At 43.6% G+C, this 494,924-nt stretch overlaps 5 protein-coding genes and 1 long non-coding RNA gene across 22 annotated transcripts; 3 read left to right on the top strand and 3 right to left on the bottom strand.

The window, feature by feature from the left end:
- Window positions 1-24,408: 24,408 nt before the first annotated feature.
- On the top strand, window positions 24,409-38,545 carry CFAP36 (cilia and flagella associated protein 36). 2 transcript variants are annotated; one of them, XM_065682484.1, is made up of 11 exons: window positions 24,409-24,599; window positions 28,966-29,030; window positions 29,472-29,573; window positions 30,439-30,553; window positions 31,509-31,596; window positions 32,468-32,519; window positions 34,663-34,789; window positions 35,639-35,808; window positions 36,223-36,378; window positions 37,420-37,554; window positions 38,291-38,545. In XM_065682484.1, exons 1-10 carry the CDS (start codon window positions 24,482-24,484, stop codon window positions 37,504-37,506), a joined length of 1,080 nt encoding a protein of 359 aa, XP_065538556.1. In that variant the 5' UTR covers window positions 24,409-24,481; the 3' UTR covers window positions 37,507-37,554; window positions 38,291-38,545. The 2 variants fall into 2 exon arrangements, with proteins under 2 accessions (XP_065538556.1, XP_065538555.1); XM_065682483.1 differs by having other exon boundaries at window positions 37,420-38,545.
- A 925-nt stretch (window positions 38,546-39,470) lies between these two features.
- On the bottom strand, window positions 39,471-64,832 carry PPP4R3B (protein phosphatase 4 regulatory subunit 3B). Of its 3 annotated transcripts, none has more exons than XM_065682481.1 (16): window positions 64,425-64,832; window positions 63,354-63,409; window positions 56,759-56,857; window positions 54,814-55,434; window positions 51,398-51,475; window positions 50,480-50,596; window positions 49,402-49,518; window positions 48,948-49,079; window positions 47,940-48,042; window positions 46,863-46,904; window positions 46,046-46,204; window positions 45,206-45,375; window positions 43,691-43,830; window positions 43,079-43,242; window positions 42,421-42,623; window positions 39,471-41,175 (listed from the first exon to the last, which is right to left on the bottom strand). In XM_065682481.1, the coding sequence occupies exons 1-16, from the start codon at window positions 64,564-64,566 to the stop codon at window positions 41,080-41,082; spliced, it is 2,439 nt and encodes an 812-aa protein (XP_065538553.1). In that variant the 5' UTR covers window positions 64,567-64,832; the 3' UTR covers window positions 39,471-41,079. The 3 variants fall into 3 exon arrangements, with proteins under 3 accessions (XP_065538553.1, XP_065538552.1, XP_065538554.1); XM_065682480.1 differs by having other exon boundaries at window positions 43,079-43,263; window positions 64,425-64,831; XM_065682482.1 differs by having other exon boundaries at window positions 43,079-43,263; window positions 64,444-64,831.
- A 3,575-nt stretch (window positions 64,833-68,407) lies between these two features.
- Window positions 68,408-88,050, bottom strand: PNPT1 (polyribonucleotide nucleotidyltransferase 1). Its single transcript, XM_065682479.1, has 29 exons — window positions 87,908-88,050; window positions 86,884-86,944; window positions 86,505-86,579; window positions 85,645-85,750; window positions 84,674-84,723; window positions 84,122-84,185; window positions 83,987-84,034; window positions 83,171-83,284; window positions 82,730-82,916; window positions 82,178-82,229; window positions 81,549-81,606; window positions 81,299-81,395; window positions 81,100-81,202; window positions 80,185-80,255; window positions 78,726-78,762; window positions 77,897-77,963; window positions 77,713-77,802; window positions 76,813-76,866; window positions 76,025-76,131; window positions 75,307-75,378; window positions 75,149-75,212; window positions 73,652-73,735; window positions 73,104-73,187; window positions 72,176-72,282; window positions 72,038-72,093; window positions 71,448-71,526; window positions 70,980-71,027; window positions 70,471-70,629; window positions 68,408-69,405 (listed from the first exon to the last, which is right to left on the bottom strand). Exons 1-28 carry the CDS (start codon window positions 88,048-88,050, stop codon window positions 70,474-70,476), a joined length of 2,334 nt encoding a protein of 777 aa, XP_065538551.1. The 3' UTR covers window positions 68,408-69,405; window positions 70,471-70,473.
- A 145-nt stretch (window positions 88,051-88,195) lies between these two features.
- Window positions 88,196-359,303, top strand: CCDC85A (coiled-coil domain containing 85A). 13 transcript variants are annotated; one of them, XM_065682464.1, is made up of 13 exons: window positions 88,196-88,264; window positions 90,747-90,831; window positions 92,491-92,574; window positions 149,657-149,726; window positions 159,431-159,476; window positions 173,496-173,606; window positions 205,634-205,720; window positions 221,147-221,276; window positions 263,123-263,283; window positions 274,276-275,191; window positions 336,789-336,865; window positions 347,922-348,041; window positions 355,362-357,397. In XM_065682464.1, the coding sequence occupies exons 9-13, from the start codon at window positions 263,230-263,232 to the stop codon at window positions 355,449-355,451; spliced, it is 1,257 nt and encodes a 418-aa protein (XP_065538536.1). In that variant the 5' UTR covers window positions 88,196-88,264; window positions 90,747-90,831; window positions 92,491-92,574; window positions 149,657-149,726; window positions 159,431-159,476; window positions 173,496-173,606; window positions 205,634-205,720; window positions 221,147-221,276; window positions 263,123-263,229; the 3' UTR covers window positions 355,452-357,397. The 13 variants fall into 13 exon arrangements, with proteins under 13 accessions (XP_065538536.1, XP_065538537.1, XP_065538538.1 ...); XM_065682465.1 differs by lacking the exon at window positions 92,491-92,574; XM_065682466.1 differs by lacking the exon at window positions 205,634-205,720.
- Window positions 109,822-161,637, bottom strand: EFEMP1 (EGF containing fibulin extracellular matrix protein 1). Of its 2 annotated transcripts, none has more exons than XM_065682476.1 (11): window positions 161,494-161,637; window positions 161,110-161,198; window positions 158,151-158,199; window positions 157,712-157,972; window positions 123,622-123,744; window positions 119,589-119,708; window positions 117,130-117,249; window positions 115,588-115,707; window positions 113,952-114,075; window positions 113,638-113,833; window positions 109,822-111,052 (listed from the first exon to the last, which is right to left on the bottom strand). In XM_065682476.1, exons 2-11 carry the CDS (start codon window positions 161,188-161,190, stop codon window positions 110,894-110,896), a joined length of 1,353 nt encoding a protein of 450 aa, XP_065538548.1. In that variant the 5' UTR covers window positions 161,191-161,198; window positions 161,494-161,637; the 3' UTR covers window positions 109,822-110,893. The 2 variants fall into 2 exon arrangements, with proteins under 2 accessions (XP_065538548.1, XP_065538549.1); XM_065682477.1 differs by lacking the exon at window positions 161,494-161,637 and adding an exon at window positions 161,280-161,466.
- An 89,513-nt stretch (window positions 359,304-448,816) lies between the features above and the next one.
- LOC136015874 (uncharacterized) lies at window positions 448,817-454,995 on the top strand. The gene is made up of 3 exons (XR_010613386.1): window positions 448,817-448,897; window positions 450,979-451,139; window positions 452,063-454,995. It is a non-coding gene; the product is annotated as an uncharacterized LOC136015874 (long non-coding RNA).
- The last annotated feature ends 39,929 nt before the right edge of the window (window positions 454,996-494,924 follow it).

Below are 494,924 nucleotides of genomic sequence, written 5' to 3'. Positions count from 1 at the left end.
TGTATATTAGATAAATACTGCATATCTTTATGAAATACATTGTGTGCTGGTTTATCTCAGATGATTGGCAGTTCCTCATTCAAATTGGAGATCAGTACAAGAGATTTCAGAAAAGGTATCCAGAAACAGTCATGAGTTTTATTTTTGGTTTTGATTTGGTTGTTTGGTTTCGAGTTTGGGTTTTTTTTAGACTAAGAGACCTTGACACCTGTGAAGAAGCTTTATGGTTTCTGTAGCTCATACTTGTCAAACTGAGTGTAAGAATACTTCCCTCATTTTCAGGTACATGCAGACATCAGAATGAGTTGCTGAAAAGGAAGTCATTTGCAATGTAGTAATAGTTAGAAGAAATTGGACAATGTAGAGATGGTTCAGTTGCCTTTAGTGGTCATCATGTAGGCACGAGCAGGATACCTATACAGACTAGGGACATTGTTGGCAGCAGCCTTGACCAGTTGTGGGTCTCCTGGGCCAGCTCACTCATGCTCAGCAGAAGAGCAATGCAAACTATAACATGCAGCCAGCTAAGAGATATGAGAAGACTTGCTATAAGACAGGAAGCTCCCTACCTCTGATTGCTGAGCCTTAGACATCCCTTGAAGTAAATTAAAAGGTAGAAAAGTTTGTCTTTGGGTTGTTTTTCTGATCCCAAACTGAATGTGGAAGGCTTCCATTTTTAGCATAGCTGATGGGAGTCTTCTGGAGTACTGATCCAGTTAAAACTTAAACATCCCAACTCTACTCCCAAGTGGCAGAGCAACACCACTATAACCTGTAGATTGTGATAGATTTGGCTCCATTGCTTTAGCACTTTTACCTGGAAAGACTCTTAAAAGCAAGTTTGATGCTGCCCTTACAGATGGTAAATTCAGGCACTTTGTTACTACAGTTCAGTCCCTGCTGAGGAAGTTGGCTCCTTGAGTGAACTGACCCAGAACTAGAGAAGGCTGACAGCAGGTGCTTGTGTCTCAGAGTGTGAGCTGACTGAAATCCTCCTCCCTCCACTCCTTCACCCCTGGGGTGGAGCATCTGGGTTTAGTTTTAATAGTTTTAACCATTCTAGGAACAGGTATTTGGGAATATTTTGGAACTAAAACATTATTCTATTTAAAATTTGGAAAAAATGTACAAAGAACGGTCTTGTTCTTTCACATCTCCACTCTCTAGAATGGATTATTTAATGCAGTCAATATTTAATACAGTGTGTGGCCTACTACTGCTGAAAGAACAGATTCAGACATTAACCTTGTTATTTGAAGTGTAGTGTTTGTTCTTCTACAGATAAAGCATCCCCATCTCATTTCTGTAGCATCCCCTTTGGTACCACAAAGACTGTACACAGAAGACACTGAAAACATAATCTGTTCCTAGACTCCAGATCTGCAAATTACAGAATTACTTTATGGTCTCACTTTAACTTGTTTTCCTCATAGCATAATTTCCTGTGCCTCTCGTTGCAAACTAGATTGAATGATTAGGACACAAAATGATGCCTTAAGTCTGCAGACAGCAGAAAAGCCCAATTGTGTACAGCCACATTCACCTCATCAGAGTTTGTCGAAGGATTTCTGGTCAGCCCTGCCCACACTGAGCAAAGGGAGGGGACTGTTCTGGGAGAAGAGTGTAAACAATCTACCCAGTGTGCATCTGATGCAAAAGACGGTGGTTTTCTCTTCCTCTCCTACATATGAAAGGAAGGAGGTGGCAGAGAGAAAGCTCTTGCTGCTGGTTTTGCCTGTGGATCCACAGTGCTGGGTTGCTGGGCCTGTGTCTGATGAAGCTTCAGAAGAGCAAACAGGAACCAAGTGGGAATGCTTGGGATCCACAGCAGCATTCTGAAAGTTCAGTCAAAATCAGAGTTCTGCTGGCTCAACAGGCAGTGGCTAGTGAAAACTGCAAGCTAACAACAAGGAATTGTCCTTGTCTTATGCTTGCTCCAGGAGAAACCTGTTTCTCCATCAAATCAGAAATAGATATAAAACAAAGAGTAAGGGCACTAAGAGGTTGTCTTTTAAGAATGGCCAGGAATTTCCAAAAGTCCCACAAGTACAGTAGACTAAAAGTTACTTCTTGTCCCACAGGAGTGGAAATATGGGGAAATCCCTCCATGGCATGAATAACAAGGAAATTCCACCAAAATTCATGAAGATTTCTTCCCCGCTACTGCGTCTGCTCTGATGTGACCAAAATTCCCCGTCAGCTTTTAAGGGAACTTTCTGAGCCAGAACTGTAAGTAACCTCAGAGTGTTTTGAGTGAAAAATGAAGGAAAAAACAGGGCTTGGGAAAAGTCGTTGTTTTCCATTTGAGGAGTTTTATAGATCCCAAACATTTTAAAGTTATGTCAAATTATACCAATTAGCAAGAAATAAGTATAGAGATAGCAGACAAGGAGCATCCTGTGCTGGGATCTGTAACCCAGAACAGTTCTCTGCATCATCATCAATGCAAATGCATCAGAATTTCCTGTCAGGCAGAATGTTAGTTGCACAAACAGGTATTTACCATTTCCAGCCATGCCTAGCTAGCATACACAGATCAATCTGATTCCTTTTTAGCCATGTGGATACTGGATTTTCAACTGAATTATGATTAAAAGTATGATCTAGCACATTGACACAAACCCAGGGGTGGCTTCCAGTAATGATTTGTTGCTGAAATAAACAGTGACTTGATTATAATAAGTTCAAACTTGAAGTAATTAACTAAGTTTTTTGAGTACACTGCATCTTAAGAGAAAGCAATGCAGTGTATTGAGGGGGTAGAACTGTAACAGTAGGGCCACATCCTAACTTCTGCTGTATCACTGAATTTCACATATTCCAAGTCTTAATTTACTTGAAGAACTACTTGTATACTTAAACTGTGAAACATTTGGTGAGAGTATTATATTTAATACTGCTATTCATCTGAAGAGGGGGGTGTTCGCAGCTTTTGGTTCCTTTTCAATCAGTTGGACTGGCAGAATGTTACTGTGGCAAGTTACAGTAACATTCTGCAAGTCAGCTGATGTGATCAAAAATAAACAACAAGTATTTATCTTCAGTTTTAAATTTAATAGCCAATCCTAAGTCTTTCCATAGGCTTCGACTGCTAAGAGAATGTCAGATAAACACTGCTTTACAAAAGCCCTCTTCGTATTACAAACCAGATCTTCTTCCTGCTGCCTTGGTTTAGCCAGTAAAACGTTTATCTGTGTTTGACTTCCATCTGCAAACTACAAAACTGTCTAATAATAATAATGTTGCCTCCCTTTGTTATTTGCCGCATATGAAGAAAATATTGGGGTTTTCTTAAAAGCAAGTGTGAAGCATTACAGCAAGACAGTTACCCAGGACAATAGCTTTAGTACTAACTCCTCTTGTGGCCAGTGGAGTGCGACTGAGCAGAAGCTCTTGCTGACATGCCTTCTGTCAAACAAGTTCCTGCCAGTGCAAGTAGTGTTCCTTATGAACTGGGTCAAAAAGATGAATTACAGGGCACTCTATGCATTTCCTCTAACAAGGAGCAATGTGCAGCCCAGTGTGCTAATTGTTAGCTATTACAGCTAGCTGTGTATATGCAGATCAGCAGCTAGAAAAGCAAGGCTCTTTAATTGCGTCAACAGCACTGTGCCATCTTGGATCCCTACCATACAGAAAGGGTGAGCTGATTTTCTTCTCTAGCATTTTCCTTTAGTATAGGGCACTCTCAGCATTCAGCTGAACAAAACAGAAGAGGTTTTGTATTCCCTGTGAAAGACTTTCTTACCTCTTCAAGCTCCAGTTGCCTCAGTTTCATTTTATAATGACATTCAGTTTGCTTTGCTTCACGCAGCACCACGTTACTGGTAATTGCCTCCCTATCCTTTGCCACAGCCTCTTACTGGTGCCTCCCTACTTTCATCCACGTTTTTGCAGTCTTAATGTCACTTGACCCCAGTAGCTTGGGCAATGCTGGCATGAAACCCATATTTATCAGCTCAGCAGAGGTTATTAGCTTCCATTTCACAGAGCCCTGCACCACCTTTGATGTTAGCATGTCTCATTAGAGAGGCATTCCTCACCAGCTGGAGATGGTGTTTAGGATCTTCCCAGGGTCAATAAATAATAAACTGGATGGAATACATTTCTGTGTTTGAGATTTCAGTTTGTGTACATGGACCTAGTTATGTCCACAAGAAGAATGAAAAATATACAGCACTAAGAATATAACTGTAGTAGAATAAATTTTGGTCATATCTGTTATTCTGAGCTCCCTCCCTCAGGATTATCTATTCATTTTCATGTCCAATTTTACCCCTGGTTATTTGTCAAATTATTTACGTCTGAAAACAGCTTTTCTCTCTATGAAATACCAGTGAAACAATTAAAAGCTTTTAAGCTATCCCTGTTTTGCCTTTGGGGAAATCCTTTGACAAGCTTGTACAGCAAGAAAACACAGATGATTGATGTAGAATGATGTAGAAGCTTCTTCTACACCATTACATTAAAAAAATGATATTAAAATATTTGAACTAATTAATAGAAAAAATAAAGGTCACAAAAATAACTAAAGATGGATTAAAAATGTTAATGACACCTACTAAATAGGATTCCTGATTAAGCTTCTTGCAAGTGTGGATCATAAGCTACCTACAACTGGGAGCAGCCTCTTCATTCACACCTCTTTCAGAAGCCACTGCTAAGACCCCTTTGTTTGCATTATGTCCAGATGGTTCAATTCACTGTAATACCAGTTTAATTGTGAACTCAATTTAATTGGAGATGAACATAAAATTGGAATTCTTACCTATTTCTGTTTATCTTTGGAAAATATGCCAGAAAGGTTTTGTCCTTATTTTGGCTGGGATCGAGTTAATTTTCTTCCTAGTGGTTGGCACAGGCTGCGGTTTGGATTTAGGATGAGAATAATGTTGATAACACTGGTGTTTTAGCTGTTCCTGAGCAGTGCTTACTCTGAGTCAAGGACTTTTCAGCTTCTTACCCCAGCCCACCAGCGAGGAAGCTGGGGAGCATGAGAGGGGACACAGCCAGGACAGCTGACCCCAACTGACCCAAGGGATATTCCAGACCATATGGTGTCATTCTCAGGATATAAACTGGGGGGAAAGCTGCCCTGAGGCTACTGTTTAGGAGCAGGCTGGGCACTGGTCAGCAAGTAGTGAACAACTGCACTGTACATCCCTTGTTTTGCAAATGCTTTTATCATGATTAATATTTTCTCTTCCTTTTCTATCCTATTAAACAGTCTGTATATCAACCCACAAATTTTACCTTTTTTGCCCCAGTTCTGTTCCCAGTCTCACCAGGGAAAAGTGAACGAGCAGCTGCATGATGTTGAGCTGCCTGCCAGGTTAAACCACAACAGTCCATTTTGGCACTCAACATGGGGCACAAAGGGTTGAGATAACAACAGATCCAACTAGAACATGTTAAAACAAATTTGTTACAAGCATTCATTATATTAGTTTAGTAGTCACTGTTAATAGTTTAATTTTAATTATCACATTAAGTTTAACAGCTGATTTATTTGTTCTCAGAGTAATGCTTGTTCTCAGAATTACATTAACACTTTACTTGCTGTATATGTTCCTTGTTGTGCTGTTCATCACCTCTGGGCCTAGATTAAGGTTATCATGTTGATATCCTGTGTAACACTAGTTTATGGTACAATAAAATTACTGGTCATGAGGCTAATCTAGTATTTGTACTCTCATTCCCATCATCTCTGTACTTTGGGAACCATCTCTTGGAAATTCCTACTAAGAAGGAGAAGGAAGAAGTGAATAGGGCACAATGCTAGAAGCAGGGCCACCACAAGAAGAGCAGGAAGAGGCAGCACTCAAACAAGATGGTAACCACCTGATCCCTATCCCTGAGAGAGTTGCAAGATATGCTAAAAGATTTTGGCTATAGTCTAGGCAAGCAAATTGTCATCTGGCTGCTCCAGTGCTGGGATAATTAGGCCAGGTAGCCTGGAATTAGAGGATAGGGAAGCCAAGCAGCTGGAATCCCTTTGGAGGGGGCATTGACAAAGTGATTGGAAAAGGGGCCAAGCGCTCAGCCTCTGGAAGCAACTCTTGTTGAGCACAAAGGTGTCCCTTCAAGGAAGATGTTACATGTCACCCAGGCAAGCGAACAACCATGGAGAGAGATATTCAGTACCTGAGGGAGTTAGCTGTACTGGAGGTGATTTATGATGAGCTAGCAATGAGCTGTTATCCAAAGATCCAGATGAAGTCCAGTGCACACAACCCACGTGGCAGAAGACTTAATGGAACACACCATTGTGTGCCAACTCATTGGCAGTAATGGTGTGGAAAGATGGAGAGGGATGAACAGTGGATGAACTGGCTGGCCGACTCTCGCGATGTGAAAGAAGTCTCTTCCTCTCCACAGGCCTGAGTCTTGGCTGTGGAGATGCTCCAGGAGTTCTAACAAAGAGGATATGCCCTACTCCCACTTGGACAACCAGTATCTCAGTTATCGCTCTGCTCAGGAGAGGATATAGTGGGTACACACCACAGGCCACCCTGTGTTTTACCTGCGTGACCACTGAGAGCACATGAGGAAGTGGGATGAAAAAGTCTACCTCCACCCTAGAGGCATGGTACATGAGTTGCAAGGAAAAGCAATCAAGAAGAGGGTACTTCCAGGAAAACTGTTGCTCCAGTTTCCAGTGGGCAGTTTCCCAGTGAGAGTAAAAGCTCGTCTTACTTCCATAAAGGCACCTCAAAATTCAGAGCAGGTTTTTTGAACACTAGGGCTGTTTTCAGTAGCACACAATTACCAGAAGATGTTCATATCATCTTCACTCTACTAAATCTACTGAATGAGTTAATGGTGCATAGTAACACCCAGATTTTCTGTAGTCTATTAGGTGTAATCTTCCGAATGAACTCCAAGGTTCCTTCTATACATACAATCCCTTTGTGATAGCTACCATTATACTGAGTAGAAAAATAAGTAGAAGCAGTTTAAATAATAACCACTATCACACGTTAAATTTGAACTCCTTGGCTATTTGCCTTTCTCTTGTCTTCTGATATTTTACCATGGCATTTCGTACCCAAATCTACCCCATTTTTTAAATTTGTAAATACAAATACTTGAATAAGTATTTTTCTATGACAGCTAATATTATTTACCTTAATAACCTGGGTAAGATTAGAATTCCAGTTTTTGTATATATAGGTCTTGATTCCAGCTTGATAATTCTTGTGTGGGTCAGAAAGGGTTTATTTTTGCTTAAGATTTTTACTTTACAATATTAGTAACAGATCAAAAAATGTAGCAAATTTTAACCGTAAGTAAGAGAACATTGTAGCCCTTTTCACAGGGGTTTTCAGAAAATGCTATACCAAAATAACAAATGGTTCAAAATTCATTCCTTATTATCCCTTTCTGCTATAATGACCTATAGGTCTGATGATAGAACTCCACCTTAACAGTCTACCTTAAAAAGATGAGATTATTCAGTTTGTATGTCTGTAAAAGGAAAACACCTTAACAAAGAATGGTTTGTTGCTGACCTGCAGCTGGTTGCTGCATTTCATCTGAAAGCCTATTTAAGTCCTTAATGGTAACATTTATTCCCTCACCCTCAGAGGAGGATTTTATGAACAAAATTAATTAACAAATGAGGATAGCCAATTTGGTGCTATAGATTAGGCTGACAGTCACCCAAAAGGGGTGTTGGCACTAATAATAATGATTATCTCTAAATATCAAGAGGTCGTCTGACTGATGAGCTCTCTGCTGGAGCTGAAGCTTTCGTCCCAGGGTGGTGCATTTGGAGCAGAGCAGAGCAGGTAGTAGCTGGCAGAGAAGCAGAAGCTGCTGCAGAGGGTGTGGATGCTAATAGTGGAAATAGCCTACAAGTAACCTCCAATCCAAATGATCAGCATGTGAACCCTTGATACTCCAACCAATTCATCCATAGTTCCATTATAAAGATGGACATGCCTCCAGCTTGCAAGGCTGTTATTTAATGTTTTAGAGCTGATCCTTCTACACTGAATAGAGATACACTTGCAAATAATTCTGATTGGTTTGGCTCCATAACTGTTACACTCTGAGCTCAGCTCTTTTGCTCTGTCGAGCTCTTTCTTTTACTGCTTCTGTGTTGTCTTGATGCAGTTAAGTGGAAGCATGTAACAGTGAAGTATTAAAAGCACTGTAGTTTCCTTTAGCAACAGGGCCTGTGTTTAAGAAATTAGTGAGGCATTTAGGAACTGCTAATCCTCCTTGTGAAGAATACAAGGCTTGTTTCTTCGAAGGAATTTCTCACTCAAGGGCCCAAGACATAGTTCAGTTTTACCTACTAAATGCTTTTGCAGCAAGCCAACAGTAAGAAAGTAAAAAAAAGGGGTTGAATGTCATTTTCTTTCCTTATTGCCAATTTTTCTTGGGTTGTTTTGTGATGGCATTGTTAGGATAGATAGTACCATAACATCATATTTATGTGTCTGCTCTTTGAAGAGCTAATAATTATCCCAGGGCTTGACAACAAAGAGCAATCTGACTGTTTCAGAGGTCATAAAAGAAGCTGAATAGCATCCAGATTTAGATATAAAATGCAGTTAAATTATCATGGCTTTGGGAAACAGACACCTGGTAGGAAGCTTCCTCTAAATTGCTAGATACATTCTTCCTATAATTATTACATTTTCCACTATGAGTCCGCACAATCTATGTTTCCTAGTCTGTAACAGCAGGAAATCCCATAATATCACATATAGTGACAGTTGATTCTCCTCCTGTTCTTACACCCAAAAACTTCTAGCTGCAGAAGGAATAAAAACAGTGAAAGAGGCAAGTCAAGTAAATATCACATTTCTAAATAATTAACCTTCATTTCTAGTATGATCCTCTTTTAAGTAAAAGTAAAAACTCTGGCTGTCGACGTTATATAACTAAATTTACTTTATACCAGAATTATAGGAACAAAGATCCTTTACCTTATGTAAAACTTATTTAATATTTTCTTATTTTATCTTAGCTTATTTTAACTGACTTGAAAGTCATTCTAGGAGCTCCTTAAGCTTTTTTGCCACTGTACAAAGGAAAATAAAGATGAAACTGCACCTACTCTATACTGTGCTTAAACCAAGAGTGCCCCCTTGAGAGTTTTTTTATATATGCATAGGAGTAGGTGGCTAGTGGATGACCAAGTACAAGGTTAACTAAGCATAGTACTTTTACATACAAATAAGGCCCAGAAATCTGCGCACACTTAAGGTATTTCTACAAGGCTACTGTGGATGTAAACAAGCCTTGTTGCTTCCAAGCCTCTCTGTAATGTTGACTCTACCTAAAATTGTATAACTACATATAGGACAGATTCTGCAGTTTCGTATTGAGGATGATACTTGTAGGACCACTGAAGTAGACAAAGTTCTCAGGCCTTCTGCTTCACCTACTAATGCTGATGAGGCACTGGCTGGACTCTGGATACATCTGTCTGCAGAGCTCAAGTGTAACTGTGGCTCCAAGTTCTGTCCAAACTGGAAAGCAATAAACCAGTTCAAATAGTAGGAGCATAGCTATAGCAACTCTGGATTCACCTCTGCATGTTCACTAGGAGCCCCCAGCAGGTTTGCACAGCCTCTGCTATTACAGCTTAGTATCTAGAAGTATCTCAGCAGATTTATTTAAACATTACTCAGCACATCTACACAAGCTGTTATCACATTGCCAAATAATTATGTATAGATACCATTAGAGGAATACAGGAAACAATCATGGAGAACAATGATTTCCCAAACACACACACTTTAAGCACTTACCATGCTATGAAATATATAGAAAAAATATTCTGCTGATCTTGAACATTTAAGAGCTGCTGCTGTTACAGGGTGTGCCTGCATATGGGAACAGAACAAATTAATTGCACTGAGCAACGAAATGATCTTCATCCACAAGACGCAAATCTCAGTTTGCAGCAACTGGCAAGAAACTACACATACGCTTCTGTTAGAAAGCAGTTATTTGATGGTGTAGTAAGTTGGTGCTAACATTCGTATCAATTCCTCAGAGCTATACATTAGTTTGCAGTCATCCATGTGCTTTAACACAACTGGCCTTCTCACGAAGCCACACAGTTTGTCTATGTGACATGGTTTAGTGGTGGCCTTGACAGTCCTGGGGTAAGGGTTGGACTTGATACTCATAAAGGTCTTTTCCAGCCTAGTTGATTCTATGATCTTGTGTCGTGATTAGAGCTCCACCATCTCTTGTATTTACAAGACTCACATTAGATTTAAAGAGTCTTATGCAAGAGATGAGCTGAGCCCTGAGGAAGAAGCAACATGCTGAAGTAGACCCTGATAACAAATCTCTCAGCCCTGTTATCTGCCTGCTATCAGTTCTTATGCACACCCAAAGATCCAGCCCTGCAGTTGGTTGTTGGCATTTATCTTGTGACTCATGCCATTGGCATTACACTGCATGATACAGACCCAAAGTAGACCTTAAAAAAAATTGTATCAGATACTAGCATATTGGGTAAATGTGAGTTTTTCCTCCCCTAATCAAGCACACAAGAGTGGTGACTACAAAGGATTCTCTTTAGAATAATCAGTCTTGCTCTGTGTATCTCAAATCATCAAGTCAACCAAAACATCATTCAGCCTGTCACAAACTATCACCTTATCATTTTGAGCTACCTGTTCCAACTTCTTGGTGTCAAACCCACTCACTGATGTATTTAGTGGTGAATGCACTGAGGGCCTGGCACAAAAGCCATCACTACAGTCTTCAGGATTAAATAGTACCTTTTGTTCAATGACTTACTCAGCTGCCATCCCATCTTTTCATGTTGGTTCAGCTTCAGTTTGTCATTCTGGAAGTACTTCTCTTTCCTATCCATTCCCCCCTCTGGCATCCTGGATTTACAGATGAAAATTCTACCACAGAAAGTGTTAGAAGGAGCTAAACATGAGTCAGTCTATCATATTATAGACCAATGATTCTGTGATTCTGTGAATGTACAGCACAGAACACCACATGAGGCCTTTTGGAGGCATTTTCCGAGTAAAAAGTATTGCATTTCATCTGTACAAACCTTTCAAGACATATTTTTCTCATATAAAATTATTCTGGCACAAAAATGAATACAAACAGCAAGGAGCCAATAATATTAATATCAAACATACTAAATTCTATTTATTTCACTGAAAACCATGTGTATTTCTGCAGGGAATGTAAAATTGAATTTAAGTCCAGGAAGTGCTCTATTATTGCTCTGGCAGTACAGTGCAGAGCTGCTTTGTTGTTTGCTCTAAAATAGTAAGCTAAGCCTATCCATCCAAGTAAAGTGTCAGGAAGGAGTCTTCTGATCTGTAGCACCAAAACATGTTTTGCTGGTCTCTTGTCAGCTTTCCCAAACAAGCACTTATTCTACTTTATCACACTGAACACATTATCAGTATTAAAACTCCCAGCAGAGTCTCAAATACAATTTCTAACCTCCCCCTCCAACCCTTGTCCTCCCTCCAATTCTCATCATGGCCTAAAGTCCTGCCAGGATTTCTGCAAGAGTGCAAAAGCATGGATTAACTTCACCCCATGAGCCCCAGAGCCCACTTGCTTGCCAGCCCACTGTGGTAATATGTGAAACAGCAGAACACCAGAAAACCTTGCAGAGAGCTGGCTACTACAGCCAAGTCTGGCAAACATCTCAAGAACTGATACTGAGCTCGGAGGAGCCTTGGGTGTGGTGGAATCCCAGTGCTGGAAACTAAGAAAACATCATAAATGTGCCCCCAGCCCCCAAACAAAACAAAAACCTCAACCCCAAAGCAGTAACCGCCCCCCCCCCCCCCCCCGCCCAACCAAAACCAGTAACAAAAGGAATTCTGAGCCTGGTTTACAAGGTCCTGAAAGCCTCCTCATACTGGGAATAGCAGTTTATCTGAGAACATCCTATCAGCCTTTCTGACTTCAGGCTATTGGAAACAAAAGCTAGTCCCCGACCTCAGATCCCTTCACCTGAAAAGCAAAGTGTTTTTCAGTCTTCTACCCCACCCCCCCACCCCCCCCAAGGCAGAACTAGGACTGGAAAGAAAAGCACCAAGAACTTTACACCTTCTGTCTTCCATTGTTAACACTAACTCGAAATCACTCATTTCTGTTCATTTCCTGTCTTCTTTCCTACAAAATCCAAATAACCTGCTTGTTCACACCTTTGTAAAGAGTGTTTGGAAGTTTTATACACTTGCTATACCTAGGAAGTTTGATAAAGTTAAAAAAGCATGCGTAAAACAGACAGTGGCTAAAGTTAAATCCTAGGTAATGACAGCATAGCTCCCAGCTTTGAGTTCTACTGTGAGGAAATCCATGATAGTCACAAAATAACCCACAAAATTACACATAGTGTCACTTGATAATCAACGTTCTATTAAAAAAAAAAAAAGAAAAAGTTGGAAACTATGCTGTTTTTAAATCATAACATTAAAGCACAAGAAAAAATCCCATATCCTGAATGCACAGTCCACAAATTTAAACTACTTAATAAATAACTCATGGTGCTTCCATAAAAATCAACTATGAAAAGTTACACGAAGCTTAATGAAAACCATGCATGCACTGGAATTCTACACTCAGCCTGTCCTCCAAGGAGGAGCACAAGCAGCCCTGCTTAGGCTACTATCAGTCTGTTATAAAGTTGTGTAAGACTCCTTTCTTCATGTCCCAACCCTGCTTTATTGTGCCTTCCTGTTGTCACACGTACTGGTATGGTAGTTTCACTGAGATATTGAGGGAAATAGCGTTCAGCAGCTCCCAGCCCTTTGCAACACCACAGTCTCTTATCTCTCTCTGTTCCAAATGGGGCCTCTGCTATAAATCCCATTAAGAGCACCTTAGAGCCCTGTAAAAGCCTTATTGACCAGTGCCCATCAAACCTGCAAGCTTCTGGGAGGCCAACTGCAACAGTGATGAGAGCCAATGTGTTGGTGTGATGAGTTTCATAGAATCATAGAGTAGTTAGGGTTGGAAAGGACCCTAAGATCATCCAGTTCCAACCCCCCTGCCAGGGACAGGGACATCTCACACTAAACCATCCCACCCAGGGCTTTATCCAACCTGGCCTTGAACACTGCCAGGGATGGAGCATTCACAACCTCCCTGGGAGTTTGTAATTTATGAGTTTTGCTTAGATCTCCAGAAGTCATCCTGACATTATTGTGTCACCCTGAACATGTGGCTTAATCTCAACAGTGAGCAGTCACAGCATTAACATGGAATCTCTTCCACACCTGGAAGACAGATAGGACACATTGGTGAATGGGATAAAGTTATGCTCCCCAGCGTATGTCATTGCTAATCTAATCTGCATAATTCCTCCAATATCTGACTTGCTGCAAGTTCTGTACATCTGAAAGCTATCAAACAGGACAGACTATGCTCTATACAAAACAATTCCATCTGTATCTCCACTGAAGTATTTCTTTCTTGTATATCCAATTGATTTTTGTGAAGTGTAAAGCTCAGTTTCTGTGAAGCACTCTGATGCATTGTCCTTTTTGTTTTTCCTGCCTTTTATAATCAACAATGCAATGCAATTAGCCAAAGTTCTTGGGGGCAACTGAAACATGTGGATAATAAAAATCAGAAATACAAACTCTTAGGTCCTTCCAAAGAGCCCCCGGAACCAGCACTTTTGTCTGTACAGTACTAAATGCCTCCTTGGAAGCCAAACCCTGTGGTAAGACTGACTTAAACCAAACTCATGTCCCTAACTGTTGCCTCTAAGACTCTTCCTTGCACTATGTGGAGTATGAAACTCCAAGGCTGGAGTTTCAGCCTCTCTTCAGATCTCTTCTAGTTTCACTTTCCATATACCTCTAGGTTACACTTCAGTAATCCCAATATTAAAGTCTTTTTTAAGGAAAGTTCTAAAAAGGAATTAAAATGCATACTTCCTAGAGTGTTAACAACTGAAGAGAAAATGAAACTAGCTGGTGTGTAATAGAAGTCTTTTTGCTTAGCTTCCATGCCACTTGGCTGAAGATGTCAAGAGAAGACTTGTATAGAAAGTTTCACAACCTCAGAACCACACGAGATATTTCCCCAGAATCCACACACAACTACTGAGGCTACAATTTAATTAACTATTATTATCATCAAGGACTTGTGGCAGTCACATTCCCTGAACTTCTCCTACTCTTACTTTCAATAAGTGTCCTAGCATCTGGCAATTTATTCCTGTGTTCTTTTAGATTAGAAAATGGGACAGAGTGAAAGTTCATTCAACTTAAATCAATTTATCTGCTTTTAATGCAATTAGGAGCATAAGTTTCCTAGTTAGGCAAAAATTAAAACCAGAGTCATGCTTCAGTCAATTTTAAAGGAGTTCAAATATTACTGTGCTGTCAGTAAGGTTCAGTGCAGACTATGACCAAAGCTAAGACTGTATTAGTTACTAATTTAGTCCAATAAAGTAAAATCAGGAGACAGTGCTAAGAATATCATGTATTGCAGTTTTAGCTAAAGGTCATTTTAGGCTGGTCCCCCTGAACCAGCTCACACATGGTTCAAAGCTGGCCCAAGAACCAGCCATTGTTTTGAAACTCTTTAGGAAGTGATGAGTATTTGGCAGAGTAAACCAAATTAACATGCACTTGGTGGAGATTCACTTCAAAACTACAATCTTGCTCCAAGCCTAAATACTCGGGCAGAATAGGCTGGGTAAGAGACATCTTCATACGCATCACACAAAACTGACATTCAAATAAACCTATACAGAAGTGTGCATTTTGCCCATCTGAGGAAAAAATAGCATTTGCACTACCTAAAGAATTCCAGCAGTCTGTCACTGAGCTTGGAGCCTCTATGACATACTCACTTCCTGCTCTAAACTGCTTTGAGTAGCAGAACAGCAATGAACAGCTCTCTTCATGAAAAGCATGAACAACGGCTATTTTCAACACTGAAGCCTGAAACCCCTTGTAGAGTATATTTAGCTTGCAAGTGTAAAGCCATTCTGAACATTCCATAAGGAATAATGCTGTGTTTGTGAGATGCCATATTTGTGAAAGGCTTTCACGATGCCAGTGAGCAGAGGTTGCAGTAGACTTGCTTAGATTTTGGATGCATCTAAAATAAAAGAACAGAGAGCAGCAGAAATAGGGCTACTCTAGAGGAGTGACAGGCCATAACCATACAAGGGGGGACACAGACCTTACCAACCAGGGTACAGTTCTGCATTAGCCAAGCAAACCAAATCTAGTGATAGTAAAGGATATCAACACCCAAAAAACAAACCTCAGACAATTGAGGAGATTGAGCAAAACCAAAAAGAACCTCAGGAATAGCAAAAGACTGAACTGAACACAAACTTACCTCCAGCAGAACTTAGATAGTAGAGCCAGTCCTGAGCAAGCTCAAATGGGGCTCCCAGGCCAATGGCTGGAGGGGTGGAGGGACAGGTTGGGGGGCCAGGTGAGGCTGGAAAGGGTGATTAACATGCACCCAGACCCCTGGCAATAGGGACAAGTCAGCTGAAATCAATTTTATCTACTGACAAATATAACTAGAAGTTGCTTGATAACTTCTAATTCCAAAATTTGAATGTCTGACACATGCTTCTGTGATGCTGGGTAAATTAAAGTTATTAACACATCCTGAGAAAGTAATACCTCTGGAGCATCTTTTTGTTAACATAATACTGCATTAGTCAAATGAAGTTGGTTTCTGACTTCAAACAAAAAATTTAGACTGAAAAATATGTTAAAGTATGTTTTAGGATGGTATCTTCATGCTACTTCAGTTAGGATTCTATATACTATATATACTTCCTATATATACTATATATAAACTAGATGGTTCACTAATGTCAAAATTAATCAGAATTTGGCAAAGTAAATTTCCAAGTTACACTGAACTATCACTCTGTGCTACATGGAAACACCTTTGATCTATGTGCTGACCTTCAGATAAGATTTCTGCCCCAAACTGAATCAAACAGCCAGCTTTGGTGGAGAAATTATGCTGTGAATAAATCTTGTCAAGAAAACATACAATTGCTGTTCAAACTGAGGTTTTTTATTTTAATTTTTATTAAAACAAGCATTATATTATTATTTGAATTCCCTGGGACAGTATCATCCTGTTGCCACTAGATTCAGGATGGACCTGTGATTTTCCAGGGCCTGAATTCCCAGAGGCAGCAACTCTTTCTGTCTTTCTTCTGCCATTCTCTGACAGCTTCTTCTATGGCAAGGAAAAACAGATTCTTTGTCTCAGTTAAATTCTTGCTAAAGGAAACAGCACTTTGTGGGAACAAAAATCCTATTTTAACCTTTACATGTGTTTAAAATATCACAGTTAGTGTATTTGTGCTCAGGATTTGTGTTCAAAAGGAAAATGGCAGCATTCAGAGCCATCTTCAGAGTCTTTCACTGTAACCCACTTCACAATAATCAATCCTAATCTAATTATACTGATTACATGAAGTTGCTGGTGAGACTGAAATGCAGTCTTACCTCAGAGAGAAGTTTTATATTATTTATACTCCTGTTTTACAGCAGCTGTAAGCACAAAATCACAGAATCACAGAATGGTTTGAGTTGGAAAGACCTTAAGATCATCCAGTTCCAACCCCCTGCCATGGGCAGGGACACCTCACACTAGACCGTGTCACCCAAGGCTCTGTCCAACCTGGCCTTGAGCACTGAAGCGTGGAGTGATATACTCCTAATAAATGTCAGAAATTCCTTCAAGACCTCTAGATACATGCTACAAACTTGCACCAACTGTGGTAGCATGGACCCAGAAGATGCTTCTGCTTGTGTAATACCAATGCTTAGACCAGGCCATGAGGCTGTTTTTATTGGCAACATCCACACCGCTTTGTGGTGTCGGCAGCGATGTGCTGACAGCCTTCCTGCTTACAGCAGGACAGTGGGAGACTCTTCTAACTCCAGAAGGGCAGGAAAACTCATCTATGTGGAGCTTAATGAAGGGCCGTGTCTTAATTAGTCACAGAATGAAGAGTCACAAGGGGGCATTTCCCAGTTTAGTTTTGTGAATGCCTGAGATCAGTCACTGGCTGAACAATAAGACCAAATGTAGCCCTTGCAAGGAAGAGGTGCTGTTCAAGAGAAGAAAACACTTAAAAATGCTTAAAACTATGACAGCAGCAGTCAGCCTCAGCTCCATGGAGCTCTGGAATTTAGATTTAGACTTGGCCATGATTACATATGTTAGACTGATATATGGCAGGAGCCTAAAGCAGTGAAAACATTAGCCTTGAAAATGTTGTCTCACTTACAGAGCAGTGAAGTGTCACACCACAGGGTGAGCTACTCTCTTGTTCCATGCTTTGCCTCTTGGCTGTCATTTCACATGGGCCAGCTTCCACTCCTCTCTCCCACCACTCCCCTGGCTGCCAACATCAGACAGAAGAGCCCTCTGACAATTCAGACAACCAGGTCTGAATTTTCCATTGAAACAACTACAAGACACCAATTTGTTTCAAACATGTGTCTTCAATTTAAATGGAACTTCAGCAAAGTTTTCTGTGCTTTAGGGATGGAGTTTCTTGTCAGGGTGGGTTAAATAACAACACAGGTTCCTAAGATCTCATTGGAGATCTCCTTTTAATGGTAAAAACCTATTCCAGAGTTGTAGGAAAATGGTTTTCTTAATATATTCCAGGGACTTTGAACAGCCACATCTCAGATCTGTAGTGTTAAGTGTTCTGGCTGCGCAACTCAGTGCCGGAAGAGATCAGAATAACAGAGCTCCCAGTCTTCAACTCAAACCACAGAATTCACCTTGTGCTACTTCATCTTCCCTCAATAACAACTGAAACTGGACAAAAAAACCTAAAGCATTACAAGGCTTTTTAGAATTCAAGATGTGCACATACCACAGAAAAAAAAAAATGGTAAAAGCACTACAGAGATTACTACAATACTATTAAAATACTTAGTCAATGTGTGGAGAAAATTCCTATGAAAACTATACATGCCTATATGTGAATAAATCCTATTTTGGGTAAATGAAGAACAAAATTTGTCTTGGGAAAATATATGCAACCAAATGTATGGATAGACTTTTGGATGAATGTGTGGTTAAAATGTGCATGGCTTACAGGTTGTGGCAAGCGTGTAAATGAAAAAAACCTTAAAGAGGGAAGAAATAACTCATCTTGTACTTTTTAGTCTCTCTTATTTCCACAACATAGAAGGTGAACTCATTAGATGCTGGACACTTCAGATGCTTTCAAGATTAGACAATTCAGTTAAGAATCATTATTTGCATTATAAAAAACCGTAAAATATGAATGATAACAGGTTTTAGAAATCAGGGATTGGGGAGGTTGCGGTCAGCAGGGTCATTTTAAATAAAAATATTCAATTGTCAATTCTGATGTTTTTATTGGAGAAGACAGTTGAAAAATATGACAGGATAAAAGAGAACAGACGCTGCATTAAGAGTATTTTTGTGTCTCTAGTAAATCCTTCTTTTGGACTTGTGCACAGATTTAGTAGGGAGTAAATAAGGTGCCACATTGCTATTCCAAACCCCACACTAATAGGGGAAGACAAATTGGTTCCCTCTTCAGCATCCCAGCAATGGGAAGGTGTGGCTAAGTATGACCAAAGGAGAATTGGTACCTGTAACAGGGCTCTCCTGTTGTCTTCCTCTGCACTAGCGAAAAAGGGAGCATTTCCTGGACAGTGAAACTACTGAATGTGTTTGGTACATGCCCTGCTTTTGGAAGAGAAGAGCTAGGAATGGCCTCTAGTGCAGGATGAATTCTACTGAAACAGCCTTACACTTGTATAAAACAGCACAAGAGGGATGTGGAGCTGCTTGAGCAAGGTCAGAGGACGCCACGGAGATGCTGAGAGGACTGGAGCAGCTCTGCTCTGGAGCCAGCCTGGAGAAGAGAAGGCTCCTGAAGGGGAGACCTTAGAGCAGCTCCAGTGCCTAAAGGGGCTACAGGAAACCTGGAGAGGGGCTTTGGATAAGGGCCTGTAGGGACAGGCCAAGGGGAATGGCTTGAACCTGCCAGAGGGGAGACTGAGCTGAGACTTAGGCAGAAGCTCTTCCCTGTGAGGGTGCTGAGGCGCTGGCACAGGGTGCCCAGAGAAGCTGTGGCTGCCCCATCCCTGGCAGGGCTCAAGGCCAGGTTGGACACAGGGGCTTGGAGCAAGCTGCTCTAGTGGAAGGTGTCCCTGCCTGTGGCAGGGGGTTGGAACTGCTTCGAGGTCCTTTCCAACACAAACCATTCTATGATTTTATAATTTGAGTCACAAGAGAAAAGACAAGCTTTATAAAACAAATTACCTAAATGGGAAGATCTTTAGAAGCTCCTGCAGTTCAATATCCCTGAGGGGAGGAAAACTAATATAACTCATGATTCCCTATTTGACTTGAAGCACTTCTTCAATATGTTTGCATTCCTTAGAACCAATTTCACTTCTATTTTAGCTTTGCCTAAAGTAAATGAAGTCACTGAGGTATATCATATTTAACAAAACCCTCATCAATAAGTAATTACAACTAAACCCAGCCCGATTAGTATTATAACCTTTTATGCTAAAGTCACATTTAGCTCTGCCTGTTGGACTGAAATATTACTGTGCGAAAGATGAGAATGTTCATGTGCTAAATGAGGTGCCAGAGGCTGTGTTGTACAAACTTAATTGGCAAACAGCTTAATTAAATATTTTAGGTAAGAACTGCTGAGTACAAAGCAATTTCCTAAGTGCTTGTTAAATTGTGCACAGAAACCCCCTTGCACTTGCTGGAACACAATTAGTTTCTTCCTGGTGAAAAATCAAGGAGAATAAAATTATGAACTTACTTGCATTTTTAGTATATTTTTGCATGTGCTGTTGTGTGGGGAAAAAGAAGAAAGAGAACGAAAAATATGTGCAAGGAAGTGCCTTAGCTTTGCTTCTGGGCAAATGGGAATATGTATGTTAACATTCATGTGAGACCTCTGTGTGATACATAGGCTACAGAGCTTTATCTCTGGCAGCGTTTGCTCTGTGAATCAAAATACATGTGAGCAGATACTATTTGGTAGATAATTTTTCTGCTGTTTTATCTAAATAGAGTTTCTTTTGGAAGAGCACTCCTGCTGCCATAAAGCAGTGCCCCATGGTTCCTTTTTCCTCATAGCAAATACATTGCTGCTGGGTGGTCAGGAAACAAATCTTGACTGAGTTCCCAGACAAGAGAAATGTGCTACTTCTTAATGGTCTGCCTACTGACTTCAGGCTGCTTTTCTGTGGGGGTCAGGCAGAAGATGAAGAGAAAGTACATGCACATGAGCTCCTCAATCTGAGCAAACCTCTAGTACTGAGGTTTAACTTCACAAATTAATAATCAAGAGAGCTTCCCTGCCGACATGAGAAGTGACGCTCCTCCCATCTTCCCATGATATAGCCATATGAATAAATATTCTGGCCTGCAATTTATAGAATCGTAGAATCAACCAGACTGGAAAGGACCTTCAAGTCTGGATCAAGTCCAAATGTTCCTTCAGCACTGCCAAGGCCACTGAGGTCACTGAGGGCCTCATCTACCTGGTTTGTGAATGTGCAGAACTGTTCATGTTTTGCTGGAGTAAAAAACAGCTTTAAAATTATAAGCTGCACAAGTGTAAAGGCTTTAACAAGTCATAATTTGAGTTTGAAACCTATTTGGTTTCTTTTAAAGTAACACAGGAGAACGTCACAGCACTTTGTACATTTTAAATACCTTGTAGGATGTACCTTTTCTCCACATATTGCTCAATACACAATTACACAGTTTTCTCACGGCTTTTCCATTAAATATAACAGCTCAGTATTTGTGGGTTTAATAGGAAAAATTGGATACAGGGAAGGTGATAGAATCTCTTTTATTAGAAGTTTTGAAGGTGAAGTTACATAAAAATATGTCAAGGACAGTCTAAGTATACCTTTGCTACCCAGCAAAAGTGGAGTGCACAACAGCTTCTCAGGGCCCACGGGCCCACAGTCTCCATAGACAAAAAGGCCTTTACACCACAGTTTGCTGTAAGATTGCTTGAGACCAGGGTTCTCTTTGAGGTTGGATTTGTAAAACAAGACTGGAATTGCCTTTCAGAGATGTGATTATTCCCTAAAAAAAAAAAATCCCTTCCGAACTAAAATTTATAAAAGCAAATTGGGAAAGTTGTATTAGGTTCACTAAGATGAAAATCTTTATAGTTGTTGCCATTGTAAAACTATTTATTAGATATTACAAATTAGGTGGATGGAAGAATTAAAGCCTAAATAAAAGAGTAAGAATAAGACTGTTTACTATGACTGTATATCTAAATACTGCAACTTTGCCAATAGCCTCAACATTGCTCAAACATCAACAGAATTATCCACACTGAAAAGACTAGAAGGAAGAAGTTAAAAGGTGATGTAAAACAAGCTTTGCTTTCCCAGTTTCTCTTCTCCCTCACTTTTTGCCTCTTTCTTATTTTATTTTTCAAATTCATTAGTTCTGACCATCTGCATCCTTCCAGGGATGGGGCAGCCACAGCTTCTCTGGGCAACCTGTGCCAGTGCCTCACCACCCTCACAGAGAAGAGCTTCTTATATCTCTACTGAACTTCCCCTGTTTCAATTGGAACCCATCACCCCTTGTGCTGTCACTCCAGTCCCTGATTCCAGTATCTGAAGGGGGCCTATAGGGATGCTGGGGAGGGACTCTTCATCAGGGACTGTAGTGACAGGACAAGGGGTAACGGGTTAAAACTTAAACAAGGGAAATTTAGACTGGATATAAGGAGGAAATTCTTTCCTGTTAGGGTGGTGAGACACTGGAATGGGTCGCCCAGGGAGGTTGTGAGTGCTCCATCCCTGGCGGTGTTCAAGGCCAGGTCGGATGAAGCCTTGTGTGGGATGGTTTAGTGTGAGGTGTCCCTGCCCATGTCAGGGGGGTTGGAACCGGATGATCTTGAGGTCCTTACCAACCCTGACTATTCTATGATTCTACGATTCTATGAAGAGACCCTCTCCAGCATTCTCGTAGCCCCCTTCAGACACTGGAAGCTGCTATGAGGTCTCCACGCAGCCTTCTCTTCTCCAGGCTGAACAGCCTCAACTTTCTCAGCCTAGTTTCATATGGGAGGTGCTCCAGCCCCTGATCATCCTCGTGGCCTCCTCTGGACTTGTTCCAACAGTTCCATGTCCTTCTTATGTCTGGGACACCGGAACTGGACACAGTACAGTATTATAGATTATTATAGATTGTTACAGATTACTAGTATGACTAATACTTTATTAGTGCAAGAATTATTTGATAGAAGAGAGACTGGAGATACAATACCTTCGGCTTTGTGATTTGATGCATTATGTGTATGAGTGGAACCCACTGAAGGTGAAGAGGATTGTGTGCCGCCATAAAGAACTCATCAGCATGCAGACTGGAAAGGTGTGACAAAATTTGGTCGTCACTGCATCTACGAAGCGATGAACGAAGAGTCTGTCAAAGTGTCCGATACGGTTCCTTGTCCAGAGGAGACAGAAGATGGAGCAGTAATTGCTCTTGTGTGAGTCAGGAGAGCATGTCCTGCTCTAGCTTTTGTGCTGTTACAACTAAAAGACTAACTCAAGTGTTCCCCTGACATTTAAGAATATAACTTAATAACATTGGGCAGTTTCGCAAAGGTGATAAAATGGTTTTGATTAGAGTGGATGGAATTCCCTCATATTCATTACTCCAGCAATTTTTCTTGTAACTGTGATGAAATGCTTTCATTTCCATGCCACGATAAGTGAAAAGTAAGATTACCCATGCTGAAAGAATAAGCAGGTTTTTTCAGTATGTTGAGACATCTCAGCTGACCTCCGCAGAGACAAGCATGTTGATAGCAGAAGCAAGAGAAGCCAGAGGTTTTGGCCATGTCCTACAGTACAGCTGTGTGCACTGATATGTAAGCGTGTGATGCAAAGAACAAAACTAATTTTGGCATTATTACCTCTTTATTGCAATTAATCTTGGTATCAATAGTGACTAGAGAAATTAGGAGAGCCTTCAGCTTTCAGCTTTGTTCTACTCGGTAAGGTACATGCTGTGAGTTCTGGTATGAGACTGGAAATACACACTGCCTTTTTGAGAAGTCACATCCAAATGTCAGATGCTCTCTGGCTTCCAAGCATGCATGTCTGTGATGGGCTTTTACCTACTTCATTCAAAGAAGAAACATATAAAACTCCAGGATTTTCTGGTCTGAGTCCTGCCCAGTGCCTTTCCAAGTTTCTCAGTTTCCTTTCATGGTGGGCATTTGCCCATATGATGGCACATGCAAGAGGTGAGCATACTTCACAGTTATGTAAGCCTGAATTAGCAATTAAGTTACGTGAACAATCAAATCTGAGGTAGCTGCTCTCCAAGCAATACCTTCATACTGCTAATAGTTGCAGACCACAACGCTGGCTGTTGAAATGAAAGCACTGATGGTGTGAATGGAGTTAGTTACCTTTCAGTGCAGCATCGTTCTAAAATGATGAAGTCAAGCACGGCTGATCAGTATTTCTCTGCAGCGAGGACAGCACAAAGTCATAACCTCTGAGATGAAAATAAATCAGTGTACACCCAGCCCTGGGTCTTTCTGCAGCTTGAAATCTCATTAATGACTATGAGGGATTTTATTCAGCAAGAACAAGAGTGGAGCCTGGTGTCACCAACTGCAATGACCACGGTACCACTGGTTCCTTCCCTGCATAAAAGACCTCGAACAAGGGCAGAGTTAGAAAGGGATGAATAGATTTCAAGGAGTTTTGGTTGTTATGGGTTGGTTTGTTTTTACTTAACAGCAACACACACACAAAAAGGAGGAAAAAGAATTTAAACATTAGAAAGACAAGACATTCAAACATTAGGGAAACCTTTTCAGTCTTTCAGCAGTGCAACAAGACAAGGACAGAGATTACGTTAATTTTAATGGAGAAAAGGAATGTATCCACAAATCCCAGCCCTAAGAAAGAACACCTGTATGATCAGGTTTTAATGTCAGTGTTCTTACATATTGCCTTGTAAATGATTTCCTAATCCTTACACCTCAGGGTGTTAGTTACGAGTTGTGCAGAGGTATCCGTGTCCCCACGACGGCCTGATGAGTGACACGTTCAGTCCAGGTGTCTGGAGTGGGAGCAGCGGGTACAGCAGCTGAGGAGGCACAGAGGAGGTGCCGGTCGCACACTCCACGCAGGACAAACAGCGGATGAACGGGAATTCTCGGTCCCGGGATCACCCTCCACATCCTTGCGGAGCACTGCAGCGCCAAGTGCCGGGTTAACCGGTTGCCCCTGCCGTAGGTCCGCTCCAACTCCCGGTACGCGGACCTCCACGGCGGGCATAGGAAGCATCCCGACCCGGTCCCACCGAGTGCCGCGGACCTCCACACCTCTACCCCGCCTCCCCGCTCCGCCCCGCCCCGTGACGCCGGTTCCTATAGAGCCGGGCGGGCGCTCCAACCGCGGCCCTCCTCCCGCGGCGGACCCGGCCCGGCCCGGCTATGGCGGCGGAGGAGGAGGAGGGCGACGTGGAGTGGGTGGTGGACACCATCGCCGGGTTCCTGCGTGGGCCCGCATGGTCCATCCCCATCCTGGAATTCATGGAGCAGAAGTGCGACGGTGAGCGGCGGGGCCAGGCCGGGCCTCCCTGAACCCACCCGCCAGGAGCGGCCTCGGTGCGGGCACACGCGGGGGGACGGGAGGTCCCGGGGGGTGACTCTCCCTGCGCGGCAGCGGAACCGGCCCCCGCGGGTTTGTGCGGGCACCGGGCGGTTGGCACGTCCGGTCAGTGTCCGTGGCGCCCCGCGGGAGCCATCCCCGCTGAAGGCTCGTCGGGTCTTGCTTAGCCACAGCCTGCGCTTTGGGACCGGTTTTAAGGGGGGGGGGTGAGGTGGGGTTGGTCCGGGAAGGTCGGTGACCCCCCGCAAGCCGTTAGTCAGGCTGTGGCAATTTGCGCTCATTAGCTCGTACAGGGGATTATGGCATGAGCTTATAGCGTGGCACCCGAGCGGGTCCTTCGCTCTGCTGCGCGTAATACCCTGGTGTGCTAGAAAGGGGGTAGAGGCCTTTAATGCTTTCCCATAGCTGAATGTTTTTCTCAGCTGGACAGCACAATTAAAATCACTGTCTGGTCAGTGGGACAGAAGCTGGGAGGCACAAAGTTGAATTCCTGCAACTGGCAGTTAAGAGATGAGAAACCATAAGTTAATACCTCTCAAAAAATGGTAGCACTAAAAAGCCGGTGGCTACCAGTTATGTTTTGTAGATCATCCTAGGCATGAGCTTAGCTCAGAACCAGCTCCAGTTGAACTTCCTTTTCTTCCTCAAGAAGGACTTGAGGGAATCAAGGCATAATCTGGGGAACAGCCTGGGTAGTACAAACAGCGAGAGGGGGACTGGAGCAGACCTATAGCTCCACGAAAAGGTGCCTGCTCCATGGAAAGATCAAAAACATGTTTGAGAACACGGTACGGTAGCCTGTGATCTTGCCCACACATGAGAAGTATTAAAGCATGTTGCCATGGACTAATTTAGGGTCGCTTTCTATGGCTACTATGAGTAAATCTGGCCCTTCAGTATCACCTGACAGGATGTAGGACTCCTAGCAATTTTAACTTTAAAATACGGATGTCACGAAGTGAAGGCTTTCATTTATTTCATTTCATTATTGCTAGGGACTTACCAATGGTCCTTGCTATTGACATATTGCACCTGCTTGGGCATACTCCTTCCTCCCCTCTGTTCTGTTGTGGGCTACAGAGCAGCTTCTGTAATGGTTGGTCAGGGGGGCCACTGTCTTCTGTTGTACAGTTGTTAGGGCCCATTAAAAGGTTTTATTTCATATTCAGTGAAACAGACACACCTCTGATTCAGATCAGCTTCTAAACAAGCTGCGTCTCAGAACTGAATCAGTTCTACCCTTTCCAAGCAAGATCATCATCAAATCATAGAATCAGCCAGGGTGGAAAAGACCCTTCAGATCGTCAAGTCCGACCGTTACCTGAGGACTGCCAATACCACCACTAAACCATGTCACCAAGGGCCTCATGAGTGTATACCTTTCCCTTGTATACTGGGGAAAGAGAAGGGTAAAGCTGCTGGACTCTTTACAGTGAGGAAGAGAGAGTGAAATCAAGACTAGAAGTCTCTCTTGGGAAGTGCCTAACCTTGAGCACAGTGACGCACTTTGGTTATCATACAGAAGTTCTAGGTTTAGGGATCGAGGGAATCGATTATCCCTCTCTGGAGCAATGATCTCTCTTTAGAAGGTTGAGGGGCATTTACTGGCTGTAAGAAGATTTAGGGAACCTCTGTAAATTTCCACTTAGTGTGAGTCAGGCTTGTGCAATGGCCAATGCCCCGTATTGCTTTCTACCTGAGAAACTGGAGGAACAAAGGAGAGAAATCACTTGAATAAATGATCTTCCAAGGTATCACTTGTGCTACAGATTGGCATTGGGCAACTTCTTTAGCAAAAAGGCTAAAGAAGTGTTCATTGCAATGCTAGGGTTGATGAGAAGCACAGTTAAAGACATTTGAAATTTCAGTTGCAGATACCTGTGCTATTTGCTTTTCCTTTCTATAAATGTACTGTGCTGATTCTGTTGCTGTATTTTGTCAGGAAAGAATTCCTGTCATTCTCAAAGCATTTAGCCTTCGGGCTGAACAAGCAAATCAGCAACATTTTATAAGCTGGCAGTAATTTGTGATTCCTCAAAAATACCATTTGAGTGTTGGCAATTGGTGTGTAAGGCATCTACCTTGGCACTACAGTTACTTAGGCCAAGGCCTTGCTACGACTCATAAATGAGTGTAATGGATTTCTATCTGCTGACAGGTTGCTTTTTCTCACTCACTCTTTCTGGGGGCTTGATTCATTTCTCATGGTTTGATTAATCTCCTTTTATGTGGCTGTAAAATTGAAGTGAAATCCGTGGGTAATGTACTTAAGGCAAGAGGGCTTTTCAGTTTTATTCACATGTTCCAAGGTGTTAACTAAAACATCACTGGGACATAGGTAAACTTGAGAATAGCTCTGAGCACCAGAAGATAAAGACAAAGGAATAAACAGATATTGCTGGGGACTGGAGGAGAAAGATGAGAGTTCTCCCAGGTTTGCTTACCAGCTCTTGTCTGCAACAAGGAGAAATCAGACTTAACACTCATCTTGTTTGAGGGGTCCTAGCAAAGATTTTCAGCTTTAGCAAGAAAATGAAGAGCTTGTCTCCCAGGATATCCATGTCCCCTGGTTTACCTCAATCCAGTGCTGCTTCAGGCATTTGTTCCTGTCGGGGATCAAAGACTGTTCCAGAACCTTAAAGGAAATGATGATTACTTGGTTTAGGAGCTATGGCTCAAGACAATCCAAGGTCTCCATTCAAAGTACTCCTTAATGCCACTTAACTCAGAGGAGATGCTGACCGCAGCTTGCTTCACTTGGAACTTCATCCCCTTTTAGTTCAGAGCCTGAGAACAGAGAGCAGTTTGTGCAGGCTTTCCAGCCTGCTTTCCATGTTGTCCTGTAGCTGTGGAAGGAGGAGGAGGAGGACTTGGAAGGATCTCTTTGGCAGTATGAGGTTAGATGTTGGTGTGGACACTGGCTGAGGGGTGACATCCCTGTGTCACCCCTTCTTTAGGTGCCCAGGGTGGGGAGGAACAGCAGGAGGTAAAAGGGAACAGTGAAACTAAGACAAAGGTTGGGGACTGAAAGAGCTGTCAGGGAGGTTCCCCAGAGGGGAGGAGGAGATGCAGAAGACAATAGAGGCGGTTAAGTGTCTTCACCCTCTTGCCTTTGGTCATACAAATAAGATTTATAGTGGTTTTCTACCATTTGAATTTATTCCTAGATATTTTTAAAGCTTTTGTTTTAATCCCATTATAAAAAAATTTCCCTTGGGCAAAACTGAAACAAAAGCAAATGTTGCTTTTCCAGATTATGTCATTTAAAAAGTCACTCTAAATGGGTGTGAAAGTTAGACTAATCCTCTGTGCATCAGCACCATCTTCCATCAGAGATGTCGGATATAGATGAAGAATAAATCACACTCATTCACATATTTAAGCAGAATTCCCATCCTTAAAACGACTTCAAAGCCAGGACGTGGGAAGTGACTTGTCCAATGTATAGTGGCTAATCTTGAAGGGGATTGAGGAAGTCTTATTTCTAAGCCTCTGCTTTAATTGCTGGGTTTGACATTACCTCTGTTCCTGTTGACATGAAACCCCCATGAATTAAAACCTCCCAAACCCTAGTTTTCAGTTTCCCTTATTTTCTGCTTCTTCCATGTATTCTGCAGTGTAGAGACCACTAGCTTGACACTTCCAATCAAGAGTTCTTAATATTAACTTATATGAATATGATTAATATGGGCTATACTATACAGATGGCCATTTTGTCTGAATCAGGATAGATATCATTAGAAAATAACCTACCTGCATCAGATTTTCAATTTGGGGTTAGTTGTCTGCTTTTCTGCAGACGGTCTGATTTCCTGCATCACTTTGGCTCTTGCTAAATGAATAGCATTTAAAAGAAATTTGGTTTAAGTCATTAATACGTCCTCCATGTAAATACATGGAGAGAGGGAGGAATTTCCTGCTTTATATATGTCATCTGCCACCTTAGAACAACCTTATGCAAGTTCACATGGTAGCTGTATTAAACCTTATATTGTATTAAAAACATATTAAAGCTCACTTTTTAGTGTCCATATCTGCTGAATCCTCAACTTGCTTAAAAATCTGCTTCTACTTCGAAAATACGTTTTCCTGGGCTGAAATTTAGTGCCATTAAATTACCAGAAGTACATGCTTAACCTGAATGTGTGGAAAATACATTATTATTATTGTTATTAATAATAATAATAATGGCCTGTATTTTAATATGATCCAATATATTACCTTGTAAAGGTTAATCCTTTAAGGCGTAAGTTAGTTTGTGGTACGTCACTGACTCCAAAATGTGTGTGTGTCTTTTTCCCCACAGTTTTTGATGATGAAGAAGAAAGCAAATTGTCTTACACAGAAATCTATCAGGAGTACCAAGCTCTGGTGAGTGTTACTCACTATTTGGGGTAGGTTTCAAAGCAATCCAATTTAAAACGTTAAAGTAGGATTTAAATGAACTTCTGATGGGTTTATCTTTGTTATTTAGAATTTTCTAATGTTGCCTGTTATAGGTGTTACTCAGAAATCCTTTGAGTCGCAGGTGTCATGCTTAAACACAAGATAAGTAGAAAAGAGACTAACACACAGTCATATCTGTTATGCTGTATTACATATTTTTCATTAAAATTAACATATCCACTAGCTAAAATACTGTACTTAAAGGCTGATAATGTTCATCTTTTCTGTCAAGTTAAAATGCCCAACAACACAATGTCTGACATGTATGACTTGTGTTTTGTTCACTAATGAGTCTCGTAAATCTTTCGAATTAACTTGCAATAATGGGAGAAAAACTTAATTAGTGAGGCTTGTATTTTCTTTCAGGTTGAAAAATTATTAGAAGACTATCTTAAAGAAGTTGGGATTAATGAAGAGAAATTTCAAGAAGCTTTTTCGTCTCCTCTTGCAAAGACACATACTTCACAGGTATTTGCCTTTGTTAAGGAATGTAGAGATTGACTTTTTAGCTTTGTATTTTCACTAATGTAGCAGGGTGGAGATGAAACTTTGCAAAGTTTTCTTTTTAAGAGTGTAATTGCATAAAAGATAATGTTTTTTTTTTGAACTTTGAAAATAATGACAGATATTTGTGTGTTGGACACCTTTAGAGATTCATCTTCTATGCTTTGTATTTTCTATAACATACCTCTTAAGCTTAGGGTGTTTCTGCCACTTTTGTTTGCATATTTGTCAGCTTTATGTTAGTCTTCAGTCATTCACAGCAACACACTTAAAAAATAGATATATTCCATAAAATAAAAGATGTTTTCCTCTGATTTTATCATAAAACAGTAAAATCTGTCAGAGAAACATTGGCCTTGAGAAGAGAAGACTTGGTTGGGCAGCTCTTCCCCTGCTCAAAGAAATCTTTCAGAATTGCCTCAGGTATTTTGGGCAGAGCAGTGGGAGCTTCTGCTGCCAGTTCAGGCTGGGCTCTGTTGACATACCTCCTCCTCGATGTGTAACCAGCTTCTTCAGAGCACACATTCCTCACTCCAGTTTATGCATTTATGCAGGAAGTCGCATGAATTGCAGTTGGAAACTTATACTGGGAATCCCTCCAGGTTTTGTGCTAATGTTATTGTAGACTTACTGATCTCAAGACATAAACCATCAAATTATTTCCTTGACTATCAGCTCAACCTGTATGGCTGGAAAAATAGCTAGGAGATTAAATCTAATTATTAAAAACATGCTCCACAGAATTTAAACCTTCACATAATTCCAAGCAGCCTGAGTTGGTTATGATTTCTCTATGATTTTTAACCCTGTGCATTCTTTCTTCCCACAGGCCATCTTGCAAACAGTGTTGGCAGCAGAAGATTTTAGACTATTTAAAAAAATGATGGTACAGAAAAATATTGAAATGCAATTGCAAGCTCTTCGAATCATTAAAGAAAGAAATGGTAAGAAGTGGTGAGCGTGGGGTTTCACTTCATCTTTTTAGTGTTCTATTGATGACTCTGTAATCCTTTTGTAACCGAGTATGGAATACTGGTTCAGTTCCAGTTCAAGTTAATGCAAAATATGCAGCTGATGGGACTGGGACTGGGATTTCAATACTCAGTCCCTGGCCTGTATTCTCAGTGAGAGGTGTCTATAGTCTTTTTTAAATTAACAGATTTTTCAGCTCTGTTTGTCTAAATCTTTCTGTGAAACTTGACTTAGTTTTTGTTACATAATTTTGGTGGTAATTTGGGGTGTTAAAGCAATTACATCAGTTCATCAACAGTGACAATATTGATAGTTTGAATTGTGCTACTTGCATAGCAATGATGCTGTACTATCTGCTGTGCCTACTTTGCAATTCAGGCTGTACAGTTGCATATGAATAACCCAGAAAGCAGAACTTATGGCTTCAGCATGCTAATACATGCTGAAGAGGAATTAATTTACACAGAGCTTTGCTGCTCTGCTGATGTTTCTGAAAGGATTTTCATCTACCTGCCCCTTTACTTCATGTCTTTAGTTTTTACCATTTTGTTTTGTCTCCTTCCTTCATGATGATTTTTGAGAATCATTTCTAAATGTCAACTTCCATGTAACAGCTAAATGTGAAAATGGTTCAGTTGGCCACGGCCAAATTGAGTCTGTGGGAAATGCCATGTAATGGTCAATGCAGAGTATGGCTTATGCTTTACCCTTGCATGTCTGAACTTTATGGGTCAGAAACCTTTGCCTTTTTGCTGCTAGCAGTGAAGCCCAGGATATAGTCTTTTTAGAAGCAGGTACATAGAGGAAGAATTAGATGGGTTTGAGTTTGTTTGTTTTCTTTCTCTTCGCTACCTGAAGATGATGCCAAAGGGACTACAAAATAATTTTCTTTAGAGAAATGCATTAATTTTGCCATGATTTTTGTAGGTGTCTTGCCTGACTGCTTGACAGAGGGTTCTGATGTATTCAGTGAAATTGAACAAGAAGAAATGAAAATACTGAGGGAGGTTCTAAGGTAAAAAATGAATCAGTCCTACTTTGTACATTGTTTCACAATAAAAAATAAAGGTATGTAGGGCCTAACTGCTCCAGCCTCTCCTAGGAAACTGCCTTCATCTTACAGATGACATGAATGTTCTTGGCAAAGTCCTACCTAAGAGAACATGGATGGTGCTCGATGGTGGGCGTGATCAGGAGTATTTAAAGACTGAGAGATAACTACTCCACCATGATGGTGGATGCATGGAATGATGTGCAGCTTGAAGAGCCCCATCATTTCCATTCTCCCTGAATTTAGGCCTGGGTTAGATGTCTCTGGACAAGAGGAGCACACTGGATGTAACCCATTCAGGGAAAACACTAAACATCAAAGTCTTGGGAAGACAAAGTGTGCTTTTTTAGTAGGCTTTTTTCCTTTCCACAGCTTCCTTCTTAGCTGTGTTCAATGACTGTTGCTGTGATCCGAGAAGATGTGTGAGGACTGATACTTCTACAGATTCTCCTCCACTCTCAGTTCACATATATATAAACATAGACAAATAATAGCAGATTAATACATTCACATATTAAATCATGCTATTTCCCCTCTGTATTCAGAAAATACTTTCCTTCTTGACTTTAAAGGAGCAAATGAAACCAGACCTGCAAATTCTTACACAATTGTTTTTGCACAGGGAATGACAGACTGAGGATGGTGGTTCTGTGTGTTTATCATAATTATTTCTATTAAGAGTGCATTTGAATTGGATTCATGGAAGTATTTTGGATACTAACAATTACTCTGTAATGGTTTTGATAGTCCTCAAATATTTAAGCAGTGCTAAATTTCCCTAGAAGTCAGTAATACTGAAGAAGTTTTGAGCATTTACTTGTATTTTGTGCTGCAGAAAATCTAAGGAAGAATATGAAATAGAGCAAGAAAGAAAGAGGACTGAAGAAGTGAGTATCTTACCTTTCCAGATGAGTTATGTTGATGATTAAGGAATACTCTGATCTTCTGTCCTGAGTGTCAGCTGCATCACTTTAAGGCAGTGTGTACCATCCTAAGCAAACAAAGGGGTTGTCAGGAAGGTCTGCCTGATACTGCTCTTTGAAAGGTCTGTTATTTACGTTTTTCTTGATGGTAGCATTGACACCATCAGCCATTTGGTGGAGTTCATATGAAAGCATACTCCCACTCCAGTATCTGACTTCCAAAATCCTGCTAACGGATGTCAACCTTTCAGATCCATAGAACGTCTGAACTACTAATATTGTCAAGATCAAAGAGACTTCAAAGTATAAGCTTCTTAAAGATTACAGCATTCATAATCCTTCAGGAATTTTAAGGACCACTTCATAGACAGTGTAGTTATTCATTAAGTCTGCACAATACTGCCAGAACCTAATCACCAGGAGCCAGAAATCCTCTCCACATTAGACCATCACTTGGTCTCAATCAGAGTAAACTGTATAGAAAGGTGAATTCAGAAAACTGAATGTAAACAGGGATGGGCTAAATTGCCAATTGCTCAGCAACAAACTGAAACTGAAATTGGTTTTTACAAGGACCTGTAGGGACAGGCCAAGGGGAATGGCTTGAACCTGCCAGAGGGGAGACTGAGATGAGCTCTTAGGCAGAAGCTCTTCCCTGGGAGGGTGCTGAGGCGCTGGCACAGGGTGCCCAGAGAAGCTGTGGCTGCCCCATCCCTGGCAGTGCTCAAGGCCAGGTTGGACACAGGGGCTTGGAGCAAGCTGCTCCAGTGGAAGGGGTCCCTGCCCGTGGCAGGGGTTGGACCTGGATGAGCTTTAAGGTCCCTTCCAGCACAAACCAGTCTGGGATTCTATGATTCTATGAAATCAACTGCAGTGGAATCGTGGCAATAAACCTCCCCTTCCCTAGAAGGACTTATACACATAGCTGGAATCGTAGGCTGTTTCAGAAGAGAGCAGAATCACTCTGCTAGTCTTTTCTGCCATTAGGAAATTGAGCATAATAAATTTTGAAAGAGAAAACACTGTTTCTTTAACCTAAACGGACAAAGGAAACCACCTGCAGACCAAATGTAGCTACTTTGTTATTGACATTGTGTTTCCAATCCTACTGTCCAGTTCAAACCCATGGTAGGAATGCTATTGAATGCAAGTCCTGAACACTTGCAATATTCTACCAAATTAACCCCCTGCCCCAGTGTCTGACACTCTAGAAGAGTGGTGAGAAAACTGTTTCTTTCCATATTACAATGACATTCCAGGAAATGAGTCACCTCTTCTACTGGATTTCTTACAAAACTACTGGGAAAGTCAAACTTTGGCTCATTTTAGGAATTGAAGTTGTATTAAAATGCAGGCTTATCCAAATCTATATAGACCAGCCAAGAATATCAATGCTCTTGATAAATAAAACAGATTACAGAAGGCCCAGTCAAGTTTACCTTGATAGTTACTGTTCAATAATGTGTTTTTGTTAGAGAATGTTTTAATACAACATAATTCAATGTTCGGATGGATGCTGGAGGGTTTTGACATGAGTTAGATGGTTGATGAACAGTGAAGACATTTTCTGGGCAGATCCCAGTTCCCTTTACTATTTTGAGATACAGGTTGTGTTGTCAAGATGTGAATCAGTGGTGTCAGAGATTACCCAGACCTGTTGTTTCCATTCAGCTGATGATTTCTCTGTTTCTGTGGAAACTTCAATATATGGTCTTGCTTCTCCTGTTGCACTGTATTTTTCTGGTGGACAACAGAGATTTGCTTGAAAAACACAGGCAAAGTTGGCAAAACCACCCCCAGTTCCAAATTATCTCTTTGGGAAACAAAAACCAATTTATCCAATATCCCAAACTCTCATTGTTGTTTAGGGAACACATTTTGAACTAAAGCAGAAACTACTGACTTACGACTGTAAGCTAGTAAGAACCTTCCTGTTAGTAAACCAAAATAGGTAGTTTGCTTTTGTTCTCTTTGACAATGCAGCACATAGTGTAAACAACACCTTTTTATCTCGGAGTTCTCTTGGGAGCTTTCTTTATGTTGACAGTTGGACCGTAGTGCCAGGAAATGGAATGCTTGGTTTTGTCTGTTTCTTCTTTTATTTAAGGCACGCGATAAAACTAAATCACCAGCTGTTACCTGCAGTGTTCCAGGAGATTCGAGAGAAGCTGTTAAAGTTAAGGAGCCCAGTGAGGGAGCTCACAATCCTGAAGAAACTCCAAAACCTCGATTAGGTAATCTTATGGCAAAGTGCAATGCTGAGTGTGCAATGTGATACTTTGTTTGAGTTGTGGAAGACTCCATGGATATAAAGGTTTGAAGAACCTGGCTGGATAGGCTGTGAGGAAAGCATCCTAGTTTTGAAGTTCACCCTGCTTTGAGCAGGATATTTGCAGTGGGAGACCTGCAGAAAAGCCTCCAACTAGAGTTGTTTTATTACTCAGTGATGTTCTAAGTCATCTCCAACTGGAGGAAGCTTCTCTGGGCACCCTGTGCCAGTGCCTCAGCACCCTCAGAGGGAGGAACTTCTGCCTAAGAGCTCATCTCAGTCTCCCCTCTGGCAGGTTCAAGCCATTCCCCTTGGCCTGTCCGTACAGGCACTTGTCAAAAGTCTCTCTTTTTAGGGGCCTACAATTTCTCTCCTTTTTATTACTAGCTTTCAAAACCCAGATATTGTATTTGCACTCTGAGAAAGATTAAATAATGCTTTACACCGTAAGTACCTGTACTGCAATGAATTATAAATTGTCAAATGCCTGGAACATAATTTCATATTCAGTGTTCCAATAGGCAGTGGCACAAGGTGCCCAGAGAAGCTGTGGCTGCCCCATCCCTGGCAGTGTTCAAGGCCAGGTTGGACACAGGGGCTTGGAGCAAGCTGCTCCAGTGGAAGGGGTCCCTGCCCGTGGCAGGGGTTGGAGCTGGATGAGCTTTAAGGTCCCTTCCAACCCGACCCATTCCATGATTCTATAAATGTGATTTTCATTTTTTGAAGTTTTCTGGTTTTGAAGAGGCATCTGCCTGTTGGAAGAAACACAGATTTATTTATTTATTTATTTATGTTCTTTCTCATTGCTGCTTAGAGGAATCTCAGAAACCTGTGAGGGAAGACTTAAAACCCATTCGCTCATTACCCAAAGGAGCAGAAAGCTCACCTCAGCCGTCTGGCACCAAAGGGAAAGGAGACAGTAAGAAAAGGTCAGCTGGAAAGTGTCCTGAAAATGCAGCACAAAAAGCTGGGATGAAAGGACCTGTAAGTTCAAAACAAACAAGGACAAACCCCAAACACAGAACTAGAACACAAAAAGACAGGATTACATTTCGAATATATATTTAAGACAGTATTACATTTAAATATATATTTTCAGTTCTTTTAATCAGGTGGTTTTGGTTTGGGTTTGTTTGTTTTTAACACAGAGTGCAAACGCTATTTTCTGGTTTAATTTGCATGAAGTTCAGAGCCTCATTCTAGTTTTAGTATAGAAGCCAGTACTCAGCATTTGTCCTGTGATCATTTCTTAGTAGGCAGCTCTGGCTTGAAACCTCAACTTGGATTTTTTTTTTTTCACCCAGTGATTTTGGAGGCAAACAGGATGTAAATGCTTTTATCTGACAGAACATGCACTCCAAAAATTGATTTCACACTGTATTTAAAAACCAATTCCAGAATTCCTCAGAGGTTGAAAAGCAGGAGTTGAAGCAACGCGAGGACTACCTGAAGAAAAAACGAGACATGCTGATGGCTACAAAGAAAGAGTCAAGAAATAATGTACTGTCACCAACAGACACTGCACAGAAAGAAGAGGAATCGCCTCCTAAAGAGGTGAACATTCAGACATTTGTATTGTATTTGGCAGTATTTTCAAGTTACTACCTTTGCAGCAGCTTACAGGCTAGAAGTTTCAATGATTAAGTCAGCATTACCCCGCTTCAATATCATCAAATCCTCAGGGGTAATTATATTTACGAACAGCTCAAATGCTGGTTTTCTCCTTGTCTGCGACCTACTCTTTGGGCTCCCTTCAATCTCTGGGATTTTATTTCGGAGAAGTAACTTTTGGTTTATTCATTTGAGAGTTTTGTGCCAGTTTCAAATGAAGAAATCCGTGTTTTCTATCCATCAACCACTACAATAGAAGCCACAAACCATTTAGAAAGACAAAGCACTCTGAAGGGTGGGTACTGCTGTCACCTACCCAGTTGCCTCCAATAGAAATAAACCCAAGTCTGTGTGAGAGTCGGAGGCATAGGACAGGGTTAAAACAGAATCCTATGACAGGATAAATCCCTACCAGTACAGAGGTTGTCTTCAGAGAAAAAACAGTAACAAAACTGGCTTTTGTTCCTCAACGCTGTGGTCAATAGGACTTAATGCATTTACCACATTAGGCCTGATGTACATCTCTATGAAAAGAAATGCTTGAAAACTCTCCACACAAATGAGGAAACTAGTAGAAGACCTTAAACCTTACACAAATCAATGTGATAACTGTTGTGTCATTACTCCTCTCTGCAGAGCATATACTTAAAACCTTCTGTTGCCTCAGGTGGTTCTCAGAGTTGCTGAGCATTTTATTACGCTCAGAACATGCCAAAATACTGTTGATGGGGAACTTCCCTCACAACTAAGCAGCACCAGTTCAAGCTGAGGTTAGTCCTCTCAATAAGATTGGTACAGTGCAGTGGAAAAGAGGCAGAGGGATGTACAGAGCCAGTTACCCACATCCTGGGATCCACTTCACAAAACATGGGATAATAACATGGTTTAAAATCACCCTGGAGAGCCCGTGAGGCAGCCTCAGGTTTGCCACTGACAGCACTTGCCCTGTGGTTCACTGCAGTGTTTGTTCACTTTGTTTTTTAGGAGATGTCAGAAGAGAAACAGAAGTTGCTCCAGAAGAGGAAGATGCTTGCAGAAAAACTAAAAGAAGAAGTTATCAATAAGCGGTAATTTTAAGCAGCTCGTGGCAGACCCCAAGAACATGAGTATGTTCTTAGAGTAAGTTACAGAACCAGCAACTGAATGGAATTGCTTTTCAATTTAACACTTAGTTTTCTAGAACTTGCAGGCAGGCAACTCAGTACTTTATATGTATTTAAAATTACACTGAAATACACTAAAACCACTTATTTTCCAGAATGCTGGAAACTCACTTTCACTGGAACACGTTCAACCATTTAGTATCACTGCAACACACAGATCAGTTTCTAAACTACTGGCCTCAGCCACTTGGTATTACATAGAGCAAAAGCGGATCCTGAGATCTGTTAAAGTAATTCTTACAGGAACAGCTCTGAGTTGGAAATGTTTCATTTCTAAAATTATAGAACTTGGTTCCTTTTATTCACATATGGAATCATAGAATGATTTGGGTTGGAAAGGACCTTAAAGATCATCCAGTTCTTCCCCTGCCATGGGCAGGAAAGCCTCACACTAGACCATATCACCCAAGGCTCTGTCCAACTACTGTTTTTCATCTGCACAATGTAATAAAGTCCCATTTAACAAGGAAGTGCAACTACAACCATCTTATTCTTAATGAAGATAACACTTGGAGTCCAGGCATTTACATATTAACTCAGGATTATATTGGCCGATGTATTTTGGGGGCTGTTTACCAGTCCTTAGTTCAAATTTTGCTATAGATGCAACTAATTGCTTCAGTTGCACAGCTCAGGAAGATTTCAAAGTGGAAATCTTTTAAAGTAACTCTTTACTTGTTTGGCTTTGACAGACTTGGGACAATATCCTTTACACAATGTCACAGAATCACAGACTGGTTTGGGTTGGAAAGGACCTTAAGATCATCCAGTTCCAACCCTCTGTCACGGGCAGGGACACCCTCCAGTAGACCAGGCTGCTCAAGGCCATGTCCAACCACATCATTGCATAGTTGGCTGCAACACTTAACAAGCATTAAAAGAGCAAACTGAAACAAACACTTCAAGTTTCATGTAACTTTTTATTAAAATAGCATTTATAACTGGTACAGCGTTGGCAGATGGTCTGTTCTTTCCCCAAAAGAGCAGCAGTGGAAGGACCCCAGGCACGGGAACACAGCTGCCCACAGGCAGAACCCAGCAGCACCAACCAGGTCAGGCTGGGAACAGCATCCACAGGGTGGGGGGACAGACCCAGGTGAAAAGAGTGCTGCTGCACCTCATCTGCTACAGGGATTTTAGGGCTTTTCCTTAAATGGGACATCTAATGCCACTTTACACAGTCTGCTTCTAGTAACTATAAAAATTCATGACATTCTTATTCTTGCTGTAAAAATCCTCATGTTGGTCTGAGTGTGGTTTTAAAGCTCCTGCCAGTACTTGAGGGACAAGATAGGGTGGTGGTTAGCAGGGGAAGGACACAGTTCAGGTAGAGACCCTCAGAGAGCTTGGTTTGGGTAGTGGTGAAAGAGCATCAGCACAGTTCAGGTCCACAGACCAGATGACATTTTCCAGCCTCAGGTTAGTAAAGGCACATACACTGCTCGAGTAGCATGTGTGGTGCTGGAAGAAGTTAAATCATCTTTACAACGGAGAGAAGACTCCTCAGGAAGGAAAAGCAGATGATCACCAACTCACGATGATGACGATGCTGCAGCTCCCCTTTACCAGCAAACACTTCCTTGGATCCGGTGTGTCAGCAGCACTTCATTCCATGGGTGAAGGAGTCCCATTCCTGGCTGCCTGGAGCCACAAAGGGCACCACCACTGTCCCCAGGTCCACTCATCCATCAATGCTCGTGGCTACCTTATGCACCGGGAGGAGCTCACACATTCCCTCTGGGATTTCATCTAGTGGTATAGAGTTACTTTTCAAACTCCAAGGATAACTAACCTTTAAAAATCCTCTAAAATGGCCACATTGAAAATTCAGAGTTAACTTCCCACGTGTAACAAACCAAACCAAAGCAATACTTATGGAATTACAGGGTCACATTTTAATTCCTGAATTTTACAGTTCAGCATTAATATCACCACATGTATACAAATGGTGTAAAACAAGTACAGTGGTATTTTTAATACAAAATAAACTTCTGTTTTATGGAAAAAAAACTATACTTCATATCTACACAGACAGCCCATCTTTTTCCAAACAATAGCTAAAATTAAAACTACCTACAAAAAATCTCCAAAACAGAGAAACTGCTTCAGTTTAAACTATTCCAGGAGAAATGGACCCATAACACGTATTACGAGTGATCTATGCGGTGGATCGCAGCTGGTTTTAACCTTTCTGACACGTCAGTTGTCATTGGGAAATCTCCTCTCACTTCCTCATGATCTCAGATCACACGTGGGCAAACTAACATTAAAATATTTACAGTTCACTCACTGCTCTCGGACATAAAACCTGCACTGTTTGCCTCTACCCACTCGCCATCAACTCACCTCGATTTGTCACCGTTTGCTCACCTACGTGGAATGTGCTTTGATGGGTTAAAAAAGCAGCTTTTGTGTGTCAGGTGCTGCTTGTGGATCCCGCCTCAGAGCCCGGTGTTCTGTGAGGAACAATTATATCTTGGTCCAAAGTGACTTTGGTGTTAAAAACGCTGCTCAGCTCATCGCGGTGACCAATGTGGTAGTGCTGCCCATGACCACTTCAGTTACACCTCACCAACGGGGAAGGGCTCACTGCTCCATGGAGAGACAGCTCACCTCACATCCCAGACAGCAATTCCAATCGGGATCCTTCCCACCGCGAAGCCGGCGGCTGGCCGGGTGCACTGCTGCCACACGAGCAGCTCTTGGAGGTACTGTGGAAGCGCCTGTTCCTTGGCATGGCTATTACTGGATGTCGAATTGGAAAACCGAGCAAAACCATCTGTTTGGAATCCAGCTTCCATTTGCTCCTCTTGAAAACTACAAATTAAAACCTTCTTTTGAACTGGTTTAAACAACTCAACATGCACTGGAACTGCAGTGTCCCTCCCTCCCTCCGACCAACCATGAGAAATGTCATTTAATCGCTAAGAAATGGTCCCCAAATCTGGATTGTTCTGCAAACAGAGTTAGTTTTCCCTTAAGTTTTAAAAGAGGCATTGCTAAAAGAACACAACGGACAGCACCATTACAAAATTAAGATTACCAGGTTTGAAAGTGAAGCTTGAATTGTTATTTTTTCTCTCCTAGTTCTGTTAAACACCGGGGAAACCCTGCAATAGTATTTAAAAAGTGTTTACACCCCCTTCCCTCCCTGCCCTCCCGACACCTGAGCCTTTCCTCGCTGAGGAGCCAGCATCCAGGTTCTCTGAATACCAACCCACTGCTTTTGATTTCATTTTGCTGACAGCCTGAATGGCAGACTCCTGACTTACTAGAAAGATATTCAGTTCCTTGGAAGCTTCGTGTTTACAGAACTAACCCTTTCTAGCTGATACACCGAGTTTCTTTTGCTACTCCTTGTATTATCTTATATACTCATGGGAGAAAGCTTTCTGAATCAGATTCCTTTTTAGCTCTTAAAACAGTTGCAGCATTTGAAACCCCATAATAAAAAGTTTTTATTCCAAAGTTTTGGTTTCATTTAGGAACCCAAACGAGGTCTTTTTCTTGGAGATGCCTCCTCCTCTTCGTCATCATCTTCATCATCGGGATAATCCACGAGGCCAACCAGACTTCCCTGCCGATTCAAGAAAGAAGGAAAAAAGAAAATCCCACGTTGAAAAGAATACCCAGGAACATGCAATTTTAGTTCCTAACCCCCACCAACCTGCCCAGGACACCCATGCCTGCTGCAGAATATTTCTTGGTGATGCCGTTTTCATTCCAAGACCCATTTGTCTTGAGAACGTTTCAGAACCTTCAGGTTAAAAAAATACTGGAATCGTGCCTCTGGATCAGGCCTCAGGATTATTTAGAAACCACTTTTTAAGCTCCGAGCTGGACAGTCCAAATCTCAAGTGCACAAAGCACATCCCTTCTGCTGCTGAGCCTTAGGGGACTCGCTGTTCTGTAGCCTCTTGGGAGCTCACAGCTAAAGACTGAAGCAACACATAAGTGAGTAAGAGAGAAGAGGGATCACCTACTGCATTCCATCTGCTTAGAGACCCTTTATAATTCCCCCATGGGGAGGAGCACTAACATAATTCAGAAAAAACCCATCTCACACGCACAGAGCATTAACTGGACAGTTAAAAAAGTGAAGGACTGGGCATTATGTGGAAGATGTGAAATTAAACTGTGCCTAGCAGATCACCGATGGACTCCAGTCCCACCCAGTACTTAATTAAACCTTACCCCAGACTAGTGACGGTTTAACTAGACAGGACTTTGACTGAATTCATACACAGAAAAAAATAATCACAGAATCCCAGCCTGGTTTGTGTTGGAAGGGACCTTAAAGCTCACCCAGCTCCAACCCCTGCCACGGGCAGGGACCCCTTCCACTGGAGCAGCTTGCTCCAAGCCCCTGTGTCCAACCTGGCCTTGAGCACTGCCAGGGATGGGGCAGCCACAGCTTCTCTGGGCACCCTGTGCCAGCACCTCAGCACCCTCACAGGGAAGAGCTTCTGCCTACGAGCTCAGCTCAGTCTCCCCTCGGGCAGGTTCAAGCCATTCCCCTTGGCCTGTCCCTACAAGCCCTTGTCCCAAGCCCCTCTCCAGGTTCCCTGCAGCCCCTTCAGGCACTGGAGCTGCTCTCAGGTCTCCCCTTCAGGAGCCTTCTCTTCTCCAGGCTGCCCCAGCCCAGCTCTCTCAGCCTGGCTCCAAAGAAGATCTGCTCCAGCCCTCACAGCATCTCTCTGGCCTCTTCTGGACTGGCTCAAGCAGGTCCTGACTCTACCCTTACCACACCCCATAGGTAAAGCCTCACGATGCTGCTCTGTGCCCTACACGAGGACAGCAGCTTTTGTCCAAGTTCTCCCACCTTGGTGGCTGTCACCGCTGTGGTCAGGGTTGTGTTCTTTGATGAGGAGCCATTGGAACTTGCTGGTGACGTCTGAGCTGCCACAGATTTACTGTTTGCACTGTTTGCACCATTGGCTGTGCTGGCTGAGTGGGAAAAAGTGAATTTGAATCCTCCAGCTGAAGTCCTTTTAGGAAGATTCTCTTTGTCTTCACTCTCCTTAGCTGAAGGACAAACAGTGTCACACTTAAGTATCTGCTGTACACCATGGAGTACAATCCACATCACAGCCAAACCCCATCTTATTTCTTCAATTCAGGTTAAATCAACAGCTGCCCACTAAGCTCATGGAAAGCACACCAACATTCAGACTGTGAATGGCACAGATGCCGCAGGGATGGGGACACTGCTCACTCAGCACACACAGTACATATAAGTTCTGCTTTTGAATGTCATTTAAATCAGATGCATGCTTGGAGCAACCGAAGTCATTACTTTAATCCTAAACTAACTTGCAAAGACATGTTAGGAATTCATTACCTAATAATATTCATTACTACAATGAATACCCTTACTCCTGCCTATGATACAGAGCATGTGCAACTGGTTTGTTTACAAGACACCCCGTGCATCTGCCACAGAGAATTCCAGTGCTGAGAAGCTGAAATCAAGCCAATACCTTTTTTAGTTTCCATAAATTTTTCATAGCTATCTGGAAAATCATCCTCCTGTTTGGACTTCTCAACTGGAGGCACAACAGCTTCACCTTCTTCCTCTTCGTCTTCATTGAACCACATTTCTTCATCCTCCTCTAAGGCTCTTGCATCTCTGCGAAATCTATTGCTACGCAATATAGATGGAACACTGTAAGAGACACAGGACAAGTGATTCCAGTTTCGCCTGCTGGTTCACACTCAGCTGGGATCACAAGTGGCTTCTCACACTTCAGAGTGCATTCAGTGCACCTGACAAAGTAGTCCAGCTCCATCCCTGGGCCTAACATCACCGTAAGCATCACCAAACCCCAGCTGGCAGGAAGGCAGACCGGATCCTAACTGGGAGTGACAGAAGATCCTGCTCTTTGTAAGCTCAGAGTTTTCTGAATATAACATTTAATATACTGACAATTAGGATCTGGACCTCGGGAGGGCCACACAGCAAGTCAGCTGGGGTTTACTCTGACTAGAGAAGCTTTCATCAGCAATCAAGAACCACCCCAATCCCATCCTTCTGCCTTCATTTGCCGTTTAGGGAAGAAGGAAAGCTTCAGACTACCTAATCTGGGTCGTACCTGTTCAGCTTCTGGTTTTGTCGGTCTTTCTCTTGCTCGTATTTTGTCTTCAGTCCCTTGAACGTCTGAACATACTCAATAGATTCAAGTGCATTATAAAAGTTTTCAACTATATGTGCAATAAGGGACTTAATATCTTCCTGCAGAGGAACAGAACAGGGTTTCAGAGTCAAATATTAACACGCAGGAGTTGGGAAAGCTTTAGAGTTTAGTTTTAAAAGTAATGGGTTCAGTGTCCAGAGTCAAATCATGATTGTAAAGAACAAATGTGAAGTAACCACATTAGTTAATAAATTATTAATTAATAATTAATAAAAAAGCTGAGATTGAGAATTAACTGTTAATTCCTCATATGAACAGACAATACACTCAGTACTGTCCCTATTCTAGCTGTGATAGTTTGATTGAACTATGATGCTTTCTATCTAGGATTAACCTTGAGAGAAGCAGGAGTTTAGCTGTGCCCTGCCCTCCACAGAGGTTTAAAGCTCTTTCCAGTCCTCAGTAACTAAAACAGCACCATGGGATGAGGCACCTTCTGGTCACTCACCCTCTAACAAGCCTCACCAAATCGAGCCATCTAATGTTCTACCACACTGGAAAAGTCACCCAGAGACACCACACATTTCCTTCTTGCTGGAAGATAGCAGCTAGGATACCCTAAGACTAAAATCCACCCTTCATTTTCACAGACCACAAAGACTCCCTGAGAAAGCTCCCACACACCAAAACATCTGTGCTGAGTGGCTCAGGAGCTGTTGCAAGTCCTTGTTTTGCACCCCAACAATACAACCAACTGGGTGCTCCTGATCATCCTGTCTGTCCTGTCCACATCCATAGGGTTCCCACAAACACTGCCAGTGGAAGAGCTACTGATTCAAAGCTGACACTGGCCAAATGTGTTGGATTTTAAAGGACAACGATCATTCACATTTACACTCAAACTCATCCGATTTAGAGCCAACAATCATAGAATCCCAGCCTGGTTTGTATTGGAAGGGAGCTCAAAGCTCATCCAGGTCCAACCCCTGCCACGGGCAGGGACCCCTTCCACTGGAGCAGCTTGCTCCAAGCCCCTGTGTCCAACCTGGCCTTGAGCACTGCCAGGGATGGGGCAGCCACAGCTTCTCTGGGCACCCTGTGCCAGCCCCTCAGCACCCTCACAGGGAAGAGCTTCTGCCTAAGAGCTCATCTCAGTCTCCCCTCGGGCAGGTTCAAGCCATGCCCCTTGTCCTGTCCCTACAGGCCCTTGTCCAAAGCCCCTCTCCAGGTTTACTCACATATAAAATACTTCACTGAATTCCTCAAAGTCTGGTCCAGAAACAAACAAGTCTGTGACAGGACAATGCAGCAAAACAAGCACGAAGCAGCTCACCCTCTTCCTCTCTATTTGGATATTCATCCATGGGATTTTTAGGTTGTGATTTTAAGTAGTGATGCACTGTTTCAGGGAAAGATCTGCAGTTTGTATTTCTACCTCAGGCATCGCACACATGTAAGAGCTGCTCAACTTACCACTCTGATGAATTCAAACAGCTCAATCACAGCAGAGTTGAGCAGATTGTACCTAGTTCCATTATCCAACAGAGCATTTATAACTGGTTCAAACAGGTTTCCCTTGATGATGTAACGGTTATAAAATTCATCTTTTAGGCCAATTATCCTCCTCATAAAGCGAAGAGCACCTGTATGAAGAACGAAATTCAAGGATTTAACAACCACATGCCAGGACTCCAGTATCTGCTCCTCTTGAAAAGAAATCTGTGGTTATCAAGAAGATGGTGTGCCCCAAAGGAAGAGCATTAAAAATCACTGTCTTATAGTTCAGAAGATGCATTTGCTGACAGGTAACCTTTATTTCTTTCTTTGACTTCCCGGGGCATTTGAATTGATCAGGGTCCATTAATTTCTGTTTGATACACAGCAGCAATAAACTTCAGCACAAGCAAAGTTAAATTTTTAGCTCATTCCTGTGCTTTTCTGTGTTCCCCTCCTGGAAGCAATCCCTAAATTCACAACATTTCCTTTGCTCTCCACAAGGAGCTCTACGTTCCTGACATTAAGAAATTACAGCATTTCCATTTAAATAAGACAACTGATCACAAATGATCCTTAAGTCATCAAGACTTGAGGATCACTGTGGACTTCAAAAGATACACGTCCTCCCACCACAATGGCACTGGTCTACATCAACAGGTATCTGCTACCTTTTCTTCAACATTACTTAACAGCTAGTCAGAAATAAACAGCAAATTAACATGAATTTGGAACCGAAGTATAAACTTTTACTTCTACGTATTCCAAATAGCACGTAAAATGCCTCAGAGAAGGAAATCACAACAGCTCCATACTCACACAAGGCCAGAAAGGTGTGTTTTGAATTCATCAAGACCAGTACTCTCCTTAGCAAATCTTTGTTCATAATGTAGTTCTTGATGTGATACGTGTGGTGCTCCACACAAAAAGTCAGCAGCTCCAAAATTAAGGCAAGTAGTTGTGCCGTTTGGTAATTATCTGCAGGAAAAGTTAATGCCTTAAGTTATATAAAGAAATCAAAGTACTGTCATGCACCAAATCATCACCAAGCTCAGCTGCTCTTTCAGCTCCTGACACTGGATTGCTTTAGGAAATGGGACACTGGGACAGAACAAAACAACCACCACGAATTCGGCTTTATTTCCCCCCTCAGTCACAAGAATCACCCTGAACTGGCAGCAGGGCTTGTCCAGGACCAGCGAGTCACTGCTTATGGCAATCCAGACTGACTCTGCAGTTAACAGAATAGAGCCAGTCAGACCTGTCACCCTGTGAACCTAGTTAGCAATGGCTTTTCATAAGCTCAAAAAGCCTGCACAGATAAAAATCCAGCCTGTAAAAGCTCAGCATACTCCTTAGTACATGTTCTGTTAAAAAAACCCAAATCCAGTAGCTCAAAAGTAGGTAAAAAATGTTCAAAATCATACAATCATAGAATGATTCGGGCTGGAAATGACATGAAAGATCATTCCTTCAGCTTCCCATCATCTCAGGTGAAGCAAAGCACCTGCACCTACTTCAATAAAGACTATTTAAAAGATAAAGTGTGGACATACCTAACTTTTTGGGGGTTGTTTTAAATAAAACCATCACACAGAGCAAACAAAACAAGTTTAGAAACTCAGTCAAAACTTACCAGGACAAACTGTATTACTCTTTGTGGACCCAACTACTGCATCTGACAAAGAGAAAAGAAAGCCAAAAATCAGGAAAAGGTTTCCAAACACTGTAAATATTTAACAGAAGGGGATAAACGGTCAAACTTTTCATCGAATCCCAGGTTTCTGTTAGCTGCAGGGAAATAAAGATGCAGCAAAAATGCACTTTCTATATTCAATTTACATTGCAAAGCTTCAAATTCAACCAGGTGAAAACACATAATCTAATACTTAGGAACATTATTCCTACCTCAGCTGAAAGAAAGTGCCTGGTCTCAATTTTTCAAATAAGATTATGAGTTCTACACACACTCTGCAAGTTCTGGTTTTGTATAAACCCCATAAAACATTCATTTTTGACCTAATGTAAGATGGGCGAGATGAAATAATGTTTTTGCCAACTACATATTGCTTTGATTTAATCTCTGGAAAGAACACTGGGAACAAACTGCCTGGAGAGGCTGTAACTATGTTACATTTCAGTATGCAAAGCACCAGAGGCAAACTGGTGAGTGTTTGTTATCTGCTGCGCCAAAAGAGATTCCAGTTCTGCTGCTGTGGCCAGGGAGAGTTAGAAAGGGAACAAGAGAAAGGAGTTCCACTTGTATTGCTTTGAAGAGATTTCTTTTAGCATTTCTATATACAGCCAAGGGAAAACCAGTCTTAGCAGTTGATCACCTGAGCACCCAGCAGCTGGAATCACGTAACCACTGATGTCACAGGGTTTTGTAAGCTTTCAGATAAAATTACCTCTCAACTAAACACACTCTCTGCTTCACAGCAAATATCCTCTAAGATTATACTAGTAAAATAAGTACACAAGTACCAAAGCGCATCCAGGAGACACATCTTTCACAAACCACAGTGAAAACATACATTAATGCTCAAAGCTGCAAGAAAGAGCTACTCAAACTCTGCCCACAGAACCCCATCACTGGGGGAGCACCAGTTCTTAGCAGGTGTATTCCCAGCTCACACCATGGGCTCATCACTGCTACCAGGACTGGAAAGCACTTGGAAACACTACGGGACTTAAAGGGAAAAATGAACATTACCTTTTTCACATTTATCTTCTGCTGTATTGGCCAGAAGTGGTGCAGTGAGAACGTGCATACAATGGTTGTAGAAGAAATTGAGAAATTCACTTTTTTCTGTTTTCTGAAACAAGCATAACTTTATTAGACCCTGGCATTTGTATATAACCCTTTAAATAAGAAAGGGTAACCTAAGAAACAGCCAACAAAGAATTCTATGGACACCTTCAGCTCTGCCTGTATATTTGGTTGGGCCTGCAACACTGTCACTAAAGAAAGATCTGTTTCTTTATTTTGGGAAAAGATCTGCGAGACATCACACCAACCCAGCTATCACCAAAACAATCCCCACCACGGATGCCAATATACACTGAAAATACATCAGTGACTCAAGGTGCTTGGCAAAATTTGCTTAAACTGTTCTTAAATGCAGTAATTTTATCCACGACAACCTGCAAACCTTTTTACACTGAACAAGTATCATCTGGTGCATCCTATACAAAATATGTGTATCAATATGTGACTAAGAGTACAATCTGTTTTCTTACATGGAGTATGCATTTAATTACAAATACATTGTACTTTGGTTTGGATTCAGAATGTCAGCAGCTGAAACAAAGGAGTGATCCAAGTTTTAAAGCAAATTTCCACAAACTGCCTATTCATACTTTGATATCACAACACGTGTGCAATTTGGACTCCAACAATACAAATAAATCCTTTGGTATGGCACTACTTGGATCAAGTTGCATCTTAATTGGGCCACTGGTATTTAAGCACTGATTTCGTTGCAAACAAACTCTACCAGATTCTCTTCTTTCACCATGCATCAGCTAAGAGGAGTTATAACCAGACTGGTGCTGTTTCACTGAAGCACAGGACTGCCGGGTTGCATAAATCCTTGTACAATGTCACATACTTTTGATTATCAAAAGTTGATGGAATTTTAGCTTACTTTTTAGCTTAAAGTCAGTATCAGACCACCTTGCTTAGACATTAAAGTGCCTTTACCCCTTTGGATTTTCTTACATTAGCTGTGGCCAACATATTCTCTGGATCTATCAGAGTCCGCAAAAGCCCCATCAGCTGCACAGCGCCCCCGAGCTCTGGATCGGTGTCGCAGATCATCTGCTCAATGACCACGTTGATGAGGAGGATATCCTGCAATAGAGCCCAAGCAAACCACAGGGGAATCACACACAGTTTCCGTAGCAGAATGAGTTTCTGTATTAGGTTTCTTTTTTGCACAACCCTTCTCACCTAAAATCATCGTCAGGCTCAAATACAGTCTTATTACTGTGAAGAACAACATGCTCAGAAATCTTCGTACCTTAAATCTGCATTTTCTCATGTTCCTAGTACCTACATTCCGGGGCTAACTGTATCCCAAATTGTGCAGAGGTTGGTTTTGCTGTGGGTTTCCCCCCCACCCCCTATTTGCTCTAAAACTAGTATATTCAAACTCCAAACCACTTTTACTTACATCATCACTCTGCTGAGCCTCTTGCATTACAAATTCTCGGACCATGGATGGACTAAATTCTACTAGATAAGAAAATATATCCGTAGCAGCAGATCTAACTTGCAGATCGTCCATTCCCTAATAGAAAAAAAGAGAACAATTTATTAAGAGTAAATCAAGTTTGGGATTTATTATCTATTTTCCCACTTTAGAAAAGGTGCAAGGCTTTCTGTGAATCTAACAGCCCTAATCAGGAAGGAACCATTTCTATCCTACTTGCTGGAATACATAAGACACTAATAGTCTGTACCTGTTATCCACAGTTTATTGATTTCATATAAAAGGCCCAACTGCACAAATCAATTCATGTAGATGTTTCTGTACTCATTTATAAACAAGAATTAATAATTTTTGCTAAAGTATGAGATTTTCTCTGATAACTGAATAATTTCTAAGCCTAAAATATTGACGTAACAAGAAACATTTGGACTGGTCCGGCCCTGGAAAAGAATAATAAGATTAGGGTTCATCTAATCACTGAACATCCTTCAGGGAGTTCACAGGTTGTTACTCTACAATATAAACCTCCTTGAATTTACAGTTTCTGAGTCACAGCAGCACTGGCACATGAATGACAACAGTCAGGCAGCAAGAGCTGCTCCAACCAAAGGAGTGAAAAAACCCATGTTCTCACATTGCTGATTAAGATGGACTAATCTGCTTTAGACCTCTGCAAAGACAGGATTAGGTGATCTTAAGATAGGAACAAGCTAACAGGTCAAGATCAGCTAAAAATACTTCTTTGGCATCATCCCAATAACAACAACAGAAAACACATCCATCAAGCTGCCACATGAGAAAGAGCAGCCTTCAGCTTTCACACTGAGTTTACTACAGACTTCTCCAATGTGCGAAGTAAAATAGCATTAGCAATAAACATCTTTTGGCTTCTGAATTGGAAGCTGAATAAACTTCCAGCTTTCAGCAGAGTGAAGCTGTGCAAACTTACACACACAGGGGCTCAGCGGTACCGAAAACATGGTTAAATGGCTATGGGGGGTTTTACTGTTGTTAACATCAGCTCTAAGTTCTCACTCACCATTACAATTTCAAGGGCTGGAAGAATTCCCAACTTTGCCAAAGTTTTGAAAAATGCATCTCTGTTCTGAGGTTGTAATGTCTGGGAAAACGCACAGAATTCCTTGAAAAAGTTAACCTGTAACAGGGAAAAAAGTCAGGTAAGGTGTATTTGATGCAGAAAACGCTCTAGGAGAAACTACTCCCATGTGTATCAGAGTTTGTGTACTGGCTGGCATGGTCCTTCCTAGAAAATGGTTTCTTCTAGTTCTCTCCTCCAACCTTCACCAACGTCAATAAAGTTAAAGAGAGTAAAAATGAACTAACAGAAGCTTAAGAGGTTGAAACTGACTTCGGAAAGAAACACAAGGACCTTGTAGTGACTCCTTTATCACACCCAGCATGTGAAGGGTTTATCCTCCTGCCCGGTGTGCCTTTTGTTGAGAAGGCCAAAGATGCTTCCCTTGCCAACAGCAGGATTTCAACAAGGCTATTTGAGCTGATAAACATATTGAAGAAGAAATAATGTTTGTAATATACATATATTCAGGGACTAGTGGTAATCCTCAGTCATAGGACTTTAAAGGTCTTTTCTGAATGCACAAAGTACAGTGACAAAAGCAGTGTTTAGATGACAAACAGAAGTGATGTGGTACATTGACGAGTACTTGGAAGAAACCATACCCTCAAGTCTAGGATGTCAGCTCAGTGCTAGTACTTTCTCAACGATAAATTAATCATTTAGAACAAACAAATCAGAGTGAGAAATATTTGTCTACTGAGTACGTAAAGGAAGACTGAGCTACACCGGAAACGGTTCTGTGGTTACAGAAACGCCCCAGTGACTGCAGAACCACAGCGGCACAGTTTCTGTCACTATTTGTACATAATCTCTGTAGTTTAAAGCATTCAGAGAACCACCCCGACCTCTCTGACTTACCAGTTCACACCGTTTGTCGTCATCTGTAGCTTCATCTGTTAACTGTGCAAAAACTTCAGACAAAAATTTCTCGTCTTCCTGCGTGACACATAAAGAGGAACAGGATTTACACAATGCCTCTGGAGAGTTAAACCATCCATCTCTACTGGATCCCACACTGCAGGAAGTCAAACTTAAGCTTAACTACGATGCTTTATGACAAACAAAACCCCATGCACTAGTAGATCTGGTAGATAAAGGAGTTTTTCTTCCTTTTCTCTCCACACCTCCAAGACTTTATCACAAAAAGGGAAATGCAGGAGCACACACCCAGGAGGATCATTTCCAGTGTATTATTTCAGGATTCACTCTGTGCTGGAGGCAGAGAATAGGTGATAACTACTGAAACTGCTCTCTGAAGGACCCATGCACTATGATTTGTCCCACACTACAGACAAATGTCTGTCTTTCACACAATGCCAGACTGGTTTGTGCTGAAAGGGACCTTAAGGCTCATTCAGTTCTAAACCCCTGCCACAGGCAGGGACCCCTTCCACTAGAGCAGCTTGCTCCAAGCCCCTGTGTCCAACCTGGCCTTGAGCACTGCCAGGGATGGGGCAGCCACAGCTTCTCTGGGCACCCTGTACCAGAGTCTCACTTTTGCTCCATGCTCCCTCCCTGCGCGTTCATGAAACCTTCCAGGGAACACGTATTTTGGCAAGTGTAAGCCTTTACACTCTTCACTTCTTTCTATACCCTAGAAACTGCCAACCAAGACATTTTTTACCTGCTGCACCTATGCTGCTCACACCACAGGGTTAACATGTCCTGTGTAGCAGTTACCCTACCCTGGGTCTGCAGAATCACAAGCATTTTGTCCAGCCACCTATGTCTATGTGTCTAGATGAACACATGATGAGTTTGCTGCAAAAGCTCCCCCACTTGTAGTTCATCTTTTCCGAGTATCTCTTGCTTTTCATATTCAGATCCTCTGCTACTTATTTTAAAGTATACATAGGACAATGTTTCACTTCTTGTTAAGCATTTCAAGATCACACCACTGCTCAGTATCAAGAGGTACTAAAAACAAGGGTGAACATCATCTCTCAGCTCTTTGGGCACTTTCTGCCTGCTCTGTACATCAGTTTCTCTCAATGGAAAGAGTGTTGGCATTCTCTCAAATCAACTGCCTCTATTACCTTTTTAAACACAATACAAATCCTAAAGCAAATAGTAACGTTACGCCACAGCATTACAAAATGATGCATCACTGCTGATTCAACTCTGCAAACTTTACTTATGCACTGAACAAACACGAATGGAATAGCAGCATGGCAATAAATATATATAGAAACGTTACATTGCATAATGAAGAGGGGGATTATTCTCTGTTTTCCTGTGTGCTGCTGTTATAACCTGGCTGCTTTTTAGGCTGTGACGGAAGACAGAATTTTTCCAGTTACAGGAATACCAGCCAAAGGCTCAGCATTGAATTCCTGAAAATTGTAAGAGGTGGGGAAAGAAGTGCTTTACACCCAAATGATACCCGGAATCAGCTTCGGAGGGAGCACAACATACACACACTGAGTAGTTCACTCTGCCTTTAACAGCTTAATTAGGCCTGTTAACAAAAAATAACCCTACCACAACCAACCTCAGACAGGCTACGGACTCCCTGCTGCAGAACACCTGGCAATGGAAACATCTCTTGCTTGTCTAAGGCTGCTGCACAGTGTAGTTCTGATATCCTAAGTACAGGATGGATCTAGGATTGTTTTCCATGCTCACTCCATGCCCTTCATCCACAGCAGCACCGGGATCTACTGCTTCACAGCACTCAGGAAGGTGCTTTACTACCACAGCAAACACAACCTGTTACTCCTATAAACCCCACTCTCCTAGGGAGTGTTGCTGGAGTATGTAGGGTGAGACAACTTCCAACACATTCACCAAACCCAAAGGAGCTTTAGAGTCCTTGTGACACAACAAAAAGGTGATTTATTCCAGGGGACTGTGAAAACAATCTTAAACCTGAGGTCCACACTATCACGTAACCCTCCTCCTCTTCCATGCTATCTCTCCCACATGTGCTTTTTTCTTAGCTTGCAAGTCTCAAGGCAGCTCAAAGGATGTGAGTATCAACATTATTTGTAAACCATCACACAAGTCTTCAAAACAGACAAGCAGCCCTACGTGCCACATCCTTTCTCCACTGTGGCAAGGACAGCAGCAACAGAGCGACAAAGAACTGACAAAAGATTTCAGAACCTTCTCCAGAGAGTACTGCAGGTAACAGGGAACCATAGTGCTCTGTTAAGGCACAATTAAATATCCAGTACAGTAAAACCTAGACGAAAAATAAGGAACTTCACAGAGTTAAATATCACTAACTGTATAACAGGACTGTGGCCTCAGGAGAGTAACAGTAATACATGCAAAAGAATAAAAAGGCAAATCTTTATTTAACACAAAGTCATTAATTCTGCACGTGGGATTTACTTTCTACTTTCTGGCTGAACAGGAGAAAGAAGCTGGAAAAAAGCCCCAAAGCTTATTCAGGCAATTCTCTGCAATTCTCCAGTTTTGTTTTTTTTCCCCCAGTCCTCTATGGCATTCTGTAGCAATATTCCTGATGGTAATGTCACTGCTCCAGCGCCCCTCTCCTTCCGCAATTTTAACTACTCTCCTCTCATACATCTGCCTATTTTACAGGCTATCCACACTCAAGCCCCACAGGTTTGTGGTATTCTCTTCTAAGGACACAGACCAGAAATAGGATAAATCCACTTTGGTATCCATCAGTTCACAGAACAAAATGGGAAGTGAAAAGACCCCAAATGTCATGTTCACACTCAGCTCTTTACCAAGGCTCCTTCCACAGGCCCTCCTGGTTGCCACACCTAACTATTCTTAAGCCTGCTTCTGATCACAAAGTGTGCAGTAAGTTTTTCAATGTAGTCATGTGCTGGTTATTTATTAATTAGTACTTTTGGATATCAATATGAAGGGAAAAAAACAAACTATATATATATATATATATATATATATATATATATATATATATTACACGAACGTTTGAAATTACCATAAAGTAATAGCAGTATAGCAAGAATGGTTCCAAACATGCTCTTTTGAATCAGATTCAGAATGTGTTATGTGTTAAAAAGTTGCTTGTTCCCTAAAAACCTACATAAAACCAGCTCAAGCTGCTCAATATGGTGCTTGTGAATCAAGAACCTTTGAGTGTTTCCTGAAAATCTATTGTTACCTGAAATCTACCATTTCTAAAATACAATAAGGGGAAGCACTGAAACCATTACACAAACGAAAACATCAATGATTAACTCACACAGTGTTAAAGAGCTGTAACAGATTGTGAAACTACAGCTAGAGATATCTATAGATGATCCATCTATAGCATACTGAAACCCACTTACCTGCAACATACTGACAATCTCAACTTTGTTGAAGAAAATAAAGGAAGTGAGGGTGGAGAGAAAATTCTCTTCAAAAACAGACGGTGTTGGCAAGATGATGTCCTGAATGTACTGTACCCTGTAAGTCTGGTGGATTTTTTGCCTGAGTTCAGAGTCTGTTATAGGAATAACTTCCTTAAATTTTGCCGTTTTGGTCAAGAACTCCCTGTGCCGTTTTGGCTGAGCCAAAGACGGATCGTACTCCAGGCATCCAACAACGTCCATAATACACTCATCGGAAAACATCACCTCAAACAGAGTTGCTTTGTTGAGGAACAAAATTCCTCTAATAATTTCATACAAGTGATGTAAGCCTTCGGTGTTCTCCAGATTCTCACACACTTGGAAAAGCTGTAGTAGTTTTTTAATGTAGCCTTCATTCTCCAAGGCCAGTGCCAGCTTTTCCCTACGGATTGGCGAGGAGAGGACAGAGGTAACTAGGTCAGCAATCTCTTCAAGTTTGTTGAGTTCACAAGTAGGAAGGTCGATCAAAGGACTAGTTTCAGGCATTTCTTCTATGTGCTCCTCTTCTGACTCAATGAGGTCCTGCGTGACTTCCACTGAAGGATCCTTACCTTGGACCTAAGGAGAGAGTGTGCACAATTACCAACTCATCCCAAAACACAGATAAAAATCATCAAGTCAGTAAACGAAATAGTATGTGCAGAAGCACTTCTATACCTTCAGTTGCATGGAAAACATTGGGCCATGCAGAGGAGTAAGTTTGCTGCCTCTAAGTTCTCCAGTCAATACTACTCCAAACCACTCTATGATTATCCTCAATAGTATCAAAACCCAAATAAAACCAAACCCTAACAGCATCCCAAGCACAGAAAGGCATAAAGAAGAAGGGCATCAGAATACCTTCTTTCGTTTTCTCAATCAGAAGGCTGTGAAGAGTTAAACTCATGGTAAGAGAACTCACAACAATCCTGTTGCTATGTCCCCCACAAAGAACATGTTACCCAGGAGTCTCCAAGGAGAAGGCAGGAGGGTTCTAGAACCTGATGAAACAGTAAGCCTAATGGCTGACAAGGTCTGATCACACAAAACCCTTCCTCTCAGACTGGTCACTGCCTCAGTCCCAATTTAAAACCTGGACTATGTATTAGACACATCGACTTGCCGTTACTAGCACCAGTTCCTTTCAACAACAGCACTTCAGAACTGGCTGAGAAAACACTGTATCCCAAAGCACACCAAGATTAAACTGTACCTAAATTGCCTAGTTTGGAAACCGGTAGGAAATCTGAGTTGTGTCCTTTAGATAACAGCTTCACATTGCACCAGTTCAAAACCTGAGAGTAAATCAAATTCCAACACCAGAGCCCAGGTTTCCTCTTTTAAGTACACTCAGGTGTGATTCCATTGACTTGTTACTTCCAGAAAGTAGAAGATCTAAACTGTTTTGTAATGAAACAACGAAGATTGAAACATCCAAAAGACACAGATAGTCAGCAAGACTTAAATCTTGATGGAGTAAATGTCACTGACAATTCTGAGCTCCTACAGCACCTCTTTGTCTCTCAGTGAAACATCTACATCCTTACTCATTACAACCCATTTTCAGACCCACCACGCTCCAACAGGTCACCCGGGAGAAGGACAATTAAAATGTGGTACTTTGGCATTCCCCTTTTTAATAAAGACAACAAGCCAACCCCTCTAAAATGCCCAAGACCTGAGTTTCGTCACTACATTGATTTTCAGAAGCATGAAATCAATTATGAAAACAACAACTTTTGTCAATAGTGGCAACCTATGACCTGACACAGAAAAGCCACAGAAAACAATAGAATATGTGCTTATTTTACACAGCAGGTTGAAAAATCACAGCACAAATAGAGGAAGTCACAGAAGACACTAAAACATCTGGAAGGAACAGAATACATAAAGTGAGCTGTACCTGGCAGATTTTCTCCCAGATTTCATCACAACCAGCTTTTTCTTGAAAACTCAGTGCTAAATCATAGTTCTCTGCTTCTGACCAAACAATCAGGGTGTCCTGTTTAAGAGAAAACCAGAAAAGTAAGTGATGCTGAAGCAGGTCCACACTTAGTATCAACCTGTATTCTCTTAAGTCATAGGCCTGAAGAAGAAATAAATTAAAGTTACACTTGCCCAAACAGAACGTAAGACACTAAAACATTAAACCACCTTTTCTTCCATAAGGGACATAGCCTTCCTCTTTTACTATTTTATGACCACTACATCTTGCATATTAGATATTTAAATATACATTTTTCATAGCCAAAACACTTATAATGACATTTTTCCACAACATAATCGTGTGCCAACAGTCTTGGAAAGGGAATGTAGGAGATGAGGAAAACCTGCAATAAAACAGCTTAAGCCTTTTCATATTTAATACAGTAGAAACAAAAGACCAAGATGACAGTGTTTCCTCCTCAAGAGTTTAACAGAGCCTTGCCAATGTGAGAAATAATGCCAAACTAATGCCAAAACATTCTTTTCTGCATTAAAAGACACACAGTGCGACACAAGTTCTTACTAAGTTACAAACAGTTGCCAACAGGTATTTTCATGTGAGCAAGGATTTTTCCTGTTACCACTGACTCCATCAATCCAACCTGAGCATTTGCACAGTATGACTGGAAGATTCGCTGGAATTTATGAATAAACTATAAGTGTTTCTTTATGAGGGTGTATTAGGACACTTGCTGCAGTGTGAGGACTGTGAGCCTGTGCTTCCACATTCAGCTATGTAACTGTCCTGACTTAACCTCAGTTGGCAACGAAGCACCATGCAGCAGCTCACTCGGAGAGAGAGCTGGGAAAAGGTACAGCCCACGGGCTGAGGTATGAACAGTTTAATAATGGAAATAAAATAATGAAGAAAAGAGAGGTAACAAAACCAGAGTACTAAACCCCAAGACAATCAAGTGATGCTCAACACAGTTGCTCACTACTCACTGACGGATGCCCAGCCTGACCCAAGCACAGCTCCCATGCAACTCCCCCCTAGTTTCTGTACTGAGCTTGAGGTTCCATGGTCTGGAATATCCCTTTGGCCAGTCCAGGTCAGGTGTTCTGGTTCTGCGGCCTTCCAGCTTCTTCTGCCTCTCTCTCTCTCTGCTGGCAGAGCATGGGAAAAGTCCTTGACTCAGGGTAAGCAACAACTAAAACATCCCTGTGTTATCAGCATTATTCTCATCCTAAATCCAAAACACAGCACTGTGCCAGCTACGAGGAGGAAAATCCCTCTATCCCAGCCAAACCCAGCACACAACAGTTCAGCATCCTACAGTAAACTCATCTTCATGCCAAACTGCAAACAGAACATCTCTCTGCTAACGCTGCAGTACATTTGATGAGCTCCAGCAAAACAGTTCCACATTCCAATGAGTTTCTTGACTAAAAAAAAACCCCAAACCAAACCATGAGCAAGCCCTTGCTGAATGGTCAATAACGTAATTTACTTCCCTCATTCACAAAGGTCAGTGTTCACCACACAACTTACAAAGGCTTCTAAGTCTTTACTTTCTGCATGACTTTTGTTGTAAATGAAATATTCGAAGTGATACCTTTAAGCTAAGCAACCAAAACCAAACAATATCCCAGTGGCTTACAGATACCTCATACACCTTAGGAAACTGCAGGGGCAACAAGAAACAGACCCTGCCACTGCCCCTTCACATCTTCAAAAGAACTTCTTGGTTCTCTCTGTGCACCAAGTGACAAGAAATCATGAAGCTGATTGTTATGGGCAATGTAGGTGATGATGATGAAGCTGACTGGTTACTATCTGTGTCGTGATAACAATGAAGCTGATAGATTGCTGTCTGTAAGGTATTCAGTATGCTAAAAGGCTAACCCATGACATGGTATCATACAACTATCCTGTTACCATCCTTCATGTATCCACCAAAGACAGGGACAAAAACAATTACTACCAAGTGACTGTTGCTACTCTTGAACCTGTCAGCCAGAATTCCTTAATTGTTTTTGATCAAAATCAGGTTAGATGCTTAAGCAGATCTTTGTTAATGCACTTCTGTGCTTACACAGGTCAGGGAGCACCCTGTATACACAGGGAGACAGTATTTCCACTGGCAGATGAGAGGGGACTAGCGCTTGGGACAGGACTGCTGACAGCATGGACAGCAGATAAACTCCTCCACCAGCATGGCCATCTGAAACACACACCTCTGCCTCCACTAGCATCACTTTGCATAGTTATCACTATGGAACAGGCATGAAAATCAGCATTGCTGATATGGCATTAATTCTTCATTTCTACTGTCTCTCTCAATATCCATCTGCAGTTGTGTGTTTTGGGGGGGATGTCTTTGCCTTTTCCTTTTTTCCTTAAAATAGCTTAGCATAACATCTTCTTACAGCAACATTGTTGAAAGTGCCTACCAATAGGTCAATGGATCAGCTTCCTTCTCTCAAAACAATCACAGGTCACATGAAAACCAGCACCATTTGCACAAGTTCAATTTTTCCCCCCTTTCTCGTGTTTATATATTCCTTCCCTGTTCCGAAAAGAACTGAGCTCACTGCACTACCGTTTTAATGCTATTTGTGAGAGTTCATTTATACTGCAGTGTCCTACATTACACTTCCACTTCTATCCTACAATCACAAATATTAAGAAGTAGTGTCTCTGCTTTCGGGCTGTGATTCACATAAGCAAATGGTACAGCTTCATATAGGTGCCATGTCTTGTGCAAACAGCTGTCCACCCTCACCTCCTCCTTGCCAACACCTGAATCTCCATGCGCCCTTTTAGAGTGAGCAGTTGAACTGGGATTCATTGAAAAGCAGTAACTGTCAGCTGCAGGCACTGAAAAGCCTGATCAGCTCCATGGTCAGGCTCTCTTTCAGAGGTTAATCAGAACTTGAGTGTTCGTAGGTACAGTTTTATGGCTGTTCCAAACCCAAATCCTGAAATGTTTACCCTTGAAACCTTCTGTGAAATTACCAGTGCCCTGACACTCCACGTCAACCCACTTCCAGGTAATGTGAGACTCAAGAGGTGCCTCAAAGAACAAAGAAGGACACACACAAGAAGAAGTTCTATTCACAACCCAGAGCGACTCAGGTAAGAGATACAGTGCCATTACTTAAAATGACTGCATGCATCCATCAAGGCTGCACCCAAAATCTGGTGGGAACTCTTGAGTTACTGAACGGTGCTTGTGACAATGGTGCCCCCACAAATCACAAGTCACATTTCTCCAAAAATACTTCTGAAAGACTGAAAGATGGTTTAATTAGAAAATAATTGTCTAATATCAATATAAAAGCTACCCATTTGTCACACATTTCCTGCATGACCTAAGACAACCCACAAAGCCCACAGACAGACATCCTCTGGGCCTAGCTGCTGCAAGAAGCTCCCACTCCACCTGCTTAGATCAGCACCCACGATGTGTCCCACTGACAATCAGTGCTCCTTAATTCCATCAAACACAACGGAAAACCAAAGAGGTGAATTCAGAACAACTTAAACTAAGAGAGGCGTTCAACCCCTCTTTGGTGTTGGTCCTGGTTTGCACAGTTATCTGCTATTTCACACCCCTCTGGCAACAAGAGGTGTTTTTCAGTGGAATCAGTTCCTACATGGAACCCGTCACACAGTAACACCAATACTCACACTGGCATGAAAAAGGAGTGAAGCAGCCCCTTGGCAACACTCAGGCTGGTTGTTAATAACACCCCTGCAACTGTGTTACATCCCAGCCTCAAGGAACTCTGATTCAGCCTGGAGCAAACTGCTCCGTTGCCACATGAGAGATGGCAGCTCTGCAAGAGGCGGTATTTGCACACACTGTTCATCTCTGCTCTGGAAAGAGGGCACACCTCAAGGAGTCAGCAGCAGAAGGCAGTGTTCACAGCCAGGATCTCTGCAGCAGTTTGGAGCCGTGCAGCCAACGCAGCTGAGAACTGCCACCCTCGGAGCTGAGCTGGAGGAACAAAGCAGAGGAACGGATCCATTTGACTCCAGCAGAGGACACGCTCTGCTGCCAACTGTGCCAGGGAACAGTAACCTCCAGCACAGGGTGGAACAACACTGGGTGTGGTAACAACTTCAACTGCTCCTGCTGGAGCCTCCAGAAGCAGCTGACCTGCTCCTTGGCCAACACAGGGTGTCCGGTGGAGGCAGGGAACTCTCAAAGCCTGCACCCCGAAATCCAGGGGATCGAAAGCTCTTCAGGCTCCAGGGCTCTCTGCACACATGCCGTTAGAGATTCTTTCATGTTGTGTGCTGTGTCTAATCCAAGTCCCATTTCTCTTGAGAATGAGGCCACAACGACAGTCTGCCCAGCACCCAGCAGAACTGGATTGTGCACAGAAGCTGGTGACCACAAACCCGATGTGAGAAGGCAGACACAGGCCTGCCTTGTTCAGTTAGCCAATAGTTACAGCATTGCTAAGCACACACAGCGCAATCCTGGGAATCACACAATGACACCCAGCAACTAGAAATCAGTTGGTTCTCTTTGTTCAGAGTGTTGCTATGCAAATCACAATGTGATAACCACACTGTAAGTCTATTCAAGTGATTCATATGAAAACAGATGTATGGGGAGGGGACGCTTCCTCTCCATCAAGCTGCATCATCTCGTGGCTTTCTCCAAACCCAAAATGATCAGCATCTTAATAACAACCTGAGACTGAACTCTGGAAGTGAAGGAAGAATTTCCTCCGTGCTGCCATTCACCTGCAAGTACCTGCCCTGGGCACATCAGTATAGCCTCCAGGTCCTCAGGCTACCTATGGAACAGACATCAAACAAGCAGGCAGGGATGCTGAAGAAAGTTCACCCCTCTTCACCTCTGGCTATCCAAAGCATTTTGCCTAAATCTTTCAACTGGTTTAAAAAGGATCTGTTCCTAAGATGCCCAGGTTTGAATACACCAATCTTTCAGCAATGAGATGGGAATGCTACATTAAGGTCTGCTTTTTGCTACTCTACTCAGAGGCACATAAAACTAGAGGACAGAGCTCTGTCAACTGAAAGCTGCACGATTTCAGAGCTCAGACAAACCTAGAAGTTGTCTCTGGAAATCACCAATCATTATTCCTCTTCAAAAAACCCACCCTAACCCAAACTCCTTCAAGAGGGTGCAAGCACTTTCAGTCACAAAAGCATTAGAATCAGTAATAAAAGCCAACCAAAATAAGCCACAGCCTAAAACTACAACCAGAAAGGCTTCCCCAAGAAAAAAAAGACAACAAAAAGCTACTTAAGTCACTTGAAACTTTGCTACCCATTAAGTAAAGGCTTTCAAATAATCAGTTGTATGGAGTTACAAAAACAGGCTGCAAAAGGAGGTGCCTTAAGCTTGCACAGCAACATAATGTGCGCTCGTATTTCATTATGTATCAGTTTCCTCCGCTGAACAGGAAGCGGCTCAAGGCTGTTGACTTTCAGAACGCTGCAGTGCTCCATAAAGACCACCCTCTGATGGAAGCCCACGACTGTCACCCCAACTAAAACCACCAACACCTACTGAGTGACAGGCGGAAACCACAGAAAGCAGCTTTCTGAAAAGCCAGGCCCAAGTCTCCGACCTGCTCCTAACCTAAAGTGAGCCAACCTGCGCTCACGAGCTGACACAGGCCCTTTCCTCAAGTTCTCAAAGCATGCCTTGTCACCAAGATAAACCAAATCACTCAACATTTGTCTCTGTGATTTAGAAAGAACAAAATTCCTGTTTCCTAGTGCTGAAACACTTCTGGATACCCTAATGATGGAGAACAGCGCGAAACACTTAACAAAAGGATCAGAATCTGCTGCAGAACAAAGGAAGAGACAGGAAGAACCCCAGTAACACTCAAGAGAACAATGCAGGCAGAGACACCAAAAATTCGTGCCCAAAGAGGAAAAAGACATTAAAAGTGACAGAAGCAAAAGAGATTTAGCAAGCTGATTTGTTCAGTGGATGAAACAAAAAAGACTCCCAACCGCTCAACTCCTCTGTTTTGCACAAGGCTTACCCCTAGGAAAGGCAACTGTGTGAGTAACTCACCATGGCCACTCACTTGACTCGGAGAGCAGCAGTTTTCAAGGCTTCAAACAAAAACTATAAGAGCAACAATGAAAGAAGTCCCACAAAGATTATCTCCAGAGAAAGAACTGCAGAAGTAAACAGGCTGCAACAGAACTGGCCAAGTTCTACCGTCCTCATTCAACAACTATTCCATGTGGCATGGGACGGGAGAGAGAAGTTAGGCATTTGTGTTTCTGTTTCTCCCATAATAAGGTCAGTATTTATCTGGATCACACATATTCTCTTTAGAGCCTGAAGTCCAAAAGGGTTTTTAAGGAGACCCACATTTTCATCTCTAGAATGCAAAGTATCACAGCACATCCAGGCTTCCAAGCAAGCTGTTCACCTATATGGAAAACGCCACTGACAATTCCACATCGTGTCACTTCCCTTCTTCCCTGGAAAAGGCAACTTGAGCATAAACCAATCCCTCAGCACCGGTAACCATAAAGGTTAAAGCCCAGCAGTAATACTTGCCTGCTGTTTCTGATATGCAGTATTTGGATTTATCTTCGATTCTAACAGCAGTGAACCTGCAAAAGGTATGAAGAGACACCGAGTTTAACAAAAGACACATCTGCACAGATCTTACAGCCACCTCCCACGTGCCACATGCTCAGCTTAGTCCAGAACCATCTTCTCCAAACACAATTCCCTTACAATAAGCCAGGTAAGCCAAAACTCAACAGAAAGAACCACATTAAGATGTATTTTTCTCTTGTAATTTAGAGCAGAATTGTCCGGGCGGTGTTTCTGGGGTGACAACCAGCTTCTTCACAGGCCTTTCAGCAAACCCACATCAACCAGCACCAGGTAAGATGCTGCCCAGCTCAGAAATGCTTTTCCCCACAGGAGCCACGTGGGCCATTTGCTTTTATTTCCTTCAACTGTCCTTCAGAAGTGAATCATCCCGACACTGTGAGCCCGGGGACTTTATCTTGTGTATGCACGTAGTGTATGTATCCTGGTAACAGCTCGGCAGTGAGTTACACCAGGCTTAGGTGGTTTATTTAGCACATTAGCACCTGTTGGCTGACAAAGCGGCAAGCTTGTACCCCCCCCCCAATCAGAAAAGAACCTTAAGGTGACTTTAAAGTGCAACAGAACACGAGGGATGCCCCGTAACTTGGACAGAAAAGGCATTTCTGGGGAAAAACACAAATAAGCAAGTTTTTATGGGAGGGGGAAGAGCACTTTAAGAGCAGCCAAAATCCCCCTGAAAGCGAACAAAATGTCGCCACACGTAACGACTGCCTTCAGCCCTGCTGCCGGCTAGGGTGCGGGAGGGAGCTAAGGCAGCGCTGCGGCTCCCGGGCGGAGGAAACTGAACGGAGACAAGAGCTAAAGGGAATAAAGGGGATAATAACAACAACGACAACAACAAAGGGCCCGGCGCCTCCCCCGACGGACGCGGGGCAGCGGGGACAGCAGCAGCCGAGCCCGGCAGCGCCGCGGCCCCACGGGCGAGGGCAAGGGCCGGGGCCCCGGGCAGCGAGGCAGGAGGCCCGGGCGGCCTAGGCCTGCGCTCAGCCCCGGCCACGCTCTCACCGTCCGACTCGGCGCGCACCAGCAGCGACATCCCCTTGAGCCGCTCCACGTATGTGGAGGAGACGTGCCCGGTGCCCCTGTCGTCCCATTGCCGATCCTCGTTGAGGGTGTACACCTTCACCCGCCGACGGGTGTCCGACATGGTGCAGCCCCGGCCTCGGGCCTCCGCGCCGGGGCCCGCTCCGCCTGCGGGAGGCCGATGGAGCGACGGGGAAGCGGGGCCGCCGGGCAGCTCAGGGGCACCGCGGGGCCGTTCAGGCGCCGCTTGCCATGGCTCCCCGCCGGCCGCAGAGCGCCGCGGCCCCGGCCCTCGCTGCTGCCGCTCCCCAGCCCCAGCGGCTACCGCGGCGCCGCCGCCATCTTGTAACCCGACTCTCGCCGCCTTTCTCTTCCTCCCCGCCCGGCCACGGGCTCCCCTCGCAGGGGCTACGGCGGCCGAGAGCTGTCAACAAACCCGCGGCGGCGCGGGCGGCACGGGGCGGGGCAGCGGCTGGGCCCGCCCGCGGGCCCCGGGGGAACGGGACCGCTCGCAAGGAGCAGGGGACGGGACGAGGGGAACCGGGCTCAAGCTGCCCCAGGGCAGGTTTAGGTGGAGCTGAGGAACAATTCCTGCCCCAGAGGGTGCTCAGGCATTGGAACAGGCTGCCCAGGGCAGGGCTGCAGGCACCGGCCCTGCAAGGGTTCACAGCCCGTGGAGACGAGGCCTCAGTGCCATGGGGCAGGGGTGGCCTCGGCAGTGCTGGGCAATGGTTGGACTGGATGGGCTCGAAGGGCTTTTCCAGCCCGGGTGATTCTGTGATTCTGTGATTCAGTCCCGTGCGTGTTTGCGGTCCCTTGCGAACAGTGTCGCCTCTCCAAAACACCCTTAAAGTGACGATTATGCACATAAAATACATACACAGCCCCTGAGCATCCCCCTCGCAGGTGTGTCGGCACCACCACCGCGGCACACGGCATCCACACGCACAGCGGTGTGCGGACAGCACGGAAGTGCTGGGGGGAAAGGTGGCCCCTGCACCCCAGAGCCGCAGCCAGGTTCTTCTGCAGCCGCTCCAGCCCCTCACCAGCACCGCCTGCGCTGTACAGGAGGCTCGGCAGCCAAAGGGGAGATGAAGCCGTTCTGCGAAGCTTCCCAGTGAGAGAAGTGTGCTGAACGCGTCCTTACAGACCCTGGGCAATGTAAGACGGGCCTCTCGGGCATTGTACTGTCTGTAAACCTTCAGTTTTCCATACAAAAACCAGCCCCCAATTTCCTCCGTACCAAGAATAACAAAATCATTACATCTCAGTGTCTGCACGGGAATGAGGGAAAAGGCCACAGAGGCATGGAAGCAGTCAAGCTGTGTGGAGCACTGGGGACACGGGAGGCTTCAAAGTGCCCCACATCATCTCTCGGGCTGGGAAGGGAAGGGAGAGGGGAGGACAAGAGCTCCCCAGGCCAGGGCGGGTCCTGTCCCAGACAAAGCAAGGCTCTTCCAGCATTGCCTAATGGCGAAAGCAGTTCCACCGGTACAGCTCTTACCGACGGGCCTGGCGCTGCTCCGGTGTAAGTTCAGTCTTGTTCCGGAGGAAGGGAAGGAAAAGGTTCACTGAGGAATACACCCAAGGTAACTACGGGCTCCTTTCCCTGCGTTAAACACACATTCTCTGGGCAGGCTTGGAAAGTTCCATCTGTTACAGACAGCTTTTGCCCTGGCATCCATTGGAACAGGCCTCTCTCAAGGCTTACTGCCATTCAGCACACCGAAGAGACGCACTCATGAGCAGACGATGGCAACTGGAATACGCCTCCAAGACCCATCACATACACATCTCTTCCGCTGCAGAGAAACTGGGCAGAAGCATACTTCAGGGTAAGTCAGTAACCGCACAGAAGGCCACGTCACATTGATGGCTTCACCAGCCATGGCTTGGGAGTCACATTAAGCAGGTTACAGCTGGGTTCCACGCGAGCCCTCCCGGCTATGTGTCAGGCCTCATCTCCTCCAGGTTTACACGGCCTGATCTGCTCCAGGTTTTACACACTGGACCTCAGTGACACCAACACAAAACCCACAAGAAGACAAAACCCAGTGGCCACAGCCCCTTGCTGCTTCAGGGTGTCTGCCAATGCAAACGCTCTTCCCACTCTGCAAGGCTTCTACCAGTGCTCTTTAGCTCGTCAAACCAAGTGTGTAAAGCTAAGTGTGACCCCTCCTACTCCAGATGAGGTGCAGTACTTCTCCAGGGACACAGAACAGCAAGAAACCACAGCAGCACGTTCGGGAGCAAATTCTTACCTATCATGGTGAACAGGAGATACACAAGCCAAGAACTGGCATGAAAAACTATTCCTTCTGCTTGAAATCAATCCATGCTCTCCCCAGGCACGACATCAACGACCTCTGTGGAAAACCACCATCCCAGAACCCATCCAGACTGCATCACCCGGATACAGGGCTCCTTTTTGCACTGAACTGCATCCAGGCCTCTGCAGCCTGGCGCGTTAGAAACTGCAGCACGATCTTGTCATCTCTGCTAATAAAAAGCAAGTCAGATCGGGGGGGCTTCAGCAAAACAGTGGATTTTGGTAGGAGAGGCTGCAGACAATGAGTAAATCCCCATTGTCACAACACAAAGCAGCAGGGAGCTCCCATTTCTGTTGTTTTCAGAAGCCAGACAACTCATTCCTAAACCACGTCCAATTTCTTGGAGTGAAATGAAGAGACTGTATCACTCCCTCTGGCACGTAATCCCAGAAGTACAATTAGGCCAGCTCTTAGTGCTTTTATTACAGTACTCATAATATTTATTGCTGGTGTTTAAAGACACCCCAGCTCCTGATGCTCTGTGCCTGTGTGAATACTTCAGCTTTGTCAAACAAAGGCATTCCTGACCTGCTGGAACGCTGCTTCGCTTTCCAAAGCAATTCCTTTCAATGGCTCCATTTAAGATGGGGCATTACAGAAGCCACCTAGGGCAGTAGAGACAAAAATCACCATTTCAACAGGAAAACACAACGAGCTTGCTTTCAAGCACTATCGACCTACCTGCTCTAATCACAGCTGATGGCATCAGAGGGCCAAGCATGTCCAGCCACAGCCCAGCCTGCCTGCCCTCCAGCACACGCTTACTCAAGCCTTGGCTCCACTGGAGCTGCTCAGGTGAAGGGAAGCTGGATGTGCTCCTCCCAGACAGCTCCCAAGCCAGGCTGACTGCACAGGTCCTGCCACAGGAACACAAAGAGTCTTTCTCCTACTTTATCATCCATGAAACGAAGTCCCCCAAGCACTGCAATAGCTGACTCACTCAGACCACCACCTACCACACAAATAGTGCTCCTGTTGCTGCAGGTAGAAAACGCCTTTCCAGGAAAGAATGGGATTCTTTTGGCTCCTAAATCATTGATTTTCACGGATTCAAATGCAAGCATCTTACTGGTAATGTGCTAGCTAAAAAAAAGCTTCCAAAGTTAGTATTTTATGTAATATTTTAGTAACCGGAGCATCCATCTGTTCTACAAATGTAGCCCCACAGAAATGATTCTACAATAAAAGCAACTAAACCTTGGAAAACCACTTAGATTTGGGAGGTCAGCTTCTGAGAACAGTTATGAGAAATAGAAACATCTCAGCTTCTCCTCAGGGACATCAGCATTTGCCTACACAACATCATTAACACAGTCCAGGATAAGTAATGAACATGGTCTCAATCAACTAAGTCATAGTAAAGCAAGGACATTGGAATTCTTACTAAGAAACAGGACCCCAGCCAGGTTTGGGTTGGAAGGGACCTTAAAGCTCCTCCAGCTCCAACCCCTGCCACGGGCAGGGACCCCTTCCACTGGAGCAGCTTGCTCCAAGCCCCTGTGTCCAACCTGGCCTTGAGCACTGCCAGGGAGGGAGCAGCCAGAGCTTGCTCGAGAACACAGTCCTCAAAGAGGAAAAGATTGCTAAGGAAAACCTTTCCAATCCCATACGACGAAAGACACAAGTACAGAGGGGTGGCACAGTTGGTTCTTCCTTCTTTAATATTGTAACTTAGATTAAAAAAGAACGAGCAATTGTTACTGTACATTCACATTTCTCCTCCCTCCAGTGCTTTGGTTTTCCTTTCAGGAGGCTCAGAGCCCAAGTTGGTACTGGCTCAAGTACAAACTGGTGAACAGCGGAAGGGTCTCCCCCCTTTCATCTGCAAAGCTGTACCTCACGGGAGAAAACCAAGTGGTTCTGCGAGCCCCTGGGTGAATGGTCTGAAGGCTACAAGAGGCCGGTGATGCCAGAGGCCACATTCCATTGATGGAATATGATCAGTAAAGGAATTCTGACACCCTTAGTGAGGGTGTTTCAGGGGGAAGATTTATCCCATCGATTGCTTATTCCAAACCAATTATTTTTAATGTTTTAATGATGTATTTTCCAATGAACTGTTAACGAACCCAGACAATAATGATGTTTCAGCCAGGTCCTTTGTTTTGTCCCCCTTCTGCTCAGATACTTCAGCAATCTGAACCCTAGCACAGTTACTGATGTATTCATGTGAAACAGTGTCGATCATGTCAAAGGTGATACTTCAAGTCTGTGTTTTGCTCAACACTTCAGTCTTGCACCCTGAAAAGCCAGTAAAACTCGGATCAAGAGCGTGTCTCAACCAAGTAACAGGGTAATTCCTTTTCCCTGGAATACTCGCTTCTCATCTTTACAGTTTTGACAGGACAGTGAGAACAACATTAAGCACTGCAATGTAATCTGCTCTTCAGCCTACACAATTCCACGCTCAAGAGCCTCACCCTCGTCACATGTGAGAAAAGCATCGCTTGGTTCTGGTTTTAAAAGGGTTTTTAATCAATTTGAAGGCTCTGAGGTTCCACATCACCTTGAAGCATAAATAGTGTCTATTTTAACGTATGATTCACTACCATCCACCTGCAGATCCCTGCGCAGACATCTACAGATTCTAGCAAAGGTCGCTTGGGTTTCCATCAACTATCCCAGCTTGCTTCCTGAAAGAGACAGAAAATCCCCAGTAACCAACTGCTCATACCAGGGCACGGCATTCACAGACATTCCTTCAAATAATTCATTACTTAATTCATTTAATTTCTTCCAGGGCTGTGAATCATTCCTAAAGATTGCTCTAGATGGCCTCAAGTTACCACTGGTGCATTGTACTCCTGTGTGCCAATCTCATTGCGTAACTGGTCTTGGTTTTAAGATCAGACGCCTTCGTGTTCTAATGGATTCCCAATGAAAACCAATGTAGACAACAGCACGGGGAAAAGTATAGGCATAACTCTTTTTATGGGCTTAAACTAAACCAGAGCAAGTTCAGGCTGGAGATAAGGCAGAAGCTCTTCCCTGTGAGGGTGCTGAGGCGCTGGCACAGGGTGCCCAGAGAAGCTGTGGCTGCCCCATCCCTGGCAGTGCTCAAGGCCAGGTTGGACACAGGGGCTTGGAGCAAGCTGCTCCAGTGGAAGGGGTCCCTGCCCGTGGCAGGGGTTGGGGCTGGAGGAGCTTTAAGGTCCCTTCCAGCCCAAACCAGTCTGGGATTCTATGATAACTCTATTAACAGTCAAATACATGCTGGAAAACCAGTTCTAGGGAAGAGCCTTGGGCATTCCATTAACTGAGATTGCCTGAGAAAGTCTCTACTAAGTGACTCAGAACAAGCATCTTCTTTTTTCTTCTCCTCCCCTCCCTTCTTCACAGAATCACAGAATCGCCCCCTTAAAAAAAGGATGGCAAGGAAGAGAAGAGGGAATGCTCCCATGGATGTTGTAGATGAACAAATGAGTTTGTATTGGAGAAAGTAGGCTGTGTAGGATGCCTTAAACTGTCAGGGCACTTGAACCAGTTTTAAATATCAAGCTCTTTACCTCTGCAGCACACAAAAGGGTGTGATAAAGCCACGGATAACTTATAACATGCTGCAACATAAGTGACAAGCAGTACTTGCACACCACCGAAGGGTAACTGTACTGTAGAAAAACAAGACTGATACAATTCTTCGCAACAGCTGTAAAGAAAGAACTGTACTGAGTCATCCGAAGCTGTTCCTACGGCCTTACCTGTCACTGGGATGAAGTCGATGACTGTGGAACGGTACCTCCCAGGACAATGCTGTTTTTGTCAGTCAGGGTTTTAAGCACAGTTGTAGCTGGTGCCTGCAGAATCTTACGTGAGAGCCTCATTCTGCCATCAGTTGGGTCACGTCCAAAGTATTTAACCTGTGAGGAAAACGAAACACTTTCAGACTGATCAACTTAGAGAGCTGGAGATAGAATTTTCCTTGAAAGGTAGTTGTTCTGGTCTGGTTTTTCAATGTGATGCTAGCAAAGCCATAAACAACAGGCACCATTAGCTTATATTGCTGTCGAATTCATGTGGTACCCTGATAGCAGGAGGTGGACACTCAATAAATCTAACTTGAAACGATCAGACCTTTAACCAGCAGAGAAAGGGAATGTAACAGGAAAAACACTTTATACACACCAGAACCAAAAAACCAAATAAGTCACTCAAATTCTACGATAGGAACAACAGTTTGGTTGCATTTTAAAGTTAAAGAAATACTTACCTGAATTTCTTGTCCAACTTCTAATCCCAGGGCACTCGGATGTTTAATCTGGAACACAGTGAGTTTGGGAAGAGTTTATTGCAGTGTGACTGATTTTGTTAGCTGTAAAAGTTCTTTCTTTTAGGGATTCCTCATGCTACACTTCAGACAATCACAGCAACTCAACGCTACCTTATGAACAGCAGGTTTCTAAGTGTAGCATAGTAAAGGGATTGCGGATCTAAAGAACTTGGTGATGCACATAAAAGCACAAAGAATAAAACCATAGTAGACATATAGTTAGACTGTTTGCAGCTCTAAGTACAGCAGAGGTTAACCAAAAAGGCGCTGCTCAGCTAACGCAGCTTTTAACATGAAAACAGTCTCTGCAACAGCAGATGTGTTACAGCTAAAGCAGACTCTGTTTAGTGAGAATTGATGAAAACCATATCTAAGCGTCCAGTTTGTCCTTGCTTAAGCAGGCATTACCTTTCTCTGATCGAGTTGCGAGTTATGCAGTAACACTGGTGTCATGTTCGGATACAGTTTTACCATCACTCCGGAGTCCCTGCAACAGAAAACAGCAGGGTTACCTCAAAATGCACTGACACGGGTCTATGGATTTTACTCTGCATATTGACCCCATGGCAAGCATTAGAAAACTTGTCATAAACAAGGTTTTATTCCTCCCTTTTCAAAATCTTATCTCAACCACAACATGTCCTCTCGTTTTTCCTCAGTTGGAAGTGCATGGAAATCAGCCATTTCAGGACTGTGTATTTCAGTAATTACCCCCCAGAAGTACATGCAGTTTTTGCAAGACCTATTGGATTGAGAAGTAAAAAGCAAATTCCTACCACATCAGATACAAAGACAAAAAAGCCTTAGGTTTTACTATACAAATATCCCAATAGCTAAACAAGCAGCAAAAATAAATAGACATACTAAGAAACAAGAGTATTTTCAGCTGAAAAAACACTAGGATTGACGCAGGTGTCACTGATACATGTTTGGCAATCATTTTACATCATAAACTACATAAATTAATTTCTACTTTAACTTCAGAGCAGGTCTTATACCTTATTTCAGTTATCGTGGCTGTATAAACTGCACCAAATTCCAAATTCACTTCTTGCTGTAGGGGGAAAAGAGAAACCAGTAAGACACATGTTCACCAAATGCAAACTGAAAGAGCCAACAACAGAATTCTCCCTTACATCATCTTTGCAGATGTCATGGATAAATTCTCTTGCTTCATGCATGGCAATAGGGGTGGGGGCAAACACAGAATACGTCTCTTCATCCAGCTGACTTACAGTTACACCTTTGAAAGAGGATTGAATGAGAGGTTTTAGGTGAACAGTGCTACTGCTTCAGCAAGCAGTTATATTCAGTAAAGACTTGAATAGAGCAAAATGATTTTGCGCAGACTCATTAAGATCTCAAGAGCAAAAAGGCTTTATTTAGTTCATAGGCAGAGAAGCTGCATAGATTTGATCTACACTTCAGCATATTCATGACCACACTTGCTTAGCTTTATATCTTGCATTCAACACTATCTGCAAAGCTGCTCCTAAGCGACCCTTCAACTGCATCTTCCCTAAGCCCTGAAAAGCACCATCACACGTGCACCACACCGGGAATTCCTGCTGTGAGACAAACTGCAAGCACTTTTACAGAGAGAATCTACACAACGAAGTAGGGTGAAGCTCACCTCAGCTGCATCAGCACTTCAAAACATGTGCATCTATTACCCAAGACACAGCACAGACTCACTTTGTACTGAGCGCTGGAACACCTAACACCATACGAGTCTGAAAAAACAGTGTTTTGCAGCCTGCAGCATAAAGCACAAATTAAACCTGCCCTTTTCTCTTGACATTTCCTCCTATCTGCTTACTAGGTCATTGCTGAAGCACAAATGCCAGTTTCATGGAGATGGTCTACAGAAAAACCGGGAAGTTTAAGTTTAGCTACTTATAGTTTCTGAAAGGGCATAAAGATAGCATTAAGATTCAGCAATAGCTGTGCTAATAATACCTGCGCTACTAAGATCCACCAACCAAAAACTCCGCACTAGCAATACACATATAGAGAAGCTAATAGCACATTAGGATAATATCAGAGGAAGCAAGAAAGTCTCACCAGTCTGTGCTTGAAGCTTTTTCAGATTATAGGCCCCAGGACCAACAAACCTTAATCTTTTTGATAGTGGAACGTGGATAGTTTCTGAAAGAAAATGTAAAAGTACTCTTGAAATGCTTAATATAATAACCTTGTAAGCTATCACGAACTATGTCATGTTCATTTAGGTTTTAATCTTCTAGAGCTGCTGTACTGGCTGAACATTGATGTAATTACATTGTAGAATTGAAGTGAAAACATGGAACACAAATACTTTGATGAGTGTAGATTACCTTATGCCGTATCAATACTGACACCTTTACCCACTCTGAGAGTTCCATATAACTTCAGTTTAATTCTGTTCTCTGGTGTACAGCAGTTTACTGCTGCTGTCCCACATGGCAGTAAAACCCCCCCAAATTCACCTCAAAACTCAAAGGAAAAATGACTCCAAGGGGCAGAAACACGTAACAGACATTCATTAAAAACCAACTGGTTTAAGCAGCAGCTTATTGTTAAAAGGTAATTATAAAATAGATGAGTTCATATCAACATATAACGAGCATTACCTACAACGGGTCCACTTTCTTTCCTATTAGGTCTGGGTTTTGCCAGTGTTTGGTTCATAATTTGTAAGATCTCCCTCTTTGCAGCTGTGGGGTTGGGGGAGAAAGGAGGAGGAAGGACAAAGTAAAGAGTTTCGTGTAAGATGGAAATACATGTATGCGGTTTCTGTTATAAATAAGCTAAACATCCATTCATAGAAACCTGCCTCCTGCCTAACTTGAGAACGTAGCGTGGTTACCTAACACGTTTCAGGCAGTGCGCGTTCGCTGCAGTACAACCTTCTGCTCTGTGCATATAAACTCCACCCCTTGAGCACACTCAATGATTTTATGCTGCCCAGAACATACACACAGTTCTGTTTCAGGGTATCATTCAGATGAAGCAGAGTGCTGATAAGCCATATTTTGATCACTTATGATACGCTGGCCTGGAACTTTAGCTGAGCTGCGTCAAGTAAACCACCACCGAATAGGAATTAGGAGTTCTTACATTTTAATAAGGGTCAGAATACAGACAGCAGTAAATTTCAATAGTAAATATAGCTGAATTTATGATAAATGAGAAAGAGTTTGCTGTTCTTTTTGTACCAGTACTGTTGGATTTAGAAGTCATGTAATAAGGTGCTTGTGTGTCAGTTGACATCCATTTCAGATGCTTCCTCCCCTTCCCAACTGTCACCAACCAAAAGCAATCCAGAGTTTCAGTGCACAAACCCGCACCTCAGCCTTTGCGACCTGTGTTACTCATAAGGAATCGAGCTGCTAGATCTTAACCATGAACTCCCTGAGATGACACCAGGTTTTACTTCAGGTCTAAGAACACCACTGCTCAAAAGACATTTCAAATTTGGTGTAAAGTTACTTTAAAGTTAGTCTGGAGTTTATTTTTATCAGCCCTTTTTACTGATGTATTGCACAGCAAAGAGCAAGCCTTTTTTCCCCAACTTACCACATTTGTTTCAATACTGTATGACAAATATGTTACCAACTCAGGTGGCTCAGTAATGCCGTATCAGTCACACACAAACTACCGCATGCAAATATTTCACAATGTATTACCCCGATGCTGCTCTTTTGCACGTTAGTTTGCTATGCCACTGATTTTATTGCAGTTTCTCCAAACAAAGTACCTGTTGTACCCAACTGGTGACCATTAGAACCGCACCAGTTTGTTCTGGTTAATAACAGGAACCTCCAGGAGCAGCAGACACTGTCACTGGGGCTGTGCCCAATAATATGGAACTTAACAGTGGTGGAAAGGGCCGGGAGTTTTGGAGATTGAACGCTCTCCTGTGACACAAAAAGCCCTTTACTTGGTATGAAGTGCCTACATTGAAGTAGGACAGGCAACACCCAAACCAGACCAGTGCTTTTTGAAGATAGCTTTTCCACAATGAGAACAGCAAAATAAAAGTATTATTTAGTTTCGTAAAACTTCGAATTTAGTATAATTTATCATATTATATGATAAAATGGGTGCAAATACAAATATGGACCTACCTGTAGCTTGCTGAATAGCTTCCATTACAATTTTTATTGGTATTCCTGGCAGTTTTAGATCAACCTAATAGGAAAAGGGTTAAGCGGCATCAGTATGCAAGAAAAGGTTTAGATACCATGGCACAGTTTCATTTTGGGAAGATTTAATGTTACAATACCTGTAAGGCAGTTATTCCTTTATTAGTACCTGCCATCTTGAAATCCATATCGCCATAGTAATCTTCAATTCCCTACCAGCATAGACAGAAAGAAAACAAATTGGAGTAACTTTATCCCAGTGCCAAGCCTCCTTATACTAAAAGCGCATCCTGTGTTTCAATAAGCCACCAAGCAGTTCTGCAGACTTGGAATCGTTTCTAAGACTTGCATGGTTGTCTTCAGCCTTATTTTGCTGCCCAGGATTAGCACTGCTCCCTTCTCACGTCATAAATAAAGAGCTTTGTGGACTAGCTCTGAATAACTGGTCCACAGCTGATTTTGCACTATCAGTGGATGCCAGGGTGCAGCAGCAGCAGTGTGACAACATTCACTCTTCCCCCTTTAGCAATTTTCCCTATGTCCATTCAATATGCTGTGGCTTTCAGTAAATTATTCAAGAATTATTAATCCAGAAAAAAGACAAAATTCATTGGAAAGAGAGCTTATGAGAGCTTAAAAGAAAGAACTGAGTAATTACTAAAACCTGAGACACATGACCGGACATTTCATCGAGATTTTTTGAAATAGGGAAAGAATCTGGGAGACAAAACAGAGAAGATGAAACTATTTGGTATTTCCAGTAGTGCATGTTCCCGACCTGACTGGGTAAAACACTACACAAAAGGGCATAGAGAGGATTTAGAGCAGCAGTAACCACCACAGTGCTAGGACACTCACCAGGATGTCCGTCAACAAACGATAGTCCTCAATATCTCCATTTTCCGGACTGCATTTGGTAATGAGCCCTATGGCTACACCTGCAACTGCACTTGATACTGGAACTCCTAATAGTGGTAAATAAAAATACATTTTTGTAACATTTGGTTGTTTCCAGATCCTGTAACACATTATCATGACCAGCAGGTCGAAGGAGGTGATCCTGCCCCTCTGCTCTGCTCTCATGAGACCTCACTTAGAGCACTGCATGCAGTTCTGGTGTCCTCAACATAAAAAGGACATGGAACTGCTGGAACAAGTCCAGAGGAGGCCACGAGGATGATCAGGGGACTGGAGCACCTCCCGTATGAAGACAGGCTGAGGAAGCTGGGGCTGTTCAGCCTGGAGAAGAGAAGCTGCGTGGGGACCTCATAGCAGCCTTCCAGTATCTGAAGGGGGCCTATAGGGATGCTGGGGAGGGACTCTTCATTAGGGACTGGAGTGATAGGACAAGGGGTAACGGGTTAAAACTTAAACAGGGGAAGTTTAGATTGGATATAAGGAAGAAGTTCTTTACTGTAAGGGTGGTGAGGCACTGGAATGGGTTGCCCAGCGAAGTTGTGAATGCTCCATCCCTGGCGGTGTTCAAGGCAAGGCTGGATGAAGCCTTGTGTGGGATGGTTTAGTGTGAGGTGTCCCTGTCCGTGGCAGGGGGGTTGGAACTGGATGATCTTAAGGTCCTTTCCAACCCTAACTATTCTATGATTCTATCATATGTAGTTTATCCTATTAAGTGCTGTAGTTCGTACCTGCATCCATTAGTGCCAAACTTCCACCACATGCAGAAGCCATTGAAGAGGACCCTAAGGAGTTAGAATACAGAGAAAAAGAAAGTATTAAACACTGGTCAGAAGTATCTGAAACAAAACTTCTCAGGGATATCCTTCAATGACAGCTTGAAACGTCAATTGTTCCAGAAAATCCTGTGCAGCAGCACACATGCTACCATAAATAACTGCAATTAGAAGTTCTCTGTGGGAGAAGTATTTTAACAAGAAACGGGTAATACAGTTTGAATCTTTCATGATACCAACACCAAAAAAGCTCAACAAGCATCACTAATAAATACCCTAGGTAAGGAATCTGTGGGTTTGCAAGCTGCAAATGGGTCCCCTCTCTCCACTGACCCCTTCTCCCAGCCACCTCATCTCACTGCAGTGCTAGTGAGAAGTTCCTCGGGGAACTTCTTGCCACACACACATTGGAATCTGCAGGGAGGCGACATGGAGAGAGCTCTCTCCCAGACTGGAGATGGGAAAGAACAAATACAGACAGCCAGGAGAAGTTACCTCTCAGGCAGTGAGGGTACGAGCTATGATTAAACACTGAAGAATGGGGCTCAATACATGCTGACTTTATTTTCCTCACTCTATAGCATAAAAATGCCCCCAAATATTATTAAACTCAGATTTCCTATTTACATTTCATATTTATACTTTGCTGCTACACAAAGTGGAAGAAAGGTCCATTGTTCATGACCATACACATCCTTTTTAAGTACTTTAGGTAACAGAGGTATCAAGATTAAGAATGTTAAAAATGAAATTTATTAACTATAATGCCTACAATTCAAGCTTATCAAACTTGAGCCTTTTGGAGAACCAGATTTAGTCTCTGGCACTAGGTTAAAAGTCAGAAAACCATAATACCATTTGACTCCAAGACTTCAGAAGTAACTCGTATTGTGAATGGGAAATCCTGGGGGATAACTGGTTTCAAAGCTCTTTCTGCCAGCGCACCTGGTTATAAAAGACACCAAACCACCCATAAATAAAACTAATCAGATAAAACATTACAACTTAGGAGCATTGGACTGCTCTAGTCTGAACTTACCATGTCCAAGTTCTCTTCTGTTCATACCACTCACTTTGCCAATCTCGTTAGTTGCATAAGGTGGAAACTATGAAGTAAAAAATGTGTATAGAGAAAATTAGCTAGGTGTTTTTTAATTATTATTTTAAAACACACACTTAGAAAAGATCCTTTGATGCTTTGGTGCATCTTATAGTAAAAACACATTAAAAAAAATCAAACCAGTACACTGCAATTTCAGTCCTGTAGACTGACTGCTATTAGTCACTCAGTCTGAAACCAGGAGCACTGTAGGCAGTGATTAGTGAATGTTTTACTTCCAGAGAATAAAGCAGTCACAAGGTAGCTGAGAAACAGCACAACAAGTTTACTCCAATCAAACTTGCCAAACAACATATCAGAAAGCTTGTTTCCGTCATACAGATAACAGGATAAGATGTGCCTGTTGCCTGTATGAAATACTCTGGGCAAGTTCCAAAGGTTGAGAGAGATCCAAGATGTAAAAGGACTTATTGACTGTTGGTGTAGTATGTCAGCTGAACATATTAATAGAGTTGAGTAAAAAGAATAGAGCAGATTAATCCTGTTTTCAGTAACAACCCGTTCTTAAGGAGCTCACCTAATGTTAAGATATTAAAAAGACTGTATCAGATGGCAATTTACATATTATCCAGTGCTTTTTAGGAAACCAATGGTTTTGTTCATAAAGTGCAATACAAATTCACATAAGAACTTTAATTCATAAGTTTTAGGAAAACCTGGAGATAAGTGTCCTTGGAAGTGATCAATATCTCCTTTAAAAGCCCTTCTGTGAATCATGCCGAAAGCTGGGACACAGTAAAGCTCTTACCTCGTAATGCAGCATGAAGTTTTTATCTTTTATCCCACTAAGAATTAAAAACAAGAGCATGTCAAAAAAGAGCCATCAAACATACAATACAATAAGCAACTTGTAAGATCACATGCAGTTACGCTTACAAATAAACCCAGCCAGAACCATAAATCAATAGATTTGCTGATCACCCACATTTTTCCTAGGGTTTTCTATGTAGAAAACAAATTGAAAAGCACAGTCTACAAAATAAAAACCCATATGTTAATCATCATCATCATTAAAACAGTGTTCCTGGCTGTTCTGAACAGAATAGGCCTGTCAGTGCTTCATGCTGGTTTTGGTGTGTCTGAAGGAAGAATAACAAACGAAACTCAGACTCTCAGAACATCAGCATCTTGCTGCACACAATGCAGTACAGGCTCAGAAGCTTCAGCACTCAGAAGAACTGAGAATCTCTGTAACCACAAAATAGCTTTTGATTCAATCAAAAAGCGTGCTCAAAAAAGTTACTGAAGTATCATAAGATCTGACTCAACAATAAAGACAAAAAGCTCATCTATGAAGAAAGTTGCATCAAGTCAAGACTTGCACACGGATTCATACAGAGGCATCGATGAAGCAACCCACTGACTGCTAATTAAGCTCCATTATTTAAACACAGGAACTGATTTCCAAGAATACCAAAGTTACAGAATACGGACAAACAGCTCCAGGCCAAAAGAGTGTCAGCTTTGCTTCAATTAAGATGTAAGCTTCCCACACTGGTGGGATGAGATCACTGAACTGCAGCTTTAAAGGGAAGGAGTTTCCCCTCTCAACGGGGTAGCCCTCAGCAGTGTTAATGGCACAAGGACTTGCTAGACGATAAGTTAAATTTTCCTCACTCCATTAACAAAGAACACACACATTTCACCCTCTGAACTTCTTTATTTTGAGACAAAATGAGAATGTTCAGATAGACTGAAACAGTTGGGGGAAAAAAGCCCATCATTCAGTTATCTGCATTTTAGCTTGCTTTCCACTCAAACCAAACTTGAAACAGCACTTCATGGGCTACATGCATCCAACCTATCGAGCAAAACTGCCAAACTTGTGAGAAATAGATTGAGTAAACTCATATCAAGTTCCAAGTGTGATGATAAATACCTGGAACGAAGAGAGAATGAACTTTCATCAACCGTTTTATATAAAGAGGCTTGACATATGGACACAGTTTTGCAGATTCAAGAGTAATTCACTATTTCCCTTCTTTCTCAGCTGGACTGGATGCTGTTACTTGTCATACTCCCCAGTTTCAAATGTGCATCTATGGAATTAATGTCACCTCAAAAAGCAACAGCCAAGATAACTCCAAAGTCTAGTTTTACACATTTTTCAGTCCTAATGGATAGCGAAGATCAAGTAACTTATCAACCGTACTTAAAAGCTCACCCTCTTTTTATTACCACTGACAAAACACCCTAGGGAAGCATACCTCACTGCTGTTGAGATAACGTCCGATTTTACACTTGATTCTATAGAGTCAAATGTAACTGTACAGAGAACCTAAAATAAAAGGACAGAGAGTAAATAAACTGCTCATACACACTTCCATCACTGCCAACTTTTACTGTATATGAAGAATCAGAAAGAATGATTTCAGCAACAAATACACTGTCACCTGCAAACCTCTTCCTTCATTGCACAGATTTATTAGTATCTGCAAAGATTATACAATCACATTTAAAAGTTAATAATTTAATGCTTCTTAAAACTGGAACAGTTTGCTCCCTAAAAACTAGACTACTTCATTTAAGAGCCTGGGCCAGATGTCATGCAAAAGAGCAAGCCTGTTTATCAGACGGACTGGCAGCATGTGTTATTTTTAGTGGGGAGAGCACTGAGGAGTAAATCACTGCTTGCAAATATGCATGTTCCCTGTAGTAAGTCAGATCAATGGCTGACAGGAAAACGGCTTCTAGGAAAATGAGCTATAAAAATATAGCAGACCCAATCTCATGTACAATTTTACTTTAATCCCTCCAACAACATCTGACACTTTAAGCAAAGAAGAGAAAAGAAGTCTCATTAATATGACTTTTGGGGTACGGTCTCCATATTCAGTCCAGGTTACGTATGAAGTTCCTTTTAAAAGATGCACAGTTCAGTGCTGCTCTGCACAGCAATGACCCATTCACTGAGTCACCCATTTGTCTAAAACCAAACAGGATTAAGTTTTACATTAAAAGCTTTTGTTTCAACAAACATCTTTAACATGAAAGTCTACACAGAGGGGTGAAAAGATACAACTTTGGACTTGCTCTCTTCTCAAACCACCTCCCCCCAAGACAATGAAAGACACAAATCAGCTTTTAATTGATTTACAGTTTCTGATGTTTCAAGATATCACCTGTGTTTGGCCCCTCTGAAATAAGGCTGATCCATGAAGCATTTTGAACATGTCCACTTCACATTTAATATCTCTGAGGGAAGTCAAATCCCTCCCGTCACACCTAAAGTAACAAGCAGAAATTACGAGATCAATGAAACTATAGTCTTGGATAGAAAGCCAACAGAAACGTTATTCAGCAGCAGTTTGATCTCCTTACCTTCTGTATTCATTCAGAACAAGGTTTCGGAAAATATCCTTTGAAACCACGTTGAAGGATTCGATGATTTCATAAGGCTCAGCCTCTGGAAATTTTTCTGAGTATAAAGAAGAAATTGCATCTCAAGTTGGAAAATGAATTTTAGGTGTCTTTTACTAAAGTAGCTGGGCTAACAGAGCCCACTGTAGCTCTCAGTAGCATCAGCTCCAGGTAAGCATTCTCTAACCATTAAGAAAGCAGCAAATCATACCTTTCAGCTGTTCTTCTGTTTCAAGCCTTATTTTGTTAATTGCTTCATCTCTAGATATCTAGAACACAGAATTTGCAGCCAGTTAACTCTATAGAGCAGAATAATGCAAGTTGTTGGGTTTTTTGTTTGGTTTGAAATTCTGTAAAGCTCAGGGAATAAGGACTAGGATTGTCTCACAAATACCAGGTTGGAAGGGACCCCAAGGATCGTCTGATCCAGCCTTTCTTGATAAAAGCATGGTCTAGAGAAGATGTCCCAGCACGCTATCCAGCCCAGTCTTGAAGAGTGTCCAGTGTTGGGGAACCCACCACCTCTCTGGGGAGATTATTCCGATAGCTGATGCTCTCATTGTGAAAGATTTTCCTCTTTTCCACAACCAGAATCTCCCCAGGAGTAACTGGTACCTCTAATCTTTATGTGACTCCTTGTAAGAAGGGAGTCTCCATCTCCACATACAGCAAACTTATATTCTTATATTCTGGTATATAAGAATTTACAGAACAATTTATTATAACTACTGCAAATATATGCAGAGAAGAGTTTTTATTATCATTAGTGTAAAGAACTAAATCTTAATACAGTTTCATTATGATATTAGTAATTGTATCATGTTTGAATTGATCACTTACTTTATCATGGCCTGAATCCGTGAACACCGCGTAGATCTTGTTGGAAGCAAGTCTTTTGGAAGAAAAGAAACAACTTTTGAAAACACAGCTTATAGAACACATAATTAGGTTTTGAGGACTAAATGTTTGTCTTTGTTAGCAGTAGGAAAGCCCCAGACTGACATTTATAAATGTTAGTAGCTCCAGCTGCATTTCTTGCCTGCTCTCCTGCCACCTCTCTGGAACTAATTATCACTTCCACCGGACATGCCAACTTCTCTTGTCAGCCTTCCACAAGAAAGGCGTACTAACTTACACTACTTCCACTGGGGTTTCAGGGTGCTTGTTTTAACCTGTTCTTTTCACTAAGTATAAAAGAGAACTGAAGGCTGCGTTCCTAAGGTTCTATGGAAAACATAACAAGTGCTGAACGTTCAAAACATGCTATTTTGTTAAAACAACCCCTCACCCCCCCAAACTATCTGATCAGAGCTCATCAAATTAAATCCTGGTTAAATAACCACTTCGAGTCACTTCAGAGAATTCAGACCAAATTATTTGGTCTGGACTTACTTCTCTGCACATTCCACAATCTCTTCAGGAGCAACATACAACTTCTGAACAGTTCTCTTGACAACACCCCGTTCTTTCACTAGCTGCTGAATTCCCTGGATTATATGCTGGGTTTGCTTCACCCCTACTTTGATGGCGTGACAGAAGTCTTGTTGCAATATATTCTCAGCAGTTGCTTCCAACATAACTGTGAACGGAAAGTTAAAAAATTACGTATTATTTTATTGCTCAAAAGCAATCTAACTCAATTGAAGAAATACAGATTAACATTAAACTGGATAGATACAATGGAATTTACTTTATCTAACCAAAAGTTAAACCTACCACTGTTATTTACTCCTAATACTGTGTAAAAATACAGGGTTCAAAGATGAGGGGAGCATCAGAGACACTAACTTGATTTTCAAACCCTCAACAGCTATTAATCATGAACTTACTTACCAACTTGATTTTGTGGAGCTCCAGCAACAACTAAATTTAAAGTACTAGAAGACAACTGTTTTCGAGTTGGATTGATAATAGTTTCTCCATCAACCAGTCCTACTCTTACTGCACCTACAAAGAAACTCCAGATTATTATTGTTATAATAAGGAAGTTCTTTAAGACATCATTTTACAGTCATTTTTGGTTTTAGATGTGTAAGTTTCAAAGCTAAGGGTTCATTGTGAAATAGTAGCATGTTAGCTACATATCAAGAACAAATGGGTAAGGCAGAATTATCTATTCTTGATTTTCTTCTGGGTTAGGCATATAATGCTGAGTAACATTATACACAAGGCTGTAAGTTCATTTGGTTTAAGTCCTTTGAGCACATGTTCTCTAGAAAACAGGCAGGTGAAAGGAAAACACAGCTAAGTATTTGTTCTTGGCTAGATCATTTCTCTTCCCCCAAAATATTCTCAATGAAATAAAGCTCTTCTTAAGCTTGAGTTCCTGGGAAAAAAAAAGCTATATTCCTATCCATCTGTTTTCTACATGGTGTCTTTCAAGACCAAGTTTCTCTAAAGAAAAAATAAAGTGAATGGTCTCTATACTATACTATTCCTGGACTATAAATCTGTCCAGAAACACATTTAGCCCAGGAAAAATAGTGCTCTGAATTGCAATAACCCTACCCATTGCAAAATTAGTTTCAATAGTTGAAACAAAAGCTAGTGGACTTCAGATTCAGATTCTTATTAAAAAAGAAAGCATGAACTGTGGTCTAAGCCTTCCATTATGTTCAAATCATCCATCGTTTCAAAATATTCACTTACCAATAGGACCATTCCATGGGATATCAGATAATGCAAGTGCTGCAGAAGCTGGAATGGGGAGATAAAAATCTGTATTAGAAATAATGGATCGCATTAAATCACACACAAGCAGGCAATTTTTAACAGTCCTCTTACCTCCATTAATTGCCAGAACATCGGGATCATTTACACCATCTACTGCTAAAAGATTACAAAGGATCTGGCATAAGATAAAAGACAATGAATAATTTTGACCTACACATTTTAATTAGCTGTCAATACAAAGCTAAGGACAATAAAGCAAAACTTTCCACATATTTATACAAATCTATAATTGCAAGTAAAAATTTGATCAGGTATTTAAACTGGAAAGCTCACAGAAAATTCACTAATGTAAATGTATAATATCATATCATACAACATACAGCATTAGCTTTTCTTTCCTCTGTTGTACAGAGGATATTTGAATGCTGTTCCTCTACAACAAAATTTGGAAACTAGTGTGTAATAAAAATAATTTGAGACAAGGAAATAAACTAAAAAGCAGCATTTCTCTATTAGACTTTTTCAAAGTATAAACCCTTCCTTGATGTTCGTGAAAACTGCTTTAATTAAACCACTGCCTAGATCATGCAAAATTTTCACTGGATATACCCAAGATTTCCATTCTGAAGGTAACTACAGTTAACGACAATGAGCACGACCTACCTGCGTATCATAAAAGTAGCCTGCTGGAAAGAGTGGTCTGATTGACCGATCTGCAAAAGAAAGAGTCAATGTCTAAGAAGTATTTGGGTTTCAGTAGTTAGTATTCAGTTTGCATTCTAATAACCTCATGAGAAGCTGACAAATGGTTTAAACGAGACCCAAACCAACAAAAAAGGCAGAGAATCGGAAGGAAATGTAGCATGATGTATAATCAAGTCTAATATTTCACTCTGAGTGCCACTGAAATAAGAGGTATTTGGGTGAGCAAACGAACCGTTGGAAAAGTCTATGCTTTAGGATACACACAACCTATCAGTATTTCATCAGAAGTATCCTCAATGAAGGGACACAGTCCTCAAAGAAAAGCAACAATCATGTTTCCATGATTTCCCATTAATCTTATTTCAGCCTGAAGCATATAGGACTCTGTGTAACAGCCTAGGCCTTATAGGCTGTTCCCTCTTCTAATTATTTTCATTGCTGCCTTAAGATGCTGATGTATACATGTAAATGTTGAATTCCGAAGTGTTCTCTTATTCATGAATGGAAATAACCATGATGAAAATAACTTTTCAACCAGGATCATGAGGAAGAGAATGAGTGTACACCAATCAGTAAGTCTGCCTCTGTATTTCAGAGTTTAGCTTGGTTGCCTCTTCCACCTGTCCAGAGATGGGCAACGGCAGAGGTAACATCTCTACAGTTAGGGTGAGATCTTAATATCCACAAAGGTGACAACAAGCTTTCTGAAGATCCAGACTTATATAAAGTCATATGAACGCAGCGCATGTGATGTATTGCTTTGAAAATCAGTACCGATAAACAAGAAACCACAAGTTTGCTTCCCTCTGACATTTCTGCAAATCAACTCTGCGAAGAGCAGTTAGAAATCAATGCCGTTTCAAACATTCATATTATTTACATATTCCAGAAGAGTTGAAATAAATTGTAAATGAAATGTTGCAGCCTACCTATTACTCTGCTTGTAAGAATTTCTTTATCAGTGGAACCAAGCTCTCTCCTTAGATAGTTTGTAGGAATTCTCCCTGCTGCAGCAGCTTTCTGGCGGTAGTCAACCTTTTAAAAACAAAACAGGGATTCCTAAAGGCAACAGATCACTTACCTCAGAGCCACAGATTCATTCAGTTTAGAAGGGACACTTCCAAAGGCCTGTAATGCTCAGAACAGGGTCAGTTCTGAATTCAGATTACATTATTCAAGCTCTATCTTGATGCCCAAATGGACCCTCCCATTCTATATTGCATATAGACTGCTCACCCAGTTATTTCCCAGTCTGAGCTGTGCAGAGCACTACTGCACCTCAAGTCCAGAGGGATTCCAGGGCACTGCTACAAGTATGAAACAGGCCGTGTTCCAGGACAGATCCCTGAGGAGCTATTATTCAGTCTGAGCATAAGTCATTAACCCTTAATAATCACAGCCCCCTGAGCTCACAATCCAACCAGTTTTCCACACATCTGAAATGTAAGAGCTGAACTTCGATGTTGGGTGACATGGTTTAGCGGGAGGCATCCCTGCTCATGGCAGGGGGGTTGGAACAAGATGATCTTAAGGTCCTTTCCAACCCAAACCATCCTATGAAGTTCACAAGTTTCTGTGAAAAGCCTTGCTAAAGTCAACACAGATAACATCCACACTCATCCCTCATCCACAGAGTTGTTTTGTCAGACTGTTACTCTGCAGTCCAGAGTCTGTAGTCTGCTCTTTGCATTCCCCATTCCCCCAGCATCTTGAGCTCCACTACTCAATCATTACCATTGCTAAGGTTACCACTGATGATCACAAAACTCATTTTGTCCTTAGTACTTACCACTAATGGCATAAATTGAGATGCAGAAGGCTTGGTTTTACTGACTGCTGTGACCATTACTGCTGTGTCACCTAGCTGGATTGAGAAAAAAGAAATAAAGTGAAATGACCTGCAAACAAAATATTGTCCAAATCCCTAAACTTATTCAGACTAAAACTCCAGAATACCCTTTGCAGAAAACACTCACAAAAATCCATGCTTCACACCAATACGTTTGCTTTCCAAACAAAACTCTGCCTTACAAAACACAGCTAGTGGTTAATTACGGATTAAATTGCCACTTGAAGCTCTCTATACTTTTAGCAGGTTCTGACATCCTAACAATGACTGTTCAGATGCAGACATTATGAAGTTGCCCAAATTTCGACTGTTTTTTTACCTGAACAACAGCAGATCCATCAGCAAACCTCGCCAGTTTTCCGGAAGACAATTCCATCTTTCTGTTGGAAAGAAATAATCTGTTATTCATGGTGAATCCAAATATATTTTCCAGTAAGTTCCGTGTTCATCTACAGCACCAGCTGTATAGAATACAGGCTACACTTCACACTGGACACAAAAATCCCCATTAGATACAGAAACTGGAACTCTTTGTGCAAAAGTCCCCTTAAAAGTGCTTTTGGCTCAAACGACCTACTTCGTCACCTTGCAGCAAAGACCTGCAGCTACACTGGATCTCACCTGAACTCACACATATGGCTTAGAGGCAAGACATTTTGCTCATACTGAAGATGAATCATCCACCTGTTCTAGGTGGAGGTTGGTTTCATAGAACCCCAGCCTGGTTTGGGTTGGAAGGGACCTTAAAGCTCCTCCAGCTCCAACCCCTGCCACGGGCAGGGACCCCTTCCACTGGAGCAGCTTGCTCCAAGCCCCTGTGTCCAACCTGGCCTTGAGCACTGCCAGGGATGGGGCAGCCACAGCTTCTCTGGGCACCCTGTGCCAGCGCCTCAGCACCCTCACAGGGAAGAGCTTCTGCCTAAGAGCTCAGCTCAGTCTCCCCTCGGGCAAGTTCAAGCCATTCCCCTTGGCCTGTCCCTGCAGGCCCTTGTCCCAAGCCCCTCTCCAGGTTCCCTGCAGCCCCTTTAGGCGCTGGAGCTGCCCTGAGGTCTCCCCTTCAGGAGCCTTCTCCAGGCTGCCCCAGCCCAGCTCTCTCAGCCTGTGTTACCACTACAACACACAGGTGCGCACCCGCTGTACCCGCACAAGACAGGGAGCTCTCCTCGGGCGCCCAGAGCCCCTTTCCCCCGCTCAGCTACAGAACACTCTCTCCCCCATGCCGAAATACCCCTGCCCCGCTCCCAGAGCGCGGGACCAAGGCCAGCGGCACTGCCCTCACGGCTGCTGAACCCGCCGACCCTGCCCACAGCCGGCACCGAGAGCCCCCTCAGCGACCCGCTCACCTGCCGCCCACCTCCACCGTGAGCGCGCGGCAGGCCCCGGCCGCCTCCGGCAGCAGCGGCCGCCGCCATCGCGCCGCGGCCCCGCCGCCAACGGCCCAACCGCGGAGCGCGGCGCGGCGGCAGCTCGTGGTGGCGGCGGCCATGGCGAGACAAACCCCGCCGGTAGCCGCCATCCCATTGGCTCTGGGAAGCGGCGGGGGACGGATGCCGCGCAGTAAGGTGGAAGCGGATTGGCTTTGGCGCCGGTGGTACAGTTTCGATTCCACAGCGCGGAGCCCTGCCGGTGACGGCGGCTGAGGAGGGTCAGACCGCGCAGGGCGCATGGCCCCTCATTGCAGCCGTCCTCGGAAGTCTGAGGTAAAAAGTGGCGCAAAAAAGCCCCATGGCGGCCCCGTCTCTAAAGACACAGCTTTAGAGCTAAAGCTAGATTAAAATGTGGGTGGAAACGAGCACAAATGGGGGTCAGGCTGAGGGAGAGGATACCTGTGCCATGGCTGCAGCCTCCTTCCCACCGCTGCTGCCTCAGGAGACCTTGTGCCACCTTCACACCCATGGAGCCTCATCCGGCTGCCTCCTCCTCAGTATTGCCGCTGAGTGACAGCAGCCACAGGGCCTGGCGTGGGGGAGCTGTTACAGGTCAGAAATCCCAGCCTGGTTTGGGGTGGAAGGGACCTTAAAGCTCCTCCAGCCCCAACCCCTGCCACGGGCAGGGACCCCTTCCACTGGAGCAGCTTGCTCCAAGCCCCTGTGTCCAACCTGGCCTCAAGCACTGCCAGGGATGGGGCAGCCACAGCTTCTCTGGGCACCCTGTGCCAGCGCCTCAGCACCCTCACAGGGAAGAGCTTCTGCCTTATTTTGCAAAGTGCAAGAGCAGGGTTTGACAACTGGAAAAAGGGAAATACAACCCCCATTTTCCAGAAGGGGATTACAGACCTTTCAGTCTCACCTCTGTGCCTGGCAAAATCTTGGAGCACATTCTCCTGGACAACATGCTAAGGCACATGAAGAACAACAAGGTGCTTGCTGACAGCCAGCATGGCTTCACCAAGGGGAAATCCTGCCTGACCAATTTGGTGGCCTTCTGTGATGGGGCTACGGAACTGATGGACAAGGGTAAAGCAGTTGACGTCATCTACCTGGACTTGTGCAAAGCGTTTGACACTGTCCCACACAACATCCTTCTCTCTAAATTGGAGAGAGATCAATTTGATGGATGGACCACTCGGTGGATAAAGAACTGGCTCCACACAAAGAGTTGTGGTCAATGGCTCGATGTCCGGCTGGAGACCAGTAACAAGTGGTGTCCCTCAGGGATTGGTGTTGGGACCGGTCTTGTTTACCATCTTCATCACTGACATAGACAGCGGGATTGAATGCGCCCTCAGCAAGTTTGCCTAGATGATCTCGAGGCCCTTTCCAACCCTAACTATTCTATGATTCTATGATTCTATGATTAATATGTCTTTGATTTTCTAAGAGTGATAAAGGAGTGGTTGGAAGCATTCATATAATACAAGAGACATGAGCAATACAAGTGGTGTCTTCTGTTAAGCACAGAGGTAGTTAATTGGAGCTTTTAAAACCTAAATTAAACTGGGGAAGCCAACATACTTAAAGCAGAGAATTGCATGATACAAGTGACAAGCAGAAACAGCAGGGCAGTAGTTCATGGAGAAAGAATGCCAAGCTATATATGTATGTTGAAGTTGACTGATGTTAGAAAGAATCAAAGGTGTAGAGAAATATGTAGAGAGGACTTAAAAATGATCTATAAGTAGAAATCTTTCTAACAGTCACTGACCATTCACCACAAAGGACAAAACCACATAGAATTAGCATGAAAAGTGTTTTTCTTGAACACTTTTGCTGTCAACAGTAACCAGCACACAACACTTCTGCATTAGCTCTAAATACGTGACACTTTGTCTACGTAAAAGAAACTGAGGCATGTTGTCCTCCTGACTCTGTCACTAGTGATACTACACAGTCATAACTATTCTGACGTTGTTCTGAGATCTTAGAGAAATGCCATAACTTTTAAACTCTCGAGAAGCAGCCATGCAAAATATATGCTTCAGCTTTAAAAAAAGCTATTCATCCACATGACTTGTATCAAAGACTGAATTCTATAGCTGAGATTATGTATGGTTGTAAAAAAGTCCAGAATAAACATAACAAAATGTTTTTCAGATGGTGCTTTTAAAAATAACGATCAACCTTGTTGTTTTTTCCATTCAAACATGCATGAGAAGAGTTAAACATTTCACAAACAGCCATGAGCATTGAAAATAGAGCTCTTGACTTAAACCAAAATTATTAGATAGCTTTTTCCACACATCAAAACGAGAAGCCTGGAGTGTACGTGTTTTGTAACCATCATGAGCTTAGGCAGCTCACTTTTAGCCTGTATGTCTGTGCCCCATCCTCTCCAGCTCACCAAGCATACTGGTGCAACTTACGTGACAGCAGCAGCAAGCTCATTTATATTAAACCTTCCCAAGTTGTGTGGAAGTTAGTTATGATCCATTTAGTCAACTTCCGTGGCAAGAAGCAGCTACCATTTGGCATACACTCTTACACTGGGTGGTTTCTCATGGCCCCGATTTCTCCCGGGCTTAAGTTTATGTTCTATTTTATACTGTAAGATTAAATTGAGCTCCTTAAATGGTTTTGATGAGAAATTACATGCACTTACTATTTTATTTGTTGTATTTAATGTTTAAGTGGAACCCATTACACAAACCTGGCTCTATGAAAGCAACTCGTAGGGAATGATAAAGATAGCACTTACCGTAAAATAAAATCTCTCAATAATAACTTGCTTTTCCTCTTTTTGCAGACAAGGGCAACACTGGAAAGAAATAGTACCTGCTACTGCTCCAGCAAAGCTTCCAGTAATACCGCAACCATATCACCACACACAGGTAAGATATATCAAGCTGCTGATTTCATTACAAGCTGTGAAGAATAATTAGGGATGTGACAAGGGCCAGCATTAAGTAGCCCAGGTGCCTGCTCACATGTAATGCCCGAGCCAGTAACATTTTAAACTAGTAAACTTGTTCTAGTAGGATACATATCTCTCATTCTAACTTTTTAAAGAAGCCTTAAGAGCGTATGTTGGAATAGCATGATTTTAAAGAAACTTCTTTTCTCTTTCAGTTGTTCTCCCACTATTCTTGTCATGTTTAGCTCCACCTGAATTCCCTGCTGTATCTCTTGTGATAGCTTTCAGATGCTGCTAGATTTCATTAAACTTGCATTAGCTGCAATGATTACTTGATTAAATCTTACTGTTTTTTTCAGAAAACTAATTTGAGTAGTAATCAAAGCTTCTGTGGCAGGTGAAATCTTTGATTTAAATGAAGGGTTTCAGAATAAAATTAAGAAGGTGGGTTGTTTGTATCAAGTAAATTACCCAGCCACAGTTGTCTGACTTTGGCTTGTATTGTCTTCATGGGGCACCTGTGCCTCTTTTTATTTTAGGACAGCACCAGCCATGCTTTCTTTTCTTGGGTGCTTGTGTGCTACACCCTACTCTGTTCCTGAGCAGGAAGGAGATGTGAAGTAGCAGCGCAGTATGTCCCTTGCTTATGGGAAGGGAGGATCAGTTCAAGCAGGGGATGTAGGTAAATTTGAGCCTGTAATCATCCTAAGCATTGCTGGTCTTCTGCCTAAGCTGTAGATGTCTATAGCCAAGCATTTTCTAAAGTGGGTGCTTGAATCTGTGAAAAATAGGTACAGATGAAAATCCCCTTTTCCTAGACCAGTGCTGTGATTCCTGAAGTAAGTTATATTTTTTGTACTGTATAAAGTGCAGCTAAGGTGGAGGATTGAACAATTGTCAGAGGAAATTCTTTCTTTTTTTCTTTTTTTCTTTAGAAAAGGTAGTTAGGAGTGTGTGTATATATAGCTTATGTGTTTACATCCCATCTACTATAACCCCGTGCAATAGGCACATACGGTCTATAATGTTTCTGTTGAGTAAGAAGGTTTCAAGACATTTGAGTCTTGACTGTTATTGCTGTGAAATCTGAAACTAGTGGAAGAGTTGAGGAAAGCGGTTGCTTCCCCGTTAGTTGTGGTAGAAAGCAACACAGACAAAACAACAGACAAGACTGACTTCTTTATGTCTGTCTCGGCTATCTTGGTCTTTTGTATTAAGTTAAGAATCAACTGGTTTGATGTTTAGCAAACTTTTAAACCAAGGTGTCCTGCTGGTGTATGGGATGTAATGTGTCTCCAGCAAGTCAGCTTTAAGTTATGCTTTCTGTGAGGAGAAAAAAACAACAACTGGGAAGTTGGGTCTTTTGCAGCCTCCTGGAAGGTTAGAAACAGCCTCAGATGTATTGAGTGGGAGTAGTTTTAAAACTGAGGGTCCGTAGTGAAAGCTTGTAAATGCAGATGAAGGGGCTTTGTTGTGCAGTCTTTGACTAAAATGTGTTAATGTGAGCTGGCAGGAGCAGTTCTGTGGGATGATGGGGGGTGCCTGTCTGTTTCTAATAGCAGTTGTTATACATGCTGATAGAAACTCTTCTATATTACTTGGAAGTAAAGACAGAGTTTGTAGTTCTTCTTTCCAGGAACTTTAATGTCCTTGGCCAGGTATTGAAGTGGAGCTGTAGCAGCTTCTTGAAGCCATGGATTTGGGTCTTTTTTTTGGTTTGGTAAACCACCCCAGTTCATTAATCTGATACCTTAAGTCCGAGTTCCTCCAAAATCATTATCCACACATGCTGTGAAATTGTATTAATGAGTATTTCCATCCCCTGCTAAAAGGAAAACTATTCTCTGTAACAAAGTCTCTCCAAGGAGTTACCCTCATATTTCATGCTACTTTTTGTTGAACTACTTTCTCTTTGCCCAACTCTCTGGAAACAAGGATATTTGAGGTCAGTGTCTGGGCCTGGCAGTGGTACCATGTGAGTGTCCTGTTTGTAAGTATGTGTGTATTTACTACTTGTGTATTTGTATACATGCGTGTTTACTTACTAAATGTGTAGGCCTGTTAGCATTTGAGAATCTGCTAATATTTCTTTTAAGTATTTGTACAGTATCTTTGAAGTAAATACCTCTTTTGAAGTGTAAATATGCTTTGGTGGTAGGTATTGAGCTGGGGCTAACGCTTGTGCTGAGAGATGCTCATGGACAGAAGAAAGGCATGAGCAGATGGACCTGAAAACACTTTTCATTTGTTGTCATAAATGATGGCATTTGGGTTGGAAATGGGAGGAATGTCATAAAGTGGGGTGAGATTTGTAACTGGAGTAACTTTTGAAAGCTGTGTGAGTACCACCAGGTGTAAATGAGTGTGGGAGAGTGGTTTCCTTTAGCTGAGGCAGCAGCTGGTAAGGGTGGAGGAGCAATATAGAGGGAAAGAGTCTTTTGATAAAGAAAAGCCTGCAAGCAGGAAGAGCATCTCCCAGAGCAGTGCAGTGATGGCCCTGGAGGTCTCAGGCAGTGCTATTGTTCATGTTTAGAAGTCCCTTTCTCTTGTTTTCCAAACTCCTGGCTGAGAAAATGTCCTGCAGGGCTCAGTAAAAGGTTTTAGAAGTTACCTCATCTCACAACAAAGTTTCTCTTATCTTTGGATGTGTCACTTAATCGTCTTTGGCTTCAGGAGAAAATTGGAGGGATGAGCATCTCCAGTGAGAGTTATTGTTTTTAAACAGTTCTCTGGATTACAATATGTTTCCTCCAGAGCCTGTGAAACATCCCATTTTCATCCCAGAGACTGTCCCTTGTGCTACGTGCCTTTGCTGGAGTCTTTTTGGAAGACCCTTGGAGGGGTCTCATCGTGTCCTTTCCATAGTGAAGAAATTGAGACCACCCTGGCCACATCTGCAGCGAGCAACCTGCGCAGAGAAAGACCCTAAAATGGGTTATTTCGTGCATCTTTCTCTATTTAATCTTCTGCCATAGGGTGGCACTGGTGAGCTGACCAAGGGATTCGCTTCTCCTGATGCAGTCCAAGCAGTGCTCGGGCTGTTTTGTGGTGATTCCTGCAGAGTGCAGCTTCTGCCCACACAACTCCTCCACAGCTTGCTTGGAAACTTCAGAAAATAGACTGAATATTTGTGGAACCATAGAAAATAAGGGTTTTTTTCATTACATATTATCACACAGCTCTCTAATCCTTCACACAACCACCCAGCTTGGCTCTTCAGTGAGATCAAATGAAACCTGGGTAATTTTTCACTTGCAGGGATGAATAAGTGGCACAGAAAATAATTATTTTATTTGACATGAAAGGGAAAATCTGCACAAATGGTGAATTCTGCAACATTTACAAGGGACAGTGCTGTCCCCTTTGGGCAGTCAGAGTGAAGAGTGGATGAAGAGCCAGTGGTTTAAAAAGGAGGACCTAGAGGTATGATTTTAAGCTTTTTTTCAGGCATTTACATGACCCCTGAGCATTCAGTGCTGTATTCTTAACAAAACAGCCAGAGTTTAACATAAATGGAAAAGCACTCTGCCTGATAGGGATGATTTTTAGATACCTGTTCTCAAAACTGAATTAGCACCACTTCTAACATGACAAATGACTTTTGTGACCTGTATCTTCAGTTGATTTAGAAAGAAATGCAAGTGAACCCCATGTGCAATGCACAGAGCTTCCAGAAGTATGTGCTGGTTTGCTGTTGATTCAGTTCTTGTGTGCCCAAGTTAAAATCATGTGAACTCTGGCAACTTCTCCCCCAGTGTTCCATCCAAGGACTGAACACGGCTCAGGGCTCTTCTTTGTGCAAACCTGTGAAGCCATGCAGACCTTTGTTGGCTGTGAAGAGCCAAAGGTCTAATTTTAACTGATTATGATAGGAATGATTACAAATATCAAGGATACAAATAGCTCTGAAACAACCTGAGGCCCTGAATTATTTGCCCAGGGCTGAAAACTGAGCAAATGGCAGTGACAGACTGAGGGTGGGCATCCTTTTGGGAAGGTGTTTTCTGAAACAGAGGTCTTTGTTTGATGGGCAAGTAGCTGTCTGGTCCAGCATGCAGTGCAAAGACAATGCATATAAAATGAAATAAATATGTATTTTATGCATTTAAAAATTAAAAACCTGATATAGTCTGGGATTTTCCTCTGTGGTAACCCACAAACTAGTGGGGCTGCACTCACTATTGCCTTAAATCCTTCACAAATTTTAAAGGAATTACAATTTTAAGGCCTGCTGTCTTTCCCTTACTGCTTTCCCCTTTCTGTTAGGGAGAAACATGAGCTGTCTCTTGCTGTCATGTGAGGAGGTGTTTGCCTAATTGAAATCCCTATGGACAATGCTCACTTGGGAGTGTGGATGTGCATTTGGTGTCTGGCCCTGTCCTGCAGCAGCCTGTGGGGATATTGCCTGTTCTGGGGCAAGACAATGTGGAAAGGCTGAGGGTTAGTGAACCAAATGGATGAATAAAAGGTGAGTAAGATGATGGGACGGAGGAAGGCAGCATTGAGGATTGATGACATGGCTCAAGCTGGCAATAGAGCATGGAGTGAAGATGAGTGATTGAATGGCAAAGTGAGCCATTCACCTGTGTTGTGTCAAGTGATGGCACAATCAAAAAGGTACATTTGAAGTCTTAGAATCCTTTGTTGAAAATCTGGTTGTGATGATTTAGCTGTGGATGTGACATCTGAAATAGCTATTTAATGATTATTTAGACTTTCACATTGGACATGCTTTCTTTTAGCTTAGTGATTTAACTTTAAAAAGCAGTTTCAAGTAAGAGAATAAAAAAAAACAGTGATTAATAGGGCATCTCTAACAGAGCAAAGCTCAGGAGCCTCGAAGGTGCTGGTGATGCCATGCGGAAAGGCCTTGGTAGTGTCAGAGAAGGAGGATGCAATATGAAAATCAGAAAGAAGACAGGAAATGATGGCTTGCCTACAGCTTGTCAACGATTAAAATAGACGTGAAATCCTTTGAATCCTTTTTATTTTTGCTTTCTATGAAACTCAAGAAAAGAGTCTTTTCAGCTTCATCAAAAGCTGGATATTGACAGAGTCTTGAACTTGCAGCAGTGCTGTGTGCGGTGGACAGCACACTTGAGATAAAGCAGCAGCCTTACAGCTTGGAGTCCTATGGGCTGTATCTGTTCCCTCTTGTTCCCTGTTGGCATGCTGGTTTGCATTTTTGCCCCTATAATTTCAAAGCCAAACTATAAATAGCAGTTGAGAACTGTGAGGATGTAGTGATTGATATGGGGTTTGTTTGCTGTTCTCACCCACTCGCCTTATAAAGGAGGTCTAAGCTTAAATTAAGAGCTAATGATGGAGCACTTTGTCAGCCTGTGCCATGCCCTTGATCTCTTTCCAGTGCATTGGCTCCATCCTCTGCTGTGACAAATGTCATTGATTTCAGTGGGGCTGGTCAAGCCTTTTGTATTGAGCTTTCACATTCTACCATGAACACAAATATAGCCTCAAAATAAACTTAGTTTTTCAAAACAACTCCTTGCAGTCCCTAAATGTTTACTTTCATTTTTCCTTTTGCTCAGGAGATGTAACATCTTATATCTTTTGGGGCATACGGTGAGAGCTACACCTTGGTATAGGCCCTGCTTTAAAATGAAGGATGAAAAAAGCAATAAAAAGTTTCTAAGGCTGTTAAAAATATGATATATAGTCAGGATCCAGTTATAAATTCAATCAGCACTTACTGTAGTTATACTTGCACGTTGCTGTGCTGTTGAAAGCAAGGTTGGTAAAGGAATTAATATGGTTACTTACACAAGTTGCAACTAGCTTGAGAAATACCAGTGTTGTTAGTAGAAGTAGTAAAAGAATAGTGATGATGTTAATAGTTATAAGGATATCTGCCATTTAAAACTAAGTATAGTTAACTGTGTTTTGGGACCTGAAACATGTAGTACAACATATAACATTTTGATAGGGTAGTAGCAGCTGTAGAAGTCAAAGCAGTAGAGGCAGAGGGAATACTTCAGCTCGTGGTGGCATCTGCTCCACAGCTGATAACACTCCAGTGATTCCACTCCAGCCTTTGGTTTATCTCCTTTAACTTCATACTGTGTGTTTGTCTGTGAGCTTTATTTCGGGTGTTGCCTTGTCCTAAAAGCATCCTAAACTCCCAATTTAACCTTTGTAAGCTGTTTGTAAGTCTTTGTGTAGTGGGTGTAAAGAGCATCTAAAGGAAAGCCAGGAGCTTCTCAGTGCTATGCTCTGATTTTTAACTGTGTCACTGGACTAATCTTTATTAACAACTCTCAACATGTTATTCCCAGGGCAGGTGATCTATATCACTCTGTCTTTGGCTTGAGAGATTACACCCCACTTCTGAAAAACACACCTATTATTAAATGCTTTTTAATTGTTACTGCTGTTTTCAAGATACTAAAATGATTGTGGGCGTCCAGGCAAGTATAAACACACAAACTCCGGGCAGCAATACCTGGTGTATCATGTTAGCTATGTACTCTTGTTTACTTAATCTTCTCAATGATATGTTTTTTTCCAATTCCAAGCAGTTGTTGGGTAGTTTCTACTTGCCAAATCCTCACACAGATGTAATTCTGCCCCTGCCATGATCGACAAACAAGCTGTCATCTGGAAATCTCTTATGTTCTTTCTGAACCTGCTTTGGGCTGATGCTTGTGTTTTTGACAGGACTAGCTGTACAAGTCTGCTAGTAAAACCTCTATTCTGCTGTATCAAAAGCTCATGCCATGTAGACCTGGCTGTTGCTGTAACCCATTCCCATCACTCATGCACATGTTAGCTTCCCTGTGGCAGTGACACCGAAGCTTTGGGTTTTGTGGCCAAGTGTGCAAAAGCAGATGTTAAAAACCCCACCAGGGTACCTCTGATGTTGCCTTTGTGGGTGTGTGTTGTGTTGGAAGCTTTAATTGCATGGCTGCAAAATGTTTCTCAAATGCACTAGAATCAGCATTTTAGTTGCTCGAGTATAATCTCTTCTTTTGAACTATTTCACTTTCTGCATACCATACTGAGGCTGATGCCTGCCTGGCAGTAGCATGTGGCCAGTTGTACTTGCACAGCAGTTCCTACATAAAACAGTGGTACAGTGTAAGATACTGATGGGCACCAGTGAACTTGCAGCCCCTAAGTGTGGAAAAAATCCTCTCTTCCCTCTGCTTTGTGCTCTGAGAAGTTTGACTTGCCATGCCACACAGTTTTGAGGCTAGGGCTGATTTCTCACCCCTGGGGAAGGGTTTAAAGCCTCCATGAGGTTGTGAGCATCTCGCCCTGAGTGACTGAGCTGGAACAAAACTGAATTTCTTGGCTGAGTCTGCAAGGTTTGGGGATTGTTGGCCTCTGCAATGGGATCCCTGGCCAGGGCTGGCCCTGATCACCTGATCAAGGCTCCTTGCTTACATGCAGGAGGAATATGCTTTTGAGGACTGCAATAAGATAGTGCTAAAGGTATATTTGTGACAACTTGAGGTCTCTGTTCAGTACCTGCTTCTTCCTGGGTGTTAGTTAATGCTTTCTGAAGGGGATTTCTCTTCTGTGACCAGGCAGCTGGTGATAGCACCTCCTAGCCTGCAGGACACATACTTGCAATCCCAAAATGCCTGAGGGGGCTGTTGGGTGTCCATCTCCATGTCCCTTGACTATGTTGCTGATGGCAGAAGGATGGGATGAGGCACCCTATGTACCTGGTTGTGTTTGGGCTGGGGTAGGCTTTCGTCTCAGTGCTGGGCAAAGCCTTGTGTAGATTTATTCTCATTCAGCAAAATGTGCAAGTCTTGGCTACAAAATTAGGAGCACAAATGCTTGTGAGAGGGAAAATGAAGTGTTAGTGCACAGCCTTGCACCACAACTATGCCTCCAGATTGAGCTGATTTATGGATACACTGCCTCAGCCTCCTGTTCCCCACAAATTTTCCTATACTCCATGAAAACATGCACCTTGATCCTATTGTCTGAGTAGGTGGAGCGAAACCTGCCCTAAATAATACTGCGGAGGAAAGTTTCAGTTGTGATTTGTTGTGATGAGCTTTGCCATATTAACAACATTAAAATTGGTTATTGCAATAGAGTTTGCTTTAGATTCTTGCTTTTATTGGCTATTGTATTCAGTTGATTTACTGAATTGGAGTTCCTGAATATAGAGTTTTAATGTTCCTTGTTTGCCAACCTTCCAAAAGTACTTCAGCAGGTATCTTGATGCCTGAGAGCTTCACAAATGCAGGAAACAGCACTCTTATTTTGTAGTGAAGACACTGGAGATGTTATTGAGTAAACTAATGATCTCTGTAGCACCGGTTCACATGCAGATGTCTTTCAAGCTATTCCTCACCAGTTGCTGTAAATCCAGTGTTTTCTGCTGTGCTGGTCCAGAGACCTGAGCATGGACTCTTCATGTGGAAAAATTGATTACATTGATATTCTTGTAAGTGTTTTTCCTTGTGAATCTATTCTTTGCGCCAATCTAGTGCTGATTCTGTTATAAATGTGTCTGCTTTCAGAGGCAACTTTTTCAGTGTTACAGGTAGACAACAGCCTTTCTTGTGGATCCTGGACCTGTTCTAGTACAAACTGATTGTATAGGCAAAAAACTGTGTGTAGCTGTTGCCATCTTCATGATTTGTGCTCTCCAATCTTTGTTGTCTCTGGATCATGGCAAACAGATGGTGTTCAAGTTGTATTTGAATATCTGACTACACTGGAACTGAGGCAAAATGCATTCAGCTAAGAATACTAAGAATAACGATGCCAAAGCCTTTGGAAGTTTCTTTCCTCAGTTTTTCCATAGTCTTGTTTATAACTTTGTTATACAGCTATGCTTCATCTGAATGGTTTAACCATTGGCTTTGGAGATGCACCTGCCCAGTTTCTTGGTGTTGTTGAGTTGAATCATGGTGCTCGTGGTCACTGTGAACAGAAATGTCCCTTTAGATCTTCCATCTTCTTGGTGAGTACAGAACTTGGATTTAATGGAGAAAAACACATATCCATCAAACAGAGTTACTGTTCTGGCCAGAAAATGCAGTTGTATTTGTGATTTGAGCCCAAGCAGTTGTGTATTAATAACTCTGTTCCGCACAGCAGTAACCAGCAGCAACTACAGGGATTGAGCTTTACATCTAATCCAATTTCAGAAGAATTGGTTAGCAATGGAAGTGAATGGCTGGCTGGTACTTGCATAGAGTCCAAGTTCAACTGTACCTTTGCCTTTCACTGGGCAGACTTACAAACAAGACCTGGCACCCAAACAGGCCTGTGCTAGACTGGAATTATTCATGTGCAGTCACATAAGTAAACAAGTAAGGAATCTGGAGACTTTTTGGATTATTGAGTTTTTCTTTTCATTTGGTATCTGCCTTTTTAACTTGAAGCTGTCCAGGATGGTCTTGAAATGAAGCTTTTTAGGCTTAAAAGCTCATTTATTAGTTTCTAAGATATATTATAACCTTGTAATAACCTAATGGGATTTAATGAATCCCGAACAGTCTCGGAAAAGGGGACTGTTCATTAGTTTGGCCATATCTAAGCAAACAGGTCCCATACTTTGGTATCCCGTTGATGCCCCTGCAGAGTCAAATTGTATGGTACTGATGGCTCAGTTCTGCTCTTCAGTGAAGTATTATTTTCTTGAATCCTTTGAATTACTTTCGATGTTTCAAAGTCCCAAAAGGGACTAATCAAAAGGTGTGTGAGTGCTTAAATGGGACCTAATGCCTTTGCGAGGGTGACACAAGGTGAAGAGGGGAAGCGGCAGCACAAGGACTGTGCCGGCAGAGCTGCAAGAGCAGAGAAAATGCTCCAAATATCAGCTGTGTAAGTTGAAATTGCCTCAAGGCAGCTTAATCTTATTTGGGAGGAATTGGCATGGTGCATAAACCAAGCAGAAATGGGCCTTGGCAGCAGTGAGGAGCAGCAGTGTCTCTGGGACAAGCTGTTCCCAACAGTTTATCGCTCGCGTGAGCTCACGCTCGCTGCGTTGCTGACCTGGGGAATGTGGCTCCTGGTCTGAGCTCAGCCTGATATTGCCCTCAGCAGGGTGGGTAATCCTGAGCATTGTTCAACACTGAACTGGGCTGTCAGGGAAAATCCTTGATGGCTGCTTCCTCCCTGGGCTTTGAGGTGCCCGAGAGGCTGTAGCAGTGCCCCTGGGGTGGTGGAAGCAAGCAGCAGCAGCCTTAGAGCTGGAAGAGGGAAGAAAAGAGTCTAATGAAAGTAATACTTTTTCTCAAATACAAGTTATTCTTTGCTTTTTGTCTCAAATACAGGTTATTCTTGCTTTTTGCCTCTAATTTCACTCCCCTGGGATCAGGATGGAGCAGGCAGGTTTCGCAGTGGTCTGCGCATCCCAATATTCACATCAACTTGGGCGGTTCGGTGCCTCAGGACTCATTTCTGCTTTGTGATTGCTTCATGCTGGGACATTGCGGTGGGGTTATTTGGGGGAGAATTAAAAGCTTTTTTGTTGTTCTTCTGGATGGGTTTTGGCACTGAGATAACCTGTAGCTCTTGCAAAATGTTCAGCATCCCTGAACTTAAACACTATCGTAACATCAGACCTCACTGGATTTTGGCTTGAGGCTTGCATCCGGAAGTATTAAAATGCTTGTGTTAGACAGGAATGTTACCCTCGATATAAATTTCCATATAAAACCCTCGACTTGTCCTTTCTCCATATATTCCCTCTGCTTGTCTCACCCTTATTTCTTTTTATTACTGTTTCTGCTTGGCAAACACCACCATGGTCCCTAGAAGAGGGAGCTTCTGCAGGGATATGGCACATACATTCAAATATAGTTTTTAGGCTTCCTATGGGCTCTCTAAGGCTTTTTGCCCCCTTCTGAAGGAAATATGTGGGCAGTGAGATGAGGCTTTGGGTTGGGGGATAACATAGAGGGGATCCCTATAGAATTCTCCCAGTGTCTGGGTGGCCACTGCTGTAGCTTTTCCCCCTGTGGTGGGGCACCCTGTCCCTGCCTGGTCTCCCCTGCACCCTCCCAGTCCTGCTGTGACAGGCAAGGATGGCATTTACACCTTTAAAGCCTCCTCAGCTCTGTCCTGGCGAAGGGCTGTGTGGTTGTTGGCTCCAGCCTCAGCGCTTCAGGGCATGATTTCAACCATGTCTATGGAGACCAATTTTCAACATCAAAACAAACCAGCGTAAGTGGAATTTATATTACCTTTTAAAAACACAAGTCAACAGAGCTGAGGACTCTGCTTCGAGGAAGCCTCTTGGGTTTGTTCAGGGAATTACTACAAATATTTTACATCCTTTTTGAGACTCCAGGCAACCTCAGGAAGCATCTGCTGAGGACAGCTGTTGAAATAGCCCAGGCTGCATAGCTGAGCAGGGGGATTTGGGGGCCTGTGGTGTGAGAAAGCACCCCACTGTTACCACATACCCTACACTGCTTGAAAGCACCGTCTCATTTTCAGAGTCAGGCTGATCTTTCTAAACATCTAGATAGTATTTCCACCCAGCACAGTGGTTTCAGCTTGGGTGATGGTGGTCAAGAGCAATCCGAGCAAAAGCCTTGACCCCAAATGCCTGAGTGTGTGCAAATTTGGGTAAGCCCAAAGGTGGAGAAATATGTGACCATCCAGAGAAGGAAAATATCCCTGCAGCACTGTTACAGCCATGGAAGGGTTGGATTCAGGTAGAAAAGGCTGCAGGCAAATGTGTTGGGATGCTGCTCAAAGCCTATTGAAGAGGCAAGTTAAAGATGGGTGAGAGGGGGCCCAGGGTGTTCCAGCCCCCTCCAAAATGTGCCTTGAGCACTTGGTACTCAGACTGAATATCTTGAGAACTCAATAATAGAGTTACATGGAGCTTAAAACCAGAAGCTGGAAATGATACCTGTGTGCGGTGTTTTTTCCCTAAGCTGGTTAGAGCTGATGCCATCTCCCACAGTAGGGGAAGAGAACTACACACCAAGCTGCTGGACTTAACATTGACAGTAACCTGGTTTAGGGATTTTGGCCTAGGTACAAGCATCAAATGATGTCAAGGTGAATAGTGACTTAGCTACTGAATTGGATAGGAGAAGGCTGTGCCAGCAAGCTGCCAGTTTAGAGGCATGTTGTGGTTATGTTGGTACCTCACAGGCAGGTGGATTTAAGCAGGATGTTGGTACTGGCTGGATCCTTGTTTCTTTACATATCAGCACTACATGTATGTATCATACATCTGTAATGTGTATGTGTGCATGATCTTTCAGGAGAGCTTTAATTTCAACCTTGATGGCCATGATGTGAATGAAGCTTTTCTTTACACTTGTATGCAAGCAGCCTTTATGCAAAGCATGTGCTGAAGCTTCACAAGTGTCACTGTGGCCTCTTAATTTCTGCCAACTCCACAAATGGGGGGGGGGGGGAGAAGAGATTCTTAAACTGAAGAAGGAAACGTATTCCTGAAAAACATCTGCTTGTGATGGAACTGAGCAGCTTTCAACCTGCATGGTGAGAATTGTAACACCAATGATGCCTCTGATGTATATCAAGGGGAAAAAAGGGTTGTTGGAGAGGGGGAGCTTCCAGATCGAAGTGGGAAGCTGAACCAGAGCCAGTTTGCCTAGAGACAGAGTGGGTTCTCAAAATGTGATGCTTTTGCAAGGATTTCACTGTGGTTTCAGTCTGTTTCCCAGCACTAGTGGGGACAGTGATGCACAGGCCTGGCTTACAGTAGGACATGAGCATGTCAGCTTGATCTGCTCCATGTTCACGGAGAACAGAAGAAACTGTGGCCTTTTGTGATACATTAGAAGAAGTTACTGCTTGATTGTCCATTGAATTTGAGTGCTTTATTGAAGATATTCACTGTATAATTTGTGTCTTCCCTCTCCAGCAAAGGCAGAAATCTTCTGACCCCACTGAAGTTTCATGTTGCTGTTTTGATCCTTGTGATTTGGTTTCTAGTACAGAATCACTGGCCCTGCAGCATGTTGCTTCATGTTTTCCACTGCCTTCCCACCTCTGCCAGTGCTCAAAGCTCTCGTGAAGCAAAACAGCCCTACTAAATATTAGGAGTAGTCTTTAGGCTGTCCCTGCATTGCAGAATTGACTGGAACCTGGTTCACTGGGGAAGAGAAAGCAGCAAACACAAACTTCAGTCTCAGGCTTCAAATCACTTCAAGGGTCAATTGATGTCTAATAGGTGGGTCCAGAAACGTCTTTCCTAGAAACACCACTATTAGCAATGATCCGGTTCCTTCCACCAGGCAGTGCCTTTAAACTGGGCAGAAATAAAGTTTTCTTCCCTTGAAGTTGGTTTCTGTTGTAAACATTTGCTGCTCAGTTTGCTTTAATGGCTTTATGGCCACCTCTGAGCTGGGTGTGATGGTTGGTCACCATGGGCTGAATACACCAACCACACAAGAACATTTCTAATGCAAATGATGGATGTAGCATCAAAATGCTTCCCCTGTGCCTGCAGGTGCCAGAGGAAGAGCTGCTGCTCAGGACAGCCACACATTTAATGGATCTGAACTCTTGCAGTTCTTTTTCAGGCTGATCTGAGCTTTGTCATCCCCAACATCCTGCCCTAAGAAGGGGTTGAGGAAATGAGACCCAAACTGCATGCTGTGCTTAAGATGTAGTGGATTTGTGTGACTGTGTAAATGTTCAGCTTCATTCTCTACTACATCCCAGTTATTCCTGATCCTGGAATAGCTTTCTGGAGCTGTGGTCTGTCATGACTTTGATAATATTCTGAGAGGTGCTGGTCAAGCCAGATGCTTTTGCTGTTCAAATAAAGCTGGGATAACTTCCCCCCCTATGTTCATTACTTTGCATTTATCCACTTTGGTTTTATTTGGCACTTTTTGCTGAATATTCAGAGCATATAAAGGCAGAGGATGCTCCTCTTTACCTGAACAACTGGATATCATTAGTAAAATCTGCTGTTCACCCTCTTCTTTCCACTTCTTACTTGGAGGCAGGTCCTTTGATACGTTGCTTGTAAGAAGAGATCTGGCACAGTGGTATTGCCAAATTCCTCCTCCAGGAACATGATAGAAAGCTTCATTTCGTTTTCCTGCCATGGCATTAACCTTTTTGCCCGTTCCCCTGATGTGTGGGTCACTCCTTGGCCTCACCAGCCTCCTGGGAGGTTGCTTCTGCTGTGATTGGAGGAGGTTTGATTTGCTGGTCCAGGCATTTGCAAGCCGCTCCTTTGGCCTCCCTTGTTTGCTTTTACGTGTGACCTTCCAGATCTCAGGAACATTTCTATTTTCCTCATTCGTATACAACCTCAGCTTCTCCGAGGATGACTTATTGATTTTAATAATGCCTTTTACCCTGCTGTTTTGGTATGTTGGCTTCCCCCTCTGCAGCCCGTACTCCAAGCTTCCAAAATCTGTTTGTTTTCCTAGTTTCCATGCCGCCTGAAAGAATTCCGCTCTTTTGACTTCCCACTTGGGTGTTTGTTGTATATATTCTGTATAGGAAACATTCCTATATATTGCACATAGATACTCCAGAAACACTCCAAGTGCAAGAAGAAAATGTGACCCTCAAGAGGAGGCAGTCGCAGGTTCGGATGTCTCTGGAGTGGCATCGGCAGGGTTTAAACCTTGAGATGCCTCTGTGGCTTTTCATGGTTGTGGTTTCAGAGTTGAACAGTATAAATATGTTACATTTGTCACCCCAGCTGGCAGGCTGCTTAATGTGAGAGCCTCTCTGTATGCTTGTGTGAGTGTATGGGAACGGAACATGCCTTTGCATAGTGAGCTTATAGACCAGAACTGCAGAGGCTTTAGGGGGGGTATCTTCTGGGGTGGGGTGGGGAGAAAACAAATAGGTATTTCATGGAGGCTGTGCAATGAGTGCGCCTGAGTGTGTGTTTGCAGGGCAGGAGCTGATGAAGTCTTTGAGAGCTGCACCTTTCACTTTCAAAGATCTGATCTGAAGCATGTTAGGAGGAGTGTTTCCCCTGCTTGGGTATGTACATAGTGTGTGGGGATGTAGCAATGTCAGAAATATGAAAATTAAAAATATTAATTATCCAGATGTATTTCTGGGAGGAAGCAGAGATGCAGAGCACAGAGGTAGCTTCTGGGGCTGCTGGGATTCTGGATCAGAAGTGAAATAGTCTCTCTCAAGCAAGAGCAGAAACAGCACACACTGAGACTGTGTAACTGGTTACAAACCAAACCTGGACCTGCTTGAGTGAGTCTAGAGGAGGCCACAGAGGTGCTGTGAGGGCTGGAGCAGCTCTGCTCTGGAGCCAGGCTGAGAGAGCTGGGCTGGGGCAGCCTGGAGAGGAGAAGGCTCCTGAAGGGGAGACCTGAGAGCAGCTCCAGTGCCTGAAGGGGCTGCAGGAAACCTGGAGAGGGGCTTGGGACAAGGGCCTGTAGGGACAGGCCAAGGGGAATGGCTTGAACCTGCCCGAGGGGAGACTGAGATGAGCTCTGAGGCAGAAGCTCTTCCCTGTGAGGGTGCTGAGGCGCTGGCACAGGGTGCTCAGAGAAGCTGTGGCTGCCCCATCCCTGGCAGTGCTCAAGGCCAGGTTGGACACAGGGGCTCGGAGCAAGCTGCTCCAGTGGAAGGGGTCCCTGCCCATGGCAGGGGTTGGAGCTGGGTGAGCTTTAAGGTCCCTTCCAACCTAAACCATTCCATGATTCTTAGAAACCTGGAGCTCACCTAAGTCCAGTACTGTGATCTCCAGGAAGCATCGCTGTGCCTTGGCCATACAGCCCTTCATTCAGTAGCAAGGTGTTTGCTGAGATACCAGAGAATAAATGGGGGGAAGCCTTTAATAATACTTTGTCATGTTGTTGTGACACAATGTTTGCAGCATTTTCTGCTGAGCAAGTACACACAGTAAATGGGAGGCTTTAAAAAGAGTTAAGAAAACCTTTTACTTGAGAAAAAATAGAATTACTTGCCCAATGTACACGCTCTATGTCAGTGTAAAGTCAGGCTGTATTTTTTCCCATGCAGAAATGACAAAAGCTGTTGTACTGTCCTTCAAATTTGCTTTGGCAACTGTAAACCAACTCTGTTTTATTAAACAGCTCTCTTTCCTCCTAATATATACAGAAATGTTTGCAGTATAAACATCTTAACTACACATCTGCTTTTCCCCAGATATGAAACACAGCTCCCTCTGCCCTGTTTCTGTTTGCTGGGGCTGATAACTTTTTCTGCTGGCCAGATGAAATCAAACTGGGTTTGGTACCAGATGCAGCACAGTTCAGTTGTGCATTACGCAGGTGTTCCCCCAGCTGGGAAGTGTGGAAATGTGCCATTTCTCTGGGATGATGGTGAGGTTTAGAAATGTGAGGGCGTTAAGAATCATTCTCCCTGTTAACAGTGGGCTTTGTCCCTGGTGGGCTCCATGTGCCGAACAGCTGAGTGGGGCAGCAGCTGTTCTATATTTTAATAGGAGAGTTATAAAGTTAGAAACACGGATGATCGTTCAAAACACAAGCAACTCTTTGCAGCCATGGAAACGGGATTCAACAATAAACTTGCATTTGTGAGCCTTCCAAACAAAATAATCCCACTGCACTCTGTTCAGGTGGTCTCGGGGAAGTGCATTTCTATTTCCTTAAGTTCTGTTTACTCAAAGTCCTATTTTTATTTTTACTTCTTTTTTTTTTTTTCTCTCCCTGTTTTTTATTTCTCAGGAGATACTAAAGTTTGCATGTGAGCCTAGTTTAGATTCTGCTCCAACAGTGACAGAGATTTATATGGGAATCTTTCCTGGAGTGTGTTATCGATGATGGTCATGCCAGTAGGATACAGCGAAACACTTTGCTCTCATATGATTTCTTGGGGTTTCAGTGTCCCTTTTAACCCAAGGAGCTATTCAAACTCTTGTTGCATGTTTGCTGCAGCTCCATGTCCTTTGCAAGGAACACCAAGTCCTGCTTTCCTGGAGAATGGGATGAACCTGTGGGTTTTCCTCCTAACAATGTGCAGGTTTTCTGGCATGGTGTGATGTACAAAAGCTCCTTGTTCAGGCTCTGAACCATCTTCTCATTGTGGTTATGGGCTTCTCTTGGACACTCTTACTGGATCACATACCGCACCCCTATCCAAAACAAAACCAGCCACCCCCTTCCAACTTGTGCTGCAGTGCCTGGCTTGCTCTGCTTGCCTGCTTGTGTTTTGCTTTGGAGGGGCTGCTGTTATTTCAGCTCCCCGCTTCCATAAAAGCACCATGATTTAAAGTGATGTGCAGAGAGTGGTGCCCACACCCAGCAACTGCCTTTAGGTCTCTACCGACCTGTAGCGCGATAGTGGCAAGTGGCTGGAAATGTGCTTCTGAGCTGTGTGATAAGCTCTGATTTGGCTGGTTTGGGCTAGAAGTGGTCATATATAGACGTGAATATTGCAAACAGGTAGTGAGAGGGGTGATTGGTAGGACAGTGTGTGAAAGCAGAATGGGTTAAGCCAAGTCTATGAGCATGATGAGATGTGGAGGAATGAGTGAGCGGAGTATGGCTTGGGCACATGTACAAGCTGCAATACCTCTGCTGTTCATGCTGTTTGATAAGTATATAAAGGTTATTTTTATATGTATAGAATGATCAATTTTGGGTGATTGTCAGTTAAGCATAGATTTAAAAGTGCTGGTGGTGTAACTGGTATAAATACTGGCAAAGCATGAATGTAGAGTAACTCCTTAAGGCAGAGTCTAGCAGCTTGGAGATGATTTGTGGCTGCTTAGTTCACTACAGGGACCAGCCTGGTGCTCTGCAGGTCCCAGGACTGAAGGAGGCAAAGCCACTGGGTGCCTATCAAGAGAAAATTGCCCATTTTAAACCTAGAAACAGCAAAATTGATGGTTTCTTGGAATGGGAAAAGCTGAATGACACAGTTTGGGGAATTGAAAGTCGGTGTAAAAGAAGAGTGCTGATGCTGGGGAGCGAAGGGGATGCTCGAGGCACTGCTCCTCTGTGAGGACAGATTACATGGGGAAGAAATGTTAGTTGACAGCCTCCCTGCTTGCCACAAGAACTGCAGGGAGGAGGAGGTTGGAGGCATTTTGCTTAGTACATGTGCGGGGTGAGGAGTTGCCTTTCAAACCGAGCAGATTTGTAACGATGATGAATGGGGAGGAATCCCTCTGGGGAGAGGAAGGAGCTTCCTACAAGCCAAATTCTCTGTATCACAGAATTTTCACCATGGAAAATGCCAGTTAAATCCCTCTACAAAGCAACTGGGTTTGCATTGCTGAGCTCCTCTGTGCCAAGGGGGTGAAGGCTACCTGGGGTTTCACCCCACAGCTCCGGGGCCCCAGGCAAAGCAAATGTGACCCAGAGCCAGCACTGGTTTTTGGCCTGTGTTACAACCATGTGCTCTGTCCCTTCTGGCAGAAGAAGTATTTGTTTAAAGCCACAAATGAGTGCCTGAAGGAATGATCATTGGATAATGGGGTCCTGCTCTGCAATTTGTCTGAGCGTGGGGGATGTGTCACCCTAAACCAGAGCGGTTGTGGCCTGTTCTAAGTTACACACTGAAGCAAATCTTGGCTGTCTTGTTGCAGGACCTCTGGGTGCCAAGTCCTCCAGCCAAGCTTTTTGCTTTGGGCACATCCCTCGAAAGCAATCACTGAAAGTGATTGACATACTCAGTATGAATCTGTGGGTCTGCACCCACAAATTATTTTGTGTATAATGCATGTTTTTGTGTTTAATGCATATGCTATTCACAAATAAATTCTATAGGAAATGAATTTTAAATAGAAAAGGGGCTCCTTCCTATAAATCAGCAACTAAGTAGCAATGTGTGAATGTTGTGTATTTATCCTCTTTTAATGTCAGTAAAACTAAAACTCAGTAGGAAATGCCTTTGTCCTCCTACAACAGAATTGTGTTTTTAGTCTTCCATGAACTAACACTGTGTGGGCCAAGATCTGGGTCCTTCTGACTCTGCAGAACTCAATGGGTCTTTGCTGAGTTCCCCAGTAGCTGCCAATTCACCCCTCTAATGTACTTATAAACTACCACGAAAGAAGACTGAATTCAGTATGGTAAGAGATCTTTATTAAAAATTTTGTACATCAAAGGAATAACTAGTACATTTTTAAACAAGAAATAAGATTTGACATATTACAAAAGGTGTTATTAGTTCTTGAATTAGACATAAACTTTATGAACACTGTACATGATACATCTGAGTTGTAAGAGCAGGATTGGACCGAGTGCCTGACAATGATATAACTTACTAAGCAAATGCACTCAATTCTTAGTATAAAACATAATATTTCTGGAGAAAGTAGCATGTTAACTTCTGTCTGCAAATGCTGTGTCCCTCTAACCAGTAACTACCAACAGTGTTCTCAGGAGAAAGTACAGACACACGTGCCTTGTGCGGTGATTTTTCCATTTGGAGTTTCTTTCCTTGTTGGAGTTTTCTTCCGATGGTCTATTTATCTTGGAGGGAGCAGAATGTTATTCCATGGTATGGTTAGCACAGTCTGCATAGAAAAACCCAATGCCAAACATTTCTCACCATGTCACCTCCAAACCAGATTAGAAAAACCAACTGTGATAGCACATAACTGTCTACAGAAAGAGGTTTTTATTGACTGTTAGCTTTTGTTACAAAGTCGTTAAAAAGAAGAAATACATTTTAGCTTATCAGGTAACCATTCTTTGTGTATCATTCATACTATATCATTTATTCTTGTTGAGATTGTCAGTGTAGCTGCATTAGAATTTAAAATCAGAACAACACAGAAGATCACCTTTTAACTGCATGACCTATTTGGCTAGGGAGGGGGTGTGAAGCTTTACAGGAGAGTATGAACATACAGGTCTCATACAAAAGCAGAGTATGTATCTAGTCCAAGAAGGGTAATAAAAAAGATTTAAATCTTTATACAGAAAGTGACAATGCCCATGTTATACTATGGAACACATCTACTAATTTTGAATTACAGGTGTAATGTGTGGATTACAGATATCAACTTACTAAACAAATCTTGAAAATAAAACCAAGAGAGCAAACTCTATAAATAAAATAGTAAGTGCTTTCTTTAAGAGAATATTCTTTGGCTGCTTTAAGTGCCAGTGAAGGGTTATTGAAAACCACTAAAATGCATAAGGTCCCACTATTATTGTTAATCTTAACACCGAGCTGGTACGATAATTCAAGCTGTTGACTGTTAACATCTCCAGGTCCACAATGTGTTCTCTTGGTCCTGAGAGTGATTTCACCAGTACAAGCATTGCACTCACGGCGCTTGTTTGCTGAAAGAACAACAAAAAACCACTCAGTTTAATTCAGTCCAACCTAAAATGAGTCCCCAGTTGCATCAGGAGAGGGCTGGGGTGTTACTACACTGTAAAAATGCTCTGTCTCAGCACAGAGATACACAATGCAAGTATTCTTTTAACGTTTTGAAACAGCCATGACTAATCTCACACCTGGCTTTGCTGCAGGGAAAGCTTTACCTGACATGGGCTCAGAGGAATAAACTGCACTGCAAAATCTGTTCCTGGTTATGCTGACTCTCCTCAAGGGCATGGGAATTGGTAATCTATCCCAGGATGGTCTTTATTTCTTAGCCCCATCTATCAGCTTTTAAAACAGGGAGGGAATAAGTAAAACAAGAGAGACCTAATGTCTTTAACAGGGATGTAGCTTGTTCAGTGGAGAGAAACGAAGTCTGTCTCAATGCTCACGCTCTAGAAGTCATGCTCCTCTTGTAAACGCTGGGAATTCTTGCAACCGGTGTGCCTGTTGCCATCCCCATCTTGTACTGCTTCAAAGCTCTTTTCCCAGCCTGGGATCGTGCTGCTGGGGAACACTGACAGGCCTTGTCTGTGGCATGCTGCCAGTCTGTTAAACAGCTTCGTCATTTACAGGTGATAGTAAAAGGGTAAACTCCATCTCTCCCTTCACTTACTACATATCAAACTGAATCCAATCCATCTGCTGTATCCCAGACCCAGCTCCAAGTTTTAGTACAACAATAGGAATAACTTCCAAGTAAGCCTTTGTTTACCACAGTCCTTTGCCAGGAATAAACACACGCTTCCTTATTTAAGGCCTGTGACTTCTTGTTGGGTGGCAACAGAAGATTGGAATTGTTAGTCTGACAGTCAGTTTAAAGGCTAGATTGAAATCTAACCCAAAACTAGCACTGGCGATATCTTGTTCTTTTTTAAGGTATGGGGTAGGTATGGGGGCTTGATGTGCAGTAAATCCATGGAAAAGCACTGGGTTATAGGTTATACCACAACAAGTGAGATACCGGTGAGTAATTCCGTATTCCTATTTTGGGGAAGCATGGCATAAATAGACAATACCATCTCCTGGTATTCTTTTGAGATATACTATCACCCCCCATCTTCAGATTTGAGTTAAAAAAAAGGAAAACCTTCCAATGATGTATTTCTGGTTGAAGCTTTTTATGCTGATTCTCTTCTACTGAGTGTAAAGCCCATATATGAAGCAAAAAGGATTTCCCAGGGATTTGCAAATATTACAAGTGTTCAAGAAAATCAGATTTCTTCCCCCCCAAAAAGCTTAAAGAGCAGATGTTAGGGACACTTTCATTCATGTGGATCTGCTTGAGTGCATGATACCAACAGGAAATGCTGCTGTCGTCAGTCACTTGAACTTTTGTGGTTTTCTGAAATAGTTGCAGCACTATGGGAAAATGAAGGTTGGAGTAAGTCAGGACACAAAGCCCTTGTAAGCTACCCTGAACTTAGCACTCCACGAATCAGTGCCTCATCCCAAGCTGCTGTTGATTTCCTCACTTCTTTTTTGAGAAATGAGAAAATTAAATTGCATATTTTATATTGTTAATGCTCTTGTAGCCCAGAACTGCCCCCATGTGCTGAGCTGGACCCTCAGAGCATGAGCAGCAGGTCGAGGGAGGGGATTTTCACCTCTGGGGAGACCCCCCCCCTGCAGTCCTGGTCCAGCTCTGGGGCAACACCACAAGAGAGATGTGGAACTGTTGGAATGAAGCCAGAGGAGGCCACGGAGCTGCTGCGAGGGCTGGAGCAGCTCTGCTCTGGAGCCAGGCTGGGAGAGCTGGGCTGGGGCAGCCTGGAGAAGAGAAGGCTCCTGAAGGGGAGACCTGAGAGCAGCTCCAGTGCCTAAAGGGGCTGCAGGGAACCTGGAGAGGGGCTTGGGACAAGGGCCTGTAGGGACAGGCCAAGGGGAATGGCTTGAACCTGACAGGACAGGGGAGATTGAGATGGGCTCTTAGGAAGTTGTTCCCTGTGAGGGTGCTGAGGCGCTGGCACAGGGTGCCCAGAGAAGCGGTGGCTGCCCCATCCCTGGCAGTGCTCAAGGCCAGGTTGGACACAGGGGCTTCGAGCAGGCTGCTCCAGTGGAAGGGGCCCCTGCCCATGACAGGGGCTGGAACTGGATGAGCTTTAAGGTCCCTTGCAACACAAACCGGTCTGGGATTCTATGAGTATTGTGCATGGAATATTTCTATAATCCTATGCCAAATACATATACGTGGCTGTTGGTTCAGAGTGAAAAGCATAGAGGTAGCTCATTTGAATGTGTCATGGGTATCCCAAGACTGGTAAATATTCGCGATCATTGCTAGTGTTGTGTTCATTTGAAAGAAGCAGACTGATTCTCAATGTAGCATTTTTAGGTAGAAAAGTAAAAGGCTTTTTAAAATTTGGAAACCAAGCACATTTGAAAAGGAAGACCCAAAATTTGATCAACTTTGGGATGCAATGATACTCTTTTGGGGCCATTTGATGGCTTTGCCAAAAGGTCAGGCACTAGCACAACTTTTGGTGTTATAACCCAGTGGTTTTTATGTCCTGCTGAGGGTCCTACTCCCACCAATACTCACTCTCAGGTAAAACTCTCCATTTTCATTCCCAGACTTGATCCGGAATGTGTTAATGGTATTAGGGTAGATGGTGGTTGCCTGGATCTGGAAGATATCGGAGGGCACCGTTCGGTCAGAGCGGATGCTCATGTATTTGTACACCACAGAGTAGGGCAGCTCCCGGCAAATGGTGTTTGATACAGGGCAGACACAGCGGCTGGAAGACACAAAAGGATGAAACTGATAGCTGCAAACACTTGGTATTTGCTTTCTAATGTGTCTCCTCATGTTGCCTGATGAGGATCATTCTACAAAAGACTAATGTCTCCTCTTACTTCTCAGATGTGAGGACATAGGGCTCTTGACAAGGATTTCTTGGGTAACAACGAAATCCTCCGTGGTAATTCCAGCAAATTTCATCTTCTCTGCATTCATTAGTGGTCTCACACTCATTTATATCTAGAAGGAAGGAAAAGGGACCATATTAAAGCAGATGGAAATGAGTTTGCTGCAAAACCAAACACAATGTCTTCAAAACAACCACCTGCTTGTCTGTTGAAACCCAACTGGTTCCTGTGTTCTTTACCTGCTCTTTTGAGGCCTGGCTTGAAAGGCTTTCCCTATGCAGAAATGGGATAAATGTGTTTACTAACACATTAAAAGCGTTTATTAACAAATTAAGTCTGAAGATGTTTTTAGTTGACTAAAGATACTCTTTAATCATAATACAACTGTGGAAATACTGTAAAGCTTTTAAGTAGCAAAGTGTGATTTTATATCAGAAGATACCTTGCAGACAGAGGAAAAAGGTTTTGAGGAAAAATTGTGATTTTTCCACCTTTTCTCATTTTTAATTGCCTGAGTTTGATGGTATAAATGCTTAGTTAATGGCTACAGTTAAACTAAAATAGCTTTGAAAGGAATAAGGAAAACTTGTTTATTGTGCCAAGCAGAGCTTCCTTTTGTGCCTGGGAAAATAACCCTGAATGGAGGTCGGGACTGTCACACTCACACTGTATTAATGCTCTATTATCCAGCTAGTGCCAGGACCCCACTAGTGTCTACCTACGTGGTCTCCTGAAACGAACAGTCACAGAAAGGGTTTAGTTATGGAAGGCACAGATTTACATGGTCAATGTAAATCTGATGTTCAGATATTCATGATATTCAGTATTAATATATAATATTAATATATATAAATATATATCTGATGTTCAGATATTCATGATCTCAGTATTAGCAAATTAATCTGGATTTTAGAAAAAATATTAACAAACCCTGAGTTATTTTCTCATCCCTTCTGGCAATAATTAGCACCTATTTCTTTCTATAGATAATGACTATTAAATTGGCTTCTGGATGACAAAAGCAATAGTTCTTACACTTAGTATGTTGTTCTGCAATATTCTCTCATAAGATACAGAGACATTTAGCACCAGTGAAGAAAACTCAGACTTCAAAATCCTGGCATTTGGTGGCACCAGAACATTTAGTTTCTAAGCACAGATTATCAAAGCTGCTCAAGTCTTGCGTATTATTTTTCCCTCCTGTTATCAGAAGAAACATCTTTCATTTCTACTATGGCTGGAGTTAGGAATCTCTATAAAATGAAACACGACATAAAGGCAGATTTAATGTCTGTAAAAAATGCTCTAATTTCCTTTTCCAGGGACATTTATCTCATCTCTGAAACTTAGACTCCTACCTAGACATCCAAGGCCAGTTTTACCCAAGGGTTGCAAGAACTGACACTTTGTCCTAGGAATCTGAAGGATTTAAGAGTCTGAGCTGCAGGATTCAAGTAGGAATTAATACAAGAGGTGCAATTAATCATCAAATGCTTTATCAACATATCTTTTGCTAACATAATGTCACGGGATATAAATATTTAGATAGCAAGCATTCTTAGCCTTGCCTGAAATGGTGGTGTTACTAATGCAGTGTTGAGGCTGCTAAGCTGAGGGCACTCACCTTGACAGGTTCTGCTTCCTACTACCTGATATCCTTCAGGGCAGACACAGGAGAATTTTCCTGGTTCATTGACACACTGGTACTGACATATGTAACTTGAAGTTCTGCATTCATCAGTGTCTGCAGAAACAGAAGAGCTTAAAGTTATTGTTGTCTAACTCTTACCTTGTTACAGAACTAAATATAATGGCCAAATTCTGGTTCTAACAGGGAAAGAAAAGAGTTCTGTCTAAAAGGAAGAAGTTGGCAAAGCGCTGAAATGTACTGCTTAACACCTTGAAGTTGCAAACAACAGGGCAAGTTCTGCTGGTGTTTTATCAACAAGGTTGAGAACTTTGGGTTTGAGGAGGCAGAAGCTAAGTTTAGACTTCAGAACAGATTTGGGAAAATAACTCTTGGAAGAATTTATTCTTTTAGTATTCCAAAATGTGGTTACTTTCACAAACCCCCACAGATGGGAGATTAGTTAGTAAGGCAAAAATATTGCCTTTGTACTCGTGCCCTACGCTAACGGAGTAGCTCTTTGGGGAAGAGGGGAAGGCCTCTTTTTGTCTTCAAATTACAATCAGTGCGTACCATTCTCTTTTGCTTTTTTAAATCCTTGTGTAACCATCAGTCCCTTGCTAGAAAGTGTAATGTGAAACAGAATTGAACAGTATATGCCATTAACTGGAAATGAAATTAAACCTATCAAAACTAGGGAATGGCTTGGACAACAACCCAACTCCCTCCTACTGCCTCTGAGGTTTGAGCCCAGTTCTTGATTCCATGTCAAGGCTGTCCTTGGAGGCTGCATACTTGCTGCTCCCTGTTCTGTTCACTTGCAAATAGGATTAGTTTAAGAAGCTTGGAGTGGGAGCATCTGTAATAGCTCTGCTAGCTTGTTTAGCAGGGCAGTGGTAAACCAAAAAAGCCCTCTTTGGCTCAAAGACTGGTAGAAAGGATACTGGCTTTACGGGTGAGATCATCATGTGTCCAAAAGGAGATTAGAGAACCCCTGTGGAGACTCTGGCAGAGGAAATAAAGTGTTGATTGTATAATCATCAGGAGGCATGCTGTTTGGATACACAGGCTTGAAAGCCCCTCAAAAGCACAATTGTCGCTTCCTTAAATCAGAAATGGGAGGTTTTATTTTCAGAGGAGCTCAACAACACACAAACTTGCACTTGTTTTTGGTTTGCATTCCTTTCCGATTCATTTCATGGTCATCAGCATTAGACCACACACAAGTCCAATGAGTTTGTGAAATAAGCATTCAGAAGCCTTATTCTTCCCAGCTGTGGTCTGAAACGTAGTAATGTCTGTCCTGCTTTGCACTTACTATTAAAGAGAGATACCTGCCTATGTATACCTGAGTGCAGCTACTACGTTGTGCATTAACAACCACATTTACAACAGAAAAGCTAAATGTCGTAAGGGTTTTGGCCATAAACTGCACCCACAGGGTGGCTCCCCTTGAATTATCCCTTAGTTCACAAAAAGACTTCTGGGAAAATTATTTAAACCAAGAAATCCCTCTTCCAAGACACACAGATTGCTTACCTTCACAGTTGATTCTGTCACTGCTCAACTCAAACCCTGGATTACACTGACAGATGAAAGAACCCAGTATATTGTAACACTGTTGTGCACATGGGTTATTGGCATCACATTCGTTGATGTCTGAAAGGAGAAGTTACAGATCTTGATCCTGTGTACCTGGTATAAGGCTGATTAAATGGGTTAGTCCTTAGTCTGGGTCTAGTGCTTAGCAGGAGCTCAGTTGACTGTATCAATATAGATTCTGCATCACTGGAATGTCAGATCTATGCTTTACATTCCACGTAACAAAAAGAGTATTTTTCCAGGAATAAGAGTTATTCTAATGTGTGATGGATTCTTCCAAAAATGTTCAGTGTGGCTATTAAACTCCACATTCCAGGCTCTTTTTTTCAGGTATGAAATGCCAAGTCTCTATAAATAATTGATATAAGGAACACATACTGATAAGAGCTCTCAGCATGCAGTGGTTAAGATTTATTGGAGCTATTTATTACTCTTAAAATTTGTTCTTTTAAATTCCATTACAATTATAACACGAGCCTTTGAGGCCGTTGGAGTTTTGCAATGCTGAAAGACCTAGACCATATTGGGGGAAGGTATGTTTCTGTGCTGGGTTTTTTCCATGATATGCCCATCCTATGAACATATGTGAGAACACTGGTATGAGAAGCAATTTTTAATGGGAAGTTTATATAACTGGAATAAACTCTGGAATCTATAACACTTGTTTTCATAGGCTGTTGACTAACTGCTGCTCCTCTGTTATTTATTCTGTGTTTTCCCTTGTATTCCTCCCATTTTCCATTCATATTTGTGTTTATCAGATATAACCAGTAGAGGAGAGATGCATTTGAAAAGATCTTGAGCTCATGGGTTTTGTGAGTGCTCATTGATGTCAACATCCCTCAGTCATTTACAGATATAACTGAACACTGACAAAGATGACTAAGATCAGGAACTAAAACAATAAGGAGGATGTTAATTCTCTATATGATGAACCTCCCAGTCTTGAAAATGAATGGCAATAGGGCAAAACTGATCACAAAGGGTTTTTTTTTTTCCTCCTTTTAGTTAATTTCTGGCAACAGTGCAAAGATTATTCATCATGGTAATGCTACCAAAAGGAATAAATAAGCTGGTCAAGAATTAAATAAGCTAGCTAAAGCCACAGCTCTGTTTTCCTTCCATGAAATATTGACCTGCTTTCAATGTATGCTGAAGTCGTAACACCAATGCAATTGGTACAGTATCAAGTTCCACTTCTGTCAGATGACTGTTGAGATGTCAAAGCCTGTTCTGATGCAATAGCCATTCATTTACAAATTTTCATCTTAAGATTTACTTCACCTTTCCTACTAGGAGTATGCCTTATCAGGCTGTGCGGCCAGCAAGTCACAGAAGAGGTGTTTTGGTGAGGCATTTGGTGAACTTGGAGCTGTCATGGATTTGTGAGTGTAGCTGCAAGAATACACCTTGCATTTGAGATATGGAAAGGGTCAGATAAGTAACAACAGGCCACATGGTTATGTAGTGTCCATGGTCAATTTTGTATCCTACCATTTGGTGAAAACCAGCAATTACTTTCTTAGTCCTGTGCTGTGTGCCAAGGATAAGATATGGCAACACTTGGAAGTAATGGTAGAAGCTGGAAAACCCAGATAAGTTTTTCTACCTATATAAAAACACATATACAATATAGATTTTTTTTAGATACAGCCATAAAGAACTATCTCCATCACTAATCTCTTTGTGTTGTATGGCCATTCTCTCTGCACTTCATTAGTTACTTTTTTATTATTACTCTAATTCTTTTAGAACAGAACTTATGATTTCAAACTTAACAGCAGTCTTAAAGTTCTACTGCAAGGTTTCCCTTAGTGTTTTACTACTAAAGGGAGGATCACTTCTAAAGGGTCACTAAAAGTGACCCTGGTTTTCATTTTTAACATTACTTTATAGATATTCTAATGTGACTTAGATGTTTTCTTTCATCACCAATGCTTATCATGTGCTGAGGATAATCACACTAATGCAGAGGTATAGCACTGCTTTTCCATTTCCAGCCTTTGTTGCATGAACTGGGAATAATATCATGAAAGCCAATGACAATGCAAAGCAATCTGCCACAACTGAAAGAATGAATAAATCTAAGATTAGATAGTGAATGTTTACATTCACTATCTAATCACTCCAGGGTTCCAGTTGCCAAACTACATGCTCTTTGGAAAACTGTTACTCCAACAAAATAACAGCTTTTCAATAAGTTTCCAATTTACTCTTTAGCCCTCCTGTACTTCTTGGATCACGTGCAGGACAGCCTCTCAATACAGCAACTGGTATGTCTTACTGTTGACAGGTATTTCCTTTAGGTTGGAAGATACTTAAATTTCAACTGTGGCCAGGCATGTATCAGTATTTGTCTCTACACTGAGTGTAAGTACACGCAGAGGAGTTCTTACCTACACAGGTGTGGTTGTTGGATGCTAACTGGAACCCAGCATTGCACTGACAATAATAGGAACCCGGGGTGTTCACGCATCGATGATGGCAGTACGGAGGAAGGGTGCACTCGTCAATGTCTGAGTTACCAAAGGAGAGACATTAGTTCAGATGGAATCATGGCAGTTCACTGCTGCTGTCTGGTGTCCAAAGAAACTGGAAAGTTAATGGCACTTGATTAAAAGTGGGGCTGGGGGGGGGGAGCTTATGTGAGCGAGGTACTGCTGCTATGGGTATTAACAGGAATACAAGGCTGTGTGGAGACCTCAGAGCAGCCTTCCAGTATCTGAAGGGGGGTTATAAGAATGCTGGTGAGGGACTTGTCATCGGGGATTGTAGTGATAGGACAAGGGGTAATGGGTTTAAACTGAAACTGGGGAAGTTCAGGTGGGAGATGAGGAAGAAGCTCTTTACTGTGAGGGTTCTGAAGTGCTGGCACAGGGTGCCCAAAGAAGTGGTGAATGCTCCATCCCCGGCAGTGTTCAAGGCCAGGTTGGACAGAGCCTTGGGCATCACAGTCTAGTGTGGGGTGTCCTTGCCCATGGCAAGGGGTTGGAACTGGATGAACTTAAGGTCCTTTCCACCCCAGACCATTCTATGATAATTTTAATTTCTCTGTTATAAAGTCTGTGTTATGATGATTGTCTTCCACTGAGATCAATCCACTTTCCAACTTCATTTTCTATTCAGTTCTACAGTACTGCTTAGTCTGGTTTATTTTGCATAGGTAAACCCCACTATGTTCTGCTTTTCAACCAAGATTTCTCCTGATCAGACGTAACACCAACCAACACAGTGAGTGTGGCTTGCAGCTCTTGTTTTTCCTAAGAATTCCCCCACAGAACTCTTAGCATGTACTAAATCTTTTCAGCTCCATTAAGAAAAGTCCAAGTTTTTCTGTACAAGACCAGCGGAATGGTGAGGACAGAAGATTAATGGGCCTGAAAAGGAAACAGGTTTTTGTGCTTCCACAGAAACCGGTTTGCCCCCCCAAGAGGCTGCCTCTGCTTCCATTCCCCTCCCTGCCGTTCCTGCCCACCTTCCCATGCAGCAGCCACACCTCCTGCCTGTGCTCTCTGGTGCAGGGGAAGGTGGTCAGATTAAAGTTGGTGCAGTCTGAGGCAGTATGAACTTTCCCAGCCTCTCCTTGCAGCTTAGCCTGGAGTTGAGGTGGAGCATGCTGCCTTTCCAAGTTTCAGCATTCCTAGTGTGCACTGGAGCAGGGTTTTCACCTGTGAACCATACAAAATGCGCAACAGCCCATTCTTTTACCTCTCTCCATTCTACAAGCTATCCTTGTGCTCTGGAGGAGCTGCTGCCTCTGGTTTTGCCTGGAAAGCATCTTATTTCTTAGGGCACTGATGGTTCATGTATGTGCAGCAGCCTTCTTTAGTTGTGGCCTGCTTGAGCTTGGTGAAGAAATCCAGGCTGTGTTCTGTACATGTACACAATGGGAGATTTCAAAGGCTCAACCCTCAGACAAATAAGACCAGTTTGCACTGGAACAAAGGCAGGCACTTCCCATGTCCATGCCAGATCTTGAGTTTCCTACCTCCAGCTGTTTCCACCATAGATGTGTTTAAAAAGAGGCCAAGGCTTTTTTTTATATAATGAGGAAGGTGTTTGTTTTAATATCAAGTGAAAAAATAATCTTTAGAAGTTAACCCTTTCTGTGTCAGATCTGAAGTCGCTCTTCAGGGCTGAACTTAGCAGAGGAGTCTTTTGGATGGTTCTGAATGAAAAGGCTCATGCTGGAACATTCCTGCCTCTCTGTACAGTAGCAACTGTCTCTGTAACTCTTATTGCAGAGAGATATTTGGAAGTAGAAAAGGAATAAATCAGGAGGCTCAGTAGGTCTCATCCATCCTTGACTTTTACAGGACTAAGCTCTACAAAGTGCTGTTTGAAGACCTGATTATATAGCACAGACATGAGCAATGCTTTGCTGCTCAGGCACTGCACTTCTGCACAGAAATGCTTCCAGGATCTGACTGTAATTCAGTGGGAGTTTTCCTGGTGGGATTAGGCACATCCATACTAAGCATTATCTAATCAATTCAGCCAAATCTTCACTTTGAAGTAATGTTGGAAAAGTTCCTTCTCTCTACAGCCTTGTATTTCAGAAAGAACTAATTTTGCAATATGTGAACAAGCAAAAAAAAAAAAAAAAAGAATAAAAAAATAGTGAATTTAGACCAAAATCAATCAATTGTCAGAAATAAACTTTTTTTTTCCCCCTCTACCTTGAAGCCAAAGTAGTCTGGAAAAAATTCTTTCAAATTTAAGGAACATTTCCTCCCATATGGAGAACCTCTATCAAGATCTGGCCCCAAGAACATCTTCTGGCAAAGTGGTTATAAAATCCTCAAAGAGAGCCTTTATCCTGAAACACTGACAGCCCAAAGAGTACAGGTGGACCTAGAACTCAGGTCAGTGAGTAGTATGTAACACAGGTGTTACTCTTGGTTTTGACCTAAATGGGAGAAGGGAATTTTCACTTTCCAGACATTTTCATATATAGATTTAGGGGCATAAATGTATTCACATGGAGATGTAAGGGTGTGCTGTTGTGCTGCTTCTCCTCTATAACATCTGCTATAACATGTCCTGCGAGACTTTCAGTTGGTACCATGGGTCTTGCCACTCAAAGTGCTGTTACACAGCAGTGATATGCTTTACCTGCTCTAAACATAATGAGATAAACCCCAGATATTAAAAATCCCTATCAAAACTCTTCCTCTACCTACATTTCAAACTGCCCATCTGACTTGTGCACAGAGAACTGAGAGAAATTAGACACATCTGTGTTTACAGCAGTTTGACAGTTCAGGGCCTGATCCATGTCTCTTAGGAAAGAGATAAGAATTTTTGGGTTGATTTTGACAGCCCTTGGCTCAGAACCCTGCAGAAAGAGCCATGCCCAGAAACTGAAGTTAGTCTAGATGTGGACTGAGCTTCCCCTGCTTCCTTCCTGCAGTGACTACCTACAGCCGTAGCAAGGCTTTTTGGAAGAGAATATAAATAAAAATCAAAGAATTCTTCAACACTTTCAAGTGCAAGATCCTGAACACAAAGAGGAAAACCTGAAGTTCGTTGTTGCTGTTCTGCTGAAGACATAAAAACCAAAATGCTTTTCTCCTAGGCTGCATAAAAGCAGTCTTGTGTCTTCTAAGAGGCAGTCTTGACTATCACTTAACAATGTATATATTTGCTTCTCTTATTTCATAGGTGTTTTTATTATCTCTGACAAACCTAAGCCTTAAGGCTGCAGTGCCTATGAAAGCAATTCATCCATTAAATCATGATGAAGGAGGTGTTGAATAAAGGCTGAAGGACGACTGCAGGAACAGGGTAATGGCACTTTTGCATAATGTCCCCAAATGAGGATGGAATAGGAAAGATGCAGTGTTTGTACTGCACTTGGATTTAATTTCATGCTATACTTGTATAGGTCCCAAGGGTGCTAATAGTTTATTTTGGCACAAAGAATACAGTGCAGCAGTTTATAAGTTGCAAATATCATATACCTGCATTCAGAGTTTCCATCTCTTTCATGTGTACTCATAAAGCTGAGCACTGAACCAGACTGTGCGAGGGGGCTCTGCAGAGCTGGGATTAGGGCTGCGTGAAGGTAGAGCTTTATTCTGCAGACCTGGACTCAAGTCTCCCTGAGGTCAGTGGAAAGACATGCTCTGCTTTGCTGCTACAGTAGACTTATGACTGTATCCGGGCCATTAGGCAATACCCCAATACAAACAATAAACACAATGGTAACTGTTAGCAAAATTAATCTTGTGAATATCAACTCCAAGTGTTGATTGTACTTAAAATAGTTTCTAGTTTCATGGTTCAGTGATTAATCCTTGTGATAAAGTGACTATTCCATTGCATTTCACAGTTACATAGCTATTTTACCCATATACTTTATAATCAATATAAAGTTTGCAACTGTAGATAATGAAAGAAAATCATTTAGTCCAGAGCAACACTTACCAACACACTGGTCCCCTCGTTTCTGATAGCCTGGAGGACACTGGCAGCTGAAGGAGCCTCTTAAATTGACACATACTTGGTCAGCTCTACAATTGTGGGTTCCAGTTGCACATTCATCTATATCTTTATACGAAAAACAAGTGCAATATTAGTCATAAAGTTTACTTAAAACATATTTTAGCCTATTGAAATGTTTTATGGATCTTCTGGCTTCCTCTAAGTGAAGGCAGCAAAGTTCAAATATATCCAAACGTGTAATTTCAGGGCTTATTCCACTTGCAGGATGTAGAATCAGATTTCTAATTTGTAACTATTTTCAGATATGGTTATTTTAAACATTTAGATACTTTTATTTGTCAAATACCATTAATATTTTGTACTTAGCACTATAAAACATTCTGTAAACTTCTTGCAACTTTATCATAATTTAATCATTTGACTTTTTTTGCCTTGTGTTTTGTTTCCCATGCTGGTTGGTTGTTGAATGCTGAATCACTGCCGAAAACTTCAGCAAACATAGTTCAGCCCTTTCTCAAGGATGAGACGAGTTAGAAATGTTGTTTTGCTGATACTAAAGAGACTCTGGTGATCTCTTCTGCATGGCTCCCATGCTCCATACTTTGGACAGGGACTTGGAACTTGGTATGTGGTGGCCTTCTCCTCAGGAAGAGATCTGCCTCTTGTCATTCCCATGAAAACTCCCCTAATTCAATCTGCTAAAGCCTTTGGAAAGAGTTCAGGTATGTTTGCATTTGAACAGCACAGCTAAAAATACAAATACTAGACTGATACTTTTCAGGGTAATTCACACTAAATGCAGGTTTCTACAAGTAGAACCCCACCATTCTGATTTTGCCTATTCATTATAACTGCTGGAGGTACTTAATTAGAATTAAACTGCATGTGCTGACAAATAGGTTGCTGAAAATGGCATTGCAATTTGCTTCCTCATCTGAACATCCCGAATGTTGGAGAGCTTTTTAGTGTAACCTGACACAGTACAGTGAGAGGACTTTTTAGTTTTGGCATTGGACACCATTTGGAGACTCTAGGCTGAATAAACAAATTCCTTCAAACTTATGATCTCCAGTTTACAAATCTCAGCTGACCTCTCTATTTGTATAGGCACTGGGGATGTTAGAACATCACCAGTGGCAGATTCTGGGTGGTGCTTTGGAAAAAATGATGGATTCTTTCTCATAGCAAAGGAAAACAGTTTTGACCACAAGATTCAATAAAAAATAAACCATCAACAGTTTGAATTAATTCTCAATGTTTGCCCTTTCCCCAAATGTCCAAATATTTTACTGCTATCTTCTCTTTATCTGACAGGGAAAATAAAGCCCTTTTCTGTTAGTCCCCTCTTTGCATTTCTGCATAATACCTGAAGCTGCTGCGTTGATGCAGGACTTGCTGACTGTGGTGTTTTGTCCTGACAGCTGAAAAGCATATTCTCAGGTGTAAAGACTTTCAGGGACTAGAGTTGCTGTCTCATACCAGCCTGACACATCATTAAACACTCAAGCCAAAGCATGGTGGAGTTCCATGCAAGTCTTTGCAAGGACTTCACTGGGCTTTGCATATACTCCTGGTTTCTACACAAGCTGAAAGTTAGATGGCTATGACAGTCATAGAGTTCAAATCCTTCTTGTGCAGGGTGTGCTGGAACAAAGACAGTTTATTTGATCTCTAGGAGCATCATATATGAGTAAACTTAACATGAGTTGTCTTTTAAGATGGATCAGTTAAAATGCAGTAAGTCCTTATGTTGCCATTTGCATCCATGGCCTGATTTCCATTTAGTTTAACTTCTATGGAGTAATAAGCCACTCTAGCTAAAATAAAGCAAACTAGATTGACTTATGCACTGAGGGGCTTTGATTTGTCCCAATGGTAAGTTCAGTTTGAAAGAAAAAACATTATTCAAAAGCAGCATTTGACTGCTGGCTTTGTCCTGATCTGGAAACTCTTGCAGAATTAGATTCTAGGGCCCCAAAGACCTGTGTTTAGAACAAACTTTTGAGACTGACTTCAAGGAATCCTGTAGAGCTCTCCTAATCTTATTACTCAACTTAGGATCCTGAACTGGGTTGTGTATTAGCTGTGACTGCCCTGTCTGTTACAGAGTAGTATGTGGTGTGTTCTTGGTGGACTTCAGAAGAGCTTTGTCAGTGGTGTCACTCTGCATGGCCACGGTGCTTTTTGCTGGTTTTTCTGTCTTTGGATGGCTTTCATTGAGATACAGATTCCTAGGCAAGCTGGGGAAATGGATACATGGAATTGATGGGAGTTCTTTGAAAACTCCAAACTTGTTTGTTTGTGGACTTTACTCAAGGTGGGAAGTAAAGGTGGACAGGAGAGCAGCCCCTAGCCTGCATGGGGAAGGGCAGTAGGTTGCTGTGCTCGGAGGAGTCCTGTCCACTTCTGTGCAAAGAAAACAATGATGTTAGAGGAAACCTGATGGCCTAAAGATCCTCCTAAAGTGCTTCAAGTAAAATATAGTGGGAGGAGAACTGCAGGCAGTGAGAAAGGTTTCAGCGCTGGAACATTCAGTTCTGACATCTCCAGCAATGCAATAATTACAGATATGTCTACTGTTGTGAGTGATACAAGGGTGAGGAAGCGAGTGGAAGTTTTCAGCACTGAAAACAGTGCCAAATGTGAATTGTATTGGTGGGATACCAGAAGCAGCCCAGCCCTTGTGGAGTATGGCAAGCAGCACTGGTGGATTTTGCAATGTGATGTTGCTGCACAGATCTCTGCATCTATGCCTTTGAGTGAGGCCCAGAGAGAAGTCTTCAGCTTCTTGGCACTCGATGTGACCTGAATCATCCTCCATTAGAGAAACAGTCTTTTTTCTAACTGTCCTGAGAGTTACTGGAGCAATAGAGGAGTGGAACTCATAGGAAGGAAGCAGCTTCGATGTTGGAGGTCTTGGGATGAGGCAGAGCAGCTCCAGTTTTCTCTGAGGTGGCCAAGGCAGAGTTGTCTACCAATACACACACACACACACAATTCTCTCCCCATATGAAATAGCATAACCTTACACTGGTGGTGCCAGTATTGATCTGGGATTCTCACTTACATGTCCATGCTTCTTGAATGTGTAGGCTGTCTATCTGTCTGACTGCACTCTGGTATCAAGCTTTCAGATTGTTTTCCCAGTTATGACCTCTCTGTGTGCAATCCATAACTCCCAGGTCTTCATTCCATTACTCTAAGGATTATTTTCCCAGTTTAAAGTAGACTTTTCCAATCCATTAGATTCCTGCACAGTGCCCTCTGATTCTGTGACAGTGGTTTGGAAGCTGCATCAATTCCTGCTTTTAGCCTGCATTAAATGCAGGGATGAAATGATGGTTATACAAAGCACGTGTTTTGCCTCAAATTCTACCATCTCATTCCATTTGATCTTTCTTGACAAAATCCCTGCACTTCAGTGTGAACAGTAAATGAGGGTATTGAGAATCCATGTGTTTGTTTTCTGCCTGCTGCAGACACCCATGAGCAGCCTGATTTGGTATCTCTGAAGACAGAAGGATCTGGGTGTGATAGAAACTCCCACAGGAAGATCACAGAGGTCACCAGCTTTAATCCTAAGAGCAAGATAAATTTGTCTGCCCTTTCCTCCCCAGCACGAACGTTTAATTATGTGTGTTACGTGCATGTGTATTTATAATAATTAAAAAAATTAAAACAAGACACTGCACTGCACACATTTGTGTCTCTGGGGAGAGGGTGAGAGAACAAACATGTGACAGATGTTTGTCATGTTGCTTAATGCACTACTGGAAAGCACTCAAGATACCACAGTGATGAGTGCAGTATAAGAAACAGATCTAGAAAGAAAATAATGGGCTTTTACAAGCTCATTCTTGAGCATCTTTCCTCTGCATCCTCTTGTCCAAATTTAGTGTCATCATGATAAAGTTTGTTCCCATGAGTGTTTCAGCAGCTGATGACATAGCTGAGGTTTCTACCTTAAGCAAGTAGCCTGTGAAGTGATGCCTGAAAACACCCTCAACTCATTCCTCATCCTTTCTCATGCCTTAAATTTCACTTCTAGATGTTACACATACCTATGTTCACCCAGGTAAAATCACACTGGTAACCAGTAATGCAAGTGAACTTCTCTTAGAATCATAGAATAATTAGGGTTGGAAAGGACCTTAAGATCATCCAGTTCCAACCCACCTGCCGTGGGCAGGGACACCTCACACTAAACCATCTCACTCAAGGCTCTGTCCAGCCTGGCCTTGAACACCGCCAGGGATGGAGCACTCACAGCCTCCCTGGGCAACCCATTCCAGTGCCTCACCACCCTCACAGGAAAGAATTTCCTCCTTAGATCCAGTCTAAACTTCCCCTGTTTAAGTTTTAACCCGTTGTCCCTTGTCCTATCACTACAGTCCCTGATGAAGAGTCCCTCTTTTAACCTTACCCTTTTTTCTTTCTATTTTCGAATCTCAGCTAACGTTTAAAAGGTTAATCTATACGGAGCAGCACAAAAGAGCTGTAAGTTTGTATTACATCATTAAACAACCTGAATGGTATTTGGTTATTGATTCATGCAACCTGTGAAATACAGATCAATCCTTACACTCACTGTAGCTCTGGGTCTGATCTAAGAAGTTGCTGAGATTTTTATTCACAGATAGCAATTCTCTGGACAGTTATAACCTGTGTAGTTGGAAATTTTCCTTTGAAATAGGAAATTTAACTGAGCATCTTTAACAGTCTTTTTGCAGATTAATTTGACTTGGAAATGGAGCTGGGCTACCTTCAGTGTTTTGATCATTGTAATAATTGAACTCCAATAATGATTCAGCCTTTCAATAGGCCACTTAAAAACAAGCTTCTTATGGGATTTATTTGTACTTCAAATAGTTATGAAATATTAACAGAACTTGTAAAATGAGTTTGGATTGAATACTTTAATCCCTATATGTTGTTTATAGGTGTTACATCCAGAATACTACACTGTAAGAACATGATAGTTTCAAAGTCAAGTACTCTGGGGGTTGCAAACCACAGCATTCAGGTTCTCTGACCAGTCTGCATTCAGATCCATGAAGCATCATGACACAGGCTTTAATTATATGGATCTCGTACCCTGCTTCTCCCGCAGGCTTGTGCTCAGTCAAACCATACCATTCCCCAAATGGGTGAGGTGGTGTGGGCCTCTATCAAGTTGTAATGATTACTGCTATCTAAAAACCTTAAATTGATGTAAAGTTAGAGGCAATAGAGCAGTGGGGGGAGGAACATTGCAATTGAGGACACTGGTCTCTCAGTGGAATTACATGGAAGCCACGCTGCTTTTTCAGAACTGTTTATGGAAGTCCTCAGCTGTTCCATGGTACTTACAGCCATCAGACCCCAGTGACTCATCCTAACACAAATACCACTGTTTGCAGCGCTCTGCAGGGTTATTCTAGAAGTTCATTTTGGAAGAGAGCTGGGCTTGTTCAGTCTAGAGAAGGCTCCTAAAGGGGAAGACCTTTAGCATCAATGCCTAAAGGGGCTACAGGAAACCTGGAGAGGGGCTTTGAACAAGGGCCTGTAGGGGCAGGACAAGGGGAATGGCTTGAACCTGCCAGAGGGGAGATTGAGATGAGCTGTTCCTTAGGCAGAAGCTCTTCCCTGTGAGGGTGCTGAGGCGCTGGCATAGGGTGCCCAGAGAAGCTGTGGCTGCCCCATCCCTGGCAGTGCTCAAGGCCAGGTTGGACACAGGGGCTTGGAGCAAGCTGCTCCAGTGGAAGGGGTCCCTGCCCGTAGCTGGATGAGCTTTAAGGTCCCTTCCAACAGAAACCAGGCTGGGATTCTATGATACTGACAACTATTTGCAGGTGAAGGTAATGCTCTGATGTGCATCACTTACTGTTTGAAGTTTGCAGGGTGCTACAGCAATAATTCAAGCACCCTGGAGGGCAGCAGAGTTTGCTCCCATGTTCCTTCACAATATAAATCAACTTGCATTTCATAGTTTTAATTCCACAAGCCTCACTAATAGCTATACCCAGTGATGCCCTCATTTTCCAAAAATGTACCCGTGCTCCCTCTTGAAGTGATTTACACAATTATGTCCTTCCACTGCTGACTTTGGCAGCCTTCTCTCCACTCCAACCACCACTTGTGTACAGGCGTTTCTCCTGACCTGCTTTTTAGCTATAGCTTTCTCTGCATCTAGTGTATAGTTCCCTGGTTAGAGGTAGTTAGTTTTTCTCCATCTCCACTGCAGTCCATTCTGTCAGGCTCTTATCTACATCCATAAAATTCTTTCCCAGTCTCTCTCTTGGAGCTCCAAACCTGGCTCCGTTCCCTTCCCGCTGTGACTCATTTTTCCCAAACCCCCTGACTCATGCTGCTTGCTCACTTATGCAACAGCTTAATCTCTGTAATTTGCTTCATATCATTATGAGAAGGACATAAATTCATGAGATGCATTTCCCCACTGCTGCAAGCTTTTGTAGGGAAAAGAAAATGCAGTCCCCATCTATCCTTCGTCTTATTTTAGCCGCTTAGAGCTTTTCTCCTCTAGTGCATACCTGTGTGTCCTGCTTGGAGCTGGAGAGCTGTGCCTTTAACTAACAAGAGTTAGTTAAGGATAACTATATCTTTATCTTACTCCTGTTAGTTAACAACTTGTTAGTTAGGGAAAACTGTATCTTTATCTTACTCCCATTGGTTAACAACTAACTAGCTAAGTTGGTTAACAACTTGTTTATCTTACTCCTGTGAGTGAAGTGTACTCAGCTTCTTACTGCTCACTGCTCTCAACATATAGTAGTTTCCTACAGCATCTTCAGTCCGTATAGATTTTCATCTGTTTAGACAAGTCACAGAGTGACTTTTTAGGTTGCTTTATTCTGGTCTGTAGCAATCTTGTAAGCAAAATATTCCACCAGATCAAAAAGAGGATTCTTAAAATAAACATATGGGATTCGAGTTCTTGTTTCTGCCTCTACTGCAGCACTGATGGACCAGCTTCTGAATGCTTTATACACATCTAATCCCAGAATGAGCCCACCAATGCCCATGTTGCACTTGTCCCTGGCTCCAGCCAAGCTGTTCTCCATTTGTTTTGAATGGAAACAATAAATATTTTAGTTAATCAGTTTAAATTTTTTGAGTTCTCAGTGTGAGAGAGACCAGAAAATGACTTGGTCTATTTTTCTAATAGATTCATCTGACCTCAAAACACCACTTCCCACGTAAGAGATGGCACCAGCAAGTCTGATACCAGGCATACAGTGATCTGCACAGGACTGCAGGTATCCTGGATAATTCATCTCAGGATTCTACAAAACCTTTCACTCTTCCCACCTCTGTAGTTTTCCCTCTGTTTGTAAGGCATTTTATGTGAGTGTTTTTCAGAACTAACTAGCTGAAGGTAAATTCAGACCCTTATGGTTCTTCTGTGAGTATGGGCTCACTTTATTTTACCAAATCAAGTATTCTGTCCCTTATTTATGTTTCTTACATTGTTCTTGCAACTGAAGCCAAACTCACTGCTATGTCGTTTCCTGGATCCTCCCTGATCCTTTCTTACACATAGGAACAACATTAGCAACCTCCAAATTCCCTGGTTCCCTCCCCAGCCTTAGCAAGCTATCAACAATTTCTGTCAAAGGCTTTTCTATTTCCCTTGCTACTTCCTTCAACATTTGGGATGTTATTCATCTGGGCTGGATGCCCAGACAACTTTTAACTCATTGGTGTTGGGAGGCTGCGCTTTGCGGTGGGAAATACCAGCACAGAATCTGTTACAGAGCTCCAGGTCAGCAGGTACCAAAAGTCTCAATATTTAGGGAAATCTCTCCCTTCTGGAGTGGCAAAACCTTCTAATAGCAAGACCTGAGCTCTAAATGCAGTCACTACCCTGTAGTGTCATGAGGTAGTGTCTCTAGTTCTATATAACTCCATGGCAGCCCATAAACTCCCTCTTTATTACCTCTGTTTCTCTTTCCCCTTTGAATTTTCCTTTGGCTCTTTGATGTGAAGTCTATTGGACCGATTGCCCTGGTAACAAGTTGTCACAGTTGAGCGAAGGTAACCTGCACAAATACTTGTTTGCACAGGAAAAATAGATGGTGAGAGCCAAGACCTACATTTTAAGCAAATATGCGAGGTAGAAGGTTGAAATGAATGAGATTTTCATGAAAAACGGCACGACTGCATTTGGCATGCTGGAACACTTCCCCTCTGCAGTGTGAGAGTACAGCAAGGCAAGCTCCTTGTGGATTTGTCTTTTAGTATTCCTGGATATCATGGCACAACAAAATAGAAGTCATGCAAAGCATTAACATAGAAAATGTACAAAGAAGATCAAACGAAGTGCAACTCAAAGTTCCTTGATGCATGATTTCTGCATTTGGAGAAGTGTTAGCAACTGCCATGAGGTAAGTTACCCAACCACAGTGACTTCATGAATATGGAAGTACAGGAAAAGCGTCCTTCTAGTCACTCAACAGAGTTAACAAGGGATGAAGCTGTAATAGTCAAGTCTGGACTGCAGTACTTTGTCACCATTATGTATTGTCTTTGGTATGTCCAAACTGAATTGACTTATCGCATAGAAAATAGCTAAATGGAGGAGTGAGCCATAGCTTTCAGCACTAGAACATCTCCCACATGTTTGGGAGTGGCAGGCAGCTGAAAAAGGGGTGGGGGTGGGGGGGAATGAATGAAGGTTTTAATTGATGCATGACTTCCTTTCCTCTCCATCTGTGATGCTACCTGCCTTCTCTAGTGCGTGCCCCACAGGCTGTAAATCGAACTGCAAAAGGGAAACGGCTTTTAATTATGAGGGAGTTTTGACTTTGAATGCAGAGATGGCATAAGATGCTTTTTCTATCCTGTATGTTAACATAAAACTGTCTTTAGAACCGTTACATTCAGCATAGTATTTCAGTGGTGACCAGCTGAGGTGCTTAACCTGAATCAGTGCCTGAACACATATTCTGCTTCCCTGCCTCATGCACAGTAGCTGTCCATGCTGGAAATGATGTGTATGGCAAGTGAGAAAGACATGCTGTATTACAGCTTCATGCTGTGCTCTTTCCCAGGCCCCACCAGTACATCCATGGTTAAACACAACTTGTAGGAATGTGTCTGATAAAAATATATTCTTCATTGTAGAATCACAACCGTAGCAACTTGAATGTGACACATGAAACACCATTCAAGCAATACAGTAATTAAAGTGGTTATTCCAAATGGAAGTGGTATGGTTCCTATAACAACAGTGTTAGTATGATACAAGGCCACAAAAGTTATTCCTCAAAGACATTTAGCAATAGGATTTTCTATCCAATGTTACTTCAACATGTATGCTTAAAACAAGAACAGACATTAATGTATATGTCTGCGTTTAGAGTTGCTCAAAGGGAAGGATACTTTCCTCCCAATGGAAGACCACAATGTTAACTATTGGTCTTCCTGCTCATCAAAAAGAAAAATATTCCATGGTTTTGATCTATATTAATTTAAAATATGTAGTTTTTGCTTTATTTCTGCTGAGACCATAAATGGAGCCATACTTGCTTTCAAGTTACAACCCGATAATTCAGTGCAATTTATCTCCAAGTCTCAGAGTGCTTCAGAATGCAAGTTGTCACAACGGTAAACTTTCTGATTTACATTGCAATGGCTTATTTTTACTTTCAGTAGAGTATTTCCTGCTGTTGCTTTCTTGTGACTTGATGCTAGAGGTCTAACAACTTGTGCTTTTTTGGTTCATGCCTGCCTAAGTGAGGATCACCCACCCATGATGACCAATACACTTGGACTATACTCAAAAACAACAAGGGTGGATTAAACTATTCCATTATTGCAGATGAAAGAGTTCGCCCCGACATCTGGCATAGCATCTTCAAAACTGATATGGAACACTTCCATAAATTCAGCTTAACATTGTTTTTGTGAGTGTTCCAAAGTATTTTTAACATGAAGAAATAGCATGCAAACTAATTTCCTATTTGAAAGTAAATGTCTTGTTCTTATTTCTAATTCACCCAGTTATTAAAAAGAAAGGGGGGGGGGGGGGAGAAGAGGGAAAGATGTTCACTTAACTTGAAGCATACTGGTTTGTTTATTTAAGTTAATGGAAAAGCTAGTCAGTGTTTGATGTAAAGCTGCCCCCTTGCTTGAAAGAAAACCAAACAACTGGTTATGAATTATGAATATCTCCTAATAGTTTCCAGAATTATCTGAAGGATGTCTTTTTTTTTTCTTCTTAATTACATACACTTAAAAGTTCCAAGTTCTCTATTCATTCCCATTCTGTTTATTTCTCTCCTTGGAAACCCTCATAAGCATTTTCCTTTCGCTAGGCTTGACTGAACAAAATATTACTGCTACAACCTGTAATATTAGGGAAATAAAGGCCTGAAAGCTCCTTGTGGTTATTTAATTAGGAAGTTGAAGAATGGCTCATTAAATCTTTGCAAGCCTTTTCCCAGCACTTGCATTGGCAGCTGCTGGGTCCCTGCAAAGGAAAACACCAACTTCTACCCAAACTGTGTGCTGCAGAGTGTGCTTTAAAACCAACTTTGATCCTGCAGAAAGTCTTACTCTTCTGGTACATTGGCATGGCTTCAAGTGATTTAGTCCTAATCAGAGCATTCCTCTTGTGAGGAAGCACTAGTCTCCTGATGGTGAGGGAGGTATCTCCATGTGGGAGCTGCTGGCAAAGGTCCTGCAGTGGGGGATGCAGGCAGGTGAAAACCTGGTTGGTCTGTCTGGCACTACTGTAGTCTGCATGTTCTTCTGACAGTAAGGCAGCTAGTTATCAACTGAACAAAACCTAACTAACACAGCAAGCAAACCAATGCACTGAGCAGACACTAGGTGATATCCACCCCACGCCTGAAGTACAATAGCTTGATGGTTTTGGGTAGTGAACTTCTGCACACAGTGCTAACTTAAACAGGGGACCTTAAGGTATAAGGGCCCTCAGATACAAGACAAGAGAGTTAAAATGCTTAATATAAGGGACTAATTTTATCAATAAAATCTTCTTCTCCTTCAGCTTTTGCAGGCTGAATGAGCTGGTTTAGGAATTATAACTGTAGTTCCCAAGCTGAGAACATTTAAGTTCAAGTCGAGTTCAATAGCAACTATCAGAAGGAGAAGGCTTATCTAAATGATGATATTGTTTTTAGCACTAATCATCCTATCTGTTGGCAGTACCAACATGCTGCAATCTCCACAGTTCTCTACGTAAATAAGCAGATTCCTGAGGCTGTTCCAACTCCAGAAATGCCTTTGAAGGCATTATTTAGTTATGAATTTTTCCTGCATGGTTATGTGATCCTTTTAGCATGTTGCTGTCTGTACTCACAGATGCCTTGTTCTGAAGAAATGTGTTTAAAACCTATTTACTTTCAAAGTACAGTTGGCAGCACTGGTCTCTATAATCTTGAGAAATATGAAGTGAAATGGTTTAAGGAAATTCATGTGCATGCCTTCTACAACTTTTGAATGAGAGAACAATAGAAGCAAGGCATGGAAATAGTACTTAAAAAAAGACACATCAGTTGGTTTGGTCCAAAACAGGCTCTAGGGATGGGAGGGGATTGGAAGAGCTGGGATAGAAAAACACAATGTTCAGGTTGCGCAGTTCAAGTGAAGTGAAGTGGATGTGCAAGCGTTAAGATCTCTGTGGCAATATCAGTTGGAGTATGCCACAAACAAGCTGTGCTGTATGGTCCTGATCTAACAAACCCATCAGGAACAGGGTCTTGTAAACTCCTGCCTGGCCTTAAGAAGTCCCATTAGCTGGTTCTCCATTTGAATAAAAGTGGAAAATCCAATTTTCCATGTCATTCTTAACATGAAGAGGGCTTAAACCGAAGTTTCAATACATTCTTTGTTTGAAAGAGAAAAGCAAGGCACATACATAAAAGCCCTACAAACATAGCTGCTTTTCACTTGCAGAGATAGTGTTTATTATCCACAGACAAGCAGTGTGATCTGGTTAGATCACCATGGTGGATTCGATGCTCAGTTTTTGACCACAGAGCTCCTATGTACCTGCCAACCTCTGTCTCTTGCTGCTGTTGTTTCTGATTCAAAGTATAATCATAGAATCATAGAGGGCTGGAAAGGACCTTAAGATCATCGAATTCCAACACCTCTGCCATGGGCAGGTGCACCTCACACTAGGCCATGTCACCCAAGGCCCTGTCCAAAAATCAGAGCTGTTGGAAGAAGGCCTAAAGAGCAAGTGCCGAGGTGGTACCGTGCACCCTGAGTAGCACTGGAGAACATGTCCTGTTGTGGTTCCAGCTATGTGGGACGTGACAAGAGCAACACATGAGCCTAAGGGATGTTATGATGGGCTGTGGCAATGTGGGGATGGCCAAAGAGGGTAACTGAAGTAAGTTGAGGGTGTGAAGTCTGTTGAAGATCGTAAGTTGGTGCTTGGGAAGCAGTTGTTCCTTCTGACCAAAAAAAAAACCCCTTAAAACTGAAAATTGTTATTATTTCTGGCCCCAAACTAAGATTTTTCTGGGGTTTTGCCACTTTTTTTCTGCGTTCAGGAACAAAAAAGACACCAAAAAATGACTTTGTTCTTTCAACGCGCCTGTAATAAATAAAACCAAACATTTTAAACCCAGAAGTTTCCTTGGGAAGAGAGAGCTATTTTTTTGTCCAAAATTACTTTGCCTTAAAACCGTGATGGGCTCTGCTCTCAGGCTTGGGATCTCACTCCCCAGCCTGCCCTTAAGCAATCAAGTAGCAACTGGGACAGCTCTTCTCTTTTTTCCCTTTGGCTGGGAAGTTACATGGGTTTGCCTCAGAATAGATGCTGTGCTACCATAATCCTGGCACTTTTCACTGCAGCTGAGGTTTCAGCAGTGTTTCCTAGAGGAAGGAGAGTCCTCCTGAAGCCTGCTTGCAAGGCTGTGGGGATGGTGGAATGCAGCAACCTGCTTTTGTTTGCCTGAGCATGTGATTTTATTCCTCTGCTTTCTTTTTCTACCTTGTGATCTTCACAGACTTCTGGCGAAGCTTAAAAGGTTACCGAGAGCAGGGAGTGGCCAGCATTTGTTTAGAAAATAAATAGGAAAAAGTAGGCCAAATACCAGTAAAGTTCCAGTTTTAAAATATTAAGCTAACACACAACATTGCTGACCTGAAAAGGTCACTTGAAGTGGGAGAAAGGATGTATTTAGACTGATTGCCAGGCAGGACGTGGGATCTCTCACTGACTTGGCAGTAGATACTTCAGCTCTATTTGCTGTTAGTGCTGTTTCTAATGCTCCTTATTTGCAAAGTTCTTAAGTTTGACAAGATCCATGCTTTATTTTCCAGTATTTACACAGTATTAAGCAAGTGTGTAAATCCAGTCAGAGAGCAACCAAGGTCGACACCGCTCCCTGTTTTCGGCTTCCTCTTTGGTTAGGAGGGAGGATGCTCAGAAACCTGGGAAAGCAGAAGGTTTGAGGGTTTTTCCTTTGGGGTGTGCTATCAGATAACAAGGTTATTTGTAACGTGTTTCAACTTGCTAAATATAGTGGAATAGGGCTCTTTGCTCCCAAATTTATTAGTGAGAGCGAGGAAACAAATGACTGCTAAAACTACACCAGAGCTGTTACCATTTCTTCAGAAGAAATCATAAGATTTGATGAAAATGGAAGCATCCCTTTCTATGGTCTGACTTTAGGGTACTTGGCCAGCATCAAGGAGAAAACCTAAAGCAGCAGATAAGTAATTGCTGCCACATCATCTAAGCACATCATTATCACTGCTGGATGAGATGAAAGGTATTTACAAGTGAGAGTCTGCCAGGAGAGCACAGTCAGCTCAGGCTTGATCCAGCTCCAGCTGTAATCAATAGGAGCCTTCAACTCAACTGGAGCTTAAAAGAGCAAACTAACTTCTTGAAATGTATTACACTTTGCATTTTGCTAAATGAAAGCTGGATCTCATCACAAGTGAGGCACAGACGGATCCCGGGCCCACTTGGTTTACTCCAAGTAAAGTTTACTTACAAGGAGCCCCTTGGTTTACTCCGAACATTGTCTGATGCTCTTCAGAATTACACTTTCCACTCTGATTCAAGCCCCCATTTTTCTTTCTTCCCTTAAATCCCCAACTTTGACTTTCCTCCTGTTTTTCTTTCCCTGTTCCTCTGCATTCTGCCCTTCTAAGTTTTCAAGGTGGAGAATGTGCCTTTGTTTGTGAAGAGCAAAGCGAGTTTATGGCACCCTATTCATTATATTTATGAATCATATCTAACTGGATTTTTCCCATAGCCCAAAGGTGGCTGTTTGCCCAAAGGCAATGCTCTCAGTGCCTGTATTTTCTATTTATAAGGTGTATTTTAGTTTACATCAGGAGCTGAGGGAAAAGACTTCTGCTTGATATCACTTCTGCCAAATGAAACCCACAGAGAAGCTGTGGCCAGAGGAACTCTGCACAAAAGTTGTCCGGGCTCTGTAATTTCGTTCACGTGGGTGCATGGTAGTATACATGAGCTGCCAATAAAAACATAGCTAAAATAGATACAGCCCTGTGCAAGTCTCGAGACGATCTTCAAATGTACAGAACACAGGTAAGGGAGTGCTGGGAGAGAAACATGCGTTGGCAAAACACACTCTGGTGAGAAAATCAGCTTTGCAAGGTGATCATGGAAGGAGAAGAGGCTCCTCTGGCAATCCCTTCTACTCCTGAAATGCCTGAAAGAGCACTTCACAACCTAAGTAAAGAAAATTGTTGTATTTGAAACTGTTTGTGGTTGTGACAAAGTGCGGGCGCTCCCCAGAGCGTGGTGATGGTACGTAGGCAGCGGAGCCAAGGACATGGAGGCATTAACCATTTCAGCCCTCAGAGGGGTGCACTGCTATGAGCCATTGCTTGATGTCTGGCAGGCTGGACATGAGGAAGAAATTTGCTACAATGAGGATGGTGAAACACTGGCACAGGTTGCCCAGAGAGGTGGTGGAGGTCCCAGGCCAGGCTGGATGTGGTTCTGGGCAACCTGATCTGGATGAAGATGTCCCTGCTCATTGCAGGGAGTTAGACTAGGTGCGCTTTGAAGGTCCCTTCCAACCCAAACTATTCTGTGATTCTATGAGTCTTTTGGCTCTAGGTCACTGGCAGGCACTGGAAAGCACCAGCAGCATGGAGCCTATTGTGCAGATAGAAGGAGATCTACTGCAGCACAACTGTTAGTACAGATGCCCATACAAACCGGGCTTTGTGCCTCCAGGGACCTGCAGGAATAAATAGGAATTAGCTTTGTAGCTAATATGGGGAAGGAAAGGAACAGATCCTAATGGATTCACTGGACAAGTTGTTTAACACTGTTGTTTGAGATGTTTCTCTTACTCCTGGATCCAGGAGTAAGAGAAGAAGGAAGAAAGAAGGTGGGAAGTACCTTTCCATCCTTCCTGGAAAGGCAGCATTGAGGCACTTCCTTCTCTTCGTCTTTTCTTCAGGTGTTTTGCTGGGTTTTCAGTCTATTCCATTCCCTCTTTAAAAGGCCTAAGGTCCCAGATTTTGATCTTCTTGCGAATTGAGCGTATGAGCTAATTGCCAAGGATTTGTAGCCTGTCTCATCCTGGCATTCCTGAGGGATGCCCAGGACATTGTCAGCACATTGCTCAGCACAACTCTCTAGCTCTAAGTAGACAGTCATAAATGTTTGATTAAAATCTACTTTAGCCTTTCCATGACCACTGCAGAGGTTAACTGATGAGCACGAGCCACGGGGGAACATGAGGGCCTCATGTGCTGCTGAACACAGGCCAATATTGGTTGGTCAGAATAAAGTTTGCTCATAAATTCTTGCAGGATGGGAGAAGAGATTTCTCAATTTAGAACTTCCACCAAAGCTATTGGAAAAAGCTGTCAATCACACTCAAGGTTTTCATAGATGTCTTGTAGCCTCAAATGCCTTCCAGATGGGTTTAATTCCAGTATGTCTGATTGTCCACTTGGCTTTGCAGCTGTGCAGTACAAGGGAAAAGTCCATGCCATGCCCATGCATCTGCTGGGTGGCAAAATAAATGACTTTTCTTTGTGGAAGTGCTATCTTCTAATAACTGCAGAGGCAAGAGATGAACTGACAGAGGGTGACTCCAGGAGAGACTAATCGTATCAAAGTAATTAATGCCAAGAGCAAAGAACAGAATTAATAGGAAAAGCAAGGAGATAAGTACCCAGGTATTAATAAGATGCTCTATTTATAGTGGAGGAAAAGTAAACATCCACAAGCATGTTACCAATAGGACTAGGGGAAGAATTGCTCAAAACTCTGAGGCTAAAGCATTTTAAAGTAAGGTGTTTTGGTAATTTTACCACTTCTGTTATTATTTATGCTACTATAGTTTGTGTTACCTCGAATAACCCAAACTATTGCAACATTAAGACTTCTCCCAGGCTAATCAACTTCACATTTATTGTGTAAGCTTCAGGCATCTGACATAGTAATTGTATTTCTCTGTGCCGTTGGCCTACAGAAGGTCATGGATAAGGACTCCACTGTTCTGTTGATAGGCAAACTCTGAACTCAAAGACAGGGCCACTTGCAAGCAACCACAGTGTCAGAATAGAGGATTTCAAAGGAGAGCAAGAACCAGTCTGGCAGGTGATGATGTTTGTGGCCTGTAAAGATCTTTATAAGCAAAATAGATTTCCACACAGGGACTACTGAAGAGGAGGGCAAGATTTTTAACAGACTCTAACTGAACGCTTTAGTAGCTTGAAAACTTTCATATATAGCACCTAACCAACTCCACCGACTTAGAAGCTGGTTTTAATTCATCAGATGGTACCAATAGATATGCAAAAAACCGGTGGAAGACCAATGACAGGATTGGTTTCCAGCAGTTAGCTGAACATCCTCTGTAGCTGGATCTGCATCTAAACTTATTTAGGATCTAAGAGACTCTTAGTACGCTTTGGGGAATTCATGGACTGGCAAAAAGATCACTATGGAAGAAAGAAATAGCAAGATAGGATCTTCTGAACTGATTTCAAGGTTTCAGAGAAAGGTTTCAGAGAAATAGCAGCCTTCCAGTATCTGAAGGGGGCCGATAGGGGTGCTGGGGAGGGACTCTTCATCAGGGACTGTAGTGACAGGACAAGGGGTAACGGGTTCAAACTGAAACAGGGGAAGTTTAGATTGGATATAAGGAGGAAATTCTTTCCTGTGAGGGTGGTGAGGCACTGGAATGGGTTGCCCAGGGAGGTTGTGAGTGCTCCATCCCTGGCGGTGTTCAAGGCCAGGTTGGACAAAGCCTTGGGTGTGATGGTTTAGTGTGAGGTGTCCCTGCCCATGGCAGGGGGGTTGGAACTGGATGATCTTGAGGTCCTTTCCAACCCTAACTATTCTATGATTCTATAATTCTAAATGAAAACTAAGTCATGAAAGTTCTTGTATTCTGTTATTTTCCAAAGGACTGGGAAGTGTTCAATGTGTTTTAGGATCAAGTCCAAATGATTTTTAAGGAGTTAGGTCTCATTTTCAATGAAAGGAAAAGAAAAAGGAAGCAAAGCATAACAGATAAGTAAGGGCTGAGTACATATTAAACCCAGAAATCTTTTCAAAGCAAAGAACAATGATCTCTTATCTCCAGAACGTTCAGTAAATGGGTTAATTCTGCATATTGACCTCAAACTCTTGGGCTTGATTTATTAGGACTCTTATTTGTGCAGTAATTTTTATTTGTCCCACAAGGCTTCATACTCATTACATGTACATGTGCTCGCCCAGAATGTCCAGTAGTAGAGAGCAAAGCCTCTCGAGCCAGAAAATGAGTCTGAGAAGTTCATGGAAAGAACTGTGTGAACACACAGCTACGTGTCATGCTGTCCCAAACCACTCATGTCCACTGCATCATTCTGCTCCTCAGGATGAAGAAAATGTACCTGATTTTCAGATCATAACAATTCACTTTCTAGAAGGGATAAGCTTTTACAGAGAGGATGCAGAGGAGATGATTATTTCAGTCAAGCCAGGCATCACTTCCCACAGAAGTGGCATGAAGTATCTGGTTAGTAAAAGCAACAGTATTTTTCCATCTGGCACTGTGCACTGCTCACAATCCTGCTCAGAGTCACCATAAATCATAAAGTATCTCATTTCCTAAAGGAGCAGCTTTATTTCATTAACATTTTGAAACTCACGTTGCAACGCTGCTAATTGTATAGTAATTTCTCCAGGAGCACAGTGTGAATTGCTGTTTTCAGTCACTTTTTGGCACTTGCTGCCAGTTGAAGTAAAGAGGAGGAGAGAATAAAGAATGAAGCAGATACAGAAATGACGTGAAGAGTATCTAAAAGGGACAGTGCTATTAGATGTGAGACCAGATGGATACTCAGCAGAATCAGCTGCAAACTCTCTCCCAGCAATGCAACTGCAAGCTGAGTAAACAGCACCATTCCTTCAGAGCAAGGCTACTCCCTCCTATACTTCCAAGCATTTCCTACCCACCCGTGAGTAGGATTAGTCTGTGCTTGGTATTACAGGCTTGCTCTGGCAAGTATTTTAGTGAGGCTCTTTAAAATTCCTAGCAACAAGGTGAAGGATTAATTCATTCCTGTTCAGAATAGCATGCAAGAATTGTGTAAATTTAGGTGTGTGCAAAGATGTCGGTGAAATTGCTGGGATTCAAATGTGCTTTAAATGCTGGAACTAAGTGTGTCTTAATATGATACCTCAAAGTATAAACAGTGGGTTTGCTTATTAAAATCAGTCTTGATATACTTTCAGTACTTTAAGAAGTTTGGTGGGCATTAGGGATGAATAAATGCTTGCATTTATTCACAGCTTTGTATCTTAAGTAGCAAAGACACCAGCCAGTGAAACTTTATGTTCTCTTGCTTTTTCCTGGTTTGTGGATACGCACTGATATTCCTGCTTGTTTGTTTTTTTCCAAAGTGAAACCGAGATTCCCTTGTAGCAAGATTTGGGTCATGGGAAGCTGGGAATGACGTTCAGCTTCTCCCTAGTCTGCTCCACCTGAACAGGTTTGCGTTCAAACCTAGAGCTGCCCCAGGATTGTGTTCCTTTCACTTACGGAAAGCACTTCCTCACCTTCATCTTTAGTAAGAAAACAAACCCATTTTTCCCACAAATGCAGCAGTTTTATACAATTTTCTGTTCTGAAAAGTACAGTAAGAAATAGTCTTGGCAGTAGGTAAAACCCCCAAACAGGTATTTCTAATATTAATATAAATTCAATATAATAGCATCTTGTTGAAGAAAATCAAGAAGGAATTCAAGCCAAATGTTGGGAAGTACAAGCCTGGGAGGTTTTCTCAGGTGAGCTTTTTCACTGCATCTGTGCATACAGTGCCTTGCAGAAGGAAGCTTTCCCCAGCGACTGGCAGCCTCTCTGTGCTGTATCCAAATGAAAGAATAAGTCTAAATAGTTTGATAGGTAAAATTGAGGGATTGATGCAAACCAGCTAGAAGTATAATGAAAAATGAAAGGGGAAAATAATCTGTATCTTTAGCACATCTCTCTTGTCTGACTTTATCAATCCAGGGTGAACTGAGAGAAAATATTCTGACTGGAGACATGGGAAAACCTCTTTCACCATTAGTGCAGCCAAGAAGTGGAACAGGCTGCCCAGAAAGGTTGTGCCTTCTCCATCCACAGTGGTTTTCAAGCCCTGACTTGATAAACCTCCTGGTCCAAAGGTCTGATGACCTCTAATCTCAGAGCTGACCCTGCTTTGAGTAGAACATCGGACTAGAGACCTGCTGAGCTGCCTTCTCACCTGAATCCTTCTATGACGTTGTAAATACACTCTAAGCTATTAACCAGGATGGGGAACTACCTTTCTACCCTCTGGCATTTCTGATAGTGTTCTTCAGGCAGTAGTTGAGTCAAGTGAGGTTTCTGATTAGAACATTTATGGAGGCTGAGTCACAAGAGGTTTTTTTATGCAACCTAAGCACCAAAGTAAATAAATGCAGGACAGATGTGAACTGAGAGGGGAAAAAAACCCTGTAAAGAAGCCATTTGGTCATCCCTGGACTAAATTGTGAAATTAGTGCTAAGAATAGTTAACAATGGCACATAAGCATTTAATTTCTCAAATTAAGGACAAATGATAGGAATGGAAAAACCTGCATATTATCATCCCAGTTTTTAAGGGCTGTTGTCTACCCAGCCCATCCCAACCACATCCCAGCGGAACAGTAATGCTGTCTTGAATCTGAACTTGTGTGACAGAGACAGTGCTGGAACTTCATGCCATAAAGCTGGAGTGCGTGTGAGCTGGGGCATTGCGTGAGCTTCTGCGGTGTTCTGCAGTGATGGCCTCCGGTTGATCCAGGCAGATCCCACTGCTGTCCCGCTTGGAATGTTACAGCCAAATTAAAACAACGTTTTTGTGTCGCCTTTTTTGCTGGTTTTCATATTTTTAGACACTCAGAATCATTCTTTCTGGCTGAACCCCCCAAACGACCATTCAGTCAGTGCAAATCCCAACTGGTCCCTTTGGTCTCTTTAATACTTTGCTTTCAGCCTACTGATCATAGCTGTTGGAGGAGTGTGACTCCACCCTGAGGACAAGGCGCTGTGAAATGGCTCCTTAGCCCCTGTTTGGTCACAGATGAGGCATGTGTATGGAGCCCCCGGGGCTCCCACAGCATCCACAAGCCAGAATTTGCTGAGGCCAGTTTTTGGCGAGGTTGGACATGACAGATACTAAAACAAAGAATCAAATGCAAAGAATGCTATAAGCTGCTGCTGCTGCTTTCGTCCCAGATACAGCACTAAACACAGCAGTAGTGTTGTGGAAAGCATGTGCTTGTTAAAGTATGGAAACCCATGCACCACTGAGCTGTTCGGAGCAGGACAGATTTCCTTCTACAGGCACATGTTTTCCAAGATGGAGCCTAAGTCAGGACCCTGAAAGCTGTGGTAGCACAAAAGGATGTCAGTGAGTTGCAGTACTGCATGCTCTTCATAGAACCATCAAGTAGTTAGGGTTGGAAAGGACCTTAAGATCATCCAGTTCCAACCCGCTGCCATGGGAAGGGATGCCTCCCACTAAGGCATGTCACCCAAGGCTCTGTCCAGCCTGGCCTTGAACACCCACAATAACAAACTGTGATTCTTATGATGTTCTGATATTAAGACCTGGTTTCTTTTCCATATAGCAGTGTTTTAAATGAAGTTGAGAGCTGACAATCAGATCAGATTGTTTGTACATCACTTTGTTAGAGTTACTGAAAGTTCTGCCTGAAATTTCCCAATGGTTTTGACTTTCAATGGAACTTTACTGGTTTGTGCTCTCTAAAACCAGCCTCAACCTTCTGCAGCTTGCAGAGCGGGGAATGATTCCACTGCAGTACTGAACATCTGATGCCCACCAGATGGATTAATCAAAGCTTTGGGGAATTTATGCTCAATCACAGGTTGTAGCAGTCACCACGTTCAGGAAGATGGAAATTTAACTCAATATGCTTTGTCAAATCAGGCAGCATGTGATACCTTAGAAAGGTACAGATATTGCCAGACCACTTTCTTACAATTACCCTCATCATGGAATCACAGAATGGTTTGGGTTAGAAAGGACCTTAAGATCATCCAGTTCCGACTCCCTGCCATGGGCAAGGACATCGTCCACTAGACCGTGTCACCCAAGGCTCTGTCCAACCTGGTCTTGAACACTGCCAGGGATGGAGCATTCACCACTTCTTTGGGCAGCCTGTACCAGTGCCTCAGCACCCTCACAGGGAAGAACTTCTTCCTTATAGCTAACCTGAACTTCCCCTGTTTCAGTTTGAACCTCTTGTCCTATCACTACAGTCCCTGATGAAGAGTCGCTCTCCAACATCCTGACATTCCTCAATAATTAAAGATTGCCCTAAACATATCAATCAGGTTTGCTGTTTGAAGTTGCTGCTCTTTAACTTCTAGTCTCACTGTATAAAATGTCTAGACTTCTGTTTAATAAGGTTCTTAACTTGTTGGCTTCGCTGATACCCTCTAGCAGTGAGTTCAGGAAGCACTCCGTTTCCTGGGGTACTCTGACTGCACCTCTCAGCATCATAAATGAAGCTTTGAATTGTGTTTCAAAGTGGGAAACAGCAGCTGCAAACCTGCTTTCTCCAACACTTCCATTATTGCAGTGTGGTTTTGCCACACATCTTTCCCCTCAGTTGTTCCATCTCTCCTCACCCCCCAACTGTTGGTTCCTCCTGTTGTGAGCTGCTCCTCTTTTACAGTATCCCCCTTGAAAGAGGCTCAGCAGACTGCAAACAGCCCCACTCCTGAGCTGTTTCATAGGTAAGACAGCCCAGCAAGTGAAGTGTTTGTGCATGAGGAAGAGCCGCTCGCAGGCTCCGGCTGCTCCGCTTGCTGGGGAATCCCCCAGGAAGCTTTTGGAGGGTGGAGAAAGCGGAGACAAGATCAAGACTAGAGCTCTAAAGCTGTGCTTAGGGGAAGAGGCTGAGGGTGTTCGAGGGTGTTGCTGGGTGGATCTCCTTGGCTAGTGTCTGGGTTTGGCTTTATTACATGGCTGTGCTTTCAATTTATTTCAAAGGTGCCTGGAGCCTTATAAATCTGCATGCATAGTAAGGCAGAGATTCTCTTCGTGGTGGATACTGAAATCTGAGTGTAATCATAATGGAGAGAAGGTTTTGATTTAAATACATAATGAGGCAGCCTTTTCATAAAAATATCTTCTAGAAATGGGGATTTTTCCCTTTTTTAGACACACAGAACCACAGTTTCTGGTAGAGGAATACTCTAACTTGAAACACACACGATAACAAAAGCAGCCCCATCCTCAAAATCATCCTTTTCCACATGCCTAATAAGAGATTAAAACTCATGAATGGTATTTTCTGGATTGTTTAAATAATGGTCAAACAGTGTTTTTGATGGGAAAAATGGGTGGTTTTCTCCTGCACCCACTTTCTGAAGTGCACAAACCATGTCAGGATGGTTATAATTCTCCCAACATCAGGCTCATTTGAGTAATGCTCTCACACTTCTAACACCAGCAGCCCAAGAGGGGCTCAACCAGTGCGATGGTGTTGACTTGACTTCCCCTGGAGACATTCAAGGCTGAATGTGGTTCTGGGCAATCTGATCTAGTTGAAGATGTCCTTGCTCGTTGCAGGGAGTTTGGACCAGATGAGCTCTGAAGGTGCATCCAACCCAAACCATTCTATGATTCTATGATTTTTATCTGCTTATATAGTACCTTCTGCACTAGGTAAAAAGTACTGAGCCTAAAACGTTGGCAATATCTTAGGGTCTTGCAACCACCTTAAATTTCTTTTCCACTCAAGGAGCAAGCTGGAAGATGGACCCAGCTGGAAGAAGGATCTGTCTTGATCCTTTACATTAAGCCAGATAAGACTGAAGAAGATCTAGATGGCAGAGTAAATACAAGCAGGATGACTTCAGATAATAATAAGCTTTTATATTACGCCTGGGAATGACATTTGGATTCTGCACACTCTTCTGATCCGTCTCCAACAACATTTGGGAGATGAAGTAAGGAAGGTATCTTCACAGCCTACAAGGGCAGATATGTGGGTGCTCCTGCAGCATTGCTTCTTTCTGATGTGACCATGCACTAACCGCAACACTGCCCATTGAAATATTAATGCTTTTAACTAGCTCTAAGAGTGACAGGCAATACATTGTCTTATCTGGTTCACCTTTATCATCTAAAAGTTATGTGGAGACCTTGTTCCTGATAAGAAAGTCTCTTGAGAACAAATTAATCCACTAACAAAGTGCTTCAAATACAAGATATAAAAGTACAAGTAAGATGTGGTAATGCAGGTGCAAAGCAAAACAGTTTCAAATTTGATGTAGAATTCAGTAAGTATTTTTTAAGGCACTCAGTAATATCTATTTCTTGAAATGATGCTGTCTTTATCAACCTAGGTGAACCTGCTCCCAATCCTGAACTGTATTTGTTGCTTCTAAATGTGTGTTTGATTCCATCTCTTTTCTACTGCAGCCCAGGTACCCCAAAATCTCCATGGAGTAAATCTAGACAAGAAAGAGATTGCTTTTTCTATCTTTCTGATCAAGGTAGTTTTATCAGCAAGGTCAAAAGGCAGCTAAAATCACAGCTAAATCTCTGCTCACTTTGCCACGGTTTATTCCTTCTCTCTGCGCCAGTCCCTTATTAAATGTTAGCTTATTTGCAACCTCTTTAAAACCGTACAGGAAACTGTTACACCTCAAAAATCCTTGCATTTTTCAGTCCTATCTACTTCTGCTAGAACAGGCAGCTGTTACAGTAGTGATGTTGATGCTAAGAGATATGCCATAGTTGATATTACTGTTTCTCTGGCATTATGGTATATTTTCATCCCATAATTTGTCTTATTTCCCCCACCCTGGATTTCTTTAACTCTGGTGAATTTTAAGTATTGAAACCCAACCTTCAGTCTTTGTACAAATGCCACTTTTACACAGCAATCTGACTCAAAGTTCTTTTGGTGCAAGTTACAGCTGAGAGTGGAATTTAGGTGTCAGTAGTCTCTAAATAGATGAGATTATTTACTCAGAGGCCGGCAGAAGGCCAGTTCTCCTTTATAAACACCGTCTTTTTGGCAGTAAAAAATCATGGGTAGACAGTGACAGATTACTTTGAAACCTCAGGTTGAAGATTTTACTGGTGTTGATAGACAAAAACCATTCCCAAAGCCATTCGGGCTGGAACCTTTCAAATCACTGTATTGGATGTTGTTTTCACTACCCATTGAGGGCTGACTGCACACATTATGACCAGTTACCTGTTAACAGAAGTCCCACCCATGCAGGCATATGGGGATAAAAATCCTTGAACAAGTTCTGTTTGTACTCAGGATACCACACAGAACGTCCGCTCAGGCATGGACCGAACACGCTCAAGTGCAATGTCAGATTTGCTTTATCATGTCATCCCGGGTCATGACTAGACTAGAAGTTTCCTTCAGATTAAATTCAGCTTGTAAAGGAAAGCTCAGCCATGTCTGCTCCTTTTCAGAACTGATTTAAATAGGCTTAAAAGATACTGAGATATGTCTACTCAAAGGCGTGATTTCTTTAATCAGGAGTTAGTAAAGACAGATTCAAAGCTTTCCAAAGAAACGTTTCTACCTAGGAGATAGATACACCTTCATACACTGAATCCTTTATCATCCCATTTATGAATTTTACTTGTGGCTAGACATTTACTCATCACCATTATCCTTGACCAAGCAAGTACTATTATGCCCACCCTCTGAAAACTTGTGGTTTGACATTAAGAAATGAAAAGAAGAAAGCTAAGTAATAAAAAACCCCAAAGCCTCCAAAATCCCAACCAACTCCTTCCCTTTTCCCCCCAAAACCAAAGAAGCAAAACCCCACCACCTAACTCCAGAATAGTTCTGGGGCATTTTTCAGGCAGAAGTTACTTTTTTCAGGTGTTTGACAACAGCAACAGATAAGTGTCTAGTGAAGATCTAGTTCTAAAAATGTTGAATTATGTGATTGGGACACATTATGCCAGAAAATGTCTAACTCCTTTGTAGGCATGAAGAACTTTTTCTTAGCACTGTAGCTTATAAAGGTGCGTGTCACACATGTTGTTTGCTTAGTAACTTTTTCGGCTTCAAAGCTACAGGTTTTACCATATAATTACACATAACAAAGATGAGATTTCTTCTCCATACTTACAACAGGACCAACCTTTAATGTGATTTCAGATCAACAAATAAAACACAGATGTGAATGAGCATGAAAGGTATTTATAGTAACTACAGGTATGCTGAGCTACATGCAATTGCCCAACTCTCTTGTATTTTTAGTAAAGTTAAAATGTTAGTGAAAGAAGGTACAAGCAGGATTCTTCTGCATTTAATATGTTCTTTCAAGTTACGTTTTGGTGTGTATTGAATTATGGCAGATAGCTTTCTCGCCAAAACTAGTGCTACGTGGTTGCTACAAAACCCCAAATGTAGCACTTTAAAGATGAAAAGAGAGAGAATATTTGTGAAATTTCATGCTTTTTATCCATGACCTATATATGGCTGATTACCTATTCAATATATTCTTGTCACATACAGAGAGAAGAGGTCTCAACAGCCAAGTTCAGATCTTTCAATCGGATGGACAGAAGCAATTGAACTTTGACAGGTATGTGGCAAACTTCTCTTTGATAAGAACCCTTTAGCTGAAAGGGTGCTTAAATCTTCTCTGAATTATTACAGAACATGCATAAATGGTGATAGTCCAGAGAAAAATAGCTTAAAAAGCATCACAGAGGGAAGATGAGAGTAAGTTTTCTGTAAGTATAATGAAAGGAGACAGACAAGCTCAACTTGTATGAAACCAAGCTTAAACACAGGTAATGGTGGACACTGGTTCACTTGGCTATGGTGCAGGAGATACTCTGCCTTAGTTAAGGATATGCATAATCATCACTAAGTGCTATGTGCTACAGTGAAGAATCAAACAGACCACTTCTGTATTTGTGGGAAGCTTTGTTCTGCCTGTAGGACTATTTTGGCACAGACAGAAAGGCAAGGAGAAACAGTAGCTATCATCTTCCTTAGAAAGAAATGAAGAAAATCACTTGGAAAGAGAATAAAATGAGGAAAATAACAGTTTTGAACTTCAGCTCTTGAACTAGTTTTCTAGTTTGCTAAATTAGTGCCCTATCAGTAAAAATCCTCAAGAAATATCTTGGAGCTTGGAAAACTGTGTGTCTGTAATGCTGAGATCCTTCAGAAATGTTCTAGGGTTAGAAAAGGTGACTCGGTAACCCAGACTTCAAAAATGAAAGTAAAACGCAGGTAAGAGCTTGTTCATTTTGTATTAAATAATCTGAATCAGGCTTGAAAACAGAGCAAAAAGTGTTGGATGAGAGGAAATTACCCTGGGCAAACAATTGGAGAAAGGAGGAACACCCAACCTTCCTCAGCAGGCTCAAGAACTGTAATGCAGTAGTAGCCCAGGATGAAATAACTGCAGACCTGCTCAAAACAAACACATTGAGAACATTGCTGCAATTCTTTCATGGAAGTATAGGAGAAAGAGTCTATCCACAAAATGGCAATTGTATCACTATAAAATTATCCAAGGAAGGTGCTAAAAGAGACTGCCAGGGTGTTCTCACTCTGCTGTTATTGCTAGGGAAAGCTTGGTATCAGTGCAATGCTGTTAACCACAATTCATTGACAGCAGGTATTGAAACAGAGAACTGAAGCCAGCTCGTGCTCCCACAAGTCAAGTTTTAAGCTCTTTGATGCTATAGAATGCAACAGATGACAGCTATAGCTCCTTGTAGGGCTTGCTGACTTCTAGGATGCTTGTGTCAGTGTTTGCAACAGAGACAGGGAATTCCGTGAAGAGAGATATAAATACTCTGTGCCTTTTAATGGGGTGCCAAGTATACTGGGGTGCCCAGTCAGGATCAAGACATAAGCACATTCTTCTCCTTCGCTATCTGATGTTATTCCTGACAGCATCATGAGAAAGACCTCCAGCTTAGGGAGTGAGATTCTGAAGGAGGACAGATGGCTGAAGGTTTGGACTTTCTTCAGGCCTACTGAATGCATTTGCTATGTTTTCCTGTCAAAATATTAGCCTCTTCAGAGCTACTAAGCAAACAGGCTTTTCACAATCAACAAATCAAACCCCAAAGCGTGACAGTCAATGGGACTACTGCACAATCCCATTTGTCTTAAAGAAGAAGCCATGAGAACTGCTAATGAGTTTACTTAAACTTCAAGTCTAGATTAGGCTTGCCTGGATAATCACAGTTCAGGAAGCTGAGGTAAATACAACTTTCAGAAGCTTGCCTCAATCTCAATGTGGTTAGCATATGGGATGAATCTTGAGCTGCAACGTCCTGAGCATATTCCTGCAGGGGTCAGGATAATGGAAAAGCAGTAAGGAACTCAAGGAAGTAAAGCAGCTGCTAGTATTTATGCTCATGATGGATGTTCACAGTAAAATGGTCAGACAAGAACAGAGAAGATCTATCCAAGGTCTTGACATGACACTCACAGCTGTGCAAATAGCACAGATGGGGAGATGATTCAGAGTGGCCAAAGTTTTTAAAATGCCCCAAAACAGGCCCTAAGGCCCTCAAAATAAGATAAGTTTTTGTGACCTCCCTTCAGGTCCCTCAAGACTATTAAAGACATGCTCTAGAAAGGGCTCTTTGCAGCAAAAGGCAGCAGTTTCACACATTAACAGCTTGAACAATTGGTTCAGGATGGGCTGATGAAAGATGATCTCTGCAGGATGCACCCAAATGTATGAGGAATTAATTGGCATCTATGAACACTCAGTACCAAGAGCTGTGAACTGTCAGTTTGTAGCCTTCTGTGGTGGATTCTCTTAGACCTGCAAAATTCCTATGGCTTTTCCCAGTAATTACTATTCATAGGGCATGGTCAGTCTCTTAAGGTGGCTACTGCTGGCCACAAGTATTCTCCACTTGAAGTACTGCAGCAAACATACGTACGTATGAACTGTGCCCAAGTAAGCACTTTGATGAATTAGCGGAATCCTAAAACAGATAACTAGAGCTTATTTTTCCTACCAAAGCCTCTCTCCCCACCCTATCCTCAAACTCAGCAGGTCTCGTGTTGTTGAGAATAACACCTCTGGAACTAAACTTGTCACGACTCAGGCTCTTTTAAAAGTAGCCCTGAAAGCGTTTTTTAAAGTACTCCTTAAATACAAGAAGGGGGAAAACTTGGTGCAACATGAAATATGAAAGGCTCTCCAAAATGTTTCCTGTAAGAAACAGGTGTATTTTGGGTACCGGAGACGGACTCTTCATCAGGGACCATAGTGGTAGGACAAGCAATGATGGGTTCAAACTGAAACAGGGGAAGTTCAGGTTAGATATAAAGTAGAAGTTCTTTACTGTAAGGGTGGTGAGGCACTGGAATGGGTTGCCCGGGGAGGTTGTGAATGCTCCATCCCTGGCAGTGTTCAAGGCCAGGTTGGACAGATCCTCGGGTGACATGGTCTAGTGTGAGGTGCCTATGGGAAGGGAGTTGGAGCTGGATGACCTTAGGGTCCTTTCCAATGCTAACCATTCCATGATTTTAGGTTATCTCTACATTAGCAAACAGTGTGGGTTCGTAACAGCACAACAGAAGCTGGTTCCAGCACCTACATTTCTGAGAGTCTCTCTAGTCTGGTCCTGGAGCCTGAGGGCTTGTTAGTGCTTGTGTGTATTAGCATCCCTCCTGCAGTGCAGTTCAGGTTTAGCTTCCTCTGGAGGGGATCTGGCTTGCATGTGCCAAGACCTCTCAGTGAGGCACATCAAAGCACATCGAGTGGAGCTCTTTAGGCCATGCACTTCAGAAGCGGTCTGCACCCAGCCAAGACATCAGTGGTGAGCGCCCTGCTTCAGGCATACCGGGTTCTCCAACCTGAACCTGAGGCAGTTCTGCAGAGGGCCAGACTGAGTGCACCTGCACTTACCCAGTTTTTATGTCTTTTATGTGCTAGCTGCACATCCATAACATATATACATATATATGATAGAAAGAGTTTTCTATATGGAAAGCAAAACATGAATTGCTCACACTTGCCCCTCCCTCCTTAAAAAATGAGGGATCTAGAGATGTAGATTTTAGGCTTATTCGACTTATTTTCACTAAGTTAACTATGTTAACTTACTTAACACGAAGTTGACTTATTTACAGTAAGTTAACTTCTTAAGGTAAAAGCCTAGATAAGTTGCTTGGAAAGTACTGGAAAGCTTAAAAAAGACCCTACCAATGAAAAGACCCCTAACATGATTTTGAGGGGACAAATAACCATAGCATAGAAAACAAATTCATTCCTTTCCTCCCCCAACAGAAAAGGAAAAAAGCAGCCAACATCCACCAAGTCTAGGCAGAACTATCAGGAAAAAAGCATTTCTCTCTATATATAAGAAATCATTGATATGCTGAGTTACCATCTGTCTCCCACCTGTATTTTACAGTCACAGTAGCACAAAGGGGTTATAAAGAGAGCAGAGAACTGCAGGTAGCTGATCCAGCTGAGGAGCAAGAATGTTTGCTTGCTGCTTTGCTTGTATTGCCAGCATGCTAGGAAAGCAAGAAAAGAAAGTTCTTTTCCCTCCTCAAGTTTACAGGTTATTTGGTACCTTGGCTTGGCCTTATTTTCATTCAAGTGTCATTAACACTCTAGGAGTGGTTTCCTGCAGACTGGATTTGACAAAATTGAATTAATTGAGTGATTTTCATTTGACTTCAATAGGAGCAGACTCCAATCACAGAGAGCCTAACAACACACTAGAACTCCAGTTCAACCTTGTATGCAGGCAACAGAGTGCAGCTGTTTGGTTCTTTATCAGGCAAAAAGTGGCTGCAAATATTAGCTACCTCAGTAATTTGCTTAAAAACATTTCTTAGTCTGTTTTTTGCTCTTCCCAGCGGGAATGATGCTCCCACAATGACAGGTCAGAACATTTGAGTTGCTTCCCTAGAGCGGTGACAGTTGCCACACGGGGCAGTCTAACTTAAGGACCAGTTCAGCAGCCCTTTAGAGGTAAAGGCAAATTGAGAAGTGACAGTGAAGTGGGAACTGACCATGGGGAGAGGGGGGATTACTTAAGGTCATAAACTCAGAATTTAAGATACAGTTAAAGTGTTTTAACTTGAAGCTGTGTTTTCAAACTCAGAGCTCTGCACATTTTCTATATAAGAGATCTTACTCCAGAATAACCTGCCCTCATCTTTTCATCAGTTTGGGGGTTCCTGGCACTTACTGCTCACATCCAGTATTCCTAAGAATTTCCCAGGAAATTTTGGCTACCCACACTTCTGACATGAACACAGTTACACAAGAATGTGTTTCTGATCACTGGTAGTTGTAAAACAGATTTATATCGTAGGAAGCTCAAGTAATTTCCGTGGAATTGTCTTATGCAAGGCACTGTGCTTTGTGACCAGTTTGCATCTGTGCTGTTCATAGAGTCACAGAATGGTTTAGGTTGGAAGGGACCCTAAAGCTCATCCAGTTCCAGCCCCTCACCAGGGGCAGGAACACCTTCCACTAGAGCAGGTTGCTCCAAGCCCTGTCCAACCTGAACGGGGCTTTCATGTGCTGTGTGGTCTCCAGTAAAAAACAGCATGTGCTGAAGGCAGAAAACTCTCCACACTGATTAAGTATCAGAGTTGTCACTTGTTTTCTTCAGGTCAGAAGTTAAGAAGGTATTAAGTATCTTTTGTAACTCCGGCATATGGCCATGTTTTGGTAGATTAAGAAGCGCAGAGAATCATGTGCCTCGCTGAATGTTTCTCATTCCTGTCAGTAGAAATAGGATCCGGCCACACTGCACCATGCTTTTCCCAACAGTGGAGCTCAGCACATCACTGAAGCCTCCTAAAGCCCAACAGGAGTAGTGTCATTTGTGCATGCTTATTCCAAACCAACGTGCATGTGTTTGGCCTACCGTACCCTCCCTATCCAATGCTTAAAAAGGGAGTGGACATCTGTATTAAACAGAAGGCCCCTCATGCTCTCCTATGATGTCAGTAATACAGCTCCTCAGAGCATGTTATTGTTTTAACCAGAGGTCTCCACACTTTCACATTGGTTATAAAATACTTAGTGCTGCTGGACTGGAAGGAAAATGTCATACATCTGCAAACAATTAGAAGGAGCTGGACTTCATATTTGATTTACTAAACAATAAAACAAGCTTAAGTGTGACTATATGTGTAAGTTACACTCCCTAGGAGCCTCGAGCAGTTATCATAGTGCAGTCTTTTAACTATAATTAAATAAATCCACAGTGGGACCATTGCTGATCAAGATTATCTTTTATAAGATATTTTCAGCAGTGTAAAGCAGGAAGATCATGAAGTCGAATGCACGCTTTAAGTGCTCCAAAAGTCTTTTATCCTTCCTTTCAAGCACACTGTCCACTACCCTTTTTCCAGCTGGAATTCATTCAGTACAATGCGTTTCAGTTTTAAACACTAATATTCCCATGCTTTCTGCATTTAGATTGAAATTTTGGCATGAGGAAATTAGTAGCAAAACTCTGATTCAGTCGAGCCCAAGATTTCACCATAGTTTGTGTGTCTTGAGGGTTTAAAAGTTCTGGTACTATAACAACAGTGAGTTGTTGTTATGAATTAACCAAAGATTTGTGAATTTGATATAAATATTTAGCTGCAAGTTCAGAAAGCCAGAGCATAGAGTAAAGTAATAGTAATGTATCACCACCAATCTTCCCAACAAAACAGAAACCTCAGCCAGTTGGTATCTGAGTTAACCCTAACTCTTGACCTTTATTTGATATGTAAGGTATTGGTAGTACATGTTGTTAACCTTTCTTATGCTATCCCCAATTTATATACCTAAAGCCATTGAAGGAGGAAATTCTTTCCTGTTAGGGTGGTGAGACACTGGAATGGGTTGCCCAGGGAGGTTGTGAGTGCTCCATCCCTGGTGGTGTTCAAGGCCAGGTTGGATGAAGCCTTGAGTGGGATGGTTTAGTGTGAGGTGTCCCTGCCCATGGCAGGGGGGTTGGAACTGGATGATCTTGAGGTCCTTTCCAACCCTGACTATTCTATGATTCTATGAAGCAAAAGTGATGTTTGTGTTTTCTAGCATTACTGGCATTTTTTAGTCAAAGCTGTTGTTACATACTAAAGTCCAATCATGTATTGCAGTTCACCAGTGGAGTGCCAGCCACCATAACACAGCATCACCTGAAGGAGGGAGTGCCAGATCAAACCCAGGTTCAGATCAAACACAGGTTCCTGGTCTTGCTGCTACTTTACTATGTTAAACTAAGGAAATAAAACCTATTTGCCATCCTTGGCATTGTTTTTTCCCTTGATAACCCAAAGTGAACGCTCAGGGTTAAGGGGATCACGGCACTGACCTCCTGCGGTAGGTTCTTGGCTTGACATTCTTGAATTGGAGTGACGGAAATGTTGAACATTAGCAGATAAGCCAGAAATGCAACTCTGAGGCTTTGCCTACAAAAATAACTTAGCCAGCCTCCATGATGATTACTGTGCTTCAGAATGACAGGGAATTTACTTACTAGTGATAAATAATGTTCTGTATACACGAATACCAGGGAGAAAGGAACTACCACTGTATATTATAGCTTGCCCTGATTATAGTCACTCAAGTACTATTTTATATGATTATACTGCTACAGGCCACAAAGTGGAAAAGATGAACCATGGGGTCACGTTTTGCCCTCTGTTTGCACGGGTATCGCTTGAAACCCCGGCTTGTGAGCAAGGGGTAGAATCTGTCTTTTGTGAAAGGAAACAAAACAGCGGACAAAGCATTTGTTACTTCAGCAAGTAGAAGAGTAAACTATTTATATAAAATAATAAATGAAACAGTCTTAGTTTACAGTAGTGCTAGTGAGGCTGGGTCCTGAATGCATACAATTAACATTGCTAATACCCTGAGCATTTTGGCACCGTGTGTGGTGTATGTACACGCAGATGAAAGCTCTTCATTGCCATAGTTTCAAAGGCTGGCTCGATTATAACTGGAAGGAAGCTGGCAGGGCCTGCACAGAGCTACTTCTATAGAGATCAGAAGAGCACAAGATGTTCAGATGTTTGGTTCCTACTACTTGAGCAATATTCCTCATACATAGGAAAAACACTCTATTCTTCTGCATTACAGTCTGCTCTAAGCAAATGCTCACATAGTGGTAATTTTTTGTTCCATTCAGCATTCATTTACTAAAAAATACATAGTTTTGCAAGTCGTTGCAAATTGTCTAGAACATGACTTGCTGTGCTGCCTACTTTAGCCAAAGCACTGCCTCTCCTGGACATACTTAATTCAACCCAAAGTGTTTGACTGGAGTTGCTTACTTGCATTACCGGGTTTTTCTTTTGAGGCTCTACAGAGAACAGAACTAATTCTACTCAGTACTGTGAAACAGATGAAACAAACTGCAAGTTCTAGTACCTTGAAATATAACAACATGCATGTATTTTATTTATGCATCTTAAGCCTCTACACGTCCAGTTTGATGGTGCCACAATACATTCCAGTAAATACAAGAGTTCTAGGCTATCATTTTCCAGGTATTCCATTTGGTATTACACACACTTCAGTCATCCTGAAAGGAAAACATAGGGCAGCTTGCTTACCTTGGCACACGTTGTGATCACTTTGCTCATACCCAGCTGCACACTGGATTTGATGAGTCGGGTTTGGAGGGGCACGGTGAGGGTCGGCTGGGGTCCGTCGAATGACGTTGTTTCGACCACTAGTGGATTCTGCTGCTGCTTCTTCTCTCTCATTTACAATAATTTGCGCTGTTCTGGGTAGACAGAGGTATCCTCCATAGTGGTTAACACATTTCATCCCACCTTTACATGCATCTGGGACTATTTCACATTCATCAATATCTGTGGTTAGCAACAACACAAGTCATGCTTTTAACAGGTGAACCTTCTGCAGGAACCATTAACACAAAGAACACAATGAGACATGCAAGCACACCTCCTTGTCCAAAACAGGGGGGTGCAGTGATAATTTGCAAAGACAGACTTGCCATTGGTATTCTTTAAGTATTATTTACTGTACCTTTGCACCGTTGCCTAACAGGATCCCATTCATAGCCATCTGTGCATTGCTAGAGAGAGAAAAAATAAATATTAGGCTACTTGGGATTCCTTATTTTGGAAAAATAATCAAGCATACTGCAATAAACTCCAGGTTGGACACTAAGGGAAATGCAGTGTTTGCATACCTTGGTAAGCTAGAAAAACAGCTATTGGTACAGCACTGCTGGGCAGGAACAACAAATATATACAGAGAGAGCTTCTATTTTGGGAAGTTCCTGAGATATCATTTGTGGTGAGTAGATAGGTTTTATTGGGGCTGGGAACAAAGTGGGAAAGCAATCACTGCCCCCTTGCCTTGTTTCTGTACACTACTTTAAAGCACAGTTGGCTAAATCCTGGAATAGATGAACCTTTGGATCCAGCTGACCAGTATGAAAACCTTATCCAAAAAAGCGCAAGTTTTTCTGAATTTGGATCTTAGAATAGGGTTGGAAAAGACCTTAAGATCATCTAGTTCCAACCCCCCTGCCTTCCAATGGGTGAACAGCTTTAATTCCCAGTTCACCAGAGGGACTACCAGACCCCTGCGCTCCATCCTCTCTCCCATTAGCACTCCAGCAATGGGGAAGGATCCCATGGCAGCTGGAAATTCATTCACATGCTTTGCAATCACATGACTCCAGGAGCTGCAGTCGAGGAAGAACAATTTATATTGGGAGACATACAATAAACGGTTAGCTTATAACAGGACTTAGAGTTTATAACAGGACTACTTGTATAAATAAGATTTTGCAAAATTCAAACAAGACTATACTCAGTAACTGTTCATATCAATGCAGACTAGTACATTGAGGAAGAATTTTAACCATTCTGCCCTGCAGTTGGGTGAGCATCTTCATTATCCCTCTGCCCAAACCCATTATATTTTCTAGCTAATTTTAATCACAAGTGACATTTAGAAACTGATTAGCTAAGTATCAAAATGATACCAACTACAGCAGACACATTTAAAGTATCAATGAATCAACTGAGCCATACTATGTAGGTTCATACTCATCTTGTGCTGCTCAGGATATTGCTTTAATGGTCCTATAGAAAAAAGAATGCAGTCAGCTAATGTAATTAGTCACAGTCAAGCGAGCTCAATCTTGTTGCAGAGGAACTATACAAGGGACAAATTTGCTCTTCCAATGCCAAGATCCACTTGTTCCATGCCCTATCCTCAAGTTATTTTGAGGAACTTGTTACTAAAGCACACTGACTCAGCAGTAGGGTTGAAAATATGTTCTTCTTTTGCAGGTGACACCAGTGATCTGCAGCTTTGAAGGCTTTTACTTCCAAAGGGGTAAGTGCACAGCGAATTGTATCACAATTCTCCATCTCTAATGGGCTGACTGCATGCCGAGGTGACAACACTAAAGTTACTGTAGCTATGAGAATGGAAGCCCAAAGGAAAACAGCTAATTCATGCACTTACTGAATTGCCCAATTCCTGCTAATGCACAACAGAAGTACTGTCTATTTAACTGCAAGGAGCCAAATCCATCTATTATTGCAGCTGAAGGGATAGAAAGGGATAAAAAAGGATTTGGCTCTAAATGAATACAATGCACGTGTGAGAAACAGTAGCATCCTAAGAGTAAAACGTCCAAAGGCTGAGTTTTTTTTAAGTAGCACTATATGGTTGGAGTCTGATGATCATTGAAGCACCTAAATGCTAAGACCTCTTTGAAAATGGAGTAGAGGAACCCAAATCATAAGCATTTCCCATTGGTATTAACAGAACTATGTAGATTCAACAGAAAATTCTACTTAGTTTTGTAAAAAGAGCATGTAATAAATGAGCCAAAGCAGGGGGATGGGATCTGTGTGTTAGACTGGATTTGCAAAAGGTAATTAAATCTGCACTTATATATAGGGACTTACAAAATAATCACAGAAGCCTCTAAATAAAAGTGCTCCCAGCCTCCAAAACTCCGTTGCTTCTAAAGCCCAGTGTTAGAGTGTTTTATGGCTGGCTTCTGGATACTCACTTGAGGCTTCTTTAAGCCCCATCTTCTACACTAAGGTCCAACTCTGCAATATTGACTGGCTTGAGCCATCCCACTGACTTCAGTGGGATTACTTGTATAAGACACAATCTCAGCCTTTGGCTGTGGTTCTCTAACTTTCTGCATGTGTGCAGAATTTTCTGCTTGTGTGGCATTGCGCTAATGCCTGTACACATATTCAGAGGTCCACCCATATGAAGCAAGTTGCAGGGATTACGACTGTAAATCAGATGTGAAAGTGTGGGTTTTTCCCCAGCCCAAGCCGATGTAATTGCCACTCCTTCTACGACGTGCATTATGCAAGCCAAAGGCAGAACACAGGCAAATTAGTTCAAAAGAAGCTTTACAAGAACTCCTTTAAACCTCTTACTCTGTCACTTGGTTGCAAGAAAAACCTATTTCCAGTGTCCCTGTGCAAATCCATCAAGCCATGCAAAAGCACTGCTCAAAACCAGCTCAGAAACTAAGTCCTGTGATCACTGCAGGGCTCGGATGCTTCGTTGAGAGCACCGAGTTCTGAAGCACTTACGTTTTGTTAAAAGCAGCTTCAAGTATCCAAAAGAAAACACCAAAGAAAGTTTGACCTAATTATCTGTCAGATTCCATCCATTTCAAATTCAGGTCCATAGGGACCTTGTCTTGAGGATTAAACAAATATTAAAGCCTCATAACGTTCAGTTCATCAAACTCGGTGCACAGATAAGCTTTCAGAGCAGGCAGTTGTAGTCTCTTCTGCTCTATCTTGTCAACTTCAGCTTTAAAACACTGTTTCGGTGCAGGAGCAGCTTATTTTATGGTTAACATCCCAGCCCGAAGAACGTTGTATTTGCATGCTATACATTGGCGAAGAATTTGGTTTTGCTTAAGGGTCATTTAGCAAAGAATCCCTGCAAAGCAGCAATTACCTCGAGCTCTAGTCAACCTTACCGTGTACGTTATGGTTTCCTCCGTTTCCTGCGAATGCACTGTAATAAGAATGAGAGCAGCCAAGAACATAGCTGTCAACATCGTGAACCCTGCAAAGAAAGACAGACGAGTGAACGGGGGGGTGTTCGCACCGGGCTCCCCGCCGGGACCGGGTCCTGCCCGGCCGCTACCTGGGCGAGGCGGCTCCGCTCCGCTCCGCTGCTTCAGCGGTGTCAGCGCTGCCAGCGCACCTTTCGGGTGGCGAAGCCGTTCTGGTGTGCGAGCTCACCCTATGCAATGAACGGGGGCCAGGAGAACCGCGCAGGGCGAGAACCTCGCCGGGCACCTGCGTTACCCCGCGAACCCGCCGCGGCACGCAGCCACCCCGCGCTGCCCGCTCCTCACCTGCGGCGGGGCCGGCGCGGACGGCGGCGGTCGCTGCTCCCGGCGGCGCGTTACCGTCCGTCCGCTGGCTCCGCTGCCGTGCCGGCGCCCGCCCGCCCGCCCGCCCGCTCGGTCTCGCCTCCTCTCCCCGCACCCCGCGGGCCTTCAGCTAAATAGAACCGGCCCCGGCTCCTGCCGGAGCCCCCGCACGCCCCCTACCGACCCCGCGGCCGCCCGAGCGCTCCGCCGGGCCGGGCCGGGGCGGGCTGGGCTCGGCACGGCCCTGCGCTGCCGCCCGCCGGGGCGCCCTGAGGCGGGGCAGGTGCGGGACGCGCCGCCATGTTGGGTGCGTGAGGCGGCCGCCTGAGGGAGAGCCGTTGCCGGCGGGTCCGGGGCAGGACGTGAGGGGAGCGCGGCCATCGCTCTGGATGCTGTGGGCCTTCGACGGCTGGCGGCTGTTGAGGAGCGGCGTGAGGCGGAGGTGGAAGGAGGGAAGTGGTGAGGCACTTGGTGGTTTACCTGCTATAGATTGCAGCCTGGCTGTGTGCAGCAGTGTTTGTGGTATGGCTGCCCCGTTGCGGGAAGCAGGGCTGTGATGCCCGGAGCAGTGAGGTATGAGGACATCTTGATCTGTGGAAATGAGCCTCGCCATCTCCTTACCTGAGCTCGTGATGAACTGGCTCATGCTGGGTGCTGGGCTTGCTCCTTGGAGCATGGTTTTGAAAGCCTGTGTAATAAACATACACTTTTAATTTAGGCTGAATTGTGGCTTTGCAAGCAATAGTATGGAGAGTCCATCCAGCTAGGCAGGGTACCTGAAATTAAATATCAGGATTGATGTGTTTTCCTGCCCATTCTGGATCTGGTAAATAAAACCCCAGAGCCCTTCACAGGGGAATGCCTGTTTTATTAGACACCACGTAGCTTCAACAGCCATCAAAGGCCACTTCTGCCCATGAAATACCGTTATTTCCCTACCCAGTGAGAAAGCTGAAGGGAGGATGAAGAGGCATGACAGAGATGTAGAAGCACTCATGGGTAGCGTGGTGCTGGTGAGGAGCAGCGTGCCAGGGAACTCTTCCTACAGAGGGATAAGCTGGATCTTTATTCAGGACCTCAGTTTGGCTTCTGGGGGCACTGTGCCGTGGCAGTGCAGCTCTCTTCCTGCGGTTGAACATGAGTTCTTTATTTAAAGAACCCTTTTACCGCCCTAATGTTGGCCGTGAAGAGCCCGGAGAACTTGAGATCTCCCAAGAAAATGACATATTAGGTTGCAGGCCTCTGGCACTGCTGGCCTAGAGAATGGCTCTCTTATATCACCCCGTAAATTCTTAACACTAAATTACGTTTGATCTTGTGTCAGTAAAGCATCAGTTCTCTTTTGGAAGGTCACATTAATTTTGTCTCTGAACTGCTTCTTTTCTTGCCTGTTTTAGAAACGGCCACGTTGGTAGTTTCAGAATACATTTAACAGTATGTTGCCTGTCTTTTTTCGTAGGTAGTTTTGAGAGAAGATAGCATTTTTCCTCTCTCACTGCAGTTTCTATGCTTATAGGTAAGTGGGACTCTAAAATGTAGGACTTACAGTCCACACACCTCACTGATGACTGAACTGTTGGAACAAGTCCAGAGGAGACCACGAGGATGATCAGGGTCTGGAGCACCTCCTCTATAAAGATGGGCTGAGGAAGTTGGGGCTGTTCAGCCTGGAGAAGAGAAGGCTGCGTGGAGACCTCAGAGCAGCTTCCAGTATCTGAAGGGGGCCTATAGGGATGCTGGGGAGACTCTTCATTAGGGACTGTAGTGACAGGACAAGGGGTAATGGGTTAAAACTTAAACAGGGGAAGTTTAGATTGGATATAAGGAAGAAGTTCTTTACTGTAAGGGTGGTGAGGCACTGGAATGGGTTGCCCAGGGAGGTTGTGAATACTCCATCCCTGGCGGTGTGCAAGGCCAGGTTGAACAGAGCCTTGTGTGGGATGGTTTAGTGTGAGGTGTCCCTGCCCATGGCAGAGGGGTTGGAACTGGATGATCTTAAGGTCCTTTCCAACCCTAACTATTCTATGGTTCTGTGAAGTACAGAAGCAACAACATGGTGTGATAGAAAAAATTTAGGTTGGCTGTGTTTTTAGGACCTGTTTCATGCTGGCCTATGTAACAAGTTACCTTTTGATACCTACTGTCCTGCTCCAAAAAAGGTTCCTGTAAAGCCTGTGTGTCATTTTTTACAGATACAACTTTGAAGTGTTAGATTGTCTCTAAGTTATTGACTTCTATTAGTGTAAATCTATATTTGTGCCCCCTAATGTATTTTGGAATTTGACTTTCATGCTTACAGGAAGCAGCACAGATGTTTCTAATAATCTAATGAATACAGTTAGTAGCATCCATTACTTACATGTACTCACAGCAGCACTTGGTGAGTGTTGAATGCATTGCCATATCTGCATGCAAAGAGGACTGAATTTAACTTGTTGGATCATGGATTAAATCAAAATATGTCTTAATTTGCCACCTAGGGAAACACTGTCTGTGCCACACAACTGCAGTGGGTTCTTTTCACTCTAGAAAAGGAAAAGCAGGAAAGAGCAGAAACATCATTTTGGAGGGTGTATGAAAGCCAGTGAGCATGGGTCCTATACTTGGCTTCAGACACACTTGTACATTTGCTGAAGTACTGTATTCTGCCAGGGATAGTTCTCAGTCCTTTAAATGGAGGTAGTGGACTCGGTTCATGATGTTGTAGCTCAGATATTTCCTACTGAGGCCACTGGAAATTTTACTGATGTAAGATAGCAGGATTTAGACCCTTGGAAACGTTGAGAAGGGTGTGAGGTATGTGAATGAGCTGTTCAGCAGCAGAACAACTTATTTACATACCTGAAATGTCTGAAGATGTCATGTAAGAAGCAGTCAAACCATCCATCCTTTCTTTCTGAACATACAACATGGTGTTGCTGAGGCCAACCCTTTGCAGCAGTCACTGACAGTGCTGTCTGTTGAGGCAGCCCTGCGAAGCTGGCCCCTGATTACTTTTGGCTCCTTCTGCAAATGGTGCACTCTATTCCCTGCTGCTTTAGTGAACTCTGTCACATCTCAGTTTTTACTTTCCTTAAATCCCACAGTTTTCATACATTCTTTAACTCCAATGTGTTTACGACTTAAATGTTCACATTTTTTCTTCCTGGCAGGGCTTGTTGCCACCCCCCATTGTCCTCAAAAACCCAAGGATAGGTAGGCTGGAGGAAGACTGTGTGTGGTTAAAATGTCACTGCACTCCAACTAATTCTGGCTGCTAGAATTGTCCTTGGGGGCCATAGACAGCTGGACATAATTTAGAGCAGGCTGAGATTGATACTAGAGGCAAGCCCGAAAATGAGGAAAACAAAATTGCAGTTTAATCTCTTCTACTCCCAGATCTGACCCCCTTTTCCTGTTTCAAACAGAGCTTGTAAGAACACAAAATGAAGCACACAGAGAATTTAAGCAACTTGTATTTGTCAGCTTAGGGGACTATCATTGTCAATTTAAGATGATTTCTTTTCCCAAGAATGTCATATCAAGTAACACTGGAGTTGTCTAAACTAAGAGCTGGAATGGTGGAGATGTTATTTTCCTGTTGGACTCACAGGAATTCTTGAACATAAATTATTTTGATAACATGACAGGCTGCCTCTCTGCCACACTTCTTGCAAATGTCAAAATGTTTTCCACGTTTCAACTTGGAAATGACATAGCGTTGGTGAAGGATAAATTGTGAAGAGTTATGTACCTGACTTTATTGCTGATTAAATGTGACAGATGTTGAACTTTTATTTGAGGTAAGATTTTGTGAGTTTATTTACCTTCAAGGGAGGTACCTTGAGCATATTGCATGTGGTGTGAGGTGTTACTGTACTGCAGACTTCATTTGAAAGAACTATGTCAGCAGATTACTCTCACCTTTCACAGAAAACTAACAGTGAGAGGTAAAAATGTGTCATATCAGTTTCTGGTCATAGACATCGAAATTGCAAGAAGTTAAAAAGGACCAAAATGTCAGAAGCAAAGGAGATAGAACATATTCCCTCCTTCTTAAGCCTCTCTTTAAAACGAAATAGATGTTTATTGTTATTACTTGTTTGCTGCTTTGTGTTACCATAGTGTGATACATCGGTGATACAAACACATCATCAAAGAAAACTCCTGCCTCGTAGTTCTTGCAGTTTGGTAAGGAAAAAATACACAAAGGTTGGATTAGGAAATGTAGTAGCCTGGAATTTCAGCCTTTATTTTGCTCACGTTATCTCCTGTACAAGAGCTCTTGTGTGAGTTTTGTTGTGCTGAGGCCTTTGGCTAACTTAGGCTAACCTGTGATTTCATTTCTAAATGCTGAACAATGCTCTGAGGATATTCAAGTCCAATGTTGCTGCCATTTTTAATCTGCACTTTTCCTAAAGAAGCAGCATGTGGTTTGTGTGCAATTTCTCAAGCATGCAGTTTGCTTTGCTGCTGCAATTTATAGGGATGTGATCTTACATTCTGTATGTGTCTGTAAACTCCAGCAGAAATTGGAATGCCCAGAGAATGGGGTGATTGTGTTTGTACCAGAGTCCTTTGACAGTGGAAACAAATGCGAGTGAGAGCGAGTGAATGAGGAAGGCATCTCCCCAGAGCCTGTCAGTCTTCCTCTGTTGTACAGCTATAATAAATCAGTAAATCAGAGGGCTTCAGAAGTGTTTTATCTGAAAACAACCCAGTAAGTGAGGATGTAATAGTGTGGGGAAGTATGGGTCCATTTTACTTTGCATGTGTGGCTCATGACCTCTTGTCTCTTAGTTAGTTAATATTTTTCATGACTGTAAACCACTCCTGTTTGTACTTGTGGGGTGTTAACTTCAGGCCTCCCATTGAAAAATGAGAGAACATGGTTTACAGGGGTTTTCTGTGTTTCCAAGGGCATAACTTTGAGGTCCAACTTAACAAAAGTTTACTCACAATCTCAGAATGTCTGTTTTTATGGATTAACCGCACAGGTCAAGATGTTTAAACGTGGTGAGAGTTTCAGGTATGACAAATTTGGGCCTTAACTTAAATTGCAGCACTATTGCTGTGAAGGTTTTATTTTGCAAAGCAGTTGTACTTGGAATTTTAGCAGTCTTCCCATCTATAAAGAGCCTGGAGAAGGCCTTTGGACAAGGGCCTGTAGGACAGGACAGGGGGAATGGCTTTAACCTGCCTGAGGGGAGACTGAGATGAGCTCTTAGGCAGAAGCTCTTCCCTGTGAGGGTGCTGAGGCGCTGGCACAGGGTGCCCAGAGAAGCTGTGGCTGCCCCATCCCTGGCAGTGCTCAAGGCCAGGTTGGACACAGGGGCTTGGAGCAAGCTGCTCCAGTGGAAGGTGTCCCTGCCCATGGCAGGGGTTGGGGCTGGAGGAGCTTTAAGGTCCCTCCAACCCAAACCAGGCTGAGATTCTGTGATTCTATGATCTCTTGCTTGTACAGGTGTTACTAACTCATTCAGTCGTTTTACTCCATGTAGCAGCTCTATTCCATTGCCCTCTCGAACAGTGATTTTCCTTCTCTTTTTCTCATGTCAGAAAAGAGAAACAGCAGACTGGGAAACATGCATCATTAGAGATATGTGGCTTTTATAACACCAGTCATTGTTCCTTCTTTCCTTTTCTTCTGGAAGACCAGCGTTGCTTCATGCAGGAGTTTAATTCTGTTGCTGTAACTGGGATTCAACCAGTTTGGTTAAAATGTGAATTTTCTAGAACCTAATCACAGGACTACAACCCATCTGAGGAACAGAAAATCTTCCTAATATTCAAAATAGTACCTGGAACATAGAGCTTTCTTCTGATTCAGCTGTGTCAGTGCAGTTCCTTGCTCTGGCTAAGAGGCAAAATAGGAATGCCAGAATTCAGATCCATTATTACCCAGAATATGCTAGACACAGTCTTCATCTCTCATTTTGGCTTCTCGTGAAGCTTTGTGCAAACCATTTGGTCTATTTAAGCGTTTACACAGCATGTAGGTGAGGCCCTCAATGATATGCTTTAGTGGTGGTCTTGGCAATCCTGGGGTAACGTTGGACTTGATGATCTTAAAGGTCTTTTCCGACCTCAGTGATTCTGTGATTCTGTTTCTGGGTACACTCTCTGTGAGATGAAGAAAATCTCACAGGGAAGTGAGGTGAATGCATTCACTTTACATATCCAGGATTTCCAGACAGTTCGTTGTCTTAGATACCCAGATCCCTCTCAAAGTTAGTGCAATTTGGATGCTTCTTTGTGGGGTTGACTTCAGGCAGCAGTGATGGGACCTGTTTTAGGGACCTTGCCATTGACTCTGCTGAAAGTAGAATCAGACAGAACTTCATTTACTGCAGCATTCATGTTTCCGATAGGAAAATGAGTGTGGATAAGTAAAAACTGTGTCTTTATCTCCCCCCCTCCCCCCCCCCCAGGACATCAATTTCCCTTTCCTCTGAGCAGGAGGTGTCTTTTCTTGTCGTATAGTCTTTTTGTTTCTGAGAAAGGCAAACGTGAGCTGATTGGAATAGGACATAGAACACTCCTGAGTTTCAGAAAGTGCTGAACACCTTCAAAGCAGACATCTGTATTTCAAAACCTGAACCTAATGCTTTCTGCAGAACCTTGGGGACCTAGAATGTAAGAGTGTGGTGATCTTTCAGCACAACGAAAATGAGCCATCTCAGAAAGGCTGCTGTGGAAGAAGACCTTAGAAGAACAGATTTGTAGGGCAGAGTTGCTACATCAGGATCAGTACATAGGTTAAACAGTACTTTGGTCTCATAAGCATCTTCTGAACTCTCTGAGTTTGATTTTCTTTCCCTTTGAGAAGAAGTTATTAATATCAGAAAAGCAGCAGCATTTCTTATTCATGTTGTGTAGGGGTGAACTTGGCAAACAACCTGCCCAGTTAACCTGTTCATTACTGTCCAGAGACACAATGTTTCTGGTGAATATCTGAGTGTTAATACCAAAGGGTATATATGTCAGAGCACTTTAATTCCCTAGAATATTAAACTTAGTGCTGGTCTGCATGCTGTCATACAGAAAGCAGAAGAAAAATAATAGTGGGGTTGTTCCTTTAGATGGGATTAAAGGTGATATCCTCTCACCCCTCTTTGCAGATACATGCTGTAGAAAGGCATCAGAATTCTGGAAAAAGCAAAAAGACTGGAAGATGATACAGCTGAAAGCTGGCAATGAGAAGTCCATATCCCTGTATGCTCCCAAAACGTGCTCTGTAGTTTAACCACATCAGGGAAAAGCTTTGTTTTGGGAGTGAGACAGAGGGAACACCACTGCTCTAAGTCATTGAGGTATCCCTTTTAAGTGGCTGCAGAGCAATGCCAAACATTTCATCTGCGTAATAAGCTCACACATAACTTACAATATATACTTATTTTACGTTATGTGCAACATGGGGATTCTTTTTTTATTAATCAGTTCAAGTTCTCATTCCGTGGAAGTCCAAAGCCCTGACAAATGAATTCCTGCTCATTCACACCTTACTGTGCTTTAAGGGCTATTAAAAGTTAGAAGACTGCTAACACCAGAAGTGATAAAAGCCCCAAATAATCCGATCAATACAAAGAAGACCAAATACCCCTCTCCACCCCCATCCAGAGCAGCCCAGTGTAGTTCAGTTAACTTGCTTATGTCACTCGAGAAACCTCAGAGCTCTGTTTTGCCAACAATAGTCTCAGTGTGTAAGGGGCCGGGGGCCTCTTTGGCACCACAGCTGCAGGTCGTAAATACAGTTCTGGAGATTATGATATTGAAGAGTCCCTTTTGGAGGCTGCAGAGCAATGCCTGAGGTATTGCCTCCTGCCTCCAAGGAGCCTGGCTGCTCCCAGGGCTGTCAGGTGACAGTATGGAGCACACTTGGAGAGGTTCCCACATGGGGATTACTTCTTCACAAACGTGATATTTCTGACCTTTCCTGTGTTAGCCAGGGAGTGTAACAGCCTTCCAGTATCTGAAGGGGCCTACAAGGATGCTGGAGAGGGACTCTTCAGCAGGGACTGTAGTGGTAGGACAAAGGGTGATGGATTCAAACTGAAACAGGGGAAGTTCAGGTTACAAAGAAGTAGTTCTTTACTGTGAGGGTGATGAGGCGCCAGAACAGGTTGCCCAAAGAAGTGGTAAATCCTCCGTCCCTAGCAGTATTGAAGGCCAGGTTGGACAGGGGTTTGGGCAACATGGCCTGGTGTGAAGTGTCTCTGCCCATGGCAGAAGGTTGGAACTGGGTGATCTTAAGATTCTTTCCAACCCAAACCATTCTATAATTCTATGATTTCCTGCAGAAGGCTCTTGGACTTTGGTTGAAGTGGTTTGCTGAACATGGATTCAGTGCAGAGAAGGTAAAGCATAGGTACATGCTTCAAGAAAAGCACTGTGTGCAGACCAAGTCACAGCTGGAGCACCAGCCTATCCTTGTGTCTTTCCACACATTCACAAAACAGTAACAAAAAGAGAAGGGGGCAGGTGGAAAAAATCACTTGCACCAGTGCGAAGGAGGGGAATGTGTTTACCTGGGTCCTACTCACTGTCTTACTCATACTTACTTCCAGATTCTTTTATCCTATTTTATGTCAAAAGGTTTTTGCTTTCCAGCTCCCTTACTCTTGAAAAATGCAATGTTTGACAGCACTTTAAACAGTGAATTGTGCCTGCAGAAATGTTCACTTCTAGAAGCAGCAATTACAGTCTGTCAGAATTTTAGGCCTTGGTTATTTATGCTCACATTCGTAATTCATTTTTCAAACGTGTATCTCTAAAAGGGAACAGACCTTTTCCATATAAATTCAGCTTCTGCAAGAAAACACTTGAGCAGAAAAAGCAAAATGGATTGAGCTTGCCTGTGCTTTCCTCAAATCAAAGGAGAACTCTTAGTTCAGCATCTTGTCAGCGAATTGTGGCTGAGTTATTAACAATCTGTCTCAGTTATTAAGTACCCGGAATTTATAAATCTTTCAGGGAGGCATTTAATATACAAATCTCTGGATGTTAGTGGAGCTCCTGACTGCTATCTCTCAGCAAGCTGTGGACACTAAGAAACGTGTCATCTTGAAGATGTACTAATAGGACAAGGGGTGATGGGTTCAAATTTAAACAGGGGATGTTCAGGTTAGATATAAGGCAGAAGCTCTTCCCTGTGAGGGTGCTGAGCCACTGGCACAGGGTGCCCAGAGAAGCTGTGGCTGCCCCATCCGTGGCAGTGTTCAAGGCCAGGCTGAATGGGGCTTGGAGCAAGCTGCTCTAGTGGAAGGTGTCCCTGCCTGTGGCAGAGGGTTGGAACTGGATGATCTTAAGATCCTTTCCAACCCAAACCGTTCTATGATCCTATGTATGAATTAAGCCTGTTGATGTAGATTGTTTGATTGATTGCTGTAAAACTGCTTTTTTTTGCACTTGTTGCTTTAGGACAGGGTTCAGATTCTCTCTGTGCCTTGCACTGGAGTTGTGTTGAACCTTGTGTGGTCTGACTGAGGTGGGTTAAGAGCCTGTTCTATTTTTGTAACTGTGCAAAATGGCTTTTGGGGACATTTGTAGTTGCTGTTAGCTGATAAATTCCTTGCTTCCTTAAAGGGGAAAGTGCTAAACCAATGAAGGTGACTTTGGCTTTAAGACTGTGGCACTGCAACTATTAAGAAGGACCTTTCCTTATTTTCCCCATACTTTTAGTCTGTCCCCTTTGTTACGCTGATTCAAAAGAAGCATCAGTTCAGGACTGGCACTCACCCTGTATGGAAGTAGAATGTAACTGGTGTCTGTGAGTGTGTGTGGATTATTTTACACAGGTATCACAAGGTCAGTGAAAACTCAGGGCAGGGGGGCTTCAAGTACTCTGAACTCTTGACAGTCACTGTCCAAGCAGTTGAGACTGCTCTGCCACTGAGTCCTTACCTCATCTACAGGTACACATCTTAGAAGGGAGTTCCTTGTGTTTAATACAGTCTGTTCACTTAGGAAGTCTGCAAATATAACATTTAATTCTGTCCTGTTTAATGTTGTTTTTGTGAGGGCAGCACCTAAATCTTATAGGTAGCACTAGAGGAAAATGAGTTTTCTTGAAACTATGAAATAATCCTGTGAATGGGTGGAAACTTTCTAGTGACAGTTGTAAGAAGACTGTAAAACAGTCTTACCAGCTCTTCTTCCTCCAGCTTCCTGCCTTCCATCAGAGATCTTCCTTCCTTACATAATTAGCAGAAAACTGTAAGAGATGTGTAATTTTGTTCTCTGAAGGTGGAGTTGAGTGGTTTTACAACGTGCCTTTAGAGCTAATAATGGTTCAAAGTTAACAGTCACATAACATTTATTTTAGAACAAACCTGCATAACAAATAATTCTGTGTAGAAACTCATGGCTTATGCCTTTGCACAGGACATTAATTTGGATGGAATTAGTTCTTGACACACGTTGTCCAGTTAACTTCATTTTCCATCTCCAACATGGCTGTTGTTATTTAGTAAAACCTCCTGTGATGCAGGAAGTGTATCTGTGATGTGGGCCTGAAGTGTAGCAAGTTGTGAGGCCTGAAAGTTGGCCCCTATGGGCTGGGTTTAAATTGCCAGAACACACTCTGTTGTATAAGTCCCATTTAGCATAGGTAGGTGCAGGGTAAGGAGAGCATCTTCTCTGCAGCAGAACAGATCTTTACTTGGGGTGGATTAACAGTTTGTCAGCTTTAGGTTTTAGGTCACTTTAAGTGTGCACCTTAGGAAGGTGTATAAGAGGATGGATTTGTTTGCAGTCATCTTTAGTAGAGAAAAGCTTTGACTTCCTCCTTCATTTTCCAGGAGGAAATGAAGATCACATCGATTTCCTTCTCAAAAGAAGTAGGGATTTTGTCCACTTTAAGATCTGAACAAGATCTTTACTCCCAGCTGGCAATATGTGACACAGCATCCCTTGAGTGTCAGGCTGTGTAAGGCATTAATCACCTTGTGAAGCTCTTAACAGCAGTAATAGATTATTTTACAACTGTTAGGGATCCTTACAGTATTTTACTAATTTGAATGTAAAGCATGTGAACAGTGTAAGTGAATTAGGAGATAATACTCAATAAAGATGTTTGCTCACAATTTAACATCTCGTTCTCAAGCTATTAGTTGTTTACTGATCTGCAGCAATGAAGTGCTAAAAGCTAAATACTGTGAAATGTTAAACTTTGATGAAAGATATGAAGACAGAAATTGTTTCTTTTGCCAACACTGTGGTCACCAGCAGTGCCCTGACCTGATTACTTAAGCTGATGTTTTTCCTCAAGCTGTCATGAATCAGTAATGATCAAGTTTTGCAATACTCAATGATTCTCTTGTGAATAGCAAAAGGATTTGTTATTGTAGGTTGGTCTGTTGTGAAAAAAAGTGTTCAGCTCTTGCATCTGCAGGCTCTATACAGTATGTTTTGCTGCTTTTTTGCCTATGGAATGCCATAACAAATCTCCTGAAGAGTTCCACAAAATGTGAGGAAGATTCAATCTGGCCTAATGTGGAAGTGGCCCCTCTGGTGTCTTTTAAATCAACTTTTGTGTCAGTATGTTTTTCCATTCATAGTTGGAAGATAGCCAGTACAAGGATTCAGTTGTAGGGCTTGACTTGTAGGCCTTCTAATAGGAAAAGGAACTTGTACAACATATTATTGTTATTAGTGGGGTGTTCTCATAGTAATTTAATATGGTAGTTCCAGAAAACATTCTCTTTTCCCTTGCACTAAGTGTGGTGTGGTTGAGATGTGTTGTCAACGGGGTCAGGAGAGGGACTAGGTCTCTGGGTGAAGCTGGAAATTCAATCCATGCTTCCCATGATTGTGGTGGCATAATACTACCAGTAATCCTTGCAGCTCCTGACTGGTTTTTCTGAGAAGAAAGGGACCAAAATGAGGGGAACTTCTCAGTTAAAGGGAATGAAAGATGCATTTTAATAATTTAAAAAGAAAAGGGTGGGATGGCAAAACCTCTGTGGGGCTTATTCGAAGGATGCATTTGGTTTTTGTCCATGCAGATCTGTGACTAGAGCCCTGTGGAAATCAGACTTTGCTTCAAGCTATATGTGAAGTTCCTGTGGAGCCAGCCTTTTCCCAAAGCTCATAGAAGGAATGCAGCTGAGTATGAGGTAAGTGGGACTGCTCTCCCCATGTGGCAGAGCTCCTGTGAGCTGATTGACAGCAATCATTTGTTGGCTGATGGCTGAGCCTTAAAGGGGAGAACATACAAACAAGCAAATCTAAATGCAGATGTTGATTTGAGGGCATGGTCTGACACTGGTGGAGCTTTATCCAGTTGACAGCAGGGAAACAAATAAGAAAGAATAAAGCCAGAGGAAATTTGAACCAGGCAGTTCTGTTCTGATGCAAATTGCTTAACATAGATTTGTGGTTTTAAGTATATGTGCACATTAAAAGAATGCTGACCTTTAAAACCATGGTTTCCTATAAATTGCTATTGTTGCTGTTCAATGCATATGGACTTATAAGCAGCAGAAATACCATAAACCTATGGGATTGGGAATGCACCATGGAAACAAACAGCACCCTGGCAAAATAAAGACCTGTTTCCTCCATGGTGCTCTCCATTAAAAAGTCAACTCAGCATAGTTCCTTCTGAAATCCACATACTTCTCAAAGAGAAATGCATGATAAACTGGTGAATTAGATGGTAACCACTGTGCTTTGCTTTAAAACAAAGGCGGCTTTAATAAGATTCCTGAGCCGAAGTTATAGGTTGTGAATCCATATTGTAGGAATACAATGAAATTAATTCCTTGTTGAGATAATGGAGATCTGGAAATGTAGAGCTGCCCTCTAGTGTCTCAATGGCGGTATAAGGTGTGCTCAACTGGTCGGGAAGCAGAATGTGTACTGGAAGGCAAAGAAAAACGTGCAAATATCTTTGAAGGGATTCTATAGCTGCAATTCAAATGTCAGACCAGCAGTGGAGAAGGTGTAATATTAGACATAGAGCACAGGCATGGTGCCTTCTGGGGAGGTCTTTCACAAGTCTCATACCGTATGAAGTACAGAAGAGCTCCATAAGCTTTATATCCAGAGCTTGTTCCAAAAATCCTCATGTCTTAAAGAAGTTTGAATTTAGACATTTGGTTCAGCTCATTTTGGGCAGAGCGATCACCTGTGGAACTGGGATGGAGCTTCACAGCTGAACTTGCCCTAATCTGGGACTGTTGAAATCAATGGCTTTGTCCAAGGTTATTCTTTTATAGATGAAAGAACTCTTCCCTGAATGCTACATTAATCTCCTTCACTTTTAGTTTGCATAGTCTTCTCTGGTTCATGAAGAAAGGAACCTTCATGCATGAAATGAGCCAAAATTATGACTCCTCTGAACAGACTCACCTTAAAAAGGAAGATAATGTCTTTGTGGAGAGTGCCAGCATATTCTAACCTAGTATATGCAATTAAACTAATTTTCCTCTTGTTTAAACTGTGGTTGTAACTACTCCACCCCCTTAGGTCAATTTACTTCTTTAAAATTGCATGAAAAAGAATCAGAGTAACTTACATAAGTGATGTAGCAAGCTCTTACATACAAACATTGTGTCCTTTGGGAAGCTTCATTTGTTGCCTTGTCAGAGCAATTTACTAACCCTCTATGATACAGTTACTTGGAAAAGCCTGTGAGTTTCTGTAATGGTTTCAGGGGTGTCTTTCCATGTGACTGGTGAGGGTTAAACCTTTCTGTCCTGGTACAGTATTTTCTGAAGCTGCTGTTGTATCTTCATTTCTGTGCAAAATGGGAGTTCTGTTTCAATCTGGCAACCTGGCAAGACCAGGAATTCTAAATGCAATGCTTTGTCTTAAGGTTCAGGTTCCAGGGATAACAGAGTGTTTCAAATTCCCAAAGAGCGTGCCACAAGGGGATTTGGGAGTAGGTGCATTACTCCAGTGTGGGTTTTGAGATGACAATGGATATATGTGCAAGAGAAGAGTGAGACACAGAGGAGAAGGGTATGGAAGGCTCTTGCTGGGAAGTTTCTTTGTGTGTATTAATATCGGTGTGCATAAAAGTAGAAGTAAAGATAATTGATTACAAACTGGTTTAACCAATGGTTACTCCCTGTGCAGAGCCTTCAAAAGATCAAAATGAGAGGGAAGGCTTCTGCTCGGGGAAGTCAGTGTGATAAGCAGAGTCTAAGGAGCATTGAAAAATCAGGTTTTCCTTTATCCACACTTACTGGGTGCATCTCCCTCTTATTCATATTTCCTACAGCCTCTTCTGTTCTCCTCTTAGTGAACGCAATGCTTAGAAGGCAAAAATCAGTTTTCTGGGTGCAGAAGTCCTGAAGACTTGGACAGACCTGTGAACATACATGTACACATTGTGAAAAGCACATGCATACATGCCTACACACAGAAAGAATACATGCAGCTGTGTAAGGGCCTCTGCTTTCTTTGTCTCCATGGGTTCTGTAGAGGCTTCTCTGTGCTAAGCTACACAAAGCAGATTTGGAGAAAGCTGAAGGATTAGGTAGCTCAATGGGGCTACTCCTTCCTGCGTGTTGTGAACCATAATTACTAAAGACGGTATTGCTCCAGGTTATCTCTGGAATTAGGAGCTAAAAGGATCCCTTGTAATGTGTATCTAATGGAGTTGTGTAACTGGAAGTCAGAGTGTGGTGCTGGAGGCCACAAGCAAAGAACTCTCCAGAAAGTCCTGACCTTCTCTAAATCACTGCAAGTGAAGCAAAATCTCTTCTTCAGTGGGCTGATGTTGACTGATGTCTGTGACTGTTCCCTTCAAAGGCTAATCTGTTGCTTTAATGTAAGAATGGACATCTTGGTTCAGTCCTGTTGGTCAGAATGTTCTTTGGTCTGTCCTGAATCTGATTGAAGAGGATGATGGTAGTATCTAACACTGATTTTTGCTGTGGGGAGATGCAGATGCTCCACAGAAGCTACTTAGTGATTTCCCGGACACTGAGGCAGACATGGGATGGACACTTCCAGGGATAACTAAGTCCAGTTAGACTCTGTGGTAATGATCAGAGAGTAGAGTATCTGTTAATTCATATGCACTATACTGATGCACATGTCATATTCTTATATTAACAGCCTGTCTTTAAAACTTACCAGTCTCTGTGCTCAGGTTAGGCTCAAGCACACGGCAGTTGAAGCTGGTTCGCATGCTTTGGGGTAATAGTGAAATAGCAATTCGATAATATTGTGTTACTTCTGTGCCTCATGTAGGATATTTTGTTTCCCATCTCGCAATGCAACATATCCAGGAGTAGGTGCTGCTTTCCTTGCTTTTCACATCTGTTGCCATCACCCATACATAGCTACTTGCCACCCTGGTGTTCAGTGTTCCCCCTCTGTTACTGTGCTTCAACGCTTCTCATTGATGAGAGTTAAGAAAGTAGTTTAGGATATCTGAAACAAAAGAAAACAGTCAACAGAGGAGCAAACAACTGCTTTGTGCTTAGGAACATCTTCACCTTTCATCAAGCCTTCCAGAACTGCTCTGAGGCTGGAAGGTGAAGCAATTGCTGGCTCCTCTGGTGCCTGTTTTACTTTGTGTGAGATACTTGATGCAGATTATATCTTCACCAGACTACCTGTGGAGGTTCATTTGCATGAGAACAACACTTACAGTATCCTTCAGGCATATGGTAGAATATGCAGAATCTCTAGGGAAGCTCATATTGCCCTGTAGATACACAGCCAAGAATATAACTTAGATTCCAAGGGAAGGCACAGTCTCGTTCAGGCATTCAGTGGGGGGTATCACCTCTGCAGTGGACCTCGCTATGGGTTCCAGCAGGGAAAGAACTGTCAGCGTCATGGGCTGTGATTTGTTTTCTGCACAGGCTTGGCAGGTCTCCACAAACACCAGGTATCTGTCTAACTGAATTTGCAAGTTCCTCCAGCTGCCCTGGGGAGCTTGTAAGTTCCTTGAACCTCATTCCTGCCCCCGTGGACGTTACAAGCTGAGAGTGCTTTGCCAGCAGAGCCGGTAAGTTCCAAGAACCCCACATACTGGATTCACAGAAATTACAACCCTGCTGGCCACACTGGTCAAATGAGAAATGTTTTGGAGTTTCCTAAGCTTTAGCTGTTTCTCCATGTAATTTACAAGTTCCAATTGTGCATCTACGTAAAGGACTTTGGCACAAACAGCTGGGGTTGTTGGTGGTTACAGGCTCAGCCAGCACAGTGCATAAGCAGCACTTGGGGAATTTGCAGTGCTGACGGTTTCTCAGCAGAGCTTGTAAACCTGGTGGTCTCTGGACAGAATGGTTTTGAAACTGCCCCTCTTGTTGATTTAGCAGAGGAGATGCTGCTCTTGTGATCCTTGGGCTTCAGGGATGGGGTATAATCTATCACATCATTAAATGACCTTTACTTTTATTGGAGCCTGAAACTGTGATTCATGGAGACAATAAATTCTGCCTCTCAACTGGCAAGTTTTGAAACCTCTCAGTGATGTCTTGATGTGGCAGAATGGAAATATAAAAGTAGTTATGTAGGAATGAGAATATCAATTCTGTGAGGTTTCTACAGAAGGATGTAGATGACAAGTTTGTAGCTTTTGTCAGAAGGCTTTCCTCTGGTGACACCAGACGTGCTGTATTTAGGTGGCAAAGAGGGGGGGATTTCCAGTTTTACAAGGTTAGGGTAAATTGGGTCAAAACCTGTGCTACCCTGATGTTTTGTCTCACAGAATTCAGAAGTTACTTATTAACTGTAGTACTGCTTTTAGGAAGAAGTAACACTCCAGTTACCTCATCAGAGCTGACATTTGAAGAATCTCTGGCAAAAGAAATAGAAAGATGCTGAACTTTCCTTAAGGACAGAATGCATGATATTACAACAACAGCTTGGATCTAAGGATCCTACATAATCTTGATGCCTTTTCGCTTCCTATTCTGTAGACACCATCAGGAGGTAGAAACAACTGTTTATTTAAGTGTGTAAAACTGTGTAAGTTGCATCTTGTTCTTTCAGGAAATTTGAAGTCTGGACTTGCAACTTTAACATTCAAAACCCCTTTTTGTGTGTGTGGTTATGGATGTAAGTGTTCATATACAGCATAAATTGATGTGAACCAGCAGAGTTTGTTACATATATAGAAACAATATGGCTGCCAGGATAGATTGGAAAATGATAGGAGAAAATAAGAAACTTATAGACAGAGTAAGAAAAATTGATCAAAACAGGATGTTATTTTTATCTCGAAAAATCTTCCTACAGGCTAAGGATTTAGAGCCTTCTGTGACATGAAATAGCATTCCTGAGCCCACTGCTTAAAACAAAGAAGTACTGGGATGCGTCTCTGCATCTGTCAGCACCTGCAGTGCCTGAGAAAGATTTGTGTCCTATGTTATAAAAAATGATTTCCTTTATCTTACTAAATATTACAGCTAAAATAAATCCTGCTATCCTGTTTGCTGGTGTGTGCTCACAAATGGTGCTTTCAGAGTAAACACAGTTGCGGAACTGGGAAGTGTCTAGTTTTGTGTTCGCTGTTGGCTCCATGAAGTGTGTGCCACGGTGTGGTTACACTGCCCACTGCCAAAGGGACTGTTGGAGTTACACACTGCCACATACACACGTTTTTCTATGTACATTATTACCTAAAACTGTGCTTATGTCATCAGGCAAACAACAGTAAAGATCAGGAAGGAGACTGCTGGTTGGATCTGCATTTCCAGTGTCTGCCTTTGTGTTCTTGCAGATAAGAGCAGGGCAGCTGCAAGGATATCACAGGATTGTGGGGAGAGCAAAGAAAATGATTGATCATATAAAATCTCCTGGAAATGCTTCCCTCATAAAGAGCTGTCCTCTGTTAGCTGACACACAGGTTGTTAATCTTTCCCCTTCCTCTAAAACAGGGAATGTGGCAATATATCTTTATGGCAGAGCAGTTTTTCTGTGTCCACAGGCTCACTCATTGTGGCTCTGTGCATTGGATTAGTTGAACTGTGTGCCACTGTAACCTTCCGTGGCTGTCTTCTGATGTAACTCCTTCTTCCAAACATTGTGGGCAGTCACCTCATCTCCTGGGTGGCTGCTCTGCACATCTTTTTTCCATTATATTAGTAGTAAATGAACCAGCAGTTGTGAGTCTTCAGCATCCCCCTCTCTTGACTGGCAACTCTTCCTCTCCTTTATAGTTAGTGAGTGAACAGAATTTGCTGAAAGGAGCAGGAAGCTCAGATCCAGTGATTTGAGCATTGGACTGGATGTGCATGACACTAAAGTTGATTTAGCCAAAGCTATCAATGAATAAAACTTGCCTTGTGTTTTCCCTTTTTGATTAAAGTTAACTCCCACTTCACAAGGTTATTGTATGTATACAAGTATATATATATCAACCAGAATGATTGCAACTGTTGAGAGTAATTAAACTTCGAAGCTACGTTATTACAGACTCAGCAAGAACACCCAAAAGCAGAAGAATTTGCAGTAAAGACTATGCAAATCCATCCTTAACTAGTCCACAGTGAGTAGGGATTATGTAGCACAGTGATAGCATTTGCTGTACAGAGGATCCCTGCAAAATCGAGACATAACGAACTGCACAGAGGACAATGCACAGCTGAATGTTCCAGGATTATGATTCTGGGATTTTCTCTATTTCTTTTAATAGCCATGGCTTTGCCTTAAAGGGTGTAGCTGAAAATCATTTTAGATAAGCAGGACTTTTCAGTCCAGGGTTTTGCCTTGACAGTCATCTGTAAAAAATGTGAGCTGATGTTTCATTCCAGGATAATGAGCAAAAGGCCTGATTCTGCTGTTAGATTTGGGTTTATGAATCATCAAAAAGTGCATTAACCTATGTGTGTGGGTGGCTTGCAGCAGCCTGTGCCCCAAGCTGTTGCTCCATCAGGACTGAAGAGTCATCCAAAAGGGTGGACAGCTTTGTGCTTCTTCCCTGCCTGTGCTGAGAAATGGTCCAAGTGGGAGGTGGATTGACCAAAACTAGGGAGGCTGAGGACCTCCGTGCTAGTTACTCATACCCTGCTGTGAAATGGGCATCTCTGAAGCACAGTTCTTGGGTGTAACTTATGTCATGAGCCTGATGGAATAAATATGGCATCTAAACATCTCCAAGTATGTGGTCAGGAGAGAGAGGGGCCTGTCATTTAAAACATCTTTCTACTTGCTGGGATACTTGGGCAGAAATTCAAGAGATGTGTAAACATCTCTGGAAGGCTTCTCTGTGTCTCTAAAGTAGGAATTACAGATTCTCTTTTTTGATACAATGACCTGTTTCAGCAGTCACCTTTTCTTTCCTCATTGCCTGGGCTTCTTATCATCCCTATGCTTTTTTGTTCCTTTTTTCTTTCTCCTGTTTCCAGTGGGAATTGTGGAATAGCGTGGTAAAATCTACACAGAGTTTTAGTAACAAGCACTGTTTTTCATATATATGCTTGAAAGAAACTACTGAGCAGAGGTACAAAATGAAGTGATTCTTCATTAATATGTACAATTAAACTGTGAAACTCTTTGACTTGATATTGTGAATGCTGCAGCTTACATGGGTTTAAGGACATACAAGATAGTTCTTGAAAAATAGGCTTGTTAGGGATGCTGAATAGGAATGTATGTCTTGGGGAGTTCACCAGCCACAAATTCTTGGAGCCTGGAAGAACACTGGGAAAGTACCACTGTGTTTATCTTGTTCTTGCCCCTTGTTTTAGTTACTGACAGGTGAATTAGCTGGATCTTTGGTCTGACACCATTGCAGTAGTTTTTATTGTAGGGAACACGTGCCTACAATAAGTGCCTCATTTTATGTTTCTATAGATTCCTAGGAAATTCCAGCCTGGATTTTATTGCCTCCAAAAGCAGTGGGAGCAGAGTGGGATATTCAACACATTAGTATGTAATTACTGGCTTATAAAATTCTTCGTCCTTCTCTCTTCATTTTCCTCCCAGGTCATACCTGTCACAAACAAATGTGGTGCCCTGTGATTAACAAACCTGGTGGAGCATCACATTTGCTTGCTGCCCTCTGGCAGAGGCTGACCCAGGGGATGGGAGCAAGTAATGGAAAGGCTCTCTTTCCCTCTGAGAAGGTTTCCTAGGGCAAGAAGTACTGGATACTCTGTTGGCGGTGAGATAAAGATCAGTAAGGAGAAATATAATTAATGCCTGTTTTTGGTGGCTGTCACTGCAGGCTGATGGGACGGTAGCTGAACTGAGATTGAAGTGAGAAAGGGGAGGAAAAGGAGTAATGGAAGAAGAGTAGATGGTCCCTTTTTGCTGCCTTATGTTTCCAGGAGCTTCAGTGAGGGAAATCAGGAGCTGCCCCTAAGCATTCAGCAGGGAGGAGGGAGGCAAAGAAGTGCTGAAAAGGCAAAGTGAGAGGAGTCCATCGCTGGCTGCTGGTGGGGGTTCAGAGTGAGACCTTCTCAAGCCCTCTGCCCTGTGTTTACACTGTGAAATGTCATGCTTAAGTGATGTTTCCAACCATGCATCTTTCCGTTAAGTATGTTTGTTCTGTCTTTCTGCAGATCCTCTCTGGGGGATGCATAGACATTATTGGGGTTCTGAGAAGCTCTGTGGTTTGTTTTCACTGTAAAGCTGTTCCCCTCCCTCCCTGAATCAGCTGAGTTCCCATGGGGGAGGCTTCCTTCCTCACCCACTTAGATCAGTTGCTCTCTGCAGGCTGTGGATGCTCTCAGCCTGATGCTGTGTGCAGCAGCAGCCGTGGCTTTTCTCTGCTGCAGCAAGTGTTGCCTCTTGATGCTGCCTCCCCTGAGGGATCATTAGCAGGGTGGAGGCTATTTTCTTTCCTAGAAACAGGAAGAGAAGAAGAGGATGAGAGATGGGAGGCCTAAACAATCTAGAATTAGATTACAGTATGAGCTCAATGACATCAGCTCCCTTCTGTCTTCCCACCCATTTGCTCTCTCACGGAATTTCTCTTTAGGCTGACCAGGATCTGAAGGTACCTATAATACTGGGCTGATTCCTTGGTGGATGTTTGGGACCAAAGGAAAGGATCTGCCAGCCCTGCTCCCCAGTACTGGAAAGTCAAGAGTATAGGAACTGCACGTTGCACTGCGCAGATAACTTGATGATGTTAACAGCCCCATATCACTAGGCTTCAGAGCACTTCGGATCTACTGTCAAGGGATATAGTCACCTTGAAGTCTAGTAAAGGAAGATAAAACCTAAAAGGACTAATAACTTTTTCAGCTTTTCTTGTAAGAGCTCTCTCTTTCTCTCTTTCCCCCTGCTTTTTCCTTCTTTGTGGCTATATGGCCACAAAGTTCACAGAGTGCACTGACATTTAGCAAAACTGAAGTTTATGGCTTGTTTAAAAAGACAAGTTTTGTTAAAGATTGACCAAAGAAAAGGAAAAGTGGCTTTATAAAACTAGGAAAACCAGCTGTGTGCTTTGTGGCTGTAACATTTCTGAGCAGGATGGACTCTTACTGGTTAGGGTTGGCACAGCCTCTGTCTAAATGACAGTCTTGGACAAGAGAGGTCTGTAACTGTGTGCCATGAGCTCAGAGCATGAGTGGCACCAGGCATTGCTGATTACAGAGAGCTCAGTTCTTTCTGATGTCTCAAATATACCTGTGCTCTTTGATGTATGGACATGGGGGAAGCTGCTAAAATGGCCACAACACCTACACCAGTGTCTGTCATGTAATTCTGCACGTGTGTGTGTGGTGATGGATCACTTCTGCTTCTCTGTCTGCACACTGCCAGCTGCCCAGGTTAGCGTATCTACTGCAGAAATAGCTTGTGAGTCAATAAGCATAATAAAAGGGACCCATTTCTCCCCTCTCCAGATAAAATACTTAATGCATATATAACTTAATTATTACTATTAATTATTTCATCCTTTCATTGCTAGTTCCTTTCTGCAGCACTTATTCCTCACATTTTGTGTATGCTTAGCCTGTGGACCTATGCCACTCACTCATGCATGATGTGCTGGATGCTTATTTGATGCGAGAAAAGGTCAAAATAAAGTAATAAATGAAAATGTTCGGTTTATTTCCCCTTGAACACAAGTGTTTTAAAACAAAGATAGCCAATAGAAGAATATACATGAAAGGACAGTGGGTTTAAGTCTTGGTAGGCTTTATGAGAAAATGAACATGAGCTGGCAGTGTGCGCTTGCAGCCCAGAAAGCCAGCCGTATCCTGGGCTGTATCAAAAGGAGCGTGACCAGCAGGTCGAAGGAGCTCATCCTGCCCCTCTACTCTGCTCTTGTGAGACCTCACCTGGAGCATTGTGTGCAGTTCTGGTGTCCTCAACATGGAACTGTTGGAACAAGTCCAGAGGAGGCCACGAGGATGATCGGGGGGCTGGAGCACCTCCAGTATGAAGATAGGCTGAAAAAGTTGGGGCTGTTCAGCCTGGAGAGAAGGCTGCATGGAGACTTCATAGCAGCTTCCAGTGTCTGAAGGGGGCCTATAGGGATGCTGGGGAGGGACTCTTCATCAGGGACTGTAGTGACAGGACAAGGGGTAATGGGTTAAAACTTAAACAGGGGAAGTTTAGATTGGATCTAAGGAGGAAATTCTTTCCTGTTAGGGTGGTGAGGCACTGGAATGGGTTGCCCAGGGTGGCTGTGAATGCTCCATCTCTGGCAGCGTTCAAGGCCAGGCTGGACGAAGCCTTGGGTGAGATTGTTTAGTGTGAGGTGTCCCTGCCCATGGCAGGTGGGGTTGGAACTGGATGATCTTAAGGTCCTTTCCAACCCTACCCTAACTATTTTATGATTCTGTGATTCTATGAAGTATTTCCCCAAGAAGGGGAACATAAAGGCTAAGAAACTGCTTTGATTTCTTTCAGCCTGTTCGCTGAGAACCTGAGTGCCATCTCCGTGTGCAGGAATCTGGGATCTGCATGAAGGGAGGAGACTGTAGGCCACAGCTGAGTCTGATCCCAGCTACAAACCAACACAGGTGGTGTTGGTTCCCCTTAGGGGCTGGAATAAGTTCCGTGTCACTGCATAAGCTGCAGCGTTACGAAACTGGCGCTTGCCTTTCTGACCTTGCAGACAACATCTGCTTACTCAGGCTTCTTGTCTTACTCCTAAAATTACTCTTGCCACAAGCCATGTTTCTTGCCTTTCCAAAGGTACTCCGTGTCTCTGCATGCACGGCGGCGCCTTTAGACTGCTGCTGTGCTGTGCAGTGCAAATTTCTCTCCCTGTGGAATGGTTCACTCTGGGGATTTAACCTGTGGACCTGTGCCAGCACTTCTCATCTCTGAATACATGGATTCTGGATTGAGGATTTGAATATAGATTTTGCTTCCTACCAATGTAACATAACGAAACACACCTTTGGGCGATAAAACACCTACTATTTGTAGGGACTGAGCTGAGCTCCAGATCCCTGTTCCTATTCAAAGTTTGTGGCCAAGCTAATCTCTAAATAGAAAAAATGGATAAAACTCATGAGGAGACAGCCATGAAGTTGTGTTTAAAGTCTTTGAGCTTCAGGTCTGAATAAGAATAATGAATAAGCAATGTCAGTAGACTGTTGTATCATAATTAAGTTCTTAGGCATCCACTTTCCCCTCAGAGAACTGTGGAGTTGAAGCTCTTCCTGTCAGAGTGCAGGTGAGGTTTGCCAGGTTACCTTTGTGAGCAGGTAATACATGTAAGTTCACTGACAGTTTTGATATCCTGCTGTACATCTTCCTGCTTCACTGTATCCATATTCCTGCTGTAGGTTGGTGATCACAATTTCATGTGGGATGAGATATGCTCAAAATAGAGATACGAGACCTCTAGCACATCCATGGATGTACTGGAGGGTCTGGATGCTTTGCTCTGAGCCACTGCTCAGCTGACAAGTTGTGGTGTTAATAGAAACTGTGTTGTGAGGGCTGTGTTCTTCAGGTGAGGTCCAAATCAAGGCTCAGATTACTTTTGAGGATGCAAGAACCTACAGAGCTGCTAAGATCTGACAACTTGATATTTAATAAGTGGCCTATTACTTACCCAGATGTCACACGCTATTAAGATCGGATATAGTTCATTCAGTTCCTGAGGGAATTGTGCTTTGCTGTGTTCCAGTTCAGTGTGGCTTTTGTTTTATCAGTGAAGAAGATTCCTCTCTCTACTTTTTCATTTGGTCTCATACATCGGTATGTGTATTTTGTGCAGATATAATGATAATTCAAAACAGGTTGTAAATAATTTTGCAGCACTTTTAAATAAGGTATATTATAAGTGACTATTGTTGTCACTAACTTTATGTTTTGGGTATGGCTTAAAAATATAAAGAGAAATACACTGTTGAGGTAACCACCTCAAACAAGAACAGTCTCTTACATTTCCAATCCCGTTCTAGTTGCACTGCCTTTATGTGGGAGGGAGTGAGTTGTCCCACTGAACAGCACTAGTACCTTTAGATTTCCCTCTGAAGTTAATACTGGTTGTGAGAGAGCTGCCAAGTTGTTGATAGGTGGACATTTAGCACATATCTCATTGCAATGTTGCAGCTATTCATGTTGGAACCTCCGAGATGCTTGTTTAGATGCTGAAGGCAATGCATTAGGAACTGATGGTGACTGATTATTATCCAATCAGTTCCTGATGCAGTATCTGCGACATCAAAAACTCTGCAGTGGTTTTGGTTGCATCCTAATTTTTAGCCTTTTAATGTTCCCATTTAATGTCTTTTATTTAAATCTTAAACTTCAGATGTTGATTTACAAATGTATGAGGAAGAAAACTGCTCATTTGCACCACTCAGGATTGTAGGAAACTTACATCTTTCATCCAAGAATTGAGTATTACCAAGAACCATTCTAGGCAGCATTCTTGAGAGCATTGTGCATCTTACACAAGTTTTACTTCATTAAAAACTGTGGTTGGTTGGTTGAATAGTTTCATACAAGTTAGTCAGCAAGTGTGTTCTGCTTCTCAAACTGCAGGAAAGGATGTATGCTTGCAGCAGGGCGAGCCTGCACATTCACCAAGTGTTTAAGTTCTGAAATTCATGAGAGACTATAACCTTATGCCAGAGTGTGTGGGCTTTCTGTGTGCAGCATTTTGGCACTGGGAACTACAGATCTAATGTTACTGTCCTACTTCTCACCCATTCTCTGGATCTATAAAAAACTGCATTTGAAAGCAATAATCTTGTTTCAGACCTGAGTCTTGCTAAGGAGCCTCTATATTTCCTCTGGATGAGTGTGTGCCAGGTATGTCTGCCCATTTATTGCAGATGTTACTGTAGTGAGAAACACACACAATATAAGGAGTGTTTTAGGAGGTTGTTACAGCTCTCAGACACCAAGATTTCTGCTTTCACCCACTTCTGTTGGTAAGAATGAAGTCAGTGATTTTGGAGATATTTGGGTTTGTATTTCTGTTACACTGATAGGGAGGGTCAGTCAGGTTAGAGCTCCCTGTAATATGCCACAACAGAGGCTGACACATCAACATCGTCCCTGTGCCTCTGATCTGCCAACTCTTCCCACTCTGCCCTATTCAGAGTGGGTTTTATGCTTTGTCACACCATAGATCAGTTCTAAGATGTAGTTAATTCTTTTTTTGGTTAAAATCAGTGTCTCCTGAGTTTCAAGGCTGAAAATGAGGCGTGATTGAACACTAACCAAATATTTGTCCAAAAGCCATGTTTAGCCACCAAATTTTTTGTTATTTTTTTCTAATACCTCCAAATCTATTTGTAAGAATCAGCAAAATGAACCTGAAATGCATCTTCCGGTTGTGGTCTGTTCTTGTCAGCTGTTAAGAGTGTCAGTCCATACATCCAGGAGCATGTATATAAAACCTTGTGACTCGTTTTGTTCCTGCTTCCATGGCACAGATGCCATGCAGTCTGCTAGGTCTGTCTTAAAATGTTCTGCCCTCTGTGTCCCACAGTGATGTAGATACTTCCATGAACTTGAACTTTGGATGTGGAAGGAAAATGCTTACAGTGAATGGTGGAATGTAAAGAACATTTTGTAGGGGAAAACAAACCATATCTGGTGACTAGTGACAGTGATAGCTGAGTCCATATACACACCAGAAACACTTTTACATCAGAGGTACTTCCATTAGCAGTTATGAGGTAGAAACAGCATCACTCTACCACGGCTCTTCCAGATAGGGCACTTTCATCTCATAGTGATTTTCTTCTTTAATTTTTCAGGACTGAAAGGAACTTGTGTCATACCCATGTTTTCCTGAGCACCAACTTCTGCACATCAGGGAGCCATTTTTGTCATGTTCCTTTCATCCTTAGTGGGACATAAATACTTTCTGGCAGACTACAGATGCTCCCTGAAACCTCACACAGAAATAAAACTGAGGGAGACATCCCTAAGGATTGGCCATCTGGAGCTTTCAGCCATAAAACTGTGCTGAAATGAATGTGATTATGTACATATATATAATACTCCTTTCTGCTGGGTGTCCATAGGCTGACTAAAACTGTCTATTGTTAATGGGAACCTTGCACTGATTTTTGTATCTTTAGGCTGGGCTGTAAGTTGCAAGCACTGTAAATATGAATGATAATATTGTAACTGTGGCTAAGGAGCTTAGCAGCATAGGAAAATATGTGAATGGTATTTGGAGTGTCTCTGCTTAACATGATACTGAATCTGAGGTTCAGCATAACAGGATTTGTGTTTGATTACTTGGTAGCTTGCAAACTTAAATCATCTTTGATATCCAGCCTGAGTCAATGGTGACTTTATAGTGGAAGTGTGATGATTTCTTAAATTAATGGGGTTGATTTAGAGACAGATGATACTGCTTTAATTCCTTATTTGTAATGGTATCTCTAATTGCATTTTAAAGGCAAGCAAGGGTGAAATGAGAACTAGATAAAGGAAGTTGTACATCTCAGTTTCCACACATCACACTAATGCTTGGTACCATACATATAAACATAGATATGATAGCAGTGTTTCTTGAGATGGGAAGTAATCATCTGTTCCTCTCCAGCATGTGAACTTCAGCTTTAAAAAGTCACAAGGATCCTAACTGGTTTGAGCTGGGACATTACCAAGATCATAAAATGTGGGAAAAACTGATTGCAGTGTTTTGGGTAATGGAACGTTCTGTGTAGATGGTGGTTATGGTAGAACATGGATCTTTGAAACTGTGACAAAACAGGGATGAGGCGCAAAGTCTGGGCACAGAACTTCGTTTATCTGAAAAAGATGTGAAGGATTAAACACTGAAGAGCCATAGTGTGCCCCACAGGTTGGTGCTAGAGCAGTGTTTTCAGAAGGTATTTTTACCAGTAACATGTTCACTGGGGTTGAAATGAGATGTGATGCCAGAAAAATTTGTTAACCCAGTTAACATAGATACTGTGCTGCAGTGGTGAAGTGGGGAGGGTAGGAGTTACCAAAGCAAGGTCGGGAGCTCAGTGTACTTAAAGGTTTGAGTAAACCATGAGGTTCGTCTTGTGTGCATGGTGTGTTGGATTTTGTGTACTGCAACAGTATCTCTTGGTTGTGTGATTTAGGTGCCACACAGGTCTGCTAATCCATTAGAGGAAAGAAATTGCTGTGTTTAGCATAATCCCAGGTACAACTGTGAGAGAGTTACGAACTGCTCACAGTTGCCAGCTGAGATTAAGCCAATTCACAGCCATCCAGGTTAGGCCTGCAAGTGGATTCATGTCAGCTAAGCTCCTTCCCTGAATGTCCTACACAGGAAAAAATGGCATAATTCCACAGACAACACCTGGAACTGTGAAGATCTGTCATTAAAACATTTAGGGTCTCCATGCATCTTCTCTGAGAGAAGTATTATTAAGCAACTCCATTTGTTGAATTGAGAACTAGTTTATTTGGTGATCTTTGGCATGCCCCAATCTGTGTGTAAACTGATAAAGCAGACTTGTTCCTTCTGGTTTAGCCTCTGCTTATTTGGCTTATCTTGTATATAATGGGGAATAAAATAAAATAGAGATTCAAGGGAATTCTAACTTGTGAGCAAAAAGCATTTGTATAAAGCACGGAAAAATGCTGTGTGTATTTCTTCAGTTCCTCGCACTTACCTCCTTCCGTGCTCCTGTAACTCTGCTCATCAGTGCTTTCAAACCAGGGGAGCCCATCTGAGCAGAGAACTATGACCAAACCCTGCTCTTGTGTTTGTTCCTTATGGAGCTCTGTCAGTAGATCTCCTATGTTTAGAAATAAAATGCCAGAACTGTGCAGGAGGACAGGCAAGAATCAAAGACGTTAGATGTACTGAAGACATTTGATGAAATTAGAAGTAGATATTGAGAGATTGTTCTGAAAACAGCTGTACAAAAGTTTTCTGAAGGATGAAGTCACATATAAGCTTGTTTCCTAGAACTGGTTATCTGCAGAACATGATAAACAAGATCATTCACTTCATATTTCATCATGGTTTGTTTTCACCAGCAGAACATGGCAGCAAGGAGAGTGAACTGCTTTTCTCCCTGCAGGCCCTATGGGCAATATTCTGCACATAGTATCATAAAGACAATGAGGGTCACCCTACCCCAGCCCATCCCTGGGGCTGCAGTGCACTGAGGAGGGCTGCAGAGCGGGGTGAAGCAGCAGCACAGACACCGTGTCCACACCACATCTGCTCCATGGGGTTGCTCCTCTGTGGTGGTAGCATCCTCTGCCTGGTGGAGGGCAGACTCCATGGCTACAGGCAAGTCCTGAAGGAATCTTTCCCCTGCACAAGCCCTCTGGCAAGCAACAGGGTATGTGATTGGATCGGATGCTTTTGCAAGCTTGAGCTGCTTTCCTTACCTTAAGGCCCACAGCATACAGCCTGTACCATCAGTGGTGTAAAGCTGTGTTGCTTTTTCTCTGTGCATTGTGCAGGCTCAGAGCATGCTGGCAGGGGAGCAACTCAGAAATCCTCAGAGAAAACAGCTTCCAGTGGAACAAACCCCGGGGCAGGCTTAGCAGGAGGTCTTATTATGTTTGCTCAGCCAGTTCAACAGTATTTGCTGGACAAAAGAAGGTGTCAGGTGATACAGAAAGTCCCAAACAAAGTTCCAGATGAATACAGGCCTGAGCAGACTTCCTCATCTGTGGTAGATCTGTGGAAGTGGAGGAAAACTTGTGGCTAAAGGAGAAGCACAAGAGCCAGAAGGCGTATCCCTGCTGTTGTTTCTTGTATAGCAGGTGACTAAACACAGCACTACTGAGAATTCCGATTTCTTTGTGTTTCTCCTGTAGTACTTAAACTGTTTTCCGTTGATGACAGAAGAGTTAAAATCATGTGGGTAAATTCTTGTAGCTCCTCTTTTTGCATCCCTGTGTGCAGTGCTCACTATCATGCAGAGACAATTTTGACATGGCACTGAAATCATAGTCAAATAGCAGTGGATGGAGGGTGATCATGATTCAATGTGAACCATTCAGGCTTTCAAATGTGTATTTGTAGAACTTTCATGTAAGGAAAAGCTCCAAAGGAACAGGAGGAGACCACTTCTGGGTAGGAATTTAGGCAAGCATTACTACAACATGGTGTAAATATAGATTAATGTTACATACAGAAGGTACCTGCAGAGGTTAGATGTCTTTCCAAGGTTAAACATCCATTTTCTGCCTCCTAGCTTCTCTATGAGGGAGAAAGTGTTCCAAGTTCCTGAAGGACTGGGGTCCTCTCACTTTTCTATGGTGCATGAAAACCTTACGGTCGAATAACATTTATCTTGCTCTAACACATGTAATCCTGTCATTTAAAATCTATCTCACACTGCAAAGGCACAGAGGGGACAGAGTTATCTCACACAGGCGACCTTCACTCTGGCACTTCCTAATCTTTAACTGCTTGATTCTTCAACCTTGATGATCTTTTGACATAGCTTTTTCTTCTCTTTGTATGTGGATGTAATAAGGTTGTAAGAGTGTCTAAAAGAGTTTAGAACTTGCAACTCAAAGATCGCATGACCAGCCTTCAATATTTTTTGCATTGCAACTTGCAGTGAAAATGTCTAATGAGAAGTCCAGATACAAGGACCATTTTGCTTACATTTGGAGTTGGGTAAATAGTAAGTGGAGATCCCGTTCTGTGTGGTGCTAATAGTAAAACAATAAATAACAGGTAGTATTGAAATGTGGGCACTCTACAGGAAAAGAGATCCCTGGTACTTGGTGGTGGTCATCACGATGTCGACTGGGTGCAGCTCAGAAGAGCTATGTTACCAGTTCGTCCATTACCCTTACTGGTGGCAAGTCTTTAAGATTTTTCTTTCTTTTTTTTGTAAAAAGGGATTTTTTAATATGTCCCATTTCATTTTCCACTCTTTCATCATGATGGGTGCAAAACAGCTCGGTAGCTTTAGTGCTGGCTGACAAATCTTTAGATCTTGCTTAAAAATCTTATCTAATAAATAGGTAGATGGAAAGAGGTCATTAGACTGAGTGTGAAAGGCTTCAGGAGGAATCCAGAGCGTAAGAATCTAGTGTGAAAGCCTGGTTTGGTTTCCCCCAGATTTTATCCAGAAAACAATAAATGTACATTGTTGCCATTATTACTCCAGTTTTATGATAGGCTAGAGGTGTGAAAGCACAGGTACTGCTGGCAGCACAACAAGATGAGAAGTATTTAGGATGATGTCAGCAACTTAAAAATACCAGATGAACCCCAAAAGCGCCGTAATCAGAACAGTAACAAAATAAATGGTATGAAAAGAATCAGGGGATTAAAACTTCAGATTAGCCCAAAGTGATGGTAGTGTCCATTTGAGTCAGTTCTTGGAATCAGGCTTTGGTTTCTTTCTCAGGGCTGGATTTGTGAGCGTAGCTCCTCTTTGATGCATTTCTTTCTGAATCTGAATGGATGAGGAGGCTGCATGTTATTCATCAACAGCATTTTTGGATATACATTGCACTGTATTGATATCTCTGCAGGGCTTGGGCTGACTGAGTAGTTGAAGATGGATTTAAAATGCTAGTGTGGAATAGTCAGATAATTTTTTTAAGAATCATACAAGGTAACTGATGTTTTTATTGCCCAACACATTTTATGGCTTATTAAAAGAGTCTGTGAAGACATAGTAGACAACATAATAAAAGGATAATTTATAAGGGTCTGAGTGGGGAAAAGGCGTCAGTTCCAATTGCAATTCTGCCTCCAGTTCCAGAACTGATATTTAAGGCTTGTGTTGAAACAGTCATGATATTGAAATGAATGGGGCTTTGCCATTGTTCAGAGTTGTTCTGGGATAACAGCACAGGTTTTATTTGCAGATGCTGACATGCCAATTGTAGCTGCACGCACAGTTATCAGCTGTAATCATGGTAGCTGCACATGCTTGCCCTCATCATTTGTCAGTTAACACTTGCTTGAGAAGAATAGATTAGACTCATACCTTGATTTCAGTCTTTATGTACATTCCAATCTAGACTAAAGGTGGTGATTCTCCTGGAAGAATAGTGGTTTGTTGGGAAGTGCTGGGAACCGGAGACGCACATAGCCAGGCTGTTGTGCAGACTATGCAGCTCTTGTAAACAGGGAGAACAGAGGAGGGGTACAATAGGGAAGTAATAAAATGTGTGAGAATCACACATTTACAATGAGAGCTCCAGCCATGTCTTTTCCCTGCCTCCACATCTTGCTCTTGACTGTTCTACCTAAGTAGTATTTGCTTTATGCCTCCTGCTGGAATAGTGCCCTGCACTGAAAACACCAGCATCCTCTCTGCTTCTCCTTTCCACTGAAGCTAGTAGTAGCAAAGCAGCAAGATCAGAGGAAGAGGCACTTTGGCTTTCCTAAGTCCACAGTAGCTGAAGTTAAACCTGAGTGACATCCTTATAGCCCAGGTAGGCATTTAACTTCTCAGCAGGATTGCAAGTGGATATGATGGGTCTTCAAAGTCATAAGTGTTGCCTAGAAGTCCTCTAGCATAGCATCAACCAAGAAGATCAAAGTCTTTTCATCTAACTTCCAACCCAGATAAAGGCTGCAATCCTGCTTTCTTCTTGCATGAGCAGCTCAGCATCACCAGCGATGTCCTTTCAGGCCAAGTTGTCCTCCTATCCAGCTTTTATATGCTTTGTTCAGGTGGAGTGAATTTTCCAGAGGTATGTCTTCTGGAGTAAGTTGGCACAAATGCTGGTACAGTCACTGGGAGGTGAGCTGGGCCCATTCAGTTCAGTGTTATGTTAACTCTGGAGCACCAACGGGACGTGTGTAGTCAGCTTTCTGTGAGCTTTATTTGCATCATCTGTATTGTCCTCCTAAAACTGCACAACCCTTCTGCAGCTCCACTGTGTAGCTCATGGTGTCATCACCTTTCTGAGAGCAGTGATGACAATAAAGCTATGTGTCTGTATGGCATAGGAATCTTTCTGTGTACACATAAGCTTTTAGGAATGCATTTCTGAGCAGGATGATTCAAGAACATTCAAGAGTTGTTGCTTTCCTGAGCCATCATAAATACTTGTCCAACTATGAATCTGTTGAATGTCGTTCAAGTAAGATGAGCTAAAACTTCCCAAATATCAGATAGTTCTAGGAACATTTTAAGTGAGGAAAAAAGCCTTTTTCCATTCATGAAGGCCTGCATTGGTATTCCCTTATCCAAAACAGAGCTGTTTCTTTCAAAGCGACTTATTCTTGCTGTTGCTGTGTCCAAAGCTGGATTTCAGAACATTCATCACTCTTCAAAGCATCATCATTTTTAAGAAGCTGAACCCATCCAGCAGTGTATGAACTAACCCGTGAAAACCCAGTTGTGATTCAGGTTCAATTAACAGTAGGTGTAGCCTACTACTGGAATATTAACCCCCTATAGTTGAAATAGAACCTATAACAACTTTGTCCTTTAGTATACAGATGTTAGCAGTAGTTTTCCGGTGTCCAGTGGGTTAATTTATGTGTCTTTTATGCTTTTGGTTTCAACTTTTGGCGCATGAAAAGTATTAAGAAAATAGCTTGCAGTCAGCTCCATGCCATTGAGGCAATTTGGACTGAAATCAGCTCAACTCAGCAGAGGTGCAGAACGTGAAGTGCAAACTCTATAATTACTGTGCACGAAGATGCCAGATTGTAGAATCTCTACAGGTAATTGTGAGATTGCTATAAAGACATCACATTTGCCTGCAGAGATTTCCCAGTCTGCGACTTTTATCCAGGTTGAAGAAGAGAGAGAAATCTTTTCTTTCTGCTAGTCCGTGGGATATTTTACACTGGATTTCCAGTAAGGTGTTGAAGGAGGCTCTGTTGTGGAAAGACCATATGTAACTCCTTAGTTTTCAAGACTAGATGACTCTATTGATAATAATTGAAACATGGTTTGGTCCTGACCCTACATTCCCAGTCTGTGTGGATCCCTATCTTCCAATGGTTGTTTTTTGGATGCCTCACAATCACCTGGGACTTGGTCTGGCTGAACCATAGAACACCACCTTTCCTCTAACTTTCTGTGAACTGCTTGCCCCTGCCTCTATGACTTTTTTCTTGGTCTCTATTACAGCAACTGTAATTTTCCCCTTTCCTTCTCAACATTCAATCTGTTGGTGATCAAATGGCAGCTTCTCTCTGTCCTTCTTTTGTGTAGTTGTTGGTGTTGGGCAAGAAAGAGACAAGTTTTAGTCTCCTCCAGTCACCACCACCCCTTTGATTGCTGCAGCCCTGTGCAGGTTCTTTGGTACAAACCTCTCCCCTTCAGCCGATGTAATTCTCGCCCCATTTCTGACTCTCCCACTTGTTACGTCTTGTTGTGCATTTTTCCATGTAAATTGGGCATTCTTTGAGGCCCAGATTATGAATAGACTTGTACTGAGCGGGTGAAAATGAAAAGAACACAAACAAATGAGAGGAGATTAATCCTGGACTGTACACTAACACTTATGCTAATTCCACACAGTAAGCAGAAGAAATAAAGAAGACAAAAAGCCCTTCTTTAACCTACTTTAATACTCCTTTTGTGAGCGGCTGTAAAAACCTCAGATGAATTTACTCAGTTCTGCTGCGGAGCTTTCATTTTAAGAGATGTGGTTTTGCCAATGCGAAGTGATCCAAAGAATTTGAAGGATGAGGAACAGATCTTTGGTGTCTTTTGCTGTGGCAAATCTTCATTGTGCTTTAGGAGGAGCCTAAAGAGCACTGTTTATTTCTCCTTTGTGTTTTGGAAGTGAAAGGCTGTTTTGTACCCTGTCCTTGAAAAATCCATGCAAAAAAAGGCTCTGTAAGAGGTGACTCACAGTGACTGCTTTTACAGTACAAAGGCAAACCAGCTTGTGGCCTTGCTAAGCAGATTATCAGGAGAGGCTGAAAAGGTTCTTTCTAGAGAACAAGTAATTCTTGTCATTTTTGATGATGCCAGCAAAGCACTGTGGAAGTGGAAGTGAACACAGAGAGACACATTTCCCCCTCACCACATCTTCAGTATCAGAGAAATGAGCTTGTGTAGAAAGAAATTGAGGTTATGGAACATAAAACCCAACTGACAGAACCTGCACAACACCCCTGTTTTGAGTCTATTCTAGAAACTAATGAGTGTAGTCAGCCAAATTCCATTTTAAAGGGAAATGAAACTTCGGACTGAAGATGGTGATGCTGTGTTTTGAGACAATGAAATCAAGTATTGTTCATCTTTGAAAGAAACCAGAATGAACTGGGAGACCAATCTGTTGCTGCATCCCTTCCTACCCCTTTGATGTAAGGAAGCCAAAACTGGCTTTGTATGCTGATTCATTTGTAAGCACAAAGAATAACTTAATCTTCAGGCTCTGAAGCTTTCTGATGGGATAGTTAGCGTTTGCCACCTAGTGACTTGAGAGTGACGCATTAGTAAAATCCTCACCTTGAAAGTGGGAAAGAATGGATTTGTATGCATTTAACAATGACTTGCTATTGATGGGTTGTTTGTAGAATCTTTACTATTACTACGTTTCAGTTTAGGTTGTTAAATGCCTGTTCCTCCATCATTTTACTGAGCTGTACCTCTGGCAGCGAGGAAAACAGAAGCTTCCATAGGGCAGAGCTGGTGCCCGGACTGTTATTTCCCGATGATCTACAACAATGGTCCTTCAGTAACAGCTGGGCCATGTCTTCTTTAGACAAAGCCACCGTGGGGCTGACCCCTCCCCGTGCTGAAGCAGAACTGTTTCCCTGGCAACGCTTAACTAGCACGTGTTTTATTGTTTCAGACTGCTTTCCTGGGCTCTTTGCAGGTGGTGGAAGATGCTGTCTTAAAGAGGGGTCGTAACCTCGTGAACTTTCAGATGTTGCAACAAATTGGGGGACAAAACCAGGGTTTTTTCTTTCAAATGGATTAAGTAAATCTTATTAGAAAGCCTTTGCAAGGCAGATGTAACCCACGGTTTGATTTTTAGCATTATATCCAGATGCTGATATAAGCATTTCTGCTGACAAAGTTTTGTTGCCAGGGTGTGAATTAAGACCATGTAAAAAGATTTCCAATAAACACAATGAGAATAGGCAGATATTGAGGTTATTGTGACTTTCTTTTGTCTTTGTTTTAGCTGGGGCTTGTTTCTCTATATCTGTCTCTTTTGAGTTTGATATTTCAGATTGATTAAGATTGATTGATACACTTGGATCTATAAGATTTCTTAGGTTGGTCTGATGGATTTCAGGGTAAATACAAAATTATCTGTGAACATGTAAAGGATGGTGATAAGGAAAAATAACTTAGTATTTTAAGTTGGAAAGTGTAGTAGTATACTTCTGGTATAAGCATATATAAGTAGTATACTTACAATGCACACATACATGCAGAGTATGCGTTTGTATCCATATGGAAGGAAGCAGAATGTTGTAAATAACAATTTCATCCTCATTTTTTGCTATACCAAAATTAAAAGTGCCTTAAAAATGTACTTCCTGCATCCATCCCAAGCCCTGTTCTGTGGGACGCAGGAATGCTTTGTGTTACAGAGTTGTTTGTTAAGAGGAGAAAGTTCCAGGACAGGAGTGACATGTGACAGAGGATAAAAATGGGGATGAATTTTAATCACTTCAGCAAGATCCATTCGTGATCTGGTGGGATGAAGGGAGAGCTCCCTCTCCTGTCTGCTTGATAACATTTATAGGAGCTATTTACATGTTTACTGCGGGTAAGGTCTAAATATAAATAATGTTTAAATGACTTGCTGGGAAGCTTGTAATAAGAGGCTCATATTCCTCTCTTGGAAAGAGTGTTAAATCTGCCTCTGTCCTCTTTTTGAGGCATTCTGAATTGCTCCTGTTGCATTGCCAGTGGGAAGTTGCTTTAACAAAGGTGCTTTAACGAAGCCGACAACCTGTTTTGAGCAGTGTGGTCTAGAATAGGCACAAAACAAAGCATCCCAAACTTGTACAAGGAACTGTCCTGATTCAAATGGCATTAACTCTCAACCCTTGGGCAGGTTCAAGCCCTCAGGATTGTGGTTAATGATTAATTCTGGGGTTTACTTTTGGGGATCTGGCGAACAATGAAAGAATTGAGGGTCTTCATGGAATGTATTTAATGTCCCATTTCACAGATACAGTTTCCTCAAAGGTGTAGCAGTGGTAGGTGTTCCTAGGCCAGCCCATCTGCTCCCTTTGTTCCAAAGCACATACCTTGCTTGCAGCTTGGATACCCATGGGCTTTAGCTGTGTCCCAGGCAGATGTGGAAAGTGAGGACAAAGTTCCTGCTGCTCACAGCTGAGCTGTAACCAAAGATTTACAACAGATATAGAGCAGCGGAGAGTTAGAGGCTGCTGGTGACTGAATCACTTCATCAGAAGAAAGCCAATAAATAATTTAGCTGAAACCAGGACATCATTTACTGAAATACAAGTGTGAGTAAGACTATGCATTTTTTAAGGGTTATGGTGTTTGTGGCTCTTTGTTAAAACACTGATTTTTCAGTTTGGAATTGATTTTTTTCCAGAGGAATTTGGGCATTCCTGTATAAAGTAGCCAGTGTGACTTGGTAACTAGCTGTTGTTTTATTTGTAGACTTAACGCAGGTTGCCTCCTGTATCTGTCCACGAAAGTGTTTCTTGTCTTCTCTCTGTTGCACATCATTTTTGCTACAGGTACTAGTCTTTATATAGCTTGCTCAGTCTTTGTGGTGGATATCTCATGAGAGCAGCAATCACTCATCACCAACGCAGGAAATGTCATAGAATCCCAGCCTGGTTTGTGTTGAAGGGACCTTAAAGCTCATCCAGTTCCAGCCCCTACCATGGGCAGGGGCACCTTTCACTAGAGCAGCTTGCTCCAAGCCCTTGTGTCCAACCTGGCCTTGAACACTGCCAGGGATGGGGCAGCCACAGCTTCTCTGGGCACCCTGTGCCAGTGCTTCAGCACCCTCACAGGGAAGAGCTTGTGCCTAAGAGCTTATCTCAATCTCCCCTCGGGCAGGTTAAAGCCATTCCCCTCACCCTATCCCTCCACGCCCTTGTCCAAATCCCCTCTCCAGGTTTCCTGGAGCCCCTTTAGGCACTGGAGCTGCTCTAAGGTCTCCCCTTCAGGAGCCTTCTCTTCTCCAGGCTGCCCCAGCCCAGCTCTCTCAGCCTGGCTCCAGAGCAGAGCTGCTTCAAAGGTCAATCTAGTAAGTAACCACAGATGTGGACAAAGTGTCCCTTCTGTAAGTGCTAACTCACTGGCAAAGTCCCTCTCTGGCACCTGCCTTAGGGAGGGGAAAGGGCAGAAAACTAGCTCCTGCACTAGGGCTCCTTGTGCAGAGCACAGAGCAGTCTGATGCAGCCCAGGGGCTTTTCAGTCAGCTCCCGGAGGAGACTTTGTAGGGAGCTGTGGGAATCTCACTGCCTGGCTGCATGGAGCCCAGGAGACAGAAGGACAATTCCTTGTTCCCTGAGATGTCTGTGTAGGTCATTGGGTTTGTGCTGAATAAGGGGATGGGAATTGCAGCTTCTGCAAGGGAACATCATATATGCCCTGGAGTGATGGATGAGAACTTTGCTCAGTTTTTACATATGTTTCACAAATAAATGGTTTAATATTCCTTCACTTGAGCTCATGACTGAGCTGCATAAAATCTTAAGCATTTTTGGACAGATATATTTCTTGTCATGATCTCTGCATGATACGTTAGCAGACATTTGAATTGGGGAATGGGGACTGATCTCAGGCAAGGTAAGGTAGGGAGAAAAGCAACGTAAAAAGAAAGAAAAGAGAAAAGTTTACTCTGTTCCCCCCTCCATCTTTTTTTTTTGTGGGGGGAGCCTTAAATAAATAAACACTTAAATAAATTAGCCACATTTCAGGCCAGAAGTTTTGCTTTACAGTGACCATTGAAAGAATTAACCTGATTGTTCGCTCCCTTGCTCAAAGCAAGGTTTTAATACACAAACTACGTAGAAGCATTCTGAAACACAGACTGCCACATACAAAAGGCTCTGAGCATCGTATTAGTTATGCCTTTACCTTAAGATCAATGTGATATCAATTAATAAGTAAATATGAGAGAATCTTTGACCACGCATTTGTCCTGCTGCAGGTTATCTGGCAGCAGAGTAACCCAAACCATTACCCTGTGTGTAGCCTACACCGTTCTGCATGCCTGTGACTCCGTTTCACTGTAACCCAGGATTGATTTCAACCCCTTCCCCATTCAGTCCTAAACTAGTTTCAAGTCTTTTCTAACCCAGCTCTTGATTCCAGGCACAGCAGTGAATCCACATTGAATTAATTATGTTCTGTAAAGTTCAAATCTCAGCTCAGTTGCTTCATTTTTCATAGCTGAGAATAAAAAGCAAATGAGGCAATGACAGAGCCTTGAGCGCTGGTTGCATTTTGCTGTATAATTACTATCTCATTAATTCTAACTGTTGAAGAGCAGCTGCTAACTTGGTACCAGTTGCTGATTAAAACAATGTCCTTGTTTAACAACTGAATTGATGTTACTTTCCGAAAGCAGTAAGAATATTTACAGTGCTAGAGCAGTGATTAATAACAGTGCCTGTCACATATCCACAGTAACACTACAGCTACCAGCAAGCTCCCCCCACCCCCAAATTGAGAAGTCCATACTTACCAGATACCATGGGCACAAGCTGTTAACTGTTTATTTGCATTGCTCCAGACTTCAGCAGTGCTTTCAGTCTGCTCGCTAACATCTGCGATCAGTTTAGGTACTTCTGTACTGGGATAGACGCTGAGTGATGGAAATGACTTCGAAAGGAAAGCCTGCTTGAAGCTCAGACCTTTCTGCCTTTGCTCACAGTTTACACTTGGCTAAAGCCAGCCTCAGGCTGGGGCAGTAATCTAAGAGAAGAATTAAAGAGTAATTGTTCCCCGCCTGCAAAAGAAGGTGAATGGGAAGGAAGAGCTCTCTCCTTGCTCTCAAATCCCCTCTGAGGTCCTCAAACCGCGGCGCTGACACTTAGCATGGGGGCACAACTTCTTAAAGTCAGGCCTACTGTGCCGCCGGCTGCTCCCAGGATGTCAGCTTCCAAGTATTTTCTTAAATAGAAAAGCATGCATCTGCTCCTCAGAAGTTTTGGAAGCACCAGGAAGATAGCTGGGAATTACAAGGAAAACACAAGTTTTCTATAAGAAACAGCCTGGCAGTCCCCACTTTGTTATTCACTTGATAAGCAGAGTCTTTCTGACAGTTCTAACCTTCTAAACTATAGGTCCTGCTGAGCCCAGCATGAGTCAAACGCTGGGTACCATCTGTCAGAGCTTTAGTGAGGGGTTTTTTTTCTTCCCCTCTCTCCTCTTTTACTACAATCTGCTAAGAGGGGTGCGGAATAGGAGTTGCTTTTCTACACTTAAATGAGAAAATAGGGAAATTCAATAAGAAGCATTAAAGAAATCCTGCTGTTTGCAAAAAACTTGGTGGGCACTGGGCAGAGAACAAATTATTCTGTGTTCCTAAAGATTTTAACAAGTATATAACTTGCCTCAGGAAGCAGGGGAAAACAGCTGAAACCCCAAACTGAAAAGATGAATTGGAAAAACTAAGTTACATGAACGGCGGTATTAGCAAAGGGGGTTGATGTGATGCACAGTTCAGAGGTTTCAGCTGCTTCCCCAAAGAAACACACTTAAAGGATATTCCAAATTTCCCACTGATGGACATTTAATAAGAGGAGCTGGCAGAGAAGAAATGCCCCCTCTGCTGCAGTATAAAAGAATTGCCAAGGGGACATTTTTATGTCTCATTAGTTTATATTCAGCCCTAAACTGGCACCTGGGCAAAGTTTGCTGGAACTTTAGACACGAGTGAGTATTTCTCTTTAAAGAGTTACTAATAATTCATCAAGGCAGAGTGGTTATTACAGACATATGCACACACATGGAAATAAGAATATAACAAAAGGAGTGTCCTGGATTTCCAGTGCAGAGGGCCGTATGAGATGCATCTGCAGTTACCTGTGTGGCTCTCCAAGTGTGGTTGCCATGTCTGATGCAGCCAGGTACCCATACCTCCTGCCTGCCCAAACTGCTGCTTTACAGTCAGGCTCTTAAGAACTACAGAGGTTGCTAATACTTAGGAGAAAGGAGTGGAAATCAGGTTCGTGTTGTTGATTTTTGAGCTGGTTGTAAAGCAGCCTGTGCCTTTTAGGGTAGCCATGGAACTGAGATCACTGAATCATGGAATGGTTTGGGTTGGAAGGGGCCTTAAAGCTCACCCAGTTTCAACCCCTACCACGAGCAGGGGCCCCTTCCACTAGAGCAGCTTGCTCCAAGCCCCTGTGTCCAACCTGGCCTTGAGCACTGCCAGGGATGGGGCAACCACAGCTTCTCTGGGCACCCTGTGCCAGTGCCTCAGCACCCTCACAGGAAACAGCTTCTGCCTAAGAGCTCATCTCAGTCTCCCCTAAATCACCTTGTACTAGGCACTGCAGTGTCAGCTCTATTAGCTCCATACCAGGAACAACCTAGCATGTCACAGCAGTTCCTGATGAGAATGTTTAGCAGCCTTCTTGTCTTTTCTCCCACTACTTTATAAACTCTTGGAGGTGGTTTGCCTGCAAGAAGCTGCCTTCGTGACTCCAGCTGGACATTTGTGTCAGGAATGTTTGGTTTTCACATCACATGATTGTAACCAACCATAGAAAGACACTGTATAATTGTGCATGAAGTTTTGTTCAGTGTCTGAAGGCAGAAATCTTACACATCTTAAACAGCGTGCCTAAGTCTCCTTTGACTATATCATGTTTTTCTGCCTCTACTGACTGGCATCCCATTATTTCAATTTGCTTTTATTTAGCAGAAGACATCCGTGGTTAACTGTGAGCATAGACTGAAAATGTTCTAATGCAGTTTTATTGCCCCCTTACAGTTTCTGTAGGCACAGCAATTCTATATTGCCATTTTAAAAGGTCAGCAGTTCAGTTTTAATGAGCTCTTAATTCTGGTCTCGTTGCACTTTTATACTCATGCAATTTGCTTAATACACCAGGAAGCTCTTGGGCTGGTGGCAGAGGCAGGGAGGTGATTCAGAACTCGGATGTTCACTTTGCCTTTTTTCCTGATAAGGGTTATTAAAAGGTACCCTTTTAGCACAAGCAGGTGGTCTACAAAGGACTGTTGTGGCGGATCAAGTAGTGACTCTAATGGCTTATGTGGGTAGTTGTAGCTGTAGATACTGCTGTCTTCAGATGCCAACTGTTATAGCATGGTCAGCAGATTCTCCCCCTCTACTGTGCTCTGGTGAGACCCCCCTGCAGTCCTCGTCCAGCTCTGGGGCAGCAGCACAAGAGGGACGTGGAGCTGCTGGAGCGAGGCCAGAGGAGGCCACAGAACTGCTGCGAGGGCTGGAGCAGCTCTGCTCTGGAGCCAGGCTGAGAGAGCTGGGCTGGGGCAGCCTGGAGAAGAGAAGGCTCCTGAAGGGGAGACCTGAGAGCAGCTCCAGTGCCTGAAGGGGCTGCAGGAAACCTGGAGAGGGGCTTGGGACAAGGGCCTGTAGGGACAGGCCAAGGGGAATGGCTTGAACCTGCCCGAGGGGAGACTGAGATGAGCTCTTAGGCAGAAGCTCTTCCCTGTGAGGGTGCTGAGGTGCTGGCACAGGGTGCCCAGAGAAGCTGTGGCTGCCCCATCCCTGGCAGTGCTCAAGGCCAGGTTGGACGCAGGGGCTTGGAGCAAGCTGCTCCAGTGGAAGGGGTCCCTGCCTGTGGCAGGGGTTGGAGCTGGATGAGCTTTAAGGTCCCTTCCAACACAAACCAGGCTGGGATTCCATGCATCTGTTCCATACAATTTGAACAAAAGCACGTGCTGATGTCATGACTTGTCTAACATCAGGGGGCTGTTATGGTTGTATGTTAAGTACATATTTTTACAGATTCCTTACAGCAATTACTGACAGCCACCTTGCATGTGTTTGCTGTGCTATTGCACAAGGACAAACCAGAGCTGAATCCCTTTGTCCCTGGTACTGAGAAATCCCCTTTCCTGAGGGGCTTCAGCATAAGCAGGCAGGGCACAAAAGAAAGGAAAGGAGAAAGAGGAAAAGAAAGGAAAAGGAAAGTGAGAGGAAGAGAGAACATGATATTGCCCAGGGAGGTTGTGAGTGCTCCGTCCCTGGTGGTGTTCAAGGCCAGGTTGGATGAAGCCTTAGGTGGGATGGTTTAGTGTGAGGTGTCCCTGCCTGTGGCAGGGGGGTTGGAACTGGATGATCTTGAGGTCCTTTCCAACCCTAACTATTCTATGATTCTATAATGTTTTCCCCACATTGTCCAGTCAAAGCTGATGGTTTTAATTATACATGTTGTTATCTCACTATTCACCTGTACTGTTCACAAGTGGTGCGGTGTGAAGTGTGTGTTTTCCTATTGTGCTGTAGCTGCGGTACTATCACAGAGTCTGATGCTCTGGCTTCTTGTTCTCTGCAGTCACTTGCTGAGCAACATTTACATTTATGTATTTCCGTTTGCCCTGAACACTGTTGCTGTGATGTACTATGGGCTGGATTCTGTCTAAGCACAAACAGGCTTCAGGCCACGTCTTTCCAGAAAGAGCCTTCCTAGTAATTTAACTGTGAGTGACTGTTACATCTGACCAGCTCTGCTTTAAAGAGGTGCTGCTGGGGGAAATGGAACATCTCCAGGTAGTGGCTCTTTCAGGGATGGTGAGCACCAGCAATAGCTTTTCACCCTCCGCATGCACTGCAGCTGCAATAAGCTGTAGCACCTGGTCTTTGCGTACTCCTGCTGGTTTGTGCTGTGTCCTAGGGGAGTTCCAGGGGCTTTTTAATGGAACAGGAAAAGCTGGGAGAGCACAAGATGTGCACTTTCACAGCAGTAGCCTCTCTCTTCTTCAAAAGGCCACAGTTACGAGGTTAAATCACGTTCTTTTGATGTAATTAGTAGAACTGCATGAGAATTAGTTACACTTCAGCATGCCAGGCTCCATTGTGAGAGAGGGGAGCTCTTCTGGGTAAGCTACTACACTCTGTGAGCATATTATTCCATTCCTAAAAACTGGTGTTAGCATTTTGGAGCATTTAAACTGGTGCAGCAATCACTCAGGAGTATGTTGTATTTCGTGACTATTTAGGATGTGGCATTTACTTTAATAAGCTAACATTTGTATTCCATTAGGATTACTAGACGGTTTGTGTGAAGTGCTCTTCATTTGCCTCTCTTGGCAGGGCAAAGAGACTTTGATTTAAAATAGATATTTAAAACAGTGGCTTGTGTGGGTGAAAAGGGTGACAGGCAAAACACAGACCATTTGTATTCCGTGTGTATCTCAGGTGATACAAATACTGCTGCTACTAACATGTCTGAACTAACTTGAAATTAGTAAATAGATGTGATTGTAAAACCAGCTTATTCTCTCCTTTGTTACCAGAGAAGACTTTCTATACTGCTGTGGCTCCATAACATCTTACAAACTTACTGGCTCAGTGACCGGTTTGACATAGTCAGGTTTGGTTTGATAGAGGCTGAGTCAGCCTACAAATACAAGGCTAAAGCACATAATTTCTAATGAAAGTCAAAACCCTAGAAATTCATAGGAAAACAAAGCAAACTGCATCAAAATGGTAGTACTGTGTAGAGATGCTAGGGTGGATCTGGGGTAGAAGCACCCCATTTGTATGTTTTCAGTGTCATAAAATGTAATCAAATTATCAAAATTAGAAGGGAGATATGAAACAGAACCCTTTAATAACAGCTATAGAGATCTGTCGTGTAACTAGGGGGGTGAAACTATAGTGAAACCTACAGACTCTCACCCTAATAGATTCTTTCTTCAACAGTGGCCTGTTCTTAAATCGTCTTTTCAGTTAAGGCAACCTAAAGAAAACCTTCTGTCTTTCTTTGTAGGCCTGACAGCACATGATCTTCGCATCAGCCTGAAATCCAGGCCCATGACACGGGTGTCTTTACAGTAACAGCAACACGAAAGCAAAGGTAGTTTTGAACTTCACATTCTCTCCTCTACCCTGGGGTGCAAAAGGCAGTGGAAGGTGCCCGTGATACTGCAGTAGAGGGGAGTGTTACTGGGCAGGTCTCACGTTCTGCTAACCCTGAGCCTGTCAGTGTTGAGTCTTCTCATTTCCTAATAGTTGTGGACAGAGGAAGGTCCACACAGTAGTCACTGCATGTGTGGTGTTTCCTTGGAGAACAGTGGGGTTTGCACTGCAGATTCTAGTGTATTATTTTCCTTCAGCCTGTTTTTCCCACCTTCATAAGAAAGGATGGTGAAAGAAATTATGGCTATGGAAAATATATGGATCAGGGCAGCTTCCTGGTGCCTGAGCTGCAGTATAGGGCTGGAAAGCAGTGGGATTTCTGCTGAAATGCTTATAACCCCTGAGGAGTTGCTGCAGGGCAGGATGTCACTTCATGTCCCTTTGTGCTCTTCATGTGTCTTCAGAGGATGCCAGTTGATTACACGAGAAATACTGTTAGCATTAGCTTGAATTACGTTCCTGTTGCCAGATCTCCTTCCCCACGTTGGACAGACCCACTTAGTGGTTATTATTTATTACTATTATATTAGAACTGTGGAAGTCTCTTTAAATTTTAAATACTCTATGAAAACCTAACCGTGTCCTGATCCTTTAGCCATTAATTTTAGTGGCATAACTGCCATTAATTGAGTGAGCCAGGAGGCCTCATGCTGTATGTATATCAAGTGATGGTTTTAGAAGACAGAAAGTGAAAATATCTTCTCTGGAAAAACTCGCTAATGTGTCTTTCTCTTTTTAAGGCTAAAAATCACACCTTAAAGTTGACTTGGAAACTGAGTCAATTTTTGTTTAACCATTAAAATGGGATTTATGCAATCTAACGTTTCTGAAGTGCACTAGAAAAGGAGAGTTTTATCTTCATTTAATAAGTAGTTAGCAGAACCTTAAAATTCCCTCTCGGAGTATATTTTCATGGCGTTTATAGCACATTAAATAGGTGTTTGTCATGTAAAATCTTCTGTGTATCCCTTAGTCTATCGTGCTTTGTGGGATTAGGCACTCTCTCTGCATTTCTCATGGCAGATGCCCTGAGATTGCTGTTAGAGGTGATTACATTTACATATGACTGGGGGAATGTACCCTGATATTTGGCTTTCAGACTTATGCAAATTACTGGCATCCAATTTGGCAGAAGTAAAATTACTGACCTTTCAAATGTTCATTTGCCTTCACGTGTCCAGTGGGATCGATGCAGCCACTGCTGTCTGTATTTTATACCACTGCAAAATGCTTTGGGGTAGTTGGAGTATCTCAGTTCCTTCCCATGGATACTGATAGATATTTTTCACTGCGTATCAGGAGTTACTGACTTCTGATAGATTTTGACATTTTTCCTGCTTTGACTTCCATGAATTGCTTACTCAGAGAATCATAGGATCCCAGACTGGTTTGTGTTGGAAGGGACATTAAAGCTTATCCAGCTCCAGCCCCCTGCCCCGGGCAGGGACCCCTTCCACTGGAGCAGCTTGCTCCAAGCCCCTGTGTCCAACCTGGCCTTGAGCACTGCCAGGGATGGGGCAGCCCCAGCTTCTCTGGGCACCCTGTGCCAGTGCCTCAGCACCCTCACAGGGAAGAGCTTCTGCCTAAGATCTAACCTGAACTTCCCCTGTTTCATTTTAAACCATTTTCCCTTTGTCCTATAACTACAGTCCTCTTTAGAGAAGTCTCTTTTACTCAAAAACATCATTAATTAAATAACAGTGAAGTGATTTCCTTTGTATATAACTGTTAAGCCTGTCATCTTCTCTGGAAGGGTCTAAACATGCAAGAGTTTTGAGAAGTGGCTTCTTCAGCTGGTTTCCTTTCAACAGCCTGAAATTCCCCTTAATATTTTTCTCAAAATAAACTTAAAATAAGAGCCCATTGTAGAATCATAGAATCACAGAATAGTTTGGGTTGGAAAGGACCTTGAGATCATCCAGTTCCAGCCCCCCTGCCATGGGCAGGGACACCTCACGCTAAAGCAGGGACACTGCACTGGTAACTAAGAGCCAGTTTCTAGACTGCAGTCACTCAGTGCACAGTTTCAAGCAACATTCTTGACACTTCCATGCTCCCTGTTGGAATTTTGTGAATAAGCTGGAAAGGAAACTTTAACCATTTGAGAGAACTCTTGGTCATCTCATCTGAAGATAGTAATGCAATTGGGTGAGTGTATGTTTCATAACAAAGTGTGTTTTATCTGGCTTTTATTGTAGCCCAACTAACTCGATAGTTGAGCTACAATAAAAGATACAGTATTCGATAAAACCATATTGAACGGGATGGACTAGAGAGAACAGACAGTGCCTTCTAATGATTCTCTAAGTCCCTTTTCCATATCCCCTGTTTTGACCTGAGAGACCTTTTATGCAAATGTAGTCAATCTTGAGCGTCAATTCTACGTTTGCAATTCCAAACCTGCATTTTATTGAGTTGAATGGTCAGTATGGCCAGAAAGGCATGAATTTCCCAATAAAAGGAGGAGTTATTGCCAAAGTAGCTGTGTTTTCAGCAGAGAGAAATGCTGAATGTTATGGTCACCCTGTTATTTACTTAAGAAAGGTTCTCTCTTCTCTTAGACCAACATATCTGCCAAGGATGCTAATTTCCATACTGCCCTTCCACAAACACTAATGTATTCCAGGGGGCAGACTTTAGGCCAATACAAATCAGCCCAGTTCCATACCAACAGCTCTGACAGTACAAACCAGCTGAGCATCTGCTTCAACATACTCAGCTGTCATCTAATATACTTACAATTCTCTTAGCTCACGTAAGGCTGTATGGTTTTGACAGTGACTGTTTAATAAAGCCCAGGCATTAAGAACAAGGATGGAAAGAGAATATTTGCAGAGAGAAAGAGAATTGACTAACACATTAGATTAGAAATAACAATAAAACTGCGCTTCCCTGTCTTTTAAAATCACCTGTCACTGTTTTTCCTTGTGTTAATAGAACTAAATCCTTTCCAAACTTTTTGTCTCAATAGTCTCCGACTCCCATTTTTCCTTCTGTGTATCTGTGGACATTAATTTGCTATTAACAGCAATGTTACCTGCTAGAACACATGATGTGCCAGAGCGAAATAATAGGAGCAAGTTATTAACACTTCAAGGTTGACCCGCCCTTTATCCCAGAATCCGTTCTGTGTGTCTTCTTATTGATCTGACTCCTGCAGCTTTTTGTCACCTGGGAATTAACAATTCAATGTTTTATTTGACCATTTATCTCTTTAGCAAAATTGTTGCAATTGCTTTGACCTTTGCAAATGTTTATGACAAGGTGTTTGCAGTTTATGGCGCTCATAAAAGAGTAAAGCTCAGATCAGGTCTAATATGTGCAAGGAGCTAACCAAAGGCTCCCTTACAGAAATATCCTAAGCTAGAATGTATTTAATTTATTTGCAGTCTAATGAAAAACAATAACAATTTCCCATTCCAGCAGGACTGGTGCTAGGGACAGCAGCTCATCCCGGGACCACAACCACACCACTGTACTCCCAGTTCCTACTTCTTTTGTGCGGGAAAGCATCAGCTGAGGGTAGAAATTACCTACAAATAGAAATGGGTATTAAAACTACAATTTGTAAGTAGGCTCACATATGGTTTTTGTTGTTTGCTGTTGATGCCTGCTGGGCGAACACCCATGTTTGCATTACCTAAGCAGTAACTTTGCTCTTGCTGTGTGCCGTTTAAGTCTATCTAATGGAGTGTGCATATATTGGGCTGAGATTGACAGGTCAAGCCCATCAAGTTTGTGACTTCTAGCAAGGCCTTCCCATAATCACCATCACAGGATGTCCTAACCCTCTGTCCAGCTGCTTGGTCCTGTACCACCAACCCACATCCACAGATACCGCTCACTCCAACACATTCCAGTCACACTCTCCCTCAGTTTTCTGCAGGCACTTTGTTCCTGCCCATGGCTGCTGACAAAGATGACGGTCCCTGGACACTTTCTTCTGTGCAAAAGGGCATGTTCCAGGTAGGAAGGACAGAGAAAGGTAGGAAAGAAAGGTAAAGGGAGCAGCATTGACCACGCAGAGGAAGATTTGGCAGCCTGGGGATGCCATTATTATTTCATCTCTTAGGGCTCCCTGTGTTGCACAGAGGTCAGCACCCTGTCTAAAGCTATCCTGAGCCCCTAGAAGAGCCCATCTCCTTCAGTTTAGCAGCACCACTTAAGATCTCACTTTTGGCACCCCAGTAAATTGCTTATCTGGAATAAATCTGCGTAGTAGAATTAATGAGGTCACCCTAATTTCCTCAGCTGCTGCGCTGGTTTATGTGTCTTTCCTTGTAGGTCTGAATATGGCAATCTGGAAGTGACTGCACTCACAAAGCCTCAACATTATTTAGTAAGACACTGTGAAAAGTGAGTTGAGTGGCACAGCTGTGTGAAATCTCACAGAACAAGACAAACAACTCACTAACTCTAATACTGGGACAATAAAACCAGTCAGTCACGAATCCTTGAATTCATTTCTTAGCTAATAAAATACCTTTATGTGTGTTCAGGAGTGACTAACTCTAAAAGTCTGGTTTTACCATGTATATATTCTCATGTTATCAGAGCAAAATGCAGGTTTGCAGCTTTTACAGCTGTGCTTTTCCCACAGCAACCCAAGCACGTTCAGTGTACTTCCCTGTAATTTTCAAGGCCTGACTTTAAATGATAAGGCCTGAGGTGCTTGGCTTATTCGCATCTGCTGCTTTCCTGGAGGTCAATCAAACACTTCTGCATTCAAGAAGTAATGGGGTCTTACAAAGGAAAACAATTATTTCACTTGAAATCTATTGATCTGGTTTCTGTGGTTCATGTGGTGTTTTGGGTGCAGAGCAGTTGCTTGAAACAATTTGAGATCAATTCAAGTGTAACCGAATCGATAGATAAGCATAACTGAAATGCACTGCTCTTGGTTTGTGTAAGAATATATTTTTACTACCAATAGTAATGTGAGAATGCTGCGAGTGATCAAAACAGAAGGTCAGAATGAGAAGCTCTTATGTATTAGTGACAAATACTACTTCCAGCATCAGATTTCAGTGTAAAGGAAAGCTGGGACATGGAGTGCTATGAAAAGAGGGGTTTGTTATTTTTAAAAGCCTTTTTACAACAGCTTTGCAAAGAGTTGGGCTTATTTCTTTCCCGAGTATTAAGTCATCCAAATACCCTAAACTTGCCAGATTCAGGAGATTACAGAATCACAGAATCACAGAATCCCAAGGGTTGGAAGGGACCTAAAAAGATCATCTAGTCCAACCCCCCCTGCACAGAATGTTGCTATATTTAACTAATGTTGCTTCAAGAGAGTGAAATTTGCATTTTGTAATTACTTGCACAATAAATGCTGTGCTGGAACTCTGTGATTTTAGAACCAGGTCTCCTTTCTATGCTGTCAACGCAGTTTTTCTTTGCCTCGTTCTTCTGTTTGCTCCTGTTTTCTGTTGGGAGTTTATTCAGGCAGAAAATTTCTGGCCATTCAAAAGAAGTTTGGAAACAATGGATGAGGAAAGGCAATCGGGGTATCAGGAGATGCATTTTGACATTAACTCTTTGTCTGCTGCCAGAGGAGTAGCTGACAACAAGCCTAATGGAGCAGGGGAAGCTTTTGTTAAGGCGGTTATTAACCACGCCACTGAATCTAATAGAAATCTAGATATTTTAGTCCTGAAATTACAGAAGTATTGCTTTGAGAATCTTTCCTGTACAATGCTGGGTGCTGATAGAAGCCTGGTGGGCACTAAAATGAGCAAGTTTGATTTCAGAACTATAGAAGAACTCTTTGGGATCTACAGGATGAAGACAACTGATTTTCTGAATCCTCTATTTCTGTGGGCAAGAACAGCAGCCATAGGAAAGTAATGCACAGTTAACAATGAATAAAAGTCACAGTTTCAAGTCTTTTTATCCTTATCTGAAATTAATTTTGATTGTTAAACAGTAAGGCTTTTGCATCCTGCTAGTTTTGTTTCCTAAAGCAGTTATTTGACAGATGATTGGTGGTGGGTATGAGAAGAAATCTGCCCCATTGTAAATATACATTACCATAGAATTTCACAAAAGACTGTTAACATTTTGGTGCTGTTTAAGCAAGCTTTTGAGTGTGTTATTGCACCTGAAAGGATATTTTGTATGTGCACACGATGCTGAACTGTTCAGATAACCTTGTTTTGCAGGCAGAAATGCCTCTTGTATGCAGAAATACAGATATCTACACGCGTGAAGCACACAGGGATGAGATTGATTTAGTTCTGTGAATCGTAGTATTGTGAATATTCTAATGATAATAGCAGCAAGAAGAAAATCTAATATAATACTTATTTTAGTGCCTTTTGGATCATCAGTGTGGACCAGTGACTCTGGTTTTTATATTTTATATTTTAAAGACATATTTTCCACTCAGGTGTGTTATTAGAGCCAGGTTACCTGACCTGGCTCAGTGTGGTAGGGAGAGGTGTGGCAGAAAAGAGATAGGCAGGAAGTAGTAATGAGCTGATAGTAGAAGGGGAGACAGAGAGGGCACTTCAAGAAGGGTGATTAGAGTGAGAAGACAAGAAAAATAAACCTTTAAAAAGTGCTGCAAGGCATAGCGAGCACAGAGACAAAGAGCTGGGGAAAGAGAGAGTTGGTGGATACAGTAGTGACTGTGAACAGAACACTGCCAGAACCACAGACTGCAGGAGGACGCACGATGTCTTTGCCACATCATGAGACACTGGCACAGGCTGCCCAGAGAAGCTGTGGCTGCCCCATCCCTGGCAGTGTTCAAGGCCAGGTTGGACACAGGGGCTTGGAGCAAGCTGCTCCAGTGGAAGGGGTCCCTGCCCATGGCAGGGGTTGGAACTGGATGAGCTTTAAGGTCCCTTCTGACACAAACCATTCCATGATTCTATGATCATTATCCTTTGCCATTGGCATCTGCTCTGTGCCACTGCCAGAGACAGGACTCCAGGTTTGGTCTGACTGGTTTGGCTGTGCTGATGTGCTGCAGACCCTAGGAGAGACTGCAGGTAGTGGCCAGTAAAGGCTTCCTGATGTTGTTGAAATTAGGTGCAGGGGCTGTTAGACTGCACAGCCTAGTAACTCCTACTGATAGTAGTTGTAACGTACCTTGGTTGCATCGGTGATGCAACTTGAATGAGTTATAATGCGGTAAAATGAACAAAGAGATTAAAATTTTGCTTGTTGATCTTAAAATTGTGAATCTAAAATTACGAGCACTGTTTCTGCTGTACTGGATGAAGGTGGAGGAAACAACAGTTACGATTTGTTGCTCAAATTATGGTTGCTAAAGGGAACCACCTTCTACAAGTTGTTGGTGCTCTGTTTCCCAGAAGACCAGTGGTGTGTCAATCTCGGGTCTTCAAGCTGAGCTCGCAAAAAGAGACAAAAGTGACTTTTGTTCCAAGCCAGATAACACTCAAGGCTGCTGTCAGTTTTCCAGCATTGATAACTGAGCAGTTCCACAGATGACCTGTTAGATATTGGAGTTTTTAGTGAACTACTGTGCTACTGAACAGATGTGGACCTGGGGGGTCCATGACATTCAGAAACCTACATTAGTTGAAAGAAATAACCCATTCACTCATCTACTGCAATGAAAGCCAACCCTCATCCTACACTTTGTAGTTTAGTTTCCCTCTGGAAGTAACTTCCTCTAAACTTAGGGATCATCTTTGTGCATCTCTTACCTCTCGGTGTGTTCTGCTTGAATGACTCCACAGCTGCTGCAGTCAGAATAGAGAGCAGAGATCTGCAGTGTGGACTGGAGAATTGTCCTTGTCACCACTGCCACGTGAGTGTGGGCTGTGCCAAGCTGTGCTGGCAGTTCCCATGGGCCTATCTTGTGTACAGACCTTCAGGAAGTACGACTTTGGGAACAGATCTTCCCAATTAAGACTCTAATCGGAGGAATAACTTTGGAAAGGAAAGTTGGAGTTAATATTCAACCTGGCTTTGTTTCCTTTCACCTTTCTTCATTTGAATGACTTAACTGCGCCGTTAAAATGTGCTACCCTCAGGACAACATTACTGTGAGGTAAATGATGCTAAGGAGAAATGGGAATGTTGGTTGTTTTCATGTAACATACCGAATGGAATATCACAATTCATTTGGGTAATAGACTACTATGAAGGCTAATTAGAAACTGTGAAAATCAAGAATCACAAGGAGTAGTGACTCTTCTAACGAGCTGGGATTTGAAGCTGACAGAAAATCAAGATGCTGAGGATCACAGCTGAAAGAAGGTATCTGTCATGGGTGAACAGATAACTGCTGTACTAGGGTATAGGGCTTTCCTGCATATGGTTTTTCAGGTGACGGTCAAATAAGCACACAGATCCCACAGTCCACTCCCCATTTATCTGCCTTTGTGGCGCAAGGTTTCAAGATAAGAAGATAGCTTATGAGGCTAACAGTGATCTCTTCTTTACCTGTTGTGGGAGGGAGTTATCCAGCCTGTGACACTACAGCTCTTGGCTGTAGAAGAGACCTTGAAGGGATGAAGTGGGAATGGGGCAGGAGCTGTGTATCCTGTGGCTCCCTGTGTGTTGTGTGGGAATCCTAGGCCTCTGAGCTGCACTCTGCTCAGATAAAGGCCAGGAAAAGCAAAAGTCAGCTCTGAGAAAGATCAGGAACAATCCTTTCCATTAGGCACAAGCCTGTGACAGACTGCAGTAGTCAATCCTAAGGCAGGTTATGAATATTTCCAAGTCTTACTATTAAATAGGAAGATTAGTTATCTCTGAGATAATGTGAATTTGTCAGCTTGCTTTATTTGCACGTTTTCCACTCTTACCATCTGGAAAACCTATTTACCTTTCCTTTATGATACTTTGGGTGCCATGGTTTCTCCATCAGCTCCAAGCCAGGTTTCCTAGCTGTTTTTTTCCACTGTGCTAGCAGCGATCACCTGCACTGGTGATGCAGATGGAGCTGTGCATTGCTGATTAAGAGCTGTGAGATACAAAACATGTCTTTTGCTCTGAGAGCACCATAAATGTGCTTTTTGAAAGCCCAGGTTGAAAGCAGCAGCACTTCAGTTGGAGTACACTTCTCTTTGTATGACTCATACAACAGTAGTTTTTATCTAAAATACATTAATACTCTTTAGAGAAGGGTATTGCTGTTGGGTGCGTGGTATGGAAGGTGATCCTCTGGTTCTGATTATAGTGGTTCACTTCAGGCTTCTACCTCTATATGACCAGTTGGCATTTAGAGTCCAAGTTTGGAGAAGCAGTTTAAAGCTTTGCTTTTTAGTTTTCGGAAGTCCTGTTCTATGCTCTTCTATTCAAAATAAGGCATTATTCCTGATAACATCAGTTGGTTATAGAATTTGTGACAAGGAACTCAACACACCCAAGAGAATGAAGGAAAAGAGAGAGTTTAAGAGTAGTCATATAATCATGGAATGGTTTGGGTTGGAAAGGATCTTAAGATCACTCGGTTCCAACCCCCTGCCACGGGCAGGGACCCCTTCCACTAGAGCAGGTTGCTCCAAGCCCCTGTGTCCAACCTGGCCTTGAGCACTGCCAGGGATGGGGCAGCCACAGCTTCTCTGGGCACCCTGTGCCAGCGCCTCAGCACCCTCACAGGGAAGAGCTTCTGCCTTAGATCTAACCTGAACTTCCCCTGTTTCAGTTTAAACCCATCACCCCTTGTCCTATCGCTATAATCCCTGATGAAGAGTTCCTCTCCAGTATCCATGAATAAGACAGAGACCAGGAAGACACCTGACACACACACACACACTGTCCCAGCAGGATTTCTTCTTTCCTTCTGTGTTATAGAAAGAATAATTTCTTTTGCATCAATGTTGTGGAGAATGTTTTCACACTTGTGCAAGGCCCTCTGAGCATCAAGGTCTCTGCTGCCTGAAGACATGAAGTGCTTTACACTGCAGGTGTCCCACCTGAGAAATACTTGCACTCTGAGGTCATGAGCAGGTATTACAGGAGAAGCAGGGGAAATGGAGAAAACATCAGGAAACAGCTTCAATATTTGGGGTTTCCAACTGTTCTTTTCACCTTAACACTGTATAATTTTAGAGCTACATGGGCACAGATACAGAGTGACAAATCCAGGCTGTTCTTTGGAGAGGAGTCCACATTTCTGAAGACCAGATGGTTTTCAGAGAGATGCTGTTTTGCAGTCTCTGCTCATTATAAAACAACAACAGAAACCCGAGAGGATAATTTCAAAGCAAACAAATGCCTGTGCACTCTGTCTTCTCCAAGGCTGTGCCATTTTCAGTCATTGTAGATGCAAAGTGTATCCAAATAACCACTCACAAATCACTAGTGACTGTGGTACCCTACTATCTACTAATGGAAAAGGCAGCTGAAATTCCTATTTTTGTAGCGTTTTTTACCATTTCTTTTAAATCTATAAAAGTGCTTGTAGGTATATTACATCACTGTGGGTTTTAGTGATTCAATACCAGCTCAGAAAGCCTACATTTGGCTGTAAGGATGTTATCTGAATGATATTGGATAGGATATATTCTAAATTAATGATGAAAAAGTGAATAGATGTTCCCTGTCTCTCTGGCCTGCCCTTGTCAGCACTTTGTGGTCGTTGTCATTGCTTAGGAGTTGTGAGGAACCAGATTAATCCAGAGCAGCGGGATCAAGGACTTCCCTGGATCTTTCAGTCTGTCCCTGGATGGTTACATGTTATCCTGAAAGCCCAAATTCTTTAAACAGATGGGACAGAAAGACAGAAGGATGCTCGTGACTCCTATGCCTGTCCTGCTCTGTATCAGCTCCCGTAAGCTGCTTCTAGGGAAAGGGAACCTGAACATGTACAGCTGGAGTGAGAGTGAGAATTTGGGAGATTCAGAATGTGTGGATCATAAATCACAGAATCACAGAATCCCAAGGGTTGGAAGGGACCTCAAAAGATCATCTAGTCCAACCCCCCTGCAAGAGCAGGGTAACCTACAGTACATCACACAGGAACTTGTCCAGGCGGGCCTTGAATATCTCCAGTGTAGGAGACTCCACAACCCCCCTGGGCAACCTGTTCCAGTGCTCTGTCACTCTTACAGTAAAGAAGTTCTTCCTGATGTTAACGTGGAACTTCCTATGTTCCAGTTTACACCCATTGCCCCTTTTCCTCACAGGAAAAGACCCACTGCTGCTTCCCAGGTTGCAGGGAGGCTGGTAACTGATGGGAATAGGAATGACATAGAAAGAGGACGCATTTCCATGTTAGAAAGCTGGTGCTAGTGAAACCTGTGCCTTTTTCTGTCTGGGATGACGCTCTTCCCAGTGTCACAATCAGAAAAGGACAAATGGAAATTCCCTTTCCAATAAATTCAGCTTCTTAATTAATTTAGTAAGGTGCAAGGTTACAGAGCTAAGAACACATTGTAACTATCTGGTTGCCACATAGAGTTCATTTCATAGTGGAATTAGTATTAAGTGCCTTTTGAAAAAAGCTTTCCATAACATAATATGTTTGGTTCTCTTATACATACATGTTATGGATGTAATATCTATTAACCTTTAACTCTGAGATTCCTGTGTTCTAAGCTCTTTCTTGATGGACAGTCCTTACAGATGCATTTATCCTTAATTTAATGATATTATATGTAATGCTCTTTAATGTGATTTCTATATGGGAATTACAGCAGTAGCTGTATCTGGCAAAGTGTAGCTTCTGAACAAAGAAATAGCTGCCCTTGTTAAGAACTGGAGAGAAGAAAGTTTCTGAGGTCCTTTGGCTTGCCCCCAGCACACTGTAGTGCAGATGGTTAAACAGTGTGACAAGGCTAGAGTCTGAGAGCTGTGTTTTATGATCGTCTATTTGTCTACCACCTCTTTGATGTGGTAGTGGTATAGCAAGTATTCAATAATTTACATACTGTAGAATATGGCCAAATATAAATGATGCATTATTCTTCCATTTAGCCCCATCTGAATTGATTGATTACCAAATCTTCCCTTTGTCATTTATCAGCATTGCGATTATTTATACCTTTTGCTGAGTTTACAAAGTAACCCATCAATCAGGCAGCTGAGTTGCACTTCCCTGATTTATAATGGACATCTTAATGATCAGAACCTGATCCTTTTAGTATTTATTTATTTATTTTGGTCAACATTGAGCTTGGAAAGAGTAGCCAGAACACAGGAGGCTAAAGCTAAGGCTGGGAAAGATGACACCCCCCCCCATTTCACCCCCCTTTCTTTGCATTATTGACTTTTATTATTGTAATATTTACATAAAAGTGCACCACAAAAAGTAAACCCAATGCTGTTAATTTTAGTAATGAGATCAGTGGTGCCCAGGAAGCCACAAGGGATGTTCAGGTTCCAGTGAAAGGAGCAGAGAGCTCTGCCTGACCATCAGTGCTGGTGCAGGGGCTGTGGACCAGGGCACACCAGCTTCCAGTGGTCTGGGTGGCCCATATAACCAGAGACAAAGCAAACACCCCAGGACCCAGCCTGATGCCTGGTGATTCAAACCAGCTGTGCAGATGCTCTGGCTGGGGTTGCTCTTGCTCTTAGACATTGCAATATTTTATCTGTTGTAAGCTGGTTTACAATTTGAGTGCATTTCCACTCTTTATGTAGGGTGAGAGCTAAGCACATTCTGCTGGTGAGAGCTAAGCACATTCTGCTGGAGACACTGGTATGCTACCAGCCTGCTTTATTCCTTTAAATCCATGTAAAATCCTTATTTACCCGTATCATCTCCCTGGCTTTCTCTGCAGTTCAGGTCTGGCTTTCTCTCCCCCATCTCCACCATGCTCCTGAGCTGACACTGTTCCATAGGAAGCTTAAAGAGGGAGACAGGCAAGATACACTGATCACTAAAGTCTTCCCCAGTTAAATCCTGCAATCCCAATTCATTCTTTTGAGTGAAGCAGGTGACATGAGTGATGAATTTGAAGCCAGTGAAACAGAGAATGTGGGGGTGTTTGCTCTCCTAAAAATTTGAGTTGGAATGTTGTTAAAATTCCTTGAATAGAGAAATCACGGAACAGGTCCTTTCTGGCAATTGATAGCTTTGATGTTTAATCACTATTTGCCCTTTTGTGGTTTGGGCTCACCTAATTGCATTCTCATTAAAAATTGCACTAATATTCAGCACCACAGCTGAAAAGTGGGGAGATGTACACGGTGTGGAGCTCTTTGGGCTTACCCCTCCCTGCTATCCTTACGAACATTTGCTGTGCTAAAAGCAAAGCAGATTGAACATAAAAACCTGAAGGTCGTCCATACAGTTGTCTCAATAGCAATCTGTGTGACTTTAACCCTGTTGAGGAAAAGTAATTACCCTTTGGCTTCTGATGACCTCAACTAACCTTTGTTGAAGGACCAGAGAAAATAAAGGCTGACCAAGAGCCTGCCCTTCCTGCCCTGTGGTTAACCTGCTCTGGGAATGAAGAACACCCTCCACAATAGAACGGGAAAATGTTGCCATGGAAATATCATTGGAAGAAGAAACAAAAATCTATTACAATTAATAGTGTTTTATTAGGTGACTCCTATAGAACTGTTTAATCCATGGAAGTTGCTCTATCTTAAGATCTGGGGTCAGGAAATTTCAGGAGGAATAAAAGCGGGAGGGAGGGAGAGGGTACGGCGTTAAAAATTCAAGAGCTGTTGACAGAGCTGGGATGGTTTCCATGAGATAAAAGAAGCAGTTAGACATTGCACACTGTAAGTATGGGAAATGGGAGCAAGGAAGAAATGCAATTCCAGTAATTGCAGACGATAACCACCAGCTCTCCAACTGATCAGCAAGTGTGTTGATCACAAACACTTTGGGTTTGTTCTATAGCAAATAACAAGGTTCGTTTTTCTTGTCACATTTCTTTTCACAGCACTAAGGCCTTGCTTAGAGATCACCACGTTATCTGCAGTGTGGGCTGCTTTTGTGTAGCTGGCATTTTGCAGATCAGGTTCTACCATGCTTTTGGTTTGATTTTTTCCCCTCTTTTGGTGTTTATTACATCTGACACCTCGCGATACACCTTGTATTCCATTAAATCCACTGTTCTACTTGGTCTGCGTTAGGCTGAGGCAAGTGCTGTTCGTTACCCCAGTCAGTGGCAGTTTCAGCTGGGGTAGTGCTGCACATTTTCACAAGCAGTTTAGCAGATCCTAACAAATATCACTGGTTCTTTGACCACACAAAGCCAAAAACTGGGAAGACATCAAACCCATACGTATTGCTGATGGACAGTATCGCAGTTTCTAAGGCACGATAAAGCATTTCAATCAGGTAAACTCTGTGACATTTCCTTATTCATGTGACAAATTACAACGGTGTAACTGATGTAGGAAGAAGTTTTAAATGTGGGCTTCTAAACAATTTTAAATCATTGTATTGATTTTAAGAGAAAGGAGCAATTTTAGCACATTTAAGACATCGTTCTATGGTTCTATACTAACAGACAGTCGTATGCATCTATATTCTGGCATTGAAAATGAATTCAAACTAACATGTTTGTTACAATACCAGCCTCCTTTTTGTGGTCTTGTTGCCAAAGCACAAGTATTGAAAATGCTAAGAAGGTATCAAGTGAAATCCTTTGATTAGTATTACTGATAATCTCACTGTTAGTGTAAATGGGAGCAAGCCTGTGCCCTGACTGTGTGTTTCTTCTAATCAAAGCTGAAACCGTGCAAAGGAAATGAGTTGCAGTAAACATGGTATTAAAATTTTCTCCTTCTTTTACAATGGTAAATGAGATTTCTTTTCCTCTCCAATATTTTTGTTGTCAGCTTTTATTAATGCAGCTCTGGATTTTCACCCTGAGAGGACTCATCAACTTCAAATGGTAATTTGAAAAGAGAACATAGTAAGCTGGTAGAAACAAACACTGATTTGTACATCAGAAAGACTTGGACATTAAAATCATTTTCTGTATTGCAAATATGGTCATTTTCTTAATTTTTCCTAATTGTAACAACATTATTCCGGTTTTAAAATTCCTTTGCCACTTGACATTTTGAGCACAGCGTACACTATGACTGGGTGCAGAATTACACTAGTGATAGTGCACCCTGCCCTTGGTTTATAAACCATAATCTTGTCTGTCGCTTTAAAATGAACTGTCTGCTCTATATACATTTACAACTGTGAATTGTAATTGACCAAAGCTTTGGGCAGATTTCTTTAGCTACCTGAGGCTGTATTTCAAGTTACCAAGGTGGTGTAGGTCCAGCATGAAGGCAGTGTGCTTTCATTCATTTTCAGCAATGATTTACATCTCCCTGGCTCTGAAGCATTGCTTGCTAGTGTAACTCACCTGGTCGTGGTGCTATGGAAAGCTGTTACCTGTTCTGTTGATCTTCCCACTTTTCCCCTTCTGCTTTTGCCAAGGTTTTCATGGTATTCCCTCTCCATTTCCAAATGCCGTAGGTCCATGGATTCTGGCTGAAGCTCACAACAAAAGTCAAGAAAGTCATCATCATCCGTGGAGTTTCTGTTGCTCTGTTGAATGAAGAGAGAGAGAAAGCAGGAGGAGAAGAATTACAGTTGTTGCTCAGAGGTAAGCCTATTGATAACCTGCTCTGTCCTCAGTGCTTGGAGGAGTTTGAGAAACCCCCTTAAATTATGCACATCGTATTATTTCTACATTAGAAGTTGTTAAGGCATCTTCACTTGTGGACTGTGTTCTGTTGTGCTTTAGTTGGTACATGGGCTGCATCTCTTTCCCTTTTAGCTTAATATAATTCTAAGGCCTGAAGTATTTTAATTCATTGAGATTTTAATTTGTGGGATTAATAAGGATAAAGGACTGAGGGGTGTAGGACCCTTTGGTTGTCCCTGTTGTTCAGGTTTGCCACAAGAAGAATTTTCTGACTGAATTCAGAGCGAGCTGTATGTACTTATTCTGCTTTATAACGGGTTCCACACTTTCATTCTCTGAAATACATTGTCTGCTGTTGCCAACTGAATGGGAAGTGAAATAAAAACTCTGTTTCTAATGTGTTATTTTTCTGCATTACTGTTATTTTGATATGTCCAGACAAGTGTATGTTCTGCTAAGCACAGTATAACTTATGTGAAAGAACTAGGGAGGGAATATCAAAGCAGAATAGTCAGAAATATAAATTCAGGTGCAAAGTCTGAGGATATACAGTGACATTCTTTAGAAAGCAAACCCCTGTTTATACTCCAGTTAAATATTGGTTTTGTGTGTTTGTTGTTATTTTCACCATGAAGCATCCACATGCAATTTGGTAGCTACTGATTAATCTCGCCAGCACATTGTCAGGCGTACATTGGGAGAAGTCAGAAATGGAATGATTTCTGTGTTATTCTGACCTCATACATTCACAGACATCTATAAAACACGAAGCTTTTAAACATAGCACGAGTCTTAAAGCTTTAATTGATCTCACGTTGCATAACTGGTGTATTTAACTAGTGGCCTCCTATTGTTCTATAGCATTATCTAAAAACGTTATGCCTTCCAAGAGGAAAACTGACAATCCCACGGGTTAAATGTTGTCTAAATGTTATAGAAAGAAAAGAGAATCGATCCGGTCATCGGTGGTAATTGCAGCAGAAATATTAATTATAATAAGATTACTTCTCAGCAAAGTACAATATTGAAAGTACTGAATGAACGTCTGATTCTCAGAAATGTAAATACAGTCAGAACAGCCAAAGCCTTGCAAAATGTGTACGGGTTATTTTAAACTACACAAGAGGTGTTTTTAATAAAATCATCTGACATTTCTGTAGCACATTACTGTCACTTCAAAGTCATCTGCTAGATATTCATTAACAGTACAGCAATAAAGCATCAAAAATAGTTTGGATAAGTGTTTATTGGTAGCTACATCACACAGACACATAAGTAAATCTTTTAGCTTGAAGGTTTTGATTTTAAATCAACAGCAGCATTAGATATCCTAAAAGTTACCACAGTCATTAAATACCTTATAGTGCTGTATCCCTGGTAATCCAATTTACACAACTATATCCTCAGCAGAAACTCCTGGGGTACACAGTAGTTCTCTTCAGTAAGCCCTTCCTGCTTTTTCTTGTCAGGAAGCAGTGATGGTACAATTTTATCCTGTTGATAATTTGACTCTCTTTAAACTAGTTCTTGTTGACCCACTGGCTTGGTCTTTATTAGGGTGGAGGTAGCTGGAAGACTGAAGGACTGCAGACCACATTCTTCTTTATGTTTACTGTACCTTAATATTCAACATAGCATCATTATTCTGAGGCAAAAAGAGAAAAGCTGGTCCATCAGATAATTCCATACATTGCAAGTCCTTCCTCTATGTCCTGCAGTGCTAGAGAAGGGGATTATTGCTGCAGAAGAAAAAGCATATCTGGCCATAGTGTAGGAATAATCACTGCAGTCCAGCTCACCCCCACACCTCTTTCTCTCTCCTTCTCTCTCTCTCCCTCTGTTTGAGGCCCCAGCTGATTCAGTCTGCATCCATCCATACATAAATCATTGCCCTTATTCTATTGGTTACATGGTACATGGCAAGTATTGATTTTTTCCGTTGCCTCATTGCTGGAGAACCCATGGTTTTTGTGAGACTGAAAATGCAAAATTTTTCTCGCTGGAGATCTTGTCAAGGTACAGAAATGACAAGGAAGGAGGGTGCTGCTGTAAGGTTTGTGAGGCTGAAAAATCTTCCCCTTCTCTGTTCCACTCTACTGTGTCCCAAAAAGTCGGGGCTTGTTAAATCACTACTGCTTTAGGTAGGCTTATGGGCTAAGCAGCAGGAGAATAAGCAAACAGAAGCAGGGCCTGGCTGCTCTGAGGCAGGCATTGCTTAATTATTCAAAGTTTAATTGTGTTTGAAACCGGAACAAAAAGCTAAAGAATAATGTGAAAATAATGCTATTTCAAGGGAAGGAATGAATCCGAAGCACAGGAGGGTAACATGCTGAGGAAAAATGGACATTTGTTTCCCTCCTGTGTAGCACAGAGCTGGAATATTGTGCTTAATTCTTGAGGTAGGTCTTCGTGGCATTTTGAAACATGTTTACTGTCCCTTTAGCAGTGTGATTGCTGCATCCAGGTAATTTTCCTCGGCATTCAAAGCTGCCTGGAAATGTCTCACAAAAGATGGCACCTTATTTCCTCAAAAAAGTATTTCTAAGGAATAGGAAGATGAGGTTGTGAGGCAGGGTTTGAGCTGTCCTCCTTCAGTAACAGAGGGTTCCCTGGTATAAGACTCTCTCTTACTAAAAGCCTGATCCAAACCACACACTGGAGTCAACAGGAATGTTTTCACTGACTCTGTAGGTGCTGGATCAGCTTCAGGTTACACAGAAGCCAGTATTTTCCCTTTTTTCGGATCATAGAATCAATATGTCAATGTGTCAATACTGTTACTTTCCCCCATTTTGCAGAGGAGGTGGAATGGCTTAGGATGGTGGTTTATAGGTGGCTGTAGAATATGACTATATTTAATCAGATCTGTTAACACTGTTAAACGAGATGTATTGAGAAGTGTGTGTATTTTCTTTAATTCAAAATGTGACCCATGGCCACCCTGTGCCATTCCCAATCACTGTGTTTTGCTTCTGTGCTGGTTTATTGCATTTGGAAGCCACTGCCCACTCTTCTTTTTACCTCCACTATCTTTAGGCTCCAGTCTGCCACCAGATGCTGTAGGCACTCCATTGAAGTCATTGTACCTGACTTCTGCCAATTGCACATCCAAAGCAGGTGACATTTTCTATCTGCTGTGTGCACGCAAATCAAATACCTGAAAGAGAAATACAGCTTTAGAGCTGTTGTGTTCCTGGGGCTGTAGAAATTGAGCACAAAGCTAAAATTATCAGTAATGATAATTTGTAATTGAGCTTTCTTCCTCCAAATATGTCTTACAACTGGTTGGAATATGTAACTGGAAGATAAATCAAGTAAGACCAGTGGAAACATTAATTTTGGATTAAAAATCATTTATATCCATTTTGTTACGCCATCAGCAAATGAGCTTCTGGCTTCCCCAGGAATGTATCACCGAAAACCGGGCCTTTTGTCTCACTGTAAAGCATAACTTTCCTACTGGTTTAGTATACACACAGGCCAGATCTTCATTCTATTTGATGGTAATCTTGGTAGTAATTGGAATGAGAACCCTTCTTCTTCAATCTTGGTGACAGTGACTATGTATAGAAGGGTTTGTTTCGTGTCTCTCTATTACTCATTCAAACCAATTTTCTGATCTAATTTCACTCATTTAACCTTTAGTAGTAAAAAGGGAGGGTTATTTGGCTAAGTGAGGTATCCTTTATCAGCCAAGCACCAGCAGTTCAGTGGTTATAACACAAAGAAGAAACACTAAAGAAATGCTAGTCTAAATTTGAATACTACCAAGTGTCTTTCATTGGTTTCTTACAGTGTCAGGACACAAAATGCTTTCAGAATTTGTCCCAAGGTTTTCCCAAGCTTTTAGGACTCATCTTCTATAGGGGCATGGTTCCTTGTACATGTTCTACTGCAGCCACCAGGCTGAGGTCTGGGCTTTCACAAGGCAGCTGGCCTACCTAGGTTAAAGTTCTGCTGTAGTCTGTGCTCCTCCTGAAGCAAGGTGTATTTGCATCACAACTCGGGGTATTTTGGTTGGAAGCCTGGCAGACACTGCACACATACAAAACAGAAACAAGTTACCTGCCCCTCACCCTCACCACTCAGTGGTTTTCCTTTCCTTTGAGATGCTGCATTGTGTTTGCTGCCAGTCTTTTGTGTGGAAGGATGGATGCTGCGCTCAGTGTAGCCGGCACACGTGCATCACGCTCGCCAGTCCCCACGGTGCTGACTCAGGTACTGGCTGAAGTAGCTTTATAGTATGGCTTGAGGAGTTCACTTGTCAAGGGAAAAGGCCAGTCTGACAGCAAGGCAAGAGCTGGTCTCATTCACTGGGGCTTTATAGCAGAACTGGCTGCAGAAATCCTGCCTGAAAGTTCCTCATGTCAGAGTGCTAACTCTTGAAAGCGTAATTGTTCCCATATCAGAGGTTATTGTGTGAGGGTCAGAACAAGGGAACACCTTAGTCCTGGAAAGGAGCATGAGTCACTCGGAAGTCCTGCAGTGGTCCTTCCAGTGTCTGGGAAACCATCTCAGTGTTGCCACGGCTTTCCAGAAGAAAGTGGAGTATCAACAGCACGAACCAACACATCATCCTCCTTCAGATACTAGAGCAGAGGCCATGCCCGCTGCTCTGCAGGGAGATGGGCAGTTACAAAAAGTATGATTGGATTTTATGGAGCCAGGCTGAGAGAGCTGGGCTGGGGCAGCCTGGAGAAGAGAAGGCTCCTGAAGGGGAGACCTTAGAGCAGCTCCAGTGCCTGAAGGGGCTGCAGGAAACCTGGAGAGGGGCTTGGGACAAGGGCCTGTAGGGACAGGCCAAGGGGAATGGCTTGAACCTGCCCGAGGGGAGACTGAGCTGAGCTCTTAGGCAGAAGCTCTTCCCTGTGAGGGTGCTGAGGCGCTGGCACAGGGTGCCCAGAGAAGCTGTGGCTGCCCCATCCCTGGCAGTGCTCAAGGCCAGGTTGGACACAGGGGCTTGGAGAAAGCTGCTCCAGTGGAAGGGGTCCCTGCCCATGGCAGGGGTTGGAACTGGATGAGCTTTAATGTCCCTTCCAACCTCAGCCATTCTATGGTTCTATGTTTCTTCCCACTGGTCAGACAGCCCCAGAAAGGGAAGTCAGCTACTCCCTGGGCTGTCACCCTTGCCTTTGGTGGAGGCTGGTGCTTTGCTGATAGACACATATAAGTGGCTGCACAAATCTTGTGGACATCTACACCACGCTCCCAAAGCCCATGCTGCACCATCATCGTGCACCCAGCAGCCAAACCCTAATCACAGCCCTTTCCTGACCTGCTTTGTACTAGCAAGGTGTGGTTAGTGTAGCCAATGCTGCCAACTTCTGTCTGCATAATTCTTTTGGAGGAAGGCAAGCGTTGCTTTATTAATTTCCTTGAAGATGGACATGAGAACTAATAAATAACAAAGACAAGAGGTAGAAGGGCTTTTTCCTGTAGCAACCAATAACAGTATCTTCGTGGCAAACACACGTGGGAAGAACAGACAGAACAGCAAAGCCTGTTTGTGTAAGATAGAGCTGAGGCAGGCAGGGACCTTAACCATCCCCTGAGCAGTGAGGGCAGAGCAGCTGCCCTTTTCCCCATGACAGAGAGCCCTCAGCCTGCCCTGGGAGCCAGCCCATGCTGGGGTCACGCATGGACCATGAGGATAAGCTGCTGACAGCAGGGACAAGTTAACCCCATCTCCCTCTCACCCACCACTTGCCATCCCCACTGAGCACAGCTGTAGCTCTGCTAATGAAACATCAGCAAATTGGGTAAGAGCAGATTTTCATCCTCAAAAGCCTTCATAAATAAGGGTGTGATGTTAAAAAGGCTTGCCAGTATCTGTTTCATAGGTGGGGACATTAAGGAACACCGAGAGCTGGCACTGAAGCTGGGAGAAAGATGTTTGAGAGCTCCTGCTTGTGACACACATGTGGGAAAAATTGCTAGGGAACATGTGGAGGTTTGACCCCTCTAATGCTGCCAAGGGCAGCGAGGTCTTTGCTTTGCTTAGCAAGCGTTAGTCACAAGAGCATCTGGCTCAGCTCAAACCTGTATGTTGCATTTTCCTAAAGATAGGAATGAGATCCCAAACTGGAAAAGGGAAGGAAAAAGGAACACAGAGTCCTTTCTGCGGGAAGGCCTGTTTAACTCAGCCTGTCCTTGTGGGAATGCCTCTCTTAAGACCCAGCAAATTAACTACACGTGCTGCAACACGCTGCAGGACGTCTGTTGTGGGTTTATCCAGTTAAATAGGAGCAGAATATAGTGCCACTTCATTTAATCTGTGCTGAACACTGCCTCAGAGCCCAGGAAAGTTATTCAGCAATAATTTTAAATCCCATCCCTGGGAATTAGAAAGGAAAAGAAAAAGGAAACAGCTCCAGACTCTACTGTTGGAGCCTGTCGTTGTAATAAAACCCAGGAAAAGGTTCTTTTACCTGAATTTATCGCTTAGCAACCAAGAATCTACCTCCTGAGATTGTGGGTTACCAAGGAACTGGCTGTGACAATTACCAAACAGCTGTCCCAGGAATCTCCATAGCCTTTAACCTCCGTCAGCTGAAGGATGGGCTGATGACAGCGAGCAAACAATGGAAACACACCCTAATATTTTATTGAAGAGCTGAGGGAAGCCACAGCTGTATGGATCACTCAGCCAGCTGGATTGAGCTGCTTCACACTGCGTGGCCTGCCTTCGAGAAACCGCTCTGCAGCCGCTCTGGGTTTAAAGATACATTTGGGTCTCCAGCCTCCAAACTTCTTGTCAAATCACTGCATCCAAACTATCAAGATCATAGAAGCAAGATAGGTTTTGCTGTTGGGCAGGAAGGGTAATTGTCAAGCGGGGGTGTGTGTGTTTATCCTGCTGGTGATGTACAGAGTTTTCTCATTCATTGATTTTGTTCATTTGGGGGTTTTCTGAATGTAACTTCCACTGAGGATCGGGGCCTCTTGCGTTTTCTTTTGGTTTCAGCAACCTGCTTTAGTGTCCCTGCCAGTGGCAGGGATTGGAGCTGGATGAGCTTTAAGGTCCCTCCCAGCTGAAACTAGTCTGGGATTCTGTGATCAGTGAGAGGGAAAGCATTAAATATCAAACTAATAAAGGAGTAATTTAGAATCAGGAAAAAAGCACAATGAAGACTGGTAGGGTAAAATTAAGGAAAAAAATACAACTGAGCTTGGATATTGAGAAGAACTTCTTTATAATCAGGTGGATTATGTCTGGGGGTGGTTTCCCAAAGGAAGCAAGGGAAATTCCTACTGGTAGTGTGTGGGAGCAAGCTGGGGACAGTGTAAAGCATTGAAAATGTCACCTATACTAATGCAGGATCAGTCCTGAGCAATGGCAATTGCTTCTTTTTACTTCCTATGGTTTTCTCACGTTACAAATTCAGGCAGAAAACTTGCAGCAAATCACAAACACAACTTTTTATGCTGGTGCTTCAGGTGCCCTGAGCCTTCAGATTGATGGCAAGTTCTGAGTGTCTCCTTTTAGTTTAAAATAGAAACAGGAAAAAGCTTTGGGGAAGTTAAGGGCTCCGTTTGCATTTACAAATCCCAAGTATGCAAGCTGGGGCTGGAATGGCAGCGAGCTTGGATTCTCCCTGCAGGTATCCAGGGGGAGAGTGTTTGGAAATCAGCTGTGTGTTACTACTGTGAGCATATGTATTGCTTACAGCATATCCTACTTGAGGTATTATAAACTGCTCCGCCACCCTTCTTTTTCCCTTTTCCTTCTTTCTTTTCTCCTCCCTTCCCGGCATGTTCCACACACTACAATAGTGAGAACTGGCTCAGAAAATCCTTCACCAGCTTTCCACTGACAGCAAGTTCACAAAGGAAGTATTCCCTTGGCCTTATGTGGCCAGAATCCTCCTCCTTGGCACTGGAGGGTTCTTTAACTGTTAAGTTAGAGAAGCTTTCATTTGGCTTCTTCTGGGTTTTTACATCATTTGTAAAGCCAGAATGATAACATTTACCCTTTCACTGCACACGACTGTACTAACTGCTCAGGCACTTGGGATGTAGAGGGATTTTGGTTCCTGAAATAGGTTAAAAACCCCCACAGCTTCATCAGCATCATTTCTACTGATGAAGTGACATCTCTCCTGGCATAAATGTGTCCCACTACACATACAGAGAGCTTTTGAGAGTGAGCCCATGCTGTCCTGCAGGAAGGCAATGGTGAGGACGCTGACCCAGCTGCAGGTACCAGCACACTGTACTTCTGTTGAGCAGAAGCATGCAATGAGCTGTCAACAGTAACACCTTTTCCCTCGGAACTGAAACCCTTTTATTATCACTTGGTTCAAAGAGAGTGATGGTGAATGTGTGAATGCTTAGAAACTGAGCAAAGACCTTGGAAATATTTATTTAAAATAACAAAAATTGAAGCATAGTCTTGTGTTAATGACTTGTTATTGCCATTGTGGCAGTGTCTGTACATATCTGCTGCGGGCATTTGGCCAGGCTTGCAAGCTCTGGTAACTAATGTTACCATGATCTTACCATGATGTTACCATGGCAGGGGGTTGGAACTGGATGATCTTAAGGTCCTTTCCAACCCAAACCATTCTGTGATGTCTGAGGGAAGTGGCATCATGGTCACAAGCAACCCAGTGCAGTGACATGTCCCAAACTTGTCACTGCCCAGAGGGTGATTCCTTTCCTGCTCTCATGTATTTCTAGAGCCAAGTACCAAAGGTGCTTTCACTCCTAAGCTGAAGAGAAGGATAGGAGATCACAGCAACTGTCCTGCTTGCCCCTCTTTCCTGCTAGTCATTCTTCTCCAAGGTGGAATTTGCTATAGGAAGGCTTTGCTGGGACATTCTGTCTGTCTCTTGATGGCGGATCACGGTTGTCCTGTGTTCTGGCTGGTAGCTGGTTGGTTACGTTGACAGATGTTGCAATGATTCTTTTGGCACTATTCTGTTGTGCTGACTGTTCAAACAGGAAATTCATCTTTTAGTATTTGCACATGTTAAATGTTTGTCTTAGTAGGAATGGGCTCTGACAGCAGCCTGGTCAAACAGGGTATTTTTGGAGCAGCAAATGCTGCAATTCTCAAAGCCCTCCTCATCCTGCTGGTGCTCCCTGAAGTACCACAGGCCTCACTTGTAGGAGATAGGAGCTTCTGAACTCGAGGTGCTGCCGTCTCACTGTTTTGGTGATGGGTGCCTTTGGTGGCACTCAGTTCAAATCATACCATGGGAGACTTCAAGAGGTTTGCTCTATGCCAGAGTCTGCCCTGCCCTTGTTCTCCCTTTAGTTTGTGAAGATCTGGTTTACTGAGCTGGCCTCTTGCCTAATGATGAGTGAACAGGAAGGTGGTTGTGGCTTGTGCTCTACAGCAGAAAGTGAGGATGTGCTCAGAAGTGTGGCAAGAAGTGCTCCTCCCAGCAAAGACTGACTGGAGAACTGAAGCCGAGGAAGCTAAATCTCCACCTAAATCCCATTTCAGGTGACTGGTTTTGACCTTGGTAGGCAGCTTCTTTGAAGGACAATCTGCGTATGCAGGTGTGATTGAATGTGATGCATTTTAACTTGTTTCCTACATTTTCATGAAGCAAACTTCCGTGGATTATATATTTGAGGGCTGAAGGTGGCTGTTTCGTGTATGCAAAGACATTAGAGATACCCTGGCTGACATCTGGTGTGTTGTCCTTCAGAAAATGTTTATAAGACATCTGAATTTACAGTATTCACCAAGTGTGGTGTCTGTGCTGAAGCAAAGCACATGATGAGAAGTAGCTACGCACAGACTTGTGGTGCACATGGTGGAGGAAAGGTTTAATCTGGTCAAGACTTCTCCATACTGCTTCACCATCACTTGGTAGGTGAGCACCAAGTGGCTGCAAGTCGCATGTGAAAGCTGCTTTGTGTCCTGCCAGCCTTTTGGAACCACTTCAGAGCTATTTTGAGGAATGGAGCTTGGAAGTGGAAAAAGGCTGTGTGGCAAGGCTAGGAGATGTATTTCTGAGAAACGCATTCGGTCCCTATATGGTTATTTTTGTGTAGTTTGACAGGAAGAAACTAATGTTGAGGAGAATGTGCTCAGGTGAGTGGGATTACAACACACACATGTATTTGCAACATGGGTATTCGCACACAGAAGTGCTTGAATAACTGTGCATATATAGTAAAAATGTCTGATTTCTGCTTGCAACACTTTGGGTACCAAATACCTGCTACTGATGAATTTCTGAGTAAAAGTCCATTAGCAAGTGAATCTTTGGAAATGCTACACCTGCAAGAAGGTAGAAGAATATTGAGGATGCAATGCTGAGCATCACTGAGGAAATATAGGAAATACAATGAAATCTCCCCATCCAAACCTGACATTTGTGTGTTCTGGCTTTTGGAGTGATATTGTCAGTTTGGAACTGGCATCGATTGTTCATCAATATATTGAATTCTGAACCTACGTGGTTTGTGAAGGTTTAGTGCCCTGCATGTTCTGACAGCTTTCCTGATCACCAGCATTTTCGATGCTTTCCATCTTGATCTGTTATTTATCTTCCCAAATGCACTCACCCCAATCTCTGAGTAACAAAGTTGGTGCTGGAAGGAACACGCTATTTCCATAAGAACCCCAGAAGTGTTTTCATGGATGCTGGGTGAAAGTGGGTTGCAGGAAAAGGCACTGTCTTTTCACAGCGCTTGATTTTGAAGCACAACCTAATCAGGACTTGGATGTTATTAAAGTAACATTCTTGTGAAAAGGAACTGGGTTTATAAAAATGAAGCAGCTTCTCAGCCAGGCCCATTATGAATTGCAAAAGCAGCTGGGAGATTTGGCCAGGAAATCAAGGTTGGGGTTTTTTTCTTCGTCAGAGTTTGTAAGATGTTTGGAGGGACACAACATTTAATTCTTATTTCTCGGCGTTTCAGGCCAGGCCTTGGAAAAACCCATCTGACAGTGAGTTTGTTTGTATATTTTACATTTTTTCCCTAAGTATGCTAGGCTCATTAGCAAGCCTTGGAAAAGGCGTGCTTTGTTCAAGTTAATATGGAAAACAAGATACTAAGGGCTCAAATCTGTCTCCAGAATATAAATAAGCATAGCTTCCTTTGGACCTGATTCTGACCACAGTTATACTGGAAGCCTTGTTTCGGGGGAGAGTTATGAATGTGAGTTTGCTAGGAAATGCTGCTCCTTCAACAAATTTCCTGACAGTGGTCACTGCGTTTATTCCTACAGGATATACACATCCACATGCAGAATGAGTGCAGAGCATCCAAAATAGCTGCATGAACAGGACATGGCTTATCTTTGGTGGAAGGCACTTGCCCAGCAGGTACAGTGCAGGAGGAGCATAGACATCAGGGCTGTCTCAAATCCATCTCTTTGCCAGGAGAAGGCCCGTGCTCCGTTTCCTTTCTGACCCACAGCGCTGGCCAGCAGTGAGCAAGCACAGGGAGGGAATAGTCTGCTGCTGGCTGTGGGCTCGTTCCTCCCTGGAAAGGTTTCCTGTTCTTGTGGATCAAGGGAAAACAAATCATTTTTCCTTGCTTTACATGGAGCAGTTCCTTTGGTTGTGGCTTCGCCTCTAGCAGCAGAGAGTACTCTACTGCTGCACATAACCAAGACGTGGCAATGGCACTGACCAGGCTGGTTTGCTTCATCCGATACCCAGTATCTGACACTGTATGAATACAATCAGATCCCCTTTAATGCAGCAACCAGAGAAGACACTGCTCAAAATTACGCTTCAAAGACATAAATGAAATAATAAAATGTCTGTGACATTGGGTGAATCAGAATCCCAGAGTTGTTTGATTTGGAAGGGACCTTAAAGCTCACCCAGCTCCAACCCCTGCCACGGGCAGGGACCCCTTCCACTGGAGCAGCTTGCTCCAAGCCCCTGTGTCCAACCTGGCCTTGAGCACTGCCAGGGATGGGGCAGCCACAGCTTCTCTGGGCACCCTGTGCCAGCGCCTCAGCACCCTCCCAGGGAAGAGCTTCTGCCTCAGAGCTCAGCTCAGTCTCCCCTGTTCTGTCAGGTTCAAGCCATTCCCCTTGGCCTGTCCCTACAGGCCCTTGTCCCAAGCCCCTCTCCAGGTTTCTTGTACCCCCTTTAGCCACTGGAAAACTGTTTTAAGTTCTCCCCTGAGCTTTCTCTTCTTCAGGCTCAACAAGCAGATGAAGCAGACATCTTTAGCCAAGCATCCTAATTTTTATGTTGTTTTTTTTAATTAAAAGATGGGATTTGAGTAGTTTGCGTGTATTAAACATCTGGGCAAGCACCGCTTAACCAGCTGGCAAAGGGTGGATGTATCCTCATTAGCCAGAATTGATGTTTCCCTGTTATGCCAAAATGGTTCCTATTCACTGTTGTTATGCTAAACTGGGTCCTTTGGTGATCTCCTAATTCCAATAGTACAGTGGCCAAATAAGCCTTGATTAAAGTTGTCCCTGTTTTTAAGCCAAGCATATGGTAGCACCAGAGAGCCTTCCACAGAGAGTGGAGCTGTGATGGTGCTGGGGAACTTGGGGTATCTTTAATTGTTGCTTGAGAAAAATACGGAGTCTTGAGGCAGGGTGTAAACTGCTTCATTTGAAACTTACTGTGGAGCTCAGCTCTTCCCAGTCTATGACACTGCCTTGGTTCTTGAGCTAACAACCAGAAGGGTTCTTCCACGAGTCTGTGCATGACACCAGGTGATTGCTCATGTATTTACAGCTGTGGCACTTTATGGCAACCTCTGTAAAATAACTTGGATTATACAGGGCTCTGGCTGAGTGTGGCTTTCACTGAAATCAATCTGTGATAGCAGCAACATCTTCCTCCTTACAGAAGGTTCATTTCTGTAGGGCTCATCCGCTTTCTCTACTACCCTTTATCTGAAATTACCTTTTCTACTGCCATTCAGCTGCACTGGAGATAGCAATATTCTATTTATAATGCTGAAGGACATGCATTTTATTATAGGAAATATCATCTAGGAAAAACCTATTTTCATGTAGTGCATAGTTGCTGAGCAGCTCTGAAGTTGCAGGAGAGCAGGTCTTTTACTGGCGCAATCGAACAAAGCAGGAGGACTCTCTGGAGCTCTGGGACCAGTGGAATTTGCCTTCCACTTCCCTCTCATATCCAATTTGGCTGGAGCTAAAGCAAAGTGGACTGTTTGAAGAGTACAGGGAGCATAAGCTGTGAAGTGTGCAGATAGTGGAAGGAATGTTCTGTCCAATATCTGCTTAAGCATTTTGGGAACCCTCCATGTATTTGATGAAGCCTTTCAGTAGTCAGCAAAGCTCCTCATGAGTGAATGTGCAGCAAATCATTCCTTACCTCTGGGCCGCACAGCCTTGGAGAACAGTGGGCTTCACTGCACTCATGTGCAGTGCTACATCCTCCCTTGGACAACCGTAATCCATGTTTCTGGAATAAGCAGATTTCGGAATTAACTCTCAGTTCTGTCTTCAGTGATCAGTTCCCAGCCCATGCTGAACTGCTGCTGTCTGTGGTTTTATATCATCTGTATGAGATAACAAAGTGTCATTCTTCCTATATTTAACTGGGGAATTGGGACACGGGGAAATTGCCCAGCTCTCCCAAGAGGAAGAGGTGTTTAGTTCCTAGTCCATCTCTTCAGTCACAGATCAGTCGTCTTCCTCATTTCATTTGCTCCAAGGACATTTTAAAAGTCTTGTTGACCCTGAACATTGCCACTGTGCTGCAGTTCTGATAACCCAGAAAAGCAGGGTTCTGATACGCCAGGTAGTGAATCCTTTGTATGCTTTGGGTTGTATTGCTGTCCCCAAAAGGCTGAGGAGATGTCCTTTCATATCTTAAAGAGGCTGTCACAACCTTTTGGTAGTCTTTTGAAGCCCCAGTTGCTGGCGATAACCTGGGAATGGAACTTTTCCTGATCAGTTGTAGTTTCTGTGGCAATTTCCCTTTGCTCACACTGTTCAGATCCTCTTCTCTGATGTTTTGTAGCAGTGGATTCAGTTTTGTAGCTCTGCTGTGTATGCACATCACCACTGGTGTTATAACACGTTTGTCTTCAATTTGATAGCCCATTGCTCTCACACGTGCTCACTGTCGTTGCAAAACAAGTGCTTTTGTTGGCTTTCCTCAGGAAGGGATGAGGGATGTAGAATGGATGTAGAAGTGAAACTTCTTTAGTACAGAAACATCATTTCTGTTCTCTGCTAATAACTAAATATATAAAAGAATAAAGCTGGATGTGGGGCTGGGCAACCTGATCTAGTTGAAGATGGCCTTGCTTATTGCAGGGGGTTGGACTAGATGGCCTGTAAAGGTCCCTTCTAACCCAAACTATTTGGAGTCTATAAAACTCTTTCTATAATAGGAAATGGAAGGGTGGGACTTGATGATCTTAAAGGTCTTTTCCAACTTGCTTGATTCTATGATTCTATGAAATAGACTTTCTTGTGCTTACTAGAGGCTGAACTATGTTATTCTAACTTGGTATTTGAACATTTTAGCCTGAGAATCGGATAAAGTAAAAGGGTGGGCTGGAAATTCGTGTTTAAAATCAACCCTTACAGTTGTTGCTGTTCCTTCTACAGAAGTCCTGAAAAGATCTCTCCCATAATTACCTCATAACTAATTTGTCTCCTGCCTTTGCAGAAACCAGTGCACAGTAATTACTTCTTCAATGCTCTGATTGCTTCTCTAATCCATATTTAATGGATATGGAGCGGTGAAAGGTTATCAGCAGACTTGCAAGGCAATGTTGTCTGTAGGCAAGCTTGATTTGGTGGGTATCTGGGTGTTGGCATTGCTCCACAGCAAAATGTGTAGGAGAAGGAGCTCTGTGGTGACACCAGAGATCAGAAAAACGGCAGAGGACTGGTGGCTGGAGAAGTAAACCCCGTGTATTACATAGCAGTGAGCGTGCTGAGGTGGGGCACTGATGGCAGTCATACTCCAGGGACTGCCCCAAGCAGCAGAGGTAGCAGATGTACACTGGTACAGTGTACATGCAGGGTGTCCTACTGCAGAGGTGCTGGAGGATGAGTGAATCCCATCCCACTGGCTAGAAGCTTAGTAAGAGCAGCTCAAGTGAAGACTGGTGGCATATAACCAGTCCTGTTGCATCAGGGCCACTGTGGAGGATGGCACTGAGATGCCCCATTCATCCCTCATGTCACTGGGGTCCGCTGGAGAGCCCTCTCGGGTGAATTTCCTGACTCTGCCCATTAATGATACACTAGGTTTGTTTTCTTCTTTGTCTTGGGTCATTAATTAAGAAGTAATTGAATTAGCTGGAAAGAGGAAGAAGATAAATTACTACCAAGAATTAACTGTGTGCACCTGAGGTCAGAAGGCTCCTAGAAAATTCAAGGTGAGAATGGGCTGGACTATAAATGAGATTTAGCAGGAAGGTACCAATTTCTCTGGAGAATCACGATGCAGAAATACATGGTACAAACTCACTGGGATACTCTAGGGGAATCTGAAACCCTTTGGGTGATTCCTTTCTGCTTTAAGATGGGGGAGCAAAGGATCCTGCTTACATTCTTTCCAACTCCTGTATTTGATGAAGGGAATTTCCCTGAAACTTAACTTTTCATCTTTGTGTGAATAGGCTTTGCCAGAAAGGTATTTTTCCTTCTGTATTAATATTAAGGTAGTAAATTCTCTGTCCTTGTATTCACTCGCTTGCCTTCCCTTTCTTTTTTCCCCTGGTTGCTCTGTAATTTCAGTTCATCTTTCATGAAAACCATATGTTGGATTAAAGGCAGGGTATTATTTTCATGCACTGCAATATCCTCTATTACCTCCTCTATTATAGCACCATGTAAAAGTAATTATTATTCCATGTGTCACTGTGAGTACATTTAAGATTCTTTAGGTCTTCTCTGATTCCTGATGCACTGGTCTCTTTTTATGTCAGCATTAGCCAAGGATCAACATCTTAACTTTAGGACAGACTTTTAAAGATATGAAAATACACGTTAAAAATCATTAGAAAATTAACGAGGTTAAAATGCAGGAAAACTTGAGCTGATGACAGCTGAGTATGTAGTTTATACATTAAAAAAAACCCCAAATAGATTTAATTAAATAGCAATATAAAGAAAAATTCCAGTCTTAAACACTGATACCTCAAAACAGACAAAAGCAGCAGTTTGCACAATTGCATTTCCTCGGACAATTGTATTTGCTCTTCTGAACAGAGGCTGCAGCTAGGTGACTTTTAAGACTCTATGAGCTTCTGTTTTTGCAGCAGGTTCAAAGTGATTATAGGAACTCCATGGAAAGAGACTTCATTCGATAACTTTGCTTTGTTGTTAACAGCCATTTCCCACCAAACCTCGGCTGTATAGCTGTACTAAATAAACCCCCTGAAAATGGTCTGGTCACTTCACCATCTGCTGTACAGCTTCGGGTTTTGTTCTGGGGAGAGACTTGAAGTACACGAGTTGAAATCATGGGTTAAGTCGCTGAAATTAGATGGGACCCCTGCAGTCTAATCCATAGGAACCGGCCGATTCCTTGGAGTTTTCTGTGTTTGATTAGTTGTACTGTAATTAAAGAAATTACCACTAGTCTCCTCTCTGGAAGTGATTAACCACCAAGTGCTCATACCTATGTTCTCTAAGCATCTTCAAATAATATAAGGCTTCATTTATGGTTCTTAATAAGGAAACAAATGAAAATCATCTACAGCCTTAATACCATGGCTTGTGTGTTACAAGCTGTTCTGTCTTGTGCCTCGGTGATGCCTCTTCAATTGTTTCTGATTATGCTGTGATTTAATTACAGAACTAAAATGCTATTTGTATAAACGGAACGTGCTGCTTGGTACAGCCTTTAACCATGGGGAGAAAGGAATCAGGTAATGATGGGAGCCACCTAAGCATACAGAATCTGGCGTGTTGACCCTGCACACTCACGGAGATGTGGGTATGATTGCTTGAATTCTTCCTCTTGGGCTCTCCAGAATCAGAGTTTTCATTCACTGAGGTACAAAAAGGAAAACCAACTAAAAAAACCTCTAAAAAATACCCCCAAAGCCTCCCTAAATTCTGCCTTGCTGCTGATTTTTGCAGACTGAACTGCTGTGTTTGATTTGCAGACTGAAAGAGCAACTAAATGCAAATTCATCCCACCGTGGGTTCTCACTGGAAGGAGACGATTCACAGACTGCCCCCAAAGAGAATAAAGATGTTATGTCTAGTGCCAAGTTCTCCTGTGCAGGGGTCTGGTCACTGTGGATTCAATGGGGACAGACCTTGTGAGCTCAGTGGCACTCCAGTGCCTGCAGTAGGAGGTACAGGCATTGACATCTGGCTCTTTGCTGCTGCTCACCCCGGGGTACCCTGAGCCCTGTGCTGTGGGTGCAGCGCGCTCCTGCCATGGCGAGACACCCTCAGCCTCTTTGATGTGCTACATACCAGGAGCTGGAGCCCAGCCACAAAATGTATTTCACCTCCCCACTGCCCTTGGGCTCCTTAACTTCTCTCCAAGGTCTTTCTAACCACAAGCAATGAGTTTTCCCTCAGAGCAGTGCAGCACCTGGTGGGATCATGCCCTTGGTCCCTGCCGAGAGCGGCTCTCCCAGCAGCCTGCTCCCCGCTGAGATAACACAACAGTAATGTCACAGCACATTGTGTTAAAATTAATCTCATTTTCTCCAGAACAGGGCAGAGAAGGGCTCGTGGGTGGGGGTAAATGAGGAAGGGCTGATGAGGGGGTTTGATCTCGTCTGTCAGATGCTTCCTGGGAATATTCCCGTGTGCGTTTTCACAATAAATGGATTTCCGTGTAGGTCCAAACCTTGAGCTGTGCCCCGCACATTAGGGCGGGAGGCACAGATCTCTCCTGTGACATGCCTACAGTCTGTCAGTAGCTGTTTCTACTCGTAAAATGAGGATAAAAGCAAGATAACCTTTTGTAACATGCAAATTAGTACATCGAATCATAGGATCGTGGAATGGTTTGGGTTGGAAGGGACCTTAAAGCTCCTCCAGCCCCAACCCCTGCCATGGGCAGGGACCCCTTCCACTGGAGCAGCTTGCTCCAAGCCCCTGTGTCCAACCTGGCCTTGAGCACTGCCAGGGATGGGGCAGCCACAGCTTCTCTGGGCACCCTGTGCCAGCGCCTCAGCACCCTCACAGGGAAGAGCTTCTGCCTAAGAGCTCAGCTCAGTCTCCCCTCGAGCAGGTTCAAGCCATTCCCCTTGGCCTGTCCCTACAGGCCCTTGTCCCAAGCCCCTCTCCAGGTTCCCTGCAGCCCCTTTAGGCACTGGAGCTGCTCTCAGGTCTCCCCTTCAGGAGCCTTCTCTTCTCCAGGCTGGCCCAGCCCAGCTCTGTTAGCCTGGCAAACTGCTTAAAATATGTAGCACACTGTATGATGTGTCTACATGTAGTAGACAGATGACTTATGGAGTTTCATGAGTTTCTGAAGTGTTCCTGTGCTATCTTGGGTGAGACCTCAAAATCCGCTGTACAAAATTCCTGAGTTAAAAAATTACATAGTTGGAATTTTACCTTCTGATCCACCATAAATTCTTATGTTCTTAGGTTCTACAGATCTGTAATAAATCTAAGATGAAACAAATGTGTATTAAATATAGATACTGAACCTGTATCAGCTTTACTGTTGATGTGTCTGCTGAGTATCACAAGGGAGGAACTGCAGAAGTGAAGGCTTTGAAGAGAACCCTTTGCTGAGCCAAGGTGTTTCATCTGCAGCTGTGTCACAGCACCAAAAGGTCTGTGAGGACGAGTTTATTCTGAGAAATAGGAATTTAAGTGCTATGGGAGGTTTTGATGGGCTTTTACTATTAAGGAAGAGCCCAGAGATGAACCAGGTTCACCTGTGCTGGGATCCTAGACACAAATCCCAAACCTATTTTAACCACTTGGTGCATCCCCTTGATTTTCAGGGCCTTGAAATGGAGCTCATAGATCCCACGGGAATGTCATGTGGAAAAGCTAAGCCTTCAAGAACAAGCAGTAAAAATGGAATCTGTTTAAAAGCAGAAATAGGTTCAATGGGGGTAAATGAGTGTTCTTGTACCAATTCTAGAAGGTTTTTGAGAAATAAATGGGTGGTTTAAAACCAGGTTTGGATGACATTTGCTATTAGCTGCTAAATAGGGATTCAAACAGTTGCTGAAGTAGTTGCAGGAGCTTTTATATTTGATCTCAGAATTATACTTCTGTTTTCCTGTCTGGTCTCAGACGCTGTCAATGCACAGATCCTCTTCTGTCTCACTGAAAGAATGTAATTGGTAAGAAAATCGCCCATCTGTGCACAGCAGCAGCATTTTCCTGGGACTTCATGTGTCACACACTTCCATAGCTCCTCCACAGCCGTTTGCTGCAGCACGTTTCAGTTCCATGCATCAGAACTTGTGTTGGTCTGTAATATAGTAAGTAAATAGAACGTGTGGCTTCATTTACTGCAGCATGCAAATGAAACTGGTGTGCAGTTTCATGCTGAGAAGGCTGCTTGCACAGCATTTGGCACTGACCTTTCATTGGCCTCAGGCTGTAGAAATGAAGTAAGAGCATAGCAAATAAGTAAATCTGTGTAGGAAGCATTGCTCTGTGGTGCAAGATAGCACACTGGGTATCTCCCCTTAGCACTAAAGGTTTGATAGGATTCAGGAACTGGTGGGTCCTGTAAGCTGGTTGGAAGTGTTCTTTGTTTGCTGAGGTTTTGATGTATTGGCTGAGAAGTGGATAGAACAGGGATGTGATGGAAGTGACATGAACTTTGGTGGGCTCTGAAGTCAAAGCTGGAAACGCAATGGGCTGATGGGCACCACTGAGCCTCTTCTGTGAATACCCAGTGGCACCTCATACCCCACCAGGGGCTGAAAACAAGAATCAGGGGGGGAGGGAAGTTCCCTGTTGGATCTTGGGTGCCCCACAGAAGAGCTGCAGTTGAGTGCTTCTGCCAAAACCTCTCTGTTCATAGGGAAATAGTCAAGGCAGAAGATACTTGTGGTTGAACAGGCAGTAGAGGTTCAGTCTAGAAGGACCAATGGCTTGTCCTGTCTCACACATGGACAGGACACACCAGTTTAGTGGCTAAACTGGAAACTAGGGAAGATCCGCTGCCTGCAAACCACACTCCTTATCCTCTTGTTTTCTCCTTTCCATCTGTTCTGATTGTAAACTCTCAGGAGGCAGAAGCTGTCTCTTACCATAAGTTACACAGCGCTTAGAACAGCGTGTCTTCCTCATGGCTGGTACTTCTAGGAATTAGAGCTTTTTCCAAGCGAATACACATCACGGAGAAAGAATAATACTCATCCTTACTGAATGTCCTTTCCAACATCACCAGCACTGAGGGGAAATGGAGAATCAAGCTACTTTGCTGGTTCTAAAAATACTTCTTCTGGGTCATGTGGAAAATCATTGTGGAGGTTATTTGTGGGAGTTCAAATGTTCAGTTGTTCTGCTTTCCTTTTTCTAGGAATTACTGCATGGCTGAGTGTCAGCCCCTGAAATACTCAAAAGCTCATGAAAAGAGCTGCTGTGTTTCCTTTGGAAAGGCTGGATGGCAGCGTAAGGAGAGGGAAGGAAAAAAGAAGTGTTAGAATGTGTTACAGCTTGCCTGGGATTTGGAAATATAATAGAGTTTAGGATGTGCCTATAGGTGTCACAGCTCAAACTGGGTGAGGAATTCGTTTGGGGATAGACCTTATTATTCTTCATGTGTTGTGACCCAGCATGAGGACAGAAGTACTGCTCAGAGGTGGAAACGTGTCAGTGGAAAATCATGAGGTTTTCCTTGAGAAACAGTGACATTCCTCAAAGGTTAGGAGTGTGCAGTAAAGAAGGCTGATGAGATGACTGTTTGGATCACCTTCAAAGTTGAGGAAAGGCTATTTGATGTGCTTAGCCAAGGGGCATAGCCATGAGGGAATGTTTGTATGGGCCCTGGTGACAACAGGAACCTGTAAAGCTTGACCAAAGGAAGGATGGTTTTCCTGAGAGCTGCTGGCAGAGCCAGGGTGCTGGAATAGCGAGACTGCTGACCAGCAATTCCTGCGCTCTTAATGCTTGCCAAAATGTCACTTTTTTTTTTTTTTTTTTTTTATAGTCAAAGGCTGAAAATAGGAAAAAATAAAACAAAACAGTGCTGGCCAGTGTGGAGCAGCTCATTTCCTGATCCTGAACCAGTTGGCAGCCACAGGTCCCCAGCACTGCAGTTTGCAGTTCTTGCTCCTCAATAAAAGGAAGTCAGAACTGATTGACCAACAGATAGGTGACTTCGCAGTACACCCAGGCTCTTTTAGCTTTGTGTAGATGTTTGTAAAACCCCCAGACCAACAGTCCCCACCCATCAAGACAGGCGCTTCCATCCCTTTACCCTCTTCAGTCTTTTTTCAGCACAGAATGTCTTTCTGAGTCAGAGGAAGCAGTTATGTCATAGATGGGAATTTCTATGTCCTGGTAACAAGAAAGGAGACGTGAGGAGGGCAGACTTAGAGTCATAGAATCATGGAATGGTTTGGGTTGGAAGGGACCTTAAAGCTTCTCCAGCTCCAGCCCCTGCCACGGGCAGGGACCCCTTCCACTGGAGCAGCTTGCTCCAAGCCCCTGTGTCCAACCTGGCCTTGAGCACTGCCAGGGATGGGGCAGCCACAGCTTCTCTGGGCACCCTGTGCCAGCGCCTCAGCACCCTCACAGGGAAGAGCTTCTGCCTTATCTCCAACGTGAACTTCCCCTGTTTCAGTTTGAACCCATCACCCCTTGTCCTATCACTACAGTCCCTGATGAAGAGTCCCTCTTTGGCATCCAGACTTAGGAAGAAAGTGAATGGTGGCAAGCTGCATAGGGATTTTTTTCCTTCAGCTCCATCCTGCCTGTTGTGAGTGTCACACGTTAATAGAGGTAGGGCAAAACCATTGTCCCTTAGCCTGGTCATTGCATTATTTATAGTCTGTCTGCATTGAAGAGAAAACTCCAGTGTTCATATAGAACTTCTTTATGTCAGATAAGGGAAGAACCCAGTCACCTGTCAAAGCTCATCTGGTTTCAAGAGCTAACATCTCATTTCATGTTCTCTTCCCATGTGGTATGCAAGGATGAGTGGGGAGGACACTACAGCACTTGCTCCTTTGTTGGAGAATCTGTTGCACACAAATTGGAGGGATCTTAGCCTGAAATTTAACATCTATTTCTTGACACCTGTAACCATAAGGATCACAGCATTAGTGCTTCTCCCTCTCCTCTGTCATGTCAGCAGACTGAGATGCTGAAATGTGAGCTGATTGTCACCTTTTTGAGAAGAACAGAGGCACAGCCAACCTGTACCAAACACAAATCTGAACCACTGAAAACCTGTCTTTTCCTCTTATTAACTTACTTGGCTCTAACTTAAATAGGGGCAGTTCAGGCTAGATATAAGGCAGAAGCTCTTCCCTATGAGGGTGCTGAGTCACTGGCACAGGGTGCCCAGAGAAGCTGTGGCTGCCCCATCCCTGGCAGTGCTCAAGGCCAGGTTGGACACAGGGGCTTGGAGCAAGCTGCTCCAGTGGAAGGGGTCCCTGCCCGTGGCAGGGGTTGGAACTGGAAAGGACCTTTAAGGTCCTTTCCAACCCAAACCGTTCTATGATTCTATGATTCTAATTTGTAGTCTACCTTAATGCATGTTTAGCAACAAGGTTTGCAGAGCTGAAAACCGTTTGCACCATGAAACATAACTCCCATGATATTAAAACCTGATAATAAACTCAACAGCCTGGGAGGGAGAGATCTGGGTCAGAGGAAAGATTACTTACTTCTAAGGAAAACTAAACTCCGAAGGGGTTTTAGCTTAGTAAAACTGCCATAAGCAGGAGAAAATTAGGATTTTACTGAAGAAATAAGAGGGGAAAAAGTTTTCCTACTGGCTTTTAATCTTCTTGGCTTCTCAAATATATGTAGGGAATGGAGAATAATTACTGAATAAATTGCAGTGGGAATTGGCTGCATGCTGTCGCATTAGATCTATGTGCGGCATTTACTTCCCCATCTTCAGCCAAGCCTTCCTGTGTGCTGCTGCTGCTCAGGATGCTGGGTCCCAGGTGGCTGCTCTTCAGCTTTCCAGGCGCTGTTGTTTGTAAGTGATGTTCTCCAGGATAAGCCCAATCCTGCTGGAGGAGCTCTGGAAACTCCGACAACCTCACCTACGAGCTGCTGGGGCCTTGGGCTGGATGCTGGAAATTCCATGAGCAGCTTAAATCCTGTGGAAAACTCCTACTGATTTTGCAGGGATTATCCATTTGCGGAAAGTCATTTTGAGGGAGGTGCATTCCTTTGTCAAGTGCCTGGCAACAGGTCTGGGCACCACTGAAGTCTCAGCTCTGTATTTTTGTTGGGCTGAGTTTGCCCTGCGCTCGCACAATGGGAATGTGCTCCCCGACTTGAGCTTGCACTTCCCATTTTAGTCTAATAAAAAGTAATAATCCAAAAGGAAAGCAAGGCTCGAGTGCAGAACTGTTCTCAGATATTGCACCCCCGGGGCTATATCATGTCTGTGTCTTTGAACAGCTCTCTGCAGAGATCAGAGTGCAATGCTGCTGGAATAGCATAGACCCAGCACAAGCAGCTTCTCTCAGGGCCTTTGGACTCCCACGTGAGGAAAGTTGCTTCGTAAATGGAAAATACAATTAGGTACGGTGGTTTTCATTCATTTTCTGAGCGTTGCTGTTATTTATACTCTTTAGATTTTAATACCTTATAGTTCTATTTATAGTTGGTTTGTGATCTCATTCATCTGTGTATTTTCCAAGTGATTCCTGTATTTAATTGGAAGGTGAAGAAGAGCATTCCCCGTGCTAATGACTTTAAGAGCATGGTGTCTGCTGTCTGGTCAACTTATTTTCTGTGATGCTTTGAGAGATTTAGATGCTGCTTTTAAATTTTAGAGTTTGCTGGTAAAAATCCACTTCCTCATGGGCTTATTTAAAACAAGGAGCTACATTTCCCACATCCTACTGGTGTCTGAAATGCAAAACCCCATCCTCTGTCACTGCACCAGAAGATGTTAGCAGATAAAGTGCAGAGCGGGTCACGGGATTTCTAATTCAGATTAATGACCCCATTCAGTTTGACTCCTTAGCAGGAAATTAGAAAGTGCTAGGAAGGAGAAAACAGTGATTCATAACACAGGGCTCTCTGTATTGGCAGTTGCACTCATTAAAAGCTAAGATATTGTTTTGATATAAAATAATTGAGCCTGACTTATTTATGGGATACGGCTGTCTCGGCTCATAGAGATTCCTGGAGGAGAGGGCTGGCTCCATGCCCAGGTTGAGGAAGAAGAGGTGACTGACGGCTGTCAGCAGTCCCTGCCCGGGTTAAGTGCACAACTGTCTGCTCCCGCTGCAGAGCTGACCACGGATGCTCTTCTCAAAGAGCCTGAAAGAGTAAACACCACCAGGAAGTGTGAGCAGTCAAGGAGGAACAGGAGAATCCATGTTTGCATTGTTTGATATGTGCAGTTATGTGTAAGTGTAGAGGTTGTAGAAGAGCCTGTCAGCAGCCAGCATGGCTCCTGGGTGTCCTGAACTAGGCTTTGCCTGCAGAGGCTGGGTGTGAAAGAGGTCTGATGTGCTGTGCTGCTCCGTCAGCCAGTCCAGGATCTGGCTGCACAGTCAGCTTCATTCAGCAGCCACAGTCTTCCCTTGTTCCAGGGGATTCAGCCATCCTCCAAGTTCCTGCTGTTGGGCTGGAAAGACATCAGAGATCTTCTGTTGGGTGGGTGAGGTTCTCACTGGTCATAAGTGCTTAAATGATGCTGAGAAGAAAGGACCAAGCCTTCTGGTCACTGCGGGAGTGCTGTAGCTCCCTGATACTGGGGTTTTGCTCCTGCATTTGAGTTCTTTTCCCTACCCAAGGGCATAGCACCCATTTCTGGCCAGTACTGATTTGAAAGATGGCAAAAGGAGCAGTGATTGAGGACTGTCTGTAATGTGCTAGGCAAATCCTTACCAACCAGCAGGCTGGCTGTACAGTGGTGTCACCTTCAGCCATGGTCTACGGAAGAGGGACTACCACTAGTACTGTCAGTCACCAGCACGAGTCAGTTTGCACCTCTTAGACTGGGAATGTGTCGTGGGCAGAGAAACACTGTGCAGAAGACTTCTGGATCACAGGGAACCAGAGGGTACCAAATGATGTGTAGGAGCCTGGCGTGCACAGCATCTCGGATTCTCAGATTGCTAATCCACAAATCCTGTATTAGTTGTGTGGTTTTATTCCGGGTTTGGCTTGTACTCTGGAAGAACTGCAGTTGCTAGATACTGGAAAGTGGCACCGTGTATGGCTTGATTGAAGCACTGAGGTCAGAGGCCAGCTGCAGTCAAAGGTCCCCACAAACTAACCATATGCATGGGCTCCTGGGCTCGTCTCCCTCTGTGTCATGAAGATAAATGGTGGGGTTTAAAATTCTCCCAATGAACCAGCATTCATTTTCCAGCGTCTCTTCCTTCTTTATTGCTTCCTAATGAGCTTCATTCCCATCTCCTCCAGCCGCCTGCCTTCCAACCGGCATTTACACCCATGCATAGGGGGAAGCAATTTGAACAAATTAATTAAGTTGCCTGTCTAATGAAATGGGCTTTAGTGACTTCTGAGGGTTTGCCTCTTGCTGTTTACAGAAACCTCCTATAAACCTGAGATGGCCACAACCAGTGGGCTTTTTCTGGCTCCAGCATTGGCAACACCACCAGATTTTTCTTTGTGTGGCTCCCAGACTGAACTGAGAGCTTTTCAACCTCTGTCTCTATATTTAGATCTCTGTTAGCTGCACGGGTGTATTTTTACTCTTTATTTGTATGTTTCTGGGGAATATTTTACTTGCTTGCTTATTTTTTTAGCAATGGAATTTTTAGGAAAGTGCTTTTCAGGGGCACAGCTGTTACTGAGGGGGGGATCTGTGCTATTACAAAACTCCGTCTCAATCTGGCCTGGTTGAGGTGTGTTTTCCCTGCTCTGTTTGCTCTTTGACAGCATCACCATGTGCAAATTCACGATTATCCTGACACAGCCTGGGGAGATTCTGTAGATGCGGGAAGGAGCACAGTGAGACTGTTAAACTTTCCAAGGTTAAATGTGGATCTAAGAAATGACACTTCCACTTCTGACATTCACCAGTACCAGGTGCTGTCTGTAAACCCACGCTGTGAATGAAGCAGTTGGTGGGACGAAGCTGTTTCGTATGACTCCAAGTGATGCCATCACCCAGTTCAAACTCACCCTTAGAGAAGACAAATGATGCCAGCCACATTTCTGCTTTGCAGCAGTCATACCTTTTACTCCTCTAACATGTGCCCTTTGCTGCACATCACTACAGGGGTTTAGGTCTAATTCTAGATGAGTAGGACTAACAGCCTCCACCTGACTTTTACAAGATAGCTGTTTAATCCAGAATGTCTAAGTGCTGTTTCCTAACCCGTACTACTGTTACCAGATGAAAGCGCTGTGGATCCTTTCCAGGGAATATGTGAATAATTTGAGATTCCTCTGCTGAAACTGCTTTTACTGAACCTTTTCCCGTTCCAGTCTGCACTGGGTTTTCACTTTGAAGCAATAAATACATACAGTCTTTTGGTGTCTAATTACCTGGACCATTTTCTTCCTTCTATTCCAGAGCTCATCACTTCATCATACCTGAAACCAGTGATGCTTCTGTGAAGTGAAGGTTATAAAACACTGGTCTGGTATGAAATAGCACCTGATGAAACTTCAGTAGTGGTTAATGGAAGATCTAAAACAATGTACAATGGAATGTCAGGGGGAATCTGAATCTGATTCAGTTTTCAGGGTCAGTTAGCTTTAGTAGCATTATTGCACAAAGAGATATATCAGTTTTAAACTCATCTTCCTGCGCCTCTTAACTCACTGCACAGAAGTGTGGCCAAAAGGAATGGTAGATTTTGTTCCTGCTTCTTCCATCACACCCATTATCATGCAGTATTTTACCATTCTGGAACTAGAATGTGTGGAGATGGGTGACAAATATGGAAATACGAATTATTTTACACACTTGATGCACTAGGGCTTATTTCAGTCCCCGAGTATGAAGTTGACAGTAGAGTCTCAGAAGGAATGAAGGTAATCCAGAACAAAGCAAAAGCAAAATGGGAGTTGATCCTGAAAGTGATTCTCAAAAATTCTTTCAGCTACATCCTATTCTTACGGGGGTTTATGTGCTCGTGGTGTCTTTCTGTGTTCCTGCTCTCCCCCAGTGACAGAAAGGTCATAAATGTCTCTTTGTGGGAGACTTAAAATGCCAGAAGGTTCTGCTGAAGGAGTGGGCTGGGTCTGTGTTGCAGGCAGGGATAGCCTTTGGGAGCAGGACTTGCTGCTTCAGAAGCTGCATTGTCAGTTGCAAAACCGGAACAGAAATGGCCATATTGGTTTGTGTTTGTTGGGTTTTCTTTTCTTAAATGCCCCCCAACCATGTTATATCATCTGAAGTTCTTACAACTGTTTCAGTGCTTTGAACAGGGCTGGAAACTTGTGTAAGACTTGGACTGAAAGAGGTTTTGAATTGAAAGAGGGGAGACTGCGATGAGCTCTTAGGCAGAAGCTCTTCCCTGTGAGGGTGCTGAGGCGCTGGCACAGGGTGCCCAGAGAAGCTGTGACTGCCCCATCCCTGGCAGTGCTCAAGGCCAGGTTGGACACAGGGGCTTGGAGCAAGCTGCTCCAGTGGAAGGGGTCCCTGCCCGTGGCAGGGGTTGGGGCTGGAGGAGCTTTAAGGTCCCTTCCAACCCAAACCAGTCTGGGACTCTTATTCTATCACAGAAGAAGCCCACTCACACTGCCTCACTGGTGCACCTCCTCTCCGCCATGTGGGCACTGCTGTTGGGAATTCTATGGACAATTTTCACCTGAACTCAAAAACTGGCACTAGGACCTAATATAGAAAGCACCTGATGATGCCTCCTGAGATCAAGGCTACCTCATAGTGGGAATAGAGGTGAAATGTGTTTAAAGCTGTGCCATAGGAGTAATGGGCCTGGGAATCACCCTAGGACAATGTCTTAAGTGCTGAATGATTCAACCTCATGGTGATGCCATTTCTTCCCAGTGCCTTCCAGTCTAGAATCGAGGGTACCAGACTGCATAAAGAGGCATAATTTCAACATAACCCTCTGTGTTTTGTTGCCACATACCTGATAGGCCTTAGGAGAAGCAGTCCCCTCACTTATGCCTCAGAATGCCTCAGGAAGGGACTCTGTAGATGATGTTATAGTTTTATAAAGAATAATCCACTTCCTTTAGTCTCTTTAGGTTATGAGGAAGAAGCCAAATAAGGAGGGGAACAAAACAAGATGTGCAAAAGAACACAGATCATATTTTCATTGTCAGTTTACTGCAGGGAAAGAAGCCGTGACAACTATGTGCTCTGCACATTTGACGTTAGTTCACTTTATGGGAGTTAGGGCTGCAGAGAGTATATATTTATAGGATGTATTCACACAACTTATGCCTCACACAGGCTGCTGATTTAGGTGTCTAATTTAGGAGCACAGGCGCTCTCTGTAGTCAGTGGAGCCTAAATTAAAGTCTGAATTACCCCTGAAAGGAGGCTCCTTTCTCCACCGAGTTCACAGCGACCTGAGGCTCTTAATTTAGGCACAAGTGTTGTGCCCACTGTATTAACACCCTGTGCAAGCAATACTTGGATTAAGTGTTGGCCTTGGCTCTGTGTTCTCCGCACAGGCAGTGAACTCCTCAGAAGATCTCTGCTTTGTCAGCATTGAGTGTGTCTGGAGACAAGGAATTCTACTGCTTTTCTCTCTACAACTGCCCGACAGGAGGATGGAGCCAGGAGGGGCTGGGCTCTGCTCCCAAGGAACAGGGGATGGGACAAGAGGAACCGGCCTCAAGCTGCCCCAGGGCAGGTTTAGATGGAGCTGAGGAACAATTCCTGCCCCAGAGGGTGCTCAGGCATTGGAACAGGCTGCCCAGGGCAGGGCTGCAGGCACCGGCCCTGCAAGGGTTCACACCCCATGGAGACAAGGCCTCAGTACCATGGGTTAGTGGTGGCCTTGGCAGTGCTGGGCAATGGTTGGACTGGATGAGCTTAAAGGGCTTTTCCAACCTGGCTGATTCCATGATTCCATGATTTTCCCTGGCTAATTGAAGCCAAATTCACTTGCACACATCCATGCCCGAAATACCTTGTAGTCACTGAGGGAAAAGGGAACTTCCTGCCATGGACCAGCTGTGCATGCCTGACTGGAGGTGGCAGGGCACGTAGGAAGTCTGCAAGCTAATACATGCGTGTTCTGCCTACCATAGATGTTACCTTAGCATGAACAGAGCTAAAATTAAAGGGAAGCAAACTCCACCCCGAATCAACCCCCATGTGTCTGCAGAAGTGAGGACCAGAAGGGGCCCATGAGCCCTTGGCTTCTCCATCTGCCTCTGCCAAGGGCTCTTCCTGTGACCCTGCACAAATTGTGGCACCGTTGCTCATTCTCCACCTCTTTGCAATGAAAATGATGTTATTCACAGGAGGTGATGTCACGAGAGTGTTGTGAGGGGATGTGACTCAGTGTTTGTGTAATGCTTTGAAGATGAAGAGTGCTAAGTATTGTTATTTGAGATGGCAACAAAATAAAACAAAATCTGTTCAGTGCAGCTGTTCAAGCCAAAGCCATTTTCAGTTAATCTTCCAAGCAGGAATTCAAAATCAAAGGGAAAAGCTTTGCCAACTGGAACTTTACAGCTTGATGGGAAAGTTAGAACGAGAATTAATTGGGTTTTAAATAGTTGTAACTGTATTGTGATGGAGCGTGATCTGGAGCGCTCATCTACTCCTGGTTGCCAGTCAGTTTGGAACTGTGAATTCAGGCTTGCTCAGGGGAATCTTTTTACTTTGGGAAAGAAAACCAGTTGGGCCATCTTGCATGGCACACTGTATGACCTGTCAGAAACAGCCTCACTGCTCTCTCGAGACATGAGAGTTTTCCACTTTATGCTGCCTTTATTCAGTGATGCAATGGATGTGAAAAGCAATAAACACCACCACAGAGCACCTTGAAGGGAATCACTGTCCCCTCCCAGGACATTCATTCTCTGACAGTGCCCCAAAGGGCTGCTCTGGCCATGGTGAGTGTTCTCCTTAACACTGCCTGGGATAGCTTTAGGACTGTGTGCTGCCACGCTGTGCTCTGTGCTCCCATATCTGCTCCTGGTTTGCTCATACCTGTGTCCATAATAAGATGATCTTCCCTTTGGATCAGGGTTATTAGTAAGCAGGCAGGGTTTACTCACAGTGTAATATAGAAGAATTTGCTCCCCAGCCTTTATACTCTTCGTGATGGCCTTTAGCCTCTCTCACCTCAGTTTTGGGAACACAGAAGTTATTGTACTGAATGGCACTAAGAGTTCAGCATTCCAGCAGCAGCGGTCAGCAGAGCCGACCTGGAAGCCCATTCAGGACAGCTGTGCTTCAAACTTGTTTCTACCTCATGGCTGATGGTTTAAAATATGATAGCAAAAATCTGCTTAATGCACGTTCTCTATAAACTGGGCATAATAACACCCTTGTTTCCCAGGAGCATTGCTGAGTCCAGATGGTCTGCAAAACTCTTTCAAGGCCCCGAATTAGCAGAGTTCAACTATTTTTACCTACCAGAGACCTGCCTCTGTTAAGGAAGGGTCTATGTACATTGGATTTAGATTTGTCACCTGATGTTCAAAGGGACTTGAACATGTCTCTCGGCCTCTTGTGTTTGGTGGGATTCGTCAATAAGAAGCACCTTTATAAGAGGGTTATTCATTGCCTTCTGGCTTTCACTGGACGCAGTGTTTTCTAGCTAAACCATACTGTTTGAATTTTGCTGTTCTGTGCGGAGGAATGCCTTCAGATCCTATTTTTTGTTTTCTTAATACTTTTGAAGTTACTTGTTCCTAAAATATGACTCTCAGTAAACATTTCAGCACTTTAATTTGGCTTAAATTTACACTTGAATATTGAAGTTCCAAAATAGTTTTATGAGCAAATAAAAAAATGATGGCTCTGGGAGCCTTTCTTTTCAATATCTTTTACTTAGGCTGGACTATACACACAAGTAACTGCCTTATAAACAGCTTTATATTGCACTCTATTGCAAATCACTGGAACAACGTGTAATGGGTTGCAAATGGCATAACGTTATATATTGTTGGAAAGGTATCATGTTGATCAAAATGGGCATAGAAAAAAGGACCTTCAATCTAAGCTCTCTTATCTCAGAAGTAATAGAACAAAGGCAAAAAGCACAGATCTATTTCTGTTCTCAGAAGCAGCACGAGCCAACACAATTCCAGTTGTTGAAATGCTTTCTCTGTCATATTCCAAGTAAAATGTTTATTCCCTTGAAAGCTGTGCTTGCTGTGACAAAAATGCTGCTTTGCATAAATCACTTTTTGCTCACCTTTGGAAAGCTGATTCTCTCTGAGAATCAATGAGTTAGCTGTCAGAAGAACGTGCATATCGTATGTTCACAACACTTAGTGGGCAGAGCAGTGTTGAAACACCTGTGGCAAGCACTCCTTACTTGAGGTCTGGCAATATTAAAGGTGCAGCGCAAGACTGACTTTTTCTCCCCTTTTTTTGGTGTCAAACCTATATAATTAGCCAGATGCTTATATTTGATTCTGAAGTGTAAATGTAGCATTGCAGTTTCAACTGGGTCTTGTAATTCTTGGCACAGCAAACATTGGGCTAGCTGTGCAGTTTCTGTTTCCTCAAGTGTTCTCAGTGCCACAGGTGTGTCTGACCCCAGACGCAGAATGCTTGGCCCACAGGGCTCATCTTGCAGCCATCCATGCTCTGTATTTCCATGCTTCCTCCCTTGGAGGCCACTCCACAGGATCAGTCCTGAGCTGAGTGCGGTGAGGAGACACCTCTCAGAGAACACATGGAGGACAGAAGAGCTGGTGGCTGAGATCTTGCTGGGGTGGTTCTCAATATGTTCTGCCTTTGCCCTTTTGTGTTGATCACCTAAATGAATGTGTTGAACAGAATCACAAAATCACAGAATCCCAGGGGTTGGAAGGGACCTCAAAAGATCATCCAGTCCAACCCCCCCGCAAGAGCAGGGTAACCTACAGTACATCACACAGGAACTTGTCCAGGCGGGCCTTGAATATCTCCAACGTAGGAGACTCCACAACCCCCCTGGGCAACCTGTTCCAGTGCTCTGTCACTCTTACAGTAAAGAAGTTCTTCCTGATGTTAACGTGGAACTTCCTATGCTCTAGTTTACACCCATTGCCCCTTGTCCTATCACTGGATATCACTGAAAAAAGCCTAGCTCCATCATCCTGACACCTACCCTTTACATATTTGTAAACATTGATGAGGTCACCCCTCAGTCTCCTCTTCTCCAAGCTAAAGAGACCCAGCTCCCTCAGCCTCTCCTCATAAGGGAGATGCTCCACTCTGTGTTGATCACCTAAATATATACGTGTAACACATATATCCTCTCTCAGCCATATGCCAACACTGCCTTGGCTTCGTGATCGCCATTCAAAGTCCCCTGTGTCTCCAGGTAGGCTGGAGAAGGGGCCTAAGGGGAGATCACTGCCAATATTGGTGGTACAACTGCTGGTACCTGTGATGCAGAGGAAAATCTTAACCTGCTGGGTTCTCTACTATGGGAATGGTTGTTCCTTTTGTATCCTGAAAAAGATGGAGAGATTCTACAGGCAGGGGAAAATCCAAGTGGAAAACTCTGGTGGCACCATCTGGCATTCTGTTCTTCCTCAGACTCCAACCTTGACTTTCCAGGTGCATTCTGAAACTCCCGAGTCCTGGTTCCACATGGTGCAACTGCTTATGCCCAATCAATAGAGACTCTGCCCCCCCCCCCAAAGAAACCCCACCAAACCCCTGCCTGAATAGTTTTGGCAGAAATAAAGCACTGTTAGCCGAGAGCCATGTGTGCTTCCTTTGTGTCGGGCGTGCTTTGGGTGTCAGCTGGTTGGTAATCGTACGTTTTAATTAAGGCAGGGCACATTGATGTGTGCAGCTTTATTTGAGCTTGTTCCTCCTTGTAAGCCTAATGAACTTATTCAGCCCCACAAGCAGGAACAAGCCTGTCAGGTACCTTTGCCAGCGGTCGTTGGCAGAGCTCCCTGTGCTGAGAGTGTGAGGCAGTGTCACTCAATGGAAGGAATTGTCCAATTCTGCAGAAAATAGCTGCTGTACTTGGTAAAACTCAGTACTTCAGGGGTATATTTTCTTCCTGTAAGGAAGGCAATGCATGGGGGGAGAAGGATGTTTCCCAAACGCATTTCTAGGCACAGATGCTTTCGGGGAGGCTGAGATGGGCCGCAGCACACCAATTCCTCCTTTCAGGAAACATCCGTTAGGTTTTACTGCAGCACGGATTGAGAGCAGTAAGCACGAGTTACTGCCCTGTGACGTTCACAGGGCACCTCACTGGGCAGTAAAAGCAAACTGCACAGTTTTATTGTGTGTTTCATTCCAGTTTGGTTGCATTTGAACAGGCTTTGCTGAGTGGTGTGCCAGAGAGGAAGGCTGTGTGGAGGGTTTTGCAGCCATGGCTCTGACAGCTAGAGCAGCACTCAGGTACCGGGTGCTCTGTCTTTTCCCTGCCTCCGCCATGGCTCACTTGAGGCAATTCACTTATCCCTCCCAAGGCTGAGTTCCCAGGAATTTCTGTCTGAAGAGCGAGTCTGGTACCATTGAGGTGTGCGGGTGCTGGCAGCGAGTGGTGCTGTGCCAGAGCAGGGGTCCTGCTCTGTCCACATTTACACGCATCTCAGTTCTCTAAGTGATGCCTGAAGTTCCTGCTTCCATCAGAGGACTTTGGAAGCTGCGATTTGTACGTTTAAGAGATCCTTAAACTTGTCAGATGCATGAACCACTGTTATCAATACCTGCATCCAGGCAGTGAAGCAGAGCCTATGGAGAGGAAACCCTGTAAAATGACAGTAGATTCTTGGTAAGCCTCCCTGCCACTGATGGAAGTGGCTCTTTATCAACAACAAAGTGCCGTGTCAGCCAGGCCACCACGTTCACCTGAGGCACAGGCCGCTCGCCAGAGCTGGAGGGTGCAAGGTGCCCGGGGTGCCCCAGGTGCCCGTGGCCATGGGCACCCGTAGGGCTGACCCCCCATGGTGCGGTGTCCCCTCGCCAGTGCCGCCGCACGGCGCCAGGCGCTGGGGGGACACTCGGTGCAGCCCCCACACGGCTCCGGAAGGTCCCAAGAGCGGGGAAGAAGCCGGGGCTGAGGTAAAGCCCCTTTGTGCTGCGGGGACTGAGGAGGAGGGAGTCAGGTGGCTGGGGAGGCTCCTGATATGTGTGTATACGTGTATATAAGTGTGTATATATGTGTATATAGGTGTACATATATGTATATATAGGTGTACATATATGTATATATAGGTGTGTATATATGTGTACATATATGTATATATAGGTGTACATATATGTATATATAGGTGTGTATATGTGTGTATATAGGTGTGTATATATGTGTATATAGGTATATATAGGTGTGTATATAGGTATATATAGGTGTGTATATATGTGTATATAGGTGTGTATATAGGTATATACAGGTGTGTATATATGTGTATATAGGTGTGTATATATGTGTATATAGGTGTGTATATGTGTGTATATGTGTGTATATATGTGTATATATGTGTATATGTGTGTATATAGGTGTGTATATATGTATATATAGGTGTGTATATGTGTGTATATAGGTGTGTATGTATATATAGGTGTGTATATAGGTATATATAGGTGTGTATATAGGTGTATATAGGTGTGTATATAGGTGTATATAGGTGGGAATGTGTGTGTATATATGTATATATAGGTGTGTATATATGTGTATATAGGTGTATATAGGTGTATATAGGTGTACCTGTACGTATACATGTACGCACAGGCTCGCGGAGCGGCCGTTGGGCCGTGGTGTAACGGCTGTGTGCGGGCGCCACCTGCCGGCCGCCCTCCCGCGGGCCGGAGCCGCGGCCGCTTCCCCGCCGGTTTTGCGGCCCCGGTTCGGGGTGAGGCAGGAGCCCGGGCCCGGCTTCCCTGGGCCCGGCCACTTTGATAGCCGGGGCAGGCGGTGCAGCCCTTGGCTCCCTCATGGGACTCGGGGCAACGGCGGCCGCCGTCATCCGCTGGTGCGAATCGTGAGGAGATTGGGTTGAGAGAGCAAGCAAGCGTGAAGGCGGCTCAGGCCGGGGCGCTGGCTGGCACAGGGGAAAGGTATTTTGAACTGGGGGTGACTGCAGCCCCTGCGAGTGGTCAAGAATGGTGTAAATGAGGCCCTCAGTGACATGGTTCACCTCGAATCCTGGGTTCAGCTCTGGGCCCCTCACTGCGAGAGAGACATTGAGGGGCTGGAGCGGGGCCAGAGAAGGGAACAGAGCTGGTGCAGGGCCTGGAGCACAGCGGTGATGGGGAGCGGTTGAGGGACCTGGGGGGTTCAGATGGAGAATTGAAGGCTCAGGGGGGACCTGATGGCTCCCTACAAGTGCCTGACAGGAGGATGGAGCCAGGAGGGGCTGGGCTCTGCTCCCAAGGAACAAGGGATGGGACAAGAGGAACCGGCCTCAAGCTGCCCCAGGGCAGGTTTAGATGGAGCTGAGGAACAATTCCTGCCCCAGAGGGTGCTCAGGCATTGGAACAGGCTGCCCAGGGCAGGGCTGCAGGCACCGGCCCTGCAGGGGTTCACAGCCCGTGGAGACGAGTGCTAACACACTGGAGTTGTTTCTGAAAGTGTCAATGAGTAGCTCGGTTTTGGGGCTTTTGGTTTGTTTTTAAGTAATATTCACTAAATAACAAATACACAAAATTCGCTGGGCTGACTGAAGTCACCGCTGAGGATTTCCCTGCTTCGCGTGCAGTACTTCTCATGGACAGATGAGGCTGCTATGCAGCTGTTTATCGCGGTTGAGGGGAGTGCTATTTAGGGACTGTCCCCTCCTTGCTGGATGTTCTCTGAGGATTCTCACAAGTAAGATCTCTGTTGCCTCTCATTAAATCCTTAGGCAGTCTTCCTGGCTCAGTGGGTGTCAGGGTCTGGGGAGCCAAACCACAGTGCCATATCCTATCCAGCAGGCACCCACTTTCAGCCTTGTGACATTCAAGCTGTATTTCCTTAGTTATTTCCCTAAAATAGATATAAATTTCCTTATGATTATATAAATTCAGTCTGGACATTAGGCATGTAGGAATGAAAAGCACTGGAGGCACTATGGGTAAAGCCCTGTCACCTGAAATCCCTGGCTCCACAACTGAATCCTAAATTTGTAGTCTGGCTTTAACCTTAGCATAAGCAAATGGTTATTTAGGTTGTTTTGGAGGCATATGATTTAGTGACCAAACTTTTGGGTAATAAAGAACTTTCCAGAAGCAAACAATAAATGGCAGCAGAGCATATCTGTGAAGTAAGTTTTGAGGACAAAAACCTGAGCTTTAGCACATCTGTCTTTTCAGTAATGAGATGAAAAAAAGAACAGAATCGGCTTTGAGGAGCAAAAATATATCTCCTTGTTCTACACGTAACACATGGTATAGGATGATGATATGTAATGAAAGCACGTCAGCTGTCTGTGGGTGAGCATCACCACAAGGAAATCACTGTCTCCAGGCAGAGCTGTTCTGTACCCTATATAAATCAAAAAGGAAACCAGGTAGTTCAGTGCAATGTATTGTCCTGAGCAGGAGCATCTAGTTACAGCAGACCAAATGCCTTTCTCTTGAAGAGAACATATTGAATGAAGTGTATTATTCTCTAGATAATGGACAAAAAACATTCTTTATTATGAAACTTAATGCTCTTTCATAAGCATTAATAGTGCTGGGGGATGTGTGGGTGGGAGAGCAGGTGGGTAGAAATGCTAAATGGAAAAGTAAAATGGGATAGTTATGAGGCTATATTTCTGATGAAATATTTCTCTGTGTGATCCCTCTTTCCCTTAGAACATTCTTATAAAAGTACTTTGCATTTCCTGCAGCCTTCAGGTTTGTGCTGCTTTTTGTAAGTGCAGAACTTGTGAAAGGCAGTGGGAAGGAGGTAGCTGAGGAAAGCCTTTACCCAGATGACATCCAGTACTAACAGCAATGGAAATTTCCTCTTGCTCTGGGACAGTGCCTGAATCTTGTCTAAAAATCATCTCTTAGGCTCAGAGCACGGTTCCTCTCCAGTGCTCATTCATTCTCCAGCAGCTCTCCCAAGCCTAGCAAGGTAAAACAAACCCTCTTGCTCTTCTAAAAATGTTTTCTGGATGGTTTTCCCTCGGTATCTTCTTCATAGGTCACAGAGCTGTAGTAGGAGCAGTGGGTGCTGCACACATGGATGGATTCAGGTGGGTTCCTGGGGTGGGCTTCATCTCTGAGTACCAGGAATCATTCCATCTTCTGCTTGCCTACAAAATCTTGTTATTAAATCTGATTCCTACATTACAGCAACCAAATGTTTCAGCTTCAGAGATATGTCTCAGTGTGGCAGTAATGGCCCTGGATTTTTTTTGCCTATATCAACCCCCTTGCTTCAGTGCTGTTATTGTAAAATCTTCCGTGGCGATACTAGTAAGGGTTTAGGACCATCCTGCTAGTGAGCATTACCAATGCGAATTTCCATCCAAGGTCCAGAAAGCTTCATTAACACAACTCTTTCTTGTGCAGTGTGTACAGAGATGCTTTTCTGAAGTGGCCAGTTGCATTTTGATTAAACCTTGTCTTCATGGTTGTACAGATTTTTTTTCAGGGCTGAAAGTAAACGCAATGAGCTTGAATTATCAGTAGGTAGATCTCAGCAGGTAGCTTCTCTCTAAATGAAAGAAATATTCCATTTTAAAGAATAATGATTATAAAAATTAATTAACACAAGAATGGATATTTGCAGCCCTATTAGTCAGAAGCAAAAGATGTAAAGAGCAAGATTAGAGTCAGTGCTGGCCTTTCCTCTTAGACATTTATGGGTATTTTATTAATTTCAATGAAAAAAGGAACCTGATAATTGAATTTTTAGTAGGACCTGTATTCAGCAGGGTTTGAGTGATTCCTGTTTGGCTTTCACTGTTGTGCTCCCCTTTCTCTGTCACCTCAGCCTGTTCACTGGAAGCACTAGATCAATACTGATGTAATAGGGAAATCATGAGAAGTGTGCTATCGATTTTATTGATTGCAAACATGTAACTAGGACCAAAGAAGACACATTAGAATGGTACCAGCTACTCAGAGGCTTCTCCAGCTGGCTAAGAGTTAAGACAGGAGCAGAAAAGCCATTTGAAAGAGGTAGCAGGATGGATAAATGCTTTTGTCCCTCTACGCTTACAAGTTCAAACTTAATGCTTGACAGTTATGCAGGGATGTGTGGAAAAAAAGAGATTCTTACAGAAAACTCAAGCTGGGCAATTTGCATTGGTCCATAAAGAAAGAGGGAGAACAGCAGAGCAAAGAGAGTCTCAGCCTACACATCTAGCAGGGAAAATGCTGCGCTATGAATTAATTTTCATTAAAAAGGTATGTGGAGCAGCAGGAGGACAAAGTGAAAGCCTCTGCAGATGGAGAGGGCAGTGGTAGGAAGGAATCAGCACAGAAACCCTGGGCTGCAAAGTGTTGTTGTGGAGAAAAGGCAAATGCATTTACCCCAGCAGCTGAGGGAGGTGCCTTTTCATTGTAGGCTGTGTTTGACAGCTACTGTATGTGGGTGCTTATGGCTTTGGGGAGTTTTGGTTTGGTTTTAGTATCTGAAAACCCTTGAAAGCTATTGCAAATATTTAATAACTGGGAGTTATCCAGGCACTGACATCCCTGTGGGCCAGTGGCCTGCAAAAAAACCCAGAAGGAATCTTTTCCTTTCTCCAAAAGGTCAATCCATCAGCCACAAACCCAAGAGATGTTGAAAGGAAGTAATTTTAAACTGTGAGCTTTAAATTGGCAACAGGGGAAGATGAGTTGCCAAAATGGGTCTTCGGTTTGTGTTTCTGAAAGCTTCAATTCCTCCTTGTGGAAGACTTCCATGTGACTCCTCATTGAGGGCATAGGATGGTTCAGAAACTCAGTAATTACTTTCTAATAAGTTGTAGAGAATCCTTTTTAATTATGATAAATACGTGCAGAGAAATAAGAAGCCTTTTGTAAACGTAGTGGTCAGAGAAGGAGAGTAATTGAGATGTTAATTCTAATCATATGCTCTGCTCAGGCATTGATTTTTAAATTCATGTTATCCATTAATTAGTTAATGCCTGTAAAGTGCATCGAAGATAGAAAATGCTATACATTACTACGTGCTATTGTTACTATCGTTATCCATTAGGTTTAATTAGCTCTTGTACGTTTTAATTGGATTATTGAGTGTAAACTTAAAGAGTATGATTTCAGACCACACATTATCCTCAGAATGCTGGGGAAGTGAGCAGCTGCAGTGCCAACGCATACAAATCAGACCTTGTTTATGTGGATGGAGACATAAATATGTTTGTGCTACATGAACACGTGCCTCTGATGGCTTCCCTCTGCCTTAAAATTATCCTTGTCTAAGACTAGGCGTATACCATCCAGTCTGGTATTTCTACAAAAGGATGTGTCATAGTGCTAAGCAGTAATTTATGCCCCTGGAAGACCAGAAACAAGAGGATTATAGCACAACAATGAGAAGATTCTCAGTTTCCCTATGGGGCCAGCATGTTTCTGTCACCCTTTGAAGAAGGGGAGCTGGCTTTAAACCAACAGCATCTTTAACAGTATCTGGTTGTAGGGTTTTTCTTTCTGTTTCTGTAATAGTGACAAAACCTGCTGACCTTGTCCTTCTTTCTTGCCTGTTGTTCAGAAGGATGTATGGAAAATAACTGTTTCTATTAAGCCTCATTTATTTATTTATAAGTAACTGCTTTGAAGGAAGCATCCAATCTGATCCTCTTGGAAGAAAACCTTCTGGAAGTTTTCCTTTCAATTTAGCCCAAACTGCTTCTCCCCATCCCCCTGCAAGATCAGGAACTTTGTGGCTTTGTGTAAAGCTGTAGATGCTCTAGTTCCAGAACCTGCTTTGTTTCCAGAACAGTAGTTGGGCAGCTGGCAAATCTTCCCATGCTGCTTGCTACAAGGCTCTGTCTTCTGCATATCTTCACAATGTTTTGGGTTTAGTCCTTATAAAACACTGATTTTCTTCTTCTATCAGCCTAGTTCTACTAAGAGATCAGGAATAAGGCTGATAGGTAACTAATTGAGCAGGGTACCAACCTTGGTACTCCTTGGAAATAATGGGAAGTCACCTATTGAAGCCAGTGGGCTTTGGGAAAAACCCTAAAGCATCTAACAACTGTCTGCTTCCACAGTGCTGAGTTCCTGATCAAAAATGTTGAGATTTGTCCCTTTTTTATCATAGCATTCTGTTCTGTGGTCTTACATAGTGGCAGTAGTTCCTGTTTCATAGGACTGAATCTGATTGCCCCTCTCTTTAGATATTAGGGAGTTACAATCTTTGATTTAACCTTTGCTGAATGTTTGCTGTGTCAGCCCAAGAAATCAAGTTTCTGGATTAGATCCTCTTTCATTTCACGTGGTGCTGCAGTTGCAAGAATTTCCCATGCAGTGATCTTGCTTTGTGCTCATTGTTTGTCTAATGTTACAAACAGAGCAAATACTCATCCCCTGAAGATTGGGGTTGGGGTTTGTCTCTAATATTTCCTTGTCAGAAGCAATTGTGTCAACTGTAGCCTATCAGTTTATCTTCAGAAGCGCTTGCCCTTGGCAATTGTCATACCTCAGCTGTGGTAAACTACAGCAATTTGATTCTCTTTCCTTTCTCCCCCCTGAATATTCCAAACATTACAGTGTGTGTCATCCCTAATTGCTGGGGATTAGCTGAGGTCTGCAAAGTTTTGCTGGAGTTCTGAAGCAATGGTTTGTGCTGTACTTTGGTTAAATGGCCTTTCTTAGAATCACCAAATTGTCCCCTCTCTGTTTCACTTAGTTTAAAACCTCCACTGTGGCCTCTCAGGCCTGTGGCTATGCCGTACAGTGGGATTTTCTCTACCAGTGAATTCCTGCTCCACTTAAAAAGCCAGCCAGGCAAAAAACCCCTCACTTCAATGCCCACCTATTAGTGCACCAGCAGTTTCCCGAGTTTGGGCATCTCTTCTTGAATTGATAATAATAGCTAAAAGCAGTACACACAGAAGTCCTGGTTTAGTTGTTCATTTTCTTTTTGCTTTTACTGTTCATAAGCACATAGAACAAAATCGCCAATAAAGCACATATCATAGCAATGGTGTGTTGTACAGAATGTTATGATACAGAATATAATGTTAAGCCAGCACTAGAATAGTACAATTACCTAATATATTGAACACAGCTTAATTAAATATTAAATGGATTCTTCCTGCTGAGAGGAATCAGCAGAATAACTAAAGACTCTGCTCCTGCAGATGAAAGTTGCAGAGGAAGGTGATCTGTGGGAATCACTGTTCATTCAATAACCTCCTGAGCTGCCTTTCCCATTACTGTTACCCCTTTCTTCCAAGCGTGGTACTGCACATTAATATGTATACACATATTTCAGTGGCCACAAACCAGTAAAGAATTTCAAAGCGTTATCACATGCATGGCACTCTGGATGCTGTGGTCTGACCACTGTCTTTGAGAAGTGCTGTTGGTGAACTCAGAGTTACAGTGAGGATATGAGGCTGATGTGGACCGATGTGCAAATGTCTTCAGTGTGTGTTCCTTGGTTTTATGCTTTGCTTTCATTACTTGGTTTCCAATTCTGTGCTCAAGAATCAATGCATGGCTGGGGAGAATGGTTTTGTTTGTATTGTTAAGCTAGTCTAGTATTTAGAGTGAATCTAGGGAAATCTTCAAAATAATCTTGTTTTGCTTCTCTGTGACTAGGTCATCCTAGTAAAGATGTGGACACCTCCGAATGGGAAGTAAGATATCCCTGGAATTGTTTCCTACCAAGCTCCATTCTGGAAGCTGTCCCTGTGAAGCAGCAAGAGATGGAGAGAAATTGTCTTTGGTGTAATCCTGCTGCGTGTCTCTCTGGCAAAGGGGTAAGTGATGGACAAATAACCAGGGATTTCCCAAAACCCACCTTACTGCAGACAACAAGTGAGTTTTGGGGAGGTTTGTGGAAACTCCAAAGTCTATTTACAAAATATCCCTGTACCAAGGGAGGAGGTGGGTATGAGTCCATCATGTAGCCATGTGGCAGCCAGAATGGGTGGGTGGGTGACTGATTTAGATGTTTTGGGATAAATGGAGATGGTTCTAAATGAAATGCACTGTGTTACAGACCACTGTTACAGAGTGTTACAGTGAGATCCGTCCCATATACTCTTGTTGCTGATTAGTTTTATTTAAGCACACATAGCTTTATAAAAATACAGTGAATAATCTCTTTTTCATAAAAAAGGCTTAATTAACTAGTTATAAGAATAATGCCACTGAAGGGGCAGATTGAAAAGAAACTTTTAGCTTAAAAATACAATCTTTTGTCTCATAGATTCAGGGAGATGATGATGGAGTCTGGACACTTTCCTTTTCATTAGGTAGCTGTTTGACATCATGTTTCTTAGGAGTTAGGAAGTGGGGCTTATTTGATTTGATGGCTTATGTGAACGGACATGGAGTCTATGAGTACTTGTTTTTGTGCAGTTATTAAGGAACCCACTACTCTAGTCAATTTGTGTCAGTTTTCACTCATGATACCAGATCTTAAACTTGAAAAAAGGACATAAGAAGGAAGGGGGGAAGGAGAAGAAAAGCTCCTGTAAAGTATTTGGTGTCCAACAGGGCATTTTCCATGTTGCTCCTTCCAGACAGTGGTGCCTTTCTTCCTGCATGGTATTGCTTAATTTCCAAAACATCTCATTTTTTAATAAGGATTTACCTTACCTTACCTTAATCTCATTCCAGAGCTTGTGGTTACTAAGTATGTTGTAAATGCTAAAAAGTGCACTTTCCCACAGTTATACTGGTATCTCGAAGGAGGACAGAGATCTCCATCTTCATCCCTGTAGATTGTACCAGTATTTGCCACTCTTGTGGGGTCAGGAAAAGCAAAGGATTATGCTGTAGGACGTGCACATAGAGAAGATACATAGTCATCTGCTTCCATCAGCAAGAGTGGAAAGAAGCATCTGGCCTCTCATTAACTCCCTAATCCAATATGAACACAAACCAAAGTCCAGTTTTACCGAAACGATGAACAGGAGTACAATTAAAACAAACCCACAGATGCTCTGGTTATGCCTCTGTGTTGGATCCCAGCCAGAACAAACTATTAGCTGTAGACAAGTTGACAAACTCCTCGATAAAATCAGCCCCATAAAAATGTTGTAATTAATGATTTCATTCTAACATCATCGGATGACTTGAAGTTACTGTTTCAGGTATGATTTCTGCTGAGTTGGAAAGGCGCCTATTCCTGTGTTTTATTTTGTCTCTAAGGATCAGTCACACAACCACTGATTTAACCTTGAGCAGCTATAAAACACGTTCATTTCCATGTACCTCACTGAAAGTACCGCACAGGTTTAGGATATTGGCCCAGACCTGCAAAGGCAATTTCTAAGTCACTTTGAGTGGCAGTATCTTTTCCTGGCACCTCCTGGGAGTAACGGAGACCACAGGATTGTCCTGGAGGAGAGCTGCAAAAGCCTCCAGTCAGTTTTCCAACTGAAAGAGCAAAATGCCCATATAAGAACTCCCAGGACTTTTCATTCTGTGGTATATTGCAAGTCAAATCTGCTAGCCTGGCTGAGCCACAAGAACCCCAGCAGGAAGTGCTGATTGCTCTCTGCTCCTCTCATCTAGGGTGTCTTTGGTGGCTGTTGTGAAGGCTCACTGTCACCCCGTGTTTAATCTGCTCTGAATGAAAGCTGCCATCAACAGGGATGCTGTTGCTCCACCTCTGTCCCTGAGGTCCTGTATTCCCTCCCTTGCAGGTAATACAAGTCCTGTGAGCCAGATCAGCGCAATCATCCACTGCAGAAGCACTCATTATTTTAAGTGGTTGATTTTTGGGTTATGATTGATTTTATTGAGTCCTGAAGCTGATCCAGCTCACCATGGGGTTGCACATAACCAGATCATGTAGGTGGCTGTAGGAGAGAGTTCAGAGCAAACTTTGTTTTGGGAGAAATTCTTAATTTTGAAAAAAGGAAATAAACTTTTCAACAATTTAAAGAGGTAAAAAGCTTTTATTTCATTTTTTCTGACAGAAAGATAGGAACTACCATAGGTAATTAATTAACGGGTTTAAAGTTTAAACTTTCTGAAGTTTTAAAAAGCCCAATGATGAACTCAAGCTGAGCTTTTGATTATTTCTAAGATGAGAAAACTGCATGTTGCCTAGTTTGAAAGAATGCTGGTAGTTGCACTGGAAATCCGTATTTGTGGAATTGCTTCTCATCTAGGTTGCAAGAAAGCTGAAACATCAGCAAGAGAAGTGTTCAAGGCCAGGTTGGAAGGGGCTTGTAGCAACCTACTGTAGTGGAAGGTGTCCCTGCCCATGGCAGGGGTTTGGGACTGGATGAGCTTTAAGGTCCCTTCCAACACAGACTATTCTGTGCTTTATGAAGAGGGCTGAAGTACTGCAGAGTTTGCCCTTATGTCACTAGCCTTGTCCCAGGGGTCTGTAGTTTCTGCTGGTTACTCCCCTTTTTCACTTCCTGCAGCTCTTTGTGGTGCAGCAGCTTTGCTGTGGTGCTGTGCTTGATGTTTGTCTGCAGTGTTGTTCAGGAGAGAGGTCAAAAATGAAACTGTCTTATAGTAGAGAATGGCATAGAGAGGCATTCTGAAATGCCCAGGGCACGTGAGTACAAGAGCTTTGGAAAACCAACCCTTTCACATAACATACTCTCTTTAATCTCACTTAAAGCAGGAACTGTGTTTGGGTATCTCTACCTGTTGCAAATATATTAAGGGAAACAGTATAAATAAACCCTGCCTTAACAATGGGTTTAAGCCAGAGAGTGTGAGTATAGTTCATGTTGGGTTGCGGACATAAGGAAGTGTGGATTTGCTGGATGCTGGCTGTTCACTTTTGCCTATCATGAAGTCAGGAGCAAAAGACAAGGATTCCATCTGTAAATATTTTGGATATGAAGGTGTCTGTAAGGAAGGATTTTGTTTCTGGCCAGCTTTAGCTCAATGGCATTCCATAATATAGTCCCCTGTGTGATAGTAGTGGGTGTGCAATGAAGTAGAAAATATTATAGGGACTGCCTGGTGTGAGTTTATTAACCTCTATATATAGAAGCAGAAGACTCCATTAGGGAAAGCTGTTCTATATTCTATTGTAAAATGTTTTTATGTGAATGCATTAATCCAATTTATACTGGTGTAGTGAATAAATGAGAGTCTGAGCTTGTCAAGTTGGAAAATGAAGACTCCTATGGTGAAAGAGCTGAAGGAGGAGTGGATGGATCCTGTGGTCAACAAGTACTTGCACAGGTAGTGTGAAAGCAGGGATTTGGCTTGTATGTCCATGGGATCCTCTGTGAGTGTTAAGGACCAATAGAAGGAGATGGGATCCACCTGACCAAATTAGGCAAAAGCATTTTTTCCAACATTCTGGCAAATCTGTTGATGGGATGGACAGGAGAGAGCTGATGACAGACAAGTGAGCAAATGGTAGACCAGGCTGGTAAGCAGGGGATGCATAGTTATGTGGATAGAAGAGATATCAGGAATTACATACAGGACTGAAGGGTGTCCACGTAAAGCATGTGCACTTAAGTAAGGAGGTGCTGAGAGGACGTCATTGCAGGGGAAGCTCTACTGCCTTTCCTGGGAAATCAGAACAACCGAGTGCCTCTTTGGAATGCCTGTATGCTAATGCAGATGGCATGGGGAACAGACAGGAGGAATTAGGTCTGTGTGCAGCTCCAGGGCTATGATTTCATTGGGATCATGGAGGCATGGTGGGATAGCTCATGTGACTGGGTCCTGACACAGATGGATAGATGCTCTTTACGAAGGACAGGATGGAAAGGAGAGGAGGAGAAGTCATCTAGTGGGAAGGTGTGGAGATCTGCCTAGGGATGGGTGATGAGCCACTGGAGAATTTGTGGGCTAGGATTAGAGACCAGCCAGGGTGGGTGATGCTGTGTTGGGTGTCAGCCACAGACACATGAATGATGGGTAGAAATCTAGAAGCAACAGTAACTAAAATTACTTGAACTTTTCATTTGTAAAGCTCTTTCCACTTCCTTCCAATCTGGGAATGACATTTTTGAAGTCTAAACTCTTCTCACAAGTATTTTTGGAAAGTCTGAACAAAAACAGTTTAGCCATCTTTGTAACATGACTGCTATGAAGGCATTCATTTGCTATGACACATTTTTGGCAGAGAGCTCTTGAACAGCTTTAGGACCTCATTGGAAATGTCCAAAAGTGTTTTTAAAATCACTGTGTAATTATGACTGGCTGTAATAATTAGAGACTCCTCCCAGCGATCAGAGACTTTGAAGTACTAGATGGCCTGCAAGGGGCGATGAAGGGCCAGTGAGTCCTCAAGGACTCACAAAAGAATTTGCTAGTACCTGTCCGCATGCCCAGAGGTGAGCAGGACACTGCAGTGAACATGTTATGGAGCTGGCAAACCATGGTCAGCTATGGAGAGCTAATTAGATGTGGGCCCACATTGCTGCTGGCATTTGGCAGATGGCCTCAAGCTGCACCAGGGGAGGTTTAGATGGAGCTGAGGAACAATCCCTTCCCCAAAGGGTGTTCAGGCACTGGAACAGGCTGCCCAGGGCGGGGCTGCAGGCACCGGCCCTGCAAGTGTTCACGGATGGTGTGGACGAGGCCCTCAGTGCCATGGGTTAGTGGTGGCCTCAGCAGTGCTGGAGTAAAGGTTGGACTTGATGATCTTACAGGTCTTTTCCAACCTGGTTGATTCTGTGATTCTCTGAAGTGCTCAGTGTTTGAGCAGAAGATGGACTATCTGAAAGTAAAGTTTTAAAATTGCCAGAAGATGGAATAATTATATCACACTTCCCACTCTCTGTTTGATCTTGTTACACAAGCGTGAGTGTGAAATTAGATGCTCTCCTTATAGAAGCATTACAGATTAGTTCCGCTTGCTAGGCTTTGGTTCCATTATTAGAGCTACATTTCTCCCAAACTTTGGAAGTTTGACTTTATTTAACTATTTCTAATGGTCACACTTTATGAATTCTCCTTTTGTGTTTCATAGAATCCCAGCCTGGTTTGTGTTGGAAGGGAGCTTAAAGCTCACCCAGCTCCAGCCACTGCCACAGGCAGGGATCCCTTCCACTGGAGCAGCTTGCTCCAAGCCCTTGTGTCCAACCTGGCCTTGAGCACTGCCAGGGATGGGGCAGCCACAGCTTCTCTGGGCACCCTGTGCCAGTGCCTCAGCACCCTCACAGGGAAGAGCTTCTGCCTAAGAGCTCAGCTCAGTCTCTCCTCGGGCAGGTTCAAGCCATTCCCCTTGGCCTGTCCCTACAGGCCCTTGTCTCCAGGTTTCTTGTTGGCCCTTTAGGTCCTGGAAGTTCACGTCTATACAATAAACCCGTGCCCCCTGAAGACACAAATGTGGAGGAATCGCAGACTTTTGGAGAATGTGTTGTTTTCTGAAGCTGTGCTTCTTGAATCCGTGCTTTCCATGGCACCCCATGATCAGAAACTATGGAGTGCTACTCCTGAGAAACACCATTAACACTGAGTCGAGGCAAGGGGACATTCTTTCCTAAAGCTTTTGGGTTAAAAATTATCAGGCATTTTTCAGACAACAGCTGATTCCATGGAAAGAAATACATTTGAACTTTTAAAATTCCAGCATCATCTGACCTTTCAACTAACATACTGCTGAATTAGAGGAATAAGAACAGCCTTCATTTATTGCTGCCTTTTCCCCAAGCTGTTCTTTTTGCGTTGCATTAAAATGAAATATATTTGGGCATGAAAGATGACAGCTCCTTTTCATGGCCTTTTACAGTATTTTTGTTGTGACTGGTCAGATGCTTTTATCTACAGCTTTGTTCTTTCGAGTGGGGAAAAGTATTCAGAGGATTTAAGGGAGTGATGGAGTTTTCAGAGAAAATAAATATTTCACACAATACTTAGTGCTGACTGGGAAATGGGATTTCATGATGGCAGAGCTCCATGCTCTGCTGGAACCCTTGTTGACCGTGGTGGACATCAGAGTTCATACTGCAGCTTGGTACAGGTTCTGTTTGTAGTAGGGTGATTCTCCTTGTGTGGCAGCCTGTACCCGTGGTGGTATGTACCCAAAATGGGGCTTTGGCAAGTGACTGGTAGGAGCACAAGGTGGTCATACCGGATCATACCGGCTCAGAGCAGGGTCTGGCACCTAGCTGGGAAACTGGAGGTACATGAGAAGCGGATCAATGGACAGAGCATCTCTGAATGTGCTTGGGAAGGGAAAATGCGTTGGACTGGTCGGCATAGTGGAAATGCAAAGTGTAGCCTGAGATGGATAGGAACAGAACTCTGATTGTGATGAAAATACAGCTGATAGTCTGGGGAAAAGAACAAAGGACTAAATAGTGTTTGATTTGACCATTCTTGCAACTTTTAAATAGGACTGGATTAGAAAATAACCCTTGGCTATGTGATCCTGTGGCATGGGCTGCTCTCCCTGCCTGAGGCAGCAAAATGCCACAGGAGCCACCTGGGACAGTGACAGGGACAGGGACAGGGACTGACCGGGCAGGTGTTGTGCAGCTCCTGCAGGGCCGGGCCTACTCATGGGGCTGCAGCCGTGGCATCTGCAGCCCCGAATATCCAGCACTTTACATTTTCCCCCTCCAGAGCCTGGAATCTTTCATGCTGAGTAATTATGGAATACTGAAATTGGAGGTGGTAAGAGCCCATGGAGGGAAGCACTCTCCTCTGCCCGCAGGGGATTGCTCAGAGTGATTAAAAAATGGGAATTTAGCCAATTATGCACCTACTAGTTCCAGTTCATCCAGTATGAACTACATCGTATCATCTGTCTTTGTAAGCAGCATGAATGAAATATCACGTTCCATTCTCAAATCATCAGCAAGGTGGATGTATGTAGAGTCTGTATCTCCGAGCAAACCGGGACATGTAAACCTCTCGCAGCACCGCCACTGAGTGTTCTGAAGGAGGAAATGCGAACATCCCCGTCCTGATTCCTGCCGGGAGCTCAGGCGACCTTCAGCTCGGGTGAAGAGTTGCACTGAGGGGCTGTGTCTAGTTCTGTCTGGTCACAGCTCCGTACAGCCGAGGCGGCGCTGGCTGCCGGTGATGTAATGCGCCCTCCCCTCCCGCCCGGCGCGGGGAGCGGGCTGAGCGGCGGGCGGCTGCCTCTGCACCCCCGTTTCCCGGTGCGAAGCTGCTCCCTGGAGCACCGGGGGCCGGTCTGCGGCGTGAGGGGGGGCAGCCCCGGCAGCTCCCTGCCACGGGGCTCCCCCGAGCAGCGCCCGCGGTGCTCTCAGCCCGGCCCCTGTGCTGCGGGAGGCAGGTACCGGCGGTGTCAACCGGGCCCGCTCCGCCCCGCAGCGGGGCAGCCCCCGCCCGGCGGTGAGCGGCAGGTGGCGCCCGCGAGCCGTGCGGGGACAGCGCCGTCCCCCCTCCCGCACGTGTGAAAAGCCGCGAGCAGCCCCGCGCCCGGCACTGCCGCTCCTCCCGCTGCGGCGGGGACCGCCCGACCGACGGACACAGACCGACCCACACCGACCCACACCGACCCACACCGACCATCGCCATGGAGCGCTCGCTCGGGACCCCGCAGCCTCCGCGCCCGCATCGCGCAGCACAGGGGCGGCGGTTACCGTGAGAGGCACGGCAGCCCCGGCGCGGCAGCGGGTAGGAGGACCGCTGACCTGTTGAAAGAGCCGGGCTTGTCCCGCTTCTCCTTCTCTTTTTCCCTTTATTTCGTGTTTTTCCTCCTTCTCGACGGGGGAAGTTTGCTCCCCAGCCTGTGGCTCGGCTTCCTCCACACCCTTTCCTCCTTCTCTTCCTCCGGTTTTCCAGGATCCGCTCTCTGGACCCGGGAGCGATTCCCTTCGTAACCCCTCGCCCGGCCCAGCCGTCCCGGGCGCTGGAGCCGGGGGTGCCTCCGCGGGAGCGGCCGGCGAGCTCCGCGCTCGCCCTTTCCCCTGCGCGCCGCGGCGGTGGGGCGGCCCCAGAGGGGTTGTAGCCCCCGGTCGGTGGGTGTCCCCTCCGCGGGTACCACCATGTCCAAAGTGGCGTCGGAAAGTTGCGGGGCAGCGCCGGCCGAGGACTTGTCCAAGGTGTCGGACGAGGAACTGCTCAAGTGGAGCAAGGAGGAGCTGATCCGCAGCCTCCGCCGAGCCGAAGCCGAGAAGATGAGCGCGATGCTGGACCACAGCAACCTCATCCGCGAGGTGAACCGCCGCCTTCAGCTCCACCTCGGCGAGATCCGCGGCTTGAAGGTAGCGGGGTGGGCAGGGTGGGAGCCCCGAAGCTGCTGCCATGTCTCGGTGTCCCGCCGGCAGCGGTCTCAGCAGGTGGATGCTCTGGGAGGAGCCGTTATCGAGGGTCCATCGGAAAGTGAACAAGGGCTGGAGTGAATAAGTAGCCTTCGAGCCCGCTTAAAAGGCAAGGAAGGGTCTGGTTAGGAGAGCACAACCAGCTCTCCTGCAGTCTGTGGAGCATGGCTCTCTTATGCTCTGCCTCAGTGTACTTTGGGTTGATAAAACCCGTTAAGTCTGGTCACCTTTGTGTTAGACTTCATTGCTTTTGGGGCAGGTTAAACCACCCTGCCTTAAAGTGTACTTGGAAGAGTAGCATGCGGAGCTGTAGACGTTCAAAAGGTTTTATGTAGCTTAGTCTGTTTTCTGTCACTGTCTTAAGATGACTTACTCGTCTGATGGCCTGCTGGAGAGAGCTGCTCGTCTCAAGGCTGCAGAGCAGCATGTGGCAGATGGTAGGAAACCCCTGGGCTCTGTTTTGGGATGATCAGAACCAATCCCAAGTTTATTGTCTGAAAAAGATGTCTGGTAACTCATCTCTGATCCAGCCATTTTTGATTGTACTGTAGCTTCTGCTACAGTCAGGGGCAGACCAAATCTGTAGTAACTTAACCCTTCTTAACTGAACTCTTTTGTTGGATGAGGAGCATAGTCACTGATGTTTCCTTCCCAATTCCAAGGATTGGGAAGACAGTGTGAGTATTTATAGATAATTCCTCTGCCTTAGTATGCACACATGTATTATAGACCTACAAAGTTATCTTAAAGCAGGCAGGACTACAAAACCTTTTATGCCTTGTTGCTTTGAGAGAGGACATTGTCTTTAGGAAGTTCCTTCAGTGAGGTGAGGTTGGAGGGATAGAGAGGGGAAACAGAGATGCAGATTGGGCTTTAGAATTATTATTATGTAAGAGTACATTAGAAGGCAGTTCTTGACTTGCAGAATGTCTTTAATCAACTAAAAGATTGAGAAAGCATCTTTGATAACAGTACGGAATAAAATAAATAGCATGTGGGGGAAGATTGTTCCTATGTCCCAAGTTCTGCAAAGTAGAAGTGTGTGTGTATGCCTCTCCTCCCACTTTTTGACAATCTGGGGGTAGAAAAGACCCATCCATGATAGTACCTTAGTAAAAATAAAGCTTAAAGTGTTAAATGTAAGCTGAATTACGGCTATGTGTGAAGGTGATATCATATAGATTTATGCGTCTTCCAGATAAGTAGCAAAACAGACCAAGATGTGTAGGAAGGAGTGACAAATTCGCCTCTCCATTCTAAACTCCTTAAGTGATGTTTCACTTCCACCTTTTGTTTAGATGCCTCAGCTGGAACTTTGAAAAGGAATTAGGGAGAATGAGTCCCTGAGCCCCGGGTTGGTGCCTGGACATCCACTCCTTTGTCCTGTGCGGAATAACTGGTCTGAGTCAGAATGAGCAGCTGTGCCTGGTTTTAGTGATTGGATACCTCCTGCCTTCGAGTGACTGGTTGTGGGCTTCCACAACTGTTTTATTCCACTGTGGGGTCATTTAAAATCCCTTTCACAGCCCAAATTTTAAAGGATACCTTGTAGCCTCCCTGAAATTTTTCCTTTGTCAAATATGGGTTGAAATTGGTCAAGTTCAAAGTTGTTTGGAGGCAAAGATCAGATAAATGCATGCAGTAGAGTTACAAAAGCTTCCTTTTCTTAAGAAATAGTGTTAAACTGGTCCTTCCAAAAGGCTCATTTTTTACCAGTTGTGGCTAATCTCTATTTCTCATGCCTTACATAAGAAGGAATGAATATTTAGATGGGAGAAAGATAAATATGATCACAAGCCAGTTTAGTAAAACTAGGAGGCTAAAATACTGAAGATGTTTTCTTTGGCACATTATTCTCCTGTAGCAATAGCTTGAACGTTTTTGCTTCAGAGCATTTGCTTCACACTGTTCCTCCCTCAGAGAAGGGCATGGAATCATGTACTTCATTTTCACTCCTAACAAAAACCTGTGACAGCCGATTATTTTATTGCAGAGTGGTTGAAGCAGTGCTGGTTAAGTAATGCCTGACAAGGTTCTGTCATGCAAATCTGAAACAAAGCCAAAAAGGCTCAGTTTTTCTAAATCTCTCAAATGTTCATCCTTCTATGTGAATCTGCTTTAGGGAACAGAGAGCATAAATGTTAATAAGTAATTATTTAAGCAAGATTACAGTTTCTGATGTACTTTGCAGTTCTGTTCAGCTCTAACTTGCAGGTGAATATACCTCAGGGGAGTGAGATCATCATGAGAGGGGTGATGATCTTTGCTAAGTCAGAAACTAAATTATTCTCATGATTAGCATGAAAATGAATTAAACATCCAAAACTTTTATGCTGTATCACAAGTTTGTCTTTGAGCCCTTCTAGATTAGCTCCAGGCAATTGTTGCTTTTTACTGGGGAGCAGCTTTGTTTGAAGCATGATGTTGTTATAATATTGCCAGATCTACACACACAACTGTTTGTGCCTCGCTTGAATGCTTAGCGGATGAGTTTATAGCAGGGCTGTTCACTAGCTTGTATAATGTTATTCTTTTATACACTTCTCTGTCATGATAATTTTTCTCTTAAAGGATATCAACCAGAAGCTGCAAGAAGATAACCAAGAACTGCGAGACCTTTGCTGCTTTCTGGATGATGACAGGCAGAAGGGCAAGAAGGTGTCCCGAGAATGGCAAAGACTGGGCAGGTACAGCGCTAGTATTATGCACAAAGAGGTTGCCTTATACTTACAGAAGCTGAAAGAACTGGAAGTGAGACAAGAAGAAGTGGTTAAGGAGAACCTGGAGCTGAAGGAATTGTGTGTGTTGCTGGATGAGGAGAAGGGTGGTGGAGCAGGCAGTCGGAGCTCTATCGACAGCCAGATCAGCCTGTGCCAGTTAACTGCAACAAGTGCTTACATCAGAGATGTTGGTGATGGGAGTAGTACGTCTAGCACAGGAAGCACAGATAGTCCAGACCATCATAAACATCATCCAAGTACTAGTCCAGAGCATCTCCAGAAAACTCGGGGTGAAGGAAGCCCTGAGCATCAGAAACACCGTAGCATAAGCCCAGAGCACCTGCAGAAGCCGAGGAGCTCTGGCAGTCCTGACCATCACCTGAAAGGACCGAGTCCAGAGCATCACAAAACCATTGTCAAAGCACCTGAACAACAAAAGCACAGCAGCAGCAGCCCAGAAACTATCCCAAAGCATGTTTTGAGTAGTAGCCCTGAACACTTTCAAAAGCAGAGGCCGGGTAGTAGTCCTGAGCATCAAAAGCACAGCAGTGGCAGCCCAGATCATCTTCAAAAGCACACGCTGAGTGGAAGTACAGAACATCTCCACAAAGTGAGGGGTACGAGCCCTGAGCATCTCAAACAACACTATGGAGGGAGTCCAGAGCATCTCAAACATCTCAGCGGAGGTAGCAGAGAAGGTACCCTCAGGAGACAAGTAACAGATGACCTGTCACCTCACCACAGGAGTATATACAATGGAATGAATGGTGGGTCAATACCTTTAGTTAAAACTCATTTTGAAAATTACTAAGGTAGTTTCAGTGCTAATTCCAGCTATTTCTGGAAAAGGAATAATATTTTATGTGAAGTCGAAGGTACCAAGTCTGGTGTTGGCATTATTCCTTTAGCAAGTGATGTAATCAGAGTCCTTCCAGTAGGTGTTGAGTAGATTACAAAAGCAGAGGAAAAGTACATCTTGAGTGTTGGTGTAAGGTACCACGGAGCAGCTCTTGGCTGTGATCCTGTTCTGTGGCTGGTAGACATAAACTGTTTGTCCCTAGGCAGACCTCTGTGTACATCAGAGAGGAGTTGCGTGGGTTTGAGTCAGCAGAATGGAGGTGAATGTCTTCAGTTTCATTTCCACCTTCCCAACCTCCTCTTTCTGTAGCTTTAAAGATGTAAAAATTTCCTGTTTGTTGCTGGAAGGCTGCTTCTGTCCTTTTCCATCAGGTTTGGAAAAGACCCCAGATGAAGAGCTGGGCTCAATATAAAATGAGTCTGCTCCTAAAGATTTGCAAAGCCCTGAGCTTGCCTGTGTTTAATTATAATAAATTAAAAATGAAGGAAGATCTTAAGGCTGGGGTTTTGTGTTGTTATTGCTGCATTTTAGAATTATACCAAATAAACATGCTTCTAAGCACAAGCTTTAAGAGCTGTGTATTCTCTGAAATGATTTAAAGTAGTCACAATGAAGCATTTTAAGACAAACAGATGCAAACATATTGAAATGAATGAAATACAGCAGAGGAAATTATTAAACCAGAGTTCAAGCATCCTCTTATGCTGTAGAAGTAACTTTTTAGAGACTTGGCAGAATTTTTCTAGTCTGCTTTAGTTTGTTTTCACGAAGGAAAATAGCATTGTAGCTGCAAACCCATTTCTCAGACCTTTACTCTTAGATTTGAAGTCAAGCTCTGTGGAAAGTGATGATTTTGTCTTAGTAAACTGGGATGGAGTTCGTGTCTTTGTATTCTATAAGCAGCTGTAGAAGTTGTGTTGCGAAATGCCTTCAGCTAAGATAACTCGCTCTGTAGGGGTAAATCCAGATTACTTTCAGGGAAATGCATATGCTTGACAGGGCTGAGGAACCCAAAGTGGTTAAATGTAGAGACTTCTCTTTTTAATGATTTTAAAATGATTGAGATGAGTGTATGCCTGTGAAGACATGCAATGCACAAGTTACAAGTTTGTCTTACAAGAACTTCTCTTAAATACTGTATTTCTTTCTCCATCCAGTTCTTTCTGTTTAAAAGTGACCTGGCTGTAAGTAACATGAAGTATGGAACCAGACTTCCCCACATGGCTTCTTTGTTGCATTTGTGAGGTTCATCAATCTGACCACTGGTTATGTACAAAGGAGATCTGAGGTTTTAAAACTCATGCACAAAGGGATGGGGTTTCTGCTCCCAGCAGGGTGGACTTTCTGGTATTTTTTCAGTCCAAATAGTCTTGTCAAGAGCTCAGCCATGTTATTGACAGTGCAAGGAAAGCAGTTGCTACTTTAAACCTGAGTTGACTGGTGTCCTTTGTGCAGAGTATTTGAGCTGTCTGCAATTTGGACCTGGGCCACAAGATGCTGGAGAGGGCAGCTGGCGATTTGCGAGTCTGTTTATTGACTTTAATCAGAGCTTTGCCTGTCCTGTGCTTTATATAATCATTCTTGCAGAGGACTTCTCTCACCAGTAGGATGTCAAACCTCTCTCCTTCCATATTTATATAGCTTGATGCAAGTATGAGGCTTAGTTCTGACTTCTGTCTGACCTTGGACAGTGCTAAAACTCTTGACAGCTTTGCTCTGAGGAAGAAGCCTTAAACTTCAAGAATATACTTGATCTTCACAGCAAGGCTGAATCCTTTCAGAGTTTTTGTGTTTTGCTTTTGCCAGCTGCTGTAAAGGTGTGAAGAACAGTTAATATGGAAGCAGTAGAAGTGCTGACTATTGTCACTTGTTATTGCTAAAGTAATGTATAGATCTTAATGTGCCTGTTCTGAATCTACCTATATACATGAACCTGCCAACTGAGTAGAGATGGGAACTGTGCCTTGTAGAGAAAATCCTGATCTTTTGCGTCTCTTGTAGGGACTGGTGGAACTCTGAAAACAGGAGTTAGAAAGTGGCCTGTATACCTGGCCCTGAATTCCCATCAGGAATATAAAAGGATGCTATTTTTGGTTCCTATCCGAAAATCATGCAGTAAACATACTATATCGTGTTGGTGGAGCCTAGTTTGCTTTACAACTTGGAGTATGATTGCACATACCTGTGATTATTTTTCAGGGCACTTCCAATCTTATTGTAGTTCTCATGGACTGTCATTTGAGCAGTAAGAGTGACAAATGGCAAAGAAATACTAACACCTTTTGACTCCTCTGTAACTAAAGGAATAAAGTAATCAGAACTTGGTAGGCTCACTACGAGCCTGTCCCGTCCTCTTTGTTCTTAACTGGACCCTGAATCAGGTCTGAGAGGAGTTCTTGTCTTGTCAGCACTCGTGTGACCACAGGGAGGCAACGTATAGAGTCATATGCAATTAATCTGTACTAGAACTCTGACTGTATGTAAAGACATGGGAAATGGAGTGTTTGCAGGGTTCTGCCAAACTCTTAAGCTAAAGTTAATGCAGTTGCAATTTAACATTACGGTACCATCAGAAATATGATGTGTAGCAGTTGCCTGCTTTACAGGATATGGTATGTGCATTAATTGTTTGGGCTTCATGCATATTTTAAGCTGTCATGAGGTATGCAGGAAGTTACTTCAGTCTGGAGCTGTCTTTGGTCCATAGGCGCAGCTGAAGGAATAAAGGATGAGGTGATAACATTTCCTTTCCTAAGTATTCTTGGTTTCTATGCTCAAAGGTTTGATCTGAGTATTTTTTTCTTGTATGACATGTCAGCTTTCATTTATAAGATTTATAAAGCTTTAAAGACTTTACTTCAGGGTTCTCCTACGTATCTTTCTGCACTGGACATCCTCAACCTTTAGAATGACAGAAACTGGGATGAGAGCTCTAAATGTGACTTGATGTTTGTTAACTGAAAACATGTATTCCATTTGAAAGCCTTTAAGCAACTAAAACATGGCAACAACCTTCTGCTGTGCTCACACCTAAAGGTTCTGGGTAATGGGCACAGGGTTATTTGGCATAGAAAGACTGCTGAAATTAGGAGATACGAGCAGTAAAAAACACTTCAAAGAGAACATTTCTGCAACTGAAAATAATACATGATGGTTTGACTCTGACATAGTGTGTGGGGTAGAAGTGCTCGGTATAAACGATCATGCTTTCAGCAGTTGCAGTCTTAAGTGGTGGGTTTTTGTCAAAGCAATTTATTGTAAACTTTCTATTTTAAGAAGCCCTTTGTTTTACTCTGGGCTTTGACTCCTGTGTGAAAGGAAAGCATCAGAAGGCTTTTCATATGTACTTTTTGCTTCATGGTGAGGTTATTAATGAGGAGAAGTAAAACTGCTGACTAACACTGTATGCTGCTGGAGGTGTGAGGGTTCTTGCAGAATAAATGCAACAGCCCCTCTCCTTGAGTGAAGGTATTTGTAGGCTAAATGGAGACTTGGCTTAACTATTGAACAGTCTCTGCTATAGAGATGCTGCTTATAAGGAAAATAAACTCAGAAAATGCTGTGTTGAGTAAAAAGAGGAAACTGCAGCATGACTTCAGAGAGGGAAAACATGTAATAATGTTACTGAGTTAACTGGTAGCCTCTCAGTAGAAACAGCTTACATCCTGCTGGCCAAAGAGTGAAATGATGACATGTTATGGTGTAGGTTGTTTATGTGTTATGTTCCTTAAAGTTATAATGGAAATAATTTGCCTGTCATTAATAGCAGTGAATGATACCTTGTGTGTGACTCGAGCTCTCCTGATGGCACCCACCACTCTGCATCTGCTGTTGGGAGCCTGATACAGTTTTACTGACTCTTGAGAGAAGCCTGTTGTGTAAGCAGAGGCTACAGGATTGACAGATTCTTTTGCTTGCCATTATGAAATAATCTACTATTTATTCCAGAAGCTTACTATTTGAAGTGTAGAGCTCTGAAACTTTGTCAATCAGAGTCTTTCAATTGAACTCCATTGGGTTTATGTCAAGCTTGTAAATTATCTTTAGCTATTACACACTGTAGGAGAACTGGGGTGTATATGTGAATATGTATGTGACTGGAGTGTGCTGCTTTTAGTAGCCAACTCATTTTTTGTGGAGTAATTTATCAAGCTGCAAATGTGTCTTGCAGTATCAAAACAGTGAGCCTACTACAAACTCATATTGTAGGGCTTTGGGAAGAAGTTTGCATTTACAGATCCTTAACTTCCCTGACAAAACCAGTAGTGGTTTGAATGTCTTAGTATGAGGTGGATCATCCTTCCAGCCAAACCGCTGATGTGTTAATGGGAAGAGTGGTGCCTCTCTTTACAAAGACACCTAATTTCAAACAGTTACATGGATGTGCCAGTGCTCTGACTGGGAAGTTCAGTGGCTGATCAAAATGGCAATGAGACTGGTGCTGCTGGCAGAGGTTTGCTCCTATCCCTGTCTAGCTGATGCTAGATAGGCAGTGGCACTACACCTTACAGTGGGAAAAGAGCTCAGCTGAACGACCTCTCTCCTCACAGGACTGAGTACACCCCAGCCAAGTGTGAGACACTGCCGTTTCTGTGGAGTCACTACTTCCAAGTCTCATCCTTCTTTTTTCCCCTTAGGTTGCATACCCTGCACCATAGATGACTTTGGCAGTAGGGACTTGATGCTAGTTCAGTCTTTCTTTGATGGAAGCAAGAATCAGAGTAGGGAATGGAGACATACTATCTTTAAATGAACACTAGTATAGGAAGGAAGGAGAAAAATAACTGTTACAGATGAGCCCAGGACACCGTGTATCTTTGTGAGCAAGGTCTATGTTAGTCAATGCTGAGTGTGTGTGTGTTAGTAAGGTGGGAGGGAATTGGTGCCAACTGTACAGTTGCTGCAGTGAGTTGGTTACTCATCCCTCAGCTCCTGTTGCGTATCATAGTTGCACCAAAGTGTTGATAGAGCCCATTCAGCAGCTCTCCCTTCAGACCTGTGAGAGGTGCCCTTATCTCCCAAGCATTTAACCAGCAGCTCTGCTGGCTGATTAATTTGAGGTGTGTGGCCATAGCTCTTGCTCTGGGTCTCTGCTGGAACTACACTAACGTTTGTCCACAGACCTCCAGAAGTGAAAGGCTGACAATAGATCACAGTGCTGTTATCACAGTGTCTTGACAAACACCCTGCAAGCCAGCCCTGTGGCTTCCCCTCACTTTGCTGAGATGGGGCTGACATACTCATACTACTTCTGCTTATTTCCTTGCCTGTTGTGAACAATAACGTGTTTTCTGAGCAGTGAGTGGCAGTTTGTTTCGATATGTAGAGGAGATCATTTATTTCTCATGATGATTGGGTCAAGATGCAAGATATTTGCTTTTACCTGTGAGGCCTCATCAGGAGCTCGCAGGGGTATGAGTGTTGGCTGCCTGAAATATGTGGGCACATTTTGATTCTATTTTATTTCATTAGTGCCAGAATAGAGAGTCCTCACATGAAAGCTGTGTCTGAGTCTGTGCTTGGAGAGAGCACCTTTAACCTGAGGCCAGGACCTCATTTAACACAGTCCTTTGCAGAGCTTTGAGTAAAAAGTGGTTTTATAATAGTAAAATATGGGTTTAGAAATAGTACAGTGATTAAATTGTCAAATTCTCTGAACTCTGTCAGTTATAATGCAGAGTTAGAACATCATAATAACTCTTGGTAAATGCTGCTTGTTTAAGGACTTCAACCTTGTAGGGTATATTATGTGTGTTAATCAAAGAGTGTCCTGTCTCTTCTCTTCTAGCTAGCAATGGGATCTTTAATATATTATCTTACTAGGGAGTTACCAGTGGGGAGTAGCTGCAGGTTATGCAAGGATTGGAGCTGAACTGGTTAACAAATAGGAAAGAGGGTAGCGGTTATATAGTGTGGGCTTAAAACTTTGTGCCATTCACCCACCCAGAGTGCACAGACGCCGACAGGAGTGAAGGACAGTGAAGCATTCCACATTATAGGGGCTTTAATGAGGTAAATAAAGCTTCGTGTGCATATAAAAATGACTCTAGCAATGAAAATTCATTGCCTTCTGAGCTAGTAAGTCATGTTTTAATTAGTAAACTGAAGCACAGCTTAGGTCTTATTATTATATACACAGATATATATATATATAGCTTCTGAGAGAGCACTGAGAATCATCTTCAAGTCATGATCTTGATATAAAACTTGTCTGTGTGTGCTGCTTGAATAGTTAAAGGGTGCCTCAGTTAAGAGAGTCTATTAGGACTGGTATACTGAGCTTTGAATTTGGCTTAGTGCAGAAAGAAGTTCATCTTAATACACCACCTCCATGCTTCTGAAAAGATTAAAACCAAGTTATACGGTGCTTGTGCTATGATTGGTTTTGCCACAACCTTATACTTGAGTCTGTAGAATAATCCATTGTGGAACCAACAGTGTTCTTCTCTGTCCAGAGATAACTGTGGCGTTAAGCCTTAGTAAAGACAAGGATAGAGCATTGTACCATGCAGTTTGGAGAAGTATTGTAACAGGATGCTCAGTTGTAACTGAACTCTTCAGCCACACCAGCAGATTTAGCCAGACTGTCATTGCTGTGCAATGACACAGAGCCCAACAACAGTTAAAGTCCTGAGAAGTGTCAAGTGGCCCTTTGGATAATACAAAATGCAAGGTAAAATGGGAATCCTTCGTGTTTGGGAGATCTGATTCATTTGCTCTAAGGTGAACATCAGCTCCTAAGTAGTAGAAACTGAGGGTGAATTTCACTCCAGTGTGTCATTCCATTGCTGTTAATGGCAAAAGTTTTTGTGTGCCTCTGTCTAAAAGAGCTGGTCCTGGTCCTTGTTGGGTGTGTGTGTAAAATATATGTGTGTGTGTGCCTATATATATATATATATATATATATATATATATATACTAAAATACTAAATATGTTATAAAATACTAATTGCACTGGTCTGATCCAGTGTGGTAATTTCTAATTACTGTAAGATGGTTCTTTTGGTCCTTATTCATTGGTATGTGGAGGCAGTTTTTCCACACACTCATTCTCCAGCTGTGGCCTATAATATTCCTTGAGGACTTAATAATACAGTCTTCAGTCTTAGTGCAAACTTAAAGTACTGTGAAGGGTCTTCGTTATGTTCTCTGTTTCCTTCATAAGCATGAATTAAGAATCTTCTGTAGTCTTTGGGGTATTCACAGTAAAGAAATCTGAAAGCATCTTTACGTAAATGAGGAGAAAAAAATTCCACCCTTCTTTCCCCTCTCTGTGCTATTCCCAGTTCTTCTTTTGAAATCTGATCACTTATGATGGGATTTTCAGACAGTGTCATAATAGAAAGATACCAAATGAAATGAGCAAAGGAAAGGATTAGCCTGGAAGAAGCCTTGGACAGTGGGACTAAAAGCCAGCAGGATACACTAGTAACAACCGTAATCCATTTCAGAGGAGATTAGTTCTACAAGTGTAATGTGGGGAGAAGGATCTATACTGAATTGTCTTTAAAATATACACTAATGACACTAGTGCACATTTAGTGTGTAAGTCTTTTTAAAGTGCTTTTAATTCTGTAAGACACACAGAAGGGAGTCAGATCATGATTTGGGATGTGTCTGTGAGCATTTGGTGCGCAGCAGGAAAATGTTTTCAGATGGATTGATTGTGAATGGAAAGCTGCTATCTTGAGCTCGGCTGTCTTCAAAGATGAACTCTCATGTGAACACTGTGAATAACAAACAGTCTTAATTCAACTTGTCAGTTCTACTAGAAAACTTTGGGCATATTTGCATGGTTTCTCTATATCCTTAGGGAGAGGAAGGAACCAGCAGCTTTGTACCTCTACATGTCAGCAAGTACAGGTTTCTTCAAGCCTTCAGTTTTCATTTGCATGATTTCTGTGAACTTTGCACCAAATTATTGTAAATATTATGTCAAGTTAGAGTGGGTAAAATGGTGACAAGGTTTGTAATACTGACTAGTAGAAGTCTGTATAATAATGTAAGTGGTTATTTAGACTAGTCAAACTCGGTAGTGTCATGAGAAAATACACATTGTAGCTCAAAAAGCATCCTGAGCCCTGTGGTATGCAGCAGTACTGAATATAGATGCATAGAATGGTTTGGGTTGGAAAGGACCTTAAGATCATCCAGTTCCAACCCCCTTGCCATGGGCAGAGACACCTCACACTAAACCATCTCACTCAAGGCTTCATCCAGCCTAGCCTTGAACACTGCCAGGGATGGAGCTTTCACAACCTCCCTGGGCAACCCATTCCAGTGCCTCACCGCCCTTACAGTAAAGAACTTCCTCCTTATATCCAATCTAAACTTCCCCTGTTTCAGTTTTAACCCGTTACCCCTTGTCCTATCACTACAGTCCCTAATGAAGAGTCCCTCCCCAGCATCCTTGTAGCCCCCTTCAGATATTTTCTAAAGACAGGACAGGTGCTTTCTCAAGGTTATCTAAAATTATTCCTGAGCTTTTATGCCTGTAATACCACACTTCTGATTTGATCAGTAGAGAGACACCTCCTTCAGATGTTTGACCTCAAAACTCATTAGATTTCTTCCACTGCATCTCTTTAAGTTCCTATGGATTGTGAACATTTGCCTTACTCAGCCCTTGCTGTAGGCTCCTAGAGCATGTACTTGAAACTTGGATTCAAACAAAATATATATATCTGCTTTTTACAGAGGCTTCAGGGCTGATTCATCACTATGTAGCTCACATTCATGTGAAGTTCAAAGAAGCCTGGAGAAAAGCACTGGGAGGTGACCCACATCCCCTCTTGGTTTCTGAGTCTATTTTTGTTTTACAGTGAATGAATCTTAATGATGTTCAAAATCCATCTTAGGGGTTTTGTGGTCTGCTAACATTACCAGTGACATTAGGATGGGTCTCTAAAAATACTGGTTGCTTATGAGAGAGAAAGGAAGGTTTCACTGAAGGCAGCTGCGTACATCAAGCACAGTGTATGAATGCTGTGAGCTAGAACCTGAAAGCTGGCTTAGGTCCATGGAAGTATTTGAGCACTTCACTCCTTGTTGGCACTTGACTTCTACTGGGATTGGATGCCCAGACAGAAGCAAGGAGCTTGAATATCCGTGCACTTGTAGTGCTCTGCAGTCACTTGTCTGTTGTTGTCATTCATCTTTTTTGCCTGTTCCATTTCAGATTTTTTTGTAACCTGAAGTTGAATTTTGAATTTTAGGTTTTTGCAATATCATGAAGTTCATAAAGAAACCATGAAAGCAACAATATGTTTTTTCCTAACCAGCTTTCCAACCACCAAGACTAAAGGCTCTGCAGTCTTGACTAAACAGCAGAAGATACCAGAATCTGTCTCCTCCAGGTAGAGGTGTGAGAACTTCTTGATTTGCTCCTTGTTATTGGAACTTGCCACCTGGTCTACTACAATGCAGTCAGTGATGCTGAATGCTACATTTTGATCACTTGCAACCATAGCATGTGCTGCAAATATTTTGGAGAACTAAAGCATCCTGAGCATATCAAAATAAATCCTAATTTCAGTATTAAGGCCCTGGTATTTGTGTATTTTACCTTCTCTATGATGAATGTAAGGAAACAGAAAGATCTCGTAACCACTCTAAAAAGAGTGTATTGAAAATTTGTATCCAGATTGATAAAAAGGAGTTGCTGGATTGCGTGACAGCATGGAAGTGACTGATCAGACTCTCTTGGAAGCTTGGATCTCTGAGTTTTATCCTCTTAAGTCACTCCATCATCCTTTTTTTTTTGTCAAGAATGAGTTGGATAGGTGGTAACTCCTTGTATTGATCACTACTGCAAGTACATCCAGTTGTTGACCAGTGGAATACTGAAAAGGGGAAGCTCAAAAAGAGGCATACCACAAAAGGACTTGCTTGAGCCTCTTTTGTGATAACTCTGCAACAATCCAGATTAAGCCAAGTGGTTTGTATTTTAAAGACAAGTCCACGCTTTATCAACCCATACCTGGAAATGTGTACTTTGGGAGTCAGATTTCTGGGCAACATTTTCAACTCCATCTCTGTTGCTTGATGGTGTTTTATTTCCTTAACAAAGCCAACAGTGTTGGTCCTGATATCAGTTTGGAAAATGGGTATTTGAAGGATTAGTGAAAACTGAATGAGAAGCCATTTCTGTTGCTTTGAGATCGAAATACCTGTTGACTTTATCAACATGGAAAGATCTATACCTTAAACGTAACAAACCTTGGCTCTGCTTTGTGTTTGGTAGAGGTGCACTTGACAGCTGTATTTCTCAATAAATTGATGTTGGGTATTAACCCCACATGTCACTTAAACCTCATGTGAGATGTTTTGATGCCCACTGTTCTTGTGACAGGAGAGACAGTGTTGACCGTGAAGATGCATTTAACATTTTTAATGAAGTGCTTGGAATACCCCCCAAATTTTGTTATTTTTGATTTATTTGTTCTTGCAGTGCTGCTCAGCAATGCATTTTCATGCATGGGCTCTTGAAACCCATGGGGAAGGGTCTGTAATGGAAGACGAAAGTGATCAGTAGATTTTCACTGCCTGGAGTGAGAAAACCAAGGTTTATATTGTGTACAGAAGGAAATGCTGTTTCTCAGGGAACCAGCAGCATCTTAATTCCAAACCCTGAGCCTCACTGGTCTATCATCAGTGTGATATTCAGGTGCCTCAGGAGTGTGAATAGTCAGACTAGTGAGATGGTGAATAAACCAGCTGGTTGATTTGCTCCTTAGCTGCTGTGACTGTCAATGCAGTGCTTACTAGGTACTGAGCCTGTGTCTCATCATATCTGGGGAAACACAGTGGGAAAGGGGTAGTAAGAGACAGTTTCTTCACTGTTCCAGAAGTCCAGTCAGGAATCTGGACAGGATAAAGCTGAGAATACCCTGGTTTAGCCACATCCAGAGACATTTGTTGCGCACATTTTCACAAACATAGATTTCTCCATTTTAGTAGTGTAAATTAGAAGTAGCTCTTTGACCTGCAGGTTGCAGGCCAGTTCTCTTCTGCATGTCAACACTGTCCCGTTAGCAATCCAAATGCATATCTAATTCAGGTCTTAAGCCAGCTGCAAATCTGTGATGGCCCAGGGGTCGATGAGATTGTAGATCTTGGCTTGGTCTGATGCTGACTAAGGTGGGGTGCCTGCCTGCTTTCACTTCCAGTGCTGTTTATCCTCCAGACCATGCATGATGTGGCCTGGTAGCTGCAAACCAGTAAGCTGGGCTAGAGGTTGACTGTGGAGGTGTGAGGGTTTAGTGACAGCCTGTGAGATAGGGCTTGGTATCCACTTCATTGTGTGGTTTGCCAATACCTGTTCCCATAGGGTGGGGAGCATTCTCAGAGATCTGGGCATCCACTAAGGTGTGCTCCTCACTGCTGAGTTGGTTCTCTTTTCCTTCTGTATGGCATCATCAGATCTTGTATAATGTCACGTTGCTCTGGTTTCGTGAGCACATGTTTTTAATGGGGTATTGTGCAGAAAACTTAACCCTCAAAACCACAAACTGAAAAAAACAACCCCAAATATATATATCAGATCTGAAAGCCACCAAAGTAAATGTTTAATGATATCTATTTTAGAGAGGGACGCTTCATCAGGGATTGTAGCAGTAGGACAAGGAGTGATGGGTTCAAACTAAAACAGGGGAAGTTCTCTACTGGGAGGGTGGTGAGACACTGTAACAGGTTGCCAGACCTGGCAGCGTTCTAGGCCAGGCTGGACAGAGCCTTGGGTGACTTGGTTTAGTGTGAGGCATCCCTGCCCATGGCAGGGGGCTGGAACTGGATGATGTTAAGGTCCTTTCCAATGCATACCACCCTGCGATTCTATGATTTCTGTGTGTCTGTGGTGTGCTTCAATTTTGCTGAATTAGTGAACATCTGGCATAGGGAAAGACTCCAAATCTGTGCCATGTTGGCCATCAGATTAATGACATTTTTGCATCTGCTGGAAGCTGCCATTGCAATAGTTCTGTTCTGTTCAGGCCAATCTTTTGAGCCAACCCCTTTTGCTCTGCTTTGTGCTGTATAAGCCTGCTTCTGTGTTTCTGTCAGCCCTGTGAGCTTCTGAAAGGTCTAGAGCAAGTGTGTGATCTCAGAGGTGGGGACTGTGGTACCAGCGAGGGAGCAGGAGGGTAGGAGAACACTGCTGTTTCGTTTTGTTCACTTGCTGTGGAAAGCCAGGAGAAACTCCTTTTCTTTCTCCAGATTCTAACTGTGGAGTTTGAGCCTGAAGGCAATTGTGAACCACTTTTGGGTGACTGTTAGGAGATATAGCAGCTCTTTACTAAAGAGCTTTGGCTTTTTAGCTGGAGATGAATTAACTAGTGGTAGTACTAGTCCTGGAGATCACTGGTGTGTTGACTAGGATAGCATCAGGGTGTGGAACTAGCATCAGTTTACATGCATGAATGATTGTAGCCTAGATAATGGTTGTACAAAGTCACTGAAAATGGCTTTGTGAAGTTGATGCGTATAAAGAGCTAAAGGATGTGCTGTTAACCCGAGTAAACACACCTTTTAGTAGTTCTTGTTTATTACTTGCAGCTTTTTATCTGTAGTTCTCAAAACAAGTTACCAATGAAACAAACACTGATCGTCATCTGGTGTATGAAGAACCATGAGCTAAACAAATGAAGAGACAGGATGACTCAGCCACCAACTACACCTTAAATCTAGGTTTCCTGAGTTTTAGCTACAGATTATTCCGTTGCATCATCCCACTTTTCCAGCAGGTTTTTTTCATGTGAGTCTGGTTCTGAGTGTGGTGTAAAAACTGGGGCTGAGGTTGCTTGCGCGCCTAGAAAACACCTTTATGAACTCTTAGCTTGATACAAACATTTTCAATGTGTTTCCTTTCAAAAGCAACTTTTAAGGCTCTGCTTCCTTCCTTCCTGAGCTTCCTGAAGTAGGCTAACCAGGCCAGTGGGGAACAAAGCTATTTTGTGTGTGTAATGCAGCAGGCATATTAGAGGATGTTAATGTACCTTTTGGATTTACAGGGTGCTTAAAAGCATCCCTGCCCATAAAGTGATTTACAGTGTATCCATACGTGAAGTGCTGTGGTAGTCTTACTAGAGGAAGTTATATTTGTCTGTCTTGTTTCTTGTGGCCTGTTTTTACTGTTGCAGAGTAGTTGTGTAGCTGTAGTTGCCTTCATTTGGGAGACGAAGATGCTGGTATGAATCAGAGCCAAGGACAGCTATCAGCTGAGGATTTCGAGTTGCTGACTGGCAGTCAGAAGGAGAATTCATCTTTTATCAGGATGAACTTTGCAAATGGAAGGTGTTATGTGTTGAAAAGGAGGAGAACACAGTATTTTGGCAAGATGGTGATTTGGTCCTCAGTATCAATCGTGTGTTATCTTGTGAATATGCCAGTGGTGCTTAGCAGATATAAATCTCTATGACAAGCCCCAGTCTGCACATCTGTGTGACTTGGCAGATGTGGATAGGAACCAGAGAGCTGGTGTAATTTGAGATGTTTTGGCTGAAAGCCTGTACGCTCATTTCTAGCAGGTAGGTGGCTGCTGCTGCTATCTATCAAACACTGCACTCTGAAGTGTTTACTTCAAGTCTGTGAAGCAGTGGCTGTGTTTGAGGGGAAGACTGGGGAAAGGCTCTCCCTGTCTGCCAAAAAGATGGAGGTTTCCTGCACAAAGTAACTGTAGCAGAGTCATTGCTAAAAATGTTTATGAATGGCACCCATCAGAATTCAGGCCAGGATTTTCAGGCTCCATAGTAATGTGCACTCAGTGGGGAATCGGGCTTTAACGTTCAGAAATGACAGCCTAAACATTTCCAGCCCATGAAATGTGATGACAGGACTATAGTAACAATTCTTGTTATGAGTAGAAAGTTACTGCAATCACAGCAGCTTCCTGCCATGCGAAGAAGTGAGTTTTTAATGGCACTTCTTACCATGAGATATGGTCTGAGTGCAATTTAGTGTTTCAAACCTGGGCGGAGATTAAAGAGACGTTGGCTCTGTTACTATTTTAATCTTACAAACTGGAGCAAACACCAGGTTGTGTGTCCTGAGCATGATTTAGCAATCTGTTAGGCTTTTAATTATCCCCTTCCTAATTAGATTGCTCTGATTATTTGGTGCTTGAAGTAATGGTGTATTTTTAAGTTCTCAGGGCAGTAGCTTTTCATTCTACAGGCATTTTGTCTTTCATGCTGAAGTATGGAAACATATGGTGCTACTTCTGATATAGCACTTGTATAAATATCTTTGCTCGTAAGATTTTCTGCAGAGCCATATAATTTTCTCCTGTAAAAACATTCCTAATGTATTTAAGCAGTTTTATAACTCCAGCATGGGATTATCGCGTTCTGGTCATTGTAAACATTTACTGGATGTAGGTCAAGATACTGAACTGTGAAGCCTGAAGAAGAAAAATGGCCAGGAAGCAGTTAGAAATGCAGAGGGGCCAATAGGAAATGGAATAGTGATAATTCATAGAAACAAAATAGTTTATGAGAACACTTCCAGATATTTTGAAAGGGTCAAAATAGTACATTTCTTTTTAAGCTGAACTCATGGGATATCACTGTCAGTAGACATGGAATCCCGTAACACAGTGTCCAGACTCCTCACATGGTAACTGGTTACATCTCATGCTTTGTGTTCACTTTCTAAGTGATAGTGTTTCTTCTGTCTGAGCCATGTGAAGTCAGGCATGCATTAAAAAATGTGCAATAGCAACTCATTATACAATTAAGGGGAACTGGAAATGTTTGAAGAGTTTGGTATAGCTGGAAAGGTTAGTAGAATAACAAGAATACTTTTGTATCCTTTTGTCTACATCGCTAGACTCATGTCCATCATGAGAGGTGATGAGCAGGAGGCTAACTGGCCTGTTAATGAACTTTAGAAATGAGCAAGAACAGTTCTCTCAAGGAATGATGCAGATCTAAAACTCCTCTTCTTACATAGCAGTGAGAAAGCAAGGGTTCTGATTAACGTGGTCCTCCTGAAGCAAAGTGCATTGCCAAGATGTGGGTAGGTGATGAGCATCACCCGGCTCACCTGCCACAGAGGGAAGAGCTCGAAGGCATAGGAGTGGTGCCAGCCTGATGACAGGTCTTGTGCTGCCCTGTTGCTTCCCAGCAGCAGTTATCCAGGAGCATGAGGGTGGGATTGGGCAGACTTTGAAAGACAAGCTGCCAGAAAACATTCATGTGTCCCATCTGGGAATATTGGCAGGTTGGGTTAAACCAACACCTGAAGCACTTCTTGCTACTTGGAATAAATGACTGCTTGCCTGTTGCAGACTCCTGGGTACTGTGCTGTAGGAATGCACGTGTGTGAGGATGTGTGTCCTGGAACCTTGCTGCTTCAGCAAACAGAATGGCCCACCATGTTGTCATGTTGGAGATCATGGTGGAAATCATTTAGGGTTTGATACTGCTTTTATTTATGCAGGTGGCTGACTTCATACACTTGCATGTCCCCACCGAGTTCACAGGCTTCTAGAAGCACTCGCTTGTGTTTTTTTTAAGTGGTATCATGAAAATCGGAACTGAGACTTAGAAATGTACTCCAGAGGAAGCAGGCAGCAATCTTTTCTTGGCCACAATGTTCTCATTTGAAGGAAATCTTGCAACTTTTCTTTCCTGCTTTCAAGAGACTGATATTTGGCATCAGGACTTTCAATCCAGGTTTGAAGACAGTCAAAAAATGACAATGGCCCTTCTGTCCCTGGGGTGCTGCCTTCATGGATCACTCATCTCAGGGCTGACCCTCCCTGAAGGTAGAATATGAGTATAGCTTTTAGTAGCAGGGAAACATTTTAGACTCTCTCTGTGCTGCCTTGTAAACCTCTTGACCATCCATATACCTTGTAAAACACTACAAGGGATGAAGCATCCTCAGTATCCAGGAAAGGAGAGTGAGCAGCTCTCCCTGTCATGCTTGGGGGGCTGGAGCATGGAGGCAGAGCACGCTTTTCCCCAGAGGGGTTACAGGGGGAGCAGGCAAGTGCACAATACCTGGAAGTGGAAAGGAAAGAGAAGGATGCACCGGACAGGATCTCTTTTCTCCTCATTCCTGAAACTGGGTCCAGAAGTCGACTGCCATTTCTAGGACAGATCACCCAGGAGGTAGTTTTGTAGCTGTAATGGGAGCAGGCTGTGTTCGATGTGGAAGGTTTGAGTTGCACCCTTGTGAGCACAGACAATAAAGCTGCTTATAAAAGAATTTGTAGATTCTGAGGGGTTTTCCTTGAGAAAAAGAAACTGGATGATGTTGGACAGATTCAGAGTTATAGTAAGGAGCGTGTATGTTGTAAAGTGAAGGACTCTGAAGAAGAGGAAATGTCATCATCCAGTTATCCAAAGTTGGATTAGGTGAACTTGCAGTGTTTTTAACAGTATTCCTGCTTCTAGAAAATGGAGGTGTGGGACAGCAGAATTAGATTATAGAGAAAAGCAGAGCTCTAGCATTTCTGAACTTGAAATTGTTGGGAATGATGCAGGTAACAACCATTTACATCACTTCTTTGTGCGTGATAAATACAGTAGTTGGAGGGGTTTGTTAATGACTGTGCAGGTTTTAGTCAATCACAGATATCAGTTGATATCCTGCCCCCTTGTTCTGTCAGATGAAAAATAGGGCAGCTATTACTGTATCTGCCAGCTGTGGTGCAGCTGCTGATGTGGTAGTGCTGATCCTGACTGACTCTTGGTGGGTACTCTGGAATTTTACTTCCGTAGCATCTCTGAGCTCCCCGGAGCTTTTGGTGTCTTGAGCACCTCGAAGTGCCTACTGCAATCTTCCCTTGTGGTTGAGAATGGAGAAGAACTGCAGCTACTTTGGCAATCCGAGCGTAGTGTAGAAATGTGAATTTCTTCTTAGACACACTTTGCTCTTCTACCAGAGTTTTCTGTAAAGCACAGTTCTCCTCCTGTACACTGGAAGGCAGAGATCTCTCATTAGGAGACACTGGATTTTTCAAAGAGGGAAAAATCTGGTCAGTGTTGAACTCTGCTACTAAATCTGAGCTTTCCTGTTTAAAAAGGAGAAAGCAAAACATGTTGTCTGTCTACTTTTTTACTCAAGTAATCTTAATTTGTGAAAGTCATTACTATGGGTCCTTTCATTATTGCCGCTGTTGAAAAATCAGTTACACTGGAAGACCAACTAGAAGTTCAATATGAGATGAAGAACTACAGTGGTAGTTTCTCTATCTGTTCTATGGAGCAGAGGTGGTTTCTTGCTGCCTTTTATAAACCATTTAGACTGCCAGCAGGCAAGAACAGATGTAATCCAGTTATTTGGGTTCTCAGTTTTGCTATTAACTAAGTTCTTTTTATAAGTTCTCTCCACAGGAATATGTGTTCTTAAGTATTAGTCAGCCATTGCTCTTCAGAGTGCAAAATCCATTGCACCTTTTCAGTCTGATGGGATTTGAGGTGAAATTGGACAGATTCAACAACATGGCAAAAAAGTCCAGCAGTGCAGAAGGATCCCAAAGACTATCCATGGAAGATCCAGATGGTTTGCAGTACATTGTGGCGTTATAGAGCTGCTAAAAGCATAGTGATGTGCAAGCATAATCAGAATGATCCATCAGGCCAGGGACATTGCATGTTACTCTGAACTAAAAAAGCTAAATAGCTTAGTAGGTAGGTTTGGTTGTAGTCTTAATGCATCGATATTTCAGTTTCATTGTGAACATCCTTGTATCTTTGGCCCTGAATTGTGGCCATTTACAATCAGCTCTAAGGTAATGTGCTGAAGTGATATTGTCTTCTATAAGCTTCTCTGTGTTCCTCATTGTAAGTGTAAAAGCAGCATTTGCTGATATGAGGACATGGTTTTTAAAGGGCAAAATCTTCTTCATTAAAGTTGGCAGTATGAGAAATCACGTGGCTCACGGAGCCTGATGCACGCTTAAAGTTCAGACCATGTTGGTAAGCAAACTTCAATTAAATGTGGGGTTGGAAACTATGCTTTGGGCATTGCAAAAGAAGTTTTATGTAGATCAAAGTCATAGATGTTATTGGCCAGAATCCTCAAAATGAAGAATGGTTTGTCCCTGTTTCTCACACAACACAAGCCCAGCTGAGAGTCGGTTGTGAGAGGGTTGTCTGTCCTGAGTGCTGCAAATACACAGTGTCATCCTCTGAGGGCTGCTTTAATGCAGCACTTGATTGCTGTTGTCTATTTAGGTTATATTTTGTTCATATTGGGTGCAGTGTAGTGAGAAATAAGTTTAATTTCTTCTGCATATTGGTAAAAAAATCGTGCATGTGTCTTCTACCTCTGTATGATAACAGCCTGTCAGTTAAACGTGGGATCATATCCAGACCTGACGCAGTTGTGATTTAACAGCCATGAAGGCTGATTTTTACCTGTACCAACACCGAGATGTATCACTGCAAATCTCCCAGGGACTGAGACCAGACTCTTCTCAAATGTTTGGTTTTCCTTGATTTATTTTTGATGGTGGGTGATGGATTATTCACAGGGAGACAGGGATGCAGGAATTCCTCCTTGTTCCTCTTGTTAGTTCTTGTCAATCAGTGGTTTAAGTGGCAGAACACTGTCTGATTAATATGGCAGCATGAAGTTCCTATAGGTGCCTGGGCTTCAGGATGTAGAGAAAAATCCCAGATTAACCGAGCGGTGAAAGAATCTGATAGCTTATTTTATGTGTGTCTGTACATAGTAGCATTTATTAATTTAGGGGGATGCTTGTCTTGTTTTAAATCAAATAAAAAATGCTCACTCAAGTGCACAACTAGGACTATAGCTATTATCCGATTGATTAAAGTAAAAGCAATGAATTAACTTCATCGAATCATAGAATTCCAGACTTGTTTGGGTTGGAAAGGACCTTAAGATTATCCAGTTCCAACCCCCTGCCAGGGGCAGGGATACCTCACACTAAACCATGTTGCCCAAGACTCTGTCCAACCTGGCCTTGAACACTGCCAGGGATGCAGCATTCACCACTTTTCTGAGCAGCCTGTTCCACTTCAGTTACAAAGGCTGCCATGCATGGCTTGATACTCATTTAAGTGTATGCTACATAGATAGAAGGCACCACACAACTAACATGTTAAACTACAAACTTTTAGTCAGTCATTATCAGGGTTTTCTTGCGTTTTGTTTCCAAGATTATCAAGAAACTCAGCTAAATGCTCTTACAGAAGCAGTAGGTTTGAAAACTTTCTTGAATAATTTGTAATGTTTAATTTTACCCTTATAACTATTTCAAACGATAGCCTTAAGCATCTTTAATCTGTCAGTTTGAGTGGTAATTCTGATGCACTTCACATGATCCAAAGGTACCTCGGGATGAAAACTTCCCTGGAAGGTCACTGAGGAGAGAAATAGATACTTCTTTGAATTGCACAGGGCTAACATGAAATTGCCTTTCTATTTCAGACAAGCATAGCCTCCACTGTATATGCTATATATACGCTTTAGTACTACACTCCAGGCAGGACCTGAACCTATTTGTGGGAAATTCTAGATCTGTTTCAAAAGGAGAGGGAAAGCACAGGAAGGTGCACAGTGTGGTAACCTATAGGTTGTATTGTAGCTATACAAATGCTCTTAATAGTCAAATCTGCAGGCAGTCTGAGATTCAGCAATATGAGAGAAGGCAGAATTAATACCAGTGTTGCCAATCTATTCCTTTGCTGAGGGCAGGAAATGAGACCTGTTTCTGCAATAACTTAGTATTATGAAAGTCTGTGAGGCATCCTTGCTGTGTGCAGGCTGTAGCTGATGCTTCAAAGGCACAACTACAAGTGAATAGCACTGGAGCTGTTATGTCTTGAACTGTGGTGTCATTTCTGGAGGTTGGAATAATCTGCCTCTTTCCTATTGACATTGCTTTGGTGTCAGCTAATGGCCAGAAGTGTTTGCTTGCTGGATGGATGATGTTGGGCTGTAAGCTGTTCTCCTGGAAGAAAGGAAGATTTTGGTCACTGATATCTTAAAAGCCACAATTAGTGTGAATATGATTTTGGCTGGGGTTTGGAGCTCTTTAAGGAATTGCATGAAGTATTTAACTGCTTTTTAGGAAAGTAGAGCTAGATGGGGAAATGCGATTGTGATGGTTGTTGAGTTGTGGGGGGAGAGAAGCACAGGATTGTGCTACCTTGGATGGGGTTCTGGTGTCCTGCCATTACTCTGTCATCACTTTAGGTGAGGTCAAAGTCTGTGGAAAGACTCCTATTGACTCCTGTCTCTGACAGCTGGCCTGTGAACAGGCACATGAAGCAAACCCTACGAGCTGGACTTACCTCGCAGTGCAGAGGTAGTGCACAGGCAAACAGAAATCTGTGGTGGGTGCACAGCTTTACAGCTCCACATGGAGGAAAAAGCTCTCTCTAAATTTATCAGAGACTTTTCTTTTGAAAACCTTGGTTTTCCTCATCTCTCAGATCATAAAAAGCCGAGAGAGTTGCCTTGAGGCTGCTTTGGAAGCCTCTGGCTGTCAGCGTGATGAGCATTTCAGATCCCAGTGCTGTGACCCTGTGTTCATCACAGGAACAGACGTGTTGAAACGATAAGCCCCGAATCTTGAGGGTGAATTGGCAGCACTCTGTGAGTTTGTTGCATGTATCTTACCTAAGGACCAGAATATCCAGTGTTATCTTGACTGAAAACAGCAGAACATGCTTTTCAGTCATCCCCTTTGCTAAAGCTGTAAAAAAAAAAAAAGAGGAATCCATACATGAGTATATCCTATGTTATTTCATACACACACAGGAGAGAGATTTAGAGTGGAATCAAGGAAATAGTGACCTGGGATTGCTGGGCTTGTTCTCTTGCTGAACAGAGAGTCCTTGAAGCAGGAATAAGAACTAAGATAGCCAGGAGCAGCAATTGACTTGGCCACACTTGGGGTGTTGTGGGTTAGCAGGTGACATGGGGAGGTCAAAGTTCCATTTCCAGCCTGTTCAACCCCAGTTTGATTTTTTAGGGAAAATGGAATGTCAGAATGTTTAAAGGTTGGACTTGATCTTAAAGGTCTCCTAAGGTTGATTCTAAGGAAGGAAGAAGTTCATATTGCTGCAAAGAACTGGTCACACAAGAATTCTTCTTCTATTTTATATATAAACATATGTTTCATACTTCAGTCAACTCTTCCCCTAAATCATTGCTTCCTATAGTGAATAAAGTATGAAAAATCAGTGTGTATGTAGTGAAGGAAATAAGTGGGGTTGGAATAAAACCTTGTACAATTGGACACACATAGAATCTTAGAATAGTTAGGGTTGGAAAGGGCCTTAAGATCATCCAATTCCAACCCCCTGCCATGGGCAGGGACACCTCACACTGAAGCATGTCACCCAAGGCTCTGTCCAACCTGACACGTAATACATCCTTTAGGACAGAGAGGAGAAAATTTCTTCTTCTCAAAAACTGAATGCCAATAAACCATGGGGAGAAGGGGCAGAGGGATTTGGAGAATGCTTAAATTGCTTTAATTTCATTTTTGGTGGAAAGAATAAGGAAAGAATAAATGAATTCGAATGAGAAATTGATCAAACATGGTTTGAATCCTCTTGGAGAAATATTGCCATTGATTTCTAGAAGAACAAGATGCAGCCACATGGTTTGCCTGTGCTTCTGCTACCCTGTTGGCGTAGACTAAATCACTGACACTCACAATAAACCCCAACACAACCCAAAACCAACTCTCTACAAGTGAACAAACAAAATCCACTTGACCGCGTGGCACTAAATTAACTCCTTAATCTGTACCATGATTGTTGTGCCAGAGCCACGAGGGTGAGGAGAGATTTTCCTCTCTTAGTCCTGAGTCCAACCCCACACTTGGTGAGTGGCTCAGGACCTGAAGTGGTTAAGTCATTTTCTAAGCATCACGCAGGTACATGAAGCTGAGATTTTGATTTATTTTGAGCTCTGAGGAATATAATGTGCAAACCTATTGAGGTTCTACTTGCTGGCCAGAGACTGCTCTCAGTTTAATAAGACACAGCTAAATTTACCATGATGAAGTGCTGCTTCATGCATGAAATAGATGCTGTGGTCCTGTGCTGGTGATTGATGATTTATTACCTTTTAAACTGTAGAACCTACATGCAGAATTAATTTTCAGTGGATTCTTTACGTTATCACTTGTTTGTACCCCCCTGGAATCTTATATGATTAAACATAACTTTTAAAGAACAAACTCAGAAATAAAATCTAAGAGATATTTAAATCGTGCTTTTCACAATTTTCCCCCTTTTCCCCATGAGATGTTTTACAAACCTAATCTAGCAGCAGCTTATGCTGCAGAAGATGTTTATAGCTCACACTATTCTTGTTCCTTATCAAATCACTGCTCTTATTCTTTAAAGCTCTCAGGGGACTGATTTAAATTTAGGCTTAAGTGTATAGATCACCCCTCACTGCATAGTCCTTTGTTGCCCACAGCAGTTTCTGGCTGCTCTCAGATGACAGACCTCAGGCTGAAACCCCAGGCAGTCCATGTGAAATGCCCACATGGGCCTTGCTCTACTGGGGCAATTTTCAGCTCCAAGTTATGTTCCTGGTTTTACCCTTTAAGTGCTGGGGAGAATAACCTGGTTAGAGAAAGAGTGGAAAACTGAGAGGAGAATTCATCCAGCAGAAGATGGAGAGGGAAGGGGTGTGGTAGAGGCATCCTGTCTTACAGAGAGTGATCAGATGTGGTGTGGTGTTAACTCTCTGAAGGGCAGGCACCCAGTGCCATAGAGCCTTGGGGTTTCTTCTGGTGTAAACAAGACTTGGGGTTGACTCTTGTACTGTGGGGATTTGAAAACACTGATGCTGCTTCCTTAGACTCAGAGCTCCATAAATGTACACAGCTAACCTGTACTGGAAGTCTCATTTTGGTGGTCCTGAATACATAAAAGGAGATGGTGATGTGCATTGGATCCTGTGGGTGAGCAGCACATGAAAGAGTCTTCTGGAGGAGTAAATTGCAGCTCAGCTGCTGGACAGCTCAGCAGCATCAGGCCTTAAGGCCGAACATGTTGGAGTGGGGTGAAATTCTTCAGGTGCTTCATGGCTTTGGTCCTTGCCCTACAGAGATCAGGTGAGCCCATGACTCTGCTGTGTTCAGAGGCTGGTTCATAATCCTTTATACATAGTCTCCTGTGTAATTCCAGAGTGACAGAAGGGCTCAGCAGTGTCTGAGCTAACAAATAAATTCTTTATTTAAAAGAAAATAAGCTATACTTTTGCAAACAAGGCTCTTCTCAGCCTTTGTAATCTGAGCAGGGTCAGCCTGGGTCCTTACCTAGCTTTTTAAGCTCTGGAAAGAACACAAGGGTGTTAGTGATGGAAAAAACATTATCTTTTGAGTCAGTCATAAATACTGTGAAGGCAAAGGTTGAAATATTCGACTAAGATCCTTTCTGCTTGTTATTTGAAGTCCCAAAGACCAAGAGCTTTAAAGTTCTTCCAAGGCTCTCTGCAAACATTGGTGGTGTTTGCAGAAAGCATTGTGTGCAGTGTTGCCATTCACTTCTTGTCAGAAACCTCTTTACAATGCTGCAATGTGCTTCTTACCAGACACAGCGCTGTCTGCTTTCAGTGCAGAAGCAGATTCACTATCTCTTCTCTCATCACAGCACCTATTGATTCCCTTTATCAGAGCTGTCATAGAATCCCAGACTGCTTTGTGTTGGAAGGAACCTTAAAGCTCCTCCACCTCCAACCCCTGCCACGGGCAGGGACCCCTTCCACTGGAGCAGCTTGCTCCAAGCCCCTGTGTCCAACCTGGCTTTGAGCACTGCCAGGGATGGGGCAGCCACAGCTTCTCTGGGCACCCTGTGCCAGCGCCTCAGCACCCTCACAGGGAAGAGCTTCTGCCTAAGAGCTCAGCTCAGTCTCCCCTCGGGCAGGTTCAAGCCATTCCCCTTGGCCTGGCCCTACAGGCCCTTGTCCAAAACCCCTCTCCAGGCTTCTTGTGGCCCCTTTAGGTATTTCAAAGCTGTTATCCTGAAGCCTTCTCTTGTCTTATCTCTTTGTCCCTTGTCCCTGCCACTCTTCAGTGTTATATTTTTGGAAGATAAATTTAATTATAAGCAAAAATGCCTACTGAGGATGGACATGGTCCAGTACTATGTCAAGAAGAGATCATTCCCGTTCTGGTGTAAAACCTGCCTTCTCTGACCTGTTTTCTCTCTTGGAAATGCTGTTTCCCTTATGTTTCCTTCCACATCTTCAGAAAATTAAGTGCTGAAGTCTTTTAAAATCTATAAGCCAGATTCCTGCCTTTCGTGGCTGGGGAAGTGAGTAACTGTCAGGTGACTGCAATGGCCCATACTCAGATTACATGGGAACAACTGTGGTGCCCTCTGACTGTGAGCTCCTGGTGGCTGTGCATGACACATACCTGCAGTGCAACAAGCCAGCGAATACTCTGGTAAAAATCAGTCCTGGTTATTCTCTCTACATCTCCATGTTTTGGTGTCTGTCAGCTTGGATTTATCACACTGATCAGTGGTTGGACTTGCACATTGGGCTTGACTGATGAACAATTCTAGACAGGAAAGGGTTTCCTTAAAGGGCACTTGGCATCTCAGTCTTCCCCCATGGAAAACTTGTAAAAGGTGAATGAATGTTGGTGCTGCAATAGGTATGGGCTTGTTTCCAAGGACTAAGCTTTTTGCTCAGTGTAGCCATAAAGCAATGATTTCAAATTATTGACTTCTGGAATGTGAAGCCATCAAACTTCTGCAATGGAAAAATCTTTTTCTATTAGAGAAATTTATCTCAGGTTGAAAATAGTTTTATTTGTCTTCCTCAGCAGCCAAACCTCTGTGGGCTCTTCACTAGCTCTCAGAAATGATCCTAACTTGTTTGTACTGTATGGTACTGTCTGGACACAGCAGAACAGACCTGACTAGGTTGGACGGGACTTGGAGCAAGCTGCTCTAGTGGAAGGTGTCCCTGCCCATGGCAGGGGTTGAAACTGGATAAGCTTTAAGGTCCTTTCCCATACAAACCAGTCTGAGATTCTATGAAATCTTAGATCTGTTTGCTCTCCCCCTGGTATGGGCTTCCCACGTGTCAAGTAGGACATGTCTTGTTGTTCAGTATACTTAAGGCATGAGCTCCTTTCAGAACCACTTTCAATGGCAGAGTATGTTTTACTCTTTCCTTTTGCAAACATTGCTTCAGTTTCTCCTCTAGCTCCATGGTGTAGTCATAACTTTCTTTACAACTTAATAATAATAATAATAATACAATGTTTTTATTTATTATTTTTATGAATAATAGGGGAAAATTTGCATGTCTCTCAATAAGGTTAAAAATACCTTATGGTTGCAAACAGAACACTACAATTTGTTACTATCCTTTAGGCAGGATCCTATGATCACGCTATCAAAGTCTAGATGGGTGATGATCAAACGAGCTTGCTCTTGCAGCAAGTGTTGGATGTGACAGATGGAACAGATGGCAGCTTGGGCTTAATTTTGCTATAAGACAAGGAAGATGCTGTGTATTTCAGTGCTGGTGAAAGTGTCCCTTCTTTGGGCATTTTAGCAAAATAAAAGTGGTTCCGTGGGCCACATGGGGAGAAAACGGGGTAAAAGAAGCCTTTGGCTGAGAGCAGCACATGCATTGACAATATTCCTTTGGTAATATAAATAATTATTAGAAGTAAAACTTCTCAAAAGCTGGAAGTATTGTCAGACAGCAAGGAGTGAGAGATGATCTAGAAACAGGATAAAACTTCAGGAGAGAAAACAATGAAAGCCCAATAGTCTGGTCTTGAGATGCCTGTGGAAGCAGGGGAAGGAGGTTGGCTGGAGCCATGCACTGGACCATATAAGCTGCTGTATTTCCAGAAGACGCAGGTATCATTCCAGCTCCTGGTAATTCAGTCTACTTGAGCATTACATTTCTACTTTGTGTTCTTGATTAAACCTTGACAAAGCTCTCCCTCTCTTAGATACCTGCAGAAGCTTTATGCTTGCCTCCCAAGGCAGAATTTGGATCTGATGCCTACCTGAGGATATACTTCATTTTGTATCATATGGCCACTTTACACTGAATGCCTCTGTTTAGCTTTTCCCAGATGGATAACAAAGGAATGACAAAAATGTAGCAAAGAAGGACTAAATGTCTGTCTTGTGTTGGAAATCCAAACCAAATTTGGAACAACTCCATCCATCCATGTGTTCTAGTCAGACTGCCTCTGCACACACTGAGACTCGCACATGCTGCAGTGGAAGTTTTGGCTCTTCGTCTGGAGGGCACAGAAATAGAGCACTTGCAAAAGCCCCCAGGGCCCCCAAAACCATTTGCCTGACTAATGAGCAAGGCAAGCGATTGGATGGAGTTGTTGGGGTTTTCTTCTTTCACATTCTTTTCCTTAGAGAAACCAAACCAAAAGCCTTTGCCAGAGCTGAGGTTTCCCAGGTAGGCAGCGTCAGCAGGAAGCAGAGAAGCCTCTGAAGGGCAGAAGAAGAGTAAGGAAGTACAAGGTACAGTTTCTAGGCAGTATTCCTTACACATAGTGTAATGGGTGGTTAAAACAATAAGCAGATTTGGTGTCATGTTTTGAAGATGTACCAGAGCCAAGACAAGGGGAGAAAGCCAGGAAGCACAGGGGTGTGCCAAGGGCGATTTTTGTTGAGCTGGAAGACATAAATAGTAGCTGTTTCAAAGGTTGCAGGACACCAGAACTTTAACCTACTGTTTGCAATTCCTGTCAGGGCTGCTTTGAGTTATGCTGAATGTGCAGGACCTGGAAAGACATCCTTTGTTAGAGTGGAGATCATCAGTGTTCTCTCCAGAAGTCAAATTCTCATGTGGAGCGCTGGTCTGCAGGGATTATTCAGGGAGAGACTTTCAGTCACAGGAGCTTGGTAATTGCTGCACCATCAGATGCTGGATGCCACAGTGTGATACTAAGCTTTAGTGATGTTCTGGATGTCATGTAGAAGGGATAGATCAGAAGGGAAGTGTCCAGGAATAGTTGCAGTGCAAGTAGTCTTGGTGCTGACACTATTTTTGGAATCCTTTCCCTTGTCTAGGCAGTATCTTGATGAAATCAAGTAAGACTGAATATGTCTGAGGTTTTGGAGTGGAAAGAGAATAATGATGATGCTTTTCTTGAGGCCAGTTCTTATCTCACAGCCATTTCTTCACTTCTTTCTCCAATAAGAGGTCAGTCTGATTATGGGAGTTATTTTAATCTTATTTAGCAATAGTTGGAAAACAGAGATTTCTTATTTACTTATTTATATATCTTAGTATATCTTCCTGATCTCTCTCTCTTCTTCTCAAAAGAGTTATAACACATGCAAAGACACTGTAATGAGGAGGGAAGAAAATGATTGCTGGCTGAAGAGCTGTGAAAACTAAACCTCTCATTTCCCTTACTAGTAGGAAAAGGACCTTGTGAACGTGACCCCAGCCAGCGAGCCCCCTGCAGGGGGGGAACGTGCACCAGTTTGTGTTGGTGAGCCAAGTCACCAAAGTTTAACATTTTAAGGAATGAGATGCTCATCCTTCATGTATCCTTAGCTAATGTGAAGTGGCATAGAAGTGCAACTGTCTTCTGTCTGACTGGGAGTTTGGCTTAGATTTTCAGATCTTCAAACCATTTCATACATTACATCAAATGATGACAGCTCCTGTGAAAGCTGCAATGATTTGGATAGTGGCCATCTCAGTGATGCATAAGCTTTTCTTTCACATCCTCCTTCCATAACCTGACTTTCCTGCTTAATGAAATAAAAGTCAGTTTTTACTGGTAAGCTCAGCCAGTATTTTGTGTAATTCAGGATGCAGACTTTCACTAAAGCTGTGTTCTACACAGTAGATCTGGTTGCAAGGGGAGGCATTATGGATCCATAACTCTTCTGTCACTGTAGTCAGAAGCATCAATGCCTTGACCTCCATCTGAAAGCAGAGCAGTGCTGATGCTTGTTAAGGAAGCCCAGGTACATGGATCTTGTTAAATTCCTAATGCGTTTTGGGTTTATTAACTGCTTCATTGTATTACCTTGGCACCTGGTGTGCATTGCTGGCCCCAAACTCCTGCTTTTCTGCCTTCTCTGTAGAAACCTATACAAAAAGTGTGGTTTTGTGTGTGTCTCAGTGGTGCTGGAGCTATGAATGCACTCTCTTTAGTGAGCTGACAGCTTAAGCAGGGCCAAGTGTGTAGTTTATAGCCTGATGCACAGGGAAGGCCTGATAACAAACCCAGAGGTGATTGATGCTGCAGCAGAACTTTAAAACTAAGATGAATTAAACTGTGGCGAGGGTTTTCTGGGTTTGGCCATTCAGCTTTGAGGTTCAGAGCTGAGGAAATCAAGCTCCATACTGTATTCACAGGTTCTTTTACTTATACATAAGCAGCTCACTTGGGATCTTTTTAGCCTGACTTGAAATTCCAGCTTGATGGGTTTCTGATAAATAGGCTGCCTCCTGTCCTTTCTGAAGCCTTAGGAAGAAATGCAAGCTGAATGTAAAGCTGCAAGAAGAATAAGCTGTATTTCATTTTTACAGGGATTTTTATCAGCTGCTGGGTTTATTGTGCTTCTACATTAACACCATTAATTTTCAGGTTTGTTCCTTAAAGGTTTAGAACTAAAGCTTATTAAAAGATGACAGATTTTTTAATATTTCCTGGGAATGATAAAGGGAAATTTCCATCAAAGAGGCATCAGTACTGGGTTAAAATAGAATATCCAGCATTTTACAGCTGGTGGGCTTCGTGTGTTGCTTCTATTTGAGCCTTTCTGTCAGCAGCAGCTTGGACTTCATAGGAGTCTGGATGGGAAGAGCAGTTATCCCTTAACTTCCAACCAGGTGAGGGCATGATGCAGATGCCATAGTGGGGTTAAACGGTAGGATCCATGTCTTAAAACATTACTCTGCATTTGATTTGCACCTGAAAGTATGTCTAAGCTATGAGCACACAAACTTGTCTATACCCTTGTTGGCAGGATGGTCTTTGCTCTCAGTTTGGAACATGTTACATTAAAGAAATGGAGGCACACAGAAATTCTTTTTGCTATCAGCAAAGTATTGACCATGCAAGTGAATGGGAGCTGCTTGATTCCTTGCTGGTGTGTGCTCCTAGGGATCAGTTGCCTCTTGTGAACTTCACTTTGAAGCCACAGAAATCACTGGCATTGCAGCTGAGGAGGAATACTACTCCTCACCTGGAGTCAACCATAGTCTGTCAGCTGAAGAGCAGGAATCTGTAGTGTATGCACCCATGCAGAAAGTGCTGCTGTTGTATTTGGGACACTGTACTATGATATGTAACATTTACCTCTAGTGAAAAACCTTTCCTTTTGCTTGTTAATCTTTCTTAGCTTGCTTTAAGCTCATGCCACATCACTTCTTTCTGCCTCTAGATGACTGCTACCATATGTCTGTAGGTTCCTAAACAAGAAGAATAAAAGGACTTTCAGGCAAGTGATGAGATAAAAATTGACACAGAACATGGCTGGAAATGGAAATGTTGCAATACTGCTATGCCTGCAAGTGCCCTTTTAGCAACTAAGAAAAACTGCCTTTAAATACATGGCTGGGACATGAAAAGAGTGACATTTAAAAGAGAACAAAGGGAGCATCTGCAGAATTCACAACCAGGGTGTGAGCAGGTACAGGAGGAAAATCCCAGTTAAGGTAGCAATTGAACAGAGCTTTTCTCCAGAGTAGGTCTCAAATATTTGCCCTTCCATCTTTTAGAGGAAGATTCAATGTGTTTGGGAGTAAAACCACACTGTGGATAGTGTTTGCTTAACATTTGAGTCATGCCTAGGAGAACTTAGGCAAGATGTGGTCCATAGCAAACCAAATTGATTTAAGATCAACTTGATCTTGAAGTCATCACTTAACGTCACTGTTAGTGGTCTAAATATGACCACTGTAGTGTCCAGCTAGGATAAGGATAACTTTAATAGGGTTGTAAAATAACTAAGTCACTTTTCCTAGTGCTAAACTGATGGCATTATCAGTACAGGTGTTGAATCCAGGTGTACAGTGGGAAGGAAGCCCTGTGCGTGTGCAGTGGTGGTTAGAAGAAGCAAAGATGGTGGTAGGTTACATGGGGTTGTGAATGCTACAGGGAACATGATATTGTGTGCTTATTTTGTGTAAGCTTTATTGTGACTAATAAGTGAAGTTCTGGTCATCTCTATCTTGGGGACAAAAGAGAATTAATTGGTGAAGGACAACTGGAAAAGACTCTAATGTCCGAGGAGAAGAGGAGGAGAAAAATAACTGAAAATAGATAAAAAGATAGATAAATAGATAAAAAGTCGCTGCAGAAGGCAGATTGAAGCTTTATGTTGCTTCTAGCTAGTCTGTGATATACTTCATAGATACTCTATGAAATATAATAGCAGGGAATTCAAAACCAGTGAGAGAAACAAACATGTTATTTGAATATATAAAAAAAAATTAGAACCAAAAGAGATGATACTTGAAGGGTATTTATAATTGGAAAAAAGACTGAAATACGGACATTGGGAATGTTCAGGGTTATCATAACTGCTTGGAACAAGCTGTGTCCCACAATAATTACATTTCAAGACTGTTTACTCCTGGCTCCTAAAGAACAGGATGTGTTCCCTGCTGAGAGGGACAAAGTAACCTGCGTCAGCCTGTGCTGGGGTGTTTGCTTGCTGTTCTGTAGCATCTTGAACTAATCCCTGACAGAGCAGTCTGATCTCAGAGCAGTGCTGCTGGAACTGCAAGCTGACTTGTCCACTAAAAGGCTGTATTTACCCTTCTGTGGTTAAATACCCATAAATACCCTTCTCACCACATTGGAGTCCTATCCCATCAATCACTTATTATTGTAATAGATCACTTCAGTGCACAGAGACATGCTTGGTTGTCGGGGATCCTTCTGTGAAGAGTGCCTGTTATATGCAGACACAGACATTGTGCAGCCTTTGGCTTACTTGAAGTGAGCTCATCCTGAGGGTGCTCTGATTTTGAAGTCTGTGTGCATTAAACACTTTAGCTTATTTTAGTGCAAGTGGATGGTTATAATTAAGAGAATTTGCAAGTAGAAACTTTGTTTAGGCTATACGTGCAGAAGTAATGCCATATGGATTGAATTCTAAAGATACATGCAAACTTCTATATGAAACTATGTATATCTATATGTAGTGATAAGGCAAGGGGGAATGGCTTTAACTTTTCAGAGGGGAGATTGAGATGAGCTCTTAGGCAGTTCTTCCCTGTGGGGGTGCTGAGGCGCTGGCACAGGGTGCCCAGAGAAGCTGTGGCTGCCCCATCCCTGGCAGTGCTCAAGGCCAGGTTGGACACAGGGGCTTGGAGCAAGCTGCTCCAGTGGAAGGGGTCCCTGCCCGTGGCAGGGGTTGGGGCTGGAGGAGGTTTAAGGTCCCTTCCAACACAAACCAGGCTGGGATTCCATGCATCTGTTCCATACAATTTGAACAAAAGCACGTGCTGATGTCATGACTTGTCTAACATCAGGGGGCCGTTATGGTTGTATGTTAAGTACATATTTTTACAGATTCCTTATGAAAGACCAGCTGAAAATGGTTGTTTCTGAAGCAACTTGGTCCATTGGAAGGTGTCCCTGCCCGTGGCAGGGGTTGGAGCTGGATGAGCTTTAAGGTCCCTTCAACCCAACACAAACCATTCTATGGCTCTATAAAAATATGGCTGAACAGTTAGGAAAGAGATTGAATAGATACAAGTATGAAACAAGTGAGAAGCCTTCCCACAGCATCCATAAATGAGAGCAAAGGCATTGCTTATTACATATTCAGCAGAACTAAGGAGGGAAGAAGCCACAGGACCAAAAAGGAAGAGGTGGGCAGTATAAGAGGTGTTTGGTGTGGGTTTGTACCCCTCAGTTCTGTTCACCAGCGATGTGATGGGGAGCACTCTGCATTGCTGTGTGTCTGGCAGCTGCCCTCTATAGCATGTCTACAACCCCATTGATTTTGACAAAAGGCAGGTCTTTCTCTAGGATTTTGTCTGACACCAGGTGAGAGGAGGTCAAAACGCCAATAGGGATGGTTTTATCACCACTGGGAGTCAGAAGGTGCGATAACTTTGTGTTACATCTTCTTGACCTGTGCCATCTGCTGTCCTGGCCCTTTGTTTCTGATGTGGTCACGAGTTATTCAGAGTCAAGCCTTAAGAGCACTACCCAAAGATGTTCAAGGACAGGGAACACTCAGTAAGTTGGTTTATACTTTGATCTGCTTCAGTGGCTGGTGGTTGCTGCCCTTCTGCTGCTTTCTCTCTTGGCCCTCCCTGCCGTGTCCTCCATTAGCCTGATAGAGCCACTGGGCTGGCTTGCAGCAGCATCCTGAACATGCCTAGCAGTGGGAAAACCAAAGAATGTATACACTAGAAAAACAAGAAGAGAATAAAGGGACGCAAAGGCACTGTGAGCGCCAGGCAGGGTGGTGATCCATACACCATTTCTTGTTGATATATTGTCATAAATTTTTGTGTACATTCTGCATGCACAACTGAGCAGAGGAAATTCCCTTCCTTTCCTCCTGGATTCACCCCCCCCCCCCCCTTTCTTTTATTCCCCTAGCTGCTCACCAGCTTTGGTTTATTTCATTTACCTGAAAGTGAATACATTTAACTGAGAAATGAAATAAAAAGGGACTAAGGAAGTGATTTTGACTTGCAGCTTCCTGTAGGGTACAGAATGGGGTCGTTGGAAGGAATGTAAATCTTGACTAGAAACAAGTGAGAGGTTGGTGTTTGCTTTCATTTGTCATTTTGCTGGCAGTGTAATAAACCCTGGGTAAGGGAGTGGGGTGTTATTGTTCTCAGGTTGATAGAGTCTGCATGGGAAGTACTGTTCACTTCTTTTAAATTACACAACTGCCAAATCACAAACTCAGTGGAACACAAGAAGTTCTTATGAATTTTATCTTTTTCATTTTATGATACACAATATCCTGCCCTTTATTAAACCACCTAAGGGATGGACAGTGAGAATGGAGGAGAAGCTGTTACAGTTCCCAGGAGGCTGCTCCAGCCCTCGTTTAATTCACTTCTCATTTTTACTAAAACCAGCACTTCTCATCTAGAAATGGTGCCATGCTGTCAGACACACACCTGCGAGGAGATGAGGTGGTAGCTGCTCTGTGGTGACAGTGGGTACACAGAGCATGGGCCCTTTGCTGTTTCCTGAGGGACATGGTAAAAACTGTATTTCTGTGTAGCACAAGAGTTGTTCCCCATTTTCTGCCTATTAGCTCATGGATGTGAGACAGGCTGAGAGCTGGGCTTGTTCTGCCTGAAAAAGGCTCAGGGCAGACCTGAGAGCAGCTCCAGTGCTTAAAAGGGCTACAAGAAACCTGCAGAGGGGCTTTGAACAAGGGCCTGTAGGACAGGACAGGGGGAATGGCTTTAACCTGCCAGAACAGGGGAGACTGAGATGAGCTCTTAGGCAGAAGCTCTTCCCTGTGAGGGTGCTGAGGCGCTGGCACAGGGTGCCCAGAGAAGCTGTGGCTGCCCCATCCCTGGCAGTGCTCAAGGCCAGGTTGGACACAGGGGCTTGGAGCAAGCTGCTCCAGTGGAAGGGGTCCCTGCCCGGGGCAGGGGTTGGAGCTGGATGAGCTTTAAGGCCCCTTCAACCCAAACCAGTCTAGGATTCTATGAAATGTGATGTAGAAGCTTCACGGCAGGAGAGCGCATGCAGGCTGCAGAAAGATGAGCCATGCTTTGAATAGATTCTAGGTCACAGGGGTTTTTTAATTTTATTTTATTTTACTTCTTAAGATATAAATTTAGAAACTCATTAAAGCTTTGTCCTTATGGATTAGACATACTTAAAACAACTACAGGATTTTCTCTGAAGTGTATGATAGAATTTGTTGACAAGATTAAGGACAGGCGAAGGGTGTCATCCAAAGCCCACAGAAGCCAGCGAGGAGCTTCACTGACTGAAGGCTTTGGATCTGGTCTTCCCATTTTACAGTGGGGGAAAAGGTTATTTTACTTCTTGGATAAATAATAATTCATTGCCACTTCCTGGTAGAAACCATGGGCATTGATTTCCCATAGATTTCTGTGTAGTGGTTCATAAGGCTCATTTTCATAAATGGGTTCTGTTTGCAGATGTAAGCAGTCTCCTACTGCACTGTCCGTACAACTGCTATTAAGCAAATGGTTTTTATTAGCAGGTACTTTTTTAAGCTTGATTTTGTTTAAGCACTTCTTTAAAATCCAAAGAGCTGTAGAATTACAAAATGGGGGAAATTCTAGTTCAGATGGCTGAGAAATCCGGGAGAAAATTGGTTTAGAAAGCATCTTAAAACAACAGACCCAGCTCTACAGGTTTGACTGTGTAATTCTAAATACAATTCTGAATATAATTTAATGGAAAGGAAGAGCAGGGAGAAATACAGCTGCATGGAATAAATGGATCTCTTAAACACATATCCACTCTGCACTGAACTGACTTGCCCTGAAACCTTATTTTTAATCTTACCTCAGGTAATAGATCTCTCTTTAGCAGTTTCTTTTTAGAGTAACATCTTACCAAGGGGAATGTGAAAACGATCATCTCCAAGTCCTATTTCTGGAGGTTTATAACTCAAACACTGAAGCATTTACTCTCGGGTGAAAGCTGCTGCGTGAGGTCTCTGGTGTCCTGGCAGGGATGTTTTGCTGTGCCACTACGTGCTCTTTGGGTTGCATGAGCTCCTCAGAGGTGGCTTTTCTGAAGCTACCTGTGTGCAGGGCAGCGGGAGGGGAGGCCAGTGGAATGTTGTGCAGCAATACTCGTGCTTCTCATGCTGTTCACCATTGGGATCTCAGCTTAAACCCGTTTATAGGTGGGAAATGCTCTTTCTGTTGAGGGCTCAGTATTCTGGTCTGAAGAACCATTTCTGATATGGAGAGATGTCTGTCCATAAAGCTGTGGCTGGTTTCTGATGTGCCTTCCCGGCTGTATTTTGTAATGTAGCCTGTTGTGATTCACAGCAGACAGCAGCTGCACCCAAATAACTCTCAATCAGCAATGTCACTGCACTTTAGGTGCCCCTCATTTACCTAATACCTTTGTAGAACCTCATGCAGGACGTTCTTGTGGTAGTAATTATGTATTAGATTCTTAAAAGTGTTGCCTTTGCCTTGAGGGCAAGGAAGTCCTCTTAGTTTTGTGTAAATCGCAGCTGCTGGTTTCTGCTTTTCTAAGTGCTGAAAGGGCTCAGGAGCCTGGCAGAGGCTGCTCTTCTCACCTGCCTTTGGAAATACCTTGGATACCTTTGGATTTAGCTTTTGGGATGTACCTAAATATCTAGGTACTGAGGATTACATGTGCTACCGATTGGATGGGAGATGCTTTTGGAAAGAACTGGGGGGTTTCTTGAGGATATGGGCTTTGTCCTAGGAGCTCTGGTACACAGCTAAACCTTTGTACTCTTAATGCCAGCTTCAAAAGGCAGCACAGGATCAGGTCCTGAGTGAAGGTAGCAGGTCTGATACATACCTGTGTTTGACAAAACAGCTACTTTAAGTTGCCCTTAAGAAAGTGCTGGCTATATGGTAATTACTGCCATAACCCACTCTAAAATGGTAGGCTGTTTTGTGAAAGGAAAAACTGATTGCCTGCAAGTACTTCATTGTTTACTACACTTGCGGTTAAGGGTTTTAAAACATGTATGTGATGCTATTTTCATAAAACTTATTACTTATTTACAGTATCTATTAATATCTTCTTTATTATTCATGCCATGTAAATTTTGCATGTTACTGTCACAAGACAGAGCTACCTTTCTGTAAGAAACATTGTACTGCCATGTATGATACTTCAGGGCAAGGTTAAGACTCAGTCATTCTGGGTTCTGTCTGGATTTAAGAAACAGAACAGTCATGAATCTGTTCTCTCTCTTTTGCTCCTTTTGGCTTTCACATGTGTTCTGGCTTTGATGTGAAATACCTGCAAACTGCAAAGTTTGGTCTGATGTAAATCTAATGAATTGTTTAAGCAGTTTATGTCTTTATATACTCATTTTATTTTGGTGAGCTTTTACATCTCATTTTTACATTGAAAATTAAGAATTTTCAGAAGTCTTGAGTTTTTATGTGGTTCTACTGAAACCAGGAGAGATTTTTCCTGGTGGCTTCAGTGGGAACAGGCACCTGGCTGCCTTTGGAAATCAGACCCATAATTTATTAAACAAGAAATCACTGTCAGCATTTACAGTGGATTTACAGTGGATGTCAGCATTTACAGTGGGTATATACAGCATTTACACTATAAATGTACCCATTAGATTAATCGTTATGGAAGAGTTACTGTTAGCTTAGGGTACACTGCTGGGCTGCCAGCCAAGGCCGGGCTGTTCAGCTGGGGCTCCTTGCAGTGGGATGACTCTTAGGGAAGTTGTCTCAGTGGCATGGGGCTTGTTCTCCATCTGTGCATCAGCCCAGACACTGTTGTAGCTCTGCTGGAGCAGGCAGGTTACAAAGCTGTCCCTCTTGCTGAAGTGGTTCCTCTGAAAGAGAGCAGTGAAGAGGTCCTGTGGTTTACATGGAAAGCGGTGTCCCAGCCTGTGGTTTGCACCCACGTTTCCTGATGTTTATGGTCTGTTCTTGGGGCTGGCTCTCCCATCACACCAGTGAGGCTGTGCCTCTTAGAATAATAGGATTATATAGGTTGGAAAAGCCCTTTAAGCTCATCCAGTCCAACCATTGCCCAGCACTGCCAAGGCCACCACTGACCCATGGCACTGAGGCCCCATCTCCACGGTGTGTGAGCACTTGCAGGGCCGGTGCCTGCAGCCCTGCCCTGGGCAGCCTGTTCCAATGCCTGAGCACCCTCTGGGGCAGGAATTGTTCCTCAGCTCCATCTAAACCTGCCCTGGTGCAGCTTGAGGCCGGTTCCTCTTGTCCCATCCCTTGTTCCTTGGGAGCAGAGCCCACCTCCTCCTGGCTCCATCCTCGAGTCAGACAGTGGCAGGGAACAATCAGGTCCCCCCTGAGCCTTCTCCAAACTAAATCCCCCCAGGTCCCTTAGCTATTCCCCATCACACTTGTGCTCTTGACACAAGCTGGAGTTCTCTTGCAGTGCCTGGAGCAGTTACTAATACAGTAGTTGTATAGGAAAATGCAACCACATGTATATATTTTGTATGGTACTTACATAACTTGCAATGAAAATCAAATTGTTACGCTTCCAGTGAGCTGAGTGCAGTATTCTGATAATGGAAAGAACCACAGAGAGAGCAGTGGATGTGCTGCAGCAGGGCTACACAAAGTGCTGCCATGTAAAACAGTTATTGTGCTGTGCTGGTGGAATTCACTTCTTGGCATTCTGTCTGAGGAGCCCAAGTCAGTGCATGTAGAGGAGAAAGCAGTTTTGGACACAGCAGCCTGAGTTCCACCTAGATCCTGCTACAGGAATCTAAACCTGTTTTAAATCTGACCCGAAACCATAGGCATGTGTATGTGGTAGAGGCACACTGTGGTGAGCGCACACATCACTTGGCACTTCAAGAGCACATGTGTCAGGTCCAGCCCCTGGGGAAAAGCTGTGGCTCGTGGTGTTCCTGTCACTCAGAGGCCCCATGGCTATGGGCAAGATACTGTCTTTTCAGACTGTTGACAACTTCACTGTGGCTACAACCAAATCCTTAACTGATAGCATGTCCTTGAGGCCAGCTGTGTGGACAGGCTGCCATCATTGCATCATGCTGTAGTTTAAAGAAGCTTTAACCTTTTTTTTCCCTAAAAGGGAAGCTGGGAAATGTTTATGAGCTTCTGACACAGAAGCCAGAGAGAGAACAGGGAGCTTGTCCTGTATTTGGAGGGAAAATTGCTTCTCTTCACACCTGCATGCATTGAATAGTGCAAGTAAACAAATTGGGAGCAGCTTTTCACTCAGTCCCTGCACATTGATAATCTCACCCATACAGCTTCCAACTGGGACATAGTTTGAACGGGTTTATTACAGGAAATAGCTGTCATGGACATATATATCATCATGTTCATTACACTCACGAATCTTTTAGAAGCCTTTAAAAGAAAATGTCATAAGTACTTTCTTCCCATGGAGATAAGTCAGTGAGTGAATAGCCTTTGAAATGAGCTGAGTAACTAGACATTTCCTCTCTGGAGGTGGGAAGAGAGTCCAGGAAGAAATATGGGCAATTCCCCTTTTGAAAGGAGCATTTATATAAAGGGGAGGGTCTGTTCTGGGTCAGCTCAGCCCACCTACATGGTGTGTGTGGGACAGAGGGACATGTGATGGGGCTGGGCAGACATTACCAGTTCCTTGACCTGCTGTAAATGAGGCCTTTCATGACTTCATTCTCCTTTAATTCCTTCCTCACTATATAACAGGAGGTCTTGTAACTCCCCTTTGGCAGGGTTATTACTTGCCCCTGTAACAAAGCAGGCATGGTGGGAGCAGAGACATGTGAGGACAGTCACTGAAAACACCCCTGTGAAGCTCATCGACACTGCTGTTTTAACAGTGCACGTGTCCCATGCCCAGTGACATGGTTTTTAAGCTAAAACTTCCATGTTGGGCAGAATTTCAGTCTCTGAGAAGCAACTCTTGAATCCATGGCTGGCTGCAAAGGGGGATACAGACAAACAGAATGTCAAAAGTACAAACAAAATTTCAGACGTGATAGAAGTGACAAACCATGGCCAGATACAGCCCCTTAATATCATAGGATCCCAGCCTGGGTTTGTGTTGGAAGGGGCCTTAAAGCTCATCCAGTCCAAACCCCTGCCATGGGCAGGGACCCCTTCCAGTGGAGCAGCTTGCTCCAAGCCCCTGTGTCCAACCTGGCCTTGAGCACTGCCAGGGATGGGGCAGCCACAGCTTCTCTGGGCACCCTGTGCCAGCGCCTCAGCACCCTCACAGGGAAGAGCTTCTGCCTAAGAGCTCAGCTCAGTCTCCCCTCGGGCAGGTTCAAGCCATTCCCCTTGGCCTGTCCCTACAGGCCCTTGTCCCAAGCCCCTCTCCAGGTTCCCTGCAGCCCCTTCAGGCACTGGAGCTGCTCTCAGGTCTCCCCTTCAGGAGCCTTCTCTTTTCCAGGCTGCCCCAGCCCAGCTCTCTCAGCCTCAGGCTAGTATTAATCTGATAAAACAGTAGGAAAATCAGGCCATCAGAATGAAAAGACGTGCACAAGAGATCTTTAAATCAATCCTGGCTCAAGTTCTGTTAGTTTTATTAAAATCATTAATATCCACCCTTGACTGTCCTAAATTTGCAGCTATGTGGAAGGTCTGTATTGGTAGGAAAGGAAAGTGCTATGAGAACCCGGGGATGGAAATGCCCGTGTGCTGACGGGTGTCCTGTATCTGTTAGTGCTCTTGTACACACTGTCCTGCTTGGTGAGCTGCGGGGTGGGGGACTGGGCTTGGCCTAAAAGAACGTCTTGTGTGCATCTCCAGAAGGCTCTGATGAAATCTCTTTATTCAATGTCAGATATTTCATCTTCCAATACTTTCATAAGAAGCTGAATTAATTCATGACAGTTGACAGTAGAGCTGTTCTCACAGCAAATACAAGACCTGCAGCATACTAATATTAAATGGTACATTTTTTAGAGGTTAAATATAGCTAGCTAAGCGTTCCAGAACTGTCTGTGTGTATGATAATGCTTTGCAAAGGGTCCTAAGTGGCACTCTTGAAAACAGACTTTTTTCACTCTTGAAACTTGCCCTCTGACTTTGTGACAGGATCTACCTTCATTTGAATGGTATTTTGGGGTTATTATGATTTAAAAATCTGTTTTCCTTATATCTTAATCTTAAATCTTCATTCATATGGCCTCGATCTTGCTGCCTTTTTTAAAGTATATTTGTCTTCTATGGGTTCTCCAGCTGCAAAAATATACAATGTCTGTCTCAGGGTCAGAGTAATGCTTCTGAGTGTGAAATTTGACAATGTGCGTATTATCCCCCTGATAAACGTGTCAGACATAAGAGATGTGTTTGACAAGAAGACAGAAGCAAAATTTCGAGGCCAAAGAGAAGGAAGTTGCAGTGTAAGGAAAATACTTATTTATTCATTCTCAGTCACTGTCAGACAATGGCAGTAGTGAGAATGGGATAAAATCTGAAGCCTTTGTTGTGATCCTCAGTGAGAGTTTCTTCAAGTAACCACGGAGTCAAGACTGAGCAAGCGCTCGGGAGTTTGCTAATGATGATTGGCTTCATGAATAGAGAAATCCTATTGCAGAGTGTTCATGCGTCATTTGCTCTAATGTAATAAGTAAAAACTATATAGAAGTGATTTTACTGGGGGGAAACAGCAATTAACCCATCCTGTTACCACAACCCAGGTACTTTACTAGGGAGGGTTCTGCTGGGGATAGCAATCTTACCTTTGATTGTGTGCAATTACGTTATGAAAGCTGCAGTTGAGGCAACCTCATCTTTCATTCAGCAGATTTTCAATTTCATGTGCTATATGAGCTTATTGAGCTTAATCTTGGTCTGAAGATCGCTAAAGGTGACATTTCAAATAAACATCATTTTTGTGCAGCCTTTCCACAGAGAAGCTAGAACAAACCAATGACAGACGTGAATAATCTCCCAGTTAAGAAACACGACTTGTAAAATTGAGGTGTTTTGAGTAACAGCATCCCTAATTTCTTTTATGCTTGATTAACTTTTGTATCATGGTTCACAGGGCCAGGAAGACTTAATTACAGTGTGAAGCGACTCGCCATGCTCTGTTAGACCCAGTTCTTGGCAAGAAGTGTTTAAGGGCTCTTAAATCTGTAGCAGCAAGAGCAGGAGGTAAAAGCCAATTGCTGGTGCAAATGTAAACTTGACAATTAGCAGGTAAAGGCTTGTGGTTTGGGAAATGACTCTCAGCATGGTGAAAGTATCTACCAATCCAATAATATTGATTCCAGGCTGCTGGGGGGGGGGAAGCAGATTGTCCTGGGAGGGCTGCCCTGCCAAGCTGCAGAGAAACAGGCGGCCCAGAGAAGCTGTGGCTGCCCCGTCCCTGGCAGTGTTCAAGGCCAGGCTGGATGGGGCTTGGAGCAAGCTGCTCCAGTGAAAGGGGTCCCTGGCCATGGCCGGGGTTGGAACTGGATGAGCTTTAAGGTCCCTTCCAACCCAAACTATTCCATGATCCTATGGTTTATCCACCTACCTCTGCCCAGGAGCACACCCGAAATTCAAGCAGGTCACCCCCCTTTGTCCATCACACTGTGTTCACCTGGTTGTGTGTTACAGCACAGGGTAGCTCCTTCCTTCCTTCCTGCCCTGGCACCAACCGTGTCCAGTGGAGCAGCACTGGGCTGAGTTGTCTTAGTTTGTGCTTGCTCCAGTATCAGTCATCTCCAAAGTGAAATGACCCATTTTACAGCACGGTGAGAGGGGAAGTGATTAGTAGCAGTGCACCCTGCCAGGGGTGGCAAAGTGGCTGCTCACAAAGATATGCATCAGCAAAGGGAAGTAGACTTTAAACTCCCTTTTAATCTGTGCTGAGACATTAACTGTGAATTATGAACCAGAACTATTTAATGAAATACGTGGTCTTTAATAGGTTGGGGATGTGCTTAACATGTAGGACAAAGTGGTGTATCTGATTGGATTAGTGGCAAATTTAATCTAGTGTATGACACTGCTGATTCAGCAGTCTCTTTTTTTACAGGATCAAAGTGACTTTGGCTTGACGTGTGGTCTATTCCGTGCACCAAATGAACTGGAGGCTGGGTGGTTTTGATCCATTATTTCAAGAGGGAAATTAACTTACTTTGAGAAGAGTTGCAATGTACACGATGGGAAATGATTTTCTTACAGTGTGGGAAAGCTCTTCTGTGACTTGTGAAATTCCTCAGATCTGAGCCCTGAGCAGCAAATAACTTGCAAAGACATTTCCCCAGAATATTAGCACTGATTGCACAATTTATGTTTTCCGTGATATTTTCCAATCCTGACTCCAAAGAACAAATATTCTTTTCCCCCTAAAGATATTTATTTGAATCAGGAGACCTGAGTGAATGCTTATAGTGTCCCAGCCTGGTTTGTGTTGAAGGGACCTTAACGCTCCTCCAGCTCCAACCCCTGCCCCGGGCAGGGACCCCTTCCACTGGAGCAGCTTGCTCCAAGCCCCTGTGTCCAACCTGGCCTTGAGCACTGCCAGGGATGGGGCAGCCACAGCTTCTCCGGGCACCCTGTGCCAGCGCCTCAGCACCCTCACAGGGAAGAGCTTCTGCCTAAGAGCTCAGCTCAGTCTCCCCTCTGGCAGGTTCAAGCCATTCCCCTTGTCCTGTCCCTACAGGCCCTTGTCCAAAGCCTCTCTCCAGGTTTTAGGCACTGGGAGCTGCTCTAAGGTCTGCCTTTCATGCAGCAAAGGGGCAGAATCCCCTCCCTGAGCTGCTGCTCACGCTCTGGGGGTGTAGCCCAGCACATGGGGGGGGTTTCTGGGCTCAAGCACACACTGAAGCTGGGTCATGGAGAGCTTCTCCTCAGCCAACACCCCCAAGTCCTTCTCCTCGGGGCTGCTCTCAGTCCAAACCCCTGTGAGACAGGCAGGATCTGAACATCTGGGCATTATGGACAGAGGCATCTTTCTAGAATTCATAGAAATGGACATTTCTATGTATCCATATGTCAGCTCTAGGCACAGTTCCTCCAGGAAGCCTTAGGGCATGTTCCCTTGTAGGTACTATACTACTATAGCATTGAGCAAGAATATTTGCAATGTGCTTTGGGGTTTGGTTTCAGTTAGAACAGCCAGTTCTGCTGGTAGTTTCACTTACATGTGTGAGCATTTGTATAGAAGTGAGGGGAAATGTTTTGCAGGTGAAGGTTCTGTATTGATCAGAATGCCAGAGCTAAGATCTGGCTAGTGCTTACTCTAAACACTTTATGTAGTTGCAGAGTATGTCCTTTGATTTTCAGCTTTCTAAGTGTTATCTTGAGAAGTGAGTTACGGAAGAATCACAGAATCCCAAGGGTTGGAAGGGACCTCAAAAGATCATCTAGTCCAACCCCCCTGCAAGAGCAGGGTAACCTACAGTACATCACACAGGAACTTGTCCAGGCGGGCCTTGAATATCTCCAGTGTAGGAGACTCCACGACCCCCCCGGGCAACCTGTTCCAGTGCTCTGTCACTCTTACAGTAAAGAAGTTCTTCCTGATGTTAACGTGGAACTTCCTATGCTCCAGTTTACACCCATTGCCCCTTGTCCTATCACTGGATATCACTGAAAAAAGCCTAGCTCCATCATCCTGACACCTACCCTTCACATATTTGTAAACATTGATGAGGTCACCCCTCAGTCTCCTCTTCTCCAAGCTAAAGAGACCCAGCTCCCTCAGCCTCTCCTCATAAGGGAGATGTTCCACTCCCTTAATCATCTTTGTGGCTCTGCGCTGGACTCCTTCAAGCAATTCCCTGTCCTTCTTGAACAGAGGGGCCCAGAACTGGACGCAATATTCCAGATGCGGCCTCACCAAGGCTGAGTAGAGGGGGAGGAGAACCTCTCTTGACCTACTAACCACTCCCTTTCTAATGCACCCTAAGATGCCATTTGCCTTTTTGGCCACAAGAGCACATTGCTGGCTCATGGTCATCCTCCTATCCACCAGGACCCCCAGGTCCCTTTCCCCTTCACTACTTTCCAGCAGGTCACCCCCCAACCTGTACTGGTACATGGGGTTGTTCTTCCCCAGATGCAAGACTCTACACTTGCCCTTGTTAAATTTCATCAAGTTTCTCCCCGCCCAACTCTCCAGCCTGTCCAGGTCTCGCTGAATGGCAGCACAGTCCTCTGGTGTGTCAGCCACTCCTCCCAGTTTTGTGTCACCAGCAAACTTGCTGAGGGTGCACTCAGTTCCCTCATCCAGGTCATTGATGAAAATATTAAACAGCACCGGTCCCAGCACCGACCCCTGAGGAACTCCACTAGTCACAGACCTCCAGCTAGATTCTGCGCCATTAGCAAGTGTCGCCAACTTCTGCTTTTGACACCGGTGATGTGAGTTGTTCAATATCTGTGTGATAAGACAAATATTCTTAATAAAACAGAGTACAATGTCACTCTTGGCAGCACTGCAGCTATTGTTGCACTGAGTGTGGTATTTAACAACTGTGCAGCCATAAGAGCTTTCAGCTAGCAACCATTCATGTATTTATTTTACAGTTCTGAAATGTACTTAATTGCCAGCTGAGGAAAGGAACTGGTTAGGTGGGACCAGCAGTGGAGATTTGGGCTTTGACAAGAGCTAGTAGGGTAAAGCAGGAATTGATATTGCATAGAGAGTTTCTGAAACAGAACTGGCTATTGCCAGCATTTCACAGGGTCAGTGGGAAATGCTTTGAGTCTCAAGGGATTGTAGACTTGCTTTGGAGGCAAGGGGTGACTGTAAGAAAACTGTCTAAAAGAAAGAAATCACTTCTTTTTACGTCTACAGGGAATTCCTTACCCTAACGTAAGAAGCATTGTGTTCATGGTAAGAACGAGGCAGTAAAGATAAGGTGATTTTCAGAAAATAAGGTTGCTGATGATTACTTGCTTCCTCTGATTTTACTTTTCCAACCAGGTCTGCATTCCTCTGCCTGCCACAATGAGAGATCTGTCTCACTCGGTAGTTCAAACTGAGGTCAGGTTTCCTTCCTTCTACTCTGCTTCCCTCTCTTTCTCTTTTCCACTCAGAAAGCTGCAGACCCAAGTGTGAGTCTGTCCTGTAACCTTTTCCTACCCAAAAGGTCCAATCCTTTCAAGACCTGACCTTTTAATCCTGTATTGTTCTAAGGCAGAGCAATGACTTGCATGTTTGTGCTTAACAAACATGTAAGTGAGTATCAGCATTATGCAGCAAACATATAAGCAAGTCGAAGCATTATCATCAAAATATGAAGTGGTGAGGGTGGTTATCAACAAGCAAATGTGGAAGTTGACAAGAGGCTCTTTACTGGTATTTCTTTAAGGAGAGCTGGTGTCCATTCAATGACCAATCTGATCTAAAATGGTTTAGTGTGAGATGTCCCTGTCCATGACAGGGGGGTTGGAACTAGATGATCTTGAGGTCCTTTCCAACCCTAACTATTCTATGATTCTATGATTCTAAAAGGCTGGTCTTGGATCATTTACTGCCCTGGAGCAGTGCCCTGGCCACAAGATCATCACTGTATTTGCTGTCCATGGCTGAAGTTCTTGTGTGAGATCAAAACCAGTGGGAGCTCTGAGGCAGATCAGACTTAGAGGAAATGGTGCTGTTGCACATTAAGCCTCTTCTCTGTTCAGCTGGAAGTGGTGTCCTCAACTGCAACAGCATCAGTCGTGTTCAGATGGGTTTTAGATAACACTCTTGATGTTTGGGTGACAATGATAAATGTTTCATTAAAATGTTGCCCAGGCAGCTCTAATTCTGTTTTACTTACAGACGAAGTTGTACACTTGGGTAAACCTGCCCTAACACTGTTATTGAATCTTGGGCAATTCCTTTCTCTGATGATGGAAAGCAGCCCTTGGAGGGGTCCTGGGAGTATGGGTCTTACTGAGAGGTCCAGGGTTTGCCTCTTAGAGTAATTCAAGTTATTTTATAGAAAACCAAACCAAACCAGTGATATCAGGAGTGCACTATGCATGTGGTAAGAGCAGGTAATAATTCCCTTTGAGGGGAATACAGAAACCAAATCCTTCTACCTGTCTCCAGTATCAAATATCAACTTGGTGCCCTATTCAGTAAAGTTAATCCTTCATAGCATCCCCTTATAATTTCCTAAAGGAGCACTTCGAACAAGAAAAACCCCATGGACAGTCAATAACCTCCTCTAGGCACCACTTGTATTCTATGCCACCATAGCACTTCTCTTGCTGTCCTGTACAGTGTAAGTTGTTCCTTCCTGCTGTCCATGAAGCCAGGCCTCTGGTCAAAGAAATCTAGAATCCCAGACTGGTTTGTGTTGGAAGGGACCTTAAAGCTCATCCAGTCCCAACCCCTGCCATGGGGGCACCTTCCACTGGCGCAGCTTGCTCCAGGCCCCTGTGTCCAGCCTGGCCTTGAGCACTGCCAGGGATGTGACAGCCACAGCTTCTCTGGGCACCCTGTGCCAGCTCCTCAGCACCCTCACAGGGAAGAGTTTCTGACTGGTGTTTAACCTAAATGTCTAATGATGTAACAAATAACTTAGCAAAACACAACTGCCCCTGCAAGCATTCCCTTAACAGAGAGTGAAAAGGAAACCTGGGAATATTGTGAGTCGTTGGAGGGGAATGACTTCATCCACAGACCTGCTTGGAGGAGACTGAGGTAGGAAAAATATCAGCTCACTACCACTTCCCAGCCTACAAAATGGCTTAGAGATGTGTTAAATGCTTTTTTTTCTTCTGCCTGTTTGTAACAGTGGGACAACAATAGGACAACCCCTCCACCCTCCAAGAAACCCAAATCCAATCCCCAGCAAACAAAGCAGGCACTTCCTGTTACTGCTCCATTTGCTTCCCAAGCACTTTGTCTCCCAAATTCTGCTTGTCTGATGAGAAATGATGAAACTTGCCACTCAGCTGAAGAGTTCAGTTCCTGCCAGCACTGGATCCTGAGTGCTCAAGAAGAGGTTATCTCATATGTCTGAGAACATGCCATATCCCTGGCCCATGAAGCCTGGCCCAGCGGCACTGGTGGCTCTCGGCACAGGGGCGAGTAACATGTAGAGGCTGCTCTGCCTGATAATTCTGCTGCTGTTGTCGCTGCAGAGCCTCATTGAAACGTGTTTATGCTACAGGAAAGACAAGCTTATAATTTCCCTGAGCTCCTGGCATGTTTCCAGGAAGAAGTTGTGTTCTGTGTCAACTGTTGCTGGAGTCAGTGTTGTAATTGCTGCTATTAGAAGAATGGGAGGAAAGGAGATTCCTTTTACTCTCCAAGTCTGTGCTTTGAGATTTTTCTGTTAGTCTATATTAAGGTTGGGAGTGTCTGTTGAGTTTGTGAAGAACGGTCTAGTTAATGCTCTGGTAAAGCCTGTGGAGTTGTTCTTATCCAGGGTATACCAGTGGCTTGCTGGGGGTCATGAGAAAATGAACATGAGCTGGCTGCAGTGTGCGCTCGCAGCCCAGAAACCAACCGGATCCTGGGCTGCATCAAAAGGAGCGTGACCAGCAGGGCGAAGGAGGTGATCCTGCCCCTCTGCTCTGCTCTTGTGAGACCTCACCTGGAGCATTGTGTGCAGTTCTGGTGTCCTCAACATAAAAAGGACATGGAACTGCTGGAACAAGTCCAGAGGAGGCCACGAGGATGATCAGGGGACTGGAGCACCTCCTGTATGAAGACAGGCTGAGGAAGTTGGGGCTGTTCAGCCTGGAGAAGAGAAGGCTGCGTGGGGACCTCAGAGCAGCCTTCCAGTACCTGAAGGGGGCCTATAGGGATGCTGGGGAGGGACTCTTCATCAGGGACTGTAGCGACAGGACAAGGGGTAACGGGTTAAAACTTAAACAGGGGAAGTTTAGATTGGATCTAAGGAGGAAATTCTTTCCTGTTAGGGTGGTGAGGCACTGGAATGGGTTGCCCAGGGAGGTTGTGAGTGCTCCATCCCTGGTGGTGTTCAAGGCCAGGTTGGATGAAGCCTTGGGTGCCATGGTTTAGTGTGAGGTGTCCCTGCCCATGGCAGGGGGGTTGGAACTGGATGATCTTGAGGTCCTTTCCAACCCTAACTATTCCATGATTCTATGATTCTATAATCTGTGTAAGATTTCTCACCCTATATAAGGACTTTGTTAACATTTAACTGTAGAATGACAGGTAGTGGTGCTGCAATTCCTATTCAAATACCCCTGAAGAAGCAGGTGGATGGAGGAAGCATCATGGGATGTCCTCTGGTGGGAGGTTTCCCAGCTGGGGCCGACGGGTTTCCTTCTTGTGTGCAGCGTGATGTGAACAAAGGGATGAAGGGTAAGTGATACAGGCTTTATCCTACTCGTTCCATACAGGAACATCAGAGCAGGGTTGTCCTGATGAATGGCAGGAAGTAACATAGAGGCATTGGAGCTGCTTGTCAGGCTTCAGGAAAACCATAGAAATGGAGACTAGAACCCTTTGCAATAATTTATTACTAGAGATCTTCTGTTTATCTCCTAAATCACATGAAAAACATTGTTCATAAACTTCATTTTGGTCCAGTTGTTTTTGCCAAAGTTTTCTCTAGAGTTAAAAACCCCACAGACTTCTTTAGACCATGTCCACTTCCAGCAGCGAAAAGGAAACCAGGCATTCCTGGAATTATTATCAGAATTCCTCTGTCTCCGCAGGGCAGGAAGCCAGACTGCATTGTTTTAATGGCATTTCTCTAGCCTTAAACCTCTGAGGCTCTCTATATTTCTCAATTTTCTCCAGAAATTTCAGGATGCTGCCTGCATTTTGGTACAGCAGCTACTCTGACAGCTCATTTATAGCCTTATTCTACCTTCCTTGCCCTCAGCACTGTAGTATCTGAGCTCATCCTGTGTAATGAAATAGTAGGTAGTATGGTTCTGTTGTCTTTTTAACAGGACTTGCAGTGGTCATATGTGTGTAATATAATCTGATTTGTAACTGGTTTACTTGGAGCTTTCCTTCAGTTTGTAGTTAGAGTCACGTCTGCCTTTTATTGCCCAGAACTCTGGGAATAATTATGTCTTTTTGTCTTCATCCTAGCCAGTCTCAGGGAATACAGTCCTAGTTTGCAGCTACTGGCAGAGGAAGACGTTGGTCTTTTTTATTCTTCTAGAATTTATTATATTGCACAACACTGCTGTATTTCTATTTCATTATTAGTATTAATCAGATAGACAGGATAGCTGTGACTGTACTGCACAGCCTGCCCAGGAAATGCTCAGCTAAGCACCAAAATCTCCCTCTGTCTTTCTGAAGGCACACACTTTTAGTCCTTGTAAACCTACACAAAATCCTTTCTCCATTATTTGTATGTTTAGGGAGAGGAAATACGTAAATGGCTTTGCCATTAGTGAAGTAACCAGGAGAAGACCTTGTTTAAAATACTTGTTTTGTTCCGATGCTGCAGATAAGCAGCTGTGAGAGCTCTCAAGTTTGACGGCTCATGAGTCATTCTAAGCTCTGTCTGGATGTCATAGGCCCTTGTGCAACCACACAAAGTACCATACCCCTGCAGATGCTTTAAAAACTTGCACAACTATTGCAACTGCTTATTTATCATTTTCAGGTTCTGGGGTACTTCCAAGATTTGGACTGATTTAACCCCTGTTGAATTAAATGGTATTTGAAACACAGGAGAAGGTGCCGGGGCAGGCAATGGCAGTGACATCATGTCATGTATTCTAAGAGACAGTTCAGAGTGAGATGCACAGATTCACCTTGCTGGGTGGCTGATGGCCATGCTGGCAGCAAAGATCGCAAATTGGTTTGGATTGGACCTTAAAGCTCATCTGGTTCTAATTCCTTGCCACGGGCAGGGACCCCTTCCACTAGATCAGCTTGCTCCAAGCCCCTGTGTCCAACCTGGCCTTGAGCACTGCCAGGGATGGGGCAGCCACAGCTTCTCTGGGCACCCTGTGCCAGCACCTCAGCACCCTCACAGGGAAGAGCTTCTGCCTAAGAGCTCAGCTCAGTCTCCCCTCGGGCAGGTTCAAGCCATTCCCCTTGGCCTGTCCCTACAGGCCCTTGTCCCAAGCCCCTCTCCAGGTTCCCTGCAGCCCCTTTAGGCACTGGAGTTGCTCTCAGGTCTCCCCTTCAGGAGCCTTCTCTTGTCCAGGCTGCCCCAGCCCAGCTCTCTCAGCCTGGCTCCAGAGCAGAGCTGCTCCAGGCCTCGCAGCATCTCCATGGCCTCCTCTGGCCTCTCTCCAACAGCTCCACGTCCCTCTTGTGCTGCTGCCCCAGAGCTGGACAAGATACACAAAGGCCGTTCTGCAGAAGACTGTCCTTTACTTAGAGCTCCTTGGAGATGTATTTGACTCTTTCTCCTAAATGTTTTGGAAGTGCAGTGAAGTGAAAGCACTTCATTAACCTCTTTGATGAGGAGGGTGATCTCATCATACTAAAGCCCCTGGATTAGCTTCACCAATACTGGCAAAAAGTCACATCATTGGAGGGGCTACCAAGAGAGCGGGAAGTAGCATCCTAAGGGAGCTGCCACATCTGCTGTCCCAGGACCTATGCAACCCATACCCAATGACTCAAGAAATCTTTTATGCTGACCAGGAAATGGTCAGGTGGTTATTGAACATGCTGTTGTAGGAAATCTCAGCTGGTTTTGCTACAAAGACATTGCAGATACATGACTAGCTGAAAGAGGAGAGCACAAGGGGCCCAGCAACCATGCGCTGGCTCTGGGAGGTACATTCATTGTTATACAGTTGTTAAGTTGACAACTTTAAAGCAGATGTGTATAGTGCAGCCTCTCAGTAATTCTACACTATGAGGGTGCTGAGGCACTGGCACAGGGTGCCCAGAGGAGCTGTGGCTGCCCCATCCCTGGCAGTGCTCAAGGCCAGGTTGGACACAGGGGCTTGGAGCAAGCTGCTCCACTGGAAGGGGTCCCTGCCCGTGGCAGGGGTTGGAGCTGGAGGAGCTTTAAGGTCCCTTCTAACCCAAACCAGGCTGGGATTCTATGTATGTCTGACAACGTGAATGGGGAAATAGTAAAAGGTGCCTAAACCCTGGGAGAGTTTGGGTGCCTTCAAAATGCAGTGTGGCAGGGTTTGGTGTGCAGCACCTGAGCCCCCTCTGCCTGGCAGGCCCTGCCCTGGCTGTGGCTCTGAGGAAGCAATGGCTGCTGACAGCCTAACTGGAATAATCGCGCAGTCTCAGCATTGTATCAGGACCACAGAGAAACTGGGTCAGACCCCCAGAAATGCAGGAAATGGTAAGGTCTTGTGTTAGGTGTGTGCTTGGTCTGTTCTGGCACAGGCATCCCTGTGCCCCAAGGTCAGGCTTGTTTGAGGTATCAAGAGCATGCAGGAGGCATCTGCAGAGTTTTCCAAAGTGCTGAAGCAGTTTAGCAAGGTGCCGATTCAGCCAGAGCTGGGTGTTTAGTCTGATTCCTGATTCCCTCTGGGAGCTTTCCCCTCCCAGGGATTTTGGCTGGAGACATGGATGCTCCACTGAAGAGGAGCCCAGGCGCTTGCGCTATGTTGCCTGGCAGACAGACTATTGAAGAAGTGAGTACCTATAGATAGAGACATACTTGCACTGACAGATTGTTGGCTTAAAAGCCATGTCATTTAAATACTTCTTTTTACTACTCCCTTCCACATTCAGCCAAAAAAGTCTTACAGAAGAGATGGAGCCTTCTCCTCTGCTATCATGAAGCTGCTAGCATGAAATGGGTAGTTAATTTTTCCTCAGAATTAGGTTCTGTGCGGAGATTGCCAGTGGAGTAATTTCACAGAATGGTCATCTCTCCAGCTCCAAATGTGACCAGGCTCAGTAGGGGCAGGAAAGCACTATTATATGATGGCTCTTCAGTGGGCTGTGGGAAGCAAGAGGGTGGTTTCAGTCTCGAGGACATATTTAATTTTGCAACATCTTTTATTACGTTTAATAGCCTATCCTACATCTTAATCACTCTGTGTAGGGAAATTAATCCAAAGCCCCCTTTTGTGCTGATAATTTTAAATCTTCACTGTGTTTGCTCACATTAGCTTGTCTTCTTCTGGCAGTTCCTCAGCTTCTGCTCTTGCCTGATCATGGGAGCATTCCTCATTGCTCATCCACAGAGACGGATAATAGTATAAATCTAGCTTCTCTTTCCCTTGGAGACCTGCTGGTTTTGTGGTTTTCCCTGCTGCGTTTCCCAGTAAGTATCCATCTGTAATAAGACAGGATCTGGGGGAGAACATTCCCCCTCTTCTTTTCTAGTAGATGGAGTGTCAGTGGTGACCTGCTGTGGTTGGTGCCTCCTGCTGATGCTCTGCCTCCGGGAGGAGATACCACGCTGCTGCCAAGTGCTCATGGCTGCAGGGAGAGGCTGCTTGGAGGGATATCTCTGCCATGCAGACAGCCCCCCCCAGGCCAGAGGATGCCTGCAGCCCTGTGGAAAGGCTGGACATTTTGATGCCTTTTTTTTTCTAGAGGTGTGGATGTCCCCTTTGCCCTCTCTTCCCACATGGCAATGGAGTGTGTCCCTCCCAGTGGCAGGGCTGTGTGTAGCTGCAGGCTACCTGGCATGCCTTGGCCATGAGGCAGTGACAAGCAGATGCAGGGAGACTGATGGACAGGTCTGAAATTCAGCTCCTTAGAAAGTAGGACCCATTATTCCTCTACAAAATTGTATATTGGCAGAGCTTTTAGCACAGCTAGTAAAGATGGTCTCAGTTTAAGAGTGAACATAAAAGACTCCTGACCTATCAGCATCTTTTCCTGTGCCTCTGAAACAGCAGTCTCATGGATAATAGCTGGATTAAATCCTGCTATCATCCTGGGTTATTATTAGGTGGTACTTTTCCCTTGAGGAAGGGGTGTTGCTGTATTGCTCTGCACAAGAGAGATGCTGCCTCCATGCAGGCTCCCTGGCAGGCATCGTGCCACTGTCTGCACACCACAGTTCACTGCAGGATGCATCTGTTGCAGGAAGTGGAGCAGCAGCAGGATCAGAAGGGAGCCAAGGAGCTAGAAACAGAGCCTAAGACAGTGACTTTACTGTTCCTCTTGCATTCCTGGCTCTCCCTGCTGCCCAGATATCTTGAAGCCGTGATCGGATGTTGTACAGGTTCTCCCCAGTGAGGCTACCTCACCAGAGGCCTTTCTGAGCAAGGAGAGAAGTAAAGGGTGAGGAAAGAACTCGCTGACACAGCTCGCTGTGGGCCGTGGTCTGTAGCATGTAGACAGTAGGATGCACTCTGCTGCCCCTACACCTGCAGTCCGTGGTGTCCACTTTAATGGTGTATGCAGCTACAGGGTCCTTCCCAGCCTTCGCCTCTCCATCCAAACTTGCCCCACATAAACCCAGAATGTGAACTGTTGGTTTCAGTCACACCAGGAGACGCCTTAACAAAGGAGAGGAATGTGGCTTGGCTGTTCCTCCACATACCACGTGGCTATCGATTTTTGTTGTGAGTTTTGGCATCTAATTTGTAGTTGTAGCAAGAAATGAGATGTTCAATGGCTTCAGCAATGTGAAAGCGTCTATTTCTGCTCTCCCAGGAACATCACTTGAATTTGGTTCCAAGTCAGACAAATCATAACCCATGCAAAGGGATTGTACAGGGTGGATAACTGCCTCCTAACAAGGCAGTGGATGAGCCTGAGAGTGATTCACAGGTTTGATCTGATTCAGAATTCCTGGAGATGTAGTTTTCAGTTTTGGCCTACATTGCAGTCTTCCAAGTAGGAGCCTATATAATTATTAACTAGAACTTGCTGTACCAATACTAACTTTGCTACACTGTGTTTCTTCAACATCTGATGGTTGGAGCTTGTGAAACACAATTGTACGTGCTAAGAAAGATGGCTTTGAGCATCTGTGGGGAGTTGCAGGGATGATGAGAGACCTTCAGTCCATGTATTCAGCACCTCAGTCAGTTTGACCCTCTGGTCCTCTGCTTTCTGAGCTAATACTGCTGTTGCTGGGAAGCTTTAATTTGCATTCATTGTTTTGTTTTTCATTTTGTTGTACTGCAAATGGTCATTTAACATGGGCACAGGAGAACTGGGAGATGCTGGATCTGTTGTGGCTCTGTGGATCATGGGGCCATGTAGGCATGCATGGCTTCACACTGGCCATGTCTTTGGAGAAGACCCAGGTCCTCTTCAGCAAGGGACCACTTAAAAGATGCAAATCAACATGATCAGGAGATTCTGTAGCTCGCTTTCTAGGTACCAGTAGTAAACCCCTCCCTTATTTACCTCTCCAAGCCAGTACCTTCATGTACCTTACTTCCCTAAACAAAGCTGTACTCAAGCTTGTCTTTCCCCATCTTCCATTTGATTTCCCACAGGAGCCCATTGAACCCCCCTCCTCTCCTGCTGCTGCACTTCCAGTCTAGGGGGATGTTCCTGCACTTGGGGGACACTCCTAATGAGCAAATGAGAGAATAGTGGCACAGGAACAAACCCAGGCAGTTAAGTAAGTGGAGCTGATAAGGGTTTTACCAATAATAAAACGCACAAAATCAATACCAGAACAAGCTAGCAGCCAGTGGGCAAGCTTTAAGCAATAGTGTAATGGGTTTGATTTTCTCAGTTTTCATCAATAACGTGGCCGATGCATTTAGCACAGCCTGAAGTGGAGCTAACAGGATATCAAGCAGGCCAGGAAGAAAAGCTTTGCCTTTGTCACCTGTAGCTCCAAAAAACCCCTAACAAACCAAGGTTAGTGTTACTGCAGACCATTAATGTGACAGTGTTACCCAGCTCTTAGCAAAAGTGTTACTGATAGCTTCAGAGAAGCAGGAAGCAAAAGCTGACCTCGTCTGACATTTGATGGCATTTTTCGGTGCTCCTGAAGTCGGATCCTTTTTCTCTATGAGAGTTTTTTTTAACTTATTTTTTAAGCTTTTTTTTATGTTGGTGAATTCAACTGGAAATCTTGTTGTACCCTAAAACTGAACATGCAACAAAACCTCCAACCAATGCCAACCTAAATTACTAACATAGAATCATAGAACCATAAAATCAACCAGGTTGGAAAACATTCATCCAGTCCAACCATTGCCCAGCACTGCCAAGGCCACCACTCACCATGGCACTGAGGCCTCGTCTCCATGGTGTGTGAGCACTTGCAGGGCCGGTGCCTGCAGCCCTGCCCTGGGCAGCCTGTTCCAATGCCTGAGCACCCTCTGGGGCAGGAATTGTTCCTCAGCTCCATCTAAACCTGCCCTGGGGCAGCTTGAGGCCGGTTCCTCTTGTCCCATCCCTTGTTTCTTGGGAGCAGAGCCCAGCCGCCTCCTGGCTCCATCCTCCTTTGAGTAGACAGCGATAAAATCCCTTCTGAGATGGATCGTTAATGGCATGGCTCGGGCTGCCTCAAGACATTGCAAGTATTTTTCCCCGTAATAAAGAGATGATTTATGATTAAAAGCTGCTACAACTGAGAGGACACTATTTCTGAATGAAATCTGTGTGCAAATGCCTGATTACAGAAATACCATAATTGGCACATGCCTGTGTGTAGCGTGCGCTGAAAAAGGGAAACGTGGCACATGCTGTCTGAGAAATAAAACTAAGTGGCAGGGGTAACGTTGCATTCTGGATGTTTGAATTAGCATATGTAAGCTTTTCCCTTTGCTAGCATTCAGTATTGAGGCACTTAGTGAACTAGCTAAGCTTGGGTAATTCTATTTTTAATTACAGGGAGAAGTCAAGAAGTGCTGGATCTGTAATCACAAGAAATCTCAGCTTGGGGTGGGAGAATGTCAGACAGCAGCAACCCTGAGAAATGCAGACCCTATCTTAAAGCTAATGCTTGGCTGGTTGCTGCCCCAGAACTTCCCAAGAGCATGTGCCTAAGTGGCAAATAGCTCCTAAACATTCTGGTGAGCTTCCTAAAATGTGGCCTTAGGCAAATGTCTGTCTGTCTACAGGGTAGCACTAATCCTTATGTCGCAGTGTTACAGGGGAATTCAGCTGCACTTTAATAACTTCTCCAGCACTTACTCAATAGCAGTGTTGCATAAGATGTGCAACCATAATAGAAGATCACAGAAGACAGGGCTAAAAATGACCTTCAGAGGTCATTGAATCCTGCTGCCGGGGGGCTGGATGCTGCCAGTGTAAGCACTGGGCAGCTCCACCGGTTCAGAGATGCAGGAGGTGGGAATCTGCCTTCGTGCAAAGTCAACAGTGTGGTTTTTTTACTTCTATTCAAGCAAGGCAGCTTAAAGGAGATGAATTGCAGTAATAACATGGTTTAGTCATGAATATTAATACTGAAGTAATTAAATCAGATACTTAGGAATTATAGGACAGGGAGATACTTCGCGTGTCATTGAATCTGCTCCCCAGTTAGCATAGAAACCCTTCAATAAACATATGGAGCTGTCAGTTAATTGCAGGAGGGTTTAAAGTATCCCTTACACAGCCTTGGTTTTCATCTCCCATTCCTTGAAATATGATTTAGTTTTCATTGCAGGATGCTGGGTGTGGATTTGAATGACCAAAATGTGATTTGATATGCAAATATTATATCCCTGCCAACACAGTGCAGGAGGAGCAGCGTAACAAATGACTTTTCCCACTGAAGTGGAAATACCTTCACTGAACCTTCACTGCCATACATCACGGTATCACTACACATAACATGCTAAAGTCTTTGCTGAAATAAATTGTTGGTAGTTTCCCTCATTTATACCATAAGTGGTTAAAATATTGCATTGGGATGTGACAGCTCTTCAGGTTCTGGTGATCTCCTTTAGGAGCCTAAAGAGCTGAGCTAGTGGAAGCAGAAAATGTTGACAGAACTGGGGTGATGTTTGCATTGTTATAAACCATGTTGCTCCAGTTTTTGGCCACGAGGATGTGAGGACCAGCTGCCGCTGCTTCAGACCTGCCTTTAGTCCATCCTAGCATCTTCTTTTCATGCTGGCCATAAGTTATCAGCTAGGCAAATCAAGGCAAACAGTATTACTTGTTTCTTTTTCTAAGTATTTTCAGCTTGGAGGATTTTGTTGGACTTCTTCCTGTGCTTTGCTTATCCCCTGTATTATCAGGTGTTTCCAACGTTAAAAGATTCTCTTAAGTCCTTTTTAACTTCCATGAAGTGAGTAGCATCTTTTGCATTGATGGGTTTATCCTTTAAGGTCAATCAAAGGGAGGTCTGTGGCATCCCTGTGCTCAGTTTTTGCAGACAGCTATTACAATTTGTAATCAGTGTTCTTTAAAAATACCAAAAGTTGGGATTTTAGTTACTGCATGCACTTGTGCATTACTTTCTGAGTTTGTATCAGTCCTAGATGTGTTGCATCTCCTACCCTTTCTTTACCTCAAGTACTCCTCTAGTCATTAGATAAAACCCTTTCTACCGGCTTGTTACTCAAGCTCATTTGAACAGTAGAAGTGTAGACTGAACCTTTGAGTTTTTGCTTTCTGTGGGGTTCTGATCTCTTTGCTTTGCAGGGAGCTAATAGGTAGTAGAGGACCTCAGTCTTTAAGAAGTTCTCCAGTGCAGTGCCACAGTTGCCTGCAAGTTGTACCCCTCCAGCTTCTGCAAAGCCAGAAAAAAGGGAACTATCAGAATGTAATGTGACATCTTCAACCATTCTAAAATAGCAGAGGATAATCTGGCTTAAAGAACATTATGACTTACTTGATAGCCTGAGATCAGGCACAGTCACACAAAAATGGATAAAGCCAAGGCACAAATACGCCTTTGGAGCAGCGTAAGAGTCTGATAAAGTTTGACATCACCCCAAAATATCTACTGGCTTCGAGTGTGGATGTCAAAAGAGAAAAAGATCAGCTATAAATATTGATGTTCTCTAATAACATGTTAGAGTGACGGATGTGGAGAAAGGATGTGCTGTCACTTCATTTCCCTAAAAGCAATGTACTGCTGTCTCTCTAATGATTTCGAAAAGAGTTTTAGTTTCAGCCGTGGAATAAAGCACGCAGTGATCCTATTTTCAGTGATGCTACGAGCACGGGAGGCTCAAGTGGGAGAGCTCATCTGGTAGGAACCCATTCCTGAGAATGGGAAATGTTCGAATTGTCACTCCCATAGAAGTGCCTGGTGAAGGAAAATGAGATGAAGCAGAAATAATGTAACCAAGAAGCGCACAGGGTGATGATGTGTGGCTACTGCAGCATCATATCTCTGTGGTCAGATCTAGTTTAGTTTTGGGCCCACATTAATTGTTTGTGTGCTTTTATTTGAGGCTATGTTTGATCTGCACATAGTTAACAGTTTCTGAGCTATGACGCAGAACACAGTAGCTGAGCCTTTATGGTGTTAATACAAACGCTGTTCCCCCTGGTTGTGTTCTCGGCACATTTGTGTTTGGAAGTTTATCTACAAGCAATCTACAACTGAAGTTTAAGGTCCTGCAAATAAGGGAGGGCTTTTCTGTGTACCCACAGCTCTGAGCAATGTGAGAGAGATCTGTTTGGGGAAGGATAAAACACAAAAAGGTTTCATGACTAATGACATCAGCTTGGGATCAGCTTGTTTGCACAGGTTGTGTTTCAGAGCAGTGGTTGCCTGACACATTGTGCCATCTTACTAAATGCCTGATTATCAGATAACAGTAATTATAGGGAAGTGATGCTAAGCTTCTGTACTGCTTCCCCTTTGGGATACATCTGTTTGCAGCTTAGATATTGAAGCTGAAGCATTATTATCATCAGTTCATTCTGCTTCAGTTTTAAAGTGCTTGTGGCAATTTGCCTGAAGGGACAAGGGGAGTGGTAGCAGGTAACTGCTGATGGCATTTTAAGCTTTGCTCTTTGTTTAGAGCTCATTCCTGGTCTCCAGGCTGATAGGGAATAAATGTATCATACAGACCTTCTCACAAACACTTGCAAGATGCAACTTTGTTTGAAGTTTGGTGACAGTGTTTCACTTCATGTCTTTTCAATTCCTCTGTCACTTATGTCCTTGACTGGCTTTTCTGCTCGTTTTTTCCTCTAAGCTCATAGCATCACAGCATAAATATATTAACAGATACTGAAATATATATGCATTTAGACTACGTGTCAAGAAGACTCACATAAATAAGGATTTGCTAGATGAAAACTGTGGTAGATGACCTAATTTTCTGTTTTAATCAGATTACAAAAGGGGATTTAAATCACTGTTTCACACTTTTGAAGAGTTAACAGAGATTTCAGACCAAATCCTCAGCAGGTATGACCTGGCACTGGAGCAGAGTTGTGTGATTTGAAGCAGAACAGATCTTGGCTCTGGACTCCCAGCATATAAGTGAAGAAGTAAAAATGAGGGGCAGACTTTGCCAAGAGGTGCACATCCTATGAGGAGCTATTAAACAGTAAACCAGACAATTACAAAAGACCCAGAGTTGAAGAGAATCCAGAAGGGACCCTGCATAAAGCAGGCTGGTGGGCAGAGCTGGGAAGTTGGACTTGAGAATCAAGTCCAAACCCAAGCCAACATAAGAATGGGCTTGTAACCAGTGAATTCAGAGATGGCAAGTGCCAAAGCAAGCCCCTACTTCAGTCCCTTTGAAAAGGGACAGGAAGCATCTTACGTAGAAAACAACAAGGAGAAGAGATGCGGTGTGCTGGGAACTATTGCCTGTGCTAATGGGCATAATGGTGAGGGAGCTTCTGCTGCTCCTCCCAGCAGTGCTGCTGCTGGGAAGGAGCTGATGTGGTGGGAGGGACCCTGTTGTATGCACTTAATTGAATAAGCTGCTCATCTCCTAAGTGCTCAGCTGAGCTTGGCTTAGTGGCTCTCCAGAGATGCACTCATCACTGGCTATGGAAATCCTTATGCAGCAGAGCACGCAGAACCTCACATTACCTCTTTCATTGTACAATTCTATTTTTAACCCAGTGCCTCACTGTGTATTAATCATTTTGGACAAATTACTGTGTGTTGTCTTCATGTTGTGTAAATTCCCACACACCGTGCAGACATATTTTAGCCTATTGCAGCCTTGTAAGAGCAGTGACACCTATATTTTATGGGTGGGCTGGCAAAGTGATGAGGTGCCAGAGGAAACCAGTGCACAAATTCATCTGCCAGTTTAAAACAGTGAAGAGCTCTGTGGTCAATGCAGTCGACTGATAGTACTGCCCCAATACCCATGGATTCTGTACCATTAACCATCAGAGAGATGATTCTACTATTCTACTAGTTACCTGATAGTAAGAGTACAGATAAGTTACTGGAGTTGACATCGCAGAGAAAGGTGAGTGGATCATTAAGTCAGGAGTAAGTACATAGTGGATTTCCATCTACGTACAAGGAGGTCCAAGAGTCACAACAGTGTGTCTGCACTAAGAAGGTATCTTAACTCTTACAGTCAAGTGCTACTTTCTCAGGCATGTGCTTTTCTTAGATACAGGGCTTTAATATCAGAAATTCTTTGTGACCCAAGAACTGTGGGATGATAAAACTGTCAGATGCATTTAGGGATGGATCATGGATCTACTCTTCTTGCATGAAGTTCTTGGGAACAGAGCAGGCTAGGAGTGACTCTTTTTTTTTTCCTCATTGATATTACTAAGTGGAAGAAGAGAAGATGGGAAAAATGCAATTTTATGGCATTTATTTATTATTAATTTCATTTATTATTGGGTTCAAACTTAGGGAAGATTTATGTTAGATATAAGGAAGAAGTTCTTTACTGTGAGGGTGCTGAGGCGCTGGCACAGGGTGCCCAGAGAAGCTGTGGCTGCCCCATCCCTGGCAGTGCTCAAGGCCAGGTTGGACACAGGGGCTTGGAGCAAGCTGCTCCAGTGGAAGGGGTCCCTGCCCGTGGCAGGGGTTGGAACTTTAAGATCAGTTCCAACCCAAACCTTTCTGTGACTCCATGATTCTGAATTACCTTATGAAGGTCAGTGAGGTTGCCTGTGGATAGAGCAGGCAGGATTCTGCTCCTTCACCAAGCCTATATAGCACAGCAGTGCTGTGAGGGCATGTCCTGGTATGGCACTGCCCTGGTGTGCATGGGATGAGCACACACTGTGAGCAATGCTGTGCCCTGGGCTGTTGTGCTATCAGCCAGGATTAAAACCCTCTCAGGGCCCTGGAGACACACGTCTGGTTTGTAGCACAGGCTTGAGAATGACAGCGTGTCCCTAGCAGAGGATGAGGCTTGAGCCTCCATGCTGGTGAACTCCTCTGTTCCCTGCAGGCGAGAGCATGGCGTGCAGGGGGAAACTGCGTGTGCACCACCAGACTTACATGGGACTCTGTGGAGGGGCTTCTTTCACTGTATCTTCCTTAGGAAGTCTATCTTCTGTTTCTGGGCTTTTCAGTGGGATAATGCATTATTCTTGTGAAGTATTTCCAAAATACAGCACAAAGCTCATAGTCGGGGCTGTTCAGCCTGGAGAAGAGAAGCTGTGTGGAGACCTCATAGCAGCCTTCCAGTATCTGAAGGGGGCCTATAGGGATGCTGGGGAGGGACTCTTCATTAGGAATTGTAATGATAGGACAAGGGGTAACGGGTTAAAACTGAAACAGGGGAAGTTTAGATTGGATATGAGGAGGAAGTTCTTTCCTGTTAGGGTGGTGAGGCACTGGAATGGGTTGCCCAGGGAGGTTGTGAATGCTCCCTCCCTGGTGGTGTTCAAGGCCAGGTTGGACGAAGCCTTGGGTGAGATGGTTTAGTGTGAGGTGTCCCTGCCCATGGCAGGGGGGTAGGAACTGTGTGATCTTAAGGTCCTTTCCAATCCCAACTGTTCTATGATTCTATGACTCAAGGGATGGGTTTGAAGAAATGGGTCTGTGAAATACCCGGTGTCTGAGTAAGGACTACCTCAAAGCGCAGCAGTTTAGAATCCCAAGCAACAAAGAACTTGGTTAATTCTAGCACCAGTGTTACTTGCAGTGCCCTTGAGAGGAGCAGAGCTTCACTGTTTCATGGACATTTGAGAGAGGCCATCTGCTGTGAGTCCAAGTCAGAATGTGGTGCAGGCTCTGACGTGAGCAAACACGAGCAGACCTCTGTGGATAATACGAGTTCTTTTTTTCTGTTTGATTTTTTAGAATCAACCTTGTCCTATGTTAGGCAGCTGGAGGCAAGAGTAAGACAGCTGGAGGAGGAAAATCGCATGCTGCCCCAGGTGGGTGACTTCTCTTGGTGGGAACAGTAGCCAGCAGCTAGACAGCAGCGCTCGGGCCCTCGTGTGTGAGATAAATCAGTGTCACTTCTCATCTGACGTTGTTACTACTGCGTTTGAACGCTCGGGCTCATCACTTGGATGACCAAAGGCACTCACGTCTGCTTGTTCATCTTGCTCGTGGTTGAGTGGGGTATTTCTTTAAGGCTATGACAATGCTTTCATTCATTTTTCTCCTTTGCAGGTGTTGGTACCTTGCTAAGAAAAATTCACTGGAAGCTGCTTCTTGTAATTAATTAATGTAAGGGTTGGAAATCACTGAGAACTGACCCTTTACATTCTGCTTTTATTCCAAGAGCTTCTTCTTATTAACAGACCAAGTGCTATTTATAATTAACCAAAATATTTTGCTCTGGAAATGCAAATGTTTTAAGTAATAGTAATTGGGTTATATTATTTAAATGTTTTGAGGAATATGTTAGATACATAAATGCAAAACTGTGATTAAATTGAATAAGAAAATATGAAGTTAAAGGTTTCTCAAATATGTTTTCTAAGAATGAAAAGTTTTGAAGTTCAGTAAGAATGGATCAAAGACACTTGTTAATTTTTCATATATACACATGCAAACCAGCACCTTTCTATTATATTTTATGAAGTAATCCTTAGAAGATTCTATCAAGTCTCCAAAAGAAGTTGCCCATTGGCAGAAAAAAGAAATTGCATTTTATTTAAATCAAACTAGTTTAAATGAAGACATTGCTTTTAAGGAAAAATGCTCAGCAGTGTTATTTGAATGTGACATTCAAGAGAACAGTGAAATGAGTAAGAACTAAAACCCACTGGCTGAGATTTATTCATTTGTATAAGCTGAGATCAGCTGGAAGATCTCAGCCCTGGGTTAACAATTGCCTTTGGGTAGATTTTAAGTCAAGTGTGGTGGGTTTTTTCTTCACTCATAATATGACAGTTGGAAGAGCCCCTGTTGCTCTTGATGACACTGATCAGTTTATGTAGCATCTTTAAACCCTAATTTTTTGATCTGGAAAAGAAGGACAGCCAGAGTGGTTAAACGTCCAACAACATGCTCAGGCTTCAACAGGAAAGGCAAAGGTTGATCTTCACTGATAAAGAATATGATTTTCTTGCCAAGAACCATATCCAGGGCCTGCAAAATACCATTGTGGTTTGTCTTGGGTCTGGAACAGCACTGGGGGATGAGTTGTGCAGAACATTCTTTGTGGGCAGAATCCCTACAAGTGCTCATGTGGTTTTTTGTCTGGGGCTTGAGGCTTTCAGGTGGGGACCCATGAAATGCATCCCCAGAGCTTGTCAAAGACTGGAACACCCACATTGTAAGGATCGAGTTCATTGAAAATATCTGAGATGGGGTGCCAAAACCAGAGCATAGTGCTTGTGACTATAGCACTTAAACCTGTAGCTGTGGCAAAAGTAATTGGAACAAAATGTGCTGATTGTGGCCATTTGAAGGGGAAGAACTAGGTGAGCAAACGTGCAGACTGAGTTTTGATTTTCAATACGCAGGCCAGAGTTTGCCTTATGTTTGGTTTTGCGGGCACGAGGATCTGCAGGAGAGCTCTGAAAAATCTCCTAATATCTCTGGATATTGATGCTAAGAAAAAGGAGTGAGGAGGTTCGTGTTTCCTGACATATCTCATCTTTCCTCCTGAAGAACAGAGGAAGGAAATGTAGACACCGACATTCAGTTTGATGACTTTGCATTCAATTACCTGGACATCACATTTGCATGAGTTCATTTTGGGTGTTTTTTGTTCCTCTGAGTGACACCTTGAACGTGCTGTGAGCAGTGATCAGGCCCTGTCACAAACACAAGGATGCAGGATGGAAATGCATCAGTTCCAAGCACTGCTTTGATTCAGTTTAACGGCAGGAATGGGAGTTTGTTGGGCGTTAAGCCAGACCAAGCGCTTTTGACAAATCAGCTGCAAATACAGGATGAGCTCCACAACTGATGAAGGTTTTTGACACAGCTTTTAGAGTGTTTCGCCTTAAAATTTCACCAGTGCTTCAGTAAGAAAGTGCCTTTTGCTTTGTGCACAGCACCTCTTTGATGGCACTGGAGCAGTGGGAGGCTTTGGGAGTTGCAAGACTATGTTCGGTACAAGAAAGGTGACAAATCACACTTGTATTAAGCCTCTGATAGGTCTGAGGAGTCCTTGCCTTGCTTTCTGAGGTTTTTTTCTCTCCTCCTGCCACACTTTCCTTCTTTTTCCTTTCAATATCCTTTCTTTTTCCCTTTTTCTGCTTATGTGTCACTCATGAAAATGCACTGGCACTTTCATTGACGCCCTCTTCATCTAAATCATCCCCTCCATCTATTACTTAGGTGTGGTTCTTTTCCAATGGCTTTTGCTTTGCTTGTCTCCCTCCACACTGATTTGTTCTTTTCAAAACCCCACAGCCCTCTAATGTAAAGGTTTTATTAATATTTAGTAGCAAGAACATTTCCACAGAAAATGGGTTTAAGTGCTGCCATCACTGCTCAAATGGAACGTGAGTTTTAGTTCACTCTGCTCTGCTGAAGGGCTCCTGTGTCAGAGGAAATGCAGTACCACCACTGAGTCAATATTTTAGTTTGATCAGGTAATAGCAAAGGTATAAAAATGCACATATTCACTTCAGGCCGCTAAAGTCTCTTCCTTTGTTGTGGACAGTTGTTCTGGTGGCGGTTTATAGCATAGTAGTGGGTTTAAGAGTTATGAGGAGCCATAGATGGGTTGTAGGTTTGCTGTGCTGGTGAGAGCTGTAATTAGCTGTTCTTTTTATGTTGTTCTCTTTTTTTGCCTTCTCTCAAAGAGCACATAACGGGATCCAGACCCTTTCAGTTCCTGGCCACAAGCAGGATTTTTGTGCAAGAAAGCAGATGCTTTCCAAGATTTATGGTGTGCAGCTAGGTCTTGTGTTGGGAATGCCAAACGGTGCCGGCTGTGCCCGAGACAAGGGCTGTGTGTGCACTGGTGCTTCTCAAACCCTCGTGGAGGTGAGGGGCTGTGACAGCAGCGATGGAGGCAAAAGGGTCAGAGCAAGAGCATTTGTGGTTTGGATTTCAGACCATAGTTCCCCCATGGGGCTGGAGCAGGAAAGTTCCCTGTAGCACTTGGCTCTGGCAGTGCCTTCTGCTGCCTCAAAATGTACCTGGGACTCCAGCATCACTGTGGATCGAGTTTTGCTGCTAACACTAAAACCCCCCAAAGCACAAGATAGCATGACCAGTGCTCTAACCAGACGCAGTGGGTTGACACTGGCTGGGTGCCATGTGCCCCCCGAAGCAGCTCTGTCACGCCCCTCCTCATCTGCATCGAGGAGAAAATGTAATGAGAGGCTCATGGGTCAAGATAAAGACAGGAAGATGTCACTCACTGATTACAGTCAGGGGCAGAAGAGGCTCGGCTTGGGGAAATGAGTTTAATTTATTGACAATCAAATCAGAATAGGATAATGAAAACTAAAACCAAATCATAAAACACCTTCTGCCCATCCCTCCCCTTCTGCCTGGGCTCAGCTTCACTCCTCATTTTCTCTACCTTTCCCCCCAGTGGCACAGGGGGTGGGGAATGGGGTTGTGGTCTGTTCATCTCTGCCACTCCTTCCTCATCAGAAGAGGACTCCTCACGCTCTTCCTCTGCTCCAGCACGGGTCCACCTTGGGCTCACAAGTCCTGCCAGCAAACCTGCTCCAGCACGGTCTCCTCTCCACAGGTCCTGCCCAGAGCCTGCTCTAGCACAGGCTTCCCACAAGGTCACAGCCTCCTTCAGGCATCCCCCTGCTCCAGTGTGGGCCCTTCCATGGGCTGCAGGTGGAATCTACTCCACCATGGACCTTCATGGGCTGCAGGGGGACAGCCTGCCTCACCGTGGTCTACATACACCATGGGCTGCAGCACCTCCTCCCCTCCTCCCGCACTGACCTTGGTGTCTGCAGGGCTGTTTCTCTCACATATTCTCATTCCTGTCTTTTCTCTTCAGGCTTCTTCCCTCCCCTTCTTCAATCTGTTATCCCAGAGGTGCTACTGCTGTCACTGATGGGCTCAGACTTGGCCACTGGCAGGTCTGTCTTGGAGTTGGCTGCATTGGCTCCATTGGACATAGGGGAAGCTTCAAGCCACTTCTCATAGAAGCCACCCCTGTAGCCCCCCACTACCAAAACCTTGCCACACAAACCCAATACACCAGAACGTAGTGTCTATGCATATAGTAATGAAAACCACTCAGCAATAATCAAGAAATTGGATTCAGATCCCAGTGGGAGCTTCCTGGGCGCAACAGATCTGTCACGTCAGCGAGCAACTTCAGATAACTGGAAACAGGAGAGCCTCCCAGCCCTGGTGCGGTGTGTAACCGCTATCCGTGCCTCTTGCTGCGGGAAGCGAGATCCGGATCTCGCATCCCCATAGCAATTAACTGCAGATCTCCCCGTGTTTTCATAGGGGTTGTATTTCAGGGCTGATAAGCTCAGCTGGAAAGTTATGGAAATGTGGACATCTGTCATGTAATGACAGCGAATGCATTTGCAAAAGATCTACTTGGCAAACCACCCAATTCAAATTGCTTCAGTGCTTGTTTCATCGGAGGAGGGAGCAAGAGGCAGAGATGGAGAATTGTCAGCTATTTCCCCCTTCTAACTCCTTGTCCTTGTAATTTAGCTTTACCTTTAATGAAGGGGAAAGGAAGCATTGCCAGGATGCTGCTTCCTAAGCGAGCAAACTGCATGGGACAGTGGGGCTGGATGCACAGAGCTGAGCTCCAGCTTCCACAGTGTGCAGCACCAACGCCACGAGCCTGAACCTTCTGCTCTCTTTCAGGGCTTTCCTGCCTCTGTTTCCTCACTCTTTCCTTTACCGGTCTTTTGGTCCTTTTCCATCTCTTCTTGTTGTATCTCTTTCATTTCCACTGTTGTTTCAGGCACTTTTTTGGGGGTTTGACCCAAGAAGTTTGCCTTTTGCAGTGTGTTTCAGTGTGAAATGGCAGGCATGATCCTTAGGCACACAGTAGTTTATTTTTAAGCCCTTCTAACATTTGCATTTCCCTCTTTTTCCCCCCTTCCTTTAGACTGTCACATTTTATTTCAACCCCTTTCCAATTCTTTCAAAACCCTTTTTGCTGAGCTCTGTGTGTTCTATTTTCCCTGTGCATGGCATGGGTTTACTTATAAATCTAATTAGAAGATGGGAACTGTTTGGTTAGCATTTTTTCATGTGCAATCTGTGTTATTCACAGCCCAATACTGTTTGTCTCCTCCCTTCCATAGCATGTAGGAGAATAGGGAATCCTTCAACCAAAATGAAATTAAAGCCCATTGAACAAACCCACGTTATCTCATCATGTCATCAAATATTTGCTGAAAGTAAATCAACTGCATCCACCCACCAGGTTCTTTCATGTGCTCTCCTCCTCTGTTTAAATTAATAGGTCATTAATGTAGTGACTTACAACAGCTGAGGCTCTGACCGAGGTCTTTGTCTCTGGGTGCACCAAGCACAGTGCTTTCACCTTGGGTTAACTGAATGGGAAGAGCTTATGGGCTTGGTGTTAATCCAGATGATACAAATTCAAGGAAAACCTGGTTACAACAAGAGTTGCAGTTCAGATGGAAGAACAGATTTGGTTTGGGGTTTTCTGTTCCCAGAATAATTCCCAAGGTCTGGAGTTGCTTCACACTCATGATTTTCTAGTAGAGTCCTAATAGAGTGGAGTCTGGAAGAGTCTGAACCTTCCAGATCTTAAATAGTGTCGGTCTGTATATCTGTGGCCTCCAAGATTTGGACCTGCTACAGCCCAGGACCTCTTCCTCTTACACATTCATCAGCAAAAGTGGTTTATGAAGGACCAGCTGAAAATGGTTGTTTCTGAAGCAACTTGGCCCATTGGAAGGGGTCCCTGCCCGTGGCAGGGGGTTGGAACTGGGTGAGCTTTAAGGTCCCTTCCAACCCAAACTCTTCTGTGATTCTATGAAGGTGTGTAGTCAGCAATGGTTTTGGCCACTCAGAAATCTGAGTGTGCTTCAAATAAGTCGTGATGCTGTGTGGATTGTGGCAGCAATAAGTACAAACAGAGGTTTCTCCTGAGGTCTTTGGGACAGGAGTTCCATGGTGAGTAACTGCAGCAGTGTAAAATTGTGTATTTTAATAGACAGGAATGTTCCCTAATACAATTGTTGCAGTTTTGTGCAGTGCGTTATTAATCCAGCACAGCAACACGCTCCGGTTTGGTGTTTTCTGGTTTCCTTTCTCTTGCCTGCTTGAAACAAGGCGACAAACACAGCCCGTGTTTTCTTTGAGCTAAATGGGAAAGTGAGGGCTGAGGAAACCAGAAGCAAGCTTCCAACATCAGACAGTGATTGAACTGGTGTGGCAGTTACCCAGCAGGAAGGATATACTTCCCAGGAAACCACTTGCCTCTGGGATAAAAGGCTGCAGGAGGATGAGGTCTGGGGCGTTTGAAGTAGGTCTCCCATGGTAAGTGAACAGAGCGGTGCCCAGTGGACAGGAAAACTGTTCTCTCAGAAGCTTTGGGGAGGTGACTCAAGTGGCCTTGGGGCACAGGGAACTGTGGTTCTCCCTGCGTGCCGTGGGGAGGTTGGGAGTCAGGCAGCAAGCGGAACATTTCCTCCGGAGGGGCTGGGAGACGAACCGCCACGCCTGGAGCTGCACAGCGTGCTCTGCACTACCTGATTTTCATTCATGACTGCCCTTGTCATCAGTAAGGACTGGAAAATGGTGGGGTTTAGTAGCTCAAGTAGAAAAGCTCATGATTAGTTCTGTCCATCAAATACCCTGTTCTACACAGGGGTCTTTATTCTGACTGTGACCAGGGCACAGTGCAGGGTTTGCCTCTGCCTCTATGGCAGAATGGCCTGAGTATCCCTCACACTTTGCAGGCAGTGTGAGGGAGGTGCTAAATTTCCATTCATCTCATTTTTTGTTACGTGATATTGTGGGGCTGAGTCAGATTTCCTGTGCCTTATATTCACTGGAGTCACGTGCTGGCATGAGATATTGTGTAGATTTACTTCCAGCAGAAAATGGATCTACGCATTTAGAGATCGCCCTCTCTTTTCTTTCTGAGGAGCTGTACATGGGATATTATGTGGGTTCTGCCTGCCTCAGGCAATGTGCTTTCTGCAGCAGTATAATCCACACAGAGTACACTTCGGAGGAGGCAACATCCAAACCATGCTGTAGCCTGGGCGCAAGGGCTGGCAGGGGCAGAGGGGGTGGTTGGCAGTGTAGGATGAGTACATTATTTCTCAGATGTTGATGCTTGCAGCACTGTTTATTCACAATTACTCAATATATTAAAGTTAATACAGATTAATATGCACAGTTAATGCAGATTTGCTAGCCAGGCAGCCAGCAAATGAAAGCAAACGTGACATTCTGCTTTCGCTTTTCAGAGCTACTGGGAAGAAAATAGGCCTGGAGACAGTCTACGAGCTTGCAGATCAGATTTGCAGTGTCAGGTGATGTGTCCTGCAAGTGTTAAGAAATTAATGCAGGATCAGACAATGGTTTATTTCACAAAATTATGTAAATATGTTCTTAAATTTATTTAATGACTTTATTTAATAAGTAAGGCCTGAAGTTAATTGGAGTTAATAACTCTCTGAGGGGAGACTGAGATGAGCTCTTAGGCAGAAGCTCTTCCCTGTGAGGGTGCTGAGGCGCTGGCACAGGGTGCCCAGAGAAGCTGTGGCTGCCCCATCCCTGGCAGTGCTCAAGGCCAGGTTGGACACAGGGGCTTGGAGCAAGCTGCTCCAGTGGAAGGGGTCCCTGCCCGTGGCAGGGGTTGGAGCTGGATGAGCTTTAAGGTCCCTTCAACCCAAACCAGGCTGGGATTCTGTGAATCTGTGATTTCAGTGCTATGACTTCATCCCTTCTGTCTGATTTGGTTCCACTTGCACAGCTTTGTCACTAGATAATAAGTGGAAGGTTCACATGTGTACACATGGGATGCCTACTTTGAGTGGCTGAATGCAAGTGCTGTGTGTGGAGCTGGAGAAGAAGAGGAAGGGAACAGGATTTCTCCTCCCATCCTCAAGGTCCTGCTCAGGATCCAGTTGAAATCTGGGTTGGGCAGCAGCAGAGAAGGGATTCAGTGCAAGGAAGTTTAAGTCGAGTTTTGGTAGAAGGTTAAACATTGCCATGCTCCCCACCGGCAAGCAGCACCTGTGATGATAGGTCTGAAAAGCACACTTCTGCTCTCCTAAGGCACCTTGTTTTCAGACAGCTCCACTTTGGCAAAGTGCCTTTTCCTCTTGTTTTGCTTCGCTGCCTCAGAAACTCATAACACCGTCAGTAGCACTGAAGTGCCTTCAGGCTCACAGGACTTGAAGAACAAGAGACCCACGTTCAGGCTGGTCCCATCCTCTGCTGCAATAAGCTTCCTCCGAAGCAGGCAGAAGCTATCCTGCCTTTGTGGAGTCGTATCCCCTGAGATGAGAAGTCTCTGAGCTGAAGGATGGGACTTCAGGGCTGGAAAACCTGCCTTATTTTTAAGGAAAAGCTGATGTCTCTTACCAAGGACAGAGGGAGAAGGATGCCCACAGGGGAAATACCAACTTTCGGTGTCCTACCAACATGTGTTGAAATGCTGCCTGCTTAAAGCACTGTGTTCACAACAAGTTTCTCATTCTCATGAGATGCAGATGGCACAGAAGAGGCCGTGAGGATGCCTGGAGGGAAGGAAGCCTGAACTCTGAGAGCAGCACAATTCACAGGAGTTTTGCATTTGCTCATATTCAAGAGGCTTTAGATGTACAATCTGCACTAATACTCCCAGCCTTTTCGTAGCAATAATTGTATTTTACCATTCAAAACTGACTAGAAATCTTTGCTGGCTCTGGAGTCAGTAAAAGAAATAGAATGATTTGACTTATAAAAACCCCAAAGCTGACTGAGGGAATTTATCCTAAGCCAGAATTGCTCCAATCTGCTTTATTACCCCTTTTCCTTCCCCCTTTCATTTCCTTTCCCGAAGTATAACATTAAGTCTGCCCAGTCACTAACAGATCTATAAATCCTGCCCAAAGAAAAATAAGTCCTAAACCTCCCTCCATACATCACAGCAAATTGATAATAGTCGTTGCTGGGGAGAAGTGAAGGATGATACACTGCACGCTGCCCTAAGTGTGTGCTGCTATTGTCAGCCTGGTTATGAGACCCGTTAGTCCCCACTCTTGTGGTTCACACAGGCATCCATGGCTTGGCAGGAGGGCGGCATAGGAAGATGAGTTTCTGTATTAAATGCAGACTTAAGGTACCTTTTCCATGGGCTTAACACATGCAGCAGTCTCTTTTTATTACATTTTTTAGGGGTTTTGTACAATATGGGAGGTTCAGTCCTGCAGACGCTTGCTGGGTGTGAGTCTAACTTGTCTCTACAACTGCCCAAAAGGAGGATGGAGCCAGGAGGGGCTGGGCTCTGCTCCCAAGGAACAAGGGATGGGACAAGAAGAACCGGCCTCAAGCTGCCCCAGGGCAGGTTTAGATGGAGCTGAGGAACAATTCCTGCCCCAGAGGGTGCTCAGGCATTGGAACAGGCTGCCCAGGGCAGGGCTGCAGGCACTGGCCCTGCAAGTGCTCACACACCGTGGAGACGAGGCCTCAGTGCCATGGGTCAGTGGTGGCTTTGGCAGTGCTGGGAACGGTTGGACTGAATGAGCTTAAAGGGCTTTTCCAGCCCAGGTGATTCCATGATTCTATGGCCAGCAGTTGCAAGGGTTCTCTCTGTGCTATGCCCCATTGGTTACAAAAGCCTGGGCATATCTTGAGGAAGCCATGCACAGCAGATAGACCTGCTTTGGACTGGGGTTCTTTGCAGTTACACATTTTCAGGCAGACTGGATCTGTGCAGCTCAGCTCATGCCATCTCTCTGTGCCCTTCTTCTCCCACAGCCACCTTCATCTTTCCTATTGTTTAGATTATAGACTTCTCCCCAAAGACTGCAACAGGCTTCGTGCTTGCTCAGCGGGGCACATTAGTGCACATCGGGGCACTGATCCTGATCAGAGGCTCTTCCCACTGTCATTATTTTCCCTTCAGAAATGCATTTCCCACACATTCCAGCAGGAATTACTGCTACATTATTTCTTAATGTTTCCTACAGTGGTTCTCTACTTTGTAAGAAAGGAACTTTTCATCTCTCAACCTTTGAAACATTTTTCTTCTTTATTTCTCTTTGTTATAAAACCAAGTTCTACATGAAGAATGGCAGTGAAGAGCAGGTCAGGCTGAAGGCACCTCAGAAGGATCCCTCCCACTGCAGCTATCACATTGCTGTCCATGCACGCAGCAGGGGTATTTTTAGCACTCCTCTGAAGCAGGCTGCTTGCTCAGGTTACCTCGGCGCTGCAGTCGCTCCGGGAGGTGCTTTACATCCTGCAAAGTTTGAGGTGACTGAGCTGTAAGAGTTTATGCAGCTTGGTTTGTTTGGCAGCGTCCTGAAGAGCCCTTCAGGTGTTCACTGGGAGGAGGAGCCCCATGAGGTTGTCGCTGTTGGGTATAAAGTGACATCTCAAGCTTAAACAAGGGAGATTCAGACTTAAAAAGGGGAGATTTAGGTTAGATCTAAGGAAGAAGCTCTTCCCTGTGAGGGTGCTGAGGCGCTGGCACAGGGTGCCCAGAGAAGCTGTGGCTGCCCCATCCCTGGCAGTGCTCAAGGCCAGGCTGGACACAGGGGCTTGGAGCAAGCTGCTCCAGTGGAAGGTGCCCCCATGGCAGGGGTTGGAACTGGATGAGCTTTAAGGTCCCTTCCAACACAAACCACTCTGTGATAAGAAATTTTATCCTAATTTTCCAGCTATAGTTGCCTTTGAGGGCCTTTTGAGAGTGTTTGGGTGACACTCAACAGTGGCACTTGAGCTGCTTGGTTACTGTGGCACAGAAAGAGGGGCACTTCGGAGTGAAACATGCCTTCAGTGCTTTTCAACCTTTTAAAACAGAACAGTAACTAACTGACATCTATTGTAATTAGTTGCCAACCCTTTTCTTTATTAAATAGTGTTTAATTTCTTGTGAAGGATCCCATTAGGATGCCAGGAGGGGCGGAGGGGAGCTACTGCTCTGCAAACGAGCCAGCTAGCGTCAGTGGACATGGCTCAGCCTCCCAGCAGTCTGACTCAGTGGTAAATGCTCTGAAGGTAACGCTCCTCCGGTACAGTCCATGCCAAACGTCCTGTCTGTTCCCCAACACGTGTCGTATTTGTCTTGGCAACATTCCTGTGGACACCACTGGGATGTTACTGTCATGAGTGAGATTGGTGTTCTGTTTGTCACCCATTGCATCTGTGGACTGTGTGTTTCTTGGGGCAGGAATCTGGCCCTTACAGTGGGGTCAATGCCAGTTGTAGCTGCTCTCCAAACTACTTACACGTGTACAGTTTTATTTTGAACCTGAAACTGATGGTTTTCCAAATGAGGAAGTCTTTCTACTTCACCTAGGATGCCTGCTTGTTCTCCAGTGGAATATGATGGATTCCTGTAACCCATGCAGAGAGAAATACTTTAATGCAAAGATAAAGCCAATGTGCATGGCGTATTGATAATAAAACTAGCAGGACTTTGGGCTGAAGACCATGCATCATGATCCCAAGGTCAGTGTTGAAACATCTTTGAGAGCAGATGTGCTTTACTCTGAAGTCAGGTTGGATTGCACAGACCTGTGTTGTGTTGATGAACAGCAATTGCCACAAGCAATCAGAAGGGGAAACCTCCAAGTTCTTACCTATGTTAACAGTGAAACTACTGCAATTAATGAAAGTTAGAAAGTTCTTAAAGATGGGATGGTTTATCAGCTGATCTGAGTCAACCAGTGGCTGAGTTCCCTGTCCCACCACAGCAGGGGCATCAGCTGTGTGCTCCTCCGGAGAGGATCAAAACCTGATGGTGAGCTGAGCAGAGAGCAGGGACTCCCTGTTCCTGCCTCGAGGTGCTGGCTCTGATATGACTGTTTCCTGGTGCTTTGTGCACATCTCCTCCTGGACTTTACTCGTTAGCTAAACTGCTTTAATGTTCATTTGGTTAAGTGGGTGTTGCTCCTCACCTGTACACATACTGTAGGGACATAGTGGTTCCTCGGAGGGGGAAGGTCTGCACTCCTTCAGGGGAGAACTGGAAGGATTTTGTAGACATTTGCTCTGGTTTGGGGCTTCATGGAGATGCTCAGTGCACAGCAACAGCTCTGGAGTGCTGTTGACTTGCTGAGTTTATGCACAGGGTGATTATCTTCCACATGGCTGGGTGACATTGACTTCTCCTCCAGGAAGCCTGAGGAAATAAGTTTATACAAGTGATCTGTGCACAAATTACAGCAATCAGATCCCTTCCTGTAACATAAAACCTGGGCACAGCAACGCTTCACTGCAGCCACCTCGCCTGGTTTCCTGGCATCCAAAGGGGAAGCAGCAGCAGCAGAGAGCTTGACCCCTCTCCATGTGCACACAACAAGTCCCTTCTATAATGACCACTACAGCCCATGTCCCCAGTCAGCAGCACTCTGCCTATGAGTGCACTGGTCTTGTCCTTGTACAGGAGAGGACATGGGATGAACCAGCACCATTCCTGGCTGGTGAGGAGCTCGCTCCAGCAGTGCTGAAGTTCCTGTGTGCATCTCCCATATATTTCACCTGCTGTTGCCCGGAAAATAAAGCTATGCCGAGTAATTCTGTCAAGAGATCGTGCATAATTATCAGGAAAAGCCTTTTGTAGTTCTTAAAATTCCCATTGGCAAGCACAATTCCCTGAGTGGAACCTTTAACAATGTGCTATAACATATATAACAATAACATATATAACAACCTGTAATAGCTGGTTGGTGTAAGTGAAATGTTTGCTCAATGGTTGATACATTGGTTGCTGAAATGGACAGGTAAGAAATACACAGAATTTAGTTCAATATGATGTGAAAGCTCAGCCTCGAGTTTGCTAGGAGGGATTGCAGCAGGCAGAGGTGGATATAAATGATACTGGTATATTCAAAAAGGAAAGTGAGCTGTCAGCTAAACACACTGCCCTACCTTCCCCATCCCCAGCCTGGGAGGAGACCCTGCTGGTTCCCAGAGTGGAGCAGATGGGTTTGATCCTGCCTGTCTGGGGAATGCAGAGCTCCCAATTGCATCACTCAGCAGAATCAGATGCAGGAGGAAGAACAAGCCAGCCTCAGGAGCCTGCTTTTCCTTACTCATTTGCCCATTTGGAATGCCTGCAAGAAAGAAGTCGTTGCTGTTGCAAAACCTCATTGTTGGTGCAATCCCCTTCTGCGCAGCAAGAAATCTGAAGAGCAGGAATGTGTTGTAAAGGGGCAGATCCAGAAGAAAACAGAGGGAGGTCATTGCTAAAAATAGTGTGGTTTTCTCCTGAGTACTGAAGAGAGTGTAAAAACCAACCCTACCTACCTGTGACTCTTCCACTGGTAGAGAGGGTGGTGAAAGGGAGGGAAAAGCTTTGCCATGCGGCTGGTCTGATACAGGCTCTTCTGTGACCTGATCCACCATTCAGGGTGGTTGAAAGGAGAAATTGCCTTGTGCATCCTCATGCCGGGGCCTTGGTGACCATCCCCAGCCTGCCACTTATGGGATTATTCCATATGTGCAAGTAGTATCCTTAGGGATATATAAGTAACTATTTCATAAGGCAGGATGTGTTTGTTTCCTCTTCAAGTTTATGTGACCATCCTGCCTGCTTGTGTATGGAGGTGCACATGTCACACACAGGGGTTATATTTATGGAATGATGATGGTTATCTAGTCTGGCTTCCTCAATAACTGTGGGCACAGCCTTACCTGTGAAACTTGCACTGGGTTTTCCTATCCTGAGTTCAGTGTCACCTACTGGAATCTCCACTGGGCCGTCTACAAATGGAATTGAGGTATGCTTTAATCAAAGGTCTGAGGGGAAGTATAGGAGCTGCTGCAGAAAAGTGAGTGTCCTGTGGTACCCAGGCAAGCAGATTTACTGATCCCCCCTGCTGCAATCCAGAGCGCTGTAATCACTCTCATTACGTCTAAGTGCAATTTTTCGCTCAGTTGCATATGTACGCCCATGCTCAGGAGGTCCCATGAAAGCTTAAATCTACAATTGCTCTTATTTGTGGCTACAAAACAGATTTATAAAGTACAATCTCCTTTTATTAAGCATACCCTTGCCTTAGAAGCTCAGGAAAATAGAAATCAGCAGGTTATTGTTATTAAAGACTCCTAAAACTCTTACCACTGCCTACGTGAGACAGAAAAAGCTGTGGCTGGAGCAACGTGCTGTATAAGTTTAAGGTGTTCCATTTTCTATTCCACAATGAGCCTGGAAACACCTGAAAATGCAAAGTACTTCTCTTTAAATGCTGACAATAAGCCCTTGAAGATGTTATATGGAAATTAAGTCAGTGACTGTTTCTGTAATGCAATTGCTGGTTTATTTGGAATACTGTCATTTTAACATGTCGGTCAGTATTGATCACAAAAGTCTATGTGTGGTAATGTACCTGGGATGAAGGACCGTATGACTCAGCTGGCTTGAATTCATCCTTTGGAAGGATAAGTCTGCTGCAGTCTGGCAGCCTCAGTTTCCCCATCTGAGCAATGGCACCTGTGAACTTTCCTGCCTACTTTATTCCTTTGCAAATGACGGATACAAAAGCAGTTTCTAACTAATACATATTTAATAGTAATCCATAAAAGTCCTCGTGATGTACGTGATGCCACTTCTAAAATGCTAACTTTGACATGATCAATTCCGTTTTGTAAATCCTGAAGATACACCTGCATTCTGCCTTGTCTCGTTGTTCCCCAGGGATTCAAAGCTCTGCTGCTGGCACAGAAATGCTCCCTTTCCTTTTGACTTCTATAATCTTGATTTGGCTATTGATATAGTATACTTTGAAAACTCTTGGTTATTTCCTCTCTGGTTTTACTTTTTTTTATGTTCATCTAGTCAATGTTAAATGTGGATCTGTGCTAAACTAATTCTAATGTTTCTTTTCTTTCGCATTCTCATTGCAGTTCCTTCCTGTTTGTAGCTCACTGTTTTGCTGCAGCTTTATGCACTGTGGGTGTTTTACATGAAACATTTGCCACAGCATCATTTTGCCTGTAAAACCAGCGCAAAGATGACAAGTTTCATTTTGGGCTCTATAATAATCTCTGCATAATTTTGGTGCATCGTTTTGATTTGTACAAAAATGCAATTTGGATGTATAATTCATATTATAGAAACTTTATGGAGTTATATGATCATGTTGATGTTTCATTAAGATAATGGATGTGGGAATTCTCTCTTCAGGATGTGCATATGGTATTGGTACTACAGCATCAACATATTTGGGATGTTTTTGCATTGTATTTATATACTTGTCTTATGAGAATGCAGGAATGTGTAGTGGCAGGTTTAGAGGTAGTTTATTGTGTCATGGAGCGAGTGTAGAGGAGGCCACGGAGCTGCTGTGAGGGCTGGAGCAGCTCTGCTCTGGAGCCAGGCTGAGAGAGCTGGGCTGGGGCAGCCTGGAGAAGAGAAGGCTCCTGAAGGGGAGACCTGAGAGCAGCTCCAGTGCCTGAAGGGGCTCCAGAGGGGCTTTGGACAAGGGCCTGTAGGGACAGGCCGAAGAAAATGGCTTGAACCTGCCCGAGGGGAGACTGAGCTGAGCTCTTAGGCAGAAGCTCTTCCCTGTGAGGGTGCTGAGGCGCTGGCACAGGGTGCCCAGAGAAGCTGTGGCTGCCCCATCCCTGGCAGTGCTCAAGGCCAGGTTGGACACAGGGGCTTGGAGCAAGCTGCTCCAGTGGAAGGGGTCCCTGCCCGTGGCAGGGGTTGGAGCTGGATGAGCTTTAAGGTCCCTTCTAACCCAAACCATCCCATGTATTGGTGAGCATAGAAGTAATTTCAAAGCCCAGAAACGTTTGGATCAAGCCTGGAGGGGTGCTCTTCATGACTCTCCTCAGATTACTGGTAAGTTTTGTGCACAGGGCTGCAGCAGGCTCGCTTGGGCTGGGAGCCAAAGGGAAGATGGTTTGTGCCCTATATGATTGGTGGGGTAGCTAGGAAAGAGGGAGTCCAGAGATCTCCACGATTTGATGAAGTACCATGGGCTTCGAGTGCTGCCCCATCCAACAGGCAATGTACCTGCTCTCCCCTGCAGTTGGGGTGCAGCTTTCTGCCCGGCCTCTGGGGAGATTTTCCAATCCTTTTACTCTGGTGTGTTGGAAGCGAGCTAGAAATGAATTGCCATGACTGTATCATGAACCTTACAACCGTCCTTCATTCAGTCAACGTTTTGGCTGAAAATGTGAGTGAAATCTGTGGCACGGGGCTATTTGTCAGAACTGTTTAAAACACTCAGGCATGCTTAAGCATTACATTTTCTTTTCAATGCTTGTAAACACAAAGTAATTCCATTAGTGCTGCTTGTGACAGGTCAGTGTTGAACTAGTGAACTGAAAACATGTACAGCTACCATGATGGTGCAAAGAACTGTACATGTGCCAGCACAAAAGGAGCGTGGTGATAAATTTAGCCTGTATCGTCCTGTGTTTCTGAAAAGGAGGCAAAAGTCCTGTGATGCCTTCGAGACCCAGGTACCTGTTGCACTGTGTGCACAAGGAGAAGTGGTTGCTGATAACAGAGTTCTCCATTTCCCACCCATAACAAAGGCATGAGTATTGCTTCTGACCCACCTGGGCAATTCTGCTGAGGCTGCTGGCTTTCCAGGGCTGTCTGGTGTGTGTTTGTCCCCTCCCTGCAATCAGGCTCATTTGTTCAGCTGGAGATAAAGGACTTTGGCAAGTGTCACCTCTTAGTTTATTATTGTGTCAGCATTAGCTGCTTGGTAAATATTGCCTAATGTTTATTGACCAGAAAAGCTGTTGAAAGGCAACGTGTGGGTACAATGTGCCTGCTCACAGAGCTATCCAAGAGACCTTTCCTTCTGAGAATATTAACTTAGGAAAATCAGCAACCAAACGTTGGAACCTCATCAGATCCAGCCCTCCACCATTTCCAGTGGGTCTGCCATAGACAGCTGATGCAGGAGGCTTCACTGAAAACCCATTTTCATGCTTTCACCATGGCAAAATGTTTCGCAATACATCAAACATAGCTAAAAGATGTTTTTGTGATGGTAACTTCTGATTTTAGGCTACAAGAAGCTGGTCATATGGAAAGTTTGCAGCGTTTGGGTTGCGCCCATCCATTAGTATTAAAGACATTTCCCTTTAAAGGACCTTAATTTGTTTGGTCCTGTGTAGTGAGACGGTTGTCATTCCTTCCAGTCTTCTACTCAGGTTTTCTTCAGCAAAGGCTCAGAGGAACTTGGTTATTTTCCCATCTCCTGCACACAATCACAGGAGGACCTTGGGGTTGTTCTGCCTTTGCTCATCAGCTGTAGGAACTGCCTTTTCAGGATGTCAGCTTCCCAGGATCCAGCTGCTTTGTGTTTATTCAGTTCCAGCTAATGCCATCTCTTTGCTCCCGGGCTTTAAGCACTGTTAAAATACAAATAAGAGATAATGACAATGGAAAACAGTTTTTCCCTTCCTTGGCAGTCATATGGCTGTTGGTTCAGAGATTAATGAGGGTTTAGCAGCCGTTCTGCTTTAGCTGCTTGCAAGTTGATACTTATTAAACAGAAATAATCATAAGTTGCTCTACACAGTGTGGTGATCACCTCTCTTGGTTTTGGTGGTCCCTGGAAGAGATGCTCAGTGATACAACACAAGCTGCTGATTCTCCTGCTTATAACGAGTCCACCTTTTTAGACTTGCCTAATTTTGGGGGGGTATAACTTCCCTGCATTTCTAATTCCGTAATTGTAACGTGAGTGCTATGCAGTCATGAATGGGAGTAGATGTGAGCCTGAGGAAGGAAACCTTTGTAACGTATGGTCCACACAAAGAAATAAATCACTCACTTCTACTGAATTGCAGATTTTGCTCTGGTTCAGCAAAACGCACAGGCATGTGTAGAACAGTGACTACAGGCACACTTCCGCTGATCTCAAGGAAGAACAAATGAAATCAACACTTTTAATGCCTTCCTTGATTGTAAGAGAACAAGTAAATTCTTTGGGAAAGAGGAGAACTGCTCTGTGCGTTTGAAACGGGAAATGTTTAGGCTCCTTTGGACTGAGCTTCGTGCTTCTGAACTGCATTCTGCAAGAGATGTATTGAACAGAGTTTCAGTTGAGGCCTGGAAATGCCCTCAGTCTTGTACCTGAAGCATAAACCAGCCTGGTGATGCACGTGCCAGTTCATCTGTCTCTGTTTATAACCATTTTTTCCTAGAAGCATGTGCTTTCTGTGTTCAGAAGCAATGTTGTACCCCTCGAGAAATACCCTCTTCTCCTGTTGTGTGGCCCTCCCCTGTGTCCTTACCTGTGCTGCATGGTCTGCGCAATGTGTGGTGGTCCCAGATGCATGTCTGTATGAACACTGGTACCTCTGAGCTGGCGATAACAACATCTCTTCCATCCCTCCCTTTAGGTTGTGTGGAGGAAACTTGGAGATGCTGCAGGGTCGTGCCCTGGAATTAGACAACATTTGTCAGGAAATCAGTATAAAGGACCTATGTAAAAGGCGCTGAGGAAATCCTCTCGCTGAAGAGAAAGAGTTTGAACTGCTGATGAGAGCGAAAGGACTGGCTGTGTCCACAGCAACTTCCAGCTGACGACAGGGTGTCTGTATGCACTGCAAGAGACTCGGTTAGAAACCGGTTGGGATTCTCCCAGAGGAGCCGTGCTGTTGTCCGCATCCCCTGAGTGCTGCTCTCTGGGTATACTGGCTACTGCAACGCTGCCGCCGCATTGTCTGCCAACACACCACATGTAGGAGCACTGAGGTATTCCCACCCTAACTCAAGAGAATCGGGATTCTGCAGGAATTACATGATATAAGTTTTCTTTTGCTTAGTTACAGTGAATCTTTAGTCAAAGCTGAACGACTGTGCCACTGGATTTAATGGAGGTTTTCCACCAGACTGGAGAGACGTTGATAAACTGTGCCTTTGGTCGCCGCAGTTATGAGAAAGTCACCTCTTAGTAACTCACCCTGCAGTCCGTAGAGTATCAGTTAATGGTGCTTAGGCAATTTCCAAGTGATTTTTTGTTTTTTTGCTTTGGTAGAATACCTGCCTTTGGAGGTGCTAAAAGACCATCAAGTCTCCTAACCAGCCAGTAGTGTAGCATAACTACAGTTCTTGTAGTGAAACACAATTTCTTTCTAAATGAAAGTACCGATAGCTTTCTTTTTGATTCACTTTGATGCACATCTTCTGAAGACGTGTAGGATGTTCGCAGCCCTTTAATGAACAGAAGACTTAGGGATTGCTATTACAGGTCCCAAATCAGAGTGTTTTTCTGGAGAGTATTTTCCAATTGTCAGGATGCTAATTTCTACTGTTTAATTTCGAGACACGCTGGTTTATTTAACAAGAGCCTATAAGGATCTAAAAGATTGCACTGCATTATATATAAAACAAAAGCTTTCCTTGCCAACTGTAGCGTTCTTTCAAAGAAAAAGGTTTTATTATACTCAGAGCATGTCTTTCATTACTGTGAGGCAGAAAGCTCTTTTTGAGATTGCCTGAGACTTGACCAGACGGCGCCCTAGATGTGCTTTAGTTTATTTTTATCTATGTGTATGATACTAGTTGTGTGTAATGAATTGCAATGAATAGGTATTTTGTGTATATCTAAAAGCAACGATAGTTTCATGTATGAATGTGCAACAGGCTTGTGACTGAATGCTGTTGCTTAACTTTTTACTATAGCTGAGCATCAAAAACAGACTAATAAAAGTTAAACATAAAAAATAGGAATGCAACAATTCCTGGGTTTCTGGTTTGTTCTCGGTTACAAAGATTTGAGCCAAAGGCAGAACCTCTGTTTTCTCTGAGCTTGCAACATGCTGTATTCGTGGGCTATCTGCAGTGGAATGTAGCTGGGTTGCTGTACAATCTTTTGTTATCTAGGACTATGATGTAACTCTGCTAATTGTCTTCAGAAAAACAGTGTGTTAATTTGCAGCAGTAATTCTACTGGTTTCTGTTGTTAGTTTTACTTGGTACCATTCAATGTAAGGCCTCTGATCCAGCATTGCTTTCTCCTTTTGAGGGCAAAACTCCTCTTCAGTCCTTCTCCTTGAGTTGGAAATGCAGAATCTGGCCTTCCATTCTGAAACCTTGCACTCTTGCATCGGTTCTCCTATATATATAACCCAGCCCAAACAGCTGTCTGTTACCTTTACATGTTGTTTTCTCCCATGCATATTGTTTGCATAGTTAAACTACAATTGTTGTATTCCTATATCTATCTATATGCGTGTATGAAACGATGTAAAACCCGTACTTGTGCCTGCAGGATGGATGTGCAGGGGCTAACCTGAGGGACACTGGTCTTTTGACACGACACTTGTGTAAATTTTGATACTGTATTAAAACTATTTTTTTACAGTTCTGCATACGAGTGGGTATCAAGTATCTGTGTTCAGTTAGCAACGGTAATAAATTATACCATCTCACACTGTTTGCTCTCCTTTAATGACTGAAGCCACGAGGTGCTTGGCCTCCCATGAGGTTTGCTTGGAAGGAGCCATGTGAAATGTTTCCTGCTTGGTTGAGGAATGAGCTGCACGTTGTGGGGTTTTGTTCACTTTCTCTCCAGGTGTCTTTAAAACCACTGTGGACTTGCTGCTGTCTTTTATGCTAAAGGAGGTAGGTGCTGTATGTATGGTGTGTGGACCGTGGGGAGCCAGGGACATGGCTTAGTGGTGGCCTTGGCAGTGCTGGGGTAAAGGTTGGACTTGATGATCTTAAAGGACTTTTCCAACCTCACTGACGCTCTGATTCTGTGCAGCAGCTCCAGGTGGCCGGGTAAGGTGTTAAGTCCCCAGCTCTGCTGCAAGGGTAGCCCCAGGGCACGTGTGCTGGGTTTTCCTCCCTGCTTCTTGCACAGTGTGGCTTTGAGGCAAGATGAGGCAATGTGGAGCTCCCGCAGCTGTTTTGCTCAGATAGGACACACAGGCATGTTGGAGGGTTGGGGATGTTGGGGAGGCTGGTTGTGTCCCGCTGTGTGTCTCCTGTGCCCAATGCATCTCTGGATGCCCCTGAACCAGCCCCCTTACATCCCACTCCATGGGCTGTAGGGGCGAAGGGAAGGTGCTGTGAAAGGGCTGCCTGTCACTGCTCATGCTGGAGAGCAGAAAAGTAAATTCTCTGGAAGAAACCCAAACTCTGTACAATCAGGATCTTGAAGCTGATAAATCGTTCTTTGCTGCCCAGAGAAGCTGTGGCTGCCCCATCCCTGGCAGTGCTCAAGGCCAGGCTGGACAAGGAGCTTGGAGCAAGCTGCTCCAGTGGAAGGGGTCCCTGCCTGTGGCAGGGGTTGGAGCTGGACAAGCTTTAAGGTCCTTTCAACCCAAACCATTCTGTTCCTCTATGATTAAATCCTGTGTGGGGTCCTGAAAATGTGGCTTACTAAGAGGAGAAAGTGGGTGGCATGGGGAGAAAGAGGTGCAGTGCTCTTGAGGGTCCTGTAGCCTGCTGATACGTCTCTGTGCTAATGAATAAAAACTGCTGTAGTAGTTATGGACCTTCATCTCATCTGAATTGCTCTCTTCCCACATGGTTAGGTGTTCTTCAGGAAAACATAATCTTGCCAAGCCTCATGAACTTCTTGTTCAGTTGGTTTTAGCATAATCCTGCTTCAGTTCAAAATCTCCACGTTGCTACAGGGCCATTCCCAGCTTCTGAACTGAGCATCGATGAGCTCTAAAGTTCACGGTGTGAGTGAATTTTAAATAGCTCTCGCACAGCAGAGGTAGTGGTGGATTTCACATTCTGGACTGAAGAAAAGCTGCTTTGCTGAAGGATTAGGAGGTAAAGAATGGCAGTTTGTTTTCCAGCAAGTGAAAGGTTCCAGTGGAGCCTGTCCCCCAAAGGTTGCAGTTGATGGACATGTTTATGAACACAGCACAAAGCCCTTTGGAACGCACTGAGCACAGCCACCCCAAACAGCCCCTGCAGCACCCGGCCCCGTGCTCCTTTGTGCTACCTGAACCTCTCAAACACCAAATGCCCCTCAGGCTTTCTGTGTCACTGCCAGGTACCTCCCCAGTGAATCCCACTCTTCCCAGGGCACTGCTTCAGTTAATTCTTTATATGGTTTGGAAATAAGTCTCTGGGGTGAATTCTTTATACTGATCTCAGCAGTGTGATGCAGAAGAAAGTGGCTCAGCCTCTTTTTTTCCCATACTTTCAGGGGAGGGAAAAAATCTTGATACTTTCATTTTGAATTGCTGCAGAACAGACCTGCAAATGCAGCTGCCAGGTATATAATGCCAAGACCTCCTTATAACTCCACTTGTGTTTTCCAGGCTTGATGAACCATGTACACAGGGATCCCAGCCATGCACATCCCCAGCCAGATACTAGCTCCGTGACTTTGGTCATCCAAACCTGAAGGTAAGAAGAGCTGACTCAATAGCAGCTCTGCCTGGGATGAAGGAAGAGTTTCTGTGTTATTTAATCACCCAGCATTTGCTGGGCTGCCTCATAGTTATGGTACTTTCTAGCATAGGTAGTAATGCCCAGAGGTGAATAATGGGACAGCATTTGCCAGAGTTGGCAAATCACCTCTGATATCCACAGTATTAGGAGTGAGGGGGAAAGAGAAACTGCAAAAGGAAGAAAGGACAAGTAACCTTCTTGCTAGTAGTGACTTTATCCTCTCTTTTATCTTTCCTCTTTCTCATTTTTCTTTGTTTAGAAAGAACCTCTCTCCCCTCCTCCTTTGCTGACTCCAGACTCTTCATGGTTTTGATTTATCCCAGAAATAGCATGGTGTGACTGAGATTTCCAATATGTGGAAAAGAAACTTCAGTTGTTATGAAAAGCCAAATGCTTTTGGCTTTTCAAAAAGATCAGAGAGGAGAGAAAAGCTTACTAAGACTACATGGGATGCTCCTGAGCACTCCTGCTGACTTTGGTGGAAGGTCAGGCAACCCAAAATGGGTAATGTGAATGAAAATAAAGTTTTAAATAGTCTTATAAATAAATAATAAGTAATTTTAAATACTTTTATAAATAAATTAAAAAATAGTATTATCATGTTTCAAAAACTTAAGAGATGACATTGACCAGAGACATGAACCTGACCTGAATCTTTCTTAACTGAGAAAGCTCAGGCACTTCCATGGGGGTAATTAGAAAACTGAGACATATTGATGGGGAATGATGAAAATGAAGTAAAACTATAGCTGAAAATACAATAAAACTAGGTTGTATTAAATAAAACAATATCGTCTGATATTAATAGGAGGTCTTTGCTGGCCGTGCTGGAGCCATGCTATGGGCGGCTCCAGCTCAGGCATTAGTGAGTGGTTCTTCTCATGCTACTGACTGGTGAGGAAGGACCTCAGGGACTTCATTGCTGCTTCCATCTGAAACAACTTCCTGAACACCTGGCTCACAAAGAAATGCCAAAATAATACTAATGAATTATTTAATGTGTTTGTTAGAACATGATAATTACTCTCCACTTGCATCAGAATCTGTCAGAATTATCTCTTCAATGCAGTAGCCATGGCCCTGAAGTTTGAAGTTTCTTTGGTGGGTTTTTCCCAACTACTGTGAATAGGTAGAAGTAAACTTTAAGGTCATTTATTTGTAAGTCTTCAGATGAAAAAGTAAAGGAAAAAAATAACCCTGGGAACCCATTTCCAGGTTCTGAAAAGGAAGAGGAGAAAGGGAAGGGAGATGAGGACCTGTATTGCAGGATCCCAGCTGCAGGTGCATCTTCTTGCAGTGTTTAGGTGACTAATAGGTACAGCTCCTTTTTTATGCAACCCACCTGTGTGTGGCAATCACAGAGGGCTGAGAGAAAGGCTGTGTGAGAAAGAAGGTGCTTCAATGCTTTCACATGTGATCTTACGTTTGTGGGTTGGGTTTGTTTAGCATGTCTCTCGATAAGTGCCAGGGGACGGGGCTGGCCATGGGCAGTGGTGGCCCCTGGGCTTGAACACCTCAGCTGTGGAGCAGGAGGAGGTTGTTGTCGTGTTTTTTTCAGGAAGCTTTGGAAGTCCCTGGTGACACAAGGACATCTTGGCTCAGGCAAGTGCACTGAGCCCTGTTGAGCCGTAGCATCACTCATGGCTTAAGTGCAAAGATCACAGCGTGAAAGGAAAACACTCTCTGGGGGTTTGAGGTGGCCTTTCAACACAGGATCCGGTTTGTTGTCAGAGTGGTGGGAATTGGCCAGAGCATCAGTCTGTGGCACAGGGCCGTCGAGCTGCTCTGTTTTCACAGGCATTAGAGCTCATCAGAGAGGAAACACACAGTCTAAAAATACATTCTCTTCCTCCAGCCGCTGCAGGAAAGCGCTTGCAGACTGCTGCAGGTGCCCATTTAGAAAGGCCCTGAGCACCCCAGAGCCCACCCTGCACAACCTTGAAAATCCCAGGAAAAGCTCACCCTGCAACACGGCAATGTTTCCATGGGAACTGTTCCTCTACTCCTGCTACTAAAACCTATAGCAGGAATGATAACAGGACCCAATTTCTGCACCAAACTACAAACAGCGAATGCTACAAAGGGAAGCGGTGAAGAGCAGGAGTGTAAATCAACAGAACTGCTAAATGAGGTGCGTGTCTCTCCACAAAAACCCCACAAGCACATAAACAAAGCCCTTGGGAGGTGGGGGGAAGATCATCTTGATTATAGCACATCCAGCCAACATAAACCCCATGGATTGTGTGAAATCAGGTTTGTTCTTCTGATACGCAGCAGGAAACCCTGTAGCAGATCAAATACGTTCAGGGAGGCTGTCTTGCTAATTGCTGCTCCTAGCTGAGCCAAAGCAAACCATTTAGACAAAGGAGAGAATTCAGTTTTTCTTTAGTATTAATTATGAAATAGCATGTCTGGATGGGCTTTCAATAACACTGCGTTTCCTGGGGAAACAAAAATGAAGTTCTAATCCTGTGAAATAATTGCAGAATTAACACCTTGCTCCAGGCTGGAACCCCAACACATGCTTACAATTAAGTGCAAGATGAGTGAGGTCTTGACTAAGGCCTTTCCTTCAATCACAGCAGATTATGAAACTCATTTTAAAGCCCTCTTTATAAGCATTCTTGTGTGTTCTCACTTACATGGATGTTAAAGCAGCGCATTCTTTCTGTTGTGGCTTTCACATTTCCTCTTTTCTTTTTTAAGCCTGTTGTTATGGTCATTTTGCTCCTCACTAAAGATTTGGCTTCTCACTAAAGATTTTGCACCAGGTATTTTGGGGCTTGAATGTGGCATTTGGGCACTTTGTGCTCACTTTGTGCTGCCAACAGCCTACCAAACACTAACTGCAGGGTTTATTTTCCTCCTGTGCTTTCCTCCTGCTGCATGCAAGTGGTGTCTCAGAGCAGCTTAGCTGAATATTAGCATTTGTAGCCATAGACAAATGAAACCAAAGTGGCAAGGAAGAAGCTGTGATACTGAATGCCAGAAGGTTAACCACCTTCCACACTTGGGCAGCAGGAATGGGGTCACTGATGTTCAGGCTGTGTGGTCGTGGGGCACAACAGAAAAGGGAAGCAATGATGAACTTGTAAGTATGCGCAGCCAAGCTTGTAGGAAGATGGAAGTAGGAACTGGCTGAGGTTGAAGGCTGCTTCTTACCATTGTGTAATGGCTAATAGTGATCGCTGTCTTTGGTTTAGCTGTCTTCTACATCAAGCTTTGAATATGCCTACCTGCAAAAACTGCTTCTTGAAGGCCTTCTGCTCTGAGTGGTGCCATCTAGAAGGACATCTAGAAGGGAACAAGAGATCACAAATAGCGTGAGGACCTAAATCACAAGCTTCATGGTTCAGTTTCTGCCTTGCTGAACTCCACTGATCCCATCTGCCCTTGTTTAGCTGCACCACTGTCCATCAGGTCCCTGCAGACATGTTAGTTGGTTGGTGCACACAGTTTTATCCTGCTGCACTGGGGTACTGTGCCTCACTGGCAGGACTGCAGGCAGCTTTAAACAGTCATAGGTCTCTAGGGCTGGAAGGAGAGCGTATGTTAGATACCTTTTAATGCTGAGAACACTTGGGAGGGAAAAAAAAGCACATCACATGTCATAACTATTGAGCCTTTCAAAATGATGCATGAATTAAGAGCCACCACTGAAGTTACACGCAGCATAGTAAGAGAATAATATATACTATTAGTTTCCTAGTTGCCAGGATTAATACTTAGCTTGGTACAGCCTCCCTTTTGCTGAGGTGCTCACACGTGCTCTGTGGGTCTGCGTGCAGGTGCACACCTGCACACACCAGGCTTTATTTGAAGGTCACTGACAGAAACAGGCCTTAGGTTAGGTGATGGTCTGGTGCGTGGTGCAGTTAGAGGGTGTTGTGCGTTGGTCTGGTGCTCTTCAGAGCAAAGTCCGTTCTCTGCTATAATGCCCAAAGGCAGTGTATTTCTCTTCATAAGGCTCCCAACAGAGTTTCTCACTTTCCTGATCAAAGTAATGGAACCAAACACTTAAAAGGAGAAACCAAAATAAAATCACAAGCAAAAAGGTCTGTGACCAAGCTGGTTATCTCTATCTTTGCATTCAGTGGCATCTGAATGAGTGATTCCAAAGTAAAACATTCTCCTTCGGGATAGTCTGCTCCCGACAGACAGGTAGAGCACCTTGTGTCCAGATGAGTAACCTGTAGCTAAAAGGACTCCAAAGCTTCCTGATTTAATCACAGCAAATCAATTATGCGTACCTATTAAACAAAACAAAAGATTTTGCCGCCAGTGATTAATTCTAGCTAGAAATTGTTGTTAAAATGTTCATCTTGGTTTGCTAATGGCTTTAAAAAGGGGGGTAAAGGTAAAATAATAATGAATGATTAAACCTTGTCTCCATAAATCCCATTAATTGCATTTGGGGAAAAATGAAATAGATGTTGAAGGCAGTATGCTCTCAGATGGCTTCGCTAGAAGGGCAAGGCTACATAATGGGCAAATTACTGTTTGTTTTTGTACAGGAAAATAGCCACAAACCATTAAGAAGGGCCAGCAGACCCCATTGTTCAGGTGAGTCCCATGGGGAGAACCTGACCAGCTTGTCCCCAGACCCAGGGCTTAATATGGCAAAGCAGAGCTGTCCCCAAGCAGCATCCTTTGCCTGCTTGGAAAGGGCTCTTTGGGCTTGATGCGCTGCACGTGTTTGGCAGCCATCGGCAGGGAGAAAGGCAGGAAGGCAGTGGTGTATTTCTGTAATCATAAAGTATGCCATATGTTACCTGGAGTTCAGTCGCTATAAATCCTGCATTGACCCTGATTGCATGTGGCTGTAATTAAGCTGTCCAACAGAGTGGGTCTGGCTGGTGATTACACATCAGGGCCTGACCGCATGTGACGGCAGGAGAAAGGGGTCAGGCACCTGAGGACCTTGACAAGCCTCTTGTGAACAGATGAGCTGTTACCACAGTTCAATCAGGCTTTGGAAAACACACTGAAACAATTCATAACAAGTCAACAGGATAGGAGTGGCCTGCAATCATCTGCAGGGGAATCTGTTCCACTGGTCCTGGCGTGTGCCTGTGGCTGAGTGCCAGCGAGGAGCTGTGTGGACCAGCCTCTTAGGTCTGCAGATGTGCAGGGCTCATCTCTGTGCGCTGGGCACCCCTTGCCCTATGTTTGATCCTATTGGATCATCCTCATAATGAAAAGGCTTTCCTTATATCTGCCTGGCGTTCCCACTTGTCGCTTGTCCTTTCACTGGGCACATGTGAGCTGATGCACATGCCTTGTGCTCCAGCCCCTGGCCATCCTGGTGGCCCACCACGGATTCATTCCTGTGTATCCATCTCCATCTGGGAGCCCACAGCTGGACCCAGCACTCCAGATGTCTCACCAACGCTAAGTACACTGGAAGCGTCACCTCCCTCACCCCTATTTGATAAGCCTTACAATGCCGTGGAGACAAAGACTATGTTGGTAACCTGACAGAATGGAAATGACAGGAATATTAATACCTAGCATCCGTGGAAACTACAGGAATATTCATATATAGCATCCATAATCCATATGTGCTTACGTTAAGTAATAACTTTACCGTGTCCAGCAAAATGTCTCTGCGGGTGCTAATGGAGAACTGAGATGGATGTAAAGGCAGGCATGTGCCAGCACTGTGCAATAAACCTGCTGCTCCGAACTCGTTCTGGAGACACAGTCACATTAAAAAAGGAATAGGACTACTCCAGACCACGTAGCTCCCCTCGGCCCTTTGAAGCTCTTCCCTGTCTCAGATGATAGGTCCATGTAACAGTATACTTGTCTTTTTCCCTGCTAATATCCCTGCCCTAGCAGGAAGAAGGAACAATAGAGAGAAGATAGCTTTTAATAGCATTCAGGCAGTGATCTGATCTGCTCCTGAGCCCTGCTGAGACTACAGCAGATAAGGTTTTATCTTTGATCTTGATGAAATAATCGATGCTGAGCATCCTTCAGCACTGCTCGTGTGTCGGGTGAACATTTCCTCCTCTGTTTCAGTTCTGTGCTGTTGACGAAGGGACTGAAGGGCTCGTTCCTGCCCATGTCTCCATCCCAGGGAGCTGTCAGCAGACCCTGAGGCCTCTTGCTTGCCCGGTCAGTGCTGTGGGGTGGAGGTTTCGTGGCCAGCAGCACAAGAGGGACATGGAGCTGCTGGAGCGAGGCCAGAGGAGGCCATGGAGCTGCTGCAAGGGCCTGGAGCAGCTCTGCTCTGGAGCCAGGCTGAGAGAGCTGGGCTGGGGCAGCCTGGAGAAGAGAAGGCTCCTGAAGGGGAGACCTGAGAGCAGCTCCAGTGCCTAAAGGGGCTGCAGGGAACCTGGAGAGGGGCTTGGGACAAGGGCCTGTAGGGACAGGCCAAGGGGAATGGCTTGAACCTGCCCGAGGGGAGACTGAGCTGAGCTCTTAGGCAGAAGCTCTTCCCTGTGAGGGTGCTGAGGCGCTGGCACAGGGTGCCCAGAGAAGCTGTGGCTGCCCCATCCCTGGCAGTGCTCAAGGCCAGGTTGGACACAGGGGCTTGGAGCAAGCTGCTCCAGTGGAAGGGGTCCCTGCCCCTGGCAGGGGTTGGAGCTGGAGGAGCGTTAAGGCCCCTTCAACACAAACCACAACACGCTTCCATGTGCCAGCTCTGATCTGGCCACGCTCCGTGCAGCAGCACTGGTGAGGCAGCAGGGCCGTGCTGCCTCCTCTCCGCCCCGCTCTCTCGGGGCCGCTCCTCACCGCCGGCCGCCATCGCGCCTGCTCTCACCCGGGCTCCCCTCAGGTGCCCGTGAGGAGGCTCAGGGGCGGGGCTGCCGGAACCGGCTGGAGCCAGCGGGGTCAGCCCCGCCTCTCCTCACAGAGCCGGAGGCGCCTGGACAGCGGCGCCCGGTGCGGGTACTCCTCAGCGTAGGTATGCTTATATATAAATATATGTATTGGCTGTAGTTATATATATTACTTTGTATATAAAGGCAGGCACGGAGGGCATGGTGCCTGCCCTGTGTTGCGGGCATAGCCTCCTTCCTCCGCAAACTGCCCTCTTCCCATTTCCTCCTCAGCTGAGCTGAGCGACTCTGAAGTGAAACATGGGTTTCAATTCGGAGGTTTCCCCTTACTTTGTGTCATAGAGGGAAAAGCCTTTCTTTAGGTAAAATGGTGTCTGCATAACTAACTTGTTCCCCTGCTTACCCTGTGTGTGTGCAGCTGGTGCCGAAGACTGAGGAGAACTTTGTGCACGTTATGAAAGAATGGCTTTTCAGTCAGATTCGCTGCAGGTTAGCTCTTTGCCGTTTTCAGAAGCTATATAAGCGAAATCCATGAATTGGAGGGATTGCGAGAGGGGAGGATATTTCGGCTGATCATCCTGTGCTGTTTGTTTGGATGGGGAGGAGTTATTAGGCAGACTGTTGGGATTTTTTTCCTCAGAGTAATTAAATATATTCCCTAAAAGGTTTCTGACTGAACTGCCTTTGACCACCTTTGTAATTCCTGTTTCACGCGTTGTTAGGCTCTGAGTTCTGGTGGCCTGAACTGGAGGAGCTAAAAGGCCCTAAACTAAGGGCTGGTGTAGAAGAGAGCCGTATAGCCCATGCAGAATAGCGCTCTGGCTTGGTGTCTTCAGATGTGCCCTGCGAGTTTCCATTCTTTACAGGGAAATAAAGGTGACCAAAGGGCAGGAGAAATGTAACTGCAGTGCTGGAGGCTCAGCTGAACTGTGACTGCCCACAGAACCTGGGGTTTATTCTGTATTCGGCTACCTGAGAGATCCATGCAGTGTTTGTGCCCATGACCAAAGGCAGTGCTGGTTTAGTCGGGCAGACACTCCTTTAGAGAACAGGACCTGGTTCTGTTCACGCTCCTCTTGCTGCTTTACAGACACAATCCTGTTATCTGGGATTTCATGGGCATAAAGGACTGTAAAATTATCTCAGTGATGCATTTTCTATTCTCCTTTTGGTGTGTCTGTTGCGATTTGCTGAGGAGTAAGTAAATTACATGGAAACTGTCAAATTTAGTAATTAAAAAGGTTTAAAACTCGATTTCGCCTTGCAAGTTTTTTCTTGTGGGGAAAACACCTGAAGCTCATTTTACCTCGAAGCCACATTTACTACAGTTGGTGGAAATGACCTGTCCATCACTGGTGATCCTGGGTGAATCCCTATCCTTAGCAGCTGCTGGGACTGGCCTAAGGTTTGGGAAGGGAACCAATGATTGTAAACCTGAAACCGTGGTAGCAGTGATAATGTGCAGTGATAATTGAAAGGAGGTGACAAAGCTGTTCCAAGAGAAGATAAATGCGCTAGGTAAGCTCCTGAACTAATGCCATTTGATGTACCTCAGCTGTAAGTGGAGTTTTCCCCTGTGTCTCTCCTAGGAAAATGTAGTCTGTAAACAGTAGAAATCTAATTGTTGTGATGAAAACCGGTTGTGCTTTGCAGGTGCTCTTGCTCATAAATGACAGTAGTAGAGCTTAGTAGAACAATTAGGTATTTATCAAAGGGATATGGCTACGGTACTTGACAAACTACAATTTTAGTTGAATTACAACAAAATGCAGCTATGTTGTAACAAAAAAGTCTATGGTGGAGTGCAGTGATGTACACTTTGCAATTAAAAATCAGGTTAAAGGAGTTTAAAAAGAGGCTTTCCTCATTTTGAAGGTTAGATTTTCAAAGGGCTTCAGGGAATTTACAGGATCTATCATATATCTCCCATTTCTGTTTCCTCCAGTGTAACTAATTAATACAACTCGGAACAGCTCAGTGGGGGAGTGGAGACAGAACACGGGGAGTTTTATGTGACAGAGGAAATGGTTTTACAGTTACCAGTCTGGGCAAGGTGTTCTTCTGCTCATGAGAACTTCATTTCAGATTGGCCTGTGATTCACTGGATGCTTTGCTGAAGCTTCTTGCTAGTTGATTCTGTGATTCTGCCAGACTTAAGTGTGTTGTCTTCAAGTGTGTGCCTTGAAGGATAAACCTGTGAACACTCGCCACGGTGGCACTTTGTAAACTGATAGTAGAGACAGGCAAGTCTGCATGGGGTATACTCCAGGTTTGTGGAGCCTGGTGCTAAAATGCACACTTAGTTTATTTGGTGTTAGCTTAGTGTTTGTCTCAGTATGTTACATGGTGTAATTTTCTATGGTGTCATTGGGAGATATGTGCAAGTGCCTGATGGCCTTTCCTTGGGAATGCTGCTTGGCAAAATACTGTTTTTTGAACTCTCCTCCTTAGGAAAGATCCCTCCAATCTGCTTCTGAATTCATTCATCATCCTTCAAAATAATTTCTGAAAAGAAAGGCTGATCCCAGGCAGCCTTAGTAATACCATTATTAACAAGTATATGGAGACAGGCTGAGAAAGTTGGGGCTCTTCAGCCTGGAAAAGAGAAGCTGCATGGAGACCTCACAGCAGCTTCCAGTATCTGAAGGGGGTTACAAGGATGCTGGAGAGGGACTCTTCATCAGGGACTGCAGCGACAGGACAAGGGGTGATGGGTTCAAACTGAAGTTCAGGTTAGATATAAGGAAGAAGTTCTTTACTGTGAGGGTGATGATGCACTTGCACAGGTTGCCAAAAGAAGTGGTAAATGCTCCATGCCTGGCAGTGTTCAAGGCCAGGTTGGACAGAGCCTTGGGTGACATGATCTAGGGTGAGGTGTTCCTTCCCCATGACAGGGGGTTGAAACTGGATGATCTTAACGTCCTTTCCAACCAAACCATGCTGTGATTTTCTGATATATATTAAAATTTCTAATAAATGCCCGGGTTTTGTTTTGTTGTGAGGTTTAAGTCAGTGTGAAATATTTATTTACATGGAGAAATGCCTTCATCTACTTGAGAGACATATTTGGTTTGCACGTATTACTGCTGATTAAAGGTGTATGGCTCAGTTTGCAAAGCGCAGCACTTTATTGTGCAGACAGATTTCTCCCCTTTGCCCTCTGGTCTCTCTTCCTGACTTGAGTTTTCCATGTGAGGAATGGTCTTCACTCAGAGAAAAGAGCATCTGCGTTTTGTTGATTCTCAGAGGAGTAAAACTTTGCTGATGAGAGCTGATTTCAGACCTTCTCCTTTCCTGCCTCCATGCTGGAGTTGGTTTTGTGGCTGTGCCAAGCAAATTGACAGAGCAGAGTGGTGCTGATCTGTGGCCAGAGCAGCTCTGCACTCCTTTTATCCTGTAGGAGTATGTTTATTTTCTGTATGAATTTCAGGCTGTCAGAGAAATGCCATTTATCCTGCAGATGGTGACAAGAAGTGTTGTGTTTGCTTCAGCTGTAAGACAAAGGGACCACTTCCCAGCCTCTGCTGTCAGCTCAAAGCAAAATTGGGATATGGAGAGAAATAATGCACAAAGGAGAGTTGTCTGAAGGCCTTTGTCATGCCAGTTCAGTAGGTGCTGTGAAACTCCTTGTGATGTAATTGCATGGGAGGTTTTGACCACTGTGTGCCGTGCAGCCCTCTGAACCTGAACCTCTCTATTCGTGTGTCCCCCTCCTGGCCATGGAGCTTGTAGCAACCAGAAAAGGTTGCTGAAACTTAGCAATGTGAATTTGTGGGGGAATTAATTGCAGCTGAAGTGTAACACCTCAGAAATGGCACCTGGGAGACTTTGGCATTGGGCAGTTCACAGCTATAATATGTAGTACCAGTGTAAACCCGACACTTCTGTGTGGTTTTTGCAGGGTCTAATTATTTACCTTGTGAACAGGAAAGCTGCTGTAAACCTAGCCTAATTCTCTGACACCCATTCTTACACAGGAATGCTTCCTCTGATGGAAGCCACAGTGCTGCATGGAGAGAAGTACACCCAGGAGAGAAGCACTACACCCAGATGTTGTCACCGCTCCAGTTTGCTGGACTGTCACCTCAGCTCTTGGCAGAAGCAAAAGTGAGTAGCAGTTCCAAACGCTTGAGTAGCTTTCTGTTTGCAAAAGCAGCTCCCAGCTGGGGGGCAGCAAGGAGGCGTCTGCCTGGGGCTGACAAGTGCAAGTGGAAGGTAACAAAGTTCCTCAGCAACTGATATGCTTTAGAAATGCATGTATTTTAATTTTAAAGAATGCTGATTCTTATTTGATGGTTTGTGCAGTACATCAGTTGTTTGTATAAAGAGGTTTTTACCTACTCCAAGGCTCACTATTAATTTTATTGTGGCAGAGGGTTTAATGGATTACAGGAGATGACAATAAAGATGAGAATCCAACCTTTTACCAGAACACAAAGGAGTCGTGTTGATATGAAACTTTTTTTTTTCCCCTCGGTTATGAAAGTACAATATTTTTCTTGATTACTAGCTGGGGGAGTGAAAATGTAGAGGTTGGTGACTCAAGGCCATAGAAATGAGTAAGTACTACTACATAAACTATTTGCACTGAAATATTAAATTTGTCCAGAAGATAAGTAACAGTGTTTGTTGGTAGCAGTAAGAGAGTGATGGTTTGCTATCAGTCCTCATAGTTTATCCCATGCAGAGCATTGCCTGTGGACTAAGGTCACGATAGAGGCTCTCAGCCATCCTGGTGTAGCAGGAATCAAGATTTTGTTTCACACTGAACTCTGTGTATCAAGAAAGAGAAGCCAAAAGGCAGAATTGACTATTGATTTGCTGAGCGTGCACGTTAATGCTGCTATAGATCTATATGGCTTAGTCCACTACAGTATCTTAAGGTCTTTAAAGAATCAATGGCACTTGCTGCAGCACTTGTGCCTGCTTGCTCCAGAGGAGCTGCTTATGTTCTAAGATAATCTATATTTGAAGCTTGAAGAATTTTCAAGTGCCTCCTTGGGGTGGGCAGCTTGGCCAGAGCGGAGCTCAAGCAGCAGCAGTGTGCAAAGAAGGTTTAAGTTTTACTGTTCATGCTCTCTTTTTCTCTGTGCCACTGCCTTGAAGCTTGCATCACCTGTGGTGAGTTGCAATGCACACACACCTCCTGGAACTGTTTTCAACCCATTGGTACCAACCTGTTCCCATATTTGTACTGTCTTTGTTCCTTAACATGGAGGAGATAGCTGAAAGGCAGTTGGTATGGTATTCTCATGGAGGTAATTAATCTGCATTTGCAGCATTGCCCTTTTGCAGTACCTATGGATGAGTGTGTGTTGGGGACAGCTGGATGTGATGTTGCCTTGTCTTGAATGCAAAGGGTTAGCATTAAGCAATATTGTCAGCATATTTGAGCTTAAACACATTGCAGGCTTTTAAAAGTGAGTTGGCCAAATTGATGTTGTAGGGCAGGAAATAAATAACTGGGGGGGGGGGGTTGCCTTGCAGTCAGTCTTGCGTGGCCATTTAGAGATGATGATGCAACCACAGGTTGTTAACCAATTTGAGCAGACATGTTTTGAACCATGTAAAACTAACATTTAATGAAGTGAAACACAGATCAATGGTGAATTTTGTGCAGTGGCTCAGTTGTATTGATTGCAAGGTTCAAAGGCTTTCAGTATGGACCTCTTAAACCTCTATAATGTTAGGGTTGAAATGATGTTTGGCAAATGCTAACGAGGTTGAACAGGCAGTGTGGATGTGTTTCCTTCCTGCTTTCAAAGAATCTGCTGCTTTTCCGTCAGTGAGGAGGGGTGGGAACTGGTTGGTCGTGCAGGAGATGCTCCTGGATCAGTTTTACTCAATTTCAAAGAGACTTCAGTGCCCGTGCAGTTGCAGAGGCACCACTGCAACAGTGGTGGCTGCCAAGTATGGCGGTGTTGGTGCTCTCACCCAGTACTTGAGTTGTGCAGCACTTGTTGCTTCCTAAAGTGATTTTGGCTATCAGACATGTGGATGCACTTGTACAGGTGCTAACCTCAACCTGAGCATGACAGACTGAACAGGATCTCCTTCCTGCAGCATGGCCTGTCCACGCTCTGTGCATGTGGCAGTAAGGATGGCCACACAAGGTGGCCCAGCCATGGGGGCTGGAGACTGCATCTGTCACAGCGGCTGGTTGGTAAAGCAGATGAGACGATAATTTAGCTGTATTTGCCTTTGGCATCCTAAAAGCTGGAACCTGGCTCCAGTCTGAGCCCCTAGTGAGAGGTCTGTAATTTGCAGCCACTCGAGGATGCTGGTGGCTTTTTCTCTGCTCTGCAGATACGCACCCTGCTCAGCCTCAGCTGAGTCATGCACCCCCTCCTGCCCAGCAGTGGGGTGGAAATGGGAAGACGTGTTATCAGGTCAATAGGGCTGCAAAAATAAAATTAATACAGAACAACCAAAGAGTTTAAATCTTGCCTTGTAATAATTCTGCATCTGACCATCCCCCATGTATATTACAATTGTTGCATCGTTGAACACTGCTCACTTGCAAATCAAAATACTGTGATGCAGTATAGTATGTATGAATATGTATGCACACATAGAAAATGCCCCACTTTGTGAGTGGCTGTGTTCCTGCAGAGAAACAAACCCAACCAACTTCCATGGCAGGTATGGCAGAGCAGTGCTTTGGGCAAAGAAGAGTGTCTAGGTGATGTGTTTGACCCTGACAGTTCATGCTGCTGTTAGCTGGCTGGATGACAGTCACAAAATTAACACCTGGGTGTAAAGGGCTCTTATTTCATAAAATAGCAGCTCCCTCTCCTGCATATATTCTGACAACAGCAATTAAAACCATAGCAGCACACCAGGGATCTGCTAAATATAGTATGGCCTGAAGTTACAACTTATGTTTCCTGGATTTTTCTGTTGCGATTCCCCACGCCCTACCCCCTTATGGATGGAGCAGGAGAATTTAGAGGTCAGGTGAGCAAATGAGCTCAGGAAGAAGAGGGATCCCTGCCTCTGCCACTGCAGCATGGAGTGACCTCTGGCTGGGCCAGCAGTGCTTTGGGGCATTGTAGCTCCTGTGCAGGAATACTACTTTCAGCAAACTCTTTAGGAAATGTATAAAGAGGAAGAGCTTTAATTCTTAAACATCTTAATTCAGGATGACTTGTTGTCACTGCTGCAATAACACACATTTTGCTCGTGCATAATATTACTCATTTTACAGAGGCTGAATGAAGGAGAGAGCATTCTCTGTGTGGTATGTGAACGTTTATGGATGGTTTGGCGCTTAGTTCAATAGCTCAGGCTTTTAAAGACTTGACATCTTGTTTGTAGTACCTAAATAGATACATGCTGTTTCCGGGAGCCCTTGCTACTGCTGGGTTGGGTTTTTATGACAGTCTTTATACACAGTTTCATTTTCAGCGTGGGAGAGGTCACAGCATTACACTAACTCAAAATACCTGACACTGACAAGAAAAAACAAATTTCATTAAATAAAAAGGGGGTCAGCAGGCTGATTATTTATAAATAGGGCTGCCAGTCAATACCTGATGCTTTATTGAGCTTAATGAAACTCCTGGTAGCCAAAGTGTGTATTTTAAGAAGGCATTTGACCTTGGGCATCTCTCCTGCTGGGGGATGCTGTCTGCTTGTCACAGGTTCAAAATCAATAACCTCCAGCACTGTCCTGTTGAGGGCTCTTGTATTTAAGGGTGATATTGTAAAATGTGACAATATTCTGCTGACAAATGTCTTGATACAGAGATCCCTGGGGGGAAGGGTGGGCAGGGTTATGTGGTGACTCTAAAAATGCACTTATAATGAATGAAGGGGAAAAAAAACCTGCTGGGAATGCCATTTTATCCACTTAGTGCTTGGGTCTGCTGTCCTTGTGTCAACCTTTACCAACATGGTCTGTGGGTGCCTCAGTGAAATCTAGTTGTTGTATTTCACGAGTTTCATAAGATTGTTAGGGCTGTGAAAGTCATACTCTTATTCACCTGCTTTTCATAATGTTAGCAGAGGGAAAACCCCTGTGGGCAGAAATTATTCCTGTGTGACTCGTACACAAAACCAAGGCTGTAGCCCCAAAATCAGTTCTCAAGTCTCACTCTGAGGGCTGGCTGGACATTTTAAGCTGCTGTCTATAAACAGGTTGAAGGTGAACACTAAAGAGGGAGAAGGGCTTTCTGTGCAGGAACAACTGGGAATAAACTAGCAGTGGTTGCATTTATCATTATCAATTGGAAGAGAATGTCAAGCTAGCAAAAGTGTCTTTCTATAAAGGCTGAAGAAGCAAAAGGTTGAATTTCTTCTTAATGTTGATACTTGGTTCATGTGAGGGGCTGTACATCAGTAGACTGATGGTTGGGTTCATTGACATGCAAAGGGCTTTTTTTTTGTGCCCTAAATGTTTAAAACTCCAAACTAACCAATGTACTGTACATAGAGGAGCTTCAGTACTCGGCATCGTTTCAAGGTTGTTGGCACTACTCATGGCCTAGATTGAACATGGATTTTCCAGATTCCTGGTTTTGGAACTAGGATGCATATCAAAGTTGAGATGCTGTATAAACTTTATATGAAATGGTTTGACAAATCTACTTAGGCCAAGCAGCTGCTTTGTAACCTGTGTTTAAAAACTTACAGCCTTTCAGAAGAGCAATACCATTACTTTCTTGTAAGCATGCTTATAATGGCTCAAATGTCTATCTGTGCAAATAGACTCTTATGTCTTTAGCTTGATGCAGACTGCCAGTAGGAGAAGCAATAAATGCAAGTGTACAAATAAATGTGTAATTGCAAATCTCCAGAATAACTTATTTTTAATAACATCTTTTAAATGCTTTATGTACTGAAGGGCTCAGCGGGTCTCTTCATAATGTACAGTGTGATTAATTCAAATGAGAAAAACCAGTCATGAGGACAGGCTTTACAGCTAATGAACAGGATGCATAAAATATGCTCAGCCTCACTAAGGTATTATTGTCATCTGACATTTTTGCAAACTCCCATGGAATTTATTTTGCATTAACTTCTGGCAGTGCTGATGGAGTTGGTGATTTATTGCCTCTGTCTTGAGACTGGAGCTAATTCTCTGGGCGGATTTGTAGAAGTTTCTTTTGCACAATTCTGAGTTATGCACATTGTTAAGAGAATTGCACATCGGAAAGTTTATCCCAGCAGCATAGGCAGGAGAACAGGCAGTAAATTGCATTCCTATATCACTGTGGGTTGTCAATCGTAAGCAAAGACGGTGGACCTTTAAGTCCCATTTTTTCCACTAATAAGTCTTAAATGTTCATTGCCCATTTTAGCCATAGAACCACAGACTGGTTTGGGTTGGAAGAGGCCTTAAAGATTATCCAGTTCCCACTTCCTGCCGTGGGCAGGGACATCATCCAGTAGACCAGGTTGCTCCAACCAGGCCCTGAACACTGCCAGGGATGGGGCAGCCACAGCTTCTCTGGGCACCCTGTACCAGTGTCTCACGTTACCTGTGCAGTGTGTTCTTAAATGTAAATTATGGAACTTGACAAAGGGGACTGGTTGTTCCTGACCTGAAGGAACCTTGTTGAAACACTTGTAGATGGTGAATGGTAGGGACTTCCTGATGATTAGTAGCTGCCTTCTGGTAGAGGATGGGGTGATGTCTCCAAAAAGAAGACATTCCAGAACATTGCCTGTTTGTAGAAGTCTGGCTGTTTTGGTGTTTGGTAGTGAAATCTTCATGCATGAAGAAGAATCAAGTCTCCTTTGCTTTTGGATGTCCTCTATGTAAGCACATACAGAACCAAAGTAAGTACATCTCTTACTTAAAGATAACACAGTATCAGTAACTATGAATGATTCTAGACCTGCCTGTGTATTTCCCAGGACTTGGGTATGTAATCAGAATTAGGGTCCCTTCATCTGTTTCAGGCACTTGATATGAATAAGTGCATTGTTGTGCTGAAATAACAGACCGTAAGCTATACTTAGCATATATAAAAACCAAACTTGGTTTTCCCCAATCTGAACAATAATTGTTGCTGGGGAAATATCTTGAAGGGAGATACCTTCAGTAAAGCCCAGGTTTTTGTCAGTGAGCTTCGACAGTGTTCACATACATACCTCTGCAGAGTACCTCCCAGTATTCTGTACCTGAAACTTGAGTAAATTCATTTAGCAGGGAGCGCTTCACTTCCCTTGCTCCATCAAAAAGCAATTGTTTTTCTTGCTCTCTAGCTTCTAAAGTCATTCTTTTACAGGAAATATTTGCTACTCTGAAAGAAAACAGGCAGAAGACAATGGAAGAGGAGTTGCTAAAGAGATAGATGACAGACTCAGCCTTAAACCCTGCACTTGCAATTTATTTGAAGCAAACGGTCGGGGAGCGTGAAGACAGGACATCTGTTTCATGTTATTCCCAAAGCAACCTGCTTATTCAGCTGCAGGCATCCCCACCTGCTCCTCTAATGAGCTCAGATCTCACAGTATTCCCTGTTCACCCCTTCAAACCTGCACAGAACTGTCTGAAACAGAGAGGCAATACCTAAAATTCAGCGTAGGGTGAACCCTCTGCATGCAGAGGGTTGGAATCTCTTTAACTCCCACGTTACTGGAGTTGTGATGGCTAAATCAGGCATTACTGTACACAGTCCAAATGTAGGATGTTGAATGTGAAATGAGAGCAGTCTTGGGGCTGGTGAGGAGTTTGGGCTCTGGGCTTCAAGAGAGAATTTGTAGTGTGATCATTTTCTGATGCACCACTGGTGTTTGACATTTCCAATTGGCTGCTTATGCAAACCAAGGAATAGCAGCAAGAAACAGGTTTTTTTTTCTCCCTGTGCTTTAATTTTATAAAGCAAATATCACAAAGAAATGCTTTGCAGGTGCTTTTTAGCACAGTGAGCATAATGCTTGGGGAATGCAGTTGAAATCCTTGGCCAAGGCTGCAGAGTCACTATGTTTGAAAATTCATATGACTTTGGTGAAAACTCTGGACCAAGTACTCACAGCCTGCAGAGGTGTCTGCAGCAGTGGAAGAAGTGTCCAAAATGGTGCAGTCATCTGCTCAGGCAACCTGGTTTGTACTGTGCAGGACAGGAAGGGAATGCCCTTGAAACTTTGCAGAAGAAATAAGATCCTGGTCCGAGCCCCTGGGTCTGAACTCCTTTGGAGACTGGTGATTGAAAAATGTGTTCAAATGTATCTGAACACTCTGAGCTGACTTCTCTTGACCTGTACAGCAGCCTAGTAAATAGGGCAGCAGCAAGGCAAAACTGCTTTTTGTAAACTCCTTCTAGGGCAGAAACATTCCCAAGATCCTTTCTGTCTGACCTTCCTTATACTACACCATTTTTTTCTCTGTGCAGAATAGACATTCTCAGATGCAGATCTCGCATTCAAGAAGAAGGAATTTCTGATGTTTTTTCCTATGCTAAACACTGCTATTAATTTGGCATTTGCTTTGTGTGATGGCTTTTGACTTTTATTAGCCACTGTTTCCCGGGGTAGTGTTGACAGGAGAGGGTACATCTGGATTCCAGGAGGGCTCAGTGCGGGATCCTTCAGATGTGGGCTGACTAAGGATAATACTGATAATACAACTGAAATTCCTTTTGTTGGTACCTTCCAGTAAACATTCCCAAATAATTTAAAGAACACAATAAACTTAGTATACCAGAGACTCTTATCCCTTGTTAGTGTTTAATTTCTTTTTCAGAGGGTCAGTATCAACACTGCTTTTTGGTGCTGATGCAGTCCTGGCTGTGGGACTGAGATGGGCTGCTGTGGTGCCTGCAGACCATCTTGAGTGATGGCTGGAGGCACCAGAGATGCTTAGCAGCTTTGTGCCTCTGCTCCAGCAGGAGCCCAGTGTCATGCCAGTGGCCTCTTGCCACATGCCAAAAGCAAGTCATAGTGAAATCATAAGCTGTATGATCAGTTACAATGTGAAATCTGATGGCACTTGCAAATGATGGATGATTATCAGAAAGCTTTTCTATAAATGCTGGGTTGAAGGAGTCTGTGGGATTCTCTGTAACAGGAAATTTTGTGTCTTTGTGTTGGACCTGACTAGATGAAACTCAGCAGCAGTAACATTATGAAGGATGTGTGAAAATGTGATCTGCAGAAAGCAACCAGAATGGCTTATAATGAAAGGGGATCTGCAGGTAGGTATTTCAATGAAGACCACTGTGAGAATCATCTGTTTTATCATGGTAAAGGCATATCCTCTCTGCTGCTGTCTCCAAGGAATGGCAGATCCAGAGAACAGAGCTGTGGCTTTCTCTGTTGGAGTGAGCAGGAGCAAATAGCAGCTTTCTCCACAGGAGGAAAACCTGGCAGTGATTTGATTGCCTGATGCACAGTGCTCAGTGTGGAGCACTCGGGCTGGAGCTAACTGCAGTGTTTCCAGTTGTAAAAAACATCTCATGGTAATTAGTTTTATTGGGTTTGGCCAAATGCCAGCTAAAAGGCCGAGTAATACAGAGCTGTTGGCATGGTGCTTCACAGGTCCAGATATGCTCCATTTCCAATAGCTTTTGGTGTCTTTAGTGACTTGTATTATACAGCCATTACATATACTGAGTCAGTGTAGATAGCATAGTATGTAGCTAAGTGTCTTTTCCAATGCCAAGTTTTAAAATTTATGGTATTTAAGTTGATATATCAGTGGAATTAAGTATAATGGTTTTCTCTTTGTTAATGGGGAGGATATTTCCTGTTAAGGCAGTTAGGCTTGTTGGGGCAGAAAAACTACTGAGAACAGGGAATTACAAAGGTTTGAAACTCGGTTTAGCACCAACTATATATAATTATACTGAAGAAATGGCAATAACTGGAAACTGTGGCATGGTAGAAAAAAAATTGAATCCTCACTGGAAGAATGCCTTTGCTGTTTGTAGCCAATTTCACATGCGTAGTAACTTAGTTACACATTGATTTCTGTAAATGGTACTTTAGCTCACAAGGTGGCATTTAGCATATTAAATGAAGTAAAGAGGGATATTGGACAAAGGGCTGTTGGACCATACAGGACAGTCAGGGTTCTGTTCTCACTTAGGCATTCCTGGCAGTGAGATAACTTTACTGGGACCATGAGAAATGGGAGGAGGCTGTTACAAAAGAATCCGCACACATAAAACCTAGCTTCTTAGTGCAAACATTTGTCTTGAACATAGAGATGGTCCCGTCAGCCTGGGACTGAGACGTCCTTCAAGGGGAGGTCGTTAGGGGAGTATTTATCACTGCTGTGTATGTTGCACTTCCTCCATGAACAGGTAGACATCTTCCAGACCCACTACTGTAGTTGTTTCCTCCAGTGAGGAAAAGTGATGTTAAACAACAGAGCACTGATCCTAGTGGTTAGGAGCACTATAGAGGGGAGAGTTTAATAACAAACTAACAAAATTAACAGAACTGTGACTGAAGTCTTTTGCCTTTCCCCTGAATGACTGAACAATTTGTTCAATCCTGATTTAGAAATAAGAATAAAAAAGGGGCTTCTTCAGAAAGGCTTAGTTGCCATTGAGGTTAACAGCGGCTTAGGAATTTGTTTCCTTGTGTTGCTTACTAACCTTGCCTACAAATAATAGCATGTGGCTGCAGTATCTGACATGATAATAGCTGCAGGTTCATAGCATATGCAAGATGTCAGTACCCTGCACCATACAGCTGATACCAGTCATGAACAAACCAACTGTGGAAGATGCAGAAATTCAGCATATGCCTGTTAACCACAGGACATGCTGTGAAGTAACTTCATATACCTATTTAATTCTCTGTTACTTTCAGTAAAAAAAAAAAAAAGATTAACTCAGTTGATATCATTATCGTTATCCCTACCAGTCAATATATTTGTCTCAATCTAGTCCTTCTTTAGGGACAAGACAGTTCTTGATACCTCAGCAGACTATTTGCAGGCTTTGTTTAAGCATGCTGATTAGTGGTTTTAGGGCTGGTTTAATTCCTGTAATATTCATGTTAATAACAATAACTTTTTGGAAACCCATTAAAAGTCTGTGATGGTAATTTGAAAGAAAGGTCAGATGCACCATTCCCCATTCAATTATGATCAAGTTAGTAACTTTCGATGGATACATTAAATGATGCTGTCATCCCTGGGCATCTCATTGAATAAAAATTAGGCTCCTGTTTTATTCAGTGTGTGCACCTGCAGTGAAATGGTCTTCTTGCTAAAGCAGGTGTTTGCAACAGAGGGAAGGTTTGCTGTTTTAAACTGTGTTCAGCCAGTGCTGCGGGTGTCTGCCAATAGACAGTAACCCATAATCTATATATAAATTAAACAAAAACCCTTCATGACAAGAATATTATTAAAGCTGCAAAGTCAGACACTTGGAGGTGAAGGAATGCCAGCATCAAAGTTTCCTGGGTGACCTCAGTTTGTCCTCTCCTTCTGTTGTGCACATGCATAATGATGCAGCTTATAATTACACAGCCATAAGTTACTACTTTTTAATGCCATATACCTGTGTTGAGAACCCAAAACACCCCTCGCTTCTGGGGCTGTGCAGTGCTAAAGGCTTGACTCTGGACTGTTGTTACCTAAACAAATAATGTGGTTTATGAAGTAACACCAGATTTGTATCTTGGAAAGAAATGTGTTAGGGGTGTTGGGCTTTTATTTCTGCAGTAACTTAAATACCCCATTAAAAACAGACTTGCCATATGAGAATCACAGAATGGTTTGGGTTGGAAAGGACCTTAATGTCATCCAGTTCCAATCCCCTGCCATGGGCAGGGATACCTTCCACTAGAGCAGGTTGCTCCCTGCCCCATCCAACCTGGCCTTGAGCACTGCCAGGGTGGAGCATTCACTACTTCCCTGGGCAACCTGTTCCAGTGTCTCACAACCCACACAGTAAAGAACTGCTTTCTTCATCTAACCTGAACTTCCCCTGTTTAAGTTGATGAGGATATGAGAGTGGGGCTCCACACTTCTACATGTGCCATTGGAAATGCACTGTAGGCTTTGCTGGGGGCAAAACTATACTGGAAATCTTTCTGGAGTTTCCCCTGATGTTATGTGGCTCTGTGGCTGTGAGCATACATATCTCTGCTGAGGCCGGGTGGAATTCTGAGCTCATTTAAAAATAACGCTTGTGCTTTATAAGGAAATACATTTCTTGGGGGATTTGGAGCATCATTCTGGCAAGAGCAAACAGGACAAGTTTCACCAATCATCTGCTTCTTAGACTTCTTTCTATATATCTCTTGTCCTGGGTGGTATAAGAGAGTTTTGGGGTTTTTTAAATGCATGTCAGGAGTGCATTGCTATGATTCTTACAGAATGCAATTTTTTAATACTTGACCTCACTCTTGCTTCAGAAGGCAAAGGAAACACTGGTATAGAGCCAGAGACAGGGAGTTATAACAGGAGTTAAACTGAAATTAGACATGAAAGATCTTTTTAATCTTTGTCTCTGAAGCCTGAGAGGTTTCTCCTTCTCCACTGAAGGCATCATGAAAAGGGAGATTCAATCTCATTGAAAAATGCTTTATTCCTCTCAGACAGAAAAGAAAGAGCAGAAATGTTTTCAAGAGCATCAGTCTTTGTTTCTCTGGTCAGACTGTGCGAACCTACTGCTTCTAGGTTGATTTGTGGGTTACTCTGCAGTTTAAAGCATCTGGCAAGAGGTGGTCTGAATATCAGCACAGATGCTATCAAACCCGGGAAAATCACCCTTTGAAGACAGAGGGAAGAATAGAAATTGTATATAACTTTGTTCATTGAATAGTCAGTGTGAACATACAATGAATCTAGCAAAGGTTGGATCCTGCCAGGAGAAGTTTGCAGACATGGAGCAAAAATGTTAGGTTATACTGAATCTCACCAGTAGCTAAAGGATGTGCAGCTCAAAGTGAGTGGTGCTCACCTCCCGGGGCAGACTTGGTGCAAGAGGGTCTGCTCTCTCTGATAGTTTTCCTCGGCATTTAGTGCTTCTGTGTGAATTATCCTTCAGATGGTTTCTGGGAAGGAAGTACCATTCCCAGAGGCAGGATCAAGCTGCTAAAGGTTGTTCAGAGAAAAAATACTGCTGGTTTTATTTACAGAGACAAAAAGAGCCTGTGAGGTTTGTAGCATCAGCCTCAGTTTTCATAACTATGGTAACAGCTGGAACCAGGGGTGTGCAGGATGAAAATACACTTGGGCTTGTGTTAGGGAGAACTGTGTTTACCAGTTGGCTTTTTTTCCTCTTCAGTTGTGTTTGCTTATGTAGGGCTGTAATCTGGTAAGCCTCTATTTCGGGTAGTAATCTAAGGTATGGAAGGACATGCCTAAATTGCATAGATCTGAAAATTCACACAGAGCTTTGCTTCTCCAAACTGGCGTATCATTAAACTCAGCAGAAAAGTGCTGCAAATGTAATGTAAGTGAAAGGCACATCAGACTTGTGTAAAGGCTGTGTTTATGAGACAGATATCTCAAAGACAGTGAATAAATGCAAGTTACACTTGCAGCTGAGGAACATCCTTATACCCTTGTAGAAAAGTTTATCACCTTTCCAGGCTTAGAAGTCTGTGGGGTTTATTTTCTGGGTTGAGCTGGTGACTGAAGCTCACATGCTTGCAGTAGACTAACTTGCTGTCACCTCACTGGCTTCCTGGTTTGCCATTTGCAATTAAAGCTAAATTTGCGTGCATGCATTCCCCATAAGACACCAGTCTGCTTGCAGAGAGCTTCCCAGGTGAAAGGAATCCAACTTCCCAACTTGTTCCCTTTCTTTGACCTTTTAGTATGGAAAGTTACACAATGCACCAGTCTGCAGGGACCTGCACACTGCCTCTTAATTGTGCACTGTAATCAGTCGCTTGTTTGCAACTCTCTGCAATGACTTAGCTTTGTCCTCCAGCTGAGGGCACGACAGGAACTGACTCTGCAGGCAAAAGGCATGAAGGAAGCTGAAGTACTGTTGAAAACCTCTGCTTTGATGCCACAAGGCTGATGGAGCTGTGTAAGCATAACTTGTTAACTTTGGCTCTCAGCTTATGCCTCAGCATGTGTTTTATAATGTACTGATTGGTAAAGGGAGCATAAAATAGTGCATAAACCCATATTCTCTTTGGTAGATGCCATTACCCAAGGCAAAACTGGACCTGGGGTCCTAAAAAGCTTTGATTCCCTTATAAAGATATGTATGACGCTGGATTAATTTGGAGTCAGGAGAAATAGGTCCCATTCAGCATTTCACAGGCATTTGCAGGCTCACAGGAGTGAACTTGTGACATACACCACAATAAACTTCTGCAGGGTGAAACAGGAGAAACATTCATGGCAGCATCTGAGGTGAAGGAGCTGCTTTCATAAAAGAAGGAAGAGTGAAGGACCTGTACTCTTGCCTTTGCTTTATTTTGCTTTGTGTTAGTAAAAATATATGTATAAGCCCTGAAGAGAAATGGGGGTTGTGAGAAAACACCTTTCATCCAACTGGCAATGGAAGTGGGCTGTTGCAGAAATGTAAAGCACTGGGGATGGTCTAAAAGAGATGTGATATTCCCTGTTCGAGGTGTCCATGATTCAGGTGCTCCTCTGCCTGGTGAACCGAAAACATAACCATAAAAAAGGCAAAATAACTATGACATCAGGCCAAAGTGCAGCGTGCTCAGAAATTAGTTGAACAAAACAGGACATGTTTGCACTCTGTCAAATTACGCTTTGGGAAAGGCTGCTTCAGCCTTATGGAAGAGATGAGCCTAAAGTGTGGGTCCTTCCTGGAATGTAGGCTTCTAGAATCCTTTAGCCTTCTTCTCCGAAAGCAGTTATTCTCCACCTTGATAAAATCTCATGAAAGATAATCTGCATAAATATAATTGCTGCAGGCCTGGCTGGATTGAAGCATTTGCTGTTATACCTTAGGACACCAAGAAATGGGTTGTGTGTGTTTTCCTTCAAGGCAGAATTTCTTACATTCTTGACAGCTTTTGGAAAAAAAGTTGTATGTGGAGTGCAAATCTTTGACAGGGAAGTGGAAGAGTGAAATAGATGTGAATTATAGCTTAGTTGTTCTGCTTTTTAAAGGTGAGCTCTTAAATTTCTAAAGTGGCCATCCAGATGCTAAAAGGCATAACTTCTACAATTTATTACAGCACATTCTCTCCTTTATGTCCAATAAAATAATATAAACGTTCTTGACAATACACCTCTGTCATAGCATGTAATATATACCTCAAATACATTCCTTCAACCAGGATACCACAGGGCTCTCTTTCCTTTAGCTTGTTTTACTGGTCTGTGTGATAGGCAGAAGTTGGAATGGGTTTTAAAAACTTGGATAGTGAACCCACATCAACAAAGTGGTAGAAAAGATCATGTAATCCATGGCTTTGAGGTGTTTAACTGGACTGAGGTCGAAACTGGTTTCCTGTGGCTTGTGCTTGACCAGGAAAATAGATTTATGCTGCAAATGAAGTTTTGTATGTTTTTTCCTTTACTGTTGGGGAAACTGCAGCTTTAGAAAGACTGGAGGAACACAAAGAGGACAAATGCAGTTGAACAAAAGCCATGTGCATTTCTCTGCCCAGGTGAGAAGAGAAAGGGGAGCTGACAAACCAGACCAAGGAGTGCATGCTTCTTTTGACACCACACTACCTCCAAAAACTGGGTTTTAAAGCCAGGAACAATGTTGCTTGTAGGAGTAATTTGAGCCATAGGTAATGGGCACAGGAAAGGAGCTTGGCTGGTTATCCCAGACCTGTTTATTACTTTGTGCTGCTTACTCGTCACTGCAGAGCAGATGGTATCTGCATCAAGTATGGACTTCAGAAACAACATGTTTGCCACCCAGGCAGAGTTTTGCCAGCTGTTAATGTGTTTGCTGTACACATGATGAAAACTGGTCCAAATTGTGAGAAGGGAGTGATTCCGTGTATAGAATCATAGAACAGTTAGGGCTGGAAAGGACCTTAAAATCATCTAGTTCTAACCCCCCTGCCATGGGCAGGGATGCCTCACACTAAACCATGTCACCCAAGGCTCTGTCAAACGCAGGCTTGGACAGCGCCAGGGATGGAGCATTCACAGCTTCCTTTGGTAACGCATTCCAGTGCCTCACCACCCTTACAGGAAAGAACTTCCTCCTTATATCCAATCTAAACTTCCCCTGTTTCAGTTTTAACCTGTTACCCCTTGTCCTGTCACTACAGTCCCTAATGAAGAGTCTCTCCCCAGCATCCCTATAGGCCCCCTTCAGGTACTGGAAGCTGCTGTGAGGTCTCCACACAGCCTTCTCTTCTCCAGGCTGAACAGCCCCAACTTTCTCAGCCTGTCTTCATATGGGAGGTGCTCCAGTCCCCTGATCATCCTCGTGGCCTCCTCTGGACTTGTTCCAACAGTTCCATCTCTTTTTATCAAACCAGGGATATATCATTTGGCAAGAATAATTCGCTGTCCTTTTAGTAGTTTGTATTTTTAATGACTTGTGATGCTTCTGTATGCCCTTTCATTTCAGGGGGTTCAAATAAATTGGACTAAATTGCCTTCAGAGGGCTACAGGTATAATCAGTGGTTGGGCAGAGTGCAGCACTGGGCATGCTGGGATAGCACAGCGACTTCAGAAGTACATATGTGCAAGCTGAACACATCAGTTTTAGCCACACAGTAACTTGGTGAGTAATTTCTTTACTTACCATGAGGGAAAGGAATGGAAGTTAAAGTATTGATGTTCAATTTCCTTATGTTTCAACATATATAAGTAAAAAAAGTATGTATACACTTAACATATACAATAACCATACATTCTTGTTTATATTTAATATGAACATATATAGTGAATATATAGAATCATAGAATCATAGAATAGTTAGGGTTGGAAAGGACCTCAAGATCATCTAGTTCCAACCCCCCTATAATAGCCAGTACAGTACAGTATATAACATTTTTTCTTACAGTAAAATATTGGCTGTATTTGGTTCACTGCACTTTGGCTGTTAACTGTGTTTTAATTAAGTCTAGTGAAAATGTTATTTGTTTCCTGTAACAGTTTGGCAGAGAAGTAGGACAAATTCCACCTGTTAAGGCATTTAATCTCTTTAGGGAAAAGGAAAAAAAAAAGCTTTATTATGCTTTCTAGTGGTGAACATAAAATGTCTGAGAAGATCTAGTGTTGGGTTGAAAAATGGACAATTACACTGTTCCTAAATAAAGGTACAGTGATCCTGCATAAATGTCCTTAACTTTGCTTGAGACTGAACTACATTGGGCTACTCCTATACTTACAATCAAATGCATAGACATTTTCATCAGTATTTTGAAATATATAAAAAAAAAAGAGGGTAAAATGTCTAAAAATTAACTGTTTGTTGCTCCATTTCCTCTCCCACCATCTCTTCAAAGTTTGAAGTGCCAGTTTAGCCGTAACTAGCAACTAGCTTGTGAAATAAATTCCCTTTTGTAGACTGAAAATGCAGCTTTTCATAACCCTCTGCTTGTATTGCTCCTTCAGCACAGTCATGCTTCTTTCCTGTTCTACTGTTGCCTCTCATTTAGAAGTGCCTCAGCCTAATCAGACTTGAAAATACCTTCCCCAAAGCTCAAGACCTTGCTTATATTTACTAGTGTGAGACCAGCTTTTACTCCTGTCCGCAGGTACAGTCACAAGTGCATGAGCTGGCCATGGGCTGAACTGGTGGCTCCCCTTTGAAGATAAATACCAGTAAGGACAATGGTTTTAACTGCTTGGTAATAAAATTGGGTCATCCAAAATTATGGGAGCAACGAAAGGAACCAGCTTTCAAGGGGTTTGTGTGGAGAGAGTAGGGCGTACTTTTGTTGGCTGTAATATCTTTGTTAGTACATGTTAGGTGCTTGTATTTTGAGTACTTGTAAAATTAACAACCATTTTATGAGCCGTATGGTAGACGAATGAATCATGGAATGCCACTGGAGTTATTCTGGACTCCGGATGTCCTACTGGTGGCATAACGTGCCTAAATGTCTGGTTTCAGTGACATGCTTTGTGGTGAATGTGGGATGCTTCTGGAGTGTGTCTGGAATAAGGTAACTGTATGACAAGCACAAAAAGGGTATTTCCCAAATTGTGGGTGGTTTTCCTGGTGTAAATATGAATAGCTCTGTCAAGAGGGCACAGTAGATGGCCCACATCTAAAGACCTTCCAGTGTAATGAGAGTTTTTCCATTGCTTTTTCTGGTGTTTGGTTTGGGGTCCTTGTCCTTGGAATTTGGCTGAGAAGCCTGATTGAGGATATACAAAATCTGGGGTTAGCCAGCTGTGTATTTCAATTTCTGCTTAAGAAAGTCAACATGCTGTGTAGTATAACATGTTTCTGGAGAAGGTTTAGTTAAGTAAAATTGTATTTTTTTCATGTTCAGTTTGCTCCACCCCAGCCTGTGGATTTCTGCCACAGGATTTACTGCTTTTGTCTGGAAACACAGAGTGGGATGGCTCTTTCTGTCCTTTTCCTCATGGATTGGCTTGGGAACAGCCCCATTTCTAGGTGGTGCAGGTTAGCGGTGAATTCAGACACCCTTCACAATGACCTAGACCTTTGCTTTCTAGAACAATTCTACCTTGTCTTCAGTGGGATGCTCATGTAGACTATGGGTAGTAACATACTTGGAAGGCATTGAAGAAAGTGTTGGGTATGTTCATTTTTATTCTCGCAGTCTTTGCAGAGATGCAGTGTCCAGTTAAATGATGTGTGATTGCTTCTGAAAGAACTGTGTTCTCACGTTGTCTACAGATCCTTTTTCTATACTAGGTCAGAGAACAAATGCCAGAGAAAAAGTGAATTATTGGTAAAATAGTGATTTTGCTGAGAAAAGTTCAACAAAAAGGTAGCAAAACATCTCTTTCCTCTGTCTTGAAAGATTGTTCATTGTTTTCATGCCTGGAGAGAATCAAGAGCCTGTGACTTTCTCCTAAGAAGAGTAATTCTTTTAGGCTGGGTTTAGCATCTGATGCTTGAAAACACTATTGAGGTGCTTGCCTCCTCTTCTGCTTCTTACCTTTTGAGCCTGCCAGTAAGTCACTGGACGTTATTTTGTATTCTGAAGGGAATCTTTCATTCTTTTCCATGTTACATGATGTCTTTATCATTTACATTCAGGGGAGTAACAGGGCTGCCTAAGAGCACGAGGCCATGTTGCTTGGGAATCTCAGCTCTGCACCTTTGACATGCCTTTGGTTTGCAGGTAGTGATTTTTTTTAAATCTATTTTTAAAGTATTTCTTTTGCAATAGTACAGAATAGCCCTCACCATGAAACACAACTCTCTTGTGCTAGGCTTTGTAGCAGCCTGAACTAAGAATAAATGTATTTTACTGCTTGTGGGGAGGGTTCTCTTCCAGTTATGCAACGCACTCTGATCAACTGCTGAAAGTAGCCTGGGTATGAATGTAGATATGCTTAGACCCTTCCTAAATTATCATGTCCTCGCTGTTTCTGCAGCTGTTTGAGAGTTTTGGGGGTATACAGTGTGATTGTTTGTGATCTACAGGTTTTTGGTCAGTTGTATTGATGGAGGGTACAATGGTGTCTCACTGGGGGGAAAGATCCTGCACCCTGACCAGTTCAACTGCATTAGCTTGCAAAACCAGCGAGTTCACCCTTCCTGAGCAAAAGGAGAGTTTCAGACCCAGCTCTAATCTTTTACATTCATGAAGCACTTCCAAAACCACAGCAAGGAGCATCCAGATGGATGGGAGAAGGACTGGCATAGAACCTGTCTCACAGCCTTGGCTAGCTGCCTGGTGTGGGCATACCCAAACTGTCCTTTGGTGGCTCTTCTGACACTCTCCTCTGTCTCACTGGATGCCAGGACAGTGCTGCCTTCCTGTTCTCTCCCCCTGCAAAAATGCACATTGTCCTTTCTTGTCTTTCTCCTCCAGCTCTTTATTGCTTTAGTAATTTTGAAAGGATCCCCTGCTCAAGCTGGAAGATGCAGTTTGTAATAACAGAGGCAAGAAACCTGCATGAGATTTACTCGTTTGACTAGAGATTTGTCTCCAGGAAATCTTCAGAGCCCGAGTGTGAGTGCAGAGAACATTGCAGCCTTGTGGCTTAACTAAAAGCATAGAGCTAAAAACCCAACAACCCCATCTCCACCCCCACAGAAGGAAGTAAAAGCACCAGTCAGATCTGTCCAGTGACTGTCATTTAAGGCACCAGCATTTGGGTCATCACCCAGCCTCTTCACTCCGCAAGCCTCTGGCACTGGACTGTGCTGCCCTCACTCCCATACAGTGCAGTGGCCAACCATGGGACCAGTGGTCCCTGATTTGCAGCCCCTGAAGGCTGGTTTGTCCTCTGCTTTCAGCTGGTTATCCGAGTGTGATTGAGTGTTTAGCAGATGAATCTGGATGTTGCATTTCAAAGGGAAGCAATTGCATTAGGTGCTCTGGGAGAGAGCTGAGGAGCATCTTGTATGGCCTTTCCAGAACACTGTGCTCCAGAGCTGTTCCTGAGCTTATTAGCAGTGAGCCTCTTAATTCAAAGGAGATGCTCCAGAACCACTTGGGAGATAAGGGAAGATTAAATGGAAGAGCATAAGTGCTTGGAGATGAATCCCTAATACCCCTGATTGAAAGGAGGCTGGATTAAATGAGAGTTGCACCTAGGCAGCTTCATTTCAGGGCAGGGATAGCAGATCTCCTCCCTAGGTTCCTGTAGCTGGGAATCAGCTGGCTCCAGGCTAGAGGCAGGTTCAAGCCATTTTGTCATTAAGTGAAAATCTTTTTTGGAGGTCTGCACTTAGAAAAAGTGGAGTTGTGTAAGTGACTGAGAGCAATATTGATTGAGGCTCTCAGGGTCTGGTGGCAAAAGGATTGTTTAAAGGGTGGCAAGAGTTTTATAAACACACAAGTGGTGGTGAAGATGATGTATCGGAGGAATGCTCTGCTAAAGAATTGTCTTTGTTAAAAGAAGATGCTTTCTAGAGAAAGGCGTATCTCTGAGCACTAAAATATAGCAGTGCAGTGTGAACAATAACCCTAATGCTTCTACTGCAAAGGAACCTTGCTGAAATACATGGGCTCCTACAGCTGGCAGGCAGAGTCATCCTGTGCCGCGGGAATTCACTCTTGCCCTGGGCTGGACTCTCAGCGTGCTCCCAGATTTGTCCATAGGGATTTCACCTCTTGGAGGCATGCTACAAGGACAGCTGGATGCCAGCAGCTACTGTAAGGGGGGTGTGTGTGTGTAAGAAAACTGAGTGGATGGGTTTTCTCTCAGGAAGTCCTCATGGAAACAGACTGCTCTTGACTCACATGCTGCAGCAGCCCTAGGGTGTATGAGCAAGTGCTGGGTGTCCTGGCTGTCCTGGAATACAAAAGATAATCAGGGTATGATGGAAGTGTACAGAAATGGCTCTTTTAAGAGTCTCCCATAAGTAAAACCAAATACTGAACTGAAAGTGACCTCCTCTTTTACCCCTTTTCAAGGATAACTAGATGATCTTGAGGTCCTTTCCAACCCTAACTATTCTATGATTCTATGATATTTGCTATTTGTTAGATGAGATCTGGTTCTGAGCTCACCTATTTTGCAGTGCTGCAACTGAGGAGCTCTCAGGTCTTGGACCAAAGGTTTTAAGTGGCAGATCCGCCACTGGTGGCAGTCTGGGGAAGCTTTGCTCACTTTTTACTTGTGGTATTTGCAGCCTACCTGTTAGTTTTTCTGTGAAGAGATCTGACAAACATTCTGGCATGGGCCTTTTCAGTAAAATGAGTTTGTGTTGGTCTTGGAAAGCCGATTTCTTTGGTGGAGCTTTCAGCAGGGAGGAGGAGCGGCAGCTCACCACTCTTAAGGGACTAATCTTGATGTATTTGTTTCTGGTAGCCTTGCTGGAGCTCAAGCGTTTCAGGGTAAGGAGCATATTCTGGTTTTTCTTCTTCTCAAGGGGATTTTGTCATTCTCTGTGATATACAAACACCCTGAAATATGCCCTCAGCCACCACTTTGGGGCCTGTTTCAGTACTGCTTGTGCCTTGGCTGCAGTCAGTGCCCTGTGCTCTTACATTGCCTTCCCTTGTAGCACCTGCTGAAGGGCCATAAATGGGAACATTAAGCAGCTTGTTGGCTTTGTGCTGGTTTTCTTGCATTGTCGTACTTCAGGCCTGGCAGTAACTAGCATATTATCAACAACTGAATGCCAATGCTGCAGTGTACTCTCAGAAGGTGCTCACACATTTTCAAGACTAGTAAGTGCATTAAGATAACATCAGTGGCCTAAACCCACACAAGCCAGGATGAAGCTCAGGTTTTTAAGATGCATGTGTGTGTCTCACTAGCACAGACAACCCTCCGCAGGGAGTTCTCAGGGAAGTTTGTTTGGAGCTGCAGCAGATGGGCACAGCCACATGCTGGGGATGGACTGTGCTGTATTGTTGTCTTTGATGTCTTTGACTGGTGGTGTTATTATGACTAATGTTACTGTCAAGGCAAAATGTAGGGATAGTGCAGAGAGATGAAGACACTGATCCGATTATAGTGACAGACTATGAAAATAAACCTTTCTCTAAGAGTAGAGTTTTGACAGTTGACTTTTTTAGTGCATTCTCAAAGCTCAGGGTATTGTGCTCTCTATTTTCTCATTGCTCAAAGCAAAAGGTTACATGCATCAGGCACACACAGATGCAAAATTAAGTGCATTAATAAAACAGTAACTTTGAGCCAGATATATGCCTTTTCAAAATCTGTTGAGTTTTTGACACTTAGATCTGACTGAGATGGAGTTAATTCTCCCCATAGCAGCCCTCATAGTGCTGTGGTTCTTACTGGTAGCTAGAAAGGTGTTGATAACACACCAGCATTCTGGCTACTGCTGAGCAGTGCTCACAGCATCAGGGGTGTCTCTCCAACATTGCCCCTCAGTAGTTGGCTGGGGGTGAGCAAGATGTTGGGAGGGGACACAGCGAGGACCGCTGACCCAAACAGACCAAAGGGATATTGTTACCATATGATGTCTGCTCAGCAATAAAAGCAGAGAGAAAGGAGGGGGGAAAGGGCATTTGTTGTTACAACGTTTGTCTTCCTGTGCAACTGCTCTCTGTACTCAAGCCCTGTGTCCCGGGATGTGGCTAGTTGTTTCCTGTTGATGGGATGTAAAGAATAAATCTTTTGTTTTCCTTTGCTTCCACATACGGCCTTTGCTTTTGCTTTATTAAACTGCCTTTGTGCGGAACCACAAGCTTTTGTCCATACTGTTTTCTCCTCCCCATACCCTCCCCTGTCCTGCTGGGATTGATAGAGCAGCTTGCTGGGCGCCTGGTGTCCAGCCAAGGTCAACCCAGCACAGCATTTTTCCCTTATAATGACAGCCTATGCCAGAAACTGCATCACTGAGTGCCCCAATGGGAACAGTAGAATCATGGAATCACAGAATAGTTAGGGTTGGAAAGGACCTCAAGATCATCTTGTTCCAACCCCCCTGCCATGGGCAGGGACACCTCACACTAAACCATCCCACACAAGGCTTCATCCAACCTGGCCTTGAACACTGCCAGGGATGGAGCACTCACAACCTCCCTGGGCAACCGATTCCAGTGTCTCACCACCCTAACAGGAAAGAATTTCTTCCTTATATCCTATCTAAACTTCCCCTGTTTAAGTTCGAACCCATTACCCCTTGTCCTGTCACTACAGTCCCTGATGAAGAGTCCCTCCCCAGCATCCCTATAGGCCCCCTTCAGATACTGGAAGGCTGCTATTAGGTCTCCACGCAGCCTTCTCCTCTCCAGGCTGAATAGCCCCAACTTCCTCAGCCTGTCTTCATACGGGAGGTGCTCCAGTCCCTGATCATCCTCGTGGCCTCCTCTGGACTTGTTCCAGCAGTTCCATGTCCTTTTTATGTTGAGGACACCAGAACTGCACACAATGTTCCAGGTGAGGTCTCACAAGAGCAGAGCAGAGGGGCAGGATCACCTCCTTCGCCCTGCTGGTCACGCTCCTTTTGATGCAGCCCAGGATATGGTTGGCTTTCTGGGCTGCTAGCGCACACTGCAGCCGGCTCATGTTCATTTTCTCATTGACCAGCACCCCCAAGTCCTTCTCTGCAGGGCCGCTCTGAATCTCTTCTCTGCCCAACCTGTAGCTGTGCCTGGGATTGCTCCAACCCAGGTGCAGGACCTTGCACTTGTCGTGGTTGAACTTCATAAGGTTGGCATCAGCCCACCTCACAAGCGTGTCAAGGTCCCTCTGGATGGCATCCCTTCCCTCCAGCGTATCAACCGGACCACACAGCTTGGTGTCATCGGCAAACTTGCTGAGGGCGCACTCAATCCCACTGTCCATGTCAGCGACGAAGATGTTAAACAATATGCTGGGCTGTCAGGATGGCAGATCAGGGAAGCTTTGGGACCTTGAGAAGACAGCTTCAGCTGGACTGGGCTCTGCTCAGCTTTGTAAAGGCAGCTAAATGAGGAGCATATACCAGAACCACGAAGTAACGAAGCCTGATTGCTCATGGACTTATAGAATCACAGAACCATAGAACAGTTAGGGTTGGAAAAGACCTTAAGATCATCCAGTTCCAACCCCCACCCCCTGCCATGGGCAGGGACACCTCACACTGAGCCGTGTCACCCAAAAATATGCCTTGCAGCTGATTGTGGGCTTCAGCACAGCCATGGATATGTTATGAGACTTGAAAGAAAGTCAGCCTGCAGTCACTAAAGAAGGGAAAAAAATACTTTGGGGAAGAAAGGTCTTGACACTTTGGAGAGGCACAAAAAAAAATACTGTACTGTGATTTTTCTTCTTCTTCCCCCCTACTTCCCCTCAAACATTGACTCTGCAGGTCCAGGGCCCTGACTTCAGTCAGCAATTTCCATTCCCCTCCTATTCTTACAGGTGAATTTAACATGTGAATTTTGTCATTGCCTGGGAGGCACAGGAGTTGTCTTGTTTTGCCCCAGCCTGAATTCCCTTCTGTTAACAGGTGCTCGGCAAAGAGCACCGGGATTTGAACATCTGTCTTCTGTGGTGTCCAGTTGAATAATGTGCGTTGCAAGCAATGCTGTTTGCAGCTGGGCTGCCTCTTCCTAGCTGAGCGAGTGGCCTAAAGGATGGGCTGGTTTCTGAACTCGGGTAAGAAGATGGGCTGCAATCCTAATGGCTTTCCACCTGCTCTTCCTCCTCCTCCTATCCCAGGCTGATGTGTCCATCCAGAAGCAGCCATAGCTGGCACTTCAGAGAAAGCTCTGTAGAACTTGGCTGTACACGATCATGTTGCAGCTTGCCATGAGAAGTGCCATCAGGCAGTGTGGCAGGTAGCTGGGTTGAATCCTTTTCTGTACTGTACCTCATATTGCCTAATGGGACTGTATAATTCCCAAAAGGCAAAAAAACCCTATTGAGATGGAGGTGTGCGTGAGACCTGAGGCCAATGCACAGGTTCACAGCAGCCAGGCAAGTATCGCTGTATCCTGCTCTGCACCTCAATGAGGGAATTCCTTATATGCCCTTTGGCTCCAAGGGCTGTGGAAGTGCTGCTAGCAGTCTCTCTGGATGGCAGTGAGCAGGCACCTTGAACCTCATGCTGAGGCCAGTTGTTGAATACATTCATTATTTATCTTCAGGGGAGAAGTGCTGTGCTGTGGGGCAGCAGCTTTGGTCCATGGTGTAACACTATTGGATAAAATGACTTCTTGTTTCCACCAGCTGCTGACCTCTGCTGTCTTGTGGAGTTGATTTTCAGAGGTCAGTGTGGTTCTGTGGAGAAAGCTGTCTCTTGACTGGTCTGAATTCTCCATGTGTTGGTGTTTCATGCTGGTGAACTTGGATGGAGTTTTGCTTTGCTTTGTAAACCAGCACCAGGCAGACATGGGTCTGCTGTGGTTGTTGGTGGGGTGGTGTTGGGTACAGGCTGGCTCCAGCTCTCCTGACGGTGCAAACACAGCCATCAACATGAACAGCCACAAAATCTTTACTGAAGTGTCAGATACATTAAACTGCACCTTGATTTATGAAGATTCTCTCTAGAGAGACTGTTATCTAACAGAAAATAAAGAACATTTTGTATCCATATTTAATAAGCATGAAGTAAACTATGAACTGCATCAAATCAAACATGGATTCCCTGTTGGATAGTGTTAAATTGATGGTGATTTATAAATACTTTACCTCCATCTTTGTATGCTGTAGGGTGCTGCTTAAGATGGAGAGCAAAGGAAATCTGTATGATATTCCACCAAATGGCTAAATAACATTTGCACTAAAGAACAGCAAGTGGATGCTTTTAAAACTGTTCATGTTTATTCAAAGGCAGGTATAAAATAGGTCAGTCTGCCTCAATGCTTCCTGTTGTTATGGATTGCTTATTAAAATGTCAGACACATTTGTATCTGTTAGAAGTTGTGTTTTTAGAGATAAGGTGCTGTAGAGGGACTGGCTGGATTATGCCAGGGTGTTACTTTGGAGTACCCAACATGCCCTGAAGGAAGCAAGGTTTTTTCCACAGATTTCTGTGCCTTTGGATCATCCTCTGCTCCTGTTCTCTCGCCATTTGCCTGCTGTGACTCTTGCTGTCATCAGCACAGCTTGCAGGATTTGGGGACTGCAAACAGCAGGTACCAGGGCAATGTGTACGTAAGGGGATCTTTGTACTGGAGTTATATACAGTGCTCACATTGCTGTGTTAAGGAAGTGGCCTTTCTGCTTGGATCTGTGTCTGCAAGGGGCAGACGGAGAGGGATGCTGCTTATTCCTGACCAGCTGGATTACTCACTCCTATTTCTCAGCAGAAAAGTCCGCCTTTTGCAAGTGAAAAGAGGATGTCACAAGGAATTCTATTTGCAGTGCTCTGAACTGCACTCCCAGTGGGTTTGGGGCCAGCAGCACACCCAGTTCCAGCTGTGGGAAGTGCAAATGTGCTCTGCCAAGCTTTCCAGCTCTCTGCCAACTTTTTCTTGCAGTTTAGATGATATTTTTTTTAAGACTTGTTATAGCACTTCTCATTCTTTAAGGCAAACCAATGCCATCAGCCTTGCATTAATTGAATGTATGAATATATGTGCTCAGGCAGATACAACCAGTGCAACAGGAAGATAAGATCCGTGGTGGTTCTGGGGCTTGTCCAGTCTTCAGGTGGGGAGTGTCAGCTCCCTCCACATACAAGATGTCTGACCTGGTAAGTGCTTTAGGGCACCGCATACAAAAAAGCACCTTTTGTACATGGATTTTAACCCTCTGGAGATGCTGGGAGGCAGCGTGGTGGAATTTAGGAAGTAATGTGGTGCTTGCACAGGGTGCATGGCTTTGAAGTGACTGTCTTGGAGGGGACTAGACACTTGCTGCTGTGAGGGAAGGGCCATGCAGGAGAGCAAAGAGCATAGCCTTTATGGCTGAAATCACTCGATAGACCCATTGATACTTGTTTTTCCTGCAGGTGTTGTAATTTAGGTGTAAGTGCTCTGTTTTTCCTGCTGCTCTGTCATGCCTGTCATTATGGAAATAGCACTTTCTACCCGAGAAGAGCACAGAAAGCTGGTGATTCCCAGGTCACAGCTTTCACAGTTTGTGAAAGGCTGTTTTCAAGTGGGAGCTGATCAAATGCACTCGACGAGGTAGCCTAATTTTACAGAGCACATCACAGAAACGGTTTGATCTCCCCACACTTGGCAGCTCACACGTTGGAGGCAGAGCTCTGGGTGGCTTTAGCAGCAGAGCAGACTCGTGCCAGAAAATCCAAACCAGGAGGCTGGAGTATGACCTGCACTGCTGCTCCCCAGGGCTGTCTTAATGGATGGGACACTGGCCAGCTCATCATAGAGGTGACCGGCTCACCACATGGGGCCAGCAGCAGCCACGACCCCCCAGTGCAATCCCTGCCCCTTTGGATTGCGGAAAGCCACAGTGATTCTGCCCAAAGGCACTTCTGCAGAACTCGGTCATGACTGAGCTCCATCTGTGATGGCTTTTCTTAATGTCCACAGCTAGTTTCCCTAAACTGAGACGACCCCCTTGCGCATCCTGTGTCATGTTTAGGTTGTAATAGTGTATTGAAATAGGCAGGTGGAAACAAACCTTGTCCACATCGGCTAAGGGTAGCTCCAACCCATGCATTTTTGACCATTTGTATTAAGTTTTTTTTCTCGTTCCTCTTGGATGCACTACACTTGCAGTGCCTCTTTCTTGCAGACACACAAAGCTCATAGCACTTTGCTGGTTTTATTAGCAGCCTTTTTTCCTAGATTGCAACAGATTTGGACTGTCTTCAATGATCTGGGGGTCTGCAGATGACTGGGAACAGTGACAGCAGTGCCCAGTGTGGGAGGAAGCCTCAGAGTTACGTCCTTCACCAAGTGATCGTGATGCAGTTTTGTTTTTGTGGTTGTGCTTAGCCTCTATGTGGTGACTGAGCATCACAAATTCATATCCTGCTGCATCATCTCCAAGGAGAGCTTCTACAGGCAGCAGGCAGTGTTACTCTGCACCAACAACCTGCTTGCCTTCATCCTTATATTTTCTCATTACTTGCTAACAAGCCTTTTCTGCTGAAAGCTTCTGAAAACAGAAGAGGTACAACATACAAAATTGCAATGGATGGATTCACTGGAGCTGTTGGCTGCTCTGCTCACTGCCAGGGTCTGTCCTGGGCCAAGAAAGAAAGCAGGGCTCTGAGGAAGGTCTGTTCATTCCCTGTCCAAGGCCAGTGGTGAGTTTCTGGGTGGAGCTGTGTGCCTGTATGGAAAGGATGAGCAGGGCTGTTTGCATGAGCTTTTGCTGGCTGCCTGTGAGAAGCCTCATATCTGTCCTTTATGGTGGAATTTTTCCCTCCTGTGGTTGAGAAAAAGATCTTCATTCCTCTCCCTTCCCAATTCTTCCTCTCCCCAGTGCCCACCATAGACAGACATGTAAATTTGAAGGGGTGGAGAATCAGCCTGGCTCTTATTAGAAAGGCTGGAAACTGTGTTTTTAGAGGGTGCTCCCTGGGAAGCTGATGTACTACGTTAGGTGTGAGCAAACCTTGACCTGATCTCCCTAGTACTTGTGCAAGGGTAGAGCCCAGGCGTGGGTCCTCTCACATCTGTCTTGACCGCTGGTAGTGTCCCTTTCGAGGGACTTCCTGGAGTTCAGAAGCAACCGTATAACTGATTGACACTGAAGTACACTGACCTGGCACACTCTGAACTGTTCCTGGCAAGGCAGAATCAGAGGGATTGGATTTACAATCAGTAAGGGAAATACTGGAGCTTATAGTAAGCCTTAGAGAGTTAAGGTACAATGTACTTTATCATATTTTAAGTCTGTAACATAAACAGTGATGGGTTGTTTTTATCTGAGAGCTTCCAAACAAGATTCTGATCACACCTAACAGGTTGTTGTTCCAGCTGAGGGGATAAGAAATCCAAGATAAAATGCTGAGATGGAATGCCTTTCCTCTCTCTCTCCCTGTAGATGATGTACATTTAAGCCCAGATACAAACTTAGATTTCACAGCTGGTTTTTAGCATAGACTAAACCAAAATCTTGGATCCAGAGCTTGGCAGTGTTCAAAGTGCAGTAAATTATAACAGAGCTTACTCTCCATTCTGGCATGAATGTGTGAGTGAAGTTCTCAGACAGAACTCAGTACAATGAAGAAATGCTGTGGTTTACTGGAATATATCTTTATTCCTTCCATTTGTGGCAATGTAGATGACAGGGAAGGCAGTGGGATTGTCCTAATGAAATTGGTAACAGCAATTTTAATTAAACCAAAACCATTTAGGTTTTAAATAAAACCGTTTAGAGCTTGACCACAGTTCACAGGCGTTCCTTTTCTTCTTTTCTTACCCTGCAGATATATCTCTGCTGAAGGGTTATGTGTTTAGCATTGACTTCCATTAGAAAGAACAGCATTAGGACTATAGGAGGTTTTTTTTCCCTAGCAATAAATCACCAAGAAGAGCTGTATGTGGAATGTTGGGGCTAAAAAGGTTATTCCAATGCTTGAGCAACACCAGGAGTAGGCACACAACACCTTTTGAAATGGTAAAATAATTGGATTGCTTACAAGGCAGCTTCTAGTTTGTTTATTTACTTATTTGATGGTGCTGAGCTGGGGCGAAGATTATGCTGGGGAATGGAGTGGCTCCCTGGCCAGGGCAAGGGGTGACTGCAGACGTGGGACTGATGCCATGGCAGGGAGGAGATTACCTGAATTAGCCCCCAACAGCCTTATGGAAGTGCTGGTGTGTAGCATGTCCTTAAACCAGGAATGTGCTATGTCTGATGCTAGGAAAGCTGTTGCCTTTATTACGCTTCCCTTCTTGCAAAACTCAGAAGTCATAAGAGCTGCCTGGACAAAGGCAGAAATGTGAGTATTTTCAGTGGAAAACCTTTGGCTTCAGATTTTATTTCCTACACTCCTCTTGAGGGTACACAATAAATCTTCGTGGTTATTTTCACTGGAGGCAATGATGCACCAGAGTGAGACGTTATAGCTTACCCTGGTGCAACAAATATCTGCAATTTACTTTTTTTACAAGCCTACTAATTTTTATGGATTTCCAGAACTGTTTATGAACTGAGGAACATCTGTGTGATGGAGAGGGAAAATAACGCTCCTCCGAAACATGGTAACTTAAAAATATCTGCAGTGAACAAGCAGAAAGACCACTGCATTTGTATCATAGAATGGTTTGGGTTGGAAAGGACCTTAAGATCATCCAGTTCCAACCCCTGCCATGGGCAGGGACACCTTTCATTGGAGCAGGTTGCTCCAAGCTCTGCCTGACCTGGCCTTGAACACTGCCAGGGATGGGTCATTCAGCACTTCTCTGGGCACCCTGTTCCAGTGCCTCAGCACCCTCACAGTAAAGAACTTCTTCCTTATATCTAACCTGAACTTCTCCTGTTTCAGTTTGAACCCATTACCCCTTGTCCTATCACTACAGTCTGTGATGAAGAGTCTCTCTCCAGCATCCTTGTAGGCCCCTTCAGATACTGGAAGCTGCTCTGAGGTCTCCACTCACCTCTTATCTTAGAAGTGAGATATTTCACAGCTGATCCTTCATCAGCTGCCATTGGTACTAAACAGAATTGCTGTCTATGCAGGTTTTTGGCTCCAGCAGCAAAGATGTGCCCTGGACACTTCCAAAATGCTGCTTTTGATGGGCTCAATAGCATCTGGGACAACAGAAATGGGGACTGTATAGCAAAGCTCATCTTCAGTATGAAGAGACGTATATGTGGGGACTCATCTTGCTCCTGGCTTGCCACCATGCAATACGCTGCCCTTTGGATTTTTACTGTATTTGTGAGGAATGGGGGGGTTTCAAGGCTTTGATTGACATCTCTGGTCCCCTGAGTGACCAGACAACGTAGCACAGCTGCAGAGGACAGTGCAACTGTCTGGTTAAGTGGCTTGTACTGTTAAGATGGCCCAAACTTAGGCCACATTTTGTAGGTGACCAGTGATCCCTGGATGGTACTTTGTGTCCTTCTGTCCAGATTGGAGATTTTGGCTCCAAGACCTTTGAACAACAAGGAGATGAAATACGGCTTCTTATTGCTCAAAGGGACCCAAAGGTCTTGGAGGAAAATCAATTTACTTGACAGACTTGGCAAGGAGAGCTCTCAGCTGGTGGCTGGCCTCTGGCCAAGCTTTTTTCTTTACAGGGACAGGCAGGATAATGTAGCAGATATTGTTCCAGAAGAGTGGGATAACACATTTGTGAATGTTCAAGTGACTGAAGGGCTTCATGCATAAGCACTTGGGAGTAAAAATCTGTTTGGTGCTTGCTTTTTCCTCCTGTGGAGCAAAGGAGTGTGTTTGACCCTGTTCTATGACAGGCATCAGTTCAAAGTCACTTTGAAAAGGTGCAATGGAAAGCCTTGAAATGGTCCACAAATGTTGGGATGTTGATTTCTCTCAAAGCATGCAAGTTTCTCCTCAGCCCATGGATATACCATGACTGATTCATTTTATCAGTTGAATTTTCCGTTTCTCATCAGCTTCTTTCTTCCTGCATTAACTTTTAACCTTCTTACCACCCCTGACTGTGGTTTGGGTGATTTTAAATGAAATTCCAACATCACTTTCTCAAGAAAAAGCATTGCTGGTATTTTAGCAGCCTTGAAGACATGTAGTTATTACTGCCATAACACAGCGATGGAAAACTACAACTTTACTCGAGCCCTTCTTTGGTTTTACTATAGCTTTAAGTCTTCTTGGGATCTAAGGATCTCTGAAAACCTTCCATGTGTGCAGCCATTGCTCTGGTGTGGTGGATACATGAGGTTTTCACTTTTTCCCAAATGAAGTTAGTAGCTGTGATAGGAAAAACAGGAAGTGGGAAAGGGGAGAGGTTGGCGCATGCTCTTCTCGCTACCCATAATGCCAGCCCTTGCCTTCAGCTCTGCAGTGTGAAGATGGTTTGTTGTAGTGTCAAAGTGTTGCACAAAGTAAAACAGTTTGTTGGTATGGATACGTGGTGGTATTTTAAATGAATTCCATGGTTTCTGTTGTGTTTGTAGGATGGAAGCTGGTTTAAATTCCTTAGCCTTTCATTAAGAGAATTCTGTGGGGCTTTCATTCCCTGCTGCCTTGAAGCTGTGAAGGACCGAAATAAAGGAGAATCCTGGAATATCAAAAGAAGGTTAACACAGGAATTAAGCATTTCCTTGTTTTGTAGAGAAATGATAAAAACATTCTGAAAGTGTGGGAAGACAATTACAGAGTGCAAATTACTAAGTCCTAAAGTTCTGGGTTTTTTTTCTTTGGACAAAGAATGTCAGGATTAATTTAGCAGAGCTGATCCTGCCTTGAGGAAGAGAAGGGAGTAACTGACCTTGTGGGATCCCTTCCTGCTTTCCTTTCTACAATACTGTTATCATTCTGGTCCTCTGGGACCCAAAACTGTGCAGCATCTGAAAGCCAGCCTGAGAAAAGTTTACTGAAGGCAGAACTGGTTCAGCCAGGAGTATGAGAGATGTGTTTGCAGATGTTATTGAAGTGTTGCTATTTGACATCATTAACTTAAGCTTTAACAATAAGAAAAAATACCTGAAAAACTTCATGGCTTCTTTCTCATCCCTGGTCAACAATGGGTTCAGGACACATACGAAAAGCAATTCAGTAAAGCCCTTTACTCCCTATCACTGACCCAGGTGCTGTAGGGTAACAGATTAACAGCAGGACATGTACTTTACAGCCTCCTTCACTTCCCGCTGGCTGCCACATGTCTCCTGTCCCTGCGTTAACACACAGAGGACAGGACTTAGCTGCCACCTCTTCGATTCTACCACAGCTATGCCAACTAAATAGACTTTTCTGTATTTATTATGGAAGAGTTACTTACACCTACTGACATTTCTGCTGACTGCTGTTAAAATCCCCTCTGCTTTAAAGTCAGCAGCTGCATCTTAGAGTGACAAACAAAACTGTTATTGAAGAAAGTGTCTCCTGACATGTTGAATATAAGATTGTGTAATGCTAAGTAATACAGTCTGCAAAGGTACAGTAAGAAAATGGACTAAAAGCAGAAATCAGATTTAATGCACTCTGGTTTTTTGCTCTTTGCAGTTTGAGGAATTGATAATGGAGAGTTAGTGAGAAGGGTAAGAAAACTCAGGGGAGACACAAACAGCAGCACATACACCTCAGGAAGAAAAAAGCCAAAGGGTTTCAGAAGAATATTCTTTTACTTTCTAGTTCTGCTGCTTCTTGTTTGTTGGTATTTTTTTTTTAAGGGAACAATAAATTTCTCTTTTATCTCCTCTTCTTTTTCATCTTCTTTCTTAAATTTCTCATTAGTTTCTACTAGGGAATTCTGCTAGATCAGATGCTGACAGCCTGCACTGATGAATATCTATCTGCAAACGTTACAGAATTCATCCCAGCCCCAAATCAGGTTAGAGCAGAAATAGCACCTTTGAACTGCCAATCATGCAACAAAAAGGCAGCTGCTGGCAGCATGTGCCATGCCAGGGGGTTACCAGCAGGGTCAGAAAGACATAGCACTAAGTTTTGGGACATAGAAATGGGGCAAAGCTTGTGTGTGAATATGTAGTTGCAGCCACACTTACCCTGTGTCGTGTTGACAGTCCTGTACCCGTTTGTTAGGTCTGAATTCATTGTATTTGGAATCTGTCCTTTCATTATGACAAAGATGGAAAATGTTGCTGAGTTTGGGTTTGTTTTTTGCATATGAAACTCATCAGAATAAAACAGTGACTGAGCTTTGTAAGAAGAGTGCGTTGGTTTTGGAGCAGGCTCACACTAGCAAGCATCCTGTTCAGGCTTGCATTGCCCCTGCTTCAGTGGTGCTCTCAGTTAACGGGCTCTGGAATGGTCTATGTAAACAAGGAGCAGGATGCTTCTTCCCAGTACCATTTACTCAAGATGCTGTTCTGCTCTCAAGCTCCTCTTAATGAACTTGCATTGACTGTAGGTCCAGAGAAGGGCAACGGAGCTGGTGCAGGGCCTGGAGCACAAGTGTGATGGGGAACAGCTGAGGGACCTGGGGGGTTCAGTCTGGAGAAAAGAAGGCTCAGGGGGGGACCTGATGGCTCCCTACAAGTGCCTGACAGGAGGATGGAGCCAGGAGGGGGCTGGGCTCTGCTCCCAAGGGACAGGGGATGGGACAGGAGGAAACGGCCTCAAGCTGCACCAGGGCAGGTTTAGATGGAGCTGAGGAACAATTCCTGCCCCAGAGGGTGCTCAGGCATTGGAACAGGCTGCCCAGGGCAGGGTTGCAGGCACCGTCCCTGCAAGTATGCACACACTGTGGAGACGAGGCCCTCAGTGACATGGTGAGTGGTCAACTTGACAGTCCTGGTATAAAAAGGCTGGACTTGATTTGCTTAAAGTTCTTTTCCAACCTAGTTGATTCTATGATTCTATAACTTAAGCAGATACATATGGGTCAGAGCTAAATCCTGCCCCTTTCTGACAGGCTCGTGCTAAACTGGGCAGTTTCATTTCAGAGTTTTGAAGACCACACCAAATAATCAGTTCAACTTTTCTAGCTCTCCATTAGATTTGTCATTTCTCCTGGCTAGCACTGGAACGTAGCAGGGAGTCTTCTCAGTCAGAGCTGTGGAATCCCATTCAGTACAACAGACCAGATTTCCTGCTGCAACCATCAGGTACAGTGGACTGGGGGGATTGCCGCGGTGTAGGGCGCAGGTTAGGCTGACTCGATCGAGGTGCTCGTCCTGTACGTTACATGCAGGAGTATCTGTGGTAGTTAATACATTCAAAACAGCCCATATCAGTGAGTGGGGCACTTGCCAACATTCAGCTTTCCTAATAATTCATGGCTCTGCTGATAACTGCCATTTCAGTATCTCTGTCTCATTTATTCTACAAGGAAGGGAAGGGCTGACAGGGTTGCAGCATGATTTTTCTTGGTTAGACAAAAAAACATTTGCTGGTTACACAGCATCCTTAGGGAATCCCTCAAAACCAGACAGGAGTGCTCATTATTTTCCACTGGCCATGACCACTGGTCTGTGTTAAGACAATTTATTGTTTCCATGTTTACTGTCAGAGAAGAGTTTGCTTTGTCTTATTTTAAACCCCTTTGAAGCCTGTGCTTAAACTCCCGTGAAGCCTGTGCATAGATTTACCTGTTGCTCTCTGGTACCCAAGTAAGACTTGAACCTTTTGTATGCTGTGGGAAGAAGATGGAAATACTGCACTGAGGATGCAGGCAAACAAAAATAGGATTATTGATCTCTTGAAAAATGTATGTGTGCATCTATTGGACCTCCTGCTGTGAAATGAGGTAATGCACACACCTGAATCTGCTTCCTGATGTATTTGGGAAGCAGCAGCAAAATGTTTGAGGGAAAATAAATACACGTAAGAGCTGCAATGAAATAAAATGATGTAATCTGCAGAGCAAAATGTGGAAGAGTAAATGGTCATCTCCCAGCATGGGAGTCTAGTTGCAACTGAGGAATTAGAAAATAAGAAGTGTTTTTTGCACAGAACTAATGCAGGGAAATCGTACACCACAACTGGTTTGCAGCCCAAGGACTAATTTAATCACAGGAGATAAAATTTCTCCTGTTTCACTGCAGGACATGTAACGATGACTGGCTTGTTTATTTCAGGGCTGAAGTTTATGTGTATAGGTCATACTTAATTTCACAGATGCTTCCTGCAAGCAGGATGTTTGCCCTGCAGCATCGTAGAGGTCTGAAGGTGGTTCAGGGAAGCACCTCCAGTCTGGATCAGAGGAGGCCTTGGAGGGGCTGGTTTGGTGAAGGTCTAAATTCCCAAATAACCCTTTTGCTTGCTCTGTTATACACCAAGTGCTGAGCAAAGGGATCTGCTTTTCTTTTTCCTGTTTCTGTGTCTGGTGCCCTTGACCCTCACAGGAGTCACTAGAGAATTATTATGTACCAGTCTATGTGTGTGTGTGTGTGTGTGTGTGTGTGTGTGTGTACATGCACACACATATAGATACATTATCATTAAATGAAGGACTAAGGAATTGCCCTGTGACTTAACTGGCTTACAATACAGCTGTATTGCTTTCAGATCTGGAGGAAACCCAGCTTTGGACTTGTGCACTGCCTGCAGGTCTTCTCCAGCATGAAGGAGACTTTCAATTAGAGCTGTCTTTACCATGGGGTTACAACTTGGTGCTTCGGGTCTGGTTGAACCACATTTATTGGAATAAAATACATGGCACAAATGCTGTTTTATGGGGTACCCTTAGTGCAGAAAGTGGAAGGAGGCTGGTGGACATCATTGGGATACTTAGAAGTAAAAAAGAAAAATCAGTAATATGTATTTAAGACTTAGGTGTGCTAAAGGGAGACAGGCGAAAAAGAACGATTCCTCAATGCTAATCTTCCTCACATACTATAAGTGAGTTTAAGGGAAATTCAACCACTTGAAAAGGAAGTTTCAAATAGGAGGATTACCAAAGGCTGTTCAGGAGGCAGATGAAAGAGAGTGAGAAGCAGCAGAGCTACGCCCCAGTCCACGCTCCAGTCAAGGGGATGCTAATGTGGCTCTCAGCTATTCAAAGCCGAAAAAGCAATAGATGAGGAGGCTGTATTCCCTGGGGAGGGATCTTTATGAAGGAGGGAAAACATCTCCATGCTATGCATTAAACCAAGCACTCTGTGCAATTTATTGAAGCAAAAGGCATAAAGGCAACTGGAAATGAGAATATGCAGTTGTAAAGAGCAAGGAACAGGTCAAATCTATTTTTAGTGTCCATAAAATTATGGTTCTGTTTAGCAGAAGAAAAAGTGATAAAGTCCTCCTTAACCATAAGGCAGGGGTGAAGGAAAGCTCAAAACCTTTTCTTTCCTCTCATTTTCTGACTAAATCCACTTTTTTCCTCTGGTTTTCCCAGTCTCTGTCCTGTCCAGGTCTAGGAAATCAGTACCTGTTGGTTTTTTGTTATAGGCTAACAGCATTTTTTCTCCTGTGTTTGTAAGGAATGGTGGAAATTGCCCTTCTAGCAGACAGCTTGTGGGACAGGCAGCACAGGAAATAGTACCCACATGGAATGACTAGGGAGTTCATTTCTTCTTTCCATCCTTGTTACTGAGTGCTTGGGTTGGTTTATTGCAGGTGTCAGGAAATGTGGCCAGTTTTAAGGTGGGGTAAAGTACAGACTAACATGAAAACTGTGACGAGGAGGGTACGTAGCAGGAAATGGGATTGTGAGGAAAGTGAGAATGTGACTCTGAAACATCCGTAGGGTATTTAGCAGAGGGGATGGAAGGAGAGGTCTGCAAGCAGCACCGCTGCTGCACTGGACATGCGCCCTTTGGGAGCCAGGGTAGGCTTCCAACGATGGAAAGAGGTGAGGTAGCTTCAGGACTCCTTACTTCTTACTTACATGGAATCATCTCTCTTAGCACTACACTGCTATATTTGGCTTTTCAACACAATAATTGCCATTTTTGTGAAGTGGGATCCAAGAATATCTCCTCATATGTCTCAAATGCCTGTCTCCCAAAGATTGTGTCAAAATCTAATTAATTACACTATCAGATATCTGCATCATTCATTCCTGTAACTTGGTTTGCTAGGCTGAAAGATTTCTGCTGAAACACATGTAAAATGAACGATGGTTTTGATCTTTGCCTTCAGAAATCTTTACTGTGATGTTTTGAATACAGAATCTCTTCAGTTTAAATCTATAGCTGCAATTGAACAGTTGCACTATCAGTACCACTATCAGCATTACAGAATCATTTACATTCCCTGCCTATGAGGAGTACTGTGTGAACACCATAAACACTGTCTGGAGGAGAGATAACTCCAGGAGCTATGTGTCCAGTGCTGTTTGCAGCCTGTGGCATTGGCAACTCATATGGGGCAAAACCCCACTGATTTTTGGCTGACATGGTTTAGTGTGAGGTGTCCCTGCCTGTGGCAGGGGGGTTGGAACTGGATGATCTTGAGGTCCTTTCCAACCCTAACTATTCTATGATTTTGGGCAAAGCAAGTGGGGAGCACAAAGCCTACAGCAACTTGGGGTCCCTCCATTGCTACTTATTCCCATTTTTTGCTTGAATTCCTGCTGAGCCTCTGAGTCTTTTTGCTTGAACACATCTGGGTCAGCTTCTGCCCTCAATTAGATGTCGGTTCAATTCTTGCTTTAAGCAGGTTTTCATGAGAACAGCTGAGGGCAGAAACTGGCCCTGGAAAGCTGCTGGAAATAAGAACATTGACAAATCTTATGTATTGTATAAGCAGAGGGGGCAGAAAGGGCAGTAGTCACAAGAACAGCTCTCTTGCCTGTCTTGTTGAAACAAACATCTTTTCTTCTAGGACAAAACCATTACTTTTTATAAAACAAATCAGGCTGTTTTGTTGTTTTAATGGCTTTATAAATGGAATTTGTTAACAGTGACTCCACTGTTGTGATGTTAAATGGCAGTAAATTGGCCTGCTGTGTTGCAGCCACCTCTTATTAGAAGTTCCTTTCCCCTCCTGTGCTAAGAGGCTGGGGTTTGAAAACCTGTGAACAAGGACATCATAGAGAATCTGATTCAGTTCACTTTAAAAGCTGAATTAGAGCAATTGATCATTTCATTCTGGTGATCAGAGTCTCCCAGTGGAAAAGTCTGAAACATCTGTAATAGCCAGACTTGCAGAATCACAATAAGTGAATCAGAGCTGTTTGGAAACTTATTTTTCAGCTCACTGGCAGTTACGAATGTCATAATAATGATTAAAAAAATTGGCAAAAATAGCTTCAAGTCAAACTGAAATGGGGAAGTCTCAGTTTGATTGCAGGAACATTTAAAAAATACAAGAAAATAGATATTTCTAAGTGAAAAGCCACAAAAATTGAAAGACATATCCAAAGCTTTATTTAAGAACATTGGTAGAGGTGTTTAGATTACTCAAGAGGTTTTTGACTTTATTTTCAACATGGGTCTTGGTGCTGTGGGCACAATTCTGTGACATGATTTGAAGTTCCTGTATTCTTCACAAACCAGACAACGTGCCAAATGTGTTGGTTCCCAAAGATGATGTTTCCTGAAGCCCAACAGAGATCACTGGTGCACTTTATTACTAATAGTCATTATTCCTTGAAAGGGAACAGTTGCATTTGTGAGCAGGTAGATGCTGTGCATAGATTGAATCCTGAAGGACTTGTTTAGACAGAGTTTCCACAGAGTTACCCCCCTGCAAGGGACGTGTGTCTGCTGAGCCCAGAGATCTCCTTAATGGCATTCTCAGAGCAATGGACTCCTCAGAGAGATGCACATTAGAGCAAGAACAGCAGTAAGGTCAGGCTAGAAAACCCCGTGAGCTGAAAACTCCTTAGGCAAGGAATGTATTTCAGAAGAGTCACAGGCAAACGTCAGTGAAACATCAGCAGAACAGCTGAAAAGCAAAATAATGAGTTGGGAAATCTTCCATAATGGTTTCATCTGGAATTGTGACTGATGCATCGTTCTGGTACTTAGTAAAAGAACCCCCAACTTCATACTGCTTATGTTTTCTTCGCACATGTGGTTTTCATAGGTACTGGAATGAAAACAGAGAAGCCTATAAACCCCTCCATATGTAATCACATGGAAATCTCAGTATAGCTGGTTAGCCAAGGAAATCCCAGTCCCATTCTGCTCATCTGTGCTTTTTGTCCCTTTTTTTTTTTTTTTTTTGGTATTACTTTTGCTTCCTTGTTTCTTGTTTTTTATTTTAAACCAATTGCCAGTAAATGACTGTTCATTGTTCCAGACCTGCACGACTTCAGCTGACACTGACATGAACAATCTCAGACTCTAAGACAAGAACAACACCAGAACTAAAACATCCCTCTTAGCTAAGCAAGCTTGTGGTGAAGTGTGTACAACTCCTACCGATGTGACACTGGTTTTAGTGTTAAGAGTAAGCTCAAACATTTTGCAGCAGCTTCTGTGTTTTACTTGAAATCGTGCTCCAGAGGCTTTTAAATCCGAGAAGGCATTTTTCACAAGGAAAAAAATATAACAAGTCTTCATGTTGAAAACAAATTGCTAACATGACCTGAGTGCTTTCCAACCACTCTGAAATGGGAGGACAAAGAAGTCACAGTGCACATTCATCTTAGTCACCTTTTCTCTAAAGAAAAGACTTTTTGCATTTCTCCTGCTCCTCCATAGGTTTATAACTTTAAATTTATTGCTCAATTCCAACCAAAGTTCGTAAGGAAGAAGAGCAGAACTCTCACAGGTGATTATGTTGATACAAATTTCATGGAACTAAGCAGATGGAAGTAACCCACTAGAAAAGTCCAGCCCAAATACAAGACTTGAGCAAGGATTTTTCCTAGGAATGACAATCCTCTTCTGGCAGCCTCAATCAGTGTAGCTGGGGGAAAGGCTCCAGTGGTATCTCTGTCAATCACAGAATCATAGAATAGTTAGGATTGGAAAGAACCTTAAGATCATCCAGTTCCAGCTCCCCTGCCATGGACAGGGATGCCTCACGCCATACCATATCGCCCAAGGATCTGTCCAGCCTGGCCTTGAACACTGCCAGGGATGGAGCATTCACAACTTTTCTGGGCACCCTCACAGTAAAGAACTTCTTCCTTAAATCTAACCTGAACTTCCCCTGTTACAGTTTGAACCCATCACCCCTTGTCCTATCACTACAGTCCCTGATGAAGAGTCCCTCCCCAGCATCCCTATAGGCCCCCTTCAGATACTGGAAGCTGCTCTGAGGTCTCCACGCAGCTTCTCTTCTCCAGGCTGAACAGCCCCAACTTTCTCAGCCTGTCTTCATACGGGAGGTGCTTCAGCCCCTGATCATCTTCATGTCCTCCTCTGGACTTCCTCCAACAGCTCCATGTCCTTCTGATGTTGAGGACACCAGATCTGCCACAAGACATAAATCAATATGAAACAAAACTTTACTGGGGCTTGAAACAGTGTGGTCCCAAAACTGTATGGCTGGTTTGCAAGTCTTGTGGTTTTTTTCCCCTTTTTTCCTCATTTTTTTTTTTTTTTTTTTTTTTGAGATAATCTCATTACATGAAATCATCTCTGTAGCAAGCTTTCCCATCCATCCATCTCAACCTGCAGCCATACAGTCACTATAAGGGTTTTGAGAGGGAAAACATTTACCAAGAAGGGAAATTACAGCACTTCTCAGGCTTAAAAGAAATGTATGTAAATAAAGATACCCTCTGCTTCCATAACCCAATTACAATATTGATGTGCGTGATCTGAAAATTATATGCTGTGAAAATAACATAGCATTACAGATCAGCATCTGACTGGCTCTCCTTGATTTCAGACACATGTAGGATAATTGCATGCTCCAACATAGATCTTAATTTGTATTGTTCCAGAAGAAAAGCCTTTATTTCTGTAAAGCAATTCTAATCCTAGGGCATTAAATAAACAAAAGCCTGTGAGGGAGGCAGAGACAGCAGCAGCTCCACTGGGTGAAAATGGACCTACATAAGAGACCTGTTCTTGTTCCCCAAAGCACTGTCCAAGAGGCAGTGCCTTGCCTGTTTCTTCATGTGGTAGGGAGCAACAGTCTTTGGCTGGTAGAAGCCACATGGTATGAATAAGGTTTGGGAAAAGAATGGTCTGTATTATATTGGCCAACACCAGATTGCAAACTGAAAATGCTGTGATAGAAGGTGTGAGTGTGGTTTTCGCCAGTCATTCCATCAGAGAACCTGCACAGGCTCAGTCCCTTGAGCATCACTAGGAAGCTTTTAAATCCCTCCAGGGATGGTGACTCCAGCATTGCCGTGGGCAGCCCCTTCCGATGCCTGACCGCCTTGTAAGTGAAGAAATTTTCCCTAATTTCCAGTCTAAACCTCCCCTGGTGCAGCTTGAGGCCATTTCCTCTTGTCCCATCCCTTGTTCCTTGGGAGAAGAGACTGACCCCCACATTGCTTCACCCTCCTTTCATGTTGCCAGCTTGCTGATGCTGAAGGGGTGTTTTAAATGGAAGAATAAGAGAATTAGTTTATGCTATTGCTATCAGATACCACAGTAAAGCTGAGAAAGTCTCTTCTGTAGCTTATTCACTTCCTGTGGTAATTTTGCAGGCAGCTTTACATGACCATAGCTGAGCTATTATTTTATTTCCGATTCTGGGTAGCACTGTGTATTTTCTGACTTGTGGCAAAGAAAACCTGGAGCAATGAAATGCGTGAACCTGATGCTTTCTGAACATTGTTGATGCTGCCAAATTACACCTTTTGGTGAACAAGCTGAAAGTTCAGCGTGTTCCCTGATTTTTAAAGCCTTTTAAAGCACCACCTTCCCCTTCCCAAGCAGAGCCTGGCTGTGCCGTTAATGTATGACAAATTTGGGAATGACTCATCAGCTGTTTGCTACTGTGCACACACTGGATGTTCGTTGCCCTCAATGTACAAGCAGTTCCAGATCGAGCCTGCAGTCGTGAGTCAAGCTGATGTTTTGAAGCCAGGGGGTGTCGTGGGGAAAATGAACGTATGCCGGTGGTACCGTGTGCTGACAAAAGACTGATTCTTCCAGCAGCTCAGGAGAGAAGCTGCTGCTTAATAAGCTGCCACATTTTGAACTCAGGAGAAAGAAAGCATCCCAAGAACCTAATAGGAATATTCAGTTCACTGTTTTTTATAGACCGGCCTGCCTCAGTTTGAATGTTCAAGCCTTAAAAGCTCAGGTTGAGCTCAGTTAGCTGAAAGATTCAATTGTAATGCAAATTAAAGGAATAATTTGAACAAATAACTCCGAAGTTGCTGCCTGATTAAGCACTGTCAAGCACTAACGCGGGATTTGCAGCTGCCTGAATGTGTCTTTCCATCTCCTCTGAGCATTTTACTTCCTTCCTGCATGGAAAGCAACGTGATAAGTTAACATAACCATGGCAGAGACTGTTGTTTTGCTATATGTTGAAGCAGAGGTGAGGTGGGGACCTTATGGGAGGAGGGGGAGACCTCTTCCCTTGGAGAGTTATGGAACTTGCTCAAAAGTGAGCAAGCAATGGGATATTGCTGCTAGGTGCAGGTAGCAGCAAGGCCAGTTTCATAAAGGATGGCGAAATTTCCCATTGATGGGTGGGAATCATGTATATTTGTGTTGTCACACAGAATATTATGGAGGTGGCTGGAAAGAACAAGCTGCCAGCACAGCTGCAATGAATGGAGGGTGGTACTGTTCAGAGAGGACAGGGAAATAGCACAGAGCTTCTCCACCAGGTACAGGATGAGGCCTATGCTTTCTAATGCATTGCCTTATTTTGGAATGTAACTGATCATTTCCTACTTTCTGGTTCCCAAGAGAATGCACTGTGATCAAGGTTGGACTCAAATGCTGAAGAACTGTTTGAACTCGATCCTCTTTGAACTGTGCAACCTCTGAGGGAAGCAAGGGAAGTTTAGAGGAAACCAGCTTATCTTTTCCTTCTTGCTGGATGGATGCCCTTATTTTGTTTCAGATCCTTCAGCTTTAGTTTTGCTATGGAAATGTTACTTATTCAGCTTTCAAATATTTGGTCAGCTTATTAATTTTTCATATGCAGGAGCTTTGAATATTTCTCTTTGAAATGCCAAAACTAAGCTCTTTTTTTTTCTTCTCTGGGCAGTGTACTTGGTTCTCCAGCTATGACCTTCTCCCAAAAACTGCTTAGAAAAATAGCCAAGGGCAGATTCTCCAGCTTGTGGATGTCCGGTGGGAGTGCTACAAGTGATGAGAAAGGTCCCATTGCAGATGCTGAATGGGATGCAATGTTTAGCATGTGAAGGAGAACATCCAAGACCACAGTGGTCAGAGTAGAAAAGCACGTGGGCTCTTTGTTTGCTGTAATGGTTATTGTTTGAATTCCTGCTGTTACTATTGCTTTACCCTCTGGTGTTGCTTTAACAGGAATAGACATTTAACTTTTTTAGGGCAAAAGATGCTAAAATGAACTAAATGTGGAGTTTATTGCTTTGTTTCTTGTACGTAGTATTTTTCTTGTTTTACTTCAGGCTTGCTTCCAGTTTTTTTCCTGTATGACGAATGTAGAAACAGCACCAGCATGGAATTGCTCTCCTTGCCATGCTCCATACTACCTCTTCCTTACAAACTTCTTTTGGATGAATTTACCCTTTCCAACTTCTCTAGCCTTCATTTAATGTTAGTACTTTCTTTAGTTGTTCTTTATCAGAGTAATTTTATCTCACCCACCACCCTCCACTGCACTGCTCTTACCAAGTTTCATATCATAGAATCACAGAATAGTTAGGGTTGGAAAGGACCTTAAGATCATCCAGTTCCAACCCCCCTGCCATGGGCAGGGACACCTCACACTAAACCATGGCACCCAAGGCTCTGTCCAACCTGGCCTTGAACACTGCCAGGGATGGAGCATTCACAACTTCCAGTGCCTCACCACCCTCACAGTAAAGAACTTCTTCCTCATATCCAATCTAAACTTCCCCTGTTTAAGTTTTAACCCATCACCTCTTGTCCTATCACTACAGTCCCTGACGAAGAGTCCCTCCCCAGCATCCCTATAGGCCCCCTTCAGATACTGGAAGGCTGCTCTGAGGTCTCCACGCAGCCTTCTCTTCTCCAGGCTGAACAGCCCCAACTTTCTCAGCCTCCTCTTTTGAGTTCAGATCTGCTGGCTGCAGGCTCCAGCTGCCTCATACAGTGAGTAAATGAAGGTTCTCTCTGATTACATGGTACGCATCGCCTTTTCCTCTGCTCCCCACAACCTGCTCCTCCAGGCAATTCATTTCACACATCTTTACATTTGGAAGTTGGGAACTGTATTATAGATCAGTGCTCATTTATTGACTTGTGTCTTGTTATTATTCTGATAGACGGGTTTTGGTGTACTGCACACCCACCCCAGCTCTTCTCTCTTGCTGGTTTATTACCTCTGTGTGGTGTTTCTCAACACTCCAGATGGTGACTGAGCTGCAAGTGCAGGGCAAACCATGCCTCATGGAAAGCAGTAGGATAGTGGTGGTTGATATAAGGCAGAAGAATACCAAGGGCATCTTTGTACGGAAACAAGATGACTTAAGAAGCTTTCTGAAAGTGCCAATGTGAGTTAATACACCAGTTCATGTCTGTGTTCAAAAGTATTTGGGAGCCCCAAATCTTTCAGTTGTTTATATTATGTGATTTTTTTTGCTTGTACTTGGTTATTCTTTAAAATTAGACAAGACCAGAGGCTAGTGATCTACATTTGAAGGAGCTGATGTAAACCCGAATACATTCCCTGATTATACCATTAGTGCTTTTCACACCAACAGCATAGAAACTGAGGAAGTGGAAACAAAGCTGCAGCTCCAAGCACCTAAACAGACAGAGCAGAGGGAGTCCAAGGTATCCAGCTTGTTTTGGTGTTGACATATTTGTCCTGGGTTCAGCTGATAACACCACTGATAACACCGATGTTTTCAGGCTGAAAGTCAAAATGACAGCACTGTACCAGCTACAAAGGAGAAAAATGACTGCTACTGCTGGACCCAGGACAACACTGCAATAGTGATTGCCAGCCCTAAAGAGAAATTCTTTGATATACTGTGTTTTGCTTGTTGTTTTCCCAAGTTCCCGAGCTGTCCCCATCAGTGCAGCTCTGTGGAGCAGGCTGTGCTTTCCTTGGGCTGGTGAAGGAGAAGAGAGTGTGAAAACATCCACCTCTGAAACTCCATCACACTGCAAAACCACAGTTTTGCCCCTGTGTCAGAATTTGTAGTGAATATCTGCAAATTCTGGCAACATACCAGGAAATCTAATACCATCCCAGCACAACAGAAATTTAGCAGGCAGGCACAGGCTTTACTGGGATATAATTGGTTCATATTGCTCCACTTTTACAATCCTGCATCCAAATACATTCTCACTGAAAAGGAAACTGATGAATCTTCAATACCAGGAGAGCCTGAGACCATCAACAGACTTTTAATGAGTCTCAGGCTGCATTTCTGCTCTTGCAGTGCTGCTAAAACATGGTCTTGCCCGGGGGGGGACACTCAAGAGCCAATGCAGCCACTTAGAGAAAGAAGTTTGTGGGGCCAGTGGAGCGAAGTATGGAAAAAACAGTGCTTAAAATCCCCACTGTGTATTCCGAGAACAGCCTGAAGGAGTAGGCAATGACACAGCACAGGAAAATCAGGCTTTCAAAAGGGAATACTGTGTGTATGCTGGAGCTGGTGAGCTGGAGCCTCCATAGGGGCCTGTCGTTCTGAAGCTTTGTGCAGGGGTTGTGAGGGCAGAGGTAGAAATATCGACTTGTAACTGGTTCCAGAAGGGCTACATTATTCTTACATGGCATATCAGTGAATGGCACTTACCTATGGACAGAGTTGGGCTGATGCCAACCTTATGAAGTTCAACCATACCAAGTGCAAGGTCCTACACCTGGGTCGGAGCAATCCCAGGCACAGCTACAGATTGAGCTGAGAAGAGATTCAGAGCGGCCCTGCGGAGAAGGATCCTTGAGGTCCTTTCCAACCCTAACTATTCTATGATTCTATGTGGACAGAAATACAAGTTTATCACATTGCAGTGAAAGATCTCAGGTGCTATGGCAATAGAAACGGATTCAGTCCAGCAAAATGTGAGATCATAGAATCATAGAATAGTCAGGGTTGGAAAGGACCTCAAGATCATCCAGTTTCAACCCCCCTGCCATGGGCAGGGACACCTCACACTAAACCATCCCACCCCAGGCTTCATCCAACCTGGCCTTCAACACCGCCAGGGATGGAGCACTCACAACCTCTCTGGGCAACCCATTCCAGTGCCTCACCACCCTAACAGGAAAGAATTTCCTCCTTATATCAGATCTAAACTTCCCCTGTTTAAGTTTTAACCCGTTACCCCTTGTCCTGTCACTACAGTCCCTGATGAAGAGTCCCTCCCCAGCATCCCTATAGGCCCCCTTCAGGTACTGGAAGGCTGCTCTGAGGTCTCCACGCAGTCTTCTCTTCTCCAGGCTGAACAGCCCCAACTTCCTCAGCCTGTCTTCATACGGGAGGTGCTCCAGTCCCCTGATCATCCTCGTGGCCTCCTCTGGACTTGTTCCAGCAGTTCCATGTCCTTTTTATGTTGAGGACACCAGAGCTGCACACAATGCTCCAGGTGAGGTCTCACAAGAGCAGAGCAGAGGGGCAGGATCACCTCCTTCAACCTGCTGGTCACGCTCCTTTTGATGCAGCCCAGGATCCGGTTGGTTTCTGGGCTGCGAGCGCACACTGCAGCCGGCTCATGTTCATTTTCTCATCGACCAGCACCCCCAAGTCCTTCTCCACAGGGCCGCTCTGAATCTCTTCTCTGCCCAGTCTGTAGCTGTGCCTAGGATTGCTCCAACCCAGGTGCAGGACCTTGCACTTGTCGTGGTTGAACTTCATAACAAGTACTTGTGGCCCAGGTCAGTGCTTTACAGCACTTCTCTGGTAAAAACTTTAGCTCATAGCAAAAGATATGGTTGACGTAAACGTGACTCAATGACTTTAAGGCCCTATCTTTAATTTTAGTTTTTCTAATATTTTTTAATAGCTTTTACATTGTATTTAATCTCACTGTATCTTGCTGGTTTGTGAGGCTGTGTGGTGCTGTTCAGTTTGTGCATGTTTGGAACCAGAGAAAGCATGAGGAAAATTCCCCAGCACAGAAATGTTGTGGATGAGTCTTGAGGTTCTTTTTCCTCCTGACTACCACAAACACTTCAGCACCTTCATTTGGCTTTCCAGATACTGAGACATTATTGCGATTCATGGTGTACATTTGTTGATGTACAACAGTGTTGTACAGCAAATGTTGTACGTTTGTTTACAGCCTTAAAAAAAGTCCCATGCATTCCTTTTTTAAAACCCAAACCATACAGGTGGCTGGTAGCTTGGTTGACACTCTGGATCCATGAAGTAAGTCATAGGATCCCGAACTGGTTTGGGCTGAAGGGACCTTAAAGCTCTTCCAGCTCCAACCCCTGCCACGGGCAGGGACCCCTTCCACTGGAGCAGCTTGCTCCAAGCCCCTGTGTCCAACCTGGCCTTGAGCACTGCCAGGGATGGGGCAGGCACAGCTTCTCTGGGCACCCTGTGCCAGTGCCTCAGCACCCTCACAAGGAAGAGCTTCTGCCTAATATCTAACCTGAGCTTCCTTGTTTAAGTCAGCTCACAGACGATGCTGCATCAGCCACAGCTACAATCAGACCCTTTCTCACAAAGTAGCCATGTAAAGCTCATCTGTCTAGACATCAAAATGCCTTGAATCTCGGTAAATTACACTAGAATTCCCAGAAAAAAGTCTGAATCATTTTCATGCTCTTTTATGAATTCAGGTATCATTCCTATTTTAATTCACCTATTCCCAGCTAACGTTTAATTAAGGCAGGTATTCTGGGGTAGCTGGTTTTAATTTCCTTCTAGCTGTGCTTCAATTTCTGTTGTTGCTTCACTGCTGATTTTACTTTCACAATTGATTGGGAAGGTTTAGGCTTCCTTTAATGTTAGTCTTTAAATACTTGCTCGCAACAGGGACTCTCAAATGCTTATTATATTGGACTACATGATGAGAAACAGTCTGCAGTGCAGATCTGGTGGGTGATCTCCTGCTGTATGTATCTCCACACAGACAGAGATGCTTTCAGTGGTTTTGCTACTTGTATTATATTACCATTGTTATAATTAGTTCCTTCTTTATGAATCTCCCAGATAGCACAGGAGCCACACAAAGTAGCCATCAAGAAAAGATTGTTTCCTTGATAGCTGTATCAAATGGCTCTGTGTCTCTGGCATAGTAAGCTACTGAGCAGTGCCACCACTCAGGCAGCCTTTTTTTCCTTGTGAATATGGAGTAGGAATGAGTTGAGGCACATGGAGCTGTATTATTAACCTGCCATGTCATCATAGTCCAGTGATTACCAGGTCCCTGTCAGCAAATTCAGTGTGCAACATGCTGGCTAAAATACAAATGGGGAAGTATAACTCAAGCAACACAACGAAAGTTACCTTGGAAATAGTTAAAAACCAAAGGAAAATAAGAATGGGTGCTGTGATTAAGGTAACATTGTTAACTTGGGATAATATGGCAAATTTTTCAGCTTCTCTCCATCAAAATAGCATCTACTATAATTTCATCAGGGACTGTAATGACAGGTCAAGGGGAAATGGGTTTAATTAACAGAAGTTCAGGTTAGATATAAGGCAGAAGTTCTTCCCCGTGAGGGTGCTGAGGCGCTGGCACAGGGTGCCCAGAGAAGCTGTGGCTGCCCCACCCCTGGCAGTGTTCAAGGCCAGGCTGGATGAAGCCTTGGGTGACATGGTCTAGTGCGAGGTGTCCCTGCCCATGGCAGGGCGTTAGAACTGGATGAGCTTTAAGGTCCTTTCCAACCCAAACCATTCTATGGTTCTGTGATGTCCTGGGTTTACCAGGAGCCGTTTTGCTCCTTCTTAGTAGCTGGTGCAGTGCTGTGTTTTGACTTCCAGCCTGGGAACAGAGCTGATAGCACCGATTGTTTTCAGTTGTTGCTAAGTAATGTTTATTCTGGCCAAGGACTCTGTGAGCCTCATGCTCTGCCAGGGACGAGGGGAGGCCGGGAGGAAGCAGAGACAGGACACCTGACCCAAGCCAGCCAAAGGGGTATTCCATACCACAGCACATCATGCCCAGGGAGGTAACTGGGAGTTACCCGGAAGGGCACGGTCTCTCTTCGGGGGGGCGTCGAACTCGTTCAGCGGCGGTATCATCTTCTCTTGTTATTTTCTCTTATCAATATTATCATTGGTGGTAGCAGCAGTGATTTGTGTTATACCTTAGTTACTGGGCTGTTCTTATCTCAACCCGTGGGAGTTACATTCTCTTGATTCTGCTCCCCATCCCTCTGGGAGCGGGGAGGGTCGGGGGGCGGGTGTGTGTGTGAGTGAACGAGCTTTTGTGGTTGGGTTTAAACCATGACATATGACTATTATGAATACCTGCAACAAACTTGATTGAAGAAGCAAATGAAATGCACAATGATAGTTTTTTTCTTATCAAACCACTTGGTTTAACAGCATGCATCTAAACCACCCTCAGTTCGGGGTCAAAACTGCTCCAGTCCTTAAAAATCACCATCAAGGGATCATGTCCTTTCCCCCAGGGAGCTCAACAGGACTTAAGCAGTGCTGAGCAACAGTCAGTGGTGTCCCAGCTCAAGGCCAAGTGTTCATCCTGGTTTGCAGTGGTTCAGTGAGGGAAAGATGTATTAGGCCATGAAGCTGCAATACTTGGCAGTAAAACAGGGAAAAAAACCCATTGGTATAGAGAACACATTCTCAAACCTTGGTTGCAGTAGCTTCATTTTTAACAGAACTTGTGCTAGGGAAAGCAAGACATTTATTAAGAATTGTTGTCTTGGCTTTTTTTTAGCCTTTTCCCTTCATTGTGGTGTCTCAAAAGGCAAACTCAGAGGCAAATGTGTCATTTTATATTAAACCCTTGTTCAGCCAATGGTCCAGACTCTTCCCTGGGGTGACTTTCATAGCTTTATGCCAGGAACAAATTTGATTAGTCTTAAGGAAGGATAAAAATCCCCCAAGGTCTGAGGCCTGTTACGTCAGTGTTACACTCATTTGCAACTCCTTCAAGGTCTCTCCTTCCTTAATGGCGGTTTGGAAGGCTCAGACGTGGGATGAAGGTGACAGCTCCCTGCTCTGAGAAGGTCTTTTTGTCTCGTGGATGTTTTTTTCACCAAGTAGAAGTTAAAAGCACTGTTTCCCCTTCAGTCTCCACAGCGCTGTATGCATATGAGCATTCCCCTTTCTTTAGTTTGAAAATGGGTTAGCTTTGACATCTGAACCTGAATTATGCCAATGGGTAACGATTCAGCAATCTTGCTGCTAATGCCCACATCATTCACGCCAGTGTCAATAGTATCTCCACAACTTCCCCTTCAGAAGGGGAAAAAATGTCCTGATGCAGTAAATCCCAGTAGGCCCACCACTAAACCCTTGCACACTTTAACAGCCAAAATGGAGCTGTCTTGGTGTGTTTCTTGCATGCTTTGTGTTCCCAAACCTGACTGCAGCAAAAATGTGGCACTTGACCTTTTGCTGTTTCATGCTTCTATCTGTAAAGCTGCCAGGTTGTCTGGAGAGCAACCCAGGAAGCTTCTTGTGTTTGTCAGAGATGCAGCCAGGCTGGGAGATGCAGCACTGAAATATTTATGAATACTTGAGAACATTCTCATCTGAGTCTGGGTTCTTTTCCATTCCCATCATCAACCGAAAAGAGCCTGGAGATAGCGGTTTGTAGTGCAGCTGTTGTTAGAAAACAGAATATGAAAGCAGTAGGGGAGAAGTGTAAAGCAAAAGGGTTTGTTTGATGCTTGTGAAATACTGGAATAAATTGCAGTGCATTGTGTCTGCGTGCGTAGGAGGATACAAATAGTGCAGTCACACCAGGCAGCCCTCCTTGTGATTCTGATGGGGGACAAGGATGGGAGCAAAGGGGGAGATACTTCAGGCTCATCACCAAAGAACCTGCTCTATGAAAGGTAACTTCCTGTTAAACCAAATGTCAGTCTGGATGTATGAGAACACTGAAGGGGAACTGCAGAACATCTTAATTTCTCAAATTAATCTCCTTAAGATTTAATTAGAGAGTGCCTTGCTGCAAGTGAAGAGGATTGCCTACCTTGCAACTGAACCCCAGTAAGGAAGCAGAGCATCAGTGCAAATAGGAAGGTGCTTACCTCACAGCTGAGGCTTTGCTAAATACCAAAGGGACCCAGGAGCTTGCTCTTCAGGGTCATTAAAGAGTTCAACCCCTACTAGGAATGAGCCAAATGCTTGCAAATTCCTGTCCCAGTTCCTACAGGAATGTAGATAGAGTAAGTCTGATCCATAACAAAAATCGTGGAACTACAGACCCCACCTAGCTTGGTACTTGTGTCATTCTGACAGGCATCTCTCTAGCCTGGTAAAGACACATAAAGACTTTCCAGCTCTCTCTGTGATTCACTGTTCTTACAACTAGAAAGTTTTTCCTAATATCTCCCTTGGATTTCCTTTTCTGCAGTTTCAGGCTCTTACTTTGGTAGTCCTTCCTTTAGCTGAAACATGATAAAGACAGGGAGGAATTAGCATCTAAGTTACAGAGTAAAATGCTTTAAACTCTTTCAGGTGTATAATGCATGCAGGGAGAAGGAACTATTTAAAGAAAGATAAGCTGTTATTTAAATGATTTTGGGAAAATCCTTGGGTTTTGCGAAGAATGAAAGCTCCAGCACAGTTAAATACAAAGGGTGGTGAACACTGCAAGAGCAAGCATCACTTACTGTAAATATTATAGCTTCTAACAGCATGAGATTGTTTGTGTCTTTCATCCCTGCAGATGCACTTTAACTTATTGCATGTTAAAAGGTCAGATTTGCTTCTTTGTTTGCTATTATGTAGATCCTTGCAGTTCTTTTGCAAATGCAACCATCTAAATAATTCATGAGAACAGAGACACCAGCTGTCAGTGCCACAACCAGGTAAGTCCTAATTCATGACAGCCTTCCCTTTCTTGAAGACCACAAAGGATGTAGCTGTGCCCTGACTATGCCAAGTTGTGGTGTGTTGCTGGAGGCTTCTTTGACTCTCAGGGTAAATCTGGCAGTTGAAGACAAGAATGAAATAGGCAGAGAAAAAGTATTGATCAAAGGGAATTTTCCCCTTGACATAACCTGGAAAATGGACCTTAGGTGCTAAATTAGGATCAAACCAGGCAGAAATTACATTGGAAGAAAATATTGACAGTATATCTAAAAATAGGAAGACTGTGCCTGTTGTGCGAGGAAGTTTGGGGATGTCAGGCATAGCAAAAATCAATGCTCTAATAAGAGGTAGAGTGATGGTGTATCAGAAGAGGTGCTACTCACTGCCTCACGTGGAACCTGACAGCACGTATTGGAGTGTCAACTGGTCCTGAAGTTACAGACATTTCCATCTGAAATGACTGTCACTTTGGAGGAAGAGCTTGGCTTCCTCCTCAGCCAGGATGTAAAGGCACCTGGGATTCACTTGTCCCTAGCATTGCATTATCTTTGGAGATGCTGTTGTGGCAGAGAGGATTTGCTGGAAATCACTCTTGAAAGTGATGAGCTGCCTGGAGCTGCGTGTTCAAGAGTTTTGGACCTGTCTCCTCGAGCATAATCCAGTGATAGAAATACGCAAAATGGGAAATTCTGGAGGTCAGTGACAGTATTTTACTCTTTACGGGAGGGCCTGTATGCTCTTCAGCTGGAAGATCTTCATCTTAACATGCTGAAAGACATCGTATTGCTGGGTGAGCTAACTGCCTGACTGGGGCTTGTCAGTCTGTCTTTGATTTCTTCCTGTTCTCTCCAGTCTGTGCAGGTCTAATGATAAGGGAATCTGGAACAGCAGTAGGAACAATGTAAACTATTTTTTACCTCCTCTGAATAACAGGGGAAAAGCAATTTCCAAGTGACAGGAGCGATCAGCGCAGTTTGATTGCAAACTTAGAGCAGCTGTTACATTAGCTGGGGTTTGCGTACCTCATGTTTATTTGCATACAGATTTGACAATGTAATTGTCTACTGACAGGAAGAACATTGAAAGGAAATAAGGAAATAAGATAACATTCCTACAGGCTGCTTCTGTATTGCAGCCAGAATTTAGAATCTACCGTTCTGCAGCAGAAGTTGACTTTTTCAGTCTACCAAGTGCTATGTGGCCAGTTAGAAGCCTTGGAGCCAGATTCATTCAGATTTATTGGGGCCTACAAGGATACCGGAGAGGGACTCTTCATCATGGACTGTAGTGACAGGACAAGGGGTGATGGGTTCAGACTGAAACAGGGGAAGTTCAGGTTAGATATAAAGAAGCTCTTCCCTGTGAGGGTGCTGAGGCGCTGGCACAGGGTGCCCAGAGAAGCTGTGGCTGCCCCATCCCTGGCAGTGCTCAAGGCCAGGTTGGACACAGGGGCTTGGAGCAAGCTGCTCCAGTGGAAGGGGTCCCTGCCCGTGGCAGGGGTTGGAGCTGGAGGAGCTTTAAGCTCCCTTCCAACACAAAGCAGTCTGGGATTCTATGATTCTCTCTTGTAATGTAGACCCAAAGTAAAGCTGTGGGACTGAGTGAAGGCCAGATCGCCTGTAATCCAGCATTAAACAACACTTCACATTTAACAATATGCTTTACATAATAAAAAGTAATCTTCAAGTAAGAAAATGAATGTAAGGCATCTATTGTTAATGTGTTTTATTTAGAAGACTTTTCCTACTTCTCACATTGCACCAGCTGACCCATTCTGCACTGGTCCGAAACTCAAAACCAAGCAGGGCTTTGACTTTAAGATGCAGCCCAACTCTGCCAGCACATTTTAATACTGCCTGCAGTGGAATCAGGACTCACGGCAATCACGACTGTGTTTGAAAGATTTCCTCTCCTTGTCTGCCCTACTTTTCTGTTTCATCGTAATTTAAAAGCCTCAGCATCAGGCTGATTTTGGAGACATTCCACAGCGAAGGAACTGGGTTTGATAGGGAAATGTGCTGGGGAGAGGAAAAATACAACTCTTTCTCTTGAAACTCTGTCCTGAGTGATGATTTCTGTTAGAATCAAGGTCAGGGTCAGCTGGTGGGAGTGTGCTGCCCAGGGGGAGCAGTACATTCATATATGAGATCGTGTCAAGTGCTGTCAACAGCAGCTTTCCACACCTACAATTAAGGTAGTGAGAACCACATTTAAAGATGAATGGGATGCTTTGAACCTGTCTGTTATTGAAAACCACTGACCCATCTGTTCCTTGGCTAACACCTTGACAGGCATTTTGGCCAGTTACATGACAAAGCTACTAATATGAATCAGCAGAATCTCTGTAGTCAGAGTATTGGAAATGGTTTCTTCTCCTGTGTTTCCAATTCATTTTAAATATCACTCCCATCACACCAGAGATGTCAAGTAAATGACAGACAGGAGATGAAAAAATAAAGCCAGACTATGAGTAAGTGTTAATTAAACCAGGATTTGGAATAATCAAAGTTCTCCTTTAATATCTGTTGCATATTTAAGACCCATTTTGAGTTGATTTACATGGCTGTTTGTAATGATTTCTAGCAGATATTTCACTGTGCTAGTGTCTGAAATCTGTGATTCTTGTCACTGACTGCATTGCTGTCTTTGATACTCTGAACTCACAAACTTTACGTTAACACACATGTGCTGAAAATGATGGCTTATGACTTGGAAATCAGCGTGTTACATGATACCTGTCTGCTGACAGTCCTGGGAATGAAAGTAACTCCTACACCCAAAAGCCACATTTCTTTTCCTTTGAATTAGCAGTTCCTGTAAGTTGACAGCCTCAACTTTTAGGATAAAGAAACCCCATTAATATTTATAGTATTGCTCAGGGGAAAAAGATGTAATTGGTTGCTGAGTAGAATTTGATCCCAAATCGGTATGTCCTGTATGTTTGTGTGTGTTAAACATACAAATGCATATTCATGTGTACATATAGGTATGTAGAGATACAGCATAGATATGTAGAGATACATTTCGGACTGCTTTGTATGTATAGATATATGTGAGTGTGTTTGCCTGTATACACATACCTCTGGGATGCATTCCTATTTATCATCTAAATATTTAATAGAGTTATGCAACTCTACGTAAGTGTAGAAGCCTCCTTTGATGTGAGGTAGCTGCTGCCAGTTGTTGTGATTTATTTTGGAAGGTCTGTGCATATCAAGCTGTGGTAACTCCAGCTTGTTTTTATTTCATTAGAATGTTTAAGCCCTCAAGATCTGTTAAGCTGGTGTTTTGTTTTGGTTTTCAGGAATTAAATCCCCCTTGAAAGAGCTAATTTAGCAACCGAAGTGGATCATCAGACGGAGCATTAAGACCGTAAGTGGTTATAGCAAACAATAATGCTAAAATTTAGTCACCAGTTTCCCTTATGATTTGTCCTGCAGCTTCTGCACAACTTCATCTCACTCGATGCAGCCTGTGAGGGACCAGATTTACTTCTTCGCTGGCTCCACTGTGGCAGCACCAGTGATGGGGAAGCCAGGATCATCATCATCCACCAGTGACTCCGCAGGGGAAGGTGCTGGCTGGAGTCTCCCAGCAAGTGGCTTCTGGTGAGACTTATTCCCCCACGATCAGGGCTTCAAGTTGAGAAGCCAAATGACAGTGGTGATAAAGTATGTTTTCTATAGCTGGTCTTCAGTTTTACAGCTAGTGCTGTGGTTTAACAGCATGTTGGAGCTAAGGTATAAATATTGGCTTTTTCTTCCTGGAACACATGTACTTTGATAGAGTGATTTATTTTAATAGGATTAGAGTTTGATGTATTCTTTTAAAAAGAAGTGTACTGATGGAATGATTGACTCTCTGCTCCAGCAAGCAGCATCCTACCATGGGCATGTCTGGAGTTAAAAGCTCTACCCAAGGTAGGAGAAAAACCCTAAAACCCTTACCAAGGTTCAAAAAGGAAGGGAGGCATTAGTACAGCATTCTCATTTTACACAGAGGTTAGCCAGGACAGGAGCAGGAAGCAGCCAGACATATATGAAACACTGTAAGAGCATTTCCTAATCAAAAAAAATCTAGGATTTGGGAATAAAATACTATAGGTTTTCACCAAAAATTTCTGCCAAGCAGCTCCAAAGCATGTGTTGGTTGGAGTTAGCAGGAATAATGTTCTTAGTACTGGGAAGACTTGAACTGAGGCATGTGAGGTTCTCGACAGGGGAATTTCTGAGGGTATTTACAAACCCATCTAATATTATCATTTCTATTTGTGTATTGTTTGGGAAATTGGTGATACCCAAAACATTGCAATGGCTCCTTTCTTGCAGAGTAACAGCATTGCACAGAATGAGGTAAGGCCAGAAAAACATGTTAATGATCTTAAAAGCTGCAGACTATCACATTCACTGTTACCTACCTGAGGTGGCTGAACCCAGGAGTCAAGGTCAGAGATTTTAATTAATATTAGAAACATTAAAGTGCACAAATAGCTTATTCTGTAACACAAACTCAGTGCACTGCACCTGAATGACAGGAACCAGGGGCATGAATCCAGTGGGGTTTCTCTCTTCATTAAACAAGCCAGTCACTGGTGGTGGTGGTGAATGCGCAACTCCCAGGCACAGCTCCATAAAAACCCACTGGTTACTTCCATCCTGATTTTCTTAATCTGAATCACAGAATCACAGAATCCCAAGGGTTGGAAGGGACCTAAAAAGATCATCTAGTCCAACCCCCCTGCAAGAGCAGGGTAACCTACAGTACATCACACAGGAACTTGTCCAGGCGGGCCTTGAATATCTCCAGTGTAGGAGACTCCACAACCCCCCTGGGCAACCTGTTCCAGTGCTCTGTCACTCTTACAGTAAAGAAGTTCTTCCTGATGTTAACGTGGAACTTCCTATGTTCCAGTTTACACCCATTGCCCCTTGTCCTATCACTGGATATCACTGAAAAAAGCCTAGCTCCATCATCCTGACACCTACCCTTCACATATTTGTAAACATTGATGAGGTCACCCCTCAGTCTCCTCTTTTGCAAGCTAAAGAGACCCAGCTCCCTCAGCCTCTCCTCATAAGGGAGATGTTCCACTCCCTTAATCATCTTTGTGGCTCTGCGCTGGACTCCTTCAAGCAATTCCCTGTCCTTCTTGAACAGAGGGGCCCAGAACTGGACGCAATATTCCAGATGCGGCCTCACCAAGGCTGAGTAGAGGGGGAGGAGAACCTCTCTTGACCTGCTAACCACTCCCTTTCTAATGCACCCTAAGATGCCATTTGCCTTCTTGGCCACAAGAGCACATTGCTGGCTCATGGTCATCCTCCTATCCACCAGGACCCCCAGGTCCCTTTCCCCTTCACTACTTTCCAGCAGGTCAACCCCCAACCTGTGCTGGTACATGGGGTTGTTCTTCCCCAGATGCAAGACTCTACACTTGCCCTTGTTAAATTTCATCAAGTTTCTCCCCGCCCAACTCTCCAGCCTGTCCAGGTCTCGCTGAATGGCAGCACAGTCCTCTGGTGTGTCAGCCACTCCTCCCAGTTTTGTGTCATCAGCAAACTTGCTGAGGGTGCACTCAGTTCCCTCATCCAGGTCATTGATGAAAATATTAAACAGCACCGGTCCCAGCACCGACCCCTGAGGAACTCCACTAGTCACAGACCTCCAGCTAGATTCTGCGCCATTGACCACAACTCTCTGCCTTCTTCCTTTCAACCAGTTCTCGATCCACCTCACTACTTGATCGTCAAGCCCACACTTCCTCAGCTTATCTATGAGGATGCTGTGGGAGACAGTATCAAATGCCTTACTGAAATCAAGAAAAACCACATCTACCGCTCTACCATCATCCCTCCACCTAGTCACTTCCTCATAGAAGGCTATAAGGTTGGTCATACATGACTTCCCCCTCATAAAACCATGTTGGCTGTTCTTAATGACCCCCTCATCCTTGATATGCCTAGTGATGGAGTCAAGAATAAGTTGTTCCATCATCTTTCCAGGGATGGAGGTAAGGCTGACCGGTCTATAATTACCCGGGTCCTCCTTCTTGCCCTTCTTATAGATTGGTGTGACCTTTGCCATCCGCCAATCCTCAGGCACCTCGCCCGTTTCCCACGACTTACCAAAGATGATGGAAAGTGGCCTAGCAATGACCTCCGCCAGCTCCCTCAGCACCCGTGGGTGCATTCCATCCGGACCCATCGATTTACAGATGTCCAGTTTGCATAGCTGATCCCTAACCCAATCCTCATCTACCAAAGCAAACTCCTCCTTTGTCCTGACTCTTTCTGGGGCTAAAGAAATCCGGGGCCCTCGGGGAGAGTCTGCAGGAGTAAAGACAGAGGCAAAGAAGGCATTCAGCACCTCTGCCTTCTTTATATCCTCTGTCTCCAGGGTACCCACTTCGTTCAGCAGTGGGCCTATATTGCCTCTTGTTTTAGTTTTATTTGCTATGTATTTGAAGAAGCCCTTTCTATTGTCCTTAACCCGACTAGCAAGATTGAGTTCCAAGGAGGCCTTAGCTGTCCTAATTGCCTCCCTACATCCTCTAACAACTGTCCTATATTCCTCCCAAGCGGCCAGCCCCTCCTTCCATAATCCATAGATTCTCCTTTTCCACTTGAGTTTGCCCAGCAGCTCCTTGTTTAACCACGCCGGTCTCCTAGATCCCTTACTTGACTTCCTACTCATTGGGACGCTCCGATCCTGAGCTTGGAAGAAGCGGTCCTTGAATGCTAACCAACTATCTTGAGCCCCTTTACCGCCTAGTACACTTTCCCATGAGACTTCCCTTAGCAGTTGACTGAAGAGGCCAAAGTTGGCCCTTCGGAAATCCAGAACTGTGGCTTTGCTAGGTATTCTATTCCTCCCACACAGGATCCTAAACTCCACCATCTCATGGTCACTGCAGCCAAGGCTGCCATTGACCGTCACCACTTCGACCAAACCCTCCTTGTTGGCGAGTACTAAATCTAGCAGCGCTGCTCCCCTAGTTGGTACGTCCACCATTTGCATTAAGAAATTATCATCAATGCACTCGAGGAACCTCCTAGACTGTGAATGACTGGCTGTGTGAGTCTTCCAGCAAATATCGGGGTAATTAAAGTCCCCTACGACGACTAAGGCATGTAATGTTAAAAGAACGCCGTGTTTCCAACATACCTGAGATTGTCTTGGTCTTGTTTGTGCAGGTGAAAGGACAGTTTTGGCCCCATCTCACCTACTCTGGGGTCCTGCTTTTGGCTCTAGTGCAGGCCATTTTTATTATCAAAGGAAACGAAAACATGTTTGTTTAGCAAACTGTGGCAGAGAACAGGCTGTTTCCTGATCTCTGAAACATAAATTTGACCAGGATCCATGTGTCCCTTCTCGTTGCCTTTACCCAGGGATGAGTGACACTAAGGTAAATGCAACGTAAGTGAAGGTAAATTTAACTCATCCCAGATACCAGCTGTCTCCTGCTTCTGCAGCACATTGGAAATTCATATCTGGCTAAATTTATCTATTTGTATAAAATAGAAATTGTGGTCTCAGCCCAAGTATAAAAATACTGTCTTGGCTTTTTCCTTAGAAAGCCCTGCATGTGGCTGTGAACTGAGGCTATTTTCCACTCCTTTTTCTGTAAGCCTTCTTCTAGAGATGCCTCTTAAACTGATGAAGGTCCTCCAATGTAATGACTGCCTTGCTGAAAAGGAAGATTTTCTCCTGCTGCTTGTGATGGGGATTCAGTTGTCACCCACAAATCACTGTCAGTGCAGCCTTCCTTCTGTGGATCCCACTTCAGGAGCGTGGCCCTGCTTTCCTTGAAAGATCTAGAGTTTCATTATATTGTTGCAGGCAATTCTTCCTGCATTTCAGTGCAGGCTTAACTGGATGTGCAAAATGCAAGTGTAATTACAGCTGTGGAGGAAGCTCTGCACAAATAGTTTGGCTATTTAGGGCCATAATTATCCAGATTGCATTCACAGAAATAGTAGCTCTATATACAAATCAGTCCAAATGCTTTCTAAATAGCTTCTTCTAGTCCTCCTAACCTTCTGCATTATAGAACACAACTAAAAACATCTTAAATGGCATCGTTGGATGCGGCTTGCTTTGCTGAGCAGGAAACAGAAGCAGTGCAGTCTTCTGAGACACACAAAAAAGACCAAAGCCTTTTGTGTGCAAAGAGTTGAACTTGGAGCAAGTCCTCTGTGACCACGGGAGGCCCCCATCTGGCTGCAGGTGTGGGGAGGGAGATTAGGGGTGGGTGTACCTGTGGGCAGAGGCAAGGGAAGTGCTTGGACCCATTCAGTTTTCCTGAACTGATGGAAATGGCAGTTGAGGGTAAGGCATGGTCTGCTTACCTAATGTGAGACATTTCTTTAAATCTTCATTGCATCTTCTTGTACACGTACACTGAACACTCACCAAAATTAGACTGTTTTCAAAGTGATACCTCAGTATCTCTTTGAAAGCACTAGACCAGAGAATATAACTGAAACAGAATTTCTACCACAGGACCAATTGAAAAATACATATGTTTAAATAGCTTGTCCAGCTCCTTTCGAGAAAGCAGCTCACCAAAAAAAAAAAAAAAATATTATTATTTTAAAGGAGAGCAAAAAAGATCCAAGAAATTCCAGAATAAATATTGAACACAGTCTGACAGAGCAGACATGAGCTTATCTATGGAAAGCCACAGATGTCCTCCTGGCTCTGCCAACTCTCCCCCAGACATGGATGGAGCCAGTGCTTAATGCGAGGATTTTAATGGCAAAAGAAAACTCTGCAAGGCTTTGGGATGTAATTAAGAGACTGGGTTTTGTCACTGTTGTTAGCTGGGGGAAGAGGGGCTGGAAATGACTGAAGGAATAAAACAAAGGAGACATTAAAAGAAGATGCAAAATATGTGGGGGTGGGAGGTATAAAAGATTCTTATAGGAAACGATTGATCAGAAGGGGCTGGGGGTGTATGGCTGCAGGTGGGAATATGGGCACATCTCTGTGTTGTATTGTTAAATGACAGCCCAGCTTTTATGTTAAGACCACAGATGGAAAAATTAAGCTTGGAAGAGGACATTTTGGAGCAGAGGCAATTTCTTCCTTGGTAGTGTTTTACCTCCAACTATGTGTAAAAATGGTGATAAAGAAGTTAAGAGTGGTCATGCAATCTGCTACTCTGAAATCTTTACTTATTTGCAGTGACAGATTGATGGAGCTCCTCTCGGGCTTTGTGCAAGCAAGCACACACCATCACAGGAGCTGTCTTCTGTTTGTGTGAACCTTAGCTATGTTATCAAACAGCACTAAAACCAGGAGGGAGAGCACACTCCTGACTGTAAGGTTCATCAATTAAATCACGATGGAGTGACTACGACTTGAATCTGTCTGGTTTTCACTCTTTATTTTCTGTGGGCCTGATGTGAATTAACTGATTCCAGGAGCCAGATTTATAATAAGAACAGTGCAATTAGGCAAAGGCCTCTGATAGCCAAAGAAGTGTTAAAGCCTTCAGAGAATGACTAAATGATCCATTATGTTTTGGCAACTGCAAGCTCATTTCCTACCTGCTGTTCGTTTTGTGGTCATTATGAACCGATTATTTCAGATAATGTGGGGAACAGTCCATTTATGAGAATCCATCAAGAAATCATTATTCCACTAGAAGCTGTGTACTGGGTTTTAAGCAGAATTGGAGGGATGGATTCACAAACATCTTGCTTTCTTTAGCCTCTTTTTCAAGGGGGAGGGAAAAAGGGGCTGGTGGGCTGGCACCACACTCTTCAGAATTGGTTGACCAGTTGTCTTCTCTTAAGACACAGCAGAGGATGGTGAATATACAGCATTTTATACTAATCCCAGCCACAGGTTACAGCAGTGGGCTCAGGAGCCCGAAAGCACCAACACTGGAGAAGCAGCTCAGTTCCTTGACTGCTTGAGCAGTTACACGTGAGATAGATATATACATTTATCTCTCTATAACATCCCTTATCTAGCATCACATCTGTCTGTTCCTAAAATATGCGCCACAGCCTTGCACATGGCAGATACTCATTGTCAGTGCTACATGCTGGGGGGCGTAACAAGTGGCCTGGCTCTGAAGAGCAGCTGGAGGAAAGCCGACAAGTCTGAATTGCTAAGGAGGAAGGTGAAACCACACTGTGCTCCAGCCTGGCATGATTCAGCTGGGTGAGCTGGACTGTCATCTAAATGACAAGGTCACTGCAATAGTTCTGTTGCTGTGCTATGCTGTAATGTTTCTTGTGACTTGTTGGTTCCTTGTGATCACGAGGGTGAATCTCATCATACACTATCAGGGAGCAATGTGTGAGAAGTGGCTGGTCATGTGTATGGGGTGCATGGGACAGAATGTGGGCACCCCCCTGCTTCCTAGCCAGATTCCCCCTCAGAGTTTGGATATCACTTTTTATCACTGCTTATTTATTTCACAAGCAAGTTACCAACCAAACTATTCCAGATCTGTTTTCTTTCTAGCAAGCTGTAACTCATTGACTTTTCCCTCTTGAGTCCGGTTATTTCGGTAAAATGGTGGCCATTGGTGATGTGAGGGCACCGTGTCATTTGTCAGCAGTGGCTCCTGTGTGTGGAGCTGACCATTAAAACCTGTGGTTACAGGCTGAGGAGACAGTATGCACAAAGCAGTGATCGTTACCTTTGCCTCATCTCTTCAGCATAGCCAAAGAACAAGTAAAGTAGGAAATGTTTGCCTCAGAGCAAAAGCAGGCTGAAAAGAGCGTTACATAAAAAGCTGTATGAAGGCTCCCACTCCTATTAGCTGCTGCTTGAAGGCAGCTCAGCACACTGCTCTAACAGCCACAGCAAATCTCCTCATTATTGCTGGGTTTGTTGCTGGAGCCCTGAGAGGCCCCTGCCAGAGGTCAGTTGCGGCTCCTCTGCACTGAGCTGTAAGCACAGCAAGTGCTTATTTTTACTCTGGTGTCCTCACAGAGGGGATAAACAAGTGAGAAAGCAAACAACCCCCACACTGGGCTTTAGTTTACCCAGGAGAGCTCCTGTTCAAGCTGTGCAGCTGCCCATGGGGAGTAAAACAGAGTGGTGGATGGGAGAAAGGGCAAAAGCCCATGCTGGTTCACTGAAGCTGGAGAGGTGCTTGTGTAGAACCAGTTAAGGGTCCCAGGTTTGTCCTCTCTGCTTTCACATGTGTTTTTCATGCTGTTTTCTTCCTTGCTCTGAGGCTTTAACTTGAAGGAGCTGCTGCAGTGCTCTTTTTTACCCAGAGCCATTGCTTTCCAGGGCCAATTCTCCAGACATCCCCCTCGCATGCTTTCAGCAAAGACTGAATCTGGGGCCCGCCTGCTCTCCAGTGAGTGCATGGACTGAATAATTAGTGACCTTTTTGTCCCCATACCTCGACACAGGGATGAATACACCGGGTTGCCTCCTGGAGGGACTCCTCTCTGAACTACAACATGACCAGCATAAAGGATGGCAGGCCTTTGGGGGCTTTCATCAGTACAGAGTGGCACTGCAGACACCTTCCTGATGGTAAATCACAAAATGCAGCAGCTCAGTCTCTCTCTGCCTCTGGTAACTGAAAGCTCACTGTGCTGGGGTTGCTTTTTTGATTTGGGTTTTTAGGCTACTGCTTCATGAGTCTTCTCTTTTACAGCCTGAGAAGCCAGCTTGTGCGCCAGGGCAGAGGTGAATGGAGCAAAGCAGCTGACCTCTGGATGTGTGCAAGGTATGAGGGGTTTCGAGACCTTGGGGTTTAACTTTGGACATGATTAGGGGTCTGCTTCATGCCAGTGCAAACCCTGAATAAAACGAGCACAGCGTAAAGCCTCTGTAGAACCACACAGGAAAGCTTTTTTCTACAGCATTCCACTGCTCAGCATAACTGTAATGATACTGAGAACAGGATTGTGCTGTCTGCCATCCTGGGAGAAAGGCTACAGCCAGGCTGAGACTAAAGAAGGCAAAAAAAATCCAGTGATGAATGCAAGTCTTCCCAGAAGTGTGTTCTGGGAAAAGGCAGCAGCTCAGGTACATACCACAGCAAAGAGCCCCTCCAGGGCAATGCATAACCCTGACAGGTTTCGTGCGCTTATGGGCACAGGGACTGCTGGGAGGCCCTTGAAGTCAGGGTTAGTGTATTTATCCAAATGCTGACTGAGAAAGTACAACTCTTAGTACCTGGAACAAGGTTTCCTCATACGTTTGTTTCTCTTTCTAGTAAATTGGCTCTTTTAACAGAAAACCAGGTGAACCCACAGGCTCTCTTCTGCTTTCATCAAAGGTGTCTTCTGAATTCCTTTATATTGGACACTTCAAACCGTATCTTGCATCAGGTCCTGGAAAAGTTTATGTTCAAAATGATCTCCCCAGTTCACACCAACTTACTGTGGGTAGCTCAGATGGAATGGGCCATGACTCTGGAGACATCCCACCATGGCGCGGCTTAGGCCAGGGGACAGGGTGGGGGTCCATGATGTGCCTTGGCAGGGCAGTTGAGGTTGAGAGTTTGCACATATGTGCTCAGGTAGAACAGAAACGCATAGACAAACAAGACAGGAAACTAAACCTGGTTTTAAGATGCTCCCCCTTTTAATATTTTTGCCTTTATTTTGATAAAATAAAGGTACAGCACCTTACCATTGCACTTTTCTCCAAAAAAATTTTGTTTCCTGTGGATATGAATCACCTGAGCTTGTAGAAAAGCTCCCTGATAAAAGCCAGGTGTTTAAAGGACAGAGTTACTGCTGAAGAAATTCTACAGAACCTAAATAATGGGTTTGTGTGGATTAAAAGACCGTATTTCATGAACAAATTGGCCACAGTTCCAAATAGAGCAGATTTTGGTGCATTTTTTTTTTTACATTTTGCTTCAGAGTACCAGCAACTTCCATCTGCACAAGCAGGTAAGGGCAGAAGCTGTCCGGAAATGTTCCAGGTTATCAGTGGGGATGAGCAGAAGGGAACACCCACCCCCACCCTCCATTGCAAAATCAAACTGGAAATGACAGTGTTGGTCATGCTCCGCGTAAGTAACAGGTGACAGGACAAGAGGAACCGGCCTCAAGCTGCCCCAGGGCAGGTTTAGATGGAGCTGAGGAACAATTCCTGCCCCAGAGGGTGCTCAGGCATTGGAACAGGCTGCCCAGGGCAGGGCTGCAGGCACCGGCCCTGCAAGGGTTCACAGCCCGTGGAGACGAGGCCTCAGTACCATGGGTCAGTGGTGGCCTTGGCAGTGCTGGGAATGGTTGGACTGGATGAGCTTGAAGGGCTTTTCCAACCTCATTGATTTTGTAAAGTTTAAACCTTTCCCAACCTCATGATTCTATAAATGGTGGGAGCCCAGCTCATCTGAATGCTGCCATCTGGGGAGAAAACACTGCTCTCAGGCTGTTGGGGCCTCACAGTGGGGATACCAGCATCTCCAGCTTGCAGAGATGAATGCACTGACCTGGTTAGTCAGGGGTATTGTATTAAGCAATCACTGACTTTGGCCTTTGCTGTCAGGACTTCATACGCCAGTGTCTTTTTGTTTCAGGAAGAACATTCCTCATAAATCAGGTCTGTCCTAAAGGACTTAGGAAAAATACAATATTATCTCAATTAAACAAAAGTGTTTTCCTGCAGCTCTGTCACTCCAAATGGAACAGAATGACAGCTCAATGGTTGGCCTGTAATTCAGATGGGGCAGTCAAAAATGCTTTATCTAGATTAAAACCCTATTACTCCCACCGATGTAATTTTCAGTGGATAAAAGGGGACAAGCAGGAGAGAGGGTCTGTGCGTATGCTGCAGTTAACTGTCTGTGCGTATGCTGCAGTTAACTGTTACTGATTAATCACTCATGTTCTTCTCTGTTTATCTGCATGAAGAGTGTTGGATATCTGATCCAAACAGCTCCGTCCAGGGTCACTGGAATGCTGCACGGTGTGTTGATAAAATGCCTGTTTTTTTCCTCCCTGGCAAGTCAGGCTGGTACAAAGGAGGAGAAGGGAAGGATAAACACACAGAACATGGTCTCAGTGAGCAGGTGGGTGGGTAATTCACCACACAGATTGTAAACCCCTGTGCCATTCTGCTGTCTCATTACAGTAATGGGAGATTTATGCGAGCAGGACTTCTGCTGTTTGCCAACAGCAGCCGTTGCCTCGATTGAGCCTGTTGCTGTCGGGCTGTCATCATTTAGGGTGCATTAGAGACACTGCAAGAGCAGCGATGTGGAGAAGGATGTTGGGATGCTATTAGCGAGTTGCATATGAAATTAAATGGGAAACGAGCAAAAAGCCCATCTCACTATAGCACAAAAGTTCCATCTCTGCATGGAAGTAAAAATCATCCTTTCTCCATTTGCACTCTGTGTGCCGGCACGCTGCACAGCACTGGGTGGTGTTCCTCATGCATCCAGTGTGGGAGACAGTATATATAGCATTGGAGAAGCTGTTTTAATTGCCCCATGGGTGTCATAAGCTCTGAACTACCCACCTCCCTCTCCCCCACAGTGGAGACACAGACAGCAGGAGCAGTGCAATAGTCTGCTGCTGACCTGTCCTACCATCCTGCTCCAGGACATTGCATTTGTATGTATTATAGACATGTATATTATATAATACATATATATACGTATAATGTATATTATATAAGGATGAATGCAAGGACAGAAGGGCAGACCTAGGAATGGATGGATAGATGGGAGGATGGAAGGAAGGACAACCAGCAGAAGGTTGGATGGACAGAAGGATGAAGAAGGATGGAACATAAAGATGGGATGATGGAAAGATGGATGAAAGGATGGGAAGGACAGAAGGAAGGTGGATGGGCAGGGTGGCTGGAAAGAAGGATGGAAAGTCTGATGGAAGGAAGTCCAGCCAGAAGAACAGAAGGAAAAAGGATGGTAGGAAGGGCAGAGTGACTTACGGAGTAACACACGGATGAAAGGTAAGCATGTATGGAAGGACAGAAAAACAATGTGAAGATGGACGGAAAGATGGAAGCACAGGATGGACAGAAGTAATACAGATATACGGACACACCAAAGGATGAATGCAAGGAAGGAAAGATGATAGAAGGACGGACAGAAAAAGCTAAACAGATGGAAGTAACATTGGAGGGAAGAAAGGACAGAGGGTGGGAGAGAAGAATGGTTGAACAAACGAACGGGAAGAATGACAACTGGAAGGACAAGGGCAAGAAGCCAGATGACGGAAGGAGGGAAAGAGTGTGAGATGAAAAACACATGGAAGGAATGAAAGGAGGATGGATGGAAGGAAAGGTCACAGAATCATAGAATAATTGAAGGGAAGACAGACAGATGTAAGAACAGACAGAAAGGACGGACATAAGGAAAGAGGAAGGAAGGAAATGATGGAAGGGTGACTGACGGTAGGAAGGAAAGATGGATAGAACAGATGGAAGGATGTAGTAATGGACAGAAGGAGGGATGGAAAAGAGGGGTGTAGTACGGACAGAAGGATGAAAGGAATGACGACGACAGGAGGAAAGATGAATGAAAGGCTGGAAAAACGATGGGTGGCAGGAGGGAAGGACACAAGAACGAAGGAAGGAAAGGTACGGATGGATGGAAGGACAGCAGCAAGGAAGGCTGTATGGAAGGAAGGCAGATGAAATGATGGACTGGCAGATGCAAAGTAGGAAAGAATGCAAGAATGAAAAGACAAAAGTATGAAAGAAAGGACAGGCAAAATGGAGGAAAGTAGGAGGAAATAAAGACGGACAGGAGGAGGGAAAGACACAGCAGCACAGAGAGGAGGGATGGACAGATGGAAGAAGCAAGGACCTAATGATGGAAGGAATAATGGATGGAACAAAGGAATGACAGATGACTAGAAGGACAAATAGTAGGAGGGGTGGAAGGATGGACAGATATACCGAAGGAAGGATGGAAGGACAGAAAAAAGGGAGGATGAGTGAAGACACAGATGGAATGAAGGGTGGTAAGGAAAAATGGAAAATAAATGTAAGGAAAGATGGACAAAAGGAGGGAAGGAAGGACCGATGGATGGAAGTCAGGATGGAAGAAGGGCAGAAGTATGGGTACAAGGAACAAAGGACAGGAGTAGGAATGGGGAAGGATGGAAGATCAGAAGGACAGAAGCAAGAAAAGACAGATGAAAATAAAAACTGAGATAAGGCAGGCGAGAGATGGAAGGGTAGGAGGAGGACAGACTAAGGGAATGATGGATGCAGGGAAGGAAGGAAGGAATTATGAACAAAAGGGTGGATGGTACGAAGGGTGGAAGGAGGCTGTCATGAGTGGTTTAGGGTTGCTCAAAGAATGACCATCAAAGGTACTGATGAAAGCAGGTTTAATGATTTCTACAGGCACAACATATTACATGGGTGTAGCATACAAAGGTACACTGGTGTAAAATTGAGCTAAAACTGACTGAGAGCAAAGGCACAAAGGGGGTTGAGGGGGGTCTGTGCCCTCTCCTGTTGAGTCATGAGGGTCAGACTTGACCCCTCTTGCTGTCTCAACTCCTGATGGACCTCAGGTGCAGCTGGATCTAGTCTTAGTCTCAGATTTGGTCAAGAGTTTACACCTGAAGGTTACAGGTGTCATTTAGCAGCAGGTTGCAGTTTTAAGGTGGATCTTAATCAACAGAATTCACTACAGCTGCTGTAACAGTGTGTACTTGTGTGCAGGTACCTGTTGAAACTTCCCTTTGGACAGATGGACAGAGGATGAGTGGAATGATGAATGGAACAATGGATGAGTGGAAAGTATAGATGAAAGAGGAAGAAAGGACAGATGTATGGAATGACAGATGGAAAGGATGGATGGAAGGAACACACTGAAGGAAGGGTGGGAGGATGAAGGCAGGAGGGACGAAAGGATGAATGGCAGTGATGGATGGAAGAAGGGATGGGAGGAAGAATGAATAGAAGGTATGGAAGGAAGGAAGAAATTAATTACAGGAAAGAATGGTGGATGGGAGGAAGGGAGGAACAGAAAGAATGACTGAGGGACAGATGGAAGAAGGATGGAAGTAAGAATTGTAGAGCGAAGTGAAGGAATGTAAGGACATATGGAAGTTTGAGGATGGAAGGAAGAATGGAAGCGTGAAAAAAACGATGGAAGGCTGGAAGGAGGAGAATACAGAAAGACAACGGGAAGCATGTAAAGACAAAAGGAAGGAATGCAAACTGGCTGGAATAATGGAAGGAGAGATGGAAGTAAGGCTGGAAGCAAGGAAGGACATAGGATGAAAGATGGGTGTACAAAAGGAGCGAAGGATGGGAGGAAGAATGAGAGGACGAATGGACAGCCAAAAGCATGGTCAGATGGAAGGAATGAAGCAAGGATGGAAGACAGGAATGAGCCATGGAAGGACAGACAGAGGAACAGAAGAAAGGAGGGGAGGACAAATAGAAACATGGGCAGAAAGAAGATGGAGGAAGAATGGAAGGATAAAAGAACTGATGTAAACAAGAGAGGGAAGAAGGGGCAAATGGAGGGAAGGTGGGGAAGGAAGGAAAGGGAAAGAAAGGAACCTGTTGTTCAGTGCATGTCAACCCTGTAGGTCCTGCACCATTCCAGCCTGATGACAGCACGGGAGATGCTCTCGTTCATGATGTGATCCTTCCAGATGGCCTAAGAGGAGTGTGTGCCCTGAGCTACAAGTAGGTAAGATGAATCATTTCAACTTGTATTATTCCGTGTTGCACTGACAAACATTCTCAGGTATTAACAAAGGCACAATATTAATGGAAAGGTTGTTCAAGTGTGCCATGAGAGGCACTTCCTTCCTCTTGCACAGTGCTACTCTACAGTTGTTTCAGAAGAGAGCAAGCCAGACATTTACATTACTTTCCCTCACAAAACCAGACCTCTGGCAGTCATTAGAACATGTCTAAGCCACCCATGAGAGCTGGTGCCAGAGCAATTAAGGCAAGTTTTGCAAAGGACAGTTTGGATCTGGGCCTGAACAGCTTAAACATGCTTTTAAGATACTCGCTGTAATTCATCCAATGGGTGGTCTATGAGAGCAGGAGTGACTGAGCTGCCTCGGCACCGAGCCTACTCTGGAGAGTTTGGTTTGGTTCACAGGTCAGCCACAGGCTGAACTACTGGATATGACATGAGCCCTCTTTTCCCTCTCTAACAAGAGATTATCACTTCAGTACCTCACACTGGTGAGGAAAGACAGAATTCATTAACCTCTGGGTGTTCTCAGGTACTTAGATCGCAAAGGTCACATAGAAATGACAGTATAAAGTAGTGGGTTAGTCTGAGAGTTTACACAGCATGAAATAGTCACATTAAAACAAGCAGCTGGTAGTAGATGTGGCAGTGGTATCTGGGAGAAACTGAAAGAATACCCACAAGCTCCTTCACTTAACATTTGCTCATTTGTGTTTGGTGATGTCAGAAACATGCTGTAGCTGTAGATCACAGTTCTTTATAACAACAGTTACAATCCATAGAATTATACAACTATGATCCATAATTCTCTATAATCACAATTTCTTGTAATTTCATCACACCCACTTCCTGCAGACATTTTGCTGTCAAGAGACAAAAGAAGAAAGTGCTTTGGAACCCATGTGCCACGTTTGCAGTTATCAGAAGCCAAAGTACCTGCTGGGGTGAGGATCGTCCCCTGGAAGTACACCCAGACACTGATCCAGAAAGCCCTCCAGCAACAGCTGGGGGAGGAGGGTCCTCCCCGTAATGTGTTTAAACAGATAAAGTAATTTATGCAACACTAAAAAGGTGAACATCCTTTTTCCATGCTGGCAGTTTCCCCCCGTCTCCATCCTCTTTAAATACAAAAGTGTTGAAATCCCAAGCTCATAATCTAATTAAACCTTGACCTTTGGCTCATTTCTATCTCTGCTTTACATTTTACAGTCAGACAATGCCTGTGAATAGGTCAACTCAAAATGGGGAGCAGCACGTGGCAGGTCCAAACAGGAAACAGAACGAGCTCCTGTTTTATGTCAAGTACCACAGAGGGAAAAGCAGGTAAAGTGCCAGCATTAAAGAATGTTTTCTAAACATTTTCATTCCACTAATGACACTTTATAGAGCAGTCTCTGTGTATTTTGGTTTTGCTCCCACTAATGACCTTCCTGTTCTGTGCTGTTACTTGAAATAGTAAGAATGAGCCCCTAAATAAACTAAACAAGCAAATACAAATGTCCAAGGGGATGCTCCTTGACACATTCCTGATGACTGCTCCGCCCTATGCCCAGAGAGCAGTGGCTGCTATAACCTCCACTGCCTGCAGAGGTTTACACTGAATCAGACACAATCATGTGTTTCTCACATAAAACTATCACCCTTTGAAGCAAACCATGGTCGTGCTCCCCGGAGACTGGAGAAGTTCTACATCCATTCTGAGCATTGCATGAGAAATCTGAAATGATTTACAAAGGAAAACTGTATTTATATCATGGAGACGTGAACTGTGTGCATGCTCCATTTCACATGGTTGCATTCTTAGGTTGAACACTGTGAGTCCTGGCCTGACCTCATTACACCCATTGGCCACTCTCCTCATGAAACTCCATGTGACCTGCAGTAATTCAGCTACATTTATTTTCAATAGATGATTTTCCCATTAAAGCCAATTAATTCTCTAACCTGACTTCATCATCGACATTCCTTCTCATTTTCAGCATCCTGTGATTTCACTGAAAGCACCACTTGGGGGGTTGCATGGGGGGGATTGCAGCACAATTCCCTTTTTATTAAAATGGGAATCTTTGGAAATCTCATGCAAAGATTGTAATGATGAATGTGAAAAGCTGAACATCCCCACACTTAATATATTATAAAACCTTGTATGAGTTTTTGATGCTTCAGTCATGATCATTTCATGCTTGGAAGCGGCGGGCCTGACAAGACATCAGACCCAGAGCCCTGTTCTAGGGATTGCTCTATCCAAAACACTGCAGGAAACTACTGTGCTACCTGGGTTTTAAACTGCTTTTGGTCTGTTCTGGGGTGGAGAGAGGGGAGTATTTTCAACCACAACCTCCTGCAGCTATTCAGGGAACATAATTCAGTGACCATTCCATTTCCTAAGGGAAAGAAATGACCACACTGGAAACAAAGCAAACTATTCCAGCCACAGGCTCTGCAGCACCAGTGCCTCGGCCTGGGCTTCCCCTTCCATGTGTCCGTGCAGCTGCTCAGCCAGCAGTCTGTCTGCTCTCCGCAGACAGGGGGGAGTTTGTGCACAGGACACAAGTTCAGTGTTGGAGGACAGTTGGACTTACCTGATGATCTTTGCCAACCTTGCTGATTCTGTGATCACATAAACCGTGACTTCATAGAACTGTGACTTCAGTAGCAGTGGCAAATGCACCTGTAGCACTTAGCTGCAATGCCCACCTCATGGCAGTGAACTTAGTGACACACACATGGAGTTCAATGGGATGAACAAAAACATGTGACAAAGAAAGACTGAGACCAGTGAGAAACTAACTCCAGATCCAAAAGCACTTCAGTCACAAGTAAGTACCCACCATTCACTGCCTACATGGAAAACTCTCCGTGACAACACAGACCACATGCCACAAGTTGCCAAAGAAACAGGACGCATGGATGGTGCTAGATGTTGGTTATTGCATTTTCTGATTTTTCTGCACACACGTACACCTTACAATTAGTGTTGTCCTGCATGGGCTAATTCCCATGATGGCACTGCCCGTCAGTGCATAGACATGGATTTGCCACCTGAATTAAAGCCTGAGCCACTGTCATTTTAGAACAAGATGTCTAAGAACCGTACCTTTTCAGTAGGTTACTTCAGGTTGCCTCTTCCCCACACCAGTAGCCAAAATACTCACTGCACATCAAATGTGTAAGTACAGTACTCCTCAACTGTGTGCACTCTGTGAAACTGGAAGTATCCAAGGAAAGATTTTGGAAGCAATCCCCCCATGCTGTTCTCCTCATTCATGAGTCTCAACATACTGGGCACTGGCTACACAACCCCAGTCCCTTCAATGGGAATTACTGACCTGAGGAAAGCTGGGATTTCAACTGCACTTTAGGGAGCTCACCACTCCCTGTGTGAAGTCACCTGGAGCTGGGTTACACTGTCCCAGAGGAGCTGAGATGCCTTCAATCTGTGCTGCCTGCAATGCCATCAGTACCACAAGCCATTGCTCATGGCTGGGGTAGGTCTCCAGACTCCACAAATTACAGCTCCTCCATGGGTCACGTATGACAGACAGCTTTTGACTCTTGGGGTTTGGTGTTGTGAAGAGAATTCCAGATTTAAATCTTATTTCCTATTTCTCCCCCCTCCCCGCCCTGGTTTGGTCCCAGCTCCAGGCATGATTTGCAGAGAGACTCAAAGCAATGACCTTGGATTGAGCTCCCCAAATGAGCACAGCTGAGGGGGATTGTTTTTCCCATCAGTGGAGCTGTCAGAATGGTTTTGCTGATCTCTGGGTGTGTTTTCATTTCTCCCCTTGTTTGCCAAACGAGAGGAGGAATGTGCCACATGACGGGATGATGGAGGAAATTAAATTAATAGGAAATGAAAAGCACAAGTTGCTTCAGCACATGGAGACCACCTTGCACTTACCTCAACTGCAACTTGACTACAAGAAATCCTCCCCTGTGCTTCCCCCCCTCCCTCCGTCCCCTTCTCTGTTCCTTTAGAAAACCTTTAAAGTCTAGAATATCTTGGGTATCATCTGGTCTAATTGTAAAACTTGAGATGCATACAGATAAATACCTTGGATGTGAGCAAACCTGAGCCATGTGATGTGTCTTGGTCGGGATGGATCATCTCCTCTTTGAGGATTATCTTCTGCCTGGGGCTGATCTTCGTAAAGAACAATTAAACAGAATCAGACAAAACACCAAAGACAACACTGTGTTCTTTTAGAGAAACAGGTGTGTGATCAGCTCAGTCAACAGAGGCTCACAGACATTCCCAGGATAACCAGTCTGGAATGTGCCCCAAGTATAATCAAAAGCTTAAGCATAGTGAGATAGAGGACACAGAAGGAAGAGCTGTGGGAGGCAGGGCTGGTGGATGTGCTTTGCATTTTAAAGCTGAAAGACACTGAGACCCTTACCTGTCTGTAAACACACATCTGAGGCCTACCTAGTGCCAGTGGCAACCATATCCCTGGGTTCACTGGAATGGGACAAACTAGATACGAGGGAACTAGTTTTCTTCTGGGAGGCAAAGGATCTGCTGCTGACAATGTGTTTTACATTTTCCATCTGATAACAATGACCAATAGCCAGAGCGAGCACTCAGATAAAGCAGGAGCTTAAAACCAGCCTCATCACATACACACAAACCCAAAAGGAGTGATTTTTTAACCCCTCAATTCCAGGTTCAGAAACGGCTCAGACAGTGCAATTACGCAGTGTAGCTCCGATTCTGTTGCCCCATATGGGACCACGGACATGAACCTGGAAAAAACCAGCAGGATCATTTTGGCAACTTGAGAGACAAAACACACGACCCCTCCCTTTGCTTTGCAGGCACAAATCAACACTGCCGGCAGAACGCATAAACCATAACTGAACGTGCTGGCATCGTCTGTCCTGGAGGCACACTTCCTGTGGTCCCACCAAGCCTCTGAGCCCACACTAAGGAGCAGCAGCAGGTCCGTGTGGGTCACTGGACCTGCTGTAGGGATTCCGGCAGCTGGAGAGCTGAAGGACTGAAAAAGCGGGTTCTGTAACAGTACGGCAGAGCTGACCTGTGCATAGTCTGTGGAATGGAGCTGACCTGAATGTAAGTGGGTTTAAATCCCGGGAATTACCAGGTGAGCACTGCACAGTCACGTGTTCAATTCTCAAGCTGCAGAGCTGAAAGGGTGTAGTACAGACATTGCGGTATTGTCATCCCACTGCTGCTTAACTCTAACCAAAGATTGCAGCCCACTCGTTCAGCCCCTATTAGTAACGTTTTTAAACTGGTTTTGTAGAGTCACTTCTTGTACGTTTTACTTCTATGCACACTGACAACACTTGCGGTCTGAGGTGTGAACTCACCTGAGCTCCAGAGGCAATACTTCTTGAGGACACCCAACCAAGGCAGTGACAGCTGAAAGTATGAAATGTCTACATCACATAATGTGATATGGTGACAGGAGGTTAAGAAGTGTTACTACTTGGATCTGTTCCCTGTCTCTTTACACTAGTAGTACAAATGCATTTAAATCAGAACCATGGGGCAGCGATCAATGTTCTGAAGTGAGTTTAAAATTAAGTATTTATTTCAGAGACTCTCCCCTCCCAAATGGGGGAATTGGTTTAGAAACTGGATTAATTCCATCTCACGCAAAGAACCTACCCCGAACCCTTTATTTAATCTCATAGGGAAATAACCAGTGTCTTCCACAGGCCCCCAGGAATTCACTCCATCATCTCTCTGGCAGCCTTCAGAAAACACTGGAAAAGCACCTCCTGCAGAACTCAAACCTGATGGTTGATTAAAAAATGAAAGAGGAGTTTGCAGACAAAGAAACAACATCTTTGTTTGTTGACAGCAACAGAATGTAACTTGTCACCAGAGCTGGTATACTGCATTAATGGCTCTCCAGTGCAAACACAGCTGAATGCTGTAAATACTGATGTGAGTGCCCTGGGCTTGGAAGTGGGCCACAGGTGACACTTTTTCAGGTGAATACAAAATTGCCTTCGGTGTTTCTCCAACTTGAAATTCAAATATCCCCTTTTAATTGGAAGCCACCAGAACATTTACTACCAGGAACAATTTCTGCTGCTGATGCAGCAGATAGAGCAGGGAAAAACACTCCTACCTACAAGTGACAGCCACAGCTGTCAGCATCTGTATAGAGCAAAACTGAGGGACAGATGTCGAACGTGCTGGAGTGCTAATGGATGCTGCGGTGAATTTGGGGTTTTTTATGTTTTAGCATGTGAAGTCTTGATGCTCCCAATGACAGCCTGGTTGCCATGGTTACTGGTGAGCCAGACTCTCACCTCAGTCTGAGGAGCCAGAGTTCAGTTCCTCCTCCATACTGGATGAGTCCACATGGACATTCCCTTAAACCTTGGCGTGGACATTCCCATTCCCTCAGCAGTGTCACAAATCAGTTGCCAACACTCAGATCTGTCTTTACAGGGACAAGACTGTTACAGGAGTCCTGACACTTCCACAGAAACAAAAGGATACCCCCCAGCCCCAACATCCTATAGAAGTTCCTCAGAATTCCCCCCTACACAGTGTATGTTAAATTAACTCTTCCGAGGAAGGTGAGGCTGGACAGGCCCTGATGTAAAGCACTGGAGTCTTCCTCAAGAGCTCCCAAGCCTGTGACCACTTCATGTGCCCAAACAGCTGCTCCCCAGTTCAGGGAGCTGAAATTGGTCCAATCCAGCACAAGCACTGGGGTGCCAGGTGAATGGGGCTTGCTGCAAACAATGCATGTGCCAAAAAAAGGAAAGGCCATTTAAGTCCAGGAGAGAGGGAGCTGAGAGGGTGATGCCTGTGCAGGTGATGCCTGTGCAGCTGCTGCCCAGAAAGGCTACCTTCAAAAATCAGTAAAATTGGGTTTCGATAGGATGGAAAGCAATGAGGGATTTTCAGTGACGCGCTGGGCAGGGACTGCAGTAAGGCAGAGTAAGGGAGTTCCATCTCCAGCAGTCCTGGATGGGCTCGAGCCTCTCTGTGAAACTCGTGCAAGCAAAAAAAAACCCCAAACCACGCAACCACAGACGTGTGCAGCACTGCCAAAGAACAGGGGCAAGAAATGATTTTCCACTCACTGCAGGTGGGAACCAGGGCACAGAACTGGTCAGGCCTTACCTCTCCTCTGACACCACCGCATTCTGTCCAGTGTCCACGGACACTCCGAACGGAATGGTGTGGAACGGAGATGTACAGCACCAAGCAGTGGGGCTGCAGTGTGGTAGCGGCAGCAGTTCCGATCCACAGGATGCCCTGATACCATTTCCATTAGTTCTACCATTCCTGAAAAGCAAAAAGAAAGAGAATCAAAATAACCTAAGGAAGTGAATGCGAGACTGAAATTTACAGGGAAGTCTTCAAAACCCAGGAGCAGTTTTGACCCATTTCACTGCACTGTGTTACAGTGGAATTTGAAGGTCATGAGCAATTTTAGACCATGATTGCTGGTTTTCAGCAGATAAACTCTAGCTTATAATTTAGCAAAGGCAACACGTACATACTTTTGGTTTTGAAAAGGTAAAAAGCACAGTGATAAACAGGAGTCTTCCACCTGTCAGGTACCACTTCACAGCTCACGAAGGGGACACTGAAAGATGAAGTGATGTGACCAGGTTCACAGAGGAATCTGTAACAGAGCTGCAGGCTGAGACCACAGCGTGTGTGCCTCACTGCTACTAGCACTGTGAGAGTAAAAGCTCCACCTGAACTGGCTTGGAGAAGACAATACACAATAGGTCTGTAGGGGAACAAGCAAACAGGGAAAATAAAAGTATTCGTAAGTTTAGAAGTATTTATAACACAAGAGAATTATTTTCAACATGTTTCAGGAGCTGATGGAGCTGGCTTTGTACAGGGGATCACTCAGGATTTCTGTCTGTGTTGGGGAGTGCAGTAGCAGAAACAGGACATCACACACAGTCAATGGGCTGGTGCATAAGGGGCTTCAACACCCCAAGAAAGGGGAAAATGCAGAACCAAAGCCAAAAGTACCTGACAGACAGGGAAAGGTTGTATATAAAAACTGTGTCCTAAATGAGACTTTTCTACATTTAGGATTGAAGAACATGAGGAAACTGAATACTGGCTTCTGCTTTCCATGCTTTAGCTATAGTAATGCACACAATTTATGCTTAACACCAATACAGTGCTTCATATTATACAGCAGATACATGGCGCGGGAGAGACACGAACACATAAACATCTACATCACAGAAGAATCTGGAGGCTGTGCCCACGCTCAAGAACTGTGGTCTAGGCTGTTCCAAGTTAGCAACAAACACGACTATAAACTGGTGTCACGCAGGTTTGAAACAGCCAGTGATATAATTTCACTGAAATCTAGAATACAGTCCCCCTCTGAAGAGAGTATATTCAGAGTACTGAGCAAAAATCCAACCCTAGTACATAAATGGGAAAATATGGTTATTTTATCCTCTCTGTGGGCATTACAGAATGCTTGCTGGATAAACTGGCTGGATTTCTGCTATTACTGGGATAAACAATAAGGTTTTATTTAACTGCAACACACAAGTAATAAACCAGCATTTGCAGAGCAGTAGCTAGATAGAACAAGGCACTCCACCTCCAGGAAAAACATGAGTTTTCCAAAGTTCATCTTCAAGCAACATTACTGAAATGCATGTTCAGGACTGAATCCCAAACCCCTGTTCTCCAAATGCTGGTGCAGCATAAGTACTTGGATTTCTAATTGGTGCATACTTTAAAGAAGAGGTTCCCTGCAAAGATCTAACAGATAGATACAGAAGGGAAAATGCCAGAAAACAAACTCCTTGACCTACTTCCAGAACAGAAGAAACAGGCACAGTGCAGTGTTTTAAAGACGCAGGAATATTCCAGCAAGGACTCACTCCTACCTGCAACTGTCCTCAATCCAGCTCCTGAGCCAGGGGAGTAACTCTTGGCAGTGTGTCCTGGGTTCAGCAGCAGCAGTCATTTTTTCTCCTTCTTAGTAGCTAGTGCAGTGCTGTGTTTTGATCTTTTGGCCTGGGAACAGTGCTGATAACGCCGATGTTTTCAGTTGCTGCTCAAATGTTTGGTCTGGCCAAGGACTTTCTGAGCCTCATGCTCTGCCAGGGAGGAGGGGAGGCCGGGAGGAAGCAGAGACAGGACACCTGACCCAAACTGACCAAAGAGGTATCCATACCACAGCACGGCATGGCCAGGATGTGACAGGGAGTTACCCGGAAGGGCTGGTTCACTGCAGGGTTGGAGGAGGTATCGGTCGGTGCTCGGCTGGGGGGAGTGGGGTGAGTTATTGGTCAGCTGGTGTTGAGGTGTTGTATTCTTTCCTCTTGTTATTTCCTTTATCATTATTATTATTGGTGGCAGCAGCAGTGATTTGTGTGATACCTTAGTTACTAAACTGTTCTTATCTCAACCCGTGGGAGTTGCATTCTTTTTGATTCTCCTCTCCGTCCCTCCAGGAGCAAGGGGAGGGCAAGAAGGGGGGGAGGGAGTGAACGAGCTTTGTGGTTGGGTTTAAACATTGACACAGTGCTGTTCTGCAGGTTTCTACCATGCTCAGATAAAGAAATGAATACATTTTATTCAGACAAAAGCCACACCACATGTGTGGGACTGGTGCAGATTTGAGAACTGGACCCAGAGATGGGTAACTAACATCACCCAGGATGTCACTGTGCAGCTCCATGACTGCATCTGGACAGCGGCAGGGAGGACACGGAGCCAGTGAGAGAGAAGTAGATCTGTTTCCTAGATTTCCTCTGCCTTGCAGGTGGAAGCAGCACCCAGGAGCTGGAGTTACCTTTACAAGGCAATCCCTATTGCTCCCGCCATTTATCACTCACTCTGTCAGTCTTCAGGACATGCATTTTAATCAGATTCATGATGGATGAGAACCAAGATTACTGAGTGGAAACGTAAACCAGCAGCTTTCAGAGTCAGAACCATTTGGCTGTGCCAAATCATTTATAGCCTAAACGTTTGCTTCCCTCGGGTTTAACAGTCTGGGGGAAGGATGATCCCTGCACATGTTCACTGGGAGGCAGGAGGCCAAGTCCAGCAGAGCCTCCATCCCTGGTCCTGACTTTCAGTTCCTGATTCAAGCATCATTTCTTCTAACATTCCCATAACTCTGCTTTCAGCCATCATTTCCTTTGCTCTTCCTGGTCCATGGAAGTTGCATTTCTTTTACAACCCTGCTTCCCAGCACTTCCCTGGGCACCTGAGTCCAAGCCATGTGGGCTCAAGAGGAAGCCAAACCCTGCCTTCCTGTGGGTGTCAAGTGGTTGCTCTAAGCACTGGGTGCTCACTGGGCACCCACCAGCCTCCTCCCAGTTCACGCATTTAAACAACTAGCCCCAAAACAATTACACAAGCCTTTAAGGGGTGAGGCAGAATCCCTCTCATCTAACACCGAGGAGAGCTCAGATGGTTACTGGCTCAGCCTCTTCAGCTTTGACATTTATGGCTACAGACCTCATAAAGATCCTTGTGGCCATCATTCTGTAAACTTCTTGCTCAGTTCTGATTTATAGGTTGAGTAAATCCCAGCAAAACAGAGCAGTAAAAGCAGTTTGTGGGATATTTTATTGCCTCAGTTTAGGTTAGGGGTTTTAATAGTTATTTACCTTTACATTTTAGATAAAGATTTGTGAGCAGCCAGTTACACAAGGCAGTGTGAGTAGCTTTGGCAGCTGAGTTCAATGCATGAGCTGCCTTTTTCTGACAGAAAATGCTGCAGTTAAATCGAGAGGCCAGAGCCTGTATCTTAAAACAGAGAAAATACGATCCAGATAATCTGTGTGGAACACAGTTTTAGAGGATAAAAGCTTCCCAACAGAAGAGGGAGAGATCATTACTGCGCATTTCTATAAAGCCAGGGCTGGTTTTCCTGTGGGCTCCATTGAAGCTGTGCCAATTTACACCAGCTGAAAAGCCACCTCTGAGTTCATTACACCTCTGCCTCACCAACGCATTGCTCCAGGATTTGAGCAGTTGTCCATCTGAAAGACTCATTATTCTCTTACTCCAAAATGGTACCTTGGATCTCAGGACTGGGTGTGAAGCGGTGACGTTACCTGCACCAGCTCTTTTCTCCTCACATTTACACGTGCTACAGCATTCCCTGCAGAGCCTGGAAAACTGCAAACATTTATGCAGCAGAAATAAAGGGGGACAGACTGGAGGAGGCTGCTCAGAAGAGCCTCCTACAGCCCTGTTTGGTTTTTGGGCTCCTGAGCTGGGCTCTGCTGCCCCTCAGAAGGAAAGGTCTTTTGCTGCTGCCAGGTTGGGTTTTTGCTATACTCAAAGTAAAGTCAGATGAATAATTTACACTGAGTTTTGATTGATTTTGTGCCTTTTTCAGTTTTCCAGGGAGGAGGAACCAATTGTAGCTCCTCATTAGAAATCACTTCTGCTTAATTCCTGCAACTACTTCGAAAGCAACTCAAATTCTAGATGCTAAATCTCAAAACGCGAGCCTTTGTGGATCAGATGCTCCAGTCACAAAGATACATATCTAGTTGGGTGAGCATAACTTTGCATTTTCCTTGTGGCTGGTGCAGTTCTGGACTAGGAACCAATTGTCTAAATAATCTGTAATACTTCATGTCGTGGCAACATTTGTTGCTTTTAGGCCACTGATGAAAAAGGTTCAGCATTACAATATAATAGCCCCCACAAAGCAACCAGAAAAGAAACATAAACCCTTAACCCTAGAATGGGCCATGAATTTCCTTGGTTCTAGTCATTACCTTCCTCCAGCCCCTCTTCATCTACTTAGATCAGCGCCTGATACTCTCCTGTTTGCTGCCACAGTGTTATCTTGCCAGCCTGCAGTAGCTATAGAAAATAAAAGCTTTGAAATGTTACAGGATTACAGCATTAGGCATTTTATGTGCTCGCATATGTGAGCATTAGGCAACAAGCATACGTGGCTGATGACATGGAAACTTCCAGAAGTTACACTGAAATGAGCCTTGATTATTCTGCAGAATCTTGTCGTGACAATACCCGCTGGCTGAGCACGCAGTCATGGTTTGTTGGGAACAGTGTAGTCTGGCACTTCCAGTCACACATCTTGCTCAAACAGCCACACACATGCTTTACTGGTGCGTATGTAGTATCGCAGTCAGAGCTAAGGTTACTGTACATCCACTCCCACAGCCTGAGTTTTTATCCACACTCCAAAGGGATTTTTCTACTTTTGATTTCACATATGGTCCAAAGGCAGAAATAACATTATGATAAAGTTAGGGAGATTTGGGACGTGGTGAGACAGCACAGAAATGTTAAGCCTACATTTATAGAATACAGTTAACAGTAAACCGTCACAGTAATTCTTTCTAGTCTCAAACTTTCCTGTTCCTTCCAGGAGATTCAGAAACGTACTTCAAGTCAGAATACTTACAGATTGAGCATTCTGTCAGTATCTTTCTCTCTGCTTCTAGAAGAGGCCAACTGCAAGCAAGCTGGATGAGACTTCTTGCCACTCTTCTGTCCTCTCCTTGATCTCAGGGAGTGCTGCAGGAATTCCCCATCTCTGTATATGCTGAATGTGGATTTGCATTTTGTCTTCAGTGCTGCTGGAAGCGGATCTCCCATCCCTGCAGAAAAACACAGCGTGATGCTTCACAAGCAATGCCAACTGCAGTGCAGCCACCCCGGCATGTTCCTCCTTTGACACCACAGAACAGTTCAGCCCAGGGACTGAAGAGGGCTGTGTGTCTACTGTGTCCCGGAGGAAATTTCCTCCCATACATCTGAAGTTCACAGCTAAAGATCAAGCTGATGGCCAACTGCATTCCCCTGTAGATGCCAGACTGACTTTCAAGTATTTATGACCTATTATACACAACATTGCCCAGTCTCAGAAGGCAAGGATTTGTACTACAACAGGGTAGCAAGCTACCAAATTCCACGTGGGGAGAGTTCTGCTATGCTGAAGGGGAGGGCAATGGAGGGACAGGAGATTTGCTTTTTAAACAAGAGAGAGTTTGATAGCGATCCACTGGAAAGCTTTTAATCTTTCATCCATATTATGACCAGGTATTGTGCTTGGCTTTTCTGTCATTATCTACAACGTATTATTCAGGCAAAGCTGTTCATTTTGGGGACGTGAAATGCAGTATTGTAAAGGTTGGAGACTTCTCCTGACTGTGCCATCCCTATTAGCTCACTATCCGAGTGCTGAGCACGTTATAAATAATGCAGAGCTTCATCCCCCCGCATTTTGTGAAACCCCAACGTACTACAAAGTAACAGAAGGGAAGAAACGAGTTTCCGTAAATCCATCCGACTACTCTAAACTACCTAATCAATAACTTTTGTAATCCACTGCGCTGCACAAATGATGGGTTGTGAATAATTTAAGGAGTTTGGGCAGTTTTGACACCAGATCTGACTGGAAGAGTTCAGTTTTTCACCAGCACATTTGTTCTATAGCGTTTCTTCTACATAATTTGTATGCCTGATTATTGCTCTTTAGAGCGTCTGTGAGCCCTTCACTGTGTCTATGATTAAATTTGAGCTCTTTCAGACAGTTTTAATTGCGTGCATCAATCAAATAGAATAATTTCCTTTTCTTGACATAACCCTACCAAGTATCTTTTTACTTCTATTTGCAATCCACTGCCTAATCCAGAGTGATGATTAGTAATCTCTGTGATTTGTATACTTAGATTTAGAAGAACATTTAAGGACTTGTTAATCTCTCAACTGGTTATTTGCTTTCCTGCATAAAGACAGGTGTATTATTAGCTTTAGTAAGTCTCTGAATGAGGTTTTTTAGGTAATTAGAAAGGTACAGTGTTCATTTAAGAAGTTACTGCCCCCATCTGTCCACTTGGTATGATTCAAGTACGCTGTGTGATTTGTGGTAGCACAGGCAGTGAAGGATGTACCCTCTGAAGCATTCAACCCGATTCAAAACCTCCCTCTTTTATTTCACCATTACTCTAGTAAGGTCCCATTCATCAGAGACAACAGCAGGTCAACAGCTTTTCAAGCAGGTGGGAAGTGTTCAACCCCCCTTAAATCAGGTTTTAGGAATGGAAGACTCTTTGTGCCTGTCCATAGGGCACTAAATTCCTTTTAAATCTGATCAAAGTCTCTGTGGCAGAGGCTCAGCAGCGGGGAAGCCAGCTGAGCATTGCTCATTGCCATAGTACTGTTTCATCAAGTTGCCTTATAGAGCTCTCCCAGAGATACCAGGACAATCTACTCCAAAATGTGACAGTATGACAGGGTTGAAAGACTGCAAGATAACACAGAACTCAGCTTCCATCACTACAAGTAAGACACAATGCAAAAACATTCCTTTCCTAACACAATGGATATTCAATTTGATAAAGACAGTATTGGGTCAGGGTCAAGGAAGATGCTTCAGGGAAACAATGAACAAACCTTTACTACATACAAAATCTGAAATTCTCTCAAGATATTCAGAAAATGTGGCACTGAATATCTGAAGATGAGAATGGATGTTGTAATCATGTCTTTTTAGAGGAGAAAAAGTGCTCATCTTGTCCAGTTGTGTGCTTTTTATGTATATTTTGCATATTTTATTATATATTTTACAAAATACACTGCACTCCAACTGGCAAATTCCAAGTTACATTTCTAAGCCAGCTGTCGCAGTACTTCTGATCTTCCTTCCCCCAGCTTTGCCATTAATAAATCAAGGATATTTGGAGGACGCAGAAACAACTCTGAGTCAACCCTGAACACACAAAATTCAGAACAGAGCTGAACAGTGGCAGGATCCTGAGTTTTCTCCTTTTATGTATGAATTCTGTTAAGGTCAGCAATGACGAAAAACTCTTCAAAGTGTTACCTAAGTGTGGTAGGCAGAGAGGGATGAGGCAGCAAATGGATACCCGCATCACTACTGACCTCAGTGCTGGCAGCCTCAGTGATGAGACGGCCCTTGAGACTGAGCTAAGACAGCATATATATATATATTTATACATACATACATATATACATACACATGTCTATGCTTGCATTACTTTGCAAGTTTCCTGAAGCCAAAGCCAACATCAACTGATGGTCTAGCATAGGTCAGCCTGCACTTCCCCTCTGATCTGTGAGAGGAACGAATACTCCTTGACCTGGGACCCTCAATGTTGTTCTAGTGAATACAGTGCTTGTGTTCAAGACATTTTCATCTGAATTGATTCACAGATCCTTTTCTCAGTTCTGCTGCAGATGAACAAGTTGAGTGATGTCAATGAACTTATATAGGTATAAACCAATAAACAAATGTTTTACTGTTTTGTAAGTGTAAAAGGATGTATGTTTTAGTGTTTTATAAGTACAAAACAATAAACCAAAGCAGTACAAGAAAGGAATAGAGACTGTTTTGAGAATGGTCCCTCTTGAAAAATCCCATTATATTTAAATTTTAAAGTGTTAGCAGTAAGATGTAATAGATGACTATTGGCCGTTATCAACTAAGAAAATGACTTAGACACGTGCAAATCAACAGGATCTCAATTTGAGTTGGCTTTGGACAACTGTCTTGCTGCTCCTTCCAGCTTTCATTACAGTGCATTCGTACGTGTGTGTTTCTTACCTGCTCTGTGTTTTTGCTTCCAACTATGTGTGAAATTGGAGACTGACTGAAATTTGCTTGCATTGTTGGAGGATCAGAGTATCGACAGCCTGGTTTTCTAATTGTAACTCAATCTTGTTTCCTGCCTCACGGCTGTCATTTACATTTTACTTCAGGATTATGTTGTACCATTTATGGCGTTTCTTCAGTAACACACTGAAGCTGCCTTTGGATCCTGTTCACTAGAGCTGGCTGAAACTGTTCAGATTCAATGGTTCCCAATGGAATGTTTTTTTTCACTGAAACACGCCCCTGTCTCTGAATCTAAACCTGCTCCAGATTTATGGATTTGCAGGAGACAAAACTCAAGTTTTGTTTAGGAAAAAGATTCCCGTTTCTGTGCTATGGGAGTGAACATGAAACGGTTCAGTTATTCATTTCAAAGCAGCTCGTCCCCTGAAGCTCCGTTTCAGTGGAGGAGAGGGGGAAAATGGAATATATTTATTTAACTAAAGCAACTGGATGACACTAGTATCATCGGGAGGGGTTTGGTTTGGTTTATGCCCATGAGTTTTTCAGCAAGCTTTGCTGTTCGAGCACCAGACAGCTTTATTTTCCCAATGCTTGATTCTTCTCACATTCATTTTCCCTGCAAGTGCTCTGCACATGGACGCACGATTTGTGTGCTTTTTATTGATCTTCAAGATAACTCAACTCTGCACTAACTCATCCTGGCAGCTGATCAAAATCTGGTGAACCAGATGACTCAATGTATATTCCTAGTAGGAAATAGCAGGAGAATTAAGATTAATTCAAGAGAATTAGTTCAATTAATGAATTAAAAATGGGTATCAGCATCTTGTTGAGTTCCTGGAGCAATGCCCCATTTAGCAGACAGTTGACTTTCATACTTGTAAGAATGCAATGAGTTTGCAGGTTAGACAGGTCAGTTTGGCTGAATTAAGCATTGCAGAGAAACTATTCAGCTTTTGCAATGGAGACAGACGTGTGCTATTAAGAAGTCTAATATCCATAGATGTTTGTGTATTTATGTAACATCAGAACTGACTTCATTCTCAACCTTTATATCGAGAAAAAAATTGAGAATAGCTACAGGAAAGCAAATGCTGTTAAGGTCCTGCAGGTAATCTTAGTATTTGTAATGATGCTATGAGAAACCATCAGGCATTCTGAGTGAGTCCAGAGGAGGCCATAGAGCTGCTGCAAGGGCTGGAGCAGCTCTGCTCTGGAGCCAGGCTGAGAGAGCTGGGCTGGGGCAGCCTGGAGAAGAGAAGGCTCCTGAAGGGGAGACCTGAGAGCAGCTCCAGTGCCTGAAGGGGCTGCAGGAAACCTGGAGAGGGGCTTGGGACAAGGGCCTGTGGGGACAGGCCAAGGGGAATGGCTTGAACCTGCCAGAGGGGAGACTGAGATGAGCTCTTAGGCAGAAGCTCTTCCCTGGGAGGGTGCTGAGGCGCTGGCACAGGGTGCCCAGAGAAGCTGTGGCTGCCCCATCCCTGGCAGTGCTCAAGGCCAGGTTGGACACAGGGGCTTGGAGCAAGCTGCTCCAGTGGAAGGGGTCCCTGCCCATGGCAGGGGTTGGAGCTGGAGGAGCTTTAAGGTCCCTTCAACCCAAAGCAGGCTGGGATTCTATACATGCATCTGTTCATGTATACTGTGTTGATCTCAAATCTATTAAATCCCATGTTAAACTAAAGGAGAGAATACTGCAGTGTATCTAATGAAACTCATAGCACCCATCTAGGAAAAAATTACTGACAGGTAGCCTATTAGTTTTAAAAATTACTCCCTAGAGCCAGTCCTCACTGAAAACACTGACTGTAAGTCAGTAGGTTACTGAAGGCAATCTGTAGCTGGGATACTACAGTCCCCAAACCACTCCTGGCATTACTTTTCTTCTCCGTATCCTGAGGGAGCAAAAATAGGTTCCCCAGTTTTCAGAATGGGCTTTTATTCACCATCACAGTCACAAGTATATTCTGCTGCATAGCCTGAACTGAAGTAGAGTTTATCCTCTTCTAGTTTGTTTTAAAGAGAATGCTTCCTTTCTCTCTGCTTTCCCTTCCTTCTCTTCTCTCTCTCTTGCACCTTTGTACTAGGATTCCTGTATGTGCAGACTCTTGTCCTGACAGGGAACCTCTGATCTGCAGCATTGAGAGCTGCCAATCTGTCAGATTAAACTGATGCTGGAAAAGCTAAGAACCTCACTCCAAAGAGTCAGCGAAAGGAAATGGATAAAAGCAGATCAGCAAGAAAGATCAATACAACTCTATGCAGTTGGAGAAAAAACAAAGGGAAGCAAACCCAAAATGTTCATGTGCCTGCCTGCTGCTTTCTGGGGAGTGACGGGTACCTCAAACATGGACAAGACTCGGGGCTGGATGGAGCAGCTGAAGGCATCTTACCGCACACTCTTGCAGCTTGAAGATTTCAGACTTCAGGGAGACTGGACTGCCAACACCAGCAAATGTATTCTGTTTCCTGCACACAATTAACTTTAACCCATTCAGTTTTCAGCAGTATTTGGGACAATGTCCTAGCTCCAAAGTGAAAGTATCAGATGCTCATATGATTCTTTCTTCTCTACAAGGCTGAAACATTCGGAGATCACATCACATCCCCCTTCCATCAATCCACACCATCGAGATTTCAGCAGATGGTATCTATCTTTTAATTTCACTTGCATTTCTAAAGGATGTTTTGTTTTGAAGATTTATTCCCTGAACCTTTGGGGAGGGGATACCAAGGAAATATCTTTGTCATTTTCCCAAGCTCTGTTTATTGCAGTCTGGCCAATTGTTTTATGAGTCATCTAAAATTATCCTCTTGATGAAGCCAAAATATTACCTACTCTCCACTTACAATTGTTTCTTGCAGGATACATTTCAGAATAGATTTTTACAGGAGAAGTAACTACTAGCTCAATATATTGGAAGTCTCAGTTATGTTCCTAACCACAGGAGTTGATGCTCTTCCTTTGAGGGTTTTCCCTTGACATCTTTTGGAGGGAAGTTACAGTTCTATCAGTTTCCCATGAGAAGTTTCAATTTCCTCTAAGTATTTCTGTCTAATAAGGGAAAAGAAGTCATTTTGATAGGCTTCTCTAGAATCACTTCAATTTGATTTACCAGCTCCCCATGACACAGCTCTGGCAGTCTGGTGTGCCATGGCATTGCCAGATCGGGCGCTGCCTCTGCTTTCTTTGACATAGTTTAGCACTGGACCTTAAGCTGTGAGACCCCTTTTAAAACGTTTTTCATTTAGTTTTTCATAACATGCCTTCAATATCCCTATTTCTTTAACACTTTAACCTTTCAAAATCATCCTATTTAAGGAAAAGATTATTTCTTTTCCTCCTGGAATAGGAAAGAAGTCAAATATTTGTATAATTCCAGATACAAATCCTAATTCTGTCTGTGTGGTTGTTACGTGAGGACTAAATAACTTGTAATTCTTCAGTAATAAAGACTTAGTCTTTAAACTGATTATGAGTTTTCTTCATTTACATCTATTACCTTCGAGTTACCATAATTACCATTATGTGGACCCTGAGCTCTGGACTTAAGGCTCACCATATTTCACACGGAAGACCAAGATGGCTTTTCACATTGAGTTTTCAGCAGAAGGAATTATTATAATTGCTCACCTAATCCCCAAATCCACATCTCTGGGTTTGCCTCTAGCTTTGCAGAGAAGTTGTGTATCGCTATTGATCTTCTCTGGCCTCTTTCTTAACTGACTCTGGCAGCAAATCTCTCTCCTCACACTTTTCACTTGATATATAGAGTTTTATCAAACCCCCACAAACTATAAAGCTGGTCATAACCGAAGTGCTGTGTAAAGGAGATCAGTCAGAGTAACCTACTGGCAATGGATTTTCCGAACAGGTTCAGGGTAGCAGCGGAGCCTTGTGAACAAACTCCCCAGCTGCACAAGTTAAAGACAGATTTTCCACACATCTCCATTAGCATAGGCAGAATGTGCTGTGCCTCAGCTTTCCATGCCTAGAAGACTATTTTCCATCTTCCATCTGCCCAACATGGTCTAAACCATTTAAAGTGCAGGCTTTCCTAGATACAGGTACCCCCTCCTTAAGCCAGTTGACTGTTTGCTGCTGGTACAGACAGAGCTTTGACAGAGCTTTCTGAGCACCAACTGAATAAAGACAAGAAGTGGTGTTTCCCATCCCATTCCTGGATACAGGCTTGGTTTCCTCATGTCCTTCCAGCATTGCCACATCATTTAAATATGGGTCTGGGGACCAGAGTCACTTTGAAGACGGAACCTCAGATCTCGCTGCCTCAGCAATATTTACCCTATTCCCTGTAAACAAGGGAGAAACTGCCTTTAATGAGAACACTTAATGCCAGAACTGTCACCAAGTGCTAATGTTTAACTCTCTGGTGACATTATTAAGCATTTACTCTATTTTGGAACCACAGGTCGAAATTCTCGGAAGATGTATCACCTTCATTAATGGGCAGAGAAAGGCAGAAACTGAGCTTGCAAATAAAATCTAATTTGTCACCGATATGTTAATATAGTAGCAAATACTTACACTGTGTCCCTGCTTGCTTGCTCTAGGACTTCGAAGAGGTATAGCTTTTTAACACAGGGGAGCCAAGCTGTGCCGTAGTCTTCCCTGGACCCGAGGTACTGAAGTTTGTTGCTGTTGTAGCCAGCTCATTATCAGCATTAAAGGGCCTTTATAGAGCATGTGGAAATAGAAGGGGAGCTGGATTTAAAAACACAAAAATCCCAGAAGCAGAACTGGCCTTGCAAGTATCAATGCTCCTACATTAAAAGGGCATTTATAAGCTGAGCATAAAAAACACCACAGTGAACCAAATACTTCTCTGTGTCTCAAAACCTAGTAAAGAGGGATCACTTCTGCTCTCATTGTTAAGGTCTCTGGTTTCTTGTTTTGAACAGATACTGCAGAAGATTACATCACAGGACAAAAATGTGCCTCAAATCTCATTTTAATGTTGCGGTCACTCTTCTTCACTTCTTTCAGAGCTCTCCACCTCACAGAACTCATTTCCCAGCTGGTGCTGGAGACTGCCTGCATGTAATGAGGCTCAGCCTCCAAAATGTCAAACACAATGAAAAAGCAGCAAGCCATAATGAAATCAGCCATAGGGACTTTGAGAGGGCCTCCTGGTTAAACTCCAGCGATTCTGCCGCCTCTCCAGCTACGAAGAGGATCTCTGCCTGCACCAGAGAGGCAAATTCAACACCACCGCAGGATGTGAATAACCCGAACTGACAGCACGTACACAGCGGAGAGGGCTGTACCTCCAGGTTACTGTCACTCCTGCAAAGTGAGCAACGCCAGCTTGTCAGACTGAGCACCAAAATAAAATAAGAGTCCATGCTGTAAGAATCACGCATTTCTGGTTTGGGCATTACAGACTACCTATATCAAAAAAGGAATTAGAAACAGAGTTCTCCTCATGAATGTGGGAGCTCTGTAAATTCTTTTCCTCTCCCTTCCTATTACTTTCTCTCCCCAAACACACACACTAAGGAGTTCAAAAGATGCACACACAAGGTCCTTTGTTGGTATTAGGCTTCCCTGCCCTGGGGCAGAGCAGTCCAGGGAGCTCAGAGCTGCAGCGGGTCACAAGAAGCAAGGAGATACCAGATCTCCTACCCAACCACTGCTTCAGCTTCAGGACTGGCAGCCTCTCGGGTCCCTGAGGAACAGCACTGCCATCCAGATGGAAGCAGGCTACATAAGACTCCCATTTATACACTCATAAGGATATTCAGGGCAGAGAATGAATGGGTGATCATGTCTTGTGAGAGATGCTAAGAACTTGACAACACTGGTGGTACGTATGACCCCAGAACCTCTCTCTTTCTCAGTTCTATGGAACATGAACAAGTCCAGTGTAAAGTCTTACACCTCAAAGCCTAGCAAGCGGTTCTGAAGAGGACTGAAACAGTCTGGTATGGTTACTTTTCTTTCCATCATTTCCTTCATACCTGTGTGCCACAAACAAAAACGCAAAGGGAAAGTAAATGGTTCATTGTGAACATGCTTATGTTAGGGGCAGAATACTGAAGATTATCCAGCAACACAGTCAACTTTAAATACCCATGGGCGCCTTGTCACCTCCCGTACAGAAAGCCATTATGCGAGTGCCACGCTATTTAATATGTAAGGATTAATTTTCCAAGACATAAATGGGCACTAAGTGGAATAAAAAGCCTTTGAGAAGGAGGAGATGCACGGTTGCAAGATACTTGAGATGCAAGCACTGAAGAGGCTCTGGTTGGTGAATGTGCCTCAGAAGGAGGAAAACACAGTGAACCCAACAAAACACAGGCTGACAGAAGAGGATTAACAGGATGTGATGTACATTCATTGATTTTAGTGCACTTTTCACAAAAACTATCTTCATTTTATATTAATGATCAATACATGCAGCCTGACCAGAAAAATATTATTTGTATTACTCACTATGAAGGAGGAACTGCTCCAAAGGAAAGCTAATTTTATAAATAAATCCATCATTTGCAATTGGTGTCCCCACTTTCTGAAGATATAATCAGTGCTAAAGTAGAAGGAAAGCCTCTTACATCCCCGAGCATCAGCTACAAATGCTCAGCACCACTGACCTCCTAACTCTTTGCTGGCCTAACTGCTAAACAGTTGCTTATTGAAAGTTAGTACGTGCTTTTGTGTTAGCAAATGAAAACTTCTTGAGCTAAGCTTCAAGTTCTGCGGGCAGGCTTTACAGGGAAAATTACTTAATTGGGAGCTCAGAAAGAATCCAAAGAATCCATTGACACAAAAACTCCCTTGAAAGCCAAGATCTGTTACCACTGGGTGAAATACCTCTGTTTCTCTCCAGATGTTCCGTACTCTGTTAATGACCTGGATCAATGGTCTGTAGGAAGCTGAACTGTGCTAATATTTCCTTCTCTATAGTTACAAAAAGCGATGTGGATCAGTAGGACTAACACAGAGCAAGTGTGGAAACTGCTCTAGGGAAGGTAATCTTACTGTTTGTCTAATTGTGACAAGAGAGGGATTACAGAGGTGCAAGGGATGTTCCTCGAATGATTCACTTTAACAAAACAACACACGAGAAAAATGGCAAAAAGGGAAAAAAAGAAAATGAAAGCTATTCTCCCAGAAAGAGGGAAAAAACACCTCTGAATGAGTCAGTTATGCTGATGCTAAAATGGCCAGCACTGAAACTGCAGCTAAATCACAACTGGCAGCTTATCTGGTCTAAACAACAACTGAAAAGATGCTGTGGTGGAGAGAGATGATCATTATTTTTAGCCACAGTGCTCTCCTGCAGCCTTGCTGTAGGTGCCTCGCATCACTGATTTGGATAGATGAAGACTGTACAACACAGCACAAGTGGCAAAGCCTCCTGCAGAGTGGAGCGCTCTCCCTCAAACAGAGCTGCAGCACAGACACAACCAAAGCTCTGCTCCGCGGCCAGGTCAGGGCTGGACACACAAATTGCTCCTGGTGGAGGAGGGACATCCCCACCACCAAGCCCCATGGATGCACTAAACCCATTCAGGGGCTCTCAGGGCATTGCAAGAAACCTGCTGCTGCTGAACTCTGCAATTTAAATGGGAAGCGAAAGTGCCAATCTAACACTGGTGAGCACGCAAGAGATTTGACTCCTGGATTCAGCAGGGCCAAGATTTCACGGCATTTTTCCCATTAGAGAATAAACGTGCTCGAAGCTGTAGCGTTTTGTGGGTATGGTGGTAGTTTTCTGGGTACTCTGGTATTTTAAACACCACTTCTGGAACCACTTACAGCTGAGGTAATTTAGGTGACAATAAAACTACACCTATTCCTGCCAGCTGAAGAGCTGCTCCCATGAACAACAGCTAGATTCCTCCTAGCACTCGATTGTGGATTCAGTGGATAGATTTTAAATATTAGAAATTAAATAATGGTGTTTTTTTTCAGTAATTAGAATTATGTAAAGGACATTTTTGCTGCCATTGCTTGCACTTGTTCCTGGAACAAGTAAACAGATAGTGTTTGATCCTCCATTAAGGAGCAAAATGAGAGACTAGAGAGCTTTTCATGCTGTAGCACAAGAGTTTCAAGCAGTATTTTCATATTAAAAACTATTCAGCTTAATATGCGAAGTTCCCTCCCCAGTAATTAAGTCCACAGAGACTTCTGATAACTTCTAATGCATGTAAGTATTAGCAACTATACAAAAGTGAAAGATAAAAGGTGATTTTCCCCTTTATGATACACACTGTGGTTTATTAATAATGTCAAAGGTGATGAAATTCAGGCAATGTTGCTCTCTACTAATAGTAAAAACATCACTTTACAGAGTTGGAGACCTTACTTTAAAACAACATGCCCTGCAATATTTAACATGTTTATACCATAAAATGGTAGCAGCCAACTCTTCAGGTGATTTGCCAGTGTCTTCAATGCTGCCTAAACATGAGCTCATCAAAGCCTTTCCTGAAGAAGTGTTGATGCATTGATCTCAGTACAGTTCTACCTGAATCCAGTTCAATGGCTTTAATTTCATTTAGCAATGACGTTAACAGATGTTAATATTCAGAACTAAACAAGTTTGTTATGTCGGGGGGGGGAGGGGCGGGGAAAAAAACCTCTTTAAAATGAAGGAAAATATTCAGCAGGAAAATAAGTTTCCTGTTTGAAAGTACTTAATTCCAGAAGGGAAAAAAGGCAAACAGGTCTGTCTGTATGCAAACGGCTCTCAGAGAACCATAAAGTTCAGGGTAAAAAAAGCAGAAAAACCTGGTTCTTATTTTCATAGAATCATAGAATCATAGAATGGTTAGGGTTGGAAGGGACCTCAAGATCATCCAGTTCCAACCCCCCTGCCATGGACAGGGACACCTCTCACTAAACCATCCAACACAAGGCTTCATCCAACCTGGCCTTGAACACTGCCAGGGATGGAGCACTCACAACCTCCCTGGGCAACCCATTCCAGTGTCTCACCACCCTAACAGGAAAGAATTTCCTCCTTATATCCAATCTAAACTTCGAATATTTCTTATTTTTTTACTCATCCAAATCACCAGAGCCATGGCCTGTCAAACTGACCTTCAGTTTTGAGAAACCAACCTTCATATCCATCATTTCCTTGTTGTCATGGGAATCTCTTCTGATTCTCCCTGGTTAAAGAGTACCACCGCTCCTGTTGGTGGTTATTATTTTGCAATGCAGCAATTAAATGAGTAGCTACTCATCCTACGATATGAGAAATTTGGGGCTGTGCAGCCTGAAGAAGAGAAGCTGTGTGGAGACCTTAGAGCAGCTTCCAGTGTCTGAAGGGGCTTACATGGATACTGGAGAGGGACGCTTCTTCAGGGACTGTAGCTATAGGACAAGGGGTGATGGGTTCAAACTGAAACGGGAAGTTCAGGTTGGAGATAAGGAAGTTCTTTACTGTGAGGGTGCTGAGGCGCTGGCACAGGGTGCCCAGAGAAGTTGTGAATGCTCCATCCCTGGCAGTGTTCAAGGCCAGGCTGGACAGAGCCTTGGGTGACATGGTCTAGTGCAACGGTCTAGTGCAACGTGTACCTGCCCATGACAGGGTGTTGGAACTGGATGAGCTTAAGGTCCTTTCTAACCCAAACCATTCTATGAACATTTAAACTTTGAAATAGTATTAAACAAATACGAATGACAGAGTGAGACAGGAACAGAAATGGAATGAACGCTGAAGTAAAAAATGGCTGAGAAGGGGGCTTTTCAAGACTTAGGGTTTTCAAAATGATGTTATTTTTTTAACCTCTGAGACCTCCTAGCACTAACTCACACTCAATAAAGATGCCCCAAAAGACTTCACTGCTCTTGTACATGGTGCAATACATTTTTCCAGACTTCTCAAGACCAAAACTAATTTCTTTCATGTCATAATCACAATGAAGAAAGAAAAGAGAAAGGAGAAGTTGCCTAGCTGCATGTGTGACGTACCAACACTGGCATTTCAGATGGGGGAGGCTCCAGAATTCTTACATCTACTTCTAATATGCACGGTTAAATTAAAACCCTCAAACTTCCAATACCTGCACCTCCACCTCAAGCAACAGCCGAGGAATTCCCATGGTAAACTTTTCCAGTCATCAACTAGCTATCTTCTTGCAACACAACGTACAGTTTCACCCTGGGAAAAGGTTTACTGACTTCAGCTTCTTGGTAGGCCCTTGCTTGTTAGGCACAGGATCATTACAGTAGCAGCTACCTCCCTCTTTCCCATAGCAACGTTAAGGTATCTCTTAATCCACTCTTTGGTAACACACCCCAGACTGTGCACATTTATTTTTAGATACATATTTCCTATGTCAGCAAGATTTATCCCTGACCATGGTCTTAGTTTGCAATTTTCTCCTCTATTTTTAAATGAGGATTTGTTCACTTGCCATTGCGTTTATTGTAAATTACTGTGGAGTTTGTTGGCATCATAAAATCAACAATACAATAATACTGAATAAATTGGGTTTGACTTGTGTTTTGAAAGCACTCTGGAATAAAAGCACCGGATATTCATGGCTCATAGCAGGTGGGGAACGCCACACTGAAAAAACATAACAGATGTTGGATTAGATACAACCATGGATGAGAAAAGCAACGTTGTATTATCATCAGTTTAATGTTTTCACACATTTCTGCATGACATTTCAAGATATGCAAGGATTTGCTGAATAAAAGCTCTGAAATACATTGTTAGTACTGCTGAATGACTGCTACGGAATTGCTTAGTCACAAATTTCTCGTACACTGATTCTGATTTTTCTGTCTCTGCCCACTGCACACAAACAGCAACTAGAAGGATTGTTCGATAGAGGGGTTTTTGGACATGATTTAGTAAATCTGTTAAAGACACTGATCTGCGAGCTCTATGGTTCCCTTATTATTTTACTGCACCACACGAAGCCTAATTTTATGGAAAACAGAGCTGGTGTGCCACACAGCTTCACAGGCTGGTTGGAGGGACACCTGGTTTCTAAATGCTGGAGACTGCAGGTGATATTAGATTGGACCTACACTGAAGATGCACTTCTGCATTACTGAGGTAATGAAGAATGAAAGAAGTGCACTTAGCAAAGAAGAAGAAATCTCAAAATTCAGCTGTGTGTGTAAGCAGTATTTTAAGATAAACATTTCCAAAACTAATTTCATCTACTTTTAAAGTAATTCATTTTCTTGATACAATTTGATTAGGTCTTAAATGCACTGCAAAAGCTGTGCATGACATGTTTTGAGCATTTGTGTGACCTTTTCCAGGAGAAGTAGACCCAAGAATAGTTTCCTGTAGCTAGCCAAATCCTGGGGACAAAGTAGGTTGATAGGAAAAGCTGGTCAGCATTCCTTAATGAAAGATCCCACTCTGGTGTGCTCTTTTGCAAAAGGACTTCCACTATGCACAGTGGAGCTTCTGTAAATTGTCCAGCATAACATCTTGTTCTGCTTTGGGGTTTATCTGCAGGAAGAAAGGAGGCTTTAGCCTATTTAAGAATGAGGCAGGGAACTGATATGCAGAAAGGAATTGCTCAGAAAATCTCAACAATTTTCTACCTTTCTTCCTCTTCAAATGTATCTGCAGTTGGTTACCTTGAGCTAACTTGTATTAGCGTTCTTACATAGGCAGGATGTCTTCTCCCTCTTTGGAGGCTGATGTTACATCTGTTTAGCCACTTACAAAATGAAGCTTGGTGAATGAGTATTGATTCCCTTACTTGGAATAACAGGAATGCAACTGGTTAATTTCCTGACCTGCTGAGCTGAATAGAGAAAAATAAGCCCTTTCCAAGAGACTGTGAGCAGACATACTTAACAAAACAGGGGGGGAATACTATGAGAGCTTGAACTTCTGAGTGACACTTGTGAAATATTAATCTTTGTTGTCAATATAACAATGAAATATAAATCAAGAAATTATGCACATGGAGGGAAAAAACTACTCGTTGTATCTAGCAACTATGATATTAAACATATTCACTGGGTGGCAGCAAGGCCTGGCCAGGTGCCTGCCACATACGGTACCCTCAACACCACGAAATTCCTCTTTTCTCCATACATTTTTTAGGTTCTATCCCCACAAGGGATTGGTTCTATCCCCACAAAGGACTGGTGATTCAGAGAGGCGACTAGGTTGCATTCCTGTTATTCCAAGTAAGGGAATCAATACTCATTCACCAAGCTTTATTTTATAAGTGGCTAAAGAGATGTAACATCAACCTCCAAACAGTGAGAACACATCCTGCGTGTGTAAGAATATTAATATGAATTGGCTTAAGGTAACCACCCAGCAAGAGCTGTTTACTAAAGCAAATTAATTTTTAATCAGAAGCTTGCTCCTTTTAAAATGTTTGACTACTTTAAAATAAAGGAAAAATACAGCCTGGAGATACTGATCAAACCCAGACCTTACTGAAGTCATGTAGATAATAAAGAGTTTCTTGCACAGATAAATATGGACTTTGATCTACTGCTATGGAATAAACATGTTACAGAGAGAAAAATACAGAGGAAAATCCCTCCAAAGACAGTCTGTGAGTTGGACTCTGACCCACTGCACATATAGACAAGGGACAAGTCAGCTGACTTTTGAGATACACTTGGCAGTTATACGCATTTCAGATCAAAGGGCTTTGGCTGGATGGAACAATACTCTTATTTGCAGAAAAACATACGCCCCTAGTTCCTCTTCTGAAGATCTCCAAGAGCTAAGCATTTAATACTGAATAACCTTTCCTAGAAACCCTTTGTAGCTGGTACAAGAGTCACTGAGAAAGACAACCTGAACCACTGGAGAAGGTAACATCCTTTATCTCCACTCACTGACTTAAGAACTACCTTATTTCTAACCCCAGAAGTCTACTGCTCTGTAGAGCAAGTTCTTTTAGCATGAATATCCTCTAAAAGCAAACCCCTCTACTGCTGCAGCCAGCGAGACCAGCATTTGGTCCCAGACTAGCTACAGACCATTTCAAGCTGTGATTTTCATGCTGTTTTGCTCAGAATTGAGCAATACCTTGGTTGCAGTCATGTCCATTCCCCCCCTCTTCCCCCTCAAGCTGTTCTACAATATTCTTTCTTCAAACCCATCACTTTCAGTTTTGTCAAGGACTGAGATTTTTATACAGAGGTTTCAGTTGGCTTAAACTTTCGAGTTCCCCAGGATAAGAAATCAATAACCATTTAATATTTAAGCAGCTTACAAGCAAGGATTGAGCTCTAGATGTGGCAGCAATGTTCCAACTATAGAGAACTTTTGGAAATCAAAATGCTAGCATTAGCAAGGTATTAGCATGTATTATGCTCATCTCTATTTTAGGACCAAGTATCTCACAGGATAAATCCTTTTAATGATGCCTTCCAATGCTTACATTTTTCCCCACTGTGTGCATCCTACTTTGTTCTGGATTAGGCAAATCATGATTTGGGGCAGACCACCAGCAATATGGCTTTAAGAAAAAGATGACTCAGAAGTCAAGCAATGTCTAAGTGGCAAGTGCTTCAATTACCTCTTCCAGTAAAGCAGGTATTTTTGATCCATTAATCCCCAGCAGATGATCCATATCTGGTTTGTTCTCCCAGGATAGCTTTTGCTGCAGGTCAGCTCCTGAGAATATCATTCATGACTTTGCTGAAACAGAGCACTTAAAAGAGAGTTTACGTGCCAACTGTCTAAATGCAGCGAGATGGTATGGACAGGTTGGGAGTTTAGCATTAAAAACCCACATACTACATAACAATGCAATCTATAGAGAGACTATATATGATACACCTTCACACACAGATGAAACCTTTCATCTCAGAGGTATCACTAGCAAAAAAGCAGCTCGAAGTGCAGGTAAGGCAGGATAAAGAGCTTAAGCAAACCCCTAAACTGACCCCAAGAGTCTTCCTCCACATCTACACATACGTATTGACACGCAGTGGTATGTACAGGTAGATTCCAAATATGTTCTCACTTCCAGCTAGTAGCTGGGAAGTATCCCTGTAGAAACAGGTTAAATAAGTATAAATACCTATGTAATTCCTGCCTGAAATCTTTCAGATCATGGACAAATTAGGCAGAATAGATAACTTCTCACATTGATACAGGAAGGCTTAGAAGCCAAATAATCCCTACTCCTTTTAAAGCAGTGTAAATACTTTTAACAGTGAACACATTCTTCAGTTTTAAGGGAAATCAATATGCTATTTATTCAGAGCCTCTAAGAAGAGGCTGAAACGAGAACTGTCTGGGGATGAAGAGCATGGGGCCTTGTAATCCTCAGCTTGCTTCTTTATCCTGAGAAAATGCACTTATTTGTTGCAGATTGAGGCTGCTCCATAAAGACCACTAATCTGGTGACCGTGTTGAATGACCAGTAATGCCTGAGTTCTGAAGCAACGCTATTTGCCTGAAAACTCTCATTCCAAATGACTTTTGTCATGTATCAGGGCACTGAAGACACTGCTGCAACACAATGGACTAATCAATTGGCATCGTCCTTTCTTGGGTGATAATTACATTTATTTTCCTGTAGTCTGCTCATGGCAAAACCCAACTGAACTGAGAGAGAAGGAAACAGTCAACTGTGATTCCTGGATGATTTCTGCATGCCACCCCAGTCTGCCTTTCTGCTGTTTTTCACTAAGTTGCTACTTAGGAGAGTGAGCTACTTGGAGCATGTTCTCTAAAATGCACTCTGATACTTGCTTGTGAGAAATGCCTCTAATTCTTAGAAATTGTTTTCTAACATTGCTTGGTGACTTTGACAAGTATTTGTCGGCTTTGAGCAGTTCCAGAACCAATCAATTTGCTTATGAGGACTCTTCATCAGGGACTGTAGCAATAGGACAATGAGGAATGGGTTCAAGCTTAAACACGGGAGATTTATATTAGCTATAAGGCAGAAGTTCTTCCCTGTGAGGGTGCTGAGGCGCTGGCACAGGGTGCCCAGAGAAGCTGTGGCTGCCCCATCCCTGGCAGTGCTCAAGGCCAGGTTGGACACAGGGGCTTGGAGCAAGCTGCTCTAGTGGAAGGGGTCCCTGCCCGTGGCAGGGGTTGGAGCTGGATGAGCTTTAAGGTCCTTTCCAACCCAAACCAGTCTGGGATTCGGTGATCTGCAGAGAACTGGGCATTCTCTACTGAGTCTGTAACAGGATGGAATTTCTCAGTTCTAAAAGCAATCTGAGAAATTCCTCTGGGTCTCTGAGGACATGGAATGATCTTTCAAGGGAGGTGATATGGCACCTTTATTTAGCATTTACAGGAGTTGAATAACAGGTAGTTAGTGGCAGTCTTTTACATAAGCAAATACCCAGTGACAAATTGTTCCTAGTAGTATCCAGCCTCTAACACACATTCTTCAAGGAAGTCAAGCCTGACAGGTCATTTTTAACGTGGAATCAATCAACAGAACAGCAAGAGCAACTAATCACACACATTACTGACAAACACTGGGGAACAAAATTAGGAGAGTCAGGGAGACCCAAAAGCCAACACACTGCTTGCCTGACAGTCCTTCTGCGCATGCCAGGTGTGATGGAATGACAACGCTGTACACTAAGCCACCAGCAGTCTGAGGAAAAGCCCCGCATGCAGCCACTGGATTCTTGGGTAACACACTCCAATTTCCAGCTACCCCAGACGTAGAAAACGGAGATCCAGATCCTATTTTACACTGCCTGCAGAGCAACCAAAGTCACAATAAAAATCCCTCCCCAAACAGATTAGATGAGAAATACCAATAAAAATTGATTTCCCTGATACCACTGCCTGCTCTCACTCAGGATTTAAGGGGTGTTACTTCTGAGTGTGTGTCTGTATAATACATCTGTGCAGGCAGGTGACAGGAGGCTGGCTGCTGCTCGCACTGTGTCTAAGCACGGATGAGGATTTGAGCTCTAACAAGTAATTTGGGGTATGCTAAGCATCTGCCTTTGTGCTGAATTATGCTGGTTGCCAGCTCTCAAAACTATATGTAAAGAAAGAGTGGATTATTATTTCCTTTATTAAAAAAAGGACACTAGAGCTGCTGACTGTATATCTCTGCTCTGGACATATTTGTGTATCTAAGCACTTAGTACCTGTATTCATAGTATTATGAGCAGAAATATTTCCTCCAGGCACTTGCTGACTCACAAGGCACAGGTAAAAGATATTTGCAAGCAGGATGATCTATGCTCTTTTTCTTTCAAATTTAGAGCACAACTTATATCCATAATCCTTCTCCAGTTGCTGGGGTGTTATAAAGCTGTCTAAGCACAGCTTGGGGAGTGCACTTCAGAGATAACACTTGGATCTCTGCAACCTACGGTGTTAAGAACCAACCCACATAGACCTGGAGTGTGTAATTAGTAACAGATCCATATGTTAAAGATGGCTGTTCTCAGGGATGATACATTTGAGATCACTCCACGTGGCATTTTTGGACAGAGCTCTTAACTACAGAGATTTACCAGTAGGGTTTTCCAAGAGGAAATCTGTTACTATTTTGTTTACTCGTCAATTACTGCTAATGAAAATAAATAACTTGCTTACTTAAAGTCATTATAAACCTTGTGCTAAGAAACAAAAATTAGGTTAACCAAGCACAACTCGTTTCTTTGCCATTTCCCCACTGGCAATTTAATTAAATTACATCTTGCAATTTTTAAGTATGCTTAGCCTAAATTATTGATTTTATTATAATATCATTATTGAGCAGTCTACAGTTTTGTAAGAGTTGCAAAAGCTTTTGCAGCTCCACATTCTCACCTGATTTAAAAGCAGATGAATGCATGAAAATGATTTTACTTGAAACTTCCTTTGTGAATGGTTTTACCTGAAACATCCTTCCTATCCCCACCAGCTACAGAGGCATTTTGCAGATGTTTTTTCTTACCCAGGTATTTGCTAGCTTTGTCAGGAGCAAAATGACAATGAGGAATGCAAACCTACTTCATCATGGTGGGCAACTGCATTTTATTAACTTGGACCATGACAGCCCTTCCAGAGGAACAGGAAAGAGGAGTTTTTAATGGACAGCTTCCTTTCTGCAAGCTGTTACTTTCCTGTTACCATTGAAAACACCTGATGACCAGACCTGTCTCTTCTGAAATGCTGTCCTTACTCGTGTTAGTCTGATTTCTTTTGGGTTTTTCTGAAATCTGAAAGATTTCTTTCTAAGCTTTTCTCTTTGATGCCCATCTGGAACTTCAAATGCTTTTTATACTGTAACAACCCTCTTCAGAAGGTCCTGGGTCCTTAGGAAAGCACAAAGCTGTGTATACACAGGTTACAAACTCCTGAGCTCCCCGCTCTCCAAAAGGTTTGAGCTGACTCAGTGCTAAAAAAAAGATAGAGCTGCATACATTTAATATCTCCTATCTTCCTCCTCCTCAAATGATTAAACTGCTGGGTCATCTAAATTATTAACTCCAGCTCTCTTCCTGCAATCAAACTTTAAATCAGAGCCTGTGACCACATACACTTGGGTTGGATTTACTGCTGTTCGGATGCATATTGTTGCATTCAACTTTTCCAAAAGAACTGGTGTTTTACGGTTTTGACATCGCAAAGAGCCCGAGATGTCTTTTTTCATCATCTCTCAAGTATGTCAACTAATCAGCATTTCTATTTCGTGGATACAATCTCCTAGCAACTAAACTTTACCTTAAACTGATCCTCACGGGAGACCCTGTGCCCAGAGCATGTTCTTTTCCTCAAACACACTTTGTACATTTCCTTGTTCTCATTTTGATTGCCTATAGGGCTTATGTTCATCATCTTGCTTGAGATAAAACATCGGGAATACGCTAACATTAAGACTCACAGTACTCCTACTTCTGGTTGTTCCCTTGCACATGATCCATGAGTTGTCATTTAGCAAATCCCTCCCTTAAAGGGGGAAAAAATCCAAACTAAACAAAAAATTACTCTGGAGGCTGAACTGTGCTTTTCTGAGTGCCTCACAAAGAGCATTCTTGTGTCTCAACTGTCCCAACCTCAGAAGCCTGCCATAACTGGAGTATTAGTTTTGTCAGGATGAAGGGTCCTTTACTCCTCAGGAACTTGCAACCTCTCCAACAACAAAATGCAGCTAAAATTCTCTTCTGGACAAGTTAATAGTCCTTCTGGGTCACCCTGACAGTGAAGTTAAAGACATGGAAATGATTATTTAGGGGAGCCTGGTTCCAGCAGACCCCAGTGAATACAGCATACTTGATCCTGGCTCACAATTTATCTTTGATTTTAATGATGTGCATGGAAACTTACAGCACCTCTTGGTCCCTTCACCTCCTTTTTTTCTAGCTGGGCAAAGAGAGTAGCAGATCCACCTGCTTTGTATCCAGTGAGAAAATCAGATGCTGAAGAGATGGTAAATTCAAAGTCTATAATGCTGACAGCTTCATGCAGGATACCTGCACCTAACAGTAAGCCAGAGCAGCCTACTTCACTTGATCATTTGTAGTTCAGATTGCCAGGACTTCGGATTTTGTCAGTTCAGCCATAAGCAGAGAACAGCTCTGACCTGCCTCTCACACAGTCTAAGGCATATAGTGCACAGATGCTCTCTGACTGGGTGGAAGCATTAGCTTCACCTGGATGCTCTACACATACGTATTTAGGCTTATTCACATTTACTGAGCCCTGTTTCTTCAGACTCTCATGCAAAAAGAAATGTTGTTTGTGTAAAAGCTAGACAGATAAAGTGAAAGACTTGTACACTACCAGCAAAGTGGCTCAGGTAGTCATGACAACCACATCAGTGCTCATAAAACTTCTCTTCTTCATCATCTTTTTTGCACTTCAGATAACACACATGCGAGCACTAAAAAATGTAACTGATCTACAGCAACACAACCAAAAGTAAAACCTTCATAACATCCACAGTGGAAGCTGAGACACTGACACTTGGTGTCACTATTAACAACAGCTTTGACCAGTTCCCACAGGGGCTCCTCAATGTGCCCAGGCTTAAAAGAGACCAAGAACTTTACCCCAGATTTAGGGGTGAGCAGGGAAGGGAAGGAGGGAGAGGCCTAACACTGCTTTCAAGGGATTAAGATCAGACATTAAATACACATAAGCATATTGTAAGTTATTTAAATATTCACGTACTTATTATTTCCTTCAGCACCTGATACCAGAAGGGCTCTGCTACTCCAGTCCAAACACAAGGAACACCTTTTGCATGAGCTGTGAGTTCCCACAAATCATCCTTACTTCAGCAAGAATCAAAATCCATCTTTCAATCTTTTATGCTCCTAACTTTTTCACTTTGTTTTCAATGTGTAAATTTAAAACCCCTCTTACCATTCACAGGTGGAAAGCAAAGCATGCCTGAAATAAACCCCCCTCTCTACCTCAGAGAGGAGTTCCTGGATTTGCTTCCAGCAAGCAGGGAGTGACTGCTGGCAGTAAGACAAGTCACCATCCTTCTAATCAAGTGATAAGCTCAAAAGAAAATTGCAAAGCTTTATATACCTGAGTCTGCCAAGGCGTCATGTGTTGCTTCAAAGGAATAAAAAGAAGATTTGGCATCTGGAGTCTTCAATAACTGAATTTCCTTTCATGTAAAATTGTTATAGTTAAGAAGTATCATTTACTGAGGAAAAAAACCCCAAACTTCTCTTTTATAATAAAAGATCTATGGTCAACATGTCATTTTCTCTTCTTTCAGCTAAGAAGAATAATTCACTGACACCCGCATAAATCCCCTAATTTGATATGATACTGAACTTACAAGGTCTCCATCATCACCAGTCTTGGGGAAAGAGCTCCATCTTCTGGGAAACAGCTCTTCAGTGGTCAGGGAGGGACAGGTTCTGATGGATCATTGTGTCTCTTCTCCAGAATCACACAGCAAATACCAGGGTTTATCAGAGAGGTCTATCGGTGCAGGACAGTTCATCTCACAAATCCATCTCCTGCGAGCTGGTTTGTAGATGGCAGGACTGTTAACAGAAAGAACTGGGGCTGAGTAAATAGAGCCTTACCAGATAATCCACTGCAAAAGAAGCATCTCACACAGTAAAACGGGCATATTACCCAGCAGCTCAGTGTTGAGGCAGCATGATCAAGCTGGTATAAAACACAAACATCCTTTAGATGACCTCTGTCACAAGCAAGGTCCATACCTGACGTGATGGAAATGTTAAGAAATAGCTCCAAACCTCCAAAATTAGTGATACAAAATATACACTTACCAAGTTTAAAACAGTATAGCAAATACCTGAGGAGGCAAGATCTTCTCCAGCAGGTTCAACACTGGAAGCCAGGCACCAGTTCTACGTACTGACTGAAAGTGTGTCATGATTTGGGGTACTATATTTAACAACGGATATAAATGGCAGTTTTGGACAGAAGCTTTGCATTTCTTTCCAACTCAAAAGCATCCACACAGTGAATTTTCTTGTTCCCATTCATCACAAATACTGTGTTACACAAAGGCTGTGCATATGTTCCATACACCGGTGATAATGAGGAAACTTGTGAGGCTGAAATCACTGACCTGAAGTTGTTATTTCATTAGATGTGATTCTGCTTCAGGCATGTGAAATTTGACTAAAGTCAAATAAGCAAATAAGGAAAACAGTTTTTCTATGAACATTAATACAAATTGTTGAGAATTTTCTGTTAATTATATGCAATATAATTACTTTCAGGGTTAAACAGTCATTTTTATGCAGCTTTCAACAGCACTGGGTAACTAGCTTCATCTGTAGGTTCCTGTCTACTTGTTCATTAACTACAGAAAGAAGATCTTAAAATACCTTCAAGGGGAACTGATCTTATTAAATGTTTCCACCTTTTCTTTTTCTTTCTCTCCTCTCCAGAAAATAACATTCCTGGCACTAACACAATGAATCGTAAGTTCCTGGTTGATCCCAGGGAGCTGTGAATTGTGCTCCTGGACCAAGCTGGAAGGAAGGGGACTCTTATGAGCTAACAGATGAAGATAAATAACCATTCTTTGAGGAAGATGAGGACAAACAATCATACACAGAGAATGCTCATGATATAAACCTGTCTGTACCACCACCTACCATCATTTAAAGGTGTTCTACAAGGACACCAGTAAGAGCACATTTACCATTACTTTTGGGGGTATTTTTGGTGGGGTTGTGTGTGCGTGTGTGTCATTTGTGGTTTTTCTGAGACTTTCAGGCTTTGCTGTGTAGTTTCACTTTTAGCACACTGATTTACCTCATAGTGAAAAAAACCCCAAGTTGCTTGTACAGCAAAGAACCTATTTGAAGATGTTAGCTTTTTCCCCTGATTGCAGAATGTCTGTGAGCAGAACATAATGTCACCACATTGATTTAATCGCAGGTGATGTTTCATGATTTTTCTTTTTCCCCTATGTGAATTGAATGAATTGTGTTGATCTCCTAAATCACAGCAAGTATTTTCTCTCAGCTGAAGCCAGAAGATAAATACTTCAAGAGCAACTATAAATCCTAGCTGGGCTGAGAGCACCACAAAGACAGCTTCTGCCATAGGTGTTGTCTAGAGTCCCTACTCACAGCACGGGATGAACAGAGCAGCTTCACTCTGCAAAGGGATCTCCAGTCTTCATAAAATCTTCCACCCTCTCCTTTGTCTTTGTCCACTCCTCCAGCTTATAGACAAAATTTGTACCAGTATTAGTACTCCTATTTGAGACATGATATTCTCAACTTCTGTTGAATTTGGTACACTGCATCTCACTTCTGTGGCAACTGGCACCAGCTTTTGACACCTATGAATTTCAGGCAGGTTCTGCCTTTCTACAAGAGCTTTCCAATTTCTCTTTTAGCAAAGCAACCACACTGTCCACGAAGCCTAACAGAGCCTGATTTAGTAAGTCATTTTATTTTACCCCATTTCTTTAACTAGAGGCTTCAAAAAGAGGAATAGCAAAAGGAAGATCTCCTTATGTGCCTACACAGACTTCCCTCCCTGTTTCTCCTTCTGATATTTAGTTACGGGAAGGTTAGTCTCAATGACTGTTCAGGAAGAATATGGGAGCTGCTGCTCCCTTTGCCCAGAGGTGTAGCAAGGGCAAGGAAATGGGCATCAAATATCTGCCAACCCCCTTGGAAACTGCAGCCTGGCATGAGAAGCTGCTGGCTTGCTGTTGTTGAGATGTGTGCCAAGTCATAAGCAATTGCCCTGGAGAGGGAAGACAAGGGAGAAGGGTAAGAGAAGGAGACACCTGGACAGTACATGCTGTGAGTGCCAGAGAGCCTCCTTCAGCACTGGCTGAGACATTACCTCCCGCTGTGCATGCCTGGAGCCTCTTGTTCCTGCAGACCACACTGAGGCACATCTGTCTTTGCTCCAGAAATAGTCTCCCAGTACTTGAACAGACCCAGTGTCCTCGCTGCCCACGATCCCAGCCCTACCTGAGCAGCCAAACACCATCCTCATGTGCTGTTAATTACAAAAGCAAGTGCTGTGTCATGCAAAAGCTTTGAGTTTCTTTAAGCTTCCTCTGCAAAGTCAGGGAGAGGTCGGAACTGCCTCTCTTGCCATCCCAGAATAACTTTTGCTGAGCTTTAATCAATGAACTTGAAAAGATTTGCTGATCCGGACTATAAAATACAAGTTTAGCTGCTGAGCTGTGGTGCAATCAGTTCTTTGTAAGCAGGGAAACCCCAACTCCAACATAACGTACAGAAATAGCAAACCCCACTAACAAGTATTTTATTAGTACTCCACAGTAGTGCTGAAGTGTTTTGGTTGTTTCTAGAAGTCGTATATTTGCATGAGGAGGCAACAGTTTGCTTTCTTTATGTTTATTATCCATATGGGCAAAGAAGATAAAGAAGAAAATAGGAAAATATCCCTGTCATTGCTAAAGCAGCTACACTGCTGTAGTACTGGCTGAATTGCAGTGTTTTCCTGTACCTTTTAATGACACAACTCCTGAGATGTCACATTTCATTTAACAGCCTGTGTAATGGTTGGGATGGAGTCACATAAGTAGTGAACAGAAACTAAGCTTTTAAAATGACAAATCACCCTATTTCTGGGGATTTAGGGCAGAAATTGTTTCCTCTCTCAAAGGCAAAAATCACTGTAATTAACTTTTTCTCCCTACCGGTTCATGTAATTTGTTCTTGTTAAGAGTATTATGCCTGAGGATAGTGCTACCTCCAGCCTACAGCCATCACACTTACAACAAAATCACACAACACAGTCTATCAGGCCTGATTTCGAATCTCCCTCTTTCCAGGGATGTCCCAAGGGAAATTTCCATCTGCCCTGTGCCTGCAGGAGCCACGTCTGTTCTCTGCCAAGAGAACTGCTCAGGGGGCTCTCAGCAAGGTTTACTGCCTCTTTTCTAGGGGGTGTAAATGACCTGGAGCATACTGAAACACTCAGCAGACACGGGCTTGATGATGCCAGGGAGTAAGCATGAGTATGTGCCGCACTGAATGCGGGAGGAGGATGTATTTGAGGAGAGCTGAGCAAGTGCCCTGCTGAGAACAGCCATATATTGCTTTCCCATCAGCTCCTGCACCTCCTGTACTCAGCAGATGTGAAATCAGATATCAATTATGAACAATAAAACCTCAAATATTTACCCTGCAATTGCAAGCTCTGTGAGGGCCTGAGCATGTAACTGCGACATAGGGAATGATGCTGAAAGGAAAACGGCGGCAGTTGCTCCTGTTGTGTCAAGTCACCCATCTAATGCTCCCGAGACTCTGCTGTGGGAAGCACAAGGTGTCCTGCAATGCATCGGCAAATACGCCACAGAGAGAAAAGCGCAGACAGCACCCCACTGGCTCAAGGTGCAGCTGACATATGGTGTATTTTGCCTCATCTGTGAGTAATTTCATTGCCTGGGTTTGCTTTGCTGTTCTTTTATCAATGTGACTTCAGAAGAATGATAATGAATTTTACAATAACCATGGGCTCCTTTTCAACTGTTCCAGACTAACATGAGAGGCCCACTAGACTCAAATGTAATTAGGTGCATTTTACCTTCTCCCTTTCCCAGCCTCTAAAAAGGGTTTTCCTCAGAGCATGGGAAATGAAATGAAAGATTCTCCATCACACGTAGGTTATTATTTCTTTTATACCGCTGCCTCTGCATTTCACATCCCACATTGACAACTCAAAGGCACCCACACTTCCCAAAGCTTCCTTTTTATAGCAGCAACAGAGCAGGTTGAAAGGGGAAACTGAGGCATGGAGAGATCATTTAAGCTGCCCTAAATGTAGCAACTGAACAGAACAAAGTACAGATTATAGAACTCCTGAGTTTCTATTTTATTGAGGAAACACTTGACACAAAGCCTCTGCTAGTGTAAGATATGTATCCCATGGCACTGCTCCCATCGGGAAGATTTGCCTGACCAAAATCTGAAGTAGGCGAAATACTAGGATTTGGAATAGAAGTCTGAAGGTCCAAACTGAGGCAGTGATGCTTCTTATCCAAGAATTCAAAGAGAAGAGAGACACCAAATAGGGGCTTCTTCTGAAAGAGAACACCAGGTGAACATGGCACCTGGGGCAGAGCAGTTGAGTTGTCCATGTCCTAGGAAATCTCAGCAACCGGGGAAGATGCTGCATCAGCCTGGCTGAGCAGAACAGGGAAGATGCTGCTGCTACCACATAGGTAGCTAATGTTTAGGAATGTCCATGGATGTTTTGCTCCTTATTCCTGCAATCCAGTAATCTGTTTACATGTATTCCCTTAAAGCAGTGTAACAGCTCTCACTGCAAGGCTGCTGACTGCTCCAAACGGTTTGCTTGCAGAACTAGGTGCTGTGCTTTTAGACTGAGCATTACAGACTGAATCATGTGCCTCCAGAACTGGTAAAAGTGTTGTTACTGACTCCGAGGGATGCAGGGTCAGACCCCATATTCAGCATCACATATGGATGGCACCTTACCTTGCAACCACAGGAATCAACAGTAAGACTTTCCCTTCCTCCTCTACCACATTTCTCCATAAATATTGATGACTACAGAACAATTGCTTCAGAATTCAAAATACAGGATCTTTGTTGCCAGATGACAGAGAATGACAACACAAAAGAGAGAAGCTAACACTTAAGTTATTCAAAAGGCTATTTATAATCATTTGAGGCCAGCACAACAGACTCATAGAGGCTGCACTGCAGCCATCCCTCCATACTCATTAAATTTATCTCATTTTGACAGATTTTCAGCAAACTCTGGCCCAAACAATTATAGCAGTTCTTAAATCCTGAAACACCTGGAGGTAAGTCTGTGAGCAGAGCTCTTCTAGAGCTGAAATAGCATCATCTTGCCATTTCTTTGAGATGAACTATAGATGTACATGAATACAAGTTATTAGAAAGAGCAAAAGCAAAGACTTCATACTGAACAACTGCTTTTAGGCTATTGGAGTTCTGTGGGCTACTCAGGCTCCATGAAGTTTAAATACTTACAGCTTTTGCAGTTAAGAAAGTCGGTATTGTGTGGCTGGGGAAAATGCTCTCAGTGGCTCTAAGTGACACACTGGAGGGGAGAATTAATCATGCACAGCTAACTGCCTTTCTTTAAAGGAAACGGATGGTCCCTGTATAACTTGCACACAGCCCAGCTCTGTGGCTCCTTCTGTGCTCCTGTAATGAAATGAAGGACAGAAATGCTGCTGCCTTCTGAGGGTGGTGGGGAGATACGACTGTTCCTTGCCTTGCAACAGCTCTCAGGAGAAGTTACCTGGGTACAATCCTCTATGTGTTACCCTCAGCATTTTCTCCCCTGCCTTTCTCACTTTTGAGTCTAAAAGATGTTCAAGTAAAGCTTTGGGTGAGTTTGCTGCCGAGGTATTTATTTGCAAACGTATTTGGGGCACTTTCCACATAATACTGCTATGGAGTTAATGGATACCAAACCCTTCTTAAAAGGTAGCGACCAAAGGATCTGAAAGCCACTGACACCACAGTAATACTTGGAAAAGGGAAGGAAAAAAGGAATAACATTGTAGTTTGGTCACATCCTCTGCTTAATATTCCTGATGCCAACTTCATGAAGTTTAACCATGCCAAGTGCAAGGTCCTACACCTGGGTCAGAGCAATCCCCGGCACAGCTACAGATTGGGCAGAGAAGAGATTCAGAGCAGCCCTGCAGAGAAGGACTTGGGGGTGCTGGTCGATGAGAAAATGAACATGAGCCGGCTGCAGTGTGCGCTCGCAGCCCAGAAACCAACCGTATCCTGGGCTGCATCAAAAGGAGCGTGACCAGCAGGTCAAAGGAGGTGATCCTGCCCCTCTGCTCTGCTCTTGTCAGACCTCACCTGGAGCATTGTGTGCAGTTCTGGTGTCCTCAACATAAAAAGGACATGGAACTGTTGGAACAAGACCAGAGGAGGCCACGAGGATGATCAGGGGACTGGAGCACCACCCATATGAAGACAGGCTGAGGAAGTTGGGGCTGTTCAGCCTGGAGAAGAGAAGGCTGCGTGGAGACCTCAGAGCAGCCTTCCAGTACCTGAAGGGGGCCTATAGGGATGCTGGGGAGGGACTCTTCATCAGGGACTGCAGTGACAGGACAAGGGGTAACGGGTTAAAACTTAAACAGGCAAAGTTTAGATTGGGTATAAGGAGGAAATTCTTTCCTGTTAGGGTGGTGAGGTACTGGAATGGGTTGCCCAGGGAAGTAGTGAGTGCTCCATCCCTGGCACTGTTCAAGGCCAGGCTGGACAGAGCCTTGGGTGACATGGTTTAGTGGGAGGTGTCCCTGCCCATGGCAGGGGGATTTGATTTGGTCCTTTCCAACCCTAACTATTCTATGATTCTATGATTCTGCCTGCTTGCTATGCCAAGCTGGAGGGAAGCAGGAATGATGTTTTACAATAAGATGCTATAAATAAAGCACTTTCAAATATGGGTTGTTTCACTACCATTTTGTTTACAGAAAGGTAATAGGTTGTGAAAAGTTCCTTTGCTACCTTCATTCTGGATGTCTATAAGCAAAGTGCAGAGTGGCATGCTCTGAAGACTTCTATAACTGGTCTTATTGCTATCCTAGTCAACCTTTTAAGGGAGAAGAGGCTTTCTCTCACTTTTTAAAGGTAATACGATTTGAGGGCCACTTACCTTCCCCTGTAACCTTCATCTGTACATACGTTTCTCCAGGGAAGTATAAATCATAATCTTTGTGTGTCTAATAGCTTAGTGTCAACAGAGCAATGAGTCATATATAATAAACGATACAGAATCCCAGGAGCTTTGTGGAATTGGAGCAGTAGCAGCATGCAAACAATAAAGCAGACAAACACATAGAATGTGCTTTTCCTGCTCAACCAGTTCATTTTGGTTATTAAATGGCCACAGTGAAGCTCTCATCTCCTTTTTGTGCTCATTTCTTACAAGGGTTCTGACAGAAGAGCTCTATTGTCACGCATGGAAGGCCACTAACTGAATACTGGAACAGATTCAGAAAAACTGCATATTGCATGGTTGTAACATGCACTGGTATCAGTCAGGCTATTCTGAACAATTATATTTACATGGTTTGTGTAGGAAATCTATCAAGTAACCTATGGATTCAAGGAACCAAGCTGGGCTGTTGAAATTCTTGACTGAACTACTGAGTGACATGCCCCTTCTAGATGGTTCTTGGTCTATCTTTAGTGAATAATCCTGAACAACAGAACATTATAGCAGTGGTTTGCCACTTGCAAACAATTTACAGTAGTGAAGCATTGATTTGAAAAGTCAATTTTCTCTTATGCTTACTTATGTACCATGTTCTGCTTAAAAGGAGGTACTCTGGATTTGCACGGCCTGTAGCACTCACTGAAAAGTCAACCAAGCTTTAAAGTTATTTTCACTCTTTACAGTGTTTTGAGGAAAAATGAGGAGACCCAGCACCATTGCTTAGACCTGTCACAAGACACAATAAAACCAGCAAGATGAGAATGGGGTATGTTTCTCAGATTACTCTCCATGCTTACCGAGTATGACTTTGACAGAGCATTTCCATCAGGAGAGCCCAGTGTACCATGAGCTCACTGCAGATTGTAGGGTTTTGCAGGAATAAATCTGCATGGGAGTTCACAATGAGTAAACCAAAACACTGGCAGCAGCTATGCCAGTAATTCAGAAGTCACTCTGGGTTTATAAAGATGTAAAAGGAACCATAACTAATGCTGGATACAGCCAAGATAACCGTACAGCCTTATAGCTGCTGTTTCCAGAGAAACACTGACCACAGGGGATCTTTTCTAGGCTACGGTTTGACTTCCATACAAGTGTCTATAGTCTACAAGAGCAGCACAAATGCACCTCAGTGAAACGATGGGGAGTTATCCACAGGATTAAATGCAGTTTTGAAATGGTATATATATATATATATATATATACACACACACATAACAAAGAGATACACTGTCCTATTCTGATGTTCTATGTATCTACCACAATAATTTATCTTCTAAGAATACATGAACTGGAAACATGCAAAAGCTGGAAGTGTCAGTATCTGAGTTTCCCCAGGCAGCCTGAAAGGCCCTTGTCTTTTGAGACTGCTTGATTAACAAGTTTTGATAGCTGTAACAAGCAGAGACTTTGAAAGCAAGCAGAGGAATAAGTGAATGCAAATCACAGTGGAAGCAGACAGTTAAGGACGTGTTTAAGGCTTTCAAAACCTTGAAGATTTCTGTTTAAAAAACTACACATTTCAGCATGTTAATTTTACACACACACAATTTGTCTTGTACCCAAGTGCTGAGGTCAGTCAGTTACTTGTGCCACAAACACGTATTAACTTGAGCAACATGGGGAAATACCTGTGATCAATAATACAGACCCTGTGGGCACAAATGAGAAACTCAGCAACAGACTGGCTGTACCTGAAAGAAATAACTAGTAAATCATTCTCATCAGCATGGAAGTCTGGTTACTTAACACCATGGTTTAAGTTAAGTCTTATGAAAGAGAAGAAAACAAAGCTGACCAACATTTTCCCCTTAGTGACCTAAACCCCATGAAGAGCCAAATATGAGCTCCATGATAACAATACACCAGAACTGCACACAACTTACCCAACTGAAAATGCAAAGTCAAATGCTAATCTGTCTTTAGATAAATCACAATTATATACTATTAAGTCAATTTGCAAACCAAGCTTCAAAAGATGCATAATTAACAAGATGTCTGTTCCACATTTATCAGTAAGAAACTATTTTCAGCTCTCCCGTGTATCACTTTTCCTGCACTGTGTCAGACATGGACTCCTTAACATCACCTCAAAGATTCTCTGCTCTTATATGACCTCCTGAGATCCCTGAACTATAAAGGTGACTCATCCCCTCTCCCAACCAACAACACTTGTCTTGAGCACATATTACTGCTCTGTATCTAAATACAAACCCCATATCTATACTGGGAGGCCCACTAATACCCTCTTGGGTGGCAGCAAGTAAAGCTGTTTTGTGTGTCCTCTCATGATTTCCCCTATAGATGACTAAGAAAAATACAAGGTACCTTTTATAAGAAGACAAGCTGAGAAAATTGGGGCTGCTCCAGCCTGGAGAAGAGAAGCTGCGTGGAGACCTCAGAGCAGCTTCCAGCGTCTGAAAGGGGCCTACAGGGATGCTGGAGAGGGACTCTTCATCAGGGAATGGAGCAATAGGACAAAGAGTGATTGAAACAGGGAAGCTCAGGTTAGATATAAGGAAGAGGTGCTTTACTGTGAGGGTGGTGAGGCACTGGCACAGGTTGTCCAAAGAAGTGGTGAATGCCCCATCCCTGGCAGCGTTTAAGGCCAGGCTGGACAGAGCCTTGGGCGACACAGTATATCTAGTATGAGGTGTCCCTGCCCACAGCAGGGGGTGTAACTGGATGCTCTTAAGGTCCTTTCCAACACAAGCCATTCTATGATTGGACTAGTGATGCTGGCTGAGCTAGGATGTGCTTCTCTTCCCACCCAGTCCTTTGGGGAATGCACTCTGACTTTTGCAAACAGCAATGCCATGATGGCAAGTCCATCCACTGAGGATGAAACATGGATCCACTGAAGAGTTCACGCTGGACACGACCTCAGCACCCACCTGGTCCTATGCCCTTCTCCCTGTCTTTATAGTCAAGGGCTGTGTTTGGAAAAGAGACAACACTTAAAATTGAGATGTAGAAGCTCTTGTTCCTCAGTCTCTCAGCGTGGGTGTAAATCCAGATTAATTTAATTGACTTCAGTGAAATCCTTGCAAAACGTCACAGACGTAAGTAAAAAGCCTAAGGATGGATGGGACAGTAATATGCTGCAACACTGGTACGAAATAAATCTAGCAATATGAGTGGGTTTGGTTTTTTTAAACCTTGATATGGAGAAGTACTTCAAAGAATGAACTCAATGAAAGCTTCAAGTATGTGATTATGTCTCATGAAAACCAGCGCAAACTAAGGCGATACCCTCTAATAGGCATGCTTCAAAGTTTTTTCCTTTAATCCTTCTTACTTCTTTTCCTATTACAATTATCTGCAGTTTTCCACCTATTCCATTTTAGCCCCCTCCCTTCCAGCACTTACCTAACACATTCGGAGGAGCACTGTTTTAGAACAGCACACCAGACACTTCTTTCTGAGTCTGAAAACTTGCTCTCTTTTTCTTTCTGGAAAAACAGAAACACCCTGAAAGCTCCCATATTTGCTCACTGAAGTGATCTGTTACCCACCCCCCCTCCCCTCCTTGCACACTGATGTCTGCCAAATACCTCTGTGAGCTGTCAGCCTTGGTGCTGGTGGCTGGAAGCTCAGCAAGTCACACCAGGTGGCATGTGAAGAGCAGAAGATGATGAAGAAAGCTTTGAGTTTTGTGCAACCATCAACACTGCATGTCTGCACATGCCGAGCCCACGCTGAAGTTACCACAAATGTATCCATTGCTCTCCAAAGGCATTTGAAAACTAGAACTATTATTACATTTGTAGCAATGTAATAATTACGTTACATTATTTCATTTGTGGGGGAAGATGAAAAGAATCCAACAAAAACCAACACAAAACCAGCCTATGAATTAAAGTGATGTCTGGTTAGTAATGCAGGAGTTGCATCCCTCCTCTTATGAGCTGCATGTTTGAGCCTAATACTCCTACTACAGTGATACTACACAGATGGCCAAGTCATCAATTACAGTCTGATTCATCTTAACTTATCCTAATAGAAATTAAGCATCTCACAGATCCCACAGTTAACTCCCAAGATGTCCCAACGTGGAATGGCTCTGGCAACTCCAGCAGCCGCTGAAGCTTCAAGGTATGGCTTGAAGTGACTTTAGTAGCCTGCAGTACTGACCTCCTACACACAGGTGTCACGAACAGTTCCACACTGCAAGTTACTCACCCACTGTGTAAAACAGAGACACTTAGATCTCCTGAGGAGGCTGCAGGAGCTGAGAACAAGTCCTCTGCCACAGGTACATCTGTAATTGGAGGGGTATCTCTTTACAGCTTTTAACAAGATATCTAATTCCCCAGACATGCAAACCTGATTTCAACACCAGATTTCGTCATCTCGGTCCAGTTATACAACCTCCCCTCTCTGCAAGCAGAGCTGTTAGCTTTGTGCACGTGGAATTTTCCTCTAATTCTTAATGGTCTTGAAAGTACGGTTTGTGACTAATAATTAAAAGCACAGCTTCCAAGGCTGATGCATGCCCTGTACGCAAGCTAAACATTACAGGTACCCTCCCTTTCTCATTCCTGTGAAGCCCATTAAAGAAATAAGACCTAAAATCAGCAAGTTTCCCTGTGTTCCACCTTCTTTGGGATAAAACCAAGAGGCAATGTTAAGGCATGAAAAGTTCTTTATCAGATTAAGAAAGAAGTATTTGCCAAGAAGCTGTCACCACTACTGCTGTTCTAAGCCCAAATGCTATTTAGTGTCTGTAAGAATCAAAACAATAAATTCCTCCAGCTTAAGTACATTTAAAGTGCCACATTTCCATCAGATTTGAATTAAGTCAAAACAGGGCAGCTGAGCTATTGAGCAAGATACCAAAACACTGAGCTACCTGGAATGGAAGAAAGAACATGTTCTCCCATCTATGACCCTCTATGCTCCCAGTTACTTCTGAAAACCAATTTGAAAGGGCAGTGCCACTTTGGAGAAGGATGCTCCAGGCTGGCGTGGATGATTCCATCAGTGCAGTATCCCTGCCAGTTCTGCAGCTCACTGCAGTTCTAGATTGATGACTGGTTGAAAAAGCTATAGCAAGTGTGTGTTTGCACCTTTCTCTCAAGCCTTCTCTACTGTTTCCCCAACTCTAAATAAATGTGTACTAGGAGTTTCCATAAGAAAAGTCCAAATTACTTCCTGCTGCCACCCTTCCACCCCTATAACCCTGAGAGCTGCTGGAGCTCTGCAAGGTCCTGATGGCTCCTATGGCCACACTCTGGCAGAGATCATCTAACCGTAACTACCATTGTGTTTATGATAGCGTCACGACTGCTACTATTTCAGGGACTGGATTATGGTTTGTATTACTCAAGTCCCACACTTCACCTGCTGGTAACTACCCCCCTGACATCCACATGGTTTTCACATTCTCCAATTTATTCCTTACCATCTGCTAGTCAGATGTTCCAACCAAATAAACTTTTACTGTTCCATTTCTCTTTGATATATGCTGCTTTGCCCTTTTGTAGCTCCTTCGATCTGCTCCAAAACATTAACTTTGCATGCAAACATCCACACAGTTTTGGTTGCTTTGGTTTAAGTGAAAGCCACAGAGAAGTCAGTGCATCTTTGGCTGGAGAAGGGGAAACCCAGGCAGTGCTCACACAGGCCATCTGATGGTCTGATTCACAGACTTCAGAACTGCTAATATAACTGGCACTTCCTCCTCTAGCAGAAGAACATTTCTAGACATCATTCCTTCTCCTTCAGCTTTAGTTTTGCAGTGCAAAGAGAAGCCTAATTTACCTTTGAGAGAGAATTATCAAGCGCTGCAGCATCAGTCATCACTGCAACATATAGAACACTGACATCAGTTTAGCCCTGTGGCACATAACCTTAGCTGGTGGGTGCTACTTTTCTCCCTTTGATTTCACTGGCCTGCACTGACAAGTCACACCCTTGCCAGAAGTACGTCCCAAAGAGCAGAGCTGGCTCTCAGCTAGGAGGATCACCTCTAAGTCCTTTGTGGTTCACTGCCCCGACACCAAGCAGCACATTGTGGGGCTGACTGCAAATAAGGAATGTGACAGTGTTTCTCCGAAAATATAGAGCCAAATTCTGCTTTCACATATGCTGCTGTGACCTCTGTGCTGTAAAGAGATTCTAGACTTGAAACACTGCAGATAAAGGTCTGATTTAATAGACAGAGCAGCCCCTTAAAGCCATCCACTGAGGATCTTACCATTCTGAAAGGCGCCCATTCATGCTGCACATCAGTTGCAGCATGAACTGAAGGCAACCAAAACATTACCAACTGTCACAACTTCTCTGCCAAATCTGAAGGTTTCTCATGCAGTTACTTGTCCTGTACTCATTTCCATGCCATCAGCAAACTGAACATAATGCCCACACAGGGAATACTTACATTTTGCATCTTTACCTGTTATACTCACTTCAAGTGATTCAAAATAGCTCTTTGCAAAATGACAGCCTAAGCCATCATCTAAACCCACTCTGCAAACCACTGAAGAATTAGGGCCACAAGGTTTTTTAATGAGGGTTTGTCTAAATGACATCACCCATGAACGTTCATCTGTCAAACCTGGCTGCACTTGTGGTGCTCGCTGAGCACACGTAGGCCAGGTAGCACAGCTCTGGGCTCCAGCCTTGTAGAGGTTGGGAAATGAACATTAAGCCAAACAAGAACAAGGCTGTTGACCTCACTGGAAGCGGGCAGACAAACATGTCTTAAATAAGAACATCGCTGTTTCCTGAAGGGCCCTTGATATATTTTCCCCAAAAGCCTCTTTTATCACTAGTCACTGCTTCATTTCCTGCCGGCTGTTCTGAACGGACTTTTCTTGGTGTAATTCAATAGTGAAAGACTAAACCCAAGCAGGTAAATCAAAGGCACATGACATTCATTACAGTAATCTTTCCCTCATACCCTCACATATAACAAGTAACCTCTGCAAAGTTTTGACAGAAAAAACCCCCCTCTGCAGTTGTTTAATTTCCTTTTCTTTCTGTCAGGAGTCACGGGTTTATGGGGAATGTGTTCTTTTGGCTTCAGATCAGCATGCTGCATGTACACAGGAATGGCAGAACAATGTCAGGACTGTGGTGCCAGGCCTAGATGAACTGGACACAGCAACTTAGAGATACAAGACAGTAAAATGCTCAAATGCTTATTTGATCAAAGGGTTTTTGCAGCACAGGTTTTAATCCCATCAAATCCGCATAAAGGTGAGAGCTGGTAGCTCTGAGAGCAGCTTGTTACATTCTGGCAACCCAGAGTGCCCTTTGATATTTTCAAGAGCTGGGATACTGTATATTAAAAAGGTTTGGATGTCTGAAAAACAAACCAAGAAAACTCCTTTGCAAGGATATTTTACAGGCTCTGAAGTTCTGGTATCAAGTCTGGTGCAGCACAGACACATTCCTACACTGAGTGACCTTTGCCAGGTCTGTAAAAGTGCTGTTCTCTTTCAAAAATGGTTTCTGGCATACAAGGGAGAAGCAGACAAGTCTGAACTAATTTAAACCCAATCTCCTTTATGAAGCCCAGTTTTTGTGACATCCCTGCATCATGGCATTTGGGTTAAATCCATTCAGCTGAAATTTCCCATGCGTGTCTCCATTTTGACTGAAAATACCGAAATCAAATTTGGTATTTAGGAGAATCATTTCTTAAACAGCACTTAAACACACCAAGTTTTCAATTTTGATGCCATTAGAAAAGCTTACTGCAGCAGCAACTTGGATTTGCCTCCCTAAGTGTACTTCATAGGGCAGAGATGAATTTATGTATTTGAGATTAAGCACCTTTGGACAGTTGGATCACTTGCTACGAAAAGCTCATCTCCGCCAATGCTTAACTAATGCTCCTCCTGGAATATGGGCACCAACACCCGCTCACAGGCGGAGCTCTGGTGTTCTGCTTCTTGCAACTCCGCAGATTAAATTCCCACAAATGCGAAAGTTAATGTCCCTGGAAAAGCTGTGTGAAAACAGAGCTGAAGAGGGGTTACTTAGAAATGTAAACATATGGCTGAACCACATGAATTAAGGACCCTATTAAAGAGGGTTTCTAGATCTCTCTCTACTGCAGTTGCACAGTCTGTCATGACAGCAGTTTGGGAACTTGTTCTCTCTGCAAGGGTATAATTAACTATTCATTCCTCCTTCCTATTTGATTAGTTGGAGGACGGTTACGTACTTCCTAAGCCACGGAGCTGACTTTGGTAATCATGATTGTGAAGAGCTTTGAGAATGCACAATCACAATTACTTTTGCTATTATTGTATTATTCCTCAGAGTGGATCTTAAAATGCATCAACCTTCTCATTTCTAAACTGATGACATGCGAGCAGAAACCTTACACCAAGCTAACTGGTCTGCATGGGCAAAGGTCGTTCTCAGGAAGAAAAGGCCATGAGAAATGCAAAGGGATGCCTGAAACAGTGAGGATGCCTCATTCCACATGTTGGTCTCGGAGCCAGTGCTGTCAGCAAGGCAGCCACACGCATATGGAAAGAGGCCTCTGGGTGACAGATAGCAGCAGGCAGGTGTGTGCAGCTTTTTTCAAGATTTCATTAGTGTCTGCAATGCATCCAATTACTTGCTATTAATTTAAAGGTTGTTTGATTCTGGTATTAATTCAATAGCCTTGAATGATTTTCAGAAGTATCTGTCTGGGTAGATATGCATGGGAATCTAATACAAACCTACTGTCTTCAGAAAGGCACGTGGGGCTATCTGAACATTCAGCCTGGTTTGTATGCAGTTCAGCAGCAAAAGGTACTGGCTGGGAATTCCAGATTACTCACAGGCAGCGTTGACTTATGTGGTTCCATGTTCAGGCAGATGGGAGACAAAATGGTCTGGAGGTTTTACAAAAACACTTCAGGTAATGTTCAGCCAATTTATTTAATCTTAAATTACTCAAAGATCCATAAAATTCACTCCTGAAAGTTAATCTAATACTTGCATTGCTGTATGGGGAGTAATCACCAGAACACATTTATCTGGTCATTAACTGGTCATCTAGACCATACTCTGCTGCATGTTAATTCCTGCCTACGTTGAATGTGGTAAAGAGAAATAAATAATTAGAAAATATTCATTTCTTCATGTTAATGCAACACTTCAGCCTCTGCCAGGAAACAGCAGCAGTCGTTACAGACTATCAAGGGCACCATTTATGTGCTTGAGCATGATGGAAGTGGGATGCAAGACAAATCTGCTGTATTAATGAAGCTGAATTATGCTTTAAGAGTTACTCTTAGCACTAAGATATTAATTTGTCATTACAGAGAAACGTGTTATGTAGACATCTTGAAACCAGGCTTTTCACATGTCAAGAAGCATTTCTGGCCATAACAAATTTGATCCCCCAAAATCTGGCTCTGAAATAACTTTTTCCAACCTCAGTTGAGGATCTGGCTCCTATTTTCGGTGTTTAAAAAGCTACAGCTTGGACTTAATGTGCACCCATGGATGCAAAGAGAACTTTCTTATCCAGAAAAAGAGGACTTCTCACCCAGAAAGTCAAATTGCAAGCTGAGCGCTCATGGAGAACCTGATCTAAAGCTATCCAACATGAACAAGCACTTATGACAATGGCAGGTCTTGAATTATACTTTGTGATCCAGATACATGTGATCTGTAACCAGCAAGTAGGAAGTCTTTGCAGTGCCATCATCTATGAGACCTTCCTTCCATAAAGGGACTTCAGGCATCATGCACAACAACTTGTCGTTTTACTGGTGCTGTGGGGAAGTATGGCCAGAGCCCATCTCCACTGGACAGAGGCTCCTCCTTAGCTCTGAGCTTCTATCACCAGCCCCAGGTCCACGATTTCCAATTCTGCCATTCCTCAGGAGTCAGGTACCAGCGAACTCCTAGGACTGGAGAAGGGCTGAGAAATGGAGAGGTTAAGAACTGGACAATACATTATTGAGGAGGAAAAGCCACACTGCATCATATCTAGCCTGCGGGAGACTTTAGGGATGAAGCCAGGAGGAAGTTTAGGGGCTATTTATAACAGTATTTGCTGATCCTCCCACAGAAAGGATTAAGAACAAATTTTAAATGAGGAAGTTCTTCAACAAGTACCATTTTTCTTTACAAAACAAATTACCTCTAATGTGAGTAGATGAAGATATGGAAGAGAAGGGATTTGATGGTGGGTTTGATTTTTTTCCCTGCCCTGCACAATGGAAACACTCCCCCCCCCCCCTTTTTTAAATTCCTCTTTAAATAGAGCCACACTTTCGATAAGTACCTGTGACAGAAAAAGTTCCTAACAGAAAGAACTGAGACAAAGTCTCAGCTACATTAAACATGAACAGCCTATAGAAACCAAAGTTATGTCTATTTATACCAAATCAAAACCTAGAAGGAAATTTTATTTTCTCTTCTCTATTATTAAATCAGATAGTCCAAAAGGATTTTGCTCAAGTGCAAAGTTCTTGTTATTCCTTTTGCACTCTGTTGGCTGTACAGCACATCTGGAAATTAAATGTGAAGTTATCTCCTACAACATCTATGCGGTGCAGAAGTCAAACCAGGAGTCTGTGGTTTACCACTGCTTTATCTAAAGCTAATTTATGTAAGCAGAACCTCAACTGCTGGATGAAGTGGAGAGTACAAAGTTCAGCTCCCCTATTAAATTCATCTACTTTTTCTTGGCAGAATTACTTTTTCCAATATTACTTGGCTGACGTGCAAGAAGAATCAAGGTCTCAGCAGATATATCACAATCTGGTTATTGCTCAAGTAGCTTACAGACACACCAGGATTTTCTTCTGCACATCCTCTGCTCACTCCCGTATCTGTCTGACGAGAAATCAAGTTTGGAGATTATTTATTCTAAAAAAAAGTGATCTTTATTAAAACCCTGACATGCCATTTTCCTGATACAAGCAATAGTAAAAGCATCTCATGTCTTCTCAGCAGCACCCGAGTTTGGGTATTTTGCTTTGGGGGCCTTGTCCAAGTTGTAGCAGAAACTACCAAGGGCTGGATTTCAACCTGCAGGATGTTTTGGATTCCCTCTGGCTCAGAGGGAATCCCATGGGGAGCTCAGGTAAAGCTGGTGGAAAAGGGACAAAGCCAAACCCCGAACCTGAGGAAACTCCAAGCTTGTGAGACTGCTGTGGTTTAAGCACAGCCAGTAACTCAGAACTGTGCAGCCGCCCACTCTGCCCCTTCTTCCTCCCCACAGGATGGGGAGGAGAATCGAAAGAATGTAACTCCCATGGATTGAGATATGAACAGTCCAGTATCTAAGGTATAACACAAATCACTGCTGCTACCACCAATAATAATAAGTGAAATAACAAGGGGAAAGAATACTATTGCTCAGCACCCCCACTGATACCCAACTCAAACCAAGCAGTGATCTGGGCCTTCTGGGTAACTCCCCCCAGTTTCTACCCTGGGCATGATGTGCTGTGGGATGGAATGCCCCTTTAGCCAGTTTGGGGCAAGTGTCCTGGCTCTGCTTCCTCCTGGCTTCCCATGCCTCTCCTCACTGGCAGAGCATGAGACTGAAAAGCCCCTGATCAAGTCCTTGATCCTTCCATGACTCTATGATTCCACGTAAGCATTACTTAGCAACAACTGAAAACATCGGTGTGTTATCAGCACTGTTCTCAGATAAAGTCAAAAACACAGCACTGCTGCAGCTACTAAGAAGGAAAAAAATGACTGCTACTGCTGATCCCAGGACAGAGACTAACCTCAAAGTATTACTTGATTAAACAGAGTTACAGGATTCAGGGTACCACTGAGGTATTAACATAACACCAATGGGATTTAACTATGTAGAAGATTAAAGTCTAATATCAATTTTTAGCCAGAGTGCTAAAGTATGAGAAAACATCTGGGGTTTGTAGTGAGCAAGGCAGCTCCCACTGCAAAAAAACACCACCCCAAACAACTGAAGAACGCCCCCAAAATAACCCCAAACCCAAAGCCCCCACCACAAACATCCCAACAATCCTTCCCCTCTTTTGCTACACACCTTATGCAGTCCTACCTAGAATAATTCATTTTATACCTCTTGAGCAAATAGCTGGTCCTAAAGAATTTATTCAAGGCAGTAAATAAGTGTATGCCAAGTAATTGACTTCTCTGCTAGAGAAACTGGTGTGACTTTTACTGTGTTTAAAGTTTAGTTGATTTGCGGGGTGGAAGCTAAGTTGTTATTCCTGAATCAATGTGGAAAGGTGAGTTTTTGTATGTGGTTACTGTCGTCTAGGAGCTTGGGGGTTTTGCCCCTGTCCTGTCCCCCCGCCCTGCTTTACAGCAGAAAAATAAGCACAAAATAAGCACAGGAAACGTTTTTCAAAATAAAATATAAAAATCTGCTCTTGGATTTATCTGCTTTATCTATTTTTGTTACCCTGAATTATAGAAAGAGTGCTCTTTTCATGTTGAGCTGCTCTCAACATGCCTTTATTAGCACTATTTGTTAACTGCCAATTTTCCTCATGCAAACCCAAGCTTATGAATGCTGAAGGAAACCAGAATGGGGTAAAACTCGGCCGTATGCGATGCAAACTCAGGCTGAGAAAGTAGCAAAGGTGTCTGATGGAAGCCTGTCAAATGGCAAACCAGTTGAAGAACCACCAAGGTGATCTCAGACTCACTTCAAGCTGCCAAGCAGTGACAAACATG

Source organism: Lathamus discolor, chromosome 5 (genome assembly GCF_037157495.1).
Source record: "Lathamus discolor isolate bLatDis1 chromosome 5, bLatDis1.hap1, whole genome shotgun sequence".
Lineage (NCBI taxonomy): Eukaryota > Metazoa > Chordata > Aves > Psittaciformes > Psittacidae > Lathamus > Lathamus discolor.
Note: the sequence above shows the minus strand (reverse complement) of the source record. Positions and strands in the feature narration are given on the sequence as shown.

Bases quoted from the DNA above. Each gene is read 5' to 3' on its own strand.
- CFAP36 (XM_065682484.1), top strand. From the start codon at position 24,482: ATGGCGGCGGAGGAGGAGGAGGGCGACGTGGAGTGGGTGGTGGACACC. The intron at 29,031-29,471 runs GTGAGTGTTACT...ATTTTCTTTCAG, and splicing joins ATCAGGAGTACCAAGCTCTG to GTTGAAAAATTATTAGAAGA. The intron at 30,554-31,508 runs GTAAGAAGTGGT...TGATTTTTGTAG, and splicing joins AATCATTAAAGAAAGAAATG to GTGTCTTGCCTGACTGCTTG.
- CCDC85A (XM_065682462.1), top strand. From the start codon at position 271,429: ATGTCCAAAGTGGCGTCGGAAAGTTGCGGGGCAGCGCCGGCCGAGGAC. The intron at 271,648-274,275 runs GTAGCGGGGTGG...TTTCTCTTAAAG, and splicing joins GCGAGATCCGCGGCTTGAAG to GATATCAACCAGAAGCTGCA. The intron at 348,042-355,361 runs GTAACGCTCCTC...CCCTCCCTTTAG, and splicing joins CAGTGGTAAATGCTCTGAAG to GTTGTGTGGAGGAAACTTGG.
- EFEMP1 (XM_065682476.1), bottom strand. From the start codon at position 161,190: ATGTTGACAGCTATGTTCTTGGCTGCTCTCATTCTTATTACAGTGCAT. The intron at 119,709-123,621 runs GTAAGTGTTGCT...TTGGTAACTCAG, and splicing joins ACGAGGGGACCAGTGTGTTG to ACATTGACGAGTGCACCCTT. The intron at 113,834-113,951 runs GTAAGAGGAGAC...TGTGTCTTCCAG, and splicing joins TATGTCCTCACATCTGAGAA to CCGCTGTGTCTGCCCTGTAT.
- PPP4R3B (XM_065682480.1), bottom strand. From the start codon at position 64,566: ATGTCGGACACCCGTCGGCGGGTGAAGGTGTACACCCTCAACGAGGAT. The intron at 50,597-51,397 runs GTAAGTCAGAGA...TCCCTGTTACAG, and splicing joins ACGACAAACGGTGTGAACTG to GTTAACTTTTTCAAGGAATT. The intron at 49,519-50,479 runs GTGAGTGAGAAC...TTTTTCTATTAG, and splicing joins CAGCCCTTGAAATTGTAATG to GGAATGGACGATCTGCAAGT.
- PNPT1 (XM_065682479.1), bottom strand. From the start codon at position 88,050: ATGGCCGCCGCCACCACGAGCTGCCGCCGCGCCGCGCTCCGCGGTTGG. The intron at 82,917-83,170 runs GTAAGTAAGTTC...TTCCGTTCACAG, and splicing joins AGCTCCACAAAATCAAGTTG to TTATGTTGGAAGCAACTGCT. The intron at 78,763-80,184 runs GTATGCTTCCCT...TTTAATTCTTAG, and splicing joins GTTATCTCAACAGCAGTGAG to TGGGATAAAAGATAAAAACT.